Below are 573674 nucleotides of genomic sequence, written 5' to 3'. Positions count from 1 at the left end.
ACCAGGGAAAAAAATCACCCAGAATCCCACTAACCACATTTTCTTCTGGTGTAGAGAATTTTCCTTTTTCTCCTAAACTAAGACCATGCTCCAAAATTGAGGTCCCAGCCCCCCACATCTGACCTTTCATGGTGAGCACTTTCTCCCAGTTACTTGCCACCGAAAGGTAATATGTCAGAGCCACACCGTGGGTTACTTCCTGCTCCTTTGGTATTGAGGGCTGAAGTCACCACCACTTGTTTTCTGTTATAAATAACACTGAGATGAACATCTTTGTGAGTAATTCTTGGTCCGTATTTGGGATTATTTCTGTAAATCAAAATCTTTTAAAAGGTACTATGGAGTCAAAGACAAAACATTTGAAATCTCTCAAAAGGTGTTGTTTGCAAATGCAGAGCACAACCTCACTTCTGAGTTAAAGTACCTGGAAGTGGCTTTCCTCTTCTACACTTTTAAACACCTGAGTTCCTGAAGATATGAAGTCATGCATTTGCTCTTTAATTCATAAATCATGGCTCCTGATTTCTCCCAGATGTAGTTTTATAATCTAGAGAAAAGACCAGAAGTGAACAAATACAGATAGTTCTAGAATCATGGTCAGAAGGGCCCTGGGTGTTACCTAGCCTAACCTTGTTCATCAGAACACACAGGCCTCAGGAGGCTGGGTCACCGTTGCTCAAAGTCACTTTTGTCCTGACCTGGGCTGTGTCAGGCCCTTCAGACCCCCACCCAAATCCACCCTGGACCAGAAGCTCGAGGGTCCCAGCCCCTGACACCGCCTCTCTCTTTCCTTTCCCTCACCTGACGGTCAGGCCATCAGGCCCTCCCCAGTGCCCAAGAAGGCTGGGGTCAGGAGGAGCCCAGGAAGATGCTGTCATCTGAGCCGTGTTACACCCATGTGGAGCATTTCCCTTCTTTCTTGAACTTTTAGGGACATTCCGAGTGTCGTTTTATAATACCAAGGCCTCTCGGTTTTCTGTGAGGACCTAAACTCCGATGTGTTAAGGACCTGGGATTTTTTCTCCATCAGTCCAGCTGAGGATGTCCTGCACTGTGCTGAGGGGAAGAAGCCAAGCAGCTGCCCGGGCACCAGGCCTGATTCTCGGGCCTCTACAAGTGCTCCCACTGGATCCTCTTAAGCTGAATGAGACCAATTACTATGGTCACCCCCATTTCACAGAGCAGGGCACTGAGGCAGAGAAAGATTAAGCCTGTTGCCCACCATTGCAGAAGGAAGAGAGCTCTGGGAGGTCAGGCTTGGGAGTCCACTCTTTCCTTACTTGGCCAGGGAGGAGAGTGACAAGTGGTGACTGGGGGAGGAATTAGACCCTGGGCAGCTGTCAGGATGCAGGGTGGAAAGTCCACCAAGGAGTCCCAGGAGGGCAGGGTTAGCTGCGCACTGCACCTCTAGAGAAGGCTCTTGGTCTATGTCTGTGGCCCACGTGGATAGGAAGTCACACGCAGGGTGCTGGGTGAGAGGTACTGAGCACAGAGCGAGTGAGGGGGTAGGCCAGGAAGGTCCCTGAGGTGCATGCTGGAGGAGCCTGGTGTGACCTGTCTGGAGCTGGCATCTCATCTTTGGACTGAGCAAAGCTGTCAGGATTGAGCCCTGCCACCAGACACTCAGGTTTGCATTTTAGAAAGACACCTCCGGTGGGTGTGTAAGACTGTCCCCTGCAGGTGGGGTTAGAGTCTGGGGACGACAAGCTAGGGAAGGCTTCTCAAAATAGCCCAGGGACAAGTGATGCAAGGGCTGTAGCCAAGGAAGAGGATTCCAAGCCCTTCTAGAACTGCATGATCCATCCGGTGTGGGTGGTGAGAGAGGGGGTGGGGATGAGGATGTCACCTCTTTCTGGCTAGGAGAAGCCAGTTTGGTGGCAGTAATCTGGATAGGCATACATGTGGAGGAACAGGTTTTTGATATAAAGATGGGAAAATCAGATGAGAAGGGTGTAAGTACCCAGAGGATTATCTACACAGGCAGCAGGAAGTGTGGACCAGAGCCCAGGAACGAGGTTAGAGCCCAGGAAACACAGATTTGGAAGCCCCTGGAGGGGAAGGTGCCCTGGGAGGGTTTGGAATAGACAAAGGAGAAGGTTAAGGACAAGAGCCAGGAGGTTCCATGTATGAGAGGGTTGGGGAGCGATGGCCAGGGAGGAGGCGGAGGACAGGGGAGGGAGGGAGAAGCCTGCAGGGTGACCTGGTGTGGTGAGGTCAGGTGGGTGGAGAAGGTCTCAGGAGGGCCACCGAAGGGAGTCTGTCTCAGGAGATGATGACACTGTGACACTAGGTGAGGACATTTTGTTCCAAAGATCATCAGTTAAATGGAGAGCCAGGGCAACACCCAGGCCAGAAGGGAGCAGGCAAAGCCATGGCTCTCCAACTTGGTCCCTTGGACCCACTGGGGGCCTGGCTCCATCTGGAGGGCTTCTGTTTAACTGACCTGGGGCGAGGCCTCTCATTACAGCCGACTGTGGACCTCTGGCAGGAAGAGTTTTTAATTTTATTTTTTGTAAGATGGAAAAATCTCAGGCTCACTTCTAGGGTGAGGACAAGGAGTGGGTGGGGAGGAGAGAAGAAAATCCAGGATGAGGGGAAGCTCAGGAAGCTGGCGCCAGCAGGTGACAGCAGAACCCTGGAGGAGCAGGGAACTCTGGGGAAGAGCAGTCATGGTGCAGGGGAAGGTGGCCTGGGGTCCATCACCGTGGGCAGGAAAGGCAGAGCCTCTTTCTTTCTTTCTTTCTTTCCTTCTTTCCTTCTTTCCTTCTTTCTTCTTTTTGGTACTGAGGATTGAACCCATGGACACTCCACCACTGAGCAACATCCCCAGTCCCTTTTATTTTTCAACTTTGAGACGGGATCCCACTGAGTTGCCCAGGCTGGCCTTGAACTTGCAATCCTCCTGCCTCAGCCTGGAGTTACAGGTGTGCACCACTTACCTGGCTTAGAGGTTCAAATGCTTTATGGCTTGTGGAGGTGAGCTGAACTTAGGAGCGTGGCGGGACGAGGCAAGGAAGCAAGTGGAGAAACGCAGGCTTTCACGTGGCAGCCTTTGGAGACTCAGAGGAAGACTGTGTCCGGTGACTAGAAGCTGGGGTTGTCCTGGGCCTGAGCTTGGGAGGGGTGTTTCTCAGGAACAGTGCACAGTCCCTTCAGGAAGAGTCTGACTGGAGTTTCTCAGGGCAGGTGTGGCAGGAGAGAAGGGCTGTGGGGCCTGGGGGCATGGTGGCAGTGTGGCCACTGAGCCTGTAGAATTAGACCAGGGAGAACGAGACGGAGGGGCAGACGCTGGGCTGGCAGAGGTGGAGGACTGTGGTCAGAGAGGTTGGTAAGACTCAGAGGCTGAGATTTGGGTTGCAAACCAAGGTGACAGTACCACGGGCAGAGTTGACAGAAGCTGCCAGAACAAGGCATGGAGTAGGAAAGGCTCCCACCTGTGCCCAGGAGGGGGATGGAACAGGAAAGAGGCAGGTAGGGGTTGATGGACCTCTGAGGTGCTCGCCTGCCACCCTTGCCCCACAGACAGAAGGGGAGCTTGGGAGGGCGCTTTGGTCAGCTTTTCATCACGGTGACCAAAATACCTGACAAGAACAGCTTGTTTGTGACTTGTTTGGGACTCAGTTTGTTTGGGACTCACTATTGCAGAGGTCTCAGTCGATAGGTGGCCAACTCCATTGCTCTGAGTCCAAGGGGAAGCAGAACATCATGGCAGGAGGGTCCAGTGGAGGAAAGCTGCTCAGTTAAGGCCAGGGAGCAGAGAGAGAGGAAGCAGATGCACTCTCCAGGGCACGCTCCTGTGACCATCTCCTCCAGCCACATTCCTGTCCATTAACATCTGGATGGATGGATTATGTTACACTCTCACAATCCAATCATCTGATCTCCTGCATTAGTACAGGGGCTCTGGGGGGACATCTCATATCTAAACCGTGACAGATGGTGCTCATCAGGGAGTGAAGTGACCAAGACACGGTTTTGGGGAGGCGAAGCTGAAAGTTCTTTGCAGTCTAGATTCTGTAAAATCTGACCCTGGGAAAATCCAGCAGAGGGTTGGATGCTTTGGTGACCAGGTCACCACACAGGGTAGGTAACAGGGCAACGGCCAGCATATCATTGGGAGGTTCTTCCTCCTGCCAAGGAAGGTTTAAGCCACCTGAACACTTAAAGTCTCAAATAACGAGTGAAGAACAAAACACAGATAGTCAGAAATACATTTACAAAAGGTAGAGCCCCTGACAGATCTAGCCCACATGGGAGCTGGAACTAGACATAGGAAAGATGGCTCTGGAGGGTTGTTTGAGGGGGTACATCAAAGGCAGAGATAAGGTTTCAAGGGCCGAGTCCTGCTTCCTGGTGTCTTGCAGTCAGCAGGTTGACTGGCATCTTGGCAGGTCACACCCATCTCAGGTGCTATGTGGGACATGGCAGAGCAGGATAGAAATTCACAATGTCACTGGGCAATTGACCAGAGAAAATCTCCACTGGTCATTCCCAGACACCAGATGTTTCTATCCACTAGGCTTCAATGCATGGTGACCTGCACATAATCCGTGGATGGCTTGTGACAGGGAGTAGAACATTACAGGCCTGTCTGACTTCACATGCCATGTGTAAATTTGGCACAATGAAGACACAGACCACAGAGAGGCCAGCAGTTTAGCCCCTTCACACTCAGAGCAAGAAACAGACTCAGGCAGCATCTAGAAAATGAATGTATACATTTTCTTTAAAATTCAAATCATATCATAAATCCGAGGGGAGAGCTCATTCTTGAAAGAATACTGTGATGAAAGACAATCCTATTGAAACACAAGTCACCAAGACCCATTTTTTAAAAAATCAGTTTCGTCAGTAGTCAGCTTTCCCTTACTGTGACAAAATGCCAGAGATAACCAACTTATAAGAAGGCAAGGTTTATTTGGGCTCATTTGGCCCTGTAACTCTAGGGCTGTGGTGGGAGGGTATGGCAGTGGACCTGCTCATCTCATGGTGGAAGGAAGGGTCTCAGTATCTCCTTCAAGGGCACACCTAATGACTACTTCCATTAGGCCCCACTTGGCCCCACCTTGTCAATGTTCCACCGCCTCCCAACAGCACCATGGCTGAAGACCCAGCCCCCAGCACATGGGCCTCCAGGGACATTCAACACCCCGGCTGTAACAGGAGGGGTTTCCAGCCATGTCACTTTCCTAAAGTGGGACATTCCACAAATGACCCTCTGGGTCTAAGGAAATGGGAAGCCCCAAATCTCGCCCACAGTGGGCTTGTCAACTGGCACAACTACCTTAGGAGACAGTAGAGCAGCATCAAGCAGAACCAAAACACACGCACAGCCTTTGCTCCCCGTGGGGTTTATCCTGTGAGTACCCTGGATGAAAACTGCAAGCGTTGAACATCGTGGATAGAACGTTGTGTGTTATGCCATGGATAGTGTGTGTCTTTAAAAGAATGTGGCAGACAGTAAAAGAGATTAGAAATCCTATGAAGAGAAAAAAAAAGGTGCACAAGATGCTGAGAGAGAGAGAGAGAGAGAGATAGGTAGCCAACTCCATTGCTCTGAGCCCAAGGGAAGCAGAACATCATGGCAGGAGGGTCCAGTGGAGAAAAGCTGAGAGAAGAGAAAGAAAGAGAGACCTTGTAAAAATAGGGTGGTGCATATGTCAAAAGTTTTGAGAGACTACACAAGACACTGGCCCTAGAGAAACAGGAGCGAGTTCTAGGCCTGCAGAAAGCCCTTTGGTGTTGGTTGCATTTCTACATTGAGCCTGTATTGTTTTTCAGCTAGAAAAAAAAAATGGATAAAAGGAAAAAGCGCTGGTCTCTTTCTTAGGGATGTTGAGAGACCTCTGATGAGATGGGAAGGGCACAGTCCTGGGGACAATTAGGCACCCCAGAACCAAGCTCTTCCCCCAGGATCTTAACATAGGCCATTCTCAACCCAACTGCCTTTTTCTCTATTTAATTGTTATAAAAGTAGTTTGTGGTCAGTCAAGGAGACCTTGGAAAGTAGAGGAAGAAACCTTGGCTCACAGGTATGCCACCCAGTTCTGCGTCCGCACGGCACTTTTCTGGGATAGTTTTTACGTAGTTGGAATCGTGATGTATCCCTATCGGTTTCCTGGTTCTTTTTCACTTTACATTATATTACAAATATTTTCCTGTGTCTTTTACAATCTTAACAAAAGACAATTGCTCTCTCTTATCTAGTTCCTTCTGAAGGGGACCCTAATTCATTGCCAGGCTTTCGGTATTCACAGATGCCGTTGAGCGCAATTTTGGACTCCATGGGCCCTTGGCGCCCTTGGGAAATCGCCTGGGTTTCTGTTGGCACTTTCCTGGGAAAGTGACCCACTGGTCTGGAATGTCGGGAGAATTCATTCATGAATGGAGGCCAGAGTTCAAGGCGCCCCCTAGTGGCCTGAGCCCAGGCTCAGAGCCTGGCCTAGGGCAGTCCTCCTTCACACCAGGGCTGGGACATCTGACGCTGGCTGCCTGCTGGAGCCCGCCAAGGCTCTGCCCTCCAGCTACTGGTCAAGTGGACCGCCTCCCTCATCCTAAGCACTCACCCACCCAGAGCAAGGCATGAGCTCACGACCTTCAACATAGCCGTCATCAGCCATTCTCAGACATACTAACTGAAATCGAGAGATGTCAAATCTTATTAGTGGCAAAGCTGGGATTCAGATCCTGGTCTTGCTCCTGTGAGTGTAATTCAGGGTCTGATTTGTAGCTCTGGAATACAGTTCTCAGAGTTACAGAGGCAGAAAAGGTGGATGGTACTGTGAATGGAGACCTCACCTCCCCGGAAGCCAGGGAGCCAAGGGCCTGTGGGAAAACTAGCCCAATGTTCCAAGGACTATTAAAACCAGCTCTGCAAGTCTGGATGGAATCTGAGCATGCAGGAGCCTCAGTGGGTCCAGAAAGGGCCACTCTGGAGGTGTCAGTAGCAGAAATGGAAGTGGAATGGGAAGGCAGGCAGGGCCAGGAGCCCTGACGGAACTCAGGGAGCAACTAACTGGGAGGGAACACTGGGGAGAGGGGTGCTGGATAGGGGACAGAAACAGGGCTGGGTAGAGGAGAGACAGATGGGGAAAGCTGGGTCGGGGAGGCCAGAGAGCGAGAGGGAGCTGGAGAGGGGATCCTTCCTTCCTGACCAACAATCAGGAGCGCGATCGCCCTTGGTTTGGAGGTGCCCCGGCTCTGCAGGACTCCTCCAGGAGGGCAGTCAGCTTCACCCAGGCAGGGGCTGGGGCACTCCCACTCCTCGTAAGTGTCCGTGGCCTTGGACTTGGGAGAGGCTGACAGGGCAGGGGAGAGCTGGGCATCTGCTCCTGTCCTTGGCTGGTTTTCCCTGACGGTCTTCTGGATGGAAGGAAGTGGGGGCCTGGGTGCTGCCCCCCTGCCCCAGCTGGGCTCCCAGCATTGGGTCCAGGATACCTGATTAGAGCAGGCTCCCTGCGAGTGTCCACCTCCCTCTTCTCCAATGCAACAGAACTTTTTATCAGGTCCGGGGCGAGGGAAGTTCCCTCCTGTTTCCCCAGCCAGTGAGCAGCTGCTCAACGTCACAGTCTAGTACTGGCTCCGCTGTTCTCCAGAACAAAAAGCCACATGTGGCTTGCAGAAGGGGTGTGTTCTGAGCACTGTGGCGTCAGGCAACTTTGTCATTGTGCAAATGTGGCAGGATGAACTTACGCAGACGTGGACAGGATAGCCTCTTGTACACCTAGGCTGTGTGGTGTAGCTTGTGGTTCTTCGGCCACGAGGAACCTAACCACAGGAGACTGAATCAAGCACAAGAGAAAATAATGCTGTGAAAATAACATACTGCATATGAGGCTGCAGCTGGCGCAACACAAAAAATCGCCTTACAGTAAATAATGATAAAATGCACAACATAGATACCTAAGCCATTTATAGTTGTTTTTAATCATTGTCCAGTATTCTGTCCTGTACATAATTGTATTGCTACACTTTTATATGATGGGCAGTGCAGGAGATTTGGTGCCCCCAGCATTCCCATAAACACATTTGTAGTGGATGCACTGTGACCATAGGAGAGCTACAATGTCATCAGGCGGTAGGAACTGGCAGCTCCAATATACTCTGTGAGACTGCTATTGTACGTGTGGCCCATTCTCATTGAAGCCCAGAGCCTTCAAATACTTCAAGCACACACTGCTGGTGTCCTACAGGAGCAGAAAGAAGTCCTGGCCAACCCAGCTCCCCTCCCAAGATGCCTCCTGAATTGCCGTGCCAGGGTAGTGGAGAAGCACTGCTGGGAGATTCAGATGCCTTTCAAGAGTTTGCTCCTTGTTGATAATGCTCCTCACAGCCTCCTCTTGGTGATGATCCTCATCCCCAAATCAAAATTCCCCTCCAGACACCATCCCTTTGATCCAACCAATGGATGGAGGAGTCATAGCAGCTTTGAAGGCCTGCTACCTGGGGAGGTAGCAAGGGTCCAGGTCATTGCTGCAACTGAGGAGAACTAAGACTCTGAGGCAGTTCTTGAAGGATTACGTCCATGGCTTCACCAAGAGCCTTGCTGGGCTTGCTGTGATGTCACCAGGAGGGGACAGATGGCACCTGGAAGAAGACACTCAAGAGGTTCATCTATGACTCCAAACGATTTGCCAAGCTGAAAGGTGCAGAACTCAGCCATAGGGCTGGGGCCGAGACAAAGCAGCTTCACCCTGGGTGTGACAAGGATGGCATTAGGAACTCCGAGAGGAGGCTTCTGAGGAATGGACCAATAAGAAGTTGGAACTGGAGCAGGAACACACCGCTGGAGAAGAGCGAGGGGTCAGAAAACCGTAGGCGCAGCAGAAGCCTCCAAGAGGATTCGTGGTGAAGGGTTAGCAGAAGCTTTGGCGGTCCCCAACAAGCTCCTTAAAAGGCTTTAAGTCGTGAGGAACGTTCACAGCCCATTATCTGCCTACAAGCAAATCCACAACGAAAAAGTAAAAACTACTAAGGACTTATTTCTGAAAAGAGTCGCCTTCTCAGGAAGAACCTCAAATGAGTCCCTCAGGAGGGACTGCAGGAGAGACCTTGTTATCACAGGAGGAGGTGGCTCTGTGGGTCACTGCCTTGAAGACCTCCCAGTGGGACAGGACACAGAGGTGGAGGGCGGCAATGTTGACGATCCTAGCCTGTGTGGGCCTAGGCCAATGTGTGTGTTTTTGTCTTCATTTTTAACAGCAGCAAAAACAAAGCTTAAAAAGAAAAAAAATAATAATTTAAAAACTTAGCTGGGCATGATGGCTCACACCTGTAATCCCAGTGGCTCAGAAGGCTGAGGCAGAAGGATTGCAAGTTCAAAGCCAGCAACTTAGTGAGGCCCTAAGCCACTTAGCAAGACCCTGTCCCAAAATAAAACATAAAACAGGCTGCAGATGTGGCTCAGTGGTTAAGCACCCCTTGATTCATTCCCCAGTGCCCCCCCAAAAAAATTAAAAACAAAAAATATTATTGAATAAGAATATAGGGCTGGGGATATGGCTCAAGCAGCAGCATCATTGCCTGGCATGTGTGGGGCGCTGGGTTCGATCCTCAGCACCACATAAAAGTAAAATAAAGATTTTGTGTCCACTGAAAACTAAAAAATAAATATTAAAAAAATTCTCTCTCTCTCTCTCTTTTAAAAAAAAAATATAAAGAAAGAAGATGTTTTGTATAGTGTGTTTTAAGTGTTATTACAGAAAAGTGAAAAGTTTATGAAAATTAAAAAGTTTATAAAGTAAAAAGTTATATAAACCAAAGCTCATATATTTTCTTTTATTATTAAAGAAAGAAGAATTGTGGAATAGATATAGTGTTGCTTATGCCACAGGGTCTTAGAGTCTGCCACGGTGCCAGTCATGCCTGGGCCTCACGTTCATGCCCTGACTAGCTGCCAGGCTGAAGCTCCATCATGCTAAGTGCTCAGCAGAGGTGTGAGCCAATTTTCTTTTCTTTTCTTTTCTTTTCTTTTTTTTGATTAAACATAAGCTACACCTGTCCTGTGTTTAGGAATGTTTGGATATACAAATATCTTTGGGTGGCATTTGCGTACTGTATTCAGTACAGAGCGTGCTGCTGAGGCTTGCTGCCGCGGAGCTGAAGGCTGTTCCATACAGCACAGGTGTGTGGCAGGCTACACCCTCTGGTCAGCGTAAGTCCACCCTATGGTGTTCACACAATGGCAAAATAGCCTAACACACTTCTTAGAGCAGCTCCCTATACTAAGCAATGCATGCCTGAATCTACATATAGCAATAGATGTGGCTCTAGATCTCTATCTCTATTATATCTATTAGACAGATAGTGTGTTAGTCAGTTCTGAACTGCTGTGAACAAAATACCAGATGAGAACAAATTAGAAAGCCAGCCTCAGCAAAAGTGAGGCGCTAAGCAACTCAGTAAGACCCCGTCTCTAAATAAAATACAAAATAGGACTGGGGATGTGGCTTAGTGGTTGAGTGCCCCTGAGTTCAATCCCGGGTACCCCTACTCATAAGAAAAGAACAAATTAGAGGAGGAAAAGTTTATTTGGGGCTCAAATGTTTCAGAGGTTCAGTCCATGGTAGACTGTCTCCATTGCTCTGGGCCCAAGGTGAGGCAGAACATCATGGCAGAAGGGTCTGGTGGAGGTCACTGCTCAGCTCATGGAAGGCAAGAAGCAGAGAGAGAGTGGGACGTGTCAAGGACAAAATATATAATTCCCAAGGCACACCCCCAGTGACCCACTTCCTCCAGCCACGCTCCACTACCTATAGGTACTATCTAGTAATCCACTCAAATTATTAATCCACCAAATGGATTAGTCCATGGATTAGGTTACAGCTCTCACAATCTAATCATTTCACCTCCCGTGTAGACACAGGAGCTTTGAGGTGACACCTCATGTCTAAACCATAACAGATAGTCAGCCAGATAGTGTAAATTTATTTTAAGGAATTAGTTCATGTGATTGTGGAGACTGGCAAGTCCCAAATCAGCAAGGCAGGCAGGCTGGACACCCAGGCAAGGAAGGACACTACCGGTGAGTCTGGGGGCAAACCAGCAAGTTCCCTCTTCGGAAGTCAGTCTTTTTCTGTTACGTCCTTCAACTGATTGGATAAGGCCAACCTGCAATATGGAGGAAGGCATTCACTTTATTCAAAGTCTACTGATTTGAATGTTAATCTTACCTTTAAAAAAAATACCTTCATAGACATCTAGAAGAACATCTGACCAAACATCTGGGTACCGTGGCCAGGCAAGTCGACACAGCCACCTGCATAGCCCTTTGCTGCTGGTGGCGGAGTGAGCACTGGGAGACACCTGTCAATGTGGCTCAGGCTGGAGGGGAGTGGGAAGCCCTGGGCACCCCAGGGGCCTCTATGAACACAAGAGGAGAAGGGAAGCATGAAGTTCACCACCTAGATATGCTGTCCAGTCACATGTGGAGCGACCTCTGCCTCCTGTTCTCCCCTCAGTCCTGTCCCTACAGATGGGACTTTATGGTCCCTCTCCTGGCTTGACCCCTTCTCATACCCTGAATCCTATTCTGCCTCTTGTCCATGTTAGAAGGACCCCGGGGCAAGTAGCTTTTCTGTGTCCCCGCAGTACCCCTCTCCTAGCCGGTGTTGGCCTGTGCTGGGCTCAAGGGCAGTCTAGAGCCTGTTCCAGGACCTGCCCGCGGGAGGCTTCACATGCAGAATCTGGGAAAGCTTGGTGCCTTCCAGGAGGCTCCCCTTCAACTCAGCCCTGACAGTTCTTCCCAGAGCTTCCAGAGCTGGCCGAGTGCCCCTGACCAGGGGCCTGCCAGACCACCCTGATGCCAGGCACTGACCTGACTTTCCAGACATGTCCAAGCCTTCCTCTCGTGCCAGGGACCGACCAAGGCTAGTGGTGCCATTGGGTGGGCTGCCCTAGCCTGGCAATGGGCCCACACGTGGTCCTGACCTCCCTTATCTCCCTCCGCGGCTTTCAAACCTCTGCCCCACATGTGGGGTTGACTAGATGCCCAAGGAGCACAGAGTCTCACACCCATGAAATCATTCTGGGGCCTACAGCTGGATGTAGCTCCCAGGAACTGCTGAGCAACCCCAAGCACCGAGGGCAGCAGGAACGGTAGCAGGGGTTCTTCACCCTCTACACCCTGCCAACAGCATGCAGGCTGCCACTCTCCTGCTCTGGAGGCCCCTGTCCAGGTGTTAGTCATCTCCTCCAGTAGTTTTTGGAAACATTGCTGCACAACCCCTGCAGGCTCTCCCAATCAGCATCACCTCCCACCTCCCATCCACACCAGGTGCAGGTAAACATTTCTGGAGAATGGGCTGCTTTCATCATAGAAATACAGGAATGTGGCAATTGTGAGGTTCATGCTCCCCTGACTTTTAAGGCCCAGTCTGTCTGTGCTCCTCTATGTTGATGCTATAAAATTCAGAACTGATAAATTCAACACCCTAAGAAAATGAGCTACGACTTACATTTCCTCACCCACTCTGGGTAAGACATGAACTGGGGTCATTGACGAAGGAAAGCAATGACCTGAGAGGGGACTACCGGAAGTGGTATTCGTGGGTGGCCCAACAAAAGGAGTGGTGATATGAGTAATGACGTGACCAGCATGGTGCTGGGGAAGCACAGAGGCCAGAAGAGCTCTGTGGGCTCGGTGTGAACAGGCTCTGCAGAGCCACACAGTGCTGCAGATTGCAGAGCTGCCGCCCTGCGCCCCCGGCCAGGCGCGAAACCAGAGGAGGGTGCTCTTGACCATAAAACCCAGAGGAGCTGACTTCTGGATCCAAATGGGAACAGAAAGCAGGGACATCAAGAAGGCCCTCCGTGTGCACCAGCTGGATGTCAAGTATAGGCGCGATTAGCTCCTCTCTGGCCATTCATCTAAATCTTGATTGACAAATATTTATGGTTCCAGAAATTTTAGAACACTTTCTCATCAAATTCTTTATATAGACATGAACGCCGCTGCGAAAGCTATTTCCCCAAGCTCCACCCACCTTAAGGGCCACTCTGATCTAGATGCTGGGGTTGTCTGAACCGGGGGCTGAAGGCAGGGGTTGAGGAAGTTGACCATGTTAGATGGCTCAGGCAATTGGGTGGGAAAGGAAGTGAAGAGGGATGGACCTTAAAAATTAGGAAAGTGTGAATGTCACCTGTGTGTCATGGGTGTCACGCTTGTATCTGGTGAGCTTGCTGAGTTGAAAGGCAAAGATAGTGGGATGAAAGTGTGAGGGGCAGGGCAGGAAGCTGGGTGTGGAGGGAAGGCATCTACGTGTGGCACCGCCTTGGGGGTGGGGGATCTCTAGAGGTGAGCTGGACAAGGCACAAAGGGGCCAAGACTGCAGGTGGAGCTTCCCACTGGGACCTCTGAGGTTTTGGGAATCATTGGGGAAGTGAGGGGACGTGTGCAAGGACACATAAGGGGCACTTGGAATAAGCAGAAATTTCCTAGGAGAGAGCGATGAGGTGTTGGGTAGAAATGCCGTAGGGGAACAGAGGGCCTCCCCAGAGCCGCTGCAGAGCCAGAGGCCACGGGGCCAAGTTGGTGAGGGAAGTCCAGAGTCGAGGCCAGCTCTGACCTCTCCCATGTCCCTGTGCCTGGCCCAGGGCCTGGCCAGAGTACTTTTCTGGCTCTCAGACTCGTCTGTTGTGAGTGGGCTGTAGGTAGGAGACTCGGGGCTCCTAGTCTAGAACAACCACAGCACAGCTCGCTGCAGGCCCTGGCTCCGGGGCTCCTTTCAGAGCTGAGCCCTCACGTCGGAGAAGAGGAAAACGAGGCTGAGAGTGACAAGAAGCTCATCAGCCTCTTCCAGCTTGAATATTGGGGGCTGCCAGGCTTAGGCCCCTGGAGGGGGTCTGTTGTTATGCCCTGGGGTCTGAGGCCACCATTTGTGTAATAGGTCAGCATTTGCCCCTGCACCCTTGGTTAGTCTGACCCAAGGACCGAAGGACCCAGCTCTGGGTCCTAGGGAAAGTGTCCACCTCAGAGCCCTCAGAAACCTGCTGGTACTGAATGGTGACCCACAGAGGCAGCTCCCCTGTGGCTATGCCCACTGTGAAGTATGCACCATCTGATGGGCCACCCTGGACTCTACTGTGATGCCAGAGTCAGAAGGAGTATCGTCGCTGGCCCAGTGGCCAGCTAGCCCCATGAGAAGCCCAGAGGGGAAACCCTGCCTGTACTGGACCTGTGGACAGTCCATGCCCTGAGCCCTCCAGGCTCCCTGTGGGTCTTCATGCCAGGTGCAGTCACCAGGGCAGCACAGCCCATGGAGAATGGGTCACCTCCAGGGACCGAGGGCAACAGAGTCACAGGACTATCCCTGGGCCCTCAGAGTCCTCGGCACTGGGAGCCAACATTCTCCCAACACCCAGGTATAGGTGTCCCGATGCTTGTGAGTCTCCAGTGGTCAGGGACCAGGTTTGACTCTATGTCTCCATTTTGCTCGTTTTAGGGACAGGCCTCAGTCCAAGTCCAGACAACAAGTCCAGTCTCAGTCCAACATGCCCTTTGGGTATGTTGGAGGGTGGGCAGGGGGGTGAAAAGCCCAAGGGTAGACCGGGAGGTTCAGGGATCTGACCAGGGCACGACCATCCCACGTGGGCAGCAGCACAGGCCTCGGTATGGCTGCTGCGTTGGCCCGTCCACAACCACTAGGCCACACTCCTTTAGAAGCAGCCAGGGATGCGCTGAGCTGAAGGAACTGCTACTTCCCCCACGCAGGACTGTCGCTAATTCTGGGTGCGTCTCGAAGCTGAGTCCCATGACAGGGAAAGACAAGGGCCAGAGAGGGAGAAGGAGGGGCTGCAGACTGTGGCTGGACGGGTGTGAAGGTGGACAACGGGGCCTCTCTCTCTCTCTGTCGGTTTCTGTAATGAGGAAGTTCTCTGCAGCTCAGTTTCCTTTCCCTCACTGAGCGCTTGAAACAGGAAGTTAGTCAGTTAAGCTGGTGGCAGCAACAGAGGCGACTGAGAGGGGACGGTGGCAGGTCTGAGCACAGGGCCCTCAGTCGCCCTCGGTGGTGTGTTGGTCCTGGGGGTGGAGGCCGGCCCGACCGGAGGCCCACACCCGCCATGGTCCCCGCCTGGAACCATGGCAACATCACCCGCTCCAAGGCGGAGGAGCTGCTCTCCAGGGCGGGCAAGGACGGGAGCTTCCTCGTGCGTGCCAGCGAGTCCATCCCCCGGGCGTTCGCACTCTGCGTGCTGTGAGTATGCCACCCTCTTCCCGGGTCCTCGGCGGGCACAGAGACCCGAGGGGTGACTTTGGAAGGCAAAGCTAGCCGGGGGCTGGCCCTGGATGGGTTGTTCTCCCATCGCAGGACGGAGTGGCCTGCCTGGCACGCTGCCGTCCAGTTTGTGGGGTGGTCCAGCTGAGGCCCACCTGGGCTTGGCCTTGGAGTTCAGGGAGCCCGTCTTGTGGCAAGGTTGGCAGTGCTGGAACTCTCGGAGCCACTCTGCGCCAGGTCCCACGACTCGGCTGCCCATGAACTGTGGTGCTGGGGACGTCCTCGGGCTCCAGAGGCAGGAGAAGGGGCTCCGTGGTGGTGGGTGTTAGGCAGTGGCTCACCAGCTAGGTGTGAGTCCAAGATGCCCAGCTCAGAAGCCCTCCTGCACCCAAGCAGTGGGTCTGAAGGGAGCTGCCATCTGGGGAGCCGAGAGCCTGGGTGGGTTTCAGTTCACCCAGCAGCGACGTTTTGTCCCCAAGAAAAGAGGAGGTCACCCTCATCCCAGCAAATTGCTCCTCCCACGTGAACCCTCTCTTCTTCCCTGGCACTCAGCTGTGTCCCCACCCGTTTGGTCAGCACCCCCATCAGCTCACTGTCCCCCACCCTTCCCCCCGTCTGGCTTGTGCTGTGGCTGAAAGTGCCAGTTGTCCTGACAAGAGAGCAACCACTTGCTGAAAGTTCCTTTTTAACAACCCCTTCTTGCCCGATGTCCAAGGGAGGCCCTCGCCCCTGCAGCGCTGTGGTCTAACCACGTCCCCCTCTTGGGCCGCAGGCAGCGCCAGGGTGCAGTCAGGAAGGGTGTGTCCACCCAGACACTTCAGGTAGCATCTCGGGGCCAGCAGGAAGGCCCCCTCAAGCAGCTAGAGCCTGCCTGCCTCCAGGCAGGGGGAAGTGGGTGACTGACCACAGGCCTGTTCTGAGCCCTGCTCACGCGGGGACCTGCTGTGCTCAGCGTTTACTGGCTGGTTTCATCCTCAAGACAACTCAAGTGCAGGCCCTCTGCCCTGCAGATGGGGAAACTGAGGCCCGGGCAGGTTAGTGAGTGGCGACAGTCACCCAAGATCATCTCCGCCCAGAGACTGCAGCTAGACCAGCAGACTGTGCTGCCACCCTTCCCGCCCCCAGCTGGACATGAGACCAGCCCAGGCTCACAGCTGCCCCTCTGAAGGCTGACTGCCCGCCCCCCACCCCCACACTTCAGAAGGTCGCCGCAGCCAGGACCTCCAGATGACGCTGCCCTACAGGGACTCACCAGTGAAGGGGCCTTAGAAATGACTGAGCTTGGCCTGACTCCGTGGGCCCATGTGACACCAGTGGGCCCTTGGCCAAAAGTGACTCTTCGGTGTTGGCTATGTCCCCAACCTCCAGGCCATCTCATTATGCTTCACATTAGTCCTGTGACCCCCCCAGGAGTATGCTCAGGTTGCAGGGGGGGAACCTCAGTCTCTCTGACTCTAAGCCATGAGCATCTTAAAGTCTAGGTGGCAGCAAGTGGACCCAGAGCCCGAGAGGCCTCCAAGAACCTCTAGGCCGGGGGCCCCTGACTCGAAGGGGACAGACTGCTCAGAGAGGTTGAGCCAGAGGTTAACCGTGCTGGCAGCGAGGACCCAGGCCTAGGTCCTGTGGTGTTACCCCCTCTCCTCCTCCCTCAGAGTCAAGGCCCTGAGCAGAGGCACCTTAAGGAGGTGCCCATGGTGCCACCTAACGATGCCACCCCCTATTAACCCCAGCCTGGACAGCTCCTCAGTCTCCCAGGCCCTCATCCCAAGCTCAGGGCTCCCCTCTCTGCTCTGCTCTGTCAGGGAAGCCACTGTGGGCTGTGGGTAGACAGGCCAGCAAGCCTTCCAACCCTGAGAAACCCTGTAGGACTCTCACCTTGATTTTGCCAATTAAGGAAACTTGAAAGTCGGGGACAGTGGCACATGCCTGTAGTCCCAGTGGTTTGGGAGGCTGAGACAGGAGAATCACCTCAGCCACTCATCAACGCACTAAGGGCTTAACGAGACTCTGTCTCAAAATAAAACATAAAAGGGGGGGGGGGCTGGGAGTGATATCATCAAATTATATTGCTACATTGGTGCATGTATGAATCTGTAACAACAAATTCCATCAAATATGTACAACTATAATGCCACCCATTAAAAATTGTGGAGGAAAAAGGAGGAGGTGCTGGGGATGTGGCTCAGTGGTTAAGCAACGCTGAGTTCAATCCCTAGTGCCAAAAATAAAAAATAAATAAACAGACTTGAAAACCAAAACTAAATAAATAAGTAAATGACAACTGTCATCTTCCACCACCTCAGTTTATGACATGAAGCAACTTTAAACATCAAAAAGGCAGGAAGGACATACTCTTTTAATTTTTTTTTCTTTTTTAATTTTAAGCCAGTCCTTTTAAAGCTGAGACTTAACTTCCTGAAAAACAAACTACATCCTTACTTTTCCCTGATCCCTGGGGACTGGTGGAAGCCTGGCCCCTCACTATCCTGGTCCCTAACCAATGACAGGGACCTCCACTGAGGCCCAGGCAGGAGCCACAGGGCAGAGATGGGGTACAGGGCAGCTGGGCTTTCCTTGGTTCCAGAAGTAATGGTCTGTGCACCCAGCTGTCGCCCTGGCTTCCAGCCAGGCTGTGGGGACCCAGGTCATGGTCAGGGCCCTCTAACAACCCTACTTTCAAAGTGAACCACAGCCAAGCACAGTGGCACACGCCTGTAATCCCAGTGACTCAGGAGATGGAGGCAGGAGGATCCCATGTTCGAGGACAGCCTCACAACTTATTGGGACACTGTATTGAGATTTAAATTTTTTTTTAAAAAAAAGTGAGCCAGAACTGCAGAAGGGAGCCACAGAGACTCACTTTTTTGCTCTGGAAATGTCTATGTCGAGAAGGACCACATGTCCCACCACCAGGGCACCCAGGCTTCTTCCTGCCTGCAAGCTTCTCCTTGGCCCTCTGGTGAGTGAGAGGACAGCTTAGGACCTCCGCCTGATGGGTTCGGTGTGTTTGGGCTCCAGGCCCGGAGGGCAGCCTTGCCGGAAGAGCCTTCATGCTTAGGAGAGAGGGTGGGGTTTGACCAAAATGGAACTTAGGGATACGGGGAGACACTGAAAGACAAGATGGCAGTTCAGTGCCACGCCTGTGGCTTAGGAGCGCACATTCACCTGGTGCCCTTTATTTCCTTAAAGGGGTCAGCCTTGTCACCTACCCAGGAGGAAAAACTTTGGCCTCCCCTCTGCTGCTCAGAAAGTCCTGCTTTAGTGGGAGCCTGCGTTGCTCCTTGGGTCACAGAGGACTGGCACGGGGAAACCTGGCCGAGGTTCAACTCTGCAGTCTTGTGAAAGAGGCTTGGAGCGTGAGGGGTGGCAGGCTCTTCTGGTGGGGCCTGTGTCACCCTCACTGGTCCCACCCACAGTCAGCCCTACTCCAGGGAGTCTGGGAGCCTGGAGAGGAGGGGCCGTGGCCCATCGTGGATGGAGGACTTTAAGAGGCCATCCCTTTTGTGACCTTCTTTACAATGTCGGGGCCAGCACACCTGTCAAGCACCTTCAGGCATGGGGCTCCACCAGTGCAGGGCCCATGGGCAGCAGGGTGACCTCCTCTTGCCCAGGCTGCTCAGATGGAGCTGGAACAGTGGCCCAGTATTGTCACAGTGCACTCTGCCCTCCCTGAAAAAGCAACCAGGGCCCAGAGTGAGCCCACGTTCAACCAGGTCAGTTGGCTACTGTCCATTTGGAGCTGCCCATTTGGCCGTACGAAGAACCACTCAGGAAAGAGTCGTCCTCCCTCACGGGGAAGGAAAGGCACGTGGCTGGCTTTGGCTCTGAATCCAGCGCCTGCTCCAGCCAGCTGAGGCGGGGAAGCCCTGGGGTTTCCCTCAGCACATGGCCTTCCACAGGCCACTCAGGCATGACAACAGGGTGAGCTTCCTCCTGGGGACAAACTACCAGATAGCCTTGGACTTGGTGGCTTTGTCAGCACAGCAGGAAAGACAAAAAAGCACAGAAGGACATTCATCGCCAGAATGCTATTTGGGGAAGCGGTCTCCTTGTTTGGAATAGTGTGGAAAGGCCCTGGAGCCAGCAGACCCCAAACCTGCCCTGCTAACACGTGGCGAGGCCCGCTCTGTGTGCCACAGAAGACTGACGGGGCTTACCTTGTGCCAGGGACCGTTGCAGGCTCTTCATGTGCACTAGCTCATTTAACACCCTCAGGACCTTCAGAGGAAGTAGTGCAATGCCCACCCGAGAGATAGGAAACCGCGGCACCGAGAGGTCCTGGGACGAGGTGGGTTGACCGGACTCATAAATGGCAGGGCCAGGACTTGCATCCCGCTGTTCTGGGGGGAAAGACAGAGGAGCCTGGCAGGTGGAGAGACTGGTGGGGCGAGGGGAGAGAGAAGGCCTGGAGAGCCATAGAGTGGGTACTTGAGGGGACAGAAGTGTCCAGCAGAGGTGCTGAGCCATGACCTGTGGTGTGAGCGGGTGTGCGGCTATCTCCCTTCCTCCAGCCTCCTCCAAGCCTTTCATAAAATTGACATGCTCACTAATTACTTTTGTGAAAACAACAAGGCGCTGTTCCGCGTGGGGTATGTGCAGCAAGTGGGAAGAAAGGCTGGCACAGAAGGAACCGGGGCTGGAGACCCTGGGGCTCCTGAAATCTGTTTACATAAGAAAACAGGCCCAAAGGCTTTGTCTGCAAATGGCTCTTCTGAGTTTTATGTCTGCGTGCCTAACCAGGAGGGAGCTATATGCCAACGAAGGCCTATGTACTCCACTCCATTGTATCATCCCTGTGAAGTGACTCAGAACAACCCTGTGACGATCGAGTGGCTCCAGGTGCTCTGTGCCCATGCCCAGCAGCACCCCAGAGCAATTCTTCTAGGTGGGAGTAGGCGCTGGCGTGTTTTACACATTTGCCTGCCTGGTGGGTTAAATCACCTGTGCACAGACACCAACAGTTCATTTTGCTTGAATGATTCCATTTCCCTGGGGCATGAAGCCCTGCATCTTAATGAAAGGTGGTCCTCCTAGCCAGACCTTCCTGTCCCCAAGACAGAGTGACAGGAGCTCTGTATTCCTTCTACTTCATGCCAAGACATGCAATCCTGAGGAGCAAAGGCTCTGGAGTCGCCTAAATCTGATGAGACAGTATTTCCATAATTCTTCCCCACCTATTTTTTGTACCAGGAATTAAACCCAGGGGTGTCTCAACCACTGAGCCACATCCCCAGCTTCTTTTTTATATTTTATTTGGGGACATGGTCTCATTAAGTTGCTTAGGGCCTCACTAAATTGCTGAGACTGGCTTTGAACTTGCGATCCTCATGCCTCAGGCTCACTTGTTGCTGGGATTACAGGCATGAGCCACCGCACCCAGCAGTTTTTGCACAACTCTGAGCTTCCTGACAAGCCAGTATCCTCACAGTGAACTCATTGGGTTAGATTCTTAAATGAAGATATAATTCACATACCGGAAAACGACCCTTCCCACACTAGCATGCAATGCAGTGCTTTTTAGTACAATCACAATGTTGTGCCACCAACACAATCATCCAACTTCAGAACATTCTTAATACTCAAAAAGAATCCCTGCGCCCATTAGCAGTCATTCCCCGCCCCCTCCCCCAACCCCTGGAAACAGCTAATCTACTTTCTGCCTGTACAGATTTGCCTATTCTGGGCACTTTATACATATTGAATCATATAATGTGTGGCCTTTGGTCTCTGGACCTGCTCACTGGCGTAATGCTTTGAAGTTCCTCTTATAGCACAAATCAGTCCTGTGGCTAACAATCCATGGTGCGGATGTACCATGTTTTATTTCTCCTTTCATCAGTCTTAAGATGTCTGGTTTGTTCGCACTTTTGGGCTACGGTGAATCATGCTGCTATGAACATTCATGGACAGGTTTCTGTGTGGATGTGCATTTGCGTCAGCCTTGGGCCAGTGCCCAGGAGTGGAGATGCTGGGTCCGGTGGTGGTTTGGGGTTTGACGTTTTGAGGAGCTGCTGGACTGTTTTCCACAACTGCTCCACTTGATATTCTCACCAGCCACAGGTGAGGCTGTTTCTCCACATCCTCCCCAGCACTTGTTTTTATCTCTTCTTTTGGTTATTGCCATCGTAGTGGGCATGAGGTGGCAAGTTATTGTGGTTTTCATTTGCATTTCCGTAATTAATGATGTTGAGCATCTTTTTATGTGTATTGGCCCTGTGTATCTTATTTGGAGAAATGTCGATTCATATTCTTTGCACCTTGAGAAATGGAGGTATTTGTCTTTCTGCTGTCATTTTGTTAGGCTCTTGAGAGGACAGGATGGGATGATGTGGGCAGCACTACGGCTGGGCACATGGCAGGCACCCACTGAATACTTTGCATCTATAAAAATACTGTTGGGCATTATTTTTTATGAACTAAAAATTGAGGAATGTCGTCTCAGAATCAGAGAAGTAGAGGATCCATTTGTGAAGAACGTTCCACAGCAGGAGAGAGGAGAAGTGGCCAAGCGTCACTTCTGGGACTTCCTGGAGGCCTCCGGGAGACTCTGAGCTGTCATGTGGGGCCTCCTCAGAGGAAGCGCTCAAAGAGATTGAGGCAGGAAGAGGACTTGAATGACGCATGCCCTAGCTGCTGGGCCAGGGTGGAGGGCCGGGAGCCTGAGGGAGGGAGGACTCTGGGCAGGGGCCTGAGAAAGAGCACCCAGTGGACCAGGGGAACAAAGGCAAAATCAAGGAGAAAGTCGGGTCATCTTAACTCCATGGGGTTCCCGGCGGAGGAGGAAGTGCTGGGGGTGCTGAACTCCTACGACCCTGCAGAAGCTAGACAGAGCACAGAATGTTCCGTGAGAGTTCCACTCTCATAGAACAGCAGCAGCAGAGCTGTGCCCCTTGGGAAAAGAGGGTTTAGCAGGTGGGGAGGTGGCGGAGCCTGTGACAGGCATGGGCCAGATTCTCTGTGCTCTGAGTCCAGCCTGCCACCCTGAGTGGCTCCTGTGCTTGATACGTGCTGGGTCTCCACTAACTGAAAAAACATATTACCCAGTACCGGGGACTCCACCCCTTTGGGTGCAAAGACCAACTGTATACACCCAAAAGACCAGTTGGGCCAGCCAGCTAGGAGCGTGCTCTGCAGAGAAGAGCCCCTTCTGCCTGGGCCCTGCCGCCGTCAGTGGCCAAGTAGGAGCAGATGGATCTCTGATAAACAGTGCAGCCTTCTTTTGGGCAAATTAAAAACAGAAAAATCATCACCCCATCACCAAGCAACTAACACGAACCTTGTTAATTTGTTAGCATGTCTTCTCATTCTGTCCCTCTCCCCATATACGTGTATTATCTCCATTTTACATACACATGTTATGCTCATGCAATATTTAGACATGTCATTGGAGCCTGAGGTTTTGAGCAGTATCAGCATTTTCCTGCTGAGTTAGGATTTCTTTCTAACTATCACATTTGATGGCTGTATAGAGTTCTGTTACACAATGTGGCATACTTTATGAAATGATTCTTCTGTTGTCAGACATTGAAGTTATCCTCAATGTCTCACTGTTATAAATATGACAACGATGAAGGTCTTTGTGGGAAAATGCTATATACATTTCTGGTTATGGATTCCCAGGGTTGGAATTACTGCGTCAAAGGACAGAAGCATTTTAAGACATGTGTGTGTGTGCAAATACACCCGCGTGAGTCTTGTACTAGGGTTCAAACCCAGGGGTGCTCCACCACTGAGCTACACCCCCGGCCTTTTAAATTTTTATTTTAAGTTGTGTACTTTCCATTAGCTGCTTACATGAGTTGTTTATATCACCTTTGTTGCAAATATTTTCACTATGGTTTGCTTTTCTATTTCAGATTTTTTGACATTCAGAGATGGTAAAATTTTGTAAAGTCTGTAGATTTTTTCTTTCATGATTTCTCTCTTTGCCTTTTCAATGCAGAGAATTCCTCTGCACACAGGAATTCACTTGTTTTTTCCTGGGGGAGACAGGAGGGTAAAGACAGGCCCCTGGGGTTAACAGACTCGGCTAAGAGATGGTTCTCCAGCAGTTTGCTGAACCCCTGTTCCCTCATCTGAAAAGCAGGGCTAAGAGTACCTATGTCCTAGGTCTGGGTGGACTGAATGAAATGAATATTGTGTGCTTGCTTAGCACAGGGCTTGGAAACACACACGGAGTGACTAGGAGCTGTTATCTCTCTCTCTCTCTCTCTCTCTCTGTGTGTGTGTGTGTGTGTTTACATTGAACCTCTTAATCTCGCTGGAATTAGTTAAATGAATGGTATAAGATAAAGACCCACGTGTGTTTTTTCTCAAGTAACCACCTTCCCCCAAAACCTCTGACTGAATAATTTATTCCTTTCCCTTGGAGACTCCTTTAAATATATGTATATAGATAGATAGATATAGATAGATATAGATATATAGATAGATAGATAGATAGATATAGATATATAGATATATATTAAGCCTTTTGTATCTCTTTCTTTCCTGTTTATCCTGTTGCATGTAATATATCAAATGTATCACTACAATTTTACAAAATAGTTTATTTTAAGATTTTCAAATGTACTCTTTTCAGGTACTCTTCTGGGTGAACCAGATAATAATTGTGTCAAGCTGGTGGCCGGGGGGGGGGGGGGGGGGAAGGAATTAGCATAACTACTTTAGACTAGTTTCAGACTGGCATGAAATCCAAATGCAATTTGTAAAAAGTGACATTTTAGTAATATTCTCTCTTGTTAATGATACATATGATTATCTCTAGGATTTATATTTTGTGATTTTTTTCATATAGGTCCTGCATATTTCTTGTTATGGTTACTTCTGGTTACTTTGTATTTTTGTCACTATGGTGAATGACACTTTTTCCCCTGTAGATATTGGTTAATGGTAACTTACAACCTATAGGAAAGATTTTATAAATTTGTCTTTTATAATATCAATTCACCCATGCATTGTTATTTCAAACTGCTTTTCAGTTCCTTCTTCTTTCTTTTCTTTAAATATTTTTAGTTGTAGATGGACACAATACTTTCACTTTATTTATTTGTTTTATATGTGGTGCTGAGGATCAAACCCAGTGCCTTGCATGTGCTAGGCAAACACTTGACCACTTAGCTAAAACCACAGCCCCTCTTCTATCTTTTCTTGATAAACTCTTATATCATCTATAAACTATGATCATTTTTAGTTTCCTCCAAATATTTACAACTGTCATTCAGATTTCATAATTTATTACATTGGCGTGTATTTATAAGATAATACCATGGATAATGTTGAAAAGTTCTGTGACAATCACACGTGGCATTGCCTAGGAGGGACTGATACAGTGCCTGGACCATAGAGGGGACTGCATTAAAGTCAGTTGGTATTTGTTGTGTTAAAGAGGAAGCTGTCTTTTCTAAGTTTCACAGAGTTCTGAAAAACTGAGCACTGAATTTCACCAAATGTCTATTGTGATGACATTAAATAGACAAATGCCCTTTTTCATTTACAGGCATAATAACTTCATTTGTGAACTTTCTAATATTAAACTATTTTTGCATTTTTAAAATAAATTCTTCATGATGATGATAATTTTTTTTGCATTCTGAATTTCATTTAGGGTTTGTACATATATATTCATCCATGAGATTGGTTTATATGCTTTGGGGCATGTCATGGTGGAATAGTCATGTAAGGTTTATAAAATATCCTGGAGCCATTTGTAGAATATCATCATTATCTGATTTTTGAAAATTAAAAAAAAAAATGCTGACAAAACCACTTCTTCTAACAATCATTTAGAGAGGTAATTCTTTAGTATTTTCTTCCATTTCTTTTTGGGTGTTGATAAGCCTTGCCTATTTCTTTGCATGTCACCTTTGATCAGTTACATTGTAATGTGCAGAGGACACTCCATTGGTTAAGGTTTCCAGGTTTTCTTATGCACGGTTTTCTGTTATGGTGATTTCTATTTTATTGCTACTGTCATCTTCCTTTCTGTATTTCTAATTTTGGGTGCGGTGGCCAGGATCCCAGCAGGAAGTGGTGGCATATTCAGAAGAGATGGAATGGTGAGCAGCCGGCTGTCTGTCGACCTGGGAAGGCTTTCTGCTCCCTTGACCTTAGTTCTCAGGGGAGGGAAGTGTGACACCAAGTCCAGCATGACTGCAGCTGTGACACAGGCCACCTGGCTTAGCTGTGGTCTCCCGAGAAGGAATTTGGCTGCTGCTGATCTGCAGCAGGCAGGATGGGCTCAGGGGAACAAATACCCCACCTGTCCCTCCCCTTGGCTAAACCAGGGGGAAGCAGCCCCTGGGATGGAGATGGTGTACGCAGGGCAGGTGGAAACGACTTAGAGTGGGTGTTTCTTTCCTTTGTTCTGTTTGTCAGAAGTTTATCCACTTAGTTTTCAAGTCACATGCTCTTAAGTTCATTTACCTATTCTTTTTTGTTTTTTTTTTTCCTGCTTACATCTGTGTTGTTGTTTGGGGTCTGGGGATTGGATAAGGGTGAGGGCACCCCCACCCAGCTACATTCCCAGCCTGGTTTTGCATTTAAAAAATGGCCTCTGTCCTCTCAGGGAGCCCTCTTGCATGCTGGAGGATCGTGGTCTGGCTTGTATTTCTCACCTCCCTCTTATTTTAAAGCTGCTTTGTCTTTTCCCTCTTGAGGGCTTTCTCAAACTCTTTCCTCCTCCTTCACTTTCTCAGGACCTGTGCTGCCACGTCCTGCTCCCTGGTATCTGTTCTGCGCTTTATCTCAGTTTTCACCTGGAGTCTTCTGCCTTTGGACATGCAGTCGTCTCTTAAATCTTACATTTTGCAAATTGAACCATTTTTTAAAAGGTTGATTTGAAGGATGATTTTTTTAAGAACAATGGTTTCGTTTAAGATGGAGACAGATCCTTGGAACTCTTAGAACGATGGGGCCCTTTCTTTTGAGCGATGATATGTTTTCATAGTCTGATGATTTTTCTTTTAACTGTCAAGAAAAAAATAAGATTCTTTTAGAGATGGAAGTAGATTTCTGCCCAAATTTTCTTACCAAACATAAAAAGAAGGACAGGAGACCCCAACCCAAGATTCAGCTTCTGGGGAGGCAACTGAGGGGGTGGTGGGACACACAGAAGGTGGGCTCCCTCCGGGATCCTCATTCCCTTGGTCTTTGCTTTGTGCAACTTTAGGACAAAGGACCACCCCCAGGGGGAGGGTGCTCCAGCAGCACATGCCCACTCACCCACCTCTCACCCTCCGTCCTCCTCTTGCTCTTTCTCCTGGGGCGGGGCCAGGGGGGCAAATCAGCAACTAATGGTCTTTCTTTTCTTTTTTTTTCTTTTGGTACCAGTGATTGAACCCAAAGGTGCTTCACCACTGAGCCACAGCTCCAGCCCTTTTTAAATATTTTATTTAGAGACAGGATCTCACTGAGTTGCTGAGGGCCTCGCTAAGTTGCTGCAGATGAGTTTGAACTCTCAATCCTCCTGCCTCAGGCTCCCAAGCTGCTGGGATTATAGGCATGCGCCACCATGCCTTAAAACTCATCAATTTCAGCACCCTGGCTTCCCAGGACTGAAGGACATTTTCTCTTATGTCTACATTGGTTAAATGGCTTTTTGAATGCAGACTTTCCAGCCCACCCCATCTTTCCCAGAAATGTGCACCACTCAGCCAAGAAAAAGAGAAAATACACGCAAAAAGCGCTAGAAATTAGAAATGATGCTAGTAAGAGTCACAGAGGGATTGAAAAGCAATTATAGGAGCATAGTGAGCAGATGGGCGGACGAGACCAAACACCACCAAAGCTCTTGAATCTTAGTTTGCTTTCTGGGTCTCTGTGGGGCTCGCCGTGTGAAGGGTGTTTCTGGACGTGGCTGGCAGTGTTCACCTAGGGCTAATCCTACACAAACAGGGGTGCTCCTCTGAAAGAATAAATCAAACCCCGGTTGTTTCTTCCCACTCCCCTGTGCCTGTCCACTCGTACTGCACTAAAACTCTCAGTGGCTCCCTAGGGTGGAAGGGGCACCTTCCCACTCTTCTCCAGATCAGCACCGGGCAAGCACCTGCTCCTCAGCACTCAGAGGGAGCCGCACAGGACATCTGCTCTGAGTCCGCCTTCATTCAGGAAAGGGACAATGCCACTATGAGCAGAAGGGAGAGCTATCACCTGACCTGCATCCCCAGTGGGATCCCCATATTCTTGAAAAGTGACCCAGTCACTCAGAGAAGTTGCGACCAAAAGCATTAGTTCAACCAATTCACCAAACCACCAGAGGAGCTGGAAAAGGGCTGGGCAGACCTGTGGCCTCTAAAGAGAATGAGCGTGTTGTTCAGATGGTGGTCTAGGGCTGGGGTGGTCAGACACTATTTAGTTGTGGAATCTTTGCTTTAAATATTTTGCCTGTAAGATTGTGTGTGTGTGTGTGTGCGTGTTCTATGCATGTGGGCACAGGTGTGTGTTACCACTTGAGTATGCATGTACTGTGCTGTACATATTTAGGCCTAGGATATGTGTGAGCAAGTGTGTGCAGATGGCACGTGTGTGGTGTGTGTGCCCATGTGTGGATATCTGGGTGCATATAAGGATCCAGGGTGAAATGCAGCTGCTGGTGGGGGAGGGAGGCCAGGTTCCCTGGGGAGGCTCCAGCACCCCGTGGAATGCAGCTGGGACCTACTGCTCTCCTGACGAGTGGTGATTGTGTGGTGCTGCATGTTTTCCTTGAAGATCTAAACTGACTCCCCAAGCACAGAGCGAAAGACCTGCATTAACCAGGCAGGTCATCGGCATCTGCTGAGATGACCCCTCTAAGGGGAGAGCATCTTCTCTTCCCTGTGGTACCAGCTTTTGGTTCCGACCTACCTCGGGGATATGGGCTGTTTCCTTGTCTCGGTGTTTCAAGAACATCTTTGAAAAGGCCAGAAAGCCTGGTCTGCTGCTCTTGCGTGCACTGGAGGGGCTTTCCTGTTCTGAGTGGCTGCTTCTGGGTCCCCGTGACTCCCTGCTCTCTCTTCCTGTCTGCCAGCTGGTGCTTTGCGCTGGCCGGAGCTCTTCCCTAGTTAGCTGCCCTCTGCCCAGTGACAGTCCTCACCCTCCCTCATTTGTTTATCTGCAGGAGGAAGCTCAGAGCCCTGAAAGATAAGGCACTGGCTGGGTGGAGCTGGCCTCTGGCTTTGTCTGAGAGGCTCTGTGTGCAAAAGGAGCTGAGTCCTGGTTCATGGGGATGGGGTGAGGTGCCAGAGTGGGGCAGTTCTCAGTGTCCCAGGGACGTCTCTGGGAGGGGAGGTGACATCAGACCAGAGATTCTTCCTTGCTGTCTCTGATACAAGACAGTGTGGCTCTGAAGACAGGATGGGGCAGAAAGATGGGCACTAAAGGGGTGGGAGAGAGAGAGACAGAAGAAATTTTCCTGGGCAGAATAAAGAAGAGTGTGGAAGTGAAATTTTCCAAAACATTGCTCAGATTTTTCCTTAAGCATTCATTGGTTCAAAGTAATAAAATTAAATATTATAAAATTTGCCACATAACACTGTAAAACTTCCACACAGCTAAAAAACAAACAAACAAACAAACAGTAAATACTGTCAAAATAACTCCATCCAGGCACTGTGGTGCACATGGTAATCCCAGCGGCTCAGAAGGCTGAGGCAGGAGGATCTCAAGTCAAAAGCCTGCCTCAGCCACTTAGCAAAGCCCTAAGCAACTCAGCCAGACCCTGTCTCAATAAAATAAAATAAAAGGGTTAGGGATGTGACTGAGTGGTTAAGCACCCCTGGGTTCAATCATGGATAACAACAACAACAACAACAACAAACTTCAAAATATACTCTAGCATAGACCAAAAATCAAAGTCATATAAATGAAAGATGATACATAAAAGTGAGAAAAAACATAAAAAGGAATTCACAGAAAAAGAAATAGAAACAACCACGGAGGAGAACATGCTGAACCTTTCTCATAAAGACAAGCAAATTAAAGTAAGCTGTCATTTTCTTTCACCTCTTAGACTTGCAAAGATTTAGAAGTCTGATAACAGTCAGTTGGCAGGGTGTGGGGACACAGACACTTTCAAATCCGGTTAGTAAGAGAAAAAAAAACACCAAGTGCATTGGAAGATAGTTGGTAGCCTCTGTCAAAACATAAAGTGCCCATGTCCTTTAGCCCAGCAGTCTCCTCCTAGTGATTTAGCAACAAGCACTAATAAGCATCCATTATGCTGTGCTCAGCCTGGCCAGGTACTGTTCTGAGTGCTCTCCACACACGAGTTTGTCCAATCTACACAGCAACAGGTATATGTTGTGTTACTGTCATCTCCATCCAACTGATGAGGAAACTAAAATGATGCGTTCACCCAGGTACACAAAGATGGAGGGGTAGAGATATTCACTGCAGTTTTATTTATAACAGCAAAAATCTAGAAATAACTACCTATCTATCACCAGGGTCTAGCCAAACACATAGCCATAGTCACATATCCACGTGGTGGAACATGATAAGAAGGATAAAAACCCATTTCTCTCTCTCTCTCAGCTCACATGAAAAGACCTCTAAGGTATTTTTGTCTTTTGGTAAAAAAGCAAATTTCAGAAGAACATATATAGTGTGATTTTACATGCATCTTTTAAAGATATGTACATATAAGCTTGTGTGCATGTTTAAGAGTTCTGGAACATTTTGCAAACAGGAGAAGTAAATCCAAGAAATGGATCTCATGGGATTGGGGAGGAGACGTATTTTTCATTCCATTTATTTCTGTATGCTTTTTTTTTTTCAATTAAGGTACAATCAAGTTAAATAATAATATATGTAAATGTTTGGTGGAGTGTGTGGCCCGCAGGAGGGACTAAGTGAAACTTCTACAAGGAAGCATTGCCTTCATGGCAGGGACTGGCCCCTGCTTAAGGGATCTGTGAGCATAGCAAATTTTCAAAGTTCCAAGAGCCCCAGTGGGAGAAATGGGGAGAGATTTTGTTGGGACAGGGAATAGGCCAGCGACTCCAAGGAAGAGTCCAGATAGCAATGGCATTCCCCCAACCTCCAGTAGACCGCCGGGCTCGGCTAAGGGTCAATGGACTCCTGTGGCCATCATGGCTGCCAGGCTCCTTTAGGTTAGGGACCACCCACCTTGTGCCCCTCTAACAGGGCACTTGAGCTAGAACTAACTCCCCCTTCTACTCAAAGTTTCCAGGAAAGTAAAAAGTACCTTCTCTTCCCCCTCCCCCCTGAGCCAAAGAAGGTGAACTTTCTAGAAAGAGAAGGGAGTCTGGGGTGTTCAGTACTCAGAAACAACCTCAAGTTTCATCCCACAGCTGCTGGGGCAAATCTGGGTCTCTGAAGGGACAGTGACCAACCTCTAGGAAAAGAAAACCATGGGGCCGAGTGTCCAGGGAAGGGGGAGAGGGTTAGTCGGGGGAGAGGTCGACACAGAGAGAGCATGGCTTTGTCCCTCGTGGTCCCTGCTGCCTGCCCGAGACCCATTCGCTATGACCCCACCTTGCTCCGCCCCCTGGGAGTCTCAGTTCTTCTCATGGTCAGCATGGCAGCTAAGAGGTCGGGGCGGCCCTTCCAGACAGTGGGCACCTTCAGATTGACCCCTTAGCTGTCAGCATGGAAGTTAACCATGTGTTCGCGCCCAAAGGACCCCCGCCCCCGCCCTTCCCAGATGCTCCTTGTATGCTGTGGGGGTGAGCAAGTGTCCATTCATGACTGCTCGTGTCAGAGTCTGTCACCAGCTCAGAGGACTCTCGGCCCTAAAGTTTGGAGACTTTGTGGGCAGACTCTTCAACCTCCATCAGGGAGCCTGTCCTTTCAGTGACTAGGAAACTGGATTTTCCTGCTTGGGTTCTAATGAAGTCTTTGATCTATTTCAGGTATCGGAACTGTGTTTACACTTACAGAATTCTGCCCAATGAAGATGACAAATTCACCGTTCAGGTAAGTCCCTTGTGAATCTGGAAATCTAGACCTGACCTGAGGCTACACTGGCAGAGAAAGAGAGAAGAGGAAGAGGAAGAAGAAAGCCCATGCCCCGAGGATGTAAGGGCCTGGCTGAGCCTGTCCTCCTCCAAAGCACATGGGTGGCTTAGCAGTCAAGGTGACCCTGCTCTGAGATGCGACAGAGCAGGCATGCCAGGGGTTAGTTGTGTGCAAGAGGGTGAGAAGTACCTGAGGGGAAGGGGATGCCCAGAGACACAGGAAAAGCGTTCCTGGTTTTCTTTAGTTCTCTCAAAGGAATGAGCGTAGATGGTCTGGGAAGGGGGGACTGGGGTGCACTTGCAGGAAGCCTGCAAGAGTCACACGTCGCGGCCCTCGGGGAGTGCTGTTGCGAGTGCTCTGCTGCTCAACACCGATGCTCGTGGCACCTGCTCTTGCCACGGGAAGGCTGGTGCTCCAAACTTTCAGCTGAATTTTACAAAGAAAAATCAACTGCACCCATCCACCCGGGAAGTGTGGGGAGACCCCCCTAAGCACAGTTTGTGTGGTAACAGTGGAGACTTTGTTCGACCGCAGTGTGTGATAAAGGAGTGCTGTGGAAGTCAGGGAAGTTATTTTTATCTGGCTGCATCAAGAGAACATGGGGGTGAGAGAAAGAAGGAGGCAACGGTCTCAGTGACCTCAGTGGGGGTGGGGTGGGGGTGTGCAAGTCCTCAGGGACCATGGTAAGAGGCCCAGCAACCAGCGGCACGCAGCCATGCCAGAGCAGAGCCGCAGGCCCAGACGAGGGTCTGGAGGAGGTTCCTTGAAAAGAAAGTGGAAGCAGAAGTGGGAGGGGGCGAGGGGGAGGGGGAGAGGTAGGGCACAACTGCTGGTTCTAAACTCCAGGGGATGATTCCCCTTTCAGGACGCAGTGTAGACACAGAGCTGCACTCAAGGGCCAGAGAATAGCAGGTCCCTGGGGCAAAGAGACCCAGAAATGTGTCGAGAGGGAGGGGAAGATTCGTGGAGCAGGCCTCTCAGGGTGACTGATTACGGGGACCAAAGGAATCACTTCAGCCAGCCGCTTAGTCCAGAGTGTGGGACCCTAAGGGGTTGGAACCAGCCCTGGGGGACACAGAGCGGCCTTCTGGGAGGCAGGGTCTGCTCGCTGCGGGGCCTCACAAACGGGCAGGTGTGACTCAAGCAGAAGCACTCTCCCCGATGGAAGTCAGGCTGAGCACTGCGTATCTTGGTCATTGCCGCGTGTGTGTCCCCAACTTGGGACTGGTGAGGACACCATGCCCCTGGAAGGTCTCCGGCTGGTCCTTGGTGGAAGTCACCAGGAGCATGTGTCAGCAGGCCGAGGGTAGGACTGTCCTCTCGGGTACTTGGAACCTTTGTCTCTGATGCGTGCCCCTCACCGGCCAGGGTGCCCGGGGTGCGGCTGGAGCCCAGGGGAGCCTGCTTGGGGCAGGCAGTGGCCTCAGGGTCCACCACACTGCTTGAGTCGGGGACCCGTGAACTTGGCCAGCCAGGTCGGCATCCTTCCTGGGTGGTTTCCTGAGAGGACTCAGCTCTCTGAAGTTAAAAGCCGGTCCGCGCCTTTGATCTTTTTCCCCTTGTGGTTTACTCTATTCCTTCAAAGTGAAGAAAACTTTAAGTATGACTGGGAAAGACGTGACTCTGTGGCTTCTCGAGCAGGGTCTGTACCAGGGCTTCTGAACACAGACTCCGTCTGGAGGCTGTGCCCCTGAGTCCTTCCTCATGTTCCTGCTCTGGTGCTTCCTGGGACGCTATGAATCCTCACGAGTCCTGCTTCGGCTTTGAAACCCGGAGCCTCACCAGGCCTTGGGGTTGTAAGAAACAGACTCACTTTGGCTAAGGCGGGTGCCGGGCTGTGGCCTGGGTGGAGACGTGCACAGCAAGAAGGCCACTCAGAAGGCCCTCAGCTCGGGGCCAGAGGACACGGGCCCTGTCCAGGTTCCACCTCTGTGACTCAGCTCATCTCTGTGGGTTTGCCCCTCCCCTCCGGCTGGCTCCTTTCAGTTCCTGGTCCCCTGGGAGTCTGATTGGATCAGCCCCAAGGATTCCCTTCCTGGGCCATGAGCCTGTGAAGGACTTAGCTGTCTGGGAGCAGGTGTCTGCCTACCATTGGAAGATGGGGACAGAATCTTGGGGACAGGGCCTGGCTCCCTAAGGCCACCACATCAGGGCAATGGGCAGGCAGTTTTCACAGAAGGCACGTGGGCCTGCTGGACAAATCTACTCCTTGCCTGTGACCTCTTAGGTAGCCAGCACCAAGTAACTAAGGAACCCGGGGCCTAGGTAGTCTAAAGAAGTTTCCACCTTAAAGACTGCACCTTCCTATAAAAATACACCTCCTGAAATAAATGACAATGTCCTCTGAGGAGTGACACTGCCCCCTAAGCCAAGCCTGAGGCCCCCTGAGACACCTGGTCGTCCTTGAGCTCTGCAGGTTTTAACTCAAGTTCCTCTTTTCATATTGAGGTAGACCCTCACACTCTTGCCTGAGCTTACCCACAGTTTCTAAATAACTCATTCCTTACACCTCAGTCTGTTTGGTGCCACCAGAATGTAAGGCTGCCCAAAGAAGCAGCCACTGACCTGAAACCTTTCCTAGGGAAGACCCGAAGCCTCCGCTGCCTTAGCTCTTCCCGTGCAGGGGGCGGGGGGGGGGGGGGGCTCCTTTTTGCCAGAAAACAAAGACACACTCTATCTTCCTTCTTTGCAGAGCTACAACTGAAGGCAGGCTACCCCTCATGGCCCACGGTGGCCCTACAGCAGGGCAGGGTGTGACCCCAACCCTCTGGGACCCTTCCTTCCCTCCAGCTTTCGCAGATTCACAAAAGTCAGAGACGGGAAGGATACAAACCAGAACCTCACCCAACCCTCCTGTGTAAATGTGCCTGTCTCAGAATTGGGGCTCACACCAGGTCTGCGTATCCCCCTTCCAAAAGAAAAGCCTTCTTTAGGCAGCTCAGGGGATGTGCTCCCAAGCCTGGCTGAGGGCTGGAATCCCCTGGGCAAGGGCGAAGACAGGCCAGGACTCCACCCGGGGGGTGAGGAGGCAGGGCTTGTGGCCCTCAATGCTGGGTCCTTTTCCTTCCCGGGTGGGAGTGATACTTGCCCTGAGGGGAGCCGGCCAGCACCTAGGGCAGCAGACCTCCGTCCCTAGCCGGGGATTGGCTGCAATCCAGATTTCCAGCCTGTGGCTTTGTTTCTGCCACGGGAAGTAGGAAGGTCAGCCTGTCCCACCTGTGCCAGGTGGTGTGGATTCTGGGAGAGGAGGCGGTGACACATCCGCCCCAGGGGCGTGGGCTGCCCTGGAGCTGCCACCCCCACCCCTTGCTGCCTTATTACTGGGAAGAGAGGGCAGCAGCAGCAGCCTCCAACACACACGAGTCCGTTCCACCTGCTGCCAGGTGGGAGCAGAGGGAGAAAGGAGCGGGAAAGAGCAGGGGAAGGAACCAAGACAGGGAAGGGGAAGGGGGAGGGGGGGAAAGCGGGGGAGAGAAGGGAGCCGCCGGCCAGGTGGGTGGGGGGAAGAGACAGCAGGGCTGGCTGCCAGGGAAGGGGGACAGGTGACCTAGAAGATTCCAGGCAGTGCCACTGGGGGAAGGGGTGAGTTCCCTGAAGCCTCCCTTGGCTCTGCTCTCTGGGCTGTGGACCCCCAGGCTTCAGTGGCTGCGGAACTGTGAAGCAGCTCTTGTACCCCTGCGGGGGCCCTCAGACCTGGAGAACCTTCTGGACGGGGGCCTATGCCACATCCCCAGGCCTGGGCAGCTCTCTGAGCACTGCACGAGGCAAGGGCCAGGCAGGACGGCTCAGCCCCTCAGGCCCCCGTTTCCCACACCCGAGAGCCCCAACTCCTCTCCGGGGCTGGGAAGGGAAGTGACTCTCCCCTTGGGGAAGTGGCACCGGGGTGGGTTCCTGACTCCAGAGCGGCTGCCAGGCTGCCACTGCCTTCAAAGTGACGCTGCTCCCTGTGAGTTCGAGGCAGGAGGAGCAGTCCCAAGCTGCAGCATGGCTGAGAGAGCCCACAGAGCCCACAGAGCGGCCTTCAAAAGTGTTACCAGCACAGCTGTCCAAGCTGCTCCGCAACCGAAGCCCGAGGGGCCTGAGGCTCCGCCCGCCCTGCACCCTGCCAGCCCTTGCTCCCGTTCCAGCTCCTTCCTGCCATGAAGAACACAGCAGAAGATAAAGCCTGCCCGTGACCCCCGTCACGTGGAAGATCTCTGTGAACTTCTGCTTTTGAGGCCGAGATTGCATCCAGGGTCCGGAGGGGAGGTTGAATTCCAGGCAGGAGCACCTGCAGGTTTCATGCACCTGTAGAAGAAAATGGGCCTTTGAGATGATCAAGCTCATAGACTATTGTCCGTCCACAGGATTCTTTCCCTATTTAGAAGAAAACCCAGGGGCTGCAGCAGTCCAAGCGGTAAAGAGGAGACTCTTGATTCCAGTTCCCGGTGGTGGTGGTGGTCAAAAACCTGGCTTTTGGAGAGGGAAACAGAACAGCAAGCCGCTCCCCCGGGGTCCCGAGGTGCACTTGAGCCATTGTTATTATGCTCAGGAAGCGGGTGGCAGCAGTTATTGTTCAGAGTGGTCACCCCGTGAAGTAAAGATTCCGTCTGAGCCGCCAGGCAAAGGATGTGGCTCCTCCACACACTTCCTGAGGTTGCACAAGGAGGTGAGCTGAGAGGCTCAGAGAAGGCCCACAAGGTCACAGGCAGAGGGTCCCTCTAGGTCATGATTGCCACTTTCTAGGTGCCTACTTTATATTTTTTTCCTACAACAGAAAACAGACAGGTCTGCTTTGTAAGCCTCTGAGTATCCTAAAGCCTCTTGCAGCTGCCTTCATGCTCCAAAGGGGACTTGATGGACGCGAGACTCTCTGGGCCAATATCGCTCCACATTCTATAGAGGCCTCCTGCTGCAGCCTTTGGGAACTCAGTAGGACCGAGTCCCACGGCCAACTGAGGCTTTGAACTGGCTCCACTAGAGGGAAGCAGTTTTGTCTTTTTCTGCTTTGAAGCTGGTAGGAATTCTTTTCTTTTCCATCCCGTCATTTTCCTCCCGTTGCTAAGGCCGGGACTGGGCTCTGCTGACTCACTGGGCAAACTCAGAGCTTTCTTTGACTCAAAAGGCTTTTCTTCTGTTTGGTCTCTGAGTGAGCTTGTGTCCCACCTTGTCTCATCTGCTCTCATTTTCTGACCTTCTGAGCACACATGCCTTTGTGACATGCAGACTCCGCCGTTCCCTCGTGTGGCTGCAGGATATGTGGTCCTTTCCTAAGTGTTTTAGAGAAGTCTGGAGAATTTTGTCCCCTCTACCTCCCAGTGACCATCTCCTTTTTTCTCCCCACCCGCCTGCCATCTTGTTCCTGCTTCTCCCTGTTCCAGAGCCTTCTGAGCCGCCTTGCCCTAGATGGTGGGCCTGTTTCTTTGGTTGTTGCTGTGGCCCCTAACAGCACAGAGCTGGGGATAACGTGTATCATGTGACCGATGGGTTTAAGCTAGTCAATAGAATGCAGTTGTAACCAATGAGACACGAAGGGGAGTGGTCGATGGGGCTTCTGATAAAGGTCTACTTGTCTGACTGCTTGTCTGTAAGGATGAAATGGTCTCTATCTACCTTTGGAAGTTGTCACAGGATATGACAGTTGGAGCTGCTGCTGCCGTCTTGCAACCATGAGGAGAGGCTGCTGGAAAGTGAGGCCAGCATGCAGATGGCAGAGCAGAAAGATGAAGTGAACCTGGGTCCTCAGTGATGCCATTGAATCAGTTGAACAGAATCAACCAGCCTGGGAGCTGCCTGCCTCTAGACCTCCTATTTAGTGAGACTGTTCATTCCTGTCTGTTCAGGTAGTTGAATTAGGGTTTTCTGTTACCTGCAGCTGAAAGCACCCTAACACAGCAAAGGTCTGGGCTACCCTGGGGAATTTCAAAACAGAAGGCGTCAATTTTAGGTTGATGTCAGGTTTCTCTGACACAAGTAGCCCCTGCTCTCCCCTCATCTTCATCCTGGCTGGTACCGTGTTGCCAGGATCTGCTCCTCCCCGCCCCAGACATTCTTAAAGTCTGTCTTTGTGTCAAATACCCTTGGGCTCAATATCCTTTTCTCCAACTCTAACCAGAAATGGAACAAAAACCAACCGATATCTCGGCAATCTCTGTGCCCTGGGGAGGCATCTGGATTTCCTGCTTGTTGCAGAATGATTTAGCTTCTCGCCCCAGCTTTGCCTTGAGATCAGGTTCTAGGTCTAACCTTCGCAAGTGCAAGCTTGCACCCCACAGAAGGGCCTTCCCTCTAAGGAAACACCCCGCCCTCTGAGCAGCCTTGCTCCATGGGAATCGCCTGCACCTGCTGCTCTGTAACCCTTTCCTCTCTTCATCTTCCTTGGGGCACTTGCAACTCTCTGCCTTAGTATCTTTATCATTTGGTTTATTCACTGTCTGTCCTGCATCTGTTCTGGCCCACGGCCAGTGCGCAATAGATCTCTACCCGGGGGGACCCATCTGGCGGGCCCCTGAGGAAGACAGAGGAGCAGCAGGCCTCGCCACTTCACAGGCTTTACCCTGCTCTGGTCAGCAATCTCACACCGGCTCCTGCACAGTGTCCACTGCTCCCACCAGGTTTTCCATGCCTGGGTCAATTTCCTCTGGGAAAACAGCAGACCGGGCTGGCCCCCGTGCTTAACTGGCCCTGGCCTCTCTCCCCGCTTCTCCCGCTCTTCTTTGGTTTCACTCCTGGGTCCTAACAGCCTGGGCTTTGGACATCCAGAGAGGTTGCCGGATGCTTCCTGAAGCTGCGTTTTGGGAGAAGGCCCTGCCTCGGGTCTCAGTCATTATTCTAGTTCCCTCGGGGGTGCTATTGACTCTCCTGAGCCTCTGGTTTTGTCAGAAACAGAGGGACAACTGCAGCTCTTCTCTCCCAGGGAGGTTTTGAGGACTGAAAGACGGTTCACGTAAAGCACCGACACTGCCTGTCGGGGCACTCGGTGAGAACCCCCGCAGCCAGTCCGATCCACGCCAAGGTGGAGTTTCTCAGCACAGCCCCTCCCTGCCTTAGACCAGGTGGGGACACCAGGCCCCGGGGAAGGAGAAGGTGCTGGGGCTTGAGGACAAAATGGCCTCGAGTCCTGAGATGGGCAGCAAAGCGGCCACAGAGGCCAAGTGTCTAGGGTCCCGCCTGCCCCTGGCCCTGGCCCAGGAGCCAAGAGGGGTCCCTAAATCCTGCCTGTGCCACTCACTGAGCCCGCGCCATCTCTGCTCTGAAGGCTGGGAAGACAGGCGGGGGCAAGGCAGGCTGGGCCACTGACGACAGCGAGAGTCGCGGACATGGAGGACGGGCCACACCCTGCCTCCTATCCCCTTGCCCACAGCTACCACTTGTTGAACCCTTACCAGGAGCTGGCTCTTGGGCACACTCTGTCCTCCCAGGAGGGGGATTATTACTAGTCCCGGTTTTTCAAAGGCTCCTCTGGGCTGCTGCTGCCTGCAGACCTGCTGGGCGCCTTTCTTCCTTCACTCAGTCTTCAGCCAAGGAGGCACCTGGCAGCCTGGGTCCAGGCTGGAAGGCAAGCGTCTCCCTGAGTCTCTCTGGCTACTGGCCTTTGCTTCAGAGCCACCATGGTGGCCCCAGTTAGGGATCCTGCTGCTATTTTCAGGAGTCTGAGCCATTGTCCTTCTACAGGCCCAAGACGAGCCTACTTTAAAGCTAGTGAGTGTTAAGGCTCAGTGTGTAGAGGTCAGGCCCAGCTTAAAGACTCCTGCAGCCCATTCATTCCTTCAGTAAGTAAGTAGTATGAATGGGAACCAGGAACACAAGCTCAACCTCAGAGACACAGTCCCCTCCTCGTGGAAACCTGCGTCAAGCAATTTTCAAGATGATCAGTGGCCCCGCCACCTGGCAGGCGCGCTCCCCAAGCCCTTCTTCAACTCTTGCTCCCATACCTTGGCATGCGGGTGGCCCTGTCTGTCTCTCTCTGTGAGAACGTGGTGAGGGTCCCCTCTGCCTCTGCGTCTGGCTGGGAGCCTGGCTCAGCCTCTGTGCTGCGGTGGTGGGCTACAGCGGGTGCTGCCCACGCTGGGATGAAGCAGGGCAGCCGAAGCAGGGGGCTGAGCAGCAGCACTAGCAGAGCCGCCCCAGGCCTGCAGCTTCTCCTCTCAGGGGTCCCCCAGGCTGAGCTCTCCTTGGTTACCTCCAGCTGCCACTTCCGTGTCTTCCAGAAGGGTACCTCGAGTGTTGGACAAAAAGAAAAGAAGCAAGCCGAGAAGAAGAGCATCCCAGGAATGTGTAATTAAGGGTAGAAATGGGCCTCCTAGGCGCCCAGCAATGGGGAGGTGGAGGGTGCTGGCTTTCCCGGAACTCTGGAACCAGGCTTCTGAAACAGAGCAGTTAGCTCAGCTGTTAGTACTGCTGCCACGAAGATCCAAAGAGGGCAAAAGATTCAGCTAAATTCTTGAAGGGGGAGAGTTTAAACTGAGCAGGGTCCTTTTTCTTTTTTCATGGTAACAGTAGGACTGGAACCTGTGGCTCCCACATGCAAGGCAGTGCTGTAACCACGGAGTGACACCCGCAACCCCACCCCCTGCCCAGCTGTCTCAACACAGGACCTTGGCTTGGGGTGAGAGGGAAAGGGGAAATGGAAACAGTTAAAGGAGATGAACTTCCCTGATTGCGCGGGGCAGAGGGAAATGGCCGTTTTAAAGGCAAATGTTGAATTCTCACCCACTGCCCACACACTCTTCCATCTTGAGACAGACTGAGCCTGACCACGGAGCACTGCCCCACCCTCTCTGCTCCCAGGGACCCAGCTGCGTCCCCCAGCTGCGTCCCCCAGCCGTCTCCCCCTGTCAGCTTCTTCCCTTGTCTGGAGCCTAACGGGTCCAGCAAACTCCTGCTGGGTGACGGGGACATGGGTGAAATCATCCTGACCCCAGAATGAACATGGTTTCACAGAAGGAGAGAAAGAGAATCAACACGGGCTAAGAGCAGTGGAGAAACAAGTGGACTTCCCATCCAAGTCCGGTTCCTCTTCCCACAGCCCTGCGACCACTGACTTGCCCTCCCCTCTCCTCCCCTCTCTCCTGCTCCTGGCGGGGGCTTTGGGCCACAATCCCTTGCAGAAGGTCATGTTCACTATGTGTCATCTCCCTTTCTCTCAGGAAAGGAGCCAGCAGAGATGAGGCAATTCAAATCGAAAACCCGACCCAGAAGTAAAATCCCCAGACATGGAGATGAGCTTCCCCTTCTTGGGAAACCATCAGTGTAAATATGTTTCTCTAAAATTTAACTTTAGAATCCGTAACACATTTGGCAGCTTAAAAATAGGGCTAAAGACCTTGAGCACACTGAGCGCTCACTGAGGCGTTCTTTAAAGGTTGATGGTTCTCTGACAATTGGGGAGGAAAGAGTTGCGAAAATTGGGCACTAATAGCGTGAGGCCTGGTCAGCTAGGACGATCTGTCCAGTTTCAGCTTGCTGTGATTCTCTCTGATGGCCTTGGAAATGTTGCCTGGGAACAGATAAGTACAGGTTGAATATCCCTGATCCAAAATGCTTGGGACTAGAGTGGTTGGGACTTAGGATTTTTTGCCCCCTTTCTGGGATGCCTGCATGCACACAGTGGGATATCTTGGGGACAGGACCCAAGTCTAAACAGAATTCATTTGGGTTTCACATACACCTTAAACACCTGGCCTGTAGGTAATTTTGTCTACTACTTTGTGAGCGTCTGGGTTTTGACTGGGACCCATCACGTGAGGTCAGGGGTGGAATTTCCCACTTGTGGCAACTTGTTGGCACTGAAAGCATTTTGGATTTTGAAGCGATTGGGGTTTTTAGATTAATCTATAATTTGGATCATTATATTATTATTATTGTAACGATATAATAACAGCAGCCACTGCTTGAGTCTTCCGGACGCCCAGAATCAGGCTCAAGCTCTAACTTCCTCCTGCCCTTCTGGTGACAGCTGCAGGACACCCATCCTTTGCAGAAGAAGGTGCAGTTGTTAGTGCCTCCTGAGCAACCCCTCCCCTCCTATCCCAACAGCCCCGGGCTGCTCCCTTCCGTCTGAGGAAGGGAGGTTCCCAAATTCCCTCCCTGGTATAGACCACAGGATTCTCAAGAGCTGGTCATCCATGTGGCTGCTGAGCAATGGTAATGTGGCTAGTATAAAATACCCACTGGATTTCAAAGAACTGCACCAACAGGGGGTGAGTAAGGAGAGAGAAGAAACGTAAACCATCTCATAATTTTTATGACATATTGAAATTCTAATATTTTGGATATATGGAGTTTAACTTTTTTTGGTTTTTTTTTCTTTTCCTACTGGGAATTGAACCCAGAAGAACTTTACCACTGAGTCACATCTCCAGCCATTTTTATTTTTCACTTTGAGATAGGGTCTTGCTAAGTTGCTTAGGGCCTCGCTAAGTTGCTGAGGCTGGCCTCGGACTTGTGATCCTCCTGCCAGAGCCTCCCAAGTCACTGGGATTACAGGTGTGTGCCACAGAACCCCGCTGAGTTGGAGTTTTGAAACACTTTTATTGAATGTGGCTTCTAGAACTACATTTTAAATCAAATACAAGGCTCACATTATATTTCCACTGGACAGCACAGCTCTAGAGCTTTGCTATTTGCAGTGCGGTCCAGCAGCCTCAATGTCACATAGAGGCTTGTGAGAAAGGCAGCCAACCAGGGTCCAGCCTGTGGATCAGCCGGCCTTTGAAGATGACCAGGGTCTTTGTGAATGTTGAAGCCTGAAGACGGTGTGGGGTGAGCACAGTGGCAGCCAGTCCCACAAGACAGGAGGTGTGCAGATCTGAGCGAAGTCTCTGGAGGGCAGGGTGCCCCTGTCCCCCAACCTTCACAGGGTCTGACCTGGGCGAGGGAGGCGCCCCTCCAGGAATCTGTCCATCCCATCGCAGGGGCAAAGAAACGTGCAAGGATACCCAGTTGCAGCTTGACTTCGCATAGGGCACAGAGGAGGACCCTAGCCAACAACCTCGCCTCGCGGAGGCTGGCAAGCAGCCTGATGGGTGAGACACCAGTGTGGTCTGCCCGGGGAAAACCAGGCCACTGTTTTAAAAGCGAAAGTAGAGCCGGGTGTGAGTGGGACAGATTAGACGCTGCAGGGCGGGGTCGTGGGAGATCTTTGGTTCTGTTTAGGGACCCATTATCTGCCCGGAATTGCACACATGTAAGAGTAGGAAGCCCTACAACACCCAGGAACCATTGTCCCTGGGGCTAGGATGGGGTTTGCTGGCTGCTGGGGGTTATCAATAAGAAAAGGGCTTTTCCTTCCTAATGTCTACATATTGGTACTGTTTTATTTATTTTTTTAAGCTATGGCCAAGATAAAACCTTCAAAATAATTTTTTTCATTTCACTTCATGTTATTATTAGAAAATTAATAGTACAGGAAATAGGATTATCTCCAACGACAAAGGGTTAAGGTCACCAAACTCAAGGAGTCCCAAAAGGGAATCCCAGCAGAGGGCAGCGGAAAAGAGAAAGTCCGCTCAGCTGGAAGGACTGGCCCTGGGCCGGGGAATCTGGATCCTCCTCCACAAGTGGCCGGCAGCCAAGGAGGTTTTCTCCATGGTTGTTTTTTTTCAATCCAGGTGAGATTCACATAATCAACCATTTGCTAAGTGCCACAAAACTCAGAAAGTAGCCAGGCCTGTTGGCGTACACCTGTACACCTCTGTGGCTCCAGAGGCTGAGGCAGGAGGATCACAAGTTCAAAACCAGCCTCAGCAATTTCGCGAGATCCTAAGCAACTTAGCAAAACCCTGTCTCAGAGTAAAAAATAAAATAGCTGGAGTGGTCAAGCTCACTGGTCAAGTGCCCCTGGGCTTAATTCCTGATACCAAAAAGCAAAAACAAACAGACAAAAAAAACCACAGAATGTTAACAGTTCTAAGGCGGTTGGTACATTCACCACATCTGCACCCATCACCCCATCTAGTTCCCAAACATTTCCATCACTCCAAAACAAAACCCCATATCCATATAATTTTAAAACTGTTTTTAAAAATTATATTTTAACCATGTGCAATGATGCAGGCCTCTAATCCCAGTGGCTCAGGAGGCTGAGGCAGGAGGATCTCAAGTTCAAAGCCAGCCTCAGCAATGGCAAGGCACTTAGCAACTCAGTGAGACCCTGTCTCTAAATAAAATACAAAACAGGGCTGGGGGTATGGCTCAGTGGTTGAGTTACCCTGAGTTCAATCCCCAGTACCAAAAAAAAAAAAAAAAAATTATTTGTTATTTACTGCACCTTTTATTCCCCCTACCCCCTACCCCCGAAAAGTGTGTGTGTGTTGAATTCAGACCCTCCAAGGCAAAAACTGGGTGGTGGGGTGATTTTGATTTTAAGGTTCAATGGGCCTTTATTCTATTTATTCATATGCAGTGCTGAGGATCCAACCCAGGGCCTCACACCTGCTAGGCAGTGCTTTACTACTGAGCCCCAGTCCCAGCCTGTGATTTTTTTTTTTTTTTTAAATTTGCTGCTTACAGCCTCACAGGTACTTTTCCAGTCCAGGCTCAGGGCTGAGGGCCCCCCTGCCCCGCCCCCCCCCGACCCCGCATCAAGAGGCAGTGAGTCTTGCTGACAGTTGTTCTTATTTTTTTTTTCTTTAGTGTTTTTCTGTATTTTTAACTTAATTCAATTTTTGCTTGCTTTTCCACCTAAGTGAAATATGAATATACTCTAAAAAAGCATTTCAATAAAACAGAAGCACAGTGACCATAGAACATAACCCTGTCCTTGGCCTCCCCACACCCTATTTTCCTAAACTGCCGACCTTGGACATTTTCCATTTTCTATGCACTTACTAGAGACAGGAGCCTGTGCGAAAGTGCAGTCTGTTTCATTTTGGATTTAGAATTGGGATTGTACTGTATATTTTGCTTTGCAATTTGCTTTCTCCCCTTAGCAATCTGTCTTTGAGATCTACCGAAGTCACTTTGCACACCTTTGTGCTCTTTGATTGAGGTATAACAATGATGGACAGACCTGTAGATCTTTCCTTTTTGTTGTTATTATTGCTACCAAAGACAAATGCTAGCATAAGCAAGGTCTGTATGTGCCTCTGTGCATAAGTATATTTTCTCCAAGAGGAAATAAACCAAGGTTGAAGGAATGTATATTTTTATTGTGGATTCGGATCAATCACCTTGCCAATTCTCTTGGCACACACCAAGCCCCCCTCCATTGTCACTGGATGTTATCAGTGTCTGTGTTTCATCAAACAATGGGTGAAATATGCAATCTCAATATTTAGTTTGCATTTCCCTCATTAGAAATTACAATAAGCCGGGCGTGGTGGCACACACCTATAATTCTAGCAACTTAGGAGGCTGAGACAGGAGGATCGTGTGTTCAAAGCCAGCTTCAGCAACTTAGCGAGACTCTGTCTCAAAATAAAAAATAAAAAGGGCTGGGGATGTGGCTCAGTGGTTAAGCACCTTGTGTTCAATCTCTAGTACAAAAAAAAATGACAATAAGCCTATGTTCATTCATGAATTCACCACTGATATTTCTCTTCTTGTGAATTACCCATTTATACTTTTGTCAATATTTTTCCTTCTTAAAAATCTTTCTGATAAAAAGAACTTTTATGTGTTCAGTAAATTAGTTTTTCTTTGACTAACAATTTTGTAAATATTTTCTCCCAACTGGCCATTCTGGTTTGTGTTTGTTTGTTTGTTTTTGAACATTTAAAAACTTAGGGTAAGCAGATATTTTCATTTATGAATTCTGGGATCTGTGAGCCAACTCAAATTATTTATTCAGGGAAAATATTGTTTTTATTTTCTAGCTCTCTTATAACATGTTTTTAGGTTTATTTCTACATTTGTTATACAGTAGGGAGTGTAACTCCATCCTCCAAACGAAGAGCAAACAACATATTAGAGTCTCTCCTTTCCCGTTGATTGACAATGCCTTCATGTCATATGCTCATTGCCCACAGTGTCCCAGCCTGATTTTGAACTCCTCCTTCTGTCCCATAGCTTGAAGTCTATCCTTGCGTCGTGTTCAATTACGTGTCTTCATTTATTTTCCTACTTGGCACTAAGTTACCATTTATTGTTCTCTTTATTCCTTGGTTTCCAAGCATTTTCTTTTCAAGGTGGATTTTACAATCAGCTTGTCACATTTCCTGAAAATTCCAGCTGGAATTTTATGTAATTTTATTGAATTTATAGATTAATTTGAGGATAACCTATATCCTAAGAACTCTGGGGGCCGAGGGTGTAGTTCAGTGGTACAGCATGTCCTTAGCATATGCAAAGCCCTGGGTTCCATCCACAGCACCAAAAACAAACATGAAAACACATGTATGTCCTTGTATGTGAGACCGTGGCCTCTCTTTCCATTTGTTCAGATTTTCTCATGTCTGATTTATGCTTTATCTTATGCTTTCTCCATTCAATTCTCCTACTGGCTCTAATATTTGCTGTGATACAGTTTTAGTTACTTTTATAAATTATCTATCTTTTCCATAACCTTTTTTGATTAGGTTTTGCAGGGCTATAGGAAAATTATGGTTTCCATAGGGTCTTAACTATCTTTCTGAATTCTCTCACTAGTATTAAGAGTTTTTAAATTTGGCCAGGTGTAGTGGTGCACACCTATTATCCCAGTAACTTGGGATGCTGAGGCAAGAAGATTGTAAATTCAAGGCCAGTCTCAGCAACTTAGCAAGACCTTGTCTTAAGATAAAAAATAAGTAGGGCTGGAGATGCAGCTCAGTGGAAGAGCACCCTGGGTTCAATTTCCAGTACAAAACAACAACAAAAAAGTTTTCTAATTCACTCTTTGGGTCCTCCGGGCCCGTGGTCTTTTGTGCACACCACAGCGGGCTTATTTATTATTTTCCACGTAACTTTTCCGGGGGAAGGAGTTGTTCTGATTTTCTTTGCACTGCCTGGGCCCACCTGAGAAGGTTTCTACTCCAGAGGTAGAATGGAGTAAGACAGCGGTGCCGAGGGATGGGAGTAGACCAGATGGTGCCCAGCCAGGAAGAGCAGAGGGGATAGGAAGTGGGCAGGTGTGAGCCACACTCTAGGCTTCCATGTGGGTGAGGCGAAACGCTGGGCGAGTGGTCAGGGCCAGAAACCCAGAACTCCTGCCTGGTGACCTGGGCAAATCCAAACGTTTCCTCCAATAGGGCAGAAATCTCCCTCCTGGTAATGCCGGGTTCTACCCCTGGGGGGACACATGGAATCCTGGGCTATTGGAACAGCGGGCTGGTGGCCCAGAGGTTCCTTCTGGCCACACCGGCTCCTTTACTACAGGCATTCCTCAAGCCCCTCCCACCCTGCCCCCGAAGCCCCTCCTCAGCTTGCCCTCTACCTGGCCCCTCTCCTTGCTGGAGGGCTTCCAACTGACCCTCTCTGCAGGCATCCTCACTGGGGTGAGCAAGGAGGGGCCAGGCCCTGCTCTTGCCTCACGCTAGAACTCTGCTGTCCTCCCGGCCTGTGCTCCTCTCTAGTCCATCCTGCTTCTGTCACCAGCATGTCCCAGAGCCCCCAGCTTGGTGGTAGCCAGACGTGGCTAAACCCACCTCCTGGGTCCTAGTCTGAATCAATGGGGTAAGTAAGGGATAGATCTGCTCCATCAGGGCTACAGGCCGTGGTGGCGCACGCCTGTAATCCCAGCAGCTTGGGAGGCTGAGACAGGAGAATCACGAGTTCAAAGCCAGCCTCAACAACTTAGGCACTAAGCAGCTCAGTGAGTCCCTGTCTCTCAGTGAAATACAAAATAGGTCTGGGGATGTGGCTCAGTGGCTCAGTGCCCCTGAGTTCAATCCCTTCCTACCCACCCTGCAAAAAGCTGCATGTATTAGAATAATGATCACAAACTGGTAGCATCTATGTTGATTTAATGATTCTTAAAAATTTTGAACCTGTTGGGCTGGGGATATGGCTCATGCGGTAGCGCGCTCACCTGGCATGCATGTGGCCTGGGTTCGATCCTCAGCACCACATACAAACAAAGATGTTGTGTCTGCCAATAACTAAAAAATAAATATTAAAAAATTCTCTCCCCCACCTACTCTCTCTTAAAAAAAATTTTTTTTGAACCTGTTAAAAGGGTTTCTTTTTTTTCTTTGTTTCTTTCCTTTTTTTTTTTTTTTTTTTTGCATCAGGGATTGAACCCAGGTGCTTACTCACTGAGCCACATCCCCAGCCTTTTTAAATAAGTTATTTAGAGACAGGGTCTCACTAAGTTACTTAGAGCCTTGCTAAGTTGCTGAGGCCGGCTTTGAACTCGTGATCCTCCTGCCTCAGCCTCCTGAGTTGCTGGGAATATAGGCATATGCTACTGTGCCCAGTAAAAGGTTTTCTTAAAATAGAGAAGTTTTACATGATAATCTAGATTTTTCAGCATCCCTTGAAAATATAAAGGTGTGCTCACCTTAGGCTACTTTACCCCATGTGATGACTGGAGCTGGGTGGAACCTTCTCTCTGTTAACGGGGGCTTTTCTCTGATGTGCCACAGTCCCCACCTTTCCCTACTGCCTCACTCCAGCTTGTTCCACATCACCCGAGTGCCCTCCACAGGCAACTAAGCCATGATCTCCATCAGATGGAAAAAATGATCTCTCTGTGGGGTCAGCAAACACACACTGGCCTCCTACTATGTACGTAAACACGAAAACCCACTTACCCGACTCGGTTTGTTCTAGAGAACTCTGCGGCGCCTGGAGCTCCACTTGCTCTCTCTGTCTCACGGCCTCCCTTTTAGTGATCTGATCTAGAATCCTGGCCGGGATGGACATAAAGCTCCCTGCACTGTGCCCTGCAGGATGACCCTTCCTACCCCTTATGAAAGCCACAGCTTCCTTGCTCTGCCCTCAGGTATCTCGGTCCCTCCTCCTTGCTCTTCCCCAGGACCCTCAGCGCCACGGCTGAGCTCTTCCTCCAGCACGCTCTTCCTCCCTGGATGAGGCGTGGACTGCGTCGAGGCAGGTGTGACTGCAGCCCCTTTCCTGGCCTGGCCTGGGTCCCCAGTTGCCGGGCGCCTTAGCAGTTCCCTGAGGGCGCCAGCTCCCCGGGGTTTTCCTGAGGGCCTGATGTTCACAGGGGGCTCCTGTCTGGGCTGTTAGCTCACTGAGCGGCTCCCCAGCCTGCAACATACCCAGTTGTTCCCCAGAATCACTGCGCTGTCCATACTCCTGGGAATCTTTTCTGTTTTAGGTACCAGGAATTGAACCCAGGGGTGCTTAACCACTGAGCCCCAACCCCAGCCCATTTTATGTTTTATTTAGAGACAGGGTCTCCCTGAGTTGCTTAGGGCCTTGCTAAGTTGCTGAGACGGGCTTTGAATTTGTGATCCTCCTGCCCCAGGCTCCCAAGCCACTGGGAGTGCAGGCGTGCACTGCGCCCAGCTCCTGGGATTATTTATACAGCACAGATGTTGAAGGAAGGAAGGCTTTTCAACATATCCATCAGGAAATAAGGTCCTATGGATGGGGTTCAAGATGGCCCTGCCTTCTACCTAAGGCGGAGGAACCCACAGGAAGTGAATGGAGAACCACAGCCTTTTACAGTCCCGGAGCATGGAGTAGGGGACCAGAGACCTGGGCTCAGGTCCTGGCTCTGCCTCTGCCCTTCTGAGCCTCCGTTGCCCATCTGTAAAATGCGAGGACTAACAGAAGCATAAATAAGGCTTGGTACTCAAAATATCCATTCTCAGCACTGAGGAAAACACATGGTTATTTTGTCACCCGGCTAACAAAATCTCCAGGTGTGCCCAGCTTCTCATAGGGCACCCGGAATCCCGCTCACGGGATAAGGTCCAGATAAGGAGTAGGATTTTGACCTGACCTGAGCAAACAAACGGCAAAGATGAGGAGTGCTGAGGGTGCTGGGAGCCCATGGGGTGGGGGCCCAGGGCAGGCCAGGGAGGGGTGGTGTGGTCCTCAGGGACAGTCAGCGTGGGGGAGGGAGAAGCTCCCCCCCCAAAGCGAGAGAGAGTCCAGAATCTTTTCTGGTGGATTGAGAACATGGGGCTGAATCCCTGGGAGAGCTGCCGAGGGAGAGCTCAAGGTAGACAGCTTCAAGGGCTGATTCGGAGAGTTGACCACCATAGGTCAAGTTCCCTTAGAAGCAGACCCAGAGCTTGGCTACCAGCCGTTCTCGGCAGGACTCTCAGTAGAAGCCAGTGAGGAGTGGGAGTCTCATGATGGGGAAGGGGAGAAGCCACTGAGGGCCCAGTTCAGCTGAGGCCCTACCCCAGCCGGATCCCATAGGAAGCTCTGGAGTGTAAACTGCACTTGAGGTCTCGGCCGGTAGGCAGGCCTGGAGGTGGGCTTCTGCACACACTTAGGCACCTGACTGTTTGGTCAACTTTTTCATCACTTGTTCTTGACAAAAAACCTGACAAGAACAATTTTAAAGGAGGAAGAATTTACTAGGCACTTACAGTTTCAGAGGTCTCTGTCCATAGATGGCCAACTCCATTGGTCTGGGCCTGAGGTAAATCAGAACATCATGGCAGAAGGGTGTGGAGGAGGAAAGCGGCTCAGGAAGCAGAGAGAACCCCTCTGCTCACCAGGGACAAAATATAGACTCCAGAGACACGCCCCCTGTGACCTCCCTGCTCCAGACACACTACCTGCTTACCTAACCAGGTGCTTACCACCTGGTTAATCCATATCAGGGATTTGTCCACTGATTGGTTATGCCTCTCGTAATCTAACCCTTTCACCTCTGAAACTTCACAGTGAGCTTCAGGGAACATCTCATGTCTAAACCCTAACAGCTGCCATGGTTGGGAACAAGGAACACAGAACTTCCCGGGCTTTCCTGGATCTCCAGAGGAGTGAGGTGGTTTCACTTACCAAGGACAGCCCCAGAAGTGGGGAAGGGACCCTAAGGGAACCCGGTAGCAAGCCACTGCCTTCTAGGTAAGGGTCCACTTGTGATCAGAAACCACAGATCCAGTGGCTGGGGGCCCTGCTCAGTGGTAGAGCAGTTGCATAACATGCCCAAGACCCCGGGATGGATCCTCAGCATCACAAAGGAAGGAAGGAAAGAAAGAAGGAAGGAAATAAGGGAAAGGGAGGCAGAGAGGAAGGGAGGAAGGGAGGAGGGAGGAAGCAGGAATCATATGAACATCAGTACTTTGCTGACGCTCCTCTGCCTCACGACCCTCCCTCTCTCTGCCCACTAACTCCTACCTGGGCTTCCCTTCTCAGCTGAAGTGTTGCTTCTTTGGTGAGTGCCTCCTGACCCCAGGGTTAACCCCTGGCAACACCCTCCCAAGGCAGGCTTCCCTCGCGATCCTCTGCCTCGTCTGTATTGACTTAATTGTTCATGGTACTGTGTCTCACTTCTTCACTAGACTGAGGGCAAAGCCCGGGTCTGCACTGGTCCCTGCTGATGCCCCGGGCCGAGCCCCGGCTGGGTGCCTGGAAGAGGTCAGTTAATGCTCGCGGGCTGCCTGCTGGCCCGCTGAGCAGCTGGCTCTGCTTTACTGTAGCGCTTGCCAGGCACAGCGGGTGGGTTGTGGGGCTGACCCTGGAGAGTGGCTTCAGTGGGCAGGGACTGCGGACGTGAGGACTGCTTGGGGTGGACAGTGTCATGGAGAGAGCAGTTCTGGAGCCGCAGTGTGGTTCAGGCTTATAGAAGCATGGGGGCGCCCAGAGGGTCCTGAAGGCCTGCATGGAGGACGAGTTGAAGGGTGATGGCCTCTGGAGACCTGGAAAGGACCTGTGCAACTGTCCCGTGCCAGGTCCTGATGATAAAACAAGTTGAGTCACATCGGACCAGGTGCCCAATTTCTCACAGCCTCAGCTTCCTCATGGCTAAGCAGGTCATTGGATCAAGAGGTTCACCAAGAGGAATGACCTTGGGAAGAGCTCATTCTTCCCGTTGCACTTTCGCTGGTCAAGTGCGTGCTGCACAGCAGAGGGCCTCAAGAGTCTGTATTTACGACAGTGAACATTGACGTTCTGCTCCCAAATCTGCCAGTCGGCCACAGCTGGCCGCTCTCCTGGACTCTGCTGGTCCAGGTTCCATTTCCAGAGGTACTGGAACCGATGACCTCACTGGGGTGCTGGGTAAGAGGCATGCGTCTAGCCGTCAGCTGTGACTCTCATGACAAAAGACCCATCCTCTCCCAGGGTGTTCGTTGTGGGTCCAAGGTCCCCACATGAGGCGTCCACTGTCCCAGCATCTAGGCCCTCCCCTGTGTCTCTGCTCCTCTTACCGACACACCATGAGAGGCCTCCTACGAAGCGTCTGGAGCTGGGATCTGAGGACCAGCCACGGTCCATTTCCTCGTCCCTGGCCTGCAGCTCCTCTGGTGTAAGGAGCTCAAGGCACATAAGCTGCTCAGTCTTCAGGGAGCTCTTGGGACCTACTCCCAGAGCACAGATGTGGCACAGTGAGTGGCAGAGGTGGGGTCTGATGGTCTCAGCATCCCAGTGGGGATTCCCAGTCCCTGGGCAAAGAAGCTGCCTACGTCTGAGGCGACCTGGCGCCAGGCTTCTCTGCGGAGGCTGCGGCTGGCAGGGTTCTGAGCTCTGGAGGTGGGGGGAGGGCTCAGCCGGGGAGGTGGGGACGTCTGAGAGATGGGGCCTTTCACTGTGAACCCGGGATGGGGGTGGGCTGAGAGGCAGTGCAGAAGCTTTCTGGGTGGGAGCAGCGCTCATGCCAAGTTGTTCCAGAAAGTCTTTCCAAAAGCAGGCAGGAGAAAAGCTGAAGGACCCAGCTCCAGCAACAGGGCGACTGGAGTCCAGTAGAGAAAGCCAGCTGCTGGCTGGGTGCAGGATGGAGCCCACCGTGCCAGCTTTGGGAGCCACAGGCCTGGGCAGAAGTCACCTATGGGCATCCTGGTGCCTGCGAGGGGGCAGAGGGAGAGCAGGGTGTCTGAGGCAGGAGCAGTGACGTCCTGCCGGCTCGGCCAGTGGGTGGAACTGGGGTAGCGCTGGCATCAGAGTCAGTCTCTTTCCGTCAGACTTTGTGCCTCCTCCCCAGAGCAGCTGTCCCTTCTGCACATATGCTGCTCTGAATCATCCTGACATGGGTTTCCAAGCCCCAGACCTGTGGTTTGGGGACCCTGCCATGGATGAGGTGGGCCAGAGGAGACAGGACTATGCCCAGAGAAGCAAGTGCCAACCTCCCTGCCCCCTCCATCACCCACCACTGTTTTGGGTTTAGACCTGCCAGCCCCCAAATATGGCATTCCCCCAGATTCCAGGGTCTACACCACCAACCCACCCACGAAGCGTGAGAAGCTTGAATCTGCCAGAGGGTATCTGGCCACCGCATCCCTTCCCAGCTGGCAGCTCCCTGTGCATCTGGTACCCTCCTCCTCTGAGAGCTCTCTCCATCCAGCCAGAAAGGCCGAGACCCACCCCACCCCGCCCACCTTCCTCCTCATCTCAAAGCATCCCTCTGAGAGGGGTTCTTCTGACAATGTTGCTGGCCATGCAGGCAAGTTGATGGGCCCTCTGAGACCTCTGTAAGTTGATGCTGTCATGCCCACGTGCAGCCTCAGAGTCACTGGGATAGTGTGGGTCCTCCACCTGGTCCTGCCCACACTGTGGGTAATCGACGCCCACGTTCCTCCTCCTTCCTCACTGGATGCTCCTTCTCTACTTGGGGAGTGAGATCCTCAGCTTGGAAGAGCAAAGGAGGTTCCAGGAGACCTCTCAGAGGAACCCCCCAGCCCGCCATTGGCACAGGACACACAGCAGGGAACTGTTGTGGAGTCTTTGCCACCATGAATCTAACTTCTGTCTGACAGGGGACCACTCACTGCTCCAAAGAAAAACTGAGGAAAGGTGAGAAGAGCCCCTCCCTGATCCAGAGAACCCTCGGCCCCCACCTGCCTCCGTCCCCTCCCTCCACAAGCCAGTCACGGCCCACACCCTCCAGCCTCCACAGACCCACAAAACCAGGCCACCTGAGTGACGGATGGAGGCTCAAATTCCCTGCAGCCTGACTGCCAGAAATTGGCCTTCTGAAATTCCCCTGGAATAGTTCTGAGATCCTGAAAGGCCCCCACACACCCTCTGGGCAGGGCACAGGACACAGCCCTCCCTGGTCAGCTCCCCCTGTGCAGGTGTCCAACAGGCAAGACCAATTGAAGACGTTTACCTTTCCCCAAGGCACCCCAAGGCCCCTGTCCCAGCCCAGGCTGCCGACACCGGCTGTCCACCAGCCTGCCAGGTTCAGCATGGCAGAGAGGGGATGGCCTCCCAACCAGCCCTGGACTTCTGCTGGTGCCCAGAGACCCACGATCCTTCCCCAGAGGTCCCTCTTGTCAGTCTTCAGCTGTCACTCATTCATCCCAGAAACTAAGTCAAGTTCAAAGATTCTGGGAGAGAAGAGAAGCTCTCCTTCCTCTGCCCGTCCTCCTGCAGCCAGACCTCCCTCCTCTCTGACTCCCAAAACAAGACCTGCCTCACGGACCCATGGAATGGGAGGGAGCGGCGCTCTGCCAGGCCCCGTGCACCTTCAGTCTCCGCAGCCCAACACCTGCGCCGATGAGGAGGCCATCCATCCCCACCGCGCTCAGCCTAGAGGAGAGGCCATGTGTCCCTTGAGGCCTTGGCCACTCTAAACTCTCCGGGATTATCTTTTACATTCTTGGAACATTAGCATTATATGGTTATCTGAGCATTGCATGTGTTTCCAAGATATCTGCAGATTGTGTCCAGAAACTTCTAAAAGTATACAGACCTAGAATGGTTTTGTATGATTAAAAAAAAAAAAAAATATATATATATATATATATATATATATATATATATATATATATATATATACACAAGATCTCTTTTAAGCCCCTTCCCACCACCCCATGGTGTGCAGTGTGCGTAGGTGTGTGCGTAGGGGTGTGTGTGTGTGTGTGTGAGCCCATGCACGTGCATGCTAATTAGCTAAGTTAGGTTACATAAACTGGTTCTAAGAAACCTTTCTATTATGGTATCTAGTTCAAAAAAAGTGCTTACATGAAGCCACCATTTGGATTAAGACACAGACCATATTCAGCCTGATCATCTTTTTTTTTAACTTCTTGAAAATAATTTGACTTAGACTTTTTCAGGAATGATACAAAGAATTCCCAATTATCCTTCACTCAATTTCCTCAATGAATATATTTAACAAACAATGAATTTATCGCTCATATTATCATTGTTATTTTTCTGAATTATAGAGAATAAATTCCTGACAATACTCATTATTCCTAAATGATAAGGACTCTCTGCTACATAACCATTTTCAGCCATCAAAATTAGGAATTCAGCCGGGCATGGTGGTGCATGCCTGTAATCCCAATGGCTCAGGAGGCTGAGGCAGGAGGATGGTGAGTTCAAGCCAGCCCCAGCAAAAGCAAGGTGCTAAGCAACTCAATGAGACCCTGTCCCTAAATAAAATACAAAATAGGGCTGAGGGTGTGGCTCAGTGACCGAGTGCCCCTGAGTTCAATCCCCAGTGCCCCCCACAAAAAATAGGAAATTAACATTGATAAAATACATCATCTAAAAAAATAAATATATCATCTAATCCTTAGACTCTGCTCAAATGTCTCTAAGTAAGTCTTAACAGCACTATATAAATATATCATTTACCTATTTATGTAAATTATATATGGATTTCCCTTCTTCTGGACCAATGTCCAATCCAGAAGCATATGTTTCGTGAGCGCCCCTGAGCTGGGCATGGTTCCTTGTCTTTCCTTCTTTCCTGACCTTAGAGGGAACAGGCTAGTGATCATGTAACTTCCTCTGGATTTGGGGATTTCAGGAGTTTCCACGGCTGGTCCAGGTCTTGTATTTTTGGCAGACCCCAGGTGTGATGCTGTGACCCATGCGCCCAGCTCAGGAGGTGCATGATGTCACTCTGTCCTCTTATGATGAAATTAACATGGAGTAATTACAGTGGTGACTGCAGGTTTCCTCTCTGTAAAGTCACAACAGGCATTTTTCTCCTTAAAATCCATAACTGGACTGGGCAGTGTGGCTTAGCAGCAGAGCACTTGCCTGGCATACACAGGGCCTGGTTCAATCCCCAGCACCACACACGAAAATTTTTTAATGAAAACATAAAATTTCTAACTTTCGTGGGAAGTTACTCTGAGGCTCTCTGCATATCTCTTTCCTCCTCAAATTCTCCCCCCGCTAGTGCTAGCATCTCCTGATGACTCTTGCTTGAATCAATGATTACTACGAGGGTTGCCAAATGGTGACTTTCCGTTTCTGTCATTCCCTTGACAGTTATTAATTGGCATTGCTCTGCCGGGAAGAGCTCTTCCCTTCCCATTTAGTTCTGTCAGAATAGACTCAGGAAGCCTTATTTTATTCAATGGGTTGTAACCATTTTTGTTATTCATTTGGATGTTCAACTTGTGCTAGCTGCTCCTTTCGCCTCTCCTTGCAGTTGGCTCCCGGCTCCTGTCTCCTTTTGACAAATCATCATCGGTTTGGGGGCATTTCCTTATTTTCTGAACAACAGGTGTTCCAAGCTCCCGTTCTAGGATTCTCTATGGGTCCTGGATTCTAGGGCTGCTTGGATCATCCATTTTCCAAGGAGCTCTGGTTCCTTTTCATGGAGAATTGGTGTTTAGCAATCAAGACCTGGGCCCTGGGTGTGCTGCATGTTACCGGAGTGACATTGCTTCTAGGCCCTTTCAGCAAACAGAGCCAGGAAACACGTGCGTGCATGCACACACACTCACACACACACCTGTTCGCCTACATATTAAAGACTCCAGTTCATTCGGCCTTCCTCCTTTCCATATTTTTAGCTCCATGCTCTGCCAGAGAGAAAACTGTCTCTCATTCTTCTCCACGTAGTGAACTGTCGTCTCATTTCCTGGCAGGCATGTAACCAGTCTGTGCTGGCCCCCTGGCCCGACCACTCCAAGGGCCACTTCCTGATCCCGGCTAGTTCTGCGTCTTTCTGAGGCCCCAGCGCCTCCTGGGCCCAGCCACTCCAAAGGAAAGAATCAGTTAAAATGTTCAAAAGAAAGAGGAGAAGGCGGGGGGGGGGGGGGGGGGGGGGAGGGGAGGGGGAAGGAAGGGGAGGAGAAGAGCTGTCTTTTGAGGGGGTTCCTTCAGGGGTCCCTTCTAGGCAACGTGACTGAAGAGGGATTTCTGGGTCTGAAGCGGCCTCCCTAACCTGGTGCCCTATCTCCCACCTGCCCATCTTTCCCATCTCGTTGGCATTGATACCAACCAAGTCACTGAAGCCAGAGATGTGGGCATGCCCCTTGCTGCCTCCCTCTGGCGACTGTCCCCTCCTGGGTGGGTTAGTAAGGGGTCCAGCTGCTGTGGCTCCAGCTCCACCCCACCCCTCTTTCCTTCCCACCCCCTGCAGCTCCCTCATTCAAGCACCAGAGTGAGGCGCAGGATCACAGCCTCCACCCTGCCCCCCACCCGAGCCAAAGCGCCGCTTTTAAAATGTCAACCTGATGGTGTCACAACACACATCAGCTTTAAACACCTCCAGTGGCCTGCCAAATCGCTCTCAGAACAGAATGCAAACTCTGCCAGGCCCCAAAGATCCCAATGATCAATTCATATTCCTTCTCTCTCTCTCTCTCTCTTTCCCCTTTCCTCAACCACCTTGGCTTCTGCAAATCTTAGGAAAAGATTTGGAAGAAGAGGCATCTGAGAAGGGTCCTTAGGGCAGAGGGAAATAAGGGATGACATTGTGAGCACTGGCAGAGACGCAGAGGCACAGGAGGACCTGGGAAGGGGTGGTCCCCTCCCAGTGAGATCCAGCACAAGGTGGCAACAGGACAGCTGGTGTCCGGCCCTGCCTGTGTTGAACGGGTTCAGAGTGAAGAAGGAAGGCTGGGCCTCAGCAGCCTCGGAGCCGCTGCAGACAGTTCTTTGGCCAGAACCCAGAGACTTGGCCCAGACGGGCAAATTCCCCACTGCCCTCCCCTTCACCCAGTTCAGATGCCCTCTCACCTGTGTGGGCTGCAGTGGTGGACCCCAGGGCCTGTCCTCAATCCAGGGCCTCTCCCGTCACCTTCAACTTCCCAACCTCCACAGGAGGGGACTTTCCTCACCAGGAAATAGGAATAGCGACAGCAGCCACCTCACATCCCTCTTTACAGCAGCCAAATGGTGTTTTCCTGACCCTGCTGAAGACCTGTGTACTGCCAGGCAGGTAGCACACGGCTGTGATTCCAGCGACTCTGGAGGCTGACACAGGAGGATCACAAGTTTGAGGCCAGCCTCAGCAACTTGGTGAGATCCTGTCTCAAAAAATAAAAAAGGGCTGAGGAGGTAGCTCAGTAGTAGAGTACTCCTGGGTACAAAAACAAACAAACAAAACCTGTCTCCTGGCTTTCTTTCTCATTGAGCCTGAAACAAGTGCTTTTGCTTTGTGTAGCAGGTTAATAGCTGGGGTTTTGTTTTGGTTTTCCGGTTTCTAATACTCTCCCAGAATTTGTAAGATTTCCAGTGATTGGACATGCTTTTTAATTTAAAATGAAGCCTGGCAGGACCTCGGGCAGGGGCTTCCCGGAGCCCCACAGTTCCTGCTCTGGGTGCAGGCTTCCTCCCTGGGCCTGTCCTATTTCAGTTCTGCATTTAGAGAGAGACAGCAGACAGTGCTGGAGTTAAAATTACCCCTGAGAACCTGCCCTGCCCAGCGCTTGGCCTTCCTGACTGTCCGCCTCCTGCTGGAGGGTGTTGGAGAGTCCCGCTCTAGAATCCAACCTGGTAATGCTCTTGCCTGAGTGCACAGCCCTGGGTCTCCAGCCCGTACACAGCTGTCCTTTGTTTAAAGACCTGATGCCCTTCTCTTCCGGCAGACAGCTCCTCTTTCCTGGCTTTGTACTTTCCCTGGGGATGTTGCTCCCCAGGGGAGTTGAGGTGACAAGTGGAGGGGGGAAGGGACCTCTCCGGCAAGGCCCAGCTCACAATCCACCTCTTTTCAACTGTGGTCCATTTCATGGAAAGTGTGTGTGTCTCAAAATCGTGGCAGGCCTGTCATTCCCATCCAGCCTCTTCAAGCAGCCGTGGGTCTGTAAGGCTGAGCCGAACAGGGTCCCTTTCCTTTAAGGGCTTGCAAGCTTGTGAGGGAGGCAGACATGGAAACATCACCCGAGGCAGAATGAGCTGTGGACTCTAAGCTGGGCTCCTTGGGTTGCGGACTGCAGAAGCCTTGTAGAAAAGATCTTTCTGGAAATTGCCAGGAACTTTCCATAGTCTTGGAGATTTTAGTGGGAGGCAGAAGAGATCAGTATCTTATTTCACAGACAGCGCTCACCCCTACCTCGTTTGTGTCTGTGTAAGTCTTGGCTCTGAATAGAAACTCACATCCATTCTGTTGATTGAGTAAGGCCGGAAGGGAGGCCTGCTCTTCTGGGATGCTCTAGTTAACAAGCTGATTTAAAATAGGAAATGCTGCTCTTTGTTTTTTCAAAATCGAGCTGTCTGTTAAATGCTCTAGTTATCTGCTACACAGAGGCGAAATTTGTCCCTGATAAGTGGGAGAGTCACTGCAGAGCAGAAATTCTGCTGTCTGTGGGCATCACCCTGGGGAGCAGCTGCACAAGTTTTGGAATCACGTTAGCAGCACACGGCTGCCACAGGCTTCTGGGGTTCCTTCTCTATTTCAAAATGACTTGATACATCTTTTCAGGAAGGCTGTCCCTGCAAAATGAGGAACAAAGTCTGGCAACCTTGACCGTTGAGAGTTTGGGGCCACCCTCCCTGTGGGGAAGTATGCCTCCTGGTCCGAGCCCCCTGTTCCTTGCCCACACACAGGTGTCTTTTCCCCACGGTTCCTTGGGTGACTTGTGACCTTGAACTTGGTGTACTGAGCATCTTGAATCTGCCTCCAGGCCCGTTGGCTCCTCTGCTCTCTGTTCCCTGGCTTCCCATTGAGTTTGGCCAGTGGAAGTCCCAACCAGGTGACTTGGGGGAGGGAAGGAGGTCCTACTGCCTGGCTCCCACCTGTGAGGTCCTGTGGTTCCCTCCCGCAGAGGGCCCAGCTTCTGCATCCTCCTCCTGTCTGTCCCCTGGGTCTCCCTAGAGGGAAAGGCTCCCTTCTGCCTCCAGCTCTGGGTGGTACACGTCCTCTTACAGTACTCCTCCACCCTTATTGGTATTCCTGACATTCCCAAGTTAAGGAGACACTTGCTTCCTGCCAGGACTCTGACTAATACACATGGCAACCTTCTTGTTCACATTTTACATTTTAAAATAGTTGGAAAGCACCGCTTTGGGCTGATGTGGGGCGGCGGGTTGGGGGGTGCTCTCCGGCTCCTCTGCCCCTTCTGTTTCTCTGCATCCCCAGTTCCAGACCCACTGAAGATCCCCCTGACCTCTGTCCTCATCCTGCCCCTGCCCCTGGTGTGATAAATCAGTGAAACCGCCAGTCACCAAGCACCTCTGAGGACCAGGTCCAGTGGCAGGATCTGAGGACTGTAAGCAGACCTGGCCCTGCCGGGCGGGGTGGGGTGCGGGGTGCTCACAGGCAGGTGGACATGGATGTGACCTGCCATGGGTGGGAATCCCCAGGCCCGTTTCTGCAAGATGCCACTGTTCCTGCTGACTCATGGCCAAGACACCGCCCTCTGGAAGCCCCTCTCCCAATTCCTGGTTCTGGACTTGTGAGGTTGTCAGGCTGCACCCCCGATGGCTGCCCTCCCAACAGACCCAGCTCCTCACTGGCCACACTGCCCTGTCCCGTTGGCTGCTCTGCCTCGACACAGGTCTTTCAGGCCTGGCTTAAGAATGACATGCCTTGGGCTGGGGATGTGGTTCAAGCGGTAGTGTGCTCACCTGGCATGCGCGCAGCGCTGGGTTCGATCCTCAGAACCACATACAAAGATGTTGTGTCTGCCGAAAACTAAAAAAATAAATATTAAAAAATTCTCTCTCTCTCTTTAAAAAAAAAAAAAAAAGAATGGCAGGCCTTGGGTGGACTGCTCCTTCCTTCCTGCCCTGGACGCATGCAGGCTCCCACCGTCCAGACCACACTCCACCCTGCCCTGTCTCAGCCAGCTCAGCCTTCTATGATTCCTACCTTGACTCTGGGCTGCTCTTTTCCTGTTCCTAAAATGTGCTTCAAACATACATTTTGCAAGGAGTCTCTGCTAGCTCAAATCTTTGTGCCTGGCAAAGACTTGGTTCTGAATAGATCTCCAAGGAGCCGCTCCCTCTGGCCTGGATGGAGCCCCTGCCTCCATTATTTCCTTGGCACCCATCTGCTGCTGGAAGGGACAGGCTGCTCCCTGCTGGCCCACTTTTGCATGGAAAGCGGGTCTTCCCTCAGGTGGGATTTGCCACTTGAGAATCTGCTCCCTGTAGAAGGACCACATGTTCTTCCTAGCGCTTTCCTCTTGCCTTAATCTGTTTTCTGTTGCTGTAACTGAATACCACAGACTGGGTAACTTATAAAATACAAAGGTTGATTTGCTGAACGGTTCTGCAGACCAGGAACCCAAGCACAGATTCTGACATCAGGTGAGGGTTTTATTTACTGCATGATAATATGGCACAGGGTTAGAGCAAGCATGCGCCCTCAGGTCTCTCTTCCTCTCCTTATAAAGCCATCAAGGCCAGCATGGAAGCCTCATTTTCGTGACTGCTTTGAATTCTAATTATCTCCCATCTTCAAATACCATTAACATATGAGTGGGATATTAGGTTCCAACACAGGAATGGGGTGACACACCCCTGGGGAGCAATGGGAGGTGGGGGAGGCCTCCCTCCCCAGCAGCCCCAGCAGTCCACCCAGAGGCTGCTCAGCCCAGCATTCTCTCCTTTCCGGCTGCTCCCTGGCCTCCAGGCCCCAGCCGTAAGCAGTCAACATCACTCAGCGCTCTGTGCTGGCTGCCAGCTCCTCCCCAGCTCTCAGGGAGCCTCTGCTCTGTTAGTACACAACGCACGCATCGATTTTAAGTTGTTTATTTCTTTTCACGTTTCCCATCTCTGAAATCGAACGTGTCGACGATAGATAGTGTAGCCTAGTTTAAGTTGTGGTTTTTAGTGGCGCGTAAACCATCGCCTTAGTTGGTGCCTCTTAAATTCCTAAACCCCACATGCTCTCAGACGTGTGCTCCTGGTGCCTCCTCAGCTCAGCATCTGTTCCCAGACTCCCAGGGGCCCTCCTCTCGGCTCTCTCTGGCATCATCACATCCCTTTTCCGTACACCTAATGGCGTGTCACCCTAGATCTGGCATCGCATCCAATTACGTTTGTTTTTCGGCTCATGGTTTGGTTTTGAAGTTACTTTATAGAAAGGCAGCCATGGCTCCAATGTCCCCAGTTTAACAGTGACTGGAAGTGATTACTCAGAGTAGGGTTTTGTGAAACCGAGGGGGTTTATTGAAAGAATAAATAGACCCTTTTGTTAAACTCTATAAATCATGAATAGCCATGTAAGGCAAACACACACACCCACACACACATCCATACACACCCACACACACCCACACACATCCCCACACACATCAACACACACCCACACACACCCACACACACCCACACACACCCACACACACATCCACACACACCCACACACATCCACACACATCCACACACACATATACACACACACATCCACACACACCTACACACACATCCACACACACCCACACACATCCACACACACATCCACACACATTCACACACTACACCAGGGTGCAGTGCATACGTGCATGCAGGCACACTTTGAGAGAGACAGACAGACAGACAACCAGAGAGCAGAGACAAGCAGAGGTGGAGAGGCAGGACTGCTAGATAGATGACCAGGTCCCGGGCGAATGACAGCAGCATCCTCCCATGGAAGGAAAATGCATCCTCATACAACTAGGACTGGACCACGCAGGAGTCTCAGGGAGGTGTCTGAGTGCTTCCCAGACACCTGTTGTGGTGCTGGATGTCTGAGTCTATCCCACTCACCTGTGATCCGAAGACCTTCAGGCCAGCGCACTGCCCCTGCCTCCAAGTCAGCCTCTCCAGGCTGGCAGCAACTGGGATCTGACCTGGAGGTGGGTGGGTCGAGATCCAGCCTGCTCACCCACCAGGTGGACTTTCCCACCCAGATCTATTTTCTCAGTGGCTCGTTTTCTACGAGTGGTGGGTCTCATCCCCCTCAGCAAGAAGGTGGCTGATGGCCCCCACGGGGGCAGTGGGCCCCTGACCTCCAAATCCAAAGTGGACATGAAAGTCATTGTAAAAGCCAGGCACAGTGGTGCAAGCCTGTAATCCCAGCAACTCAGGAGGCTGAGGCAGGAGGTGCAAGTTCAAGGCCAGCCCCCGCAACTTTGTGAGATCCTATCTGAAAATAAAACAAAAAAGTGAGGGACAGAGCTCAGTGGTATAGCGCCTCTGGGCTCAATCTCCAATATCAAAATAAATAAATATAAATAAAAAGAGCTGGAGATGTAACTCAGTGGTAGAGCACCGGCCCAGCACGCAAGAGACCCTGGCTTTGATCCTTAGTATGAAAAAATATATAAACAAACACACACACATACACACCTGTGGCTGAGGATGTAACTCAGTGGTAGAGCACTAGTGTAGCATGCGCAAGGCATTGGGTTTGATCCCCAGCACCACAAAAACATTAAAAACTAAATTTTAAAAAAAATGACCTTTCGGGGGGCTGGGGTTGTGCTCAGTGGTACAGCACTTGCCTGGCATGTGTGAGGCACTGGGTTTAATTCTCAGCACCACATAAAAACAAGTAAATAAAATAAAGTCCATCAACAACCAATAAAAATATTTTTTAAAAAATGACCTTTGGTGCTGGGGGTGTAGCTCAGTGGTAAATTATGAATTTTGTACATACAACGTCCTGAGCTCAATCCTCAACGCCAAAAAGAAACGGAAATTAAAAAAAAAAAAATTAATTAAAAAAAATCCTTAAATTATCTTTGTGGGGGAATGAACACACACAAACACACGCACACATACACACACACTCTAGAAAAATACATTCTAAACTATTGAAAATAAATCTCTTAGGCTTGTGGGATTATAGGCACTTTCTTTTGTTTAAGAAAGCCTGTGCTTTCTAATTTTGCCATAGTGAAAATGTACTACTTGGATAGCAAAATACTTTTAAAAATAAAAGCTTGACACTGAAAGAAAAAAGCCCTCTGAGAGGACCCTCGGTGGGCCTTGCAAGGGCCCTGGAGAGCTGCGGGTCACAGGACGTGAGGGTGTGGGCGTAGGAGTCTGAGGCTTTTTCTGGATCGCAGTCACTCCCTTGGCCTCACTGGTCTCCGCTGCAGGTGGCCTTTGTGGTTGGGTGACATTCTGGTCCCTTAGCATGTGCCTCTCTTTGGGGGTTCTGGCTCAGGCATCGGAAGGCGTCCCCATGAGACTCTTCGCTAAGCTGGACCAGCTCATCGAGTTCTACAGGAAGGAGAACATGGGACTGGTGACGCACCTGCAGTACCCAGTGCCCCTGGAGGAGGAGGACGCCGTCGACGACCCGGAGGAGGACACGGGTAGGAAGGGGAGGACAGGACGGCAAGGGGCTGGGAGGTACCCTCGGGATTCTGCCCTCCAGGCCCCACAAGGGCTGTAGATTAGAGTGTCCCATATGAGAAGGAGAGAGTGTGGCCTGATGGTTAAGGACAGGCTAGGAACACAGGCTCTGGAGTCAGGCAGACGTGGATTGGAATTCCTCCCCAGCTCCTTAGCTCTATGGCCCTAGGTAAGTTACTTAACCTCTCTGAACCACCAGGTTCTTGTCAAAGAGACAGCAAAGACTGGGCATGGTACCACACACCCGTAACCACAGTGACTCAGGGGCTGAGGCAGGAGGATAATAACAACTTTAAGGCCGCCTCAGCAACTCAGAGAGACCTGCCTCAAATTTAAAAAACTAAGAAAAGGCTTGGGGTGTAGGTCAGGGATTGAGGGCCCTTAAGTTAAATCTCTAACACCAGAAAAACAAAAGAACAACAACAACAAAAAGGAGAGTCAGTTAAAAATAGTGCTGTATATACCTCTCAGGGACCAAATGAGTCGATGAATGTAGTGTTCAGAGCCCGGTACACAGCAAGCACTCAGTAAATGCAGCTACCACCATTTTCATCATTATAATTTCACCACGAGGAAGGGCGATCCTTGCACCAAACTGGAAGGATAATAAAGATATTTATTTACTTCATTAAAAGTGTGTGGAGGGCGGGAGGACAGCACTTAAAACCTGTGGGAAAACAAAAAACAAAGAAAGGTCCCTAAAAGCAGGTGAGCCTCAGGGCTGCCTCCTGCATGGTGTGGGGACAAAGCCACCAGGGCAAGTCCCATGGAAACGTCCTGGTCAGGAAGTCAGCTCACTGTGGGGCAGGCTTTTTCTCTTCTCTGACGTGCATTTTCTAAAAAGAAACCAGGAGTCACCCACCTGAGCCCCTTAGCTAGTTAGCTTTTCCCTGAGGGAGTGATTAGACCAGAATCGCTGACGTCCCTGGCCTGACCCCGCCTGTCCCTGGTGGGCTGCCGTCGGATCAAGCTGGCCGCCCTTTCTGTCCCTCTCCTATGGGCCGTCTCCATGCCCGCTTTTCTTCCCACCACCTGGAGACCCCCTCTTAGAGGGGCACAGCTCATCGGCTGCAGAGCCACCTTGCTGGCCTTGGTAGGGACAGCAGGGGCCAGGCAAGGCCTTTCCTAAAGGACCACAGCTCCACGGAGGCTGAAGGGGACCCAGGCAGGCCATGTCCCTCTCCCCCACCCTGGTCCAAGGAAGAGGTGCCTTTGGGGAGAAGCAAGGTCCATCTTTGGCATAGTCAAAGTCCATGGCCACCAGGGTCCCAAGGCCACAGCACTGCCTTGACCTCTGGGAGGCTGTCCTGCAGCAGTGCCCTCTAAATGCCACCATCTCACTTCCCTCGGGCCACCCACCCCCACCCTGGCTGGCTGTGGCCCTCTAGGATGCTGTCTGGACAAAGACCCTGATACGCTTCCTGTGAGGGCTGGAAAGGGAAGCCCAGTCCCGTGACCCTGGCTTCACTTCCCCAGTCAAGGCCACCCACTGGCGGATGGGACGAGAGCAGTGTGCACCCCAGCCCACGGGGTCCCACTTGGCTCAGGTCTTCTCAAGGTGCTGCCGGTCCCCAGTGCTCAAAACAGACTCACGGCCACCTTCGGAACTCCAGAGGGGGACAGGAAATGAAGTGCCACCCATTAAGGAGAGTGTCCCTCTGCAGTGCTGCGGCTGGAGGGTGGAGGTGGCCATTAGGAGTAGGACGGTGCTTGACCAGGTTCCTGGGCCCGGGGGGGGCTCAATGACCTTTGTGTGCTTGTGGTACGTGAAGAAGGGGGTTCTACGGAAGGTGGGCAAGAGTCTCTGCTCTTGGGCCAACTCCAAGTGATTTCTTCAGGTCTTTGAGCGAGGGGACCCTGTCACTTTCTCAATGCATCTCCAAGGGTCTGGGGAAAGAGAGGAGGGAGGGCAGACAGGAAAGTGCAGAGAGAGGGGTCAGGGGAGAGAGGAGAGCGGCTGGTGGGACCTGACTATCTCCCCATCCTGGGTCCTCATCTTGTGCTCTGGCCTCATGCTGGGGACTGTCCTCTGCCTGGCCCAAGGCACTTGCCCCAGCCCCTGTAAGGAGGTTCTGTGCTGCTAGCCTGCCTGGCTCAGTGTGTCCCAGCCAGCAGTCCTGCAGGCCACCCTGCCCGCTGCACCTGGCAGGTGCTGGCTGAGTTCACAGTGGGACAGACAATTGCATGAGGCCCGGCCCAAAGATCATGAAAGCCGAGTCTGCTGCAGGAAGCTCTGTCTGGTGAGGGAGTCTGAGGAAGTGAGGAGGCGGAAGAGCCATGGGGCACAGGCGGGGACCTGGTACTTGATGCCCAGACCTCACAGGGCTGTGGTGAGGTGTGGGGGTGGGGTCTGCGGGCACAGCGTCCTCACCAATGACATTGCTGTTCTCTTGGGTAGAAAGCGTCATGTCTCCACCCGAATTGCCACCAAGAAACATCCCTCTGTCTGGGCCCTGTGAGGCCAAGGAGCTTCCTCCAGCAGCTGACAATCCCAGAGCCGCCGAGGTCAGCCGGCCCAGCCTCTCCGAGACGCTGTTCCAGAGACTGCAGAGCATGGACACCAGCGGGTGAGTGTCCACCTGGCAGGGCCCTTTGGAGGCCAGTTGTGGTGCATCCAGCACTCAGCTGGGACTCTGGGGAGCACGCCAGTCCCAGAATGTTGACCTCTCTCCGGCCATCCACGTCTGTGTGCATATGATTCATTAATAGCAAGGTCAAAAAACAATTTTTTGGGGGGAGGGGGGAGTACCAGGGATTGAACTCAGGGGCACTCAGCCACTGAGCCACCTCCCCAGCCCTATTTTGTATTTTATTTAGAGACAGGGTCTCACTGGGTTGCTTAGCGCCTTGCTTTTGCTGAGGCTGGCTTTGAACTCACGATCCTCACACCCTCAGCCTCCCGAGCCGCTGGGATTACGGACGTGCACCGCCATGCCTGGCCAAAAACCAATTTTTATGTTTTCAGACACGATTATTTCTCCCTCAAGACTCTTGTTCTTTGCCTGCTTTTCTATCAGGATCTTGCTGTTTTTGTCATCAAGTTTTAGGACTGCCTTATATAATAGCCCTTTCTCCATCATCCTGAGGAGGGTAAAATATCTATCTTCTAGCTCGTTGCTTACTTTAAAAGTTTTGGAATGTTTTTATGTCGTTCATTGTTGGATCCTCTAAGGAGCCCAAGTCATTCCCTTGGTGAACGCAAAGTCACTTGTATCATTAGGAGGTCATTGCTATTCATACGGGCAGACAGCAGCTCACCACCCACAACCGCCAGCGTTCTTAAAGCCATCCCAGGTGCCAGTCACCCCAGGAGGCACACCTGCTTATTCCACGATTCTCACAACAATCGGATGCAGAGGAACGGTTCCCTTCCACAGAGCCCACCTGAGTCTCAGAAAGGTTTGCTCCAGGGCCCAGTAAGCCCAGAGTGACTGTCCCTGCTCTCATGCCACACAGGGATACCCTTCAGGCCCCAGGAGGGCACCACAGAATTATTGCCCCATTAGGGGGCACAGGACAAAGTGGTGCCTTCATAAAAGAACCTGGAGAGGGCATGGGCACCCAGAGCTAGAAACAGGGGATGCCATGATCCTGGGTATGTGAGTCGGGGGGCTCAGGCTGACCAAAAGGAGACAAGATGTGCCCTGGGGTTGGAAACACATGCAGACACAAATATGGTAGCTCCCTGCCTTGGGCGCTTGCTGCTCTTGAGGCTGTTGACTTGAGCCTCAGGTCTGGCTGAAGGAGTTGGTCATCTCCAGGGGCTGAGGGGATGCTCAGGGCCACACATGGGAGGAGCTGGCCACCCAGGATTGAGGGAGCCCTGACCCCGCCCTGCATTCCCATGCTGTCTGCTGAGGATCCCTGCTCTTCCTGAGGCTCACATTCTACCTGTGACCACCCTGACCCTGAGTTCCAGGATGGGGTCCTCTGCACCTAAAAGGACACAGCAGGCTCCTGAGCTCATTTAAACTGGGAGCTCCGAGGAGGGTTTACGCAGAGACTGTTCATGGAGTGCCGATAGATCCGCAGGAATCAACGGGGAAAGCAGGGTGTTGTCGTGTGATCCCAAATGCCAGGGCCTGAGCCGCCAGACCTGGCACCTGCCTCATCCCTCTTGCCCTCTCTCCCTCCTACCGGTGCTTCCCAGGCCCACCCAGCGTGGACCAGGGCCAAGAGAGCCCTGGACTTGTCCAGCCATCCCTGCTCCCCTGAGCACAGGGAGGGTGGAGGTCGGGGAGAGGAAGGGAAATGGAAGGTGTTCCTCATTCCTTCACCAGCCGGCCAAACTCAGCCCCACCACAGGGGGTTCAGGGTGCTGTTCTCTCTGCCCGGAAAGCCTTCCCCCAGCTCTCAGACCACCAGCTCCTGGGCGTTGTCCCCTCGTCTGAGGCCTTGTTTGCTGGGCATGAAGGACTGTCCTGAGCTCCCAGCATAAGATGGCCTCATAAGCACGACTCTGGTGCAGCAGACGTGGACCTGCTGAGGGTCTGGGGTGCCTGCCTCCTGTGCTCACTCCCTGAGGTCCCACTGCCATCTTAGAACAGGTCACTGTTGAGCTTGCCCTCCCAACAGTGGACCTGGGGGTGCCAGCGTATGTGGGCAGCTCTGGCGGCGTGGAATCCGTGGCCAGATGCCTGACTCCCCAGGCTCTGGTGTGGAAGGACTGGGTTCTCTACTGCAGACACACCCCAGAACTCTGGAGGCCTGTGCTCTGAGTCCCCCACGAGACTTCCAGAAACCACCATGGCATCTTCTCCTACCACAAACACCTCTACTACCATGGAGTGTCTGGGTTCCCCAGCAGGGGAACTGCCCGTACCCAGGCTGGACCCGCTAGACAGCTGTCTCCTGCTGTGGGGCGCATGGAGCGGGCCGCCTTCCACGGCACCGTGAACGGGTCAGAGCGCTAGACAGGTGTGGTGCGGGCACTGCAGGCTGTCCTAGCACTCCTTCCTTTGTGGTGGAGAAATGAAGTGCAGTCTCTCTGACATTGCTCCGTGGTATGGTCCAGAGTGTGAATGGCATCTGGTCCCAAGGGACTGCCCCAGCTCCTGCTGGCTGGTCCCCACAGCCTCTCCGACGGTGAGGCCCGCACCTCCCCTCCGGGCTGGATAATGGTGGTTTTCCAGCCTAGTTACAGGTCTGGGACAGGGAAGGAGATGAAGGTATCTCCTGAAAGGAGTCATGACTTACACATCAGAGGCTTTGCCTCTTCAGACAGGCCTGGGGAGGGCTGTAATAGGAAGGAAGCTACACAAAAGGGCCCTTATGCCCCCAGGGCCTAGCCTGTGGTCTAGCCTGTGGCAGATATGTTGGATGAATTAATAAGTCAGGGTACCCTGTCTCCTATGAATTAGTAACTCAAAAGCGTTTTGTTGTTGATGTTGTTCTCTGTGAGAAAAGCTACCCCCACTCCCAAATGAAGCTGCCAGGGCTGCTCCCCTGCCCTCTGATTTGGCAAAACACAAGGGAAGCACCTGGGGGTACAATACCAGCCACTGGCTGCTAAGATGCCTATTGTCCTTCCTCCCTCCTGGACACACCCGTGGGCTCTTCTTTAGGCCCACACGATGGCATTTGGTGCATGATCCTTGAGTTCCTGTGCTATTTGCCAAAGAGATGAATAGTCAGTGTTTTAACGGTTGATAACTGGTCATGATTTTCCCAATACATACGTCTAAATGATGCTATTAAAAGTTCCATGGAGACCCTCTTGTCTTGTTCCTGGGGTTTCTATTTTCCCATGTCAAGATGCTAAATGCAGTGAATTCCTTGGAGTTCAGGGATGCCCCCCAGGTGCCCTCAATACTGCCCACTCCTGTTGACTCCTACTGATGGGAGCGGGTGCAGGTGCAGGGGTTCTGCCCGGCTGAGCAGGGCGTGAGGCCCAGCAGTCAGGAAGGCCTTGGGGTGGGGAGTGGGCTGAGGGCACCTGCTGGGCCATGGTTCTTCAGGACACTTGCACACGTGTGCCCAGGTCGCCCCCTTGGTCTCCCTGCAGGAGCAGAGGAGCAGAGCAGGGCAGGAGAGGGGTCTCTGCCTGGATTTGCTTCTCAGCTAACTCAGGTGTGGAGTTGGGACAGAGCAAAGGAATCATGGGAGGGTCAGAGGGATGGGGAGAGGCAGCAGGGTGCCCTGCAGCAGCCCTCACTTTAAGCTTTAGAACTCAGATGCTGCGTCTGCTTTAGAACTCATCTACTTTGGTGGCCAAGTTCCTTTTTACACGGAGGACCGCCTTTAGATGACTCTCAATTACAGGACTATCTGGGCTCTTTTGTGCAAGTCAATCAGATCTCATCAGTTAAGTCATAGGTAACAGGTTAATTACTACAACATTTCCGAGCAAAATTAACCTTTTTGGATGAACATAATCTATATCTTTATGCCAAGTCTTCTTTTTCTTACATCTCCAGTCCTTTTTATTTTTTTATTTTGAGACAGAGTCTCACTAAGTTGCTGAGGCTGGCCTCAAATTTGCAATTTTCCTGACTCAGCTTCCCTAATCTCTGGGGTTATTGGCATGTGCCACTGTGCCCAGCCCATTCACCTTTTTTTTTGTGGGAGGTGGGTCCTAGAGATTGAATCCACTGAACCCCATCCCCAGCCCTTTTTATTGTTAATTGCTGAGGCTGGCTTTGAATTTGTGATCCTCCTGCCTCAGCCTCCCAAATTGCTGGGATTACAGGAGTGCACCACTGTGTCCAGTCCCCATGCACTTTTTAAACTGAAGAAACTGGGACTCTACGAGGGAGAGCAAAGCCAGGACACCTGGACAGCCTTTCTGCCACCTATATTCCCAGGCCTGTCATCACTCAGACTTCTCCAGGAGTCTGGGGTAACTCCAAGCTCCCCAGTGTGCATGCCAGACCCCGCCCCTCGCCATGTCCAAACTTCCAGCCCTGATTCTAGCCCTGAGAGTAGAGAGGCGGGGAGATTGCAGGATATACCCAGCCTGTCTTCTTTTTAAAGGACAGCTGCTTCCCAAGCCCCAAGACAGATACCTGCTCTTGCTGGACCCCTTTGCCTCCTCTTACCTGGGCCTCCTCTGCAGTGAGGCCAAGGGGCCTTTGCACAGGTTTGCACACATTCTCCTGCCAGGGCCACGTCTCAGCCTGGGACCCAGGAACCCCAGCTCACCGTGGTCCTTGCTGTGACTGCTTCTATTTGGCTTTTTCCTCTCCAGGCTTCCCGAAGAGCATCTGAAAGCCATCCAAGATTATCTGAGCACTCAGCTGGCCCTGGACTCTGACTTCGTGAAGACGGGCTCCAGCAGCCTCCCCCACCTGAAGAAACTGACCTCACTGCTCTGCAAGGAACTCTATGGGTAATGGCAGCCCCTGAGGCGGGAGGGGTGGAGAGAGCACTGCAGAAGATGCCCTGGGGGGAGCCTGCAGGGTGGGGCTGTCCCAGTGTCCTACTGCCCTCATCTCATAGTAATTGAGCAGCAGATAGAGCTTTGTGGTTGTTTTCATGGTCTGAGCTGCAGTGTGTGTGTGTGTGTGTGTGTGTGTGTGTGTGTGTTTATTCCTGGTGCTGGGATAGAACCTGAGCAAATGCTCCACCACTGAGGAGCAGCCTCAACCTGTCTTGTTGTTAAACTAGAGTTTATTTGAGACAAGCGTGGTGGGGCACACCTGTAATCCCAGCAACTCAGGAGGCTGAGGCAGGAGGATCTGAAGTTTGAGGCCAGCCTCAGCAATTTAGCAAGCCACTAAGCAACTTAGTGGAACCCTGTCTCAAATTAAAAAATTAAAAGGGCTGGGGATATGGCTCAGGGGTTAAGCACCCTTCAGTTCAGTCCCCAGGGCCAAAAACAAAAACAAAACCACGTTCATTTGAAGTCAGTCGCTCTGGAAGTGGGGAGAGACAGAGGTGACTTGGTCAGAATCCAGCCTTTAGCTTTTGGTTCCCATTCTTCCTACAGAAGCCAGCACATTGACAGGTACCTAAGGGTACCAGCTTATCTTCTGGGTTGGTGGTGATAGCCCCAAATTTCCAGTGATGGCTGTTTTTCAAAGTGAACTGATTCACTAAAAAGTTCAATTTTCCAATATTAAATTCATTAAACAACCAATGGTAAAAATTCTGATTTTGTAAAGATTCTCTTGATTTTACACTTTTTATTTTGTTAACCTTAAACTGAACCTCAAGTTCAATTACATTTTAATTGCTAGAAGTGCAAAAGTAAGGCCGATATGTCATCAGATGAATTAGCAAAGAATAGTTTAAAAGGCTAAAGCTTGGGGTGATCTGTAGGAAGTGTCCAGGAGGTCGGGAGTGGTGGTGCCGGCCAGCCACCCTAACAACCTGGGGGGCTGAGCAGGAGGATGAAAAGCTCAAGGCCAGGCTCAGTGCCGTAGGCAAACCCTGACCCTAATATATAAAGGGCAGGGGATGTGGCTGAGTGGTAAAGTGCCCCTGGGTTCAATCCCGGGTACACACACCCAGGCACAAGGAGCCCAAACAAACCTGTCACAAACGAAAGGTCAGCATTTCGGTTGGGAACATTATCATTTCTGTGGATGAGCGCTCCTGGATCGGGCTCTTTTGTTTTATTACACCTACAGCTTCTCTCGTTAGTTCCCCGCCGCCGTGTCTATTATAGCTTAGCTGATGTACAGAAAAGACTCTTTCATCATCCGTAACCAAGTTTGGCTCCTAAAAGCACAATCAGTATATTTGGTACATGTGACAAATAATTTCTTTGACCAATTGAGCCGTCACCAAATGGGCCAGTCAAGCTTCATTTCAACGAACTGGCCTTCAACAAATGTCATTCCGTAGCCAAACGGAACCATCATTTTTCTACGTTGCCATGGCAGATTGTGTTCCACGTGATGGTGTGTTTATAAATCATCATCACTTGTGTAAATGCTTCTGAATGGCACTTTCTTTTTTAAAAAAAAAACAGGTTTCGTAATGGCTGATAACAAGCTTTTATTTCTGCTTTGGCAGAGCTCCCGACCTTGGCGGTGTCGGTGTGGAGGAGTAAATACAGTTCAAAATTTCTACTAGGCCTCCCCCAGATCCTTGGGGGCATCGGCACCTTTTCCAGTGCTTTGCTACGTGCTGCACTTCCCCAGGTAGCGCTGTGGGGACGGCAGCTTTTCCTCCCTGCCTGTTCTCTGGTACCTTGTGGCAGGAGGAAGAGCTTCCTTCAGCATCGCCAGCTTCTCATCTCCATGCTGGACACTTCACCTCAAGTTAGGATTAGAGGCGCTGCGTCCCCTTCTTCCCTTTGGTAGGTCAAGCAATAGCCTGGCCTGGAGACAAGGTTAGCCGAGGGGCAGAATGTCAGAAAATCTTAGGTATTGCTGGGTGTATTGGCACCCGCCTGTAATGCCAGCAGCTCAGGCGGCAAGCCAGCCGCAGCAATTTAGCAAGGCCCTAAGCAACACAGCAAGACCCCATCTCTAAATTAAAATAAGAAAAAGGGCGGAGGGTGTGGCTCAGAGATAAAGTGCCCCGACCAGGGTTCAAACATTGGTCAAAAAAGAAAAGAAAAAAAAAAAAAAAACTTAAGTGACAACAAAATTGTGCTTCCCCTCCTCACTGCCATCCCTGCAGATGTAATTCCATGACATTCTAAGCCCAGAATGTCCAGACACAGGCACGTTCAGACCTTCATTCAACACACAGGAGTCTGAGCCGCAAGACTGGGGGACACGCAGAAAACACTGGGATTTAGAATAAAACCTGAAGGAATCATGTGCATAGATGTCCCAATAGCTACCATTTTAAATTCATTCCTCGTTTTAAAATTCAAAAAAGGGAGTAGAAGGATACTGCTTTAAGAAAGCAACATGTGTCAACGCAAAATCGATTACACTTGACAGCGAGCCATTAAGTGATTTCATTAAACACCTGAACAAAAGACAAGAGATGCTGTTTCCCCTGTTTCTCGCCTGATTATTTAATACCGCAAGACAGATTTTTGCTAAAGCAAGATAAAAAAAAAAAAAAAAAAAAATTCAAAGAAGGAAAAACAAAGGGGATATGAAGCATCCATACATCCTTTGGGTCTGGAGTTCTGGGGTCATCACTGAAATTGAATAGGAATCTGGGGGAAATTAACCAACACGCAGAGACAAGGGGGCAGCCAGCCGTCCATCTGGGGGTCCAGGAAGGCCTGCAGGGGGCTGAGGTCCTGCCCAGAGGTCCTGCCCAGCTTTCTGGGGACCAGCTGGCAGTCACTTCCCTGGACAAATCCTTCGTAGGATAAGGTCAGTTCTTAAGTCTTCCTGAGACACACAGGGGCCACCACAGGGACCACAGAGTGGATAAGCTCTGGGGACAGAACCCGCAGCTGTTCCTAGAAGCCTTTTCTGTCCTCCACCTGGTGGCATAAGGAAAACACCTTCTCTCACCCTCCTGTTCAGAATCAAATTGACCCTGGAGACCCAGATCCTGGCGTAGGATCCCAGAAGTCCCTCAGCTATGAGGTGAAAAGCTGGCCTAGTCCTGTGCTGGGGGGAGGGGCAGACTGACCACCCCTCCCCCGTTGCCCTCTCCCTGCTCCCCAAGGTCAGACTCCCCAGTTAAAGCCTTACTCTCCTGTGTTTGCTTTTCTTGGCCTGATTTCATTTCTATCACCACCGGGTCCAAAGTTCCATCTCTGTGCCATTCCTGTTAAAGTCCCTGAGTGTCATTGATCATTCTGACCCCAAATAATACTGCCAAATGTGTCTGGGAGCCATTCAGATTTCTCCAAATTTTAAAGCAGTTACAAGGAAAACAGCACTATTCTTAGAACATCCCAAAGATTCAGTTTGTATTATTTGTGCTTTTTGGATAGTGTTTTGAAAAAGGAGAAAAAGATCTAGATAATGTTAAAACTTGTTCTGAAGTAGCGCTTTAAAAAAATGTTTTAGCCCAGAATTCTTTGATGAAATGGTCACTTAAAACAGTACCACTGCGCTGCACTGGGTTGTGGCTCAGCGGTAGAGTACATGCGTGGCCCTGGGTTTGGTCCTCAGCACCATATAAAAATAAATAAAATAAAGGTATTGTGTCCAACTAAAACTAAAAAATAAATATTAAAAAACAAAAACCAGTACCACTGTGTCTGAGCAGGGATAGAGCCCCCGGGGAACGGGTGATGGCAACCAGACCTCTGCTGCCGGGCTTCTCCCGGGCACACCTTCCCTCCATCCTGAGTCCCTAAAGGAATCCTGACCATCATTTTCTTCTTCCTCTTTTTCTTTTTTCTACTTTGGTGGTGCTGGGGATGGAACCCAGGGCCTGTGCAGGTAGGATGGGAGCAAAGTGCTGTACTATTGAGCTGCACCCAGCCCTTGGGTGACCATTTCAAAGTCAGTAAAGTAGGCTGGGCTTGGTGTGCACACCAGTAATCCCAGCAACTCAGGAAGCTGAGATAGAAGGGTCTCAAGTTCAAGGCCAGCCTCTACAACTTAGTGAGACCCTGTTTCAAAAGAAAAAATTAAAAGGTCTCAGTGGTTAGGCATCCCTGGGTTCAATCCCAGGTGCCAAACAAACAAACAAAGGCAAAACCCATCAAAGTCAGTAAAATAGAGCACCATCCTTGAAACTGTGAGATGTCACGAATACTTAAACGCTATGTTGTCCAGCACACAGGGAACTCTGGTCTATTTGAAGGGATTATGGAGACTGGAAGCAAATCCTACCACATTTCAGAAGAGCTCATGCAGTAGACTGACCCCAAAAGAACTATGGGAATAAAATGGCACTTTGAGTCAAAATGAATAGTGATGTGGTGGGACAGTTTCCCTGCATACCAAATAATAAAATTCTAGATGAGGTAAGGAATTAAACATACAACACACACGAAACTAATAGAACAATCTTTTTTTTTTTTTTTTTTTTTTTGAGTGGTGAGGTACCAAGATTGAACTCAGGGGTACTTGACCACTTTGGGCAACAAAATTACCAAGGAAAAGATGCAAATTAGAATAAAAAATTACAAATAACTTTACAATGAAATCCATACCATCTAGGATGAAAATAACATAACAACAGGGAAAAGTACAACACAGATTAAATTAAGAAGCAAAGCAAAATGTAAATTTTACAGCAATATATAAAAATACTAACAAAATTCTCAACAGAAAATTGCCAAAGGGGATAAACAGGGGTTTTTTTTATTTGTTTGTTTTTGTTTTTTTAATTTTTTTTTGGTAGTTGTGTATGAAAAGCATGCCTTTAATATTTTATTTGTTTATTTTTTATGCAATGCTAAAGACCCAGTTCGTACACATGCAGGCAAGCACTCTGCCAATGAGTTACAGCCCCATCCCTAAACAGTTTATGTAAAGAGAAATGTAGTAGAAGTCAATCAGAAAAATACAGCAGAGGCATTAGAAATAGAAGGTATGCAAGTCCATTGTTTTGGTAATGCTGGGGATCCACCCAGGGCATTGGCATGCTATATTCATTAATATTAAAGTACAATGTCAGGTTAAAAAGGAGAAAGAGAAAAAAGTAGTAAAAAAGAACGCAGAGGCGATATTGGCCAAGCAGGCCTGAACAGAGCTGGAGACCCTCACTCAAGGACTTAGCAAAACTGACCAGGACCCAGGATCCCTGATTCTTCTAATTCTGTAACTGGAAATAAGAACAGAAAAGCTATATGAACAAAGCTGTTCAGAGCAGCCTTTATTTATAATAGCAAAGATCTCAGAGTAACCCAAATATCTAACAACTGATTTTGGCACATTTACTTGATAGACTATTTTGAAACCATTAGGATGTTAAACATGTACAAACATGAACAGTTTTTGATGAAATAAGTGAAAAATCAAACTCAAAATTGTCTGCTCACCATGCTTAAAACGTGAAAACAATAGAAAGAGATGGGAAGGGAACAAAGAAACTATAAAGTCCTAGTATTAGATTTGTCTCTGGATTTGACAATGGAAAAATCCCTCTGGGCTCCCTCGAAGCTGCTAGAAAGGGATTTGCATCAGAATCCACCCGTCCCCAGCACCGGGAAGCCCTTGTATTTAAAATGCAGATTCCGGACCAAATCAGCTTGGAGCCCAGAAATTTGCATTTTTAACAGGGGTTGTGTGTGTGTGTGCGTGTGTGCGTGTGTGTGTGTGTGTGTGTGTGTGACTCCTGTGAGTTAGACCGGGAACCCAGGATTCCTACGTGATTTCAAAGTAGTCTGGGTCTGGACTGGAGTTCCCTACAGGCTGCGCGCTCTCACGCGGCTGAGATAAAATCCAGGTAAACTCGGTTCTGCACACAGTGGGGCTCCAGTTTGACGCGGAGGGGGAAGGGAGGGGGTCTGGGCCGACGGGCCGGCCCTGGCTGGCGGATTGATCTTTGCCTGGGCTTGTCCTTGGGGAAGGATCACCGGCCTCTGCCAGGCCCAGTGTGACCGTGTCTCCAGCTAGAGCCTGAGCCGCCCTGGACGCACCTTCTCGGTGCACTAACCCCTGTTCTTCACCCCGTCCCCTGGCCTCCAGCGAAGTTGTCCGGACGCTCCCGTCCCTGGAGTCTCTGCAGAAGTTGTTTGACCAGCAGCTCTCCCCTGGCCTCCGTTCTCGTCCTCAGGTAAAGGGTCTTGGGGTGGAAAGAGGAAATTAAGGGGGGGGGGGGATGAGCTAGCCAACGTGGCAAGGGCCCAGAAGGAGAGGAGAGCAAACTTGTACACTGAGGGGGAGGTGGGAACCCACCCCGCCCCATCCTGCCCCTTCCCCAAAGGCGTTTCCCATGCCAAATTTTGATTTGAAGAACAAGGATTTCAAATTATGTGCCCATCAGCTGAACTGCTTATTTAGCTCTGAATCAGGAGGCGAGTAGGACCTATTCCCACCATTGCTCATCCGAAACTAGAAAGAAAGATAAGAGGTGACCCAATTTTTGATCCTTGCTGCTTGCTCCCGGAGAGGCAGGATGAAGACCCCTCTCCTCAGGCGGGGCTGGAGGCCACGGTCCAGTTGGCCATTAAGCATAAATCTGTAAAAAGGAAAAAAAAAAAGAAAGAAAGAAAAAGAAAAAAAAAAAGAAAAGAAAAAGGTGTCCTCATCAAAGTTATAAAAACAAGCAGAAACAGTATCTTGAGGAAAATATTTGCTACAAATATTAGGACAAAGGATTAGCAGGATTAAGAGAGAGAGAGAGAGAGAGAGAGAGAGACTCCAAAAAATAAGTAGAAAAATCCAGTTATTTAGATGGGAAAAGCTATAAACAAGGCTTCACGGAAGATGGAGGGGGCCAGGCAATGTATCCATAGAAAGATTTCCAACCTCCTGGGCAAGTAACCCTGAAAGGACACTCAAGTGTGATCTCCATTTATCAGGCAGAAAGTTGATGGCTAAATGCAATTGGAGAGTCAGGGCCCCTAGTATTGGGGAGCCCGATGCTCTGGGATGCTTCCCGGAGCTCATCCCTCTACTGGCGGGATGGAAATGGGTTTTCTGAAAGCCATTCATGTGCAAATTTTCACTCCCCTCTTCAGCAGAGCCATGTGTAGGCAGCCATCTTAAGGATCCAACGCTACGTGGTACTGACAAAGGTGTGCACTGGAGCTGGGTCTCTAAAAGCAAAAATATGGAAGCCCCATCAATGTAGAGAGATGGTGAATGTAGAGAGATGGGCACCGCTGTGGGCAGATCTCCAGCCTTACCTGTTGGGTGGGATATGCAAATGGTGGAACAACTGTGCACTGTGGCTTCAGCCCAGGGAAAGCAGACCAGAAGGATTTGAACCTTGATCACCAGGAGGTCAGGTGGGATGGGAGAGAAGGGGGTGGGCCCAGGACGATTTTGCCCACAATGCTTGCTTGAGTCGTAGGGCAGTTGAAACTTTCCTCCTTTCTGCTTCCTGAAGTTTGCATCGTTGAGTCTCTGGGGCAAACTGAGAGTGGACAGATTGACCGGACCAATGGGACATTGATACATGTGGGAGCTTCACAAAGTGTGACACTAAGAGAAGACACGGATGATTGGCATTTTTATACCACTGTGAGGCTATGGAAAGCAGCAGGGGCTTGGAGTGGGGCAGGTGGTGGTGGGTCATATACTGGGGGCACGGGGGGGGGGGGGGGGGGGGGCGGGGAGGCGCGGTTCTTAAGGGGAAGCCTCTGGTCCTGAACAGTTCAGCTCTTAGTCGGCAGCCTTCAGAAGACGGGTGAACTGGGTGTGCTGGAGGCTGCGGTGGCAGGATCCCTCGAGCCCAGGAGTTGGGGGTTAGCCTGACCCACAAAGTGAGACCCCATCTCAAAAAGAAAAGAAAACAAAGAACAGGTGAAGGCTGCACCAAGCTCCCTTGGTGAGTGTTCACGGGTCTTTCCTAGATCTAGACAGCAGATGGCGGGACCACAGAGAGCCTCCCTTTGACCTCCGGTGGAGAGGGTTGCAAATTTCTTTTACAAAAAGACAGCTTTTCAGAGCTATTCCTGTGTCTGCAGTTTCTGTGAATAGCCATCTTGAAACGTGCCAAAGAAGAATATTTTGAGGTGGCTTATTTTGGTCTTCCACAGATTTTTTTTTTTTTTTAACAGAGAAAATATATTTGTGTTCTATTTATACAACTGAAAAAATTCACCAGGAAAAAAATACATTTAAATATATTTCTTTGAAGTGAATGATGGGTCAATTTCTAAGAAAGCAAAAACAAATCTAGATGAAACGGGACCAGCTAAACGTCAGAAATTAGTTTGAGGGGAAGAATGTGCACCCAAGTCCTTGATCAGGAGACAGGCCTCCAGAGATGGACCAGCAGCCATCAGGGTGAGGGTCTGCTCCTCAGAGGACAGCGTGTTTGCATTTGGAGGTAGGACAGAACAGTGACAGGAGTGGGGTGGTCTCCTCCTGTGAGACCCTGGATTTCAATCCATTTCCTTCATGGCCAGGGGGAACACCTATAGAAACTTAAATAGAGCAACAAATTTACCACTTACGGTAACTTTGAAGCAGCATGTTTATAGAGGTCTGTTCTGTTGAGAAAACAGGTGGTTGATTACAGCATTTGAAAAAATATATATGAAAAAATATACAAAGGCTCTATGAGCCCTAGATTGTGATGTCCAGCCCACTTTAATGCACTGTATCAATTTTGTTGAAGTATTTGCAGAATCCATCACTCGGGACTTACTGGGTTAAAGGAAGGTCGAGAATGTCACCTTTGGTATACCTTCAGAATTCACAGTCAGGAGGGTGTTCGGAGAGGCTGCCTGGCATAGAGAAGGAAGACCTGCCTCGGTCAATAAGACTGCCCCTTGGGCCCTTTGAGCCCCGCCTGTGAACTGGGGGTGGTGGTGTCCTACAGTGCAGGGCTGGATAAGGGGGAGGATGCCCGTGAGTCTGGCATCTGAGCAGTCAGATCCTTGCCACACAAGCCCTTAGCTTTAGGAAGGCAGACGCTCCCCAGACCCTGGTGGGACCCTAACCCCTGCAGGGAATCTTTCAAGGGCTGTTGAAAGGCTCCTAAAACTATGCAGTCAAAATGGTGAGGAGCCTCAGGGCAGCCAAGAGCCCTGGGTCTACCCTGCTCAGAACCCAGAATGGGGGTTTGTTAATGTATAGGCATCCCCTTTGAAAAGTGCTGCTAAGGTGGGTGTGGCATGCCTGGGACTCTGGAGCTGAGGCAGGAGGATTGCACGTTTGAGGCCAACCTCAGCAACTTAGCAAGGCCTTAAGCCACTTAGTGAGACCCTGTCTCAAAAAAATAAATAAATAAATAAAATAAATAAAAAGGACTGGAGAGTTAATGCAGTGGTAAAGCATCCTGGGTGTCAATCCCCAATAAGAGAGAGAGAAAAGAAAGAAAAGTGCCACTAAGGGGCAAAGTGGGATAACTGGGTGGACTGTGTAACCCGCAGGTGACCCCCGTGCCAGCCCACCCGCGGGCAGGCTGCACTGCGAGTTGCACCCTCAGCCTAAACATCAGTGACATTTCAACCTGGGTAGCTCTTTGTTGTGGGGACTGTCCTGTGTGCTGGCCTCTACCCACCGAGTGCCATTATCCTCCCCAGCTGTGCTGCCTGGAAATGTTTCCAGATGTTGCCAAATGTCCCTTGGGGGGTAAAATGTACCTGAGAGCCACAGTACTCAACCCGCATTCAAATCCCGCCGTGTGCTAGCTCTAGCACACCCTGTCTCTGCTCCCCCAGGGCTTACAATTGTGCTTGTTTTAGGAATTCATCAAATGATCCTCGCTATTAGGCAGAAGTATTAGAAAAGCTACAGCTCTTACCCAATACCTTTGTCCCAGGAACTAACTCCCTTGGCTTAACATCCTTGTGCTCTGTAAGGTTCTGCCAGACCTCCCCCAAAGTCACAGATCCAAAGAGGGGAGACACCAGGCTAAAGCTGCACAGCAACTGTCCAGGGTAGAAAGCGGGTCATCTCAAGTGTCCACACAGGGAAACAAGGAGGTTTGAATCCAGGCTGTCTTAGTTAATTATGAGAAAAACAACCCCAAATGAGGGGGTGGCAGAACTGCCCCACCTACTGACCAGCATTTCTTAGCCAACAGGTAGCCTTTCTGTTCTGCCCTTGCCTGCATCTAGATCCACTCTTCTCAGCCTTTCCCTCATTGATATCTAGACAGATTGTGAGCTATCTTAAAAAGTAGTCAGAGAAAGCACTGACACGTTAATAGCCATGATGATGGTGGTGAGGTGATTGGGGGAGTTAATGATGCTGATGGGACTGGTGGAGGTGGTGGAGCTGTGTCTTGGTCCATTTTCTGTTGTTATAACAAACTACCTGAGGCCAAGTGATTTATAAAGAATTGAGGTTTGTGCTGGTTCATGGTTGTGGAGATTGGGAAGTCAAGAGCAGGTACCTGCATCTGCGCACCATCTGGTGACAGCCTTCTTGCTGCATTATCACCAGGCAGAGGGTAACACAGGGCAAGACCGAGAGCCGAGCAGGCTTGCCAGAGAGAGCACATTGTCATAACAAAACCACTTCCTTGGTGAGGTAGAGGCTGCAGTGACGATGGCGATGGCAGGAGTGGTGTAAGGAGATGGATAGAAAACTGAGGTCAGGAGCAAACATAGCCAGGCTGATACGTTGAGCAAGGAGGGAGGGGAAGGGACAGCACTCTTTCCATTCTGCTTGGTGTTCAAGTTAGGCATGTGTCTGATTTCCTCATCCTCCTGCAAGACTAACAGTGCATCTCCAGCTCCTGGCAGCCTGTCTGCCTTAGAATGGAGACTTTACAGTGCTTGTTCTCGATGGCATGGACTTGGTGCCAAGCAGAGTACAGGTCCTGCTCTGTGTTTTATCAGCTGTGTGACTACAGATAGTAACTTGAGCTCTCTGGACCCTTCTGTTCACAAACAACCCTACTGAGCCTCTCCAATGGTCAGACGGTGTTCCTAGTACCCAGGCTGCAGCACTGGTCACAGCGTCCTTGGTCTCAATTCTCGTGGCGCCTGTGTTCTAGCAGGGGAAGCGCACAGTGAGGTCATACATGGAGGAGATAACTTGATTGATAGCAATGACCAGGGGGCTATCCCAGCTGGAGGGGACAGGGACGATTTCCCAGTGCTGTGAGACCTGAATGACAGGAAGTGCCCTTCTCAAGTGAAATCCAAGTCCCCGGAGAGCCTTAGAAAGTGTCACTCACGGCAGATCAGCAGTGGGGATCCGAGCGGCCCTGGGGGTGGTGGTGCTGGAGCCCAGCGCCTTCGAGGGCAGGGTAAGGAGTGGACAGGGCTGTCCCTGCAGGGGAAGCAGCTGGCCTCGGGTTTTAAGTGGTGGAGCGGGTGTGTTTGGGGAGCAGAGCGGGCTCCCTAGTGCAGGAGATTGGGAGGGAGGAGGTAAGATCAAAGAGGCCTGGAGCTTGAGGCGACTGAGCTGGAGGGTGACGGGCTCCGGGCTCCCGAGAGGCAGACGAGAGCAAAGACGTGTCGATCTGGTTTGGGGCCATGAGGATTCTGAGGATTTTGCCTGTCCCAGTGTCCTCATCTGCAGAGGGGATGAAGACAGTGGTACGCGAGGTTGTCGGGGAGCTGGAACCAGGTGGAGCGAGGGGGCGAGGGCGGTGCTCAGTGTGAGCCGCCTTCCTGATGACCAGGCAGTCAGTGCCACCCTTGTTCTCGTCCTCATGTCCCAGGTGCCTGGGGAGGCCAATCCCATCAACATGGTGGCCAAGCTCAGCCAACTGACAAGTCTGCTGTCCTCCATTGAAGACAAGGTATTGCAGGGGGTCCTGCAGCTCTTGTGGTTTCTTGGGGGGTCCCCTGTTTAGACAGAGGATGGCCAGGTTGCAGGCTCTGTGTCCCTTCTGATTTTGCCCTACTGCTGCTGCCCACAGGTCAAGGCCCTGCTGCATGAGGGTCCTGAGTCCACCCACCGGCGTTCCCTCATCCCTCCAGTCACCTTTGAGGTAAGTGGCCATGACAGTAGAGACTGGCCTTGAAGTTCATGCTTTGGGGATCGTTCTGGTCCCTGGGAAAAGCGTGCCTTTGGCCTGGGCTATGGAAGGGCAAGGAACCCAATTGTGGAAAACGGTGGTCCCTGGAACTGCCTGGCCCGGGAGATGGTTCACAATGAGAACTGGGGCCTACAAAAGTCAGTGAAGTCCACCCCCCCCCCATAGGGAGGCTGCCAGGGACAAGCACCTCATTGGCTGCAGTGCTATAAACTTTGTCCTCAAACTGAGAGGAATGAGCTACATGCAAAATAGTGTCCCCAGCGGCCCGTGGGGAAAAACCAAACCAAAACAATTGCTGTGCTCTCCCTGAGAGGGGCTGAATTCGAACCTCCAGGCTTGATCCAAAAGCGTGTTTTTCTTAAATGATCCCCGGTGGTTCTGGTGTGTCCCGCCAGCCTGATACCCGCATTCGGAAACATGGTGAGACACCCCTGCTCCCCACCCCAAAGTCCTCTCTCATCCTGAAAATTCCTGTAAAAGACAGATTTCCATTTTTTGGGCTGTCCTAGGCCGCAATGTTCAGCTGGCCTTGTAACAAGGCCCTGGGGTGTCTCACTAACGTCCTCTCTGGAAGTCGGTGGCAAAGCAGGTTGTCTTAATGAGCCGCTTTGCAATAATAGTTCATCAGTTTTCCTCCACTGAGCCTGTTGGAGACCAGCTGGGGTGCACAGTGGGCGAGCTGGGCTGGCCCCCGAGTGTGGGCGACTCTCAGGGGAGGCAGTGGGGTGTGCACATGTGGACTGGGGCGAGGGAGGTGGTGTCAGCCGCCTGATGGCCCCCCAGGGGACGCTGACCCAGGGTTGCCCAGCCGTGGATTGGCATCACCGAAGCTCATTCAGAAAATCAACAAACCACATCTCTTCCTCCGCGAAGGTGAAGTCGGAGTCTCTGGGAATTTCTCAGAAAATGCAGCTCAAAGTGGACGTCGAGTCTGGGAAACTGATCATTAAGAAGTCCAAGGATGGCTCCGAGGACAAGTTCTACAGCCACAAGAAAAGTAAGACCCTCATGCCTGTCTTGCCCTAGGTCTGTGGAGGCTTTTACCAGGGACCTGCAGCAGGTGACCATCAGTAGCAGCCCCAGAGAGTGAGCCCTTTGCAGAGTGGTCGCTGTCCAGCGTGCCCACGGCGCCTCACCCTGCCCCTAGAATCCCTCCCCTGGCCTCATGTCCCCTCCCCTGCATGCTCTGGCCTCTCCTTCTGAACCTGGGGAAGGAGCTCACACCTCATGTGGTGTGCCCTGCCTAGCGACAGTCTTGTGGCTGTGGCTGGGGTGACCACGCATCTATGTGTGTGACTCTGTCTTCTCTTCCCTGCAAACAGGCCAGTCTGACCCACCCTGTCACCTCATTGTGCCTACTGCAGGCACTGCATAGCCACTTAGCAGCTATGTGACCATGGGCATGTCACCTCCAAGCTATCTTAGCAGCTTTGGGACCTTGGCTCACCACTCTGGGTCTCAGTTTCCTCGTCTGTAAAATAGGCATGAGAAAGATGACCTAAGTAACACGGGACAGAGCCCAGCACCTAGGTGCCTCCCTGGGCCGGCTTCTGTCTTGGCCCCGGAGCTGTTTGGTTTTGTGTTTTGCACCATCAGGTCAACTCATCCATACAATGGGAACTATCCCTTGAGTGCTTGTGGAGAAACCACTGCAGGCAGGACAAGTGGGACCTCTGAGCGGGAACTTCTGTTCGGTGCATTGAGTGGCCAATAAATAAGCAAATGCATCAACACACTGTCAGCTGCTGATGAGTGCTGCCAAGAAAACAAGAGCATAACGGGTTAGGAATCAGCGAGGGAGATGGAGTAGCCAGCAGAGGGGGACAGGGCGGGCGCCTCTCAGCGAGGAGCGCAGGAGCTGAGAGGTTAGACAGGGGCTTGAGGGGAGGGTCCCAGATGGGAACAGCCTGTGTGGACTCAGGCAGCACAAGCAGGCCTTGAGGAAGGGCAGAAAGGGCTGGGGAGCCTCACCCGGGAGCTGCTGGGAGGCTGAGGCAGGAGGATCACGAGTTTGAGGCCAGCCTGGGGTGCTCAGAGGCAGAGAACTGGGGATGACAGCCTTGGGGTCATGGAAACAAGAAGTTTAGATGCTGTCGCAGATGTACAGGAAGTCTCTGGAAAACTTGGATCCAGAACAGAAGGACTAGACCTCAATGCCATTGCCTTCGTGCCACTGCAGGGGAAGGACGCTCCGGGGACAACAGTGGGTAACCGCCCTCCCTGGGGTCACTGTTTCCACGCAGCACTGGGACCTCGGTGTATTTAGGCAGGTGGAGTGTGGAAGAATGGGATGGAACAAACCCGTGGGAGCCAAGGGGAGGCCCTGGGAGGAGCTGAGCCAGGCCTGGGCCTTCAGATTCCCCTGTGTGTCCTGGTATGAGAAGGGCACCTGTCACATGAGGGTCTTATGACCTGCTTCAGGGAAGGTCAGAGAGCACTTTCTGCATCTGCTGTGTTTTGGGTTCCTTTCTTTAAAATACCCCTTATGTCAAGGTGTCATATTGGAGGTAGTGGGTCCTGAGCCCCATCACTAGCACACGGGGTGTGGGACGCCCAGGCAAGATTCCCAGCCCACCTGCTGGTGACCTTGGGCTGGTGTCCTCTCTGGGCCTCAGTTTGCTCCTCTGTCAAATGCGATGGTGGTTTTATTTTGGAGGGCTGCCGCCAGGCATGAAAGGTCAACACTGAAGCACATGGGGCCTGGCGACTGGGGCTGCTCAGTACAATTGGTCACTGTCACCACTGTCACCCTTCCACCAATCCTTCCAACGCAGCTGTGAGGCAGGCAGAATGGAGCAGTGGGTGTGCATGTGTGTATGGAGTGGGGGTAAATCAGGAAGAAAGTCCCTGCGCACTGGGTGACAAGCTGCCATACCTGCAGAACTAAGCCCCTGGCATCAGGGCAGGGCCCCTCTGTGCCGTGCCAAGTTGGACGTTGAGAAGCCGTGAGTTACTGGCGTTTGAGCACGCGGGCTGTGTGGAAAGCTGTCACCTTAGAATGGTGCTTCCCTCTTTCCTAGGAAGAGTAAGTTCAGGAGGCCGGTTGTACAGCAGGTGACTCCAGCTAATGACAGTAGTTTGAATTCTTGGAAATTGCTGAGGGACGAGATGTTAAGTGTTCTTGTAGCTGGGGGCAATCCAGTGACTTGGAGGCTGAGGCAGGGGGATTGCAAGTTCAAGGCCAGCCTCAGCAACTTACTGAGACTGTTTCCAAAAGTGATAAAGAGCTGGAGATGTGGCTCAGTGGTAAAGTACCTCTGAGTTCAATTCGCAGTACCCCCCACCAAAAAAAAAAGTGTTCTCATAATAATGGCAAGTATGAGCGGTGACAAATGTGTCGATGCGCTAGGTTTGCCTGTTCCACCCTGTGTATGCGCTCAGGACACCATGTGGTGTATCAATTTTAATTAAGCAGGGCTGGGCATGTAGCTCAGTGGTAGAAGGCTTGCCTGGCATGCCTGAGGCCCAGACTGGGGCAGGGGACTAAGTAACGGGGAGGGGGTGGGAAGGAGAAAACAGCACTGACACCCAGTGCCTGCCAGCCCTGACTCCGGGGCACACACCCAACTCTTGTCACCCCCCACCAGGCTGACGGAGCTGTAGTAGCTCTGTCATGACACCCGTTACATCAGAAGACAGCCACCTGTTCACAGTCTGTCCGCCCACCCATCCCCCCCGAAGGACAGCAAGGTCTTTGCCTTATGCCCCGGCCTGGCTGCATGCTCAGGGACTCATCTTATTCCCCATAAGTCCCAGCTCCCCTCAAATGTGGGCTCCACCAAGCTGGGGTGTGGGTCTCTTGTTCACCACTAAAACCCAGAACTGTGCTGAGCCCAGAGTAGTGGTCAGTGCAGGAATGAATTTCCCAGCGTATTGGTGAATACACGATGAGCAGCTGAAGTCAGGCAGCGCCCTCGGCCTGCGTTTAGGCAGCCTCTTCATAGCTGAGAGGCAGTGTGCCTCACGGCTGAGGCCTTTGGTAAGCTGGGTGCTCATCCCAGAGCCAGGACTTGGTCATACTGTGATCTTGGGAAAGCAGCTTGACTCTGGAACCTCCATGTTCCTCTCTGCAAAACAGGGCTTCCTGCGAGTGGCTGTGAGATGAGTGGGTGAGGCCTGTCTGTAGCCCAGAGCCTGGCTCACAGTTTCCAAGTTTGGCTGTTAGCATGAAGCTCTGTGGCTGCAGGCTTTGGTCACCATGTACAATGATATCTTTGGCATTATGGTCTTTAAACATAGGAAAAGACTGTTGCTCTATGACAAAATTGTAATGCGTTCACTTTCTGAGCACCTGCTCCATGCCAGGTGTGGGTACCAGGTGGGGTCCTAGCTGTCAGGGAGGTTGCATTCAGCAGGAGGAGTAAAGGAGAAACCAGCAAACACAGACATGCTCGTGTGAACCAGGAACATGCCTCAGAGCAATAGCTCTAGGCTGGGAATTCAAATAGGAAGACAGGACAGTCACGGGACAGTCGGGAGCAAAAGCCTCCCTCAGTGTGTCTCGGAATGAGATCTGAGCATGGGCATGTTGACAGTCATGCCCAGAAGGAGGCCAGGCAGGGTGCCTAGGTGGGAGCAAGGCTGGCAGGGAAGGCTGGCTGCCCGAGCACGGAGGAGGCAGAGGCTGGGTGGGTCCAGCTGGTGCGGCTCGCTGAGCGCTGAGCTGCCACGAGGTTTTAAGCAGGGGATGCCATGATCCCACTGTAACAGGTCACTGGCTGCTGTGCTGAGCATCAATTGTGAGGGGGAAGGAAGAGTGGGGACAGAAAGACCAATTTAAGAGGTCATGACAGTAGTCAGGCAGGAGATAGTGGCTTGAAATGAGGAGAGGTAAACGGTCTGGTTTGAAGGAAGAAGGAGGAATGGCGGCCCGAGGAGCGCAGAAGAGCTCGCTTTACTAACCCCATGTGAGGAAAGGGAGCCACTTACTGACCCTGGTCAAATAAGAATCCCATCAAGGAGGTTGTCACGCCCTGGCAGCAGCCGCAGCGTCCTGGAAACAGATGTTCAAGAAAACCAGCAATTCAGAGGGAAGGAGGTGCCGCCTGAGAGTAGCCGAACTGGAAAACTGCAGGGCATCCGGGTCGCAGGGGAGGGAATCGTAGCGTGGGACACATCCTGCTGCCACTGGCAAGGCCCATGGGATTCCCGAGCACAGAACACACCCGTGTCACCCACAGTTTCCATCTGGTGACACTCCTAGCTTATGGAGCATGTGTCCACTATGGTCATTTCCCTTCCAGAAGCCAATACTCAGAGGCACAAAGGGAAGGGGAAGAGGTGAGAACTAGGAAATCTTTGTAAGTGGGAAGCAGAGATAACGGCAGCCAACTTAGAGAACCGAGCAGCTAAGCATGAAGCACGAGGGGAGGAGAATGGAGGCACCACGGCTCATCCAGGGGCCACCCACGGGCTGGGAACTGAGAGCACCGGGGGCCCTGGGAGCGGGGTGAAGAGCCCCATGGAAACCCGTCAGAGAGCCGCAGCCCCGAGCTGTCTCCACTGCACACAGCCAGAGGTTCCCTGGCTCGTTTGTCAGGAGATGGGTATTCCCTCTCCAGAGGAGGTAAAGGCCTGGGGGCCGCTGGACCTGGTGAGGGTAAGAGACCCTACTGAAAGCAAAGGACCAGTGATGATAGTGACAGTGGCTTTCCAAGTGCTGAGAGCTCGGCCTTCTTTCCTGAAGGATGCCAGCAGGCCCAGGCAGGAGGCCGGAAGCATCTTTTCTGGATGATGTGACCACCCAGGGGAGAAGCCCTGCTCGAAGGACCCCCACACCACTGATACAACCCCGCCTGTCAAGGGTCACTACAGCAACCTTCATGCCCAATCGTGGGGCTTTCTTAAATAGTTGTATTTTGGATAATCTATGAGCTAGAATACCATAAAAGTTTTAAAACTGTGCTGCAGAAGTATTTTACTGGTAAGCAGAGATACACAACATGTAGTTCAAGGATGGAAAGCTCTTGAAATACTGGAAAGGTCTAGTCCAAGGTCAGCTAGTGGTATAGGGATGTTTTTGCTTTAAACTTCAGCTTGTTTGTGTTTGCTGCTTTTTCACCAATGAGAATAGATAGTTTATGTAATGAAAGAAAATAATTAAAAAGAAAAGAGCACAGGAGGGCTGTCAATTCTTTCCACTTATTTTTCCTGGGTCCACCGTGAACACAAGGCAGACCCACCCTCCCTTAGGTTGCAATCAGTAGAGCGGCTGACTTTAAATGAGAGTATACACAATTTCCAGTTGTCCCACATGACATGACTGATGTTTACCTGCTTCAGTTCTACAAAGCCGGCAATTTTATGTGATTCAACTTCATAATTGCAAATCTTGGTGAGTCCCCTCTGAAGACAGCAGCTCACAAAAATGTAATGATGGCTGTCTTTATTAAGATCTGCCTTTTAGCTGGGATGGCTCAAGATTCTATGTCTCCATTTATCACTGTCTTTTTGTCGGGGGAAGGGAGGGGAATACTGGGGATTGAACTCAGGGGCACTCGACCACTGAGCCACATCCCCAGCCCTATTTTGTATTTTATTAGAGACAGGGTCTCACTGAGTTGCTTAGCCCCTCACTTTTGCTGAGACTGGCTTTGAACTTGCGATCCTCCTGTCTCAGACTCCCAGGCCGCTGGAATTACAGAGATGCGCCACCACGCCTGGCCATTTATCACTGTCTTAATCCTTCTGATCTTTCAATCTTTAAGGGAAACCTCAAGTAAAAAACAGTGGGACACGAAGACAGAAATAAAGGGAAAAACAAAAACTCTTGGAGGAAATAAATTATACAGATTTAAAAGAATTTAGAGTGCTATCTAAAAAAGGGAACAGGGGGAGAACAATATAAAAATGAAAGGAGGAGAAGAGCGAGTGGAAGAAGGACGACTCTGGGAAAGGAAAAACGACAAAAATGTAGAAAATAAAACTTGATGGGAGGGTGGGAGGTAAAATGAAGGGAATTGCCTGAAAGCAGAACAGTCGGGCAGAGCGTTGGAAGACAGCAGAGGTGAAATGCTTACGGAGGCCCAAGGCCACATGAGGAAGCCCTGGAGGAAGAGCCCCGGGAAAGATCAAGTGCAAACCAGACTGTTGGGAGTCCTCAGATCACCCCCAGGTTCAGTGATGCAGGAGGAGAAACCAGGAGACCACTGGGCGTGGGAGCGCACTCACAGCTGGGCCTTAGTGCATGGAAAGGACTCCGCAGAATCAACAGAAGAGGCACTGGGCAAGAGCTGAAGGGAACCAGGACACAGTTCCTGCCCATCAGCCGAGAGAGCACACATGAAGTGTCCACCAGGATGGCCTTTAGATCCTCAGCATCAGGGTTTTTAACTGGGGCTGGTCGTGGAAGTACCCTCTCCTGGCGGGATCCCTCTTGACATCTAAGGTCCAGACTCCAACAAAAGGCCACCCTCACTAGCAAGCTCCAGGACAGCAGTCGCAGGCCCACTGCGCCGATTCTTTTCTGCACAAAGGTGAATCAGAACAGCTGTTTCTCCTTGGTAATGCTGCAAACTGGAGGTGTGGGAGCAAGTCTCCAGAGTCAAGAACGGTTTCAAATTTGGAATCAGTTAAATGGGAGGGTAGAGTTTTCAGACACAGGAGGACTCCAAAAATGTATTAGTTGCTCATTCTTCCTTTCTTGGAAAGGTACTAGGGACATTACTGTACCAAAATGAAGGAGTAAGCCAAGACTTGGGATCCAAGAAACAAGATCCAGTGAGACAGAACTGGGTAGGTTGCTGGATGACACAGGTGTTGGCCCCGAGCTCCACCATCAGGCCTAGAAATGGCACCCAGAGAGGCTCTGGGAAAGTTTCCCAAGGACAAAGGATGATGAAAGAGCTTGGTCACAAGGAAGGAGTTATAGACTTGTGGGGAGTTGGGACCAATGAGAACCCAAGGCAGGGGGCTGGGGGGTGGCTCAGTGATGGGGCGCCTGCCTAGGCCCTGGTTTGATCCTCAGCACCACATAAAAAATAAATAAAACAGAGATATTGTGTCCATCTACAACTAAAAGGTTTAAAAAAAAAAAGAAGGAAGGAAAGAGCCGTGCACGGTGGCACACATCTGTAACCCTAGTGACTTGGGTTGCTGAGTCAGGAGGATGGAGATTTCAAGATCAACCTCAATAACTTAGGGAGGACTTATGCAACTTAGCAAGGCCCTGTCTCAAAATATAAAAAGGCCTGGGAACAGTGTTGAGTGGTCAAGCATCCCTGGGTTTGCTCCCCAGTCCAAAGAAAAAAAAAAGTAAATTAAATTTATAGGTAAATTAAAAGCAAAAGAAGGAAGGGGAAGGGGAAGCAGGAAGGCAGAGCATCTAGGAGCAGCAGGATCTGGAGACCAGACAGAGACTTAGGGCTCAGCCTGAGGACAGGAGGGTCATAGGAGTTGATGGTCTGGAGTCTGGACCTGGTGGAGACTGGGACGTATTGGCTGAATATGTGGATGAACAAGGAATTAACTTCCATTTTTCTTAAGTCCTGCAGCTCATCAAGTCACAGAAATTCCTGAATAAGTTGGTGATTTTGGTGGAAACGGAGAAGGAGAAGATCCTGCGGAAGGAATATGTTTTTGCTGACTCCAAAGTAAGTGACAGCAAATCTTCAAGAGGGCCTGAGAGGAGGGTGAGGGGACCCCTGTCTATTGAAGATGGTAATGGGCCCGGGAGTGTACACCGGTAGCTCACTTCTCAGCAACCCACTTCACGCCTGGGGAAGCCAAGGCCTGTTCTGCGTCAGCCGTGGTGTGTGCAGTCACGCTCTGGCTGCCCCAGGAGCGCCTGTGCCACCTTGCCAGGCTGCATCCCTTCAGGCATATCCTTCATCACGTGCTCCTTGCCCAGCCCTGGGCCTGGCTGGGAGGCTTTTAGCTTCTCTGGGCTGTACTTGAGAGTGCTTGGGGGGACCTGGATTTAATTCTGAGTTCTATCTAGTGGCCCCCTCTAGGAAACTTGTTTCTGCACTTTGCCCCACTCAGAGTAAGTAAGATGCTCCTGCCAGGACTGGCTCCTAGAGGAAACGGTGCTGTGTGGGCCAGTGGGAAGCCAAGGGCAGGTCACCCTGCAGCCAGAGGCAGGCTTCTCTGCCACCTGAGCACTTACCTTAGAAGTCTCAATCAGGAACTGAGACCCATCAAGCCCCACTGTTCAATCCCCTCTGTCCAGTCTGGAGGAGGCTGTTGGGCCACAGAGCAGTAAGGACATCTATCACAGAGGTGCTGGATGACCCACATGCCACAGAAGGTCATGTAGGGTCAGTCAGCACCTACATTGAAAAATAGGGTGCATGAGCCAGTAGTGGGAGGTGGAAAGACTACTGGAAGGACAGTATTCTGGGCACAGGGGTATAGGTCCAAAACCAGTTCATTCTGCCCCAGTTTTGCAAGCTCAGAAGGATTGAGACATGGAATCTTGAGCCATCCCAGCTAAAGGCAGGTCTCCATAAAGACAGCCATCATTACATCTTTGTGAGCTGCTGTCTTCAGAGGGGACTCACCAAGATTTGCAATTATGAAGTTGAATCACATAAATTGCTAGCTTTGTAGAACTGAAGTAGGTAAACATCAGTCATGTCATGTGGGACAACTGGAAATTGTGTATACTCTCATTTAAAGTCAGCCGCTCTACTGATTGCAACCAAAGGGAGGGTGGGTCTGCCTTGTGTTCACGGTGGACCCAGGAAAAATAAGTGGAAAGAATTGACAGCCCTCCTGTGCTCTTTTCTTTTTAATTATTTTCTTTCATTACATAAATAATCTATTCTCATTGGTGAAAAATTAACAAACACCAAAAAGCTAAAGTTTAAAGCAAAAACATCCCTATACCACTAGCTGACCTTGGATGCTTTGATTCAACCCATACATTTGTATTTTTAAAAAAACAAAATACAGGGATGCAATCTATACTGGTTTGCATCAAGTAGCTTTCCATACTAGCTACAGATTATGGCATCTCTCCTTATTGGTTAAGTACTTCTACACCGTAATTACTTGACCAGATTCTAGTTTATGGATGAACAGATCCCCCATGATAGGACATGAAGGTTGTTTCTGAGCTTGTCTGGTTTGCAACATGTGCTGCAGAGCCACGGAGGGCTGGCTCTTTGGGCGGTTCTAGGATTTCTCTAGAGTCAGGTCCTCCAGTGGAATGGCTGGGTCAGAGAACACTCGCTGACTCGGGATGTGTATTCCCAGGTTGCCGTTGGGCCAGTGCAGAATGACTTACACTCCCCCCAGTTTTCTTGGCTGAGTCCTTTGCAAAGTGTGATATGCAGGGAGGCAGAGGTCTTGCTCAGTCTGTCCGCCCTTTCATCCCCAGAAGAGAGAAGGCTTCTGCCAGCTCCTGCAGCAGATGAAGAACAAGCACTCGGAGCAGCCGGAGCCCGACATGATCACCATCTTCATCGGCACCTGGAACATGGGTGGGTCCCTGTGCCCCTCCCTCCTGTCCCGTCTCCTTTGGTTTTGCTTTTCCTGCAGTTGAGGGACACCCCCAACTCTCCTGCCTTCTTGCCCCAGCCCAGCCTCCTTTCTGAGGAATTCTACTCCTTGCCCAGGGGGAAGAGCAAGAAAAAGGAGCTCTGGGTAATTGCACCCCGGAGCAGCAGGGTGGGCTTTGGAAGAAAGAATCTGAGTATCTAGGTGGAGGGGCCCACGGGAGCACCCTGCCAGCATTTGGTAGCTTGCCTAGGGGACCCAGGCCTGGGAGAAAGAAGTCCATTCCTGATTTATCCAGAGAGAGATCAGTAGGTATGGAGGTAGGTAAGTGGACAGACAGGTAGGTAGGTAGGTAGGTAGACAGGTGGATGAATAGAGTGATAGAGAGATGCCCAGTTAAATTTGAATTTCATAGGAACAACAAGTAAATTTTTAGTATAAGTGTTTGGCATAAGTTAAATGTATACTATAAAATTTTTCTAAAGAATGTTGACATAAGTACTCAGCTAGAAATCAATTAGTAAGTAGAAGATGTCCATTTAAATCTGAATCTCAGATCAATAGCTGTTGCTTATTCTAAAAACCTCCCATTTTTCTGCCTTTGTCCTGGTTGGAGTCAGGCCCCCCCAGTACCTGGACCAGTATGTAGTCACCTGGCAGAATCCTGGAGGAAAGCTTGAGCACCCTTTAGAAAGGCGGGGGCTGCTTGGAATTGAGAGGGCAGTGGGGAGGGGCCAGGATTCCAAAAGATAGGTGGGAGATTCTGGGTCTCCGCGTCCAGGATGGGCTCCTGACCCCAGGTCTGCAGAGCATTAGCCTTCCCTGTGACTTTTGACCCCTGAGCTTGCCAGGTCAAGCCCACATGATTTGGGGGTCAAAGGAGAGACCTGGCCAGGGCCTTGGGGCCCCACATCTTCCGTTTTTAGTATCTTATTGTCCGCCTGGCTCTCCTGCACTCGCCCAGGGCTTCATGCATGTGGCCCGGGGCACTTTCCATTTTTCCCTTCATCAGCAGAGATTTCTTTTGGTTGGACACAGTCAGTGTCCCATTGCACACTGGAAGGGTGGCAGGGTCCCCATAGGGTGACCCACCAGCCCAGCATTCATGCACCAGCTGGGAGCCCCCAGGAAGCAGAATTCAGCCAATACTGTTATTCCGCTTCTTGGGTTTCTTGGCCCTTGTGAGCCAAGAAGCTACCTCTGAAAAAGGAAAACGTTCACTCATCCTCCTGGGGCATCCTTGTTCTTGCTGTTTCATCTCATTTTTTTTTTTTCTTTTCTTTTTTAAAATTTTTTTATTGTGAGAACAGGTTCTAAGTTGCTTAGGGCTTTGCTAAATTGAGGCTGACTTTGAACTTGCAGTTGCCCTGCCTCAACCTCCCAAGCCACTGGGATGACAGGCATGCGGCACCGTGCTGGACTTTCCTCTCCTTTTTGGAAATGGAAATGGAGGGGGCTTGCTTGCTCTCCCTGTTCTCTGGTGAACACCTGCTCATCTCAGCTCTCGACTGAGACCTCCTTTGGTGGACGCTAGGAGCCGCCAACCTAAACACCTCAGCTCACCTGGCAGATTCACCAGTAGAATGCCAATTCCTGAGGGACAGGACAGGTCCTAATGCATAAAGAGCTCTGACCCCTGACTGACTCCTGGGTGATGTTGGTGCTTAGTTTTTCATCAAAAGCATTTGCTGGAGTGGTTTTGCCTGATGATGTGACCTACCCTTATGTCCCCCATGATTCTTCTGCTGTTTTGATCCCCTTGCTGCTGTTGATCTGGTGGTGCCTTCAACTCACTTGGTGTTGGGTTTTGCTGTTGAAGGTAACGCCCCCCCTCCCAAGAAGATCACGTCCTGGTTTCTCTCCAAGGGGCAGGGAAAGACGCGGGATGACTCAGCTGACTACATCCCTCATGACATCTACGTGATCGGCACCCAGGAGGACCCCCTGGGAGAGAAGGAGTGGCTGGAGATACTCAGACACTCCCTGCAAGAGGTCACCAGCATGACTTTTAAAACGGTGAGCAGTGGCCACACCCAGTGGTGCTCGAGGACAGTGGGCTTTGCCTCCAGGGAGCAGCTCAAGCACAATAGGCTGGAGCTGCCAGCTCTCCCCCTCCACGGAGCCCCCTCTTCCTTAGCCACAGAGATGGACCTGAAGGCTGTACTCAGATTGATGGGGTCAGTGGGCTATTGCTGAAAATCACTAAGCCCTCCTCCTTCCCAGCCCCTGCTTGTAGGAGATAATCTTGGAAATGTTGTCAGCCCCAGGTGTCACCTTAAGATGCTTTGCCTCATGGTGGGGCATCGGGAGGAGTGCCCTGAAGGTTAGGGGGTGCAGACAGGGCACGCCATTCCCTGTGCTCTGGGGCCAGGGCTGGGCCATTCCCTGTGCTCTGGGTTCAAATACTATACCAAGTGTTGCAACGCTGTCCTCCCACCAGGTCGCTATCCACACGCTCTGGAACATCCGCATTGTGGTGTTGGCCAAGCCAGAGCACGAGAACCGGATCAGCCACATCTGCACTGACAATGTGAAGACTGGCATCGCGAACACCCTAGGTAAGCAGGGCAGGCACCGGTCCTCCCAGCACACTCTGCTCTGTCCTTCTCATGGAGCCACCTGGGATATATCTAGATTAAACCCTGGGTCTCCTCCTGGGTAAACCCAGGTGGTCGGTCTCCCTAGCCAAAACTCACGTGAGATCTACACCGGCTCTGGGGATTTGGCTAAAAAGTGGGTTTTGACTCAGTAAGTCTTGAGTGGATCCTAAGACTCCATGTCTAGCAATCCCCAGGTGACCTCAGTGCTGCCAGCTGGTCCATGGGCGCCACTTTGTGCAGCAAGAACCTAGAATAGGGGTCACTGGCACGCTTGTGCTGGACAGGGCTGGATAGTGACTGTCACAGGCTTCACGGACCACATGCTCATCTCTGCCATTGCCACCAGTGAGCTGCCATAGGCCACACAAAACGTGAACGAGGTGGCTGTGATTGGTGCCACTTTCTTCATAAACGAGGCGGGGGTTGACCACAGGCTGGTGCCTCTCCTGGATCCCCGTTCACCCAGGTTGGAGCTGGAGTCCAGCTCTGAGCCTGTGAGCCCCAGTCACAGCACTGCAGAGAGCTGAGAGAGAGACCAAGCGTGGGAGCGTGTATGTGCATGCTCATGTGCATGTGCTTCTGTGTGTGTGTGTGTGGCTAGGGGTGTGTAAGCCTGTGGGGGCGTGGCTCAGGATGTGTGCTTGTGTCTGTAAGTCTGTGAGTGTGCCACCCTGTGTCTGTTAGTCTGTGCTTGTGAGTGTTGATCTATGATGTGAGCGTGTGGGGGTGGGTAGGTGCACACAGGCCAGGGTGGAGTCGGAGGTTAGGCCATTGGGTTTTGGTGGCTGGAGCTGGGGACAGAACAGAGTCCCAGAGGAGACAGGAAATGGAAGGATTGTTGCAATCCCATGTGAAAAACTCGGCTTTTTGCTGGCAAACCTCAAACTGCCCCGCCACACCCACTCATCTGTCCTTCCTTCCTGCCTCAGTGGTGGTGGGGACAGCACCGGCTGTGCCCTGGTCTGAGCCCAGCCCTTTAGCTGCCCGGGAACTTCCCCTTGTCTGGAGTCCGTCCCGCCCTGGCTACTTGCCTTCCTTGCCACCCCCACCCACACAGCAAAGTTCATTGAAACCTCACATTGCAAAACATACCCTGCCTCAGCCAAGCCCAGCTCCGGTCACCCATCGTCCTCAGGGCAGCGAAGGCCTTCTGAGGGTGGACCCCACACAAGGCCACAGGCCAGAAGCTTTACCCGCATGATCTGACTGAACAGCAGTGCCCTGTGGGGAGGCACTGTTAACGTCCCAGATGAAGAGACAGGCCATGTGGGTGTGTCCTAATTTGGCCAAGGCCCAGGGACAAAAAATGGTGGTGGTGTTCAAACCCAGATGTGGATCTTTAGACCCAACTGCCAGAAGGGGAGGGAGCTGGAGAGGAGGCCTGGGAGAGAAGGGCCCAGCAGGCCCAGCAGCACTCTGCACAGGGCAGAGTGAGTCCCGGAGCAGGATGCCAGAGCTGGAGCAGGATGCCAGAGCTGGCCCGGGCTTGGGCGCACTGATGACACACCCCCCAGCTGCAGGTTCCTCCTCTGGAACCCGGGAAGCTGAGTCAGGTCTAGGTTCTAAATGTCCCAGTAGCCGCATTAAAAATAAAAAGGAGGTCTGGGCTTGTGGCCAGGCAGTAGAGCGCTCGCCTCGCACGTGAGAGACCCTGGGTTCCATCCACATAAAAATAAATAAGTGAAATAAAGGTATTGTGTCCGACTACAACTAAAAAGTAAATATTAAAAAAAAAAAAAAATTTAAAGGAAATAGTTGGAATTAGTTTTAAGAACAGATTTTGGTGAACCTCACACATCCAAAAAGTTATTATTTCAATAGGTGTTCATTACACATCTAGCTGTTTTTCTTACCTCGGGCACATGAGGGTTTTACACTTAGAGCCCCTGTCATTTGGGATCCAGTGTGTTCCAAGTGCTCAGGCCATGTGTGGCTGTGGCTCTTGGGTTGATCAGAGCAGGTTCCCCAGCTCCAGCCTGGCTCAGGCTGGAAGACGGGCTGTCTGTGAAGGCCAGCTGTGATATTATGGGAGCCTCTGTCACAGCCACTCAGCACTGGGAACCCTGAAGGCAGCTGCACGCAGGTGATACCTAGATGAAGGGGCAGAGCTGCGTGCTGATAGAACATTATTTGTAAATGCTAAAATCAGAATTTCATGTCTTAGCCGAGTGCAGTAGCACAAACCTATAATCCCAATGGCTCGGGAAATTGAGGCAGGAGGATCTCGAGTTCAAACCCAGCCTCAGAAACTTAGCAGGCCTTAAGTAACTCAGTGAGACCCTGTCTCTAAATAAAATATTTTTAAAAGGGCTGAGGATGTGTCTCAATGTTTAAGTACCTCTGGGTTTAATCCTCCATATCAATATATATCTTAATGTGTTATGAAGGTTTATTTTTCTTTTGAAATTTTTTTCCCCTGAACCATTTAAAAAAGTAAACATTGACTTAGAGGGCTTGTCAGGCACACATATCTGGGCCCCAGAACTTCAGCTTTGGTAGCGATTTGGTGTTTTCCCTTCTATCAAGTTTCCAGGTGCTGCTGCCACTGGTGCAGGGAGCATACCTTGAGAACTGCTCGTCTAGAACAGACCTGCCAGTGAGGGCCTTTGGTCTCCCTGCAGCCCTGAGTTAGCCAGGTGGGGGGTCAGTCCACCCAGCTGGGCCACTTCCTCCCAAATCCTCTTCCAAGTCCTCTGCCTGCCCTTTTTTTTTTGGTGTTCTGGGGCATCTACCACTGAGCCCCAGCCCCAGCCCTAGCTTTGTATTTTATTTAGACACAGGGCTCACTGAGTTGCTTAGGGCCTCACTTTTTGTTTTGCTGAGGCTGGCTTTGAACTCACAATCCTGCCTCAGCCTCCCGAGAAGCTGGGATTACAAGCGTGCCACCACCCTTAGCCTCTGCCTGTTTTTGATGGTCCTTGCCTGCCTGGCACAGTGGCTACTGATGTGCCTGCCAGCTTCCTTCCTCTGCCCTGCTGAGGAGCCCAGGGCTGTTGGTCCTCACTGTCACTATGACGTCTCCTGGCCCATGGGACCTGCTTGCTCTCTCTTCCCTGCTTCTCTTGCTCTTTCTCAGTGCCATCTCCTTACCCCTTGACGAGTTTCCTATTTGACTTCTCTGACTCTCCTGCTCTTCCCTCCCTTTAGGGAACAAGGGAGCCGTGGGGGTGTCATTCATGTTCAATGGAACTTCGCTGGGCTTCGTTAATAGCCACTTGACTTCTGGAAGTGAAAAGAAACTCAGGTAATGGGGCGCGTCCCCCAGAAGCCTGTGTCTGGGTTACTTATCCAGGCAGCCCTCACCCCTGAACCCCTGACAACCTCTTCAGTGCCCGTCCAGGACCATCTGGGCATCTACCAGCCTTTAAGGGCCTCCCATGGTCTCAGTAGAAGCAACTGCAGTCCGGTAGGGCCCTCAGGTGTGGATGACTCTTGTCTGGAGGACAAAAGTGACATTAATGTCATTAAGCTCGTCGATACCTAGCCAACACTCCCATGTCCACGGGGAGACCTTGTAGATCAAGGCCTGGTTTGCCTATTGGTGGCCAGTCACGGATGGCCGTCTAGAACACCCCTCTGCTGAGCACATTCCACTGCTGCGGCTCTGGTCCTCTGTTCCCAGCTTGGTCTCAAAAGCCCTGCTGCCCGCGTGGGAAGGTGGTCACTGCCCCAAGGCTGGACACATACCTACGCTGACCTCGGCCATGGTGGAGTGGGGAACTGTGACCTCATGCCAGGTGGCCTCTTCTTCCTTGCATTAGGCGCAACCAAAACTACATGAACATTCTCCGGTTCCTGGCCCTGGGGGACAAGAAACTGAGTCCCTTTAACATCACTCACCGCTTCACCCATCTCTTCTGGCTCGGGGACCTCAACTACCGCGTGGAGCTACCCACCTGGGTAAGAGCACTGCTTGGGGCTGCGGCCGCCAGGCACAGAGGCTCCTAGGGTTGGCTCAGGACAGAGTCCTGGGGCCAGGACACACAGAGCAGGTCAGGAAGCAGCAGCTCTCAGGGCCCCGCAGAGTTTCCGCCATTGTGTGGAGCTCTTCTCACGCCAGCTTCTCACCTGACTGTCCTGTCCACCCCTCCTCCCTGTCACTGCCTCTCAGTTATCCAAGAAGGGCAGGAGTCCGAGGGGACCAGTGCATTCACCACATCGTGGTCACAGCCAGTCTGAGGAAGACATTTTTTGAGTTCAATGCCCACCCATGGTCCCCAGGGGAGAAAGGTGGGCAGACTTGTGGTTGAACAAATGTCTCGGAAGCGGGGACAGGGAAGAGGTGAGAGGAAGAACAGTGAGTGCCCTTTGCTTGGATACTGGGGTTCACCTGGAGGCTGTAGGTAGATGCTCTGACCTGCAGTCATGTGAGAGGAAGGGAACGGAACAGGGCCTGACGTGGTGTGCAGACAGGGACACTGAGGAACAGGAGGACTAGAATGCAGCTGAGGGCCGCAGGTGCAGTGGTGCACACCTGGAATCCCAGCGACTTGGAAGGCTGAGGCAGGAGGATTGCAGTTGTTGGGCTAGCCTCAGCAATTTAGGGAGGACTTAAATAACTTAGTGAGACCATGTCTGAAAATAAAGAATTAAAAGGAACTGGAGATGTAGCTTAGTGCCCCTGATTCAATCCCCAGGACCAAGAAGAAAGAAACTTGCTGAGGGTTGATTGTGTTCTCTGAGAGGGGTCTGTCCATTTCCCAAGCATCTTTCCACATGATCCCATGTCCCTCAGTCACCTCTGGGTCTCTGACCACCTGAGCATCTCCGAAGAGACCAAACAGGGGCATCCATCTGTATTGTGCCCAGCCACGTCCTTCCTCACAAGATGCCCTGGGCAGCTTTCCTATTCTCCCTTGTCATCCAGCTGGCACATGGGAGGGACTGGCAGGGCCCCCACTTCCTGCCCCTTCCCTGCAAAGAGGCTGTTTCAGTTGCTCACCAAAGCAGAGACTCAGCACCTGGTTCAAGGTCACAGAAGGGGTGGAAGGGAGGACTCCTATCCAAGGCCAGCACATCCCACGAATGTCACACTGACTCTTGGGGTCAGACCAGCCGGGATCGGGGAGGCTGATGCCCAGAGAATAAGCAAGAAGCATACCTACCCGTCTCCTCAGGGTTAGGAAAGACAACACTAAAGTCAGGATACATGCGAGTATGGACTAGCCTGGAGCTTATGCTACTGGGATGATTCTGGGCTCTCTCTATAGAGTTTTCCTTGTTAATTAGTCGAGTACCAGGGAGCAGCCGCCCAGCTGCCAGGGCCTGGGCCTGGCGAGTGCAGGCACCTCAGTCCCTGGAAGGCAGTGTCAGGCGCCTTCTTAATGCACTGGTGAAGGAGGCTTCTCACCTGGGCGTGTCTTGCTCCAGGAGGCAGAAACCATCATCCAGAAAATCAAGCAGCAGCAGTACGCAGATCTGCTGTCCCACGACCAGCTGCTCATGGAGAGGAGGGAGCAGAAGGTCTTCCTGCACTTTGGTGAGAACACAGTCTGTCCTGCACCCTTTCCAGCCGTCCTTCTGTCTCCCCAGACATCCTTACCAGGGACGGATGGCCTCGGGGAAGACGGAAAGGGGGCGGGGTGGCGGCTGGGGAACTACACTGAAACCCTAGTGTCTGTTTCAGAGGAGGAAGAGATCACGTTCGCGCCCACCTACCGCTTTGAAAGACTGACTCGGGACAAATACGCGTACACCAAGCAGAAAGCGACAGGGGTGAGTCCCCCCAGAGTCCTCTACTGCTCCCCTTACCCATCTCGCGCCCCCACCTCTGTTCCCAGAAAGGCAAACAGGAAGTGGAAAGCATTGGCTGCCAGGCAACAACAATGACAAAAGGAAATAAATAAATCAGAAGTCAGGTGCTGCTGATGTCACCGTGCAGAAGCTGGTGATCTACCTGTGCACTGCGAAGACTCGAACTCACATTTAGATTTTACCTTCTGTTCGGATTTATTTATTTTTTTTCTCATGGTGTTGGGATTGAACCCAGGGGTGCTCCACCACGGAGCCACCTCCCCAGCCCTTTCATTTTTTATTTTGAGGCAGGGTCTCACTAAGTTGCTGAGGCGGGGCTTCAAACCTCAGCCTTCCAAGTAGCTGGGATTATAGGCATGTCCACCACCCAGCTATCCAGATATTCTAAAACATGCAACAGTTTCTCATTGCAGGACTTATCAGAGCCCTTTATGGGCTCCAGAGCATGCAGTCCTCCGTGAAGAAATCTGTGCCAAGCTCAGTTAGTCACAGAACACCAATTCATATCTCAGTGAAGTCACTTGTGTTCCAAAGAATTGTGTTTGGAGAAAGAAGCAATAGAAGATTTATTTGTTGAAAGATATTCTGATGGCGGTCGGGGGGGGGGGGGGGCGCTAGGCGCTCTCCTAGGTGCTAAGAGGTCAAAGATGAATAAGACGCCTGCCCCAGGGAGTCTATAGTAGGAAAGACCAGGCAAATGTTCAGTGACTGCAACTGGGACAGACAGGGTTCTGCCAAGTCAAAAAGGAGCAGTCCAGGGAGGAAATGGCCACTGGGGCAGGGAAGGAGCCAGAGGCTTCTTAGAGATGACCTTGGAGTGCTTGAAGGGCAGCTTGAGTTTGGACAGACAGCCACGACCAGGCGGGCAGGGGAATAAGCACGTGGGGCTGGAGGAGAAGCAAGCACGAGGAGCTGGAGGTTCGGCTGGACTTTGAAGAGACACTTTGAATAGAATCTATGAGGGGAAATGAGACGGCGAGAGGCTAAGGGTGGTTCTTCCTGCTGATGTGCAGATGAATCCCTGGTGCAGGTTTTCAGAAATGCCGATGCGTGAGCCTCATCCACAGAGGTTCTGATGCAACAGGTGGGGGGCCCTGACCTCTGTATGTTTATGGAGGTCCACAGGAGACGGCAACGTTAAGTGTTTGGTGCATCCACAAAAACCAAACATTCCCTTATTTATGATTCAGGAATCTACTTCGGTGTATACTTAAAATCAAAAAAATACTAGTACATTTGTTCATCAAAAGATAAATACAAGAGGCGGGCATGGTGGCATGTGCCTGTAATCCCACCAGCTCCAGAGGCTGAGGCAGGAGGATCGAAAGTTCAAAGGCAGCCTCAGCAACTTGGCAAGGCCCTAAGCAACTTAGTGAGAATACTATTTCAACATTTCTTAAAACGAAGGAACTTTTTACAAGCAACAATAGGGATGAAAGGGCCAGACCCCAAAACAGGATACTGAGCAAGTCCATTTATGTGAGTTGAAGACCAGGCAGAATCAACTGAGGGAGACCTTAGTCCCCCTGGTGTCCTCCCGAGGAGGGGGGTCTTCACAAGGAACGCGCATGTGGGAACCTCCCGGGAGGACATGAACCATTCCTGATGTGGACAGTGGCTTAGCAGGTATACCCAAGGTAAAAACTCATCCAGCCATACACTCACTGCATGTGAGCTGATCTCAAGTTAGGGGCAGACGAAAATGTGCTAATCCAGAAAGTGAAGGCTGCGAACCAGAACATTCTTGAAAGAAATTTGGTTCGAAAAAAAAGAAAAAAGCAAGGGTAGGCTCTTTTAGGATAAGTACCTTGAGCTAGCTTCCTTCCTTCCTTCCTTCCTTCCTTCCTTCCTTCCTTCCTTCCTTCCTTCCTTCCAGCAGGGATTGAACTCAGGGGCAGTCGACCATTGAGCCACATCCCCAGCCCTCTTTTGTATTTTATTTAGACAGGGTCTCACTGAGTTGCTCATTGTCTTGCCGATGCTGAGGCTGGCTTTGAACTTGTGATCCTTCTGTCTCAGCCTCCCAAGCCACTTGGATTACAGTTGTGCACCACCATGCCTGGCATGCCTTGAGCTATAGAGACAAAAAAGAAAGAGCTAAGCCTGGGGAATAAGAACATCGATTAAGGAGGGTTCTTAGCGTTGCCCCCTTGCCTGTCCATCACACCTGATGGGTGTCTTGCTCAGCACCATAGCCTGAGGCCCAGGAGGGGCTCCTCCTGTATTAGATTCTGTTTGAATGATTCTGTGGGTGTTGGGGACCATGGCTGGGGTATATTTTTAAAGCAAGCAGCAGGAGAAGATGATGGGGACTGGATTGAATAGAAGTAGATGGTTTCTTTGAAAGAGGAGGTGAGGATGCAGAAATGCTAAGGTGGTGAGGAGAGCAGGCGCAGAGAGCAGGGAGGTGAACGGGTCTTACTCAGAAACAGGGATCAGGACCTCTCGACATGTGGGACACAGCAGTGCCATTGGGGAAAATCTATGAAAAACCAACAGCAGTTGAATTTGAGGATTCCAGAAGCCACCAGTTGACCTTTTCTTTTCTTTTCTTTTCTTTTTTTTTTTAACTGATTTAAAATTAAAAAGTAGCAGGACTTTTCAACACGTGACTTTGATTTACAGATGAAGTACAACTTGCCCTCCTGGTGTGACCGAGTCCTTTGGAAGTCTTACCCCCTGGTACATGTGGTGTGTCAGTCTTACGGTGAGTGGAAACGGGGTCTGGTCTGACAACAGCCACACGTTGGGAAGGCCTCAGTCAGCTCATCTGCAAGATGGACGGACTCCTGCTCCCCTGAGGGGGTGGCCCGAAGGAGTTGACATATCCCATCCATGTTGGGGCTGTAGCACAATAAATGCTTTTTGTGACTTCTGAATTTTGAGCCCCCTCCCCGCTTTAAATTTTTTTTTTAGTTACAGATGGACACAATACCCTTATTTTATTCATTTTTTTTAAGAGAGAGAGAATTTTTAATATTTATTGTTTTCGGCAGATACAACATCTTTATTTTATTTTTAATGTGGTGCTGAGAATCGAACCCAGCACCACGCTCATGCCAGGCAAGTGCGCTACCCCTTGAGCCACATCCCCAGCCCCTTATTCATTTATTTTCGTGTGATGGTGAAGATCGAAACTAGTGCCTCACACATGCTGGGCAAGTGCTCTACCACTGAGCCCCAGCCCCAGCCCCAAGATCTTTGGAACAAAAAAAGAAATTCAGTTTTACTTCTTTTGAAAAGGACTATATTAAATTTGAGTATATGAAATTGGTGTTTTGTAGTTCATAAATGGTCAAATACTGGGCATTCATATGGTTCAACTTGATACATGTCATAAAGTACTCACACACATTTGTACAGATAAACTGAGTTAAATCAGTGAAAAAGACATAATACCCAGGGGTGGGGTGCACACCTGTAATCCCAGCACCAGAAGGCTGAGGCAGGAGGACTGCAAGGTCAAGGCCAGCCTTGGCAACTTAGTAAGACCTTATCTTGAAATAAGGGACTGTCTCAAAATAAGGGCTAGAGATGTAACTCAGTGGTTGAGCATCCCTGGGTTCAATCTCCAGGACAAGGGGAGGGGGTTATAATAAACAATACTAAAATAAAGTAAATAATTTATAGAATACATTCCCAAAATAATTAAGAAATAATTGTTGAACCTTGAAGTTTAAGGGATGTCAGGTGATCTTAATCACCCAGCATGTTTCGTCTTAAACCTACAGATTAGTTTCCATTACTTGCAGAGAGAGAGCTTAAAAATTTATAGAGCAGCGTCATTTTGAATACTGACTGAGAATCATGTGTTAATTAAGACGTTGCAAATTCCCGGACAGTGGCATCCCTGGCACTGCCCATGAGCAGTCCCAGGCCAGAGGCCCCTCCCTGATAGGCCTCATGATTCCGGCCCCTCCAGGTGGGGGCCCCTCATGGTGAGGAGAGGAATAGGAGGGGTCGTGCCTCTGCCCGGCGGCTGCCTTTGCAATTGCCTCTCTGGAGGCCAGCAAACCCCGGCATTGAGCTCTGGGCCCATATGCTGAGCTGATACCTATTCTTTTTTGTCTGTGTTACCTGCTCCCCAGAAGGGCCCAGAGCAACTACCCCAGGATAGTTTAACCCGTGGACCCTGCTTATTTGGCTCTGTCTCCCAGAAGTGGCCTCACTAGACGAACTTCACACAAGGCCACCTCCCTTCCCACATCCACAGCCAGGGCACTGCTCTAGTCTCCTCCCTCTATTCCCTCCGTGTCCCCCTCCACCCCTGGGCTCACCTGAGGGCCTGTGACTCCTTCCCAGCCCCACACGGGGCCAATTGCATCAGCAGTTCTCCTTCTCACCTCTGCAGATCCCAGGGCAGTTCTTACTTCTAGGAAGATTCGGCCCTCTGCCTCCATTAGCCACCTGCAGAGAGCCAGGCGACAGTGGAGGTCTTCGAGTTACCACTTCCTAACTCAGTGTCTTAAAACAGCAAATGTATCTTTGCTCCCTGTTCCCTGGGCTGGACTGGATTGGGCTGCTGGTGTCTGCTCTCTCTGGTGTTGGCTGCGCACGCTCAGGCAGGAGCCCTGGGGTTGGCCAGCATCGGCAGGGGTCTTGGTCTCAGCGCTGCTACCCACCCTCCGGCTTCTCAGCTTCAGGTCTCAGCCTGTCCCTGCGGTGGGTTCGCCATCTGCAGCTTGACCAGATGGCGAACCTCGCCTAGAAATGCCTTCCCCTCCCTGCAGGCAGTACCAGCGACATCATGACCAGTGATCACAGCCCTGTCTTCGCCACATTCGAGGCAGGGGTCACCTCCCAGTTTGTCTCCAAGAATGGTAAGCAGTGAGCAGTGTCCCTTTCTGTTTTCCTCAAAGATAAAGGGTCTTGGGGACTTGCCTTCTGGTTGCAGCCATCCGTTGTCTGTTGGAAGAAGGCTATGCTTCAGGACAGATCCAGTCTGTCATGTCCAGGCCACATCACAATTTCAGATACTCTATTTGGCAAATGCAGCAGCCTTTGACACTTTGAAATGTAGTCTGAAAAACAGGAAATCAGTGTCTACTGAGGTGTAGCCTGTTTACCACCAAAGATGATTCTGGGCGTGCAGGATAGGAATGAACATTCATCAGTGATGTGTTCTGATACGTTTTAAAATTTGTCTCTTGTAAGTGAGTCCATTGGTTTTCCATTCAGTATGGTGGTGTATCCTTCCTTACACTCACATTTTTAAAGTGAGTCTCTCTTAGGTAAATACTGATATGGTTATAAAGTAGGTCTGATGGTAAAAATATTTGAAGGTGGACGTAGATGGCTGAGTGGTGGGAAATACTGGAGTAAGTGATACTTAGATTTGCAGGTAGCTTCTCGGATCTTCCCCGGCTGCCAGGCTACCCTCGTCCCGGTAGGTATGTGTCCATCCAGCCTGCGGCCTGGGTATCCAGGGGCTCGGGTTGCCATCTCTGCACCTCCCTATTCTGTGCAGCATAAATTCAGGCTCATTTACAAAGGCTGAGTGTGGGGGACCTAGGTACAGGCAGGGGGAGGCTGTCTGGCTCTGTGCCCTTAGTCAGGAGGGATGGAGGTAAGGCTGGGACACCCCCTGGAATGCTTTTCCCATGGTACGGGCCTGACGCGTGGGGCCCCAGCACTGTGACCTTCCCTCTCTACCAGTCTTGGCCTCCCTCTGGCCTCCTTCCCAGCTCTGCCTCTGTGCTCCACAGAACCTTCTAGCCTTTAGGTTCCTCTCCCCCTTGCTCCCACCCATCTGCACTTTCCCTGAGCTCCTGCAGCCCTGATGGGCTGGCGGTGTCTCCTCCGGTCTCTTGCTGTCTGGAGCGTCGTCACTGTTGGGACCAGTCCGTACATGGAGATGCTCAAAAATACTGGTTACCTGGGTTGAGCTTTGATGGCTTATCTACCAGAGCAGCCTAGTGCTGTGGGGCTTCGAAGGAGAAAGAAGAGAAGGAAGAATGTGAGGAATAGAGAAAGGAGATATTTGTTCTTGTTCTCAAGTGGCTCAGAATTTACATGGATGGTCCGAACCCTTGTTTAAAACCCGCTTAAGGATACTTACAAAAGCACCACCGAATTAACGCAGTCTTAATTAGCACCAGTGAGCTTGCGGAGCCCAGAAGGAGGACTGGGGATAAGTACACACCTGAGGAAGAAAGAGCAGCTGTCCCTCACTTATCTGAATCCAAAACCGAACAAATTTGGATTCTGAGCTTCTGGGCTTTTCTACAAACTCTTCATTGGAACTAGTGGGGAGGTTGGGGAGATTAAGGGGGTTCCCAAGGCTGTACAGCTTCAGTAGCAAAACCAAGAGTAGATCTTGGCTCGTTGAACTCTTTTTTCTTTCCATTCTGCTCCCCACATGGCCAGCCCATGATTGATCAGAGAGGTTGTAACTGTCATCTGGAACACTCAGCAGGGTGGTGGATTTCGTTGTAGCCTCACCTCAAGGAAAACTTTGCCTTCCTCCTCCTCTCCCCTTCCTGGGACTATAAGCGGGAGCTCAGCCTGGGGAAAGAGCACCCAGAGGAAAGAAACCTTGATGAACAGCCGACAGGACATGCTGCACATCCAGGCACACTGCGCCCCTCAATCCCCGTCTTCACCTGTTCCAGGTCCTGGGACTGTCGACAGCCAAGGGCAGATCGAGTTCCTCGAGTGCTATGCCACGTTGAAGACCAAGTCCCAAACTAAATTCTACCTGGAATTCCACTCGAGCTGTTTAGAGAGTAAGTGGTCTTTTGGGTGGGACAGGCCACCATTCTTTCGGAGGGGTGGGAGGTACTGGGGATTGAACTCAGGGGCACTCCACCACTGAGCCACATCCCCAGCCCTTTTTTGTATTTTATTTAGAGAGGGTCTCGCTGAGTTGCTTAGTGCCTCACTTAGTTGCTGAGGCTGGCTTTGAACTCGCTATCCTCCTGCCTCAGCCTCCTGAGCCACTGAGATTACAGGCCTGCGCCACAGCGCCCAGCCAGGCCACCTCTCTCATAATCCTTTTCATAAGTGGTATCCCCCTCAATTTCTCCTTTCACTGGAGAGGACTCTCTGATGGACCTTCGTGGGGTCAGAGAAATGGGGCTGCTGTGGGAGGGCCCAGGGGACAACCTGCAGCCATTGATGTTCGGACCTCTCAGCCCCTAGGAACCTGTGGCTCCTCTCCTGGCCCCTCAGCACACTATAACTCCGTTGAGTTTGCCCCATGCTGGGCTGTGACTCAGCCAGAGAGTTTGGGGCAAAGTTCTGGAGCTTGTAAAGGCCAGCACAGGGCCTGAACAGCTGCTGCCACCAACCTACCATCGCCCTGGCCCCTGTTGCTCTGTAGATATCACCAGCATCTTTCCCCAGTGGCCCGTAGCATCCAAAAGCAAGCCAGAGCTGGACAGCCTCCCCAGCTGGCAGCATTTAACACCAACTGTGTTTAGGAAACACCCTTTCTGGGTGACATTTCTAGACAGATTGTCTCCAGCTCTTCCAAGGCAGGAGATGTGCATGATTCCTAGTTCTCACTGGGTTGGTCTGGATAGTGGCGCGGAAGAGGGAGGGAGTTAACTCCACAATGGAGGCGTAGCTGTGCTGCTTCCAGAAATCAGGAATGTTGCCAGGTATACTTCGGCCCCCTGTGTCCCTTCCTCCTTGGTCTCAGTAAGACCCAGTCCTGGTGATAGAACAGCCTTTGCCGCTAAGTCCCCAGGACCCTGTTCACCAAGCAGGGTCAGAGCAGTTCCAAAAAGGTTGAGGATTTTTGCATGGTGTCTTTAATAAACTCTCGAGACATTTGCATACATTTCTATGGAAACAGCATATTAGGAAGCTTAAATTAGAATTTCAAAAGGCTGCTATCCTGAGTGGTGTGGGACGAGCTGTCATGTTTCCTAATCTTCTTGCCTGTGATGTGATGATTTCTCTGTTGCCCAGTTTGTTGCAGAGAGCCGAAAAGGAGGGGGGATCTCCTTGATTTTCCTAAAAATACTTAGACCATGTTGGCAAATGACCATTCCCTGCACAGAAACAGAATCCCCAACAAGCCTGATTTCTAAATGCAGCTGAGGCCCCCAAAGATTTAAGAGGAGGGGGACCATCTTCCTTGGCTGGGGGACACCCCAAGGTACCATCTGGGTCTCGTCCCGGCCCTATCTTCCCCACACAGTCCTCTTGTCCTCCAACAGGTTTTGTCAAGAGCCAGGAAGGAGAAAACGAAGAGGGGAGCGAAGGGGAGCTGCTTGTGCGGTTTGGCGACACCCTTCCCAAGGTAATCCAAGAAGAGGAAGTTCCCGGGGGATTTCGTAGACACAGGGCCAGCTATCCTGGCCCAGGGCAGAGCTGTGACCTGGCTGCCCCATGGATCATAGAAGGGATCTTAAGGAAGATTTGTCTTACCACATGGCTTTGCGGAGAAGAAAACTGAGGTACAGGGTCAGAGGCACATTCGTGAGTGGCAGACCCAGGACTGGATGGCCCAGGTGCCCTTCGGTGCTCCTTCCCCTGTTCAGTGCTGGCTCGCGGGTCAAGGGAAAGCTAGAGAGCAGCGGGTGGCTCCTAGCTGTACACTGTGCATGCAGTAAGTGCGTGAGGTGGCCGCGGCCCAGGTGAGCCAGGGCGCATTGCAAACCTGAAGGCCAGCCTCAGTGGGAACATTGGCCTTATGTATAAAGAGGTTTTCCACAAAACGGCTTTTGTGCTGCTAAATTGACAGTGGAGGTGTTGGCTGTCATTAAACAGGAGCTCTTTGGGTGTTCCAGATGTTTGGGCTGGGAATACATTGGAGTAGAATACATCATGAGAAGGGTACAAGAAGTCGGGTCTGGGGCCAGGTGGATTTCACAGGAAGTGGGGTCTCCTGGACTCCCTGGAAGGTTCCCCCTGAGGGGTCACACCTGAAGTGGCTTTAAGTAGGTGGAGGGACCTGGTTTCTCCTGAGGCTGGGATGGGTCAAAGGCAGGTTTGGGGAGGCTGAGCTACCCATGCTGGCATTGACCGAGATTGGAACCAACTCTTGGCCAATAAGGAGGCTGTATCCTCTCAGGAACAGAAGCAGTGCCTAAACTCCAGATTCTCCTGATTCAGGTACGATTCCAGTCATTTCAGGGCCTCCGCTGTTTCACCTCGCTGTGGTTAGAGGTCTGTACTGAGTCCCTGGACAGCTGTCAAGAGTCCCCATTTGGGGCCATCTCAGGGCTTCTAGTAAACATTTCTGTCCCATCAGCTGGACCCCATCCTCCTGCCTGGACCTCTTTTCCCGGTTGCTCCCACAAGGGACCTGAATTATTTTCTCCTTTGGTGACGCCAGCATCCCAGTTCCCATGGTGTGTCCACTCCCCGGTCCAGCTTGGGACCTCTGGATACCCTATCTGCCTCTAGACCCTATATCCTAACTTTGGCCAAGTCCTGCTGCTCCAGTCTATGTCCCCTCTCCTCTGTGCTGCTGCCACCTCCCAAGAGTCTCTACTTCTGTCTCCTGCTAATGGATCTTTCTGGGGTGCCTGTCCGCCCTTGGCATCCACCTGTTTATCAGGCTGACATCAAGGTGCCAGGTTGGGTGGCCTCCCAAGCCTCATCTGCTGCTCCCACAGCACCTCAGGGCCTTCACCCAACTCTGCTCCAGACCTTCCACCCTGACTTCTGCCTCAGCTTCTTCTCTCCCTCTAAATCCCTGCAGCCCAGAGAGGATGGGGTCCAGTGTCGGCAAACCTGGCCCTGGCCCTAGGTCTAACTTGGAGCCAGACATCACTACCTGTCAGTGAGCAGAGTGTGGGTGCAGTGCTTGAACCCCAGGATGCCTCAGCCTACTGCGATTTCCAGTTATTTTTCTGGAACCTTCTGGATAGAAAAATAGCAAGTCCATCTTGATATGATGCCAGGAGCACTGCACCAGGGGATAGCCTGGAGCAGCATGTGACCTTGTTCCTAGGCCCCTCTGTGTTGGAGTCATAAGTTGCAGCTGGTATGTAGGAGCCCTGGGCACACAGAGCTCCTCCCTGTACTGGCTGCACACCACCCTCCACAGGTGAGGTTTACAGTTCACCCAGCAGAGCATAAAGCCTGGCACGGACCTGCCCCCAAGCTGGACCAGCAGGGCCTCCAGGAGCCCGCAGTCCCTGGCTCTTCTTATAGCAGGAGGTTGGGGACAGCTAGAATGAGGAGTCTGTATCTGTCAATCACTAAGCCACACCTCCAGCAACCTGAAGGACACTCCTGGCCCAACAGGGTGGGAGTCTGCTTCAGGGAGACACAGGCCTCCTCCTTCCCAGGTTGGGTCAGGCCTCTGGTGTCAGCAATGATGTAATCCACAGGCCTATGAGAGATTGAGGGGCAGGGCAGTGGCCTGCCAGGGGGAGTGTGGGGCTGAGTGGACCCAGGAGTCATTTCAGTCATTCCTGGCCCCTGGCCCATCTCCCAAGGCCCTGAAATATGCAAAGGAGGGGAATAGAGGAAGGGAGGCGTTATGGACCTAGGAGGCCTGAGTGCAGGTGGCAGGGTACAGGGAAGAGGCCCTGACCAGGGAGGGTGGGCCTCCCAGTTCCCACCTGTACTCTCCATCACAGAGAGCTGAGAGTTGAATCTGCCTGATAAAGAACAACTTGTGTCCTGTTTCCCCATGTGCCCCCCCATTGATAGTGGAGACTCTAGTCCACCTGTCCACCCACGTGTTTCCTCACCTGCCCCCACCTGTTGACTTGAATCCTTGCCTCCCCTCTGCAGCTGAAGCCCATTATCTCTGACCCTGAGTACCTGCTGGACCAGCACATCCTCATCAGCATTAAGTCCTCTGATAGTGATGAGTCCTACGGTAAGCATCCTGGACAGGGACAGGCCACCTGTGAGCCTGCAGCCTCCAGCAAGGAGGCGGTGCCATCTCCTTCGAGGGAGGGTGACCTGCCACTCCCATCTGTCCTCCTACTGCGCCTGTCCTGTCCTGGGGCTGCTCTTACACGGGCCTTTACTAGAGGTTCACCGCTCCTGTCCCATGAAGCCTCTGCAACAGCAACTGCAACTTCTCCCACCCAGCACCTTCCCTGGGTCAAGCCTGTGGCAGGTGCTTTGCAGGTGTTACTTGATTTAATCCTGATGAGAGCTACAAAGTAGATACTATTTATTCCCCAGTGAATAGGTACAAACTCAGGCTCAGAGCAGGTCACATGAGAAGTTGCACAGGTACTGACTGACTGAGTCCTGATTTGAAGCCAGATCTGCAAGCATTGCTGTACTTCTCATGTGTCCCCAGCCAGTCCCTCCCTCCTGGACAAGCCAGCTTCCCACGTCATTTCTTTTTAAATTTATTCTAGAGGTTATTTATTTATTTGTTTGTTTATTTATTTATTTATTTTGCAGTACTGGGGATTGAACTCAGGGGTGCCCTACCACTGAGCTACACTCCCAGTCCTTTTTTTGTTAGGGTCTCAGTAGGTTGCTGAGGCTGGTCTCGTATTTGTGATCCTCCTGCCTCAGCCTCCAAAATCCCTGGGATTACAGGCTTGCCCCACTCTGCCTGACTATTTTAGGTTTTTTCTTTGTGCGGAAGTTTTAAACTTGTCTATCTGCCTGTCTTATCGTTTCTTAACATTGCTTTGAACCTTGGGAAGTTACAATCCCCTAGAGCAAACAGGTGAGCATTTAATTCTGGTTTGTTGCTGGCTTTTCTAGGATTTAATTCTTCTTTTCACATTGAAAATCCATGGAGATTACGTTTTGCTGTGAGATTTGAGTCATTTGTCCCAAATTGCTGTGGTTGTTCTAAAGGTTTAGTGACAGGGTCTCTGCCTGGCCACGGTGTCCGATGATCGACTACAGAGGTGAAGCCGTGTCCGGCTCATGCTCGGTGCTTCTGCTTCTCCTGTGAAATGGTCTGGTCTTGACAGGGCTGTTCCTCTCTTTCCCCCCAGGTGAGGGCTGCATTGCTCTTCGGTTGGAGGCCACAGAAACCCAGCTGCCCATCCATACCCCTCTCACCCACCATGGAGAGATGACAGGCCATTTCCAGGGGCAGATTAAGCTACAGACCTCGCAGGGCAAGAAGAGGGAGAAGCTCTACGGTGAGTGAGCCCCAGCCCTGGTCACCTCCTGTGCTAGGAACAGCCTTGTGCCTTCTCTCAGCAAAGCTTTCCACTGCAACCTCGAACAGAACCCAGCTTGGAAAGCTTCTAAGTCCAGTGACCCACTTCTACCTTCTTCAAGAGTTTCTCTAGAACCCCAATGCCCGGCAGCCCAGGTCACACTTGCCAAACTTGGTCAGCTTCCATTTTCAAGGGCACAAAGCTTGTGAAGTTTACAGAGCTCCTGCTCTCACCTCTTCTTGGCCTTTAGGCCTTGCCACCTCCTGTTAGGCCTCCACCAAGATTGCAAAACCAACCTACCTGGTGTGAAACCTACCTCTCCAGGCCACCAGGCAAAGGAGATCAAAGCTCTGCCGCAGTTGAGATTTGGAATCTTCCTGCTCTTCCCCTGGCCATATAATGCCCTCTCACAATGAGAGCAACATACCCTCATACCTACTGACACCTCTCCTCGGGTGGCCCGCCCAGGGTGCTGGACCTCCCCATCTGCTTTCATCCACCACATGCACCTAGAAGAGCCCCGCCCCACCCCCAGTCCTCACCACATGTCATTGGCTTTTCCCTGACCCAGCTGCCTCCAGAATGGCATCCTCCAGTCTTCTGTGTGCTCATACCCTTTTCAACTTGAGCTCAAATCCTTCGGTCTTGTTAAATGCCACTTACTTTGGCTGTTGGGAGGGTTCATTTATTGTGGCTCTCAAAAATGACACCACATGCCAGGCATTACACCTGTAATCCCAATGGCTCAAGTGGCTGGGACAGGAGGATCATAAATTCAGAGCCAGACTGAGGCCCCAAGCAACCAGTGAGACCCTGTCTCAGAATAAAAAATAAAGAGCTGGAGATGTGGCTCAATGGTTAAGTAAGTGCCCTGGGTTCAATCCCTGGTACCAAAAAAGAGAAAGACTCCAGGATTGGGGGCACAGCTCAGTGATATAGTGAGCAGGTGTGCAGAAGGCCCTGGGTTTGATCCCCAGCACTGCAGATGATGGTGGTGATGATGATGATAAATGGCACCAACACAGCCACATTCTGTGACCAATACTCATTGCAGGAGTTAACACCAGCCTGAGAAGCCATTCCCTTTTAGAACCTAGTGAAGACCCTCTTAACTAAAAATTGTCACCACCCTATTGTAAGGATACAGAACGAGGCCAAGAGACTGGGTGCAGTGATTCACCAGCAACTCAGGAGGCTGATACAGAAGGATCCCAAGTTCAAGATCAGCCTCAGCAACTTATTCAGGCCCTCTTTCGAAAAGGGCTGGGGATGTAATTCAGTGGTAAAGCACCCTGGGTTCAATCCCCCCAGTACCAAAGAAAAATAGTATAGTGAGAACACAGAGTATATCTAAATTCGAATTTGTAATTTTTCTCTTATTCTGCCAAAAATTTATCAAATATCTCTTCCTTTTTACACAGGGAACAAATGATCTCCCCGCAACCCCACTTTTTCTTTTTAATTTTTGCTTTAGAGAATTCAAATGACAATACCTAAATGAATTAGACTTGCACTAAATTCTTGGTAATAAGCAGAATGATCCTCTCATAAACATTATCTCTCGCAATAACCCTGGGAGCCCAGTGTGGTTATCTGTGTTTGGCAGGTGGGGAAACAGGCAGGGGCTACCCGCCTGGCTGAAGCTCAGAGCCCTGGTGAGTAGCTGAGCCAGGTTCCCTCCAGTGCCAGGCGTGGACTGCTCAGTATGATGGTTTTCCTGCCTCTCCTTCATTGTGTGGGGAAGGTGTGATGTCCCCACACCAGGAGGTGCCCTGGCCCATCTTGGGGTGCTGCCTCTGGGCCGTGGTTCCCCCTTTGACCTGTGGAAGCTCCTTTCTCTTGCAGGGTTGGGCTGCAAGCCAGAGTCAGCAATGAAGGTGGGATCCCGGCTCCCCATTAGCCCCAGGGACAGGTTGGCTCTAAGTACCAGATGCTCTTGTGAAGCCACCTGTTATGTTCACTTTGTCCTAATCTGACAAGAATTATTGGCCTGTTTTGTCCTTTGCGGAGGTCAAGTTGAAAATGTCACATGAAAGGACAGCTCTGGGTCACATGTGCCAGTTCTCCCTCTGGAGGCATAGCAGACATAATTAATCAATCGCTGAACCCTTGGGAGGCCTCAGAATCTTGCTGAGGGCACCTTCCCAGGTAGCCGCCCTTCATCTCCAGCTTCCGCCGGTAAATGGACGACACTTTGCTACCCCTGGCCTTCATGTGCTCTTTCTGACCCTTGCCTTCCAGACTTCGTGAAGACAGAGCGAGACGAATCCAGTGGGCCCAAGGGCTCAAAGAGCCTCACCAGCCACGAGCTCGTGAAGCAGTGGGAGCCTGCCAGCAGGTAGGGCAGGGGTTCCAGGGCTCACCGCACACTAGCTCAGCTGTGCAGACCAGGGCCCAGGACAAAGTGAGTTGGCGCCTACAGACTCCAGGGTGGAGGAGGGAGGAGGCTCAGGACCAAGAAGACTACTCTCCTGCCCTTGACTCCCCTGTCTTCTGACCACAGAGCCCCTCGCTGGGGAGCTCAGCATGTCAGCAGTGAAGCCTGGACCCTGCTGTCTGGAAGTTCAGTTCAGCTCAACCAGTGTTCGTTGAGCACCTACTGTGTGTCAGATTCTAGAGACATCAAGGCCAAGTGTGTGCAGTCCCCAGCCTACCTGGCTGCCAGAAGGGTGTGTGGTCCCAAACCCATTCTGCTACTAACCGGAGCAGGCACTGGGGAACATGCACATGGGTTGCTCTTGATGGGCTGAACTGGGAACAATCTGGACATGGAAATCTATAGCACAGAAGGCAGCAGGGTCACCTCAATTTCTGACCGGGTCTAGAGTCTCCTGGCCAGCCCACCTGTGCTCCTGCCTCTAGTCCCCACCCTGCCTGTCCTTCCTGCCCTTGCTCCCTTGTACACAGCAGCTCCCTCTCCAGCTCATACCCTGTCCCCTTCCCTGGCAGAGTCCTCTGGGATAAGGCGCACAGCATCAGAATGGGAAGCAAGTGCAAGGTCACAGAGGTCAAGGTTGGAGCTGCTCATGGGCAGTGGGATTAAAACTGATGTCGTGCCGTGGGCACTGAAGTTCCCCTTTCACTCTTCCCTCATCACCCTGTCAAAGAACACATCCTAGCTCTAAAGTGTCTGCCCGGTTCCAGAATCAGGAGGCCCACAGGGGAAAGAGTCCTTCCCATTTTGACCAGCACTGGACCAGCCTTGCCTCTCCTCATGGGCCGGTGGGGGTAAGGGAAAGACAGACGGGGCTGCAGGGGCTCCTCACAACCCGCGTACTCAGTCAGTTCTCTGGAGATACTTCCGAGCACAGAGGCAGCGTGCAGCGTGTGTGACTGTTGGGGTTACCTCACCCAAACCTGGGCCAGCCCCTCTACAGTTTTAATCCCACTGCCCATGAGCAGCTCCAACCTTGACCTCTGTGACCTTGCACTTGCTTCCCATTCTGATGCTGTGCGCCTTATCCCAGAGGACTCTGCCAGAGTCTGCTCTGAAATCACTCTCCTTCCCACCCCACCCACCCTGTCCACCTCCCACAGATCCCAGGCTTGGCCTGCCAGCTTCTCATTCCATTCTCCTATCTGCTCACTGGTCTTTAGAACATCTTGGGACAGGCTGAGCCCCTCTGGCCTCAGGGCCTTTGCACTGTTACCTCTACCCAGCACCTCCTCCCCTACTTTCTATTGTATCTGTGTCTTTTCTTATCTCAGCTGAAAGAGCAACTCCTCCATTAGGCCTTGTCTGGCTCCACTGCCCCTGAGTCCCAACCCTCTGATTCTTGTTACTTCAGCACAATATAAATATCCTGTCTGACTGCCACTGAGCTTGTTCAGCGTGGGTCTCTCCCAACAGATGTGAGTTCTGTGAGAACAGAAACAGGGCTGCCTTTTTCCCATCACACCCCTGCTCCTGGTTCCAGGCCTGGTGCTCACTCAGCACCTACCACGTGGCCAGAGTCACTGAGTGAGTGAGTGAAAGATCTGGTGCCCCAAGAACAAAGCAGTCGAGGACCTGATGAGCCAGGGGACATCAGAGGGCACCGTCCTCAGACTGGTGCTGACCTTGAGAAGGGCAAAGCCCCCGAACACACCTCGTCTTTCCCACAGGACCACTCTGTGCAGTTCCTCCGGTGCCACTGAGCTCATCAACCCCAACTACATGGTGGGGCCCTTCGGGCAGTCCCTGCACATGAAGCAGACCCTGTCCCCAGACCAGCAGCTAACTGCGTGGAGCTATGACCAGCCACCCAAGGATTCCTCCCTGGGGTCTGTGAGGGGAGAAAGTCCCCCAACCCCTCCCTCCCAGCCACCTTTATCACCAAAGAAGTTTTCACCCTCCATAGCCACCCGGGGGCCCTGCCTCAGGGCTCAGGAGTCCAGGTGAGTGTCCTCTTCATCTTGTCATTCCTGCTCTGGATTTCATTCTAGGGCAGCAGCCTGGGGAGGGTGGGGCTTGGGTGTGCTCTGTTCACTACTTACCCTCCAGCCTATTGGTGGAAGCTCCAAGTCCCAGCCCATTGGTGCAGCTTGATTTTAAAAGTTGGGGAATAGCTGGGTGCGGTGGCGCACACCTGTAATCCCAGGGTTGGAAGGCTGAGACAGGACAACCTCAAGTTCAAAGCCAGCCTCAGCAACTTAGCGAGACCCTGTCTCAAAATTAAAAGGAGAAGGGGGGTGTGGCTCAGAGGTTAAGCAACTGTGGGTTCAATCCTTGGTACCAAAACAAAAAAAAAAATGTTGGGGGATAGAGATTATTAAAGATACTATTAAGAAAAACAAGCTCCTGTCAGGTGCAGAGATGCATAAGAATTAAAAAGAATTGGGGTGTAGCTCAGTGGTAGCCTCCTGGGTTCAATCCCCAGTGCTAAGAAAAAAAAAAAAATGAAAAGTGAATTTCTCCCCGGGCATCTCTGGCTCCCTGGAGGGAACCTAGAACAGGGCTGGGGATCTCTCTGTAGAAGCCCTTCTCAACCCCAAGATCCCCTCTCTTTTTCTCCACCTGGAGGGCCCCTGTTCCTGTGTGCAGTCTCTCCTGCTGCATGCTATTAGAAAACTAGGACAGAGGTACGTAAGGGAGGTAGAGCAGCCAGCCCTGGTCTTAGAGGAAGTCACTCAGACTAGAAGTGGGCCAAGCAGGGTGGAGCTGCAGAGGAGACTGGCAGGACCGCCAAGGACCTGAGTCTGCAATTTGAGGCCCAAAACAAAGCAGGGGCAGCCCCTGAGCTCTCGTAGGAATCGGGACCGAGAGGCCTGTAAGTTTCCAGTCCTACAGGGTGATCCATGGACATGAAAAGTGCAGACCCCGTTAACAATGATTGAAGCTGTGCAAAACATGGCGAGCCTCCTGTCCCCTCTGGGGCTGTTAGTACTATCTTTAATGAACCCAAGCCTTGCTCTTGGCCTCATTCCCTGGCAGGGTTTGTTTTTTCCTTTTATCCATGAGGACGTCAGTTCCACAGTGGTCGGGAGCCGATGCAGGGAGTGTAGTTCAAAATGCTGCTCTCCTGCAGCCCCCTCTGGCCTGGCAGGGTTTTCCCTGGATGGGGGACCAGGGGCAGTTGAAGATTTTTCCCTAGTGTCCATTTGGCAAAGGCCATTTCCTTGGCCCCAGAAATGGAAATGGAAGCAACTACAAAGAATAAGGAGCTAATGTTTAAGTAGTTTATAAATTCCCAAAGTAAATGTATCTTTGGGATCCTCCCCACTTTGCGGTACTAGGATTTGAACCCAGGTGTGCTCTACTACTGAGCTACATCCCCAGCCCCATTCATTCATTCATTTTTGTACTGGGGATTAATCCCAGGGGCATTTAACCACTGAGCCATATCGCTACCTAGGCCTTTTTATTTTTCATTTTGAGACAGGGTCTCACTAAGTTACTCAGAGCCTCGCCAAGTTGCTCAGGCTAGCTTGAACTTGACAATACTCCTGTATCACCCTCTCCAGCTGCTGGGATTACAGGCATGTTTGTGCCTCCAAGTCCAGCTCATTTTTATTTTTGCTTTTTATTTTTAAATTTTTGGTACCAAAATTGAACCCAGGGGTGCTTGACCACTGAACCATATCCCTGGCCTGGCCCCTTTTTAGCTTTTATTTGGAGACAGGGTCTCAATAACTTGTTTAGAGTCTTGCAAAGTTGCTGAAGCTGGCTTTGAACTTGTGACTCTCTGCCTCAGCCTCCCAAGCTGCTGGGGTTACAGGCCTAAGCCCCAGCCCCCAACTCCTTTTATTTTTTGTGTGAAACAAGTTCTTACTGAGTTGCCCAGATTGGTCTTTAACTTGCAATCCTCAGTCTCCACAAATCATGGGCATTACAGGTGTGCCCCTCCACACCTAATATAAACATATCTTTGTTTAAGGGTCTGAACACAGCTTGGTAGGCAGTTTTCCTCCAGCCCCACAGGTGAGAGCAGAATAGGGCATCTATAGGCAAGAGTCCCCCAGGTGGGTTCTAAGTTCACGTCTCACCAAGGAGGTGATTCAAGGCAAGAACCTGGAAGATCCCGCCCTGCCTGTAGGTCCTAAGCCTCCAGGTCCCAAGCTCAGCCTGAATAATTACTGAGCACCGTCACCAGCACCTCAAGGTCCCCACCCTTTCCCCAGGCCTGGGGTGGGGTGCCCACCTATCTGGGTTGCCATGGACTGTTCCAGCTTTAGCACTAGAAGCTCCACCTCTTAGGAAACCCTTTAGTCCATTCTTCAGTCCTGGCGAACGGGGACAATTGGTCACATCTGTTCAGGTTCCCTCCACGACCCCACCTGCCATTGGTTCCTTCCCACTGTGAGTTATGAGAGGAAGGAAACCGCACTCCCAGGAGCCCTCGGGGCAAGGACTTTGTCCCCTGGGAAGATCTGTGTTAATCTGGATGATGACCACCTGAGACATCGGATTTCTTTCTTTGCTTCACTGAAGCTCCACTGTGCCTGGGGGAGCTTGTCACGCCTCAAGTAGCGCAAGTGGTTACCTAGGAGGGTCAAATGGTTCCTCTGGTCCCCTGCAAGGCTTCCATTTCCCTGAGCATCCAAGCAAGTGAAGGGTCCCATAGGATTGCTGGAGATGGCAGAGAAGCTGTGACAGTTCTCAGGAAGCCTGGAGACAGGGTCTGCCATCAGTGAGGGGCATGGCCGGCTTTCCTGCAGAGGCTGGGGGTTGTTATTGGAGGTGCCATTTCAGTTCACCCTTCCCTTTCTACAAAACCCCACTGAAGTCCCCCTTGTTCGCAGATGCTCTGGGGTGATCAACTTTTGTTAGTGGATAATGTCCAGAACTGAAGTTGCTTGGGGGAACATAGAAAAACACAGTACCATCATCTCCTCGTCTTTATTTCTTTAATTTTTTTATTGAAGTGAAATTCACATAGCATAAAATTATCCATTTTAAAATGAACAGTTTGGTATTCAATACCAAAAAGATGCGACCACCACCTCTAATTTCAAAACGTCTTTATCACCCCAAAACGAAAGCTGGCACCCATGAAGCAGCCCCTCCCGCTGTCCTCTCTGTTGAAGAGCACGTTTCTTCCCGGCTCCCCTCCCCTCTCTCCCCCAGCTGCCGGCCCAGCGACCTGGGGAAGATCCCCCCTGAAGCTCCTCCACCCGACGACTCACAGCTGACCAAGCCCGAGATGTTCGAGAACCCTCTGTACGGGTCCGTGAGCTCCTTCCCCAAGCTGGTTCCCAGGAAGGAGCAGGAGTCCCCCAAGATGCTGCGGAAGGAGCCCGCAGCCTGCCTGGACCCTGGGGTCTCATCGCCCAGCATCTTGCTCACCAAAGCCCAGGAGGGCGAGGGCGGCAAAGGGACAGGCAAGCAGGGCCCCCCGTCCTTCCTCAGCCCCGCGCCCCGACTCCGCTCCTTTACCTATTCATCCTCCGCTGAGGGCAGGGCCGCCGGCGGGGACAAGAGCCAAGGGAAGCCCAAGGCCCCTGCCAGCTCCCAAGCTCCGGTGCCAGCCAAGAGGCCCATCAAGCCTTCCAGGTCAGAAATGAGCCAGCAGGCGGCGCCCACCCCGGCCCCTCGGCCACCCCTGCCCGTCAAGAGCCCTGCCGTGCTACAACTGCAGCAGTCCAGGGGCCGAGACTACCGTGACAACACGGAGCTCCCCCACCACGGCAAGCACCGGCCCGAGGAGGGGCTCATCAGCAGGACCGCCATGCAGGTATGTTCATCGACATGCCTGTGTGTGTGTGTGTGTGCACACGTGTGGGTACACTTGTGTGCATGATCATTCTGGGAGCTGCTCCATGAGGAAGAGCTAGAGCTAGGATTTGAACTTGAACCTGACTGTCCCCATACCCCGACCTTCCACTGCCTCTGAATGATTGCTAAAAGGGACAGAGGAGGGGCCGTGTGTGGATGAACTCCTAGCCCTGTGGAGCTTAGAACATTTGTATTTCATTTGTGCATCCTTAGTGCATGCATTCATAATGTTCCTGTTGTTCAGAGACTTCAAACATAATCTCCCCTTCCTATAAATAATCTCCCTTCCTATAAAATAATGTGTTTTTTGTTAGTTTTTTGTTTTTCTTCAGCAATACTAACAGTGGTTAGGAACACCCTGGGGACTGGAGTATAGCTCAGTGGTGAAAACAGTGTTGAATCTGAATTTCAGCTCTCCTACTTCCTAGCTCTGTGCCTTGAGCCTCAGTTTGCTTATTTATAAAAGGGAGCTATTAGTGGCATGTATCCTATAGATTTCTGGGGAGAACTGTTATATACTCTCACGTATTACTATGTATTATTTTTTTTATGTCATACATACATATGACTTCATGGTAATAATATACAAATAACAAAGTTAATGATCTATATGACTATTATTACATATAATCATTGCATAACCATACCGGTATATGTCATGTGTTGTATGTGAAGTACTTAGAACAGTGTGGCTGGCTGTTTTCATGCCACAGGAAGGCTGACCTTGCCCACAGCACACAGTGTTGCTGGGCCACTTAGTCACACATGGCCTGGTGAGAGAGTGAGCCCCTGACAACCCTCTGTTCTTGCCCCGCAGTGAAGCCCGTGGGGTGCTGCTGGTGACGGGAACCCAAAGGAGCAGCATGATGCCGGAAGCCACTCACAGCTCTGGAAGCCCTCCCAGGACCCTCTGCTGCTCCCACCTAGCTTCCTGGGCAGGGTTTTATTGGGGGCGGGGGAGGGGCCTCAGTGCCATGTGGTGGAGGAGCGAGCTGGCTGCCCCCTGGGAGCAGAGCTGAGGTTAAAAGGAAAACTCATACCAGACTTGGTTCCCATCTTGGTCTCGGTACCTGGAACCCCCGGACCTTGTTCTCGTCGCCCTTTCAAAGAAGGAAACTGAAGTGCCAGACTCAAGGGTGGAATTATAAATAATAATAATAATAATATTAATAATAATAATAATGGACACATGGGTGGAGTCCTCACCACGTGCTGTGCTAAGTGCTTTACGAACACAGTGTCAGGATGACTCCAGGGTGGAGGCTCCAGCCAACTGGAACAGCTGCCCAGACACCTCCACTTCAGAATGGTGTGTCCTAAACGGTTTGGACAAAGCATTAAGAAGGCCAGTATCCTCCAGAGCAGAGAGGGGCTTGGCTGTAGGACCTGAATGGCTAATTTGGGGTACAAGGAGCCAGATCCTTTCCAGCTTCAGTGATATGAGCTGCTTCTGCGAACCAGGGGGTCCAGCACAGCCCCCTGGGAGAGCAGGGCCTGGACAGTCAGCTCTAACTCTTCAGTTGGAGAGATCACGACTCCACCTTGGCTGGAGATGTCAAGGCCCCTGCCGAGTCTAGTGCCAAATCCCTACGCACTGCCTGAAGTGGGCAGCCACTGCCAGGCCTGGATGAGGCTGAGCACCCCAGCGCTTCTGTCTTGCTAAGGGACAAGTCTCCACTATTGCTCCAGAGGCCAAGCTCTCCAGCCCAGCTGCCGGAGAGGGTGGGCCTCTTGGTCCCAGGCTCTCAAACTAGTGCATCCTCTTCCCAAGCTCTGTGGCTTTTAGTCCTGTGTCCTTGGTTACTAGGAGAATAGATTGTTAATGCCTTCCCTTGTGGCTTTTTGACATAACAGAATTAATGCAGAAAACCAAATCCAGAGTGTGTGCAAGAATCCCTATGTGCCCCCAGGCGCCCACAGGCACCAGTCTGTGTGACCAATAAATTGTGCCTTTCTCTTCTTCTTCCATCGGCGTGGCATTTTTCTCTGACACTCAGAGCCACACACACATTTCTGGAATGTGGGGACACCGGGGGAGCAGTCAGGGAGGCTGGAATCTGTTGAGGATTCGTGTTGGTGACAAGAAAACATCACCCTCACCAGACGGACACTGGGACAGTCTTCTGTGGAGCCAGTTTGAGGTTGGGCATGGACAGGGCCAAGGGTAGGTGTCACTCCCTCCACACAGGTCTCTGGGGGACTCCAGGTTCCCTGCCACCACGCAACTTCCACAACCACCCTTGGGTGCCTGCTGTCCTACAGCACACAGTGCCCCCCCTCCCAGCTTTTATGACCAGAGCTGAAGCTGAAGCTTCAGAGACGACATGTAAACAACCCCTAGGTCACGGGCTCCCGCGTCAGAGGCCTTGCAAAGTGCCACGGCCTGCACTGCCACTCTGGCCACCATAGGCTTCTCAGTGTCTGTCCTCTTGCAGACCCCAGGTGTGGACTGTAGGGATTCAAATCCTTGGCATTCTCAGAGCAAACCATCCATTCACTGCCTGCCACTGTGGCACACGCTGTGACAGAGCTGAGACCCAGCTGGAACCTGTCCTCTCACCCCTACTCAGGTGGGAACCCCTTACTCTGGAGGGAACCCGACCCACATCCCCCACCCACTGCATGCTGACCCTGTAGATGAAGGGCCAGGGCATAGAGAAAGCTGGAGACACCCCGATGTTCTTCAGCCTGCCCCCAGCCACCTCCTCATTGCTGAGGACCAGGAAACTAATGCCTGTGGCCCTTGGGAACCCACCTGCTGCCAGAGCAGGCTGGCCTGCTGCATGAGGTCTAGGAGCAGCTCCACACACGGACAGCAGAGAGCCCACAGGGTGGACATCAAGCCTCCCCACCATTTCTTGGGTTCCCAGGAGAAGTGAGCGGAAGGGCACCAGCATGGAACACTCCTCATGCTCCCTGTCACCTTGACTGAGCCCTAGTCACCTGAGAAGATGCAGTACCCCCATCCCTTTCCCTCCACAGTCCAACATGTGCGGTCATGAGGACCTGGCTTTGCGCATAGACAGATAGCCAGGCTCATGGATACCCAGAACTGGGATCAAGGCAATTAAAGAAATGCCATGCTGTCCTTCCAGGCTCTCGCGCGCACACACACGGTCCCTGACGGCCCTTCTCTGGGCTCCCCGGCACCGCTATCCCTGCTGCCATTGTAGCCTGCTCTCTCTGTGTTTCCTTTCCTGACGATTCTGCTCCAGGCCTCCCTAACACCCAGCCTCCTACCTGGGCAGGAGAAGCAGGGACCAGACCCAGCCACCTCTTGACCACTAACTGATCTGACCTCATATTCTTCACCAAGCTCTGTAACCAAAAAGGCAAATTCAATTAGGTTTTCCTCACGAAGCTGCCCCTTCTCTTGGATGACCCCATTGCCCCCATCAGAGAGGGCAACCTACAATCTTTCTTTTAAGAAACAAAAGTTGGGGGCTGGGGCTTTAGCTCAGTGATAAAGCGCTTGCCTCCCATGTGTGAGGCACTGGGTTCGATTCTCAGCACCACCTAAAAATAAATAAAGATATTGTGTCCATCTACAACTAAAAAAAAAAAAAAATTTAAAAAAAAAAAAGAAAAGTTTTCTTTGCATGATTAGATGAAAACTGGTGGAAAGCTCCAGAACTCCTGCTGACAGGAAGGTGCTGCTGGTTTCCTGCAGCCGGCACCAGTCTCCAGGATGTGCCACATAGCCTGGAGGGCAGCCACTCTGCCCACGCCACCTGTGGGACTGGTAGCCTCTGCTCTCCAGGGCTTTGGTTGCTTTTCCGTGCCATTTTTTCCACCCACTGGGAGGGAAATTAGTGAGTCATTCAGAAAAGCTCTCTCCCACAGCTACCTTCCCTAACCCCAGCCTACCAGGTTCTGTCTTCCCAAGTTCTTAAAATAGCTCCTTTCTCTGCAAACTATTTCCATGGAGACCCAGCTTCAGGAAGGCCCTGAAGCTTTCTGTAAGACAGCAAGCTCAGTTCCAGTCCTCACTCCAGCAGAGGCCCTTTCTAATGCAAATGCCTGGCCTCACCCCCACAACCACCCCCCAAGCTCCCATTTTGGGAAATCTGTGCAGGAATCACACTGGCATGTGGGGTCCAGGTATGGACAATCTATGTTCTGGTCTGTTCTCTCGCAGCTCACAGCTGACCGAACCACTGGGCCTAATGTGTACACACACACTCATGTCTTCCATCACCCATTCAAAATGCGTGCTGGGCCTATGGAAGCCATGGGGTGGGGACCTCCGTGGCCCTGGGTCATACAGAAAGGTTTTTGGTTGGTTTGAGGCACCAGGGATTAACCCAGGGAAACTGTACCACGGAGATACATCCCCAGCCATTTTTTTTTTTTTTTTTAATTTTGAGACAGTGTCTCAACCAAATTGCTCAGGTTGGCCATGAACCTGCGGTCTTCCTGCCTCAGCCTCCCAAGTAGCTGGAATTACGGGCTTGTACCACGTTGTCTGTCCAGAATGGAATTAAAATACCTTGTCTTTTATTTCCTGCAAGTCCAGTTTTGTGCCAGTCACCCAGCATTCCTGAGCCTCAATTTCCAGTCTTTGAAGGGCAGTAGGTGACCTGCCTGGGTGATCCTGAGGGTTGAAGAGCTCATTTCTGCCTGGCACTGGCCCAGGGCCTGGTGAGCGGCATGAGAGGGCTGAAGACATCACCTGAGAGGAAGCAAGAAGGGCTCTCTCCGGGGCCGTGGGGGAGGTACCCAGGCAGCCTGTGGGACTGAAGGAATGTCCTGGAAGGAGGAAATGCCTCTCAGCCGCCGGCAGGAACATGAAGCGATCAGTGAGGCAGGAAGTCCACTGGTCAAGCTGAAGCTGTGGGAAACCTTGAAGTCCAGGGGACTAGATGAAGTCAACAGGACAAGTGGAGGCAGAGGGGCAGTGGGAACCAAAGAGGGGCTGGCTGAGGCTGGTGGGCTGGTTCAGGACAGAAGGACTAGGTGGGGCTAATTGAGGCCAAGTGCTAGTTGAAGCCAAGTGGACTGTCAAGAGGGGAGGTCAAGGTGGAGGTCAAGAGTGCTGGAGCACTAGTGCAGGCCAGGAGGACTTCTTGAGGCAAGGGGAGCTAGTTGGGTCTCTCCAGCTGCACAGGGCCCGGCGCCTCAGATTCCCTGAGTCAGTGGGCGCAGACCTGAGGATGTGCAGAAGTCCCTGAGCCTCGCCTGGTCATACGTCATGGAGTGGTCACAGGCCGCTCTCACCTGGCGGCAGACCTGTCACCACATAGAAGCTTGGGTCCCCCACTGTCCGGAACACCACCATCCCACGTGAGACTTGGCTCCTGCTTCTCCCTCTTCCCCTCACTCAGTCACTTAGGCCTGTTTCTTTCTGCAGCGAGTGGGGAGCCACAGGGACTCGGCAGCAGGTAGCCACTCCATCGTGCCTGTGTCTAGGAAGTCACGAATAGCAGGAGGCAAGCGAGGCGCTTGAACAGGCCTCACCCATAGGTGCCACCCTATACTTGCACCACCTCACATTTGAAGGCGCCCCACCCCAGAATGCCCTGGCTTATCTCTAGTCTCGGTCCTGCTCAGAGGCAGAGAAGTGGGGCCAGAGGCCAGGAAAGGCCAACTACGCTGAGGAAGCTGATACCCTGGCACCTGCAGCCCTACCAGAAGGAAGAGGAGGAGGTGCTGGCAGGAGAGACTTTCCTCTGCAGCGAGCAGAAGCGTGTCTCATGCATGGGACGTAAATGGCATTCACCTGCCTTACTCAGAGTGCCTTTGCCTGCTTGGTGTGTCTGGCTTCTGTTATTTTTAGAAAACACTCAGCCCAGTGGGTGGTTGGGAGCACACACTCTGGAGCTGGACTTCCTAAATGTGCCAAGCACCTTGCCGTCTGTGAGGACATGTGAGGAATAAATCAGTAACCCCGGCTTCCAGAGGAGGCATATACCTGGGCCGACAGGTGCACTGCCATACGGAGAGGACTATGGACAAAAGACATGCCCTGAATTCCCATCAGGGTTAGCTGCGCAAACGTTTTATGCTCTAGTGTTCAGAGTTTGGGACATTCACCAGGACAGTGAGTCACTTGCGTTCAGCCCCCAGCACCACTACCTCCTGGCTGTATGACAGTGGCTAACAGCTAGTTCACATTGCCTCAGTTTCCCTGCTCTAAAAGTAGACGATAATGACACCATGAAGTACAAATTATAGAAGACCATTGCTTTGGACCGGAATCCCTCATTAAGCCTCCTAAAATTAAACTAAAAATCAAAATGGAGTCACTTAGGCCAGGGATCCATGTCATCAAACTGGGGCTAAGCATCTAAGCCCTAAGAAATCAGGAGAGAGACAGAGTCACTAAAGAGGCCGGTTCCGGATGGCAGGACGTGAAGTTCCCTCTGCCCCTGTGCTTACAAAAAAAAAGCAACATGGGGCTGGAGATGTGGCTCAAGTGGTAATGCGCTCACCTGGCATGTGCGGGGCACTGGGTTCGATCCTCAGCACCACATAAAAATAAAATAAAGATGTTGTGTGCCGCACAGTCTGACTGGGCACAATTCATGAGCCACTTATCAAGCAGAAAGGAACTGGGTTCCCACCAGCCTCTCAACCCCCCACTCCTCCTGCTCTTGAGGCTGATTGGCTGGGTCGCATGGGCGGAGCCAAAAGAGTCCCCCAATGAGCAGCTCCATGGTCTGAAAGGGCAGGGAAACTGCCCAATGAGCATCACCACAGAGGAGCCAATCAGCTGGCAGCTGGAAGTTTGCTGGGGCTGCTGTGAGCCAATCAGCTGGAAGTTTGCTGGGGCCCCTACGGCTGTGACTCTCAACAGTTGTGTCCACCAAAAACTAAAAAATAAATATTAAAAAGAATTCTCTCTCTCTCTCTCTCCTCTCTTCTCTCTCTCTCTCTCTTAAAAAAAAAAAAAAAGCAACGTGATGGTAACTGTTGGGAAAACATAAAACGGCAGCAGTACCCCAGAGAGAAACTCCAACATGGCGCCTAACGACCTTCTTTCTCCTTTTTTTTTTTTTTTTTCTTTCACTGGCACAAAACGTTCCCGCCGGCGCCAGTGTTCAAATCCTGCTGGTGGGAAGCCTTAGCCTCAATAAGAATTAACTTCTTGGGCTCCAGAACTGACATATGGAAGAGCTTGCCAATAAACCGGCGACCTGTTATCTACCTCAGCCCTGCGACCTCTCCTTAGACCTATATAAACACACAGCCTTTGGTAATAAAGCGGAACCTCTTCGGTGATCTGTGTCGTGTGGTGCTGCGTCTTCCAGTCTTACACTAACCAGTCAGTTATGTTTTCTATTGTTCTGCCTCCCTGTCCCCAGCTTACAAGTAACTTTGAAATGACCGATATTATGGCTTCTTGGCCTTTTAGCTAACATCAAGTGAAATGACCAATTCCCTTTTCTTTTTTTTTTTTTTTCAGGGATTGAACAAAGCCACTGAGCCACATCCCCAGCCCTATTTTGTTTTTTATTTGGAGACAAGGTCTCACTGAGTTGCTTAGTGTCTTGCGGTTGCTGAGGCTGGCTTTGAATTCGATCCTCCTGTGTCAGCCTCCCAAGCTGCTGGTATTACAGGCGAGCGCCACCGCACCCGACTTCCTTTTTCGTTCTTTGCTTCTGGTTTTTTTTGACTTTTCTTGCCAACCTTCTCTGATCAGCCCTTTAAAACACTGTTCTTTCCAGGAGGTGGCATTGCAGGATTCTAGGCTCCCAAAATGAAGCCAGCTACTTCTTCCAACTAAACTATTGGAATTTTGCTTTGTGACAAACCTCAGCCTCCTGGGGTCCTTATGAGGATTGAAAGGCCTACTACTGACCTATGACCCTCAGCGCACGACCCCTCAGAAGCCCTCAGAAAGCTTCCACCATTGTCAACGTGAAGCTCCCACAGAAATCTTCGCAACCTTAGCAGTTCAAAGGCCACAGTGTTTGTGCTGCTTGTGAGCCCTCGGGGACTCCTCCACAGTGACACCTGTGGCATGAGAGCTTGGGCCTGGTACCTTCCAGGAGTGGCACCATGCAGGTGCCCAGGACAGCCCCCACCCCAGCTCTGGGCCAGCCAGGCGCCGGCAATGCCTCTCTCTCCCCCAGCGCCCGTGCTTGTTCCAGTCGGCCATGGAGGCACCAACTCACTAGGGACAAGGGACAGCAGGCTGCTCTCTGCAGCAGCCTCCATCCTCTGCGCTGCTGCCATTGGAGCTGAGTCATTCTTTGCTGTGGGCTGCCCAGTGCCTCTGCCCACTGGGGGCCAGTAGCAACTCCTCAACGCTTTGGGGTCAGGTGGGGAGTGTGACAGAATCACCCCTGGAAGCCAACTGAAGCCAGATTTAAAGTTAGGTAGTCAGTGTAGTTAGGTAAATCGGGTCTAATATCGAGTGAAATCTAAAATGGAGGCCATGCTGGGAATTGACACAGGGAAAACGCAGGACAACTCAAGGAATGTTAATGAAGTCCTGAAAAGGCCCTAAGCCAAAGTCCACCTCAAAGAAATGTTAATGGAGCCCAGGAAACAGCCCCAACAGATTTGGAGATAGCCCATCCCAAAAGGTGATAATTAAGCCCACCTGTGTCCAACCCCTCAGGCCTTCAACCTACATTCCATCACCAAAACTATAAAAAGGGGAAACAACCACACTTCCACGGATTCCCACCTCTTGGGTCCCCTTCTTCCTCCGGGAGAAGTCTTTTCTGCTGTCCTTTAATAAACTTCTAATTTCTATTCTCAACTTGCCTCGGCGTGCTTCTTTGGTGTTATTCTTCAACATTGGGGAAGCAAGAACTCGTCACCGGTCAACAGCGGTATCACAACCACGGATTGGACAGCATCACCAGGCCAGGCAGGCTCCTTGTGTTTCAAGGGGCAAAGATGGGGGGCTGCCTCAGGGGCTGGGTGGGTCATCAGGGGGCACAGATGAGGAAACGTCAGCAATCAGAGCAAGAAGCCCCCTCCCCCTGCCCACGCTCCAGTGAGCCCAGCCACTGCCTGAGGCCTGGAGTCCTGCGATCCCCCCAAACCACCCGACTGGCTCCACTGCATCAGCCCCTCTTCTGCTCTTGTCTCTGCTTTGGCCTCAGTCCAGGGCCTCTACAGGGTAGGCCTGCTCTTGGCAGAGCCCACAGTGAAAGCAGCCGGGAGGCCAGCTGGAGGTCAAGAAGTCTGTGTGTAGTTGGAGCCCCCCAGAAACAGAATGTGGAGCACAGTGTTCAGAGTGAGGAAAGCCCTGAGGGTAACCCAGGGAACACCAGGGAGAGAGCCTGAGAAAGGGAAGAAGGGAAAGTCAATAGAGATGACCCCTGTAGCCGAGAGCGTGACACACATCTACAACCCCAACCACTCAGGAGGCTGAAACAGGAGGATTGCAAGTTTGAGACCAGCCTTGGCAACTTCTTGGGACCCTGTCTCAGAATAAAATAAAAAGGGCTAGGGGTGTAACTCAGTAGTAGAGTACCCCTGGGTTCAATCCCCAGTATTGCGGGGAGTTGTGGGGAGAGAGCTGGAGAGAGCTGGTGTGATGGTGCACACCTGTAATCCCAGTGACTCAGGAGGCTGAGGTGGAGGAATTGAAGGTTCAAAGCCAGCCTCAGAAATTTATCCAACCCGTAAACAGCTTAGCAGGACCCTGTCTCAAAAAAAAAGGGCTGGGATGTGGCTCAGTGGTTAAGTGCTCCAGGCTCAATCCCCAGTTCAAAATAGAAAGAAAGAAACACCCTGGAAACACAATGCTCTCCTGAGCATTGTGAGCAGGTCACCCCTGGGGTCAGCTGGGCTTCCCCCCTGGGCACTGGGCAGATTACCCCTCGGGGGAGTGTGCGGGAGCTTGTGAACCCCTGCCCAGAGCACAGTAAGAGGCTACCGGGGGAGGGTCTCCAGCCCTCAGTTTTTCTGGCCCAAGCAGCAAGCCAAGCCTGAGGGCCAGAGAGAGCCCTCGGGCCTGAGAGCAGAGGATGGAGACCCACCTGTGGTGCGGGCAGTCCTCGGCTTGTCCTATTGCACCTGTCAATGGCACCGTGGGGAACAGCTCTGGTGCAGGACCAGCTCGCAGACCGCTGACCTGCTTATGTCTGCTCCAGGCCTACGGGTTGACATAGGTGCTCAGAAACACATCTCTGAAAAGGGTCACTGCCTTAGGGTAAGTCCTGTCACTTGGGCAGGTCCAGCATCCAGGAAAGAACATTCTGGACAGAAGGAAGCACTAGGCCTGAGGAGAGAAATAGTCCTCAGCATGCATTAGAGTCTTCACTCTGTCCCTGGGTGCCTGACACAGAACGAGAGGCTGGGAGCTCATGGGATGAGGGGCTTCATGGAGAATTCTGGGAGGAATTTTAAAAGAAAAGGGCTGGGGATGTAGTTCAGTGGTAGAGCACTCGCCTACCATGTGTGAAGCCTTGTGTTCAAACCCTGTAAGGGTAAAATTTTTAAGCTGATTCTAAGCCGCAGAGCCTGAGTTAAAGTGTAAAAGACCGGACATTGTGAAGTTTCTAAACTTTGCAATTGCATGGAGCCCGTCTCTTGTGGTCTCTCCCTCCGACGCTTCGCCGGACCCTTACAACCCCAGCACTGCAAAAGAAAGTTTTTTCCTTGAATTTCAGATAAACAACAAATAATATTTTTTAGTGTGTGTCCCAAAAAATATGTTTCAATTATACTTAAAGAAAATGTGTTCTCCTTGATCTGAAGTTTGAATTCGACTGGTTGTCCTGTACTTTCTTCTGGCAAACATTGCCCTGTTCTATGTATCTGAGGCTCCATCCCCTGGGGTTGGAGAACTCTTGTGCTTCCACAGCTGGGAATAGACATTGGCACCTTGATGAACAGTGGCGATAAGAAGCACCCACAGCAGCCTGAGCGCCATGTTCTGGCTTCGCATCAAAGAGAGCCATTTGGAACCTGAGCGTGAAGTTTAGGGTAGAATTTTTTTTTTTTTGTACCAGGATTTAATCCAGGGGCAGTTTACTACTGAGCTACATCCCCACCCTTTTTATTTATTTTTTGGAGACAGGGTCTCGCTAAATTGCTCAGGGCCTCACTAAATTACTGAGGCTGGCCTTGAGTTTATGATCTTCCTGCCTCAGCCCCCAGAATCTCTGGGATTACAGGTCTGTGTGACTGCAGTAGCTAGGGTATAACTTTTCAACTTAGAAGAAAATTTAGGGAAATAAATAATCCCTGTTCGAGTTTAGTTTAACTTGTAAGTCACGTCAAGTTAGTTTCCCATTAGCTGTATGACTTTGGACAAGATTTTTAACATCTCGGGGGGGACAGAATTTGTTTGTTTGAATTCAGCCAAACTAACTGCCCTTTTTAAAATGAAGTCAAAATTCTTCTGATGAAGGTAATAGAACTCAGAAGGTCTTAATCTTTCATAATGTCCAGGTTATAATCCAAAATTGCTATATATTAAAAAAAAAGAAGCCAGAAAACATGACCCTACTCAAGAGAAAAGATAAATGACAGTGATCAGCTCCATTCCAAACACCAGAATGAACAAAGATGTCAAAGCAGCTCTGATAACTACACTCCAAGGCAGCTTAGTCACTTCATGGGTTATAACAGATTTATAAAGAACAGGGGTTTGCTTGGCTCATGGTACCGAGGCTGGAAAGTCCAAGATTGAGAGACTACATCTGGTGAGGGCCATCTCCTTGTGTCATACGGGGGAAGGGCATCACATGGTGAGAAAGTGCAGCATGAGAGGGAATGCAACTTCTTACCAAAAACCCACGCCCATGATAACTAACCCACCCCCTTGATAATGGCATTAACCTATTCGTGAGGTCTCTGCCTGTTAAAGGTTCCACCTCTCAACACTGCTGCATGGGAGAAGCGGTTTCCGGCACGTGAACTTTGGAGCACACGTTCAAACCACAGCAAGGGCATAAAAGAAAATACTCTTGAAATAAAACTTTTTCAAAGCAAATCTCATCAGAAAAATAGACATATGTAAAAGCCAATCCAGAATTCTAGTGCCAGAAATGACATCCTTCAAAAATGAAGGTGAAGTAAAGACGTTTCCAGATAAAAAGAAAACAGACTTTTCGATAACAGATTTCCTATCAAAAATGCTCAGATCCAGGCAAAATAGCACACACCTGTAATCCCAAGCCACTTGGGAGGCTGAGGCAGGAGTATCTCAAATTCAAGGTCAGTCTGGGCAATTTAGCAAGATCTTGTCTCAAAAGATTTAGAGAGGATGAAGCCAAGGGTGATGGCCCACTCCTGTAATTCCAGCGGCAGAGGAGACTGAGGCAGGAGGATTGTGAGTTCAAAGCCAGCTTCAGCAAAAGTGAGGTACTAAGCAACTCAGTGATCAAGTGCCCCTGAGTTTAGTCCCCGGTAGCTTCCCTGAAGGGAAAGCGAGAAATGAGAGGTGGGTAAGCAAAAAATGAAAGACGGAGACCAGGCAGAAATGCACAGAGTTTATTTGTCAGAGATGACAAATAAAGGCCATCTCTCTCTAAGAGAGAGAGGCAAAACAGGCTTGATTGAGTTCCGGGACTTTGATCGGGGAGGCTGAGGAATCAGAGCTGGGCGGGTCCTAATGTAGGCGGTTAAGGGTGGGGTTGGTAGAGGGAGTGGTGAGCCCTTCTCAGAAAGGCCTTTGGGCAGGAAAGCAAAACTTTTTCCCTAAAATGGCAGCTGTCACTTAAGATGGCCATCCAAATGCAATGCAAGGGACTTATACCCCCCAAAAATAAGATTTAGAAAGGATATATATCATTGGTAGAGCAGTTGCCTAGCATCCACAGGCTCTAGCTTCTGTCCCCAGTACAAAAAAAAAAAAAAAAAAAAAAAGACTCAAGGAATTTGGGGAGTCTAATGTCTAATGAGATATGATAATAGAAAAAAATCTCAAATCTTTAGAAAGGAATGAAAAGTGAGTAAAGCAATAATTGTAACCTGTTATTGTGAAGTGTACAATGTACATAGATTTAGTGCTTATGCCACTTGTAAAGGATGCAGGAGGGCGGTAACCGGAGCTATGTAGTTGCAAGGTTCATACATTTTACATGAAGTGGTTTACTCTAAATAGGCTGCACTGCGTACATGAATCTCTAGAGCAACCACCAAAAGGGGGATTCCGGAGAGTGAGCCTGCTTCCTGTGGTTACTGGCCCCACACCCACATTTCCTCCACTTTCTGGTCTTCTGACCCTTTCCATTCTGTGCCAGATACTGCCCCATTTTCTTAACTTCCCAAACCACCACCAAAGAAGAGCCATGTGTAAGGCACACTTCACTGAGAATTGCGGGGCCTATGGATGGGTGTTACATTACAGAACTCATAGCCAGCAACTTACAAATAACTTTTAGATGTGTTTGTTCCCAAAATTCTTCAGTCACCTGACCATCAGAAACTTCTCTTTGATCTGCCTTCTTTGAGTGCCCAGCCCCACCAGCTGTACCTGCCCTCTGAGCGGTGAGGTTCTCTGTTCAAAGTCCACCCTGGCCATGCTTTGGGGGTCATTGCTATAAGTCCTTGCTTAGCTTCTGGATGGCCATCTTAAGTGACAGCTGCCATTTTAGGGAAAAAGTTTCCTTTTCCTGCGAAAGGGCCTTTATGAGAAAGGCTCACCACTCCCTCCTTCCAACCCTACCCTTAACCGCCTGCATTAGGACCCGCCCAGCTCTATTCCTGAGCCCCCCCATAAAAGTCCCAGAACTCAAGCCTGTCTTGCCTGGTCTCCTTCTTTCATTTCTCATTTACCCATCTCTCATTCCTCACTTTCCCTTCAGTTGCATCACAACAGCCATGGCTCTTAAGATGTTCTTCTACAAAAAAAAAAAAAAAAAAGGAAAGAAAAAACAGTTTTCTCTGTGAAAATTTCCACCAACTACATTTAAACCCATTTTCCTCCTTCCTACACATAGATGATCATTGATCTATCTCCTGGCTCCTTTCTTCTCTATTAAACAGAGCAAACGAGCTCAGATCCAAACTTGCAACACCCCCTTCCCCATGCTCAGAGCTAAATCAGAGCCCTCGGCATCCAAACCCACCCCCAGTAGCTTTTATTACTAAAGTATGCCCCTGGGTCCCATTGCCACCATAAGTGGCTGATTTATTCACTCAAAATAGATATTTATCACACACTTCTAGGTGCTAAATATGCAGTTCGGGTCATAATATTATGTGCATAACTGTCCCTGAGGAGGACTTTTCTGAGGCTGCTAAGTGGATAAAAACATTGACTGTGTGCCACTTCCTTGTTAATATGCACTGGGTCACCTTCAGGCCTGATTGTACAAGTTTTGTGATAGTCATCTAGTGCTGCATAACAAATTGCCCCAACATGTAGCAGTTTAAAACAACAACATGTATTTTGTTCATGAATCTGCAACCTGGGCAGAGCCTGTGAGGAACAGCTTGCCTTGTCTCTACTCAGCTTTGCCAGGTGTGTGTGCCAGCTGGGGTGTCACTCAAGGGTCCTTTGTTCACAAGTTTGGCTGATGAGGCTGGTGGTCATTTGGGACTTCAGTGGGTGGGGCTATGGCTGGACCACCTGGGTATGATTTTCTCTTGTGATTTGATGGCCTCCCTTCAACTTAGTGCCTGGGATCCTGGGGTCAGGAGAGAGAAAGGGTGGGGATACTAGGTGTTAGACATTTGGCCTTTTTTGAACTAGCTCTTAAAATCAAGGAGCCAGGAGACCGGCAAGCAAGAAATGAAAGATAGAGACCAGACGGAAATGCACAAGGGAGTTTATTTGTCAGAGCTGACAAATAAAGGCCATTGCCGCAGTCTGGATGGGCACAATTCAGGAGCCACTTGTCAAAAGAAACTAACTTTATTTTTAGAACCACACACGCCAAACAAAACAGCTCCTCAGGAAAAAACCCTCAGAGCCCAACTGCCACCACCGGCTTCCCACAAGCCACTCCCCCAACCACCAGCCTCTCCACCTCCCACAATCCTCCTGCTCTTGAGGCTGATTGGCTGGGTCGTGTGGGCAGAGCCAAAAAAGTCCCCCAATGAGCAGCTCTGTGGCCTGAAAGGGCAGGGAAACAGCCCAATGAGCATCACTGCAGAGGAGCCAATCAGCTAGATGTTGCTGGGGGCCGCTGTGAGCCAATCATCAGCTGGCAGTCTGAAAGTTTGCTGGGGCCCCTTCGGCTGTGGCTCTCAACAGCCCATCTCTCCATAGATGGAGAGAGGCAAAACAGGCTTGGGATTCAGGACTTTTATGGGGCAGGCTCAGGAATCAGAGCAGGGCCGGTCCTAATGCAGGGGTTAAGGGTGGGGTTGGTATGAGGGAGTGATGAGCCTTTCTCAGAAATGCCCTTGGTCAAGAGAGTGAAATTTTTCTTAAAATGGCAGCTGTCACTTACGATGGCTGTCCAGATGCTAAGCAAGGACCTTACAGCTCTAAAGTCACAAAATCATTTCTGCTGCTTTTATTGGAAGCAGGTCCACATTTAACGGGGAAGAAATCAGCCTCATCTTTTGACAGGAAAAATGTCAAAGAACTTTGAAACTTGTCATGTTTCAAAACTCCATAACTTTGAAAGAAATGTGGATCATAACTGTAAGTTTCTTTTATTTCTTCCTCCTCTTCTTCTTTTTTTTTTTTTTTTTTGCATTGCTGAGGATTAAAGTCGGGGCCTTAGCACATGCTAGGCAAGCAAGTTACCACTGAGCTACATGTCCAGCCCTTTTAATTTACATATTCATTTATTTGAGACAGGGTCTTGCTAAATTGCCCAGGTTGGCCTTGAATTTGAGATCCCCCTGCCTCAGCCTCCCAAGTAGCTGGGATTATGAGAGTACACCACTGCACGCTGCTGAAAGTTTTTCTTCAGGGACAGTAATGAAAGGAAGATCATACAAAAAAAATCCATAGAAATTTTCTTTAAAATCCTTATTTCCCAGTTTTTATGCCAAAGAACAGGTCCACACTTGATAGCAGCATGGTTGCTTCTGTCCTCCTCCCTCCTCTCCACCAGCCCTCCCTCACTTTCCTCTTGTTGCCAAAAGCTGGGTCCTTGTCCCTGATGCGGATCCATCAATGAGGACACAGTTTTGAGAAAAAGGGAAGAGAAGGTTTATTGCTCTGCCAGCAAAGGAGAAAAACAGGGGACTCCTGTCCCCAAGGCAGTGATTCTCACCATCCTCAGGAACAAGGGGCTTCTATAGAGGTGATTCAGAGAAAATGAGATTAGGGAGGAGAGATCAGGATGGGAAGGTCAGGGGAAAGAAGATCAGGGAGAAGTTCAGGGAAAAGAAAATTGGGAAAAAGAAAAAAAAAAACATATAAGTTTCAAAGCCACAAGGGATATAGTAAAGCGTCAAGTGAACCTCTGTTCTATGTCTCTGCTCTAGTCTTGCAATCCTTGTTTTATAAAATTAAATCCAGACTCTCCCTTTTCCCCTTTTTTCATCATCCATCTCTACCAATTCCCTCAATGGACCCTATAAAGTCTCTCCCTAGAGAGGGGGAGGGAAGGTGGGAGGGGCCGGTTATCACTCTTCAACGTTTTAAAGTATGTGTGTACACATACATGTATGAATTCATGTGTTTTAAAAACACTATTTTTTTTAAGAATTAGATTTTTTTCTATTTTTTTTTTAGTTGTAGATGGACACAATACTTTTTTTTAATGTTTATGTGGTGCTGAGGATGGAACCCAGTGCCTCATTCGTGCAAGGCAAGCACTCTGCCACTGAGCCACAATCCCAACTCGAAAAACACTATCATTTTTAACTTAGTAATTATATTTGTAAATTAATGCCATAATTTGGGTATACTAGACATTCTTGTATATAACACATGAATATAAAGGGGATGCGACGGGCATGATGGTGCATGCCTGTGATCCCAGCCACTTGGGAGGCTGAAGCAAGAGGATCACAAGTTTGAGGGTAGGCTAAGCAACTTAGCAAGACTTTATCTCAAAAATTAAAAAAAAAAAAAAAAAATATATATATATATATATATATATATATATATATATATATATATATATATTAAAAGGCTCTGTGTTGTAGCTCAGTCATAAAATCCCTGGAGTTCAATCCCCAGTACAAAAAAAAAAAGAAGAAAAAAAAAAAGATGCATCTGAACGTGTGCAAAACAAAGTAGGTAAGAAGAGACCTTAATGAAGAGATGAGTTCCAGAGCTCAGGGACCCAGCCAGGGGTGTTGAGGCATCTGGGGACTAGCAACAGTAAGAAGTCATGGCATCCCTTAGATCTGACATGTGTGCTATTATCCAAGAGAGTGAGAGCTGAGAGCCCAGGAAGATCTGCAGCCATAACAGAAATCAAGAACCCCTGGAAGGCCGGGCTCTTGTGGGCTTCTCTCTTTTCCTGCCCTTCTCTCTTTTGCTGGTTCTTTCCACTGTTCAGACTCAATCAGAATCCAGAGGGCAGGAGGAGTCCAGGTGGTCAGCCTGCAACCCATAGCACACTGAGAAGGGCAGAGAATGGATGGAGAGGAAGGGGCAAAATGCAGAAACACCAGCCCAACCTGTCCCAAAAATGAGTGAGATCATGGCAACGCTTTCAGACTATACATAGGCTGGGAGTATGCAGGGAGGATGTGGGGGGCAAGTGTCCAAACAATTAAGAAAAATAGATAGTGACAGCAATTGGAATGACAGTCACTCTTAATTACATCAGCTAACACAGTGGAATTCCTGGCGTGCTTTAACCCAAAAGTAATTTATATTTGGCTCAGAAAGCAGAATGGTTTTTATAACAGATTTTTCTAATTATGTTTTGCTTATGTTAATATGAAGATTTTATTCCCCAAGTAAATACCACCTGATCACAAGACAGGATGGCACCAAAGGACACTGAGCACCAGGTGGAAGCCAGGCTGGGATTTCATAATTCGCTACCAAAGATGCAAAATAATTTTTTTTTTGCATTTGTTTTGTGGGGGCTGCTCTCTCCAACTCATTTTTAAAAGTGGGAAGGGCAGCTACTCTATCTTCTGTGGATCTGTGTTCCTTCTGGATTCCTTTTAAATGATGATACTTAAACTTGGGCATGAGTAAAAATCACCTGGAGAACTTGTCAATTGCAGATTTCTGGTCCTGGCCAGGCTGATGGACTCTGTTGGTCTGGGTGTGCTGGAATTCAGGAAGCATTCCAGATCCTTCTGATGTCGGTGATGGGACATCACACTGGAAGAAAAGCCACCCTGGGGAGGTAAAGTGAGGTAACAGAGAAAGTCAGAGAATGAGTAAGAGGCAGAGCTGGGTTCAAACCCAGATCTTGATTGTAAGTAGCCAAGGCAAGTTGCATTTGATTCCCCAAGGCTAAAATCAAGGCCCCCCAGAATTATTGGGAAGATTGGAGGCATCAAATGGAAAGTCAGAAAGAGGGTTAACATATAATAAGTCTCTCTGCCTGTGCCCAGACGGTTCTTGATGGAGCCTTTCTCAGGGTGCTGGAACTCTAGATGTCCTGCCATGGGGCTAGCAGCTAGAAAGGGAGCGGGCCAGACAGCCAGCGTTAGTTTTGTCCCCTTTAATCACTGAGCCATCCAGAGATACTGTATTTCATAGATTTCATATCTGTTAGGCTTACTCTTTCCTTGTTTCCACTCATGAAATTATTATTCATCCTGTAGCATATGGACAACAGGTTTTTTCACCCATTCTGGCTTGCCGTTGGCATTATACCATTCAACAATATGGTGTTAACAAAAAATATTAAAACTAGCTGTCTTAAATTTTTGGTTCTTGTTCATAATGTTGCATAATGAAAAGGAAAATCTTTCCCACAGTCCCAGTGGTTCAGAAACATTTAGAAATGACTCTATATATAGACTCCCAGATGACAGAGAGGTTGTTTTATGTCATTCTGTGATTTCTTTTTCACAGCATGTTCTATGTGCTGGAATAAAAAATTTTAATGGAATCAGAATGCTAAATTTAAAGGAACCTTTGCTCTTTGTTCATTGCAAAATACATTTTGTGGCCATTTAATTTGCTCTGCATCTTGGCTTCAGATTTTGAGCAGCAAAACAAAAATCGGAACTTATGATGTGATAGTCTTAGCCAGGCGTGGTCAAGCACACCTGTAATCCCAGTGACTCCATAGGCTGGGGCAGGAGGATCCCAAGTTTGAGACCAGCCTCATCAAATTAGCGAGACCCTGTCTCAAAATGAAACTTAAAATGGGGTGGGGATGAGGCTCAGTGGTTAAGCACCTCTGGGTTCATTCTCCAGAACAACAACAATAGAAAGCAATAGTCTTAATTATGCCCAGATTCCAACTACCACTGTGTGTCTTTCCTAATCTTTTACTTACTTGACTTTCCATGAATGCATGTAAAATGAGTTTCCAATTGCTCCTCTTAAATCACCCTAATTGGATGTAAGAATATGTGACTGGAGGAATACAGTATTTTACATAATGCAATTACTAATCCTAGATGACATGTAATAAGCTTCCAAATAGCATGAGATACTGATTATTATGGAGGACGCTTTTTAAATGCAGCCTATTCCAAGCAGAATATTCAAAACATTTACAACTTAGGCACAAAATCTATAGTAACCTGAAGTGTCTATAAAATCTAATCCAGTTACTTTGCTTCTCAAATTTAGGTGTGCCCAAGAATCAACTGAGGAGTCTATTCTAAAAATGCAGGTCTGGCTTGGTGTGGTGGTGCACATCTGTACCCCAGAGGCTTGGGAGGTTGAGACAGGAAGATCATGAGTTCAAGACCAGCCTCAGCAATTTAGCAAGGCCCCAAGCAACTCAGTGAGACCCTATCCCCAAATTTAAAAAAAAAAAAAGATTGGAATGTGGCTCAGTGGTTAAGTACCTCTGGGTTCAATTAGTTAAGTACCTTTGGGTTCAATTACCAAAAAAAAAAAAAAAAAAGAATTAAAATACAGGTTCTGGGGCTGGGCTGTACACAGAAAATCAGTAATTTGCTGGGGGCAAGGCAGTGGCACATTTTAAATGACTTCCCAGGTGATGCAGGTAGAGTCAGCTGAGGACTGGCTCGGCCATTTATCCTGTGGATGCTCATTTCCTCACCTGTGAGCAGACACAGATGTGCCCAAGTTTAAGAAACATTCTTCCAGTTCCTGAACTTCTCTTGGGCTGGGTCACATGACAATCTAATAAAAAATAAGATAACTTCACTCAAATTCACAGGTTCCATTCTCAGGGTTCACTCTCCACTCTCAGAGTTCACTCGGAGAGTCTAATGGTAGTTGATAGGGGGCCTTCAGGCCAAATGAAAATGCACTCTCATGTGATCTATGCTTGATCCTCCCTGCTCAGTAGAGTGAGTCCTATGTGTATATTATAGAGGAAGAAACTGAGGCTCAGGGAGGTCTGGGAAACTTGGCAAAGGTCATACAAGAAAAGTAGAGAACCAAGTGGCTGTGTCTCCGATTTCCAAACCTATTCTTTTCTACTCCTTGTCAAGAGCTTGGCTGTATTGCCAGGATAGGCAGAGGTGGACTAAGCGTTTTACATTCAAAAAAATTAACTCTTGGAATAATTTTAGATACAAGAGGAGATTACTTCTGTATTCATGAGACAGCAGTGACAAGGGAAATGATTGAATTGTAAGAAAAGCCTCCCTCAGTCTATCTTCAGCCCTTGGTGGTCTTCCATTTCATGGCTAGGTTTGAAAGGAGAAGGAATGTGGGTCCAGGCTCACCCTTGGTTCTAACACCCAGGCTTCCTAGTGGCCAGGTGGTAGCACTACAGGAAATGGATCCTAACAGGATCAAAAAAATGATCTGAAAACCCAACTAGAATTTTCAAAACTGACTTTTGTGTTTTGGGTGGTGTCTTAATCTGCTCAGCCTGCCAAAGCAAAATACCAAAGACTGGGTGGTTTACACAACAGAAACTTATTTTTCACAGTCCTGGAGGCTGAGAAGTCCAAGATCCAGGTGACAGTCAATTGGGGTGGTAGTGAAGGCTGTCTTCCTGGCTTGCAGATGGCTGCCTTCTGGCTGTGGCCTCACGTGGCAGAAAGTGGAGGAAGAAAGGCCTTCCTATGTCTCTGCCTCCTCCTCTTCTTATGAGTCCACCAATCCTTTTGTATTGGGGTCCTACCCCTTAGGATCCCACTTAAAACTGCCTCCTAAAAATTCTATTTCCAAACGGTTATAATAGGGGTTAGGACTTCAACATACAGATTTGGGAGGGACATAATTCAACCCATAGCACATGGATTCTCTAATTTCCCAGGAAAGCAGCTTTGAAAAGATGTAAATAGACAGCTCTTCTTAATTAAAGAAAGAAAATTCTATCTGAGAAGGAAACCTCCCAATCCTCTTCTCTTTATGGAGAAATGGATTGTTCATTAGGAAGTCAGCATGTGGGTTACTAGCCCTTGGAGGCCCAGGAGATGTTGTGGCTGCTAAATCCAGTGACTGGGGCAGAATTGTATACAAATTGCATGGGCATGTTTCCTGGGAAGACTCGTTGTAGCCACAAAGACTTGCCTGATGTGTTTTCATATAGTAGGCAAGCTCTGGTGGCCCTATTGTTTGATATGGTTTGAATGTATCCTCCAAAAGCTCATGTACCAAACAGAAGCCCGATCCCCAGTGTGGCAGAGTGGAGATGGCACAACATTTAAGAGGCGGGGCCTAAGGGAAGGTGGCAGGTCACTGGGGATGGGCACCTGGAAGGAATGAAAAAGAGCAAGCCTGGTCTCTGCACATTCTCTGACACTCATCTTCACGGGCCTTCTCCCTTTCACACCGCACCCATCACTGTGATGCCATGCACGTGAGGTCCTCACCAGAGGCTGGATTAATGGGGTTGCCCATATTGGAACCTCAGCCTCCAAAACTAAAGAAACCTCTCTTCTTTATCAAGAAAAGGTATTTTGTTATGTACAAACTAGAAGCAGAGCCTGAGACTTGAGTTTTGTGCGAGAATTCTTCAGGGAAAGCTCTGGATTTAGACTGATCCCACACAGCTCTCCGGAATGTACACCACATCACAGAGATTGTCCCCCTCAGAGGCAAGTGGAGTGGGCACCTGTGCCCTGCACTCACTGGGGCAGGCATCAGCCCCTCCCAGGCACACCAGGCAGGGAGCTAGTTTGGTCCGTCATAGGCTGTCTTCCTGGGAAGGGGACAGGTCACACCTACAACAGAAGGAATGAATGGAGCTCCATCAGCTCCTGATACGAAGCCAGGCCTCTATCAGCTTTCTCTGCCCACAGGATCTTCCCTCACATCACCTCACGACCAATTCCCTCACCTTCTTCCAACCTTGGCCCAAATCTCATTTCTTAGTGAGGCTCCACCAGGACACCCTGTTACTGTGCAGATGGCACCCTGCCACTGCCCACCTCTCCCCCTGCTCCACTTTGGCTTTTCCATAGCACTCCTCCTATATGTGTGCGTCTCTCTCCCCCTCCCCCGCACCCTCTCTCTATGTATGTATCCCAAAGATTAAACCCAGGGATCTAAACCACTGGGCCACATCCCCAGCCCTTTTTATTTTTTATTTTGAGAGTGGGTCTCACCATGTTGCTGAGGCTGACTTTGAACTCGCAGGCTCTACCTCATCCTTCTGAGCCACTGGTATTACAAGTATGTACCACCGCACCTGGCTAATTTACTCATTTTTATTTATTTACTTATTTAACAGTACTGGGGATTGAAATCAGGGGCACTTTACTCTGAGCTACATCCCCAGCTCTTTATTTTTTTATTTTGAGACATGGTCTCTCTAAGTTGCCAGGGCCGGCCTTGAACTTGGGATTCTCCTACTTCCTCCTGAGCAGCTGGATTGATATGTCTTTTGTACCATCTGTCTCAGTCACTGGAAGGGAAGCTCTTTAAGGACAGAAATACTGATGTAGTACTAACACATAGACTAGTACCTGACATGTAACAGGCACTTCATAAAAGGGAGGAGGTTCAAGAGCCAATAGGAACATACAGTATAAAAGGCCTCTAGCCAGTCCACTGGGCATGTGCGGGGCCTACAGGAGGGTCCACTACCTCCAGGTTTCCCCACACTCAAGATCCTGGGAGAAAATTTGGGCCCAACTTATGACAGATATTCATTAGTATTCCAAAGATATTTGGCCAGAAAATTCTAGCCATGTGCTAGAGATACAGCCTATGATATTATCGAAGGAAAAAGGAGTGGACTTGGGGAGGGTAGACCCCCAAAATGTCTACAGCAAAGTCGACAGCACCCCTTTTTTCCCCTTCCTCCTCCTGTTACTTGGGTGTCATCATGGCCACTTCTGGTTCTCTGAGAGTCATGAGCCAAGGCAGGATCACATGTGTGAGATTTGTTGAGAATGATGGCCGTGAGGGAAGAGGTGCAGGCTGCAGGAGAAGACAGGGAGCACCGTCAGCCCGTGGTGCAGGTCTGGCCCTAGCAAGGGAGAGAGGGAAGCCAGGCAGGTTAGGCAGGAGGACTCAGCCTGCAACACATGCTAAGTTGGGATGTCTGTCCACTTCAGTTCAGGCTGCTAAACAAAATACCCTGAAGCAAGGACTTATAAACAACAGAAATGCATTTCTCACAGGTTGGAAGCTGGAAATCCAAGACCAAGTGCCTGCAGATTCAGGGTCTGGTGGGGACTCTCTTCCTGGTTTGCAGACAGCTACATTCTCCCTGAGTCCCTAATGTGGAAAAGACAAGGCAGGTCTCTGGGGCCAATCTCATGGGGGCACTAATACCATCCATGAGGGCCCCACCCACAAACATCATCACATTAGGAGTTAGGGTCCCAAGATATGAACGTGAGGGGCAGAGTCCATGGCAATGTCCTTGAGGCACAGTCCAGCAGATTCCTGCCTGTCTCAGGAGCCATCCTGCCTTAGCACCCCTGCTGCAGACTTACTATTTGGGACAAGCTTCCTTCAGTGTGGACTCAGCTTGACTGTGGGACTGGATTTAGAATGTAGCATCGGGTGCTATCATTGATTGTGCTTTCCCTAGACAGAGATCTGAGAGGCATCGGTTCAAAGCCAACAAACATGACTTTTTTAATTCAGCAGATTCTCAGCCTTCTTCCACGAAGAACGAAAGCACGGCTTGTCAAGCCTGGAGGCTGTGGAGCCCGCAGGTTAGGGTTAAAGCTAGCCAGCTTCTTACTCTTTGTGTAAATGTGAACAGGTTATCTGCCTCCCTTTGCCTTGGTTTACTTCTCTGAAATAATAGTAATGGTCAACACATATGTAGCTCTTACTGTGTACAAGATACTGTTCTCAGTATGGATTCACTTAATCCCAGGAGCTCAAGCAACTTGCCTAGAGAAATGTGAGAATTTGAACCCAGAACCCTTGGGGCCACATGGCAGCTCTTCATCCTACAAAGCAGAGCCAGCAACAGCACCTACAAGGCTATGCTGTCATGAGGGCTAAAGGAGCTAATATATGCAGGGTCTGGCCTCCCACACGGGATGTATTCCATCTGTGTTAGATTCTCCCCCTCTTTCTTATCCTCCTCCTCCTCTAATCATCATCATGGTCATTATCACAATCATCATCATCACAGAAGGTACAGACTGAGTTTTTCTTTAGTGATTTCAAAGATATACTGTCTTCACCCCAGTGGTCTCTTCTTGGAATAAAAGTTTCATTCTTATGGTGAGATTATGGAGTGTGTGTATCACACTCAATAATAGCAAGCTTAGTACTTTAAGGCCCTTGCATTGCTCTAGCCGGCACTCAGATGGTCATCAGATAGCACCATGCTGTTCTGTGTACACTCCCAGCAGGGTTCAGGGGACACCTTTTGTGGTCTACCCACCTACCAGACACAGTCATTTTCTGCTCCCTCCTCCCTGGGAGAGCTCTAATTTTGCTCAGTTATTATTCGGGTAGTGTATTGTTTTATTGCAAACCAACACCAAAAATAAAAAAAAAAATCATTTATTATACTTTCACAGTTCTGTGGCTGACTGGGCTCAGCTGGCTGTTTTGCCTGAGGTCTCATAGGTTGCAGTTAGATGGCAGCTGGGGCTGGGGTCATCTGAACCCTCCCTTGAGGCCTCTTTTTTTCTTGTGTGTGGGGGGGGTACCAGGAATTGAACTCAGGGGCACTTGACCACTGAGCCACATCCTCAGCCCTATTTTATATTTTACTAAAAGACAGGGTCTCACTGAGTTGCTTAGCATCTCGATTTTGCTGAGACTGTCTTTGAACTCATTATCCTCCTGTCTCAGCCTCCAAAGTTGCTATGATTACAGGTGTGTGCCACCACACCCGGCCCCCTGAGGCCTCTTGGTTCACAAGCCTGGTGCCCAAGCAGGATGCTGCAAAAGCTGGCAGCTGGCTGGGTCTCTCTCCTATTCTGACGTCCCTTCTTCACACAGCCTTGCTGTAAACTCCCATGGGCATCTTCACAGCATGGCGGTCTCCAGTAGTCAGGCTCTGTAGGTGGAGGCTAACTTTCCAACAGAGCGAGCCCCCTAGGAGGCCAAGGCAGAGGCTGCAAGGCTTATCCCTGACCTTGAAAGAAAGTAGCCATTCTTCCACCATATTTCATTATTACATAGCAGTGGCCTAGACTCAGACTACAGGAACAGCAGGGGTGAGGGGGAGCTTTGGAGACTAACTACACTGGTACCAGCTCCTCCCACTCAGCCAGCCTCACACCTCCAGTCCAAGAGGAGCCAGGTGGCCTAAAGGTGATGCCTTTCCATTGCGGGAACGAGCATGTGACTCCATTCTGGTCAGTGAGATGTAAGAAGATGTCCACTAGGGGGCTGCGGTTGTGGCTCAGTGGCAGAGCACTTGCCTAGCATTGTGTGAAGCACTGGGTTCAATACTCAACACCACATTAAAAAATAAATAAACAAAATAAAGGTATTGTGTCCATAAAAGAAGAAGAAGAAGAGGAAGAGGAAGAAGAGGAAGAAGAAGAAGAAGAAGTCCACTAGGAACCTTTCTGGAATACGTTTTCACATTCCTAAGAGATTCCTAGAAGAGAAACCACTTCCTCAGGTCATTTTCCTTTTTTTTTTTTTTTTTTTTAAAGGTCTCTTAAACACTGAGCCACAATCCCATCCCTTTTTTTGCATTTAATTTAGAGACAGGGTTTCACTGAGTTGCTCAGGGCCTCACTTTTGCTGAGGCTGGTTTTGAGTTTGCAATCCTGCTGCCTCAGCCTCCTGAGCTGCTGGGATTACAGGCTTGCACCACTGCCTCTGTCCCTCAGATCATTTTCTGACTTGCATGTATTGCAGTCATTTGCTCTCAGCCCAAACACAATGCCTTCATTAAGAAGGGCATAGCAGCTGGGAAAGGTGACAAATGACTGTAATCCCAGTGGCTTGGGAGGCTGAGGCAGGAGGATCATGAGTTCAAAGTCAGGCTCAGCAGGGGCTGGGGTTGTGGCTCAGTGGTAGAATGCTCGCCTAGCATGTGTGAGGCCCTTGGTTCGATTCTCAGTACCACATATAAATAAATAAAATAAAGGTCTATTGACAATTAAAAAAAATACTAAAAGAAAAAAAAATTTAAAAAATGTCTGCCTCAGCAACTTAGGAGGATCCTAAGGAATTCAGTAAGATCCTGTCTCTAAATAAAATACAAAATAGGCAGGGATGTGGCTCACTGGTTGGTGCCCCTGAGTTCAATCCCCAAAGGGCATGGTAGAAAGATGAAAAGAGCTGGGATCCACGGGGCAGTTTGCCCACCATACTCCACAACCAACCTGAAGCCCACCCCCACATAGGCCTTTCTGTTTTCTGAAATAATAAACACCTATAAGGATTAGCCCAGAAAATATTTTAGAATTTGCAAGCTAAAAGGCAAAATGAGCAACACTACTCCCTCAAAGGCTAATATGGTAGTCTTTTGTACATTTTACATTTTAAAATATAAAGACTCTCAGGGATAGATACAGTGGCCTGTGATCCCAGAGACTTGGGAGGCTGAGGCAGGAGGATTGCAAAGTCAGTCTAAGCAACAAGTGAGACTCTGTCTCAAAAAATAAAAACAAGGGGGCTAGCTAGGGTTGTGGCTCAGTGGTAGAGCATGTAAAGCACAGGGTTCCATTCTCAGCACCAAATTTAAAAAAACAAACAGAAAAAAGAAAAGGGCTCAGGATGTTGCTCAGTGGTTAAACATCCCTGGGTTCAATCCCTGTTGCCAAAATAATAGATAGATAGATAGATAGATAGATAGATAGATAGATAGATAGATAGATATTCTCCTTAGCTTGAGGGTTATATAAAAACAACCACTGTCTGAATTCAGCCTATAGACATGTTTTGCTGAATCCTGGTTTATTTATCTCATAAGATTTCTGCTGCTTGCAGCTCAGGTCACCCTAACTTCACAAGGAGGAAACCTGCTGACAGAATGCTGACCTGAGGCTGCTTGTCATTGATTTCCTGTATAAAGTCCACCAAAGCTCAGGTTCACAGATCTGTAGACTAATCCTTACTATAATTTTTGCTCATGGGAAAGAATGAGTATTTTCTTTCTTTTCCCCACCCCCATTATCTCCTCCTGAAGCTGGTAACTTTTAAGGTTAAAATAATGGGTGTGGGGTGGAGGCTGGGCTTCTGTAATAGAAGCTAAGACCTGCAAGAAGAAAGATATTCTTACAATTAACAAGGCACAGAGCAGTCAGTTGCAATAATCAAAGAGCCCATTGTCTTTCAGATATTTCCTTACTACCCACCTCTACACCATAAAGGTCATTTCTTCTCACCCCCAATACACACACCCCTAACTGAGAAATTGGAGCAGGGAGTAGTAGATAACCTTAAACTTCACACAGTGAGATCATCTTGGACACCAAGAAGATAGGGCTTTGAGGGAAGAGAAGAAAAGAGAACTGAAGAAAATGAGAGGGAGGAGAAAGAGATAGTGTAGGGAGAAGATGTGGGCCACTGTACCTGCTATGGTAATGATCAAGGGTACATCTGAAAAACCAGCCTCTTCCTCAGAGCAAAGCCGGTCCAAGGAAGGGACATGACCTTAGTCCTTGGAAAAACCCACAGAGCACTCCTAAGCACATTCCCACCCTGCTAAGTTATTTATCTACAAATAACAAGAGTGATCTGCTGCGCCAGGTGTCCGTGACTCAGTCAGGCTAGGTGGGGATCCATAGCAGCCCCCTAGCAGCCACCAATCGGTATGAGACAGGGAAATACCTGGGATGCCAGATAACCCTCCCAGTGGTTTATGGTGGTTGATAACAAGTTGGGAAACTATGTAGTTCAGCACGTACACCCCTCTTGGCTTAAACCAATCAGTTCAAATGAATACCCCTTTTGTACTGACCAATCACCCCTACCCAACTTGTTCCCACCAGTGAATGTGCTAATCATGTTTTAGAGTTGTTATTTGATTTTCCCGCGGTGTGTGATGATTTGCTATGATGTATGTGAAGTCCTTGCCTTCTCCAAAGAATGTATAAAACTGCTGCAAACTCTGGGCTCGGGGCCTCTCAGGGGCCTCTCAGTGTTACCGCTGTTGGCCGGTGACGAGTCCTTGCTTCCCCAATGTTGAAGAATAACACCAAAGAAGCACACCTAGGCAAGGTCTGAGTAGAAATTAGAAGTTTATTAAAGGACAGCAGAAAAGACTTCTCCGGGAGGAAGAAGGGGACCCAAGAGGTAGAATCCGTGGAAGTGCGGTTGTCTCCCCTTTTTATAGTTTTGGTGATGGAATGTAGGTTGGAAGGGTTAGGACACAGGTGAGCCAAAAGGGCAGGAAGGACTTAATTATCACTTTTTGGGATGGGCTTATCACTTCTCTGGGATGGGTTATCTCCAAATCTGTTGGGGACTGCTTCCTGGGCTCCATTAACATTTCTTTGGGGTGGACTTTGGCCTAGGGCTTTTCGGGGACTTCATTAACATTCCATGAGTTGTCCTGCATTTCCCAGAATCATTCTCAGCATGCCCTCTTAGATTTCACTCGATATTAGACCCGATTTATCTAACTACACTGACTACCTAATTTTAAATCTGGCTTCATCAGCGTCACCAGTTGCTGTGTGTGTGCGCGGAGGACCGAGCTAGCTAGCAATAAACACCTCTTTGCTGCTTACATTGATCTTGGGTCTCTGGCGGTCTTTGGGGGTCCTGAATTCAAGCATAACACATCCCCAAGGTCTAGGGCAGAGGCCCACAGCAGATCTCAGAGAAGGTTGAAAAGACCAGAGAAGCCCATCTGAATCTGCACCTCAATGTGGCCTTCCTAAGGGCAGGACTAGATCATCTCAACCTGAAGGAAGATCAGTTGAACATTTCCTAAAATCCTTTTCAGTTTGAACATGTGCCCCCAAATTTAGGTATTAGAAACTTAATCCTCAGAGCTGGGGATATAGCTCAGTTGGTAGAGTACTTGCCTAGCATGCACAAGACCCTGGGTTCAATCCCCAACACCACAAGAAAAAAGGAAGAAAGTAAAGAATCCTCAGTGTTAGGTCGGTGGCAGCAACTTGGTGGCGACCTAGTGGCAACTTAGAACAAAGCAGCCCACACCAGAAAAGAACGTCAATCAGATGCCGGCGGAAACGCCTGTCAATCAGCCAGATCTCCTGACTAATGCCTGACAATGAACAGGACCCCCCTGGCCAATCCTGGAGTTCAGCCAATTCCCCTGACCAAATACATGAGGGGCAAGGGACCCTAGAAACACCTTTTCCTGTCCCAAGCCCTTTCCTTCCTGCTGTAAGCCCCATAAAAGTCCAGTCCGGTTGAGCTTCCACGCGGTTTCTCCTCAGACCCTTCCCCTGTCCCCTCTATGGGTCTGAGTTCCGCCCGGGAGTGATATCTCAATAAAGCCTGTTCGGCGGCCCTTTAAAATCTGCCTCCTTTGGCCATTGCCTGCCCCGACTAATCTGACACTCAGTGTAATAGTGTTGAAGGTAGGATCTTTAAGAGATGATCTGTCAAGAAGGTTCTGCCTTCATGAAAGGACATTTATTGAAGGAGGGATTACTCATTATGGGAGAGGATTCCCACTGAAAGGATGGATCCAGTCCTCTTCCCCCTCTTTCACCACAGTGCTAAGAGCCACAGCCTAGTCGGAATGACAGAATGACATGGCATTTTTGCCAGAAGGGAGTGGTTGAGAGGTGATGCCAGCGAGCCATTGAGATGATGATGGTTATGTTAAGCTGTGTATTCAATTGTATATTAGACCCCTGCTGTCCGCCTGGGGGGCGGGGGGGGGGTGCCAGCTACTTTGGAGTTCTCACGTTGGTTGGGGAAGTTCCAGAGGAGGGATTTCCAGTTGGTGGGGTTCCTGGAAGGGCCACGTGGATGGCATTGGCGGGAGTAAAGGAGTTCCTGTTTTGAACCTACAAGTGCCTCCTGGCGGCTCGGTTTATTTTGTGCCCAGCCAGACTGCGGCACTATAGTGTCACCATGTGATGTCTGCCATGGCATGACCCAGCAAGAAGGTCCTCACCAGATGCAGTTCTCAACCGGGGATTTCCCAGACTCAGTACCATGAGCCAAAAACACTACTGTTCATTATAAATTACCCCATCTCAGGCCATCTGTTCTAGCAACACAGAATGGACTGAGAAAACACACTAGACTGTTCTGCCCTGCTATGTACTGCCCCACACTTCCCAGGCAACAAGGGCTGTACTAGGCTTACTTTGGTAAATGGAGTAGCCATTTCTCCATGCATATTCCTTGACAAAACTAGGGAAGGTATGAAGGATTTCCAAGGAAATTTGAGCTCAAAATTTCCAAGGAAATTTTGAGCTTAATAAAAGACCAAAGTTGGGACCAGGGTTATGGCTCAGTGGTAGAGTGCTTGCCTAGCATGCATGAGGCACTGGGTTCAATCTCCAGCACCACATACAAAATAAATAAATAAAATAAAGGTATTGTGTCCATCTATAACTAAAAAAAAAATATTAAAAAAAAAGTCCAAAGTCTAGTGGGTACTTGAGAAAGAAAATTTTCCTTTTTTGGAAAAAGAGTATCAGGAAGAAAAGCTGGAATGCAGAAGTCATATCTTAGGCAAAGTGGCAGGTCCCGGAGCCCCATGTCTGTAGGACCTGTGTCCCTGACTGGCTCCTTCTTATCTGGGGACCAAACTCCCCAAGGAACAGTGCCCCAGAATTCAGATTTGCAGAGCAAGTTCAACAAACTGCTGTTTCAATTTTAAGTCATTTTAAGGACAAAATGTCTTTTATACCTAAGCAAAGAGCTTTATCTCATGACAACATTATTTAAATATTTGTTTCCTGAATCAAAATCCTATTCCAAGCTGGGCACAGTGGCACACACCTATAATCCCAGTGGCTCAGGAGGCTGAGACAGGAGGATCGTGGGTTCAAAGCCAGCCTCAGTAACAGGGAGGTGCTAAGCAACTCAGTGAGACCCTGTCTGTAATAAAATACAAAGTAGGGATGGGGATGTAGCTCAGTAGTTGGCTGCCCCTAAGCTCAATCCCTGGTATCAAAAAAAAAAAAAAAAAGAATCCTCTTCTGCTGCACACTTTCTGGTTCTTTTTTTTTTTTTTTTAAGAGAGAATTTTTTAAAAATATTTATTGTTTTTTAGTTCTCAGCGGACACGACATCTTTGTTTGTATGTGGTGCTGAGGATTGAACCCAGGCCGCACGCATGCCAGGTGAGCCCACTACCACTTGGGCCACATCCCCCGTCCCACTTTCTGGTTCTACCACGTGGGAGCGCGGGCTGGACAGGCACCCTGCAGAGTTATAAATATCTCATGAGTCATTCCAATGGTGCTTTTTGAAATGGTGTCCCTTCACTTTCTGTTTAGGGGGAGAAGAGAAAATAGTTTCAACATATGGCAACAACAGTATTTTCTAATGTTCTAGGTCTATTCTCATATTTCTGATTGTACCTTTTGGGTTACAGTTTTTTTTTTAATTCAAAATTTCTCTCACTATCAAATACTGCCATTAAGAACTGAAGCCAGGTGTGTTGGTATAAGGGAGTATGAGGCAGGAAGATGGTAAGTTGCCCAAGGCAAGCCTGGACAACTTTGAGAGACCCAATCTCAAAATAAAATTTTGAAAGAGTTTGGGGTGTGGTTCAGTGTTAGAGACCCTCTAGGTTCAATCCCCAGTAATGTAAAAATATTGAATAAATAGGTAAGGACTGGGGATGTAGCTCAGTAGTAGAGTACTTTGCTAGCATGTAGAAGGACCCCAGTTCTATCCCCAGTATTGAAAAACAAATACAAAAACTAAAAAACAAAACCCCAGCTTAAGTGAAATGTGGGAATGCACTGGTTCAAGCCCTAGGCCAAGCTCAGAAGTAGCGAGAGCCAAGACTTGATCAGGACCCTGGGTTTCTCAACTCTGTTTCTCCCTGTGGGGTTGCTCCATTTTCTTCAGATGGGCCTTTGCATGAGACTCAGACCTGGCCTCTAGCACAGCCAGACATGTATTCTCAAGTTACCAAGCACCAGCCATGCTGCTGAGCTGAGGCAGCCTAGCAGGCCCCCTCTTCACCCTGACTCTTGCCAACAGGCTAGAAAGATTTCAAGCAATGGGCATGAGTTTACCAGAAGTGATAGGAAACAGGGAAAGGGGAAACTCTCAAGGGAAAGAGTGGGTCCTCTCAGAGGAGAAGGATAGCACAGCTCTTCTTCCCTCCAGCTTTATTGGGGCATCCCAAAGAAATTTCCAGAGTCTCATCCTGGTTTACCTCTTGACTTTTGACTGACAGAAGGATGACACCAGACTTTCAAGGCCTCATTGCACAAGACAACTCTTGGTTATTTTGGCCCATAATAAACAGTTCTAACTGAAACCTGTTCTTACATATTTTATGGTTAGGGGGAATTACCCTTATCTTATAAGGGTAAAAGAAATTGAAGTTAAAAAGTGAAGGACCAGGTATTGTTAAATTCCTCTGCTACACCCTGAGGCAGTTAAGACAACGCCCTACTAGGCTATTTTGCTGATTCATAGCCTAGAGCATACAGGGCCCGAACCAATCAGTTTGAATGTGTACCCCGTTTAGGAATAACCAATCACCACTGACCAATCTGTTCCCGCCAATGAATGTACTAATCAGGTCTCAGAGTTGTTGTTCAATTTTCCCGCGCCCCGTGATGATTTGTTCTGATGTATGCAAAGCCCCCCACCCTCCCCAAAAAGTGTCCTTAAGCTCTGCTTAACTTCTGCTTGGGGCTCTGGGCTGCTCTCCCTTTTTTTGTGTGTGAGCCTGCCTGGAGCCTCAGCACGCTGAACCGGATCCTAATAAACTTCCCCTGCATGTTTCATGAGGCTGGTCTCTTGTGGTCTCTTTCTCCGACGTTTCGCCGGACCCTTACATTTGGTGCATGGGCCGGGAACTGCGCATTGCCGGACAGGGAGACCCAACAGACTGCTTCAGGGGTAAGTAAGGAGCCTTTCCTCTCTCTCTCTCTCTCTTTCCCCTCCTTCTTCTCCTTTTCTCCTTCTTGTTTTTCTTTCGCAATCGCTTGGGTTTGGATTCTGGTGGCTCAATGGCGGGTGTAAGCTCACAGAGGGCGTAAGTTCTCAGAGCCTTGGTTTGGGTTTGGCAGCGTGTGGCTGCCAGTGGAAAACGTAAGTTTTTCCTGGCTGTGGTGGACAGACGTATCTTTGGAGCCACAGGCCACCCTCCAAGGGACGCCTTGGGGGACTCAGGGGGCGGGGGACAGAAGAGCCCCCCATCAGGTAGAGGGAGGAACCCTCGTAAGGTATATTCTGCTGCCTACCCATCTGGTTTTTGCCGGCAATCCTTTTTGTTGTTCTCAGGCTGAATACACTGTCTGTCTTAAATTTTTGCTTCTGAACTTGTGTTAAACGTCTTACTGTGTGTCTGTGATTGCGTCTCATTGTGTCTTGTTTGTATTGTCTTGTCTCTGTCTCGGTTCAAGTAACTCCCAGTATGGGACAAAGCCATTCCACACCTCTGTCCCTGACCCTTGATCATTGGACGGATGTCCGCGCAAGGGCACAGAATCTTTCTTTTACAGTGAAACGCCGGACCTGGCAGACACTCTGCGCCTCAGAATGGCCCACCCTCGGAGTAGAATGGCCCCCGGAAGGGTCCTTCCATCTCCCTTTAATCCGTAAAGTCAGAGATTCTGTCTTTCAGCCAGGACCACGTGGCCATCCAGACCAGCAGCCATATGTTCTGACCTGGCAGGACCTCTGCGAGTTTCCTCCCACATGGGTCAAGCCTTTCCTTGTTCCCACTTCTGTTCCAATCTCTTCCCCTACGATCCTACCACTCAAACCCTCCGCTCCTCCCCCTCATCCCTCTGTTCTCCCTGAGTCGCAGGATTTAACTTTACTGGACTCCACCCCGCCTCCTTATCCTTTACCCATGCTCCCAAACCCCCAATTTGCCCTAGGTGATTCTCCTGCCGCTGACTCAATCATCCCACAGCTAGAGGTGATAAGGTCAGATGCAAGCCCGCCTGGGGACTTTGCCGTGCCAGCACCAGCGCCAGTGGCGGCGGCAGAAGTAGCAGCAGCAGCCCCTCCCCCACTGGGGGAGACTGGGCCAGCCAAAGGAACCCGCAGACGGCGGATAATGGAGAACCTGGAAGCCCCAGTGATGCTTCCTCTTCGTCCCTACGGGCCCATGATAGATGATGGGCATGGATGGGAGATGCAGGCTTACCAATACTAGCCTTTTTCCTCCTCAGATCTTTACAACTGGAAAAATAACAATCCCCCTTTTTCTGAGGACCCCACCTGGCTTACAGGTTTAGTTGAGTTGCTGATGTTTTCACACCAGCCCACTTGGGATGACTGCCAACAGCTTTTGGGGACTCTCTTCACAACAGAGGAACGGGAGAGAATCCTCTTGGAAGCCAGAAAAAATATTCTTGGACCAGATGGGAGACCAACCCAACTTCCTAACATCATCGAGGCTGGCTTCCCCTTAAACCGACCCAACTGGGACCCTAACACCTTTGAAGGTAGGGAGCATCTGTCCACTTATCGCCGGGCTCTTGTAGCAGGTTTCCGAGCGGCCGCTAGGCGGCCAACTAATTTGGCCAAGGTAAGAGAGATTATTCAGGGACCCAATGAATCTCCCTCCATGTTTCTGGAAAGAATTATGGAAGCATATAGGAGATATACTCCCTTTGATCCTTAGGCAGAGGACCAAAAGGCATCTGTTGCAATGGCTTTTATTGGGCAGGCTGCCCTAGATATTAAGAAAAAGTTACAACGTTTAGATGGATTACAAGATATGACCTTAAGAGATTTGGTCAGAGAGGCTGAGAAAGTATATTATAAAAGAGAATCTGAGGAAGAAAAGGAACAGAGGAGGGAGAAGGAAAGAGAATACAGGGAAGAGGAGAGAAACATAAGGCAGACTAAAGCATTGGCTAAGGTCCTGGTCACAGCCACAGATAGGCCAGTAGTTGGAAGGCAGGGAGACAGGAAGGGATACCTGGGCCCACGCCAAAGGCTGCCCCTGGTCTCAGACCAATGTGCCTACTGTAAAGAAAAGGGACACTGGGCTAAAGAGTGCCCCAAAAAGAAGCAGACACGCCGGCCTGCCATGCTGACTCTAGAAGATGACTAGGAAAGTCGGGGCTCGGATCCCCTCCCCGAGCTCAGGGTAACTTTTGAAGTGGAGGGGACCCCAGTGAACTTTGAAGTAGATACAGGAGCAGTATATTCAGCCCTCAAGGCCCCACTGGGCCCTTTATCTAATAAAAGATCCTTAGTTCAAGGGGCTAATGGCAGTAAATACCGGGCATGGACAACAAAGAGGACAATGGACCTAGGAAGGGGAAAAGTCCACCACTCTTTCCTAGTAATCCCAGAATGCCCAGCCCCATTAATGGGCAGGGACCTACTCACCAAGCTCTGGGCTAAAATAACCTTTAACCCTGATGGCCCCCAAGTGGAGTTTCTAAACCCTTCAGTAAAGGCCCCTATAGTCACGGCTTTGACCATGTCAGAAGATGAACATCAACTCTTCACGGCCCCTGGGACCGATCAAACAGGTAGACTACCCCAGAGATGGATAAAGGATTATCCTGATGCCTGGGCAGAAACTGCCAGGTTAGGTCTGGCCATAAAACAACCTCCAATAGCAATAGAATTAAAAGCCTCTGCCTCTCCAGTCAGTGTTAAACAATATCCACTAAGCAAAGAAGCTAGGGATGGGATAAGACCCCATATTCAGAAATACCTGGCTCTTGGGGTCCTAAGGCCCTGTCAATCGGCCTGGAATACCCCCCTGTTACCAGTAAGAAAGCCAGGAACTGGGGACTATCGTCCTATTCAAGACCTGAGAGAGATCAACAACAGAGTGCAGGACATTCACCCCACGGTGCCTAATCCATACAATTTGCTTAGCACTCTGAATCCAGAGCAGATATGGTACACTGTGTTGGACTTAAAATATGCTTTCTTCTGTTTGCCCTTACATAAGGACACTCAGTTGTTGTTTGCTTTCGAATGGATAGACCCAGAAATCGGAACATCTGGCCAACTAACCTGGACTCGACTCCCACAGGGGTTCAAAAACTCCCCCACTCTCTTTGATGAAGCTCTCCACAGAGACCTCCACGGCTTCAGATCTACACACCCTGAAGTCACCCTACTCCAATATGTGGATGATCTGCTGCTGGCAGCCAACACCAAGGAGAACTGTGAGTCTGGGATCCAAGCACTATTATCCGAGCTTGCTCAGCTCGGATATAGGGCTTCTGCCAAAAAGGCCCAAATTTGTCAGCAAGAAGTAATCTTCCTGGGTTATTCTCTTAGGGGCGGCAAACGATGGCTTACTGAGCCTAGAAAACGAACTGTTGTGCAGATACCGCCCCCATCTGATAAGAGACAGCTCAGAGAGTTTCTTGGGACTGCTGGCTTTTGTAGGTTATGGATTCCTGGGTTTGCGTCTCTGGCTGCCCCTTTATACCCATTGATAAAGGGGGATGTCCAATTCCAATGGACTCCTGAGCACCAACAGGCTTTTGATAATATCAAAAAGGCGCTGTTATCTGCCCCAGCCTTAGCACTCCCAGATGTAAAAAAAACCTTCACTCTCTACATCGAGGAAAAGAAAGGAATAGCGCGGGGAGTGCTCACTCAGACTTTGGGACCTTGGAAAAGGCCAGTAGCATATTTATCAAAGAAACTGGACCCAGTGGCTAGCGGGTGGCCCCATTGCCTAAGGGCTATAGCTGCGGCAGCCCTTCTAATAAAGGATGCTGACAAATTAACGTTGGGACAGAAGCTAACCATCATAGCCCCCCATGCCCTGGAAAGCATCATCCGTCAGCCTCCAGACAGGTGGTTATCAAACTCCAGAATAACTCATTACCAGAGCCTTTTGCTTGACAAAGACAGAATAATGCTGGGACCCCCTGCTCCACTTAACCCGGCTTCAATGCTGCCGGAAGAATCATCAGGACCTGTCGCTCATGATTGTCAACACATACTGGCAGAAGAGATTAGTGTACACCGAGACTTAAAGGATCAGCCACTGCCCCGCCCTGAGGTTGTGTGGTTTACGGACGGGAGCAGCTTCCTCCAAGACGGTAAGCCGCGGGCTGGAGCAGCAGTAGTCAGCAAAACTAATGTTATCTGGTCCTCTAGCCTCCCAGAAGGAACATCAGCTCAAAAAGCAGAACTGATTGCCCTTACCAAAGCACTGGAGCTAGCATCAGGTAAAAGATATACTGACAGCCGCTATGCATTCGCTACTGCTCATGTGCTCGGGGCTATTTATCAGCAAAGGGGGCTACTAACCTCTGCCGGGAAGGAAATCAAGAACAAAGTTGAGATCCTCCACCTTCTCTCAGCAGTAAAAGGCCCTAAAGAACTGGCCATAGTGCACTGTCAGGGGCACCAGAAGGGGAACGACCCCGTGGTAGTTGGAAACAGACGGGCAGATGAGGAAGCTAAGTTGGCAGCCCTAAATGGAGTGACCCTGTTAACTGTTTCCACGCCGGGGGAACAACAACCGGGAAACTTGGCTGCACAGGAACATTCAGGCCATTTATGGCCTGGGGACACAGACACTGAACTCCGGGATCCCACAGAGCGAAGTTTACAATTCCAAAAAGCCCAACTCTATACCAAAGATGTACACCAGCTCACCCATTTAGGCTCAAAAAAGTTACAGGCACTTTTGAAAGACAAAAGAAAGGACTTATTGTTGACTGACTCGCAGAGAAAAGAAATAGCTGAACAGGTGACTAGAGCTTGTCAAGTCTGCCAATTAGTTAATGCATACCCATCCAAGCTTCCAGTAGGAAAGCGCTTGAGAGGGACCAGACCTGGACAGTTCTGGGAAGTGGACTTTACTGAAATCAAGCCAGCAAGGTATGGACTTAAGTATCTCCTAGTCTTTGTAGATACCTTTTCAGGATGGGTCAAAGCCTTCCCCACGAAGAAAGAAACAGCTCAGATGGTGGTCAAAAAGATTCTGGAAGACATCTTTCCAAGATTTGGACTGCCTAAGGTAATGGGGTCCGATAACGGACCGGCATTTGTGGCCCAGGTAAGTCAGGAATTGGCCAGGACCCTGGGGATAAATTGGAAGTTACATTGTGCCTATAGACCCCAAAGTTCAGGACAGGTAGAAAGGATGAATAGAACAATTAAAGAGACCTTAACAAAATTAAGCTTGGAGACCGGCATAAAAGATTGGACTATGCTCCTACCTTATGCCTTGTTTCATGCAAGAAATACCCCCTCCATCTCTCTGTGTAACCTCACCCCTTATGAAATTCTCTATGGTGCCTCTCCTCCAATTCGGGACCTGACCCCAACCCTGAGACTTAATGATTCCTTTCACACCCCCTTGATTAATAGACTTAAAGCCCTTGAACACGCCCAGCGATACCTGTGGAAACGGCTGGCTACTGCTTATCAGCCCGGAGACAAGGAAATCCCACACCGGTATCAAGTGGGAGACTTCATCTACGTAAGATGACATCAGGTGTCATCCTTGGAACCCCGCTGGAAAGGACCATACCAGGTGCTGCTTATAACACCTACAGTGGTAAAAGTAGATGGGATCGCTTCCTGGATCCATGCCTCCCATCTCAAGCCTGCGCCCTGTCCAGACTCCGGCTGGAAACTGGAACAGACTGGTAACCCTCTCAAGTTGCGTGTTCGTCGTGTGGGTAGGGCTATGGATTCTTCCCCTGACCACCTGCAGCCCTAATCCCCATCAGCCTGTTCAACAACACTGGCAAATTATAAATCCCACTGGACAAGTAGTATGGTCTATATCACATAAAGCTCCCTTATGGACTTGGTGGCCATCTCTCCATCCGGACATTTGCCAACTGGCCATAGGCCTCTTTGACTGGGACCTCCCTGACATAGAAGACCCCACACAGATCCCATTCGACCCCAAGCCAGGGCAACATTCCCCACGGGGTAACCATTTGCATTATGGATGTCATCGCCCACATCATAGGTGTAGACTAGCCAGTCTTGATTATTATGTGTGTCCAGCTGATTTCCGAAGTCGCAAACAGGCTCGAACCTGTGGAGGGCCCAATGACTTTTATTGCAAATCTTGGGGTTGTGAACAAACGGGAGCTGCATGGTGGAAGCCAGATTCCCCAGACAGCATGATTCAGGTAGGGCGAAATAACACCTGGATAAACCCTAGAGACTGTATGACTAGCCGAGTATCGAACACTCGCTGTGGAAAAAATAGTCTGTGTAACCCCCTCAATATAACTTTTACCTCCAAAGCAAGGGGCTACCTCAGGACGACATGGCTTACGGGAAATACCTGGGGAATGCGGTTCTATGTTTATGGCCCCACCTATGACTTTGGTCTCTGGTTCACCATCAGACTTAAGCAGGAAGAAAATCCCATGGCAATAGGGCCCAATCCCCTTAAGCCAGGAATTAAGCATCCCAAACCCCCTTCGCTTAAAACCACCAGAACCCCTTTACAATCTCATTCCTCTCGGTTTCCGTCTTTGCCTACTTCCCCAGTCCAGAGTACAGCAGACTCCTCCCCCTGGAAATTAATTAAAGGAACCTTCGAGGTGCTAAACTCCACACAGCCAAACCTCACCCAATCCTGCTGGCTATGCCTCTCTGCCGCACCCCCTTATTATGAAGGGATAGCAGTTAATGGGACTTACGCCGTAAAGATGCAGAGTTCCACCTGTAGTTGGGGTAAAAATCCAAAGTTAACTCTCCCAGAAGTAACCGGGACAGGTTTATGTATAGGGTCCCCACCTAAAAATAAACAACATATATGCACCCAGATAGGAGAAATTAATGTTACGCAGGGCTTTCTAGTCCCTGAGAAAGGAACCTGGTGGGCGTGTGACTCAGGATTAACTCCTTGCATTTCAGTCCAGGTGTTTGACAGCTCAGTAAATTATTGTGTGATGGTGCAAGTACTCCCCAGGGTGCTTTTTCATGATGCAGAATCATTTGAAGGTTTAATAGGAGGATAAATAACCCGTTTCCGCCGGGAACCAGTGTCCCTCACTCTGGCCATACTATTGGGGATAGGAGCTGCTGCTATGATCCGGGGGTCACAACAAATGGCTCAGTTAGAGACAGCAATAGATCAGGATCTGAAAACATTGGAAACTTCTATCACAGCCTTGCAAGAGTCTTTAACCTCTCTCTCTGAGGTTGTTTTGCAGAATAGGCGAGGGTTAGATCTTTTTATGAGGGAAGGAGGCCTCTGCTAGGCACTAAAGGAAGAATGTTGTTTCTATGCTGACCATACCGGAGTTGTGAAAGAATCCATGAGTAAATTGCGAAAACGCCTTGAAGAATGCCAGAGAGAGAGGGAAACTCAACAAGGGTGGTTTGAGTCTTGGTTTGCTCAGTCCCCCTGGTTAACTACACTCCTATCTGCTCTAGCTGGACCCTTGATCATTCTTATGCTGTTACTGACTGTGGGTCCCTGTATTGCTTAACCGAATAGTTTCTTTCCTCCAGGCTCAGATAGGACAAGTAAAACTCATGGTAATCAGGCAGCAATATGCTCCACTGGCAGAAATGGAAAATGAGACCCCTCAATAATTATGATCTATCACTTTTAAGATTAAAAGTAGTCGGAAAAAGGAGTGGGGAATGTAAGGGTAAAAGAAATTGAAGTTAAAAAGTGAAGGACCAGGTATTGTTAAATTCCTCTGCTACACCCTGAGGCAGTTAAGACAACGCCCTACTAGGCTATTTTGCTGATTCATAGCCTAGAACATACAGGGCCCGAACCAATCAGTTTGAATGTGTACCCCGTTTAGGAATAACCAATCACCACTGACCAATCTGTTCCCGCCAATGAATGTACTAATCAGGTCTCAGAGTTGTTGTTCAATTTTCTCGCGCCCCGTGATGATTTGTTCTTATGTATGCAAAGCCCCCCACCCTCCCCAAAAAGTGTACTTAAGCTCTGCTTAACTTCTGCTTGGGGCTCTGGGCTGCTCTCCCTTTTTTTGTGTGTGAGCCTGCCTGGAGCCTCAGCACGCTGAACCGGATCCTAATAAACTTCCCCTGCGTGTTGCATGAGGCTGGTCTCTTGTGGTCTCCTTCTCCGACATTTCGCCGGACCCTTACAATCTCCCTGAGTTCTGTATAAGGGTCACAGAAGTCCCCCCACTTCAGGATAACCTGTGTTCTTCTTATTGGTATTTCAGGCCTGCATTTGTCCTGAAGAAAATGGGTAGTTTGCTGAGGAACACAACATATCCAATCCATTTAATCCAAGCAGGGCTGCATGTAAATTGCTTTCAAAAAAAAAAAAAAAAGAAGAAGAAGAAGAAAAAGAAAGCGTGTGGGGGTTAGCATACTCAGTCAGTTTATAGAACCATTCCCTTAACTCCATGTTCCCACTGCGCACTTCTATCTGATCCCTATCACTCATGACCAAGAAAAAAGAGAATTTCTCTCTCAGATTCAGTTTCATATTTCTGCAGAGGATGAGGAAAGGTTCCTACTCCTGGGACCATTTTTTTTTTTTCCAAGAAAGAGCATGGAAATAGAATGAGTGTATCCAGGAGGGCAGAATCTCTTACCAAAAGAATGGGGGGAAGGGGTTCTGGGCTATCCAAGCTGAAGTCCAAACATGTGTGTTCTAAATATCCCTACTGGGGACTGCCCCTCCCACTCTATGCAAAGGGAGCTCTTCTGGAAGAATGGTCTACCCCTTGCCACACTGGCTTTTAGGCATGGGCACCTGGTGGTCTGTCAGAGTCCTTTCCTGGGAACTAAGATTGGAGCTGAGAAGGGCCAGCTCTGTTCAACTGCATGCCTGCACTGAGGAGCTGTTGAGGAGCCGTTTTTTTCACCATGATTATGGAAGAACTGGGTAAGAAAAAAGCCAGGCCTCAAAGTGAGAGGAAATTGAAACAGCAATATCCAGAGGGGAGCAGATGCCAAGGGCTGAACATTCTGACAGGTCTGAGTCGTGGCTGCAGGGATTCCTGGAGTCCAGCCATATACAAATCTATGCAGAATTCAGGCAATAGCCTCCCTTTCCCTTAAGGCAGTGCGTGCCACTTGTCACCCGAAGCCATCTAACATGCCACACCATCCCAGCCTTACAAAGGCAGCCTGACACCCAGTCATGGCATGGGTAAACGGGTGATTTCTGGCAGCAGGCACTTTAACTACATCCCAGCTGTGTCCTCATCAACTTTGTGGCGTCAAATGTCACTTGACCTCTGTGCCTGTTTCCTCATCTGAAAAAAGAAAAGGTTAATAGCACCTAGATCACAGTGTTGTGAGAATTAAATAAATTGATCCATGAGAACAAAGTACCTGGCATGGAAAAAAATTAATAAATGTTAACTATTCATAGTGGCAAAGGCACGTGCCTGTGAAAAATGTTATAATTTCCTCAAAGATTAAAGAAACAAACCAAAGGAGACAGCTCCACACACAGCGTGTAGGATGTTCCCATGTGGACCTCTCAGGCCCAGTGTTCCAGATACTGGGCTGCCAATACACCGAGGAAATAACAGCCTAGTGCTTCAGCTCTCCCAAGGCAGCTGCATTTTTCTGCAATGCTTGGAATATAAAAATAATACCACCATGTCAGCCACTCATTTTCAAAATATGAAATCTGGAGGTCAAAATGTATACAGGGTGGATAAAATGAATTGCATTGATTTAATCTATGTGCACAAAAGTAGTGCTGTTGTTGTTGTGCGGTGCTGGGGATCAAATCAAGGGCTATGTTAGGCAAGTGCCATACCATCGAGCTACACCAAGCCAGCACAGAGATTTTTTTATAATGAAAATTTCCTGCAGTATGCATGTATATGAAAAGCAGTAACACTAACAAAGAAAAAACAAGGGGTAAAAAAGTAAAATGACATATGCCTATAAGGGAGCATCCTTACTGTCATATAAAATACCACAGTTGGAGGGCTGGGATAGCTGGGGATAGCTCAGGTAGAGTGCTCTCCTCACATGCACAAAGCCCAGGGTTCAATCCCTAGCACTACAAAAAAAAAAAATTCCACAATTGGAGAGATCATCCATGTGTCTAAAAACCTGTGTAGGTTGCTTTCTTGACTATCCTTCAGTTTACTCTAGTAGCTACTGGGTTTACACAGTAGACAGCTAACAGTTAACAGGCTAATTTAGTTTATTTTCACTTTTAGTGATATGAGCTTGGGAAGACCTAAAGAGGAGTGGAAATAAAGATTACAGAGAATTACAAAAACAGGAAATGATATTTTAAAAAACATAAGAGCAAGCAAAAAAAAAAAAAAGAGGAACACAAAGAGAACTGAAGGGCCGTGGTACCTTTTGCCTTCTGGCCAGCCTTTGTGCTCTGTTTCTCACCTCCATAAATAACACCTTAAGATCTCCTTCCTCCAGAGGGAGCTCCTGAGGCCAGGGTCCAAGCCTGGGGTGTTTTTGCCTCAAGATATCCAGTCCTATGAGGATCTGTACTGGGATTGGACTGGTTTTTACTTGCTAATGGAAAGACAAAAGAAAATAGGGAAGACCAAAGGGCAAGGAAAGAGTAAACAGGACAGTCCTCTAAAGATTGGACCTGGGAGTCCTCCAAACTGGAGCACAGCTAGAAGGTCTCACAGATGAGATGTAGGGTATTGATGTGTAAGGCAAGAATCTACTGGAAGGTTTCAGCAGTGAAAATGTCATTATGATGCTGGGCATGGTGGCACACACCTGTAATCCAGTGGCTCAGGAGGCTGAGGCAGGAGGATCATGAGTTCAAAGCCAGCCTCAGCAACTTAGCAAGAGCCCAGCAACTCAGCAAGAGCCTGTCTCTAAATATAAATATAATAAAGGGCTGGGGATGTGGCTCAGTGGTTAAGCACCCCTAGGTTTAATCTTCAATAGCAAAAAAAAAAAACAAAAGAAAGAAAGAAAGAAAAGAAAACACCATATGCTAATGCTGGTGGAGCTTTGTTTCAGTGAAACTAGACTTTTTTTTTTTTTGTAAAGAAAATTCTTCAATAAATGATGCCTCTTCCGCTCTTCCTATAAGCAAATTTGTGCTAAATAACATTTTGTGGGCTGGGTTTATAGCTCAGTGGTAGAGTGCTTGCCTAGCATGTGTGAGGCACCAGGTTTGATCCTCAGCACCATATAAAAATAAATAAAAATAAAGTCATTGTGTCCATCTACAACTAAGAAAAATTTTTAAAAAATAACATTTTGTTGCAAGAATCTTGGGATATTTCACATTTATGTTATATACATTATAGGCAGTCATAATCTATTTCACAGAGGCTGCTTCCCAGTAAAGCATGCTAAATCCTGTAGACACTTACTAACCAGACCACATAAAAGCTCTTGAGATACATTATCTGTCACCAGAATATTCAGACAACCCTAGTGCTTTGTCTTCCCATTACTCATTCCCAGTACAGCCATTCCCTTGGGGTCTGTGGACACACTGAGTCCTTCTCATCATCATTTTCACTCCTCACCAGAATGCTCTCACTCCAGGCTCACTCAGGAATGACTTGGTATTATTTGAAATTATTCTGTTTGGGGCTGGTGGATGTAGTTCAGTGGTAGCACTTGCTAATCATGACTGAGACCCTGGGTTCTAGCCCTAGCAAACACACACACACACACACACACACACACACACACACACACACACACACAATTCTGTTTTAGGGATTGTAGCTGAACCAAACCACAATGTTGACTGGAACAGAGACCGGATGATGGAGTACTTCAGGTCAGAGATGCTAGAATCAAAATGCCTGCATGTGAATCCAGGTCACACCACTTACTAGTCAAGAGTCCTCAGGCAAATTACTTAAACCCTCTGTGTCTCAGATTCTTCATCTGTATGTGAGGAGGAAGATGCCAACAGTGGCTTACAATAACTTTATTTAGTATTTACTGGGTTATTGTGAGGAGTAAATGAGTTATAAAACATGAAATAGAAGAATACATGGCTCATAGTACTACAGAGCCCTTCCTGCTTATTAGTTATTACACAGAGCCCAGCACCTTGCCAAGTAAATGATTTTATCAATAAATATATGTTCATTACTAGAACTTTTTCTTAAATACCTAATAATAGTATGATGTCTACCAATTAGAAAATGTATATAAGAAACACATACAAGCTGGGCACAGTGGCACATGCCTGTAATGCCAGCAGCTCTGGAGGCTGAGGCAGGAGGATCAAGTTCAAAGCCAGCCTTAGTGAAGTACTTAGCAACTCAGAGGAACCCTGTCTTTAGAAAATATTAAAAAGGGCTGGGGATGTGGCTCAGTGGTTAAGGACCCTTGGGTTCAATCCTCAGTACCAAAAAAAAAAAAAAAAAGATACACATACAAACAAAACTCCAGCAATTCCACTGCCCAGAGATAATACTATTACCATTTTTACATATTCCATTAATTAATGAAACAATATTTACTGAGCACCTGATACTTTAAAAGTGTCATGCCTTTGCAGGAGAAATACTGGTGAGCAAAAATAGAAACAGTTTTTGTCTCATGGAGTTTAGAGTCTAGTGATATGAGACAAACCTTAATCAAGTATCACATGATACAATAAATGTGAAACTGCAAATATGATAAATGCTATAAAGAGAGGTAAGGAGGTGTAGTGGCATATGCTTATAATCCCAGCTATTTGGGAGGCTGAGGGAGGAGGATCTCAGATTCAAGGCCAATGTGGGCAACTTATTGAGACCCTATCTCAAAATAAAAAGGGCTGGGTATGTAGCTTGGGAGTCGAGTGCTTGCCTAGGATGCCCAAGGCTCTGGGTTCAATCCCTGAAGTAGCAAAAGAAGAAAGGAGAAAAAGAGGTGTATATGTGAGCTGACCTGTTTGAGAAGGTCTGTTATCTGCAGGCTGTGAGAAAGTAAATACTGAGGTGGGAACTCACTCATAGGAATTAATTTAGAGAAGACAGAAAGGTAGTATGTGCCCAATGCACACTGTAAATCCAAAGGCCAGGCAGGGAGAGGCAGCACGCAAGTAGAAGGAAGGAAGAGGGCTCAGCATGCGGCAGCTGTGTGCTGGATAGAGCAGAAGAGAGCAGATATAGCAGATGTAATATCCCACTTTAAAAATTATCCATTTAGTTAACAAATATTTATTGTTTATAAAGAGCTATGAACATTTTCACAAATCAAATTTATATTATATATTGCTGTATATATTGCTTTTACTATGAACAATTTCTGACAACACACAGCAATTTAAACAATCTCTCAATATCCACTATTAATAAGAATGCTGTGATGACCTTTTTTTTTTTTTTTTTGGTGGTGGTGCTGATGGAACTCAGGGCTAAGCAAGTGCTCTACCACTGAGTCCCATCCCTAGCCCCATAATGAACATTTTTGTATATGGACATGTATCCAAATATTTCTTGGCATAACTTCCAAGGGAATTGCTATTTGAGCAAATTTGTTATTTTTTTGTTTTGTTTTGTTTTGTTTTGTTACTGAGGACTTAAGCTAGAGGCACTTTACCACTAAGCCACATCCTAAGCCCTTTTTAAAATCTTGAGACAGGTTCTAAGTTGCCTAGGGCCTCACTAAATGCTGAAGCTAGCCTTGAACTTGAGATCCTTCCAAGCTGCTGGGATTATAGCGCCTGGCAAATTTATAAATATTTTAATCCTAATCATGTCAGGAAAAGTGACATGCTTCACTGTCAATTTTTTTTTTTTTTTTTTGTACCAGGGATTGAATCCAGAGGCTCTTAACCCCTGATCCACATCCCCAGCCCTTATTTGTTTATTTTTTGAAACAGGGTCTCACTAAGTTGATTAGAGCTTCACTAAGTTGCTGAGTCTGGCTTTGAACTTGCAATCCTCCTGCCTCAGCCTCCTGAACCACTGGAAGTACAGGTGAGTGCCACTGTGCCTGACTTCACTGTCAAAATCTTATGCTATGTGACACTATGCTCTTTTGAGACTGGTGCCACTGTTTCTTTTAGGGGCATTCATAGTGACTTCCAAAACTTGCTTCTTCATTTTCTGCAGAGTAAGAGAAAGTCATTTCTTTTTCTGATTTCCAGGGGTCCTTCCAATGACTTCAGATCATGCCACAGTGACTGCTGATGAAATGTCTTTAATGATATAGCTCAAGAAGACAGTCTTCCTCATCTGCTACATGGGAGAGGGGAGGTTTTCTTATCTGTAAAGGATCTTCCTAAAGATTGGAGCCACACTGGAAGATAGTTTCTGACATTCCTTTTCTCTTCTCTGGCCTACTACTTTGTCCAATTCCAATTTCATGCACTAAATTTACTAACCTATTGAAAGGCAGATGGAAGTTCAGGCAATCAGATCATAGACTCAATTTTCATTTACTGAGTTTGCTGACCGATGTCATCTTCTCAAAAGCCTGTGCATTTTCCATCTCCCTCTTTCAACAAATACATGCATTATTAGATTACCTTCAAAGGACTCATTTACTATGAGGTCCTCATTCTAGGATTTTAATGATTAACACAAACTCTGATACACTGTTCAAACCCTTCTTCGGTTCCTGTTTGCGTTCCACTTCTCTACTGCAAAATAAAGCCTGTTTTTAAGATCAGTGGGATGCCCTGTAATGCAGCCAAAGCTTCTGAGGATAGTCCTCAGAATGAACCTGATGTCTAAGCAAAGGTTGATTTAGCCAGGTGCGGTGGGCCGGCCTGTAATCCCAGCGGCATGGGAGGCAGAGGTCAAAGCCAGCCTCAGCAACTGCGAGGCGCTAAACAACTCAGTGAGACCCTGTCTCTAAATAAAACACAAAATAGGGCTGGGGATGTGGTTCAGTGGTCGAATGCCCCTGAGTTCAATCCCCAGTATTCCCTCCCCACTCCACTCCCCACCCCAAAAAAAGTAAAGGTAGGGCTTGCCTTGTACCAGGCACAGCGCTAATTGCATGAGATAGGGTTTCCCTTTTGTTTTTTTAGATTTTCCCCTGTAATGTGCACCAAAACTCTATGAGATCGTATCATTACTGTCCCAGTTTAACAGATGGGAAACCGAGGTTTAGGGAGGTTGTTATTCATGTATAACTAGTCAGATCCTTCAGGGGCAACGGCCCCTACTTCTGTTTGTAAGCTGAGAAAATAAAAAAAAAGGGGGCAGACCAAGTAGGAATATACTAAACACGTAAAAGTCATAAAGGAAACAACCAGCGGGCAGAAACGACCCCTTCGGCCTCCTTCCCGCCAGAGCTGAGTCTCCAGCGTGGCCAGGACGCCTCCCAGCGGCCATCTCTATGCCTCGATGCTTCCGGTTTCGGGCTGGTGTCACTAGCGAGCGCCCAGACCGCCCGGGCCCCGGGCCTGCGTGTGGCATGTGACGCAGGCGAGGAGGCGGGTCTTCCGGCCTCACTAAACCATTTCCGGCGGGAACCGGAAGACCGTCCCAGATGGCCTCGGGGCGGCCTGTGCATGGACCTGATCTCTGGGCCTGCTAGCCTTCCGGCGCTCTCTGGTTGCCTTATGTTGCGGGCTGCGGCCGCCTGCCTCCGCTGGGATCGGCGGCGCTGAAGCGCCGGGGCAGCGTGCGACATGTCTTCAGGCCTCCGCGCTGCCGACTTCCCCCACTGGAAGCGCCACATTGCGGAGGAGCTGAGGCGCCGGGACCGGCTGCAGAGGCAGTCGTTCGAGGAGATCATCTTGCAATGTGAGCAGTGCCGGCGCAGGCCGGGAGAGGGGCGGGCGGGCGAACCCGCCGGGGGCCCGCGAGAACCCAAGGCCGAGCCCCAGGCCGCCCGCGCGAATGGCTGCCACCCCGGGTGCCTCGCGCCTCGGACGCTGCCAGTCTCCCTGAAGCCTTTTTCTTCCTTCGTTTCACCCTTGGGGGTCGTTGTGGAGGGTCCCCTACCGAGTCTTGTGCGCACTGTGGGCAGTACCTTGAGTCTGCACGCCGTCCTGGCGCACTTCGGCAGGTGGGCTCCAGAAGCATCGCGTCGGGCCATCTCGCTGATGAGGCAGGCATTGGTTGACATCAGGCGCCAACGTAAGGGGTCAGCATCGTTGCCTAGTGTCCTAGAGCGTGTGGCCTTTGGCTTCTGAGGGTCCTTTGCCCTTATTCCAACTCGGTGTTCTTTCCTTAGTGGGGAGGAAGGTACCCTCTGCTGTTGATGCAAAACCACCAGCGGGAAAGTGGATTTCTTCACCAGCATCTCTTGCCTTTTAAGGGTACAGAAGTGTTTCTCGCTCTCAGATACGTCCTAACGAATAGATCCTTGCCCACCTCCCCAAGTTACAACTTACTTGACACATTTGGGGGAAGCAGCCGCCACTCCTCTTGCCTGAGGATTGATGAGAGGATTCAAAGTACAAATAGTTGCCTGTTATTGAATTCTGATTGTGTTAAGTCAATGGTGTTCAAATGCAGCTGCATTAGAATCACCTGGGGATTTTTTAAAAGCATCCCCACTTGGTAGATACAGCAAATCAGAGGGGCTGGGGCTGTAGCTCCATGGCAGAGCGCGTCTTGAGGCACTGGGTTGGATCCCTAGCACCTCATAAAAATAAACAAACAAAGGCATGCTGCCCATCTACAACTACAAAAATTAAAAAAAAAAAAAAGATAGTGCAGAGCCCAAGCCACACCTCAGATCAACTAAACCACAGTAAACGGAAGTAGAAAGAACACAGGTGTATCTGGAGGTTTTTTGGTGGTATTGAGGACTGAACTCAGTGCTTCACCTATGCTAGGCAAGTGCCCTATTGCTATGCTAGAATATGTATTTTGAGATTGGGTCTTACTAAGTTGCCCAGGCTGTGTCCTTGAATTTGCAATTCTCCTGCCTTAGCCTCACCAGTCGCTGGGATTACAGGCCGCTACACCCAGCTGGTATTGGCATTTTAGGATGCTTCCCAAATTATTCTGGTATGAGACAAGTTTGAGTACTGTGGTGAATAATTGGCATCTTCGAAATTTGGTAGAGGAAGTTTTACTGTTGCCATTTTTTTTTTTTTTAAATATTTATTTATTTATTTTAGTTTTCAGTGGACACAACATCTTTGTTTGTATGTGGTGCTGAGGATCGAACCTGGGCTGCACGCATGCCAGGAGAGCGCGCTACCGCTTGAGCCACATCCCCAGCCCCACTGTTGCCATTTTTTACATCTGAGAAAATTAAGGCGGCCAATAGTAAAACAATTATTTGGGGTTGCATAGCAGATTAATGGTGGGGATGGGTTCACGTTTAGGCTCATGATCCTTATTTTTTGCATTTGTTTTTCTTGCTGGAACTCCCAAGAAGTGACCCTTTATTGCCTTCACTGCCTCTGTCCTCTTTAAAAAGGGGATCCCTTTAGGAAAAGGGAATGCTGTGCAACTGTCATGGTCAATTCTTTATACTCTTAGAGAACCTGGGAGACCAGAACTATTTCAGAAGCATAGGAAGAAGCTCCTCTTACTCAGTGTGATTCTCTCATAGGTTATGTAACTTCAGTTCTTAGGTCTTGACTGAGTGCTCATTCTTTAAAAGGTAATACATTTAGTTGGGTCAGAGTCCCCACTTGTCCCTTTACTTTTTCAATTAACTTTTCTGAATCTGATTTGCTGTTATCTGTAAAGTGGGGATGAAGCTTGCTCTGCTGCTTCATAAAAGCAGTGCTGTGTTTAAGTGCTTTGAAAGCCATCTGTATAATAATTTATAAATGTAAGGTGCTCATAACCCCATAATCATCAATTGAATGTTTTTCTGCACTTCAAAAATGGATATGGTGGGCTGGAGTTTTGGCTCAGTTGTGGAGCACTCGCCTAGCATGCATGAGGCACCGAGTTCAATTCTTAGCACCTCATATTAAATAAATAAAAGGTCCATCAACTTAAAAAAGAAGAATTAAAAATTTTTTTTTTTAATTCATGACAAGTCGGGGGGATGTAGAGCAGTCAGAACAAGAGATTGGAGATGGAAAGAGTGCTTTTTTTTTGGCACTGGGGATTGAATTCAGGGGCACTCTACCCTGAGCCACATCCCAGCCCTATTTTGTATTTTGTTTTTTTAATATTTTTAGGTGGATACGATATCTTAATTTTTTATTTTTATGTGGTGTTGAGGATCGAACCCAGAGCCCCGCACATGCCAGGCAAGCGCGCTACTTCTTGAGCCACATCCCCAGCCCTATTTTGTATTTTCTTAAGAGACAGGGTCTCACTGAGTTGCTTAGCACCTCACTTTTGCTGAGGCTGGCTTTGAACTCGCTATCCTCCTGAGAGCATCCTGAGCAGCTGGGATTACAGGTGTGCGCCACTAAACTAATGGGTAGTGCCTGCTTGCGGGGCTTAGAGAAGAGATGGGGATGAGAAATTAGGAGGAGGCAGGAGAGTGAGACACCTTGACTATTCAGACATTCTGTTTAAGCTGGAGGGTTGACATTTGGGGAGAACAGTTCCAGATTGATTGTACAAAACCAGTATTCCTCAAATCCCAGCCTTCCCAAGCCAGTTAAGTTTTCACCTTCCATCAGCCTGGAGCTCCCTGTTTAATCCTTGTCAGAACTTGAAGAGAAAGATGAAGAAGCTCTGGGGGAGACTTCCCTGATTTCTGGCCTTGTTTGTAGTAAAGGGAACCTTTGGAAAGAAGCACTTTTGAATACCTTGTGTCTCGGTGATCTCCAAGGGTGGAATTGCTTTCCTTCCTGTTCAGCTGCACTGATCTGTTCAACCAGCATAAGGGAAGAAAGTGTCTTGTCTCTGCCCAGGAGTTCTTTTTTCAGATATCAAGGAGAAACTAGAGTCAAGATAGAGAAGCTCTTTTAACAGGAAGGGTTGCTAATATAAGTCTTGTCAAAATTTTGTTTTGGAGCAGTTTTTATCTCAAGACTTACAGGGTTTGTAATCACCTCCTTCAAATGTAGCTGTTCTGTAAGGTTTCCATGGTCAGTTTCTTGTTCTGTTTCATGATCACCAGATGGTACCCCAGAGGGTAGCACTTCCACATGCTGAGCTGAAGAAACAGTTTCAGAATCCAGGTCTCCCTAATCTTCCCTGGTTTCTCCCCCAAGCACAGGGAGGGGCTTTCTTATCAAACTGAGAAAACTTTCCAAAAGAAATTGGATTGTTTTAAACTCCCTCCCTCCCTAGCAATTTCATCAAAATAACTAGGAAAGATTAACCACACCCAGACAGGCTTTTATCTAGAGATTACCTGGGAGACATCTGTAAAATAAGACACTCTTGCCTTTCTCCATTTCCCTCTCCCCTGTGAAGAAGGGTATTAAGCTTCTACCATATGCTCCTTCTATTATGTGTTTCATATAACCCCATATTAATAAATTTAATGGACTTCTGTTTGTTAATCTCATTTTTTATAACAGGGGTTATTTGCCATGACCCTCCAATGAGGATAGTGCTCCCCTCATTCTGTTAGTGTAACCACCTGCTTTTACAAACTCTCATTATTGTCAGTAAGAAAAATCTATAAATTTCTCGTCTTACTCTTTCATATGTTGGCTCCAACCTTTATTTTCAGCTACTTATCAGAAAATTATGCTTTTTCTGAAAAAAAAAAAAAAAAAAAAAAGAAGGAAAATTCCTTCTTCCTGAACCATCTTCTTCCTTTGAGACCTAATTCATGTCACCACCCATGAAAACAAGTCATTATTCTCTGGACCTTTTTATAATTTACCACATTAGATCTGGACTCCTTCCTGTTAAGGACTCTCATTTGTGTTTGTATTCATAGTGCATAGTGTCCTGATCTAAACGGTAGTCATATTTGCCAAATTCAAGTGCTTCTGTATTACTTAAAGGTGCATAGCGTTTTGTTTTGTTTTTGTACCTGGGATTGAACCCAGGAGCACTTAAACCACTGAGCCACATTCTCAATCCTTTTTTATTTTTTATTTTGTTTGAGTCAGTGCCTCGTTAAGTTGCTGACGCTGGCTTTGAACTCACAATCCTCTCAAGTTGCTGGGGTCACAGGTGTGCATCACTAAGCCCAACCGGTACATAGCATTTTACTTTGCCATTGGTGTTTTAATTCCCAAGGTAAAAACAGTTAATTTTGGAAGTAGAAGAACATTTTGACTCCCTCAGAGGGGTGACATTTCTGCAGCTGTTACTGTAGCTGGGCTGTCCAAGTTAGGTCAAGAAGCATCTAGGAATGTATGTTCCTAGATTTTATACGATTGTTACAGTATGCAATAATGAGGACCTCACACTTTGATACCTAATAATGATGCCAAAGCAGGTCTGTCTTTTCTTTTTTTTTTGGTCCCAAGTTTTGTAAGATATAAAGTATAACTACAGTATAATAACTTAATTTCTGAACTATTTCTTGTGTATATAGATAACAAGTTGCTGGAAAAGTCGGATCTTCATTCAGTGTTGGCCCAGAAACTACAAGCTGAAAAGCATGATATACCAAACAGGCATGAAATAAGGTATTTTGAAACTAATCTTTATTATTTGTGTCATTGTCTTTAGCATTTGTCTCAGTTCAGTTGTCACTTTTCTAAAAGCAAACCAAGTATTGTTTTCTTCTATACTCCACTCCAATTTTTGTCATCTCCTTTCAAATAAGAACTGCTAAAACCAAATAACTAAAAGCATTGTTTAAAAGATCCGTACATACCTAGAAGACTTACCAGAACAATGCTCTCAGCTTGAGAAATTTCTCAAGCAGTTCACGTGGTAACCCTAGGTCAGGTTATCTCCTAACCCAGGAATACTTAGAGACAAGTAAATATTCCTGAATAGATTTACAGAACTTTCATTAAAACAGAATTGACTGGCAAATAAGCACAAATTGCCTTTTATACAGTAAGGTCTGTTTGAGTCTTATTTAATGTTTTCAACCTTAGCTTGTGAAATCAAATTAGCAGGTTGCAACAAGCTTTTGTTTCTTCATTGTATTTTAAGAGAAAGTGTTTGCCTTGCTGTGTTACATACGCATGTTTATATAGGGTGTTTGAAATATTTACTCATGTATGTATTACTGTATGTATACATTATTTAGGGTCATGTTCATAAAATCAAAGTCATGCTTCATCAAAGCAGCTTAAATGGGCTTATTCTAGAGTCTTACTGGCCTCTTTCCATGATGTTTGCACATTTTTTGTCTGGAAACAGTGCCCATTATATTTATCTATTGCTTTATTCTTTTTGCACATCGATTAACACTTGGCAATTGTGAAAACAAAGCTAGAAATTTAAGGGTTTGTTGTTGTTGTTTTAAGTGGTGGGTATGGCTCATTGGGAATCTTCTGAGTAGTTGCCTGCCATCTGTGTCTCATAATCTGGCAAGATGGTCTCCTGGGAGGCGAGAGTGGGAAAGATCCCAAAGCACAGATAGTTTCCCCCATCTGGGTTCCATTTTTTGCTTAATAACAGTTCAGGAGATCCTGTTACTTTCGCTCCTGGGGTTTCTTTCATAGTACTTAAGATATTAGTTATGATGTAAATAAATATCTGACAATTCTTTTGGCTAAATTTCACTGGGATAGTCAATTTATTGAAAGTCTTTTCCCACAAACATTATCTGTAATTTGTCTTATTCTCCTGATTATCTTGTTCCTATTAATGTGTCCTTGTTTCCCATGAGTCATCTATGGTTCCTTTCTCCCTCAATATCTTTCCTCTCCATGTATCCACTTAGTACCCCAGGTTCTTTGCCCCACAGTCTCTCAGTCTGTCCCTTAGTTTACATTTATTTTGCCATTAGCCTCTTTCTCTCATACCTGGACTTTGAAGAGTCTGCTCACTTCAGGCTTTTGTGACTGCAGTATGAACCGGGCACAAAGGGGTGTTTGCTAGGGGTGTGTTAAAGATATTCAGAGAAGATAAGTGCCTGGTTGATTTCCTTCCCTATGCCTCCTCTATCTCTACTTGGGTCCTGCTCATTTCATTGTAATTAACCAGGAATTTCTATACCTGTACATCAGTTATTAAATTTTCCTTGTGTTTTCATCACTTTGCCTAGAGGCAAAATTCTGACTCTTTAGCCTGAGAGTAGTTTTCTAAGTATGGTTCCCGAATGAGTATCACCATCTGGGAAGTTGTTAAGAAGTAGGGGGGCGGGGTTTCCTTTGGTTTTTTTTGGCACTGGGGATTGAACCCAGGGGTGCTTTACTTCTGAGCTACATCCCTAGCCCCTTTTATTTTTTGAGACAGGATCTTGCTAAGTTGCTGAGACTGTCCTCAAACTTGCGATCTTCCTCCTGCCTCAGCCTCTGTAACCTCAGAGTTGCTGAGATTACAGGCGGATGCTTCGGTGCCAGGCTAGAAATAGATTCTTTGCCCCACCCTCAAGACATTTTAGTGATGGGTCCAGTAATCTCTTTATGTCCCAAGTTTTTATCTCTGAATATTTCAAGAAAACTGACATGGGAGCATTAAAATAGGTTGAAAATCATAATCTAGACTTCACACATAGTATTATATTCATGTCAATGGTGTTATAATTACTTTTTTTGCGGGGGGGGGGGGTGCTGAGGATTGAACCCAGGGCCTTGTACATGTGAGGCAAGCACTCTACCAACTGAGCTATATCCCCAGCCCTTACATTGTTATTTTTAAATTATATGATTACATGTTGCATGTTGTATTTAAGTTTTACAGGTGTTCCACATCTGGGATGATGGGACCAAAATTGGTTAAAAAAAAAAACCCTGTAGGTGATTCTGATAATCTCTAAAGTCTGAGTGCCACTGCTTTCCTAGCCACTCTGAGGCCCTATGAATGAGCAGATTCCCAGCACCTTTGAGCTTTTTTTTTTTTTTTTTTTTTAATGAGTAAAATAGGAAGTCTTTGACCAAAAACTTGTTTTTTTAAATTTTTTAGTTTTCATTTTACAAATCTTTTTTTCTAGAATGCCAGTTCCTGGGGAGGAGGGGCCACATGTTTTGCTTCACATGGTCCATATTGCTTTGCATTTAAATGAAAGGATTTAGTACAATACCTTCTAATTGGTCTTCCTAATTTTAGATGGTTTCATGTAAGGCACGTTCCAGTGTCTAATCTCATGGTACTTCATGGGCTAATGTAGTAAAGTGCCAGGTCGCCTCAAAGGTGAGTCGTCTTGCTTAGATATGCAGCAGGTATTCATGTGGAGTTGGAGGGTGAAGTTAGGAGGATTATTATTATACTGCCTCCATCCCTCTTTTTTTTTTTTATTTTTACTTTTATTTTTAGTTGTTGATAGACCTTTATTTTACTTATTTATATGTGGTGCTGAGAGTTGAACCCACTGCCCCACACATGCCAGGCAAGTGCACTACCTCTGAGCCCCAACCCCTCCTTCCCTCCTTTTTATTATGTTACAGGTCATATGTAATGGGCTGCTCTCCCCCTCCCTTCAGAATGGGTATCTTGGCCGGCCTTCTATGAGCTTTCGTTGAGCATTAGATTTACCTGCTTACTCGGTATGGTCTGGTAATGCTCCTCTATAGTTTCAGCCCAGACCCTCCTCCTGAGCATAATTTCAAAATTCTAGTGTTTTGTTTAACCAAAACTCTTGAGGCTAGGGAATTCCTGAAATAAAAAGACTTCAGTTTTGAGGAGGGTAAAAGCCCTGCACCCTGCATGTATGCACCCTGAGAGAGCTTTGGGATAGGAAGGAAGCCCATAAGGAGAACTCGTTGCTTTTGGACTGGTTGGGGTTCACAGTCCAGAAATTGTATTTTGTAAACAGGGGATGGTGGCCCTGAGGGCTTGCTGTGATGGGATTTTAAGTCAGTTTGTCAAGGCCTCTCCCCAGGAGCTGGCATTCTAGAGAAAAGATTTATAAAATGAAAACTGCTATAAGAAAGCCAAACTCTTGACCAAGGATTTTCTAGTTTACTTAACAATAAAATAAGGCTTCTGGTGTTTTGTTTGCAGCTAACTGTAGTTAACTGATTAGTTCCCTTATCTCTTTACTCTTTGACCTTTGGAAGGTAGGACATCTTAGAATTTTTCTTTGATCAGAGTGTACTGCTATTTTTGATATAATACAAATAATTTGCAATTTGTGTATTGGGGGGGCTGCTGGGGATTGAACCCAGGACCTTGTGCATGCAAGGCAAGCACTCCACCAACTGAGCTATACATCCCCAGCCTGCAAAGTTTTCAAAACTGAATTCACTCTTTTTTCAGGGAGTGATACCAGGGATTGAACTCGGGCACTTGACCGCTGAGCTACATCCCCACCCATATTTTGTATTTTATTTAGAGACAGGGTCTCACTGAGTTACTTAGTGCCTCACTTTTGCTGAGGCTTGGCTTTGATCCTCCAGCCTCTGCCTCCCCAGCCGTTGAGATTACAGGCGTGTACCATCACACCTGGCGAATTCACTTCTGATCTAAACTCATTTTCTGAGGCTTCAGGAACATGCACGTGTAAGCCTTTAGCTTGGAGCTCTCCAGAGGTTCAGATTCTGGAACCCTTCCACTTGACATGCACATGAATGTCCACAGTTGATCTTTTTAGGCCTTCCCCAGACCTGCCGCACCCACTGTCTTGCCATTTCAGTAGACAGGCACCTGCCTTTTACCGATTGCTCAGATCAAAGGTCTTGATCATACTTGACCCCTGTCTTTCAGACCCTACTTCCAGTTCCAAGGCAGGTCTCTTCAAAATGAATTTGACACATCTCCCCACCTCCCTGCTGCCACTGGGTCTCCCTGTTTCTGCCCCTGCCCTTTTGCAGTCTGCTCAAATCCATCCAGTGGTCTTTGAACACCACCGTCCTCGGGGGGCTAAGGAGGTTTGGCATGATCTCTGCACCTCTCCCTTAGCTCCTCTGTCCCTCGGCACCTGAGCTGTCACCCTCCCACACACACCCTGTGCTTCCTCTCAGGCTTGCTCCATCCTCAGAGGGTCCTTCTCTTGAGTCCACCTGGCTTGTTCCTCACGGCTTTACTTTATTGTCCATCTGCTCGATTGGTTGTCAGCTGCATGAGCAGAGCTCCACAGTCCCTGTCTTCCTGGCACCAGCAGTACCTGATACATGACTGCCACTCAGGCACTTAGCAGTGAGTGGGCTGGTTGGCTGCTTTGTATTTACCTGCGCTTTGTTCAGGAACCCAGCCGTTTATTCCTGTCCTGACTGGTTGTGGCATGGGGTGTTTGGTTTGCTATACCATGTGTCTCACAACTTCTACTTTCCACGTATTACTGGGAACACTAAATGGTTTCTTAGCTAGGCTGATATGTACATGTTTGAAATTCTGGGGTTATTGTTCCATTGTCTAATTGGAGAGGTTTGAAGTCTGATTCCTCCCACCCTTTTTGCATATTTTCTTGATTTGGCTGGTGGTGATTAGTCCTGGACATGATGGCACATGGAATGACAGTCAACTACAAGAAATGGCTCAGCTGAGGATTAAACACCAGGAAGAACTGACTGAATTGCACAAGAAACGTGGGGAGGTAAAGACAACTCCTCTCCCATTCTGTCTTCTCTTTCAAGGGTTCTGTGGGGGAGATGGGAGATCAGCCACTTCCCTGGGAATTAGCAGCAGTCTAACTAAATTAGGCATTAAAAGCTCTCTTTGTGGGATTGAAAGAATGGGGAAACACGAGGAAATGCAAGGTCCTTCGTGGAGAGGTGAGCCATGGTCAAACCACCCAGTTACCATGCTTCAACAATGGTGTGAGAGACACAAGTGAGGAAGCTTTTGAGAACAAAAAGGGGCTTAGAATTTGATTCACTAAAGATCTTTCTAATACTTATGAAACTTTGAGTGTGAACTCCAAAATTTCAGTTATTAGAAGGAGTCCTAGTTGTGTTTACTCTGGATGGTCATCAATGTAAAGCTCCAAATGAGAGAAGACAGTTAACTAGCAGTTCAGCCAAGTTGATGTGAGATCTGGGGGGTAGACAGGTATTCTCAGCAAGAACCTGGTAGTCACCTAGAACACTTCCAGTTCACCCACATCTCCTTTTGCAAGGGAACAGCAGACAGTTCCTAGGCACATTACGCATGCCCCCTCTGTCATTCACTACCTTTCTTGATACCTTTGCCCAACCCCTCAAACACACACCTTTCTTTAAGTGGACAGTCACCCACTATTGGTTTTTAAGTGAGGTTCTTTTTTCGAGTGACTTAGGAGAGTGTTCTCTGTCTCCCAGTTAGCTCAGTTGGTGATTGACCTGAACAACCAAATGCAGCAGAAGGACAGGGAGATGCAGATGAATGAAGCAAAGTGAGTAGAAACCTTTCCTCCTTAGGGTTTGGTGATTGGTTCACATGTTGTGTTTTGCTATATCCTTTGAATGGGCCTGTAACTAGTGGTAGCCACGCTGCAGCCAGCAAGTGTCTTATTCCAGTCAGTGTAATCTGGGCCCTTTTTCTGTGCCAAGGAAAGGCAAGCTCAATGCCCTTAAGCCCCTAGGATCCCAGCATTCTCTAGGGAAATAACTGGCCCTTGCAAGGGTTCCAGAGCATTTGTAGTCCTCTCATGGTGGCCTTGTGTGGATGTTGGTGTCTTCCTGTGGTGGAGCTGAGGCTATACTGAGAGCTTGGGACTCATGGGTGGTGTGTAAGTGAGCAGGATCATTTTTGATCAGGAACAAGAAAACAGGGATTTGGAGTCTTAGCACCATAGAGCTGCAGAGCCTCACAAAAATACCTTGTGAGCACCTAAAGTTTTCCTTCCTTCAAATCCTGCTTTTCTCAAAACTCTTGTTACTAGTCATTTGTGGGCAGGAGGAACCTTGCACTGGGTGTTTCCTAATAGGATTGTCTTGCACACCGTTGGTCCAGGTCTGGTGTGTGGCTCATGTTATGCTACTGGGCTAAGTTCACATAGTTGGCTTGCCCCCGTCCTCTGGCTGTAGTGCAGGACACTGGCCAAGGACACTTCTTCTTCTGACGCCATCGTTTCAGAATTGCAGAATGTTTGCAGACTATCTCTGACTTGGAGACAGAGTGCTTGGACCTACGCAGCAAGCTTCAAGACCTTGAGGTAGCCAACCAGACCCTGAAGGATGAATACGATGCCCTGCAGATCACTTTTACTGCGTTGGAGGAGAAACTGAGGAAAACTACTGAAGAAAACCAGGAGCTGGTCACCAGATGGATGGCCGAGAAAGCCCAAGAAGCCAACCGCCTCAATGCAGAGAACGAAAAGGACTCCAGGTGGGCATAGTAACAGAATCACCAATAGTGGTAGTGAGAATAAAAGAAATTTGCCTTTATAAGGATACTTAATATTGAGCCATGGAATACCTCCCAGAAGGGCAGGGCAGAGGCCTTCTGACCAACAGCCAGGAAGCACTCCCATCCTGTACACTAGGAATTTGCATCTGTGTGGTAGAAATGAAGCTTTTTAGAAACCTGACCCCTATCCCCGATCTATGATATCCATGCTCAATGTCCACTGCCTTACATATGCTCCCATTCAAACGAGCAATACGGCTCTTAGAGCAATTTTATCCAGATGTGTTCTGACCAACCAATTCAAAAGCTCTTGGCACCAAACCCATGACACGACATGGGAAAGCTGGGAGAAGGGTATGATTCACCTAGAAAAGCAAAGAAAACTAGTTGATACACTATTCACAGAAGCCCAGCAGAATTGAACCCTTTTCTAAAATCCCCATACCAGTAGTTCAGCACTTCATTTAGAAGACAGATTATAGGAAGAATCCTAAGGAGTAACTGAGCTTGTGCCCTACCACATAATAAATCCACTTAGATGGGAAAGGCAGTGTAAAATCAAAGCCTTGGTCAAGTTAGAAAATTTGAGGGACTGTCTGTTTATTTTATGAAGAGTTCCTAAAAAGGAGTCTTGGAGGACTTTCCAAACATAAAAGTAATGAGATTAAAGGATGGCAGTTCAAAATTTTTTAGGTTTGTCAACATCACTGACACTAAAACAGTGAACCAGGAAATGCTCTCTTAAATATCCATAATAGAGTCAATAAGGAAAGATGAGCACAAAGCATAGGTGGTTCATAAGAGCAGACTTGGTTGTGGTCAGTAAATACCACAGAAAGGGGCGCTAGGGGGCAGGAGTACTGATAGTGTGGGGCTGCTGACTGCTTGAGGGCTGTTTGGAATAAGGAGGATCCTACCATTCTGGACTTGAGAGCCCCCTCTTGTTGGACTTTGTCCTAAGGAAGTAAGGGGACTTTTTGACAAACATTCGTGATGGCATATTTTTCGTCAGTAGTAAAAAAAAGATAGTGCATACCTTGGGGAACAATTAAACTGTGATATGTTCATGCAATGGAATTTTATAAAGCCATTTAAGATTATGTATTTTTAATATTTTGTGGGATTCAAACTTATTTTGAACTTGGATATCTGTTTTGATTTTTTTTTTTTTTTTGAGAGAGAGAGAAATTTTTTTAATATTTATTTTTTAGTTTTCGGCAGACACAACATCTTTGTTTGTATGTGGTGCTGAGGATCGAACCCCGGCCGCACGTATGCTAGGCAAGCGCGCTACCGCTTGAGCCACATCCCCAGCCCCTGTATTTTTTTTTTTTTAATATTTTATTTTTTAATTGTAGTGGGACACAATACCTTTATTTATTTATTTATTTTTAAATGGTGCTGAGTATCAAACCCAGGGCCTCACACAAGCTAGGTGGTGCTCTGCTGCTGAGCCACAACCCCAGCACTAAGATGATGTATTTTAAGAATACTTGATACTGGGGCTGGGGATGTGGCTCAAGCGGTGGCGCGCTCGCCTGGCATGCGTGCGGCCCAGGTTCGATCCTCAGAACCACATAAAAACAAAGATGTTGTGTCTGCCGAAAACTAAAAAATAAATATTAAGAAATTCTCTCTCTCTCTCTCAAAAAAAAAAAAAGAAAAAAGAATACTTGATACTGAGGCTGGGGTTGTGGCTCAGTAGTAGAGCACTTACCTAGCATGAGGCACTGGGTTCAATTCTCAACACTGCTTATAAATAAATGAATAAAATAAAGATCCACCAACAAAGAATACTTAATACCTAAAATACAGTGATATAACTGGAAATATGAAATATGTTGAGTGAAACGAACTATATTCATAACACCCCAGTTTTGTATGAAAGACTGGAGGGAATTATACTATTAATGATGTTTGGTTTTGGGGGTAAGATGTTTTGTTTTCTCATTTTATACTTATATTTTTTCTACTTGCTGAAGTTTCTACTGTGAAGAAATGAGTTTCTTCTATCATTTCTACCTCACATTAACTGTAAGATAGTTGGGCTTATGGCATGGTGTTCTCAGGCGGTGTGAGGGTTGTGAGGGTCGAAGGGTTGACAGGATGCTGCCAGGTGCCATGATCATCATCACTGAGGAGCCATTGGAAGGAGAAGCCTCTGAGCGTCACATGGAAAATGATGCTAACCTAACAAGACCGTTATATATCTGCCCCTATCCTTTCTTCCTCCCATTGAAATGACTTCCAAGGATTGTGCCCTTGGACTATTGAAGGTGTGGGGCACCTGCAATAGTCAGAATCCCTGGAAGCCTACCCTCTGTGTTGCCTGCTTTCTGCTAAATCCCTCTGTCCTTGTCCCTACTTCTAGCAGCTTTTGTTGAGCTGGGCTGTGATGGAGCACACCGGAGAGCTTTTCATGTTCTGCCTCCTGCAAAAGACCATGTCCCCACAATTGGGCTTAGTAGCTGCTAATGCTTTAAGATGCACCCGAGGGCTATCTGAACTATCAGGGAAATACCTGTCCTATCAGCTCCACTGATGAAGGCCTGGCTCAGGTGCTATTCTCTTTTTTTCCTTATCAGTTTTTTACCCCTTGCCAGAATGGGGACATGAAGTTAGAGAAAGGAGTAGGTTTCAGATGATCTATCAACAGGTGCCATAACTTGGAGCAGCATAACTCCCTCCACATTCAGGTTCTGGTTTTCTATCAAAGGTAGTTTGTGGCTCTCCCAGCTAAGAAAGTTTTTGTAAATTGTATATTTTATAATTTTTCCTTTGAGACTTAATTTTCATCCTAATGGAAGAAGCTTTTTCAAGCTTCTTCTCGTCCCAGGATTTTGGTAGGCCACTTAACAGGACTTTTCCCAGTTGGAGAAATTGGCACTGTGGGAGAGGCCGAATAGAAGTTCTAGCGAGTTATTGATTGGAGCTCAAAAGCAGGGCTGGAGTTCCAGGTTGGGGGCATTCACAGATGAGTAAAATTGCCAAGGAAGAGAGAACAAGGTTGCCAAGGTGAGCTCCTGATGTTAGGACACTAACTGAAGTTAAGGAGGGGTGGATGAGGCTATTTTACATTCCCAGTTAGCTGTGGATCCCAGTTAGCCATGGTTAGCTTTTGTCAGTTAAAAGTTATGTACACTTTGACAGTTGAATTTCATTAGACCTCACTTGCCTTATCTGTACAGGGGAAGTAACAGTGCAGTTAGCCCTCAGAATCAACAGGCTCAACATCTGTGGACTGCTTAGGAAAAAAATGTGGGTTTGTACTGAGCATGTAAAGACCCTCTATTCCTGTCTCTATCCTAACCCATAGAGTGTACCAATTATTTTCATAGCATTTATATTGTAGTAGGTATTATAAATCATCTAGAGATGATTTATAGTATATGGGACGATGTGCCTAAGTTCTCTGCACATACTGTACCATTTGGCATAAGAGACTTGAGCATCTTTGGATTGTTGTATCTGTGTGTGTGTGGGGGGGGGTTGTCCTAGAACCAATCCCACATAGATACTAGGGGACAACTCTACTTACCTCAAAGGGTATTAGAAGAATTTAATTAATTGATCCATAAGATGATTAAACCATGCCAAGTACAAATAAGTCCTAAGTCAATCTTTATTATTCTTGATCATGCTGGGGGTGTCTTAATATAGTACTTTCTAAGACTGCTGCAAAAAGCTGTTGTGGCCCTGATCAGCCTTCAATAAACCTGAAGTGCCTTCTGTCCTAAGAGGCCCTGGCCCCAGCAGGTGACCTCCTTCCTTGCTAGTTCACCTACTTCCTCTTATAACATGATTTCTCCTCTAGGCATTCCTCTGAAACCCTTTATAATGGGGAGTGTGTTGAGTTTGAGACTTTGGGTGTCTTGGCCAGGGTAGCTGCTGTTTTGTATGCACTGAATGTTCAAATGTGCTATCAAAACTAGCAGTTTATTGGGAGTGAAGCCTCCATGTTTTCCTTACACAAACATAAATGATGAGCTTTTTTTTAAATTTTTATAAATAGGAGACGGCAAGCCCGGCTGCAGAAAGAGCTTGCTGAAGCAGCAAAGGAACCACTGCCAGTTGAACAGTAAGTAAAGACCAATCTAAACTGTGTTCTTAACCATTTGTCTCTTAAAATTGTTTTATTCCTATATAGTCACTTTAAAGATATGAGAAAAGAAAACTGAAGCCTGGCATGGTGGCACACACCTGTAATCCCAGTAGCTAGAGAGGCTGAGGGAGAAGGATCACAAATCCTTTTTTGAGGCTGGCTTTGAATTCATGATCCCCCTGCCTCAGCCTCCCAAGCCATTGGTATTATAGGCGTGTGCTACCACCCTTTGCAAGGATTGTAAGTTCAAAGTCAGCCTTAGCAATTTAGCAAGACCCTGCCTCAAAATAAAATATAAAAAGGCCCGAGGATGTGGCTCAATGGTTAAGCACTGCTGGGTTCAATCCCCAGTTGGGGGGTGGCGGGGGACAAAAGGCAAAAAGTCAAAACATAATTCTGCCACCCAGAAAGTAACACCCACTTGACCGTTTTTATTTTATTTTGGTGGTTTCTGATTCCTCAATTAAAAATGAGGTATTGAGTAATATGACCATGTTTCTGATTCTTTATTTGGGATAGATTCTTGAAAATTTGTAGAGTCAAAACTGTTTTAGAAAATATGACTTTCCAAAAAGTTGTTTCTGTTTACACTCCTCAGCTGAGTGTGAATCCAGCTTTCTATGCCTGGGAGGCCTCATCATGTATCTGTCTGCTGTTTTCAAGTGTAGCCTAGTGACTAGGTGAGCCATGATTTAGAGTGCTACAGTATCCTACCCTAGGTCACCCAGGAAGGGCCTGCTCAGAGTGCAAACCTGAGAACTTTGGCTAGAGGTTCTTTTCATCTTTGCTTCCTTAAGAGTCAAACCCTCTTTTTAAAGGCTAGTTGGCAAGTCCTAGTATTTTCTCATGGTCCTGGGCCTGTGCAAAGATCCAGGAAATTTAGGAACCCAAGATTCTCTTTGAAACTGCATCATTGTAGGCTCAGTTCGTGTTTGGCCCTCTTGCCCTCTGTATAATTCTGTTGTCCTCTTAGCCTAGGTGAGTCTCACAAATCTATATCTGTGAAAGCCAGCCAAGAAGGAAATCAGGCACAGCCTTGTTCTCATTATTCTTCTCTACATCCTGGCCAAGAATGTGGAGCAATTATACATAATGCTAGAATAAATAAAAGAAGACAAATTTACTTTGACATGGTTTAACTTGCTTGGTAACAAGTTCTTAACTATATATTCATATAATCCAGATAATTAATCAAAGAAAAGGAAAAATCTTGCTTTCAAGTTCTTGAGTCCCAATAGTAAGTGATGAAATCTTGGCCTGTTACACTTTATTATTTTACTTCTCCATGAAGATTGTGGCTCAGTAGGAGGTCATTAAAACCAAAATAATTATTGCCTTCCCCCAGTCAGGAAAGACATGGCCTGTAAAAATATAGAAGAAGGGGAATTCCAGAGGTGCTTTACATCCAGTGGAATAAACAGCAAAAGCAGCGTGTTCCTCTAACAGGTGCTCTCCCTTGGAATGTGTTGGATTCCCCAAATGTCAGAAACACTGAGAACTTAAACAAAGCCTGTGTTATCCAGAGTCAAATATAAATGGTGATTAGAGTTTGCTCTTGAAAACTATTCTCAGTTGGCATTTTGGATCTGTTTTAACGGGTTTTTGTTTGTTTTGGTGCTGGGGATTGAACCCAGGGCCTCACATGTGCTAGGCAGGCACTCTACCAGTAAGCTACATCTCCAGCCCCAGTGTTCTCGATCTGAACAGGTTAAATGTTTCTTTCCACATTTATCTGTAGTGGGAGAGCTTCCCTTTTCTCTAGAGAACCTTTTACCATATCTCTTATAGCCAAGTGTCATAGGTTGTGATTAGAAATGTAATGGCCTTTGCAGAACTGATTCTCTACAAAGCCCCTGATTATCAGAATAAACCTCTTGCTTGCTGGGGTGGTGGCTCAGTGGTAGAGCTCTTGCCTGGCATGTGTGAGTTACTGGGTTCGATTCTCAGCACCACATTTAAAAATAAATAAATAAATAAATGATAAAGATATTGTGTCCATCTATAGCTAAGAATATTAAAAAAAACAAAAAAAACCTCTTGCTCTTCGTTCCAGGGATGATGACATTGAAGTCATTGTGGATGAGACCTCAGAGCACACAGAGGAGACCTCACCTGTGCGAGCTATCAGCAGAGCAGCCACGTGAGTAGATGGATAAACAGGGGACAAGTGGAAGTTTGATAGCATATTTATGGGCATAGTGAGAACATAAATATGCCCACACCTCCAAGCCTCTTGGTGGAATAGCTAGCATCTTATATACCACCATGGAGAACACCCAGTTTGTCTGGTTCACCTCCACCTAATGGGAATGGGAGGGAAGCAGAACACAGGTGGGTGTCTTCCTAAAAGATTGCCAGTTAAACCTTATTAAGCAGAATGACCAGATCTCGGGACTCAAGGATTTTTTTTTTTTTTTTTTTTTTTCCCTGTTTGCTAAAGCAAGACTAAAAGAGTGGGGATTGGTTATTAACACTCTGAAATTGTTAGGTCAGTTAGATTAAATTCCTTGTCTAAGGTTTTGTTTCCAGGCAAATTAGTTCAATATTAGGGAACCTTGTTTCTTTTCAAACTGCTAGGCTGGGTTTTCCCTTCTGCCTTCCCATTATTTCCTGGTGGTTCAAATACAGTGAGTTTTTCTTGGCTGAATTTTGGGTACTAAGTGGGAAAAATACTCCTAGGTACTTGTTTTATGGGCTGTTTTAATTGATAATTTGGGCAAAATGTTTCTAAGGTTTAAACCTATCCTCCCCTCCTCTTTAGTAAGCGACTCTCGCAGCCTGCTGGAGGCCTTCTGGATTCTATCACTAATATCTTTGGGTAGGTTAGAAGACCTTCACCTTTCCTTTTTTAAATGTGTGTAAATATACCTAAGCATATGTACATGATTTATTATTTTTTAATTGTACACCAGAATTTCAGTGGTGCAGCAAATACAGATACCTTAATTTTGGCCATTCATGTAGCTTCTTCCTTTTTTCCCCAACTTCTTTCTCTTAATCTCGCTTTGTGCTGATCTCTGGCCTTTCCCTTTAGTCTGTCCGAGTCTCCCCTTTTGGGGCACCATTCTTCTTCTGATGCTGCCAGGTGAAAGTATTACCCTCTTAGCCAAGCATGTGAGTGTGGGTCATTGATAGTCACGCTGATCACGCTGCACTGCCCGCAGTCATCAGATGTCCACGTGCTAACCAGAGTGCTTTGCATGCTCCCAGGAATGAATGCTGGAAGCCCCCCAATCTGGGCAGTAAAGTGGAGCTCCTTGTATAGTCATCATGCTCTTGGCCTCTTTCTTTTGGCATGCATTCGACTCCACCTTGACCACAGTGTATGCTGGGGGTGATTGTAACTAGGCATAGAAATCATCTTAAAATAGTGTTACAGAAACACCAAAGAGATACCTCTGAGCTAGCTGTTAATTTAGTTGGAAAAAGTTCCTAGCAGTTAGCAAGGTAAGTGATCTTACAGGGCAGCTTTTTAGTGCTGTTTGGGAGCCCGTGAGTTAGAATGCAGGAGAGTGAGGAATGCGTTGACACACTCCTGTTGCCCTCTGCATGAGGGTGCTTCTTATGGTTTGAAGGGTCTGGAAGGAAAAAGCTATTGACAAAGATAGCCTGCTTAAGCAAGATCATCTTTAAGGCCTTTCTGACAGCTTGAAGAGTAGTGATCCTGTGCAGTCTTATCTAATATTTACCTTTGTGTTATTCTTTAGGAGACGCTCTGTCTCTTCCTTTCCAGTCCCTCAGGATAATGTGGATACTCATCCTGCTTCTGGTAAAGATGTGAGGGTACCAACTACTGCCTTATGTGTCTTTGTAAGTATGCGCCCCACCGAGCTTGGTATGGTAACAGGGCCTGATCACTAAAGGGTTATTTTCATAGTTCAGCTGAGCTTTCTGTCATTCACTTTTATCAAGCTCTTATACCTGCTTGCTCTGTCCTCTGTGAGGAATTAGTATATTTTGCTTAGCTTTAGAGCACAGAATTTACTACAGCCCTTCTGGATAATGTTACACTGGCTGTGAGAGAGGATTTGGTAGCAGGAGGGATGGGGTAAGGGAAAACTAATTAGGGATGGTGAGAAATCAAAGTAATTCATGTAATTGTAGTCACCAGATAGCTGCAGTTTAGGGTGAGATTCTAGCTAGTGGTCTGTTTTGGAAGTCTAACAGGGAAGTTCTTGGTTTCATAAATTAAACCCTTGTTTGTATGACTTCCTACCACTAAGAGCTTATGATTGGAAGCAGGACACAGCCCTGGGCAGAAGCCACTGTGACACCAGGACTGTCATCTGGAGTTCAGAGCTGGGTCCTGGTACTAATAGATAATCCTTATCCCAGCCAATGTAAATGAACCAACCTGGCAAATGTCAGGTATCTGCTGGGCCTGTGAGAGCACTGGAGAGGGAAAGAAGGGGCAGCATGAAAGCAGAGCCAGAGTTGGGTTGACACTGATGTGGGCCAGGTATGGCCAAAAGAGGTTGCTTTCAGAAGAGGGAAGGATTTGCTAGAAATATGGAATGGCATTTAGGTTGTGGAAGCTTTTAGTTCAGGCACCCAGAGGAACTTCCTTAGGTAATTCCTCACAGTGGGCTGTGACTTCATTGTCAACTAGCCTGTATTGGAGGAGGAGTTAGATTGGGGAAGGGCTTCTTCCCATTCCGATCTTGCTCCTATGATTCCCCAACAGGCCTGAGCACTTCACAGTGGTCAATGATGATTGGTAAAAGGTCTGATTGCACTGAATGTCACAGTCCCTTCCTTGCCCTCAACTCCCAGCAGCCCATTTTTCCCCCCAGCACATTAAGTCATGTGTGTGGGATGGTGGAGCAGCTGACAATCAGGGATTTTGTCAGTGTGTGTTTTGGAGAGTGAAATATTCACAGCTGACTAGTATCCAACAGAACACATTACTCAGGAGCTTGATGAGTGGCAGGCAGGGTGTGACAGTGCATGATCTCAAGTTTTCAATCTGAGACCTCAGGAAAAGAAAATTTATTTTGAAAAAGGAAATGTCAAGTTCCCTGTCATGAAGATTTTCAGCAGTGGGATATGAGGGAAATTGGGAAACCAAATCATCAAAGTGCTGCTAAATTCTGAGTCAATTAATGGAGATGCCATTAGCAGCAGCTCTCTGCCCACACTTTGCTGGGCTTGAAGCAAATCACAAATGACATACTTCACCCCCAGAAAAATTATTTATTCACCGTTCTATTAAGAGAGTAAATTATAGTTATTCCCTCTGCCCCTTTTGGGGTGGGATGCTTTGTTGCCTGGATTGCGTTCTTATCCTGAACCATGTGTGCCATCTTTTGAGCTTATATTTCTCTGTTTATGCCAGTCTCACATTTCCCAAAGGAACTTTTTTTGCAGATGAACAAAAGTAGGTTTCAAAAAGTTAAGAAAGCTTGGCAGAGATCATACTGATGATAAGGCTAGATTTGTTTTGTTTCAGAAGAAATTACATAGAAATCTGCCAGGCTTGGTAGTGCATGCCTATAATCCTAGCAGCTCAGGAGAATGAGGCAGGAGGATCGCGAGTTCAAGACCAACCTCAGCAACCTAGGGAGGCCCTAAGCAACTTAGTGAGACCCTGTCTCTAAATAAAATACCAAAAAGGACTGGGGATATGGCTCAGTGATTGAGTGTGCCTCAAAGTTCAATCCTTAGTGTCTTGTCCCCACTCAAAAAAATAATAATAATAATAACTACTAAATAGAATCCCCATTGTAACATTAATGCACATCTAGGAATAGGACCAGTGTCTGCTTAGAGTAGGACTTATCAGGAAAGCTTTCTTAGCCAAGTGCAGTAATGCAGACCTATAATCCAAGCTGCTGAGGAGGCTGAGGCAGAATGATCACATAGTGAGACCCTGTCTCAAAATAAAATTTGGCTGAGGGTTTGGTGGTAGAGTCATAGCCCAGTTGTAGAACACTTGGCTAGCATGCATGGGGTCCTGGGTTCAAGCCTTACTACCAAAAATAATAATAAAAAGAAAGCTTTATTTATTATGAGAGGCAGTATACTACACATTATTCAGATACATAGTGTTTAGCATTAGTAAATTAGTAATAGGAGTATAATATCTGGCCCAAAAGAACCTTTTGGTTCTAGGCTTGTTTTTAAGCTAGTAGGGTATATACAATTCAAAGTGCCATTATTCTTAGAAGAAATAAGATTAATGCAAAGACCAACTTAAGGCAAATTATCTACTAATTTTGCTTTTTAAGGTTATAGTGCAACTAAGTAAATGAAGCTGTAACTCTTAAGAATAAAATGCTACTAGAACCTTAGAAGACCTTGGGCCAGCAGTCCACTTTAGATTATGGTTGGCTCCCCCTCTGTTTAAGGATGTGTTTTGTCTCAAGTTAGGTGTTGTGTGTGTTGAGTGTGTATGTGTGTTTTGGATTCGGGAATAATACTGATGGAACTTGAAATATGGTGTTGTAGGATGCACATGATGGAGAAGTTAATGCTGTACAATTCAGTCCAGGTTCCCGGTTACTGGCCACAGGAGGCATGGACCGCAGGGTTAAGTTATGGGAAGCATTTGGAGGTAAGAGCTATTGGTGGAATGTGGTTGCCCTTGCTCTCAGTCACTCTGAGTTGTTTATCATCTTAAAGCATACAACTTTTTTTTTATGTAAGAATCATCTGACCAAAGCATTTTTACCATTTCAATTTCTCTTTATATCTGAATGCATGTTTGTTCTTAGTTCTCAAGAAATGACTAGAAAATACTGTTATTATGAATGTTTATCTCATACAGTAATCAGAACATCAGAACAAAATATTACCAGTTTTGGAAGGAAAATAAATCTTTATAATTAAACTGTACATCAAGTTGTGGTTTATATGTTTTGTTTCCTCCTCCCTCCCCTCCTCCTCCTCCCCCCCTCCCCTCCTCCTCTTTCTCCTTCTCTTTCTCCCCGCCCCCAATCATAATGCCAATGACCATGACCTAGATAAAAAGAAGCCATATCTAAGCTTGAGTAAAGGAAAAAGAGGATTATTACCTGGAAAAGATGTGTTGAGCCAAGTGGTATTCATGAAAACATCTTTTAGAATTCTGAAGGTGGATGTAGTCCAGTTTTGACATTTTTGAGATTCAGTTTCATGTACATATATTGTCACTGAACTAAATGTAAGTAATAAGATTTTTATTGGAACTGGAACCACTTTGTCAGGTTTCTATAGTTGTAGCACATACATTTTCACTGTCCCCAATAAATAGCTCCGAAGTGCCTTTGTCTGTATTAATTCCTGTGATCCTTAACAATAGCCTCATGTGGTTAGAAAGGTAGTTCTTACCCTTTTTTGACAGATGAAGACAGTAAAACTCAAAGAGATGCAATATAATTTGTGTATTTGATATACACAGCAAATTACATGGCAAGTGAGTAGCGGAGCCAGAACTAATCAGAATCATATAACTTGAAATCACTTCTCCCCAGCCTCCCCACCCACTCCCCAACTGGAGATCGAAGCCAGGGGTGTTTTACTGCTGGCTTACATACCCAACACTTTTTGAAGCAGGGTCTCACCAAGTTGCTAAAGCTGACCTCAAACTTAACACTAGTCTTTTCTGTGCTATAGAGGATTACCACTTTTGATGTTTATTTAAATAGATTTTAGTTTAAATAGATTTATTTTAAAAGTTTAGTTAAAATAGATTTATTGGTGAGCACTGTACCTGTCTCTCCTTTGATTTGCCAGCAAGTGACTCAGTTTAAAAAACAAAAACAAAAAACCTTGGCTGTGACAGCCTGTTGAAGCCCATGGAAATTTTTGTTTTGCCTAGAAACACCCTGGTAGAGTGGATGCTAATGGCCAAAATTGTTATAAATAATAATGAAGCCCTATTATAAGGAAATAAATATTAGGGGATTTGATTTATAAAATTTTAAGCAGAGCTGGGGGTGTGGCTCAGTGGTAGAGTCTCGCCCATGGCCCGCACAGGTGGTGGAAATGGGGTTCCCCTCCACTAAATGAGCTGGATGAGAAATAAAGCTAGAAAACAAAGAAACCGATCTTCCGAGTACTATGAGGGATCTTCTTAGCAGAGCAGAGATAAAGGTCATATGCATTGGGCGGGCGATGTGTTGTCGTGGGAGAGCCACAGATAGTTTGCAGTGCTAAACCTAAATTCCCTGGCTTCCATACTGAGAGAAGATCCTCATGTAATTCATGGATGGCTTCCTGCAGTAGAGCATTTGCCTAGTGTGCATCAAGTCCAGGTTTGATCCCCAGCACCACAAAAATAAAGTTGAACAACTAGTCTATTTTGATTATGCTTTTGCAGTTAATTAAGAGTAGTACGAGACATTTTGTTTCACTGCCCAGTCAGTAAAAAACACCTCTGAGAAGATTAGAGGGGTGAGGGCAGGGCTGCAGGAAAAGTGCCATCAGCCCTGTTGGGCAAGACAGGAATCATTGGCTCTTGGTTGGCTTGCAGTATCCCAGTATATGCAAAGCAACTTTAAGGACAAATCCCTAAAGCTCCAAACTGAGCCTTTTTGGCTTTCTACCAAAATTTGAAAAATTTCTTTTCAGATCTTAATGAAAATTATCACACCATAGATTCAGAATTTTGGTGATCAGTATTTCTACAAAATTAGTTGGCATGAGTACTGATCAAACCTAAAAATTAATGTATGTGAATTATAAAATTTTACTGAGAAGTAATGGACCTAGGAGCTGGGGATGTGGCTCAAGCGGTAGCGTGCTCCCCTGGCATGGGGGCGGCCCGGGTTCGATCCTCAGCACCACATACAAACAAAGATGTTGTGTCTGCCGAAAACTAAAATGTAAATAAAATATTTTTTAAAAAGAAGTAATGAACCTATATAAATTCTGTCTCTAGTTTAATTTGACATTTTATAAAATACAGTTCTTTGTAAAGGAGATTAATAATTCAAAATGTCTTAGAATATTTCATAATATGCTAGAATCTGCACCCATTTAAATGTTCATTGTTGTTAGAGACTAACAATATATTTTGTCTCTTACATTCTATTTGTCCTGTTGTTTTATTCTGTAAGGGTGCAGGAAAGTTTCTATTTGACAATGTAAATTGACTATCATTGTGTTTCAGTGCCCCATCAAACTCATTATCAACTTCCTGTCTTTTCTAAATCTTATCTTTTTATACAGACAAATGTGAGTTCAAGGGCTCCCTGTCTGGTAGTAATGCTGGAATTACAAGCATTGAATTTGATAGTGCTGTAAGTATCTGGTTTCTGTGATTTTGGAGATTTCTGAAAAGTTAGACATCTAATTATTAAGAAGTAACTGGTTTCTCTGCCATTCTTCACATCTTAAGTCAAATCCATGTTAGAGAAAGGTAGAAGTAGATTATAGAGCTAACTGGTCTATCAACTCTGATATTATAATTCTGTTACTTGGTACCTCCTGCCTTTGGTACTGGGGATTGAATCTGGAGTGCTGCTCCACCAAGCTACATATCCCCAGCCACTTTTTCATTTTTTGTTTTGAGACAGTGTCTTACTAAATTGCCCAAGCTGGTCTTGAACTTGGGGATACAGGCGTGTGCCATTGTATTTAGCCTACTCAGTATTTTTAATTTTTAATTTGTTATATTTTGTGTGTTTAGATCCTGTGCTATAGGGGCACCATGTGGTCCTACCCTTCAGTAAATTGCCATTTAAATGAGAGTGGTTTAAAAGCATTAAACTGCAAGTCATTGTACTAAAGTAATGTGTAAAATAGCAATGAACTGCTCACTCATCAGCATTTCAGAGTGGGGATTAGGAAACAAAATAAGCCAACTGGGCACAACTCCAGGTAATCAAAGGTTAGATGCAAAAAGCCCGGTGTTGAAATTGCAGGGAGAGGAAGCAAAGAGAAGATTAGAGGTAGGACTAGTGTGCAGTAGCCAGGTGAGGTGACAGTGTCTGCTCAAGAGTCCTTCTATCTCTGTCATCTCAGGTGTCCTTTTCACATCCCTACTTGGGTAAGGGTCCTCTGGGACCAGGAATGTCTTGTGCAAAAACCCATTCTGGAGAGAGAGAGAGAGAGAGAGAGAGAGAGAGAGAGAGATGTCTACATCTGCTGCTTTTATCAAGCTAAGAACTCACTCCCAGGGGATGAGCACTGGTGGTTAGTTGTCTTTGTGCCCCTAACACAAACTGTTAGCTTCTTAACCCAGTAAGTCCCTAGTTATTATGAATATGTCAAGAGAATTGACATGGATGCATTTTTAGGTGAGCTCATATATATTATATTAATGTATATTAGTGGACATTGTCATTATACTATTATTCCTCTTATGTAATTGTATTATCCCATTATGTAAGTTTTTATAGGTGTTTCACATCTTGGACAGTGGGACAAAAATGGGTTAATAACCACTCCTTGAGTTAATTGGGTAATGATAAGGAAATTTGACTGGAAAGTTAGATGTAGGTCAGAGTGTATCTTGACTCAGTGAAACCATGTGGAGGGTTTTGCATATGTTTGGCAAATGCTCTACCACTGAGATCTATCCCCAGCCTTGAGAGGTTTTCAGAAACATATAGCATTAAATTCTGCAATAATTGACATTGAAGACTGAATTGGGAGGGGCAGATCTGCAGTGGCCAGCATCCAGTGCTTCTGCAGACTTGATTCAGGTTGGGGCTGAGGTGCAGGCAAGAGAGGAAAGGGTCTAGCTGGATGCATGGAAAGTAGGTGGTCTTGGAGGATGGGTAGTTGGGAGTTGAGCCCAGGGAAGAGTAGGTGCTTCTGGGCTTTCTGTTGGTTTGTATGTGGAGAATTTGTATTTGCTGCGTAGGGTAGGTGATGAGGGGAAAGGTGAGCGTGGGAGACTGAGTTCCATTGACACTTTAGAAATCTCAACATTCCAGTGAAATTGAGTGATTTCAGGAGGAAAGCTTAACTTGAAGGGAATCTGTAGGTTGATAACACACTGGTGGTGATGGTGTTCAGATCAGGTGTGTAGTTTTAGGCATCTAACCCTTCTTGGACTTGATTATTAGGAAACTTGTTTCTTGTGAACTGAATTCCTCTACTTTAGCTAAAAGTTGTTTTTTCTTTTATTTATTTCTCTAGGGGGCTTACCTCTTAGCAGCTTCAAATGATTTTGCAAGCCGAATCTGGACTGTGGATGATTATCGGTTACGGGTAAGGCTGGGTTAAGACAAGTATAATGTATAAGCCATGTGGTTGTCAAGGCACACAATACAGGAAAATGGCAAATGAATAACTAGCGGACTTGTGTGTGCTTCCCTGAAAAACATACTTGATTGACGCTTTTCTCCTTGGGAAAATTTGTTTCTACTTACTCCCATATTTTGTCTAAGATTCAGTTTCAGCATGTTTGCACAGACCCTCCCATGTCCGTGGAAGACTTGGGGATACTCCTCCTGTCCATAAGGACTAGGTACTTTTTATATAGATATCAATTTTAGCTTAGCTTTACAGATTTTAGCATCAGCATGTGAATTGTGATTCACCTCATAGAGTAAGCTGGAAAGTAGAAAAAGTACAAATGGGTATACTTATGATAGATGTGAATGACTCCTGATGCTGGAAAATAGGAAACAGGTGTAGAAGTAGGCTCAAATGTTGAGGCAGTTTGCATTTGAGCCTAACTTTGCATCCAAGACAAAGATCTGAACTTGAATGGTCTATTAGGTAGATTCCTGGTGTTCTGATTGGAGGGTGCCTGGATGAAGCTAGGTGAATCTTTAGAAACAGAGTTAACACTTTAGGCTTTCTGTCTTCCTGAAAGCTGTGTGGAAGGTGAGCAGTATTAGGTGTAGCTAGTACCTGAAAAGTTGAAATTCTTGATTGTCACTTGACAAAAGATTCTCAGAAATGCAGAGCAGAGCAGGCTGGGGTTGTGGCTCAGTGGTAGAGCACTTGCCTAGCACATGTGAGGCACTGGGTTCAATTCTCAGCACTGCATATAAATAAATAAGTAAATAAATAAAAGTCCATTGACAACTAAGAAAATATTTTTTACGAAAAGAAATGCAGGGCAGAACCCTAAAGGTGATAAAAGATGAATGTGTTGTGTTCTTGTTCTGGATGGAGGTAGAGGAGGAATTTTAGTCTTAAATAACCTACAAAGGGGAAGGAGTCTAAAATCATGCAGTTAATAAATAATAAGGTTACCGTTTTAATTGAGGTCTGTGCTCTTTCCTACATTCAGCTGGTCTATATTATTCAACACTGAGAATAGAGCAAGGCCGACTAATCATTGAAGAGGTACCAATAACCTTCCTTGATCTTAGGCCCTGGGAGAGGAGGGAACCTTTTGATAGTAAACTATTTGTGCAGGATGGTATTTTTCATTCCTAAGAGAAGTTGCATACAGATGGCCTTCAAGCTTTGACCCTGAAATATCAAGAAGGAGGCCTAAGGAGGGTAGACCTAAAAGACAAAGGCCAGAGTATTGGGTGACTTTGTCCAAGTGAGCAAGGTGGAAAGATGGACCCACTCCTCCTTGGAGAGAGTGCCCACAGGATGCTGGTGGGCAACCCCTACCTTCACAGGCTGCTGTTGATGGTGCCATGTCAGAACTGTACCCTCCTTTGAAGACTAGTTGGTGCTGAGGGCCTTGACCTGTTTTCAATGGAGTCCCATCCCTAAGTAAGCATTTGAAGATCTGGAGACCTTTTACAGTGGATTCTCTACCCAGAGAATACTCGTGAAACTCTCAATGGGTTCAGGAAACAAAATAGGGTCCCTATTTTCTAAAGTTACATGGGACTCGGTGGTGTAGGTCTTCAATCCAGCAACTTAGTGAGACCCTGTCTCAAAATTCAAGGTGCTTGGGCTGTAACTTAGTGGTAAAGCACCCCTGTGTTCAATCCCTAGTACCAAAAAAATCTAAAAGTTACTGCACAACCACCTGGATGCTTATTTGTCTTGAGGAACTAACTGTGTTGAATACCCAGCTGCTCACTTCTGTAACCAATGTGGAAAAGTGCCCGTTGTAAGGATCGTCTCCTAGGTAAGATGTAGTTTTTACTTCAGAAACCTCAGCCAGTTTGTGCTGAGCAGAGTCCTTTTTGTGCTGAAGTTTTCTTGATCTTACCAGAAGTTTACAGATATTATCAAATAGTTTGAAGAAAAATACAGTAGAATATAGAGAATAGAAGGTGCTGACAAGAGGTAGTGCATACTCATAGGTATTTTTCAATATTTATTCTTCCCATCCCCATTTTAAAAGTTGAAACCCTTAGCTTGGTGTGGCTGTGTCACTGAGACCTGGCATTAGGAATTGTCAGTGCATTGATGAGCTGGATGGGTGGGGTGGGCTGCTCCTTCCTTTGTCCTTTCATTTCTGCTTGCAGGATGTGTGTGTAATGGCTTGAGTTCCTGGACTCAAGGAGTTTTACTTTGAAAGAAAGCATCAGTGATCAGTGAATACCTTTTGAGTTTTTGTTATTTACTGCCATTTTGGGGTTTGTTTTCCCCTTGGCAGTTCTGGGGATCAAACCCAGGGTCTTACACATGCGAGGCAAACCCTTTACCACTGAAGCACATCCCCAGCTGGTTGAATACTTTTTGAACCTTTGGAATTTTTTATGTATAAAAATGCCAGTCCCATTGTGAAAAGAGGTCGATGATGAGTAGTAAAAGGTCTGACTGCCCAGGTCCCCTCCCAGCATCCTGAATGTCCCCAGCCGCCTCAGACCCATCAGGCTCCAGTGGTACCATGATGGGCCAGAGAGCAGCTGACAGGCAGGGATGGCTTGAGTCTGTGTTCCCTGGTGAGCCAAGGGAAGACACGGTGGTTGCATCCAACAGCTTAGCCACGAAGGGCAAGGGACTGATGGTTGGGAGAGCTGGTATCTGTGGCTGTGATCTGACGTTTTCAAGCTGAGACCTCTGACGGAAAACGCCCCAGAGCTTTTAAATATGTAAAGTTCTGATGCTTCCTTTAATAAATAATGTCTACAGATAACCTGTCTAACCTCACTGCAGTGGTACTAGACAAAATCCAGGCTTTTAAATTCTTTTGATATAATGGAGATTGATTTTTTTTTAAATTTTTTAATATTTATTTTTCAGTTTTCAGCAGACACAACATCTTTGTTTGTATGTGGTGCTGAGGATCGAACCCGGGCTGCACGCATGCCAGGCGAGCGTGTTACCGCTTGAGCCACATCCCCAGCCCCAATGGAGATTGATTTTAAAAAATAAAAATCAAGAACAGAATAAGCAGGTGTCTGTAGTAGAGCTGGGGGTGTGGCTCAGTGGGAGAGCACTTACCTAGCAAGGGCAGGCCCCAGATATGGTCCCCCATGCCCACTCACCTGCCCCTTTCTTTTCTCATCACCCCCACCCCTTCCAAGGACAGGGAAGGACAGGGAAGTTTGGTGCTGGTGATGCTAGGGTTTTATTTAATGCTATTGGGAGATTTATCCTCTTGGTCTTGAAACCTACGTTAGCTTTCTGTTGCTGCAGGAAAATACCTTGAAGTAAGCAGCTTAAAAGGAGGAAAGATTTACTTTGGCTTGTGGTTTCAGAGGTTTCAATCTCTGGTTGCTTGGCCCTGTCACCTTTGGCCTGTGGTGGCACAGCACATGATGACAAGAGTGCATGGTAGAGGGCCCCACCCATTCACCTTTTGGCCAAGAAGCAAAAAGTGAGATGGGAAAAGACCAGGACCCCATTATCCCCTTCAGGGGAACGACCTCGACTTTCCCCCTCTATGACCACCTCCTGAAGCATCTGCACTTGCAGTAGTGCCATAGGCTGCGGACCAAGCCTTTTAAACGTGAGCTTTTGAGAGGCATTCAAGATCCAAGCTGGGGCTGGGGCTCAGTGGTAGAGTTCTTGCCTAGCATGGGCAAGGCCCTGGGTTCCATCCTCAGCACCACATAAAAATTAATTAATTAATTAAAGATATTGTGTCCAACTACAACTTAAAAAAAAAGATTCAAGCCATAGAAAGATCACCTCTTGGCAACACCCAAAGACAGAGACTTCCTGGAATTTTCTGTAAGCTACTCAGACCAGAAATGTTGCTACCTCACTGAAATTGCTTCATAGGAAATATGTAGCCTCCTTGGTTGAGACTAAGTGAATGAACATGCCTCCTGTCCTATGTTTCTTGCTCTTTACCTTCCCATTGTCTTGGAGTTCCTGGTCGGATCTCAGGGTGTTTTGAGATTGGCTCTGGAGGATTGAGTGCCTCCTGCTCCTCCAGCATGGCCAGCTGGTTGCACCCCAAGGCTCACCGTGGCTATTTTCTTTCCTAGCACACACTCACAGGACATAGTGGGAAAGTGCTCTCTGCTAAGTTCCTGCTGGACAATGCAAGGATCGTCTCAGGAAGTCATGACCGGACACTCAAACTCTGGGACCTTCGCAGCAAAGTCTGTGAGGAAATTCAGTCTCTCTGTGTATTCATGTAGACAGTAGTCTTGGAGGTGGTGTTTCTGAGCTTGCATTTCATGTGGTACACTGCGAACTTCGGGTTCAGTTTCATATTAAGAGGGGCACTGAGATAGTGGCAGTTGCTATTTGAGGTTTCATTTAAGTTGGTAATTGTGATAGTTGAGTGGGTAGAGTGTAGCAGTGTTGTATGCATAGCCTTTTGGTGGCTGTGCTTGATGAATGGTGTTTGATTTTCTTTCAGGCATAAAGACAGTGTTTGCAGGATCCAGTTGCAATGATATTGTCTGCACAGAGCAGTGCGTAATGAGTGGACATTTTGACAAGAAAATTCGTTTCTGGGATATCCGGTATGTCACCCAAAAACTTGGTGGGGGAGCAGACAAAAGCCTGTATGCGGTAGAGTTATGGGAATGTGTCGTAGGTGGGTTATATTTTTTAAATCTCAGGAAATGGCAGAAATGAGCTCTAGGACACCAATATCTTAACAGTATGCTCTCTCTCTCTCACCGCAGTGTCAGCTGCGCATATACCACGGGTAGGCCCCTTGTTGCAGAGATGACAAGATACCAGCCTGTCTTGGGCCAGTTGAAATAAAATCCAAGGGACAGATACACAAGTCAGTGAGCAGTGTACCAAAGTAGACATGGCTGCCTCTGTCCAAAGATGTTATGATTAGTCTGGAGAATTGAGAGGATAGCTGAGGCAGGAGGATCACGAGTTCAAAGCCAGCCTCAACAACTTAGTGAGACCCTGTCTCTAAATAAAATGTAAAAAGTGGGTGGGGTAGGGATGTGGCTCAGTGGTAGAGTGCCCTGGTTTCAATCCCCTATACCAAAAAAAAAAAAAAAAAAAAGTAAGTGGGCAGGAATTGGAGGGCGTGGGCCACTGGGATTGATAGGGTAATACGAGTTGGGATAAATTTCCATAGGCTGTGTGAGTTGTTTCCAGACCTCTCAATCCTTTTTTTCTCCCCCTATCCTTTTTCATTTTATTTTGAGACAGGGTCTCTCTTTGTTGCCCAGGCTGGCATCTAACTTGCAGTCCTCCTGCTTCAGCCTCCCCAGTAGTTAGGGTTGTGGGTATGAGACACCACACATGGAGTCATTAAGTGTTAAGAAAGGACATGATTACTTCACAAGACTCTAGTAGATTATTTTGGTGTCATTTGTAGAGGTCATGTTGGAATGCAGGGATATCAAAGAGTTGATGAGGACCTGAATCCAAGGCAGTAGAGGGCAAGATATAAAAGGGCATCTGAAGAGAAATTTGACATTGAAATATGGAATTTTTAGAGTTAAATTGGATAGATGTTGCAAGTCTCCTAGTTCACTCCCTAATTCAACTGTTAAAGATTCCAAAGCAGTAGCGCGGTATGCCTCAAGTTACAGATTTAGCAACAATACGAAAAACTTTCTAGTTACAGTAGAAAATAATTCATTAGAAGCTTATAAAAATATCACTGTGGAGCTGGGCTTTGTGTGGCACTTGCCTGTAATCCCAGTGACTTGGGAGGCTAAGGTAGAATTGCAAGTTCAAGGCCAGCCTCTTAGACCCTGTCTCAAAAAGTACTGGGATGTGGCTCAGTGGTAAAGCATCCCTGGGTTCGGTCCCCAGTACAAACAAATCAATCACTATGGAGGGGTCAGGACTTCCCTTGGCTGTGGCCCTGTCTACCCAGGGGGCTGTTCACTGACCTGTGTAGACTAGGGCACAGAGGACAGGGGAAACAGCAACAGAGTGCCTAGGGCAGCTGCCCTAGAGTTGAAGGCCAAGCCAAACTGAATATGGTAAGATGCCAGTAGGAGACTTCCCAGCCCACTAAAGCAAGGTCTGTGCCACACTTATCTAAAAGCAGAAGTTGTCATTAAATGGTACTGATTGGAGCCTGAGGTGCGCTTACTGGTAGAGCATGGATTCAGCGTGCACATGAGGCCTTAGGTTTGATCCCAAACGCCAAAAAGAAAAGAAAAAGTAATACAAATTGGATACTGGCTGATCAGAAATTCTGATTGCCATAAAAATTCTTCCCAGATTCAGAGTTTTAATACTCAAAACTACTAGATAAAATCAACAGAGGAGGCCCAATTGATGGGAAAATAACAAAGTCATCACTCTGAGCCTGAAAACATGTTGATTGCTGTTGGAGCCTGTTGACTTGCAGCACCTTCTCTTCTGTGTGACACAGCATCCTAGTTAAAGTGGAGAAGTTCTGACCTTTCTATGTTAGGTTTCTCAGATTTTTCATCTCCCTTAGGTCAGAGAGTGTGGTTCGAGAAATGGAGCTGTTGGGGAAGATCACTGCCTTGGATCTAAACCCAGAAAGGACTGAACTTCTGAGCTGTTCCCGTGATGACCTGCTGAAAGTCATTGATCTGCGGACCAATGCCATCAAGCAGACGTTCAGGTAACAGAGTTGAGGGGTATCTCAGGACCCTGGCCCTGTCTGCTTCTGTCCCACTAGCTGAGCTTTTGGGGTGACAGTGCCTATTGTTTGTTTCAGTGCACCTGGATTCAAGTGCGGCTCTGACTGGACTAGAGTTGTCTTCAGGTTAGTAGCACTGTCCCAACCCAGCTTGGTTAATCTCAGGTTAGCACATGGGGTTTTCCTGCTTGGGGAAGTAAATAGAGCTGGATTTGTCCAGCGTGTGAACTAGAGCATGCAGGAATGAGCCTGAAGATCATTATGGGGTCACCATCAGTGTCTCTTCCCTTCCTTATGTTTCTTTTGCAGTTGCACAAACTTAAGTGGATTGTGCCCAAAAATAATGGTTGCTTGGTTCTGGGTGGGCCATCAGATTCCCCTTGCATTACCCACCCATTTATTCCAGCCTGTTGGAGAGCTTTTAGGGAATGGCAAGAAAGCCCTAGAAACTTGATGGAACTGAGCTGGCACTTGAGAGATGGCATCTCAAGGTGGTCTCTAGTTGCCCTTTCCTCCTATCTTCTCCCATATACCATGCTACTCCCAATTGTGTGTCCAGGATCATCACCTGTACTCTGGAGAAGCATCTCTACATTTGATGCTTCCTGTTCCTTTTCTACTCTCAACTGAACCATTCAACAAGCAAATTGGGAACTGTCAGCTGTTTGGAGGTTGGCTTTTGGCCTCCCTATGTGTTTCCTGCATCTGATAGATGGCTAGGGACTTGAACCCCCAAGAAGTGATGAGGGTGTCCAGAGGAGTAGTTGCATGCTTGTCTCCTGTGAGGAAGCATTACCTCTTGGGAAGAGGGTCATGGGGATGCTGAGTTGGGATGGGGAGCTAATAACTTTTGTTCTCTGTCTCCTCAGCCCTGATGGCAGTTATGTGGCAGCAGGCTCAGCTGAGGGCTCTCTCTATGTCTGGAGTGTGCTTACAGGGAAAGTGGAGAAGGTTCTTTCAAAACAGCACAGGTATGGCAAACCTGGTCAGCACATACACGCACTTTCCCAAGGTTTGAAAGCAGGATCTGTGACTTCGTTCTAGGGTTCATGTCCTCTTTGAGCTTCAAACTCAGTGGGCCCCTCAAAGGCTGTGGTTGTTGGCCATAGCCGTCAGTACAGCAGACAGAGGAAGTTACTCCAAATGCTCCAAGTAGAGCCATTAAATGGTGGCCATTAGGAAAAGTCGGGGAAACACACCTTTCCTGTCCCCTCTTTCCACTTCTCTCTTCTCCTTACTCTGTTCCTCTCTCTCCCTTTCTTCCTTGAATCGCCTTGTTCCTAAACACTGATTCCCTTCTACCTTATAGGCAGTGCCCAGCTCTTTTTTTTTCTTAGCTTTGTCCCATCCACCCAAGCCCACTTGCTAGTTATAACAGAGACCCCCTGCCAGGTATGATGGCCCCTCTTCCTCTTGCTTCTTCTCATTTTTCTATTAAGCTTTCAAAAACAGGCCTATAATCCCAGCAATACCAGAGGCTGAGGCAAGAGGTCACAAAAAGACCTGGGGATGTAGCTCAGCAGTGAGGTGTCTGAGTTCATGAGTTCAGTCCCTGATATATTAAAAAAAAAAAACAAAAAAAAAACAGCTTTCTCCAGAACGCCTACCCTCTGGCTGTGCAGATCTGCTTGCCCCTCAGAGTCTTACTTTGTCTTCCTGGTTCACTCACAGCTGCTCCCTTAAGCTGAGGCCCAACTGCTAAGGGAGCCAGACTCTGTTTATTCCAGCGCTGTTGTGTACAGTGCAGGGAGACTGTCTCCAGCATTCTTTTGCTGTTAATGAGTCACTGCTTGGGTGGGCACACCTAGACTCAATGCACGGGGTCTGGTTTGTGGCTGACCATGGCCCTAATCCCAGTGCTCTCTGGTCTCTCCATGAAGCTCCTCCATCAACGCGGTGGCATGGTCTCCCTCCGGTGTTCATGTTGTCAGTGTGGACAAAAGCAGCAAAGCTGTGCTGTGGGCACAACCTTGATGGCGTTTAGGAGAGGCGCAGAGACTCACACAGCCCTGTCCTGTGGGCACAAGTCCTTCCCAAGAAGAGCTCAAGCCATGTGGCACGGTGGCATTCCTTGGATGGGAATACTGAAAATATTGACTCAGCTCTCTTATGGCCTGGAAGAACCAACACTGAAACAGCCTGACCCTGCAAGTCACCTGGCCGAGGTTTGGGCTCTTGTCCTGTTGGGGTGGGAAACACTACTAGCTCTGATCTTCCATACCTCATTGGGGAGCACAGGGTCCTCACTGGGTCTCCTCACTGGATGACAGTGCCAATGACACCCCACATGTCTGGGTTGGTTCCCAGCTGTGCTTCTCCCATCCTTCCAGTGTCGTTTCTACCTGATGCATACCCCTCGCCTGGAGGTCCTTTGCCCAGTGGACTTGCTCTAAGCATTGGCTTAGAGGAAACCCCAAACACGGGGTCTGGGGTTGTCACAGGGCTCTTGTGATCTCGTCTTATTACTGCTGAAACTTGAGGTCTCTTGACTGGTCTTCAGAACCTTGACTCCCTTCCCCTCAGTTCTTCTGCGTATCTACTTTTTGGTCAAGGAATGAATATAAATTTGGTTAAAAATCTTTTTGAGATAGGCAAGGACATGTGCCAACCTTTTCCAGTGAGACGGGTTTGTGGCAGAGTTGAAGAATGTGCTCCTGTATCACTCTACAGATGCCCAGAAGGTGGGTGCTTGCCACGTTCACACTGATGACAAAGAATTTAAGACCTCTGATGTATTTGCTCCGAAGCTGGTGGTGGTGACTCCAGCCACTGCCCTCTGCCAGTCCTGCCTGCGCTGACTTCAGAGCTCAGTGCACGAAGCCCAGTCTGGGGAGCATGGCAGTGTCGTGTTCCCTGTTGGGCCATGATGAAGGCTGGGACATTCATCCTTACCATTTTACCTGTGTAAGATTTTAGTTCTGGTCTGGGTGTCCAGAACACCATGTTTTTATCACATTTTAATTTGCACTTTATTATTATTATTTTTTTTTCCTTCTACACTTGTTCTCTGGACAGTTAGGGACACGAGTGCCAGAGCAGGAGAAAGGAGTGAGGCATCTTTGCTCTGACAGGGACATCGTCTCCATTCTTCATCCTTTTCCTGCTTGCGTCTTCCTTTTCGGTTTGCCATTCAGAGAACTTGCATTGAGGGGAGTGGAAATTCACAGCCGGGCACATCTTTTATTTATTTATGTATGTTGCCCAACAGAACTTGATTGTAAATTAAAAAAAAAAAAAAAAAAACTGTTATCTTTTCAAATTGACTGGTTTTTCTGGTATTTATTCTTTGTAAATAATGGATAGTACTTTGCCGCTATGTTTTCTTGTTCATCACATCACCTCATCCCACAGATCATCACTCCATATAAAGCATCAATATTCCCGTTTCACATCCTGTGCAAATCTTAACTGACCTGGGTGAGTTTCTTCAGAACTTCATCATTTCTGGTATAGGAGCCGAACATCCTGATCCTCCTGCAGGACACCTTTGTCCACAGGGTGTGTGACCTGATGTATCTCCTTTGGGCCTTGAACTGAAGAGGCATGAACTGGGCCTCTAGAGTGACTTATCTGTGGCACCTCAGATACCTAACATGCAGGAAGAGCCAACATATGATGTCACCACTCTGAAGGGACACTCAGACAACGTGCATAGGCTTAGCCCCAAAACCTAATCTGGTTCCCACAATCGGGGCTGAAACAGCCAGCCTTACAAAGTTGAATGAGCCCTTGCATTTATTTTCAGAGAGGAAAGTGATTCTGAAAATAGGCCTCTAATAAGCATCGCAGTTTCCTCAGATGACCTTGTTTTTGAGAACTTTGAGGGAAACAGGCAGGGCTGCATTCTGTTTTTCTGTTTGAGCTCCATCCCAGTCCTTTAACTGCCACAGCTGACATAAAAGTGTGGGGTCACACAGCACTATGGAAAGCAGCTTTTGTTCACCCCGCAGCCTCTGCCTCAGTGCCTGAGGTCTCCTGGTGCCCTCCCACTGCTGCTGTTTCCTCTAGTCCAGGGACCATGCAGAGACATTCCCAGATAATTCCCACGTGCCATCAGCATTCACAGCTGGTTGACTGCTTCCTGGATGTTTGAGCCAGAGTGTCCGTTGTTTGTAAGTGGCTCCTGCTACAAGACTTGTTTTGGTCCAGACATTAACATGTTTTGAAAGCTGAGGATTAAAGTTTTCTATGGCTTTATGTTCCCAGATTTCTCATATATGTTTGTGTGATGCTGGTGATTAAACTTATGGCCTTGCACATACAAGGCTCTGCCACTGAGCTGCATCCCCATTCCCTGACAATTTTAAACATACTGTGTATGTGCTGCTCCTTGTCATGTATGCTACAAAGTCCCTTTTGCATCTCCCCCATCGGGGCACATGGAATTTTGTATGGACACTGGAATAAATAAATGGTTGGAGACCCGTCAGCTGGGAGAGGCAAGGGCAGGTCACCTGGAAACCCCAGATTGCAGTGCACCAGGACATGCAGAACTACTCTCCTGGCTTGTCATATGTCCTCTGTCACAAATATAAAGTTGCATGGCCAAGCAAGAGATCCTCATCCTAGAGGGGTGTGTGTGTGTGTAGTGTTGTTTGGCGTGGGGTGGGAGGAGTGCTGGGTTTTTGTTTTGTTTTGGTACCAGGAATTTAACCCAGAGGTAGTTAATCACTGAGCCACATCCCCAGTCCCCCCTCCCTGCCCCCCTTTTTTTTGTGACAGGACCTCAGTATTTTTCTGAGGCTGACTTTGGATTTAGCAATCCTGCCTCATCCTCCCACTGAGATTGCTGGGATTACAGGTGTGTACCACCATACCCAGCATACTCTGACCAGACTTCTGACTCTCAGGTGGGCATGCTAGTGCTGGTCTGCCACCAAGGCCCCAGGGGATGCAGAAGTGAGTCTTTTGGAAGGATAGACTGAGCTGGCTGTGCCCCTCTACATTGACTTCAGTGTCCCACTTCAGTGTGCCCCATGTATACTAAGAAGCACTTTCATCTAATAAACCTCAGAAATCCCGAGTAAAGTGAAGCATACCTGTATTTACATTGTTACCTGGGGCTGGTGCTACGTGCCCGTAAGGTGGGCAGCTGCCTCACTCCAGCGAAGTGTGATTCTCTGGTGGCCTCGGGGAGCCATGACTTGTTACCCTTCTCTGCTGATTTCTGTTTGTGTCTCTAAATCCTCCGTGGCCTGTTCATTGTAGATACAGTCCTCTACTTGGCTGTGATTATACCTGTGTCCCTCAAGCCCTCCTCCACTTCAGTGACTCTTCCCCCGGGCCATACTGCTTTCAATCTAATAACCCTAGATTGGCAAGTGTGTCCAGTGAGAATCAGGACAGATCCAGAACCTCGGGAGGCATGTGGTTTTGTGAGGAGCTAAGCCTGCTGTACCCATCAGTCTTCTTTTATTGGGTTGGTGGTACTGGGGATTGAACTCAAGGGCATTCAACCACCAAGCTACATCCCCACCATGGCATTTTACCCCCAAGTCTGCCCACATCCCACACTTAAGGACATGAGCTGACCTTGAACTTCTGATCCTTCTTAGTCTCCCAAGTCTTGATTACAGGTGTATGCCACCACACCTAGCTAAAACAACCATTGTTCTGGGAGTCAGCTGGCCTGTTGGGGATAAATGGTTTGGAAGGCATCCACACCAACCTGGCTGTTGATGTTAAGGGTAGCTGTGGAACCGATATGACACAGCAAGAAAGCATCAGTGTGTCAGCATTTGTCTTGGGTGTCACTGGCACCAAACCCAGTGTGGGGTACCAAGAGGAATCATGGCACCATCTCAGCAGTCAGCCACAGTGATCTACATTCTGCTTTCCAATCACTTGTCTTTTTGTTGTTAATGTCCCACCCCAGGTTTGGTTGACTTTCCTCCATAAGCATAATTTTCTATCTTGAGTGGGAAACATTAGCCCTACACATTCCTATATGTTGAACTTTGGGCAGATTTGCTCTGACCCTGGGACACAAGGAGAGCTGTGCATTTGTCCTTAAGCTTGCTTTTATCACAAAACTGGATGAGGAGAGGACAGAGGGTATGCTGTGGAGTTTTAAACAACAGTGGGGTCAGAAGTCCTGTGGCCCCCAGGGCTACACACTCCTAGGAGACAGGGACCACCATAAAGTTTTTATTTAGTAATAGAATTGAATCAGTGAATAACAACAGACCCACCATAGCTGAAAGGAAAATAGGAGGTTAACCCCAAGAGTAGCGGCGGGCTGTATCTCAGTGGTAGAGCATTCCCCTAGTATGTGCAAGCCCAGGGTTGGATTCCCAGCTCCACAAAATTTAAGCAAGAAAAGGAAGAATGGTAAGTATGGGTTTGTAGAAATTTTGCTCTATTCATACATGTGTATGTACTGGGTCATAATGTTGAAAGTGTATTTTTTATTGTTTTTATGTATATATTGAGTTGAGAGTCACATACCAAACCATTTTAAAGTGAACAATGTATTCATGATGTTCTGTGACCACCACCTCTAATTCCAACCAATAATGGGTATCTGTATTTTTCAATCTTTTTTTTTCATTTATAAGCAGTGATATAAAGAAAAGTGGGGATCTGCACTCAGAAAAGGCCTATCTGCCTAATTTGGGGCACCTTCTCGGGGGGGGGGGGTGTACAATCCTTAAGCCTGTCCACAGATTCTGTTGAGATGGCCTTGTCATCTCGGAACCCATTCATGTTGGGACCCCTTGGACAACACTGCAGAGAGAAGTAGCACCTGGCAGAGGTCAGCCTCCCGCTGGGGGGACAGGGGAAGTCCTGGTCAGGATCTCTGCTCCACACCACAGAGGGCTTCTCTGCCTTAAGGGACTCACCTATACCTTCCATGAATCTTCCCAAGACAGAGCAGGCCCTGGGGTACTGGGTTACAGATGAAGGAAAGGAAGTAGCGGTGGGACCCAGCTGCCCTGCAGGTCACAGGGGCTCATCAGTGGCCATGCAGCCCAGGACTCCAGGCTAAGACTAACTCTACAATCTGCCATTATTACATGGAAAGTAGAGAGTTAAATACCATTCCCAGCATGTCGCCTAGAGAGTGATGGTCCTGATTTCCCAATACTGAGGAGCATTCACCTTGCTGGGGGGTTACAGAGGAGATCCAGGTAAGGGCTGGAAAACAAAGTGAAGGTCCCACTACCTTGACGGCCCCTGGGATTGCATTTATGATTTTAGATATTAGCCCAGCCCCAAACAGCCCCCTGTTCTTTAGATGGATGGACCAAGAGATACGTGTTGGAATCAACATGGTGGCCTTTACAAGCTCCAATTCCCTGGCACGCTTCACCAATACCAGGTGTTCTCTGCTCAGAAAAACTAAGGCAATGAGGACATGATTTTCATTTGGGGGTTGATGTTTAGCAGAGTGTGCCCATTTTCCTTGAGCATGTATCCTAATAAGCCCTTAAGATGACAAGCTAACCCCAAAGCCCATAAGCTGCTTAGCTGAGTATCCCCACTACCCGCCGCCCCTGCCCTGTGAGCTGCAGCTGTGGGAGATGAAGCCCAAGCTTGAAGATTCATGTCACCATAGAATACTCCATAGAAATAAGTATTGCTGCGGGCAGTGCTTCTCCAGCTTTGGGAATTCATAGCCCAGTGAACTTCAAAAAGAAATCTAGGGGAAGGTTGCCAGCTTTGTATTTTTGCCAAGTAAGGACATTTTTCTAAATGACTGTGTTCTCCCGCTATTTTCTAAAAAGGACTTTTTGTCCTTCCACTTAGGACCTGCATTTTGAAATATTATGGCTAAAGTGTCATGATGTTCCATTTACTTTCAAGTGGTTAAAAAGGAAAAAGAGTACAGCTGGACATAGACACATAAAGTTGTTAGTTGTCAAGTCTCAGTGTTGACCGAGCAGGTGTTTATTGTATCTTTTTCTTTGAGTTCTAAAATTTCATAATAAAATACTAGAATGCAGAATCAATAACAGAAGGCAGATCTGTTTGCCAAGGGCTGCAGGGTCAGTGGAAGGGTTGATGGAAGTGAGTATCAGGTCCCTTTGGGAGTGATGGGCTAATGATCTCATGATCTTAAGATAAGGAGCATCTTTTATATTGAATACGTTGGCTCTTCAAAAAAAACTCACAAGAGCCAGAACAGTGGCTCATACCTGTAATCTCAGTCACTAGGGAGGCTGAGGCAGGAGGGTGGCAAATTCAAGACTAACCTCAGCAAACTAGCAAAGCCCTATCTCAAAAAAAAAAAAAAAAAAAAAAGAGGGTTGGGGATGTGGCTCGGTAGTAAAGTGCCCCTGAGTTCAATCTTCAGTACCAAAAACAAACAAAAAAAAATTCCATGAGTGCCCTCATTTTTCTCATTTCTCCCCCAAGAAAATAAAAATTCATCACAGACCAGGGGTTGGGAATAACATTTCCAAAAAAGAGTAAGAGCAGAGTGCTTACCAAGCCTGTGTGAGGCTTGCGGGTTCCTTCCCCAAGTAGCACACACACAAGATTTCTTCAGGATGAACCCAACTACTATGTGTAACTATGTAATAAAAGATTATTTATTTTTGTGTGTTCCTGGGGATTGAACTCAGGGCCTCATGCATGTTAGGCAGATACTCTACCACTGAGCCACATCCCCAAACCTTAATTAATTAATTAAAAAGGCAGGACTAGTTGGGTTAGGTGGCATGTGCCTGAAATCCTAGCGGCTCAGGAGGCTGAGGCAGGAGGATCACGAGTTGAAAGCCAGCCTCAGCAAAAACGAGGACTAAGACTCTGTCTGTAAATAAAATACAAAGTAGGGCTGGGGATGTGAGTCAGTGGTTGAGTTCAATCCCCAGCACTCCCCTACAATATGCAGGACTAATACAATCAGAGTTTCTCAGATGGCATTTTTCTTGTATTATTCCTTTTTATGTGTGTGGGTTTTTTTTGTTGTTTTGCTTAAAATTTTTTTTACTTGTTCTTTTTAGTTACGTATGACAGTAGAATGTATTTTGACATACTACATGGAATATAAATTTCCATTCTTGTGGTTGTACATGATGTGGAGTTTCACTGGTTGTATATTCATATTCATATATGAACATAGGAAAGTTATGTCTGATTCAGTCCACTGTCTTTCCTATTTTTAATATGTATTTATATGTGTATATATATATACATATACATACACACATATATAAATATATATATATATATTTTAATTTTTTTTTAACTGGGGATTGAACTCAGGGGTACTTGACCATTGAACCACATACCCAGCCCTGTTTATTATATTTTATTTAGAGACAATGTCTCACTGAGTTGCTTAGAACCTCACTTTTGCTGAAGCTGGCTTTGAACTCACAATCCTCTTGCCTCAGTCTCCTTGAGCTTCTGGGATTACAGCTGTGCGCCACTGTGCCCAGCTGTTCAAAGTATATTGAAGTCCCTATTCTACATGCAGGAGACAGAATGGGTACAAAATGGTCAGAAATCTCTCTGCATTCCTGGAACTTACATTCCAGTAAGGAGGGGCAATGAACAATAAGCCAGGTAAACCAGAAAACCACCTTGTATATTGGATGACAATAAATGCTATCCAGTAGCATAATAAAGTGTAGTAAAAGAGAAATTTGGGGTGAATTGAGTTGGTTTGCAATGGGATAGATAATAAACAGGGCAAAGTGCAAGTAAAGACAAAGGAATGAAGGGAGTAAGTCATGTGCCTGTCTGTGGAAAAAGGAAACTGCAAGTGCAAAGGCCCTGCAGGTTTAAACTTCAGGTTTAAAGAAAAGCAGAGAGGCCAGTGTACTAGAACAAGGGCGATGGAGAGACTGGTGAGGAATGAGATCAGAGGTACTGGAGTGGGGTGGGGAATTCATGTAGGATTTAGATGGCATTTAGATTTAAATGGGAAGCCACCAGAGTGTTTGGGTGGATGCTAATACTCCAAAGTCACAATAGGCCTCTGCTTATACTTGCTTCATTCCTGGACACCAGGTCAAGTTTACTACATAAGTATGTGTTTTGGTTTGGATGTGAGGTGTCCCCCAAACCTTCTGTATTAATGCAGGAATGTTTAGAGGTGAATGATTGGACTTTGAGAACTGGAACCTAATCACTCCATCCTAGTTTGGATGATCTGGGCAGTAACTATTGGGGTGGGGGGGATGTCATGCCCTGGAAGAGGACATCTTCCCTGTGGCCTCTAGCCGAGTCCTGGAGGTCGGGAGGGCTTCCCTGAGTAAGTGATTCCTGGTCAAAATCTGAAGGGTAAGAAAAGAATAAAGTGCAGAGAAGAGAGAATTGTCTTGGGAAAAAAGGGCAGTTGCCTGGAGCAGTGGGGGACAACTCTGTTGGACCAGGTGGAGGCTGGAGCTGCTCTAAACTTTGCCTGAGAGCAGTGGGACATCCTCAGTGGCAGGTGACAGGTCAGGGCTGGGAAGGCCCCTTGCTCGGTGTGGAGAAGGCCTGAATGGTAGGAATGGATGTCATCAGATGGCATAGTCATTAAGGTCTCTGGAAGCCAAAGTGGCAGTGTGGAGCCCCTGCAGGTGCTGGGCTGGGAAGATGTGGGCAGAGATGCAGGGGAAGACAAACAGGACCCCTGGTGTAATCAGCAGGACCCCCGCTGGAGGAGAGGGCCTGAGTCAGTGTGGCCAGCACAACACCAGGTTCACCTTGACCTTTCCCCTTGACCTTTCCGTTTACATAATGCCTGCTGAGTTAATCATATTTGTCATTGCACTTGAAAATCTTGTCTTGATGATGCTGAGGAGCAAAGGGATAAGCAGTCTATTTTCAGAATCCAAAGAGGTTTAGGATAAAAAGTAGCTTTCAGTTTGCTGCTGTTCTTCCCACTGTGAGCTGTACAGCAATGCAGCCGCAGGACCCCTGTGAGGAGATGGGGCCTCAGCTAATGCTTAGAATTGCTGATGCTGCGGTTTGCCATCTCAACCTAATCCAATTTCCACTCTGCTCCTTAAATGGGATTTGGCTTTTAGACACTGAGACCTGGGTGCTGGGCATCCTCACCAGATCCCCTACAAATTCCCCACTCACATCAGCCAGGGGCTGGCCTGTGACTCGCAGGGTCATCTGGTAGGACAGCACCAGCTGGCTCAAGCAGAGGGTGGCTGCCCATCGTGCCAGGACATAGGGACCCTCTCCTGACTCCTTCAGGCATCCCATCTTGTTGGTGATAAATCGCAAGGTATGTGACCACCACAACCCAAGCCTTCTCAGAACCCCTGGGCAGGCACAGGGAGAAGCAAGGAAGGGCATTTTTACCTAGATTGTCCCAGTGTGGTTTCCACAGGCTTTTGCTTGTGAAGGAGACTTGGAGAGCATTGAACTCCAGACCACTATGATGGCCTCTGGAACAGGTGGCAGACTGTGGGACAAGGCAAGTCCTGCCTGCTAGCAACCACTGGGTGGGACTTTGGGAATTTTTTCATATGTCCTTGAAAACTGCTTTTATGAAGTGGTTCTGTGGTGGATTTCAAGAACCTTTTCTATTTATTTGCTATAAGACACAGTCATGATAGAATTTTAGATTCAACCTGGCTAAGTGTAACGACACCAAAGATCAATCGGAAAAGCAAAACTTTCTCACTGGAATCTAGCTGCACTTCCTAGTGAGCTATCAAGAAATGTTTAAGGCTTACCAAGAAAAGTAAAACCCACTTAAACACACACACACACACACACACACACACACACACACGCCCCCTACAATGAAATATAAACTAAGCAAAGACCTTATTTTGCCAGGCCTAGGTGTGGGAGCAGGTAGAGGAAATGTCCAGTGGATATGAGCATCTCATGAGTAGGTTGTCCAATCAGGATGTTCCTGAGTGTCTGGTCAGGAGTGTTTTACCTTTTCCCAGCCCTCCAGCACCTGACGCACAGCCCAAGGTGGAAGGAATTGCCAGCAATACACAACATGGCAGCCAGTGCTAAGACCAGTAAGTCCCATGTCATCTTCAAGAAGGTCTCCCGGGACAAATCGGTAAGTGGCACAGAAGTGAGTGACTTCATGGAAATTACTATAAAGTAATAATAAATGGAGATTTTCTGAATGTAGATACGATCAACAGCAAAACTCTGTGTGGTGCAGGGAAGCTCCATGGCTATTTTCCATCTCTGCCCAGGATGGTCAGTCGAGGGGACTCACAGGAAGGAGTGAAGTGCAGAAACACAGCTTCTCTCCAGCCTCACTGGGACTTCAGGCCTGCCACCTCCATGTTCTAATATCACTCTCCACAGCATTACCCCAACTTCACTGCTTTTCCTGGCCATCCTTGAACCCATGACTTACCATCTCAAACACTGTTTAGTCAATACCTGAACTCCCATGGCCCTTGATCAGTCATGTCACCTGCCTGGGAGAGTCCAGACTGTGGATGAATGTGAAGTGTTCCTTATTTGCATCTGTTCCACAACCACTAATCACATCCCAGCTGGGTGTGGAAAAGGCCCCTTTTGCTCCCATTCCACCATTCTCCACTGTGGCTGACAGCCACCAATAACCTGGCCTACTTAGCAGAGATGATGCCCTTAAGAGGCCCATTGGATGGTCTAAGTGTTCCCATGAACTTCCTGTCATGGGAACCTGATGGAGGGCCCCAACCCAGCCTCTGAATGGGCTCCTTCTGGGTCAGCAACCTAACTCAGCAATGTTCAATGCAAGTAATATATGTAATTATAATACTCTAGTAGCCACATTAAAAAATTAAGAGGAACTGGGTGTGGTGGTGCATGCCTTTAATCCCAGCAGCTTGGGAGGCTGAGGCAGGATGATTGTGACCCTGGTCAAAATAAAAAATAAAATAAAAAGGACTGGGAATGTGGCTCAGTGGTTAAGCACCCATGGGTTCAATCTGTGGTACCAAAAAAAAAAAGGAAAAGAAAAACCTAAGAGAAATTGAGAATTTATTACTTTTTTTGCAGGGGCAGAAGTGGTACCAGGGATTGAGCTCAGGAGCATTCAATCACTGAACCACATCCGCAGCCCTATTTCATATTTAGAAACAGGATCTCATTGAGTTGCTTAGTGCCTCATTTTGCTCAGGCTAGCTTTGAACTAGTGATTCTCCTGCCTCAGCCTCCTGAGCTGCTGGATTATAGGCTTGTACCGCTGCGCCTGGCTGAATTTAATACTTTTAATACTCTTCATTTCACCCAATATATCCAAAGAACTATCATTTCAACACATAAACAATATAAAATTACCAACAATGTATTTTATATTCTTTGCTAAGATGTTGAAATGTGTCATGTGTCTTACATTTGCAGCAAAGGTCAATTGCAATGGCTGTATCACAGATGACCAGAAGCCACCTGGATCTACTGGCTGCTGAACTGGACACTGTGAATCTAGCTCCTTCTATCTGATTTCTGCCACCCACACTGGGCTTGACAGAAACTCTTCAGTGCTTATTGTGCCCACAGCCTTGTCCTGCCTTCTCCTCTCCCAGTTCATTGCCTTCAATAAGTACTCCAATTCTTAGGGGTGATCACTTGGGTGCCCTTCAAATTTTGATCCACCAAACTCTTTCCCTATTTGTGTCCGTCTCTGATCTCAGCTTCTGGCAGGACAGGAAAGAAACCACGTCTCTAGTTTTCCTTGTCATTTTCCCACTTTCCCCTCCTCATACTTACGTAAAATCCTTTGGATTAAGAAATTAAGTTTTCTGTTGGTAGCCACACGGGGGAAAAAGAGAATTGTTAAATTAATATTGCACGTGTTAGGATCATTTCATTGAAACCCAGGGGGGAAGTAGCAGTGACCTCAAAAGGAAGCACTGAAGGGAAGGGGAGGGACGAGAGCAGGTAGAGGAGTGGGGTAACATGATGTGAGACTGTAGCAATCTGCTGGGTGCCCACACCATGGCCATGCGCCCCTTCTTCCTGGGTAAAAATTGCCAATGGTCTTCAGGGCTAGAGGCAGTCCCAGGGGATGAATCTTGATTGTTCTGATCTAATTCTAACCATCTCATTCCATTGGCGCTTTGTTGGTTTAGAGTAGTCAGGTGACTGAGTTTCAACCAATGAAGATGAGAGGGGAGTCTGCTGAAGAGACCCTGGGAAAGATTTCCTGGCTCTTTTTAAGAGACTCCAAGAAGGGCTGGGGACCCAGCTCCCTCCCCTGTGCTCTCCAATCCTCCCTCCTCCCAGCCACGAACAGGCTTCCTCCCCGGCTGCCCTTGATCACTCACTGTCCTGCCAATATGATCTTGGTCTAGGACGCCCCCTGTAAGACAGGCTCATTCTCACAGAGTTTCGAGAATGAAACCAAAGAGCACCTTCAGGGTGGACACCTGATTTTTTTGGGGGGGTGGGTACTGGGAACTGAACCCATAGGGCTTCACCACTGAGTCACATCCCCAGCCCTTTTTATTTATTTGTTTGTTTATTTTGAGAAAGGGTCTCACTAGGTTGTTTAGGGTGTGGCTGAGTTGCTGAGGCTGGCTTTGAACTTGTCCTCTTGCCTCAGCCTTCCCAGTTGTTGGGGTTACAGGCATGCACTACTGGGCTAGACTCTTTATAGAGTCTTTAGGCTCAGATCTTTTTTTTTGAGTTGTAGTTGGACACAATACCTTTATTCAGCTTATTTATTTATTTATTTATTATGTGGTGCTGAGGATCAAACCCAGGGCCTCGCAGGTGCTGGGTGAGCTCTCTACCACTGAGCCTCAGCCCCAGCCCAAGGCTCAGATCTCAAGAGCCTTTTCTGGCATTACCCCCATTTGGTGGCCATTTACCACAGAGGAAGGCCTGGCAGTTCCAGAAGCAACCTCTTCTTTGGGCCTTGCAATGTTGGTCTATTTTGCCGAGATAGCCACATTCACCATCACTATCACTGGGCTGTGCTGTCTGTCCTTCAGCGTCCCAGCAGGTAGAGCCTCCTCTGAAAGGAAGAGCTTCACTCTCTTCTCCCCTCCTCTCCCCTCCCCCTACCTCTGCACTGGCACTTGGCCCAAACAGAAGGACAGGGACCTGGAGGGTCTTTATCCCCAGTGCCAGCAGCGCAGGTAGGGCTTCCATAACCAAGCATGTGGTAAGAGTGAAAGAAGAGATCACCTCATTCATGGAGCTTAAAGTGCTTCACACTGGAGCTGGGGGTTCCTACTGAATCTTCTCTGCAAACAATAGTGCTTTCAACATCAGTCATGCTAGTAACCTCAAAGGCATAGGGACCTACTTCTGATACACTGCAGAGGAAATGTACAGCACAAGACTCAATGCCAAGGAAAATGATCTAGATGTTCTTGGAAGTGAAAATCTGCATTGGAGAGGCTCAGGGAGGGGAACACGCGCTCACCCCATGATGCGCTGGCATCGCTCCCCAGCTCTCTGTGCATCAGAGGTTGAAGTAGGTCCTGAAGGCTGAAGATACACACAAGAGTCTGGATTCTTACTGCCAAGGCTCTTGCAGTCTTGAGGTTGAGGGGACACAGCCCCTGCTCTTACACAGATCTGTCAAAAAGACCTTGGCTGTCAGGGGCATGCGATGGGCAGGACCAGGGAAGAGACCATGGCTGTCCTCTCCCACCCAGCTCCACCCCTTCCTTCCTCAGAGTGTGGGTTTAGGTTTCCCTGTCCAGAAGTTTTCCTAGTAGGATTTCAGGGACTCCTCTGGAGCTCCTACCTCTCTGCACAGTCCATAAATTCTTTGAACATGGAAGTGAGATGTTTCAGTCCACAGCTAGAAATAGAAGCCTTCCCATGCAAACAGGTGGCAGGAGACCCATTGACATAGGTATAACTTTCTACTAAAGTATGAATTGACAAGTTACCTGGTTGATATCAGACCTGGTTTTGATGGGGAAAGGGAGGTGAGGAAAGGAGTGGGAAGAATTCCCACCATCCAAAAGGGCAAGAAAAATGCTTGGAGCTGGTGCAGGAGACTGGATGGAGCACACCTTGCCTGAAACCCTGTTTTTGCCCACAGCCCAGCCAGTGGTGAAGAAGGCCATTGAGGAGCTGCAGAGCCAAGTGGCTCATCTTTTCAAAACTAATGAAAAGATTTGATGGTTGTCAATTTGCCATTTAGAATGTACACTTGTTCTTCTTGCAGGTGACCATCTACCTGGGAAAGAGAGACTATATAGACCATGTCAGTCAAGTAGAGCCCGTAGGTAAGTGGAAATATATTCTTGTGTGTGTGTGTGTGTGTGTGTGTGTGTGTGTGTGTGTGTGTGTTGCTGGGGATTGGAACCTAGGGCCTTGTGCATGCAAGATAAGCACTCTACCAACTGAGCTATAACCCCAGCAAGTTGGAATAAAATTTAATGTTTGTTTTCCTTTGTCATCAGATAACTTTCTGTTTTGTATTTTTAATAATCTAAGTAAAGAATTGCTAATTAAAATATCGGGGAAGTGCCACTGGCTGACTGGAAACAATGTTTCCAGTGTGCAAGGAGATGAAGGGTCTCATTTCTACAATATACAAGGAATGCTCAGAACTCAACAGTAAACAAAAAGCATCCAATTAAAAAATGAGCAGGAGACAGACATTTAAAAAACAAAGATATTGATAGTAAGCACTTGAAAACTCAGCATCATTAGTCATGGGGGAAATACAAATTAAAGCTGCACTGAGATGTCATTACATGCCTATCAAAATGGCTAAGATGGCAACCCATACCTGAAATACCAGCAACTCAGAAGACTGAGGCAGAAAGATCCAAGTTTGAGGCCAGCCTGGACAACTTGGTGAGATCCTGTCTCAAAAATAAAATAAAAAGGGCTGAGGATGTAGCTCAGAGGTAGAATGCAGAATGCTCTTGGGTTTTATCCCCAGTACCATAAAGAGTGTGTGTGGGGGGGGATACCAAATGCTAATGAGGGCACAGAGAAACCTGATCACTTCTAGAGGTTAGCAGCAGTTGGCTAGTTTCTTTAAAAACTAAACATAAAGCTGAGCACAGTGGTACAACCTATAATCCCAGTAGCTCAGGAGGCTGAGGCAAGAGGGTATTGAGTTCAAAAGCCGGCCTCAGCAACTTAGCAAGGCCCTAAGCAACTTAGTGGTAGCCTCTCTCTAAATGAAAAAAAATTAAAAGGGCTGGTGATGTGGCTCAGTGGTTAATACGTCTGGGTTCCATCTCCAGTACCAAAAGAAAACAAAATATAAAAAACTAAACATATACTTCCCATCTGACCCAACGGTTGCATTCCTAGGCATTTATCCCACAGAAATGAAAACTTAGGGTGCTGGGGTTGTGGCTCAGTGGTAGAGCACTCGCCTAGCACTTGCGAGGCTCTGGGTTCGATCCTTAGCACCACATAACAATAAATAAAATAAAGGCATTATGTCCAACTATAACTAAAAAAATATTTTAAAAAAAAGAAATGAAAACTTCGGTTCACATAAAATTTTTAGGGCATGATTGTTCCTAGCAGATTTTAAATCTCCAAACTGAAAGAACCAAAATCTCTCAGTAAATGAGGTTCAATAAAGTGAGATCCATTTGTGCCACGGAGAACTCCACAGTAAAAAGAATGAGCTATTGAATAATGGTGGAATGAATTAGATATCATTACCCTAAGTACATGTATAAGGCACAAATGGTGTGAAAATACTTTGTGTTCAATCAGTGTTTTGAAAAATTGTGCTCTATATGTGTAATATGAAATGAATTGCATTCTGCCATCATGTATAACAAATCAAAATTTTTTAAAAAATGAGTATTGATACCCTTGAAACTCAGAAGCCTTGAGGATGATTCGGTGAGTGGAAGAGGCCAGTCCCAAAGGACCACATGCTGTAGATTCCATTTATACAATGTTCTCAAGATGATAAAATTACAGTGAAGGTAGCTGCCAGGGGCTGAGGATGGTGGGGGTAGGGGACGGTGGGACCGCAAGGGTAGCCAAGGGGGTCTTTACGGTGATGGGACAGTTCTCCATTTGGACTCTGTGGTGGTTAGACAAAGCTCCGCAAGTGTTAACATAACATAGATCTATGTACACACCTGGTATCCTGGTGGGCTTCCAGCTTTTGCTACTGAGCTGTAATCATGTTAGATTTAACACCATTAGGGGATGTAGGATAAAGGATACTGGGCATCTGTCTGTGAATCTGTAATTATTTCAACATAAAAAGTTGGAAGAGAATCCAGGCACAGTAGTCATGCCTGTAATCCAGCAACTCACAAGGCTGAGACAGGAGGATTGTAAGTCTAGGCCAGCCTGGGCAATTTAATGAGACCCTACCTCAAAAAATAAAAAGGACTTGGGATGTAGCTCAGTGGTAGAGAACCCTGGGTTCAATCCCTAGTACCAAAAAAAAAAAAAAAAAAAAAAAGAAAGTATCTTCTGCTCTCTTGATCTAACCCTTGCTGTTCTCTCTCTTGGTCTAGATGGTGTGATATTGGTAGAACCGGAGCTTGTGAAGGGAAAGAAAGGTGAGCAGAGACCTTGTCCTCTGGGCTGTAAAGGTCAAGGCTCCCAGCTGGCTCTGGGAAAGAGGCATTTGTGTGGGGAAACATGCCTGCTAGAGGCAGGAATAAAACCCAAAATTTATTTTTATGTATTCTTGCAATGATTCTGAACCACAGTGTCACGGTGCCCTTGAGATTTCTGTAGTTGAGATGTGTGTGGCAAGCCATTTATTACTAATGACTGTTGCATAAACTGAATCAGAACAGATTCAGCTTATGCTGTGAGAAAGTCGCTGACTCAGTTCCATTCTAAATATGTGGTTGCTACTGGCAAACACAAGGCCTTATTGTAAACCCGGGATGTGCCCACAAGCATGACAGGTATGGGCCATTAGCAGCGATGGGGATATGGCAAGAATGGAGCAGAAAACTGTCCTGCTCTGCCATCTCTACCTTCCTGCCGGGTGGAACCTTGCCAGCCCTGCCCTTGGCCACAGTAGGTTGCCTTATGTCAAGGAAAGCCACTGCCTGGCGACAGCAGGCATAAAACCAGGTCCTCTGGGCATTTTGCTTGATTACTAACTTTGAAGGTGGAGTGGGCAGGTGGTCAGTAGATTCTCTGAGCCAGCAACTAGGGCAGTTGCCCTTATTGCTGACACAGACGAATCCTTAAGCAACAGCTTCTGAGGGCCTGTAGGGGCCACTTCTGTTATGCCTTACGCTCAACAACTGTGGGCTTTGTGTCTTTTTCAAAAAATGCCTCCTGAACTTCCACATGATTCTTTTGGGCCACTGGGATCACAACTAAGTCTTTAATCAAATAGAATTTTCCAAAGGGGCCAATGGTGTGGTGTGGTCACCCTGCTGCCCACTTTCCCAGTGAGGGTGGCATCAGGCTGTTGGGGTCATGTCCAATGAACCAAGCTCATCCCTATCTGTCTCTTCTTCCCAGTGTTTGTCTGTCTGACCTGCGCCTTTCGCTATGGCCAGGATGACATCGATGTGATAGGCCTGACCTTCCGCAGGGACCTGTACTTCTCTCGGGTCCAGGTGTACCCTCCAGTGGGGGCTGCAAGTGCCCCTACGCAGCTGCAGGAGAGCCTGCTCAAGAAGCTGGGGGGCAACACTTACCCCTTCCTGCTCACGGTGAGTGCTCCTGACCCCTGGCTGGCCGCCTTTACCTACGGCTCCTCATAATGGGAATGGGCAACAGGAAGGGAACAAAAGAAGGGCTTTGTGTCTTCAGGCCTGTAAATTGCACCCTTGAAAGAAATTCTAGATTACATGGTCTGTGATAGTCTTTTTTTTTTTTTTTTCCAAATCCTTGAAAATAGCCTCCTGCCTTTGAAGGCACCATTTCAACCTGCCTTTTAGATATTTCCTTTGTCTGACTGCCCAACTAGATGAGTTCATGCTCTTGCTCCGCTTATTCAGCTTTAACAACAAATCTGCAGAAGTTTCTCTGGGCTGCCTGGGGTGTTCTTTGCAGGAAAGTTTCCCAAAGGACAGGTGAGCCTAGTGGAATAAGAAGCCATCTTTAGCCTTTCCCATAGCTTGGTGGCTTATGTAACTTTAACCTGTCACCTCTCTTGAGGCCCATATCTCACCAGTGACCCTGCCTCTCAGGGTGCCAGTGCCCAGCAATGCAGGCAGTGTGGATGGGAGCTCTGTGAGGGAAAGCTTCTGCCAACTTTCTTCCTTGATGCTTGTCTGTGGTGATCATAATCTCCTCCAGAGTGATATGGCTCAGACTGATATGGCCCTGCCTCAAGCTCCAGTGTGGACAGCCTCGAGCCACTCTCAGAAAGAAGCCAGACATGGAAGCTTCTTTCATGTTATCATGTGGTTCCATTTACATGAGGCAACAGGAATAGTCATTTAGACAGAAAATAGGAGAATGGCCCTGGAGGTGGAGGGGGGGACCAGGGGAGGGGAGAAATGGGCAATTAGTGTCCAGTGAGTAAGGAGCTTCTGGTTGAGATGATGAGAAAGTTCTAGAGAAGGATGGTGGTTGTTATGTGAATGTGTTTAATGCCAGTGAACTGTTATTTTTTTTAATTGTAGTTGGAAACAATACCTTTATTTATTTATCATGTGGTGCTGAGGATCGAACCCAGGGCCTTACACATGCTAGGCGAGTGCTCTACTGCTGAGCCACAACCCCAGCCCAAACTGTTCATTTAAAATTGTTAAAATGGTAACTTTTATATTCTTCTATTTAACCACAATTGTTTTACAAAAATCTCTATTAAGCCAGGCATAATGGCACACACCTGTAATCCCAGTGGCTTCAGAGGCTGAGACAGGAGGATTCTGAGTTCAAAGCCAGCCTTAGCAAAGGCAAGGAGCTAAGCAACTCAGAGAGACCCTGTCTCTAAATAAAATACAAAATAGGGCTGAGGATGTGGCTCAGTGGTCAAGTGCCTCTGAGTTCAATTCCTAGTACAAAAAAATAAAAAGTGATTTCAGATTGATACTTCCCTTTCTTACAATGCAACATATGGAATTAATTGGCTCAAATGGTGTTGAAATGTACAAAGAAGAATATTTATTGCAGCATTGTTTATAATGGCAAAAAAGTAAACACCATTTTCCAGGCACAGTGGTGCATGCCTATAACCCCAGCAGCTCGGGAGGCTGAGGCAGAAGGATCTGGAGTTCAAAGCCAGCCTCAGCAACAGGGAGGCACTAAGCAACTCAATGAGACCTAGTCTCTAAATAAAATACAAAATAGTGATCAGGATGTAGCTCAGTGGTCAATGTCCCTGAGTTCAATCCCTGGTACCCCCAAACAAAACAGTAGAGACCATTTAGGTGTCCAGTGAAGTGGGTTGGCTGCATTAAGTGCACATTATAGAAACTCTAAAATTGTGGTGCCAGGCAGGGTTTCACCACACGGGAATGGTCTGAAAGCTTTCTGATTCCGGGAGTGGTAACGAAGTGAGGGAGCAGAAGCGTGTTCAACATTGCACCATTTCCATGAAACTTACACCTGAGCACACACTCACGCATGTGTCTGCCCCAGAGCTTCTGGATCGACGCTAACCTGGATGCCAGGTGTGTGGTGGAACAGGCTCTCTTATTTCTTGCTCATCTTCTTCCTTTTCCCACTTCATGTGATGATTCTGTGTCACACCTTAAATACCCCCTCGGAAAGAAGTGATTTTTTTGTTTGTTTCTTTCCAGTTTCCTGACTCCTTGCCCTGCTCAGTGATGTTGCAGCCAGCTCCACAAGATGCAGGGAAGGTGAGTTAACCAAAACACGCCGTGGGTCCTTCCTTCCCTCAATGCACTCTGTGTGTGTGTGTGCGCATACGTGCATGCCCACCTGCGCTTGGATATTTAAACATGGAAGTTTGTGTGCTGGACACCCAGAATCAAGGGGTCCCCAGGGCCATGCTCCCTCTGAAGCCTGTCGAGGAACCCTTCTCTGTCTCCTCCCGGCTCTGTGGCTAGCTGGCCTTCCCTGGCTGCTGATCATCACTATAGTCCTTGCCTCCATGTGACATTCTCCCTTTGCGTCCTTTTCTCTCTGAGTCCCTTCAATAGGCTTTTAAATGTAGCTTTTTATCATGGAAAATTTCAAACATACTCCTAAGATGAGAGGCCAGGATAAGACCCCTGTGAACCTGTCACTCTCCTCAGCAACTGTTAGCCAGGGACATCCTGGTGAACGGGAGACCTGGCCCTCCTGGGCTCACTTGTTAATGCAGAGTAACAGACAACAGGACCCACAGGACACATCAAGGCCACAGGCACTGTGGGAGCCCCATGCTGGTGAGAGGCGAGGGAGGATGCCATGGGAGGTTTGTTCAGCAGGCTTAGGGAGGCCCTCTGGTAAGGTAAGGAGCAAGCCACACTCCCAGGCAGAGGGGCACCAATGCTCAGTGAGAAGGGCTGGAGCCGGGAAGAAAGCCAAGATCAGAATGGAAAAAAAAGTGTGGCCAGATCTCCTCAAAGGGCCTGGTGGATGATCTAGGGACTTGGGTGTGATTGGAATCACTGGCAGGCTCTGGACGGCAGGTCTGGCTTAGGTTTCCAAAGTGTTACTGTGGCTACTACGTTGAGAATGAGGCTGGGCTTGGCATGTGTCATGAAGAGAAAGAGAAGCAAAGCCGGGGGATGATGGGGGTGACCAGGGATTACAGGCACAGAGGAGGGGCAAGGACCCCTGGATGCTGAGTTCTCAGTGTCCTAAGATGTGACGGTGACTGCAGGTCTGTACCTGCACAGTGGAGGAGGACACGCTGGACAGTGTTTATCAGTATGGGATCCTTATGGTTTATGGTTCCAAAATAGAATCCAGTTTTAAAGAATGGATGGAACAGAACAGAGGAGAATGGAGGTTGGGGAAATCCCAGCGCATCACACAGCAAGACTGAATTATCACATACTAAGAGTTACAAGTCTTGCTTCTGAAACATCTGTATGCCATGGCCCAGGAAAATGAGGGGTGAGGATGGCTGAGATTGGGGATGACAAGCGCACTCAAGAAGAGGGGGACCAAGAACTGAAGTCCAGTTTAGTCAGATCTTACGGTGCTCTTTTGAGAGACCTAAAATTCAGATTCTTAGGCAACCTTTCTGTATCTCTGTACAGGCTACATCAGGCCATGCCTATTTTCTCTGTTCTATGAGATGAAAGAGTGTCAGTGGGTGGGGAGAGCTGTAGGCAAGATGCTACATTGTACAGAGCCTGGAGATCTGCCTGTAGGCTCCAGGGAGGTCTGGGACACGTAGGAGATTGTCAAATGAAGAAATAAATAGATGTAATATATCTATATGCATTGCATGAATGATAAATTACATGTCATGACCTTAAAATATTATGCAATATAGGGCTGGGGATATCAGTTGGTAGAGTGCTTGCCTTGCATGCACAAGACACTGGGTTCAATCCCCAGCACCACCCACACACACAAAAAAATTTTGCAATATATTATATAATATTCTATTATGCTATATAATATTAACATATTACATGTAGCATTAATTATATTGATAATATAATAATATAATATTAATATATGATACATTATTATATTAAATGATATATTAATAATCATTAATATAAAGACATGTAATATATAAATTATATAATTATTATGTTATTATTCAAATATATATATATATATATATATATATATATATAGAGAGAGAGAGAGAGAGAGAGAGAGAGAGAGAGTGAGTTTTTGCTGGAAGAAGCATGCAGATGGGAGAGGCTGTAGAGGTGCATGGTCTGTTTGTGCAGTAGCACAGAGTGGGGCTGTGGGGCAGGGACAGGGTGGCTTCATGATGCCTGGTGTGGCTTGCAGTGATGTGTATGTATTTTCAACCTGGAGTTTACAGTGGCCCTGAATGCACCCTGGCAGGACCTGTAAGTCTGAGGCTTGACACAGCAGGTGTCAAGTGCCTTTGCTGACACCCACTGCCTCCCCTGGCAGCTGGGGAAGCCTGCAGAGCCAGCTGTTGGTGGGAGCCCAGTGCAGAGGGAGGGTTGGAGCAGGGGCTGAAGGAATCACACCCAGGGCTGAGCACTGAAGGTCACTGGCAGGTGCATTTGTCTGACCCACAAATTCTTAAAAGTTTTTTTATTTAAAAATGAGGTTTTACACCAAATTCCATTTCTAGTTTCTGTTTAAATTTTTGAGGTATAGGAAAAGGGATCTGGGCACAGTGGCACACACCTGTAATCCCAGCGACTGGGAGGGCTGAGGCAGGAGGAATGTAAGTTCAAAGCCAGCCTCAGCAACTTCATGAGAACCTTTCTTAAAAAGGTGGGGCAGGGCTGGGAATGTGACTCAGTGGTTAAGTGCCCCTGAGTTCAATCCTGATGCCAAAGGAAAAAAACATTTTAGTTGTAGATGGATGCAAAATGTTTATTCTATTTATTTTCATGTGGTGCTGAGGATCAAACCCAGTACCTCACACATGCTAGGCAAGTGCTCCACTACTGAGCCACAACCCAGCCCCAAGAAGAAAATTTTGATGAGCTGTTGACAGCATGGGCCATTGCTGGCTGACCAACTGGGGTCAGGGTGTTCTCACCTCAGCAGGGCATTCACAGACCCCACCCCCAGCCCCTGTGATCACCTACATCTGTCCCCTGCTATAAGCATCAGGAAGTCATAACACAACACAAGGTCACATGGAAAAGGACGGCTACGAGTGCAGGGACATGCCAGGCCTTGTGCGATAGTCTCCACACCACCAGAGGGCCTCATCGGGCGGCCCACTTCCTGTCCACTGGGGGCTCACTCCTCATGCTAATGTCAGGGTTTTATTATAAGTACACCTCTAAATTGAATCTTCATAGGGTAATGCTAAAAGGGATGTGGCTAAGACAAACAGTTATGGCCACAACCTGTACCTGTGGGAGGTGGGACCTGCATCCCAGCTCTTAGGAGGGAGGGTGCTGGCAGCTGCCCTCTGTCTGTCCTCTTGTCTCCAACAGAGCTGTGGGGTCGACTTTGAGGTCAAAGCATTTGCCACAGAGAGCCCAGATGGTGAAGAGGACAAAGTCTCAAAGAAGTAAGAGCCTATTTGGAATAGGTGAGGAGTTGGTGGGGGGTGGCCACAGTACAGCACCCATTTTATCTCTATGTGACAGAACTGTTCCCCTGGGGTTGTGTGGCAGGGGTGATGGCGCCTCCCCAGCTCTGGGCAGCTGAGGATGGAACTATCTACCATCTACCTGTGGGCATTGGTGGGTGGTCATCTCAGGGGACAAAGCGAAGAAAGTGACAGTAGCACACAACATCAAGTGCCACCTACGAGCTCTCAGATCCTTCTTTTTTGTTTTCTTCTCCCCCAGAGCCCCCACCTGGATATTGAACCTGGGTCCCTGACCTATATCCCTAGCCCTTTCCATTTTTTTTACTTTGAGACATATCTCCTTAAGTTGCCCAAGATGGCCTCAAATTTGAGATCCTCCTGCCTTAGCCTCTCAAGTCTCTGGGATTACAGGCATGCACCACTGTATCCAGCTCTCCTTCTTTTTTATTTCTATTTATTTATTTACTTATTTTGGTACTGGGGAATGAATCCAGGGGCACATTACCACTATGCTAGATCTCCAGCCCTTTTTATTTTTGAGACAGGGTTTTGTTAAGTTGCTTAGGGCCTCACTATGTTGCTGAGGCTGGCCTTAAACTTGTAATCCTCCTCAACCTCCCAGTTGCCAGGATTACAGTACCACTATGCCCAACATTCTTCCTCCTTAAACAAATTTTTTATGGTGTTAAAATACGCATATTATGACATTTGTCATTTAACCACTTCTCAGTATACAACTTAGTAGCATTAACTCTATTCCCAATGTTGTTTAATCATCACCAACATTTATACCCAGAAGTAAAAATTTCATCCCATCACCCCAAACAGAGCTCTATAACCAATAAGAAGTAACCTCTATTCCTTCCACCTTCCAAAACTCAAGATAATTTTTCTTTTCTTTTTTTTTGAAAGAATTTCTTTTTTAGTTGTAGATGGACTAATACCTTTATTTTATTTGTTTATTTTTTTATGTGGTGCTAAGGATCAAACCCAGCACCTGACACACACTAGGCGAGCATTGAGCTACAACCCCAGCACCCCCATGCTCATTTTTCTAAGGAGTTGAATCCAAGGATGCTTAACCAGTGAGCTTTATCCCTATCCCTTTTTAGTTTTTGAGACAGGATTTCACTAAGTTGCTGGAGCTAGCCTCGAACTTGTGGTCCTCTTGCCTCAGCCTCCTGGGCTATTGGGATTATAAGCATGCGCCATTTCACCCAGCTGGCTCACTTTTCTTGTTATACCCAGCCAGACTTCTCACTGAGCCCTTCCCATTTCCCCACATACTCATGGTACACATCTCTTGGTGCTTACAACAGTTACTAGCTGCAATTCGTTACTGCTCTGGGGCCTGGCCACGCGAGGCACCTGACACCATCACACAGCCTCGCCTAACCAGAGCCTGACACGATGAAAGAGACCTACAGGGACATTTCTGGCCCGGATACCCAACCTGTGGAGTGGGAAAGTCCCCAGCGCTGTCCCAGGCACAGGCCTGTCCCATCCCACCTCTGTCAGGACTCTGGGGAGAAGAGAGGCCGAGCTGAAGTGGCTGATCTAATCCCAGGGATCCTCCGGCCTTTTCTCCACAGGAGCTCTGTGCGATTGCTCATCCGCAAAGTCCAGCACGCGCCATCTGAGATGGGGCCACAGCCCCAGGCGGAGGCCTCCTGGCAGTTCTTCATGTCTGACAAGCCATTGCACCTTGCAGTCTCCCTCAGCAAAGAGGTAACCCGCGTCCCTCTAGGGTAGTATCCTGGGGCCCCAGCTGTGTGGGTGCCTTGCAAGCTGTTCTGCCTCAGGAGTCGTGGAAGGCCAGGGACTGTAAATGGCTCTTTCCATAACTGAGCCTCAGAACAGGGCTAACCAGCGGCACTGCCCTCGCTGGGCCCCACAGACTGGGGAGCCCTTTTTCTCACTGGCCTTTCTCTGCTCAACTCTCTAATGTCATGTCATAGGTGTGTCACCCTAAATTATTTACTCCCAGGAAAGTCAGCCACACAGGGCGGCTGTGTGCGATACCATCCATCAGGTATGTCATGGTGGAAAAGGTGAAGCCCTGCGGGCTAAGGCTCTCTCTGATCCTTCTGGGAGACGAGGCAGTTTCACTCATGTGTTGGCAAGAACCCATGCAGAGTGTGCACATGCGTGAGTGTACGTGTGCACACGTGCCCACTGGGGCTGGGTTCCATGTGATTGCTGGGGGAAGAACTTCATCACCCAGTGTCCCCGTGGCTTCCTTTCACCTCACTCTTCCTGTTCCCAGAACCTCACAGTCCTACTCAGGACCTCCAGCTTCCTCTTATGTGACTCTCAGAGCCCCATTACCCTCCTCAGCCTCCTGTAGACAGGGCAGAACATGTTCCAGACCCTTCTCTGGAGGAAAGCATCATCTTCCTTAAAAGTAGGGAGTTCATCAAGCTTGTTCCAGTTAAAGTAATTGAACCTAGAAAGACCTAATAAAGATGTCCCCACACTCTGTTCTCCTTTCTGACATCTCTAACTTTTTCAGATATATTTCCATGGGGAACCCATCCCTGTGACTGTGACAGTGACCAATAACACAGAGAAGACAGTGAAGAAGATTAAAGTCTTAGGTAGGACCTTCTTAAAACTAGAAGGCAAAACCTTTGAGAATTTCTCAGCCTTATCCTGTTTCACCAGGATCCCTCTCTGGTCCAAGTAAAACCCTCTGGGCCTTGGGAACTACCTACTTATCTTTGTTGGGCCATAGGCAATGGGTCTTCAGAGGGACAGCAACCTTACAGGTCATCTCATTAGCCCGTATGCCCGCTAGGGCTGTCTTTTGTCTTGGTGACATCCCTGACAGATGCTGTTTCCAACCTCCCATGCTGTCCCTTCCCACAGGGCCTCATTGTGCCTGAGCTCAGGGAAGCCAAGGAAGGAGTGTTCCTTTTTGGTCAGTGACAATTTTTTGTTGATCAGTGCAGCAAGTATAGTGGGAAGGGCTCTGGATAGAAGACATAGGGTTAAATTGTGGGTTCATGCTAAGTCTCCTGAAGCCCGACCGGCATCCACAGCAGCAGCTCTTTGTTCATCTTCCCAGGTTGGGTTAGACTGTCAGGAGAGGTCCCCTTGAGAGTGTTCTGTAAAGTGTGAGGTGTGGCTATCTCAGCTTGAGTGGCCACCTTGTGATGGCCAACTCTGGATGCGTACTGCAGGGAGGTGAGACCTTTGGGAGATGATCAGGGCTAGATGAGGTCATGGGGGCAGGACCCCATGATGACATCAGTGGCTTTATAAGAGGAAGAGAAACTTGAACTAGCAATTCATGCTCTGCCTCAATGTGCAACACCCTCCACCATGTTGTGATGCAGAAGAAAACCCTCACCAGATGCTAGTGTCATCTTAATGGGTGGGAGTTGACATAAAGCAGGTTATCGGTGAAGAGAAATGACTTGAAGACAGAATTGGGAATCACAAGAGTTTTCTGAGAAAGCCAGAAATGGACTAACATGACCCTCAGAGAGAAAAGCCCTGCTGTGTCTCCAGGAAGGCCAGGAGTCACCATGCACATACATGAGGGGCCCAGCATTGATCACTGCCTCTTATCCTCCCTCTGCAGTGGAGCAAGTGGCCAATGTGGTTCTCTACTCAAGTGATTATTACGTCAAGCCTGTGGCCATGGAGGAAACACAGTAAGTAACAGTTGCATTTCCACTTCCGGGGTGGCCAACCTTCTCTGTCAAGTTCCTTTTTCTTTCATGCTGAGAACTAGAATGCCCAGCCAGCCCCGCAGCTTTTTGCTTCCTTCCCCTTTTCTCACTTCAGGGGATGCCAAGAAAGTTAGCATCTTAGCTCTGTTTACCTCACCCCATGCGCCTTCCATGTCACAGGAGGTTGGAGAGAACAATGCAATGACTTCAAACAAACAAGGGGAGAAATCAAGGTGGATGTGTCACCCTCCGGGAACAGCTGGGCCTGCCTATTTATCCTTGACATGAGTCCTTGGTAATGTGGACTCTTTCTGCTAACCCCACCCTACCCCAGCAGATGGCCAAATGAGCAGTCAGCAGGCTAGGACTTTCTTTTGCTCCTTTATTCAGTTTGAAAATTTCATACCAATGGTAACTTGATTAAGATGCATTCATTTTTAGCCTGTCATTGTGAATGATTTTTCTCCCTTTGATAGAGTCAAAAACAAATGAGAATCCTGCAGTGGCTCCTTCATTCATGAAAGACAAAGCAGGCTGCACTTTGTGCTAGGAAGTCAGATACATTTTTTTTTTTAATGTGTGTGTGTGTGTGTGTGTGTGTGGTGTGGGGGATTATATCAAGAGCTCACATGTGCTAGGCAAGGGCTCTACCACTGAGTTACATTTCTCTAGACCTTTTTATTTTTCATTTTGAGACAGGGTCTCACTAAGTTACCCATGCTGACCTCAAATTTGCAATCCTCCTATTTCAGCCTCCCTAGTGGCTAGGATTATAGGTATGCACCATTGAGCCCAGAAACATTTAATACACATGTTGCAGGGGTATTTCCCACCCCAGAAGGTCTTTTCCACTTTATCTAGTTGGCATGTTCTAAACATCACTGAATGTAGAAAACATTACCAGGGTCAAAGGAAGGTTGGGGTGGAGAGGAGGGGTTGTTGGTGAGGAAAGATAAACTGATTCACTAAGATAATATTGCACAATATTTAAAAGGCAACTTTAGGATAAACTATTACTCAAAACAAATTCATCCTTAAGTTTAAATATAGGCCTTCAGTGGAGGGAAGCAGGAAAGAACCACAACTCCTTAGCTGACTTCTTAATGCCAGGCCTAGGGTCTGTCCCACATTTTGGGCACATCCTTGCCAGCCTTGGGGTCTGGGGAGTCTTAGCCCCAGCTGGCCTTTTGGCAGATGCTCAGAAACAACTAGGCAAATAGTCCTAACTGAGTTTTTAACTATATACCCTGTTATCTAGCCTACTCTTGAGTCTTTGGGTCAAATGAGTCTCAGGAGACTGAAAACCATTCTAAGATCCTCCCAAGGGTCGGGGAGGGAGATTGGAAGCTGGGTCAGATCGTGTTAGTGGGTCTTAGGCTAAGGCCACTCAGAAGGCTGTAGAGCATGAGCTACTGTGCCAGACCCTGGGACTCCAGTGGGAAGGCTTCCTCAAACCAGGTCGAACCTGATTTTCAATCTGTTGCCTGCCATTGAGTACCAGGTCCTGAAGGCCCTGGAAGTTGCCTTAAGGCCTTGCCACAGTCCTTTGGCAAGCTCTGATTCAGGAAAGGCCATCATGCAGCCCAGTCCCAGGGCCCCCTTTCTATTTCTGTCACTTTTACAATAATGCAAAGTCCATTTTTGTCAATGCCACTGCCCAAATCTAATTCATTTGATAGATTGCCCCAAGACCTAGGTGGGAGGATGTGGGCCATCCTGGACTCATACAAAATTCTATGAAGAGCTTCCTATATCCACCAGAGGCAGGATCCACCATAGTTACTTTAAACTCCCCAGTGAGCTCAAATAGGGGAACCCTTCTGCGGAGGCATTTCGGGCTCCAGCTGTCTTGGAACACTCTCGGGAAGTAGTCCTGATGCCAGCTCCCGGGCAGTGTTTTCAGGCCACACCCTGCCTTCCTCTGGCTGGTACAAGGATGCAGGGCGTGTTGCTGGCACGCAGGGTTCTGCAGCCTAAGGCTGCGACTGTGTGGCTGTTGAGTACAGGGTTGGCAGAGCACAAGATGAGAGGCGTACAGACAGCCCTCACCAAGGCCTGGTGCCCGGCACGTGAACAGCAGAGTTGGTTCTGCAGCCTCAGATGCTGCTTTGTGATCTTGGTGATGCTGTGTCCCAAGCACAACCCCAGATCGGCCTCTTGGCACAGGGTTCCTGCCATCTGTCAGATGCTGGGGAACTCAGAGCTCAGTTGATGACCCAGAAGACCAAGTAGAGGAAAAGTGTGTGCTGCTTTGTACCTGAATCAGCCTGGTCTGTGTGGCCACAGATGGAGGCCCCTTCCTTACCCTGCTCACCAGCCCACCATCAGTCTCCTGGTGACAGATTTTGGCAACAAGGACCTTTCCCACCTAGGCTTATTGACACTGCCCTGATGGGTCCACTGCAAAATAGTGTGGGGTTCATAGAGCCTTAGGAGACTGGCTGGGGTCTCTGACCTGGGACCCGTTTGTCTTATTTAGAAATTCAGCCATTCAGTGCAGGTTGGGAGGTCTGAGGCAATGTCCTGATATTGCTGCCAATCCACTCTGCAATTTCACTAACAATGTGATCCTCTTCCCAGTAAGTGGATAGGGAATTTGGATCCTGGAAATGCTGGATGACAAATAGGGTCTGGTCGGGTTGATGGTGACTCTCCTCTCTGTTGTTCTTCTTCCAGAGAAAAAGTGTTACCTAATAACACTTTTACCAAGACCCTGACATTGTTGCCCTTGTTGGCTAACAATCGAGAAAGAAGAGGCATTGCTCTGGATGGGAAGATCAAGCATGAGGACACAAACCTTGCCTCCAGCACCATGTGAGTCCTTGCTACTGCATGAAAGTCCTGTTGGTGCTAGCTGGTGCAGGTCTGTCCCCTGGGCTCAGGGTGTGCATGACAGGCCAGCTGGCATTAATGGTAGAGAGTGCAGGTCCCATAGGCCCAAATGAGGCTCCTTCTCCTATCTGGAACAAGGTGGTGATCACACTGGTGGACTCTGGACACAGCCTTGGGTACCCCCACTCCACTGCATACTCTGGGTGGCTCTGGGCAAATGACTTGAGCTCTCTGAGAACCTGTTTTCTTGTCTCTCAGTGGAGCGGGGAGGGTGATAAGAGTCTCAATCTCACAGAGTGGTGATAAGGACTTACACAAGCTGCATGCAGCATGGAGCCCAGCACTCAGAAGGAGCCTGAGCAATGTCAGCTGCTAGTTTCCTAAAGCGTCATTAGCTGGTGCACTGTCCTAAGCATACAACTAAGCCATGCAGCTGGCTGTGCTCATCCACTTATTTCCTCTGGGAAAGGTGAAAAGTGGGATCCCGAGGGCTGCAGAAGTCAATGAGTTTTATAGGAAAATAAGCATGGTGGCACCTGCCCGTAATCCCAGCTGCTCTGAGCCTGAGGCAGGAAGGTCTAAATTTGGGCCAGCCTGGGCAACTTAGCAAGACCTTGTCTCAAAATAAAGGACTGGGATGTAACTCAATGGTAGAGTGCCACTGAGTTCATTTCTAGCACTGAAAGAAAGTGGGGAGGGAAGGGAGGAAGGAAGATCCACTCGCTGGATTTAGGCAACAGATCTAGAAAAAACTGTACAGTAAAGGCTCAGAAGTCAACACTGCTGCTCTCCTAGCCACCCTTTTGGGCTTCTGTTTCTGGGAGTCTCTCTGTTGGAGGGCTCTGAGGGCTTGTGGTCAGAGCCATGTGCCAGCTCAAGACCCACTTGCTGCCCTCTCCCTAGGTGATGTGCTGGAGGGTCCCTCCATGGCCCCAGTAGGCCACTGACTGGAGAGTTGGTAAGGAGTGGACTTTGCTCTCCAGTTAACTGAGCTACTGACCCTGGACAGGTCTCTCATTCTGGCTCATCTTATGGATAATTTCCTTATCCATAAAATGAGAATAAATACACCTTGCTCACAAGGCGTGGAGAAATGTACATGTTTTAAATGACTCCGCAAACTATAAAACATGTTTATGATATGGCGTGCCATTGTCCATAACATGACTGTCGTGCCCTTGAGGAAGCAGATCTGTGGTGTCAGTTTCTCTGTTATTGTTGCCTTGTGAACATGCTCCAGAATCTAATTCAGTAACTTGGCAACCCACTCACAGAAAATCCTTTGACAGTGAAAATACTCACTGACCTCACTGTTGGCCTTACAGGATGTGAGTCTACCAAGCCGTGGGCTCATGCAAGTCAGATAGGTCAACTTCTGGTCTGTTGGCATTACCTTGGAGGCGGCAGGGCGAGAGCTTGCAGGGTATTCTCCGGCCTGTGACAAAGTACGTTCTCTTCCTTGGGTTTTTGGCCTTATTTAACATGAGGTCAAGAGCCAATCCCAGCAGAAGTGTGGAGTTTCAAGCTTACACCCTCTTTTATTCCCTTTGGTGGCAACCCCTCTCTGCTGAGTAGGTGACCCTCTCCACAATTCCAGGTAAAAAGGCTTCTCTGGGGATCAGTGTGGTCCTGGGTGCACATGTTCCTGGGCCAGATTTTGGTCTCTGGACTAGAACTTTCAGGGCCATATCCCAGATCCCAGAGCTGTCAACGCAATCTCCCCTGCCCTCAATCCCCTGCCTTCAGGCAGGGTCCTCCATCATGATCTCTATCATTATTCACATTATTTTAGTTAGTATTTCATGATAAATTTTTTTATACTGGAAATTTAACCCAAGGGCACATAACCTCTTAGCCACATCCTCTCTCCTTTTTAAATATTTTATTTTGAAACAGGTTCTCACTAAATTGCTTAGGGACTTGCTAAATTGCTGAGGCTGGCTTTGAACTCCAGACTTCTGCTTCAGCCTCCTGAGCCGCTGGGATCACAGGTCTGCACCACTGCGTCCAGCTCATGATAATTTGCATGCCTTAATTCCTGTTATTGGACGTCCTGAAACACTTAAGTCTTCTTCATTGGGTCGTGTGAGATAAAAACCTGTGATAAAATGTCCACTGTGGTGTGTATCAGATAACAGGAATTCCACGCATGTTAGGAGATTTGGAGTGAAGTTTCTGTCAAGGAAAGTCATACCTCACCCTCTTTGGGGCACATCTCATGCACCTCATTCACTCACTTAAACATTCACTGCCAGGCACATACTGGGTGCTGGTGGGGCAGGGTCCAGAGCAGTCACAATTCCTGTGATCAGGGCTACAATAGGGTACCACGTGTCTTTCCCATGAGCAGGGCACAGAGGAGTGAGTCCCAGTGCTCCCTGGCAGTGTCTGGGAAGCTTCCCAAAGGAGGGGAACTATAACTTGGGGTCTTAGGGGACAAGAGAGGAGAAGGAGGGCATTCTGGAGCAGGCTTGTAGTTGGCAAGGCTGGCGCAAGGCTGGCGCAAGGCAGGATCAGGCAGTGGGGCAGTGGGTAGGAGATGGCAGAGGCATCTCCCCAAAAAACTGAACCTGAAAGATTTCTCACACTACAGGGAAGCTGGAAAGCTCAGTTAAGGAGCCTGGCCTGTGGGAGACCGTTACAGAGACAGATCCCCAGGCAGGGAAAGCCCTTGGGAGGACTCTGCCTGCCCTGCTGAGATGGTGGAGCAGGCTGGGGAGAGGCTGGCTGACCAGGGTACAGAGGAGGGGAGGAAGTACACTCCTCCCTCTGTGGACTGCAGGAGTAGGAGACGCAGGCATCCCTGCACCCCTTCACGTGTATGTGCAGTCCTTGGACTCAGGCTGACCTGGTCCAGTTCACCAGTTCCCGAGAAGCAGCCTCCAGATGAGTGGCCCTGGTTGGAGGAGCAAGAATCCCCTCACAGGCTGTGCCTCCTGCTGCCTCCTCACCCTCTGCTCTTCCTTTCTATTGGGCAGCCTTAAAGAGGGCATGGACCGCACCATCATGGGCATCCTGGTGTCTTACCAGATCAAGGTGAAGCTCACCGTGTCAGGGTAAGTGCCGGCACTTGGCCTGCTCCCTCTTGGCCTGGGACTGCTCTTTCCTGAAGGACTAACAGGCAGACAGCAGTGGAGGCAGAGCCTACTGGCTCCTCTGCTGGCCTGGGTTGGATTCTATTTGTCCCTGGAAAAGAAGGTTGTGAAATACTGCACTGTTCGTACCCTGGGCCAAAACAGCTTGCACCTGCACACCACCGGGTAGAGCGCTGTAGAGCGCTAGAGAGCGAAATGAGAATCAGTTTCATGTTACATTGTACCTCAGAAAGAACAATGGCTGCCCAGTGGACTCTCAGTGACCTTCATCTGTTTGCATCTTGGGAGGCATCTGACCAGCAAGGAGGGACTGCATCTTCCCTCCCCTAACATGGAATCACAGAATCGGGAGGCTCCTTTTCATACAAGAGTGCTGACATCTCTAAAGAAACAATTTTCTATTTTAATGAAACTGATTTTTCCTTGTCTTTAATCTCACCAAAAGGGAAACAAAAACAAAAACACCTTGGCTTCTCATTTTCCTTTAAAATTCCACAGCCAAAGTCTCTCTTCTGATCAAAGGCAGATCCTGCATATGTACCAGGGTCCTGGGTAGGTAACGAGTTCTCCAAATTTTGCTTGGGGCTACAAAGAACACAGGTCTATTTTAGGTATTTTGTTAGCACAAAGTTTTCATTTGTTGTGTTTTTTTGAAGTGGATAGTGCTTTCTTTTCTTTTTCTTTAATATTTTTTTAGTTATTGATAGACCTTTATTTATTTATATGTGGTGCTGAGAATTGAACCCAATGCCTCACACATGCCAGGCAAGTGCGCCACTGCTGAGCCCCAGCCCCTGCCCTGGATAGTGCTTTCTTTTCTTTCCTTTGTGAGGATCTAAAACCAGGTGGAGTTTCCCTTAGCAGTCCAGAAAAGCAAATTCAGGTAGTCCTCCTATCCTCAAGTTTCATATTGGTGACTTCAACCATCTGCAGATTGAAATATTTTTTAAAAACTGCATATGTGGGGGCTAGAGCTGTGGCTCAGCAATGGAGTGCTTGCCTTGCATGTGCAAGGCCCTGGGTTCGATCCTCAGCACCACATAAAAATAAATAAACAAAATAAAGGTATTGTGTCCATCTACAACTAAAAAAGGTACTAAAAAAAAAAAAGAACTGCACATGTGGGGCTGGGATTGTGGCTTAGAAGTAGAGTGCTTGAATTGTAATACAAAAAAAAAAAAAAAAAAAGAAAAAAAAAAAATATATATATATATATATGTAAATAAAAAAAAAAGAAGTAGAGTGCTTGCCTGGCACATGCAAGGCCCTGGGTTCGATCCTCAGCACCACATAAAAATAAATAAATAAAATAAAGGTATTGTGTCCAACTACAACTAAAAAATAATTATTAAAAAAAAAGAGTTCTTAAAAAAAAACCTGCATATGTGCTGACTGTACAGACGTTCCCCTTGTTATCCCCTAAATGATAAAGTCTAATAACTATTTATACAGCATTTACATTGTCTTGGTGGTTTAAGTCATCTCTAGCTGATTTTGAACATATGGGCGAATGGGTGAAGATGCTATGCAAACACCACGTCATTTTAAATAAGAGACTTGAACATTGAAGTTTCAGTATCCCCAGGGGGTCCTGAAACCAGTCATGCCCACTATCCCACCTTGCAGATATAAAAGAATAGAGCAACTGTAAGGAGTTCTCATAGAGACCTCTATGATTCTGTGGCTTATTCTTGACCCTAAGTTATTCTTCTTGATCCTAAATGATCCTCTTGAGAAAAAGAGTCACAGTAGGGAGGAGGATGCTGAATATTAAGGAATGAAAGACCCTGGAAGTGGGGAATGTGGGCAAGGAACCTGAGAACCGAGTCAGGTCTTGCCTCTGATTAATGGGATGTGAAGTTATATTGCCACGGGCTGGGGATGTGGCTCAAGCAGTAGCGCGCTCGCCTGGCATGCGTGCAGCCCGGGTTCGATCCTCAGCACCACATACAAACAAAGATGTTGTGTCTGCCAAAAACTGAAAAATAAATATTAAAAATTAAAAAAAAGAAGTTATATTGCCACTGGGGACAGTCACCACAGCCATTTGTTTTGTGTTTCCTAGCTTTCTGGGAGAACTCACCTCCAGGTAAGTCTCTTCTCCTCCCTTTCCACTTGATTCGCAGGACGCCAAGGACAATAAGCCTTTTTTTTTTTTTGGTACCAGAGATTGAACCCAGGGGTACTTAACCACTGAACCGCATCCTCAGCCCTTTTTCTATTTTGAGACAGGGTCTCACTGAGTTGCTTAGGGCCTCACTGAGTTGCTGAGGCTGGCTTTGAACTCGTGATCCTCCTGCCTCAGTCTCCCAAATTGCTGGGATTACAGGGTACACCACTGTGTCCAGTAAGCCCTTCCTCTTAAGAGGAACTAAAGAAGCTGGTCTCTGGGCAGCTCTACTCATATGTTAGAAGTGATGCTGCTGCCTCTGGAGCATCATGCAGTGCTTAGCTCACTAGTATGTGTCTGGGGTGACAAGTAGGTCAACGCCTCACAAAGAGACTCCTCCAGAAAGTCCACACACTCCACATAGCTGTCTAGCTGTCTTCTGCACCTGTATGCAGTGCAAGACATGAATTATACCATTTTAACCACTTTAAAGTGCACAATTTAGCAGCATTAAGTAGTTTTACAATGTTACAAAACCACCACCACTATCTAGGTCCAGAATATTTTTGCTATCTGAAAGCAAAAATATCATAACATATGTCTACTACATCTAGTACAAATTAAGTAATCACTCCTGTTTCCCCTCCCACAGCCTCTGGCAGCCACTAATCTGCTTGCCAGTGTTAACTATCCTGGATATTGCCTATAAATGCCATTGTATAATAAGGAGCCTTTTTGATTGACTTTTATCATTGGCATAATGTTTTCAAGGATCGTCTGTGTTGTAGCATGAACTAATACAGTACTTATTCCTTTTTATGGCTGAGTAATATTCCACTGTATGGATATACCACATTATGCATATTTTGGGGGGGATTGTTTCTATCTTTTGATAATTGTGAATGGTGACAGCTTCCTTTTAAGTCATGCACAAAGAAGGAACAAATTTGAGTCAGGTGTGGTGGTGCACTCCTGTAATCCCAGTGATTTCCTCCCTCTGTGTCAGGAGGTTTGCAGGTTCAAGATCAGCCTCAGCAACTTAGACCCTGTCTTAAAAAGGGCAGTGGGGATGGGGGGACAGGGAGATGGGGACCTAGCTCATTGGTAAAGCATTCCTGAGATCAATTCCCAGTACTAAAAAAGAAAAAAAGAAAAAAAGAAAAAAAAATTAGAAATAAATGAGTCAGCATTGACTTGACATGGTCTTTTACCCCAATTCTTATCATCTTCATCTCTTATCTAGAACCCAGGTCACACCCTTTTCTTTTAGATCCTATCTGTACCTGTGTTATTTAAACAAATGTGCTTGGCCCAGAGGTCAGCCCTGGGCAGGAAGCAGGGGGCCCTAGAATGCAAGGAGGAGCCTGTTTTCTCACCTCTCTTCTCATCTTTCTGTTCTCCCTTTCTCTGAATCTCTCTTTCGTCCTCCTTCCTGACTCCTTTCCTTCCTTCTTTTTGGTATAAATTCCAAGTCGCCCCAAAGCCCTCTAACTTTTGGAGTTCAGCAGACTGTTGTGCTCTCTGTGCCCACCCTTGACACACCAGCCTCACACAGGTTTTAACACATTCAGGATGTTGCACCTTGTTGCAAAGACTATTTAAAAATCCATCCTCCCTCAGAATTCCAAGTTCAAGGCCAGCCTCAACAACTTAGCAAGGCCTGAGCAACTTAGTGAGACCTTGTCTCAAAATAAAAATTATAAAGGGTTGGGATGTGGCTCAGTGGTTAAGCACCCCTGTGTTCAGTCCTGACTACCAAAACCCCAAAACAACAACGACAAAATCTACTCTGTCCTTCCTGTCGGATTTTGCCTCTTCTCCTCCCATAACATATGTCACTACATCTATTAAGCAGCACAGGGAACTTCAAACACTGTTTGCCCAGTCATGCCTGAGTGAAGTTCCTGGACCACATTCCAGGGAATGCACTGCGAAATCTCACTTGACTATTTTCTGATTTCTGTTTTGCTTTGAGTTCCACTAAATTATCTTTCAGCTTGGGCCTGGGGATATTTTATGAAGCCACTAACCCTGTGTGTGTGTGTGTGTGTGTGTGTGTGTGTGTGTGTGTGTATCTACTAACCAGCCTACATTCTTTTTTTCTAGCGAAGTGGCCACTGAGGTACCATTCCGTCTCATGCACCCCCAGCCTGAGGACCCAGGTTAGTTGTGCCATTGTCCAGGCTGTCTCGAGCTCTTCTCCCCTGGCAGACTTATTGGTACTCATTCCTCGTCTTGGGGTTACCAGGTGACATCCACAAGGTAATTGGGCTACCCAGAAGAGAGCACTCACCTGTTCACCCCCTGGAGCCTATGTGGAGGATGTAATGGAAAACCCCAGAACCTCTGCTGTCAACAGACCTAGATTTAGATTTTAGGATGATTTAGTTTGAGAGCCCAAGGCTTTTGAATTTCATTTGGAAACAAAAGTCCTAATGTATCATTTGGAAGCATTCACAGGCATCATGAAGAGAATACAGAAAAGACTAGAAAAGAGGGTCAGGCTAGGATCCTCACATCTTGGCTCATTTGACTTATAAATCCATTGGCTCTTGATGGATGTCAAGTGAAGGATAGTGTACAACTCTGTGTTTAACATCAGCCTTGTTGAATTGTCACTGTAAAGAGAACTGGGTGATATAGAGTTAGATCTTAAGGAAGTTCTTTTAAGAAAAGCTCAATGAGCTGGGCGCAGTGGCACATTCCTGTAATCCCAGTGGCTTGGGAGGCTAAGGCAGGGAGATGGTGAGTTCAAAGCTAGCCTCAGCAACTTTGCAAGATCCTAAGCAAGTCAGCAAGACCCTGACTCTAATAAAATACAAAAAGGGAAGGTGATGTGGTTCAGTGGTTAAGTACCCCTGGGTTCAATTCCTGGTACCAAAAAAAAAAAAGAAAAAGCTCAATGAAGGGTCAGTGGTAGAGCATATACTTAGCAAGCATGGGCCCAGAGTTTTGTTCCAAGTGTTGGAAAAAAAAAAAAAAAAAAGTAAATGAGGCAGCAGAATTAATCCAGGTGCATCTTAGAAACTCCAAGGAAAAATTCTCCCCTATATAATTAGGCAGGTTAATAGAAAAATCAACCTGTTTGAGAATTCTCCATAGTTATAATAATAAAGACTTTTAAGTAAAAGTGGTATATACCAGCAGGGTTTCTTTTCCTCGTATTTGACAAATAGTTTTTCTATGTTGAAAATGAGATGGTATTTCCCCATTAAAATGAGTCCTCATATTTATTTTAGGTTTTGGCTCAAAATATTTTGTCTCAAAATATCTTTTCCAAATATTTTAGATTCAAATTCTGGCAAAAGCACATTGGCAAAAGCTTCTGGTTAAATAGTTAATCTTACATTTTTGATTCACTTATGCTTGCATCATAAAAATGGTCTTTATTTTTTACATTTATTTGGGAGTAATTAGGACTTTAAGCTGGGAAAACCCAGATTCAGTCTTGAAAATGTGGTCCCAATCTTCAATTGTTCTTTTAAGGACATTCAAATGATAACCACCCAAAGAGCTTTAGGCAGACTTTGTGAGTAAATTTTTTGTTAAAGAACTTTTAAGCAAAAAAAACAGGAGCGTGGGCCCCTGTTCCATCTTGGGGAAAGCCTTGATCGGTTCCTTTGCTGCCGAAGAGTTACTCTTCCTTCCCATGTATCATTTTGATGTTTCTGTTGCTATGGCCCTTACATTGGACATCTCACAGTGTCAGGACAAAACAATAAAATCTTTTGTCCTCTGAGATTTTGGAGGCAAGAATTAGGACAAATCATCCTGTGGTTACAAAACTCTGATTTCCTGAGACCTAAGAGTGACCAAATCTCATGGCTCTCATTTTCTGCCTAGTTCCTGACTCCCTGAGTAGAGGTGGTAGATTCTAAGCAGAGAAAGCATGATTTATAGTTAGGCCTTGCCAGAGCCAGGGGCCAAGCAATTTGTACCTAGCAAGTGCTGAGGAAGTAAAAGTGTTTTTATTGTCTGCTGCCAAGAGCATCCACCAAACCCCAGAGTGTTGATTGGATCCGTCCTGTTGACTGCCTTTTCAGGGATGAGGGTCCCAGTTAGTGGGTTTTTCTGCTCATCACTGTAGGGCTCCCGGGTATTCTTGTCAGGGAAAAGTTTGATGAGTTAGGCTCTCTTTGGGTCTCTGTGCTCCGTGGTCCTCACAGATATTCCCTCCTGTTCTGGCTTCTAGGTAGGCCTGAGACACAAAAGCAGAACTTCACCATCAAACCACTGCTCCCCAGTTTCTGAAGCTCTTTAACTGCACCAGAACTTTATTAGGTGACCAGAAAACTAAAAAAGAACAAAGCATACCAAACGGTTAGCAACTCATCTGGGGATATGAACCACATGAAAACCTAACCTGACCCCAGAAGATCAAACTGAGGCATGAGGGGGTGGTCCTCAGGTGTTAGTGCACACCCTTACCCAGGGTGCTGGTATACATCAGGCCCTACGAATCATCCTGAGAGCCTGATGGGCTGGTGCCTGGAGCTGCATGGTCAGTCTCCATGTGACTCTGACCTCAATGGGGTCCAAAGGACACTTAAGAAGAAATAATTTGAAAAGAGGAGTGACATACGAAGGGTGGGGACAATCAGGGAAGAGGTCCTAGAGGTGAGATTATGGCAGTTTCAGGCATCCTGTAAAAAAAGTGATGGTTGGCTGGGGTGTGGCTTAGAGGAAGAGCTCTTGTCTAGCTTGTATGAGGCCCTGGGTTCCATCAGTGTCCTCAAAAATCAAAGGCAAAACCAAAAGAGAGTGATGGCTAAAGATGCAGAGAGAAAGGCTAAGAACAGAAGTCACCCAGCCACCAAGAAAGACGCCTTCAGAACTTACTACCCCTCAAACTGCTCAGCTGAAGGGGGAGACAGTCCAGGCGCTTGGTGTGGAATTGATTTTAACCTCTCCTTCTCTCTGCTCTCTCCCTCTCTCCTTCCTTCTGGGCTCACAGCAAAGGAAAGGTAAGCCACCAATCTCTGCTCTGTTTCTCTGACCTGTGACTCCTCCTCCTGCACAGACCCCTCTTGGGGTCTCTGTGCCCTTCCCTTGTGTCCCCTAGCTCCCAAGGGCTATGCCCGGTGTATCTCTCACTTGTGGGCTCTCTTCTTTTCTCCTTTTGGTTAAAGAACTTTTAAACAGGCTGGGTGTGGTGGTACATGCCTGTAATCCCAGCAGCTCAGGAGGCGGAAGCAGGAAGGTCCAGAGTTCAAAGCCAGCCTCAGCAATTTAGCAAGGCACTAAGTAACTCAGTGAGACCCCGTTACTAATAAAATACAAATTAGGGCTGGGGATGTGGCTCAGTGGTCAAGTGCCCCTGAGTTCAATCCCTGGTACCCCCCCACCAAAAAAAAAAAATCTTTTAAACAAACAAAAAAAAAAACATGAGGAAAATGGCATGGACCCCTGTTCCATCCTGGGGAAAGCCTTGATTCATTCCTTTGCTACCAAAAGAAGATCAGGGTCTTGGTTCTCTTGAGATTTCATCCTCAGCTCTGAGAGGGCACTGAACAAGGTGTCTCTGTTTTCTTTTTAGTTTTCAGGATGCAAATTTGGTTTTTGAAGAGTTTGCTCGCCAAAATCTGAAAGATGGGGGAGACACTGCTGAAGGGAAGAAGGAGGCTGTCAATGATGAGTGAAAATATCAGCTCAGACTCCCGCAAGCGGCCGTAGTTCCTGGTGCCACGAGCAAAGCCCCACAGTCATCCCTTCAGTTGTGCTAGATAGGAAAGTCTGAGTTTCTTCCTGGAAATAAAGTGTGTCATGTGATCCCTGGTTGCAAGTGAGGTTGATTGACTGGGACTTTGAGCTTCTGACCCTGATGCAGAAGTTGCCGCCTTTAGCGCCCTGGCTCCTGGGGGGAAAGGGGCATTATCTAGAAGAAAGGCCAGCCACCACAGAATGGCTCAGCAGTGGCCACTGAGGGGAGAAGGTGTCTGGAAGTCAATGTGCTACCCAGTGGGACCTGGGGTGTCCAGGAGGCTTTGGGTCCTGGTCTCTCTAACTTGTTTCTCTGGAAACATATGGTGAGAGATTTCTAATTGACCAATCCTAGCCCCAGGGTTCTGCTTAAAGAGGTTCCTGAAATTAATGGGGCAGAGAACAAGTTGGGCAAAAATACCCTTTGTTGCTGATTCCACTTTGGGGGTCAAGTCCCTGATTGAGCCCTGGATAGTTGGTTAAGTTTCTATTGAGTGTGAGCAACAAAATCAGATTTATTTAGCTTTAGGGGCAAATGGAATGTAGTAGAAGGACCCTGGAGTGGCCAGGGAACTCAACTGAAGGAAGATCCTGAGCTCCCATTGCTGGGGTGGGCAGACATCTGCCAAGCTCTGGGGGTTCATCCCAGGAGCTTGGGGACCTGCCATTTGCACGACAATTTATGTGACTCAGCACCAAGAATTGAGCTCTGTGGTCCAGGTCCTGCTTTGTAGTTCCTGGGAAGGAGAATCTGATTGGCTCAAGGAGGCTGATCAAATCCCAGTGCCAGTGACAGCAGAGCTTGGCCATGAGGATAGCTTTCTCCAGACAAATGGGTCTACTATGAGCCATGTGGGCTTCCTGGGTGGAGTGGGCTTCATTGAGGTGGGGCATAAAGAAGGAGGGGATGCTCTGAGTCAGGGAGGGAGATGGCCCTAAGGAGAGGAACATAATGGGGGTGCTTCTAGGGCACTTTCTGGCCCATGGCACCCACTAGCCTGGAGCCTAATGTGATGCCAGGGGGGATGAGCACCTCTCCTGGCAGCCATGGGAAGACTTGGGGATGTGTAGCTCTGGGCCATGCTTCTAGGGAGCAGGTAAAAGGGTTCTGGAGACTTCTCCACTGCTCAGCCCACTTGCTGAAGGCAAGGGTTGAGGGGAGAATGTTATGTGTGAGGTGTACCGTTGGGTTGGGTTTGGGGACCTAGTGCCACAGCAGAGGGTTGGATAGGGCCTGGGCTCCTGAGTGTGAAGACTTCTAATGCCTGAGGCTGTCCAATGGATTCCTGGCTGCTCTGTGTCTTGGGGCTTGGGATGGAGACGTGGAGGGCCTCTGGGGAACCTTTCATGGGTTCAAAGACAAAGCAAGGTTTGGACCTGGTGTGACTTTGAGGCACCCTGGTATTGGCAGAGATGAGGATTCATTTCTGGAACTATGCTACTATTGCTGTAGAAGACAAACCCTGTGGGTCAGGAGAGCAGACAGTTTTCTCTTTTTTTTCTCCCAAAACGAGGGAACAGTGCATCATCAATCCAGCCCATACTGCTCTCTCAGGTACCCAAGCAAAGGGGCAATTAGGATGGCATGCTCCTGTTCACCCCCCCAACACATCCTCCCTTGCCTTTTGCCACAAGCACACAGGTCTGTGTGGTTAGCTCCTGCTGGAGTTCTGGGCCAGCCAAGGGCTTTGGACTCCGCCCTGTACTGCCTGGTGAGGACCAGCCTGTTGGTTCCTGCATTGCTTGACCCCAGGACATCCTAAGTCAGGGTGGACGTTAATAGTCCTGACCTTTGGAACTGTGTGGGTGGGAAAGCCAGAGGGAGGGTTGGATGGCCAATCCCTGGATACCAAAGGTCAGAACAGCCCTTGCCCTCCGAATTGTTTTGGTGCCAAGTTGTCCTGATATAGCCCTCCAGGTGCTGGTTTGCTATGACTTGCAGCTGGCCACCCTGGGGGAGTGTGGCAGGAAGTGAGCAGCTGGCTGACCTAGTAAGCCAGCATTCGGGATGTGGAACATTGGCTCGGCTCAGCCTCCACATTTGTGTTTGTGGAGTTGTCTCCACTGGCATGTAGGTTCCCCTGACCCCACCCCCAGAAGACAGGAAGTCTGTAGGCAGGTTGAGTATGTGGCCCAGGGACTGCAGGGAGGTGCAGTGCCAGAAACATATTCTGAAGGAGTTGAGGGTACTGCCCAGAGAAAAGTGGGGGCTGAGACATTGAGGCAAAAAACTGGAGAGCAGGCATTCCTGAATTTATTGAGTGCCTGGCTCGTGCCAGTATGTAGGACATCTGATTGTAAAGCAGAAAAGGGTCACGAGGCCAGGAACCACAAAACAAGAATAAGGCACCAAAAGGAGTTTTATTGAGAAGGGGGGGTGCAATGGTGCTCTAGGCGGGCAAAGTTCACTGATCCAGAAAGGGTAAGCAAGGCGAAACAATACCTATACAGGTCACTAGAGGTAGGAGAACCCTATATAGGTCACTAGAGATAGGAGGCTCAGTGGAGTTTAGGGGCCCAGTTTAAGGGTGGGGTCTCTTTAGCGAGGTGAAAAGTCCTGGCCCTTGGCCTCCATGGGATGGGGAGGAGAAAGGGGAAGGGAGGGGAAAGGGAAGGGAAAGCTGCCTGCTGGACACTGATCATTCCAACATGCAGTTGGTCCTGCCACTGCCCCTTGTCAGATGAGGGGAAACTGAATTCAGGAGGTTAAGTACTTTACTCAAGGTTCCACAGTTAGAGAATCCGAGCTAAGACTTGAATTCTATTTCCCTGAGTCTATACCAGACCTTTGCCCACTGGGTGGTGCTGAATGGGAGTAGGAGAGTTCAGAGGGTCAGAGAGAGAGAATTAGTATTTATGATTAAGCAATGACTGCCCTTGAATTCTTTGTTATCAACTGAAATTTTTATGTGTGATAACAATTGCACTTTAGCCAGGTAGTGGTGGGGTGTGCCTATAATCCCAGCTACTTGGGAGGCTGAGGCAGGAACATCTCAAGTTGAGGTCAGGCTTGGCAAGTTCAAGGCCAACCTGGGCAACTTAGCAAAAACCATCTCAAAAAAAAAAAAAAATGGCTGGGGAAGTAGCTCAATGGTAAAGCACCCCTGGGTTCAACCTCTAGTACTGAAAAAAAATTGTACATTCATGCAGTTAGGAATAATACAGAGAACTCTCACGAACCCCTATCCAATAGTGACATTTTGTAAAACTGTAGTAGTACAATCTCACAACCACGGTCCGGTCCTGACATTGGTACAACCCCCCTATCTGTTCGGGTTGCCCCACATTTTTTTTTTTTTAATGTGTACCGGGGATTGAACCCAGGGCACTTATGCCCCTTAAGCCACGTCCACAACCCTTTTATTTTTTGAGATAGGGATTCACAAAGTTGCTTAGGCCCCTGTTCAGTTGCTGAGGGTGGCTTTGAACCTGCAATCCTTTTGCCTCAGCCTCCAAGCCACTGGGATTATAGGCATGTGCCACCCATTTGGTTCAGATCTCCCTAATCTTATACTCCCGAGTGTATCAAGTTTTCTATGGTTTTATCATGTGTAGTTAACTTCTTTTTAGTATGTTTGTTTTCCTATTCCTTTAACATTTTTGGTTGTTTTCATCTCAGTTTAATTTCACAGTTTACTGATCTTAGGAGGCAGAATAGGTGGGAGATAGGTTTGGGCATATTTGGAAATGGGTGGTGTGGTTTTAGGTTGTCACAATGTCTGGGGGCCCAGAGAAGTTATATGTCACACGCAGTGAAAAAATATCCCGCTGCAAGCGTCAACCAGAACACTAACTAGTTCAGGGCAACAAGTTAACTCTTGTCAGGGAAGCATCGGACCTGAGCAGGGTTTGGGACGTTATCCCCACGTTTGCAGGTAGATGTGGGAACACTTTAACGTGAAGTGGTTCTTTCTGACAGGGTTGTACCTCTCTGCCAACATGTCACAAAGAAGGATTAGGCTGGATGTGAAGTGTGTTATTATTGCCACCTTGACATGCCCTCAAGGAGGGGTGAACCCAGGGCCGGCGCAGCATAACATTAGACATGATTCACAGCCTGACTCATTCAGTAAAGAGGCACCCAGGGGGGATGTGCTCTTCCCCACGGGGGTGGGGGGGTGGGGGGGCGATGCAAAGCCCTTCCTGAGATCTCCAAGGCAACTGAACTGTGCATCCACCAGGGGAACAAAAGGATTCTTCATGTGTCAAAGAAAATTCTCACCTTGGTTGGGTTTCTCAGCTTTTAGAACACAACATACTTCTTACCAAGACCAATACTCTAAAATACATTTTTTATTTCAAATAGTTTTGGATACACAGAAAAGACAGTACAGAGATGCCATGTCCGGCTTTCCATATCATAACATCTTATATACTTTTGCCACACTGAATGATTCAACATTGATACACTATTAAACTAAAGCTTATACTTTGTTTAGATTTCTTAAGTTTTTACCTAATTTCCTTTTCCTGTTTCAGGATTCTGTCTAGGACCCTGCGTGACATGACGTTTAGTTGTTACATCTTCTTGATCTCCTCTCGGCTGTGCCAATCTCCAACACTTCTTAGTTGCAGATAACCTCCTCCCTCCCTGGTCACTCGCATTCACACTCATGCCCATGGCTTTTGCCTCTAAAAACGGTGAATTGTGGAACCCAGATGTCCCGAGCTTATTCTTCCTCATCCTAGGCTACTCTCTTCTAGTGACATTGTATCCCCCAGAAAGCCCCACAAGGGAGGCACCCCAACTCCTCCGCTCCCCCTTTTGACTGGATCAGTTGGTCCCTCCTCTTCTTCTGCTGTGTCTCTCCTGTCAGTTCAATCTCCATGACCACCACCTTGATCCTGGCCACTCATCACTGACCTTTTAAATGCCCTTCCTGTTTCTAGTCTTTTCTCCTTTGCATCATTCTCTGCCCAGACATCTGTTTTCCAAAGTCCTTTGGTGGCTCCTGGCTCTGGTGCCCATGGGATGACATCCTAGTTACAGAGCCTGGGAGAAGATGCAGGGGACCTTGCTGCCTTCGCCTGTCCCTCACCCTTTATCCAAGGTGCAACCCTGCTCAGGTCCGATGCTCCCCTGTCAAGAGTTAACTCTTTCTGTGTACATGTTGCACTTAATCTATATATACTTTATGGTGCTGGGGATGGAAACCAGGGCTGGGAGAGAGCTCCATCCTTGAGCCCCAGCCCTCTCATGATATTGTAGTCAGATAACACAAAAGACCCAATCTGTGGGGAGGCCGAATTAGATCCAAGGCTACCTTAATATCACAGCCAATGTGGCTTCAGCAGCAGGAATCTGGAAGCTGTGAGGCTGCGCAGTCTAGGGCCTCGGGCCTCTTCCTTGGAGGCCTCTCCCCATGTTTTTGCGTGGTTGTCCTTGTCTGTGTCAAAATTTCCTTTCTTTTTTTTTAATTTTTGGAATTGGAAGTCACATTCTGAGGGCCTGGGAGTTAGGACTTTCCCACATAAATTATAGAAGTATAAGACTCAGCCCATACTGTACCCCCTCTCCACTTTCTATCTATGAGAACCTGTAGGCTTCAGCTTCCTGAGGGAGCTACCATGCAGCTCTGTGGGTCTGGGAATCACTTGTTCTGGGTTCAAATCCTGCCTCTCTAGTACACCCTGGGAGAGAGATCTGAGCCTTCCACGTCTGGGTTGTCATCCCCAGAATGAGGCTGTCCCACTGGCTCTGTGGGGAACAGGGGAGGACAAGCAGCACTAGTCATGTCCTGTGTGTACCCAGGACTCAGGACTTGAGTGGTCACTATCCTTGTGAGCGCAGAACTTTCTGGTGATAGAAGTGTTTTATATTTGTGCTGTCCTTTGTGATAGATATCAAGTCACACATGGCTACTGAGCACTTAAAATGTGGCTAATGTGACTGAAGAACCAAAAATTTAATTTTAATGAATTCTGACTACACACATGAGGCTGTAGTACAGGGTAGTGCAGCCTGGTGCAGCCTGGAACACCCAGGGTTCCTAGGCCTGTTCAGAGAATTTCTGTATCAAGCCCTGTCATTGTTTCTGGCTATGAGATCAACCTTGGCCTCCTCCCTGTGCCAGATGCTACCCTATGGCCTCTGGGATGCTAGGCTTGCTTGCCTCTGGAAGGCACTATCCAGTGACCCTTTGAAATGGTTAAGGGAACTCTTGGCAGACCCCTCTCCAAGTGTCCTCTAGCAAGACACACAAATAGAGAGCATTTCCTCCCAGGTGGTACCAAGTCCTTTCCACCTGGATGTCCCAATAGGCACACAAACTCTTATGGTTTCATCTCCAACTGCACTTCCTCCTCTTCCTCCCCACTGAAGGGCAGTCCCAGAGGGCTCTTTCAGGGCTCCTCTGTTCCCTCCACAGTCTGAGTCCACTTCTCTATTACACAGTCCCTCCCAATAGTCCAGGAGGCCACCTTACCCCCCATCACTACAAAGCCTGGATCTGAGGCCCCAGCTTTGTGATCCAGCCGCGCCCAGGTTTAAATCCCTCAGCGGCTTTCGGCTGCCCTCAGGCCTCAGCAAAAAGGCCAACCCCATTAACTGGTTCATAAAGACTTGTTTGACCTGCCCGCCCCAGGGGCTCTTAATGCCATTTTGTACCTCTAAGCTCAAGTTTTCTTTTTCTTTTTCAGGAAGATTCGTTCTTTCTGGCCTCTGGGCTTTTGCATAGATATGTTCTCTCTTTCTAGAATACGGTTACCTGTTTGGGATTCCTGCTCATTTTCTGCCTCTATTTCCTTAAACTTCTTTTTAACCAGAAAGCCTTCCAGATGGTAGTGAGCGTCCAGGAAGCGCCCTGTCGCGGCATCGCGGAGCCCGTCCGCACCTCTCCTCGGTGCAGGCAGGCGAGCATCCTCTCTCGGAACGGTCTAGCCGACACGGTGCGGGAGATCACTTAGAATTAAGGTGAAAGACGGGAAAGATTAAAAAGGAAGCGAACACAGAAGCAAAGACACACAATTGTGTCCCCAGAAGAAAACCGACTGCAGCCGGGATGACAGGGGGTCCGGGCAGAGCCACCCAGCCGGGGCTGGCAGGGGCCCGGGCCCGCCGCCGTCTGCGGCTGCGCGCGGCGGGGCGGGGCGGGGCTGACGGCCGCCGGCCCCGCCCCTGAAGACCCCGCCCCGCCCCGCCCCGCCCCCCGCGGCGCGCGCGCTGGCCCGGCAGCATGGCGGCGGCGGTGGGTGCCCCTCCGCCGGGTCCGCCGCAGCCGCCTCTGCCGCCGGCGCCCGAGGAATCGTCGGACAGTGAGCCCGAGGCAGAGCCCGGCTCCCCACAGAAGCTCATCCGCAAGGTGTCCACTTCGGGTCAGATCCGTCAGAAGGTGAGCCCGCGGTGCGGTGACCGGGCGCGCGCCCCTCACGCCGCGGTTCCCCGCCGAGGCTCCGGGCCCTGCGGAGCGGCCGCCCAGGCCCCGCCGGCCCGGGATCCCGCGGGCGCCGCTGCTGGACCGAGCGGGGGCCGCTGCGGTAACGGGCCGGCGTCGCGGCCGAGCGCCCCGTCTCTGGTGGGCTGGGGGTCGGGGGACGCAGTGGGCGCCGCGCTGGCGGGCGCGTGCCGCGGAGGGCCGGGAGCGAGCCCCGTGCGGCGCTGCGAGACCCGAGGAAACTGAGGCCCAGAGGCGGAGGTTGCGCTGGTCTAGCCCTGCGGGCCGGGAGTGGGGGCGTCTGGCTGCGCCCCGCAGGCACTCACGCTCCGCGAGGCCCGGGGCCGCAAGACTCTGGGCTCTGGGCAGGCTCTCTCCCTCTGGGCATTGTGCACAGTATCTTATGGTACCCCCCAGAAGTCCCCTGGGACCCGGTCCTGGGGTCTAACCTTCACCCCTTCCTCCCAAAAAGGAAGGGATGCGCGTCCAGCGACCTGCTGTCCCCACTTGGGAAAGCCGGGACTGCGCACCCGCTGGGCACAGAACTCTCCGTGGAGAAGTCCACACGTTGCGTATGAGGTGTGTAGAAGACGCATGTCCCTTTGCAAGAGCAAAGTTGCACCCTTTGTTTACCCGTTGTGGTTCCTGTTGGAAACTGCTTATGGTTTTGCTATGATGAGCCCTCCCTGTTGGACCAGGGTTTTCTCTGGCAGGTGGCTGGACAGGTGGCTGAGAGGTTGAATCCGTGAGGCAGCCCTGGCAGTTCCGGCTGGCACAGGCTTTCTCATCCTGCTGCAGTGCGCTTTCCCTCCAGGGCCAGTTAGTCCCTTTACCGTGGGAGCCATTTCTTGCCTTATCTTTGTCAGCCTCCAATGCCTGGAATTGGGGAACCTTGGGTTCTAACATGTTGAAAACAGGTTTGTTGTGAAGTACTCCAGTTATTTAACAAGTGGGTTTCAAAGACCTATGCTTCCAGGTATAGCTGTAATAGTTGTAATGATAACAGCGGGAACAATAGCAGATAACAATTTTCGGATCCCAGGCACTCTTCTTGGGTTAGCTTTAGGTACTTTACATGGATTAATTCATTTAGTGATAACCCACTGAATTGGGTGGTATCCATATCATTCTGGTCTTATGCAGTTGGAAATTGCAAAGGTTAAATGACTTTTCCAGGATATCACCGGTAATAAAGGTGGATCTGTATTCGAACCATGGTCAGGATCCCCAAGATGAAAGGCATTTTCTCCATTTGAGGGCACCCAGTGTAACAGAGAGATGGACACCTCCACACACAACCTAGTAAGTGCTATGGAATCTCAGAAGACAGACTCCAACTTCCCTGAGAGGTAGGGATAAAGGTGTCCTTCTCAAAGTGGGATGTTTGAGGAATAGAGTTTGCCGGACTGGGCAGGGAGTGATGAGGTTCCTAGAATATTGTGTGTAAAAGTTTAAGCACACCTGGGAATAGTCAGAAGTTGAATCAGCAGCTGGAACAGGTCAAGTGGAATTTGGAAGATCAGGGCCTAATTTGAAGGGTTGAATTTTTGGCCTTGGGCAAGAGGGAATCACAGAGTTATTCCAGGCAAGGGAGTGGTTATCAGATGTGCTTTCAGGAAGATCTCCAAGAAGTTCTGGTTGGTACTGATAGGAGTTGCTGTCTCTTGTTGCCTGCTTCTTGAAGCAGGGTGCTGTCCAGTGCATGGTAGATCCTGTGACTTTGAAGTATGATTCAGATCAAGATCATGGAGAGGTTTGATTCCTCTGAGATTCCAGTGTGAGTCCCCAATTTTTGTTCATCAGGAGGTGTTTTTTTCCTTCTTTCTTTTTTTCCCCCTTAAAACAATAGTTGCCATACCAGCTGTTCTGGTTGAGGGGGAGTGATGGGTACAGTGTTAAAAATACACCCGAGGACTTGCCTTTTGGAATTCAGTCACATCTGCTGTACAGACAGATAGCTTAGGGCTGATTTTTCTTCTGGGTTGTTAGAGATTGTCAGAATGTGGGAAATGTGAAGTTTACTGTGTGTGCAGTAGCTCTCTTCTGTAGTAGAGAAACCATTCACAAAATTCCCCTGCTATGTGTGATACATTATAGAATTCTCCAGATGATATGGAGTGTCATTCATTCTGGGTCCAAAAAAGGAACAAAACCACTTTAAGTATTTAAACCAGAGGGAATTTAATGCAGGGAATGGTTGCAAAGATGCTAAAGAAATGAGAATGCAATCTGTAGGTAGTGAAGCAACCCAAAGATGAAGCAACCAACAGGAAACCATTGCCACCCATAAGATGAAGGGAGATGAGGGACAAAGAGAGGGGTGCCAGTCAGACTGCAGGGGCAACTGGCTCTGCCAGACAGGGACCACAGAGGTCCTCTGGCAGAGCCTTGGGAAGGCACAGTGGCTGCAGCAAACTTCCCTACCCTTCCTGCTTGGGAACCCTGACCTGCAGAGACCATCCCCCTCTGCAGTGGGATAGAGCAGGAGAGCAAGGAATGGCTCTGAGGCCAAGCTGGGCCAGCACCAGAACTGTATGTATGTCAGGTTTTCAGAGTATTAGTCAAATGAAAACTCAAGTTGTCTTACTTTGGTGGGGGGAAATCTTCTGATAGCGTTCCTCCAATTTTAATGTGGATCCTGGGGATCTTGTTAAAATGCTAATGCTGGGTGGGGTTGAGGAAGTCTGGAATGTACATTTCTAACAATTTTGCAAGAGCTGCCCATGGTCCATGGAACACACTTTGAGAAACACACTTGAGGCATTTTTGTAAAGAGAAGCTTTACCAACCTTCATATAAATCTTTGCATTATAAAGATGTCTAAAAAACTTTCCTCCAGGTCTTGAGTGAAAATTCAGTGTGTATTGGTTTGGGATGGCCATTTATTGGTTTAGTATTTCATGCATGTCTGATGTTTTCGTGTTTGAATCTTTAGAGTTGAAGTTGTCCCTGCAAGCACATGGCATTATTTGTATTTTTTAAAAATTTTTTTAGTAGTAAATGGACACAATACCTTTATTTTATTTATTTTTTTTAATGTGATGCTGAGGATCAAACCCAGTGCCTCATAGGTATGAGGCAAACGCTCTGCCAACTGAGCCACAACCTCAGCCCCTGTATTTGTATTTCTTGACCATAATACACAGTAATGATTCTAGGACCACGTAGTTGGAATGGAAAAAAGAAAATGGAGCTAATACACTGACTGGTAAATACATCAGCACATTATATAGTATTTTATTTTATTTATTTTTTTTAATTTTATTTTTTTAATATTTATTTATTTTTTTTTTTAGTATTTGTCGGACACAACATCTTTGTCTGTATGTGGTGCTGGGGATCGAACCCGGGCCGCACGCATGCCAGGCGAGCGTGCTACCGCTTGAGCCACATCCCCAGCCCTTATATAGTATTTTAAAATTTGAGTAAAGAACAGTGTAATTCTGTGAAGCTATCAGTTGAGTTTTTAAAAAAAGTTTCTAAAACTTTGTTTTTGAATATATATGGAAGTGCTTGTATTTCTGATTTCAAATTTAAACAAGCATTTTTTTCTGTTAAATGAATACTAGTAGCAAATAGGTAAAAGGTTTAAGTTTTAAAAGACTTGAAAACCCCAGCTTTATGAGATACAATTCTCATACCATATAATTCATTTATTTAAACATACAGTTCAGTGGTTTTTAGTACACTCACAGTTGTGCAACTGTCACCCAAACAATTTTAGAACACTTTTATTTCCATTTCCTCCTGGCTCCCTTAACCCTAATCTATTTTCTGTTTCTATGTATTTGCCTATTCTGGTCATTATACAAATATAGTCATATAGTGTCAGTTCTTTTGTTTGATTTCTTTCAGCATATTTTCAAGGTTCCTTCATGTTTAGCAAGTATTGGTACTTTCTTCTGTTTTTGGTACTGAGGATTGAACTCAGGTGCACTTAATCACTGAAGCAAATCCCCAGCCTTTTTTCGTTTTGTTTGTTTGTATTGGTGGTGCTGGAGATTGAACTCAGAGCCTTATGCATGCTAGATAAACACTCTGCCAACTGATCTATATCCCCAGTCCCGTCTTTTTGTATTTTATTTAGAGACAGAGTCTCACTGAGTTTCTTAGGGCCTCGAAAAGTTGCTGAGGCTGGCTTTGAACTCTCCATCCTCCTGCCTCAGCCTCCCAAGCTGCTGGGATTACAGGTGTGTGCAACCGCACCTGGCACTTTATTCCTTTTTATTACATTATTCTATTGTAAGGATATATTGCATTTTATTCATTCATCAGTTGATGGATTTTTTTTTTTTTTGGCATGTTGGCTATTTAGATAATGCTTCTATGAGTGTTCATGTACAAGTTTTCATGTGGACGTGTTTTTATTTCTCTTGAGTACACCTAGGAGTAGAAAAACTTTTGAAGAACTGTTGGTCTGTTTTATGAACTTGCAGTACCATTTTACTTTCCCACCAGCAGTATATGAGAAGGGCTGCAGTTTCTCCACATCCTGGGCAACACTTGATTCTTTTTAATCATAGCCATACTAGTAGGGATAAAGTGATGTTAAATTTTTTTTTTCCCCTGTGCTGGGGATTGAACCCAGGGCCTTGTGCATGCTAGGCAAGCATTTTACCACTGAGCTATACCCCAGTCCTATAAAAGGTCTTAAATGCTTGTTTATTTTAGGATTTCAAAGCCTGAACTTTGTATCAGATGAAGCTTATTTAGACTTGCTCTCCAACTTATCAAGCTTGTGATTGATCATGGACAAATTTCTGAACCTCACTTGAAACTAGGTTTCTTCATCTGTAAACAGAGAAAATATTAGTTCTTTGGTCAGTTATAATGACAGTGTTAGATGTATGTTCTTGGGCATCAGTTTCTATACTGTAGAAAAGAAATAATAATCCTAATTCTTACATTCACAGAATAGAAATGGTAATGGAAACTCATAGGCTCAAGTGGGACAATCTGTTAAAAATAAATACTTAGCACCTTACTGTTATATAGTAAGTAATCATCTGGTGGTTGTTTTGATTATTGCTGTTTTTCTGATTGTTCACTTTTTAAAAAAATATTTATTTTTTAGTTATAGGTGGACACAATGTCTTTATTTTACTTTATGTGGTGTTGAGTATTGAACCCAGTGCCTCAAGCATGCTAGATGTGCACCTTACCCCTGAGCCACAACCCCAGCCCTGATTATTCACTTCTTAATTTCCACATAAGTAGTCGTCTTGCCTGACCACCTCCTCCTTCTGCTCAAGTGGGTTCTGGTGAGTCTCCATCTCTGGTAGTCAGAACAGTTAATAAGAGCAAATCTGAAAACTAGAATTGAACATCTTCTTCTTTTTTTTTTGTACCAGGGATTGAACCCCTGGGCACTTAACCTTTGAGCCACATCCCCAGTCCTTTTTATTTTTTATTTTGAGATAGGGTCTCACTAAGAGGGCCTTGCTAAGTAGCTGAGGCTAATCTCAGATTTGCAATCCTCCTGCCTCAGACTTCCAAGTTGCTGGGATTACTGGCATGCACCATCATGCTTGGTCATTGAACATCTTTAAACTGAGTACCAGTGGAAATACCAAGGATGAGGTGTTACTTTCCATGGAGTCAGTTGGTTTCAGCAAGCACTTGAGATCTTGACATGATTCAGTGCTATGCCAGGCACTGTGATATCTAATTGAACAGTAGTGACTCCTAGGGCTACAAGCAGGCAGACTTTAATAAGCCAGCTACACAGGGAATGTGAGTGTTGGTGGTGCAGAGTGTTTAGAGACGACATGGGGTGAATGTAACCTGATCTTTGGGCAGCGGGAGGGCGGGGGGTGCTTCCAAGGATTTCTTGAGGAAGTGACTGTTAGGCCCAGAGCTTTTTATTTTGAGACAGGCTTGCTTGGAAAGAACAGCGGTGGGGCTGTGCTATGACGCATGCATGCCAGTAATCCCAGAGACTTTGGAGGCTGAGGCAGGAGGATTGCAAGTTTGAGGCCAGCCTCAGCCCCTTAGTGAGATTCTCAGTAAAAACTAAAAAGGACTAAGGATGATGGTGGAGTGATGGACAGGGCTATGGGGGGTGGGCAAGGTGTGGGGGGGCAGTGGTCTGTGACAGAAGTGAGCCTGGCATGTGGGGCTGCATTTGACCTTGGAATCAAGAGTGGGGTCTTTACTGGTGTCGTGTCTCCCTACTATCCAGTCTACCCAGGTCCTCAAATGTGACCATATACTCTTCTCAGATATAACCAGTGAAGCTTCTTGAGATGAAATCATTCTGAATTCAGGGGAAACTCTGAATGTCTTGGTGTCCTTATAAGAGAGAAAGGGAGGAGATGTGGACACAGAGAAACAGATCATATAAAAGGAGTGCGAGGAAATTAAGCTGTGCTGCCAGAAACCAAGAAATCCGGAGGACACCAGTGCTGCAGAGGCCATGGGCTTAGTCTCCCCTTGAGCCCTTAGAGGGAGTATGGTCCTCTTGATCATGTTTTTTCCTTTTATACAATATTGGGGATTGACCTTAGGGCTTCCCATACACTGGGCAAGTGCCCTATCAATGAGCTATACTCCAGCTCATTTTTTTTTTTTTTTTTTAATTTTGAGACAGGCTTGCTTTGAGTTTGCAATCCTCCTTGCTCACTTCTCCCGTGTAGCTGGGATTTCAGGTGTGTGCCACTATGTCCGGCCCTGCTGACTGCTTGATTTCAGACTTCAAGCCTCCAGAACTGTGAAACAATCAGTTTCCCTTGTTTTATTTTTAAATATTTTTTAGCTGTAGATGGACACAATATCTTTATTTATATTTGTGTGGTGCTGAGGATCGAACTCAGTGCCTCACACGTGTAAGGCAGGCATTCTACCACTGAGCTGTAGCTCCAGCCCCAGTTTCCCTTATTTTAAACCCCCCAATTTGTGGTACCTGGTCAAGGCAGCCCAAGGAAACTAACTGTGCTCACCTGGCCCTGTGCTGATGCTGGAGGAGGAAGCTGCGAGGATGAGATCGGTGGGACTGTGGGATACCTCTGAGGGCCGAGGGCTCGGGTTCTGAAAAAGAAAAGCAGTTCTGCGTGTGGGGACCCCCCCCCCCATTTGGGGTTAAATCCCTAAAAACCGCAACCAAGGATGGTGATGAACCAGAGGTAGAACTTTGGGAAGACTGCTGTCCTGTTTCAGATCATTTAAGCTCCTTGAAATAAAAGTCATCCCAGAGTGCTAATAAAGCAAACTTCAGTTCTCCTTAGAGGGAGAGGAGTTACCTTCATTTACAATTCATTGTTCTGCGCACAATGAAAAATAGTCTCCTGAGTTAAGATGAGAAGAAACAATCTCCTATAGAGCACAGATGGACAAGAGTTGCCAACTTCAGACACAGGCTTTAAAACAGCTGTACTCAACTTGTTCAAGGAGATGATAGACCAGATTGAGAATTTTGGTAGAGAACTAGAAACTATCAAAAAGAACTAACTGAAGATTCTAAAACAGAAAATGTAATAATCAAAATTAAATAGTCAAACGAAGGTCAGATTAGACACAGCTGAAAACACTTAGTGATCTGGGGGGGTAGCTCAAAAGAAAATACCACAAGGAAGCCCGGAAATAAAAAAATGGAAAAAATTGAAGAGTGGGTGTTTGTCACAAGAGGAGAGGTGAGAGAAAATTGAGCAGAAGCAGTACTTGAAAAGAAAATGCCTGAGGATTTCCCACAGCTGATAAAAGGCTCCGTCCACAGATGCACTCATACTGTAAACACAAGAAAACCACACGTTGGTCATGTTGTAATGAACTGGGAAAACCAGCAATGAACAGAAAGAGATGCAGGGCAGCCAGAGGCCGGTTCCCCTCCCAGGAACAAGAGTTGGGTTGACAGCTGTGTTCTTAACAGAAACCATGAAAACCAGAAGTCAGTTGAAGTTGTAAGTGCTCAAAGAAACTGACAGAACCCAGGGTTCTTTCTGCAGTAAAAAGACCTTTGGAGTTGAAGTTAAAGACATTTTCAAATACACAAACACAATGTTTCTGCCAGTAGACCCATACTAGGGGAGACATTAAAGGTTTTTTTTGTTTGTTTGTTTTGGCTTAAGAGAGTGACCTTAGGTGAAAGGTTAAGTTGTTGAAAGGAAGAAGAGCAACTGAAAGGTGATCTACAAGGAGAAGACCAAGTGATTTTTTAAAAATATTTATTTTTTAGTTGTGGATGGACACAGTATCTTTATGTCATTTTTATGTGGTGCTGAGGATCGAACCCAGTGCCTCACGTATGCTAGGCAAGCGCTCTACCACTGACCCACCACCCCATCCCCCAAACCAAGTGATTTCTGTGTTTGGATTTAATCTATGTGTAGAGTTAAAATATATCTGTAACAGCAACATTATATGAGTCATAAAGGAGGAGATGGGGTAAACTGTTCTAGGGTCCTTGCATTTCTGGGAGGAAGAAAATAGAACCAGTTAACTGTGAGACAAATGGGAGATGTGTGCTATGATCTCTGTGGTGGCCACTAAAGTGATAGACTATTCAATAACTAAGCCAAACTGGGAAAATCAGACTAGCAGTACTGAATCTGAAAGAAGGCAGGAGAGGAACACTGAACAAGTGGGCCAAATAGAGAGGAAACAGTAAGTCAGTAGACTTGAATCCCAGCGTGTTAGAAATCATGTTGCGTGTAAGTGGACTTTTTTATTAATTTATTTTGGTTCTGGGGATTGAACCCAGGGGGTGCCTTACCACTGAGTTTATCCCCAGTCCTTTTTTTTTGTTTTTGAGACAGGATCTTGCTAAGTTGCCTAGGCTGACCCTGATTTTACAATCCTCCTGTCTCATTCTCCCAAATTAATGGGATTACAGGTATGCTGCAGTTAAAAAACAGATTATGAGAAGTAACATGAAAATGAAACCTGATTGGACTATTTATTTATTTATTTATTTATTGCCCTTTTCAATGCTTTATTCACTCAAGTCACTCAATACAATTTTACTCTATAGGTTCTTAATCAAGAAAATGTTAATCCTTAATGCTGGGTACTGCAATAGACAAAATCAATTCACAGCAAACAATTCTAGATTAATTCTAAGCACTGCAAACACACTTAATCATGACAGGCTCATGAAGATATTCCCTCTGCGGGCTAAGTTCAGGTGTCAGATCAAAAGTTTCAAGCCCTAGGCTCTGAGTCCAGCAGATGCTCACTCACTCAGACATGGTGATCAGATCAGGAACCAAGGCAGGCTTCTCCTGGGGTGGAGCTGATGGCTGGTTGAGGAGAGTGTCGTAGGGAGAAGTCGTGGCTCTCACCAGGGTCAAGATGTGGCTGTAGAGTTTGAGAGAGGTGAGGAGGATGCAGAGGATCAGGCAAATGATAAGAAGAGTTGGGAGGTCAGTCCAGGTCCTCATCAGCTCTCCAGCGTGAGGGCTCAGTGTCAGCTGGCTCTGATGGGACTATTTAAAAGAGAGACATTGCTGAGTGAGGTGGCACATGCCTGTAACCCCAGTGACAGGGGTGGGGTAAGGGTGGGACTAAGTCAGGAGAGTTGCAAGTTTGAGGCCAGCCTGGGAAATTTATTGAGACCTTGCCTCAAAATAAAAAATAAAAAAGAGTTGGGGTATAATTCGGTGCTAGAGGGCTCCTGGATTGAATTCCAGAACTGGGAAAAAAAAAATGTAGAAGAATATAACAACGTTAGGTACTGAATTTTACCTGATGGACATACTTAGAACACTGTCCCTGATGAGTGTAGAATTTAATTCTTTTCTGATGCAGAAGTATATTTATCAAAATTCACTATGTGCTAGCCACAAGGCAAGTCTCAGCAACTTTCACAGGATTGAAATAGCACCTGTTCTCTGATAATAATTGAATAAGCCAGGAATTAAAAAGAAATCCCAATGCATTTGCAAATTTAGACAACTATTTCTATTTCTAAATGACTTATGAGTCAGAGAAAAAAGATAAGGTTAGAAAATATTTTGAGTTGAATAATAGCAAAAAGATATGACTGATGGGATATAGATGAAGTCATGTCTAGAGGGAAATTTAAATGCATATAGTAGAAAAGATGTGCAGAAAATCAAGTGGTTAGAAGAAAAGCAACACATTAAAAAAGATAGAATGGGGGAAATATTTAAATTTTTTTTTAGATGAACACATACCTTTTATTTTATTTATTTTATGCAGTGCTAAGGATAGAACCCAGTGCCTCACATGTGCTAGGCAAGTGCTCTACCACTGAGCTACAACCCCAGCTCTCCCCTTTTAAAAAATTTTTGTTTTTATGGTACTGGGGATTGAACCCAGGGCCTTTACCCAGAGCTGCATCCCCATCCCTTTTTTTTTTTTTTTTTTTTTTTGAGACAGGGTCTTGCTAAGTTGCCCAGATTGTCCTCCAACTTGTAATCCTCCTGCCTCAGCTTCCCAAGTTGTTGGCATTATAGGCATCTGCCACTGCACCCAGTGGGAAATATCTTTTTTTAAATGTTAGTAAAAGAACTGAGGAGGAGCAGCAGGAGGAGTGGGTAGCTGATCAAAGGGGTTATGCAGAGGCCTTGTGGCAGGAGAAAGCCTGGGAGAATGAAGGGGCTGAAAGGAAGCGGGTGTGATTAGAGCTGGGAAGGGTCAAGGAGCCCCCTCATGGTGACACATGTCTGGAGAGCTGGGTTGGGGACTATGCTAATGGAATACTGTTGCTTTAAGATTTCAGAAAAGAGCCTGATGATGGGATATGGGTTGAAAAGATGACTCTGGCTGTGTCTGGGTTGCCTGAGTGGATGCTACTGATCCTGGCTGGCTAGGAGAGATGGTGGCAGGCTGGGCCAACGTTGTGATAGGAATTCTGGCAGAATTAGTTGGACTTGAGGGAGAACTAGAGGGGACATTGTGTGAACTCTGTCATGGTTTGGTGTGGGCACTGGGGAAGAGAAGCTTTGCGGTCAGGGCTGGTCAGATGGGCTGTGGGCTTTGAGAAGTTGATACAGGAGAAGGACTGGGAGGTGAGGAAAGGGCGGAGGGGAAGAAGGCCAGTTCCCAGAGAGAGATCAGCAGCATATTTACCCCTGATTACCTCAGCATGTATCTCATAATTTTCCTAAATAGCAGTACCATTATTATACCTAAAAAATAATTGTAATTTCCAAGCCCCTAATATCTAAAAACATTTTCAAATTTCCCCAGTTGAACCAAAGTGTCTTTTATGGGCTTCCTTTTGGGAACCAGGTACTTGTCAAATTTGTGCATTGAATTTGGTTGTCCTAGCTCTTTACTTTCTTTCTTCACTGAGCCACATCCCCAGCCCTTTTTATGTTTTATTTTGAGACTGGGTCTTGCTGAGTTGCTTAGGGCCCTGCTAAGTTGCTGAGGCTGGCTTTGAACTTGTGATCCTCCTGCCTCAGCCTCCTGAGCCGCTGGGATTACAGATGAGCACCACTGTGCCCTAGTACTCTTTACTTTCTTAACTGAGAATGGCTTCCTCAGCAGTCTTCTCCCCCATGACATCAACTTTGTAAAGAGAGGAGGGCAATTGTCTTGTAAAATCTCTAGATTTGCCTGATGGTTTCCTCTGGTTCTTTTTCATTGTTCTTTTATCTTTCATATTTCCTATAAACTGGATGTGAGAGGTCTCAGAGACTCTTAGTCTCGCCAGCCTTCTGGACAGTCTGAATATAGGGTACTCTGTGCTCTGTCCTGCATCCTGCAGGAAGTATGTCCTGTCGGCTTGTCCCTCTGCACATCATCTCCTGACTTATGTGAGATGATTGATCTTTTCATGCAGATGAGGATTCTTCCTTTGCAGTTAGGAAGTAATATGTGAGATGATTCTTTAAAACAAACAAACAACAACAACAACTATATCTATATCTATATCTATCTATCTATATTTATATATATTTATATATATACACACACACACACACGCACACACACGTTGTAGATGGACACATACCTTTATTATTTTTATGTGGTGCTGAGGATTGAACTTAGTTCCTCACACATGCTAGGCAAGTCCGTACCACTGAGCCACAACCCCAGCCCCATGAGGTGATTCTTTGACACTGTGCAAATACCATTTATATATATATTAAGTTGTTGATATTTCTTTCTTTCTTTATTTATTTGTGGTGCTAAGGATTGAACCCAGGGCCTCACACGTGTGAGGCGAGTGTTCTACCACAACCCCAGTTCCACAAATACCATTTTTTACCATTTTTTTTTTTTAGCTTTTCTACATAATATTTGCCTGAATCAATTCCCCCCCCACCCCCGTCTCTCTCTCCCTCTCTCTCTTTTTTTCAGTACTTGGGATTGAACCCAAGGTCTTGTGCATGCCAGGTAAGCATTGTACCACTGAGCTACATTTCCAGGCCTTTTTTACTTTTATTTTTTTGAGATACAGTCTCACTCAGTTCCTGAGGTTGGCCTCAATTTTGTTATTCTCCTGCCTTAGCCTCTTTATAGCTAAGATTACAGGTATGCTTCATTGCACCTGGACTGAATCAGTTTTATTAGAAGCGTTTGCAAAATAGAGATCCCTCCCCTTTTCTATAATTTATTCCATATTTATTTGTTGGTATTTTTTTCTTTCTTTCTTTTTTTAATAGTGCTGCGATCAAATCCCAGGCCTTTTGCTTGCTAGTTGATGATCTGCTGCAAAGCTGTACCTCCAGCCCTCTGTTAGTATTTTTTTTTTTTAAGAAGAAAGTGGTTGATACATTTTTTTTTTTTTTTGAGAGAGAGAGAGAGAGAGAAAGAGAATTCTTTAATATTTATTTTTTAGTGTTCGGCAGACACAACATCTTTGTTTGTATGTGGTGCTGAGGATCGAACCCGGGCCGCACGCATGCCAGGCGAGCATCCTACCGCTTGAGCCACATCCCCAGCCGGGTTAGTATTTTTCTGTAAAGATGTTTTCCCACTTGGTCTGGGGGAGGGCTACAGTTCCTCCTAAAAAAGGCAGGATGATTGTGGGATTCTCTCTTTAATTGTCTTTCATCAGAGTAAGGATTTAGCTCAGGGATGTTACCTCCAAAGGAGGTGAATGTTTCCTCCTTTTTTTTTTTTTATTTTGAGTATTATTGTGGACTCATGACTTCTTTCCTTCAGTGTTTTATAGTCAGGGGCAGTCATTCTTTCTGATGCTCACATTATCCCTATTTTCCCAGAAGAGCCCCTTTGTCCTGGCTTTCTGGTATTTGAGGACTTGTTTGCTGTGTTGCCATCTGTCTTCGCCTTTGAGCTGGGGCTGTGGGGCAGATGGGCAGGTGCATCCTGTGGCTGAAGTGGCCACTCCCTCCTACGTCTCCTGTGTTGCTTTTCCCTCAGTGCCCAGTGGTTTCAGTGCATCAGGCTGGCAAGTCTTTGCTTTCACTCTTTGGACTGGATTAGGTTTAGGGTTGTACCAGCCTCTTAAATGAGTTGGTAGCATTCTGTGTATTGGGAAAGCTTGGGTCTCCTCTGCCTCTCATTTTCATCTGATAATTTTGTTTTGGGAAGTTCTTGCTGTTTGCAGGTTGGAAGATCTGTCCTCTCACCACTTTGCCCATGAGCTTTCTCTTGGTCATTTCTCTTCTTCCATTTCATCCTACGGTATTCTGGAACCTTTCTGTTTTTTTCTTTTTTGCTTCCAATGATGCTTTCTGTATTCTAGATTTCCCCCATTAGTTCTTTGTAGTTGGCTTTTAATTTGGCTGTTGGATGATGACTTTTGTTTCTTTTTCTAATCTTGGTCTGAATCTTAGTTGTCATCTTCTAATTTCATCCTGTTCTCATTTGGTGCTCCATGTCCTTTAAAAAATGTTTAAATTTTTAAATTTAAAAGGAAGTGTCTTCCTGGATTTTATTAATGACAGGAAGTATACATTTTCTAAAATGGTCTTCCATTTTCTGAAGTCCATTTTGAATGTATACACATGTTTTATGGATAGTTTGTCTTTAGTCTCCCACTATCTCTTTTTTGTTTTGATTTATTGGTCCTTGAGTGGTTTTTGCAAGTCAGTGGTTCTGAATGGCTGACACTCTGTGCATGGCTGCTGGAAAAAGCACCCAGTTCCCTTGGGATGGGCCACTGTGTTTGGCTACAGGCCTGTGGCCTCTTGCCTGTTCACCTCCTGTGCAGTGGGGATGGGGGGTGGTGCAGTGGTCTTATTTTCCTGTGTCCTTCCATGTAGGCTGTGTCCTTGAGTAGTGGGCATTTCAAGGTCATGTGCCACCCACTTTTGTCTGGCTCTGCTCCTCTGCTCCTGAGAGTTAAGGGTATCTGGGATGTCACGATGGTGAGTTGTCTCCTTCTCCTAGTTTTGGCTTGACTCTTGTTCCCTGATAAACAGTGCTTTGTACTTATGGAGAGAAGGAAGAAAGCTACTGTTTCTTTTTTGGTACTAGGGGTTTGAACCCAGGGGTGCTCTACCACTAAGCTATATTCCTAGCCCTTTTTAAAGTTTTTTATTTTGAGACAGGGTCTGCTAAGTTGCTTACAGCCTTACTAAGTTGCTGAGACTGGCTTTGAACTTGTAATCCTTCTGCCTCAGCCTCCTGAGCTGCTGGGATTACAGGTGTGGGTCACCTCGCCCAGCTGGTGACTGACTGACTTCTTAGTATTATAAATGTTTGCAAAGTTCATCCATGTTGAACTTTTTTTAGGACTTTGTTCTTTTTTTATGGCTGAATAATATCCAACACACACACACACACACACACACACCACATTTTGTTTATCAGTTCATCTGTGGATGGACATTTGATTCGCTTCTACCTTTTGATTATCATGATTAGAGCTGCTTTAAGTGTGTATGTACAAATAATTGAATACCTCTTTTCAGTTCTTTGGGGTATAGATCAAGAGTGGAATTGCTGGGTACTTCTGCGTTTGCCAGAGTGAGGAACTGACACATTATTTCCCAATGTGGGTGCCTTATTTTATATTCCCACCATCAGTTAGGAGGGTTACAGTTATTCCACATTTGCCAATACTTGTTATTTGTTTTGATTATGGCCATCTTGTGGAAATGTGCATTTCCTTAATGACTCGTGATGTTGAGCATCTTTTCATGGACTCGACCATTTGTATATCTTATGTAGACAAATGTCTATTCAGTTCTGTCATCCATTGTAAGATGGATTGTCTTTTTGTTGTTGAGTTGTAAGAATTCTTCATATATTCCAGATCAGATACATGATTTGCAAACATTTTCTCTGGGTTGTCTTTTCACTCTCTTGATAATGTTCCTTGAGGTACAAAAGTTTTTAATTTTAACGAAGTTCAACTTACCTTTTTTTTTTTTGATTGCTTGTGATTTGGGTGCCATATTTAAGAAATCATTGCCAAATCTAACCCAAGGTTGGAAAGATTACTCTTATGTTCTTGTAAGAGTTTTATATTTTTAGCTCTTTTATGTAGTCTCATCTGTTTTGGGTCATTTTTGTATGTGGTGCGAGGTAAAGGGCCAACTTAATTCTCCCATATGTGGTAGTGGTGTCGCAGCAGTGTGAGGAGGGCCATCTTTTCAGGTGGAGTTGCCTCTCCAGGATACAGATGGCACTGCAGTGTGTAGAGCCAGAAGTGTCTCTCAGGAGTAGCTGCTCATCTTGACCATTTTGGATGGGTTTCAGAGGAGAGTTTTTTTTTTTTATTTTTTGTACTAGGGATTGAACTCAGGGGCACTCAACCCTAAGCCACTTCCCTAACCCTATTTTGTGTTCTATTTAGAGACAGGGTCTCTAAATTGCTTAGTGTCTTGCCATTGCTGAGACTGGCTTTGAACTCTCAATCCTCCTGTCAGCCTCCAAAGCCACTAGGATTGTAGGTGTGCGCCATTGCGCCCTGCTCAGTGGAGTTTTCTCAGTAGAAGACATTTATACATTAAAATCATTTAGAAGGAAATCTACACTTCAGAGCCCCCCCTCCCCCGCACCACTGAGCTGCATCCCCAACCCTTTTATTTTATTTTTTAAAATTTTGAGGCAGGGTCTTGCTAAGTTGTTCTGTCTGGCCTTAAACTTGGAATCTTCCCTCCTGAGTCATTGGGATTACAGGTGTGTGCCACCACTCACCACTGCATTTTAGAATTTTTGTCATAAAACTATTCTACGTTTCATGTTTAAGCACGGAAACTTGCTTCAGTTCTTTTTACAGTTTGGTAAAATTTGAAATAACACAGATCTTATTAGGTATAGTCCCATTTGCTTGGGTCTCAGAGCATTTTGATAAAGGTGGACTCCAGTGCTGAGAGTCTGGTTGATGAAAGTCTGGGAAGTGTCTTCTGTCTCCTTTTTCTCTGTATGGCTGAAAGTTGTTGTTGTTTTTTTTTTTTTTTTTGGTACCAGGGATTGAGCTCAGAGGAACTCGACCACTGAGCCATATCCCCAGCCCTATTTTGTAGTTTATTTATATAGAGATGGGGTCTCACTGAGTTGCTTACTGCCTTGCGGTTGCTGAGGCTGGCTTTGACCTCTGTCCATTCTCTTGTCTCAGCTTCCTAAACTGCTGGGATTACAGGCATGCGCCACGTCGCCCAGTGTGTGTGTGTGTGTGTGTGTGTGTGTGTGTATTTAGTTGTAGTTGGACACAATACCTTTATTTTATTTATTTATTTGTACGTGGTGCTGAGGATTGAACCCAGGGCCTTGCACGTGCTAGGCAGGCACTGTACTGCTGAGCCACAATCCCAGACTGCCTGAAAGTGTTTGTGTGCTTCCTTAGGACAAGTAAAACGCAGGGTTGTCAGGACTATGAGGTGTGTGTGTGTCTGATTGAGTGTATATTTTTATGTTTAGCAGTCAAAATTGCCTAAGTGTATTTTTTTTTCCTAACTAGTATTTTGTATGAACTAGATTTATTTATTTATTTTTGGTACTGGGGATTGAACCCAGTGGTTCTTTACCAGTGAGCTACATTTCCACCCCTTTTTATTTTTGAGGCAAAGTCTTGCTAAGTTATTAAAGCTGGCTTTGAACGTGTGACCATACTGCCTCAGCCTCCTGAGTCTCTGCACCCGGCTGCTCAGCCACTGCATCTGGATGTTGTGTATAGAAACTCCTTAGTGTATGAATAACTCCAAGAATAACTCCCTCTGGTAGGACCCTGTCTTCAGAAATAGTTCTAAAGACATCATGCACAACATGTATATTGTACTATTACATACGAAATGTTGCAAATGGGGGTTGGGGTGTAGTTCAGTGGTAGAGCTTAGTGTGGTTCTAGCCCCAGGACCAGATAAAAGTTACCAACAACTTCCTTGTCCAAGCCCAGGTGAAGAAACTGCACCAGACCTCTCCATGAACTGAGTCGGGGGTCTTATGGTAACACCAGCTGGTTGGTGCCAGGTGCTGGCCTGTGCTGTACACTTGCATGGGTTGTCACATTTCACCTTCACAACTGTCTGAAGGTTGCTGTGAGGAGACCACAGTCCCTGGGCCTCAGGTCACACAGCTGGAAAGTGGTAGGGTGTGCTGACAGGGAGCACAAGTCACCTGGTGCAGCCGCCCACCCTGATGGTTGAGGAAGGCAGCATGTGGACAGTGCCAACAGTGCTTCATGCTGTTGGGGAAACAAAGAGGCAAAACTGTTTACAGGAGTCATTCAGCTGTGTGTAAACACCACATGGAGGAAAGATGAAGTTTCCAAAATGATACTAGGAATCATGTTGGGTGGTGGGTTTGGATTATTATTTTGCATTTACTTTCCTACATTTTCTAAAATAAGCTTGTATTGTTTTATATTAAAGATGACAGAAGCACAAGCATAACACTGTCCCCATCAGTGAGGATTCCATAGAGAGAGTGCTGTGTCTGTACATGGATGCCTAGGATGCTGTGCTCCAGTGTGAAAGGTGAAGTCTGTGCTCAGCCTCTTCTCTGGAACATTGTGAAGCACAACTGGAGCTGTCAGGACTGTTGGATCAAATAGATTGAATTTAAGTAGGCAAATATACACAGGAACATGATTTATTAAAACATAGGGTTTAAATTTCCCAGTAAATATGTATTGTATGGGGCAACTTATTTATGTTGCCCTTTGTTTAAACTTTTAACTTCTGTGTTGAAAATAAATTTAAACTTAACTAAGCAGAGAGTTGAAAGTCTTGATATAAATAGGACATATTTTAACCAGCTATTCAAACCATTTGATGTGTGAGCACTTCAGTTTTCTCTTGGGTAAGTTCATAGTTTATGTGACACCTTTGGCATCTGAGTGAGTGCCGTAGCATCTGTGATAGAAGAGTGAAGCACAAGGAAAAGTAGGTTATTAAATAATTTGTATATTATATATGCTCACTTTCCTGTCTTATGTACACACTTGAAGACAGACTGGAAGGATGTTACTTGCGAATGAGATTAGTAGGTGTCAGCAGTGGTTGGACCTGGGTGTTGGTGAGGAAATGAGAAGCAATGTCCCTGACAGGCCCGTGGTATGAATTGAGCACAGGACTTCTCTCCAGATACAGCCTACACGGGCTGGGAAGCTGGCAACTTGTGAAGACCTCTTTCTTTCTTTTCTTTCTTTTTTTTTTTTTTAGGTGTAGATGGACACAACACAATGCCTTTATTTTTATGTGGTACTGAGGATCAAACCTGGGTCCTGCCCATGCTAGGTGAGCGCTCTACCCTCTGAGCCACAATCCCAGCCCAAGACCTCTTTCTTGATGCTTTTGTAGTTGTGCACTACCTCATCTTAGAAATGCACCATGGTTTTATCAACCCCTACCTGTTGGGTGGACCTATGGGTTATTTTCAGTGTTTTGCTGTAGTAATTTGCAGCAGATAGCCTTGTGCAAATCTTGTTTTGTATTTTGCCAGGACATCTTTGAGGGTAGCTTGCTGGATGGAAGGGTAGGCATGTTTGTGGCATTTCTAGGTGCTCTGCTCAGGGCAAGTTGTGTTGTAGTCCTGGCAGCATGTCAAGAACCACTTTGCTCACATCTTATCAACACCTAATCAACAGAGTGCTGCCTTCTCAAAGGACTGGGTGAGTAGCTCAGTGGTAGACCTTCACTGGGTTCAACTCCCAGTATTCAAAGAAAACAAAACAAAACAACAAAAACAAAGAAAGCCAGGGCAGGTCTGTGAGTGGGTGGTGTGGGTTCTTGGGCCTGATGCTCATTTGGAACTACATGGGAGGGTTAAACATTATATTATGACTCCTTGTCTGTTTCTCCCCCATCAGTGACCACTTCACTGGTGGTGTGGGGCCTGGAGTCAGTGTTTCCCAGAGACCGCCAGGTGATTTAGTTGGAGGCAGTTGGAGTTCAGAGCCACCAATTGGAAGGAAGAGAACTGTTGTAGAAGGATGGTAGGAGGATGGGAGGGCTCATAAGAACAGGATCCTTAAATGTCAAGTGCAAAGGAACCACCTGGGTACTTGTCAGAATTGCGTATTCCCAGGATTTTGGCTGTTGGGAAGTGGAGTAGTGATGTGCATTTTTATCATGTGCTTTTGGGTTCTGATACAGGTGGTCTGGGTCACACCCGGGCACAGAGACGAGACAGTGGTTTAAGCCTAAAGTGGGAATTTGAAGTCAGGAAGAGAATCTTGAATATTTTAACAAGGAATATCTATAATCCTGGGTAGCCAGTTAAAATGGGGAATGAAGGAGAAAAGAATTGAGAGTGCCTGATGGTTCTTTTAAATTTGATGATGCTGTTAGTATTAACTAAAGAGGAAATACTGGGTAACGAAAGCTGGATTGTGGGGTCAGTAAGAGAGGTTTGAGATGAGGAACGTTATGGGTGTGGAAACTTGGACTCTGGAGACACCAGCTTTCAGTAATAGATGACAGTGACCTGTCAGACAGGAATGTGCTGGGCTGCTCCTCGATGTCATCAGGATCCAGGCTTTCTTTCTCCTGGCCTCAGTATGGCTGTTGCAGAACGAGGCGTAACTTGTTCTAGGTAGAAAGGAAAAAAGGGGAGTTGAAGCTGTCAGTATTGCCTTACACTAGTAAAGCAACTTGCCCACCTCCCCACCCCCAGTAGGACTTCTGCTTCGGTCTTTTTGACCAGGACTGAGAAAGTGGTGGTCAGGACTGCCATGAAGGGTCTCTGTAGATTCCACTGCCTTATTCAGAGCAGAGGTCCTGTTAGTGTGGAGAGGGAGTCCTTGTGTGGCGGCTGTGGCTGTTGCAATGTCTGGCCCTACCACTGAGAAGTGCCCCTGAATTTAGGGAATGTGGCTGTGATCTCCAGATGAAGGCAGATCTAGGATCCCCTCTTGGGGATTTGAACATTATGTTTTGGAGCCACTCTTTGCCTTTTCTAGTTCAGACTTTCCTGAAGCACTTCCCCTCCTCTTAGTGGAATCTTGAATGGTATACAGGCTTTTAATTTTGGTGGCATTGGAGGAGAAAAATGCATAGTGGTAAAGGGGAAATTGGGTTCTACTGGCTGCTAAGAATGGCTGTCCTGCCAGCTGTGGTGGTATACTCCTGTAGTTGGGAGGTAAGGCAGGAAGATGACTTGAGCTCCAGAATTCGAGACCAGCCTGAGCAACAAAGTGAGATCCCATCTCAAAGTGGAAAGAGCGGGGAGAATGGCCATCTTTCCTTGGACTTTTGGGGGTCTTTAGAAAAAAGCACATATAGAGTTCCTCTCTGATTGGCAGTGCCAAATGTGGGGCCTGGCTCTGCAGAGTTGAGAAGAGTTCTCCAGCATAGCAGTTGACTGGGTGTGCCCTCCACAGAGATGCTCATGTGTAGAATGTTTCACGTGGCTTACTTGTATACCCTTGCTCAGCTTGTATAAATGGAGGGATGCTTGTATCCACTACACATGGGAGTCTTTCATTCTGCAGGTCTCACACCAGCTTTGGAAGCAGGTCCATGTTCAAAATCACTAACCTAAAAACCCAAGATCTGAGATGCTCCCAAATCCCCAACTTTTTGCACATTGACATGATGCCCCAAAAGTTTTGAATTTTGGAGCATGTTGGATTTCATATTTTCAGATTAAGTATGCTCAACTAGGGAAGTCTAGGCAAATGTTCCAAAATCTGAAAAACTTGAAAACCTGAAACATTTCTGGTCCCATTTATTTTGGAAAAGGGACACACAACCTTTAGCAATACTCCATTTTACAGATTAGGAAACTGAAGGGCAGAAAGATTAAGTAACTCACTCAAAGCCATGTGGCTAGTAAATGGCAGAACTAAGATGCCAACTTGGCCCTAAATTCAGGCCAAAAATATTCATAGGCAAAAATTAAACTTCAGCACATATCTATTGACAACTCTCGATTTAGATCAAACAAAGGTAAATTCCTTCATTTATACAAGCTGAGCATCTTAGAATAATGCCTTTTTAAATGAACATGTTATTTTGTTTCCTGTTCATGAATTAGTGTATTCATGAATTATGAACCCTAGAAGTTTTGAGGTAGGAATAAGGAGGTTTCCTTTGTGAACTGTTAATAGCTGTTTAACCTTGACACGTTTTTCAGTCTCTTTATTGACCAGTTTTGCTATTGGTTAATTGAATATAGTGTTAGTGTCAGACTCACAGACCATATGTATTTGTCATAAAAAATGCTCATGAAATTTTAAGGTGATGTGCTTGTTTATAGCACTAGGTTTTACTACCTTCTTTTCACTGAAGCATTGCTGTAGTCCTTTTATGTATTAATTTCTTATGCTAATATTCTCACTCTTTCTGGACTTTGTGAATTCGGGTGCTATTGCCTAACACAGGTTTATGTAATTTTTTTGTTGAAGGGCAACAAAAGTTTTGGGACAAATTGATAGTTAAAATGAATATTTGCGGGGCTTTGGTGTTATCTCAGTGCTAGAAGACTTACCTGGCACGTGTGAGGCACAGGGTTTGATTCTCAACACCACATAAAAGTAAATAAATAAAATAAAGGTATTGTGCCCATCTACAACTAAAAAAAAAAAAAAAAAATGAACATTTGTCTTTTTTTTTTCCACTCCTTTCTCCCTCCCCATTCCCATTTCCTGGCTTTCAAGGGTAAACCTTGGAAGAGTACCTTGATTCTCTTACTAGTTGACTACTTTGCAGCTGTTTTTTCTCTTTCCTTTACCAGGTAAAATGGAATTTTAAACATACCCATGAGGCACGGTTAGTCTGAGATTACACTTCTAGCCCTTTTTTTATTAGCGCTGTTTCTTCCTTTCCATTTTTCACACAGAACACTGCCTGCACACCTGTGAAGGCTGTGGCAGGCGAGTGGCCCCACCCCACCAGAGCCCCAGTGTGCAGGCTGCTTGCTTCTTATGTGGTTGAGTTCCAGCCGGGGCTTGGCCCCCATCACATGCAGTCAGCAGTGCACTTACTCTTGTGGGGAATGCCTATTTGTGCTGTCTACCGATTTTCTTTTTGTTTTTTGTTGTTTTATGGGAGTTCCTTGTGTATTCTGGTTTTTGGCAGTTTTTCTTTCTTTTTGAGGTGTCTTTGGTGAACAGAAGTTTTCAGTTGCAATTTAATTGAGTTGAGCAACCTATCTTTGGTTTAGGATGTTCATATTTTAGAATCTTTTCCTAGTTTCACAGTTGTACAGAAATGCTCCTATATTGTCTGTTGAAAGTTTAAAAATTTTGCTTTTATATCACATCTAGAATCTGCCTGGGACTCACTGTGACTGTGGGGTCAAGGGGAGGAGCCTGTTGTCTTATCCCCCGTTTCTGAGTAGTGTGTCTTCCCTGTCTGTAGTGCCACCTCTGTTCCAAAGCTGGCTTTAGTCTTCAAAGGCCTGTTTCTGGGGGATCTTTGATCCCCAAACTCCACCTCTAGCAATTTGCTATAAGGAGTAGTTGAGGACATAGGTAGATATTTAGCAATGGAAATCTGCACTGAAACCTTTTGTTGTTGTCTTGTGGTGCTGGGGTGGAACTCAGGGCTTTGGTCTTAACAAACAAGAACTCTACCATAGCCAGGTGCTTTGATGCATGCCTATAATTCCAGTGATTTGGGAGGCTGAGGCAGAAGGATTGTGAATTTGAGGCCAGCTGTGGCAATTTAGCAAGAATCGGTAGATTAGATAGATTAGATAGATAGATAGATAGATAGATAGATAGGGCTAGGGATATAGCTCAGTGGTAGAACACCCCTGGGTTCAATCCCCAGTATTGGGGAGAGGTGGGGAAAGAGTCTACCACTGATTCTGCCCCATTGAAGCTTTGTTGATAGTATTGAATGAGCGGAAGCATTCTGAGTGTTGTAGCTATGGGAATTAGTTATGGCTTAGAGCATGTTGGGACAGGGAAACCCTCTGTGACCAATAGAAATGTATCATAACACAAGAATAGTGAGTCAGAGTAAAAAGTCAAGAAATAAGCAAGTTTAAAAACCCCGTCCTCCTGGCTTCTTTTGCTTTCAGGTACCTTTTGGAGTAGCTTTGCCCTCTGCCTGGCCACCAGTCTGCTTTGCCTGGTGACTTTCCCCCAGGCCTTTACCACTGTGCTGTTGGGCTCGCATCACTGATGCTGACTTCTCAATGAACTCATCTCTTGATTTCTGACCACTTTGTCACTGTTCTTTTGACTTCCCCTCCTCCTTTCTACCCCTGAACCAGAATCATTGGGCCCCCTGATCCTTTTTCCCTGGGCCTCCTGAAATCTCATACCTTCTCCCTGGGGGACCTCATAGACTGTGAGAGCTGGCTGCCAGCTTCACACCAAACTCCCTGGCTGTTTTGGGGCCATATACTCCAAGTGTCCAAAAGGAAACCTGCACCCTTCCCCACAGCTGGATGCTTTGGAGTCATCTGAGATTTCTGTCTTGTCTCCTCATCTTTTTTCAAGTGGGCTTCTGAGCCACCACTCCCTCATTCAGGGCTTGGTGACCTATGAGAAACAGGCAGTGATCTGAGGGCTGTCTAGCCTTCCTGCCCTGTTGGTCTTTGTCTCTAGCCTGAGGAGCAGCATGGTGGCCTCTGAGGCCCCAGGCCCTGTTCTCCCACCTATTCAGGTACTTGCTAAGGTGTGTGGTGTGTAGCCTTTCCTTGGAGGGCATTATATATGTCCCCTGTCCCTGAGCACCCACCTTATGCAGCTGTCTGTCCTCCTCTGGTCTGAACTTCTGTTCACAACACTGCTCTGTGTTTGAGAGAGGGAGGCAGGAAAGAAGAGATATCCTCACCCTGTGATGGAACCCTCATGGTGCCTTTCAGAGGATACCTGGCAGTGTGTATTTGACCAGGGCTTGTGGAGCCTACTGTGGACCTTCTCTGCTCACTGTTTTGACTCTCTTTTCAGAGTTATTTCCAGAGCTGTCTTTGGGAGGAGAAACCACTAGAGACTTCTGCTCCCCTGTCTCACACAGAAAAGGGCCTTGTGGTCTTGGACCTGGGGATGGATTTGTCTGTGTGGTCTGTGGGTGGCTGTGGCTCTCAGGGCCACACTTAGGCTCAGGCTTCCTACTCTGTTGGCTTTATCACTCTGGTTCTGCCTTGAGGTCCCACCTGCTTACTCTTGGTTGGAGGTGGATGGAGTACTGGCTTGTCCACTTGCTGTTCTTTATCTGACTGGTGACTGAACATTTTCTTGGTATGTGTTGTATATTTGTCTCTGATTGTGATAAGGCTACCCTGGAATGACAGAGCTGTCCCTTCTGTTTGTGCACTGATTGAGAACTGAGCGAGCATGTAGGTCTGACGCTGACTTCTGCTTCTCTCTGGGGTAGGGAGGGTTGCCAGCACAGCAATGTTTCCTGTGGGAGCCTCTCATAGGCTGCCCACTGCAAAGCACATTTCTGGGGTGTGATTTTCTCGACTGCTTTTAGTTCATTGCTTTTGACTGAGTGTTTAAAAATATTCTGCAGCATATCTATAGTATTCAGGAGCAGCGAATCAGGAGAAGAAATGCAGTTTCTGAGAAAGCTTCAAAGAAATACTGGTCTTTATCTTTTCCCCAGCCTTTTCCGCTGAAACCCACCAGAGTCTTTTTCTGAGCATGCTTGTTCTATAAATAGAACGGCAGGTCTCCTTGGGCTGCCTGAGATCGCAGGCTCTCATCCGCTTTCTGAAAGACGTGTGTGTGTGTTTGTGTGTGTGTGTGTGTGTGTGTGTGTGTGTATGTGTTGGATTTTAATTTTGCTTTTCTTTTCTGTATGAGATGGGTGGTGAAAGATGTTAAGAAAAATGACCTGAGCATCTGTCCTTTAAAGATAATTTATTCATTTTTTGGGTTTTGGCTTGGTAGTTTTGTTAACTTTTTCTTTTTCAAAAAACTGCATTTATGAAAGAGATGGAAGTGATTTCTTCTTCCCCTGCAGAGGTAAGGAAGATGAATGAGGGGTGAGAAGTATCTTCAGAGTGAGTCCTTTGAAGTCCACAAAGAGAGGATCTCATGGAGTATGCCCCATGGTCTGAGGACTGGTGTTGTGTACAGTTGTATTTAACATGAACTTTATGATCTGTAAATGATGCTGGGAAGGAAACTCCAGCTACCAGTCCTTCCATACTGTAGACTGGTTTATGTCCTGGCTTCTGGGTGATTCTGTTTTGGCACATGATCTTCATGATAGTGACTGTAGCTGATGTGTCTTTTCTGGCTCATGGGTAATGTTGGGCTCCTCTTTTCTTTCTTCTTGGCAATCGATAGTTAACTGAAAGGAGGTGAAGGTAGAAACCGCTGTATAAGTAAATTTGTCAGCACTTCTCCCCCTGGGCACTGGAGCACAGACTCCATCTATGGGGTTCATGGGGGTGAATGGGGAGTGTGGTGGAAGTGGTGGTGAATGCTGACATGTGTGGCCCACCCTGCCCAGAAGTGGCCCTGGGAGGATGTCCTGCAGTCAGTGAGGAGAGGAGACCCCAAGTTCTGTGCACTGGTTCTTGAGTGCTCAGCCAAGGGCCTGGGGCCTGGCCCTATGTGTTTGGTTGGTGGGATTGGGCTCGTGTCCTGCTCCCTCTCCTGTGATGAGTAGGCTGATGGACTCTTGCCATTCTTTTGCCTTTGTGTAACTCAAACTTCTTTGGAAGTTTTTTTTTTTTTTTGTTGTTGTTGTTGTTACTAGGGGTTCAGGGGTTGAACACTTAACCACTGAGCCATATCTCCAGCCCCCCCCCCACTTTTTTTCTTTGGATTTTAGTGAGAGACAGGGTCTCATTGAGTTGCTTAGGGCCTCACTGAATTGCTGAGGCTGTCTTTGAACTTGAGAGCTTCCTGACCTCAGCCTCCCGAGCCGCTGGGATTACAAGCATGCGTCACCATGCCCAGCTTGTTATAGGAAGTTTTAAGTGGGCTTAGATGCCTAGATATTTCCTACATACATTGCTTTTAAAAGTTACTTTAAGAGTGCATGTCCTTAACAGAATTTTTGTAGATTCTCTCACTGTTTGCAGGTTAGACTCATTGTGGAATGGAGATTTCTGTTAGGTATGGTATAAGAAAGTATCAAATGCTGAGAGCCTGGTTCTTGTTTTCCTGTGTGGTGTGTTTATTAGTTTTTTCCCCCCTGTGGTGCTGGGGATTGAACTCAAGAGTTCTGCATATGTGAGGCTAGCACCCTGCCACTGAGTTTCACCTCTAGCTCCTGTTCATTGGTGTTGACTGTGTTGAGCTCTGAGTGGCTTGAGACATCTTTCAACTGTGTAGGTCCTTGAACATTTAATTCTCAAGTGGGGTGCAGGGTCAGTCCATTAGGAGTCTAACACATGGGATGCATAGGGGAAGACAGCTCCAGAGAAGCTGTATCCCTCTGTTCTTGCTTTTCCTGAGCCAGGGTATATTACAGATTCTCTGAGACATGAACTCTGTGTGGTAGGCTCCTCAGGGCCTTGGGATGGGATGGGTGCAGGGCCTCTAGTTGTGGCACTTATCTCTTATTGTGCACGAATGCCTGTGCTGAGGGGTGAGTAGAGCACAGGCCTGGAGCTATGCTGAACCCCAGAGAAATGGACATAAGCAGATTTGGCAGCAGGATCCTGAGAAATGGCAGGAGGCCAGAGAACACAGAGATAGGGCCAAGAATAGCTGAAATGTAGCAAATGCTAAAGCTAGAGAATGTGCTGGCCTTGTGTTCCATTTGTCCTCCCAGCTGTTGCTTATTGCAGTCTGCAAGCCTCAGTTTCCCCTTTGCTAGTCTGCTGGGCATATATCTGGGGCACACCTGGGCCTCTGACACTCTGCCTGACACAGGCATGCCATTGGCCCTTAGAGAATGGATGTGCCAGGGCCTCCCCAACAGCACACTGCTGTGTTCAGGGCATGGTCTGAGAGTGTGAGGAGCACTTCTTTGGTAGGCTGCTTGGCCCCACAGAGACACAAATGCACATCAGCCACCCTGGGGTGTGTGTCAGCTGGATGGGCCTTAGAAATGCAAGTTCATGAATATGTTTTTGTCTTTCAGACTGTCATCAAGGAGGGGATGCTGACGAAGCAGAACAATTCATTCCAGCGATCAAAAAGGAGATACTTTAAGCTTCGTGGGCGAACGCTGTACTATGCCAAAACTGCAAAGGTGAGGCGCAGTGACAGGAACACTCAGAGAGCTCAGCTTGGGGAGGACTGAGTTCTTGTGGGATGATGGGGAGCTCCAGTTCGCAGACCTGTTCTTTCCAGCTAGTTTCTTACCCTCTAGAGGCATACACAGAGGTTTACTTAGGAAAGTAGATATGTATTCAAGGGAGAATGAGAGCCATCTCAAGAAACCCCTGTGGGGTAAAACAAGGAGCATGCACTAAGGGCAGAGTGCAGGCCCTTATTAGAGGGAGAGACACACTCCAGCTGGCTTTGCAGCAATCTGGTGTGTTAGGTTTTGTTTGTCTCAAGGCATATTTTATTTCTTACAAAATTTATTCATTTTTTTTTTCTTTGATGTCACTCATCACTAATGGGAAAAGCAGAAGAGGGTCACAGAGTTACCACAGTGGAACATTGTCCCTTCAGGAAGATGGGGACCACAGCCTTACCCATTTCTTATTATGAGCTAAGAGTGGTTTTGAAGCATACTGGGCTTCTTGGGGTGTGACCAGAAATGTGAAATTCTTTATTTGTATGCTTTCCAGCCATTAGCTTTATTTGTTTGTGCTCCTTAGAGTTGAGGGAACAGTAAACAGGAGGTAGAGTCTATGGTGGATGGCTTAGGAGAGAGAAGAAAAAAGGGAATCTTCAGGCCTCATCCCTAGCCCTTGCTTAGAGACTGACTGTTACTCTCCAGGACTCAATTCCTTTTTGCTTGGCTCCCTGGTTTTCTTTATAGTCAGATCCCTGATATTAGGGTCTGTTTCTTTCCCTGGATTAGTTTATTGCAACTAGGACCTTTCTCCTAAATGTGCTGGATGGAAAAACAAACCAGAAGGATGGAGGATGTTCAGTACAACACAGGCTTTCTGTCAGGTGGACCATTGCATGAGGACATACTTCACATTTCAAAGTGAAACCCTGGCTGGGCGTGGTGGTGCATACCTGTAATCCCAGCGACTTAGAAGGCTGAGGCAGGAGGATTGCGAGTTCAGAGCCAGCCTCAGCAATTTAGCAAGACCCTGTCTCTAAATAAAATATAAAAAAGGGCTGGGGATGTGGCTCAATGGTAAAGCACCCCTGGGTTCAGTTCCTGGTTCCCTCTCTCCCCTAAAAAAGTGAAACCTTCCTATTAATAGTAGTGTTTGATTTAAAAAATAAATATAGAAGTATTGGTATTGTTTTTGTAATTTTTAAAAAATATTTATTTATTTGTTTGTAAATTTTTGTTTCCACTAATGCAATCACTGATGAGCTGTCTGGATTAAAAACAAAAATCACAGCACTATCCCTGTGAGTTCCATGTATGCTCTTTGTTAGAAGCGGTCAGGTTGGCTGCATTAATTTGTCAGCTTATTGATCATGTGCCATTTTCAAAGAACCTGGTTTGTGGGGGTCGGGAAAATGGTGGGTATGCTAGTGCTTCGGACACACTTGTCTTGGCATGCCTGAATCCTGGTGTTTGTTTCTTTCCAGTCAATCATATTTGACGAGGTGGACTTGACGGATGCCAGCGTAGCTGAATCCAGCACCAAAAATGTCAACAATAGTTTTACGGTAAGACTCAGTCATACCTTTCTGATTCTTTACTTCATTTGGCTTTCCTTTTTAATTTAAACAAATGCATGCAGGCTCTTCAGCCTCTTGCATGCTTTTCTTCCTGATTGGAATGATTCTTGGTAAATTTTGAATCTAATGCTGGAAATAATACTACGGTTGGAGAGTAATTGAGAATTTGGCACATATAAGCACAAAAGAAATTTTTGAAGAAAGTGTTGTAGTTTACATTTAACAATTTGGTTGAAAGGTTTTTTTAAAAAAATGTTTTTGTGAATTTGTGGGAAATTTGGAAAATGAAAAAAAAATGTGTTAAAGCAATTGAAAAGCAGCCATAATTCAGCCACATAAGAATGTTAATGTTTTGGTGTATTTCTCTTCTTTATTACATTTAAACTGCTTCCCTTCCAAATTTGTGAAATTTATGTGGTGCTTTCTGCAGAAGTTCTGAATGCACAAGCTCAAGTGCTCCTCTCACTCTTCAGAGATAAACAGCTTCTTATTGCAAAGCATTTGCCACTATTTCTTTCTTTCTTTCTTTCTTTCTTTTTTTTTTGAGAGAGCGAGAATTTTTTAATATTTATTTTTTAGTTTTCGGCGGACACAACATCTTTGTATGAGGTGCTGAGGATCGAACCAGGGCCGCACACGCATGCCAGGCGAGCGCGCTACCGCTTGAGCCACATCCCCAGCCCTTGCCACTATTTCTGTACATCTGTATTTTTACTTACATGTGCTCTGAGATAGACTGATTTTTTTTTTTTTTGGTGTCCTTTTTTTCCCTCTTGACGTTTTTGATGGATATTTTCCCATGTCAGTTGATCAAAATGTGTAACATATTATTGTTTTTTTTAAAATAAAAAATTTTAAATACCTGTATTTTATTATTTTTATGTGGTGCTGAGGATCGAACCCAGTGCCTTGCATGTGCTAGGTAAGCAGTCTACCTCTGAGCCACAACCCCAGCCCCAAAATGTGTATCATATTAATGGCTATATAGTTTCCCCTCCCCTGCCCTCTTTTCTTTCACTGGGGATTAAACCCAGGACCTTGTATTTGCCAGCCAAGCACTTTACCACTAAGCCACATCCCCAGCCCAAAGCATTCTTTCCTCTCCTTTCCTTTGCTTTCACCTTCAAAGTGAACCCCGAGGTGCTTTACTACTGAGCTACACCCTGAGACCTTTTCATTTTTTATCTTGAGACAGGGTCTTGCTGAGTTGCTTGAGGTCTTGCTAACTTGCCCAGACTGGCTTTGAACTTGTGATCTTCCTGCCTCGGTTGCTGGAATTATAGGCATGCATACGTTGACCAGCCATAGCATTTTCTTGTACGGCTTGATAATCTTGGCTTCATAAACTGACTTTTGTCATCCTGTGTAAGGGATGACTCTGATTGCAGCATTAGAATCTCTAAAATATTTTTATTAAGCTCTCTCATCTAGACATAAAGTGTCCCCTAATTCCCTAATTTGAAAGTTTTTTTTGTTTTGTTTTTTTTTTAATAACAATCAAGGTGGGTAATTTCTCTCCTGTTTAGGATCTGACATTTTGGATTAATGTTTTCAGATAATTTTAGGTTATGCTTTATCTATTCATTTGTAAATTGATTACTGACATTGCTGATAGGAATGGAGTTCTCCCTCCTCCACTTAAACTTCTTCTTATTTCATGTTGATGTAGCTGCTCTCTGGGTTTTACTTTGTGGCTTATCGAGTTGGTCAAGCTTTCTCTTTATTCCTTATTTTACTTGGAGTATTTGTACTTTTTCTCTGTTAATTTTATCATTTACTTACTGGTTGGGGAGAGGCAATTTAAGCCATGTAAAATGGATTATTCTTTGATTTGTGTTTTTCAGAGTTTTTAATAGGAACAGGTGTTGCATTTCATTGTAGTCTGCAGGGCATTAATTTAGATGTTAATTTAGTTTTAGCTATTTGAACATTTTCTAATAATAAATTGTTCTTGGTAATGTTAAATGTTACTTTCTAATTTTGTGTTTAGAATATTCCCATCAGTACATATGCTATCCTTTGAGGTAGGAGATGGGTTTTGTTGAGTTTTGATTTAAACTTGCCCCACAAAATTGATTTAGTAAATTTACATGCATTTATGTGTTCTGGAACATTTTAATAGCTTTGGGATTGGTTGTTTCTTGAAAGTGAGAGGGAAGTCAGGAAGACTTGTCAAGGAGGTAAGGCTGTGACTTGATTACTTTCCTGAAAGGATTAGTTCCTGAAAGGATTATTTTTTCCTTTTGAATCATTTGAACTTTTGACTTTTGGAGTTCACTTCTGAAATTTACATTTTTATTAATTCTACACCTTCAAAATTCAATGGCAGTACTTTTATGTACTTGAAATATCTATGTCTTTGGTTAGATCCTTTTTTCATTATGAATTTTATTTGGTTAGCTTGCTTTTCTTGTCAGATTTCTTAATCTAGCATTTTTGTTTTATTTTTGAACAATTCAGTTCTTGGATTATTGATCAATTTCATTTTTCTCATTTGGTTTCTGCATTTACGAGTTGGTTTTTCAGCTTAATTTTCTTTTTTGCAATTTATTGATTGGCTTATTTTCATTTTTTTAATCACATGAATGCATACATAAATGAAAACCTTAAGGGCTCTCAATTTAACTGAGTACCTTTCTATTCACATTCCAGAAATTGTATTTTTCTCTCAATTATTAAGGGCAAATAATTTTTCTGATAATTTTAAAGTATATAAATATAAAATGTAAAATCACCTCTTATTATCCAAAGATAATCAGCAATATATTTGGGTTTATAGCATTTCCACAAAAGACATTTTATGAATATAGTTTTTAGTTTCCTTTCTTTACTTCGATTAATTTATTATTATATCCTTCAAAATTCTATTCATATTGAATATTATTTTATCAGAAATATATGCTTATTTTTTAAAATATATCTTTTTAATTGTAGTTGGACACAATATCTTTATTTTATTTTTATGTGGTGCTGAGGATTGAACCTAGGGCCTGGCATATGCTAGGTGAGCGCACTACTTCTGAGCCACAACCTCAGCCCCTATATGCTTATTTTATACCTCTTTATTATTGAAATATTCCTGTTTTTCCCATCATACACTGTATTGTGTTCCACACTTGGACACAATTTCTTTTATGCCTCTCCGATAATTTCTATAGTAAACTTTCTTAGAATAGAATTCCATTTAAGGTAAGCATGAACTAAGGGAATTCATGATAACTAGACCAGCATTTCAGAAGACACTTAAAGGGAATCCTAGACCCAGAAGAGAAACAACTATAAGAGCATATGAAAGAAGAAATTCCACTAGAAGAGTAGTAATGCAAATGACAAATAATAAACAATCGATATTATCAATAGAGTAAACCATCAAACTTCTAAGATTAATGACAGAAAGAAATGAATATATAATATTGAGAACAATCAGTAGAAAAACAACAAAATGACAGGAACGAGTACATACCTTTCAATAATAATCTTTCCATAATAACGTACCTTTTATTTCACCCACCTCCTTTTCTTTTTGTGGTACTGGGATTGAACCCAGTATAGGCAAGTGTTCTACCGCTGAGCATATCCCAGCCCTAATAACATAACTTTTAATAATAATTAAATGATATTGGGCTGGAGATATAGCTCAGTTGGTAGAGTGCTTGCCTTGCATGCACAAGACTCTGGGTTTAATCCTCAGCATCCTAATAATAAATAAGTAAATAAATAAACGAAGGAATTTTTCTATACTCTGCTGGAGTGACACATAAATAGTCCTTTTTTTTTTAAAGAGAGAGAGAGAAAGAGAATTTTTTAATATTTATTTTGAGTTTTTCGGTGGACACAACATCTTTTATTTTATTTTTATGTGGTGCTGAGGATCGAACCCAGGGCCCCGTGTATGCCAGGTGAGCGCCTTACCGCTTGAGTCACATCCCCATCCCAATGGTCTTAATTCTCTAATGAAAAGATGTGGACTGGTTGAGTGGATTAAAAAACAAGATCCAACAACATTCTGCTTGTAAGAAGCTCACTTCACCTACAAAAGTGAAGGATGGAAAATGATATTGTAAGCAGTTAGAATCCAGAAGCAAGCAGAAGTAGCTATATATAAACAAAATAGACTTTAAAACAAAATCAGAAGAGACAAAGAAGGTAACTGTGTGGATCAAAGGAATAGTCATAAACATGTATGCACCAAACATCAGAGCATGCAATTTTATGGAAGAAATACTACTAGACATAAAGGGAGAGGTAGGCTCCAAACAATATTAGTGATTTCATTTCCCCATTCTCTAGTATAGTTGTTTTTGTTATTTTTTCATTGCTGGGACAAAACACCTGGGAAAAACACCTTAAAGGAGGAAGGATTTATTTTGGCTTAACTGTTTCAGAGGTTTCAGTCCATTGTTGTCTGGCTCCATTTCTTTGGACCTGAGGTGAGGCAGAGAATCATGACAGAGGAAAGCTGCTTTGTTAATGATAGCTGGGAAGCAGAGAGGCAAGAAGGGGCTGGGGATAAGATATAGTCTCCAAGGGCATATCTTTAGTGATTTACTTCCTCCAACCTGGTCCTACTTCCCATAGCTTTTACAATCTTCAAGTAGTTCATTCTGTTATCAATGGATTAATCCACTGATAAGGTTAGAGCCCTGGTAATCCAATTCCTTCCCCCAAAGCCCCACTTCTGCATTGGAGACTAAACCCTCAACACATGAGACTTTGAGGGACATTTCAGATTCAAACCATAACAGTAGGTCATTCAGACCCCCCCCCAAAAAAAAAATTAACCAAGATACATCAGAGTTAAGTTATACTATTGATCAAATGGATGTAACAGATATCTACAGAATATTCCATCTAACAGGTGGAGAATACACATTCTTTTCATCAGTATGTAGATTTTTTTCAGAATAGACCATATATTAATTTAAAAGCATGACTTAAAGAATTTAAAACAATTGAAATAATTTCTTGCATCTTACTTAATCACAGAGAAATTGCAGAGTAAAAACATGGAGATTGAATGACGCTATTGAATGAATAGAGGGTCACTGAAGGAAATTAGAAGAGAAGTTAAAAAATTCCCGAGTCAAATCAAAATAGAAACACAACAGCAGATTCTGTGAAATATAGAGAAAGTAGTGCCAAGAGAGCATTTTATAGTTATGGGTATGCACATCAAAAAAATAGATCTTAAGTAAGTAACTTAATGATGCCTCTCATGGTCTTGGAAAGATAAGAGCAAACCAGTCTCAAAAACAGTAAAAGAAAAAAAATAAATCAACATCAGGGGCTGGGGATGTGGCTCCAGCGGTAGCATGCTCCCCTGGCATACGTGCGGCCCGGGTTCGATCCTCAGCACCACATACAAACAAAGATGTTGTGTCCGCTGAAAACTAAAATATTTAAAAAAAAAACTGATAAAAAGATGAGTATATTAAAAAGAAATTGAACCAATAAAATATAAAAACCCTTCAGTAAAAAACTAATGAGTAAAATCTAATGAGGTTGAAGTAGTAATAAGAAGTCTCCAGTCAAAGAAGAACTCAGGAATGGATGGATTCACTGCTGAATTTTGACAGAATTATAAAGATCTAATTCCAGTGATTCTCACTCAAACTATCCCATAAAATAGAAGGGGAAAGAACTCTTTAGAATTCTACCAAGCCAATATTACCCTGCTATCAAAACCTGAAGGACACTTACACAAAAAGGAGAATTATGAAGCTATATCCTGATGAACATAGATGCAAAATTTCCTAATAAAATAACTTGCAAATCAAATTTAGCAGCATATTAGAAAGATCATAGAGGGCTGGATTGTGATTCAGTTGTAGATTGCTTGCCTGGCATCCACAAGACCATGGGTTCAGTTCCTAGCACTGTGACAGGGATCTCATTTTTTGCTAAGTGTGATGGCATATGCCTGTAATCCCAGTAACTCATGAGGCTGAGGCAGGAGAACTGCAAATTATAGGTTAACCTCAGCAACTTTAGCAATACCTGTCTCAAAATATAAAAATCAAACAAAATAAACAAAATACTCCAAAGGTCTGGGAGTATGACTCAGTGGTAGAGTGTCCCTGGTACAAAAAAGAAGTACACCACAATCAAGTTGGTTTCATTCCAGAGTTGCAAGAATTGTTTGCATAAGCAAATCAATAAACTTTTAATACAACACATACATAAATCAAGAACAAACATCACTTGATCATCTCGATAGGTATAGACAAAAAGCCTTTGATAAAATTCAACATGCCCTCATGACAAAAGGTATGAAAAAAACTGGTGCTCATCTGCAACCCCAGCTACTTGAGAGACTGGTGGACTTGCTTGTCTTCCTGTTTGTCAAGAATGAAGTGCAGCTGTGATGAAGCTGGATGCCGATGTCACCTTCAAGCTCTAAGCTGCGTGGCGAGGGTGAGGGTGGAAGGGAGTGTGGTGTGGGAGCTCGTCTGCATTCTCTTCTTCAAGTGCAGCTGTGCCTCACAAGGCCGAGAACACAATAGATGAGGGTGTTTGTGAGCTTTGTGCCCCAGCCTCTACAATAACATGACACTGCCCATTGCCCTGATCAATGAAAAGAAGGCTGGTATGTAATTGCTGGATTGGACTTAGAATGTACACTAGTTCATATTTCTAAAGGAAAGCACATTGTCCTCTAAACCTTAGAAACACTGTGCATTACAGTTTTAGAATGTATCTGTCACTTTGATAGTATCAAAGTAGTAATTTGTTTTAGTTCAGAACATAATAGTAGCTGGGGTTACAGGTTTGTGCCACTGCACCTGGCTAAACCTAAGTATTGAGTTTTATTTATTTATTAAAAATATTTTTTTCTGAGTATTGGATTTCAAATTTAAGTTATTTTATCTTTTCATTTCAGGATTTTCTTTTCTCTATCTTTTTTAAGGTTTCAAGGTCCTTTCCAAAGTCCTCAGGCTTATTATTTCCTTGAATTTATTTAGTGTATTTATTTTAAAATCTGTCTGAAAGCTCAAATATATTATACAGCTCTTTGTGTTGTTTTTTTTGTGGCTTTTTTTCCTTTGGTCTTTATTCTTGATATGCCTGGTATTGTTGGTGGACAGAAATATATATTTATTTATTTTTTTGGTAGTACAGGGAATTGAACCCAGGGCCTTGTGCATGCAAGGCAAGTACTCTATGTCCCCAGCCCCAGAATTTTTTTATGAAAAATCATTTGGATGATTTTAGGCTCAGGTTGATGGTATCTTCCCTCAGAGATTTCCTCTTGTATCTGGGAAGACAGGGTAACATAGCAGCAGGTTACCTTAAGTCCACTCTGAAGTAGAGGTAATTTGAAGTCACTTTTTTCAGCTGACTTCAAGTTCCTCTGCTTCTGTGGTACACTCCCTCTGGGCTTGCTTTCTGTTGGGCTTCAAGTTCCGTTGCTGTGATATTACACAAGCTCTGCCTAGCTTCTCAGCCTCTTTGGTTTCTACTTAAGAATCATGATTGTCCTAGTTTAATTTTTCCTGTGTCTTGTCACTCCATGGTATTTAAGCACCTGACATTTAAGGTTTGTCATGAAATGTGAGAAATGTTAGCTCCCATTTACTTGAATGTTGATGTTTTTACAATAGAGAATGGCACTTGGCTTTCATCTGTCATAACTCCTAAGATTTACTGCTTAGTCCTCTGAAGGTCTTATTTTTTTGTTGACTTAGTCATGGGCTTTGTCTTGTTGTTTGGGAACTCTCCTTGGTTTTCATTCATTGATTCAGCAAGTAAATTTTGAGGGCCTTTCTGGGCTAACACACTGTGCCCCATGCTCAAGGTCCAGAGGTGAGCAGATGTGGAGTGGAGTTCTTTTCCTCAAACTTGTGTCCTTGTAGGGGATCAGAGAGGCAAAAGTAGGTAGTAGAGGGACCAAAGACTCTTTCTTTGAATATCCAGAGTCTGTATTTCCTTTTCTAGATACAAGATCCTAGAGAGCAGGACTAGTGTATGTGTGTGTGTGTGTGTGTGTGTCTGTCTGTCTGTCTGTATATGTGTGTGTGTGTGTATATATTTTAAATATATAATTATATGTATATACACACCATTGATATAAAAAATATTTATAACACCCTGGAAGTACAAAACCTTGCAAGGTAACAGGGCTTAATGGCAAAGATTCTGAAAGACAGGGTGACTCCCAACGCCTCTTACTAGCTGATAATGTTGGGCAAGTTACCCAAGGAGTCTGAACCTCAGTTTCCTCATCTGAGAAATGGGGTAAATAACAGCACCTGCCTTTAGGATTGTTTTAAGGATTCATTTGAATTACTATCATGTAGGCATGATAGTGTTTGCTATTACCATGTGATGATCCAAATTAATTTTATGACATTTGTTATTAGTTGGAAAAATTATTTTTAGTTTGGTATTCTTACATTGTACAACTTTGTGTTTGCTGCATAATACTTTCTCACTGGACAAAATCATTACAATTGCTTCAGATTTCTCTGGACCTAAAGCAGTTGGCTGTATTATTACCCCATGGAGCTCAGAAGCAACTGCAGTTTAGTTAAACCTTAAAGACAAGTTTTATTGGAATGTGCTTGAAGTGTAAAATCATTTCAAAGAGTCTCATTCTGCCCACTTTAAATAGGGCCATAGAGCATTGAGTGGCTCCTCCTTTCTTCCTTGATCAAGGGTGTCTGGTTTTCATGTGCCCCCAGCATTGCCCACCCTGACCCAGGCCTGCTGGAGCCCAGCCTCTTTCTTTCTGGAGAATGCCTTGTGTGCATAGGCCTCATTCTTTGGAGGGCTCTCTCTCCAGTATCTCCCTGAGGACCCTGCCCATTCCTCAGCAGTAGTGAGACCACCCACATAGACCTCTGTCCCGTGTCATCAGGAAGTGGTTGCTTGCCCTTGCATGGCAGTGCTTCTCAGATCTGGCTGTGCCTGAGCATGCTCTGGAACCCAGGGAGGTTTCTGAATTTCCCCCACCGACTCTGAAGATTTGTAAATTATAAGTCTTTCAAAGTTTTTGGGGATTTGGGGTACTTCCAGATTGGGGCCCCTCTGAGGGTACTTGAAACCAGTGATGGGATGTTCAGTTAGCACAAGCTCTTGGCCACATCTTCTCCTGATGTCTTGAACTGGAGGCCAGGGATTCTCTTTGCAGCTTGGAGTCCCCAGTGCTCTGCCATTTGGAATGACTGTATGCCTCAGTGAGGCTAGCTGTAGGTCCTGTTGCCCCTTTCTGTTCAGTGTTGTGGAGAGAATGTGGGATTGCCCTTTCCGTGGGGAGCCCCACTGAAGAGATGCTTGTTTATCCCTCAGGAATTTAGGAACCATTTACTGACTGGGCTACCTCATTTCTGAAATGAAACAAATCAATTGGAAAAGGTGAAAGTTCTAGAAACATTTGTTTTCTGTTTTTCCACAATCCTGTGATATGGCAGATTCTGTACTGGGTACCTGAAGGGTATATAGGGTGGAGAAATGTGCCCTCTGCTCTGGGAGACTTCTTAGATGGGAAAGAAATAGTTGTAGTGGCTGTGAGGAGCAGGACAGCAGGAGGTGCAAACAAGCAGGAGAGGTGAGAAGGAAGCTTCTGGAGGCCGAGGCTTCCTACAGTAGGGGCCCAGAGCATTCCTTCACTTGGGAACCCACAATGCTGGCTTTCCCAATGTGTGTGTGCCAAATTATGACTTTAAAGGAAATTTAAAATAGGAGGAGATGTGCCCCATAGTAGCTCAGTGGAGGTTTTATGTTCTCTTCTTCAGACTTTTTCATTGGGAAACATTACATTACATTTTGTGTTGTATTCACATTTGTGTATGTATGCTTTTGCATTTTTTATTTACTGTTTATTATAAGCTTTACTATTATGAGTCTCTGTGAATCATTATAGCAGGAGATGCTTCACTGGGTGAAGTGTTGTAGTTTACCAGTTCAATTGTATTGACTCTGTTTAGTTGAAGATATGCCTGAAAAGCATCTTGGATCAAGGGAGGGATACTTGGGCTGCAAGTGTGGCATCCCTACAAAGGAGGGGCTTGGCCCTCTCCCCAAGTAGGGGCAGCTGGCCCTGTGAGCAGCCTCCACTTACACTGTGCTCTTCATTTTGTCACCTGTCCTGCAGGCTGGGGAGATGAACTTCTTACTGCTTCAGGTAGTACTGGTGTGTACCTCCATTTCCAGGAAGGAATACTTTTGTATTTAGCATCTGCTTACTTTACATTATTTTAGATCATCATAAATAGAACTTTCTTGTATCCTAACTCTGGGAATCTCTGGTTAGTATGTTACAGGCCTTTAAAAAAGGAGTTGAAGGACCAGACTGGGTTTAGTGATGGGCATGGACAGACCAGGGGGTGGTGGAGATAAACACGAGAGTGGAAAATTGGGTGGAACTTGTGTCGTTAGGTGGCTTGGCCTGGAGAAGGTAGAGGGCAGTCCTCAGGTGAAAGGGCAAAGGAGACCTGAGTGCATGCTCATGTGAATTGAGCGGCTGACTTGAGGGAACAAGAGGCTGTCGAAAGAGAACAGAAAATGAGGTTTCAAGCTGGGCGCAGTGGTGCACGCCTGCAATCCCAGCGGCCCAGGAGTTTAACAGGAGGATTGCAAGTTCAAAGCCAGCCTCAGCAAAAGCGAGGCACTAAGCAACTTAATGAGAACCTGTCTCTAAATAAAATACAAAATAGGGCTAGGGATGCGGCTCAGTGTCCAAGTACCCCTGAGTTTAATCCCCGGGACACCCTACCCCACCCCCCAAAAAAAAGAAAAAAGAAGAAAATGATGTTTCAGTTCTTGTTGGTGTTGTATAATAACAAAAAGAATGAAAGGACCTGTCCTTGATTTGCTTTTAATTCTAGGAAAATGAATTGGACAAAAGATGTTGTCTGAAAATGAGGGTGTTTACACTCTGAGTTTAATGAAAATTAAGTAGGATGTACATGTCTAGAGGGTGTGTTGCAAGTGGGTTCTTGAGTCTGGGTTAGGACTCCTTCTCCCCAGATAACACCGCTGACATTGTGCATGGCACGCCCGATGCTTTCATGTGGTCTGTTGTAAAGAACGTCTTCCTTGTCAGTGCTGTGACTTCATCTAAGTCCTGGTTTCCTCATCTGTGCAGTGGGGTAAAGACAGGGTCTGACTCAGGCTTTGGGCTTGCACAGCAGTGCCTGCTGTATGTTCCTAGTTTTCATCTCCACTGCTCCTTGTCTCTGCTGGCAGGAAAGCAACAGGGTTTAACTTGTTGACACTTAGTACTTATTATGATTTATAGGGATTTCAAAGAATTTCAAATGAGACCAACTAGTAGGTAGTACTAAAATGTAGCATCTGTGGCTGAAGAGTGGTTATCATTAGTTATTCTTCTTAAGAGTTATATTAGCAGGGTCCTCCAGAGGGACAGCACCAATAGAGTGTATGTAATCACGAGAGGGGATTTATTAGATTGGCTTTCACGATTGGAGGCTGTCCACAATGGTTGTCTGCAGACTGGAGAGCTGGGAACTGGTAGCTGCTCAGTTCAAGAAGCTGGAAGCCTCGAACAAGAGGGGCTAATGATGCAGCCCCAGTCCCGGACTAAAGGCCTGGAAGCCCCTGGAGTGGCACCACAGCAAGTTTGCATCCAAAGACTGAAGAATCTGGTGCCTGATGTCCTGGGCAATGGGAGCAGCAAAAACATAATCACTCAAGAAGAATCAAGCTTGTGCATGTGTGGGCGTCCCTCTTTTTCTGCTTTTCATTCCACCTGGGCCCCCAGCCTGCTGAATGATCTTCTCCACATTCAGACCAGGCCTTCCCCCTCAGCTCACTGATCCACACAACAGATCCTCTCTGCAAGCACCCTTTTATTTTTTTTTATTTATTTTTTATTTTTTTTAAGATAGAGGAGAGAGAGAGAGAGAATGAGAGAGAATTTTTTAATATTTATTTTTTAGTTTTCGGCGGACAAAACATCTTTGTTTGTATGTGGTGCTGAGGATCGAACCCGGGCCGCACGCATGCCAGGCGAGCGCACTACCGCTTGAGCCACATCCCAGCCCCATAAAGCAAGCACCCTTTTAGACACACCCAGAATTGTGCTTTACTAATTTTCTAGGCGTCTCTCAATTCAGTCAAGTTGACAGCCAAGATTAGCCATCACAAGTTACTAGGCTTTAACCAATAAAAACAGTAAAAATAAAATTTAAAGGAAACCAAATGTAATTGAGCCTAGAAGATGCCTTTGTTTAATTGCTAGCTGAACAGCAAGCTCTCTAATGGATTGTTTTTAGTTGTTTTAAATCGTATCAATTTGGCTTCCATACTTGTGGAATGAATGAGAGTTCTCTGGTTGGGCAAGTCTGTGGCCCTGAGTTTCTCAGCTATTTCCCACAGACGTCAGCCTGTTGTATGATCAGGGGTGCTCTGTTGGTGAGGAACTGTGACCTTTATCCAGATTTTATTGTTGGTTTTCCTTCTCAGCTTGTTTGGCTCTCACGTATTTCCTTAGCAAAACCCCTAAGCAGTCACTTTGGCTTGAGGAGAGGAAAAACTATAATTGGCAGATTTCCCTGCACAAAAGACTCCCTAGTTCCTGTGACTCCAGCCTTGGCCTGGGATGGAGAGAGCTGCATTTGTGGGTGCCCAGAGTCCTCTTGAGTGCAGAGCATTTTGGTTCTACTGGTCTGCAAGGCCCCCTACCCACTAGGATAGCAGCTCTGTCTCCTGGCTCTTTGTTACAAGTGAGCCCTCCCTGTTTTACCTAGTACAGGATTCCAGGGGACCTGACATCATGTCCAGTGTGTCAGCTCTCAGCTGTGGGATCATGGGCACCTTCTTTTTATGACTTTATCTTCTCGCCTATGCACTGGAACAACACCACCCAGCACAGTGGTGAGGCAAGTAGAAGGTGCCAGCAAGTACCTGGCACAAGGTAGAGGCAGAGCGAATAAAATGCTGTGATTGTACTGACCTGCCACGGACAGTTGGCAGGAGCCTGGTAGAGCCCCGCAGTAGGACTTTACTCAGCACATTCCATGCTTTATAATCGGCTCTGTGCTTGCCCTTTCAAGAAGCAAGAAAAAACGGGAACTGGGCCAGATTGGTGGCGTGTGTTTATTAAGTGTGGGGTTTAGCGGAAGGCAGCACTACTATCTGTGGAATAGCTAGTTGGAAAGCCAGGTCCTCCACGTGGGGTGAGGGTCTTTCTTAAAGTCATTTCAGACAAAGAAGATGCTGACCTGTCCAGGCATCGGGACTGGTAAGCGGTAGAGCCCACTGTGGTGATCTTGAGTCTGGGGTGAGACTACCTGTTTGGACTGTGTGTTTAAATTAATTATTGGTGGGGGTTGGCATTGGTGAAAGCTAAGCTGTTTCACCAAACTGTTGTGTGTGCATGTGTGTGCAAATTGTGTGTGTATAACACTTGTTATACTTATTTATTTATCAATGGCAAAGAAAACAAGAAGTGGACAGTTGAAATCATCATTTGATTCTAGTACTTCTATAAATAAAAGAGTTTTTTTGAGAGAAGACATGGTGGAGAAGGTTCATGGAACTGATTGGAGTTTTTCTTGGAGTGCCTAGGGAATTAATAATCATAGTCACTTTTTACCAGTGTTCTTTGATAAGTGTGTCAGTGGTGACTGAGCCAACTCCTGTCTTTTTTACCTTGGAAGTTAGAAATATGGCATCATTCTTTAGAAAATGATGTGAAAAAATTCCCTACATTTCCTGTCCCAGAATAAACTGATATTTCAGAGTAGATACAGTGTTAGATCTTTTTATTTTCTTGAAACAACAAATTCTGATACTTCATTGCTCTGTGGTAGGGGGTGGTGCTGTTTATTGACTCAGCATTTTCCCCCTCCACAACTGAAGGATTGGTTTGAAACACAAACTAAAAAGTGAAACATGTGACTATCCTTGCGCCCCCCCGCCCCCTTTTTTGTAGATAGGCTAGGACTGTGGTCACTAGATCTCTGTGTGATGTGGGGGTTTGCCCTTCAGATAGCTTTGTGTAAAATGTGCTTGGTGCAGGGCCACTCCCATGGCTGGGCTGGTCTACCTCCAATCCTGCTGGACTTTGTCTTAGAAAAGTTGGCACCACTTTCTCTGAGGGTTATTGTTCATTGGCCACAAAGATCTGAAGAGGGTGGATCACAATAACCAGATGTTTGGAAAATAGAAATGGGGATGTCCCACACTCTGTCCTTCGATTTCTTTTGTCAAAAAGAGAGGGCTGAAGGGACGCTGACCTTGGGGGTAGGGCTTTGGTGTTTGTGCTGTACCCGGAACTCACTGGGTGCTGGACTGCTTCCTCTGTGTAAAGCAAGGGCCCAGGTGCAGCTGATCACTCAGGCTGCTGCCAGCTGTACTCTGACTGTTCAAGGAGTGAACTTTATGGCTTGCTTTATTTGTGAAGTGTCTAATCTCATAAGAATAGACTGTATTTGTTGTACCCAAGGCCTAGTGCTGATTTGTCCAGGGCAGTGCCAGCTCATACAACCTGTTGTAGATGCTTTAGCACTTAACTGATTTTTAGTTCCCACTTTCACTTGCATACATTTCCTGGCTTAGATGGTAAACTATATGGTCATGTTAGTCATTAAGAGAAAAGGTTTATACTGTTCGTTAACAAATGTTCCTGTGCACTACAACATATTGACACTAATAATATTTTTGCAGCTTAATTGAGGTTTAAATGCTATACAATAAACTGCAGTATTTGAGGTATCTGATTTGATAGGTTTTCTCACATACACATACTGTCAGCACAATCAGGATAACAAACATTTACTTCATTCTGAAACTTTCCTTGTAATCTGTCCTCTCTGCATTCTTCCTGTGCAGATATGGATTGGTTTTCTGTCACTGTAGGTAATTTGACTTTTTAAAGAATACTAAATAAGTTGAATAATACAGTATGTGTTTTTCTTTTTCATTGTTTTTATTTTTTGGTCCCTGGGGATTGAACCCAGGAACACGTAACTACTGAACCACAGTCCCAGTCCTTTTTTTTTTTTTAAATATTTTTATTTAGAGACAGGGTTTTCCGGAGTTGCTTAGGGCCTCACTAAGTTGCTGAGGCTGACTTTTGAACTCACCGATCCTCCTGCCTCAGCCTTTCGAGCTGTTGGGATTAGAGGCATGTGCCTCTGTGCCTGGCTCTGTCTGATTTCTTTGGCTCAATATAATGGTTTTAAAGGTTTTCACATTGGGTATATCAATAATTTGTTCCTTTTTATTACTGAGTGGTAGTCCTTTGTATGACTACTCCAGTTCATTTACCCTGTTCATGGGCCTTTGGGTAGTTTCCAGTTTTAAGCCATTATAAATAAATCTTCCTTTTATATATTTGTATACAGCTCTTTTTTTAAAAATTTTTTTAATATTTATTTTTCAGTTTTTGGTGGACACAACATCTTTATTTTTTTATGTGGTGCTGAGGATTGAACCCAGTGCTCCGTGCATGCCAGGCAAGCGCGTTACTGCTTGAGCCACATCCCAGCCCCTGTATACAGCTCTTTATGTGCACATATGTTTTAATTTTTCTTGGGTAAAATACCTAGTAGCAGAATTCCTGTGATATATAGTAGGTGTATGGTTAGCTATTTAAGAGACTACCAAACTGTGGTTGTTCCATTTCCTCCAGCAGTGTGTGAGAGTTCCAGTTGTTCTATGTCCTTGTCAACACTTGGCATAATCAGTAGTTTTAATTTTAGATATCCTAATAAATATGTGGTGGTATCTCACTGTAGTTTTAATTTCCCTTTCCTTGACTAATAACATCATATGCTTTTTGGCCATTTGTTTATCTTCTCTTGTGAAATGTATGCTTGAATTATTTGTCAATTTTTATATTGGATTTCTTTCTTTACATATTCTGAATGTAATTTTTTGTTTGCTATCTGTGTCATGAATGTTCTTCCTAGTCTGTGGCTCGACCTCTCTTGTTTTCTTTTTCTTTTTTTTTCAGTACTGAAGATTGAACGCAGGGCCTTGTGTCTGCTAAGCGAGCTTTCTCCCAGTGAGCTACATGCCCAGCCTTTGACTTTTCTTAATGACATTTTTAGGTGAATAGGTGTCTTTTGATAAAATTGAATTTGTCAGTTTTTCTTTATGGCTAGTTCTTCTTGTGTTCTAGGAAACTTTGTTTAACTTGGCATTGCAAAAATTTTCTTTTAGAAGTCTTGTAGTTTTAGGTTTTATAGTTAGGATTATGATTGATGCACAGTTAATTTTTGTGTGTGGTGTGAGTAAGGCACTGGTGTTCATGTTTCCACATGGATGTTCAGTTTTTCTAGCAGCACTTATTGAAGAGACATTTCATTCTCCATTGACTTACCTTGTCTCCTTGGTCAAAAGTCATTGGATCTTATATTTGCATGTCTATAGACTGGCTATCCTGCTCCACTGATTCTTACTTTAACTGTACTTTCTTTCTTTAATATATTTTTTTTAGTTGTCAGTGGACCTTTATTTTATTTACTTATTTAACTACACACACACACACACACATACACACACACACACACACACACACACACACACTAGTTGTAGGTGGACACCGTACCTTTATTTTTTATTTTTATGTGATGCTGGTGCATGCTAGTGCCTCATGCATGGTAGGTGAGCTCTCTATCACTGAGCCACAACCCCAGCCCCTATTTTATTTATTTATATATGGTGCTGATAATGGAATCCAGTACCTCACACGTGCTAGGCAACTCTACCACTGAGCCACAACCCCAGCCCCACACTTTCTTGATTATTATAGTTTATAGATGAAATTATTGTTTAAATCAGATAGGATAAGCCTTAGTTTTGTTGTTCTTTCTTAAATTGCTTTGGTTATTCTAAATGCTTGGCATTTTCATATGAAATTTAAAATTAGCTTGTCAGTTCCTATAAATCAGAACTGGTGCAGTTTTTTTTAATATTATTTTTTTTAGTTGTATTTGGACATAATACTTTATTTATTCATTTTTATGTGGTGCTGAGGATCCAATCCAGGGCCCTGCACTTTCTAGGCAAGAGCTTTACCACTGAGCCACAACCTCAGCCCAAGCCACAACCCCAGCCCCTGGTGCAGTTTTGATTGAGATTACATTGAATCTATAGACCAATATGAGGAAAATTGATATTATTAATTGAGTTCTCCAGTCTATGAATATATTTTTCTATTTAGATCTTCTTTAATTTCTCTCAGCAGTGTTTTATAGTTTTTCATTGTAGATGTCTGTCCTTTGTTATATTTGTTCCTATGTAGTGTAAGTTTTGTGCTCCTGTGAGCTAAATGGAATTTATAATTTATTTCTAATTGCTGCTAATATGAAGAATAAAATGGATTTTATGACCTTGTAAAATCATATTTTTTAGTTGTAGTGGTTGTGTAGATTCTTCAGAAATTTCTATATGAATAGTTATATCACCTGCAATTAGGGACCATTTTACTTCTTTCTTTTTAAATATCTTTTATTTCTTTTTCTTGCCATATTGCAAAGGAGAGGACTGCCAGTGCAATGTAGAACAGAAATGGTGAAAGCAGGAATCCTTTAATTTTTTTTTTTTAAACATGGTGTTTTTTTTTTAAATTTATTTTTTAGTTTTTTAGGTGGACACAGTATCTTTACTTTTTATTTTTATGTGTTGTTGAGGATTGAACACAGGGCCCCGTGCATGCCAGGTGAGCGTGCTACCTCTTGAGCCACATCCCCAGCCCTTTTTTAAAAATCTTAACAGAAAACCCTTCAATCTCTCAATTTCAAATATGTTAATTGTAGATTTTTTTGTATATATCTTTTATCAACTGTGAATGTTCTTTTTGTTAGAATTTTTATTATGAATGGGTGTTGAATTTTGTCAAATGCTTTTTTGTCAAAATTCAAATTTTGAAGCAATTGGTCTTCTTTATTTTATTAAAATTGCAAATTAAATGGGTTGATTTTCAAATTTAAGCTAACCTTGTATTCCTTGGGTAAACCTTTTTTACTCTTGATGCTATATCTTTTTATTTATTGTTTGATTCAATTTGCTATTATTTTAAAATTTTTGCATGTAGGGCTGGGGTTGTGGCTCAGTGGTAGACGACTTGCCTAGTTTATGTGAGGCACTGGGTTTGGTCCTCAGCACCACATGCAATGAATGAATGAATGAATAAATGGATGGATAGAAGGATGAATGGATGAATGGATGGATGAATGAATGGTATTATAGTGGGGTGCGGTGGTGCACCCCCATAATCCCAGCAGCTCAGGAGGCTGAGGCAGGGGGATCGCAAGTTCACAGTCAGCCTCAGCAATGGCATGATACTAAGCAACTCAGTGAGACCCTGTCTCTAAATAAAATTAAAAATTGGGCTGGGGATGTGGTTCAGTGGTTAAGTGCCCTGAGTTCAATCCCTGATACCAAAAAAATTTTTTTGCTTTTTTTTTTGCATCTATAGCCATGAGGGATAATGATTTGTAATTCCTCTCCCCCACTTTTTTTTTTTTTTTCTTTCTGTCTTCTCTCTTTTTGTCTTTTCACCTTTTCAGGTTTTGGTACTTATTTTAAGTTGGCTTCACAAAATACGTAAAAATTGAGGTTAAGCATTCACCCTGCTCTTTTCTGACAAAGTTTGTATAAGTTTGGTGTTATTTCCTTCTTAAATGTTTGCTAGAACTTACTAGTAAAACTATACTTATGGAGTTCTCTTTTGGGGAAAGTTTTTGATAATACCTTTGGATGTTTTTGATAATTAATATTTTAAGCGGGTCTAGTCTGTTGATGTTTCCTGTCTACACTGACACTTTCTGCACCCTCTTCCTCTTCCCATTGTCTTGTGCTTGTTAGAGGTGTGAACTTTATGAGAGCAAGGATGTCCTGGGATTTGGTCTGTTTTTATCCTAGCACCCCAGGGCGAACCTAGTGCAGAGAAGCCATTCTGTAAATGTTTGTTGAGTTAATTGGTTTGTTATTGCTGTGTATCTGTCCCTTGGCATCTCTGGGAAGCTGTTCTCTCTTCTCCATCCACAGGGAACTGTGCCGTAGCTGTATCATGTCAAAGGGAGATAGTTCCAGAGTCAGGCCGGACACTCTCAGCTGCCTGCAGGCCAGGCCCTCCCATCATGGCTCTTTAGACTTCTGTTTATGTGTCCATAGCCCTGGTAGGCAGGCCTTTGCCAATGGGAAAAATATTTTAAAATATTTTTTTCTTTCTTTTAAAATGTTAAGTTTTATAGTTAACGAGGCTGGGGTTTTGGCTTAGCGGTATAGTGCTTGCCTAGCAAGTGCAAGGCCCTGGGTTCAATCTTCAGCACCACATAAAAATAAATAAATAAAATAAAGGTATTGTATCCAACTACAACTAAAAAATATATAAAAAAAGTTTTATAGTTGGAATGACTCTTTATCTTTTTACAAAGTTGTTGAAATATCAGGGAAGCTGGGAAGCCAGGTTCCATGGCGCATGCTGGGATCCTTGGCACATACCTATAATCCTAGAGGTTCTAGAGGCTGAAGCAGGACGATTTTAAGTTCAAAGCCAACCTCAGCAAGTTAGTGAGGCCCTAAGCAACTTAGTGAGAACCTGCCTTACCATGAAAAATAAAAATAAAAAGGGCAGGGCAGCCAAGTGTAGTGGCACACGCCTATAATCCCACGGGCTCAGGAGGCTGAGACAGGTGGATTGCGAGTTCAAAGCCAGCCTCAGCAATGGTGAGGCACTAAGCGACTCAGTGAGACCCTGTCTCTAAATAAAATATAAAATAGGCTGGGGATGTGGCTCAGTGGTTTAGCACCCCTGGGTTCAATCCCAGGAAGCCCCCCCACATCCCCCCAAAAAAAGAAGAATAAAGAAAGAAGTACCAGAGGAATAAGGAGGCCACTGTAAGCTTGGTTAGAAGAGAAGGATAAACTGTCTCTGATCATCTAACTAGCAGGAGAAAGGTGGGTGGTTATAGATGAGGGAGGATTTTCCTGTAGGCACTTGACCTTGTGTATGGTTACCTGCCTTCCTGGGAATGTGGTCTGAAATGCCTCTTTCTGGATAGTTTAAAAATGATAGTGGCTGGGGCTGGGGCAAGTGGTAGAGCACTTGCCTGGCATGTGGGAGGCACTGGGTTTGGTCCTCAGCACTACATAAAAGTAAACAAAATAAAGGCATTGTGTCCATCTATAACAAACAAACAAATAAATAAATGGAAAATGACAGTCCCTGAACTGGTGCATGAATTAATTAGGGAGTTAAAGAGGACAGGGTGATTGGGGTTCCATCTCTCTCTCCAAGTATACTGTTGTAGGTATGTATTCTACCTAGGTCCCTAGATCTAGAAGGGGTCTCTCTATCTACTTACCTTTCTACCTCTTAACTGGGGGCTGGATCTGTGTGCACCAATAGCAGCTGCAGAGAGGCCCAGGAATTGGGATCTTTCTCATCAGAGGCTAGGAGGGACAACTCTGCTTCTCACATACCTGTTCCCTTCCTGGTCGAGTCAAAAGGACAGTCTCTGTGTTAGTTTGAGTGCTGAGTTTATGTGCCAGCACACATAGTTCCTGGACCACATGGTCATCAGGCACTTGGCACAGCCAGCCATAGTATGCTCTGGACAAGACCACTTGACCAACTGTATTCTGGTCTAGTTTTGCCTCCTATAGGCAGTAACCTTGACAAATCACCTGTTGTTTCAATCAGGTTTTTGTGGCCATGACCAAAAGACCTGAGAAGAATAATGTAAAAGAGGAAAAGTTCATTTTGGCTTATGGTTTCAGAGGCTTGGTCCATGGTCATCCAAGTCCATAGCTTTGGGCCCAGCTCAGGATGTGGCAGCCAGAAAGGAGAGAAAGAGAGGGAAGGAGGGAGGGAGGAATTGAGGGATCTCTACTTATCAGGGACAAAATGTAAGCCCCAAAGGCATGCCCACCACTGACCTATGTCCTCTAGCCACCCTGTCTGCCTAGAGTTACCACCCAGTTAATACACATTAGTGGATTAATCCACTGCTTAGGCTGAAGCTCTCATAATTTAATCATTTCACCATTGTTTTACACATGAACTTTTGGGCGACACCTTATACCTAAACTATAACACTTGTTCTTTCTGGGGCATCCATATTCCTCATGTGAAAGGAGGTTAGAACAGATGGATTTCAGTGACTGGCACTTGCCATGATTCTGGACCCTTAGACGGATCTTGGGCAGGACCACCAGATGACTGTGAAATTTTGAAGATCAGTGCCTTGCTTAGATGGTCCCTGCCTTTTATTTTCAGTCCTTTAGCTTGGCCTTGAAACTTTTATGTTTTAATATGTTTTTCAAAGAAGACATTAGCAGTAGGTTTGAAGATTCTTTCTTTAGAAGTGGTTGAGGGTTGGGATGAGGCCACCTTACTGCAGCACATCTCTATGCTGACCTGGGGCTGCCCAGCACCCTGGCTTTCCTGCCTAGGGAGGTGGTGAGGGGCTGGAAGGACTCCCACTTTGGATTCTGCCCCTGCTGTTCTACTAGTTTTTCAGGAGCACCGAGAGCACCTCACCTGGGTAGTAGCATGATCTCAGAGACATGGTTGGTTTCCTAGGTAGTCGAACTTCCAGAATGGAACACAGTGAGGTTGGAGAACATGGCAAGTCCTCAGTTGGCAGTATAGATTGTTGTAGCTTTGCATGTGGAAAAGGGTTAGGGTGTGTTAGGGAAGTTGTGTTGAAGTATATATTATTGTATTTTTAATATTTGTAAGGTTTTTCATCTTAAATTACTTATTAAACATGCATACATACTCAGTTTTGAGGTGTGACCCTTTGAGGTAATAGGAAGGTTAAATTTTGTGTTTATGGAGAATGTGCTAACTCTGTACAAGGCATTCAAGGATTCATCTGAGAGTAGAACAGAGACTCACCTTTACAGAGCCAGAAGGAGAGAAGGACAAGGTGGACATTCCTTCTTTATTTAACTTCTCCAGATCAAATTCTCTGTATACCCTCCCAAGATGTGTACTAACAATAATCTAAATAAGATGTTAGCAGCAGGTTTTTTTTTTTTTTCTTTCTTCTAAAAGAGTCAGATATTTTAGGCTTGTGGATTGTGGGGTCTCTGTGGAGAACTCTTTTGCTCTGCATTTGTAGTACAGCTGTATGTATTGGCATGGACAGGATTTAAATGAGCAGTGTGACTGTGTTCCAGTGAAACCTTGAAAAGCAGGTAGCATCCTGTGGTTTGCCATTGCTGACTGCTGTCCTCAGCTAGCTGTTCTCAGTGTTGTAATCTTGGTTGTCCTGCTACTCTGTTAAATCAGAGTCTCTGGTGTTGCTGCCTGTGTGAGTTTAGAGATTTCCATGCTGGCCTAAGGAATTAAATTTAGTCATTTTACCCTGGACACTTGGGGGATTAAGACTCCATTTCTGTGCCTTGGTTTTCTGTATGATGAGGAGAATGGTGCCTCAACTCAAGATTATGTTTGGGGTGTTTAGCAGAAAACCCAAGTAGCAGTGGCTTAAATAAGGTAGAGGTTTATTTTATTTTTTTCCACAGAAGAGATCATAGGCCAGCAGGCTGGGGTGGGGCTGGTGTGGCAGTCATGGTGGGCCAAGACCCAGGCTCCTGCCTTCTTTCTGCTCAGCTGTTCTTAGGAGTGAAGGTCCCCTCTCAAGGTCACCAGGTGGCTACTGTAGGAGCCAGGCAAAGATCAGTCAGGGCTATGCTGAGTTGCCCTTTGGAGAACTCTCTTGGAAGCCCCTAGCCTGGCCACATCAGCTTCTGACCGCCTCTGTGGTGGCCATGCCTGGCGAAGGGCAATTGAGAGCAAGATCAGCTGGTGAAGAGGGTGGGTAGGCACAGGGAGTAGTTGTCCCAGATGTTGATATTTTCTGGGGAAAAGAAAAAGGCATAGATATATTTGAAAATACCTTTTACTCCAGACAATTTGGAAAATTCAGAAAATCAGAAGAAAATCTTGCAGTCCCATCACATGGGATATAAACTAGCAGTTGTCTAGATTATGTGTGTTCTGCCTTAAAAAAAGTGACACAATTATGTAATATAAATATGCCCCCTCTATTTCCCTCCATTTTTTTTTTTGTTGTGGTAAAATATGTATAACATAAATGTTACCATCTTGGCCATTTTTAAGAGTACAGTATAAATATGCCCTTTCATAAATTCTTAATAAACCTTGTTTGGTAGCTATTCCATGGTTTACTGAGTCACTGAAAGTATTGAGTCTAAAAACAGCCTATTTTCCCAAGGGTGGACAATCAGCAGATGCAGTTGTTCTTCCCGCTGTGCTCTGGGAAATGCCATTGCTTATAGATTGCCTCTAGTGGCCAGAAAAGTGGATGGTGGGCCTTGGGCTGCAGAAGTTGCCTAGGGGACCCCCCCATTTGTTAATTATAAGTAACTGTTGATGCACTCAAGGTATGCAAATTCACCATCAGATAATCCAAGGAAGAGTGGATGAAATGTGAAAGTATGGTGGCGTCAGACTTAAGGCCAGAGCACCCCTCTCCGTTGGGGCCCTTCAAGCCCCACTGTAGGGAACTTTGCTTACAGTTCATTATCACTGGCTGTTAATGATTTAGATATGTGGTGTCTCTCCAAAGCTCATGTGTGAGACAATTCAAGAAAGCTTAAAGGCCTTAACTAAGGCCAAGAAAGTTATGAAAGCCTAACAGAAGCAGTACATCAATCTTCTGATAGGGATTAACTGGGTGGTATTTGTAGGCAGGTAGGTTGTGACTGGAGGAGATGGGTCATTGAGGGCATGCTTTTGAGACATATATTTTGTCCTTGGTGAGAGAGCTCTCTCTCTCTCTCTCTCTCTGCATCCTGATGCCATGTCCTAAACTGCCTTCTTCTATCACACATCTCCACCATGATGCCTCATTTGGGGGCCAGAACAATGCATTAGCCATCTGTGGATTGAGATCTCTGAAACCACGAGTCCCTAATAAACTTTTCCTCCTTTAAAATTGTTCTTGTCAGGTCTGGTTACAGCAGCAAAAAAGCTGACTGAAACAGTGGCACTCCTAGGTGTTTCAGCTTCTTGGTCCTCTGTGTAGCGAATACATGACTTTCTGCTACTGTTTTTCTTTTCTCTTTTGAGTGCTGGGGATTGAACCCAAGGGTGCTTTACCCATGAGCTGTATCTCCAGCCCTTTTTATTTTTTATTTTAAGACAGGGTCTCACTAAGTTGTCTAGGGCCTCACTAAGTTACTGAGGCTGGCCTTGAACTTGCTGTCTTCCTGTTTCAGCCTCCCCAGTCACTGGGATTACAGGTGCGTGCCATTGCACCTGGCTACTGTGTGTTTTTCTACTGGGGAGGATACTGCCCAGCTGCTGAAAACTGAGGCCACTAGCCACAGGATGGGGCCAGTCAGGTTCAGAAACTCACCCTTGGATTTGAGACCTTCCATCTCACTTTTTCCTCCTCCCAGCTCAGTGTTTCTGCAAGCTCTGCCTTGGAATTGCTTATTCTGTCTTTACTATTCATGCACTTTGCCCCTTATCTTTACAACTCAGTGGCAGGAATTTCCATCCATCAAACTCCTTTAGTGTGTGTGTGTGTGTGTGTGTGTGTGTTGGGGGGTGTATTGGGGATGAACCCAGGGTACTCTATTGCTGAGATATATCCCTGGTCCTCTTCATTTTTTATTTTGAGGTAGGGTCTCAGTAGGTTGACAGGTTGCCCTTAAACTTGATCATTTGCCTCAGCTTCTGGAATAGCTGGGATTCTAGGCGTGCACCATGGCGCCTGACTGCTTCTACATTTTTTTTAAGCAGCAAAGTTCTGAATTACTGTAGTATTTCCTTATATAGTCTTAAGAATTTCACTTTTTAAGCCAGGTGCAGTGGTGCATGCCTGTAATCCCAGCAACTCGATAGACTGAGGCAGGAGGATCACAATTTAAAAGCCAGCCTCAGCAATTTAGGGAGGCTCTAAGCAACTTAGCGAGACCCTGTCTCAAAACGTTAAAAGGGCTAGGGATGTGGCTCAGTGGTTAAGCACCCCTGGGTTCAATCTCTGCTCCCACCCACCTCCACATAAAAGAATTTTACTTTTTTTTTTTTTTTTTAAATTAGGATTGCCGTTGTTTTTTTAGTGCTTGATTATAGTATAGGGGTTTGACTGGCTGCTCCAGTTCATCTTTTCCCACGAGACTTCTTGTTATTTTTATTGAATTCTTTTGTAAAATGTGAGGGTTTTCAGCATTTAGATATTGTTATAGAAAAAACACTTGTAATGTTTTACTGATGCTAAGCTTCTTTTAAATTCCCTTTTTTATACAAATAACATGATTACTACAAATAGTTAAGTGCATATAACCCAAACAAACAAAAATTATTAGCAAGTCTTACCACTGACATTTTGGAAATAAGCCCTGATACATAGACCTGTAGGCTGAGAGGTGGGGAAGGTGAGACAGGGCTGAGGAGGACATTTGGAGGCACATTGGTTTGCCAGGGGCGGGGGTGGGACACATGCTGCTGGTTGTGTGTGGTGGAGTTCAGGATGCGGCCTCCCCTCTTAATCCCCCGGTGTCCTGGGGTACCCCACGAGTGCCAAGCTTGAGCAACCCTGATATAAACGAATTGTTTCCTAGGTCTTCTCCTGTGCTTATCAATAAATACGTTGTAGTTTTATAAAACATATCAATTATACACATTCATTTGTGACCTGATTTTTACATTTACTATGTTATCAGTTTCTTTCTGTACCCATAAATATGCCTCCTGCTCGCCCTTCTTAAGCCCTGCTTGCTTTGTTCTGTGGCGTGGACCTGTCCTCAGCTCTTTGACTGGTTTTGGAAATCTCTGCCATTCCTCTTGTGTCGCTCGTGAGGCTGTGTCTTGGCTTTTGTGGGCTGGTCTGCTGCCACCAGCACCCTGGCACGGATGTCACCTTTCGCGGGGTTGACTGTCCTCACAGAGGCTCTCCCCATGCCCTTGCATAGCAAAGCCGTCTGCCGTTTTCCCTCAGGAACGTTTCAGAACTGGGCCATGAAATCCCGAGTTTTCACTTCACGTACGGATTTCATTGAGTTGACGCAGGTGCATCAAAATAGGTTGAGGGCTGGGGCTGAGGCTGGGGCTCCGTGGTAGACCGTTCGCCTAGCACGCAGGAGGCCCTGGGTTTCATCCTCAGCACCACATAACAAACAAACAAACAAACAAACAAATAAATAAAGGTATTGTGTCCAACTACAGCTAAAGAATAAATATTTAAAAAAAGGATGAAATCATAATTGCGTGTTTATTATTTTGAATTTATATGATTATAATTATCATAGTTATATTCTTATTGTATAATTATATATTATATGGTTGTTATATACAATATTTTTAGTTTTATACATGTTCTACATCTGGGATGATGAGACAAAATGGGTTAAGGAAGCAGAGTTGAAATATGGCATAGAGGCCAGGCGCGATGTCGCATGCCTGTAATCCCAGTAGCTCAGGAGGCTGAGGCAGGGGGATCATGAGGTCAAAGCCAGTCTCAGCAAAAGAAAGACACTAAGTAACTCAGTGAGACCCTGTCTCTAAAAAAATACACAAAAAATAGAGCTGTGGTTGTGGCTCAGTGGTTAAATGCCCCTGAGTTCAATCCCTGGTTACCCATCCCCCAAAATGGAATAGATAAGTAACACTGAATATTTTTGTCATGTTTCATTTTTAGGTAAAACTTTCACTATTTGCTTCATGTTACTTTTTGTTACTTTAAAAAAAAAAAAAATTTCTGGTAGGGTACATACAGCTTTACATTCTCGCCAGGCAAGAGTTGCTTCATACCTGACCTTGCTGAGCTCTGGGGAGGCGGAGTGGTGGGCCAGCCAGGTGTGCTACTCTAGCTGTGCAGTGGGAGACACCTGTTGGCTGCAAGGGTGACCTGCTTTGCCCAGGCTATCCTGAGTATGGAGGAAGCATGTGATAGCCATGGGGCCTGGGTTCCCTTTTGGGGACATGGGCACAGGCACAGACAGAGTCTGGGACTGAAAGAGGGCCTAGGACACACCCCTGGGGCTCCTTCCACTCAGCCACTTCCAGGAATGTGTTGGCATAGTGGTATCTGTGTCTGCATTTTGCAGTGTTCTGTGAAGAAGTTGCTGTCTGCACCTGTCCCAGCTGATGTGAATAGCCAGTCTCAGGGTCTTCCAGATAGGGAGCAATGTACTGGGGACCCAGGGGCTGGAGCTACAGCGGAACAGCAGGATGTGAGTAACAGGAAGTGACAGGAATCACCAAGGGCGCCAGACCTTTTCTTGGCCACCTTCCTGAGCCACAAGCTATATTTAGCAGAGCGCTTCCCAGCCCTGTCTTGTCTAGATGCTGCCCTCTGCCTCTCCGTGTCAATTGCATGGTGCTTGTTTGTTACTCTGTCTCTGGTCTACTGGGTGACCATTGGTTGCTGTCTGCTGATGTAAAAACTTGCTTTTTGTTTTTGCTGAGTCACTTCGATTCTGATACACTTGGAGCAGCTGGAAAGTGGGGAGAGCAGCTGTGGACCGTGGTAGGCTTGGGGTCCAAGTTGAAGGGTAAGGCTCTGAAGTGAAGTAAGCTAGAGGGGGGTACAGCCAGTTCTTGGCTGGTTTTCTTAGAGTGGAAGACTAAGTATAAAGCCGTGAGCGTGGTGGTGTGACTGCACCCAGTGCTGGAGATACTGTCTGGCTTCACCTGGTCAGTCTCCTTGGGAGAAGTCCTACAGCTCCCATCAGGCACAGAAGAGCCTGGACCTCACCTGCCCTGCTGCCTCCTGTTCCAGTTCTGTCCACAGCGTCAGTACATGTGTACCGTGATCCTTGGAGAGGATCTGTCCAGGGTGGCATGCTAGTTTGTGGTGGTGGATCCTCATGATCTGGACTGGGGTGTTGGGAGAACGTCTTTTGTTAGTCTCTGAAAGCTTCCTCCAGAGAGGTCTCCACTGCCCCCCTGCCCACAGTAAAGCGTTAGCCTTGTTTCCCTGAATTCAGTGCCTACTTAGAGTTCAGGAACCCATGAAGGGAAATGCAAATTAAAACCACAATAACTTGCCACCTCATGCCCACTAAGATGGCAATAACCAAAAGGAGAGAGAAAAACAAATGCTGGTGTCTGAGGATGCAAGCATGCTTGAGGAGCGTCAGGTAGAGGGGCAGAGGCAGTGTGTGAGTGAGCTCTGAGGCCAGGCCTCAGAACACCCCTGTCCATTTGGTCACTGGAATCTGCCCACTGGTATGGCTGCAGGCTGACCTGGTAGCTTCTCTGTGCCTGAGCTTACAAGTCAGGCACAATTATATCTTGTGTCTGAACTTCTGGCGAGGATGTTGTATACTGAAAATTCATTCCCACAGTGAACCACTAGGTACTTCCCAGCTTGAGAAAGAAACACCATGGGTGTGGTCAGAGCTTTGGTATCCTTTTTCCCTCCTGCCTTCCCTCCCTGTGCTACCACCATTCTGAGTTTGGTGCTTAGCTTTTGTCAGTGTGCTGCCACGCTTTCTACTCTTGTGTGCCAGTTTTAACATTTGAATACATGGTCTCATACTGGTTGTGTCCTATAGCCTTATGTGTCTGAGATTTATCCTTCTACTTTGGTTAAGTGGTTGAGTGTAAAATGACTGCTTCCTGACTCTTGGAGTTCAGTCACAATTTCTGGGGATTAGGGTGTGAACTTGAGGAGGATCAGTGTTAACATAACATTTCTCTAGTGTCTACTTTTTTTAGGGTACCAAACTGATGACAAGATGAGGGCCTTGTGGGTGAAATAAGATGTTGAATATGACTATGACTGAGATTTTAATAGAAACCTCCACTTAAGCATGTCCAGAATGGAACTACTGATTCCCATCCCCCAGCTTCAAGCCTGCTTCATCCACAATGGCTGGGTCTCAGCATGACAACTGTCTCTCACCACTGTCCGAGGTGCCCTGTTGATTGTATACCCTGTTATGGTTTAGATCTAGAATGTCTCCCAAGACCTGTGTGTTAAAGGCTTGTTCCTCAGTGCAGTTCGGAGGTGGGGATTTGGGGCAGTGACTGGATCATAAGGGCTCCGACCTCATCAGTGGATAGATCCATTGAGGGACTCACAGCTGACTAGATTTTTGGAAAGTGGGAACTGTTGCAGGTAGAACTTAGTAGGAGGAAGTGAGTCCTTGGGGGCTTGCTCTTAGGGACTATATCTTGTCCCCATCCCCTTTTTCTCTGACTGCCACCAGGTGAGCAGCTTTCCTCCCCCATGCCTTTCTGCTGTGATTGTCCACCTTGCCTCAGGCCCAATGCAGTGGAGCTGGCCAACCATGAAGTGAAACCCCTAAAACCATGAACCAAAATAAATCTTTCTTCTCTTAAGTAATTTTCTTAGGTATTTGGTCCCAGCAACAAAAAACTGACAGATACACATCCTATCTCAGCTGTTGGCAGCTCCTGTGAACCTCAGAACACACTGGAGTCCAGCCCGCTCCTTGCCTGAATTTTATGATGGTTCACTGAGGCTCCCTCCAAAAGGCTTCCTGACTTCTACCCTGTCCCCACTGTTAGTTTTCAGTGCAGCCACTAGAGTGGTGCTTTTTAGACCTGAGTCAGATATCATCCTTTTGTGCAGAAACTGACAAGATTCCTTATTCTACCTAGAGTAGAAGCCAAAGCTCTCACAGTTTGGTGGCCCTTGGTGGCCCAGCCTCTGCCCGCTTCCCTTGACCCACCCTTGTCCCTCATTGCCCTGTCTTTGGCTGCAGGCAGACTGCCTGGATGCTCCGACCCACTGCTTCACCCACTGCTTCGCTGGTCTCCTTTCCCATCACCCACAGCAACAGCTGCAGCAGCAGCAGCAGCTCCCCTCCATGCTGTAAGACTCACTTCTGTACTGCAGTGTTCGTTTGCAGCCCCATCGCATGTAACCTCTATGGGAGCAGACATCATTATTAACCTATTTGTTCAAATGAGTACTGCCTGAACTTATTGATTGATTGATTGATTGATTGATTGAGAGAGTGAGAGAGTGAGAGGGAGGGAGGGAGGGAGGGAGGGAGGGAGGGAGAGAGAGAGAGAGAGAGAGAGAGAGAGAGAGAGGTTTAATATTTATTTTTTAGTTTTCGGCAGACACAACATCTTTGTTTGTATGTGGTGCTGAGGATCGAACCCGGGCCGCATGCATGCCAGGCGAGCGCGCTACCGCTTGAGCCACATCCCCAGCCCCTGAATTTATTTTGAAGAAGAAAGGATGGATGAATTTGGACCTCAGCTTAAGGAAGAGCATGGGAGAGGAGGTGGTCCTCACTTGGGAAATTCGGAGGTTACTGGCAGTCACTGGCCTGCGAGACAGAAGGACCTTAAGGCTCCCTGGGTATATAAGTAGGTTTGGGGCTGGGGAGGCAGCCCCTCTAAGAGCCCTTGTCCTGTTTGTGTGTGGCCACTCCCAGTGTGCACTGGTATTGAAGTAGGTGGGCCTGGGCTGGCATCAGTGTGAGGCTCAGAGCATACACTCTGACGTCCGCCTCTCGTTCTTGGCTGACCCCCTGAGTTTCATAGCTCCACTGATTCTTCAGCTCTGTGTATTTGGAAAGGAGCTTACCATTTCCCAGTCTCTGCTTGTGCAGCCTGAATTTCCTGGCCGCATGTCACAACCTGATAGCAAAGGTGGCACCCCAGCCGGAGGGCACAGGTCGTGGTAGTCCTGCTGTGCTCTCCTCCCATGCTTACCACAGAGCTGCCTGGCCTGGTCCATAGAGGACCCACCTGTGCGTGAGGTTGTGTACTAAAGGCATGTCCACTCACTGCTTTCTTGGCAAGTCAGAAGTCCCCTGGATTGGCATTGCTTACAAATATAGGACTTCATTCCTTTAACCTGAGCTCAGTGAGGCCACACATGTCTTTAAGAAGCATGGCTTGTTCTGCAGTTGCTCTCTGGCGTTCCCAGTTCAAACTTAAATATTGTTGATGGTGGTGATGTACTTTTTTTTTTTTTAATACCTTTATTTTATTTATTTTTATGCGGTGCTGAGGATCGAACCCAGTGCCTCACACATTTAGGCAAGTGCTCTAGCTCTGAGCCACAACCCCAGCCCCGGTGACGAACTTTAAATGAACCTTTTAATTTTGAGTTCCTGTGTATTCTTCGCCATTTTCCCGGTGGTGAGCTTGGGCACAGCCTCAGCATGGTATCTCACCCAGGATGCTGGCACTGTTCCTAATCAGTGTCACAGCATTGCTGGCTCTGGTGTCTTTGTGGATCACGCCGATTCCTCTGTGACCCTTGTAGTCACCACCATTCTGTTCTCCGTGTCTACATCGGCCTTGTTTCAAGAATGTTAATAAATGGAATCAATGACTTTTTCCACACAGCATAGTTTCCTGGAGGTTGAAACTATGGTTTAGATCTAGAATGTCTCCCAAGACCTGTGTGTTAAAGGCTTGTTGTTGTGTGTGTCAGGAGTTGTTTCTGGTTATTGCACCCTGGTGTGGGTGTGCCATCGCATTAGTCCTTTACCCATGGATGGCATCTGAGTTGTTTCCTCTGTAAACGTCATGAACAGGTGTTTATGTGAACATAACTCTTAATTCCTCTGGAATAAAAGCTGGAGAGTGACTGTTAGGTCATATGGTTATTGTCTATTTTCTTAAGAGACTGACAAACTCTTCTTCAGTGTGATTGTCATTTTAAACGTGACAGCCAACAACATGGTCCAACTTCTCCCTACCTCCTCAGAGGACCCCAAGCCTACGCAGTACTGTCAGAGGCCTGGGGAAGCTTGTGTGTGAAGTGCTCTTCCAGGACCTGTGAGTCGCTGACCTGCGCCTCACAGTGATGCCACTGTGTGACCACACTGTTCGTAGGTTCAGTTTTCAGATGAGGAAATGGAGGTGCAAGACAGAGAAGCACCTGCTGCAAGTTTAGCAGCCAGTGAGGACTTCAGACCAGGGACCTGAATGTGGTGCTGCCATTCCCTTGCTAGGTGGCTTTTTTCATCCCCTTTTTAGAAGAGGAACGAACAGTCTACCCATGTGTCAGCCAGCGACCAGGTGGGATTCAGATCATGGTCTGGCTCAGGCTTCTTCGGTACAGGACAGGCACAACTGAGAGTGAGGGAATGGCAGCAGCTGCCATCTGATTCATTAAGCCATGGCCTTTAAACATAACGGTGTCTGCAGTCTGTTGCCCAGGCCTGCCCAGGAAGCTACTCTAGCAATGCTGTCCTTCAACACATGGAGAACAGTGGGCCAAAGATCCATTTCTCCTTCCAGGTGCTGAGCTTGGAGTGATGCAAGAGGGATGAAAGCTGTCACTGGGGAGTGGTAGATGTAGATCTGACATACAAGGGGATACAGATCTCATTCTTCTCCTGTTGTATAACTCCTAATATAATCTGAGTTATGCAAAATGAAATTTTTTTTTCTTTCTTTTACTGTATTAATTTTGCTGATACAAATGTCCAAATGTTCAACTTGCCTGGGAGTGAATCAGTAAAGAGGTGTTTGCTCACCTTTATGGTCAGTTAGGATGTAGGACTTCAGTACTGGCTCAGAGCCTTTGGTTCTCAGTTCTCCTTGGCTTTCCCCAGCAAGGTCTGAAGCACCAACACCACTTCAGTGCTCAGCCTTGCTGTCCTCATGGCCCGATAGGTGTCTGAGACAGTTGTCTGTCTTTTTCTCCCAGCATAAATTCTGTCTGGGTAGAAATTTATTTGTCTGTCCTGTCCTTTGAACTCTAAGCTTAGAGTAGATACTCACCAAGTAGTTGCAGAGCCCATAGTGTTAGTAGTGGTGGGATCGAGGCTGCCACTTCTCCCCACCCCTGACAGCCTCAGGAAAGCAGTGCCCCTCAGCTTGCTTCCTGTCTTCCCTTCCCACACTCCTGACTCTTCCACTGTCTGCTCAGTCTGGCCTCCAGATTTCCTTTCCTGGGGAACCCTGCATATGCAAGAGTAAGGTAACTGCATTGGAGACCCAGTTATGTTTATCCCCCTGTAATGAAGTTTAATTGGTGGAGCAAGAATCAGCTACAAAGCATTGCTTCCACATGATCTGAGCCTGAAACTTATCTAATAATTTAAATTGGGTCTTCTTAATATAAGTTTGAGTTATAAGATGGCAGAAATTCAAAAATTTGATAATGTTTTATTGGTGAATCCCTAGGGAAGGAGGCGTTTTCCTGCTGGTGAGAATGCACAATGGTAAACCCCTGTGGAGGGGGTTTTGGTGATGGCTAGCTTTGTCAGAGAAGTTCTAGAAATATATCCCAAAGATGCAATGGTAAAAATAGGAAAAGATCCATTCACTGGGACACTATTTGAAATAGCAAAGGATTCAAAACAATGCAGATAAATAGGGCACTGGTTGCATGGCTGGTACAGTGCTACTGCAGGAAGGGTCAAGGGACTTCTGCAAGAAGTGATGGCCAGGATGATTGATTAAGTGAAGGGTGAAGATGGGGAGCAGTATCTGTGGTGTGCTGCTGTTTAAAAAGGGGGAGTGTGGATATACCCTGAAGGGTAAACTGCTTTTTTTCCCAAAGCTACCCATGGGAACTGAGGGGGTGGGTGGGGAAGAGCCAGAATTCTGACCAGACCAGACCTTATTTTGTTGGATTGACTTGGAACCCTTTAGATATTTTATATCATCATAAGACAGAATTAAGTAAGAGATTATGTATGACCTCTGAAATTTTTCAAAAACTGTCAAAAGTTTTTTTCTAACGTAGTTTGTACCTTATTTACCTCTGTAACTTTTTCTTTCTGTACCTTTGCCAACCAGCATTAAGATCTGAGAGCTGTGCCAGCCTGAGAGGTGAAAAGTAGGCTGCTGTTTCTACTCCATTTTGTGTTTTCTGTGAAATCCAAGTTCATCACATTTTTTTTTTCTGTCAGGGTTTTTTTGGTTGGTTTATAAAAACTTTATATTTTGTGGGTTTCATTTTTATTCTTTTTTTGGTGGTACTGAGGATTGAACCCAGGGGTGCTCCACCACTGAGCTGTGTCCCCATCCCCTTTTATTTTTTTGAGACAGGATCTCACTAAATTGCCCAAGTTGGCCTTGAACTTTCGTCCTCCTGCCTCAACCTCCCATTCACTGAGATTACAACATTTTTATTACCATGTTTTGGACCTCATTTCCAGTTAAGTTGTTCAGGACCTGATTGTAGTAGTGGCAGTTAGTTTATCAAGTTATATGTGCTGCCTGCTTGTGTTATCCTAGAGTCAGAGAATCAGACTTCCCTATACCACTCAAGTGCTAGGCATCAATTTGTTCGCTTTCCCCAACCCCCCGCTTTTGTTTTAATTTAAGGAAAGAAAAAAAAAAAGAGTTTCCTAGGGTTTATTATGTATGTCTAAATAGTTGATTTCTGGTGAATATATAACCTAGATTTGATTGTCTTTTTGGTTTGAAATTGTTCTTCATTTTTAGTGACCAGTGATAACTATAATTCTATTCAATGTGGATACCTGAATGAAATAGTTATTTTTCATTTTATATGTTATCTGTCTATACACACACATATATGTACATAAATGTTTGTGTATTTGCAGGTAGGTTTCTGCAGCCATTGTGCTTGTTCGTGGCATTATTAAACATGTTCTCTCTCTAGGTCATCACTCCCTGTAGGAAGCTCATCTTGTGTGCTGATAACAGAAAAGAAATGGAAGACTGGATTGCGGCACTCAAGACTGTCCAGAACAGGGAGCATTTCGAGGTTAAAAGAGAAAAACATCCTTCCCTGTGGGCCTCTTGATGACTCTGCCCTACCTTAATTTCCTGCCCTCCACCTGTCTCCTACTCATGACTGGCAGTTCTGGAACTTCCAGACTCAGCTCGGGCCTTGAAATTAAGACCTTTGCTTGTCTTTGGGGAGACCTGTTAGATTATGACCCTGTCCTTTACAGACCTCCCTCCTCCTCTCTTAGATATTTGACTAATATTTGAACTTGCTGAACTAAAGAGTTTCAGAGGGCTGTCTTACCTGCCATTTTTATTTTGCTCTTGCAGCCTACCCAGTATAGCATGGACCATTTCTCAGGGATGCACAACTGGTATGCATGTTCCCACGCGCGGCCAACCTACTGCAACGTGTGTCGTGAGGCGCTGTCTGGGGTCACGTCCCATGGGCTGTCTTGTGAAGGTACAGAACTGCATTTGCCAGTCAGTTGAAGAAGGTGACTGAGGTTTTGCTTGATAAAGTTTTGGAAATCCAAACACAGTCACCATTCAGTAAGCCGTTACTTCTCACTGCAGCCAGTTGAGAGTAAAATGATTTCGGCCACTCCATTTCTCTTTATTTTACCTATGAGGAGTCCTTGATAAGTCCTTTTTTTTTTTTTTTTTTTTAAATAGTACTCAAACAAAGCGAAAGGAAGGGAAGTGGTAATGAGGAGAAGCAAGGAAGGAGCATTGGGTTTGCAGGGCCCTGTTGCCCAGGGTTGCTGCTCTTCTCGTGGGTCGCTGTGTTGTGGATGTAGGGGTTGGAAACATCTCAGAGCTGGAGCCTGGGGCTGAATGTTGAGCCAGGGCATCAGGCAGTGGCTGAGCAGGGAGCAGGTGTTGCTGCTCATGGCCAGGTCTTGCCTGCTGCCTGTTTTTTGCAGCTCACAAGCTTGACTAGTTTTTTCATTTCAAAAAAAGTTGAAAATTAAAAAGATTAATATTTTGTGATACATGAAAGTTATGTGAAATTTGATTTTGGTGTCTTTAGAGTGCCAATGCTGGCTGCTTGCCATCGTACTCTGATGGCAGAGCCGAGCAGTTGTGATGTTGGTACACAACTGGAACCTCAGCTGCTTGCTCTGGCTCTCCCTGCTGTCTGTTTCTTTCCCCTTCTGGGCTCTGAGGTATCTCAGTGGTGCTGTGGCAACATGGGAAAGTTTCTTGTTTTCTTTTCCATGTTTCCTAATCAGTCCACCCCATGTAGAAGGCACCTGTCATGGATGAAGCCTGTGGGTTCTTTTCTCTCATAGTGTGCAAATTTAAAGCCCATAAACGGTGTGCTGTGCGTGCAACCAATAATTGCAAGTGGACCACACTGGCCTCGATTGGGAAGGACATCATTGAGGACGAGGATGGGGTATGCCTGAGGGGATCTTGCCCCGGTTGCCAACTCTGCACAGTCCCCTCACTCCCTCCCCTCCCCTTCATCTGAGATGGTCACTCTGGGGTCAAGTGACCCAGCTGACAGTATCCAGGGCTCTGTGTGGTTGCTGCACGTCCAGTTTTGTCCTGAACCCTCTGAGTCTTATTGCGCCCTCACTGGTAGTACAGTGGTGTGGATGGCACTGTATGCCCTTGACCCCTCACTGGCTGCCAGGAAAAGTCGTATGTGGGGAGCAGTGTCTTGGCTGAGCTCACCAAAAGCATTCCTGCCCCAAGGCTCCTGGCATTGGGGTAGAGCTCTGGGATGTCCCTATCCTGTCTTTGCTTGGTCCACAGATTGCCATGCCTCACCAGTGGCTGGAAGGTAACTTACCCGTGAGCGCCAAGTGCACAGTATGCGACAAGACCTGTGGCAGTGTGCTGCGCCTACAGGACTGGCGCTGCCTCTGGTGCAAGGCCATGGTGAGTGGGGCTGATGATGTGGCCCGCCCTTCTGCCAGGCTTGCCAGGTTGTGGAGACAGGTCTGGGGCAGTGGCTTCCTCTTTCTCTTCTGAATCTGAGAATCCATCATGGAGGCCCCCAACTCTGAGAGCCTGTGTTTTGGCCTGTTGAGTGACTTGATTTTTCCCTTTTGGGTCTCTCCATTATTATTCTTGATATTTTTAAGTGTTTTTCTCCCTTGACTTTAGTCCTGTCTTTTAGACACAAAATGTGATACCCAACTCAAGTAGCACCTCAGGCAGGTTGTAGAGACGTCATTCGGGACAGGCTTGCTGCTGTTTTCCTGGGTTGAGCCTAGGGAAGCTATCAAGGGCCTTCTGAGAGAGGTTTGCTCTGGGATGATAGTTGCAGGAAGAGTGAGGAGGAGCCATGATGTGGCCATGTGGCTTCTTGTGGGTCCTGGAAACAGTTGTTGCCTTGTGGGGTGATGCCTTTCAGGGAGAGGTGAGGGGAGCCTTGTGTTCACTGTGGGCTGGGTTGCTCATTAAAGGTCTTTATGTGGTTACTTGATCAGAGCCCTGGCTGGCTTGTACAGGTTGGCACATAAAGGCTTTTGCCCAGGAGCCTGGCATCTGATTCCTGGAGTTAAAATGAGCTATGGGAAAGCGGCCAGGACGTTAGTCTACATGTTGTGAACATGACAGGCTCCCACTGCAAGCTCTGCATCACAGCTCCTTGGGGCAGAGCAGGCACATGGAGTGCCCTCCCTGAAGTGCCTGTCTGCCCATAGCTGTGGTTCATCAGATGTGGGGCCAGGCAGTATTCCTGTGTGTGTGTGAAGGATGCTGGGGACCCTGATAATATGTGAGTTCTTGTTTCAGGTTCATACTTCGTGTAAAGAATCCTTGCTGACCAAGTGCCCGCTCGGTCTATGTAAGGTGTCAGTCATCCCTCCCACGGCGCTCAACAGCATTGACTCTGATGGTGGGTGCCCATGTGTGATCCTTACCTGTTGGCACATGTCCTTTCTCCATGCCCACCAACATGGGCATCTTGGCAATTGTGATGTGGTTAGTAGCAGGCAAGACACAGCCCCAGGGTTGGGAGCAGGTGTGTGGAGTTGACAAATGGCATCCTGGTTGTTGCTGTTAGACTCACTAAAGACTTGTTACCAGCACTTTCCTTGAAGGTGATGGATCCAGGGAGCTTTTGAGTGGATCTGGGTCTCCAGGCCTTCTCCATCTGCCACAAGCTGAAGGGACTGTCTGTCCCTGTCCCTGAATGTGACAGATGCTGGCATGCTGGCTCAGAGCCTCTCCCGTAGGTCCAGCTGGTACTTGGTTACACTTGTTGACAAGTCCCACTGAGGAAGGTCATTGAGGTACATGGCTTGGAGGAAATAGCTCAGATGGGGGCAGGAGGTTAAGACAGTGCAGCAAGGTGAACTTTGGAAGTCTCAATTGTGAAGTCAAGACTGGGTGGGCTTACCTCATGCCAGGCAGTAAGGTCTCTTGAAGGCTTGCTGGTGCTGCATGTGAGTTCTGTCCCCTGCACTGTCTGCTGAGGCTTGTTGGTCAATGGTGCCTCAGTGCCTTCGAGACTTATAAAGGTTCTTCCTGTTCCACTCTTTCATTCAGGGTTCTGGAAGGCCACCTGTCCTCCGTCTTGCACAAGTCCCCTGCTGGTCTTCGTCAATTCCAAGAGTGGGGACAACCAGGGTGTGAAATTCCTCAGAAGGTTCAAGCAACTGCTGAACCCTGCCCAGGTCTTTGACCTCATGAATGGAGGACCACACCTCGGGTAGGAAGCTTGAGAAATCTTTCTTTCCTGGACCTTTTAATATTTTTAGATAAGGACTTTTTAATGTTTTTATCTAAAATAGATAAATAGATCAAAGATACAGTAAATTTTAAATGGGAAAGAAATTGTCATTTTTGAACCACTTGTCCCCAAACTCCACTTGCAGAGGTTTCTGCCCTTAATAGTTGATGGGGGCTTGGCCCTTCCAGATTCCAGTGCACACATATGCATGTACACATGCACCGTCTAAACCAAACGGAACCCTGTGCCAGCTGTTGGTGCACAGCATGCTGTCTATGTGCATCAGCTGTGGATTGGGGGCCTGTTTCTTGTCAATACTTACAGATCTGCTGGCTCAATCCCCAGGAAGAAGCTTTACTCCAGTGAGGCCAAGGTGTTCCTTCATCTTGGGAGCACAGGAAGTATCGTTGCACAGGTGCAACGAGGCATGGACTGTGCAGGGGCCCAGGGTGTTGGGCAGAATAATTATGCATTTCATCTTTTAGCTAGAGTCAAGTCATGTTCCTTTTGGTTTTGTGCTTTGCATTTGCTTCTGTCAGTTTTGCCATATGAACTAATTCCTTCTTCATTTGGAAGCACTGATTCAAGGTAAGGCTCTAAGAGGACGTGCTAGCATTTCAGGAAGGTTGTGCAGGATAAGTGGAGTGTGAGGTGCCTGCATACCCTGCTGTCCGGTGTATGTTCTCCTGGGAAGGCAGTGTTTTTGGAACCAGGTGTTGCTGTAATGTGAGCCTGGGCTGACTCACTGTGTGTCCCTGGCTGACCAGTGTGGGGTGGGGACACATGCTGCTTGCCGTTCCTCGAACACAGTCCTTTGGGTGTCCTCAGTGTTGTTCTTCCCCATGCCCAGCAGTGCCACAGATGGTGACACTGCAGCCTGTTTTCTCCAAGGCACAACTTCTTTTGAATGATGCAGGATCCCATTCACCTGATGTTAATAAAGACATGATTTCAGTTAAGCAGGGAAAGTGGAGGTATCATATATCCCTTGTCACTTAACACTGAGCAGATTCAATGGTTGTTAAGTATGCTGCCAGGGATGTTGAATAAATGCTTGGTAGTATCTCTGGGCATGACTGCACGTTGAATTTGAGGATGAAATATTAATTTTGGCATACATGTAGAACTCTGATTTATAGTTAGTTAAGTATGAGATGACTAGGGGACTCCCCCCACCCCCCACCAGTGGCATGAGTTCACTCTTTTCTTGTTTCTGGGAATTGGAAAACATCTTACTTCACCCAGCTTCTTGTAGGACCAAGTCCTGGCCTTGGTTTATCCCCCCTTCTCTAGAAAGCAGGGCCTCATAGAAGTGAATGCTCTCCAAGGATACACATGGTTACTTCTCTGGTTCCCACCGTCAGGTGCAGCTTAGTGGCTTAGAGTTTGGCTCTGTTCAGGCCTGAGTCTAGTTGCTGTTCCCACATCCCTGTTTGTTTTTTGAGCACTTCCTCTGAGACTGGCTCTGCTAGAGGCAGGGTCCACAAGGTCCCCCAGTGGGGAGGGAGCACATGTGGGCAGTCAGGGTCACTTCAGTGGGGCAGTGCAACCCAGGAAGGGAGCATAGAAGTCAAGCCAGTGTCTCTGCTGTGCTAGTGTATGAGGAGGGCTGGTGTGCCCACAGTATGCTCTTGACTCTGACTCCTCCCGCAGACACAGTGTGGGGACTGGGACAGTTCCTGGGGAGCAGTGGGCACCAAGGCCGAAAAGCAGGAAGTTGCTGGTCATTAAGGGCTATAGGTGCTGGCTGAGAAGTTTGACCCTTTCCTGAAAATGAGGGGTATCCTCTTAAAATGAGACTTCACTACTGTGTTTTAGAAAGATCTTGCTGTGAACACCTGGGAGGCCCCTGGAGAGCTCAGAGCAGAATGGTGGCTGAGCCATCTGGGCTTCGAGGGAGTGGAGGGAGGTATAAGGCAGGCTGACCTGGTGGTGGTGCTGGTCCTTGTTGAGGGACGTGTCCTGCCAGATGTGCTGTAGAACAGCAGGTTGGGTGCCTCCTGGTGGACAGGTACAAACACATGGCCGGGGGTGTCATTCAGGGTCACCAGCACCTGTATGTCTTTTGAAGCCAAACGTGGATGAGATCATTCAGGAAGAGGATTGGGAGTGAGGAGAACATGTCCATGAAGCCCCAAGTGGGAACCCTGCATGGGGGTGGGGGCATGGTAACCAGCAGGAGCCCAGGAAGGATACTGAGAAGAAGTTAAAAGGGAAGGAAGTGGGCTGGGTTTGTGGCTCAGTGGTAGAGCACTTGCCTGGCATGTGTGAGGCACTGGGTTTGATTCTCAGCACCACATATAAATAAATGAATAAAAATAAAGGTCCATCAACAACTAAAAATATATATTTAAAAAAAAAAAAAAAGGAAGCCTGGGCCACTTCTCCCAAGGACCAAGGGCCTGAGGCATAAGTGCTCTGGGGAGACAGGCAGGGCGCTGGCGGATCTGCAGCCTGGGGCTCTGGTATGACCAGGCCAGAGCTGGGCAGAGATCTGACTGCAGGGCCTGGGGACAAGTGGTGTCGAGGCTTGGCAGCCAAGAGGGCATGATGGAGAGGGTTGACAGTGACAGCATCTGGATGGGGCAGGTGAGAGACAGTGCTGAAGGGTGGGGACCATTGGCCCCAGCGTTTGTTTGGGGCTGAGGCAGTCTGTGCTCATGAATCCTGCAAGAAACCAGTGCCTGAGCAAGATGAGGTGGCGGTGCATCCACCAGCTGTCCATGGTCTCATGCCTGGCTGGTCCCTGTCCCTGGCTGGAAGGTCTGTCAAGGCCCCAGTGCCACTGTCATTCATTCTGAAACAGCAGAGCCTGAGTGAGGGGCCATGCAGATAGTCTTGTCACCACAGGGTCAGCTGGGAGGAATGGGCAGCTTCCCTCAGCTGGGACAGACAAGCCCATTATTTGTCCTTTGGAACGCATGGCATTTCATTGCCTTTCTTTTCTCCACAGCTTACGGTTATTCCAGAAGTTTGACACCTTCCGGATTCTGGTTTGTGGTGGGGATGGCAGTGTTGGCTGGGTCCTCTCTGAAATTGACAGCCTCAACCTTCACAAACAGGTACCTGGACTCTAGGGAGCTCAGCTCCAGCAGAGGGCTGCCAAGGTCAGAGTGGCCTGCTGTTTCAGCTCTGTGCATTAGAGGCACCTGCTCTCTGGCAGGGAATAGCAGAGGTTTGGAAGGTCATGCAGATTGTGGCCAGAAAGAGGAGAAGGGAGAGCAAGTCAGAGCCTGGTGCATGAAGAACTGTCCCAGTTGGGGGAGGGTCTGGAGGCTGTTGTCCCCTATCCCCCCAGGCTCTTCACTGGGTGCTGGTATGATTTGATGCCTCTGGCTCTGGAAGTGGGGAGGAAGTATACATTCAACCTCTCAACTGAACTTAGGTTTTTGTATAGAGATGAAAATACACTTTTCTGATTGTACATTAAGAAAATGTTGACTGTGTTTTTGGATTTTCACTCCCAGCCACGCCTCTCCCCTGGTAGTTAGTCACTGCTAACATTGCTGTCACTGCCTTTTTGACTTGTATCAATACATAGAGCAAGATGTGAACACAGTTGCAGTTGTAAATGGATCCTGCTATTTTCCCACTAGCTTCTCACTGCACGCCTAGAGTCAGTGTAGCAGGCATTTCAGGCTCAGCTCTAGCCAGCAGCTCTGTGTAGCTTCCCCTGGATGGAGCTGGAGCCCAAGCTTAGCTCATGGCTGACATCAGTGGAGCTGAGATTTCTTAGCAACAATGCTGGTGAAGCCGTATGTGCTTCTCAAGTACTTCCTCTGAGTTTAAAAATTGGTATGTACTAACTGACTCCACTCCACTAGGACTGTGCCTGCTCACCTTCCTGGTATGGCATGAGTCTGTACTTTCTTATGTGTGCCCAAATGGCTTCTTTTCAAGTTTTGCCTAACAGAGTAAAGTAAAGAATCTTTATTTTTATTTCTTCGAGTCAAGCCTTGTCTCAATTGACTGTGAAGTTTTAAATGAATCACCTGTTTGTGATGCAATTTATGCTTTTCCTCATTTTCTCTTGAGGTGTTCATTTTATTTTTTTAAATTGATGTCTAAGGGTAATTGTTTTATTAATTCTTACGTCTGTCTTTGTAGATCTTTCCCCCCTTATTGGTCATTTGTAATTTTATTAAAATATTGTTTTGGTCTTCATGATTTTTGTCATTTGTCATATTGAGACACTTGTCCATACTCCAAGGTTATGCAAACAGTCATTGATATTGTCTTATACCATGTTTATATTGCCCTTTAAAATGGGCATGGTGGTGTGTAAATCCCAAGAGACTTGTGAGGCTGAGGCAGTAGGATTACAAGTTTAAGGCCAGCCTCAGAAACTTAGCAAGACCTTGTCTCAAAATTATAAATAAAAATAAACCAAAAATTTTTAAATCTTCCATGTGACTTTATTGCATTTTCTAGTGATTTTTGCATTCTCCACCCAGCTCCACTGGCTCAGTGGTACTTATGGGTGGGTGTTGTTAGTACTTAACTCCACAATGGAGTGAGTAGGGTCTTTTTTTGTCTTTAATTTTTATTGGTGCATTATAGATGTACATAATTGTGATATTTGTTACTACATATTCATATATGCACACAATGTAATAATATGATTTGGCTAATACTATTCCCCGGCACTTCCCTCCTTCTTCCCCTCCTCTTACCCATGGTCCTTTTCCTCTTCTGTACTGATCTCCCTTGCCCCTACCTTTCTTTCCTCCTTCCTTTCTAGCTTTTACATGTGAGAGAAAAACATGTGACCCTTGTCCTTCTGAGTTTGACTTATTTTGCTTAACACAGTGTTCTCAAATCCATTTTCCTGCAAACGACATAATTTCATTTTTATTTATGGCTGAATAAAACTCCATTGTGTATATTTACCACATTTTCTTTATCCATTTATCTGTTGGTGGACACCTACACTGGTTCCACCATTGTAGGTGAACCTAGACTGGTTCCATAGTTTGGCCATTGTGAGCTGTGCTGCTGTAAACATGGGTATGCATGTGTCACTCTTGTAAGATGACTTTAATTCTTTAGGATACATACTGCAGAGTGGCATGGTTGGATCATATGGTGGTTCTCTGATTTGTCTTTTGAGGAACCTCCGTACTGATTTCCATAGCAGTTGCATTGATTTATTGTCTCAGTGTAAAGTGTTTCTTTTTCTCCATGTCCTCTCCAGCATTTATTATTATTTGAATTCTTGATCACTTCTATTCTGACTGGTATGACATGAAATCTTAGCATAATTTTGATTTGCACTTTCCTAATTGCTGATGATGTTGAACATTTTTTTTCATACATTTGTTGGTCATTTTATTTTTTCTTTTGAAAAGTGTTGGAGTTCATTTGTCTATTTATTAGTTGCTTTTTCTTTCTTTCTTTTCTTTTTTTAAAGTTCTTTATATATTCTGGACATTAATACTCTGTCAGAAGAGTAGCTAGCAGTGATTTTCTCCTCTGGGCTCTCTCTTTACTTCCTAATTGTTTCCTTTGCTGTGCAGAGGCTTTTTAATTTGATACCATGTCACTTATTAACTCTGGGTATAATTTGTTGAGCTTTAGGGGTCCTGTTGAGAAAGTCATTGCCTGAGTCCATATGCTGGAGTGTTGACCCTACGTTTTCTTTTTCTGTTCTAATTCTGAGGACTTGGAACCATTTTGAGTTGTTTTTGTGCAGGGTGAGAAATAAGGGTCTAGTGTCATTCTTTTACACAAGGATGACAAGTTTTCCCAGCACCACTTATTAAGAGAGGCTGTCTTTGCCAGTGTGTTTTTGGCAGTGATGAGGGTCTTAACTATGCGGTGCACCACCAAGCAGGACTGTTGCTCAGGAAAGAGACACAGCTCCTCCTAGTGGCAAGACTGGAGTAGTCCACTTAGTTTTGTGGATTTGTGGATTATGGATGAATTTTCTGTTGCTAGTTAGGAAGAGTGAAACCTTGAGGGTTATTTTCATCTCTTTAGCCCAGTTCTGTGAACACTGACCTCCTCTGATTTCTCTGTGGCCTTTGATGTTCTCTTGCTGTGGTTTCTTTGGACCCCACACCCTGGCTTTCTTCACACCCTTTCTTCTCCTCCTGGCACCCTTTACATGCTGTGTCTCCAGAGCCCTGTGGGACTTCTCCTTATTATCCACACTCTTCTTCAGAGGAAGACTCAGTCGCTTGAAGGAGTTTTGTCTACCCTTGAGATGCTCTGGGCCCCTCTGGATGTCTTGGTGCTGTAGGTTTCCAGTCCCAAGTTATTGCTTGGCCCCCACCCTACCCATGTACCTTTCCTTGGAGTCTGAAAACACTGTCCATCCGGGTGTTCAAGCAGAAGTTTGAGAGTCTTTCCTTATTCTTTGGTCTCTTTCCCTCCCTGTTTTCTAGACACCCGATGGGTGTAGTCCTGCCACCTCACCATTCCCAGCCCTGCTGTCTTCTCCCTGGTCTAGGCCACTTGTATATGCAGATGGGTCCCTGCTGAGCCCTTGCCTCCATCTGGGGATAGCTTATCTGGGCCACCCTCCCTGGGTGGTTGTATGCATGTGTCCCTCATCAGCTTCGGTGATGGGCAGGGTCCAGCACAATAGCAGAGTTCACCTAGGCCCTTGATTGGATCTGTCTAGCTTTTCTACCCCTCTTCCCTCACCCTCTGTGTTGTGCTCTGACTTGCACTTCTCAGGTGTCACCTCATCTCCAGGAACACTGCCTGTGTTCGTGCTGCCTGTCTTTTCCTGTGGGGCTCCAAGAGGCCTCACTGAGGCACCAGCCCCTCTTAGACTCCTTCAGCACCCAGTTCTTTCCACCTGTGTGTCCTCATGTGTTCTTTCCCACCTCCTGCATGTCCACACTGTGCTCTCTGTGCTCTTTTCTGCTGCTGTCCCTGCATGCCAGCAGGGCCCCATGCACAGACACTGGGTGTCAGGAGAACAGGGACTGTGCAGTGCTTTGGGGAGCAGGCTGTGGTCCTGGCTTTAGGACTTGTACCCCAGGCTCTGATGACTCTGGCTGGTCACTGTGTTGACAGAGAAGTGTGGGGCAGCCAGCATTTTGGGGGCCTTTTAAGTACTGACTTGGCACAGAGGGGCTTTGGTGAGGCTCTGAGAGGGGAATGCCAGGTGTGGGCCAGAGCTTTGGGGAATGGCAGGTACAGACTTAGGCTGGGTCCGGAGTGTCCACTTTGGGTGGTTCTGGACTTAAAAGCCACTGGAGATGGTTTTAGGGCTGAGGGAATGATATTAGCGATGTTTTAGAAAGTAAGTTTGGTGAGTAAAGTGCTGTAGTGGTTGGAGTACTGGTGGGGAGTTACCGACCAGCCCCTGGGAAGCAGTCCCAGCAGTGCAACTAGGAACAAAGGGGCTGTGCAAACTGAGGCCCTGGAGGGTTTATTGTCAAGATATGGCAATGGCCAGAGTTGACCCTGGCACCTGCTCTTGGATCCTAATGACCATCTGTCTTCTCCAAGTGGACTCTGCTGAGAAGGTGCAGGCCTCACGCTTCAGTCAGATCTTTCCCATACTTCATGTGGCCATCACTGTAGGGCTCAGGGAGGGCAGTGGATTTTGTTGAGAGGAGATGCATGGGAGGAAGATGGATTTTGTTAATAAGTTTCTCTCTTCTGTTTCTGGTCAGTGTCAGCTGGGAGTGTTACCCCTGGGGACAGGAAATGACCTGGCCCGAGTGCTTGGCTGGGGCTCAGCCTGTGACGATGATACCCAGCTTCCGCAGATCTTGGCGAAGCTGGAGAGGGCCAGCACTAAGATGTTGGACAGGTGAGTGGAGTGCGCCAGTGCTGTGTGGGCTGAAGCTATTCTGAGAAGCAGGCACTTGAGCATGATTCCTGTCCTGGGGTCTGTGCACCTCTGATGTTATTTGTATGTTTGACTTGAGCATATATTCTTTTCCTGATAGTTTTGGTTAGACTATTCAAAGGATAGAAACAACAACACAGGTTAAGAAGCACGTCCCAAATGGTGAGTTCTCCTTAAGAGACCATACTTAGGTCTGTCATGGTGTCCGAGAAGCTGCCTCTAGTCTTCAGCTGTCTTGGCTGAGGGTCTGTGACTACTGGCAAAGTACTACTGGGCGTGTATTTGAGCAGTTCCATTTTCCTATGTTTGTTTCCCAGAAGAGCGCATTTTGGGCAAGTGTCCTGTAGGGCTTAAAAGATATTCTGGCTTCTTTGGGTGGGTTGCTTCTAGTTAGATGGATGGTACCCCACCACCCACATTCCTGTGGTCTTTGGTGTCAATGAAAATGTTCCAGGACCCTGGAGATCTGGACGGCCTTCCTGGTAGGAAGTGCTCATCCTCACTGGGCAGGCTGGCTGCTCGCTGAGCAGTTTGTAGCTGTCTGAAGGAGGGAAAGTCCATTTCTCCCAGCAGCAGCACCTTATCTCAAGGGCGACTTTTATGGAAGACCTTTCCCTTCTTTCTGTGGAGCTGTAGTGCCCTGTTGATTGGGGAGAGGAGATGTTTGTTCTCAGGCAGATGAAGTTACAGATGTGGAGTCAAGATAGAGGGCTTAAAAGTGAGTTAGAAATAGAACTGAGATCAAGGGACAGGCTATGGAATTGGAGGGAGCACAGGGTCTGTCATGGGCAGTTGCATGTCCCTGGGTGCTAGCAGGTGCCTGGTTGAGCTGAACTTGTGCCTGTATAGGTGGAGCGTCATGGCGCACGAGACCAAACTCCCTCGGCAGGCCTCTTCCTCCACTGTCACCGAAGACTTCAGTGAGGATTCCGAGGTATTGCCACCAGCTGTTTTTTGGGGGGCAGGGTGTTAGCAATAGAACCTGGGTCCCCATACATGCTAGGTAAATGCTTTATCGTTGAGCTCCACCCAGCCTGCCATCACTCTTTAAACCCCACCTCATGGTCTTAACATATGGTCAGCATTTTGAAATGTCTCCTTTGCCCCTCTCATGCTGGGTCTGTCACAGCTGAACAGCAGGCTGGCTGGGTTCTAACTCCTGGGCTTCATGACTGTGTAAAGGTTTCCTGGGTTATCCCAGTGACCTTGTCCTGTGCCTTCCTGCTCTCTGGTGCATTCTGTCAGCTCCTTAGCACCCCATGCACCATCTATACTGGTTCCCTCTCTTGTCACAGCTGTCCCCCAGCCTGGACTGCCCAGTTCCCTTTGCTGCCTTGTTCCTAGCAGCCATGGGGCCCCTGCCCCTGTCCCACTCCTCCTCTCTCTGGGTGTCTGTAGCTGCCCTTAGTTTGTCTACCTTGGTTCAGCACGGAGTTCTTTTTGCTCGGTGGATGTTATAGTTGTGATTTGGCTTTAAGTTCCCTGAGGACATAGACTTTGACTTCTTTGGTTTATGTCCTGCACTGATGCAGTGCTGGGCACACAGCTGTGCTTATCCCACAGGGCAAGCTGTGCCAGCTGAGTGTGAGAAGGACTCTGCCTGGTAGTGTGCCAGCCGAGAGTGCCAAGGGCTGTAGAAAGAGATGATCTTCTCCAGGCGGTTAGGGCACAGTTGACGAACAGTGCTGCCAGCCAGAGTATCCGGGCCTGCTTGGCATGTCTTCACACTCACAGAGTGATTTGCCTGGCTAGCAGTGAAGGTTGCTGGCTCAGGGGCAGGGCCAGGGGAGCAGCCACAATACAGGGTGGCATTCCTATGTCACTGGCAAACACTAGTGGTGAAGAGGATGGAATTCACACCACATAGAAAACATGGCATCTGCTCTGAATGGAACCTAAACCAGGGGCCACTATCAGTGATGTCACCGCAGACAGAGCGGGTGACAGACGAAGGACCCTGCACAGGCCAGGTTTAGATTTCAGACTAAAGTAGCAGGAGAACCTGCCTATTTGGACAGATACGTTTTTGTTTGGAACTGGCTTTCAGTCTGTGTACTGCTTGATGAATCTTCTGAAGTCTCTTACAGAATACTGGTCAGCTCAGACTAGCGTTTGAAGTGAGTTGAGGCTGTAGCAGGGTGAGGCAGGTAGAGGGCGTCTCCTTTCCAGACTTTGCTACCGGGGAAGTAGAAGATCCCTGTGACCCAGAGTCATGGACAGAGCGCCCAGGCAGTCGATCATGGAGACTGACAGATACCTGTTTTGGGGTGATTGCAGGTACAGCAGATTCTCTTCTATGAAGACTCAGTTGCAGCCCATCTTTCTAAAATCCTGACCTCAGATCAGCACTCGGTGGTCATCTCATCAGCCAAGTGAGTACTTGGCCTTGGGGAGGCAAGGCCTCAACCAAGGTGGCACCCAGAGTTTCAACCCAGCCGCTTTTCTACCTCCCCTTGTCCCCCAGAGTGCTTTGTGAGACAGTGAAGGACTTTGTGGCCCGGGTGGGCAGGGCCTACGAGAAGACAACTGAGAGCTCAGAGGAGTCAGAGGTCATGGCCAAGAAGGTCTGTTCCTGGGTACAGGGTGGGAGGGGCATCCAGACACGAGGAGCATGCGTTCCATGCCAGTCCATCCTGTCTAGTGCTCTGTCCTAAAGGAGAAGTTGGACTCTCTCCTGAAGACCTTGGATGATGAGTCCCAGGCCTCGTCCTCTTTGCCCAACCCACCCCCTACCATTGCTGAGGAGGCTGAAGATGGGGATGGATCGGGCAGCGTCTGTGGCTCCACTGGGGACCGCCTGGTGGGCTCGGCATGTCCTGCCCGGCCACAGATCTTCCGGCCTCGAGAGCAGCTCATGCTGAGAGCCAACAGCCTGAAGAAAGCGATTCGCCAGATCATAGAACACACAGAGAAAGGTATTGGGCCTCTTGGTGGCCGGATGGCTGTCTTCAGACACACACTGGGTGTACCCGAGTTCCTTGAGTGGGTGATGACCAGGATGGACACATTGGGATAAACACTGGCTCACACACTCGTCTACACCCACGCCCCTTCAGCAGGCTAGCTTGCCCTTGCCTGTCTCAGCACTCTCAGAAGCCAGTCCACACTGTCTCCCCTCGCTTCACCCCCCCTTCCTGGCCCTCCCTGTGTCCACTCTGAGCAGACCATAGCCATGGATTGGTGTGCCTATGCCTGCCTGCCCTCCTGGATGACATCCAGGGGGTTCCTCTGCTAGGTCACTTACCCCTCTGTGGTCTCCAGCCTCAGGGTCCTTCTCCCCAGCCAGTCAGCACAATGTTCAGGTGCCGCTGAACTGACTGTGCTTGGGACCAGGCAAAAGGTGGGGTGTTGTGGGGCGCCAGGGTCTGACTGTAAGACAGAGGACATCTGAGAGGGGAAACTTGGACCCTGCACCCTGTAGCTACCTTGGCACAGCCGCTGCTGTCATATGTGCTCAGTGGCAGTGCTGTCTCCCTGCCTAGCTGTTGATGAACAGAATGCCCAGACCCAGGAGCAGGAGGGCTTCATGCTGGGCCTCCCTGAGGCAGAAGAGAAGAAGGACTCAAGGACAGATGGCAGAGTATGCCCACCGCTATCCCACAGTGAGAGCTGCGGAGTCCTCAAAGGGAGAAGCCACCGCAAAGGTATGTCTCTGCTGCAGGCAGGCTTTGGTTTTGGTTGCATTCACAAGCTTGCTGAGGGGAGCTTTAGGGGCCTTTCTCCTAATTGCTTTAGCCATTTGACTCTCATGACCATGGCCCATGTGTGCACCGTCTGTGTGTGTGATCCTGACATGTGGCTTTTCTGGAGGATACTGGTAGAACCTCCAGGGCCTGGGGAGGTTCCCTGCACAAGGAAAGGCCCTGCCCTCCTTGGGAGTGGCTGGTATCTGCCCAGCCTTCCTGACACTTCCTGACAGTGTCCCAGAGCGATACTCAGACAGGACTGTGTCTGGCAGGGATGGGATCCTTGCCCCTTGTGGAACAGACCCTGGCACAGGCTCCTCCTGTTGGGGAGCCCCTCTGCCCCTCAGCTGGCCAGGCACTGAGGGGCCTGCCCAGAGTCAGTGCCGAAAGCATTGGTCGTTAATACTCCACTCTGCCTGGGTGTGGACTGCGCCTTCAGACCATGGCTGGGCCAGCCCATCCCTGTGCTGCCATCCACCTCTGCTGCCTTCAAGACCACCTAGGCCCTTGGCATGCTGTGCGAGTCCTCACTCAGGGACTTCTTTCTTTGTCTTGTACTTTTCCTTCTGGCCCCACTGGTGGTTTGTAGCTCTCTTTCCTCCCACAGCTCTCACACCTGTCCTTCCACCCATGCCCCCTAGGATTTCAGCTGCATTCCATTTTGGACAGTCTGAGGGTGTTCTGTATTGTTTTACAGCATCCAGATCCCCATGTGAGAAGCTAATGAGCAAAGGAGGTCTGTCCTTGGGCAACTCTGCCTCTCTTCCTCTCCAGACAGGAAGCCGAGATGGCCTGCCTGCACTGAACACCAAGATCCTGTTCCCAAGTGAGTGCTGTCACCTCCTCCTACCTGGGCTGGTGTGCTGGGGGCAACTAGCTAGGAGGTATTTGCTACCAGTGGCTTGGACTCGTCACTTTGCTGGGTACTGGATCTGTCAGAAGGAATAAGATGGCATCACTGGCCACAGAGAGCTTATAGGTCCATGAAAAGATAGGCACAGAACTTTAAAATTTATATGACTATGAAAAATGCCCTTTTTAATAAAGGGCAGGCAGAACCCAAATAACTGCCCAAGTAGCTCCTACTACTGAGGTGCCTCTAGCCCCCAGGAAGACATTCTTTAGGGGTCTCATAGATGTTGGTGTCTGTGGCCCTACAGGTCCATTTTTGCATGATAAACATTGGACGATGATGGTGATTTTTGACCTGTGAATTGTCAAGGTTTGGACGTCCTTTCATTGTTTCGACTTGTTTAATTATGTTAATGTTCTGCAGAACTTGTATCTGCGATGCAGCAAAGACCCACATTTTCTCTTGTCTGCAGCTTCTTCACTCTTTCTCTCTCCCTTGCAGGTGTTCGGGCTGGGATGTCTGGTTCCTTGCCTGGGGGCTCTGTCATCAGTCGCTTATTAATTAACGCTGACCCCTTTAATGCTGAACCTGAAAACCTGTGAGTATGAGGTGCACCATGGCATCTTGTTAACGCGTTGGAACATGATTTCAGAATTAACTGGAGAAATTAATAAGCCATTGACTGGCTGGGCCTTCAGTTGCTGTAGCCAATGAGGATAACCTAGAAACTGACAGCTGAGGGTGGCAGAGGGCAGGGCCTCCCCTGGTTCTTTCTCAGCCCTTTGTCAGAAGGGACCAAGCACTCCACTACTCGCTGGTGGCCTTCCAGGGCTTTTGCTGGCCCACCCAGTCCTGCTGGAGGCTGACTCAGTGCTCGTCCCCTGGTTGCCTCAGTTGTCACGCTTGGGTATCTACTGCCCCACTGTCACGGCTTTTCTCCCACATGCTTCTCCCTCCTATCCTGCTGCCCCACCCGCCTGCTTTCCTGCTCAGTGACACAGACTGAGGAGATGAATATTGAAGAATATTGGGCTGCTGCCCTGTGGGGACGTGGCCTTCTTGCTGTGCCCAGGTCTGAGGCAGAGAGCACATCTGCAGAGCAGCAGAATGGAGCCTTTTATTCAGTAGAGACCAGTGAAGAGATGGATGGCATTTTACAAACTGATGAAGACTTCCAGCTCATCTTTCTTGTTGCTGACGGCAGGCTCTGGGTGGCTGGGTGCTGGTGATGTTTGGTCACAGGTTGTCAACTAATAGTGTCTGGCATGCTTTAGAAGCTCCGTGGGTTTGGGAGAGCAGCCTTTAGACTCCAGGCATTAGCGGTGGCCTTGTGCTCCACTCCTGCTCTGTGTCTTCAGGCCGCCACTGAAGGCTCAGACTACATTCCCTCTGGGAGCCGTGCCCTCAGGGCCTTGAACCTCATCTGGTATCATGGAATCCTGGCTCTGTGTCTAAGGGTGCTTTCTGCTTTCTTCTTCACCTGGGGACACACAGCTGTGCTGTCTGCCTCCCCCCCCCCCCCCCCCCCCCGCAAACTGTGTAGGCCACCAGCTTGGCCACCACAGTTCTGCCTATAACAGGAACCCATCATCTCCCTTTATCGGCAGCTGCCAACTGGGACCAGCTACCCACTCCTTCTCTTGTCCACATGCCTTTTTTCTAGATTAGTTCTCTTTTTTTTCCCAGGACCTATGGATACTGTTAGCCACGTGGTCTTCAACTTAGAAGATGGTTTTGTTCCCGAGCTTTGCTCTGAGCCAGCTGTTAGGCACTTGAATTAGATGTGTCCTCAAAATACTTATACGTCGTGATTAGTTTTCAGATCAGGCTACAAAAAGTGTTAAGCTAAACTATCAGAATTTTGGTTCACGCAGTGTTCCCAAGTGTCCTCTCCACAGTGAGTTATGTGGGGTCTCCTGCCATGCTCCCCACACTGCATCTTCCATGCTGTCTTTTCATTGTGGAGGGACAGGTGTTCCTCTTTTCACCTCCTGTCCTGGAGGGGAACCCTAGGTGACCACAGCTGTAGAGGAGCTTGGCCATGCCAGCAGTCGGGTGAGCACAGACCAGGGCCTCCGGCTGGTTGGGTGAGAGGCTAAAGGAGATGAGTCTCACAGCAGGACTCTGGGAGGAGGCTTTGTGGCTCTGGGCTGGCACAGACATTTTGAAGTTGAGTTCCTTTTTGATTTGGAAACTGCTTTAAAAGTCTAAGGGTGTTGGGAAAGCATTCTGAGCCTGGGATTCAGAGGTGTGAGTTTAGGTGCCATGGAAGATCTCCGTGATGCTGGTGCAGCTGCTGTAGAAAAGGTGGGCAGCTCCTCAGAAGGGTGAACTGAGTCGCCAGGTGACTAGCAGCTCGGCCGTTGAGCATATACCCAGGGAACTGACAAATGCCCATGCCTAGCTCGTATACAAATATCCACAAATAATAACCAGAAAGTGGAATGACTCAGATGTGCATCAGCTAATGAAGAAGTAAACTAGAATATCCACACAGTGGAATATCATTTTTCAGTAGATGTTTTGTTGGGTTCTGGGGATTGAACTCAGGGGCACTGACCCACTGAGCCACACCCCCGGCCCTATTTTGTATTTAGAGACAGGGCCTCACTGAGTTGCTTAGCGCCTCACTGTTGCTGAGGCTGGCTTTGAACTCACGATCCTCCTGCCTCAGCCTCATGTGCCACCGCACCTGGTGGGCCACATGTTTTAGGATTTCATTTGTATAGAGTTGTTCAGGATAGGCACAGCCATCTAGACAGCAGATGAGTGGCTTTGAGGGGCTGAGGAGGATGTGACCTTTCTATTGAGGTGATGACATGTTCTAAAATTGTAGAAATGGTTTTAAAATTCTGTAGTTTTAAAATTTAAAATATATTTAAAACTCCTGAACTATATACTTTTAAATAGGTAAGTACATGACAGGTGAATTATATCTCAGTAAAGCTCTTACAGTGTTGGTTGTCGGGGAGCAAACCTGGTTTGGGTTCATTTTGCTCTAAGGAAGAAATGTGTGGAGCTTGGTAGTCTGTCTGACAAGCCAACCACACCAGGCCGTTGTAGCTGACTCAGCACTCACCTCTGCAGGGAGTGCTACACAGAGAAGTGTGTCATGAACAACTATTTTGGCATTGGCCTGGATGCGAAGATCTCCTTGGACTTTAACAATAAGCGGGACGAGCACCCGGAGAAGTGCAGGTGGGTTCAGCCTCATGAGCCACCTGTCCTCTACACCCTTCTGGCCTCTCCTTTCAGATAGCAGGTGATCTCTTTCTGGAGTCAGCGGGGTCTAAATGGTTCAGAATGCTAAGGAGAAGATGGGAGACTGGATGCCTCATTGTCAGAAGCAAAGGTGTAGGATGCAGTCAGCAGTCCAGGGCTGGCCAGGTCAGGCAGGCTGGACGTGAGAACACTAGTGGCCGTGGGGGTGTGTGTGGCGGGGATTGAATAAGCCCGTGACACTGCAATAGAGGCAGGTAGCACAAGTTTGCCGGGAGCTGTGTTTCCCAGCAGGCCTCCTGCCACCCCCTTCATGCATTCACAGGGAAGGTGCAGGGGTGTGGGATGTGAAGATTACTTTTTCCTTTGTGCTCTTCCTCATTTTCCACATTTTCTACGGCAAGCATAATTTCAAAGACAGAAGAAAGTCATGGTCTATAAAATTTGGGGGAATTTTGTTCATTTACTTTCTCTACAAATTGTCATTATTTAGCACAATTCCCTGTTGGTAATTATAGTTCTTTTTTTTTTTTTTAATACTAGGGATTGAACTGGGGTGCTTAAACACACTGAGCCACGTGCCCCTTTTTATATTTCATTTAGAGATAGGGTCTTGTTGAGTTTCTTAGGGCCTCACTAAGTTGCTGAGGTTGGCTTTGAACTCATGAGCCTTCTGCCTCATCCACCTGAGCCACTGGGATCACAGACAGGTGCCACGTGCCTGGCTGGTAACTATATTTCTTCAGGCGCATTTGTCTTGCCTTCAGGTGTTTTTGCTGCAGACAGTTTTTGAGACTGACTGGTTTGTGACCAGATGCATTCCCCAGGCTTTATAGCAGAGGCTGTTACCTATGAAGGAAGTCCTGACCCACCTCAAGGCTTGGCTTCCATTCCTAGGAGTCGCACCAAGAACATGATGTGGTATGGAGTCCTGGGCACCAAGGAGCTGCTGCACAGAACCTACAGGAACCTGGAGCAGAAGGTCTTGCTGGAGGTGAGTGGGAGGGGTCCATGCCTCTGAACCCCCACCCCAGCTCTTGGCCTTGTCTGCACTGGCTTCCTCAGGGAGCCCATCCAGGCTGCACCACCTCGGCACCTGGTGCAAGTGCTGCTGAAGGAAGATTGGCTCATGCCAAGTGTTTCTCTTTCTCCCTGCCTATGTTTCTGCTGCTCAGTGTGATGGTCGACCAATCCCCCTCCCTAGTCTTCAGGGAATCGCTGTCCTCAACATTCCCAGCTATGCTGGAGGGACCAACTTCTGGGGGGGCACCAAGGAAGATGATGTACGTACAGGGTATAGGGTGGGGGGGCCAGCCTCAGGGAGGAGTGGGACAGCCAGAGGGCAGTAAGGTGCTCTCGTGACCTGGTGGTGCTGGGGGTGGGTGTGGTGGAGGACCAGACAGGGCCCCTTGCCCACAGGCTCACCGTCTAGAAGGGCAGACTGAGTACGTAGGATTGGTGAGCAGAGGCCGAGACCTGGGGGACGAGGAGATGGCCAACTTGGGTGGGCCACAGGGAAGAGGAGGGCTGTACCAGGCAGAGAGAGTATTGTATGTGGAGGCTCAGAGGCAAGAGGAGACAGGTACATGGAGGGTGTGGAGAAAGGTCCCATGGCTGTAGCGCGCAGCAAGTATGTGGAAGGAGACTGGGATCTGCAAGGGCCTGGTCTGCACAGGGCTGTGAGCCAGGGAAGAAATCTGAATGAGGGAAGGTAATGATCAGTTTTAGCCAGAGGAAATGTCTTCTTTGTACATAATAACAAAGCAGCCAGCACTTACTGCAAACCTAACACATGTGGACCTGTGTTCTCACGTTACCTTGTTCAGTCTTGTAACAGCCCCTTGAGGAGTATGCCAGTATGACCTCACCTGACAGATGAGGAAACTGAGGAAGAGAGGAGTTACGTAACTTGCCCAAAGTCTCATGCTAGTAAGCGGCAGCTAGTAAGGGGACCCAGGCGGCTGGCTTCCAGCTGGGTAGCAGAAACCCTGTGCATGTCCAGGCTTGCCTGCCTCTCACTGGCACAGCAGCTGATGAGAGGGGCTTCCCCAGAGTTGGGTGTGTGTGTGTGTGTGTGTGTGTGTGTGTGTGTGTGTGGTGGGGGGTGTGTGTGGTGGGGGCCGAGGTCAGCTCTCACACGGCCTTTCAGACTTTTGCAGCTCCGTCGTTTGATGATAAGATTCTGGAGGTGGTCGCTGTGTTTGGCAGCATGCAGATGGCTGTGTCTCGTGTAATTAAGCTGCAGCATCACCGAATCGCACAGGTACTGGCCAGGGTCCTCAAGGCTGGACATATCTCCCTCCTGCGGTGCACATCTGTTTGCAGAGGCAGGGCTTGGCATAGAATTCACTGGGTTTGCTTCCAGTGGGTGGAGCCCACAAGAAGAGGGTGCTTTCCCAGGACCTTGTGGCAGCCTTTTCACTGGGCTCTGGACAGTACTGCTTCCTGGGCCAAAATCCTTCCCACCAGCTATGTTTGACGGTTAAATTCTCAAAACGAAAAACCCCAAAGCACGTATCCTACCTGAGCACTCTGCCTATTCAGGTAGACACTGAGGTAGAACAGACTCAGGCTGAGCTCTGCCCCACCCCTGCAGCTGTAATGCAGAGCATGGGAACAGCCCAAGTCTCTGTGGTACCCTGGGGAATATTTCTGTCTGAGGCCTGGTCTGGGACAGGAGACAGGCTGGGGCTCCCACGACTCCATCCTGACAATGGTGATGGGCTGGGAAGGCCTGTCTCCCTGTGGTATTGGGGGCCGTTCTTGTTCTGCAGAGGTATTGAAGGAGCTGCTTATAAAACCCACTAGCCCGCCCGGCGTGTGTCTCAGTGGTGGAGAGCTTGCCTAGCATGCACAAGGCCCTGTGCTCAATCCCCAGCACCACAAAATAGAAAAACAAAACAAATCTCACTGGCCTGAACCCCATGCTGGGGTCGGCCAGTATCTTTTGTGCTACATTTGCCCCCAATCCTAGTCTGCTTAAAAGTTCACATTTTAAAGTCTTTGCAGCATTTTTCTTGAAAGAGGAAAAGGGCATCATCATATACTCAGTGACTTTTCTCTGGGGGTTTTGGCATCTGGCAGGGGCCCATGACTTCCCTGCTCCCCACCTACCTGCTCCTGACGCCCATGTCAGCAGACCAGGGTCTCCTATACTGACTGATCCCCAAAGCTCATCAGTCTCTGGGAGAGGACTGTAGGGGTGGGTAGGGCAGCAGAGCTGAGGAGAGCAGCCTCTTGGGTCCTGACAGCAAAGCAATTGGCTATTGGAGCTATGTCCCTGGTGGTGGTGGTGGTGGGTGGGAGTCCTGAGGGGAAGGGGTACAGGCATATGGATCAGGAAGGCCCCAGTGGTGCCTTGAGGCCTCTGGAGGTCATGGCTTAGCACACAACTGACACCTGTGGTATTGGCTCAGTGTCGCACCGTGAAGATTTCCATCCTGGGGGATGAGGGTGTACCTGTGCAGGTGGATGGAGAGGCCTGGATCCAGCCCCCTGGATACATTCGGATTATCCACAAGAACCGGGCACAGACGCTGACCAGAGATAGGGTAAGAATGACTGCCTGCAGGGCCCTCTGGCAGGGGTACCAGGCTCACCTGTGGGCTTACCTGTGCACTCTTGAGGAGCCAGAGAGCTTCATGTTTTGTGCTAGGATTTTTGTTTAAGACACAAAAATGAACCTAACAAAGAGTAATTTCTAGGACATTGCCTCCCTTGCAATGTAAAAAAAAAAATTGCCTCTTTCTTTCCTAGTTACCGTTGACATCCTAGTAGTATTCATCTTGGTTAGATGTGTGCTCCCCACTTGAGAGCGTGGTGGAGAGCGTAAGTCTGCCTCTTGTGTCCTAGGCCTTTGAGAACACCCTGAAGTCCTGGGAAGACAAACAGAAGTGTGAGCTGCCCCGCCCACCATCCTTTTCACTGCACCCAGAGATCCTATCTGAGGAGGAAGCCATCCACATGGACCAGTTTGGGCAGGCGGCCGGGGTCCTCATCCACAGGTGGGCTCTGCCTGGCGCTGCAGGGAGCCCCCTCGCTGATGTGCAGCCTGTGGAGCTTCTGCTGTCTTTGCGTTGGGTCTGCATTGCCCGCGAGGGCTCAGCCTATTTCTCTTGCCTTGGCTTTGGTTATTTCTCCTAGCCCCCTTTCAGACACTGCCTGGTTTGCATAGATGGAAACCTGAAACCCATAGGGATTTTCCGAGCCAGCCACAGACATTAAATCTGACCTGGATTTCTAAGAACATTCCTTGACTGCCTCCTTTATTTCGGAGAGCAGATTTGCACTCTGCTCTTAAATTTGTTTTTTTTTTAAAGATACCTGTATGAGGCACTTTCTCTTCTTTGACAAGTGGCTTCTGGAGCAGCTGCGGCCCTTGTGACACAGTGCTCAGCAGTGTCCATGGGGTCCATTGTCGTGGTGTGGGCTCCAGCAGGTCGCACTTGGCCTGCTCACCTGGGGCCCTCTCCGCCATCCCCAATTCTTTCCGTTGCTCAGTGGCACTCTCCCTCCCGGAGCTGCACGCTGCTTGGTGCTCCTTGGTGTCCCTGTTGTGCTTCTCTTGGGCTTTCGCTTCCTCTGCTCTACCTTCTGTGCTGAGTCCCTTGGGTCTGCCCTTCCCACGTAGCCCTGATGTGAGGAGGTGGCTGTGGGCCAGGCTCCCCACTCCAGGCTCTTGTCCTATAGGTTAGTTGCTATCTGGTCCCTCCCCCAGAGACATTTCTAGTCCATACTGGCCACATGTCCTTGTCCTGTACCGCCTTCTCTCTTTGGTGGGTAGCAACTGCTGCTGCTCCCACCTCCCACTGGGGGGCCATCCTTCTTTCCCCCTTCTCTGCCTCTGGTTGGCCATGGGGCTGGGAGTGTATTTGGCCTTACATATTTGTTCAGCTGCTTGCTGGGCAACAGGCTCCCTTACAGGCTGTGGTGGCCCAGGGGGCCTGCTGGGAGTTGTGCTTTCTATAGTGCTGCATTTTTCCCTGGTCAGGGTGGGGTGCTCCCCTGGCCTCTCCCTGCACTGCCATGTCCCTCTTTGTCCCACCTCAGCTTCCCAAAGGTGCCCCCAGCTGTGCCTTCACTGTTTCCCCTTGGAGGGCTCCACTCTGGGCTCCACGCTCAGCCAGTCATCAGGCCAGGATTGGGCCTTCAAGGAGCTCTGGTTCCTGCAGGGTCTCCACCTCTGGCCCATTTGTGGCCCTGCTGGGGTCTTCCTATGTGGCTTTGCATGCTGTGCTGTCTGCTTGCTGTTTTCAAGGTCTGAGCCTCATTTTGTGCGTTTTCCTCACTGGAAAAGCTGGGATCTGGATGGCAGGTGTCCTGTTTAAACTGTCCGCCGTCGGCTGTTGATCAGGAGGCAGCTGGCAAGGTCTTCCTGGGCCAGTGGCTGTACCTGTGTGTGGTGGCACAGCTGAGCCGCAGTCCCCACTGGTCTGCTGCACTGGGCCTGCATTCTGCTGTCTTGGTGTCCTGGGCTGTGCTCATACCAGTGTGCAAAGGGCCGTCCTGCCCTTGGCCTGAAGCAAGCTGTGTTTCTCTTCCTCTCTAGCATCCGGGAAGTAGCCCAGTGCCACCGGGCTGTGGAGCAGGAGCTCGCTCATGCCGTCAACGCCAGCTCCAAGGCCATGGACCGAGTGTATGGCAAGCCTAGGGCTGCGGAGGTACTGGTCTCCCCAGGTCTGGCCTTCGTGACTTCCATAGCCCGTGGCCTTCTACATGGATATGCATTCTGGTTCCTCTCAGGGGCTGAACTGCAGCTTTGTCCTGGAGATGGTGAATAACATCAGGGCTCTGCGCAGCGAGACGGAGCTGCTGCTGTCTGGGAAGATGGCCCTGGTGAGCTGACACGGCGGGTAGCAGGTCTCTGGCTCTATGGGAGGTGACTGTTGTCTCCAGGGCACTGGGCACTGAGGGCTGTGCTTTTTAGACCAGGGCTCTCAGCCTTAAGGAAGGGGCCTCTGAGGTCAGCACCTGGACCCTGGCAGCACCTCAACCGGGTCATCTTCAGCATGGCAGAGGGCCTATGGCAGTGCCTGGTGGTGGGCAATGTGCTTCTCCCTTAGGCCCTGTGGGCACTGAACCCTCCCTTCTCATGGAGCAGACCAGCTGGGCTGTCGCCTGCCCCAACCAGCCCTGGGGGAGCCCCATGCAGAAGCTAGAATGGGGGCCGGCCAGCCTCCTTGGAGTAAAAGGAGGATGTGGGAAGGACTTGCTGGGACTCCCAGGCTAGTGTCACAGTCCACTCTGCACCTGGACCTTGTGCTGCCCCTGTGTGTCATGCTGCTGTCTAGTTGCTTCCAGCATTTCTGCAATTGGCATAGATGTGTAGTCCTGTCTCCTTTATGAGAGAGGGAGCCTGAACAGGAGCCCTGTGGTCAGGTGCCAGCCCATGTAGGGCATGTGGCTTCTCCACAGACACTGCTTAGGAAGGGGGTCCTGGGGTTGTCCCCACGCCTGGGGCTTCATTTCTGGAAAGCGTAAGCACTTTGAGGGCCTCGTCTGCCTGGGCTTTGCTGGCCCTGGTGTCTCGCTGTGGCCAGCAGCTGTGTTTCTCTTTCTCCTACTGGAGCAGCAATTGGACCCTCCTCAGAAGGAGCGGCTGGGTGCTGCTCTCGCCGAGATGGACCGGCAGCTCAGGAAGCTGGCAGATATGCCCTGGCTCTGCCAGCCCACAGAGCCTGGTGATGAAGAGGTATGTGGTCTGAGGCTTTGGTGTGGTGCCCCTTGGACACGTAGCACTGGCCTGCATTCAATGGCCTCTTCAGCTTTGGGATTGGGATTGCCTGGGTCTCCAGCCACTGGTAGCATCCTCGAGACTTCTTTTTAAAACGTCTTTCCTGGCAGGGAGAGATTGTGTGCCTAGGAATGGGCTGGGGCTGGGGTTGGGAGACCCCTTGACCTCTGGGCACACACTGTTCTCTAAAACAGCTGCAGGACTGGTTGGGCGGTAAGTAGGAAGAAGGCAGAGCCCAGCCCCAGTTTGCTCGTGTGGAGACACATCCATTGGATAAATGGCAGCTTTGCTGGTGATGTGGCCCAGTATTGAGCACTTGTCCGGGATGTGCAAGGTCCTGGATTCTATCCCCAGCACTGGGGGTGGAGGGTGGGGAGGAAGAAAGAAAAACTATGGCAGCTTCACGGAATTTCACTGTTGAGAGGGACATGTTGATATTTTCACTCCCCACTCACACTTTTCTTCTGTGCGCACTCAGCGATCCCAGCTGGCTGCAGGTTTAATATCTAGGGTAGACCTCAGGGCGCACAGTGCCTGGAATGCAGTCACCTTTTCCAGCAGGGAGAGCCCTCAGAGACAGACTAGAGGGGCAGAGGAAAGGCCCTCAGGATGTACCTAACTAGTAGGCTCGCACTCAGACCCCTGTGCCAGATGCTTCTGTTGGGGCCTGTTGGCAGCAGTGGCAGGGGCGGGCAGCAGCGGTCAGCACTCCTCTCAGACCCTCAGGCGTTGGTCGGCACGTGCAGACCTTTTGTGAGACACGGAGGCAGTCTAGGCAGTTTGTAAAACCCAGCAACTTAAGACTGGAGATATTTTGGTATAAAAGGAAAAAACAAGCTCATCAAAATTGATTAAATAGTTCATTGTAAATGTGATACAGATTTTCACTTAAAATTACTAAGATGATTATGTAGAATATTCAACAGTGGTCCTATAAATGATCAAAGCCAACAAAGTGGATCGTGAGGAGGGGCCGGGAAAGGATATGGATAGGGTCTGGAAGCACATTAAATTCCTCTTCTTAAGGTGGAAAAAAGTCAAAAACAATATTCATGCCTTTGGTAATAGAGAAATGTAGTCAGTCATGTTTTAAAAAACTTAAAGGTTAGTTTTAATAGAACAATAATAGGTTAATTAATAGATTTATGTCTTATCGGATAAACACAAGACAGAAGCTGGGCACAGTGGTGTATGCCTGTAATCCCAGTGGCTCAGGAGGCTGAGGCAGGAGGATCATAAGTTCAAAGCCAGTCTCAGCAACTAAGTGAGGTTCTGAACAATTTAGCAAGACCCTGTCTCAAAATAAAGTATAAGAAGGGCTGAGGATGTGGCTTAGTGGTTAAGGACCCCTGGGTTCAATCCCTGGTTCCAACAAAACACAAGACAGAAATAAAATACACTCTTACGTTGTACAAGAAAATAAGGGACTAGCAAGGATGTAGCTAATAGCACAGAAATAAGAAGAGAAAAATGACAGGTCTTTCTCCTCAAAGCAGATTATCTTCAGATTGTGTTCAAAAGAAACCTGGCCATATATTGTTGTTCATGGTCCTGTTTTCTTTCCTTTACCCCCAATCTAAAAAAACAAACAAACAAACAACTTACGACAGATGAAAATGAAACAATTTCAAGAAGGCACAGTAAAAACATCCAGAATAACCGTACACATGTTCCTGATCTACAGGGGGTTATGTTCTCAATAAACTCATTGTTGAAAAGATGGTAGGTTGAAAATGCATTGGATACACCTGCCCTGTCAAACATTGGAGCTCAGCTTCACCTGCCTTAAATGTGCTCAGAAAATTGCAGTTGGTGAAATTGCTTCCCATGAAGTCTGTTTTATGGTTCAGTATGCTATCTCATGAAATCATTCCCGAATGTGAGAATGGAATGGTGGTGGGGTACCTCTGTGCACCATTGTAAGTCTCATGATTTTAAGTTGGGGACTGTGTGTATTAATGCTAAAATAGAATTATGTATCTAAGACAACAGACAACGGCCACTTTATACTGGAAAATTACTATGTAGTTATGGACTTAATGCTACTTACGATTATAGTAGTCATAAAATGTGCTAAATAAGCATCTAAATGAGTTCTTTAGAAGTATGTTTTCTATTTTCCAGTGTATGGGATTTTTCTAATTGTGTTTTTGTTGTCAATTCCTAGTGTAATTTCACTGTGCTTGGAGACACATTCTGATGAAATTTACTGTGACTTGCTCAGTGGTCCAGAAGGTGGTTGGTTTTATAAATGAGCCTTGTGTGCCCATTGTGTTGTTTACATTGTCAAGTCCCTTCTGACAGTTTTTCTACACACACATATACACACACACACATTTTGGTACTGGAGGTTGAACCCAGGGGTGCTCTACTTTGAGCTTACATCCCAGCCCTTTTTATTTTTAATTTTGAGATAAGGTCTTGCTAAGTTGCTGAGGCTAGCCTTGAACTTGTGATCCTCTTGCCTTGGTCTCCCGAGTTACTGGGATTACAGTTGTGTGCCACTGCGCCTGGCTGTAATTTTTTTCTCGATTTATCAATTACTATATAACTGTTACCAGAATTACAGATGTCTCTCAAATTTTCTGATTCTGTACATGTTTACAATATATATTTTGAGCCTATGGTATTAGGTACACATAGGTTTTGTCATTACGTAAGGATCCTTTTAATCTTCAAGTCTACTTGCTTGGTATATTCTCTCCCATGCTTATACTTTCAAGCTTTATTTATGGCGTCTCTCTTATAAACAGCATGTCACAGAATGAGTACCTTTGCCTCCTTGTGTCCCTGGGGACATCCTGTGGAGGAGTGGCTGTTGCTGGCGGCAAGACAAGGACCCCATTTCTCTGTGGCTCTGCCCCCCCATCCCCAACTGTTCCAGCATAGGTAGTGCATCCCCAGGAAAGGAGGCAGGATGCAGGAAAAGCCTCATCTAGAAAGGCAGCGTACAACACTGGTCAACAAACCTCGTGATCCAACATGAGAAGACTGGCTGAACGGTCTGTTTTAATCATCTTCATATAGTGGCATGTAGGGGTAGTTAATATTTACAAAAATGCTTTCAGTCACAAGAAGAATGCCAATGTTATAAAAGTTAAAAAAGTAGAATGTAAAAATAAATGATATGACAATGACCACTTAAAATGTTTCAAAGACATGAAGATCAGTAGTACATACAAGGACAAGTTAGGGAATAAAACCAAAAGAAGGAGGAGGTGTCTCTTCCTACCCCTCCCTCCCTCCACCCCACCTCTATAGGGCATGACCGAGGCCTCGATAAGGTAGGGTCTGACGCCCAGTGTTTCTCCTTCTCCCCAACAGAATGTGATGTTGGATCTTTCCAAACGCAGCCGCAGTGGTAAATTCCGCCTGGTGACCAAATTTAAAAAGGAGAAAAACAACAAGAACAAAGAAGCTTACAGTAGCCTGGGAGCCCCGGGTACCTGCCCTTCTCCTGCGTGTTTCTGTCTGTCCATGCCAGTGGTCCTGGCCTCTGCTTTTCTCCCCCGGCTGCGAGGCCGTTCCCTGTGGTCCCTTTGCTGTGACTTTCAGTCACGTGGCTGCACAGGTCTGTCTGCAGCTACAGCACCTCCCCCTGCTTGCTTTCCCTGTCTAGGCTGGGTACTTTTGTCATGCCCTGCTCCCCCATGGAGACCCAGGGTGATGGGACACTGACCTGTCAGCCTTGAGTTGGGGCTTTGAGGTAGGGAGGACAGCAGAGGTGACAAGACAGACTTGGAGACAAAACTCTGGACTCAGACTGTGCTGGGGTCCTCTGCCTGCTCCTTGTGAAAGGCTGCTGATTCCTATTTGATTGATTCGTTGATCAAGGTCTTTAAGCCAGGAACCCCAGGCCACCAGTGATTGTGGGTGATGAAATCAATAGAAAATGATCCAAAAGGACATTTTTCCTCAGGGTCAGTAAATTGGGGTTTACAATCTCTGTCCAAAGGGCTGGCTGAGCACCGAGCTGTGTGTAGCCCTCTGGGTGCTGTGCAGGCCCCGACCTGGACTCTGTTGAGTGTGTTTGCCACCATTTAGGGCAGCTCTTTTGATTGTTGTTCTTTGCATGTTTGACCAGAAATTGGGTTTCTGTTCATGATGGCGGCTGAGTATGGAAAGTCTAACTGCCTCTCTCCCTTCCTGCTATGGTCCAGCCGTGAGAGCCAACACTGGCTTTTGGCCACACAAAGGTGTTCCCCCAGGACTGGGTGGTGTCTGATCTCTCCTGGGACATGGGAGTGGCCACCTGGCAGGAACAGATGCCAGCACTCCTGCCGCTCACACCCGAGCGGGTGGCTCCTGTCTCTTCTGCACTGCACTACGGGAGGGTGCTTGCCTGGGCTGGGTGGTGGGCGCCACTGCTGGGGCATCTCGGGCGCTGGCTGTCCTTGCGCTGGGCTCTGGGCACTCACTGCACTCGTGCTTTTCCGTCTCGACAGTTCACCTCTGGGGGACAGAGGAGGTGGCTGCCTGGCTGGAGCACCTCAGTCTCTGTGAGTATAAGGACATCTTCACGCGGCACGACATCCGGGGCTCTGAGCTCCTGCACCTGGAGCGGAGGGACCTCAAGGTACTTTCACAGGCTTCTTCTTGGAACCTGCATGGGGCTTCCTGGTAGCCCCTCTCAGCTCCGTCCTCTACCCGCTCCTGGCCAGGTCCTAGCATCCTGAAGTTTTGCACGGTTCTTGGCAGTGATGGCTGCACCTGCCACAGCCAGGAGAAGCTAGGAGCAGACACTGGGGGGAGTCTTGATTTGCTTGGCCATATTGACAAGGGGCTGTGTGACCTCAGAAGCCCCAGCGGGTCCAGCCCCAGGCTCCCACACTTAGCAGAAGAGCTTCGGTTCCTAGTGGTGTGTGGGGTTCTCTGTGTCAAGTTGTGAGTGGAAGGATTTCTGAAGCCCTGTCACATAATGTGACTTCTCTGTGCTGCTCCTGGGCAGGTGCTGAGGCAGCTTGCCTCGTGCATGTGCCCCTGGGTCTGCACCCACTGCCCTTGACTTGTAGAGTCAGCCTGTGGAGCCTGTCTTCTGGGCATTGTTATTGGCCAAGTCCTGAGAAGGCAAAAGGCCACCGCCCCTCTTAGCAGTGCCTCACCCGCCATCCACTTGCTCCTAGGCCTGTGTTTTGTTTTTTGTCTTGTTGGATCGTTCTTGACGGCGTCAGTGACTTGGAGGACACAGGAACGGTGTGCTAGGTGTCCCTGCGATTGTGATTTGTGCCATTTCTGTCTGTTCCACTGTCGTTGTCTCTCTTACCCTCATCTGTGCTCAGGAAGCAGAGTGGGAAGGGTCCGCTGTGCAGACCCATCTGTAGAGCCCTTTGGTCTGGGCCCCCTTCCTGGCATCCATGGTAGCTGTCCTCTCTGTTGCAGGACCTTGGCGTAACCAAAGTGGGACACATGAAGAGGATCCTGTGTGGAATCAAGGAACTGAGCCGGGGCTCCCCTGCCACCGAGGCCTAGCCTCTGTCTTCTCGGCCTGCATCCTCCGTTCCTCCTGCGACTGAGGCCCAGGGAGGACTGCCCCTGGCCTCTCATGGTGCTACTCCCTTTGTTAGTGACAGGAAGCCGCTCTCGACTCCCGTCCATAACAGCTTCAGGAGTCCTGAACATACCAACACAGCTACCTTTGAAACACCACCTTTCCCAGCTCAGAGTCCTGCCCAGTCTCGGCTCTCACTGACCTGTCATGGGCCACAGGGACTCTGGGTACCAGACGCTTCTGCAGAAACTTGCCTAGGCCCTGAGCCTGGGTTACCCTGTGGGCCCCTCTGCGTGTGCTTTGTTGGCCACATTGGTGGCACCATCTCTGCCCCTGCTGGCTCTCAGAAGCATGGTTTGGGCTCAGTGCGTGGTGGGCCCCTGCCAGAACATTCTTTGTGCCTGACAGCCACCCTGTGGCTCTTCCCAGCAGCCCCGCGAGGCAGCCCACTGCTACTGCCCTGTTAATTCAGAAGGTTTTTGTTTCTAACAAAGGCTGTGCACTCTGCTGGTCTTGAAAGTGAACGGACTTGTTGAGTTCTGTTTGCTTTAACCTGCTCTAAAGAGGAGGGGAGCAAAGTTCTCATCCAGCCAAGGCAGTGCGTGGTTCTGTTCCTCAGCTCTCAGGCCTTCCTCATTCGCTGCAGGCCTGCGGTCCTCCTCTGCATCCTCTCTTAGGCTGTGGGCATGGACATCCCTCCTGTCTACAGGATACCATGGACCTCAGGAGTCCCGCTTGGAGCCACAAGGGTGTGTGGGTTGGGGTTAGCTCAGTACTTCTGGGGGAGGAGAAGCTTCCTGGGTCTGGGGAAGCTGCCTATTCTGTGGGAGAGTGTATGGGTTTCCAGGAGCACGTCCCTGGGTGGGCTGGGTCCTTCTTCCTATCAGGAGGCCCAGATCTCAGGCCATGGGCTAGCATCTAGTCTTCTGCTGCCAGGCTGGTGTCCCTGAAGGTTGTCTGCAGACTCAGGGCCAAATCAAGTGGTTCCCTGGGCTGGATGACTCTGGCCCAGGACTCCTGCCCTGCCTCTGTTCGGGGATCTAGCTCCAGCCCCAGGGCAGGGCTGAGTCCTTCGCCCTTGGTCCTCACTGCCACTGACTCAGCCCCCTTTCCTTTTTGAAGCTGGTTGTTAGGAAGCTGCCCTAGGGGGTTGTAATGCCACCCGGAAAGGTCTTGTAACGTTTTAACACCCCCCTCCTGAGGAAGGTGCCAGGCTGCAGCTGTACACCCGAGAGAAGGCAGTGTATGAGTGTCTCCATGCACCGCCTGGCCCTTTAGTGGGGTCACCTCATCTAATGTGGGGAGGCTGGGTGGGGAGCTGCTCGGGGCACTTCAGAGGTACCTGCTGAGTCGTGTGTGGACTGTCCAGGGTCTGCAGGTCTTCAGGGTCTTGTGTGCCCTGCCCTGCGAGCACTCCCCACAGTGTTCCTGCTGGGGGCCGGGCTCCAGTCGAGTGTGGAGTCAGCGTGTCTACCATTGGGCCTTTCCCAGGCCCAATTCCAGTGGCGCGGGTGCCTGGGTGGAGACCGAGCATGGACTTTGCCGCCTCCCTGAGGTAGTGTTGGTGGAGACAGTAGTCATCCATCCCTGGGAGACACTTGATTTCCAAGTGGGAAAGGATAACCGTGGAGGTGACAACCCTGTGCCCGTGGTACTACAAACCCTGGGTCAGACTTAGGCTAGAAGGGGACACAAGAAACAGCCGATAGTTGCACTGGGGCCACCTCAAGCCCTCAGTCTTCCTCTGGGGGAAGCACTGGGTTTGGGCTGGGGGTGTTACAGTTGGTGTTGTCAGTGACTCAACACTGGTCACACAGAAACCACCATAGTTCTCAGAGTCGGAAGCGAAGGGCCTATGAGGAGCCCTGATGGCCTGTGCCATACACCTGGGGCCGAGGCCATGGTCCTCCTGTTCTGCCTTTCTTGGGTCAGCTGCTCAAGAGTCCCAGGGCGAAGAGTGTAGGGAAGGGAAGGGAGGGGCCGCTTAGGTCTTGGAGAAGAGGACTTGTGCCAGGGTTGGGGCTCACCCCTCTATTTATAATCTTAATTTATATATGGCCACCAGAAAGCAGTCGCCTCTTGTATTGTTATGTACATAGCCCAGCAGAGCTGTAAATACCTTGTTCTGTGTATAAATAAACCAGCCTGTTTTGATCGTCACGGCCCGAGTCCTTAATCAACTTTCCTGTGCATTGAATAAAATACTGGTTGCCAAATTGAATTCAGATTTTTTTCAGCTGCTCTAAATATGGGCTGAATTTTGGGTGCTGAAAAGCAAAACGGAAAGCCACCATGGGGTCTGGTCTCATGGTTAAAAAACTGAGTCTGGGAGGTGGGAAGTTGGGTTGGGCCAAGGCTCTCAGCCCTGCGGTGCCTCCCTAAAGAGGACAGGCACAGCGCCACATGCTGTATTTTAAACCCCACCAGGGCCAGGCTTCAGATGTGGGCAGAGTTAGTGAGGGGCTGCTAGTGCCCTGTCCAGATAGGTGAAGGTGCCGCCATCACGGGTCCTTTGCTGTCGAGTCTGTTCCCAAGGGAAACCAGTGTCAGTGAAGCCACAATTTTGGATCATTAGTAACTTTTGCCCCTGCCCTGCCCCATTCCTGTTGCCAGAAGAACGTCGCAGTTGAACAAACACGTTTCCTGCAGCTCCACTCCTCCGCCAGCCCTACCCTGACAAAAGAGGAGGACCAGAAGACATCCAGTGTCTTCCACTACAGTTTTCCCATGAATCTGGGTTTATTTAAAACCCAAACATACTTGTTTGATTTCCAAAGCCGCACTGGCACGCTACTTCTAAATTCAAGCCATGTTTATTTAGCATTTGACGTGGACCTGGGAAAGAAGGCCTCTACACCGTATCTCAAGCAAGCAGAACACGAAGCAGATGCGTATAAAGGAAATGGAAGACTACAACTTTAAAAATGTTTTTTTTTTTTTTCCTTAAAATCTTAGCTTTCTCCCCATGCCCAGTTGGAAAACAAAAACAAAAAACCAGCAAGCACCCAGGTGGGCGCCCCCTGCTGGCCAGCACTGAGAATATTTCAGAGGTTTGGGAAGGCCTCCGGCTCCTCAAAGCAAAATGTTTCAGCTATTACATTAAGATGGGATGGAGGCACGCTGGGAAAATGCCCTCAGTAACCAACACAGCAGCTGACAGCAGGCCTGGGCAGGAGCCACAGGACTGAGACCTAGTTCACACATCATCGCACCCCTCGGGGCGTGTCTAGAGGACTGGGCCTTGACTTCCATGTTGCACAACCCCCTGGCTTGTTGGTCTGAGTCCAAGTGCTTCTACAAAGACTGAAGACACCTGGTGTTGGGGGGATTGGGAAGGGAGAAGCAGGGCTACCTGCTGAGTATCCAGGGCTGAGAAGGTAGCAGCCACAGCAGGACAGCCTTCAGCCAGGGCTATAGCCGAAGTGCCAAGCTGCATTGTCAGTGCCTCCCCATCTCGGCCCTCAGCTGTGTTAGTGTTAGGCAGTGAGGGCTGATGGGGAACTGAAATACAGGTGACCACCAGGGGGAGCATGTACATGACAACTCAGGAATGTGCTGGAGATGTTGCCAGTCCAGCACCCTAGATTGGTCAACTCCAATGCAGTGCTAGCTCTCAAATGCTACTTAAACCCCTTTAATTTAATTTAAATTGAATAGTTACCTTTGTTGAATTAATCTATTTTAATCAACTGAGGCTACTCAATGTAAACTGAGCCTGCCCAAGACATCTGGGAACCCACAACTGTGGGGCCTTGTCCCCTGGTCCCGCCTCCTACCAGCCTTCCAGAGGGAGAGGCCAAGGAGCTGCGGGCAGCAGCAAAAGTATTCTGACCTCAGACCCCAAGGTGGGCCTTACCTAAGGCTTTCTTCTCTGTGGTGGTGTGCTTTGTGTGTCAGAGCCACAGCTCAAACAAGAAACGTGTCATCTGAGAGAACCTTGTGGGGGACGGAGATTGGGAGGCACAGGTTACCCTTTCCTTCTGATATAAATAAGCACAGCACCCCCTGCAGCATGGGACAGACCATCAGAACCCACTTCAATGCAGGTTAAAGTGGAAGCAACTATACACGTGTGGATCTTACACAAGTTTATCTTGAGTTGAGCAATAAGCCACCTGTCCATACCTGTGGTTAATGCACAAGTGGTAAGCTTCCTGGAAAAACGGCCACTGGGGTCAGGTGTGGCGTGAGGTCAACACCTGCGTGGCTCCTGCACAGTACCTGGGTCTCTGCTGGCTCCCATGGGCCAAGGTATGTTGTGGAGCTGAGCTATGGAGTACGTTTGCCCAGCCTGAGAAAAGCTGTCCCTCTGTTGGCAGGTGAAGACGAGGGTTTGAGATCCGAGGATGCAGCCAACTCGTCGCCCACAAACCACTCTCCTGCTTCTAAGGCATTGATGGTTAGCTGGCCTTGTGCAGAGCCTGGGCACTGTGCTGGGACACATCCTGTTGCAAATGCTATCTGAAGCTCCCAACGTGAATAGACAGAGAAGCTTCTGGTCCTCGGGGCCGGGCAGGTGTCCCTGCACTGGAGATATCACTGCTCTGTGTACAAAGGACTTCTTGGCTGTGGGAGACAGAAGCCATCATGACTCGGTTGTGGTCCTCGTGCAGAAGGGTCTAGGGTGACGCCAACATACATCCCAATATCAAGGGTCAGGTTAGATCAGGCCGACAGGGACATGTCTGCAGCATGGACTGGTATTTCCAGATTGCCCCCCAGAGGACTCCAGTTTACCTTTCCGCCAACCCCAGGAAGGGGACAGCGGTTGCCGTACCCTCGCCACCCAGCCTGCCAGACTCTGGGTCTCTTCCAGCCTACTAGCAGCACCTACTTTTTTTCACATCAAACTCAACTCTAACATGCACGGTGCACGCACTTCAAACACAGCTCCACCTGTCCTCACAAACGCTCACACCTGTGGGATATGAGGCAGCTTCTGCCAGCCCTGAGAGCACTGCCCCTCTGACTCTCAGCAGATTAGTTTTTGCTGTGACCTCCCACCCCCAGGAGTAACCTGGGTGCTCTGTGTCTGGCTTCTTTTGCTCAACCTGATGTCTGTGTGGCTTGTGTGCGCGTGCATGTGTTTGCGGACACTCATGACTCAGAGCTGTCCCCTGCTGTGCATCTGGACCATGCCTGGGACCTGGCCATAGTGAATCAAGCTGCCGTGTATCCTGGGTCCATGTCTGGTGGGCCTGTGCTTCAACAGTGTAGGAGCTGCCTTGTTTCCCAGGGTCCTTCTGAACCTACACCCGCAAGCAGGGGACACTGTCCCAGGCACTGCGTGCCTGCTAGGCCGCCAGCCCTGCGCTTCCCTCTGCAGCAGTGCTGGGGCGTGTGGCAACCTGAGTGGTCTCTTATCAGTGAGTGAGTGTACCACGCTGGCAGGTGGCTGCGCTTCCTTTCTGCGAACTGTCCGCTCAGACCTCCTGGGTGTTGGCCTGTCAGCTCTTCATGTATTTGCAAGTATGGTTTCCAAGATTGTCAACAGCCTTACCCTTTGACCCAGTCCCTCTACTCACAGAACGAGCCCCAGATGGGCCCACATCTGCAGTCTGCGAGTTGGTTGTCATTTCCTAAATGAGGGTCCACTCGCACACTGCAGCAGCGTGCCACACTCCCAGCGTGTGCCAGGGGCAGCAAGTGCACCAGGAAATTCCCATGTCAAGGAAGAAGGAAGAGCATGTACTCTCAAAGGCTGTGCATGTGACTGTCATGCTGGTCCCCTGGAGAGGGGGACTGTCTGGGGAGACAGGTCCAGGCACTTCATTGTGTTTGCATTTGGCAGCATGTGACTATTAACTCTCCGAAAAATAAAATGAAAATAATAATCAGCATGGTCACCACATACCCAACAATGCTGGGATGGACGAGGGCATGAGTGATGGCTCTGAGGACACAACTGTTCTGATACCATATGACTAGGACAGGTTAGGCTCAGCAGATTAGACTTTTGGTGACAGCTACACAAACTTTTGTTTGCAAAAAATGCTGCCAGGAACCATCCGCAAGAGGAAGAGGAAGGATGGTGCCCGCAGTTCAAGGAGACATGGATGACTTCCCTGGATGCAGCCGATGCTGGAAGGACTGGGGAACGGAAGCAGAGCACCGTGTCCTGACACACTGCAGCACAGACAGCTCTCTGGGCCTGGAAGTTCACACCCACCTGCAGAACAAACTTCTTACAACACTCCGACCACTGTTCTAGGTACTGGGGATACAGCGGAGAATGAGAAGGAAACCTCCTGCTTAGAGAGCTCGAATTCTAGATCCTTCCATCCTCATTGCCCGACATGTGACCTTCATATGTCGAGTGTGACAGTTGCCTCAAGAGTTCTCCTGCTTCTTTCCCCCATGACTCATCCAACACAGCAGCTGCTCAGAACTATGGACTCCCTGTTTCAGTCCCTCCAGCCACACCGATATCTAGACTCTGAGCCACATGGACCTGCCTGGCCTGGGCCTCTGCCCCCTCCAGCCTGATGTCCCACAGCAGAGGGCAAAGCACGCTCACTGCAGGCATGTGCCTGGCATGCTGCTGCCCAAGGTGTGGAGGGTGGGAAGAGGTGAAAATTAGGAGATGAGCAGGGGCCAGACTGGGCAGGTTAGATCTGAGGCAAAAGCAGTAGAGAGTGTGGACAGAGTGAGCCTCACTGAGACAGGAAGCAGGAAGCTAGGAACGCAGGACCATGCAGAGTGAACCTGCTTCAGGAATTCAGTTGCAGGCCTGTGGAGAGCTCCAGTAGATTCTGGTGGGTATGTGTGGCCTGGAGGACAGAAGGGGGCTGGACTCTGGGAAGACTCAGGGCACACCTGAGCGTGGCAGAGCAAGCACCCAAGGTGGAAGTGAGTCCAGCAGGCCATGTGGGGAAAGGACATGCAGGAAGCCCGTGTGCATGGGACAGGTGGAGGGAAGGAGGCCCTGGCGGTGGGAAGGGGCATTGCACACTGGGGGAGGGTACAGGCACTGAGCAGTGCAGAGAAGTAGGATGAGGACGCAGAGTAGCCACTGCAGAGCAGCCAAGCTTTTGGGAACCTTTAAGAGAGTTGGAGAAGATGGTGAGGCTGAGGTAGCCAGGAGCAGCAGTGTGGAGGCGGCAGGGTGGGACTTGGCACACCAGCTCAGGAGTCTTGGAATTTTAGGTGGTGGGGACCTGAGGGTATATATGAGCAAAAAGACCCAGGAAACGGGACAAGGTGGCAGGAGAGGAGAGGAGGGAAGAGAGTGCAAACTGGGCACAGGTGGGAGGCCTCCCCATGACTCCTGCTATCCAGGGACTTCACATGCTCCACAAGAAGCGCCATAAGGAAGCCATCTGCAGGAGGCATGAAAAGGTGGGTGGCAGAGTGGTTTGTGTCACAGCACAAGTCCTCACCAGACTTTCCAAACAGAAGTAAGAAGCCAGGGGCCTGGGGAGGCCGTGGTGAGTGCGAGGCCCCAGTTACCTGTCCCTCTTCCCCCGAGGTAGCAGCTCCTGCTTCTCTTTCTCAGCATCGTCTCTGGCTGTGCTGAAGTCGTCACTGTCATCGACCAGAAGGTTCTACATTTCAAGAGTAAAACAGCTAGTGAGCAATGTCTCCATGTCCGTTTAGCCTATATTTTAAAGAGATATGTTTAAAAAAAATCACCTAAAGTGACAAAAGGAAATATTTAGATTAATATAAACCAGATTATTAGGGATGTAAAATGTTCTAGTGTTTTATGAGAACAAGTTGTGGGGGCTTCACAAGGGAAATTAATTCTAGCCATCGACCTTTGCCTTCCACTACGAATGCTCCCACTTGGACTGAGCCAAACAAAAGGGGCTTTATGGGGACCCAGGTGGAAAGCATGCACGTTGACCAGCAGGTCTCCAATCTGCTGTGCTGGGAACAGCTGTTTGTTTTATAAATTCTGTTACTTTTTTTAATCAATGTGTTTCTATAGCTGAAGTGTGAGCTTCGACCTTGGCATTTCCCTTAGGGTTCCTTCGCTGCAGGATGAGTGACAGAGCTTCCTTCTCCTATTCCCTACACTCAGCCTCAGTTTTACTTGTGAATCCTTTTTGTTGTAAACCCTGACCTCCCGCTACCTGCCTCGGAGTTCAACCACAATGCAGGCCTCCAGGCCACATGGCAGGAAAGGGCAGATACTTGGCCTGGCCCTAGTCTGGTGTTAAGAGCTTCCCCACCTGAGTGGTCACATTTCAAAGCATGACTCTTGGGGTGTTAGCCTCAGTGACTTTGGGAAGGGATGGCTGCTGCTTGGTGCACCTCCTTGGGAGACAAACACATCATAACCAGGATCGTCTCTTTCAATAAACTGGCATGATTACAATTCCTATTCCAAAGTGTATATATTTTAAAAAATGGTGAATCCCTATAAAACAAACAAACAAACAAAAAACCACCTCAGTCAATGGGATAGACAGCCCCACTCTCAGATAGAGGAGAGAAGGCTACTATACATATGTATATCCCATGGTATATTCTCGACACTGCCATGCTTGCATTTTTTGGATAAATATATTTTGTTATCACATAGCAATATCTTTAAAACACGCTCGCCAGGTTTGTTTGCTAGTGTTTTATTATTAGAATTTTTACATCTATGGTCACAGGGGGAATTGGTCTAAATTTCCTTCCACTGCCCCTTACAGTTCTCAGGTCAAGGTTCCACTATTCTTACCAGACGCCTGCCTCTCTCTTTCTTACCCATTATCTGAAATGATCTCAATGGGGATCATTGTGTCTCAATGATCTGATAAACTTCTCTATGGTGTTATTTGATTCTTGTGTCTTGTCAGAGTGGTCAATATGCTTTTAACCAACCTACCTTAACACCAATAGTGTCTCCATCTTTCAAGTAATAGGGTGCCCCTTGCAAAGTATCTTGCTTTTTCTTCTTTTTCCTCTTGGTAATTTGCTGGTTCTATAGGAAAATCAAACATCTTAAATAAAAATAAAATTCAACCTCAAATTCTTACTAAATAGCCCATCACTGTGAGAAACTGGAGTTGCCCTAATTGCTAGGCCAGGAAGCCCTAAGTCCTCTGGGAAAGCCCCATAGCATTACCCAGCTAGATATAGGAAGCCACTCAAATTTTTCAGGGAAGTATTTGGCAATTTCAATTTTCTCCACAGGAAGAGAATAGAAATCGGCCACTCTCTGCCTCAGGGAGCCGGTGGTCCAGCCTCGGGTGGTGTCCCACACCAAGTCCACAGCAGGGGCGTAGGCCCTCTCCTCAGGGATGCGCATCTGCGTCCTCAGCAGCACGTCCTGGGGGCTGCACAGAAAACAGGATGCCAGGTTCAGAACCAACCAGGCACACAATACCTGCTAGGGCGTGGGGTGGGCACGGGGGCAAAGCATCCCAGAACTCTTCTGGGTTTTATTTCAGACTCCCCTACACCCTCAATGCTGGCAGGAAACTTTTGTTCTCCCCAGGATTTCCTTCAATCCTGACGAAGAATAGAAGCAAAGACCCCGCCCTGCATCCAACACAGATCCTGGAGAGGCAGTAGCAGTGGGGAAAGGGGCAGCTGAGGCAGAGCTGAGGCCTGGGCAGGACCTGTACTCCTGCGGGGAAGGGAACAGGAGCCAGCCTGACAGATTCAAGTCATGGAGCCCCCAGGAAATGCTGGTTCAGAGACAGAAGTGAGAAGCTACAAAAAAAAAGACAGTTTGAGGCAGACAATTATGTACTTGACATTAGGAACTATAAATGTGGATGCTGAGGGGTAGCCAGGGAGCACAAATGCAGGGCTCAGAGTTGGGGAAAGGGAGCCAGATAGAGAAAGCTCAGCAGGAAAAGGTCCCTGGGCAGGGGGAGGAGAAAGACTATATTTAAAGGGAGGGATAAAAATCTAGACACAGACATTGTTACAGGATACGAGGAGAGACGTATCTCTCTAGGAGGAGAGACGAGGCGTGATCTCAACACTGCAGTCCTGTTACATGGTGTTTTAACCCAGAGCAGGGCAGCGTGCTGGGTGGCGTGGGTGACAGGAATATGCCAGAACTCCTAACACATTTCCAGAATACACTCTGTTTTAAGTTGCTAGACTACTTAAAGGTAGTGGGGAAATACCACTCGGATGTCAAGGTTGAGGAGTTTTGAGAGGCCAGCAGCGGTGAGAAGACGGGCACAGGGCTCCACCTGGGCAGGAGGACTCACCCCAGCTGCTCCTCTTCCTGAAGGGGCTCCAGGCAGATCTCGGGTCTCCGTCCTAGTTTATATTCCCTGGTAATAAGTGGAACAAAACAACACTGGGGGGAATATCATTTGATTTTTCAAGACAATGATTTTTTTTTTTTTTTTTTGCTAGTTTTAAGCTTTTTCCTTAAGCAAAAGGCTGTTTTCTTATGTAAGAATGCTCAAACTTCTGGAAAAGGGGAAAACTCAGAACACTTGCTGTGGGGATTATTTAGAGACCTGGGTCATTCCCGACTAAACAGGGAGGTTGTGCTCTGTGAAGATGCCAGAGAAATGGTCCACTGTTTGGCCAAGATTGAGATTCTCACACCCTTGCTATTTGGCTCACAATCAGAACTGATGTAAAAGAATCCCACAGGAATGCTTTTTCTAAGGCAAATGATAGTTACTGTCCATGCCCCCAACCTGCTCATCAAAGTTCCAGAAGGCTGAGCAAACACTTCCTGAGTGAGAGACAGCTTGCTCCTAACTTCCACTTCAAATTTTTTTATGTTACAGTCTCTGGAGCACAGGAGAAATACACAAAGCTACATTTATACTTAATGAGGAAAGATGAAGTTATCCCAGAGTTAAATAACAGTGAGAGGTGTCATCTGCCTCCCAGATGCTGTCACCTGACTCAAAGGAAGAGTCTCCCCATGGGGGCTCCTTGGCCACCCAGTCCTGAGGGGCAGCAGGGAGACACAGCAAACTTCCTGCAAGACACCTACTTGAGCCGCTGCCGGTCAGTGCGTAAGAGCCTGCCAGGGCGCCTGCTCTCCACTGTCCAGGCTCTGAGGAGGGCTGGGGCAGGGACAGCAAGCTCTGAGGAAGGGGTTAAGGTTCTGGCCTAGACAAAGAAAAAAGACATTTCTTCACTGGTTTTAAAAACACTCATTAAAACAAATGGAATGAAGCAGTACACAATGACATTGGAGGGAAAGCACACCTTAAGTAATGAGAAAGTCTATTTAAGAACTCACAGGAGCCAGGTAAAACAGTGGTGCACAACTGTAATCCCAGTGACTTGGGAGGCTGAGGCAGGAGGACAGCAAGTTTGAGGTCAGCCTCAGCAATACAGTGAGAACCTTGCCTCAAAATGAAATTAAAAACAAAACGAAAACAAAATCCCCCGAAGGACTGGGGATGTCACTGTAGTGCCAGTGATAGAGTGAGGCCTTGGGTTCAATCCCCAGTACCAGGAAAAATAACAGGAATAGCTAACTCTTAAGTTAATCCTAAGAAATTTTCATATTCCTCACTGCTGAATTGGCTGGAGAAATAGGTAAGTTGCCTGTTTCTACATATGAGCCAAAAGCTGTATTTTAATCATGTTTTCAAACTCCACAGGGAGTTCTATGTGTGATTCACAAGAGCAGAGCCGCTCTGCGTGCTGCACAGTTCCTGGCTGTGTGCACTCCCAGCCAGGTTACTTCTCATCCTGAAATACTTCAAAATCCTTGCCTCCAGTAAGTAGGCCCAAACACTCATTAACCTAATGCAAGAAAACAAGCATCTTTCCAATTGTCCTCACCAGCGTAGTGACTGGCTTTCTGGAAGAATGTTATCTCATACACTGAGGACAAACATGAGCCACACACCAACCACTGCTAGGCATACAGAGGCCCTGCGTGCTTTCCTTTAAGTAAAAAGCAAGTTCATATCTGTCCATGACAGCAAGACGCTTATTCAGCTCTCTGGGTTATGCTCCACTTGGCCTTTCCACTTGGACACAACTCGCCTTCTCTGTGCTCATTAACGCACAAGAAAACATCCAGTTTAGCATCCTAACACAGAAGCTGGTATCTGCCCCATGGGAGACTGATAACACAACTTGTATCTAACGACATTTAACATATGGCTCACAATGGTACAAAACAATGTCAAGTGAATGCTTTATGGATGTTTCAATAAACCACGTTTCCCTAAAAAATAAAAATGAACATAAGCCACGAGTTGCTAAGGGTAGATTCAAACACAAGCACAGCACGCCCGTCAGCGTCAATAAGTGAAAGCCACGAGGGCAAAGGCGGAAACAGAGTCGGGGCTGTCTGGCCTCGGTGTCCGCTGCCTGCTGGTACTTACCCCTGAACATGGCACAGAGCAAGTGCCATATCAGAACAGACTGTAATTGAGGGAAAGGAAATAGAAGAACATATTAATATCTCACTGGAAGAAGCCATATCACCACTAAGGCCCATTACAGGAAGAAGTCTGACCTGAGATTTCAGGTCCACCAAAGCAGCATCTTCTGAGATATCCATGTCTCCCAAGTAGACGAGAGAAACTTCTGCAGGCACATGGCCAGGGGCACCTTAAAAGGACAGAGGTGGATGTTTGGAAGGAATTTAAAACTTATTTCATATTTCTGAAAGACACTGCCATATTTTGACATTGTAATGGGATTATTTGATATTGTAAAGGATTTTGATATTGTAAACAGGTTTACTAAAAAGTCACTCAAGAACCTCTAAATCTGAATCCCTTTAATCAGCTCCCTCAGGATTCACTGCCTGGTGAATTAGCAATCAGGGAGCATGCTGATGGCAGAATGTTCTGGGGAGCTTACCCTGGTAATATCTATCTATAATGTTCTTTTCCAAATTCTTTCTTTCCTCAAAGAAGACATTGCTGGTAGGCCACCCTGCCTGTGTTCTTGACATGGCTTCCTTCTTTCTTATGACTCTGATCTCAGCTGGAGCCTCTTTTGTGTGCACATATAGTTTCCTCTGCATTGTCAAAACAGAACAGGAATTTCAAGGGGTACAGCCCACCTGTCTTGTGTGTCTCCCCAATGCCTGATATGGTGGGTGTCACATACTAAAGGCCCAATAACTGTTTGTGGAATGAAGAAAATCTAAATTAGAAGGCCTTTCTGAGTATTTTCCAAAAATGGAAATGCTATCTGGATATAAAAGCTGCTAATTTTTTTTAAAATATATATTTTTTAGTTGTAGATGGACACAATATCTTTATTTCATTTGTTTATTTTTATGTGGTGCTGAGGATTGAGCCCAGGGTCTCACGCGTGTGAGGCAAGTACTCTACCACTGAGTTACAACCCCAGCCCAAGAGCTGCTAAATTTTAAATTCAGAATATTGTCTGTCACTTTTGCTTTAATGAAATGTTTTGTTTACTGCTGGCTATACTGCTAATACATAATAAGAAATTACAAATGAATTATAAGTAAATAAAGCGAAAAAGCCCTGTTTGTGAGTGGTCTTGTGTCTCAAGGAAACTGCAGGCTGGTGCTACCTGAAAGGATGAAACATTTCCCTCTAGTTATAACAAAGAGGCATTATCAAAAATGAATCTTCTTAATTTCATGGAGAAACATACTGATTATGCATGCTATAAAAAAATCTATAATTCAACTCTGCATGTAATTACTATTTTATTACCCAAGCATTTTTAGGATTTGTTTACAAAAACGAATGCGACCCAAATAAAAATAACTTTGTCGATTTCACAGCTATTTTAACATATTACTCTACATATATAGACCTAACTTCAAACAATAAGTAGAGAATCTGACTCATTTATATTAAGTTCATTCTGAAGAGGTTCAAAAAAATAGAATTATAATACACAATACCTTAAGGCACAAAAAAAGCTAAATAATTAAGCAAAGCACAATAAAAAGAAAAATATACCTGAAAACTCGGCCCTATTAAAACAACATTTTCTTGGGCTTCAGGGTGTGGCTCAGTGTCTACAGCACTTGCCTTGTGTGTGTGAGGCTCTGCGCTCCATCCCCAGCCCAGCACCAGCAAAGTCTCTTTACCTTCAGAAGAGATTAAACGGTGTGGACAGAGGAAGTGGAAGCCCACACTAAGGCAGTCCGGTCACTGCCAGGGACTCTGCCCACTGCAGCGTGTTCACTGCACCCGAGAATGAGACAACACTGTACTCCTGCATTTCTTCTCCAAGGAGTGAAGTGCCAGGTGCCCTAGAAGCAGTTCTTGGGGACAGCTGGGGGGGAAGATGACGAAACACACAGGATGTGAACCCCAGCTCTGGCCTCTGCCCAGTGGACAACGGAGCAGGCTGAAGCCCCAACATTCTGCTACATGGCGACAAGGGGGCTTCTGTTGCTCTGAGGATCTTGAGAGCTGATATTTAAAAGATCTTTGAAAAAGTATCATATATTGATATAATATTAAGATATAGTGCTTTACAGAGTTGCAAAGCACTGCATGAGATCAGGTGGTGCTGTTATTATTAAAAAGGAATAAACAGGCTTTGGTTTTCAATCTTGCGTTTTTCAAATAAATGTCTGTTGACTCCAGAGCAGAAGCGGCATTTCACTTTTCCATGACAGGCTGGCTGTGGAAATTTAATTCTGTCCTCACCTTGGGTGCTAGCAGCTCTCCAGCCGTTGCCTTGAGAAAAGGTACAAGGCTGGTCTTGACTCTCCCAGTGTCCTGAGTGACCGCGAGGCTGGTACCACCAGATGGGCACCTTCAGGAAACCCTGAAAAACAGAGTGTGTGTGTGTGTGTGTGTGTGTGTGTGTATCTATATATCTATATGAATGTATGTGTGTATACTTTTTTTTTCAATACTGTGAACTGAACCTAGTGGTGCTCTACCACTGAGCTACTTCCCAGATCTTTTTAAAAATTTGAGACAGCTTCTCACTAAGTTGTTCAGACTAGCTTTAAACTCATAATCATCCTGCCTCAGCCTCCATGTCACTAGGGTTACAACATGCACCACCATTTCCAGCTAGAACTAAACATTTTTAATTGCTGTGATGTACAAAAATTAAAGAGAATCTTCACTTACACTTCCACACAGAGAAAAAAAATTATGGATGGCATAAAATGTACTTAAAGTTGTTATTTTTCCTTCTCAATTTACCAACCGCCATGAGTTATACTTGCTGTTTTTGCCTAGAGATGCCACACCACTGGTTCCAGGCACTGGGAGCACCCCTGGCACAATGCATTTGTTAAATGAAGCAAACCACATGAAACAAACCCATTGTCTTCATACATGCCCCATAATGTCAGTTTTACTAATTTAGTTCTTCCCACTTTTTTTTTTTTTTTTTTGGTACTGGGAATTGAACCCAGGGATGCTTAACCACTGAGCCACATCCCCAGCCCTTTTTTGTATTTTATTTAGAAACAGGGTCCTGCTGAGTTGCTTAGGGCCTTGCTAAGTTGCAGAGGCTGTATTTGAATTCACGATCCTCCAGCCTCAACCTCATGAACCACTAGGATCATGGGTGTGCGTCACTACACCTGGCCCCACCTCTTTTTTTTTTTTTTTTTTAAAAGTACAGAAGAAATTAGATTAAGAGAGAGAATAGGTTGTATTTACAGAGCTCATTCCTGTAAAATATTTAAAATATATATATTAAAAAATGCATAGTACAATCTCTTAATTAAATTGATGAAGATTAACAAATATTCAACCTAAATTAAATTAAATACATGTAAGTCAAAACACTCAATTTCCATTTTTTTTTTTTCACCTAGCAGACTGTCAAAACCCAGAAAATCGAATAATATGCTATGTTGGTGAAAATATGAATAAACTTAAAGCTCATGACCTGTGGTTTTTGGAATTTAGACATATCTGTTAAAATTTAAAATCCAAGTCCTTTGAGTAAGCCATTCCACACTTAGCAATTTACTTTCTGATACATGTGCATGCATAAGAAGTCATGTATACAGGGGTATCCAGTGCAAATTTTTTATGGGAGCAAAAACTATGACCCACGGTCCATCTTTAAAAGATGTTCACATTATTGTAGACCATAATTTTGGTGGGACAATTTCTGTTCTAGGAATTTATCATACATATGCAAAATAGCACCTATATATTTTTTATAGTGTTTTTCAAAAAAAGAGACTCGTTAAATAAATTATGGGATTAGGGGCATAGTTCAGTGGCAAGAGTGCTTGCCTACTATGCAGAAGGCCCTGAGAATATCTCCACCTTTGAAAAATAATCCCAGTGACTCAGGAGGCTGAGGCATGAGGATCACAAGTTCAAGGCCAGCCTCAGTAACTTAGTGAGACCCTGTCTCAAAATAAAAAATCAAATGACTGGGCATTTAGCTCAGTGGTAGAGCCCCTGGGTTCAATCCCCAGTGCCCCCCCCCCGCCTCCACCCCCCGCCAAAAAAAAGTAGTGACATGCAATGTTTATAAAAGAGCAATAAAATAAGTCCTCACATACTTTGCCAACAAGGTTATTAATTTAGTAGGACTTGTTAGGAAAACAATTTGGCAATATGTAGCATCAAATCTTTAAAGAGCTCATGCCTTTTGAGTTAGTAATTCCACCTTTGTTTTGTGTGTATATATGGTATTGCGAATTAAACCCAGGGTTGCTCTACCACTGAGCTTCATTCCCAAGTTCCTGAAGTACGAGACTAACCTGAAGGAGGGAAAGGTAGGTATGGTAAGTGATATTTTAGTCTGAAAAGGTTAGGATGAAGATGTTGGGTTTATTTGGAGATGATCTTGCTAAATTACAGGTTGGCCTAAAACTTGAGATCCTCCTGCTTCAGCTTCCTGAGTTGCTGGGAATACAGCGTATGCCACCACTCCCAGATAGAAGGTTTTATATTTAAGTACTAATTTTAAGAACAAAAAAATTTTAAATAAGCTAAATTTCCAACACTGGGGATATAGGTGAATTAAACAGCAGTTAATCATTACCTTGGATATAACTATTTCTGGGTTTTATAATCAGGTTAAAATGTTAACTATAAAAAGGATGAAATAAAATTTTTACATATAATTGATTTTAATTTTATTTAGAAATACTTATAGGAAGGAAATATCTACCTATAAAATATTTATAGGTAGGATTCTGGGAAAGTTCTCTATTCTTTTTGTGACTATATTTCCCCAATTTCCCACAATGAGAATATAACACCTTTGTATTCAGAACGATAACTGTTATTATAAAATGTCTATTTAGAGGCAAAATCTTACCGGAAGAGGAAGTTTTCCTTCAATTAAAAGCAATGTGTCTCCAGAACATATCCTAAGCTCTTGCAGTGTTGCATCCTGGGAACACAGAAATTCTTTTTTGTCACTTAAGATTTCTGAGAGGAATAAACACACCATAGACTCTTTTTTTTTTTTTAACCTCTATTACATTTTCAAGAAATAAATAAGTGAATAACAAAGTAGATACTGAAGACAAAGGAAGTAAGCTAGGACTACAAAAGCAGAACGGCATTACATATTAAATTGTGGCGTGTAAACCATTAAGTATCTTCAAAGAGTTGAGGATAGGGAGACAACTGAGATGGGTGAGGACAGACTTGACTTGTGCCCCATGAGATTTTAATCATACCTAAAATTGTGTGGGGGATTTGGAAAGCTAGAGGGCTCCAGAGAAGAGGATTTCTTATTAAGAAAAGAACAAGGGCAGAGTCAAAACTGACAATAACCATGGTTTGTTTCAGCAAAGAGCTGAGAAACTGACATCTGAGTGGGAAGTACCAGTTGAAGAAAAATGGGAAAGAAATTTGTTTGGAAAAGTGGGCACCAACCGAAGGGATGTGGAACAAAAATAAAGGCAGAACTCAAGACCAAGGTGGTTGAAATGCCTGGGCCCAGGGAAGCCATGTAGAGAAGAGGCAAAGGGTGGCTTGAAATGGGAGCCAGCAGGAAAATGGCCAAGGAAGGGCTGGAAAGGCTGGCAGGTTCCTGAAGTACGAGACTAACCTGAAGGAGGGAAAGGTAGGTATGGTAAGCGATATTTTAGTCTGAAAAGGTTAGGATGGGAAATAAAGGGCAAATCTAGGAGAAGACAGTTTTGAGGGAAATGACTTTAATATTAGATGAATTGTTTGATACCGACTGGGGAAATAATTATTCAGATAGTGAATAATTCACTCTCTGAATCAATATTCTGATATCCAAACCAAGACTCAAAGGAGGCTTCTCTTGATCTTGTCTTATCAACTGTTTGGGCAGAGTATTCCAGAGGAAGCCCCAGCACCACTGCCCTCGACTGTTCAATGCAGCTGTTAGTGAACAGCAGGCAGGTGAAGGCTGGAAAGGGGTAGCTGACCACAGTGTTTCTGGGAAGAAGCTTCACTTGGCCTCCTTCCAAGGCCCTGGGTTTGGACTGGGAGGTTTGGTGCTATTTGGGTGAACAATAAAGCTTAACAAGACTCAAACTATCCTGTGATAAAACTATTCCTAAACTTAGCCTAAGAGTTTGGCTGCACCCAGAGTTTGGAGCACTACCAAGTGATTGTCTGGTAAGATGAATTCTACCATCATTTACTTACAGAGAAACTCTGAGATTAAAATATGAAGGGGTCAAAAATTCAGTGTGGGCTGGGAATGTGGCTCAGTGATAAGAGTGGATACTTTGTATGTGTGAGGCCTTGGGTTCAAACTCCAGTACTGCCCCCACACCCAGAGTGTACTTTAGATGCTTTCATGAGCTCCAGTGTCCTCTGCTCTCTGAAGTGCTCTGTTTCCTGGTGGAGCACTGGTCTAGGACATGCTCTCTCACCAGCAGGGCCGATCACGGATGTCAGAAACACCTCCACCTAGCCCAGACTTGCTCTGTATCAGAAAAACCAGTCAAAGAAAGGGAAAATAGATCTTGCTTAGCTTTTTGTTTCCTAAAAAAGAGTGAAAGTTTTCTCTAGAAATTTTTTTTATATGAGTCGGGCGGGAAGGGGAAATCCTGTATGAAATGCAATCATCTTCAGAGCAGAAGGTATGGAAATCCTCTTACTTCTCCACATAATGGCTCCCCAGCTTCATAGCACCAGTCCATTTTTCTTAAATGCCACGCATCTCCTATGAAGAAATCAATATTAGGATGAAAAACCCCAGAGAGTGTGTTTTAAGAATTCAGTAGGAATAACCATTCTGGATAAGTGAATGTCCAATGGGGCTTAATCTGCTAATAATCATTAGTTTTTAAAATGATCTCTTCCAGATCATGAAAAGTTGTGTTTTCCTGCTCAATTTGGTTAATTTGCTTTCTTTTTCACCAAGAACCTGTGAATAAAAACAACATATTCATATATGTATTTGTGACTAAAAACACTTGCTTCTATTATACAATATTTACTTTGTACCCTTACTCTTTTCATGTATACATATATAGAGATCATATATCACTATACATATAGACATACATATATATAAGTATCAAATCTCTTGTAAAAACAATTTTTTTAATTGTCAATGGACTTTTATTTTTATTTATTTATATGTGGTGCTGAGAATTGAACCCAGTACCTCACACATGCTAGGCAAGTGCTCCACCACTGAGCCACAACCCCAGCACTAAAGATGATTTTTGTCGTAGCTAAAGTATATGCTAAAATTGCTCAGCAACTGCAATTGTACAAGAAAATTCCTCCTCTTAGCAGTTAATCAAACAACACAGCACTAGAACTTTCTGAAGAGTATCTGAATGAAACTGATGTGAAAGAAAATTTATAAATATTAAATAGACTTAAATCAGATCTCTCTTTTTCAGTGTACTTGTTTGCTGCTCACTCCCCAAACGAGAACTTTTTTTGAATGGGGAAAAAGTTGAATGGGGCAAAAATTCGAAACCCTGGTTATTACAAACAAACAAAAACCCCAGCTATTATTTGATGAGCAAGATGCTGTAGCACCAAAACCATCTAATGGGCAAAGGAATAAACACAAAATTCTTACTCATCTCCACCAGCCAGTCTCTGAACCCCTGCAGCACACTTTTTTGTAGATCCTTTTTAACCATTAGTTTTAAATTCAGAAAGATTTGTATCAATTTCAAATTAATTTAAGTACCTTACAAAATTACTAGTCAGTTAAAAGTGAGCACTATTAGTCCACAACATAGCAGGTGGGAAGAACCTGGACCTTGAGAGCAGAGGCCTAGCTACTGGCTGGGGAACTCTGGCAAGCCATTTAAGCCTTCACAGCCTGTTTCCTTGTCTGTGAAATGGGAACGGGTGACCATCCCCACCCCGGGAGGGCTACTGCTGAGATTCAATGAGATTCAATGAGACACTGCCTGTGTACTTCTACAGGACAGCCCTATATCCAGAGCACGTGAACATTCCTTCCAGATAACACACTGGTGCCAACTTCAATAGTGTCTGAGGGACAAACTGTTCTAATAAAAGCAGCATGATTCCTCATAAAGCTCAGTGACATGACTGCACCCAGGAAGCTGCTGTAAGTTACTCTGGATTAATTTTTTCCATTCACAGTCCATTCCCTAGTCTATTATACACAAATATTGACATGAAATAGATGCACTGAAATTCTGAATCAATAAGACTAAAAATGTTTCAGTGGAACTAGATGTGGATAACTCCAGGTGGTATAAATCTTAGCTTGCTTTCTTTTACATCCTTGCTGGATTCTATCTAGGCTAACCCTAAAACTACTTTTCTTTTAGTTTGTAAATAGAACCAGGAGAATTCATTATGAACACACAGAAATTTAAACTACTTTTTTTTTTCTGCAGTCTATAAAACTTTTTTTTCCACAATCCTTATGAAAAAGAAAGTTTGAAAAGTTTTTATTAGGCTTATAGATAATTGTTTGAAGTAAAGAATGTGGATAAGATTATGTCATCATGATAAATAACTTACCTGGCAAACTAGATTTCTCAAGCATTATCTTTAAACACTAAAAAAAAAAAAAAAAAAATTTAGTTTTTGTTTCTGAATTATAGTATAAGAAGAAACACCCTTTTTGAACCCTGGGCCTTAAGTCTGATTATATTCATCATTCTTGGATAGACAAAGGCACATAGAATTAAGATGATTGACAAGCCAGCTCTCTTTCCTAGGAGCTGGGAGGGGGTCAGTTCAGGGAGGAGAAACATTTCCTCGTGTTTCCAACCAGGACTCAGCTCCAAGTTTCATTTACTGCTTTCTGTGTCTCTGCCACGACTTCCTTCCCATGAGGATTAACAGTGTGATTTGATCAAATTATTGATAAGGCTGATTTCACAGATACTTAATAACCTCTGAATCCTATAAAAGGAGATTGACCTTTATTTAGAAGCCATTAAACACAAATGATCACACATAAACTCATAAGGAAAGAATTGTGTAAGTTGTGCCCTCATGGTACAATGCAAAAATGTGAAAATATGAACTAAAGTTTTAATAGAACAACTTTATAACTTTTTGAGGGAAAAACATTCCAAAGTAAATCTTGGGTCAAAGAGTAAATAAAATTTTGTTTATACTACCCTAGAGCAAAAGGAAATAAAAATAAGGATGGTCACTCTTGTACTGCTCAGAATAAGAAAACAGTGGCCATTAATCAAAATATCTATTAATGGGTGAACATTTAAAAAATGAAGATATATCTTAGCAGTTCAAAGAATAAAACAGATTTATATGTCGTATTAGATGTTTAAAATATTTTAAGTGAACTTAAAAAGGTCTAGTATGTGCATGAGGCATGATACACACAAAGTGAGTTCTTCATTCCTTTATGTACCCTGGCATGTGCTCTGGGAGGACATCTCTATTGATAAGCATATGTCAGGTCATCTCAGTGCCTTCTATATAAGGGAGGTGGTGATCAGCAGAGACTTTTAACCCCCTGAAGTTCAAAAACTGGGATTAAATTTATGGTTAGTTGTATGTGTTTACAGGTTATTTAGAAAACAATGCCAATGATAACACAATAGTTAAAGCATGGGTGACGGGGATAAAGCTATATTCAAAGAAAACTGCAGCCTTAAAGGCTTTCCTTAAGGGACAAAAACAAAAGAACATTCATCTTAACTGTGTTCCAGGCAGGGGACCCGAACTTAAGGGCTTTGGAGGAAAGCAAGGAGGCCAGCAGTGGGGTAGGGGCTAGAGTTTTGAAAACAAAACAGTAAATCACTCAATTTCCTTATAAAAATGGACCCTGGGAGGTTCAAGGCTAGAAGCAAGGAGATCAGTTAAGAACCTGTGGAACAGTGCAGATGAGTGACAGTGGTGTGCTCGACAGGGACACAGCGGTAGAGGGAGCGAGATGTGGCCAGATCTTAGCAGCATTCTGATGGCAGAACCAACAGAAGGTCCTGAAAAACTGGATGTGAAGTAAGACAAGGAGAATCAAGGGGGCATAAAGGTTTTGGCCAGAGCAAATAGGAAATTGGAGCTGCCATTAGCTGAAGAAGAGAAAAACATGTGTGGAGGACATTTCAGGAGGCCAGGAGTCCTGCTGGGGATGTGCTCTAGTTTGGATTTCAGACAGCCTAGGTGGCATTTGGATGCTCTGGGGCTAGAGGGGCTCAGTCCAAGAATATCTGTAGCAGAATGCTCAAAAGGCAAGGGGGAGAGGGGGAAAGAACAAGCTGAGAAAGGTGGGCTGGTGGACTGGAAGGAAAACCTGAAGAGCTTTAACTTCTTAGTTCATTAACTTCCCAGAAGACAGACAAAAACTCCTAGTAGAGCCAGCAACAGCGTGGAGTGCTGGGAGCAGACAGGATGCACACAGCAGGGTGAGAACAGACTAGATGCTCATGGATGGGCGCAGCAGTGAGGGGGCCCCCTGAAGCCTGAGGAAGAGCTACATGGAACCCCAGTGGGGCTGAGAGAGCACAGGAAGAAAAGGATGTGTGTCACTCTTCAGAATAGTTTTGTGGTTTCTTTGAAATGAAAAAATACACGTTAATAAAGGCCAATAAAAGCTGGATGTGGTTGCACATGCCTGTAATCCCAGTCACTCCAGAGGCTGAGGCAGGAGGATCCCAAGTTCAAAAGAGCCTCAGCAACAGAGTGAGACTTTGTCTCAAAATAAAAAATAAAAAGGGCTGGGAATGTGGCTCAGTGATTAAGCACCCTGGGTTCAATCCCCAGTACCTACGTACAGACACATTGACAAACAAAAGGCCAATGAAAAATTTGGAACATATTTACAGTCTAGAATAAGGGTAAAAAATGTTTTATCATGGAAAATTTCAACTGCATGAAGAGACTAGTAAAATGACCCTCCTCAAGTAACCATGATTTCAACTATTGCCATGTCCAGTCTTGTTTACATCCACCTCCTGTCCTCCCCCAGATTCTTCTTCTTCTTCTTCTTCTTTTTTTTTTTTTTTGGTACTAGGGACTGAAGCCTAGGGTGCTTAACCTCTGAGCCATTTCCCCATTCCTTTTTTTAAAAAATATTTATTTTTTAGTTGTAGGTGGACACAATATCTTTATTTCATTTTTATGTGGTGCTAAGGATTGAACTTAGTGCCTCACGCATGCTACACGAGCGCTCTACCACTGAGCCATAACTGCAGCCCTCCATTCCTTTTTATTTTTTGAGATAGGGTTTCACTAAGTTGCCCAGGCTGGCCTTGAACTTGTGATCCTCCTGTCTCAGCCTTTTGAGCTGCTGGGATTTCAGGTGTGTGCAACTGTGTTCAGTTTCCCTAGATTCTTTAAAAGTAAATGCCACTGTCATTATGTACAATTATAAAGCACCAATAAAAAAAAATGGGGAAAAAATAAAAACAAATGCCTGATAACATATTATTTCCTCTATAGTTAGCATGCATTTCTGAAAGATAAGGATTCTTTTAAAAATATAAACCTTAAGTGATTAACGTCTTAAGAACTTAAAAGTTTTTCAAATTAAGAATTTGTAAATAACAACAAATACCCAGTTCAAATTTCCCTACTTTCTCTTTAGTTATTATAAAGGGTTTTCTTTTGTTGTTGTTTTTGTTTGAACCAAGGTCCAAATAAAATCCACACATTTGCAATGGGGTGCTATTTGTCTGAGCCTCCTTTAGCCTATAGGTACCCTCAGACCCTGCAATTTATTTGTTGAGAAGAGTTTTCCAATCTGGATTCTGCTGGCTGCAGGCCTGTGGTGCATTAAACCTCTCCTATTCCTTATAAACTGGTAGTCAGGCTGGGCATGGTGGTGCACGCATATTGAGACTAGAGGACTACAAGTTCAAGTACAACTTAGCAAGGCCCTAAACGACTTAGTGAGACCCTGTCTCAAAACAAAAATAAAAAGGGCTGGGGATGTGACTCAGTGGTTAAATGCCCCTGGGTTCAATCCCCAGTACAATAAATAAATAAATATGTGGGGTCTGGGGTTGTAGCTCAGTGGTAAAGTGCTCACCTAGCACATGCAAGGCCCTGGGTTCGATTCTCAGCACCACATAAAAATAAATAAAATAAAGGTATTGTGTCCAATTACAACTAAAAAAATATATATATATTAAAAACAATATAAAAATTAAAAAAAATTGGTGGTCAGATCCAGTAGCTCAATAAGACGCATAGGTTGTTTTTTTTAAATATTTTTTTTTGTAGTTGCAGATGGACAAAATGCCTTTATTTTATTTGTTTATTTGTAATGTGGTGCTGAGGATTAAACCCGGTGCCTCACGCATGCTAGGTAAGCACTCTGCCACTGAGCTACAGCCCCAGCCCTTTTTTTTGTTTTGGTAAGGGTATCCTAGAGCTTCTAGAGTGTCTAAGAGCTGTACTTCTTTGGGTTATTCTCAGTGTTTAAAGATCATTGTCTTGATCTATTAATTAGAAATTGAAAAACTGATGCTCTAAAATTCCTTCTTCTTTATTAGCTGGAATATGTTCTATATAGAAAAATATTATCTAGTGAGCCACCTTGAGGTATAATTTACAGAGGAAAAATGAGATAAATGCTTATTTCTCTCCTCTTTTATCCATAGTAGGTACCAATAAATATTTCCTGTTATGGTCATTATGAGCCTGCCCATAGATTTTATGTGTGTGGTATCAAGATTTTACATATGTAGATAGGGAATATATATGAATTTTACATTCATACACAGATAAGGGATGAGGGGTTTTAATTTTTTAAAAAAATCCATTTCTACATATTCCAAATTTCTATAATAATTTTACCTAGTATACACTTTAATTATTATTCTCCCTAATGTTCAAACTGTCTCATCTTTAATGACTAGACTCCTAAGTCTCTTTGATAATTCCAATAAATCTTTATTAGTAGCTTCATTGCTTTCTGTGATGACAACATGTTCCAGGTTTAGCTCACACATTTTGTGACTAGGGCTACAGAACCAGCCCTTAATTCAAGGTGCCTGGTTCCTTTTAGTATGAAATGGTACTTTGCAATCATAATCTGGGTGCTAGGGCTGTTTTGTTTCTAAGCTATGTCAGGGCACAGAGCCAGAAAGAAAACAAAACAAACAAACAATTTTTAAAAAGTAAAAATAGGTGAAGTTTATTCAGACTCTTTTAATTCAAATTTAGGAATAGAGGTTTTTTATTTAACCACACTTATTTTTATCTGTGTCTTTGTTTACAATACCAAAAGTCCCAGTTCTCAATGATACCAATAAAATTATTCATGTTCTATCATACTCATTCATATATATAATTCATATCTGTGTATGTGTCATTATGTGTGTATATAAAGTAAAAACACCAGGGGCTGGGGCTGTAGCTCAGTGGTAGAGCGCTTGCCTTGCACGTGTGAGACACTGGGTTCGATCCCCAGCACCACATAAAAATAAATAAAAAAAGCTATTGTGTCTGTCTACAACTAAAAAAGAAAGGAAAAAAAAAAGTGAAAACACCAGAAGAAAATATACTGAAATGTTAATATTAGTGGGATAAAAAATATGAGAAATTTTGTTTTAATCAATTTCTGCATTCCCCAAATTTCTATAATAAGTATTACTGATATTTAGATAAGGAAAAAAAAAAAAAACAGTAGAAACAATCTTCCTTAAACATCCCAGGTGGCTTGCCAATTAATTTTCAAGCTCTCTGAACCACCCCTCTAGTGAACACACATAATTCTTACAAGTACATTATGTAAACCTCATCTTAGGACCTAGCGCAGGATACCACTCCCCATACCAAATACTGAGTGTCCCAAACCAAAAAGTAAAATTACTTACATCTTTCACAGACAATGTTTCTTCTACTATGACCTCCATCTCTGTCCCAGGTTGAATATTAGTCCCCCAAGCAAAAAACAGGAACAGCTAAGAGCAAGCCAGAAGTATAGATGCAATTTAACCTGAACTTAAAAATCATATGATTGCATTATTCACTTCCCCCAAAAGCCCAGGGCCCATGAAACATTAATAAAAACTCAGTTCTGTGGATATAGCTCAGTGGTAAAGCACTGCCTAGCATGCATGAGTTCATCCCCAGTACTGCAAAGACAAACAAATCAAAATGAAAACCCTCAAGTTACGTAAAAGGAGACTGTGCTGAGACATTTAATGTCATAGGCTGCCCTGATACAGGATATTAACAATAAGGATATCATTATGACTTCTGGGCTATAATAAAAGTTTATTAACTAGGTAGGGCTTCTGGCAACATTACCTGATAGCATTTTACACAGAAAATGAACACTGATAAAGATGAGGGGGAAGGGAGGCTACTATAACTATTACATTATTGCAGAGAGTAATTTTAAATCCAAAATCAATATATTGTATTCCATTAAATAAAAGATGCTGACTGCTAAGACTCGTCATTTTCTGTACCGCTAAAAACAACAACAAAAAACCACACCACAACAATGCCAGCAGAACTGCAGAATGCCACTGACACAGGAGCCTCCTAATTTCATAGATGTTAACACGCGGGGGAAAGTGCATCTTAAACAATAACTCACCTAGCGATATAAAATGCTTCATCATTAATGTTTTTACTCCTCTTAAACATCTATCACAGGCACTATTTCTTTCTTTCTTTCTTTCCTTTCTTTTTTTTTTTTTTTTTTTGTACTAAGGATATAACCCAGGGATGTTTTACTACTGGGCTACATCCTCAGACCTTTTTATTTTTTGAGATAGGGTCTCACTAAATTGTTGAGGCTGGCCTACAAGTGTTATCCTCCTACTTCAGCCTCCCAAGTGGCTGTGATCATAGGTGTGTGCCACCATGCCCAGACAGGCACTATTTCTTCTACTAAGATATCTAGTTCTGGAGCTGGGATTGTGGCTCAGTGGCAAGGTACTGGCCTCGCACATGTGAGGAACTGAGTTAGTTTCTTAGCACCACATAAAAATAAACAAAATAAAGATATTACGTCCATGAATAACTAAAATAAATAAATAAACCCAGCTCTGACCCAAGTCACTCCCAGAGAAATCTGCAGTTACTACACACAATAAACATTAATTGTTTCTTCTGAGAACCACTGGTTGTGGTTTGATTTTCTGACTAAGGATTCCACATATAATAATTCCCAAGATCCCATAGGAAAACTATAAACATACCTCTTGTCAATCCAGGTTCTGACAGCCCTACCCCGCCTTTCTAATTCAACCTTGCCTGTCATGTTTGTCCTCCTGTCAGCTTATCAGGTCCTGCTATTCGCTAGTGTTTAAGGGGGAAGAAAATTAAAGGGGTTGTGACTAGTGGTAAGGTTTTTGAGTTCTTTATATTTTGCATTATTAGGAAGAATGTTATGCTAAGTGAAATAAATCAGAATCAGAAAGTGCAGGATTGAGTATTTTCTCTTATATGCAGAAACTAGAGAGAGAAAGAACGAAAGAAAGAAAAAAAAGGGCTGGGGATATAGCTCAGTTGGTAGCTTGCCTTGCATGCATAAGGCCCTGGGTTTGATTCCCAGCACCAAAAAAAGGAAGGAAAAAAAAAAGGAATTAAAAAGAAACCAAAACAAAAAGGGGAATCTTATACAAATGGAAGGAAGACCAATAGAGTAGAAAAGGATGGAGAGAAAGGGAGGAGGGGAGAACCTGGGAAGCACAGAGGAAGGAAATCTACCTAATTATTATATGTCTATGTATGAACATACCACATGAATCCTGTATGCATGTGTGTCTATATTTATAAATAGTTAAATATGTATAAATATTCATAGTGCACTAATTAAAGTAATAATAACAATAATAGAATAATTAGTAGAGTTCAGCGAGCAGATGGTGAAGGGAAGGGGACAGGGAAAGGGAAGGTAGGTAATAAGACTGACCAAATTATATTATATGCGTGCACCAATTTAAAAAAAAAAAACAAAAACACAAGGGAAACTAATAAAGTGGATTCAGGAGCCCTGGGGGAACCTGACTTGAGTTCAGACTACCTTGATACAGGATATTATCAATAAGGATATCATTATGACTTCTGGGCTATAATAAAAGTTTATTAACTAGGTAGGGCTTCTGGCAACATTACCTGATAGCATTTTACACAGAAAATGAACACTGCCTCCTAATTTTATAGGTGTTAAAAATGCGGGGGAAAGTGCATCTCAGAATTTATGAAACAAAGTGGCTGGAACTCGTGGCCATTCAACCTTAAACATCCCCTTTAAACATAAAATTTTTATAGACAAAGAACCTTATAAATATACTTTCACATAACATTTTTTATTTAAACACAGGAAACTATATGAAGAACAACAAAAAACTTTCAGGTAACACCAGTATTACTGGAGTAGGTTACTAGTTACAAATTCAGAGGGAAGGGGGATACCTAAAGGTATCTTACTGTACCTGAGAGGAAGTTGGTGCTTTTCCAAGACACAGTCCCAAAGAACTCCCCATCTTCACTTCTGCTTCCTTCAAAGTGGAACCATCTGGCACTATAAAGAATTTTGAGAAAATGATGATGTTCTGAATTCCCATGTCTCAGCAAAATATTACATCAAAGTAGATAGTCTTTGAAAATTAAGAAGGTCAAGAAAGAGGCTAGGGTGTAGCTCGGTGGTAGAGTACATGCTTAGCATTAGTGAGGCCCTGGGTTCAATCCTCAGCATCACCACACTAGTAATGAATTTTCACATTACCCCCACCACTCAAGAATATTAAAAAAGAAATAAAAAGTTGTACTTCATGCAAAATAATTACACAGATAGTGGTTATGTTTAATTTTCAATTTTCATACTTTATTATTATCTGTATAATACTAAGAAGTTGAAAGGCAGCTATGAGTATTTAAAACTTATACTTAATGGACTAACTTCTTCCATATTTCAAGTGGCAGTGAGAACCAAATAATGATAGGCTCATCCATAACTAAATCACCAGTCTAATGAAAGGTGTTTGGTGAGAACCAAAGACTCTGTTCCATACTGTATAACAATAAAAGCAGGAATGACCCACTGAAAACTGAAGAAATAAGACTAGAAAGAGATAATGAGATCCAAACCATGACTAAAACAAGAACCAGAGCATCAGAAAGTGTTTCATTTCAGAGAACAAAAATGTTAAGGTTTTCTTAACACATGGATAAGATTCCTTGATGAAAGTAATTTAAGAGTAGCAGGGGGGTTAGGTGTGAGGCTCAGTGGTAGACTGCTTGCCTAGCATGTGCAAGGCTCTGGGTTGAATGCCCATACCACCCTCCACCAGAACAAAAGAAAAAAGAAATAAGCAAAAAAGAGAGCATTAGGTATTGGAAGCCATTGCTTAGGGGAAGACAGAGACAAGGATGGAATGAGTTGATGTCAGCTACCAACAGTGGATGAAAGCTACCAACAAGACTAACCTGGACAAAGGAGCTTCCCGTTTCTATCAATAGGTCTCAAACAGCTGTTCTCAGCTAGAAATAAAAATAAGCATGTTATTCACCAAAGAGAGATGCTCTTTGCTAGTGTTAATTAGCAGAAATCTAAAATAGAATAAAAAACCCAAATTAAAAAAAAAAAAAAAGAACAAAAGACCCCCACATTTGGGCAGCCTTCACTCTGCACAGCAGTTTGGACTATAGAAACACACAATAGAATTGTGCATCCATTTTAATAATCAGTGGAAATGTTCCAATGGGTCTACTACTTAAAAATCTGCCCAAACTTTTAAAACTCTTTGTTGGTTATACATGTAGAGAAAAGAAAAAAAAAATAGCAAAGCTAACACTTATACATTTATTTACAACATCAGAAACTTTTGAGGACTGAAACACTTTGTCTCTGCAGCAGTGCCAGCAGGGCTGGCTCCTCACTGGAGAGCACAGAGAAACCCCAAGAAGGCAGCTTGCTGGGTATATGATGAGAAAACAGAAGAGTGGACTGCAGTGAGGTCCAGGGTGAGCAGCGGTCAGGTTATGCAGGTTCCCGTGGGCTGCGTTGAGGAATTGACCTATGTGCAAGGGAAGCACGACAGGGCCCTGAGCACAGGAGTGACAAAGTCAGCTCACAGGTTTAAGAGAATCACTTGCTACATGAGCAAGAGTAGAAGGGGGAGACCAGCTACAGGACAAGGTAACGAAGCATTCATTTTAATAAAATGTATACTTTTTATGAACTTTACCAAGGTATTATAATTTACCTACAATAAAACATCCATTTTAAGTGTAGAATTCATAGAGTTTGATAAATATATAAACATTCAGCAAAACCAGCAAACCGAGATAAAATCTGTATCACCCCCAAAATTCCCTTGTGTCACACTTCAGTCAATCCCTTGTCTGCCTTCTGTGGCTATGACTTAAATTTTCTTTTTCTAAAATTTCACATTCCTGGAATCATACAGAATGTACTTTTCTTCGTTTACTTTCTTTCATATAATGACTGGAGATTCACACATATTTTGCATGTGACAGAACTTGGAGTTTGCTGCTTTTCAGACATGAATAGCAACCCCACTGACTGGCTATACCACAATTTGTCTATCTAGTCACCTGCTCATGCACATCTGGATTGTGGCCAGTTTTTGGTTATGGACATTTGTCTTTGTAAAAATGTTTAATTTTTCTTCCCATTCACTAGAATGGCTATAATAAAAAGATAACTACAAATATTGGCAAGGGTATGAAGAAATTGCAATACTGACACGCTGCTATTGGGAACGCACAGGTTCGGGCACTTGGGAAAATCATTTGGCAGTTTTCGTAAAAAGTTCAACATAAATTTCCCAGGAGTTCTAATCCTGTGCATCTACCTGAGAGAACTGAAAATAAATAGCCAAAGACTTACATGCAAATGTTTACAGCACTATTCCAAATGTCCATCAACTGGTGAATAAACAAATAAAATGTGGTATGTCCATACAGTTGACCACTAGTCAGCAATAAAAAGAAATAAACTATTTATAAATGCTAAATAATGGGCAAACTTCAAAAATAATATGGTAAGTAAAAGAAGTCACACACAAAGATTGTATGGTTCTATTTGTATGAAATGTCAAGAAAATCAAGTCTGAAGAGATGGAAAGTGGATTAGTCACTGGATACGGGCTCAGAATACAAATGGGTATAAGACATCTTTTTGAGGTGACAGAAATGTTTTAAAATGGAATCGGTAGGGCTCGAGTTGTGACTCAGTGGTAGAGTGCTTGCTTAGCAAGTGCGAGGTCCTGGGTTCGATCTTTAGCACCACATAAAAATAAATAAATAAAATGAAGGTATTGTGCCCAACAACTAAAAGATAAATATTAAAAAAAAACTGAATTGGTGTACAACTCTATTCATTTACTGATAATTACTGAATTACACGTGAGTGAATTTTAGCCAGGTACAATAGTGTATACCTCTCATTCCAGCAACTTTGTAGGCTAAGGCAGAAGAATCATGAGTTTAAGGCTAGCCTCAGCAACTTAGTAATACCCTATCTCAAAATAAAAAATAAAAAGGCTGGGGTAAATAGAGAGCTTCTGGATTCAATTCCTAGCACCAAAAAAAAAAAAAAAAAAAGAAAAGTGAATATTTTGTATATAAATTATATCTCAATAAAGCTGTTAAACATGATGCGGAGTGAATAGTAAGGTCGCAGAATGTTGTATTCAGTATGACAAATCTGTATCCACACATATGTAATTATAATATATGGTACAATATGCATAAATGTTTATATACACACCCAAATCAAAAATACTGGTTGTATCTGGGGAGGGAAGGAGAATAGGTCTGAGAAGGAGAACACAAAGGACTTTATAATGTTTCAAACAAAAACAGATGATAAAATGTTAACATTTGTCCATTTTGGGTGGTAGGTGCATGAGATTTTCCTAAATCATTTTTGTACTTTCCCATATATTTTTCAACAAAAAATCCAAGCTAAATTAAACCATAAACCAAAAGCAAATGTAAATGATTACCTAGATCCTTCATTAATTTTAATTCCTTTATGGCTTTAATTCGAATATCAAACACCACCTAAAATAGAGAAATAAACTAATGACTGTGTATAAGTTGAACAGGAGGAGATGACAATGAAGACCAGCAGCATGTGCACACCTACATCAGCTGAGACATGAACCACCTGGCACATATTTTTCCAACTTGAAAAAAGCTTTTTCCCATTTCTGAAATTCTACAAGATCAATAGCAAAAGCTCAGAATAAATCTTTTTTTAAAAATTTTAAATGTTTAAAATTAGTTCCTTTTAGTCAGAATAGATCTTAGTAATTTTTACTAAAATGGTGCTAACTGGGACAAAAAGGACTAAAGAAACATAGCTGAAAAGCAAGATGCCACTCACCTTTCTGATCAAAGCCAAAAAAAACAAAAACAAAACCAAATGAACAAAAAAAAAAAAAAAAAAAAAAAAAACAACTGGAGGCAATCATCACATTCCAAGGCCCAAAAGCATAAATGACGTAAAAATGCACAATACCTAGTTTAGGCTAATTTCCTGTAGGCCATAAAATGTTGGACATTTAGTGGTAAAACTGATGTTACACACCATCTCCTCTAACCTTCCACCAGTATCTAATATGGGATCAAGAAGAAACAGACTGAAGTAATAAAGGACTTCACCAAAGTCTCCAACTTAGGTTCAGGAACTAGTCTGCTGAGTGTTAGTACCCTGGTCTTGTACTCTCTCTTCTATTGTATCAGCACTGAACCTTAAGAAATTATGAAACTGATGTAAAAGGAAACACCATTCTAGTAAGTTTCTTTTAACTTGTTATAGGAAAAAACCCAAAAAAACCAAAAAATGAAAAACAAAACTATATTGGGACTACATAAGTATAAAAAGAAAATCAGTATCATCTTCTTCAAATGGAAAACTGGAGGGAATTCCTTTTAAGAGTAGTTGGCTTTACATAAAGCAGAGTATAAGGTAGAGCAATTTGAGATAAAAACAAAATCCACAACACAAAAACAAAACACATTTACACATTTACACACGTATCTACCTGATTTTAAAAAATACAGAAAAGACCCTTGAAAAAGCATTTTGTACTCATCAAAACTAGAGGATTCCATGAACTAACTAAATAGGCAATTCCCACATTCTAATTTTAGGCTCTGGAGTTGGGAAGAAAAAAATGGGGGTAGGGGCGGGGGCATGGATGGGGGACGGGAAACAGGACATATTTCCTTGGAATAGACCCATGGCTAGTACAGGGAGGCAATAATTAAGTGTTAAGGGGCTGGGGATGTGGCTCAAGCGGTAGCACGCTCGCCTGGCATGCGTGCGGCCCGGGTTCGATCCTCAGCACCACATACAAACAAAGATGTTGTGTTTGCCAAAAACTAAAAAAATAAATAAATAAATATTAAAAAATTCTCTCTCTCTCTCTTTAAAAAAAAATAATTAAGTGTTAAATATGAAAAAGTTGATTTCTTAAGATTTAGAAGTCTACTGAGAGAACTGTTCTGAAATTTAAACAGTGCTGTCTAAATAAAAATTCTGTTAACTGAAAAACTATCAGTCAAATTTTAATGATGATCTACTCACTGTGTGAATAGTTGCTGATATTTTAACTTGCTTTTCTTCAGATTCTAGCTGGCATAAATTTTTAACCTGGATCCAGTCGATTTCATTCATACCATTCATCCACTTCCCTTCTTTGAGCAACACACTGTAGGTAAAGGTAAAAAGACATTAAAAATGTGTCTTTTCATGGCGCTTTTATAAATCAGAAAATTAATGCTTTTTTTTAGGCACACTTCCAAAACTCTGCATGAATGCCTTAAAGAGACTAGTGAAAGATGATTATATTTTACTGAGTTGTCTCTATAAAAGTTAGCTCTTATTAGGGTAATGTTAGGCAATGATCCATTCAGTCCATAATCTTATAGCTTTCAAATACTCTTTGACTTAAAATTGTGCAAATATTCTGTGTCACAGTTTTCAAGGGGAAATGTTGGAAAGTGCGCATTCAGTTGTTCAATCTTGCCTATACACTGAAAACCCTAGGGGACCTTTGAAAGACTGCCAAGGTCCATACCCTGGGATTCAGATATAACAGGGCAGCCAATACAAGTGAGCAAACTGTCACTGCACAACAGTGCCACATCAGCCACATCACAGGAGTGCTAGACACATTGCATATATTATATATTTGTATTTTCATTTTTTAAGAGTTTTGTTTTTTTTATTATGTTAGTAGTTGGCAGTAGAATATTATGTTCTAACAAATCTTCCTTCAGCCATAAGAAAAAATGAGCCATCAGAAGTCCTTTTTGGGAATTTTATCAGCACCCTAAAACACAATTCTATCCTTTATTTCAATTATTCCACCCTGGGACTCCACCTCAAGTTAGCAATCCTAAATACAACAAAGTTTGAAGTGCAAGATTTTCCCTAGAAGATTACCTTGAAAGCAGAAAATTGGATGCAGTTGTTGCTCCTGCTGCTGCTGAAGATGTTAACTAAAAACATTTAGCACTGTGTGCAAATGCTCTGAGGACTTAGTTCTTTATGACTAAAAAGCTCTCACTAATTATCACCTCTGTTTTATATTAGAAACTGAACAGAGAGAGAGAGATGAAACTACTTGTCCAAGGTCACTGTGGCAATAAGTAGAAAAACTGGGAAGAAACCCAGGCAGCTGGCTCCCAAGTGTTCACCCTCCTGCCCCCCGCATCTTGCTGTCCTATCAGGCACGGAGAGGCAAAGTGTGCTGTTTGCCAGGCACACAAAGATTATTATTAGGTAATCATCAAATGAGGTTTACAAAACATGTACAAACATCGGAAAGAGGAGAAAGCAGGAAAAAACTACAAAACAATCATTATGCTGAAAGATAAAAAACCCTTCAAAACAGTGTTTGAGTTCAGAAGAAAAGGAAAGCTACTGGAGGACATAGTGACTGACGCTGCATCAGGGCTGCTACCTCAGGTCTCCTCTGTGTTCCCTTCCTTACTCTCTAAGTCCTAGTAAATGCAGATCACCGTTATAAATGATTGTATAATAAACTTTCTTGTAAACAAGACTGGGAAACACATGTCTGCAAGACACCTGTTCAAAAGAGTATCAGTGATAAATGTCATATAAAATAAACTCAGTCCACAGGGCTATGCTTGTAGGACACACTGGCCATAGAAATGTATTGGCCCACATGTGGGTAACAAAAGTGACACAGTGCAAACATGACCACAGGGCTTCAGGGGTGATTCTGCAGCTAACTTCTCTAATTGGGCAGCCAAGAGGTTCTTCAGTATCATAAAGAGATGATAAGAAAAAACTAAACTGCCTTACAGGTCTCTCTGAAAAAAATATCCAGGGCTAGGAGTGCAGCTTAGTGGTTGATTGCATGCTTGCCTAGCGTATGGGTGCAGCCCTGGCTTCTAGATGCAGCACCAAAAAACAAAACAACAAAAACAATATAAGACAAAAACCAAAATATTCAAACATAGGGCTGGGGCTCAGTGATAAAGTGCCTGCTCAGCATGTGTGAGGCACTGGGTTCGATTCTCAGCACCACATATAAATGAATAAATTAAATAAAGATTGTCAATTAATATATTAAAAAAAAAATCTGAACATAATTTAGCCAAACTCTTAATACCTTTTTCATGTAGAATTTCACGAATTTTCTGTGAGAAAATTAAAAATAAAATGCCTTTATTTTTTATAACTTATGCTAATCAGAATTCATTTAATAATAATTTGTTTTATAGCCAACTAATTTAGATCACATGTAGGCTATAAAACCAGGAATATCTATATTATTTTTGTTACCATATTTATCAGAAAATCACTTTTCAACATTTTTACCCCTTTAAGTTGCATAAGAAATCCCTATATACAATATTTAGAATATGTCTAGAAATAAACAATTAATTCTTATTATTAAAATAAAGCTTTAGAGTTCTATTGGATGATACATCATTAAAATAACTTAGAAAAATTCTTCCTTTTCATCTTTTACCTCCTATCCTCACTATTAGGAGGCTGAACTAGAATGGAGCTTCCGTTTCTGAGCCCCTGCTCTCTGAATGTCTTCTTCATGTCTTCCTCAGGCACAGCGGTCCAGCTCTCTTCATCTGCAGACCCGGTGCTGTTCACAAGGATGATGCCTGCTGGGATGGCTGCAGCTGTGAACACAGTACCCACTTCTGCATTAGCAGGAAAGACATGTGGTGATTCTATCAGTCGCCCACGCTTCTTGCCTTCACCACTTGACTCCAGATGAAGAATGTTTAACAGCAGAGGCTCACAGTCAATCCCAGTCTCAATCTGGACTCCTCCAACCTGCAACAGTATGAAAAAACCTGGCAGAGTTCGTATTTGTCAAATTAACATCATCACTAGTAATGATATACTACTCTTGTAATAAACAAAACCCCAAACCTCATCTTTTCCCAAGTGAAATAAAATTTTCAATTTTTTTTTTTGTAAGTATCAGAGGAACAACTTAAAATTTTTGTTTAAGAGCTTCTCATATCCATATTTTCTTTCTTAGGAGAGAAATCTGGACTGGAGGTGGAGGTTAATGAGTTTCAGTGGGTGTGAGGAGAAGGCCCAAGGATGCATCTTCTGAGACAGGAAGCTCACTCTCCTCCTCCAAGGCTCCACCTTCCCTAACTCAACACAGCTGGCCAAGCCCTCTGATACCAGCAGATGCTATGCCCGCCCTACTATAGCACTTACGGTGCTGTTCATGCTGTGAGTGCCTAAAGGAAGCTGACTGACCTCAGAATCCAGCATGTGACACACAGCCTGGCACAAGGAAAGTCTCAATAAGTCTCTCTTTGACATGCAACTACCACTGACTGGACTAAAATGTAGGGATATTTCAGGAGTTTTCTAATGTCTAATTGCCTTCACATGTAGTGGATAACATTTCATTACAATGACTTTTAAAAATCCAAAATTATCATTTTTTTTCAGTTATAATTTTTTTTTTTTTTTACCTCCATTCCATTCCATACAAAGATGTCTTCCCCATCAGCAATGTCAACTTCACACAGCGACAGTTCATCTCCTAGAAAGGGTAGTGATATCATTAATCATGATAATCAGAAACGATCTAGCTGAGGAAAGAGCTGGGACATGTAAATATTTTATCATAATATCATTTTTATTTTTACTTTAAAATGCTGTTACATCACTTTGCAAGCATGGTGGCAGGACTAGCCAGGACAAAGGCCGACTGTGCGGCAGTGCACAGCGCTGTAATAGAAGCTGAACAGGAGTTAGGTGCAGGCAGCAGCAGCCCCGGCTTTACCACCAACCTCAAGCCTTGTGGGCCTCAAGCCTCTCAGTTTCAGTGTTTTCATTTATGAAACGGGGGTAAAAGAAGTTCATGAAAATCAAAGAAAAATGAACATGAAACTATTATCACAAGATTTGGTATAGTGAGAAGTCCAAAATGAATAAATGTTACTATTACTACTGTTGTTATCATTGTTTATGTTATTTAAAGGAAATACATACTTTTAAACTCTCAGAACACTTTTGTTTTGCTATAAAATCTTAGGCTGAGAGTTGCGTAGAGGAAAATCAAGCCACATAAATAAGATTCAAATTATTTTAAACCATTTTGTGCAAAAGTTCATGGTAATATTGTAAAAATACTATGACATTTAAAAAACATTTTTAAGGGACTGGGAATGTGGCTCAAGCGGTAGTGTGCTTGCCTGGCATGCGTGCTGCCCGGGTTCGATCCTCAGCACCACATACAAACAAAGATGTTGTGTCCGCCAATAACTAAAAAATAAATATTAAAACTTCTTTCTTTCTCTCTCTCTCTCTCCCTCCCTCTCTCACTCTCTCTTTAAAAAAACAAAAAACAAAAAACATTTTTAAGAAATTTGCCTTACTTGCTGTGGTTGTAGCTCAGTGGTGGAGCACTTGCCTAGCACATGTGAGGCACTGGGTTCCATTCTCAGCACAACATAAATTAATAAAATAAAGGTCCATCAACAATAAAAAAAAAAAAGAAAGAAAGAAAGAAAGAAAGGAAGCAAGGAAGGAAGGTGCCTTACTTCTGTTAGGAAGATTTCACATACATAAATTTGGTACATTATAAATTAGATTATTTCTTTTTGAAAGCTTACAGTGTGATGGTAGCTATGTAATTACGAAATTAGTAGGTGGGGGAAATACTAGCAAAGAGGAAATCACAGGTGGATCCCACAAAAATAAATACATAAAATTAGTTTTTGTGGGGCTGGGGTTGAAGCTCAATGATAGCACGCTTGCCTGGCATGTAGGAGATACTGGGTTCAATGCTCAGCACCACATTAAAAAAATACATAAAAAAAAGGTATTGTTTCCATCTACAACTTATACAAAATTAGTTGTGTTTTCATAATTATCTTACCATCGAGTGTCTGATAAATGTGAAGTCCTGCTGGTACATGCTTTGCTACACTAAGAACCATGTCTCCTTCCCAAAATTCTAATAGCTGAGGAAGAGAAAAATGAAAAGTAACATATGAATACATTTCCAGATTTAATAAGAACAACACTGTGCCAACTTACATAGAAAGCAAGAAGAGGAACATCCCATCCCTATCCAACACCAAAAATTTGGAAATAAGACAATATTCTCATTATATTAGTCAAATCTAAAGATGGCTAACCTCTTCCATTCTTGATCTCTTCCACATCTGAATGACTGTATTTACATGAAAATGATTTTTATCAGAAAGCAAACTGCTCATCAGGCCAGCTTACAAATTTCTGACCCAGAGCCACACTTTTTTATATCATTGGCACTGATTCCAGCCCACATTAATTTTTTTTTAAGAGAGAGAGAGAGAGAGAGAGAGAGAGAGAGAGAGAATTTTAATATTTATTTTTTAGTTTTTGGCGGACACAACATCTTTGCTTGTATGTTGAGGATCAAATCCAGGCCGCACGCATGCCAGGCGAGCGTGCTACCGCTTGAGCCACATCCCCAGCCCACGAATTCTTATTCTCTAGCTGCACAAAAAGGAAGGCCCAGCTTGGTGGTATATAACTGGGATCTCAGATATTGGGAGGCTGAGACAGGAAATCCTAAGTTCAGCCTAAGGGCCAGCCTCAGCAACTTAGTAAGACCCTGTCTCAAAATAAAAATAAAACTATGCTGGCTTGGGATCTGGCTTCCTTAAAAAGACTCCTAAAGTGCAAGAAGTAAAATCAAGAATTGATAAATGGGATGGATTCAAACTAAAAAGCTGCTTCTCGGCAAAGGAAACAATTAGTAATGTGAAGAGAGAGACTAAAGAGTGGGAGAAAATCTTTACCAATGAACCTCAGACAGAGCATTAATCTCCAGGATATATAAAAAACTCAAAAAGCTTCACACACATACACACACACACACACACACACACACACACACACACACAAACCAAATAATCAATCAATAAATGGGCTAAGGAATAGAACAGACACTTCAGAGAAGAAAAAATATTATCAATCAACAAATATATTAAAAAATGTTCAAAACTTTAGCAATTAGAAAAATGCAAATCAAAACTACTCTAAGATTTCATCTCACTCCAGACAGAATTGCAATTATCAAGAATATAAGCAACAATAAAAGTTGGCAAGATATGGGGGAAAAAGGCACACTCATACACTGCTGGTGGAACTGCAAATTGGTGCAACCACTATGGAAAGTGGTATGAAGATTCCTCAGCTACCCAACTCCTCAGTTTATACCCAAAAGAAAAAAATCAGCATATTGTAGTGATGCAGCCACATCAATGTTTATAGCAGCTCAACTCACAATAGCTAAACTTTCAAACCAACCTAGGTGCCCTTCAACAGATAAATAAAGAAAAGGTGATATATATATATACACAATGGAATATTACTCAGCCTTAAAGAAGAATGAAATTATGGCATTTGCCAGTAAATGAATGGAGTTGGAGAATATCATGCCAAGTGAAATAAGCCAATCCCCCAAAACCAAAGGCCAAATGTTTTCTCTGATATGCAGATCTAATTCACAATAAGGCGGGGGCTAGGGAAGAACAGGGTTACTTTGGATTAGGCAGAGGGGAGTGAAGAGTAGGAAGGATAGTAGAATGAATCGGACATTATTATATTATTGTATGTATCACTACACGACTGGTTTGATTCTACAGCATGTAGAATGAGAAGTTATACTCCATTTATGTATGAAGTATCAAAGTGTATTCCACTGTCATGCATAACTAATTAGAACAAAAAAGGACTGGGCACATGCCTACAATCCCAGCAGCTCAGGAGGCCGAGGCAGGATTGAAAGTTCAAAGTCATAGTCAGGCCCCAAGCAACTTAGTGAGCTCTATCTCAAAAAAAAAAAAAAAAAAAAAAAAAAAAAAAGGCTGAGGTAAAGTACCCCCTGGATCCAATCCTCAGCACCACACACAGACATACACAAAAATCAATTATTTAAAAAAGAAAATTGGTTTGCTTTTCTTAGTAGAAAAAAAAATCAAAAGAAAGCTGATAATTTGTGAGGAATATCATTGTTTTGCAAATTCATTTATTTTGGGGACAAAACCCAAAATGCTTACATTTTCTATTTCCCTTTTTCTTGGTCAAGAAATAGTGTGGAGTGAAGAATCACGACCATGGAAAAGAACAAGAGATGAAGAGGGGAAGACCAGAACCGCACCACCGTCCTGCAAGGCTGAGCAATGGCAATATAGGTTTCTGTAAATTACAACTTCTTTCAACCTCAAAATGAAATTAGCTTGCCCTCAGAAGGTTAAAGAACCAAATTGTAAAATTCATGTGAAAGCACTGTAAGTAAAATATAGAGCACTACTGTTGCTGTTATCATTATCATCATCATTAAAACATAGATGGATAAACAATTAAGACAATGATTATGATGATATTTTTAACTAGAGACTAATAGATATTTTTCTTCATTAGTGATACTAGTCTTAGGGCTAGGGGGTGCAGTTTACTGTTAAGAGTGTCTGCCTAGAATGCACAAAGCTCTGGATTCCATTCCTAGCACCACACAAAAGAAAAAAAAATCTTATTAATAAATGCTATTATATACTCAAAGGCACAAAATTAGTTGCACTTATTTGTTTAGTGGTTCTTGGTCTTAATCAATATGCTCACTATCTCATTCCCTCTGAAAAATAATTCTCTTTCATTTATTTCTCCCAAAAAGAAACTATATACTTTTTGGGCCCCCAAATAAAAGGTGCCAGTGCAATGCTCTATTTGAAAAGCTGCTGATGGGAAGTGCAGAGGAATAGGGGAGAACTGCTGGTTCACCTTCCTATGAACTGGAAGATGTAGGATTTTCCTAAGCAGCTTTGAAAAACAGCTGTTAACCTAAATAAGATGAAATGTAGAAGCCAACTCAAGATGGATTTTAAAACCTCCATTTTAATACTTCCATTAAAGCTAATTTACCTGAAATATTGACTGTCGGAGATCTCCTAAAGTTTTTCTTTTGTCAAAGGTCAAATCCCACACACTTTCTGCCTGAGAGGTTACTGGGTGCAGAGCCCCATTGAAGAACCGATAATGAGGGCCCAGGTGAAGATGCAATTCAAAATCATTGTTTGCAGAATCACATTCTGCCCTTCAAAGAAGCATACAAAATACATCAACACTATGCTTTTATAATGACTATGTTTTATCTCAAACCCAAATATTTGCTTTACAATACAAGTAAATTCTCCATTCTGCTTAAGTACCATCCTTTTCTTCTACCTGCCAAAATGATACATCTTAGATTTTCTTTCTTTCTTTTTTTTTTAATGACACATTTTGGATTTTCAATCATCAGCAACGTTCCCAAGAATTCCAAGGGAAAATTGTTTCCTTGCACTGTTAATCACATTTCTTTAAACAAATGCTGACACCTGAAACCTTCCAACCCTGAGATTATATTATAGTTGTAGACAAATGCTAGACACTTGCTCATGTAACTGACTTCTGCTTCATACCAACTTTACTAGACTCCTTGGGCTCTTACATAAGATACATGCAGTTGCTGGCACAAACACCTTGAGCTATGTAGGAGGTTGAGGCAGGAGGATTACAAATTAAGGCTAGCCTGGGTAACTAATTAGAGCTGGGGACATAGCTCAGTGGTAAAGTATCCCTGGGTTCAATCCTCAGCACCACAAAAACAACCAACCAAACCAAACCAAACCAAACCAAAAACCCCAACTCGCACTCCATTTATATTATTTAGTGTCTTCATTTTTTTTTTAAGGTTTGGATAGATTTTATTTATTTATTTTTAATATTTTTAAAGTTGTAGATGGATACAATACCTTTGTTTATTTTTTTATATGGTTCCGGGGAGTGAACCTGGTGCCTCACACATGCCAGGCAAGTGCTGAGCCCAACCCCAGCCCTCTTCATTTCTTTTGAGAGTTTCTTTGGTTTTGGTGTATCATTCAATGTACCTGCTATTTTTTTTTTCTCCCAGATCCAAGTCCATGATTAAAATGATGAACACATTCCCACTACATAATTGGCCCCATGAATTCACAAGGAGATGTGTAAACTTCCATTTCCCTACCTGATACCTACGGCCCTGTCAGTGAGCAAATAAGACCCAGTTCTTCAGGATTCAAGCCCTAAGAGAATGCTGACATGCCAAATTCTTATAAGCCATAGCTTCAAGAATCTATTATGGGTTTTTGTCCAAAACTGATACTAAACCTAACAGTTCACAGAATCCACATTTCCTTCCTTTTGAAAATCTTCCCATCTCTGATCTCCTGTCAATTTATGTTCAGTTCTCCACAGCTACTTAAAAATGAGGGTGGTTTTAAGGACAAGCTTTCTTTATACCCAAGGGATAACCTGGCCAGGATAAGGTGTAATTCACTTTGCCCAACTGTGTGCTTGCCTATTTCCCAAGTCTTAGGCTTTGGTCCCTACTTGGCAATAGCCATTTTATGTTCAGTTTTACAGATAAGGGTCAGTTCAAAGCAAATGATACCTCCACTATAAAAATTCAACAGCCAAACAGGTGTTTTTTAACTAGTTGAGTATTCTTTTAAATTTTCATTACTGAATGAATAATGCCTAAATTAGATCTGCATTCTCCAGAAAAATTACTCAAACTCTAAAAGTAACTTAAATTACCTTTTCACTTTCAGTTCAATGTTGGCTGCATCCATTTCTTTCAGCAGGTGACAGGGGACCCTGTATCTTGGGTTAGCTAGAGCTGTGAACAAAACCTATCATTAATTGTGCTGAATAAGTGAAATCTGGGTGTTGGAAAGGCAATGTGAGAACTTAGGGAGCTGCTGGGGCAGATAAAGTGCTGCCAACCAGCTGTGTAGATGCTGACTTTCCCAGACCTTGGCTTTCCAACCTAAGAAAGGAAGGAGAACAAATGAAAGGCAGCTGGCTTTTGAGCCAAACTAGAAGGATTCTACTCCTTCACCCCTCTTTAAGTAAACTTAAAAAAAAAAAAAAAAAAAAACCACTATTTTCATCTCAATTACACATGTAATAATTGGTAAAATTCTGGAAATTATTTTTTAAAGTATTATATGTAATCTCATTCCTAAAACACACATGTATGCACACCACACAAACATGCACAACACATGTATTTTTAAAAAAATAACTGGGATTATAGCTGATGTATTTGTAACTTGCTTTCTGATTTCATAAATTGTATTTTTCCACAGCCTTAAATAAATAATTGCATAGAAGCCTATTCTATGTAAGTAGCATAATTAATCTAACCCATCTTTCTCTATTAGATATTGCAGTAGTTTTTCAACTAGTCCCTGCTGTAAAACAATAAGGCAGCAAATATCTTTGAACATAATATTCATACACAGCTCTGATGACTTCATGACAAACTTGTGAGAGTTACTGGTTTAAAGGATGAGGCAGTTTTAAGGCTCTTAATTTTTTTTTTTAAATACAGTTGTAGATGGACAGCATGCCTTTATTTATTTTTTTATGTGGTGCTGAGGATGGAACTCACACATGCTAGGCAAGTGCTCTGTCACTGAGCTACACCCCAGCCCTAAGGCTTTTAAAAATATACACATTTGATTGTTTGTATCTGTTTACATACATTCCAGCTGCAGAGGAAGTGTCAGCTGCTGGGAACCAGATTCACAAAAATGTGTGACATGGTAGGAAATTAGCAGCATCTCCTTCCTATTTTAAGTTTTTCTGATTATGGGCTGGGTTGGAAATATTTTTGAAGAATAAGAATTTCTTCTTTTGTACATTGCTTTTAATAAACTTTTCCCAATTTACTATGGAGCATCATAGAATATATGGAAGAGCACTTTACAGATAGGGAAAATAAATCTGTCATGTATTTTACTGTTATTCTATTAGCTTGTCATTTGAAGTTTCTGTCACTTTTTCTTAGTCTTTTAGTTTAGAAAGGTCCTTTCTATCTTAAAATCAAATAAATTTACATATTTTTTTTAAAGAGAGAGAGAGAGAATTTTTTTAATATTTATTTTTTAGTTTTCGGTGGACACAACATCTTTATTTTATTTTATTTTTTTGTGGTGCTGAGGATCAAACCCAGCGTCCTGTGCATGCCCGGCAAGCGCGCTGCCCCTTGAGCCATATCCTCAGCCCAAGTTTTCATATTTTAAGATTCCATTTTTATATAAAGGAGCTATCATCTCATTTGAGTGATTGGTAGAATAGAGGAAAATGCCTTAGTTAATTCACTAGCAACAAAACAACTTCCCAGTTGTATTTATTAAGTAATTCACTTTCCCATTTATCCAAGGAGTTTCCTCCCTTGGATTAAAGCCTCTGACATGCCGAGATTGATTCCTGGGCTCACTGAGGTTTCAGTGATTTTAGCGTTAGCATTGCTCTGTCTTCATTGCTAAACAGTTTTATAGACATGTTTTTACTTATACTATAAACAGTCCCAGTAGTCCCTTCTTCAATTTTTATTTCTCTAAGTAAATTTTAGAATTCTTTTGTGAAGTTCTGTCCCTTTATTCCCCAAAGTCCATCAAGACTTTGACTGGACCTTTATTCAATTTCTAAGCTACCCGGAAGCTGTTGTTTGGTACAAAGTCCAAGTATGCTCACACTCACTGTCAATCTGGTAAGAGACTAATACTCTATCCAAAGACATTCCCTTTCTGTTTCTATAATTGTGGATTCTGATCCACAGTATTTCTATCAGAACCATTACCATATCTTTCTTCTCTCAGAAAAATACAAAGCAGTTTTGGTTAACAGCAGTCATATAATTGTTTCAGATCTAGAAAGATAATTTATTTTGATTCTAATGCAAATTTGTAACTGTTTTACTCTTATTTTTTTATAAAAAACGATCACTATTCTCATTGAGAACATTCTCTTCATCTCTAATCATAGCTATGTTTCAATCTAAAAAAGATTTCCTACCTTAGCATTTTTTATGTTTAGGAAATGATCAAAAAGTCTTCCTGATTTATTCATGTTAACAGCTTCAATTAAAAAAATACCCTTTACTGTTAAACGTCGCAAATGGTTATTAACCTCCATGGTTTAAGCTCTCTTGGCTCAATAATGAGAGCTTCAAAGAAATTTCCACTGATCAGAGGACATTACTTTGAGGCAAAAGCAAAAATAAATGGGAAAATTAAGGGGAGATGAGAAAATAAGACCAAGGCTAACACAAAGGCTACTGAGTGGCAGTTGAGCAGTTGTATCTGAACTAGTGTGATCACACTCAGACTGCCAACATGGGAAAAGATCATGTGACACAAGGAAATCCAATTTCAAACATCTTATAACTGTGACCTCATATTATTATGAGGATAAATTTAAATAGAAATATATAATCCTTATAAAAATGATACATTTTTAGATTTTATTTGGCATAATATATTACTTCTTTAAAATATGAAATATTATTTTGCTTTAAAATATTTTTAAATGTTTCCAGAGTAAGCCTTCTATTAAAAGAGCAAAAACTCAACAGTATTCCACGTTTACCTTCTAAAATTATTAAACAGGAAAACTTTTCTTTCCATACCTTCAGGGGGTCTCTGCAACTGGGATTTCCGATAAAACAACATGTAGGCGCTTTCTTTGCCCTGAAATTGCTGTTCGATATCTTTCTCCTGGATTGGTTGAACTTTAGAGTCATTTATATCAAACCAGTGGGAACAGGCAGTGCTATCACTTAATCCTGGGGCTTCTAAAGCCAGCGAGTGGAAACTCTGTTGATCAGTACTTTGGAAGTCAGACTTAGACTGGACAGGATCTTTCTTCAGTAGACTAACTGTGCTTCCATCTGAACTTAGAAGGAACATCTGAGAATGCAGCTGTAAGAACTATGCAGAATCAGACAAAAAAAAAAAAAAAAGCTGGATTAACTAAAAAATTTTTAAATTAGACCTTAAAAAATGTTTTCTTCCTTTCTGTGGTTTAGATTTTTTTTTTTTTTTTTAAACTTCAGCTTTATTTTTGGCCCAGTCCACTAAGGGGAAAACATCCATTTAGGTATAAGAAGCCATTTAGCAAAAATGAAGAGAATTCTGTGAAACTGTTTAATAGTTATATCAAGGGAGAAAGCTGCCATGCTACAATCTAAAAAGCATTCTAATTAATGCTGTTTTTAAAAAAGTACTTAAATGAAATGGATTAGGTAGAACAAAAACTTTTGAAATATTTAAAAGCTACCTAAACAAAGCACAAAACAATGGCAACTGCACAGTGTACCACTATCAGAGATAATCTGAAACTACTGATCCAGACAGATCTGTTGGGATAAAGAGGTAGGATCACAAGTTTGAGACAAGCCTTAGCAATTTAGTGAGACCCTAATTAACTCAGTGAGACCCTGTCTCAGAATAAAGAAAATTTTAAAAAGGGCTGGGGATGTGGCTCAGTGGTTAAGTACCCCTAGGTTTAATCTCCTGTACCACAAAGAAATGAAATGAAACAGAAGTTAAAAAAAATTACTTCATTAAGGACTAAAATCAATGAAATAGAAACAGACAAGCAGTAGAAAAAATCAATACAATTATATCCTATTGTATCAAAGGCTGTTGATTTTTTAAAAAATATTCTTCTTAGTTGTAGACAGACATTATACCTTTATTTTACTTATTTATTTTTATGTGGTGCTGAGGATTAAAGCCAGTGCCTCCCACACACTAGGCAAGTACTTCACCACTGAGCTACAACCCCAGCCTTGGCTGTTGATTTTTTAAAAATAAACTTGATAAACCCTAGCAAGAAAAGAAAACACTAATTAATATGAGAAATGAAAAAGGGTTTTGAAATAACTTCAGGTTCTACAGATGGCAAAAGAATAATCCTGGGATGCCAATTTTGAATAACTTTATGTCAATGAATTTGACACCATACATAAAAAGGCAAATTCCCTAAACAACATAATTTTCCAAAATAATACAGGTAACAGAAAATCGATTTTTGGTGGTCTAATTAAAAGGTGCTCTTAAACAATTATTGCAATGGGCAAGTGCTTTGCTTTTACACAAAACAGTTCCTAAATGTTCATTAAATGTTCTGTTGCTTTGTTTGGTTATTTTCAGTCAAGTTTTTATCCTTTGTTTCTGGTAATATCAGTTTCTGCAATGAGTCTTTAGCCTAGGAAATGAGATAAGTAAGTTTCTAGAAGTTAGAGCTTTGGGATAATTTGTTTTTGCTACTGTGATAAGGGTGACTTCCTTTTTTTTTTTTTGCTTGTTGATAAATAACTTAATAACTGATACTTTATAAGTAATAGCTGAATTATAGCTATTTTTGAACAAAAATACTGATTTTATTTTTATCTACGTAAAATATCTTAGAAATTCAAGGTGTTAGGAACATAACAAAATATCCTGGGACTAGGATTTCCTATGTTGAGGCCATGTATTACCTTTTTCAGTGGCCCATGCTGTTTTCTATACTTCTTGTTCCAAGATATTCCCATTTTTTTCAACAGTTTCTGGCCCAGTTGATCAACAGATATTAGATTATTCTCCTCCTTATGAAATAAACACAAAGTCATTTAAACAAGTCTGATGAGAAATAATTGCAATATAAATTCTGAGGGATCAACAGGATTTTATGTAATTACACGTGCCTAGAACAAAAACACATAAGTGGATTAATCATTATTATTGCCATAATGTGATAGCATACACCTATTGAGGAGGCTGAGTCATGAGAACATTAAGTTGGAGGCCAGCCTGGGCAACTTAGTGACACTGTCTCAACAACAAAAAATAAAAGGCCTGGAGATATAGCTCAGTGGTAAAATATCCCTGGATTTGAGCTCCTGTACTGCAAAGAAAAGAAATGAAATGAAATAAAATAAATCATAATTATTCATTATAATTTTTTTTTCCGGAAAAGTAGCTTAAACCTAGGTTCAGAAAATCTTATTTTTTTAAAGTCTATTTGTATTTGAAGGTTCCAGCAAATTTTGTATCTGCAGGACTCACCACTTTATAGATGGTACCTTCCTACTATGTGCCACATTTTAACTATATCCAAAGGGTATTCTGATGTTTGATAAATTCCTGATATTATATATGATTTTTAGAAGAAATATTTAAGTAAAAAATATTATTAACATCTTATCTGAATATTTCAAAGTATACAAGTTCTGGAAGGGGACAAGATGTGACTATTATAGGTTGAACTGTGTCTCCCCCAAATTCATAGGTTGAATCCTTAGCCTGCAATACTTAATGATGTGATTGTATTTGAAGTTAGGGCATTTAAAGGGGTGGTTAAAGGCATTTAATGGGGTGGTTAAGTTAAGGTGAGTCCATTTTCCTTTTTAGAGTTGTCCCTAAATAATGTGACTCATGTCCTCATATAAATAACCCCATCCACTTGTGATAGCTATATAAGCACAAATTACACAGACACAACCTACCTGTAATATGACTGCTTGTAGTATCACCAATGGATCATCAATCTCCTCTTCATTTTGAAGAGTTTTCAAATTCACATCTGGCTTACTTTCTTCCTGCTAGGAAGGAAAGCAACGAGATTTTCTATCACAAATCTCTTAGAGGGTGCTGGGATTGTGTGTGGCTCAGCAGTAGAGTGCCTGCCTAGCATGTGCGAGGCGCTAGGTTCGATTCTCAGCACCACATAAACATAAATAAATAAATGAAGGTATCGTGTCCAACTACAACTAAAAATATGTTAAAAAAAAAACAAATCTCTTAGAGGAATTAATAAAATAGGAATGTCTATGCCACTGGAGAAATGATGGTAGAAAACAATAATCTGCAATATACATTGGAATCAGGCCAACCTGGTTTCGAAATACAGGTTTTGTTGAACAATTCTGAGCAAATTACTTGATAGCTCTGGCTTTATCTTACAAACGGGGTAAAGATTAGAATCTGGTATACACTGGCACCAATGTCTTCTAGCCAAACACTGCTTTGGCTGAGTCATGTGTAATTTGGTATGTTGAACTATCATCATCATCACTCAGTTCCAAATATTTTCTGGTTTCATCTGCCATGTTCTCACTCACTCGTATTGGCCTAAAAACTCCAATCCATTTTTGTGGGCTCAATTTAAACACTTCTTTTCATTTCCTGATTGATATTCAAAAAGTTTATACCCCATTTGATAATAGCATTGGGGAATGTGTCAAAATTCCCCTGGTGAGCAATTTTTATTGACTCTTTTTTCATATGTAAGAGCTTGCAAAAGTATTTTAAATTGGCTTAAAACTATAAATACAAGGAGACTTTAAAAATTAACACAAGGAAAAAAAAATCAAGAAATAACAGAAGTATGTGGCACCAGATCTAACCATCTAGCTGCAAAATTACTAAAAATGCTAAAGTAAAAGCAAAACATAACAAAAACATATTTTTAAACATACACATTAGGAATATCCTCTGAGGTTGAGAAGTGAAATGGAAATCCAGGTAGGAAATACAGAGTAAAGGCTTCTAGCATCCCAACTGCTGCACTCTGAATGTTTTTGTTTCCTAAATGTGTATGTTGAAACCTAACTCTAATGCAATAGTATCAAGAGATGACATCTTCAGGAAACAATTAAGTCATAAGGGTGGGCCCTCATGATGGGATTAGTGCCTTTATAAAAGAGATTCAAGGGAGCTTGTATGCCACTTCTGCTGTTTGAGGACACAGCAAGAAGGCACCATCTATAGCTGGGCACAGTGGTGGTAGCTCATTCCTGGAATCCCAGCAACTTAGAGGCTGAGCCAGGAGGACTTTAAATTCAAAGCCAGCCTCAGCAACTTAGAGAGGAGGCTCTAAGCAATTTAGTGAGATCCTGTCTCAAAATTAAATTAAAAAAAAAAAAAAAGGGTAGGGGATGTGATTGAGTGGTTAAGCACTCCTAGGTTTAATCCCCAATACCAACAAAACAAAACAAAACAAAAAAGGAAGGTACCATCTATAAAGTGGTAAATCCTACAGATATAAAATATTTGCTGGCACCTTTATGTTGGACTTTCTAAGGAAGGTTCCACAGCTGTGAGTAATACATTTTTATTGTTTATAAAAAGTATTGTTGTAGCAGCCTGAATGGACTAAGACACCAACCTTGTTGATACTGGAGCTTCCACTCTGATGCTCAAATAGTACAGGGTTTGGGAGAGGAAACCTAAGGCTTACCCAAAGCACAGAGTGATTGGTTTTTCAAAAAAGTACCAATTCTCTAAATCCTCTGACACCAAATGTCCCACAATTCTGTTCAATTCTGGCACTAACTATCTGTACCCAAACAGATTATACAGGTTGAGCCTTAGTACTATAAGACTGACTCCCACTTGGTACCCTAACCATAAATGGGGTTTCTAGGTTATTTACACTTCCGCCTGATCAGTTGCAAATTCTAGGGTAAACACAACCCTTATTCCAGGTTCATAATTTAGTGAAGCAATTCACAGATATCAGGAACCTATGCTACAGTTTATTATAAAGGATTCCAATGAGCATCTAGATGAAGAGGTGTAGGGTGAGGTCCAGAAAGGTCGCGAGTAGAGAACCCTATCCCCACAGTATCCAGGGGGCCACATTCCCGGTACACAGATGTGTTCACCAACATGGAAACTTCCCAAACCTCATTATTCAAGGGTTATTTATTTTTTAGTTGTAGTTGGACACAATATATTTATTCTTATGTGGTGCTAAGGATTAAACCCAGGGCCTCACATGTGCTAGGCAAGCACTCTATCACTGAGCCAAAACCCCAGCCCTACTCAAGCACTGAAGCTCACTGTGGAGGCAGCGCTGATTAAATCACTGGCCGTTGGTGAACTCAATCCTCTTGTCTTTTCCCACTCCCCAAGGTCAGGAGATGGAATGTAAATTCCACCCCTCTCATCAGTGGGCAATCTGGCCCTATCTTAAGGCACAGATCAAAACCAAGAACTTTGAACACTGGCATACTACTATTGTCTAGTGTATGATTATATTCAAATTCTACCATTGTCTAATCTATGTCTTTTATGAAAATGTTTTCCCCACTCTAGTGTCAAATCCAAGATCATGTGTAAGGTCTCTTTTAGCCTAAAACCATCTCTTAGTTTTACAGTTCCTCTGTTATAATAAACTATGGAATTTTTCCAGCAAGTAAAATGAGCATTTATTTAGATAAAACACAGTATGGATTCTGCATCTCATATGGCAATCAGGCCCTATCTTAAGGCATCTAAGAGTGGACTCTTTAGTATGAACACCGTAAGGTGGAAGGGGGCTTATCATGAATAAAATAACTTCCATCAAGGAATTCTAAAGACCTATATACCAGGAACTGGAATTGGAGACAACAAATACAGCAGATGCTCTGTATCTACGGGATCTGTACCTGTGAACTCAACCAACTGTGCATCAAAATATTAGAAAAAAAGAATGTTTGTACTGAAAATGTAGAGACTTTTTTCTTTTTATTAGTCCCAAAACAATACAGGAGAGTGACTACTTGCTAGGTTTTTTACATTATATATTATAAATAGCCTGGAGATTAAGTATACATGCATATAGGCATATGTGTGTGTAGGTAATATGTAAATATTATTGCCATTTTTTCCAGGAGAAAGAATAGAACGGAAAAGAAAACTGAATAACAGACTCCTACAAGGGACTTAAGCATCCATGGATTTTGGTATGGAGAGTTCTGGAACCAATTCCCCAAGGACACTGAGGGATGACTGTATATAGTTTTTACACACCACAATGATAGACTGCAGCAAAATGTTGGCAATCCTAAAGGGCTACACCTTCACTAGAAGCATGATATGGAAAAAAAATTATTCCACAATAAAGGGCAATAAACTGGACTGCCTTGACCTTAGTACTGAATGAAGGGAAAAATTTCCTCTAATAAGCACCAAGGATAAGAGGTGCTTCATTTTATCTGATCGGGAAGGTGCCCCAAATGGTGGTGTCTTGGCAAACGTGGCATAGCATTTGACAGCAATGTCTGCACAGCTTTCTGAATCCAGAACTGGAGAGCTAGATACTGCAGTAAGGTCAAAGAAATGGAAGAATGTGATTGACTTAGCTTCATTTTAGAAACTGGTGAAGAGCATAGGGTTGATGTGAAATGTATTCTAATGTCACAGTAGACTCTAGTGAGCATTTTCCCAGACCCTCTACAATTCACTGAGAAAATTATGAAACTTTTAAAAAGACACCAAAGGAGCTTTAAAGAGATATATCTTGTTCATATATGAAGACTCAAAACCCCTGTGTATGCACGCATGCAGGGGCATGTGCATATGTGAAAATATGGGAAGGTGATTCTAGGAAGACACACAGAAGCATAAACAAGATAGGTAACAAAATCCTGAAGAGCAGCATGTAGGGAGACTTGTCCCACCAGATGGCATGACTTAAAATTAACCTATGGCAATTAAGTGTGTATTTGCCCAGGAGGAGAATGAATAGAACAGAATAGAGATCTAAAAAATAAGACTCCTGCATTAATGAACAACAGATCTAATGGAACTGAAACAGTAAGTTGGTGGAGAAAAGCAATTATTCAATAGGTGGTAATGGGTAATGTTTTGGGGAAAAATTCTCATAGCGTTCACAGAAAACCATCTAGAAGGACTTACATTTTTTGTTGTGTTTTATGGTCCTGGGGAAGGACCAGTGTTTCAAATGTCTTTAAGTGATGGTCAATGAGTGCTGTTTTAAAGAGCAACCACAGAAGACATGACACTGCAGCCATATTACATTAAATAGGATAAAATTTGCCCTGGCTTTAAATCCTACTGTGAAAGCTTTGTACATTTTCACTTACAATCTGCAGGATGCAAAATCCATACTGTGTGTTATCTAAATCAATGCTCATTTTATTTGCTGGAAAAATTCCATAGTTTGTCATAACAGAGGAACTGTAAAGCTGAGAGATGGTTTTAGAGTAAAAGAGACCTAAAAAAAAAAAAAAAAAGATAACTAAATTTAACACATGATCTTGGATTTGACACTGGAGTGGGAAAAACATTTTCATAAAAGATATAGATTAGACAACTGGTAAAACCTGAATATAATTATACACTAGACAATAGCAATAGTAATATACCAGTATTAAAAGTTCTTGGTTTTTTATCTATGCTTATGTAAGAGAATATCTTTGTTTTTGGTGGATAAACACCTAGTATTTAGAGGTAAAGGAGTCTAATGTCTTCCATTTACTTGGTTCAACACTAACAAAGATTAATTATTAAATGTATACATGTCTGTGTATGCACATGCACAAAAGTGGGGTTATGGTTTAGATATGAGGTATTTCCCATTGTGAGACAATGAAAGAAAGTTTAGAGACAAATGATTGGGTTATGAGAGCCTTGACTTAATCATTGTGCATTAATACACTGATATGGATCAACTGGATGGTAACTGTGGGCAGATCGGGTAGAGCTGGAGAAACTGGGTCACCAGAGGTGTGCTTTGGGGCTTATGTTTTTGTGCTTGTTGAGAAGAGTCTCTCTCTCTCTCTCTCTCTCTCTGCTTCCTGGTACCATATTCTAAGCTGCTTTCTCCCTCCACGCCCTTCTGCCATGATGTTCTGCCTTGCCTTAGGCCCAGAACAATGGAGTTGGCCATCTATGGACTGAGACCTCTGAAACTGTGAGCCCCCAAATAAACTTTTCCTCCTCTAACTGTTCTTGTCAGGTCTTTCAGTCACAGTGATGAAATAGCTAACTAAAACATGTGGCAATATGTTAACAACTAGAGAATCCAGGTAAAGAGTGCATAGGAAGTATTTGTACTACTGTGGTATTTTCTGTACATGTAAAATTATTTAGAAATAAAAATTTAAAACATATCTGAATTAACTTAATGCTTATCAAAGTTTTCTACAGGGTGAGTATACAATAAATGGCAAAAGATCATCAACAAAATATTGTAAAAGGAACTGAAAAACCAAGACATCGCAAGATATTTCTAAATGATTTTGTACACTTACTTTAAATTGCCAGTTTCCCAGATGATCAACATCTTTAATATATACATGATAATGTCCTCCGTAGCAGCCACCTTTGTGTATAATGACTGAGAAGAGGTCATATATATATTCTAAATCATCTAATTCACTCTAAAGGAAAAAAGGAAAATAAACATGGATACTTTAACATAAGATGCTAAAATATATGTAAATAGAATGGAAAAAGAATTCCAAGTATTGAAATTAATTAGAAATTACAGTGAATATCACTGTCATTTAAAGGTAAGATAAATTTAAAAGACTGACTTTAAATTTTAAATTCATTGCTCAACTACTAAACACACTACATTCATCTATTTTTGCCTCTCACTTAAACGTGAACACACGTATCTGAAAAAGCTGTTAGTTTGGGCTGAGATCATGTAAGCTAGAGGTTTTTAGCAAGAGAAAACCATCTTTGTACATATCTATCATGATGTTAAACACACATGTTCTATACTTGACGAAACTGTCCTATGTTCCAACCATGCTGCCCCACAGAGTCAGAGTCAGATCAACTATTAACCCTCCAGACATTTCAGTCATCTGAACAGAATAGGAATTTAGCAATTGTGAACAATAGTTGTTCTTGTTTAGAGGCAATATGTAGAATGAAGAAGTTCTTTCCTGCTTTATTAATTCTATGATCAAACTTTTCTATAATTAATTAATTAATGCACTTTATATTTACATGTAACCCAAGAGATAAACTTCTACACTGACAATTAAAAACAAAACAAATGGAAACAACTACAGTAGTTTAAGAGACACTTTAAATTTCTGATGCAGAAGAACAAGAAAGCCTTAGTTTTCACTTTTCAGGGGTCTGAAGCACTTGGCATAAGCTCCCTTCTGATTGTGCCATCTAAACTAGACCAGTGTAACTTTTGATGTAAATGCATACATGATTGTCTGCCGAGGGATGCTAGTTACTGGAGGAATGTATTTGACTAAAATATTATAGTTTTTGAGTGGACAGTAATTGAAAATGTCTGATTTAGGCAAAAGACAGGAGAGAGATACACAAAGATGCAAGGTGTTTCTACACTAATAGAAATTCAAAAGCAAAATTGATGTGGATGTCCTAGATAAGTGGTCAATTATATTATTTATTTCAGATCTGTTATATTGAAGTATGTTAAATCACATGATGAAATACTTTTTATAAAAAGAGTAGTGAGTATATTAACTAACCCTGGGAAAATAATTGATTTTGAGTATGCCAGTAATAGGCTAAGCGTCCACAGAATACTAGAATCTCTGAAAATTCAAACATTCAAAAAAAAAAAAACAACAAAAAAAACCCCAAAAAGCTGAGCAATTAGGCCCACCTGTGAAAAGTTTGAATTAAAGAATGTTAACAAGAGGATTACTTTTTTTTTTCACAGAAATTGAATACCTAGCTAATAAATATTCTGTTCCTAATAAAATAAGAATGATTTATAATAAGAAATATGTACCAGTCTCATCATTCTGATTTTAGCATGTATAACAATGATATAAAAACTATAAGTGGCTCATATTTTGTTTTTATAATTAACTTGCTTTCAACACATTTTCTTTCCTGTTTCTTAAGGATTACAAATTCTAGACTAGAAAAATTCTATTTGTCTGTTCACTTTCAAGACATGTAATTCATTATCACATCTAAAATAAATCTAAATAGCAAAGTACCAATTAATGGTAATTTTTATAAAAGCAGGATCATTTTAAATTTTGCTTTAAAATTTTCATCTCAAAAGATTTTTCAAGAAGAGTTTAATAGAGAACAGAGAACTTGTACACTTTAGGTTCAAAAGGACTGTAAACAAATCAGAAGTTCTCAGCCCAGGGCAATTGTGCAACCCCATCTCCAGGACATATGGACTTTTGACCACATTTGAAGACATTCTCATTGCCAAAGTGGGAGAGGAGTGGGGATGCTACTGTCATCTATTAAGTAGGCCAGGTGATTTTTTTTTTTTTTTTTTTTTTGTGGTGCTGGGGATCAAAGCTAGGATGTAAGCTAAGCAACTGCTCTACCACTGAGCCACATCCCAGTACAAAGAGGCCAGGAATGCTGGTAGACATCCCACAATGTACAGCACAGTCCCCCACATCTAAGAATGACTAAATTCAAAATGTTAACAGGGCTAAGCTTCAGGAATTCTGCAATAAACTTCCATCAGGTCAATAAAAGATTCAAGTATAGAAGGGGAAAAGAAAGAATTTAAAAATAAAATAATTCAAACCTGCTCACAAAAAGGCTTGAGATTGATCCGGAGAGGGAATGTGTAACTGCTAGTTTCCTTGTAGCGTTCACACTTCACAAAATCAAAATTAAATCTTAGTAATGAGACAGTAAGAAAAGGAGGCAACTTGCGCAATTTGGCCGACTGTTAAAAGAAAAATTCACAAAGTTTTTAAAAAGCAGTTATGTGAAAGGATAATGTTACTTAAAGTATGAAGAAAACACCTGTAAGCTTTAGGAGAAACAGGTCCTTAACTCACATACAGTCATTAACAATGGGTTCAATAATATATCTTGAGGAATCTCATCTATTTTATGGGACTAAGGGTGATTGATATCACTCATTTATGTTCACAAAAGTTTCACAAGCTACTTTTGTTTTCAGAGCTGCCATTCTAAAATCCTACTTGATGAATGTGTTGTAACTGCTCATTATCCCTCTCCATCTGCTCCTATTTTCTGCCCTATTCCTGGCCTTTTCCCTTGCTCCTTCATAATCATATTTTACCTGAGCTCTGAACACATGAATTAGGAAAAGTTTAATTAGACTTTTAAAAGGACTGTAATCCCAATGGTTAAGATCTATTGGTCAGAGTTTTATAGTTTCTACTTTAAAATTCAAAAGCAGATTAAGGTATTTTTGTTGTTTTAATTCCTTAGTTTAAAATTAAATAGTACATTAAGATGATTTTTATTTAAGAGTCATCACTTAGCTGGGTGCAGTGGTGGATGCCTGTAATTCCAATGACTCAGGAAGCTGAGGAAAGAGGATTTCAAGTTTGAGGCCGGCCTCAGCCACTTTAGGAGGTCCTAAGCAACTTAATGAGAACAGGTCTTGAAATAAAAATTTAAAAGGGCTGGGGATGTGGCTCAGAGCCCTTGGGTTCAACCCCTAGTACCAAAAAAAAAAAAAAAAAAAAAAAAAAAAATTATCACTTGTCCCCAGACCTCTTAGTAATGGCCATAATCATATGAACCCAACACTGTTAAACATATATTTAAAACAATAATTTCACAAATCTAGTGGGTAGAAAAAGTTAAATAAAAAAGTCCCAGCCATAAAATAACTTGGCAGATTTTTAGACAAGCTCTATGGATGCATCCAAAATAACACAGAAACTCTGCTATTATATGATTAGAAAAGATTGCTAAGGACAGGAAAATCTACATTTATTCAAAGAGCACACCAAACCTAAATTCAGAATGCAACAAATACATGGCAACTAGAAAAATACACCACAATAGAGAAATTTCACCGAAAAAGAATTAAACCAACAATATTAGGTATATAAAAAAACTGTATTTGTTTAGCAGAAGGTTAGGGTTAGCAAAGGGTTCCTGTTTTATTAAAATGCAAATTAAGTTCAACAAAAAAATGTGTAAGTAAGTATCTAAGACTTTTCCAAAAGTTGACATTTATACTTATCAGATAGTAGTTCTAACACCACAGGTGAAGTACAAAATGAGTAAACAAATAGTAATTCTCTCTCTAGGTTTAATAATGAGTAGAATATATGAAAACATATATTAAACAGTGTAAACTTCATCCTGGTTTCAAAGACTGTTGTGAAAGCTATAGCCACAGGGTTTACTTTTTTATTACATTTACTTCTATCATCTCCAGGATACAAAATCAGTATTGTGTATTATCATTTTAAATTAATGTTCATTTTATTTGTTGGAAAAGTTCAGTTAACTGTCAGCCATAGGAATAGTGCTACATGTCTTTGGCATCATGGATCCACTACACAGGTATGTTTTTTGTGGTAGCTGTTTACGATAATGCTCAATAACCATTGACCGCACTGAGCCCAAGTTTACAATGTTTATGAATAGTCTATCACATCATCTAGTAACAATGGGACAGTTAACTACCTAGGTAAAAATTACAGCAGCAGGGTTGATGCTTCATTGTTCACAGGAACAAGGCGCTGAGAGGAGAGCCAGAGAAGTGCAGAGATGGCACATTCAAGCCAGAGGAATGGGAAATGGCATTAAGAATTTATACACACACAGACATACCAGACATTTAGAAATAATCTGTAATAAGTACCTTTTATATTAATATTAGTGAATTAATAATACCTAGCAATTTATTAGCATTGATAATGTTTTTGGTGGAAATTGTATAAAAATATGTTAAAAAAAAAAAAAAAACAATTCTACTGGGCATGGTGGTGCACACCTGTAATCCCAGTTATTTGGGAGACTGAGACTGGAGGATCAGAAGTTCAAGGTCAGCCTGGGCAACTTAGTAAGACCCTATCTCAAAATAAGAATGGGTTGGGGGTATAGCTCAGGTATGTCCCTCAGTTCAATCCTCACTACTGAAAAAAAAAAAAAAAACAAAAGTTCCATATTGAGAAATCACATACAATTGTGAAAGAATGGTGAAAAAGAAATACATATGGTTGCTAGAAGGTAAAATGGAGAAATAAAAAACCAACTCAAATGTAAAAAAAAAACAAAAAATGTTTTTCTAAAATCTGTCCTGTGAAAGACACCCTGGACTCAAAGGACTCAGCTAGTGAAGTGCAGAGAACTTACATCAAAATTGGGACAAAATGTCAACATGTGGTCGATTTTCAGCAATGCCAAAGTGCTGATATAATAAATCACAGCCACATCATAAAGGAGCTGGAATGGGCAAAATTTATGATGTATGAAAATAACACTGGGGAAGTGTTCCATTAAGCTAAATGGGAGTTGACTCTCATTTCACTTGTCAAAGTGGCTCTTCCTTCCTGGAAGCTAGGATAACTATGAATTATATCTACAAATGACTCTAAGTTGGAACATGACAAATTTGAGAAATATCAGAAGTCTACGCTAACTGACTTATTTTACTTTTCTCTCTTAGCTCACACTATAAATGAAATCAGTTGATTTCATCTTGTCTCTCCATCTTCTATTTTGCTTTGCTATCCTGAAAGAAATCCAGAAGTACTGTGCTGAAGACCATGACTAACAAGGTAAAGACCCACAAGTGGGAAAGTGCATATGGAATGTGCTCAAGTGAAGGAGGACTTATGTCAGAGTTAGAAAATAATTGCATATTGAGAAATTAAAGAGAGCCACCTATTTTAGTAGCAGGAAACAGAAAGGAATGCTCGGCAAGCTTCTTGATGGTGGGAATAAAAACAGAAATACTACTATCTCCTTCATAATAGCGATTTGCTAAAAGCAAGGAATTTATCCAAAAAAAGCAGCTTAAGAAAAATTGAGGCATAAAAACATTTTTCTTGGGAGAAAAAGAAGTTCAGACAGCTGTTAGGATGAAAGATTAAAAAAATTCTTAACTGTAAAAAAATGAAAAGACAAGATAGTAAATAAAATGTCTTTTCTATTCTTGAGCCAAGAGCTTCAAGTGTATCCTTCAGTCTTTATCACACAGGTGGCTTCCGGTGACTTGGCTGCCACCAAGTTCTCTGTGGGCACCCTGGAAATAGGAAGGCATTGTTACCTTTGCTGCTTTAACCAGCCGGTCACAAGTTCCACAATGGTACAAGTTGTCATAGTCAAAAACTTCCTCTTCTACATACATGTTCCAGAGTGCATCTTCCAAACCAGATACGTTTTTGACTGCTACTGTTAGATCTAAGAAGTCTTCCTGAAGTATACAAGAATGCAATATTGAAAAAACAATTTCATAGATGTTTACAAACACATTGCCAACCCAAACATACACTGGGAATAATCAGGTGTATCTTTCCTAAAACAGTGTACATAGGAAGATGTCTTCATTACTATGACATTCATAACACAAAATTTTCCTTTCTAAATCAAGCTATCATTTAGTATAAAATGCATCAAGAAAGCATTGATAAAGGAAGATATTTGTAAGTTTAGATGCAATAAAACATATAGTTGACTTAAATATAAAACACCCGCGCAAAGTTCATTAGCACTGTTTCAGTCTTTAGACTAGAATTAATAACAGCAAAGGCAAGGTTGAATTTTATCTCACATAAATTCTATTTCTTCAATTTCTTTTGCTAAGGTTGGTTTAAGATACACTGAAGAAGTTATAAGAAAATAATTACGTACAGCCAAGATAAACAAGTGCTTCTATGAAAATAAGGAGGGTGGTATTTTGCAAGTAGGAAGTCTATCTATTCTAATATAAGAATATTTGAATTATAATATGTTTTTAGTAATAAGTGCTATTATAATTTGGCAAGTATAAATCATTTATGGTTCTCTGTGTGTATGCAACAGCATTATTTAAGGGACTATGAGGTCTGATAAAGGAAGAAGCACTATTTAGTTCATGGTAAAACTCTCGAGTATTAAAACTAACACTTTAGGTTTAAAATATATGTGTGAAAAATTAAAGTCCACAATTTATAATGTGCTTTCTATACATTGTATTTCACAAGTACTTTGTGTGAATTATTACATTAGCACTAAGTCAATCATACAGTAATTCAAAGAAATATGATCTATTAATTATTTTCAAACCAGGCTGACCAAAAGAGCTTCTATTAGCACAGGCAATAAGGGCCAAGTAGCACTGTTTTTATTGTTCCCCAAGTACTTCTTAGAAAATAAAAAGAGAAATATATATATATATATATATATATATATATATATATATATATATATATATATGCAGGTGTATGTTTACACATATACCTACACATACAAAAACACAAGTAACATATTTATATTTCCAAAAGTGCAACAAACACATTTAGAAAATAGCATTTCTCTCTCATACAAATACAGAAACTTTCTTTACTCTTGCCATAACAAAAGATTTTTATTAGAGTTCAGTGATGAAATAATCAGCTGTATAAGACTTATAAAGCACAGAGATTATTATATTTACATGAGCAAACTTCTATTATCTAGTTTCCAATCATATTAAATGAAAAATCAGTATTATTAAAAGAACTGAAGGTTACATTAGTAAAGAGAATTATAAAAGCTTTATATGTAATGAAATTTATATTTAATACATAAACATAAGCACATATATGAGATAAACTTTCTGAAGGATATTAATAAACTAACTCTAATATTTAATTACAGATGCTCGTCAATTTAAATATTCTCAGTATTTTTTTTTACCTAATTAATTTTATTTACAATAGTCTAACCATGATGATACTGGATTCTCTGAAGAGACCAATTTTTGTATTTTCAAACTTCCCCCCAAAACTCTTTTTTAAATAGTAGAGTACTGAGTAAAATATTGTTTTAAGATATTTATTTCTTTCAGTTCACATGGGGAACTGTATTATTAACTGATGATTCAGGTGTAGTCAGAGTAAACAGAAAAAACTGATAAGTTATTTCTAATAATAAACATTTTTATCAGACTTAATTACATGAACTGTAATTTACAATATAATTTATTACTAACACTCTTGTGAATTCACCTGCTTCTCACTGATGTTCTTACATTCGTTACAAACAACCTGGTTAACAATGGTTCCATGATACAGACGATTGATGAGGTCATGGCCAGAGGTCCCAACCAAAGAAGTTTCCAAAGCACTGAAGAGAATTCGATTCAGTTCCTGCACATCATGTTGTCTCATTTCCTACAAAACAGGTAATTTTTAAAAAATAATTTTGTTCTTCAAGTTTTTAAAACAAATTTTAAGAATACAGTACTAGTTTACAAAAACCTAAGATCTATAAAGCAATTCAAAGATAAGCATTGATCAGATATAAGGATGACTAAGCAAAACAAGCCAAGAGCAGGTTAAGAGATCACTACCTGCTTTTACTTCTACTATAGAAATAAACGTGTAGGTCGTGTGGGTTGTGAACTTATTACTCCACTAAAAAGGAAAGTGCCCACATCACATGGGGAACTGCACACATGGCTGTGCCACAGGGAGACAAGACAGGAGTACCACAGGTTTTGACCATGTTTCAGAGCTGGCAGCGTGTGCATAGGTGGAGCTCACTTAAGTCATAGTGACTGGTGAATATGAATAACTGTCAACATTAGAGAAGGTACAGAATTTATTGCTTTGAAGTATAAAACAACAAAAAATAAAACTAACATAATACTCAGAAAAATTCCACATGGAATGTGCTTAAATCTGAGCTAAGTGTTAGCATTCCTTAAGAACAATTTATGAACCAAGCCAAGGGTATGTACTGCCATTTAAAGAGGCAGAGATGAGGAGAAAGATCTGCCAAGTAAGAAACAGGAGGGTGGGTCCTGGGAACTGAGAGGAGCTGGGGACAGAGAAGTGACTTCTGATCTTGGTATATGGATATCATTGTTGACTTTGATAGGAAAAGCAGAAAGGAGGTACAGGAACATATGCAGAGTGCAGAGGAAGCAGTGAGGGAAGACAATAGAAAAACAAGTTACACATGACCAGCGGCAGTTGAAGGGGATGAAAGCTGGAGTAAGGGGTAAGGCTTCGTTTGTTGTTTTGTCTTTTCAAGTACAAGATACCCAAACATATAAATCTACCCTGTATCACTGGCTCAAAGGGAACAGAAAACTTGTAGCAGTTAAACTTCATTCTTTAAAATCTTACTTAGAAAAAATAAAATAGAAAAGGTCCTCATAGTTTTAAGAATTATAAAACCAGTAACTTAGTAGATGCTCACTATCAAAAACAAAGGGAAGCCGGGCTGGTGGCACACGGCTATAATCCCAGGGGCTTGGGAGGCTGAGGCAGGAGAATCACAAGTTCAAAGCCAGCCTCATAAAAGCGAGGTGCTAAGCAACTCATTGAGAACCTGTCTCTAAATAAAATATAAAATAGGGCTGGGGATGTGGCTCAGTGGTTGAGTACCTCTGAGTTCAATCCCCAGTACCAAAAAACAAACAAATAAATAGGAAAAGCCATCAACAAAGGACTACATCATAAAGCACCATGTGTAGTATCCACCGACAGAATATCATTTGACAGTGAGAAGGAATGAACACAAACTCTAGATGAATACACTGGAGAACATTATCTTCAGTGAAACAAGCCAATTACAAAAGGTCCCATATTGCACAATTCCATTCCCATGAAATGTCCTGAACAGGCAAATCCACAAGACCAAAAAACAGACTAGTGGCTGCCAGGGGCTAGGGGAAGAGGATGATGGGGGAGTGACTGCAAATGGATATGGGATCTCTTTTTTGGCTGGTGAAAAGGTTTTTAAAAACTGATGGTAGTGATGGTTACACAACTCTGTAAAAATACTAAAAAACAATGAATTGTACTCTTTGAAAGAGTGAATTTTATGGCATGTATAGCTCAATTAAATGGTTAATTTTTTTTAAAGGGAAGGAAAAGGGAATTAATTTGAGGTGGCAGCCCCATACCTCAAATTTAACACACTTATTTAGGGACTATCACGCCACTTCCCTTCAAAGTCCATGTCCTACCTCTTTGATGACAATGTGGTGTCACCTACGCTGTGAGTATCCAAAAATACACTTGTGATTATAATTACTTACTGTGAGAAGGAAACATTCAAACATGTTGAGACTCTAAGACAAAACTAAAGGAAGTCAGATAACATGACATACCAGCATTGACTTTTTTTCTCTACTGCTGGCAACTTACTCAGGGCCCTTCATACCTCATCACTAGTCCACCCAAAGCTGTTGGTGAGCTCCACTGTGGATGCAGCTTCCTGGTCTAACAGCAAAAGCTGAGCAAACAAGCGCTGCAACTGCAAAGGTATGATTCGAACCTGTGGTGAGAAACGAATGCATTTCAAAATGAACTCTTTCAAGGGCCAAGTGAGGGTTCTTCAAAGAAATGCATACTAGTTTTCTCTTATTTCCTAGTTCATTTAGGACAAAGTTCATAAATTATTCATCTTTAAGAGAGAACTAATTAGAATTCGGTTATTTGAAAATTCTAATTCAAACCTAAAAGTTATGTTATCTGGAGTTCTCTACCTTGGCACAGTTCAGGTAAATATTTAAATTCACATAGGCCCTAATAACCACCCAAATGATCATAGATTGACAGCACTTAGAATTTCTAATAGTTCATTTTTTCTTTAAGATATCTTTGGAACAGATATATTCCAAAAGATGAATGTAGGAACTTTCTAGGCACACATCTCTCACTCATGGGACAAATCACACCTTGCCTCCTTCTCTGCTGGCTCCATGCCTATTCCTGTCTTATTGAAGATAAGGAGGGCCCAGCAGACTGAGCAATGAATGATTCTCAGGGACCACTGTGCAGATCAGACTTTAAGGGCTAAAAGGGAGAATATGCATTTAGAAAGTTGTACAGCAATTTTACATTTCCATGACATTTAAAAAATATACTAGGAAAATATTGATTTGCAACAAACTGGGGGAAAAAACACAAAAAATGGTCCTTTGCCACATGGTTGGAGAAGTACTGGGCTGCATCATGAAATACTACTGTTAAGAAGTATAAATCTGAGTCTGAAAGTGATGAGAGACTTCTGTCTGAATGAAGTTTAAGCAGGAAGAACATCATTAGATCTGCACTAAACATGATTTTACTACAGAATATATAAAATAATAAGCAAATTCCTTATTTAATATATTTTCAGAGTAGCAAATTGAAATAATACTGGTCTTTGTTGTTTTCGCTGTTGCAAGTAAATATTTTAAATAGATGTTTGGATGAGCTAGTGTGAGTAATTTGTAAATATCAGAAGTAAGAATAAACAGCATAAATATAGCACTGTGAAGTATGTTTATAAAGCAATAGCAGCATTATATTTGGAAAAGTAGTTCTTTTTTGGAAGGAAAACGTCATTGCTAATTAAGTATAGGTCACCTTATAAAAATAAAGACATACTTGGCAATAAATAAAATTAAGAAACATTTCCTCAATACTCCAAAATGCCCCAGTAAATCAAATTTATTACCTTTGCATCTGGTTTATCCTTATCCTCTAAAAAACCAAGTTCTTCTGGGCCAAGAGAAAATAAAGCTTCTAAAAAAAAAAAGTAGAATCAAATTTCATTTTAGAAAAATGTTTAGAAAGCCAAGACTACCATAAAATAAAATTAAAGATTCAGAAATATGATTGTTATGATATTTACACCCTTAATCTATACATTTTGTTTTCTTGTAATGTTTTAAAATCACTGACTTTAAGAAAATAAAGTGGTACGCTAAGGCTTCAGTATGGAAGATCCATTAAAAAAAAGAAAAAAAAATCACTCATTTCTGCACATAGAACCATTACCAATCATACTGACTCTTTGTTTCCCATTGCCTATAGCAGTAGGACTGACAGCCAAGAGGAACCTTGAGAAAGTACAAATGTTGCAAGTCTGTATTTTCACATCACAGGATTCTCCCAATGGGCCTTTCACTGGCAGGACCACCTTTTACCTGGAGATCGCTCCCTTCCTTTTATTGGTATAAAAACATCTTTTCCATGTTGAGGGTAATAACAGATGGTAGTAGTGATCCTATCTGGAAAAAGAAGCTGGCAGCCCCAGGCCAGGCTCCAGAATTTTTTATAATCCAACATGTAAGTTTATGAACCAATGGGGAAATATCTGAATTTTTTAAAAGTCTGTATACAAACTGGCAGAAATTCCTTCAGAGAAACTTGGCAACATTCCAGGGAGATTAGAGAGGGGAGAGTGTGTCTCTACTAAAAATCCCTGCTGCTCTAGCAATTACTGTGGTGAAAGTTAAATTCCTTACTAGTGATGGGACAAGGAAAAAATTAACAACAAATCTATAGGCTAAAGCACAAAACCATACAAGGACTTTTATAATCATCTTTCACTACTCTATCTATTGTGGGAGAGTGTACCAGGAGGACAATGGAACCTAACCTAGCCTTACTCCTTAAACTACTTTTCCAAAAGTTTTGTTTTCTCCTCAGTGCTCTGTAGTTCTTTTTGTTTCTAAATTGCATCCCCCTTCAATCTGTATCAGAACCATACTAAGCCATATAAGAGTACATTTTACACTATGATATCAAAGCATGTGCTTGGCCAGCCAAGTAGAAGCTGACCTGGGGCTTTCTGCCCTACTCCTACCTCCTGGTACTCTCCATGACCTGTTCCATCCCTTCACTTTCCTCCTCAGTCTCTCCTTGATGTTACTTTTCTACTTCAAATTAAACTTTAAGTTCAACCACATAAAAACATGAAAAAGTTTTATCCCTTTTAGGAATCTATTGTGTTTTTTTTTTTGCTACTGGGAATTGAACTCAGGGGCACTTGACCACTGAGCCACATCCCAGGCCCTGTTTTGTATTTTATTTAGAGACAGGGTCTCACTGAGTTGCTTAACACCTCACTTTTGCTGAGGCTGGCTTTGAACTCCCTTTCCTCTTGCCTCAGCCTAAGCTGCTGAGATTATAGGTGTGTGCCACCGCGTCCAGTAGGAATCTGGTTATTAATACTGAAAATTTCTAAGAGGACTCACTGACTTCAGCAAGGAGATATTTTTACAGAAATGGGGTCAAGGACAAGAGGTACCACTTTTAAATCCTATAATACAGTTCAATCCATTAAAACAATCCTGGGAAGGGGTCAAAGGTAAATATAAATTTCTGGAGGAGAAAGTCTTTCTAAGCTTAGAAGCAGAAGACATCATGAAGATTTGATAAATTTTGTAGTGGTAGGAAGAAGATCATATACTCAGATATAAGATGATTCAGATTGTTTATCCTCAGAATCTGGAGACCCTGTGGAGATCTGAGCTACAAAGTCGTGTGACAGTTGGGAGTGTCCCAATTAGGGCCTTGTGAAGGTAAAATAATGCTCATACTGGAATCAAAGAAACACAGATGTAAGAGTCATGTGGAGAAAGCTGCAAACATGTAGAGACACAGGCAAGAAATCGAGGGTCCAGTGAATTCAGAGTTGATTTCTGGGAGAGTTCTTTTATCTTCACAATAAATTACCTTTTAACATAGCTAATCCCATACAGTAAGACTTTGGATTTTCAGAATTCAGAATTTCTAAACTTTAAGAATATGAAGGAAGTGTTATATTCACCCAAATAAGATAACTAAAGACTCTGAATAGCTTCACACTGGTTATGGTTCTGAGGTTAAACAAATTCAAGTCAGATCAGATGGGGGTCAGAGCTTTCTGGAATTCAGAAAAGAAGACAAACAACTGTGAATGTATATAAATAATGTGACAATCCCACCCACTCTAAAAGTTAGAATACAATTGTTTAGGTAAAATTGGATTAAGTGTTTGTTACTTTGGAGAAAGTTTTCAACTCAAAAATAGAAATAACAATGATAAATTCTACTACTAGTGACAGAATTGTCTTTATTTTGCATTTTAAACTGTGGGAATTAGGAAATATATTATCTTATTTTTAATTTTGTGATTAAACACTATAATCACACAGAATACATTTACAATAATTTAAGCCTCACATTTCTCTGTAGAGAGAACCACCAATTTGCCTTATATTTGCAATAATAAACACATAGCATGGAACACATCTTTAAGATCCTTTGTCTATTTGTGATTTTGTTTAATTAATTACATGTAAAGAGAATGGTACATATTACTATTCAAATGTATGTAATACAGCATACCTCTGAATTCAGGTGTGAAATGAAGAGTCTGAAGAAGGGAATTGAGGTAACAGGTTCCACCCTGATTTCTGATTCCACTTAAATTGGTGAATTCTCTGGGAGCAGGTGGCTCCAAAGCTTTATTCTTTAATTTCTTCCCTTTTCCATACTGATTATTTGACACACTGGAATAATCCTCTTCAAATAAGTCCCCAAACATTGTGAAACTAAATACTATCCTTTAGAAAGAAATGATATGTTATATAAATGCTTTTTAAAAAAAAAAAAAAAGCTTTCCCCAAATCTCCCTACCTTACATTTACAGTTGTCCATTTTGTTACGGTTCTTTTGAAAATATGTAATTTGTGTTTTGGAAACAGCAAAATCTGAATTTTTTCATCCCTGCCAATATCCTAACTAACTTGTGTGACCCTTGGCAAGTTATTTAGCCTGTTTTCTCATAGGTAAGATGGGATACCATATGTCCTGTAGGGGTCATTTAAACAAATGATATAATAAAAAAGAGCACTTAATATGCAGAGTTTGGTCCACAAAAAATGAAGGCTGTTTTTAAAAAGGCATATTTGCATCATCATTGAAAGAAAGAAAATCCATCACCAAACCTAATCCACTCTCAGCGGTGGCAATGCCTAGGTTCTGAGAATTGGCAGAGGCCTTGGGACCATCATTCATTTACTAAAATCTCTGCTTATCGCTCGCCTCAGGACTTTGTACCCGAGTATATCTTAATGATAAAATGCATCAAATTAATCGTCTTTATAGCAGTTTAGGATACTGTCCTCAAACTAGAGAGCAGGGAGGAGATCTCGGGGTAAGGAAGACTGCCATTGAAACGATGCAGTCTGAAGGTCTCCCGTGTACATCGGTGCACATCGGCGACAGCAATGTCAGCCCCGTGGACCCAAGTGACTTGCGCCTAACTCTACATCGAGTGTGGCGGAGGGTCCTTGGAGAAGAGAAATACAAAGCACCTAGCAGTTTTCAAGAGACAGGAAACCCGGAGGACAATTATCCTTTTCAACTCATTCCTCAGAAGAAAAGTACAAGAAGTGGAACTCGAGGGTCTGGCCTCGAGGTCAAAGTCTGGATTCCCGACTCCCTCAATCCACGACCGAGATTCGGGCGTTCCTGCCCTCCAGCCCTGCACGGGACGCAGGCCCACAACCGGGCGCAAGTCCCGGCGGCCCGCAATCACCCACCCGATTCAGGAGCGCGCCTCGACCCCGGGCAGGCCCGGGCCGCTCTTCGCTCGCCTTAGTCAGGCAGCGCCACACCACCGTCCCTAGTTTCCCACGTCCCTCTCGGGACCCAGGCGCTGGTCCCACTTGCTGCCTAAAGCCCAGACCCCAACCCCAGCCAAAACTTGAAGCAATCTGACGTGCCCCAACTGGGCGCCGCCATGTTGGCGAGGGCGGGTCTCCGGAAGCGCTAGTATGAACACACACCGCGCCTCCCAGGGTGCTCCGCGCGCCGAGACTCCCAGGTTGCCCTGTGTGCCGCACCTCCCAGTGTGCCTCGCGCGCCGCCCCTCCAAGGGTGCCCCTGAAACTTTGTACCTTCCTCAGCGTCTGTTTCATCTTCACGAATTGTAAGTAGTGTACGTAAGAAGGCAGTAAAAGTAAAAACAAACCCTCCAAATGATATCCTTTTCCCCCCTGAGGACTTTTTGTGGGCTCTTTCAAAGTTCGAGTAGGCTCCACTTCCGGGACCTTCCGCATCTAATACAGCTTCCGTTCAGAGGTGAACGTGGGAGACAGGAAGAGGATAATTTTGGCCTCAGCTAAAGCTCTGAGAGACTGAGAACAGGAAGTTGTAGCGGAAGCTGGAAGGGGAGAATACGAGCGAGACTGCCCAAAGAATTTCTTTTTGCAACATTGGCGGGAGATTGGTTTGACTGGGAACTTCAGGGAACTTTGGCTGGAAGGAAGTGGAGGCACAGGGCTAGCAGGAAGAGCCTGCCCTCAACTTTCACAAAGCCTGGCTACCTGCCCCCCCCCCCAGGACCTCGTGACTCCACTCCTGGCTCCTTGCTGTTCTGTCCTCATTTCTCTTTTGCTTGCTCTGCTTCGTCTCCCTCTTCCCAATAGATATTCTGCAGACTTCCATGCCCTGATCAGGAATGACCGCGGTAATTAAAGCTCCATGAGGACACAGGCTTTGCCTTGTAAACAGCGGAACCTCCTCGGTGCCAGGCACATTACCAGATATTAACAAGTTTTTATTGAATGAATGAGTGGCCTCCAAGTATCACATCCTTCCCCTCATCCAGGATACAAGTCTTGGGTATGTGAAACTTTGACTTGTCCATGAATCCCATACTCAAAAAAAGAGTATTGCCTGGATAATGTTTGCTCCATTTCCATGGCTCCTCTTCTCCCACAGAAGCCATACATTAAGATCAGATTGCTCAGCTCCATATATAACGTCACCCAAACCTGTCTTTCACAATAATGGGGTCAAGTATGTTTTCTTTCATTACTGTGAGTGTGGTGATAGAACAACAGAGTCTCTGGGCAGTTACCCCTCTAGCCTATCCATTGTATATAACACCAGGAAGTGCATAGAGACGAACTAATCAATAATAAGACAAGCTGAGGACAAAAATAAACTTTTTTTTCCCTTGAGATTTGAAGAACTGAAAAACATCTTGTGACTAGGTAATTAAGACCAGATGTGTAGCCAGGCATGGTGGTGCATGTCTGTAATCCCAGAAGCTGGTGACGTTTGGGCAGGAGGATCGTGAGTTCAAAGCCAGCCTCAGCAATTTAGCAAGGCCCTAAGCAACTGAGACTCTGTCTCTAAACAAAACATAAAAAAAGACTGGGGCGGGGCTGGGGTTGTGGCTCAGTGGTAAAGTGCTCGGCTAGCATGCATGAGGCACTGGGTTCCATCCTCAGCACCACATAAATATAAAAATAAAGATATTGTGTCCACCCAAAGCTAAAAAATAAATATTAAAAAAATTTAAAAAGGACTGGGGATGTGGCTCAGTTGTTAAGTGCCCGTCGGTTTAGTCCCTGCCCCCCACAAAACAACAAAAAATCCCAGATATATGTCATCTTACTACCGACCTCCACCTGTGAGAATGTACCCACCAGTCTGCATCTCCTATATAGTTGTTCCTGAATCAGCTTTCTGGCAAGATGGTCCTTTAGGATGATCATTTGCCATCTTCCAATCAGCTGGTTCTTCATAATAAAGTTCTTTCTCTTCCACTCCCTTGCCTCTGCACTGTCCCACTGACTCACCTGAGCATTAGGATGACAGTCCTTTAAGTGGACTCCCATTTTTTCCATCCCGTCCTGCACATCACAAGGAGATCCATTTGATGTGCCCTCTGAGCTCAAACTTCCCTGCTAAAGAATCACCAATGATTCTCCCCGGCCTACTGTAGCCTCTTCATTTTGATGTTAGTTCAGCTGTGGTCCCAACACTACTATTTATCTTACAACCCATTCTTCTTCCAGTTCAAAACATTTCCAGGTATGTCACAGGCCTTCCTGTGTTTCTGGTCTCATCCTTGCAGGGTCTCCCTTCAACCCTGTTCAGCACAAAACCCATCTTGCAAGCTAAAAATTCCAAAGAGGACATGTTTGTGTTTGAGAACTTTGGTTTGTTTGAATTTCACCGATTGGAGTATCGAAACCTCGTGGAGAGATGAAGTATTTAAACTACGAAGACTGAGTTGTATTGGACTGTTTTAGGTCCCTTCAACAGCCATTGACCATCAGCTTTTGTGTCTGACCTAGCATTTTTGTGTCTACAGGACTAGCATATGCCAAACTTGAGGGACCTCTGTCCTCTATTAAATCTTCAGGCTGGGAAGGAGACAGCACCTGATTTCTGTAGGAAATTTCCGTGTTTTTTTTTTTTTTTTTAATTGAAAACAGCATCTGAATCTGGAAGATTCCCCCTTTTTTATGTAACTGGATTACCTGATGACCCTACCTACTTTGGGGGGATTATGAAAGACTTGCATGATTTCATCATGGAAGAACCACGTCCTTGAGAGAATCATGTCCTTGGGGAGCTTGTATTGTTAACTTGACTTTATGTTCCCAAAGCATGGTCATTGGGCTCAAAATAAACCAGTTTCTTTTTAAAATTCAAAATTGTTATTTTTTTTGTTGACAATCTGAATTTAACTCATCCATGAAAACTCTCCAGATATCACTAAACTATATATGATCTATTTCTTTGAAGCTTTTTGCCTATGTCCTTGGAGTCTCATCACAGTATCTCCGTGTTATTGGGCTTTATCTATCCTGTAGCCCTCAGAGCATTTAACACTAAAAACTATTCCTTTGTCACTAATAATAGTGGCATATGACTTTGTAGTTTATAATGAAAGTTTTAATTCTTTATTTAATCTGGTCCACAGACAACTAGAGTCAAATCTCCAAAGCTGTTGACTAGACTGGATCTATGAAAGTTTTACCCAAGTATTCCTATCACATGAGGGACTATCAAGAAAGATTAGTACTGCTGTTTAAAAGGTGTGAGAGTTTACTCTGTGGCAGGCAGATGCTTAGGTTTTCCAAGCACTATTTCACTGAAATGTCATAATAACCCTATAGAGTGGGAATTGATATTATTTCCATTTTACAGATGAGGAGGCTAAGGCATTGGGAGATAATTTTTACAAAGTTATATATCAATTAAGTCATAGAAGCAAGATATGAATCCAGGGTTGTATTCTTAACCATTGATTATGTTCTCTCTAAAGCCAAGTAGTTGCTTGCCTGCCACCCTTCCTGTCTGGTAGTACATATACATTTGTATACATCAGTGGGTTTGAACACTTTCCATGTATCTGGCACTGGAGATATTACAAAGAATTAGAGATGGTGACAATCACAGCTACCTGCCCACCCAGTATGCATCGCTTCTACTAACAGACTGCTATTTTATAGGATGCACAACTTCCCTTTCAGCTCAGGTCATGTGTGGACTGGACAAGGTTCAAATTTGTTTCCCAGCATTGCATTCTCTGGATGTTTCTGGTTAGGGTGAGTCACATGGGTATTTTGGTCTAAAAATTTGGTCTTAAACCAAAGCAGGTGGAAGTTCAGGACAGGTGTGTTTGTAGCTCACATGCGTTGTCTCTCGTCCGTGGGCTCTCCTCATGGGCACGAAACAGCAGTTGGACCAACATTCCTCCACTTTTCCCTGGCTCCTCCCATACCTGGGACAGGTGTATGATTAACCTGTAAGGAAGGATGCCGAATTCTTCCATGGGACACCCATACTGTCAAGATTGCAGGCACTGAGAACACCTCATGGTTCTGGTCTCTTCTGGTGGGTCTCATCTTGTCCTGTTTTCCCCCAGTTTGCACCCATCAGCCTCCCTGGAGACCATCCTGCAGTCCCTATAAAGACTATGGGAAGATCTGGCTCTCAAAACCCCTCTCTCAATTCTTAACCATCTGTGTCCACAGTGGCCCTGCTTCTCTGATTGCACTCTGACTGATAGAATGGATTCTGGGTTATGGGAAAATGGTGCCTTGTTCACACTTTGGCTTGAAATACCCAGGGCAGAAAGGCAGGAATGCAGGAAGGGCCTAGGCCATGGCCCTATTGGAGGTTCTGCAAGATAGAATGGGGTAAAAGGTTTAGGATTAACTATTTTAAGTAATTTCAAAGTGGCTCTTAATTATAAAGGGTTGGCTCTTTGCTGTCTCTAACAGTGGCTCACTTGGGAAGGGGTGTTCTGCTGCTAGCCACAAAGTATTTTTATGATGTGGGAAATATCACAATGTACAGAAAAACTTAAAAATTGTATAAGCATATACGAAGTATGCTTTCTTTTCTCATGGATGAATACCCAGAAGTGGAATAGCTGGGTTATAAGGCAGGTGGATGTTTACCTTTTTAAGAAACTGCCCAAAAGTATCCCCAAGTGGCAGTACCACTGTGTAGTTCTGCCTGCAGAATCTGAGAGGTGCAGCCCTTCTGCAAGCTGACACTTGATATGGTGACACTTGGACCTTAGCCATTCTAATGGGTGCAAAAATTAAATTGAAGTTTGATTTGATTTCCCTGATCATGAATGATGTTGAGTGTCTTTTCATGTGTCTATTTGCCTCTTCCTTGGGAGATACCTGTGCAAATCTTTTCTCATTGAAAAATTGTTTTTTCCTCATTATTGAATTTAAAAGTTCTTTATATATTCTGGGTACAAGTTCTTTATCACCATATGCTTGGCAAATATTTTCTTCCAGTTTGTGTTTTATCTTTTTTTCCAATATACTTTTTTAAGAATATATTTACATTTACAGCAAGGTTGCAAAAAATAGTAGAGATTTCCTGTATGCCCTGTACCTAGTTTCTCCCATTGTTAAATATTATGTAATCATGGCACATTTATCATAATTCATGAACCAGTATTGATACATTATGTGAAGTTAAAGTATATATTTATTCAGACTTTATTGGTTTTTACCTAATGTCCTTTTTCTTTTGTAAGATCCCATCCAGGACATGACATTGCATTTAGTCATAATGGCTTCTTAAGACCCCTCCAAACCATGATAGTTTCTCAGAATTCCTTTGTTTTTTATGACCTTGACTGTTTTGAGGAGTACTGGCCAGGTACTCTGTAGAATGTCCCATGGTTTGAGTTTGTCTGTTTTTTTAAAATCATGGACATACTAGGCTTATAGATTTTTGATAGGAAGATCACAGAGATAATGTCTTTTCTTATTTTCTTGCTCATAGATATCTGTTGAAAGGACTATCCTTTTCTTCACTGAATTACCTTTGCATTTTTGTTAAAAAAGTATATATATATATATATATATATATATATATATATATATATATATATTATATATATATATATATGATATCTATGTGTTTGTTTCTGAACTTTCTATTCTGTTCCATCAATATGTTAGTAAAGTATTTGATTACTGTAGCTTTTAATAAGTCTTTAAGTGAAGTAGTATTATATCTCTAACTTTATTTTTTCCAAGTTGCTTTGGTTATTCTAGATCCTTTTACATTTCCATATGAATTTTAGAATTGGTTTGCCAATTTCTTTTTTAAAATATTTATTCTTTAGTTGTAGGTGGACACAAAACCTTTATTTAATTTTTATGTGGTGCTGAGGATCGAACTCAGTGCCTCACACATGGTAGGCGAGCACTTTTCCTCTGAGCCACAACCCCAGCCCCTGGTTTGCCAATTTCTATTAAAAAAATGCTTGCTGGAATTTTGACTGGGGCTATATGGGATCTATATAGATCAATTTGGGAAAATTGACATTTTAACAGCTTTAGGTTTTCCAGTTCATGAACACATTATTATGTCCCTTTGCGTATTTATCATTAAGTTGCCCAAGTGGCCTTAAATTTGCTATCCCTGTTTCAGCCTCTCAAGTAACTGGGATTACAGATATGCACCACCATGCCCTGAAATGATACCTAATAGTTTTGCTTATCACAATCATATACAACTAGAAATAAATAACAGAAGGAATTTCAGATCATTTACAACATCATGAAGATTAAACAATATGATCCTGAACAAACAATGTTCAGTGAAGAAAATTTTTAAATATTGGGGAAAAAATGGAAGTACAACATAACAAACTTAAAGGAAAGCAAATAGCCATAAATAAATACCTACATCAAAATAGAATACAGATCTGAAATAACAGATTTAACATTTTGTTAAATAGTAAATTTAACATTTTGCCTGAAAATATTAGAAGAAAAGCAAAAAGGCCCAGATTTAACAGGAAAAAACAATGAAAACAATTAGAACCGAAAGAAAAGAAATGGAAACCAGGAAATCAATACAAAACCATTTGTTTTTATGAAACAAACAAAATTGAAAAACTTAGCTAGAAAAACTAAGAAAAAGAGAATTCAAAATAATAAAATCAGAAAGAGGAAATATTGCAACTGATACCACAGACATGCAGGCATCATAATAGACTATTATGAACAACTATTCAGCACATTAGATAATCTACAAGAAATGGATCAATTCCTATACATATATAATTTACCAAGACTGAAAATCTGAATATATCAATAACAAGGGAGGATATCGAATCAGTAATTAAAAAACAAAAAACAAAACACAAAAAAACTTGCCAGCAAAGAAAATCCCAGGATCTCATGGCTTTGTAGCTGAATTGTAGCTAACATTAAAGAATGACTTACTAATCCTTAAATTCTTAAAAATATCAAAGAGAGTGAATGCTTCCAAACTCTTTTTAATGAGACCAGTACTTCCCAGCCCAGAAAAGGCCATCAAAAGAAAAGAAATTATAGAGCAATATCCTTGATGAACATAGATACTAACTTCCACAATGACATACGGCCAAAACAAATTCAATGACACTTGAAAAGAATCATCCATCATGATTGATTCCTGAGATTTAAGCATGGTTCAACATATGCAACTCAATAAACAGCATGTATAACATTAGGTAAAGAACAAAATCCATATGGTCATCTCAGTAGATGCAGAAAAGGTACTTGACTGAATTTGACATCTTTTCATCATAAAAAAATTCTTACCAAGTTAGCAAGAGAAGGAGTGTACCTCAACACAGTAAAGGCCACTTTGGAGAAGCCCACAGCTGACATTATGCTCAATGGGGAAAAAATGAAATCCTCATCTCAAATGAGACAAGGAAAGGGAAGAATATGATCAAAGAGTACAAAAATCTTCTATACTAGGGATATATATGGTTTTTTAAATATCTATATCACAGTTTAGTGAATATAGATAATAACAATGGAGTGTACATTTTTAAAATATTGAGAGTAAATTTCAAATGTCTTCACCTCAATAAATATTAGTTATTTGATGTGACAAATATGTTAACTAGGTTGATTTCACCACATTGTATTCATCATAACATCATTTTGAACCCTATAGATTCATACCATTATGAATTGTCAACTTGCAACTAAAAAGTAAATAAAAAAGGAAAAATAAAAGGAAATGTGGTTGTAAGTGATACATTTTTCACAAGAGACTTACTTCAGAGTAGAAATTATGAAGTACAAAATACAAAAACAATAAAGGAAAGCCAATGAAACCAAAAACTGATTCTTTGAGTAAGATCAATTAACTAGCCAGCCATATCAGGAAAAAATGAAAGAAAGGAAATAAACTACTATTATAAAGAATGAAAGAGGTAATATTGCCATAGATTCTGCCCATATTAAAATTATAAAGATACCCTCATAAATTTATGCCAATAATTCTACAACTGGGATGAAACAGCAAACTTTTCAAGTGACACTAGCTACCAGAGTTACAAGAACTGAGAAATAACTGGTATGGAAATAAAGCTTTGTATCTTATAAATTGAAAATAAATTTGGAATTCAAATTTTTCCCATAAATAAAACTTTAAGACCACATGATTTCATTATTTATTCTATCAAACATGAAGGCAGAAAATAATATTGATTCCCTACAATCTATTAAAGAATATACAAGCATAAGGAACTTCATGATTCATTCTTTTTAAAAAATATTTATTTTTTTAGTTGTAGCTGGACAGAATACCTTTATTCCATTCATTTATTTTTATGTGGTGCTGAGGATCAAACCCAGGGCGTCCCACACATGCTAGGCGAGCGCTCTACCACTGAGCCACAATCCCAGCTCCGTGATTCATTCTTTAAGACCAAAACCAGGTAAAGACATTACAAGAAAGGAAAATTAAAGGCCTAGGATCGTAGATGTATGCACTCTAAGCAAAAGCATATCAAATTCAATAAACATAAAGATATATAACATTAAAAAGATAATACATAAAACAAAGTGGGGTTTGTCCTAGGGATGCAAGGCTGGCTTAACATTAAAAAATTAATTGAGGTTGTATAGCCATGTTCATAGCAGCATTAGAAGCAAACCAAGAGTCCATTCATAGATGATTGTAAAAGCAAAATGCAGAATATAAATATAATAGGATACTGTTCAGCCTTAAAAAGAAAGGAAATTCTGTCTAGCCAGAGAGATTAGGCAAGAAATGGAAATAAAAGGGATAACAATTAAAAAGGAAGAAGTCAAATTATCACTATATGCAGATGATATGACCCGGTATCTAGAAGATCCAAAAATTTCATCAAAAGACTGTTAGAGCTAATAAACAAATATGGTGAAGCAGCAGGTTACAAAATCAACATTCAAAAATCAATAGCTTTCCTATATACCAATAATGAATCTGCTGAAAAAGAAATCAGGAAAATAATTCCATTCACAATAATCTCAAAGAAAAAAATCTAGGAATAAATCTAACCAAGGAGGTGAAAGACCTCTATAGTAAAATCTATAGAATAATGAAGAAAGAAATTGAAGAAGATCTTAAAAGATGGAAAGAACTCTATGTTCATGTATAAGCAAAATCAATATTGTTAAAATGGTCATACTATAAAAACAAATGTACAAATTCAATGCAATCACCATCAAAATACCAATGAAATACTTCACATTCATAGATAAATAGTCCTAAAATCCAGAATAAAAGACCCAGAATAGTCAAAGCAATTTTAAGCCAAAAGAGCAAAGCTGGAGACAGCATAATACCTGATTTCAAATTGTTCTACAGAGCTATAGTAACAAAAACTGCATGTATGGGCATAAAAACTGACACATAGACCAATGATACAGAATAGAAGACACAGAGACAAATCCACACAGATAGAGTTATCCAGTCCTTGACAAAGATGCCAAAAACATACATTAGAGAAAAGATAGCCTTTTATACAAATGGTGCCAGACAACTGGTTTTCCATATGTGGAAGAATGAAACTAAATTTTCATTTCTCACCTTGCACAAAAAATCAACTCAAAATGAATCAAGGACCTCAGAATTAGATCAGAAACTATGCAACTCCTAGAAGAAAATATAGGGTCAATACTCCAGAATATAGGCACAGGCAATGACTTTCTCAATAAGAATGCTAATGAGATAGCATCAAATTTAAAAGCTTCTGCACAGCAAAGGAAACAATTAGGAATGTGAAGACAGAACCCAGAGAATAATATAAAATCTTTACTGGCTACTCTTCTGACAGAGGTTTAACACCTAGAATATATAAAGAGCTCAAAAAAACTTTACACCAAAAAAATCAAATAACCCAATAGATAAATGGGCAAATGAGCTAAACAGACACTTCTCTAGGAAGGAATACAAAGGACCAACAAATACATGGAAAAATGTTCAACATCATTAGCAATTATGGAAATGCAAATAAAAATAACACTGAGATTTCATCGCACACAATTTAGAATGGCAGTCATTAAGAATACAAATAATAATAAATGCTGAAGAGGATGTGGAGAAAAAGGAACACTTTTACACTGTTGGTGGGACTGTAAATTAGTACAACTGCTATGGAAATCTGTATGGAGGCTCCTCACAAGATAGGCATGGAACCACCGTACGATCCAGCTATACCACTTCTCTCTTCAATTCCTGAAGAATTAAAGTCATCATACTACAGTGATATACGTGCATACCCATGTTTATAACAGCACAATTCATGACAGCCAAACTCTTGAACCAGCCTTGGTGTCCATCAACAGATGAATGGATAAAGAAAATGTTCTATATATATGCACAATGGAGTTTTATTCAACCCTAAAGAAAAATGGAATTCTGGCATTTTCAGGAAAATGGATGGAAATAGAGATCATCATGTTAAGTGAAATAAGTCAAACTCAGAAGGTTAAGGGCTGTAATATTTTCTGTCATGTGGAAGCTAGAGAGGAAAAAGGAAAAGAAAGGTAGGTAGAATCTCATGAAAACCAAAGGGAGGTAAGTAGAATAGAGAAAAGGAACCAAAGGGAGATAGGAGGGGAGGGAATGGGAAATACTTGTTACCGCTGTTTACTGGTTAACAAATTGCAATAATTTATAGTAAAACAGAAATTAACTTTTCATAACTTTGTGATGAGATGACTCCCAAACTTAAGATGGAATTAGACTGGGTTCATCAGTTATATAGGATCAAATCCCTGGAATCATTCATTTTGTGGGTTATCAATATTTTTCAGCACTTCAGAGGCTCAGAGCATATGGAAATGGACATGAATCCTACTACCAAGAGAGCAAGACAAGCAAGAATACCTAGGTATGGCAGAGTTAGTTGTGAACAACAATTCCATTATTTGCTTGGAAACTGGGTGGCCAATTTCTAAGCAAAGAGCCTTTTGTAGTCTAAAGATGATGTCCAAATTTTGCTTCTGGAAAAAAACCAAAAAAGCATTCTTTATTCAAATTTACTTTCCTTTATAGTTTTGCTGAGTTACAAAGTCCAAAATCACAGCTTTAAATTCTGTTCTACACTTATGTTGCTTTAGAGTACATGATTTTTCTCCTGTGCAAATATGATAAGCTATTCTTATTTGGAAAGAAAACAAAAGGGTAATTCAGTAAACATGACTAATAAATCATTGTTCTTCTGCTTAAATTGTTGGCACTAGGTATAATATTTTTAAAGTGAGTTTATGAATACATGCCTGTTCTTGTTGTATGTTTTGTGCCTGTACTTCTTCTGCCTACTGTATCCCTTGAGCTTTGTGTCCAAGCAGCTGGATTGCTGGGGGCTCAGCTATCCCATGGCTCCTGCTCTTTTGCCTGTCACCCTTCTTCTGTGTGTGAGTTTGCTGCTGGCATCTGGCTTTGCCCAGGCAGGCAAGCTGCTGGTGGTGCCCATGGATGGCAGCCACTGGTTTACCATGCGGTCAGTTGTGGAGAAACTCGTCCACAGAGGGAATGAGGTGGTTGCTGTCATGCCAGAGGTGAGTTGGCAACTGGGACAGTCACTGAATTTTACGGTGAAGACTTATTCAACTTCTTACACTCTGGAGGACTTGGACCAAGGATTCAAGTTTTTTGCTGACACTCAATGGAAAACTCCAGAACAAAGTATGTATGGTCTAGCAATGGGTTCATCCAAAGCATTTTTTGACCTCACTTTTTCACGGTGTAGGAGTTTGTTTAATGACAAGAAGCTAGTGGAATACTTAAAGGAGAGCTCTTTTGATGCAGTGTTTTTGGATCCTTTTGATATGTGTGGCTTAGTTGTTGCCAAATACTTTTCACTTCCATCCGTGGTCTTCACCAGGGTAGTGTTTTGCAGTTTTCTTGAAGATGGTGCACAGTGCCCCAGTCCTCTGTCTTATGTTCCCAGATTTTTAATGATGTCCTCAGATGCTTTGAGTTTCATGGAGAGAGTAAGGAACCACCTGAAGTACTTGGAAGAGCATTTATTTTGCCCTTATTTTTTCCAAACTGCCTTGGAAGTCGCCTCTGAAATTCTCCCAACACCTGTCACAATAGGTGATCTCTTCAGCCAAATATCTATTTGGTTGTTAAGAACTGACTTTGTTTTGGACTATCCCAGACCTGTGATGCCCAACATGATCTTCATTGGTGGAATCAACTGCCACCAGAGGAAGCCACTACCCAAGGTATGTTGTGTGTCTTTTAGCACACTGTGGAAAACCTGGCTTTGGGCATTAAGAAAGAACGCTTACTGAGCTGTGATTCTTTATTAACATCCATTATATCTGGCATTTCTTTCTGAGTTAACAATTGTTTTGGTGCCTATTCATTAAGTGTGGGTTAGCAAATTGTATAAAGCTGGCCTCATTGATATTTATGTGCATATCAATGATGGAATTCATGTCATTTCTAAGTTTCGTTTCTATTACTGCTTCAGAAAACCTCTGAGAATAACATTAGTATTCAATACTATAGGAAAGTGTTCTGAGCAGTTTTGTATGCATGTTTTTCTTTTATTGAAATTATTGTATATGTATTCATATATGTAATGCAAACTTTACACCTACTTTATTAAATATTATCTAATAATAAAGTGTACTTGCTGGTTTCACTTGGTAATGTATTGTAGACATGTTCACTGTCCAATACTTATAAAGGTAACATGTTCATTTAGTTAATTGCATTGAAAGCTTTAGATACCTTTTTCTTTTGAATAAACCAATAGTGATAGATATTTAATTTTTTTTCTGCTTTTTGCCTCTTTGAACAAGACTATAGTAACCATTCTAGAATGTTTTATACCCACTCATATGTTCCATATTCTTGCTGTTTTCTTTGTATCCTAGGAGCATCCTAGGAGTAGAGCTGCTGGTTAGGTGCTGTGCTCATGTTATGTTTAAATAACCTTCAGAGTCTTAAGCAACCCACATCTTTGATCAGTAGTATATGAGAACTCTCTTACATACCCACTCCAGCTCCAGCTCCAGCTGTTGTGACTTTTGTCAATTTTTGGACAGACTGTTGAGTGTAAATGCTTCAATTTTTGCTTTCTGTTTCCATAGATATGTTAGGCATTTGAATTTCTTTTCTTGTGAATTTCATACTCACAATCTTTTTTTTGCGGTGGGGGGGGGATGTACACTGGGGATTAAACTCAGGGCCACTCTACCACTGAGACACGTCCCCATACCTATTTTGTATTTTATTTAGAGACTGGGTCTCACTGAGTTGCTTAGTGCCTTGCTTTTGTAGAGACTGGCTTTGAATTCGAAATCTCTCTGCCTCAGCAGCCTGAGCCACTGGGATTACAGGCGTGCGTCACTGCGCCAGACTCATATTCACATGTGTTAAGTCATTTTCAATATGGTTATCTGTCTTTTTATAATTAGTTTCTTTAATCCTCTATTTGGGTATTATTAACACAGCTTTTAAATATGTGCTGTAAATAAATTTTCTGGAGCTGTTCTTCATCTTTTGACATATAGGATTTTCGATTTTGAGGAGTTAAATTGTAAAGGTTTTCTTAAACGTTCTAGATCCCAACATGTTTGTGTCTTTCCTGACCTGAGATGTAGAAAATTTTTTTCACATCATTTTGTTTTTTTCAACTCCTCCAGTGTTGCTAACTTTTTTCTTTTTTGCAACTAGACCTTTAACTACACAGTGCAACATCTAATTTTATTTGTTTCTCAAAGGATAGTCTGATGTCTCAACTTCTTGTGATCCTAATTCCATTCTTCATCCATTGCACTGAGCTGCATATATATTTATTTTTAACTTTCTATGGTCTTTGCATCTGTGTTGGCACTCTCAGTGTTTTCCCCACTGAATTATCTACTTATGTGTCACTACTGTGTTCTAAGTTGCTCTGTGGTAAACTTAAATATGTGTGTCTCACTATCTGTATTTCTAAATTTTCCTGGGGATTGTCATTATGAATGCTGCTTCATAAAATTTTAAATTGTTTTTGTCAAGGTCCAAAAAATAAAAAACAAACCATTTGTGTTAATATTAAATCTTTTCATAAATTTGAGAAAGATTGGCACTTTTTTTCTTTTTTCTTGCTTTTCAGGAAGATGTATTCCTTTTTACTCATTCAGAGTGTTTTTTTGATACACAACTAGGTGTTTACATTATTTTTAATAATAGCATGGTTCAAACATCTGGAAGAATATCTGTTTATACATATGTTTCATTGATTTGGCCTACATTGAATTTATTTTTGAGGTGAAGTTTTACTGGTGTATTAAAACTATATATAATTGTGGCTTTATTGTTACATAATCACTCTTGCTCATAACGTAATTTGGTCAGTTTCACTCCCAAGTTCATTTCCTTTCCCTCTCTACCTTCCTACCCTGGTTCCTTTGCATTACTCTATTGATATTTTAAATGTCCATGAGCAAAAAGTTTCATTTTATTTGTATGATCATTTTATCTCCCTCTTAAAATATATTTCTAGACATTTTATTATTTCTGCACAGAGCAATTTTTTTGAATTGGTGGTTATTGGTAATGGACAGCTTTTGTGCATTCATTTAATATCTAGTTACATTCCTATGTTTTTCTTAGTTTGTGAGATTGATTTGGTATGTAATAGCATCTGCAGGTCATTCCCTCTGCTGGTATTTTCACCAACTATTTTGCTTTATTGAAACTCATGAGTGTATTTCTCCAGGCACATTAAATTGGTATTCAGTCATCTGTAATTGAAAAAATCTTGACAAATACAAAACTATTCTTCTTGGAAAATGTATTGTGATAATTTCTGGTGGAACACTTCATATATTATCTCAGCATATTATTAAGGATGAACTATGCATTTTTATCCATGGTTCTGGCTTCTGGCCTGAACTTTGTAACACAGTCCTGTTTTCTCTACAGGTATCTGCAAGGAGATACAAGTTACAGGATTTTAACAAGCTGAGTCATTCAACAGGCTTTTATCTCTTTTACCCTCTATCAGCACTGTGCCAGTCACCAGGAGGCACTGCCTGTGCTCCTGCCCTCTGCCCTGGGGTGGGGCCCTGCCCCTTACTGAACCCACAGTGAAGTCAGGTTGGCTCATGTATCACCTATAGGGTTTTAGGAAGACAGAATTTGTATATGATTTTATATCACCATTGTTTAGAAATGCCTATAAAACACTGAACCATATAGAGTTTCAAATATGTTTGGTTTTATATATAGCACTCATATTAAAAAATGAAACATTTGGTTTTCTAATGTATTAAAGGATATGTGTGGATGCAACTTTTATACATTGGGAGACTGTATACATTTATAAATATAAAGTAAGTATGATTCTCAAAGAGAAATTAAGATCTCATAGGGCCCTATGACTCAGAGCCTGGATGTAGCACAACTATAGATATTAATTTTCATCTAAATAACAATGAACCATCTGTATTTCTTCATCTTTGATTCAGGCAGGTAGGCTTTCTCTTGAAAATCAGTGTTTGGGTTGCTGGAGAACAGGAGTCATAGTCTGAGTTGCGTCTATTTGTTGAGAAGAATACTCGATGTCAGTGTGTGTGTTATTGTTTATGTATGTGTGCATGTGCTTCAAAGACACATGTTTGTGTGTCTAAGGTCCTACATAGGGGATTTTAATAATGATGTCCTGTAACAAAATTCCATGAGTCTATCCAGAGGAATTATAACCAAGGATTTCATTGACTTCTTTAACAAGGTACAGATCATCATTTGGGAGAATGTTAAAATTGTTTTAATGGGGAAAAAGCAATTATTCCCAGTCTTTTGGAATTATTGGTGAGTTCCAGTGCAATGCAGTCCCATTGGGAGGGAACCAGTTTCAGTCTATGTAATTCAGGGTAGTTCTAGCTCTGGAAAATTGGGGCTTGGATGCAGTTACACAGTAGTAAGAGAGTGCTCATCCCATTTCTTCCATATTTTAGTTCCATGCCAAAATCCAATTTCAAATCTAGGGCCTCTTACCAAAATTATTTTTTTTAACATTTGGTAAACTTTTAAACATACACAAGGAGCTATAAGTGTCATGAACATCTACATATCCAACTTTAGATAAAATAATTTTTAATACTGTGCTATACCAACCAGTTCATCTGTTTACTTTCCTCTTTCTAAAAATTTTTTTTTGCTGTCTTTCTTGTTAAGGAAATTTATAAAATACTAAATTATTTCTTAAATGGAAAAAAAACATAACCTACATAACTACAATATCCTTATTACATTTAGCAAAATCAATAATTCTCAAATATTATCTATATTCCATTGTATAACTAAATTGCCTCAAGGACCCCAAAATTGCCTGCTTGACATTGATGAATGGATATTACTGAGAATCCAGAAGTAAATCCACACATATTTGACTAATTTTTTTAAACAAGAGTGCCAAGACCTCTGAACTGGGAAACAAGTGGTCTCTTCAACAGATGTTGTCAGAATCACTGAGTATGAACATGAAAAGGAATGAAGTTGGGTCCTTACTTCATTCCATATAAAAAAAATTAGCTTAAAATGAATCTAAGCCTTCAACAGGAAAGGTAAAACTTTACTCTTAGAAGAGAACATAGTGTTAAATCCTCATGGCCTTGATGATGTTTTCTCAGGTATGTCACAAAAAGTGCAAGGAAAAACATCAAAACATAATTTCCCCTTCAGTCAAAATAAAAACTATAGTGCATTAAGTGCCACACACAGGACAGTGAAAAGGTAGCTCACCGAAGGAAAGAAAGTACTTACAAATCAAGTATCTGATAAGTTTTAGTATCTAAACCAGAGAGCTGAAATGACCCAATTTAAAAAAATGGGTAAAGGGCCAGCATTCGTCCAAATATGTTATAGAACTAAATAATAAGAAAAGTTGCTCAAGAACATTAGTAATTAGTGAAATGTAAGTAGAAGCCATAAGATATCATTTACCCACAAGGGTGAGAACACTAAATAAATAAATAAATAAATAAATAAATAAAAAAGAGTAAAATAAGTGTTGAGGATGTGGATAAATGAGAACCCTCGTGCATTGCTGGCAGGCATGTAATACAGCCACTGTGGAAGTGAAGTGGCAACTCCTGTTTCATTTCTGTTGATAGCTGGGACCTGCTCCTTTCTGCTTTGTAATCATGCTTGCTAGGCAGCTGCGAGAGGAACCAGAGCTACCTGGAGAAAGAGGGCGGGATCAAGGCTACTTGCATGAAAAAGTATTGAAACGCAGAAGTCTGTACTATGTAAAAGGTATAGAGAACAAAAGGCTGCACTCAGCTTTTGGAGAAGACTCCACTGAGCCCATACCAGTGCTGAATAAACCTGACTCTTCTGTATCTCCAAGTGCCTCTTGTCTCTTTCCATTGCCATAATTTTCTGTAACAGAAGTAGTTTGTGGTTCCCTAGAAGGTGAAACATAGAAATACCTTAAGACCCAGGAAGTCCACTCCCAAGTATATGCCCCCAAATTAAAAGTAAGTACTGAAATACATACTTGTACATGAATGTTCATGGAAGTGCTATTCTTGGCAGTGAAAAGGCAAAACAACCCACAAACATCTCAGAGGATGAACTGATAAAAACATGATACATTCAAACAAGAGAACAGCATTCACCTGCAAACAGAAATGAAGTACAGATACATGCTACAAAGTATGAGTCTTACAAACACCAAAGTCCACACATGTATTATTCTATTTATGAAATACCCAGAATAGGCAAGTCCAGAGAGACAGCAGAGACTGAGGGGGCAGGGAATGGGGAGTTACCACTTCATGGGCAAGGATTTCCTTTGGGTGATGAAAATCCAAAACTAAAGAGTGGTGGTTGCACAGATTATGACTGTTCTGAATGCCACAGAATTCTTCACTTTGAAACTGTGAAGACAGTGAATGTTTTGCCAAGTGTTTACTCCAGTTTAAGAAAAAAGAGGAAATAGTGCCTTGTAATAGTTCATTTGTTTGAATCAGGATGCAAACATTTTTTTCACATTACCTCATTTCTTCTAACTCTTTTAATATATCACAGCATTATAATTATACATATATAATTGGAATTCATTGTGGCATGTTTATACATTATAAATATATATATAATTGAAATTCATTGTGGTATGCTTATACATGGACAAAGCATAATTTGGAAGATTTTATTCTTTAGTACTTCTCTGTGCCCCCTCTCCTTCCCTCTTGATCCCCTTCTGCTACTCTATGGGGGACCTTCTATTTTCTTGACATCCACTTTTTAAGAGAATTCCTTTTAAGTTTTTCTTTCTAGCTTCCACATATGAGAGAATAATAATAATAATAATGGAAGGAAGATCAGTAGAGTAGAGCAAGTGGACCAAGGAGATGGAGGAGGGGGAGGGAAAAGGAAGGTACTGGAGAATGAGATTGATAAATTCTGTTATGTGCTTGCTAGAAAGTGGCAAAGTAATCCTAGTATTATGTATAATTATAATGCCCCAATAAAAAATTTTAAAAAATGTTTCATGGCATCCATCCTTTTAAAAAGTGGGAGTTGAGATCTCCCCCTACTCCCCACTGTAGGACCCTATTGCAGTGGTCCCTGACCTATCACCATGTTCTCTTTGAATAATGTGTGCCTGATCACCTTAAAAAATGAGTTAAATTTTAAAAATGCTGTGACTTTTCACTTTCTCCTGGGTTGGTGTCCTACATGATCCTCACTCTAGTGCCTGCTTCTCTAGCTCATCAGTGCCCCTCCTTATGCTCCAGCTACACTGCCTCCTTCTGGTCTCTCAGATCACCATATTCCACTCTGCTTTGCAGCTGTCATACCTGCTGCTCACTCTTTGAGTCCCCTTTCCCCATTCACAGCTGACCTAAATTTACTTATTATTTTGACTCTGGTTCCAACACTATGTCTTTTGGAAACTTTCCACAATCCCCAGAGAGGGCTATGCATTCTAGTGGCAGATTCTCATGGTGCCTTGTGCACATTTTCAAACTACTTATCACAATGAAAACCAATAAATTCTTTCACACCTCTCTGTAGAATGTCTTTACCAGTTCTAGTGCTCTAACTCCATGAGGGCCAGACCCACAGTTGGCTTTATATGGCAATAAGTACCTGTGTGGTGCTGATTCCCTGTTTGCTGGATGATTGTAAAGATGGTTTGAGAAAAGGGGTGTGCCAAATGACTTGGTTGCAAAAAGTTGTTTGGAGAGGAAGAAAGGCACTTGCTTCATGTCAAAATCTTGGACCAGCAGATTGGAGCACTTCCATGAAGAATCCAAAGAGACCTGCAGACAGTGTTGGTAGAAATCGTTGCCAATGGCCTGTCTTTTAACCAGTTGATTTTCCAAAGCTCAAATCTACCCTCCGAGACCCTCAGTGTCAGGAAAGGGAGCAGTGGGGTTCCCATGATTTGTGTGGGATTAGATTTTATGGGGTGAGAGGGTTGACCTGTTTCGTCTCTGGAGATAATAGAACACTTCATTGAGCATCAGGATCAAATTCTATTGCCTGAGTGGGGCTGAGCAGAATCTGTGATGCTTTACTTAACAACAACAAGAACAGAAAATGCCTGTGGGCATAATTCTAGGTTCTCCCTTTATTCATGATGAAAGGATTAATTGAAAATTAAAAAAAAATATGAGCCTTGGGTTGAGGTTGTGGCTCAGTGGTAGAGCACTTACCTAGCATGCGCAAGGCACTGCGTTTGATTCTCAGCACTACATATAAATAAATTTTAAAAAGGTCCATCAGCAACTAAAAAAATTTTAAAATATGAGCATAATCTTGGCCAGGAAGATAAAGCCCAGTTACTAGTAGAGAGAGGAACTTATATGTTTAATCAACGATTGAAGGAGTAGGAAAGGAAACAGATCTGACAAATGAATTTTGAGTTTTTTTCTCCCAGGAAGGAGGTAGTAAAGGGAATCTTGTACATCTTTTCCAAAGCTATACTGGTCTGCCTGATAAACTGCACAGTGGAACCTCAGGGGTTACCCTGAAGGAATAACTGTCCAGTTCATATTTCAGTTCCCAGGGTTGGGATGGAAGGATAGAAAGTACTGGGATTGTGGGAGAGCCCAGGTGTAGGATGACAGGTTCGGATCTGCAGTGATGGGGTAGGCAGGCACCTTCCCCCACTTGATTGACTGGCTTTGTTGGTGGTGGGGAATGGTGGTGAGACAGGAGCAGCTAGGAGGAGGTAGTTACTATTGGGCAACATAGAAGAGGATTTGGGATATATGACCCTAGCATCTTGTCTGATAATATGTTCTGTACAAAGGTAAGAAGATACATACATTCCTGGTGGAATCACACACTTCACAGCAGTTTGTCTCAATATATCTATTGTGAAGAAACAGCAGGAAAAATTCCAATTCATTATGGATACATAATTTCATTAAAGGAAAAAGAAATCCTAGAAGTTGGAATAGTTTATTTCCAGTGCTCTCCCACAGCCATTTAACTCTACAATTATATATCTGTTGCTTTGTTTCTATCCTTATAGGAGCTAATTAATGCTGGTGTATCTATTCTGCCATCTTCAGCCTCTGCAATTATCCACTTAAATTCAATTTTGTGGGATAGACAGAAAGCTACCCCTGATTTGCTTAGTTTTCATTGTGTAGAATTCTTTTTGCATCCTCTTACTTTCAGTCACTGTGTGTTCTTTTTTTTTTTTATGCAATAAGCAGGAGGGAGTTTATTGAGGATCCAATTCAGCGCGCTGAGGCTCCAGGCAGGCTTGCTCAAGAAGGGAGAGCAGCCCAGAGCCCAGAGCAGAGGTCAAGCAGTGCTTAAGTACACTTTTTGGGGAGGGTGGGGGCTTTGCATACATCAGAACAAATCATCATGAGGTGCGGGAAAATTGAACAACAACTCTGAGACATGATTAGTACATTCATTGGCGGGAACAGATTGGACGGGGGTGATTGGTCATTCCTAAGTGGGGTACACATTCAAACTGATTGGTTTTAGGCCCTAAATGCCTACGTGACAAACTACTCAAAGTCACTGTGTGTTCTTAAAAGTGAGGTGATTCTCCTGTATAAAACATATTGTTAGGTCTTTCCTGTACCTGTGTAGATAATCAAACTGGAGCAGATTCCAGCCAATGTTCCTTTTTTAAAATATTTTTTTCTTAGTTGTAGTTAGACACAATATCTTTATTTATATGTTTGTTTATTTATTTATTTATTCATTTATTTTTATGTGGTCCTAGGCAAGCGCTCTACAGCTGAGCCACAAACCCAGCCCCCAGCCAAAGAAAACCATTCAGTCACTCAGTGTTTTTATTGGAGAATTTAATTCATTTACATTCAAGGTATTTATTGATAAGTAAAAATGTACAAATGCCATTTTGTAAGGTTTTTTTGAGATGTTGATGGACCTTTATTTTATTCATTTATTTATATGTGGTTCTGAGAATCAAACCTAGTGCCTCACACATGTCAGGCAAGCACTCTACCACTCAGCCACAACCCCAGCCCCTCTTGTAAGATTTTTTTTTTCTAGTTGTTTTATAGATTATTTGTTTCTTTCTCTGTCATTTGTCTGACTTTGTGGTTTGATAGTTGGAATGGAGTGGTTGCTTTGAATCCTCTCTATTTCTGTTTTGGGCTTCTACTAAAGACTTTTGCCTTGTTCTTACCATGAACTTTTCTTGGAATATCTTATACTTATAAAATCCATACCAAACAGATATCAAATTAACTTTCCTTTGATGCCACAAGTCTGCCCTTTTATGTTTTAGATGCTATAATCTGCATCATTTTGTTACATGCATGCCTTGACAATTTATTTTTGCTATCTTGCCTTTATTAACTGTATGTCAGGATAATATGACTCTATTTTACTTGCACTGTGTTGTGTTTTGTGCTTTTGTATTTTCCACACTATTAATTATCAGCTCTTGGTTATAGTCTGAGAACTCCCATTAGCAGTTCCTGAAAGGCAAGTCTAGTGGTGATAAACACCCTAAAAACTTTTGTTTGTTTGGTCAATTTGTTACTTGTTCCTCATTTCTGAGGGGCAGCTTTGTTGAATAAAGTATTCTTGGTTGGCATTGTTTTATTTCAATTTTTTGAATACATGATCCTATTCTCTCCAAGTATGCAACATTTCTGCTGGGAAATCTGCTGAATGGCCTAGTGGTCGTCCTTTGTATGTGATGTGTTTTCTATTTATTTTGCTATCAGAATATGTTCTTTGCTGGGATTTGAGTGTGTGTGTGTGTGTGTGTGTGTGTGGGCGTACTGCAGATTAAGTACAGGACCTCATGCGGGTAGGCATGCCCTCTACCACAGAACTCCATCCCCAGCCCTTGTCTTGATTTCAGATAGTTTTATCATTCAATGTGTTGATATTCTCCCCTTGGATTTCAATTTTATTAGATAATTCAGTGCTTCCTGTACCTGTGTGGATAATCTGTCCTCAAACTGGAGCAGATTCCAGCCAATGTTCCTTTTTTAAAACATTTTTTTTCTTAGTTGTAGTTAGACACAATACCTTTATTTATTTATTTTTATGTGGTGCTAGGCAAGCGCTCTACCTCTGAGCCACAAACCTAGCCCCCAACCAATGTTTCTTTATTAATGCTTTATGACCAGTAATCTTTTTTTCTCCTCCAGCAAGTACTATAACAAAAAGATTTTTATGATGTCCTAAGATCTATAGGATTTCCATGATGTCCCAAGACCAGTAAGATTTCTTCATTCTTCTTTTCTTTTTGTCCCCTCATTAGATCATTTCAATGTTCAGTTTTCCAGATCACTTATTCTTCTTCTGGAACAATTTTACTACTGAAGCTCCCTTTTGCATTTTTACTTTAGTCTTGGTGTCATTCCTATTGAGGAATTCTAGCTGGTTCTCTTTCATTTACTTTCTTTCTTTTGCAACTTTTTGCTATTTTAATGTGTCTCCAAATTGTATGAAAATTTCAGCCGTATAACTTGTAGTTCACTGACATCTCTAAAAATTATTTTGATTTTTTTAGATATTTTGTAGATCTTCATTTCTATAATATCAATAATTTGAACTCTATTAGTTTTCTTGGGAGTTTTCATGATTCACTTATTCAAAAAAAATTTTTTTTGGTTTAACTTTGCTATGTGTGCATTTCAGGGTACAGCTAACTTCCTGTTCTGAACTTCATTAGGGTTCTCGTACAGGCATAGTTCTTCATTTACCTATTAGTCTATCCTGGGTATTTGAGGATTATCCAACATAAAGAAATATCAGCCATAAGAAGAAGACCTCAAGAGACCTACAAGTTTCATAGAAAATCAGAATTGAAGATTTGGGGAATAATGGGAATTGTGGACAAATTCTTGGTCAAGGGAACCAGTAGACCAGTAGATCCCTGCAACTTCATTCCCAGGGAGTGGACTTATATAGTAGTGGTCACAACCAAGGTGGCCTTCACTCAAGCAAGAATGCATTAGGTTTTATGATCTAGAATGAAAGATGCCAGGCACGTTCCTGGCACTGGCAATGTTATAGTCTTGCATGACCCACTCCAGTGACACCATAGTGGTTTTGTTTTTCTGTGGTTTGCAGTGTAACTATGCAGGGACTGGCTAGGTTTATTCATCAGGCCAGGTTATGAATGAAGATGGCTGTGGTCATGTTATTCTGGCTCCCTATGCTGTGACTCTAGAGGATGAGCTAGTTACCACAATAGGTGGGCAGGCCTGTTGATCACTCTTCAGTCAGGTGAGCCACATGCCTTTGTTCTGACACCAGGGGTGGTAGCTGCTGAGCTCCACTCTCTCTTGAAGCAATTATCTGGACTGTGCTACCAAGTGGGGCTCCTGGCTGAGTACTGCAGTGGCTTCTGGTGAGGATGATTATATGATATATAACCTGGGTGGGCCATTCTAGTTTTTGGGGTCTGCTGTTGGGCAGAGGGTGCAGGCTGGGTTCTGAAGTTATTCAGAGTCCTTTCTTAGGAAAGGTATGGCCTGAGGCTATGCTCATGCACAATTCAGGAATGCTTCTGTTTCAGAGTGGAGCCTTGGGTACCTGGTGGCTGAATGCAACTAAGCTGACAGCAACACTGAAGGTCCAGCAAGGTGCACACGCTGGTCACCATGATCACCGCCTCCTAACTGCCATTTCCACCAGGGTTGCCTTTGAGGTGATAGTGGAGTGGGGTCCTGGAGGGATCAGGAATGCTAGGGTGGCTGGATGATGTCCGGCATGTCTCCTTTCCTTCTGTGGAGCCATGTTCCAGGGAAAGCATCCTGTGTGGTGGTGTGGATGTCTGGGGAAGGAGGAGGGTTGGCGTTGTCAGAGTGACACCTTCTTCCTCCCCTTCCAAGCCAAGTGTGAATCAGTTCTGCAGACTGATTGGGTGGCCTCAGGCTTATACCCAAGTGTTGGAAAGTCAAAAGATGTCCTGGTCTGAGGATGATTGTTCACTGAGCTTTCTGTGTGGAGGTGATTCTGAGACTCCAGACCACACGTATTGTTGTTGTCACTCTCCTCCTTCTGATTTTCTAAAGACAATGATGTAACATGACAGTTGCCAAAGCAGTGATACAGGCAGTATCTGGTAACATTCAGGGTCTTGAAGGAACCACTGTGTGTTCCTAACAAGAGTGATGCCCCTAGTTTGGCTGTGGAATCGCTCTCTTGACTCTCCCTGTGGTATTACTGGAGAAATGGCACTGTGCTCACCTGTGAAGGTATGTAAAACTGCCTAATGTAGTTGAGTCCAGTGGAACAAACTGTTGCTGTGTACTTTTCTCTGGCTGGACAAAGTGTGGGTCCTGTGGAAGGAGGGTGAGAACATGGAGACTGTGTCCACAAAGAATGCTCACTAGAGTGTGGGAGAGAAGCACTGACATCCCTCAGGGAGGGCTCATGGGTCATGGATCCACAACAGATCTCTAAATCTCTGGTTGGGGCATGAAATCATATGGGAAGTCAGAGGCCTTCTCCATAATGCTGAGGCAAGCATTGGCTAGGTGATGACCTGCTGCTCTGGAGGAGTCAAGAGAAAGCGAGTTACTATAGATGGTGGCCACATAGGGTCAAATGTAGTGGGCTCTCAATCCTGTTGTGGCATTTCAGAGGCTTCAGAGGGTTCGGGAATGGAGCATGACTCCTGTTGAAAGTTGGAGAGACAGCAGCAGCAGTGTGTTTCCATGGCACATTCAGTGATGAACCACCATTCACTGGCAGGGAGCAGGTCAGGACTGAGGCCCTTCCAGGAGTTCCTTTGAAGCTGGATCTCCCATTTCATTCTGAGCAAAGAGTCTCTGGTGCTATGAAGACAAAGTCTGGGTTTTACTTTGAACAAATTCTAAAATGTAATGTTTATGGAGGCTTACCTTTTAGTCCTTCCAGATGACAAAGTCCCAATCCATTGCGTAGTAATTCTGTGATTAAAGTCACATTGTGGTACAGGGCATATGTTTCTAGGAGGCAAAGATTATAAGCTATTCTAAACCTGGAGAACACATAAGCTGTGTAGGTCAACAGATATTATTCATTAATCAGGGCTCTTCTGAGTAAATGATTGACAGCGGGTATAATACCTTTTCACAAATTGATGAGCACACCCACATGAACTGTTCTGATATCTAAGTACCTGGACTTCTTCTGCCTACCGTATCCCTTGAGCTTTGTGTCCAAGCAGCTGGATTGTTGGGGGCTCAGCTATCCCATGGCTCCTGGTCTTTTGCCTGCCGTCCTTCCTCTGTGTGTGTGTCTGCTGCTGGCATCTGGCTCTGCCCAGGCAGGCAAGCTGCTGGTGGTGCCCATGGATGGCAGCCACTGGTTTACCATGCGGTCAGTTGTGGAGAAACTCGTCCACAGAGGGAATGAGGTGGTTGCTGTCATGCCAGAGGTGAGTTGGCAACTGGGACAGTCACTGAATTTTACGGTGAAGACTTATTCAACTTCTTACACTCTGGAGGACTTGGACCAAGGATTCAAGTTTTTTGCTGACACTCAATGGAAAACTCCAGAACAAAGTATGTATAGTGTAGCAATGGGTTCATCCAAAGCATTTTTTGACATCACTTTTTCAAGGTGTAGGAGTTTGTTTAATGACAAGAAGCTAGTGGAATACTTAAAGGAGAGCTCTTTTGATGCAGTGTTTTTGGATCCTTTTGATGTGTGTGGCCTAGTTGTGGCCAAATACTTCTCACTTCCATCCGTGGTCTTCACCAGGGTAGTGTTTTGCCATTACCTTGAAGATGGTGCACAGTGCCCCAGTCCTCTGTCTTATGTTCCCAGATATTTCTCGATGTCCTCAGATGCTTTGAGTTTCATGGAGAGAATAAGAAACCACCTGAACTACTTGGAAGAGTATTTATTTTGCCCTTATATTTTCCAAACTGCCCTGGAAGTTGCTTCTGAAGTTCTCCCAACACCTGTCACAATAGGTGATCTCTTCAGCCAAATATCTATTTGGTTGATAAGAACTGACTTCGTTTTAGAATATCCCAGACCTGTGATGCCCAACATGGTCTTCATTGGTGGAATCAACTGCCACCAGAGGAAGCCACTACCCAAGGTATGTTGTGTCTCCTTTAGCACACTGTGGAAAACCTGGCTTTGGGAATTAAGAAAGAACCCTTACTGAGCTGTGATTCCTTTAATATCTATTATATTGTATCTGGCATTTCTTCCTGGGTTAACAATTGTTTGGTGCCTATTCATTAAATGTGGGTTAGCAAATTGTATAAAGCTGGTCTCAATGATATTTATGTGCATATCAGTGATGGAATTCATATCAAAATATATGACAGTGAAATGCCATTGGGATTTTGATCACAATTGCATTCAATCTCTATAGTGCTTTTGGTAGTATGGTCATTTTGATAATTTTAATTCTGCCTACCCAAGAGCAAGGTAGATCTTTCCATCTTCTAAGGTCTTCTTTGATTTCTCTCTTTAGGGTTCTGTAGTTTTCATTGTATAGATCTTTTACCTCTTTTGTTAAGTTGATTCCCAGGTATCTTAATTTTTTTGAAGTTATTGTAAATGGGGTTGTTTTCTTCATTTTCCATTCTATGGATTTGTCACTGATATACAGAAATGCCTTTGATTGATGGGTATTGATTTTATATCCTGCTACTTTGCTGAATTCATTTACTAGTTCTAGAAGTTTTCTGTTGAAACTTTTCGGTTCTTCTAGGTATAGAATCATATCATCAGCAAATACTGCTAATTTAAGTTCTTCTTTTCTTATACTTATCTCTAATTTCTTTCATCTGTATAATTTCTCTAGCCAGCATTTCAAGAACTATGTTAAATAGAAGTGGTGAAAGAGAGCAACCCTGTCTTGTTCCAGTCTTTAGAGGGAATGCCTTTAATTTTTGTTCATTTAGGATGATGCTGGCCTGAGACTTAGTGCAGATAGCCTTTATGATGTTGAGATATGTTCCTGTTATCCCTAGTTTTTCTAGTGTTTTAAACATAAAAGGATGCTGTATTTTGTGAAATGCTTTTTTGCATCTATTGAGATGATCATATGATTCTTATCTTTGAGTCTATTGCAGGGGTGAATTACATTTAATGATTTTTGTATGTAGAACCAAAATTGCATCCCTGGGATGAATTCCACTTGATCATGGTGCACAATCTTTTTGATATGTTATTGTTTTCAATTTGCCAGAATTTTACTGAGAATTTTTGCATCTATTGTTATAAGATATATTAGTCTGAAGTTTTCTTTCTTTAATGTATCTTTGCCTGGTTTTTGGATCAGGGTAATATTGGCCTCATAGAATGAATTTGTAAGTGCTGCCTCTTTCTGTGTTTCCTGAAATAAATTGTGGAGAAAGCAATCATGAAAGTTATCTGGAAAAATAAGAGACCCAGAATAGCTAAAGCAATCCTTAGCAGGAAGAGTGAAGCAGGTGTCATCACTATACCAGACTTTAAACTATATTACAGAACCATAGTAACAAAAACAGTATGGTATTCACACCAAACCAGACTTGTAGACCAATGGTACAGAATAGGGGACACAGAGACTCCCCCACAAAACTATAATTATCTTATATTAGACAAAGTTGCCAACAACATGCACTGGAGAAAAGGTAGCCTCTTCAACAAATGGTACTGGGCAAACTGGAAATCCATATGGAACAAAATGAAATTGAACCCCTATCTCTCTCGATGCACAAAACTCAACTCAAAGTGAATCAAGGACCCAGGAATTAAACCAGAGACTCTGTATCATATAGAAAAAAAGTAGGCCCTAATCTTCATCATGTGGAATTAGGCTCCAACTTTCTAAATAGGATCCCCACAATGCAAGAATTAAAACAAAGAATCAATAAATGGGATGAAATCAAGCTAGAAAGTTTCTTCCTAGCAAAAGAAACAATCTGTGAGATGAACAGAGAGCCTATACCCTGTGAGCAAATTTTTACCCCTCACACATGAGACAGATCACTAATCTCTAGGGTATATAAAGAACTCAAAAAGCTAAGCACCAAAAAACAAAACAAAACAAAACAAAATACTCCAAAACCAAATAATCCAATCAACACATGGGCCAAGGACCTGAACAGACACTTCTCAGAAGAGGATATACAATCAACAAATACATGAAAAATTTTCATCACCTCTAGCAATTAGAGAAATGTAAATCAAAACAGAGTGAGATATCATCTCACTCCAGAATGGCAGCTATTATGAAGACAAACAACAATAAGTGTTGGCAAGGATGTGGGGAAAAAGGCACATTCCTATATTGCTGGTGGGACTGACAGTGCAACCAATATGGAAAGCAGTATGGAGATTCTTTGGAAAACTGGGAATGGAACAACTATTTGACCCAGCTATCTCTCTCCTTGGTTTATACTCCAAAGACATAAAAACAGCACACTACAGGGACACAGCCACATCAATGTCTATAGCAGCACAATACACAATAGCTAAACTGTGGAGCCAACCAAGATGCTCTTCAGTGGATGAATGGATTAAAAAATGTGACATATATACACAAAGGAATATTACTCAGTAATAAAAGAGAATAAAATGGTGGCGTTGGAGAAGATAATGCTAAGTGAATTTACCCAGTCCCCAAAAAACAAATGCTGAATGTTTTCTCTGATAAAAGGAGGCTGACTCAGTGGGGTAAGGAGGGGGAGCATGGGAGGAATTGATGAATTCTACATAGGGCAGAGGAGTGGGAGGGAAAAGGAGGGGCAGGGGATTAGTAAAGATGGTGGAATGTGATGGACATCATCATCATCCAAAATACATGTATGAAGACACAAATTGGTGTCAACCTACTTTATATACAACCAGAGATATGAAAAACCGAGCTTTTAAATGTAATAAGAATCGTAATGCATTCTGCTGTCATTTATTTTAAAAAATAAATAATTAAAGAAAAAAATGACAGCAGAATGCATTACAATTCTTATCACACATATACAGCATGATTTTTCATATCTCTGGTTGTATATAAAGTATGTTGACTCCAATTCAGTGCTAGACCACGGAAGAGGAAGAAACGGTTTCTTCAACACATTCTGCTGAGACAGGAATGATCTTGGACCCTTAGGCAAACACCATGTATACAAATTAACTTAAAGTGTATCATAGTACATTAACAGGAAAACTACAACCATAAAAGTCCTAGAAGAAAGCACTGGATTTGGCGATGGTTTCTCAGACATGACACCAAAATCAAAAGTAAGAGCAACAATAAATATGGATACTTTGCAATTTGCAAAAATGAAAAACTTTTGAGAATCAAACATCATATCCTAGAGAGTAGAATGGAGACCCACAGAAGAGCAGAAAATACAAATCGTGTGTATTGATAATGTTCTAGTCTAAAATAAAGAAAGAATCAAATAGTTTAATTAAAAAAAGACCAAAGACCTTGAGTAGACATTTCTCCAAATAGATTATAGAACTGTATAACAAATATAAGGAAAGTTGCTCAGGAACAGAGAAATGAAAGAAGAAACTATGTTGCCATTTAAGAATCCTATTATGATGACAACACTATAAAAACCAAAAAATCAAAACAGAGTCGAAACCAAGTTAAACTAAATGTTGAGGACTTGGAGAAATTAGAACCCTCCTGCATTGCTGGAAGGCACGTAATATGGTAGAGCCACTGTGCAAGCAGTTTGTGGTTCCCTAGTTGGTGAGACACAGAAATACCATATGACTCAGAAAGTTCACTCCCAAGATTATGCCCCCAGATTCAAAGCAGGTACCAAAATACATACTGGCATGAATGTTCATGGAAGCATCATTCACAGCAGTGAAAGGGCAAAACATCCCACAAATATCTTGGTGAATGAACAGATTAAAAAACACCATGCATTCAAACAAGAGAACCACATTCACCTGCATTCACCTGCAAACAGAAAAGAAATATGGATACAAGCTACAAAATATATAAACCTTGCAAACACCTGAGGTGAGGGGTCAAACACCAAAGGCCACAAATGTATCATCCATCTCATTTATACAACACCCAGAATAGGCAAGTCCAGAGAGACAGCAGAGACTGAGGGGGCAGGGAATGGGGAGTCACTGCTTCAAAGGATTTTTTTTTTTGGGTGATGAGAATCTAGAACTGGGGAGTGGTGGTTCTCAGCATCATGACTGTCCAGAAAGCCACAGAATTCTTCACTTTACAATCCCTAAGACAGGGCTGGAGATGTGGCTCAGTGGTAGTGTGCTTGCCTAGCATGCGTGAGGCACTGGGTTCGATTCTCAGCACCACATAAATGTAAAATAAATATATTGAGTCCACCTAAAACAACAAAAAAAATAAATATTTAAAATAAAATAAAATAAGATCACGAAAACAGTGAATGTTTTGCCAAGGGTATTTTACCCCATTGTGTTGTGAGGACCTGCAGGGTGTGTTGGCCCCTTCTCCCATAGACTTTGCTAGATATTTTGGTGGTGGGGCAGGTGGTGAGGCAGGGGTGGTTGGGAAGAGATTGTTGCCCCTGGGTAATTTAGATGATGATTTGGACATTTGACCCTTGAAGGGACTGTAGCTATACACAGCATCTTGTCTGTTAGCACGTCCTATACAAAGAGCATCATGAAATTAAATTGTTAGCATCAGTGCTTGCTGGGAGCCATTAGCCAAGTAGGCATGACAATTTCCTTGCCAGCGTACCCCATGTAGTTTAGTGGAAGGACTCGTGGAAATAGGACATTTTGCAGTGACATTGCATGTAAGGTGACCTTGCTCAAGGACCAGGGCGGATCCGGGTTTAGGGCGTTCCCAGTTGAGGACAATCTGGGTTTAGGGTGTTCCAGGTTTAGGAAGGTTATTCCTGCTGGGAATAGGGCGTATCCTGTTGCCTGAGTTCCCCTTGAGTGCTTCTCAAGATTTGAAATGAAGGAAAGTAGGAAAAAATGCAAGAAATATGGATGCTTAATTTTATGAAAGGTAAGAGGAATTCTAGAAATTGGAATATAGCAAAGACATAAAAAATAAAAAGCAAGACCCCTTAGGAGGGGCTTGGGTGGCAAGGCAGCAGCAATTTTTGTGAGAGTGTCTAGTGTTGCAGTGTTTGCCCTGGTACCTGTGGGTGGGCAGAGAACACTGAGCCAGCACTGTGAGATGGACAGCTGGCTTGGAGTGGCACCATTTTAGACCCAAGCAGAGGGTTTGCCTGACCAAGGTCTAGTGAGGAATAAACATGACGAGAGTCCCTGGATATCCCGTTGATACCCTGTCAATGTCCTGAATGACTAGCAGACACCAGGACTAAGTCCAGCATCAGCTGTGTGTTTTCCTTGTTACTCTGTTTGGGAACATGGTGTGGAGTCTCTCCTGCACATATGTGACAACTCACAGTGGTTGTCCTGAAATGTTCCCAGATTTCCACAGACATTAGAAGTCCTGAGTCACAGGGGACCCTTTAGTTCCCAGCAAGTGGGACACCTGGTCACTGTTACAGGAGCCACTGAGGCTGGCCATCATCATCAGGAAGCTCAGTGACAAGAAGCCTTCAGGGAATCGTCACTCTTCCACCTTTTGCTCTAAGTGGTGACAAGTTCCTTCCAAGCAGACACCAGCCCAGGAAGTAGAGTCATCTTGTCCTGGAGCTATTGCCAGAAGGTAGAGAAACGGACCCCAGGTGGCCTAACAGTCGGGGTTTCACCACTTCTTCCCTCATCAGGAGGGGGCAGGTCATCACACTAACGGTGTCCCTGAGGCAGAGTGCTTCTGTCACCTCAGTGGGCCTGCAGCCAAGTTCCTGTCCTCCCAGCTCTGTGGAGGCCTCAAGCCTGCAAAAGCAGGGCAGAGGGGAGTTGTCTCCCAGGGCCAGACTTTCCTTGCTAGACTTCCATTAAGGTAGCAGGTACCTGAGAAAATCAATGTGGGAAAGGTTAGAGTCTCGATTGGTTGGCTCCATTGCTTCTGGGCCTGTGGTGAGGAAGCACATTATGTGGGGAGCGTGTGGTGATACAGAGCTGTTCACCTGGTGGCCACTGGGCCATGATGGAAAGGCAGGGAAGGCTGGGGCCAACTGTCCTGTCAGGGGCATATCCTCCAAGACACAAAGGCCCCCCAGTAGGCCCCACTCTTGAAGTTCCCCCACCTCAAGTGGTGCCACACTAGGGACCAGTCCTCAAACACATGGCCTTTGGGGGCATTCCAGCTCTAGCCTAGAGCACCTTCTGTATGCAGTCTGTTTGGGGAGAGATCAACTCATCCACATCCCTCTGTGGAGCCAGATTTACCTCTTACTCATAATACACATCGTCACTTTGGCCGTCTCTAGTCCTCGACCCAAGCAAACTGGGTTTAAGTGGGTGGCTGGAACATTAAGCTGAGAAAGCAACAGCAAAAACCACACAACACAGAGATAATTTTCAAATCAGGGGTGGGGAGGGTTTTTTGACCTTAAGGGTCAGCTTCCATGCTGGAAAACGTGCTGGACAGAGAGCCTGAGCTCACTCCCTTATTTTATAGTGGGGACATCAGAGGCAGGAATAAGGTTTTCAGGATGGAGTCTTTCTTTGCAAGGTCTTGTGGTCAGCAGACTGATTGACATCTTGGCAAGTCACACCCATGTCAGGTGCTGTTCAGGGTCTTAGGCAGAGCTAGAGGAGGAGGCTCACCTGCATCACGTGATCAGTCCCTGACAGGGAGTTCCCAGTGCCAGACCTATCCCCTCATTTGGCTACTATGCACAGTATTCCACACACACACATCCCATGGGTGGCTCGTGACAGCCGTCCAGTCTCTAAGATGGGTGAAGAAACATGCGGAAGACCTTGAGGATCTTTCCAGGGAGCACCTCAATTGTTTTCTTTCCTGTGATACTTTGGTAACAGGTAGCCCAGGTGGAGTCTCCACTTGCCTTAGTGCTTACCTGCCTGCAGCTCTCTGAATCCTGGCATCAGAGGCTTATGTGCAGATTGCTGGTGTTTCTGCTCATTAGCTTCTCTCATCTTCAGTGTATGCTGAAACATGACACAGACTTCCAAGTAGCACATTACATTAAAGAAAAGCATGCATAAACTTGAACTAAGGAGTGCAATATCAAATAGTGAGGGGAGTGCTATCAAATCAAAACAGATGATAATACTAGTGAAATGAGATAAAAACTAGCATTAAGGAATCTGAAGTTAGTCTTTTTTAAGGTATTTGAGATGGAGGGATTTCTTGCTGGGCCTTCTATCTCTGGATTACGCAGGTATTGGGAGGCATAGTGGATACTCAGACCTCAGCTGTGTTACCTGTGTGTCTCTGGGCACAGAGGCAGCAACAGCATCAAACCTTTCAGCTGTATATTTAGTTCTTCCCTGCCCACGTGCTGCGCCTGTGGTGGTAATGGGGTTCCCCTCGGTGGAATGGGCTGGCTGAGTACTATATGCCAAGAAAAATAGAGTGATTGAAAAAACCAACAGAATACAGGAAATACTTTTTAAAATTGGGGCAGGATGAGCTAGCCGATCACATGATTGAGCTTCCACACTAAAAAGAAGAAAATGGTGCCTGCGCTTGCTTTCTTTATATGGGAGAACATCAAAGGCCTTCCATAGAATGTTCTTTACCCAATGCAGTTGAGTCCAGTACAACTAACTGTGCTTGTGTTCTTTCTCAGTGCAGGGCATGGTGTGGGTCCTGTGGGAGGAGGGTGAGAACATGAAGAATGTGTGTCCTGTGCGACAGGAGTGCTCAGTAGAGTGTGGGAGACAAGTACACTGATCCCTGAGGGAGGGCCATGGGTCGTGGGCCCATGACAGAGGTCTGAATCTCTGGCTATACATGAAATCATTCAGAAAGCCAGAGGCATTCAGCGTAATGGTGAGGCCAGCACTGAGTAGGTGATGACCTACTGCTCTGGAGGTGTCAAGGGAAAGTGAGCTACACAGATGGTAGCCACATAGGATCAAATCTCTGGAATGAGGATGGGAATGGGAATCAAAAAGACAGCAGAATGAGTCAGAAGTAACTTTCCTATGTTCATATATGAATACTTGACCAGCGTGCTCCACATCATGTACAACCACAAATGAAGTTATACTCCATGTATGTATGATTGCAAAATATGTTCTACTGTCACATATAATCAAAAAACAAATAAGAAAAACGCTATTCTAATTCTAACCCAAACCCTAAAACTAACCCTACATATTGGCAAATATATACGTGTATGTTGTGTGTGTGTGTGTGTGTGTTTGTGTATGTGTGTTTATGTATATATATTCAGTTACACAAATATATGTATCCAAACTCATTGGGTAAACTTAATGTTAATTCTATACTGACACCTGAACATAATCATAAAATTAATCCCTGGCATGGTTCATGGTGCTCTGAATTCTACTGTACCATTTTAGAGTCCTCAGAAGGTATAAGGGATGTGACTCAAAACAGAGTAGGGGAAGGAAGAGCATGAGAAGAAGATTACCATGAAATAAGGAAAAGAGGAGGGAGGGAAAGGGAGGAAGAAGTGGAAATGCACGGAAGACGGAAGGAGACCCTCATGGGTTCAAAAAATACATATACGATGGTGTGAGGGGGAAGGGAAGGGGAAAAAAGAGAGAGATAAGTGTCACATATTGTCCCTATGGGTAGACAATAGGGTTGGGAGGGGAGCAGGGGAGAGGGAGGGCAGCAGAATACAAATGACACTAGGATTGGTGTATGTATCACATGGATGTAAAACCAATGTGATCCTGCAATCTGTACACGTGGAAAAATGACAATTCATACCCTAATTGAATCAAATATATGATATGTCAAGATCATTGTATTGTCTTGAACAACTAATAAAAAATAAATAAAATTTAAAAAAAGAGAATATAACACAAGTTATCATATTATCTTGTGAAAGAATATTCTGTTGTATTATCTTCAATTATTAAAACTTTTGGTTAATATACATCGTAAAAAAAAAAAAGAAGGTTTGGAAATGGATCATGAATCCTTGGTTAAACAGAACCAAAAATGTAGAAAGGTTGATCCAGGGCAGTGTTATTTGTGAATAAAGCTCCTGCCACTGAGGAGGACTGAGGACCTTCAGTGTTTCCTTTGAAGCTCGGTAGCCAATATCTTTCTGAGAAAAGAGTCTTTGGCAATCTGAAGATAAACCAAATTTTGCTTCTGGAAAAAATACCCCAATTCAGGCTCTATTCATATTTACTTTCCTTTCATCTTTTTGAATTGTAAAGTCCAAAGTCATTGCTCTATATTGTTTTCTATTCTCACATTGCTGTATGAGGTGTGATTCTCCCCTGACGTTATGATAAGGTATTCTTCTCTGGAAAGGATACCCATCGGGTATGTCGACACTGGTCACTCATTAATCATTGCTTATCTGAGTAAATCATTGACAGTGTATATATATTTTTATGAATTGATGAATGCAGGATTACTGCTGTACATAAAATGCTTGTACTTCCGCCTACTGTATCCCTTGAGCTTTGTGTCCAAGCAGCTGGATCGCTGGGGGCTCAGCTATCCCATGGCTCCTGGTCTTTTGCCTGCCGCCCTTCCTCTGTGTGTGTGTCTGCTGCTGGCATCTGGCTCTGCCCAGGCAGGCAAGCTGTTGGTGGTGCCCATGGATGGCAGCCACTGGTTTACCATGCGGTCAGTTGTGGATAAACTCATCCACAGAGGACATGAGGTGGTTGCTGTCATGCCAGAGGTGAGTTGGCAACTGGGACAGTCACTGAATTTTACAGTGAAGACTTATTCAACTTCTTACACTTTGGAGGACTTGGAACATAAGTTTAAAGTTTTTGCTGAGACTGAAATGAAAAAATCAGATGAAAGTTTGTTGTCTGCATTATTGGATTCAAACAAAGGGTTTTTTGAACTACATTTTACCCATTGTAGGAGTTTGTTTAATGACAAGAAGTTAGTAGAATACTTACAGGAGAGCTCTTTTGATGCAGTGTTTTTGGATCCTTTTGACATGTGTGGTCTAATTATTGCCAAGTACTTTTCACTCCCATCTGTGGTCTTCACTAGGGGTGTGTTCTGCCATTACCTTGAAGAAGGTGCTCAGTGCCCCAATCCTCTGTCCTATGTTCCCAGATTTTTAATGAGGTTCTCAGATGTCATGACTTTCAAGGAGAGAGTAGAGAACCTTATAAACCACTTGGGGGAACGTTTATTTTGCCCATATTTCTTGAAAACCACCTTGGAATTCGCCTCTGAAATTCTCCAAGCCCCTATCACACCATATGATCTCTTCAGCCAAGTATCCATTTGGTTGCTGCGAACTGACTTTGTTTTGGACTATCCCAGACCTGTGATGCCCAACATGATCTTCATTGGTGGAATCAACTGCCACCAGGGGAAGCCACTGGCCAAGGTACGTGTGTCTTCCTTAGCACACTGAGGGAACCCTGGCTTTGGGTGTTAAGAAAGATTCCGTCCTGAGTTGTGATTCTTTATTAATATCCATTGTATTTGTAATTTTTTCCTGGGTTAACAACTGTTTTGTTTCTGTTCATTAACTGTGGGTTAGCAAGTTTTATAAAGCTGTCCTCCTTGATATTTAAGTGCATATCAGTGATGGTATTTGTGTCATTTCTAAGCTTAATCTCTAAATCTTCCACAGAAAAACCCTGAGCAACACAGGTGAGACATTCCTTTTTGCCAATTGTATGGGAAAGTGTTCTGAACAGTTTTATATGCATGCTTTCCTTTTTATAAAATTATTTTATGTATTCATGTATGTAAAGCAAACCTTACACATATTTTATTAAGTAATATCTAATAATGGAGCTGCGGTTGTGGCTCAGCAGTAGAGTGCTCTCCTAGCATGTGCAGGATGCTGTGTTCGATCCTAAGTAGAGTGCTCGCCTAGCAAGTGCGAAGTGCTGTGTTCAATCCTAAGCACAACATAAAAATGGATAAATAAAAATGAAGGTTTTAAAATATAAATAAGTTATATCTAATAATAAAATGTACATGAGTTCTTTACCTTGTATTTCACTTGGCAATGTATTGTAGTCATGCTCACAATCTAATACTTATAATGTGTTCATTTTGTAATTGCATTGAAAGCTTTAAACAGTTTTTCTTTTGAATCAACCAATAGTGATAGATATTTAAACTTTTTCCGCATCTTTGAACAAGACTGTAAACCACATTGTAAATGTGTAAAACACATTCCTTTATTTCTTCTTCCACATCATGTTTTATTTTTTTCAACTCTTCTTCAGTGTTTTCTGCCAGCTCTTGTGTTTCCCTATTCTTGCTGTTTTCCTTATATTCTAGGAACATCCTTGGAGTAGAGCTGCTGGTTAGATGCTATCTCATGTTATGCTTAAGTGACTTTCCTAAGGAACTCCCCTCTTTGATCAGCAGTGTATGAGAGCTGTTGCTTTTACATGCCCTCTCCAGCTCCAGATATTGCAACTTTCAAGTTTTGTCAAATTTCTGGGCAAAACATTGAGTGTAACTGCTTTAGATTTTGCTTCCTCTTTCCAGAGATATGTTGAGCATTTGCATTTCTTCATAATTTCATGCTCACATTTGTTGGTCATTTTTAATGTCTGTCTTTTTACAACTAGTTTTTTAAATCTTCTATTTGAATATTAATCCCACTTTCAAATATGTGCTATGAATAAATTTTCAGGAGCTGTTCTTTATCTTTTGCCATGGAGGATTTTCAATTTGGGGAGTTAAATTGTAAATGTTTTCTTTAAGAGATCTGGATCCCAACTCGTTTATGTCTTTCCTGACCTGAAATGTAGAATCATTTTTCCATATCATGTCTTATTTTTTCAACTCTTCCAGTATTGCTATTTTTTTTTCTTTTTGCCATTAAATACACAGTGCAAAAATCTAATTTTATTAGTTTTGTCAACTGATAGCCTGATGTCCCAACTCCTTTTGATCCTTATTCCATTCTTCATCCATTGCACTGAACTGCATATATATATATATTTTTTTTTCCATGCTTTTTGCATTTGTATCGGCACTCTCAGTTTTTTCCCACTGACTTACCTGCTTTCGGCACTACTATGTTCTCAGTAAGTTGCTCTGTGGTAAGCTCAAATGTGTGTGGCTCACTATCTGTGTTTCTAAATTTCCTAGGTGATTGTCTTATGTATGCTGCTTCATAAAGGTTAAATTGTTTTGTCAAGGTCTAAAAAATAAAAACTATTTGTGTTAAGGCTAAATTAAATGTTTTCATTAATTTGAGAAGATTGGCACTTTTTTTTTTCTTGCTTTTCAGGAAGATGTATCCTTTTTACTCATTCAGAGGTTTTTTGTTTTGAGATACAATTAGGTGTTAATATTTAATTACTTTCACTAATCAGCATTGTCCAATCATCTGGAAGAATATGTATCTGGTAACACAAATTGTTTCATTGAATTAGCTTATATTAGAATCTGCCTACTTTGAATTTATTTTTGAGGTGACTTTTTGAAATGTTATATTATAACTATATAGAACAGTGGGCTTTATTGTTACATAGTCACACATGCTCAAAACATAATTTGTTCATTTCATTCCCCAGTTCGTTTCTTCTCCCTCCCTCCTTTCCTCCTCCTGGTATCCTTGCATTACTCTATAGATATTTTAAATGTCCATCAGTAAAAAAAATTCATTTCATTTGCATAAGCATTTTATCTCCTTCTTAAAGTATATTTCTAAGCATTTTATCATTTGTGTACTGTGCTCTTTTTATTTATTTTGAACTGGTTTTTGGTAATTAAAGGGTAGTTTTGTGTATTTACTTAATATCTAGTTATATTCCTATATTTTTTCTTAGTTTGTAAGATTGATTTGGTATGGAACAGCATCTGCAAATCATTCCCCCTGCTGGTATTTTCACCACTTATTTTGCTTTACTGAAACACTTGAGTATATTATTGGTCCAGGCACGTTAAAATTGTATGCAGTCACTTGCAACTGAAATAATCTTGACAAATACAAAACTAATGTTCTTGGAAAATGCATGGTGGCTAAATTCATGAGGAAGAATTCATACATTATCTCAGCATCTTAGGGATGGATTATGCATTTTTATCTGTAGTTCTGTCTTCTGGCCTGTTCAGTATACTTTGAGGCATAATCCTATTCTCTCCCAGGCTGGCAGGTGTTGGAGAGGTTCTTCTCTTCACCTGTGGAAACGTGGCCTAATGCTCATTCTAAAAGCCTGGGGGACTGTGCCTTCAGGCATGTTAAAGCTAGGTATATCTTTCTGCTCTTGGGGAGACCAGCGAGGAGATACATGTTGCAGGGTCTTAACAAGCTGAGTCATTCAACAGGCTTTTCTCCCTTTACCCTCTATCAGCACTGTGCCAATCACCAGGAGGCCCTGCCTGTGCTCTTGCCCTCTGCCCTGGGGTGGGGTGCTGTACCTTCCTGAACCCACAGTGAGGTCAGGGTGGCTCACCTAGAGGGTTTTAGGAAGTCAGAATCTGTATATGATTTTCTGTCACCATCATTTAGGAATGCCTATAAAACATTGAACCATATAGAGTTTCAAATATGTTTGTTTTTTTAATATAACATTCATATTTTAAAAATAAAATATTTGATTTTATATATGTATTAAATGATATATATGGATTCAAACTTTAATAGATTGGGCGACTATATACATTTATAAATATAAATATACAGTAAGCACAATTCTCAAAGAAGAATTAAGATCTCAGAGGGTCCTGTGGTTAAGAGCCTGGGATAGCACAGGTATAACTGTAAAGATTTTCATCCATAGAGCTATGGAGTGTGTGTTTAAAATTGGCAGATGTCCCTTCAGAAAGCATTCAGTATTTGTATTGCTGAAGAATAGGTGTCATAGTCTTATTAGCATCGATTTTTTGAGAAGGAAACATTGATGATAGTGGGATTTTATTTGTATGTTCCTGTATCCTTGTTAGCTGTGTTTGGGAACATGGCGTCAAGTCTCTCTGGCAATAATGGTGATATCAAGAGTCTGGCATCATAGAAGTCCTCTAATTCCTCCATGCAGAGGGGTGTCTGTTAATTGCACTTCTGTAGAGGAGCAAACTAGTGCTGGCCTCACTGTTCTGCCATCTCGAGTCTCCTGAACAATTATTCGCTTAAAGTCAATTTTGTTGATAAACTTATAGCTACCTCTACTTTCGCTTAGTTTTATTGTGTAGGACATCTTGTTGGAATTCTCTTTCTTTAAACGTTAAATTTTTGCTACTTCTTATTTTATTTATGTGTTTCCAAATTTTCCAAAAAGTTCTACCCATGTGACTTTGTAGTTCGCTGACTTTTCTGAACATTATTCTGAATTCTTTTTCAGCCATGATCTAGTGTTTCATTTCCTTAGTATCAATGTTTGCAACTTTATTAGTTTTTTGGGAGTTATCATGTTTCATTTACTTAAATATTTTTTATTTCACATTGGTGTGTGTGCATTTCAGGGTACAAATGCCTGCTCTGACATTCACTGGTTCTCTTGAGGCATAGTTCTTCATTTGCTTATTAGTCTATCCTGGGTGTTCTAGGGTTATCCTACATAAAGAACTATCAGCCATGGGGTCAGGGCTGTGGCTCAGCAGTAGAGCATTCGCGTAGCATGTGCAAGGCACTTAGTTTGATCCTCAGCACCACATAAAAATAGAAAATAAAAAATGTATTGTGTCCAACTACAACTAAATTTTTTTTAAAATTCTTAAAAAAGAAAAGAAAAGAAATCTCAGCCATAAGCAGAAGATGTCAAGAGACCAATAAGTTTCATAGAAAATAAGAATGGAAGATTTCAGGAATAATGGGGAATTTTGGACAAATTCTTGGTCAAGGGAACCAGTAGACCAGTAGATCCCTGCAACTTCATTCCCAGGGAATGGACTTATATATAGTAGTGGTCACAACCAAGGTGGCCTTCCCCCAAGCAAGAATGCATTAGATTTTATTGATCTAGAATGAAAGATGCCAGGCACGTTTCTGGCACTGGCAATGCTATGGTCTTCCATGACCCACTCCAGTGATACCATAGTGGTTTTTCTGTGGTATGCAGTATAACTATGCAGGGACTGGCTAGGTTTATTCATCAGGCCAGGTTATGAATGAAAATGGCTGTGGTCATGTTAATCTGGTTCCCTATGCTGTGACTCTAGAGGATGAGCTAGTTACCACAATAGGTGGGCAGGCCTGTTGATCACTCTTCAGTCATGTGAGCTACATGCCTTTGTTCTGACACCAGGGGTGGTAGCTGTTGAGCTCCACTCTCTCTTGAACAATTATCTGGACTGTGCTACCAAGTGGGGCTCCTGGCTGAGTACTGGAGTGGCTTCTGGTGAGGATGATTATATGATATATAACCTGGATGGGCCATTCTAGTCTTTGGGGTCTGCTATTGAGCAGAGGGTGCAGGTCGGGTTCTGGGGTTATTCAGAGTCCTTTCTTAGGAAAGGTATGGCCTGAGGCTATGCTCATGCACAATTCAGGAATGCTTCTTTTTCAGAGCCTTGGGTACCTTGTGTCTGGATGAATTGGAGGTGTAGCTGGCCTAACTCCACACTTGCCTTAAATGCACAGAGATGGGAATTTCTCTAGGAGAGGTTTGTCATTGGTCCTGATTTTTTTGCTGATTAGGGATACTGTTAGACTTTCTAATTGAAGACATTGTAATCCCTTTGACAATTTGGAATCCAGAAAGTGGGACTGTCCCTGTGTTGGTGAGGTGAATGTGATGAGCATTGAGCTGGGCAGGAAAGAAACCATCTAGGACGGAAGCTAGGTTGAACTTCCCATTGGACTTTTTATGGCAACCAGCTCTGCTGGACTGAGGTTCGCCTGTATCTGTGTTCAAGCATCTTAGCTGACAGCAACACTGAAGGTCCAGCAAGGTGCACACGCTGGTCACCATGATCACTGCCTCCTAACTGCCATTTCCACCAGGGTTGCCTTTGAGGTGATAGTGGAGTGGGGTCCTGGAGGGATCATGGAATGTTAGGGTGGCTGGATGATGGCCGGAATGTCTCCTTTCCTTCTGTGGAGCCATGTTCCAGGGAAAGCATCCTGTGTGGTGGTGTGGATATCTGGGGAAGGAGGAGGGTTGGCGTTGTCAGAGTGACACCTTCTTCCTCCCCTTCCAAGCCAAGTGTGAATCAGTTCTGCAGACTGGTTGGGTGGCCTCAGGCTTATACCCAAGTGTTGGAATGTCAAAAGGTGTCCTGGTCTGAGGATGATTGTTCACTGAGCTTTCTGTGTGGAGGTGGATTCTTAGACTCCAGACCACACGTATTGTTGTTGTCACTCTCCTCCTTCCGATTTTCTAAAGACAATGATGTAACATGACAGTTGCCAAAGCTGTGATACAGGCAGTATCTGGTAACATTCAGGGTCTTGAAGGAACCACTGTGTGTTCCTAACAAGGGTGATGCCCCTTGGTTGGGGGTGGAATCGCTCTCTTGACTTTCCCTGTGGTATTACTGGAGAAATGGCACTGTGCTCACCTGTGAAGGTATGTAAAACTGCCTAATGTAGTTGAGTCCAGTGGAACAAACTGTTGCTATGTACTTTTCTCTGGCTGGACAAAGTGTGGGTCCTGTGGAAGGAGGGTGAGAACATGGAGACTGTGTGTCCTGTGTCCACAAAGAATGCTCACTAGAGTGTGGGAGAGAAGCACTGACATCCCTCAGGGAGGGCTCATGGGTCATGGATCCACAACAGATCTCTAAATCTCTGGTTGGGGCATGAAATCATATGGGAAGTCAGAGGCCTTCTCCATAATGCTGAGGCAAGCATTGGCTAGGTGATGACCTGCTGCTCTGGAGGAGTCAAGAGAAAGCGAGTTACTATAGATGGTGGCCACATAGGGTCAAATGTAGTGGGCTCTCAATCCTGTTGTGGCATTTCAGAGGCCTCAGAGGGTTTGGGAATGGAGCATGACTCCTGTTAAAAGTTGGAGAGACAGCAGCAGCAGTGTGTTTCCATGGCACATTCAGTGATGAACCACCATTCACTGGCAGGGAGCAGGTCAGGACTGAGGCCCTTCCAGGAGTTCCTTTGAAGCTGGATCTCCCACTTCATTCTGAGCAAAGAGTCTCTAGTGCTATGAAGATAAATTCCAGGTTTTATTTTGAACAAATTCTAAAATGTAATGTTTATTGAGATTTGTCCTTAATCCTTCCAGATGACACAGTCCCAATCCATTGCCTAGTAATTCTGTTACTAAATCACATTGTGTTACAGGGCATGAGGCTCCTAGGAGGCAAAGATTATAAACCTGGAGAACACATCAGCCATGTAGGTCAACAGATGTCATTCATTAATCAAGTCTCCTCTGAGTAAATGATTGACTTCGGGCATAATACATTTTCACAAATTGATGAGCACACCCACATGAACTGTTCTGTTATCTAAGTACCTGTACTTCTTCTGCCTACCGTATCCCTTGAGCTTTGTGTCCAAGCAGCTGGATTGCTGGGGGCTCAGCTATCCCATGGCTCCTGCTCTTTTGCCTGCCGTCCTTCCTCTGTGTGTGTGTCTGCTGCTGGCATCTGGCTCTGCCCAGGCAGGCAAGCTGCTGGTGGTGCCCATGGATGGCAGCCACTGGTTTACCATGCGGTCAGTGGTGGAGAAACTTGTCCACAGAGGGAATGAGGTGGTTGCTGTCATGCCAGAGGTGAGTTGGCAACTGGGACAGTCACTGAATTTTACAGTGAAGACTTATTCAACTTCTTACACTCTGGAGGACTTGGACCGAGAATTCAAGATTTTTGCTGACACTCAATGGAAAACTCCAGAACAAAGTATGTATGGTCTAGCAATGGGTTCATCCAAAGCATTTTTTGACATCACTTTTTCACGGTGTAGGAGTTTGTTTAATGACAAGAAGCTAGTGGAGTACTTAAAGGAGACCTCTTTTGATGCAGTCTTTTTGGATCCTTTTGATGTGTGTGGCTTAGTTGTTTCCAAATACTTTTCACTTCCATCTGTGGTCTTTACCAGGGGAGTGTTTTGCTATTACCTTGAAGATGGTGCACAATGCCCCAGTCCTCTGTCTTATGTTCCCAGAGTTTTCTCGATGTCCTCAGATGCTTTGAGTTTCATGGAGAGAGTAAGGAACACTCTAATCTACTTGGAAGAGCATTTATTTTGCCCTTATTTTTTCCAAACTGCCTTGGAAGTTGCTTCTGAAATTCTCCCAACACCTGTCACAATAGGTGATCTCTTCAGCCAAATATCTATTTGGTTGATAAGAACTGACTTTGTTTTGGACTATCCCAGACCTGTGATGCCCAACATGATCTTCATTGGTGGAATCAACTGCCACCCGGGAAAGCCACTACCCAAGGTATGTTGTGTCTCTTTTAGCACCCTGTGGAAAACCTGGCTTTGGGCGTTAAGAAAGAACCGTTACTGAGCTGTTATTCCTTTAATATCCATTGTATTGTATCTGGCATTTCTTCCTGGGTTAACAATTGTTTGGTGCCTATTCATTAAGTTCGGGTTAGCAAATTCTATAAAGCTGGCCTCATTGATATTTATTGTGCATATCAGTGATGGAATTCATATCATTTCTTTTTTATCTGTTTGTTTGTTTGTTTTTGGTTTTGCTTGGGATTGAATGAGTGCCTTGTGCATGTTCAGCAAGCACTCTACCAACTGAGCTGTATCCCCAGGCCCCAATTCATGTCATTTTTATGCTCTCTTTCTATTACTGCTTCAGAAAAACCCTGAGAAACATATTAGGATGTGAACCATTTTATTATTATATTTTTTGCCAATCCTACAGGGAAGTATTCTTAGCAGTTTTGTATGCATGTTTTCTCTTTATTGAAGTTATTGAATATGTATGCATTTATGTAATGCAAACTTTATATCTATTTTATTCAATAATATCTAATGGTGAAGTGTATATGAATTCTTTTTTTAATTTTTAATTTTTTTTTGTATATGAGTTCTTTACCTTGCATTTTCACTTGGAAATGTATTGTAGACATGTTCACCATTCTTACAAAGTTAACTTCTTCATTTAGTATTTGCATTGAAAGCTTTAAGGACCATTTTCTTTTGAACTCACCAGTGTTGATAGATATTTAAACTTTTTTTCTGCTTTTTGCCTTTTTGAACAAGACTGCAGTAACCATTCTGAAGTATTAGCTTTCCACTCTTGTGTTTCTTTTCTTTTGCTGTTTTCTTTGTATCCTAGGAGCGTCTTAGGTTAGTTGGTTAGTTGCTCTGCTCATGTTATGCTTAAATAACCTTCAGAGTCTTGAGCAGCCCCTCCTCTTTGATCAGCAGTGTATGGGAGCTGTAGCTTTTACATACTTTCTCCAGCTCCAGATGTTATAAATTTTAAGTTTTGTTAATTTTATGAATGGAATATCAAGCTTTAGCTTTTGCTTTCTGTTTCCATAATATGTTGGGCATTTGCATTTCATGGGATTTTACTATTCACATTTGTTAGCCATTTTTAATATGGCTATCCATCTTTATAGAATTAGTTTCTTTAATTCTCTATTTGGATATTAATTCAGCTTTTTAGTATGTGGTATGCATAAATTTTTTGGAGCTGTTCTTTATGTTTGTCATGTAGGATTTTTGATTTCAGGAGTCAACTGATAAAGGTTTTCTTGAAGAGTTCTGGATCCCAATTTGTTTGTGTCTTTCCCAGTCTGAGATATAGAAACATTTTTACACATCATTTTATTTTTTTCAACTCTTCCAGTGTTGCTGTTTTCTTTTTGCAAAAAGACCTTTAAGTAAACTGTCGAAACATCTAATTGTATTAGTTTTCTCCAAGGATAGTCCTTTGTCCCAACTTCTTTTGGTTCTAATTCTGTTCTTCATTCGTTGCACTGAAGTAAGTGTGTGTGTGTGTGTATGTGTGTGTGTGTGTGTGTGTATGTGTGTGTGTGTTTGTGTGTGTGTGTGTCTATTTATGTGGCACGAATAAGGCCCTGTGTTATTAGGAACATAGCCCAGCTCTTTTATATGTGCTACGAATATTTTTCCAATTGGTTAACTCTTCCTTATAATTTTGTCTACTTCAACCTTTTAGGTTTTTCCAAATCTGATTCATGGACACATTATTTCCAGATTATGTTTTGTTGCTTTTTGTTCCTCCAGTGTTAAGAGCATTTTTTATTTTCTCAAATAATAGTCTACTATCAGAACTCACTTTAATACTAATTCCATTATCTGTCACTTTATACATATGTATATTTATATGTATATTATACTATATACATATTATTGTAATTTTCTATGTGCTGGTGTGTGCTCAGAACTGTTTTATTCCACTGCCTTATTTTTCCGTTTATGCTACAGAATGTGTTTTGATTAAGAAGCTTTGAATACTTGGGAGGACAAGGCCTATAGTCCCTATTCATATTTCTAATTTATCATGTGATTCTCATAATGTGTTTTTTTTCATAAAATTTAAAGTTATTTTGTTGAGGTCAGAAAAATAAAAGTAACTATGACGTTTCAGTGAATATTACATTACATATTTTCACTCATGTGAGAAAGATTGAAAAGTTTATTTTTTCTTATTTCACCCAAGAATATGTATTTCTTTTTACTTGTGCATATGTCTTTTAAAATATCTATCAGGTACTTCATTTACATAACATCTTTTTTTCTTAAAGTTGTTTAGACTTTTTTTGAGCAAAGGCAATTTTCATTTTCTGAAGTTTAAAGAACAATTTTTGCAACTTTATGTCCAGCTTATTCCTATTTTTTCTTTTTCAGTTCCAATATTTATTATCTGTGTAATACCATGTATATTTATTGGACCCAATACCTGAAAAACACTGTGGTTTAGGCAGTTTAAAGTGGGATTCAATTCTTTGCAACTGAAAAGGTCTTGATGAATACAAAAGTAATAGTGTTGGCAAATGTACATAACTAGATTATAGTGGAGCAGGCTGTGTTATCTCAGTGTATGATTTTATTAGGGATGGACTGTGGGTGTTTCATCTGTTGCATGTTCAGTAGAGTTTGTAACAGTTCCATTCTCTTATATATTCACAGGTATTTAGTAAAAGTATCCTTTTAGCCAACTGGTGGGATATGAAAGATTTCTCATTCTAAAGGCTGGGAGACTACAGTGTTAGGGGTGTGAAAACCATACACAGCTTTCTGCATTTAGCAGGGTTGTTTTTAAGAGTCTGTTTGAGCAACTGGTAGAAACACAATATAATGCTCCTTGTAAAAGGCTGGGAGGGGACAGTTGTAGGTGAGTCAAAGCCAGGCATGGTTTCCTGCTCTTGGTAAGACCAAGTAAGGAGATGCATGTGGCAGGACCATAAAAAGCTGATCCATTTAAAAGCTTCTCTCCCCTTTGTCCTAGATCAGTACAGTGCCAAGCAGCACCCAGGCCCTATGCATGCCCACCCTCCACCCTAGGTTGGGCCTCAACTTCCTGAATGAACACTGAGATTCACATGGCTCATGGTGTCACCAGAGTGGCTTAGAGATACAGAACTGCATAGGATTTTATATCACCATCAAATAGAAATGTCTATAAAATATGGAACATATGGAACTTCACAGAGTTTTTAATATGCTTGGTTTATATAATACACTTATAGTTTTAAAGAGTAAATAAAATATTTGGTTTTATATGTGCATAGAAGATGTGTGTGTGCATGAGTTTTCACATATTGGAAGATTATGTATTTATGTATAATTTATGAATATAAACATGAAGCAAAATTTTCAGAGGGCCCTTTGATTAAGATCCTGGGTACAGCACATGTACAAGTGTAAATTTTCACCCCAAGAGCTATGAAATGTGTGTTTCTGCTTCCTTGTTTCAGAGGAGTAGGTGTCTCTCAGGAAAACATTCAGTGTTTGTATTGCTGGAGGAGAGGTGTCATAATCTGAACTGCATCTGTCTAGTGAAAAGGAAGCATTGGTGATTGAAAGTGTGATTGTATACATATGTTTGTGTGTGTGTCAAGGGCATAGGTTTGTGTGCCTTGTTCAAGTGCCACGTAGGGAATTTTAACGATGGCATCTTATAACCCAAAATCCAAGAGTCTCTTCAGAGGAATTGCAGTGGTGTGACTGAACACTTGAGAGCTCATAGATCATCATTCAGGAGAACTAAGGTAGTTTTAATGGGAAAAAGTAATCACTTCTAGTCTTTTGCATTTATTGGTGAGTTTCATTAGAATTGTTGACTGGGGTCCTTCTCTCTACTTTCAGGGCATTTTTAGCTCTGGGGAACTGGGGCTGGGATATACCATAATAAAAGGTTTGTACTTCCCTGATTTCTCTCATATTCTGGCTCTATTCCCAAAATCCAGTTTTAAATATAGCTATTCATGTGTAAGTCCCTAGCTTCTTGCTGAGATGATATTTTTCAACTTTTTACCGAAGTTTTCAAACATACACAAAGGAGAGACTGTATTCCGATGAACTCTCTTATATCCATCCTATATAAAATAATTTTCGATATTTTTGGAATGTATTATTTGCTCTGATAATTCATTTGTATGCTTTTCTTCTTTCTTTAAGAACCACTTAGTCTGTCATTTTTGTAAAGGAAATTCATGACAACCTGAAACTCCATGTAGTAGAAAAAACTGAAATATATTATTAAAATATTCTTATTGCACAGCAATATCAACACTTCTTGCATATTTTCTAATTTCCAGAGCACAAATAAATTTCCTCAGGAATCTCAAAAATTGTCTCTTGCACACAAACAGGATACTATTGAGAATCTTGATATAAATCCACACATATTCAGCTGTTTTTTTAATTGATTTCTAAAAAATAAATGACAGTGCAATGCCATTGGGATTTTGATCAGAATTGCATTAAATCTCTATAGTGCTTTTGGTAGTATGGTCATTTTGATAATATTAATTCTGCCTACCCAAGAGCAAGGTAGATCTTTCCATCTTCTAAGGTCTTCTTTGTTTTCTCTCTTTAGGGTTCTGTAGTTTTCGTTGTATAGATCTTTTACCTCTTTAGTTAAGTTGATTCCCAGGTATCTTAATTTTTTGAAGTTATTGTAAATGGGGTCATTTTCTTCATTTTCCTTTCTGAGGATTTGTCACTGATATACAGAAATGCCTTTGATTGATGGGTGTTGATTTTATATCCTGCTACTTTGCTGAATTCATTTACTAGTTCTAGAAGTTTTCTGGTGGAGTTTTTTGGGTCTTCTAGGTATAGAATCATATCATCAGCAAATAGTGTTAATTTAAGTACTTCTTTTCCTATACATATCTCTTTAATTTCTTTCATTTGTCTAATTGCTCTAGCCAGCATTTTAAGAACTATGTTGAATAGAAGTGGTGAAAGAGGGCATCCTGTCTTGTTCCAGTTTTTAGAGGGAATGCCTTTAATTTTTCTTCATTTAGGATGATTCTGGCCTTAAGTTTTGCATAGATAGCCTTTATGATGTTGAGATATGTTCCTGTTATCCCCAGTTTTTCTAGTGTTTTGAACATGAAAGGGTGCTGTATTTTGTCAAACGTTTTTTCTACATCTATTGAGATGATCATATGATTCTTATCTTTGAATCTATTGCAGTGATGAATTACATTTAATGATTTTTGTATGTAGAACCAACCTTGTATCCCTGGGATGAATCCCACTTGATCATGGTGCACAATCTTTTTGATATGTTATTGTTTTCAATTTGCCAGAATTTACTGAGAATTTTTGCATCTATTTTTATAATGAAAGACCCACCGACTCCCTGTCCAAGAAAGACGCACGAGGCACTGGCTGCAAACGCAAGAGGTTTATTCAGACACAGACGCCTGTGGGTGCTCAGCGAAACCTCAGCCGGAGCTTCAGTGAGCTGGCACACCGGGCTTTGGGGTACAGGTTTTTTATAGGGTCAAGGGGCAGGTTTCGCGTGCGCGGTAAGCAACAGGTTTCTTATTGGCTATTTTGAACCCAGCATATAGGTTACCTAAAGGGTAAAGTTATTTTCCATTTTATGTTCCTGGAAAAATAACACATGACAGTTACATATGAGCATTCTTGGTCATTTTTTATTCCTGCTTATTAGCCCCTGTTTAGTCAGGCATGCCCTGGAATCTATTTTTCTGCTCTTTCCCAACCATCCTGTTTTTCCCTTTTCAATCGGTCACACTTAACTGATTATCTGAAAAACACATTGTCTGCAGGTTTGTGACGTGCCCTAATAATTTTGTAACTAAGCCTAAGGTTGCTGGGCTGGGGTCTTTCATTCCCCCCTTTGTCTGGAAACTTGGGAACCAATCATGGTTCCCTCAGTTGGGGGCCTATTTGGGCTGGCTCTACATCTTGGTAAACAGTAATCCTCAGGGGACAGTCTTTAACTTTCCAGACTTACTTAAAATTGACCTCCTAGATCCAACCTGACTCGATTTACCTATTTACACTATCTATCTACTTTTGGCTTAGTTCCCCCCCTAATTTTAGAAACTTTATTGCTGTGTGGAGAAGGGGCGATGACTCGTTCTGGCTGCTTCAGAGCTGAAAAAGGGGTGTCGAACATGAGGGGGCTTGAAGACGTTGGGGAGCGACGTGGGGGACATGAGTTTTCTTTTAGAAGTCAGTTCCATTTGAGGTCTGGTTGGGGAAAAACAGGTTGTCATCTGGGGATGGGTGCTTCTATGAGAGAAACAAAAACCATGAGTACTGAATAAGTGTTGCAGCAGCTGGAACATGTCACTGTACATAAGTTTCCTCACCAGGCTTTAACATCCCCAGTTACTAGGACTGTAAACATAACATTTAACTTTTAGGGTTACAGATGTCCTCTTTTTTTAAGACACAGTTTAATAATTTAATGTCATCTGATCTTACAAAAGTTTTTACTAATTTGACCTCTGTGTCTAATAGAGAAATCTTTAATTCTGTTACTAGGGCTGGATAACCATATTAGTAAACATTAAGCCTACCTGTGTAGGTTAGAAATAAAAGCCTTAAACTAAAAACTACTCTGGCAGTTCCTTTTGATAGTTATCAGGCATTTCCACCTAAGAATCTCTTTTGTAGCCTCCAGTTTACTTATTTATGGAAGTTACATTTAACTATTATTTTATTATTTAAAATGTCCAGGAATAGCTGTGTTTTGGCTTTGACTGTCTTTGCTAAGTGTTTAAGATGAAGCAAGTCAAACTGACCTTTGTTTCTATCTATTGTTAATAGTCAGCTGAGTTTCCTTGGGAGTCCTCGGGAACTTTATAGCAGCTTTTCAGATCTGCTAGTGCCATTTGCGCTAGGATGGGTCCAGGCCTTGCTTGACCATGTGGCTTCCCTCAGAAGCATCAGGGATGTCTCCCTTTTTTAATGACCCTCCTCTTCACAGCAAATGCACTGATTGGCTTTCTGTCCTTCACTGGTCTCATTAATCTCCCTGTTCAGGAGGTTATGTGGCCTAGAGTTGCAGAGCCCTTTGGAAAAGTCCCCTATCCCCTGACTCAGACTGACTCAGAAGGCAAAAGCCAAATTTTTAATTTTAAAACTTGATCTTAAACATCTAGCAAATAAGTCAACAGCCTTATATTAAGAGCACTGGGCTTTAATGTCTCTCTATCCTGTAGGTGATAACTTTTTATTTTACATTAACCCAGGTTGTGAGTTCTTAAATCAGTACCTCTGCAAAACATTAACAGGCAGTCTTTCAGCCATTTTGAAAACTACAAGATAAAATTATCAAAGAGTAAAAACATATTTAGTTCATATAATAGCTATCTTGAATTTTGGCAGAGTTATACATTATAATTTCCTGTTTGAGAACTTAGTAATCTTAACAAAAACTAACTTTTGGACATAACTTTAAATGTACTGAAATCTAGCCTACTTTTTTTATAGTCACTTTTACATATAGTGGGATGGGACATAGAGCTTTATCTCAAGTAAGGCGGGGCTCTTTATAAATCTTAAGTACTGCAGTTCTGAGACTGATCTTTACTTTTTAGACATCATTTTATAAAGTTTACATAAATTGTTGTGAACTTGAGCAAACATAACATAATATTACATTTAAAACATGAATTAAAGAAAGGCTGAAAGCTTTTAGCCTTTTGTAGAAAAGTGGCAAAGTACTTTTGTGTTTTGCAATAAAACCTTTACACAGATTAGGCTCTCATTAACTTAAAAATATATTTAAATTGTATCTCAGTGTAAAAAGTAACATAGAACTTTACATATCTTATTGATAACAAGTCCAGTTATAGAACACAAATGATATAAATAAATCCTTAACATGTTTTTTTTAAGCCTAAAATTACCATAAAACTTTAGGATACCAGTTTGATATAATGTTCTTTTGAAGCTTTTACCTTACAGACTTGTATACCTGGAAGATATAAACATATTAATGGCACCACAATTACATTGATGTTTTTATATTAACCAAGTTTAGCTTTTAAAGAGATAACATAGCACAATTTTTTAAAACAACAGCACTTGTTTAACCAGCTGTTTAATTTTTTTTAAGATTACTTGTTCAAAAACTTACACTTATAAGCAACTTATACAGACCTTTTTTATATCATTTACTTAAACTTTTTAAATTATTTAATCATATAGACTTTTATCCAGAAAATTTTTTTATTAAATTTATATCTAGAACCTTCTAGTTTTTTTTATCTGTTTACCCAATTTAAATTGAACCATTTGAATCACGTGAGTCAAAGATATTTGGATCCATTTTTAAAATTTTTTATGAGCGCTCTTTATCTGTCAATTGTCATATCACTACATGATACATGGACATACACACATACAGACATATTGACATACAACACGTAACAAGTGTAACACAATACAATAGCAAAGGCCTTGTTGCTTTTTCAGGTGATATCTCATTGCAATGTTTAAAAACTCCATAGTTGATCAAAAATAGAACTTATCAGAAAAACATTAACTTGTCTGTAGGATCAAAATCATGAGCTCAAAAAAATACAAAATCTAAGGAAAAAGCAAAAATCCTAGAAAAAATTGACTGGCCAGTAATTAGTAAATGCCATACAATTTACCCTCTGGTTTAATCTAGTTTGAGTTCCCATAAAAAGACACTTTTATTATTTTTTTTTTATACTAGAAAAACTTGCTCACACAAAACTGAAAATAGGAATTTACTTAATAATATAAAGCTACCATCAGAAGAGATCCCTTCAGGATCATTAAGTCACTTTCTTTGTTCTGAAGTTTTTAAAGTAGTACTAAGTTACATTAAATCACCTGGAAAAAAAAATCTTAAAAGAAAAACACACACTTACCATGTACATCCAAAATTAAGCTTTAAATATTTCCAAGACTGTTGCTATTTAATGTTATTTTAATAAGCCAGACCAACATTTTAATTTAACTTTTTTTTTTTTTCTGAATCTTACACACTAAGGGGAACAGATACCAAATCATAATTTACTATCCTTGCCCAAATTAATGCACTGGTACACCTAGTGAAATCTTTTTAGGCTACCCAGTTCAAAATTGATGGAAAAAATAAAACTGAATGATTGGGAGTTACTTGCCAACTTGGAAGTAGAGTTCTTTTAATTTTTTTTTATCCTAAGTATTTAAGTTTTCTGGCATGAATTATCTGAAATCACAAACTAAACAATTACCTAACCCCAACTTTTAACTGCAGGATTATGCAATGCTTCAAACTTATTTAGGTACCAGATTGTTACAAAAAAATTATCTTTTAGACACACATTTAACCTAGATTATCCCCAAGAAACAATCAGACAACTAGATAAGAAAATATCTCTCCAGGTTTTGAACTTTCATTTAATTATGACTCCTATCAGTGGCACCATAGATTTTCCCATGAGTGGACCAGATGTTTTTACATAGGGGCAACTATAGGTGTAAAATCAAGGGTCTCAGTGTGACTGACTTTACTGCATTCAGGTGGAGTAATCCTTGCAGTGCAGGGAAAGAATGAGGAAACTCCCCAGAGCGAAGATGGCTCTGGCAGCTGCTGGGAGTTTCTCAGTCTCTCCTTTACTTACAGGATTAACTTATTTGGATAGACCCAATTTCAGGCAATCTGGCATATCTCCTAACTTTCCAGTAGAGTCAGTTTTTATCTGTCTTAGGTCTTAAAGGGGGAAGAGGGTATGTACTTTGATCGGCTCAAATTTCTCTCTTGACTTTTTTTTTTTCTTCATGGCGGATCTGTAGACTAAAGAAGCCACCTAAGTGTTAAGGGATATCTACTGGTTTTAAGGTCCCAGGTTAGTCTTAGATGGAATGAGAAAGTACAAAGGCAGGAAGACAGACACAAATATCAGACTGGACACAGAGAACGCTGCGCGGCTCAAGCACAAACCGAACGTACCTGACGGATTAGGGAGAGGAGGGATACCGTCACCTCCGCCACCCACGAGTACAGTGTACTCTACAGAACATTGGAGGCCCCCCAAGATGGGCCTCCCTGAGCCCCTGGGACGTCTCCCAGGGTGACAGGGGAGAAGTCTGAGTTCGTCAACTCCTTCTCAAGCTGCCCAGAATACAGAGCAATTACGCGTAATCGTACAGACGCTGCGCATGAACAGATAACAATCAGACATAGACAGAGACACAAAATGACACGAGCTGGCCAGCTTACCTCCCAGTGGTTATCGGGTGTTCCTCGGGCAGGGATCCGGACGGGGTTACAGGAGTTCTCCTGGCTGGCTCGCCAAATGAAAGACCCACCGATTCCCTGTCCAGGAAAGACGCAGGAGGCACTGGCTGCAAATGCATGAGGTTTATTCAGACACAGACGCCTGTGGGTGCTCAGCGAAACCTCAGCTGGAGCTTCGGTGAGCTGGCACACCGGGCTTTGGGGTACAGGTTTTTTATAGGGTCAAGGGGCACGTTTCGCGCGCGCGGTAAGCAACAGGTTTCTTATTGGCTATTTTGAACCCAGCATATAGGTTACCTAAAGGGTAAAGTTATTTTCCATTTTATGTTCCTGGAAAAATAACACATGACAGTTACATATGAGCATTCTTGGTCATTTTTTATTCCTGCTTATTAGCCCCTGTTTAGTCAGGCATGCCCTGGAATCTATTTTTCTGCTCTTTCCCAACCATCCTGTTTTTCCCTTTTCAATCGGTCACACTTAACTGATTATCTGAAAAACACATTGTCTGCAGGTTTGTGACGTGCCCTAATAATTTTGTAACTAAGCCTAAGGTTGCTGGGCTGGGGTCTTTCAATAAGAGATATTAGTCTAAAGTTTTCTTTCTTTGATGTATCTTTGCCTGGTTTTGGGATCAGGGTAATATTGGCCTCATAGAATGAATTTGGAAGTGCTGCCTCTTTCTGTGTTTCCTGAAATAAATTGTGGAGAAAGCAACCATGAAAGTTATCTGGAAAAATAAGGCACGTTCCTGGCACTGGCAATGTTATAGTCTTCCATAACCCACTCCAGTGACACCATAGTGGTTTTGTTTTTCTGTGGTATGCAGTGTAACTATGCAGGACTGGATAGGATTAGTTATTAGGCCAGGTTATGAATGAAGATGGCTGTGGTCATGTTAATCTGGCTCCCTACACTGTGACTCTAGAGGTTGAGCTAGTTACCACAATAGGCAGGCAGGCCTGTTGATCACTCTTCAGTCATGTGAGCCACATGCCTTTGTTCTGACACCAGGGGTGGTAGCTGCTGAGCTCCACTCTCTCTTGAAGCAATTATCTGGACTGTGCTACCAAGTGGGGCTCCTGGCTGAGTATTGCAGTGGCTTCTGGTGAGGATGATTATATGATATATAACCTGGGTGGGCCATTCTAGTCTTTGGGGTCTGCTGTTGGGCAGAGGGTGCAGGCTGGATTCTGAGGTTATTCAGAGTCCTTTCTTAGGAAAGGTATGGCCTGAGGCTATGCTCATGCACAATTCAGGAATGCTTCTGTTTCAGAGTGGAGCCTTGGGTACCTTGTAGCTGAATGAATTGGAGGTGTAGCTGGCCTAACTCCACACTTGTCTTAAATGCACAGAGATAGGAATCTCTCTAGGAGAGGTCTGTCATTGGCCCTGATTTTTTGCTGATTAGGGATACTGTTAGACTTTCTAATTGAAGGCATTGTAATCCCTTTGACAATTTGGAATCCAGAAAGTGGGACTGTCCCTGTGTTGGTGAGGTGAATGTGATGAGCATTGAGCTGGGCAGGAAAGAAACCATCTAGGACGGAAGCTAGGTTGAACTTCCCATTGGGCTTTTTATGGCAACCAGCTCTGCTGGACTGAGGTTCGCCTGTATCTGTGTTCAAGCATCTTAGCTGACAGCAACACTGAAGGTCCAGCAAGGTGCACACGCTGGTCACCATGATCACTGCCTCCTAACTGCCATTTCCACCAGGGTTGCCTTTGAGGTGATAGTGGAGTGGGGTCCTGGAGGGATCAGGAATGCTAGGGTGGCTGGATGATGGCTGGCATGTCTCCTTTCCTTCTGTGGAGCCATGTTCCAGGGAAAGCATCCTGTGTGGTGGTGTGGATGTCTGGGGAAGGAGGAGGGTTGGCGTTGTCAGAGTGAGACCTTCTTCCTCCCCTTCCAAGCCAAGTGTGACTCAGTTCTGCAGACTGGTTGGGTGGCCTCAGGCTTATACCCAAGTGTTGGAGTGTCAAAAGATGTCCTGGTCTGAGGATGATTGTTCACTGAGCTTTCTGTGTGGAGGTGGATTCTGAGACTCCAGACCACACGTATTGTTGTTGTCACTCTCTTCCTTCCGATTTCTAAAAGATAATGATGTGTAAATGCCCCAGTTGCCCAGGGAAACGGTGATGCAGCCAGTGTCTAGTGAATTTTAGGGTCTTGAAGGAACCACTGTGTGTTCCTAACAAGGGTGATGCCCCTAAGTTGGGGGTGGAATCCTTCTCTTGACTCTCCCTGTGGTATTACTGGAGAAATGCCACTGTGTTCACCTGTGAAGGTTTGTAAAACTGCCTAAAGCAGTTGAGTCCAGTACAACAAACCGACCCTATGTATTCTCTCTGTGGAGGACATGGTGTGGATCCTGTGGAAGGAGGTTGAGAACATGAAGAATATATGTGCTGTGAGCACAAATAATGCTCATAGAGTTTGGGAGAGAAGCACTTAATCTAAGTATCCCTGAAGGAGATTCCACAGGTTATGGCCCACAACAGAGCTCTAAATCTCTGGCTAGGACATGAAATCATATGGAAAGTCAAAGGCATTCAGCATGATACTGAGGCAAGCATTGACTAGGTGATGACCTACTGCTCTGGAGGTCAAGAGAAAGTGAGATATAATCAGTGATGAACCACAATTTCACTGTTAGGGAGCAGGTAGGGACTAAGACCCTTCCAGAAGTTCCTGTGAAGCTGGATCTCCCACTTCATTCTTGCTGCAGTCCGGCTGCAGCAAAATAGCTGGCGGGGTGATGAACAACTTGTGTACATTGATACAGCAGGAGTGGGAGCCATTTATTGCAGGACCAAAGGCGAATATATACATTACACACAGCTTATCTTAATTAACATAAACTAGATACAGCAATCAACCAATAAGGAATCTCCACACTTAATGGCTCGCTGGTGTTACTTCACAAACCACTCCCTCTGGCAAAATGCCAGGTGCCATCCGGACTTGTTTACAGACCCTAACACATTCTCACCAGAGTCTCCAAATTTTACTTTTAGACAAATTCCAAAATGCAATGTTTGTTAAGATTTGCCTTTTAATCCTTATAGATGATCAAGTCCCTACCCATTGCTTAGTCATTCTGTGACTAAAGTCATATTGTGTTACCTGGCACATGTTCCTATGAGACAAAGATCAGAAGCTATTCTAAACCTGGAAAACATACAAGCCTGGTATTTCAACAGTTGTTATTCATTAATCAAGGCTCTTCTGAGTAAATCATTGGCAGTGGGCATAAAACATTTTTACTAATTCATGAATACACACTAAGTGCTGTGGCATTTAAGTGTCTGCACTTTTTCTGCCTGCTATATTCTGTGAGCTTTGTGTCCAAGCAGCTGGATTGCTGGGGGCTCAGCTATCCCATGGCTCCTGCTCTTTTGCCTGCCGTCCTTCCTCTGTGTGTGTGTCTGCTGCTGGCATCTGGCTCTGCCCAGGCAGGCAAGCTGCTGGTGGTGCCCATGGATGGCAGCCACTGGTTTACCATGCGGTCAGTTGTGGAGAAACTCGTCCACAGAGGGAATGAGGTGGTTGCTGTCATGCCAGAGGTGAGTTGGCAACTGGGACAGTCACTGAATTTTACGGTGAAGACTTATTCAACTTCTTACACTCTGGAGGACTTGGACCAAGGATTCAAGTTTTTTGCTGACACTCAATGGAAAACTCCAGAACAAAGTATGTATAGTGCAGCAATGGGTTCGTCCAAAGCATTTTTTGACATCACTTTTTCACGGTGTAGGAGTTTGTTTAATGACAAGAAGCTAGTGGAATACTTAAAGGAGAGCTCTTTTGATGCAGTGTTTATGGATCCTTTTGATGTGTGTGGTCTAATTGTTGCCAAATACTTTTCACTTCCATCTGTGGTCTTCGCCAGGGTAGTGTTTTGCCATTTTCTTGAAGATGGTGCACAGTGCCCCAGTCCTCTGTCTTATGTTCCTAGATTTTTCTCGATGTCCTCAGATGATTTGAGTTTCATGGAGAGAGTAAGGAACCATCTAATCTACTTGGAAGAGCATTTATTTTGCCCTTATTTTTTCAAACCTGCCTTGGAAGTTGCCTCTGAAATTCTCCAAACCCCTGTCACAATAGGTGATCTCATCAGCCAAATATCTATTTGGTTGTTAAGAACTGACTTTGTTTTTGAGTATCCCAGACCTGTGATGCCCAACATGATCTTCATTGGTGGAATCAACTGTCACCAGGGGAAGCCACTACCCAAGGTATGTTGTCTCTTCTTTAGCACACTGAGAACAATTTGGCCTTGAATGTTAAAAAGAGAAACTTTTCTCAACAGTGACTTGTTATTTACATGTGTCATACTTGGTGTTTCTTTCTGGCTTCATGAATTATTTTTTTTCAATTTATTTAACTATAGGTTTGCAAACATTAGAATTCTAACCTCATTAATCCATGCATATATGCAATTGATATAATTGTATATAATATTATGGTCGTATTTTTTCTATTTTTTTAAGGTCACATTTTAATAGTGTCTCATACCTATGCTGGCAAAACATTCCTTTATTTAATACTATGTTTCCTCCTATAGAAAAGTGCTCTTGGGCTGGGGCTGTGGCTCAGCGGTAGAGCGCTAACCTAGAATGTGCAAGGCCCTGGGTTCGATCCTCAGCACCACATAAAAATAAATAAATAAAATAAAGGTATTGTGTCTAACTACAACTAAAAAAATAAAATATTTTAAAAATAAAATAAAGAAAAGTGCTCTAGTATTTTTCTGCATCTTCTCAATTTCTTGATAATTTTCATGTACATGAAGATATCTAATACAAAATTTATATCTACTTTTAAAAAATGATGTGCAATAATAGACTGGACATAGTGTTCTTGAGCTTGCATTTTTCATTTGCCAACAGATATTTGACATGTTCAGCAGCCAGTGGGTATGGATGTAAAGTTTTCATTTGATGATAGCATTAAAATCTTTACTTTGTATCTTTCTTACTTTACCGAACCAATGGTGATAGATAATGAAGCCTTTTCTCCTTTTGACTTTATGAACAGAAGTTTTGTAAGCATTTAAAATATTTTCTTTGCCTTCAAATATTTCCTTGTTTTTGCTTTTATCTCAGGAGGCCAGCATCGTAGACATAGAGTTGCTGAGATTGATGGTATGCATATGTCACATGTGTATGCCCATGTTGTGGTTATAGTTTTGCCATACCTTTTGTAGCATCAGATGTCAAACTTTAAAAGTTTGTTAACTTTACAAATTTATAATTTAAAAATGTGCTAATTTTCTGGGAAAAATACTATGTGTATCTCCTGCACTTTTTACATTCTATTTTCATAGATATATTCGCCATTTGCATATCCTCATTTGTAAATTACATATTCACATTTGTTAATACTTTTAAACAGGGTTTTTTGCTTTTTTATAATGGAATTAGGAATATCAACACTTAACCTTTTTAAATATGTATAGTGCAAATAACTTTTCATTGGCTGTTTTTCATCTTTGTCATACAGTATTTTCACTTAAAAACTTTTTTTTGAAGTTGTAAATGGACAACATGCCTTTATTTTATTTGATTATTTTTATGTGGTGCTAAGGATCAAACCCAGTGCCTCACAAGTGTTAGGCAAGTGCTCTGCCACTGAGCTACAGCCCCAGACTCCAGTGTTTTCCCATTAAGTAGTTAAATTGTTTAACTTCCATTTACTGGTTTCTGGATTTCAAAATGCTTACGTCTTTCAGGTCTAGCATATATAAACAATAAAGTCCTCCAATATTGATGACATTATTTTTAGTGAGATCTTTAATTTATACAGAATAAGGATCTAATTTTAATTATTTTCTCAAAGTATAGTCCATTGTCCCACAACTTTTAGAATAATTCCATTCTTTATCTATGGAATTGAAATGTATCTTTATCAAGTTTTAATTTTTTATGTTCTTTGAATCTGCTTCTGAACTCTGTTTTGTCCTACCCACTTATTTACCCATTCATGCTGTGATACCATGTTTTGATTAAGTAACTTTTTAGTAAGTTTTAATATCTGTAAGTCAATACTTATAGATATTTTTTTTATTTCTGAATTTCTCTTAATGTATTCTCCTTCATATAATTGAAAATTATTTTGTTTCATTCTAAGAAATAAAAACAAACCAATCAAATATAGGATAATCAAATTTAGGATAATGTAATACATTTAATTTATTCACATATATTCATTTAATTTATTCACATATATTCTTTAATGCCCCTTGGTAAAATGTCATATTATTTATGTAAGCATTTTTCTTAAAATATATTCCCAGGCATTTTGCTATCTTTGAAACTATTTTCCCCAGGCAATTTATATTTCAATTTTGTAGTGTTTGTTGGTAAAGTGCATCTTTGGACTTTCTTCATTTATGTTGTATTTACTAATATTTCTAATTTCTCTTATGATTTTTTTGAGATTCTGCCTCTGCAAGTAATTTGTTCCATGATTTTTGTACTACTTGTATTAGTCAGCTTCATGTTACTGTTATGAAATACCCAAGGCAATTAACCTATTTAGAGAAAAGATTTGTTTTTGGCTACTGGGTCTAAAGTTTTCAGTCTCACATTGAGTGGTCCCATCACTTTGTATCTCTGGTTTTAGTGGTACATTGGTGGGGTAAGCTATGCACCTCAGGAGCCTGGATGCAAAGAGCAAGATATGAAGGGGCTGGCATTTCACAATGCCCTTCAAGTACACACCCCAATGACCTAAGGACCTCCCTTGAGCTCCCCCACCGCTCTAAGGTTCTATCACCTCCCAAGAGCATCACCATGGGGGCCAAGCCATTAACACTAGATCTTTAGGATTCAAACCAAAGAATGACTTATTTTGTTTATTGGAGCATATATTTCCAAACACTGTGTAACGAAACAGCATGTCTAGGCAGTTTAAATTGGGATTTAATCATTTAGATTTGTAAAATCCTGACCAATACAAGAATTAATAATATTGGTATGTACATAGTAATAAATGTTCAATGCCTGATGTCTCACTTCAGTTTTATTATGGATGGATTATTCATTTCTATTGGCTATTGTACCATCTTCCATGTTCAAAAGACCTTATAGCAGAATCAGATTCTCTTGACATATTTTTAGGGGTTTAGTGAGAATATCTTTTCAGCCTACTGATGGGTTATTGTAATGGGTTGAGGAGGATAACTTCCTGCCCTGGAGGTTCATTGGACAACTCTGTGGTTGGGCTGGGACACCCAGTTTAGGGACTCAAGGTAGGATGATTTTCCTTCATGCTTCAGAAGGTAAGGAGCTCAACATTGTGAGTATTCAGTGGGATTGTCAGATACCTCTGATCAAGTGCCGCAACAGGCAGCAAACTGTGGTACCACCAAGATCTTCTCTGAGCCCTATGACCTCTGCCTCCTTTTTTGTTTCTACCTGACCACAAGTAGATTAGACATACCTTTCCATGTTCTCTGTGAGAAGAGACAAAAATGGGCTTCCTGGGAAGCTTCTTGCGGTGCTAGGATAGCTGGATGACTGTCTTTCTCTTTTCCCCAGGAAAATCCTTCACAACTGGTGATGTGCCAACTTGGGGTAGGCAGTGGGGTAGCACAATTGGAGTGAAACATTCTTTTTTATCCTTCTAATTTGGACTTTATTAAGTTCTGTGGACCATAAACTTGTTTCAGGCTTATTTCTAAGTTCTGGGGTTTACAAAAGGATGTTTTAGACAGTGGGTAGATACAGGGTGAACATTTTTCAAGGGGGAGGGGTGCCTGAGTTGTCCTAAATTTCCTTCTTGCAGACAGCACTCTAATCATTTTTATTTTTCAAGGACAATCATCTGAAAGTGGCCAAGTGACAAAGGTAATAGTTGATGAAACAAATGTCGAAGAACAGTTAGGGTCCTGGAAGAAGCCATGGTATGTTCTAACTAGGACGATAGACCTAGGTTGGCTGTAGAATTCCTCTCTAAATGCTTTTCAGGGTGTTCTCTGAAAAGGACCACCAGGTTCACTCATGAAGGTATCTGGAAACTTCCACAAAGTAATGCAACAAATATTCCTTGTGTACTGTGTGTATTGTACTATGTATAAGCCATAGTGTGGATCCTTTAGAAGAGTGTGAAAACATTAAGTCATATCCCATGACTCAAGGGGCACCCAGTAGAGTGTGGATGACAGTACATAGATTCTTGAATGACAGTCCTTTGATGATTGTGGTGAGCTTTTAGCAGAGGCTTAAATCCCTGGCTAGGACTTAAAATCATGTGAGAAAGAACAAGGCATTTCATCAGAATGCTCTGGCAAGCTTGGGCAGTGGACTATCCACAGCATTGGACATATCAAGGGAAATTATTTAAAACAGATGATCATATGAGCAAGAATATGAATAACAATAAATGCTGGTGAGGATGTAGGGTAAAAGGTACACTTGCACATTGTTGGTGGCACTACAGACTAGTTTAACCACTCTGGAAAACAGTATGGACATTCCTCAAAAAATAAGGGATGGAGCCACCATATGATGCAGCTTGCCCTGCTCCTTGGTATTTTCCCCAAGAGATCTAAAATCAGCATACTACATCAATATAGCCACCTCAATATTTATAGCAGCACAATTCACAGTAGCTAAATTATGGAATCAAGAAATTGTGGTACATATATATGTATATGTATATATATCCTATTCAGCCATAAAAAGAAATGAAATTATGGCATTTGCTGTTAAATGGATGGAAATGGAGAATATCATCCTAAGTGAAATAAGCCAAACTCAGAAACTCAAAGGTCAAAAGTTTCCTCTCATATGTAGAAGCTAGAGTAAAATAAAGGAAAGAGAGAGGGAAGGATAGGATAATATAGAGAACCAATCAAATATAAATAAATAAATATGTGAGTGAAAGAAAGTCTAGTAGAGTAGAGGAAGGAGAACCAAAAAGGGGAGGACTGGAGGGAAAACGGGGAGAGAAAAGAGGGGATCATGATCTGGAATGGATTTATATGCTGTCTGAGTTTGCCGGGATGACCCAAAATCTATAAAGCTCTAATAAAAAACAAACAAATCTCCAGCCTTCAGCAGAGTAATGAATGATAGGTAGTTACATATATTTTGCTAAGCAAAGTCATACATTTAATAATTATTATTAATATTGAGTAGCCATGGATTAATTCTGATTTTCACAAAGTGCAGCAAGGTGTATCATGTTCTCCCCATTTTATGGATGACAAAAATAAACCTCCAGAATTCATTGACCTGATATAATAAAGAGTTAGTAAATACAAAAATAAATAAAACAGATGATAATCACCTTCCACCAAATCCCTTGACTGATCCATGTAGCCTCATGTTGTTGGCCTCATGTTAGCATTTCAGAGGCCTCAGAAGGGTGAGAGAGAAAACAGGTCAAGCAGCAATGCCTATCCACGGCAGAGTGGTTTGTGAACAGCACTCAATGCCTGTGAGGAGCTCAGGCCGCCAGTGTTTCCTTGAAACCTGGAATGCCACTTCAATTCTCAGCAAGGGCCCTTGCTGATCTGAAGATAAAATCCACATTTTGCTTTAGGATAAATGTGATAAGTGTAAGCTTTAGTCAAATTAACTTTCATTTTTATCTCTCTGAGGCCTCTAGGTCCAAACACCTTGCCTAGTGACTCTGTTTCTAAAGTCATGTTGTTGCAATAGGGCATGATTCTCCTCAAGGCAGAGATCATGAAGCTACTCCTCTCTGGAAAACCGACTAGTAGATACCTCAGCAAATGCTGCTCATTTATTATTGCTCTTCTGAGTAAACAATTGACAGTGGGTGTAAATTATTTTAATGAATTTTTGATTACACACCCTCTCCTGACACAGATTTTGTGCCTGTACTTCTTCTGCCTACTGTAGTCCCTGAGCATAGAATCCAAGCAGCTGGATTGTTCTGGGCTCAGCCATCTCATGGCTCCTGCTCTTTTGCCTGCCGCCCTTCCTCTGTGTGTGTGTCTGCTGCTGGCATCTGACTCTGCCCAGGCAGGCAAGCTGTTGGTGGTGCCCATGGATGGCAGCCACTGGTTTACCATGCGGTCAGTTGTGGAGAAACTCGTCCACAGAGGGAATGAGGTGGTTGCTGTCATGCCAGAGGTGAGTTGGCAACTGGGACAGTCACTGAATTTTACGGTGAAGACGTATTCAACTTCTTACACTCTGGAGGACTTGGAACATGTGTTCAAAATTTTCGCTGAGACTCAAATGAAAAATCCGGACCAACGTTTATTGTCTACATTATTTGGTTCATCCAATGGTTTTTTTGAACTACATTTTACCCATTGTAGGGGTTTGTTTAATGACAAGAAGTTAGTAGAATACTTACAGGAGAGCTCTTTTGATGCAGTGTTTTTGGATCCTTTTGACATGTGTGGTCTAATTATTGCCAAGTACTTTTCACTCCCATCTGTGGTCTTCACCAGGGGAGTGTTCTGCCATTACCTTGAAGAAGGTGCTCAGTGCCCCAGTCCTCTGTCCTACATTCCCAGACTTTATTTTGGGTACTCAGATGCCATGACTTTCAAGGAGAGAGTAGAGAACCTTATAAACCACTTGGGGGAGCGTTTATTTTGCCCATATTTCTTAAAAACCACCTTGGAAATCGCCTCTGAAATTCTCCAAGCCCCTGTCACACCATATGATCTCTTTAGTCAAGTATCCATTTGGTTGCTGCGAACTGACTTTGCTTTAGACTATCCCAGACCTGTGATGCCCAACATGATCTTCATTGGTGGAATCAACTGCCACCAGGGGAAGCGACTGGCCAAGGTACGTGTGTCTCCCTTAGCACACGGAGGGAACCCTGGCTTTGGGTGTTAAGAAAGATTCATTCCTGAGCTGCATGCATTATTTATAGTTGGTCTGTTTGGAATTTCTTCCTGGTTCAACAGGTTATTTTGTGCCATCTAATTGTGGGTTAACAATCTCTGTAAATTTGCCCTCAGTGAGTGTGTATGTGGATATAACAGATGTATTCACATGTAATTTCTGAGCAGCATTTTAAAATACTATTTTTTGGAAAAATTATGAAAAGCACAGTAAGAAATGAAACTTCCCTTTTTGCTATTCTTATGCTATCTCTTACAGGAAAATACTCTACAGTTTTTTATGCATCTTCCCAATTTGTGGAAATTTTTTTATAAATATGCATATATCTAATGAAAGCTCTGTTACCTACTTAATTAAATCTAGTGTGAGGCTGGACATAATATTATTTACCTAGCATTTTTCACTTGCCAGTAAATCAAGTACATCTTTATAAGCCAGTACTATATTCTGTTAGAAATTGCCTATTGTCTTTACTTTGGATGCACTCTTGTGTTTTCAAGAAACCAATTTTGGTAGATATTTAGTCTAAGACCAAACTAAATATTTTTAATATAATTCAAAGATTTTAATATTCTTAATTTAATCTCAGTAGTTTAGTGTTAGGAGTAAGGTTGCTGGATCTAATGGTATGTACATATAACATCTTGATCAATTGATGGCTTTCAACATTTTGAACAGCCTCACCTTTTGGTTACCAGTGTATGAGAGCTCTAGTTTTTCCATGTCCTCTCTAGCTCTGGGTGTTATCAGATGTTGAAAATTCCGTTACGTTTCTGGGCAAAAATATTGATTCTGCTTCAGTTTTCACTGCCTGTTTCCATGGTGTACTAGCCATTTCTATTTCCTCTTTTGTAAATCAATTACACATTCACATTCTTTAATCATTTTTGTGTACTGATTTGTGGACTAATTGCTATAAGCCCCTTGAATATTAGGAACACAAGAACTTTCACTTTTTATTTTTGTATGTGTTGCAAATTTTTTTTTCTTGGCTGTTCATCTTTTGTCAAAGATGATTTTGATTTTTGGTTAGTCAATTGGTTAACATTGTCTCTCTTTTTTTTTTAGATTTCAACTTGTGTAGGTCTTTCTAAGCCTCAAATACATAAATGGTGCACTTTTTTCCCCTAGTATTTATCATAATGAAAACTAATAAATTCTACCAAACTTGTCTGCAGACTGTCTGTCGCCCCTCCCAGCGCTCTAACTCATATGAGGGATGGAGCCATCTTGGCTTTATGTTGCCATAACACCTGCCTGGTGTTGGTACCATTTGGTGGATTAATGAAAACATGGAGTAGATGGTAGTGCCAAAGAATATTGGCTTCAGAGGATTGTTTAGAGAGGAGGAAGGGCATTTTGCTCCATGTGAATCCTGTGGCCAGCAAATTTAGCCACTTTGGGGATGAGTTCATTGATTCTTTTTATTTTCTTTCTGCAGTACTTAGGATTGAACCTATTGAGCTATGTTCCCAGCCCTCAGGGTGAGTTAAAAAAGCCTTGGGGAATAATATGGTGGAAATATTTGCCAGTTTCCTGTCTTTTAAGCAACTACTTTTCTAAAATCCAGATCTGCTCTCAAAGACCTCTCAGTGTCAGGGAAGGGAGAAGTAGGGTCCCCATAGTTTGCTGGGCCATTAGGTTTTACAAGATGAGAGGAGTGACATGGAGTATTTTAAAAGATGGTTCAATATAGTTTTGAGAATCTGGATCCTGGAGTCATTCAATCTTGAGTTCATAGATTCCCCAGCCCTAAGGGTTACATACCCTTGGGTAAAAACCTCAGTTTCTAATTTGAATGAATGGAGGTAAAACAGTACCACCACACAGAGCTGCTATCCAGATGAACTATGATAATGCATGCAGACTGTCTGGTATATGGCAATGAATTGACAGTAGCCATTATTAAGTGGATGATGTGTACTTTCAAGCATGATCATTTCTAACCTCCACAGTGGTGGTAAATTAACCATGCCTTCAAACTCTCTTCAAAACACCTTTATCAGATGTCAACAATTCTCCTCTGGTTGTGAGCCTCCCATGAATTACTGAAACTATTGGTGAGTGACATGTCTTCCCAGGGAGAATTTACAAAGGAAATATAACAAATGTTATATTTGTATAATGCTGCATTTGGTCAGTGCCGCAGTCCGGCTGCAGCAAAATAGCTGGGGGGGTGGTGATGAACAACTTGTGTAGATTGATACAGCAGGAGTGGGAGCCTTTTATTGTAGGACAGGAGGGGTATATATACATTCCACACAGCTTATCTTAATTAAAATAAACTAGATACAGCAGTCAACCAATAAGGAATCTCCACACTTAATGGTTCGCTGGTGTTACTTCACAAACCACTCCCTCTGCAAAACACCATCTTGACTTGTTTACAGACTCTAACATTTCCCCCTTTTGTTTAATTTAAATAACGACCATAGTGGTTTTTACACAAACACCATAAATAATCTGCTACAAGCAGAAGGGGAGGATACAAAATGCCACAATACCAAGCCAATTGATGGCTCCATGCAAAAAGCCCTTGGAAAAATTATACCAGCAACGACACCGTTAGCAAAGATACTGAGTTACAATTTGTTGTAGATTACAGTTTGTTGTCTCAGTCCAGGTAAAGCAGTGTCTCAATAGATTAACTCACAGTCCAGGTAAGTTCTGCAGGCAGCTAGCTTGATCTGAAGTCTGGTCCGGTTTTCAGCAACACTGGAAATTCTTTCACCCTTGTCCTCACCGGCACTGGGAGGAAGGCAGGAACTCCAGCAATGATGCTAAAGAAAAGCCTGTAGTATTCCACTAAGAAAACAACCTTCGGAACAATTTAGTACTTTATCTCAAGGTTTTTTACATTTGAAATAAGCCTTAATAGTGCTCATTACTCATTAGCTTCCAGGTGTGGGAGAACCATTGTAGTTACTGGCCTTGGAAATGATCAAACTTCAGGGGCGCAAGCTGTCTTCTGCCTGCAGTGTCCCGGGCAGCCCCAGATGGCCCTGGGGAGAGTCTGGGGAGTGTTCCGGACTCAAACTGCCACTGGGCACAGGGAGCAAGAGCCTGTGAGACTGTGCCTCCTGGTCAGGTCTGGATTTGGGCTCTCGCAGTGGTGTCCCACTCCCCGGGCAGGGGGCGGGGGAAGAGCCGGCTGTCGCTGCTTGGAAAGTCCTTGCTGTGCCTTGACCGGCTCACGCATGTGGCAGCTGTGCGCCGATTCATGCGCCGATTCACGCACCCTCCGGTAACAAAAAGTATTCAGTAATAGCCTTTTGCTGCAACTTTTTTCCTGATAATCCTTCTTCTTTTGAACTTTCTTTTTTTTTTCTGACTAGAGTTCCCGGGCTTCCATCAACACATGCTCTAACTGCTCTTGGTTCCACTGGGGTGCCTCCTTCCCTTAGTAATTTACTTAACACCCCTTCCATATTTTCGTCACAAAGACAATACAACATTTCAAGACAAAACAAGACACAAACATACTGTATCAACCTTCTCCATTTTCTCAAAATGGCCATTTTTCCTCTCTCCCTATCTGCCTAGGGACGAGCAGATTTGCTCCCGTCCTATCTATGGACAGGCAGCTTTTTTTTCGTCACTTACCCCTGAGTGTCCCGGGGCTCCCTGTAATGGGCCACCATCTGCCGCAGTCGGGCTGCAGCAAAATAACAGAGGTGTGTGTGGGGGGGTGTGGTGACGAGCAACTTGTGTACATTGATACAGCAGGAGTGGGAGTCGTTTATTGTAGGACAGGAGGGGTATATATACATTCCACACAGCTTATCTTAATTAACATAAACTAGATACAGCAGTCAACCAATAAGGAATCTCCACACTTAATGGCTCGCTGGCGTTACTTCACAAACCACTCCCTCTGCAAAATGCCAGGTGCCATCCTGACTTGTTTACAGACTCTAACAGGTCAGAATTATTTGTAGCACCTATGTTGCAGATGATGCAACGGAGGCACCAGAGGTTGATTGAATCACCCATGGTTATACTTCTGGTAAACGAGAGAGCCTGATTCAAAATCTGGACATTCTTTTAAAAAAATGGTCTATAATCCACATATTATAAAGTCCACATTTTGAAAACATACAATTCAGTGGTTTTCAGTGTGTTTGCAGATATCTCAACCCCTGCCTCTACCTAATTCCAGATCATTTTCTTCACACTGAATGGAATGTTCTGTTATATGCCTTTGGTCTTATGTGTCATTCAAGTCCAGTGTCTCCCTATTACTTCTGTGTTTGGATTCACATCTGGTTCTTATTTTGTGTCTAGGATTTATATTTGGCTCTTTTTTATGTCTCTACTGTCCAATTTGCTTTTTTCATGTACTGTTTCCCAGATGTCATTAAATTTTCTGTTCATATATTCGTATAGTTTGTTGAACTTTGTATTATTCTGAAGTCTTTGTCAGTTGTTTCCTAATCTTGGTTTCTTTGGTGTCCGTTATTGAAACTTTATTAGTTTCTTTTGGCAGTGTCATGATTTGATGATTCCTTGTAATACTTGCATTTTTGTATTGTTATCTACACATTGGAAGAGACAGCCTCCTCTTGTGGAATTTAGGGGTGTTCTTTGGCAGGGATAGTTCTGTACTTCTAGTGTATAATTCTGAAAGGGCCAGCTAATACCACCCTGGGCAGGAAGGGCTTATTCTTTCTTTAAACTCAATTATTTCCACATTCCTATACTTATCTCAGTAGACTAGTGTCCTAGGAGAAAGGTGCCTGGGTCAAATGGTACAGGCATATTGCATATTCCTGGATGACTGGTCCTCTGCCTTTGCATTTATCTTGGGTGGGTCTGCTGACCAGGTTCTACTAACAGGTGGAGCTGCTGGCTGGATATAATGATGGCTTCTGTTCAGGCCATTCTGAAGTTCTAATCCCTGTTTGGACAATTACAGTGTTTGAGATGTCTACTTGGACAGGATTGAAGCCTCTCACACTTATTCATTAAAATAGAATAAGTGTCAGGCTAGACACAATGTTCTTTACTTTGCATTTTTCACTTGCAAATAAATCATAGATATCATTAAAAGTCAATAATCACAGATTTCACATGTTCTTTTAGTAATCATATAATTTCTTTATTTTGAGCGTACCTTAGTTTTTTTTAACCAATCTGTATTGATAGATATTTAGGGTTTTCTTTGCTCTCGTGAACAACATTGTAGCAAACATTCGTAAATACTTTCTTTGAACTCAGCTATTTCTACATTCATGTCCTTATCTCAGTAGACTAGTGCCCTAGGAGAAAGGTGCCTGGGTCAAAAGGTACAGGCATATTATATTTTGATAATCTTGAGCCACCTCACTAAGATCAATGATATATGAGAGTTGTACTTTTCCCATACCCTCCAGCTCAAGATGTTGTCCAACTTTTAAAATTTGGTTAATTTGGGGGGGCAATAGTACTGAGTGTAGCTGCTTCAATTTTCACTTCCTATTTTTATAGATGTATTGATCATTTGCATTTTCTTTTATGAATCATAGAATCACATTTTAAAATCATTTTTATATGGCTATATATCTTTTTGTAACAATTGCTATAAACCTTTTGAGTACTACGTTAAGACAGCTTTTTCTATATGTGCTGAAAATATTTCTATATTGATTATTCTTCACCTTTTGTCACTTTCACTTTTGGAGATTCAACCTGTTAAATTTATTTTGAATGGTTTCTATATTTTAACTTGTTTAGGTCTTTCTAAGCCTAATGCATATAAACATTCTCTCCATATGATGTTTTAATATTTTAGTCTCTTCAAATGTTTTTCTTAGTTCTTTTTAAGTTTGTTCTTTATAGAGGTACATGATAGTAGAGTGTATTTTGATGTATTTTACATACATTGAGTAGAACTTATTTTAACCCCTCAGTAGACATGAGTTGGTTTTGGTGGTTGTACAGAATAACATCAATTAACTCTTTTTTCATTATTTAATGTGAAGGATCCTTAATTCAAAAAAATCTATTGAAAGCTGCAGTACCTACAGAGTGCTGGGATGTGGCCATCATCAAATGAGCATGGCTTTTCCTGGCAGAGTGTGTTGTCTAACAGAAAGGCAGACTTTAGTCAGTTACGAATTGTGAAACATAGTCTGAGACAACAGTAAAGGGTGTAAAGAGAACTGATCAATGTCTTGAGCTGAGAAGATGTCAGGGGCAGCAAGAAGTCCAATGGCATGAGTTTTTAAATATTTAGAACCCTGTCATGCCTCCTTCTCATCCCTGGTATCCCAAGGTGCCTATAATAAACAAAGTGAGAGAAAGTTCTGCATCCTCTTAGCAGTCCTTCCGTTATGGCTTCGTTACTGGCCTAGGCCCCTCCACACTGCTTAGGGGCTCTGGGACCACCTGTGACATTGCTGCAAGTCTCAGGGGAAGTCATAGACATAGCCCCTAGTAGGAAGGTGCCCATTGCAAATCACTCCATACAGCCTGGTACCATCATATGTGATTCAGACTTGATCATTTTGGACCTGAGCCAAGAGAATTCTGATGGCACAGTTATATAACCCCAATCAAGTGAAAGAGATTGCAGCCAATATCATGTACACTATCTATGTAACCCAATGAGCAGGATGGTCATGGATATATTGTCATAAAGTTTTATTTTTAAAACTGTTTACTAAGATGCAAATTATTTGATTTTGCCATTTTAGTATCCTGGATTCAGCCTCTTTCTTTATTCAAGCATCAATGTTCTGCAGGTCCTATGAGCTCTTATAGCTCCTAGCCCCTTGTCATGGGTTGGGGGCAATTCAAGCATCTAGAAGACTAGCACCCAGGAAGTGGACATCTCCCCAGGGTTCACTGTTCCAGCCCCCTCTCTGCTCTTGCTGGAAATAGTCCCAGCACATGTTAACATCTCCTCTCTCCTTGAAGTGCCAGGAGACCTCCTTTCACTCTGGGGAATATGCTCCTCAGACAGAGGTGGGTTCCATCCCAGGAACTGCGTTCTCACTGCAATGATTTATGTCCAAGGCCTGCACCACTGGTCTGCAGTAGATCTGAGGAAAGGCCGGCCTTTGTCTGCACACCAAGGGCATTGAGACCCCACCATTCAAGGCTGAACCAGCCTCCAGGGCAGGCCTTCTCTTGTGACTACCAGACATGTCAGATTATTCTCTCTAATGCCCAATGTGGAACACACACACACACACACACACACACACACACACACACACCTCATTCTAGAAAGAGGATACTCAAATCTCATGGAGCAACAGAGAAGAATATCCAAACACCAACGTAGCTTGCAGGGCACCATTCTGGTGATGCTGTGTCAAGTGATGTTACTTCCTGTCCTTCATCTCCTTCCTGACAAGTCCCTTAGGCCCTTCAGTCTTGCTTGGAGTTAGATCATAAGCCACTTGGTTTACAGAGCAAGATCTGCTTGGAAGGGTTCAGACCATGAATCTCAGCAGAGTGGGAGGCTCCATGCAGCGCACCTAGGGCTGGAGCCCCCCTGCTCCTCCTTCCTTAGCCGGAGCCATTCTCTCTCCAGAGGTACTTGTTCTGATGGCAAGGGACCCTGCCTAGCTGCTGTGTGCCCCAGAAGGTGAACCTGCACTGTGCTTCCTCTGCAGTCCTCACTGGGTTTCACTGCTGTGTGGGGAACCAAATCAGGATGCTGGCACCCTGCTGTCACTGGTCACTGTAAATAGGCACCCTGCTGGCACCTCTCCCCTAGGAGAGGCCCTAGAGGCTGCCCCTCCCAGACAGAGCTGTCTCTGCATGCTTGAACATGAATATGCATGTTGGCTGGATGAGTGGGGCCATCCCTACTCATGGGATGGCCCTTCAATCTGTTCCTCAGGACTCTTCTCCTCCACAGGGCCCCAGCTTGCATCTAGTGCCAAAGTCACAGGTTAGGACAGGCCCTGGTGTGCCAGTTCGAATGTGCGTGACTAGATCTGGGTGAGGCTGTTCCAGCAATTCCAGGAACAACCTCTCACTGGGATAGCCTCCTTTCCACACCTATTGTTCTGTGGGCACCCTCTCAGCAGTGCCATAAACAGGCAGAACAAATGTGAAACCTTGACCCTTGGACTATATTGAGAAATTGCAAGTCATATGAATTGTCCACTGGTTGATGGGTGACCAGAGCAGAAGCAGACACCAGGCTTTTTGACTCTTACTCCAGGGCTGCCACCCGTGCTGAGTAGACTCAGATTTCTCCAGTCTTAATTTCCTGAAGGCAAGCCACAGATTACCTGTTGTGACACTGTGGTATATAATGAGAAATGAATCTTTGTTATTTCTTCCCATTTCCTACGCAGAGCACTGAAAACCCTTATAATTTCCTACGTGCTGGGAGGATAGAGGTAGATGGAATTGTTGTCCATAATAAGCCCCTTTAACCACAGCTGGGTCTAGCCGATGCAGGATTTTGGAAAGCCCACAAGGCGGGGTCAGCTGCCAGGGGAACCAAGCAGGTGATTAGAGGGAAGAGAGGAGAAAGGGGCTGAAGGGTGAGCTGGTCACCAATGGCCAGAGATTCAATCACTCATGCCTATTGCAGAAGGAAGCCTGCAGGAAACACAACAAGGTGGGATGCAGAGAGATTCAGGTGGCCGAAGGCAGGGAGGCTGCGGCCCCGCGGGAGGAACATGGGAATCCTGTCCCCCTTCACCCACCCCAGAAGCTGCTGCTTCATCTGGCTGTTCATCCTCATCCTGTGGAATACCCTTGCTGGTAATCCAGTCCCCGGCCATTTCCTTGCTCTGTGTGACTTTCTAGTAAAGGACTGAGGACAGGAAGTGAGTATGGGCACCTCTGGTGTGTAGGCAGGTCACACAGAGTTGTGGATATGTGAAGTGGGGCAGTCCCATGGGATGCAGCCCTGGAGTCCTGAGCTCAGCATGACTCTATTGGGGTCAGAATGACCTGACCTGTGGACGTCCTGCTGGTGTAGCAGGATTGGCTCCAGTGAGGGTAGCTTGCTGCACCTCTCGCCCCAGGAGTGCTCTGTGCTGACCTAGAGTGTGTAAGAGGAGGGTTGGGTTTTCCTTGGGCATGTGCTCCAGAGGAGGGACCGGCTCCTTGAAAAGGAGCATGTGGTCTTGGCCCATTCCTGGTTCACGAGGGAATCCTCTTGACTTCAATGAAGACTGAACACGGGGTGTGAGATTGAGACAGACAGGCCAACCCAGTGCTCATTTATTCATTCAGCAAAGATTGATGGAGAGCCTACTGTATGTCAGACATTGCTGTGGACACTGGAGATGAGCATGGAACAAAGCAAACTTTGTCCCTGCCCTTAAGGCGCTCCCACGAATGGAGAGACAAGTAGTAAATAAGCAATAGGGCGGTGGGTGAAGGAGGAGAAGGGCAGTAAATAAGCAATAGGTTGGTTGGAGAAGGAGAGAAGGGGCTTGGGAGTGTCGCTGGGCTGTTTCATAATGAGGGAAGGTGAGGTTAAAGGCCCCGAGCAGCCCTGAAAAGAAGGGAGTGATCACGCTGTGTGGACGTGGAGTTGCCATCTCCATTATCATCATCATCAGGGATTGGCAAAAGATAGCCACAGGCCGACTCTAGCCCACGGCTTGATGTTACTGGAACACGTCCAGCCCATGTGTTACTATCATCTGCGGTGGCACTCCTGCCACAATGGCAGGGTTGAGTCATTACCAAAGAGACAGGATGGCCTGGAAACCTAAAAGGTGTTCTATTCGAGCCTTTATAGTAGACGTCTTCCAACCCTAATCTACACCAGAGGTTCTCAAAGTGTAGGAACCCTGTCAATCTCTGTGCCCCATGTAGTGGGAGCGTAGAGTGGAATGCTAGTCAGAATAGCACTGAGACATTGCTGCTTCTGTGCTCACCTTCTCCTGAGGGTGCCATAGAGCCTGTGTGTGACACTGCAGCAGAGTGACTGAAGGAGGAGACAGGGGAGTACAGCTGGCCTTCTGAGGCCGGGTTTTAAAGGGCCTGTGAGGACGTAACCGAATGTCCCCCTCTTCTACTTCTGTATGTTAGGGGAGATGTAGTTATTTTTCAAAAAAGTAATTATGTTAGCATATAATGGGCTTATCCTGTTAAATACGCTGAGGAAGTGTTTAAAACTGGGTCAGTTGAATCTCTGCCGTCGTTCCCATGCACAGACTTGACCCGCATGCACCAAGGCTTTGGGGGTCCTCAGTTATTGTGGAGGGTGCATTAAGTGAAAGGCACAGAAGGCCATTCGTTGGGCAAGCTCTAAGTTGCAGACGCACGGTGGTGAGGCTGGTGCTGGGAATCAGCACTTTGCTGAGAGATCCTTCCTGACGGCTGCGCAGACAGAGTACAGGAATAACATGGTTGTCATCGACATGTACTTCCTCAACTGCCAGAGCCTCCTGCAGGACTCCGGCACCCTGAGTTTCCTCAAGGGGAGCAAGTTCGATGCCCTTTTCACAGACCCGGCCCTGCCCTGTGGTGTGATCCTGGCCGAGTACCTGGGTCTGCCCTCTGTGTACCTCTTCAGGGGCTTCCCGTGTTCCTTGGAGCACGCTTGGGGCGGAAGCCCGAACCCCGTGTCTTACATCCCCAGGTGCTACACTCAGTTCTCAGCCCACATGACGTTTCCCCAACGCGTGGCCAACTTCCTGGTTAACTTCTTGGAGAGCTATCTGTTTCACTGTCTGTATTCAAAGTACGAGGAGCTCGCCTCAGGCCTGCTCGGGAGAGAAGTGCGCCTGTCTGCCTTGTATCAAAAGGACCCCGTGTGGCTGCTGAGGTACGACTTTGTGCTGGAGTTCCCCAGGCCAGCCATGCCCAACATGGTTTTCATTGGAGGGACCAACTGCAAGAAGCATGGTGTCCTGTCCCAGGTTGGTGGTTTGGTTCCTCGTGGATTGCCCTGTGTCTTGTGGGCAGGTTCTGTCCCTGTCCCTCAGTCTCGCTGGGCAGGGTTGTCAGGATGGTGGTGGGAAGGGGAAGCCAGGTGTAGGTAGCAGGACAGGAAGACCTGGGGCCCAGGTGAGGGGGAGCAATTGAGTGAAGCCTTGCCTGGCCACAGGAAGAGGCACGCTCAGTTAGGTTGTCTGGGGACAGTCTCACAACCATTGCAGGAGGCTTAGGAATGTTCCCATCCAGACAGAGGGGAAGGCTTGACCCAGGTGCAGGTCAAAACCATCCTCCCAATTCTGTCCTCTGGTTTTCCCCTGGGCCCTGAGTTAGAGGTGACCTGTGGGCCACATCTGTCCAGAGGCCTCTTTACAATGGCCCACATTAAGAGGGTTTGTAGTGTTAAAGGGATATTCATAACTATGGAGGATGCGTGGCAGAGCTGTGTGTGGCCCTGCATCCTTACTGGCCTTTGTGGGAGAGGTGTCGTGGTCTAAGGCCAGTGGTTGTAGATGCCCTCCTGAGGTAGGACCCAGAGTAACCTGGGAAAATAATCATCTGGGAGACTTTCTCACAAATGTAATCAATCCTGGGCGTGATGGCACACACCTGTAATCACAGTGACTTGGAGTTTGAGGCAGGAGGATGGCAAGTTCAAAGCCAGCCTTAGCAACTTTGTGAGGCCATCAGCAAAGTAAGAAGTCCCTGTCTCAAAATGAAAACCCCAAAATGGGTGGGGATGTAGCTCAGTGCTTGAGAGCCCCAGGTTCGAACCAAGTACAGAAATAAAAGTAAAAAAAAATACACATAGTTACCCTCTGTAAGGAGTCAGCCCCCGCCTGTCTTTCACCCCAGAATGTTCCTTTTCAATGCATTGTTCATCCAAGAGCCAGTCTCCCAGAGGTCCCCAGGAACCCTCCACACTTCTATAACACCTGCTGCGTTGTGTGTTAACAGGAAGAGGCATGCTCAGTTAGGTTATCTGGGGACAGTCATACCACCATTGCAGGAGGCTTAGGAATGTTCCCATCCAAACAGAGGGACAGGTGCAGGTCAAAACCATCCTCCCAGTTCTGTCCTCTGTTTTGCCCCTGGGCCCTGAGCTAGAGGTGACCTGTGGCCATGGCTACTGGGAAGCCCTCTGAAAATGGCGCTGACTGTGTGAGTCTCAGCCCTTCACAGGGCTGCTGAGGATCCATGTGCCCCACACAGCATGTGACCGTGCTTTGCAGAGGGACAGGGGTCTGGTGGCTCTGGCCCTCTCTTCCTTGGAGCCTGGTTCCATACCAACAGAAAGTTCTTCCTCTTGTGTTCCACAGTCTTGTCAATTGTGGTTCTCCATTAGGGTCTCTTTTGACACCCAGGGGGAAATGGCAGAGAAAAATGTCAATCTTTGGGAATGTCAACTCTAAATAAATGCCAAGTGTGTTTCACTGACTCTCTGCATCAAGGCGAATGTGAGGGCCAGACTTTACAGGAGACACTTTTGCAGGCTGACATCTCAGCATGTCCTGATTGAGCCCAAGGTGGATTCCTGGCAAGCCAGGGGCACAGAATCCCAAAGTGCAAGTCATCGTTAACAGGCACTTTTTAATGTTCATGATGTAGGCCAGTGTCTGTAAAGTCTGGCTTTTCTTTCAACATCCCCCGTTTATCTTTATGACTAGTTCTTTTGGAGGTTATCAGACGTGGAGGGTTTTGGCAGCAGTGTTTCTGTTAATAAGTTATCATGTAAGAGTGACTAAGAGCTGGAACGCATTTGGGTTGTTACAAAGTGCTGGACATGAACATGCAAAACCCAGAAAGTTGGCTAACAATTTACATAATGCCAGGAAGAGTTGGCTTTGAAAGTTGTATTCCTCATGCCTTGGGGTGTTGTCTGAGCTCTTTTTATTTTAAATGGTTTTCAGAAAGAACTTTTGAGAGTGATTCATGGGCTCTGCAATTCACTCATTTAATGTGTATAGTTTGTTGGTTTTACATTCTTAGATTAGGGCACACTCTGTCAACCTAAGCACTTTCAGGCATGCCCCTCAAGAAGCACCTTGACTGTTACCAGTCACTCCTCTTTGGCTCCTGACCCCTGTGACCCATGGATTTGCTTCTTCTGCTCTTCACAGGAACGAAAATGCACACTTGTGTTTGGCTTCCCCCAGCATAAGTGTCGGGCTCGGCTGTGGGGAGCACAGGTTTTTATTGCCCATAACCTTCAGGGCCATGGTGTGCCACCCTTCTAAATCTGCTTGTGTGCTGAAGGAGTTTTGGTTGCTTCCACGTTCTGGCCACTAGGAGCCAACTGCCGTGAACACTTGTGGGCAGGTTTTGTGTGGACATGTGTTTTCCATTCTGTTGGGTGTGCTGCTAAGTGTGGAATTTCTGGATTGTGCGCTCGCTGCATGTTTCTACTTTTGGGGTGTGACCAGATTGTTCTTCCAGGTGTTGGTGCCATTTTTTTATTGTGATAAAATACACATAACCAAGATTTACCATTCTCAAGTGTAGAGTTTGGTGGTATTCCACCAGGCAACCAGCACGCTGGTTTCATTAAGGAGGTTCATGGCATAGAAGTTAACTAGTGAGATCAAAATAAAACACACAGACTCAATTACCTTTTTCTATGACCAGGTCCGAGACAGCTCTCACCTCTCTGGCTCTCACCTCGAACCACCCAGTGGGGCAGCAAGGCTTAATCAGGGCTAGCAGGAGAGAGAGAGAGAGCACGCCAGGGAGTGACCTTTTATTGGGGGACAAGAAATTCAGGGGAAAATTCCATCCAATGAAGGTTGAGGGGGGCAGCATTCCAAGGTCAGGGTCAGTGATTGGCCTCAGGGTCAGTGGTCAGTCACACCCCCACACGGACAGGCTCTGGCACCTGGAGAGGGTAGGGATAGCTCCGACACAGTTTGGCCAGAATGCCTCACACCCAATCCGGGAGGTGCCCAATCACGTGAGAATGGCTTCCCACAGGCATCAGTACACACACCGTTGTGTACCACCATCTGGTACAGAACTTTCATCGGGCCCTGAAAGGAAGACCACACCCTGAAAGTTCTCTAGCTTTATAGTCAAGTTGTAATTGGGAAGTGTGAATCTCCCACACTTGCCATTCATGTTCAAGGTTGTTTGGGCTATGCTGGGTCCTTTAAAGTTTGGGACTCTTAGGATTTGTTTGCCAATTAAAAAGAACCTCATGCGTTTTGATAAGAATCATGTTAAATTTGTAGGTCTCTTTGAGAAATATGGCCATCGTAACACAACAAGATAATAGCCTGATTCATGTACTGGGGTGTCTTTCTGAGTAATTACGTCTTCTTTAGTATCTTTTAACACTATTCTGTCCTTTTAAGTATAAATATAAATCATTCCTAAGGAATTTATTTCTTCCGATGGTGCTTTACATCAACTTGTGTTCTTTCTTTTAATTTTGGATTGCTCATTGCTGGTGTAAGGAGAAGTAGTTGACTTTTGTGTATTGCTCTGGACTCTTGCTGAATGTGTTCATTTGTTCAAAGGTTTTAGCTGAATTCTCAGCAAGATTGAGGGTGTAAATGGAAGGTCAAGTTGTGTCCCTACTGAGGTGGCTCTGCTAGTGCCTTTGAAGTCTGGAGGCTTTTTTCTCTTTTGCTGCCTAATTGCTTGGTGGAGTCTCCAGTGAGACCCTGAAAGGAGCCTGCAGTCCTCCTGTTCTTGTTCCTGATCTGATGAGGACAGTGTGCAGTCTGCTGTGGCAGTGGGCCTGGAGGTCTGCTGAGACCCCAGCTAGGTTGACGACATGGCCATGTACTCCTAGTTTGTCGAGTATTGCTGTCAGACATGTGATGTTACATTTTCTCAAATGTGTTTTCTGTGTCTACTGAGATGAACACGTGGCATGTTCTTTCTTTTCTTCTGTGATGTGGTAGTGACAGGAAGTGAATTGATTTCAGGTGTCAAGGCCAGCTTGTATTTCTGGGACAACCCCACTTACCATGCTTTTTACATGTTACTGGATTTAGTCCAATAGTATTTCTTTCAGGACTTCTGCATCTGCATGCAGAAAAGCTACTGCAAGTTTTGTCTTGTTGTGAAGGTTTTGTCTGGTTGGTGTCAGTGTTTCCCTGGACTTGGGGGACGAGCTGGAGGTGCTCCCTACTTTCCCATCATGCAGATCAGGCTGTGAAGAATTGGGGTCCATTCTTTGCATATGTGATAGAATTTCCTTGTGAAGGTTTCAGGTCCTGGGCTTTTCTTGGTGGGAAGTTCTAGAATTATGTATTCAATCATTACAGTGGCTGTAGACCTATTCAGTTTTTGGGTTTCTTCTTGGAGCAGTCTCAGTAGTTTGATTCTTCCCAGAACTTTCCCATAGGATCTGCCGTGTAATTTATGGGCAATGATGGGTCAGATTGTGCAATTCTAGAACGTTTTTGTTTTGGTATGCTTGGTGTAACATTCCCTCTTTCAGGCCTGATTTGACTTATTGAAGGCTTCTGTCTTCTCTTTCCTGCCCTAGCAGAAGGTTTGGTCAAGTTTGTACTTTTTCCACTACTTTTGTTTTGTGGAGGTTCTCAATTGTGCTGTGGAACAATTCCTCTGTGCTCTGTTATCCTTCTGCTTGCTTTGTGCTTAGATTATTGTGCTTGGATAATCTAAGGGCCTCTGTGCTTGCCACCCAGTGGCCCTCTTACATGTAGTAGTGTTTTTTGTTTAGAAGTCTATTTTTAAAAAAATATTAGCCACTCCACTATTTTATGGTTGATTTTTCATGATCTTTCCCCCTACTATTTTACCATGCATATATTATTTTTTTTAAATCTGTTTTCTTGGTTTTGAATCTCAAACATGTCTTGTCATGTTTGAGATTTTCTACCAAATGGCCAGCTTTGTCTTTTGGTTGTGTTGTTTAACACATTTATGTTTAATGCTGTTATTCATATAAGTGGTTTATGTCTGCCAGTTTCCTTTTCTTCATGGATACCCACCCGCACTCTTTTCCTCGCTGTTCTGTTTCTCCCCACTGCTTTCTTTGCACTAAGTGAATATTGTTCTAGTATAGCTTTTTAATACCATTAATGACATTTTCCCATTATTTTTTGCAGTTATTTTCTGAGTGGTTCTTGCACTTATCTGAACATTTTAACTCCAATAACCATTTCTGATTTAAGATGACCCATCTTGCATTGTCTTACTATTTACATTAATGTGCATGTTGTAATGAATCTGGAGAAGTAGAACAAGAACATGTTGATAGAGTTTGTTACAATCGCTATCTTATCTATCATTCCTGGTTCTCTTCACTTGTTCTTTTGGATCATGGTTAACCCTGGTGTCATTTCTTAACCCAAATCATCTTTGCTTTCACCTGCCTCCTTGGTAGCATGACTTTCATGCTTGCTATAGGGCCCCTATTGCAATCACAAATAAACTGAGTTCTGGAATTGTTTGGAAGATCAATTAGGAGAACAAAGGGGAAGGAATGTGCATTCATATTGTCTTTTATAGTAAAGTGATTACAATTATTGCTGCTTTTATGTTCCTGTGGGTGGGTTGAAACTACTGAATGACGTTGCTTGTTTCCCACCTGAAGGACTTCCTTAGTATTACTTGTCAGTCTGTTATGCTGGCAAGGAATACACTCATGTTTTGACTCTTTCTGTTGGACTCTCAAGCAGGGGTTTGCCTTTGGTTTGCTTGTGTTTTGAGTGATACTCCTCAGAGACTTGGTACTGAGGTGGCTCACACCTTATCCTTCAGCACTGCATGATTTTTAGCTTCTGTACATTAGGCAAAATAATGGAGAATAAGTGGTTTTCCAGAAATGAGGAGTGGAGAAGCTGGCCTGTAGAGCAGTTTCCCAACATGTGCAAGGCCCTTGGTTCCATTCCCAGCTCTGCAAAAAAACAAAGAAAGGAAGGGAATTGGGAGAGGGGAGGTTACCTTGAGTTATGGAGAGAAGCTGGTAATATTGCTTGTGGTAAGACAGAGAAATGGCTGGTAGGTCTGTGAGATGCTGTGAAGGGAGAGGAATGTGAACTGACTGCTCTGGGAAGCCCAAAGTCTTTGCTGCAATCAGAGCTTTGAGATAATAGTCACAACTATCATGACACACAACTAAACCAGTCAGGGTCCCTCTAGGTGGACTGGGCTGGCACGAAATAATCACACAAAGACAGAGAAAATACCTTTTTCTTTGGGTTCTGTGATGGCTCCTCTGACCCAGCTCACACAAGGGAGCAAGGTCAGCAAGAAAGAGAGAGGCGAACACCTCGAACCCTGGTTTTGTTGGGGGAGGCTCTTTGAAAGAACACTCCATCCATTTAAGGCAGAGCGGTAATGTTACAAGGGGAAGCCCACTCCCATTGGATAATGCTCTCTCCCAAAGTTGTGTTCCCTGTAGAGCAGAGATGGGGATCCACCTGCTTCTGGGTCAGGGAAGCCAGTCTCCACGTTTCCATCTCTCAAAGCTAGGGGGCGCTCGGCTCCTATGTGTCAGCTCCCAACACACAACTATCTTGAACAAGTTCACCATTACATTGGTACCTATCAATGACTTGAGCAGGTAGGTCTGCAATCGATCAGTGCCATATTTTTTTGTTTCCCAGTGTCAAATGTGAAAAAAGAATTTCTTTTCAAAACTAAAGAATTTCAGCTTAGAGATAGTATTAATCAAAACACAAAGCCCTCCCAAATGTGGAATGCAATGTGCCTGCACTGATGGTGTGTCTGTGAAACTGTACCTGACAGAGGCATAAGTAGAGTGGGCACAGTAAGAGAACCGGGGCTGCTGCCTTGTATAACCTGAAGGGTGTTGCATGTGCCATGGGATGTGCAGATAGTTTCCTTTGGACTGCTGGAGCCAGTGACCCTGAAGGAAGCATCCTGGTTACATCATCTTTTTCATAAGAGCCGTGGCCAAAGTACTGATCATTTCATAAGAGCCGTGGCCAAGAGTACTGATCATTTCATAAGAGCCATGGCCAAGAGTACTGATCATTTCATAAGAGCCATGGCCAAGAGTACTGATCATTTCATAAGAGCCATGGCCAAGAGTACTGATCATTTCATAAGAGCCATGGCCAAGAGTACTGATCATTTGAAACTCTGTATGGGTCTTTGGCTGTAGTACACTTGGTCAAAGCAAATGACCATTGAAGTCTCATCAGAGGCTGGGGAGTTGAGGGTGTCCATGTTGCTGATGGTTTTCCAGCTGCGAAGCAAGATTTCTTGTGGTTTTCAAAGCTTAGGCTAGGAGTGGAGATGAGAAGTTGCCCCAAGGAGGTGCTAAGTGAATGTGGGGAATCAGTTTTGTTGCTCTGTCCTGCTCCAACCCCTGTGGCTTCATCCTCCACCCATGCCTCCTTCCTCTCCCTGACCAGGGGATCCTGAAACATCAGGGTGGTAGGATGGTGAGCCTGAATACCAGGCACCAGTAGCAATGACTTGGATTGGACAGCCAGCAGTCTCAAGGCAGGACTCCTAGCACCTGTCTAACTGGGACTGTGACTCCTTGATGAAGTAGGAGGCTTTGCTCAATACCAGCTGATGCAATGCGAGAACAAGGAGGCAAAGCAGCTTTAGTACCCACAAAGGGGCCAAGGAATCCAGAGAAGCCTAGGATTTGTGAGGAGATGCTCTCCCAGTCCCAGGATGGCTGCCCATGTTGGACAGAGTCTCATCATCAGGGGTGCAACTTTGCAACACAGCAGAGGGAACCTGCAGGCACTCTTCTCTGGGTTTCATAGCCTTCAGCCTCTCCACTCTAATCGTGAGCTGACGTGTGCCCTGGGTACCAGTTCTCACTCTTACCCACTTTCCATCTGTTCTCTGCCTTCTGTGATGATTACTTCTTGCTTTTTCTTGCAGGTTATCCACCAAGTATGTGCTCTCAAGAAGAGAGATGCACTTGACCTGTTCTGGTACTTTGTACAAATAGAAGCAAACATATTGTTTGTCTTGTTTCCTTTGTTCAACCTTATGTTTGAGAGGCTTGTGTTGATGAGTGTTCTTGCAGCTTGTGGTCTGTGTATTTTCAGTACTGAATGGTGTGAATACACCACAATTGTATTTATCCATTCTATGCTGATGGACACTGTGTTGTGCTCTGCTTTTGATTGCTGAGGACAATAGCAGAGTGAACATTCTTTTACACTCTGATGCAGGCGTGCTGGGTTTCTCTAGTGTATGTACTTAAGTGTGGAGCTGCTCTGTTGTGGGGCATACGTTTCTTTAATGTAGTAACATCAAAATTGTGAGTGCACCAAAGCCCGCAGTATTCTTGACGCAAGGAAGTTCTGGCAAGACTTTCTGCCTCAAGGGATTTTATTGGTTCACATAGTGGAACAATGTTGGTGTGTCTGTTGGGAGTGACTTGCTGCTTCAGGAATCAAATCACATCACCAGCACCCATTTTTCTCCATTGCTCATCTCTGCTTCGTGGAGATGACAGCCCTCCAGGATGAAGATAGTTGAATGGCAGGGACTCTGGCCTGAATTCTGTTGCCTGGATCCTAGTACAATTCCCGAATCTCATTGGTTCTGATTAAGTCTCATGTCCTCCTCTGAACCAATCACTGTGGCCCAGAGAGTGGGGAGTGCTGAGTGGTGGAGGCCCGGGTCCCATGCTCTGTCCTGGCTGGGAGTGTGTGCTCACCTACTGTACACTTGAGAGTCCAGATGAGGGGCAGTCCCTGGGGAGAGACAGGAAATGATTGATCCATGGGAATTAGCCCAATTAAAGATGTTTCCTACTTAAATATCCAATTTCCCATCAGTAGCTCTTACTATAACCCTGTTAGTATATGGCTCTCTCTGTGTGGTAACCTGAGTTTCTTTTAAGAAAATGAGGTGGAAACTCCATGAGATTTTCCAGAAGAAAGGGGGATTTGTCAGCTCTTACGGCAATCATTTGGGGCTTATAAGCATTAGGAGTGGAAATCTCTTTGCTGTTCACTCTGAGCTGATTATTTTGTGTTGTGACAAATGTAAATAAAACTTGAAAGTCCAAAACCAGAGCACAGCGTGAGGGAATATTATCCATGTAGGTCTTTTGCTGCTCATGTGCCTTGGCTAAAGTAGGTGGTTGTACAGTAGGTCTGATCTTTATCAGCTGAGGAAATTTGTTCTCTTGGAATGGCATGGAGTGGGCTCAGTTTATGTTGAGGCACATTAGGAGGTGATGTTTACAAATGTGCCACTTCATTGCGCCCTTGTGATTTGGAGCAATTGTCTGGACCTGCGCACACACCACCACATTCAACAAATGGACCGCGCCATTACCTCATAGCTTCCCGGGTTCTTTCTCAGCCACCCAACACGTCCTCTCAGCCTAGGCATCCCTGATGCAGCTTTGGCAACCAGAGAGTAGAGACTTTCTTCGTGGAGTTTCATCTGCATGCAGTCATAGTGATGGTCAGGAGGCCCACAATTTGTGTTGTGTGTGGCAGCCCTGCCTTCTCATCCCAGGCTCCTCTGTTGCCCTGCGCTCTGCACGCCCCCTGGTGGACACCTCCATCTGCTGCCTCTCACATGGGTTGTGTCCCTGACCATCTGCACCCCGACACCTGCCCTACCCTCTGCACAGTGGCCTCAAAGAGGACTCACTGGGTTCGTGCTGACTGCCCTAGATCGTTGTCCACCCGTTTGGGGGATCGATACTTAAGAGAGCACAAATGTGGCTGGGCCACACCTCCTTCTGTGCCTGCCTTGGCCTTCAGGATGAAGGTCAGGCTCCAGCTGAGCAGGCAAAGCTCAGCTTGCTCCATGAGGATATTGTAGTCCTTACCCCCAGAGCCTCTGGGTGTGGCCTTATCTGGGGATGGGGTCTGTACAGAGTAGTCAAGTTGAAGGAGGTGAGCAGGGCAGGTCCTAATGCAGTATGACCAAAGTCCTTGACAGAAGGACATTTGGCCACAGGGACAGGGAGACACCAAAGGAAAGCCATGTAAAGACATGGGGCTGGAGGAAGGTGACAAGAGCAGGCAAGGAGGTGGAAGGGTACAGTACAAGCTAAGGAGAGCCTTGGGCAGACTCTACCTGCTCAAAGCAGCAGGCAGGATCCCCCCAGAGCCTTGTGGGAGAATGAGCAACCCCAGCTGACACCCTGGTTGTAATTCTAGCTTCCAGGATACCCAGAGAATAGGGGTGCTGTTTGAAGCCCCAGGTTCTGGGTCCTGTGTTTGCAGTCCCAGGGGGCCAGCCTCGTGCTGCCCCCTCTCAGTGGCCTGCTTGCTGGGGTGGCACGCTCCCCAAACCCTGGTATCTCCATGCCTCTGGTGGGGTGGGGTCAAATGGGCTCTCAGAAAGAGATGTAGGGGCTCGGTGTGGCCCCTGCAGTGCCTAGTAGAAGCAGGCTTCTGTCCCTGTGCGCCCTCTGCCCCTTTAGTTCCCACCCGTGCTGCTCTCCGGGGCCTGCCGAGGCTTCTCACCGTGTTTCTTTCCATGTCACTATTTCATATTTGCACCGTGTGTGGTCCTCACTGTGGGACCTTGGTCTGAAGGAGCCATGCCTTTGCCACCTGAAGCCAGGGATTCTTCTAGCTGTATTTGAAGATGTCTTTTGTTTTGTTCAAAACCACAGTGAGGTGTTGCTTGGTCTGTGTCACATCTTTTGCTCAGTTTTGCACCAAATCGAGAATGTTACAGGTGCAGCCCTCCTTGGGCCTCGTGGGGACTCTAGTGTGGATTCGTGGCAGGAGTGGAGTAGAGCAGACACCCCGTGGGCCCCTGGGCAGACTGTGTGTTAGGACCTGCCCCAGGGGCTGTGTGAGGCCCTCCTGGCAGGACAGCTGCACCCTGGCCCTGGGGTCTCTCCCACAGCACCACTGCAGTGGAGGAGGGCAAGGAAGAGACAATACTGAGTGCAGGGTGGGAGAAGGGTCCAGAGCCAGGAACCTGCTGCCCCTGCCAGGGCATGTGGCGTTGGCTGGAAATGTGCACGGCAGCTGCCCTTGCTGAGAATAGAGCAGCAGCTGGCTCCACTAGACACTCTTCACGTCTGACTCCTCAGCCAGCAGCTGTGCCCTCTCGTGATTTTATGCAGGGAACATGGCAGATGAGCACCTCACCCTGCATAGCAGGTCACTGTGTGAGGGTCTCCAGAGAAGGGAATTGAGGGATTCCTTCTCAGGCTAGTAAGACAGACAGTAAGAGCTATTTCTCTAGGAAAGAAGAAAGATCCAGAACAAGAGAGCAGAGAAGTTGCTGTGGAGAGGAAACAGGAGAACCAGGCCTCTGCATTCCCAGCTTGCAGGGAAGTTAACCCACTGGCTCCCTGCATGGTGGCAGGTGGCAGTGCCCAGGAAGCTTTGACATGCACACTTGTGCCCGTGTTGCCACCCATCCTGAGTGTGGTTCTGTAAGGGGGCCACTCCCTCCCAAAGGGCAGCCTCAGCCTGGCCCTCCATGGTGGAGCAGGCTCAGGAGGAAGACTGAGGTGCAGGGGGAGAGAGGATGCCTGACAGCCTGCCACACTGTTCCCAGGAAGATGGGACAAGCAGGTGGCAGCCATGAGCTGAGCCACAGGGCGTACATGGTGGGGCAGGGCCAGCCTCGTGGCTGTGCAAACTGTGCCAGCCCACAGTTTCCAGCCTTCCCTGGCCTCACACTGGCTCTGTCCATGTGGAAACCTGAGCTAGCTTCCACAAGTTATGTCACCCATCCTGTCCCTGGGCCTCTGTCCATCAGGAGTGGGGTTGACAGTGATCCTGGAGGAAAGCCTCATCACAAGTGCAGGATGTGACTGGTCACTAGTGTCCATGATCATCTCTAAACAGAGTGCAAGACTATGACCTTCCTTCATGGGAGGAGAAATTGAGATAGGGTCAGATCCAGGCAGGCTCCGGCTCTCTCTGTCCTTGATTGGAACAGCCTACGGGGACAAGATGCTCTCGGAATGCACTTTATTCCATTGCTAAGGCTGGCCTGGCTTATGGAGTTATTTTGTGTGGTCCCTCCACTGTTCTTCCAGAAACTTCCACCCAATAAAGTCTTCTCATCTTGACTTAAGGTCCCTCATTATTGCCCTGGTGACAACTGCTTCAGATGGTGTCCTCTGAAGTTACAGTGATGCGCTGGGAAGGAAATGCACCGAGGCAGAAAGCCCGGTACCCCTGTGTGTTTTGGCACGCTGGCTTGGCAATGACCCATTCCTAAGCGGTCCTGCTAGTCAGGAATGCCATGTGAGAACTCCAAGACTCACCATTGGGGCCACTGCTGGTAGAGAGGTTGCACATGGGTCTACCACAGTCACTCCTCAGAGCTCACTGGCAGCCAGACAGAGTGTGGCTAAGAGAGGAACTGATGAACTGTAATGGGCATCCAGAGCCTCTTGCTGGGAACTGGCTGAAAATCAAGAGGTGAACTAGACGAAAGAGTTTAAACGTTCCTAGAACATGATTGAATTGTACATTTTCTATTTTTGTGTAATAAACTCATGAATTGGCCCAGTTCTCAAAACAGTATCTTTTAGAACTAAGTTTTCCTCCTGATATAACAGATTCACTCAAATCATATTTGGAATCTTTTTTTTTTTCTTGTACCAGGGATTGAATCCACCACTGTGTCACATACCCATCCATTTTTTGTATATTTTATTTAGAGGCAGCATCTTACTGAGCTGGCTAGGGCCTTGTGAAGTTGTTGAGGCTGACTTTGAACTGGTGATACTTTTGACTCAGCCTCCTGAGCTGCTGGGATGACAGGCATGTGCCACCGTCTCTGGTGACTCTCTTTTCTTTTTGCCAAAAATATTGTGACAAATTTTTTAAATGGTTCAAAGGACCATTTTCCTGTAACTCTAATCTGGCAATTCCTTTAGATGTAAGAGTTCTGGCCATTCATACAATATATGCGCTTGATTTTATTCCTCCCACGTAGTATATGCTCATTCTATTTACATCGCTGTTTCTTCCTGTTAAAAACATTCCTTCTTCTGAATTCTGAAATGCACTGTCCCTTTCTCATTTTTATCTGGATGTGGTGTGGCATGTGCAAAGTTCTGGTGGTCACGTCTCCCTCTTTCAGTTATTTGAGCCTACGTGACCACAGCGGGCCTGCCCAGATACTCCAGGACAGTCCTTTCACATCCACACCCCTGATCTTCCCTGCAAAGTCCTTCTGCCATGCAATGCAGCATACTCACAGGTGTCAGGGATCAGGACGTGACCAGCCATTTGGGGCCACTCTTCCGCCTACCACAGGCGGGAAGCTGGACATTCCATTCAGGTACTTCTCCAAGCTCGAAGGCTGTCCTCCGTCAAGCCACTGAAGTTTTGTTCTGGTTTCTCCCTTGAGCACACCTGTCATCCACTCATTTCTTTAGTGTAGGCTCTGTGCTATGGTCTTCTATATCTCCTCTATTTGCCCCTGAAATCCAGGAAGAGCATCTCTGGAAGTCCATTTTTATGTCACTGTTCTTTTTTTATGTAGTATTATTTTGCTTCTCTTTAAGTAAATATTTGAAAAAAAATTATCGTTTTTTGCTTTCTCTTTCTTTTTTTTAGTAGTGCATTATAGTTGTATATAAAATTGGGGTTCATTTTGAGAAAAATCATGCAGTGTCATTTTCTCCTCTTCAGTCCTCAGTACTTCCCCTTTCACTTCCCTCCCTCTCTCTCATTTCCCCCCCTTTTTTTACTGCTCTTTTCTCATTTAGTTACAACTTTGTAAATAATCAGTCCTTTATAGGTGTACATGTAAGGGTGAAATTCACAGTGATATTCACACACATATTGTAATTATATTAATTAATATCATTCGACCTTTTCTCCCCTTTCTCCTCCCTCTTTCCTTTTCCTCTATATCCATCCTCTACTCTTTGGATTTCCCTTCTATTGAATAAAAGTGGTGAGCATGGACCTCCATGTATTTTTCCTGATTTTAGAGGAGTTGCTTTCAATTTTTCTTTGTTCAGTAGAACAGTGGCTTTGCGTTTGTCTTATATAGCCTTTACAATGTTGAGGTAAGCTCCTTCTACAACTTAGTTTCTTTGTTTTGAACATGAAAAGGTGCTGGATTTTGTCAAAGAATTTTCTGCATCTATTGAGATGATTATATGATTTTTAAAAATTGTTTTTGTGGTCCATTATATTTATTGATTTGCATTTGTTGGACCAAACTTGTGGTGCTGTGATGAATTCTGTGTGATCGTGGTGTACTATCTTAACGTGTTCAACAATGGGCACTGTCCCTGATTTCCTTAACAAGACCCCTAAAGTGCAATAAATAAAACCAAGAATCAGTAACCGGATGACAGTAGATTAAAAAGCTTCTGTATAGCAAAGAAACCAGAGCATGAGGAGACAGTCTTCAGAATGAGAAAAAATTCTTTGCCAGTTAATCCTCCTATAAGGGATCAATACCCAGAATATACAAACAATGCAAAAAAACTTAACACCAAACAAGTAACCCATTCAATAAATGGTCAAAAGATCTAGAAAGGAAATATAAATGGCCAGTAAGTGTATAAAACAATGTTCAACATCCCTAGCAATCAGAAAGTGCAAATCAAGGCTCATCTCACTCCTGCTAGAATGGCAATCATCAAAAACAGAAATGAGAAGAAGGAAATATCACAATAGACATGTCTGAAATACAGGAGATAATTAGAAACTATTTTGAAAATTTTTACTCTAATAAAATAGAAAATCTCAAAGACATTGACAAATTTCTAGAGACATGACCTGCCCAAACTGAATGAGGAGGTCGTACATGATTAAACAGATCAATTTCCAGTAATGAAATAGAAAACACCATCAAAAGCCTACCAACGAAGAAAGGCCCAGTACCAAATGGATTCTCAGCAGATTTCTACGAGACTTTCAAAGAAGAATTAACACCAATACTCCTCAATTTCTATTCCATGATATAGAAAAGGACGGAATCCTTCCAAACTCATTCTATGAGGCTAATATCACCCCGATACCAAAACCAGACAAAGACACATCAAGGAAAGAAAACTTCAGATCAATATCCCTGATGAACATAGATGAAAAAATTCTCAATAAAATTCTGGCAAATCACATACAAAAACATATTTAAAAGATAGTGCACCACAATCAAGTGGGGTTCATTCCAGGGTTGCAGGGTTGGTTCAACATATGGAAATCAATAAACATAATTTATCATATTAATAAACTTAAAAACAAGAATTATGGATCATCTCACTAGATGCAGAAAAAGTATTTGACAAAATACAGTACACCTTCATGTTCAGAACATTAGAAAAAGTAGGGATAGTAAGAACATACCTCAACATTATAAAAACTATATATGCTAAACATAAGGCCAACATCATTTTAAATGGAGAAAAATGGAAAGCATTCCTGCTAAAAACTGGAAAAAGATATGGATGTCCTCTTTTACCACTTCTATTCAACATCATCCTTGAAACTCTAGCCAGAGCAATTAGACAGAAAAAAGAAATTAAAGTGATACAAATAGATAAAAGAACTCAAACTATCACTATTTGTTGATGACGTGATTCTATATCTAGAAGATCCAAAAAATTCCACCAGAAAACTTCTAGAACTAACAAATTAATTCAGCAAAGTAGCAGGATTTAATATCAACACCCACAAATCAAACATATTTCTATACATCAGCGATGAATTCACTAAAAGAGAAACTAGGAAGACTGCCCCATTTAAAACAGCCTCAAGAAAAATAAAATAAAATACTTGGTAATCAACTTAACAAAAGAGGCAAAAAACCTCTACAGTGAAAACTACAGGACACTAAAGAAAGAAATTGAAGAAGACCTTAGAGGATGGAAAGATCTCTCTTGTTCTTAGATAGGCAGAATTAATATTATCAAAATGGCCATACTGCCAAAAGCACTACACAGATTTAATGCAATTCCAATCAAACGCCCAATGACATTCCTCATAGAAATAGAAAAAGCAATCATGAAATTCATTTGGAAAAATAAAAGACCCATAATAGACAAAGCAATCCTTAGCAAGAAAAGTGAAGCAGGAGGCATCACTATACCAGACCTTAAACTACACACGGAGCAACAGTTACAAAAACGGTATGGTATTGGCACCAAAATAGACTTGTAGACAATGGTACAGAATAGAGGACACAGAGACAAACCCACATAAATACAGTTATCTCGTCCTAGACAAGGATGCCAAAAACATTCACTGGAAAAAAGACAGCCAGCCTATTCAACAAATGGTGCTGGCAAAACTGGAAATCCATATGTAGCAAAATGAAGTTAAACCTCTATCTCTCACCCTGCACAAAAATCAACTCAAAGTGGATCAAAGACTTAGGCATTAGATCAGAGACCCTGCACCTAATAGAAGGAAAAAGTAGGTCCAAATCTTCAGCATGTCAGCCTAGGATCTGACTTCTTAACAAGACCCCTAAAGTACAAGAAGTAAAATCAAGAATCAATAAATGGAATGAATTCAAATTAAAAAGCTTCTTCTCAGTGAAGGAAACAATCAATAATGCAAGGAACAGGCCTACAGATTGGAAGAAAATCTTTATCACATGCACCTCTGATGAAACATTAATTTCTGGGATATATAAAGAACTCCAAAAATTTAACACCAAAAAATTCCCCAAATAACCCAATCATTGAACGTGCTAAGGAACTGAATAGACACTTCACAGAAGAAGAAATATAACCGATCAACAAATACATGAAAAAGTGTTCAACATCTCTAGCAATTAGAGAAATGCAAATCAGAACTACTCTAAGATTTCATCTAACTCCAGTCAGAATGGCAATCATCAAGAATAGGGTAACAATAAATGTTGGAGAGGATGTGGGGAAAAAGGTACACTCATACATTGCTGGTAGGATTGCAAATTGGTACAACCACTATGGAAAACAGTATGGAGATTCCTCAGAAAACTTGGACTCACCATTTCACCCAGCTATCCCACTCCCAGCTATACCCAAAGGACTTAAAAACAGCAAACTACAGGGACACAGCCACATCAATGTTTATAGTAGTACAATTCACAATAGCTCAACTATGAAACCAACCTAGGTGTCCTTCAATAGATGAATGGATAAGGAAAATGTGGTGTGTATATATATATATATATATATATATATATATATATATATATATACACACACACACACACACACACACACACACACACACAATGGAATATTACTCATTTTTAAAGAAGAATGAAATTATGGTATTTGCCAGTAAATGGATGGAGTTGGAGAATATCATGCTAAGTGAAATAAGCCAATTCCCCAAAACCAAAGGCTGAATGTTTTGTATAATATGTAGATGCTAATTCACAATAAGGGGTGGGGCACTAGAGAAGAAGAGAGTTTCTTTAGATTAAGTAGAGGGAAGTGAAGGGAGGGGAGGGGAGTGGGTGTGGGGATAGGAAGGATAGTAGAACAAAACAGACATTATTACTTTATGTATATATGTGACTGCATGACCAATGTGATTCTACAATATGTATACTGAGAAAAATGAGAAATTATATCCCATCTGTGTATGATATATCAAAGTGAATAAATGCATTATACTGTCATGCATAACAAAATGAATTTTAAAATTAAATTTAAAAACTCACAAATGATAATAATAAAAGCTAGCAAGCATGTGGGTGAACGGTACACTTGTAGTTTGTTGATAGGACTACAAATTAGTACAACCACTGTGGAAAGCAGATATGGTGATCCCTCAAAAAGTAGGGGGCTTAGGTTGTGGCTCAGTGGTAGAGTGTTTGTCTAGCATATGTTAAGCACGAGGTTCGGTTCTCAGCACCACATAAAAATAAAAAAGGAACCACCAACAACTAATAAAATATTTAAAAAGTAGTAATGGAGCTATCGTATGTCCCAGCTATCCCACTCCTTGATATTTATACAAAGGAATTAAAATCAGCACACTATATTGATACTGGCACATCAATATGTATAGCAGCACAATTCACAATGCCAAATTATGGAACCACCCAGGTGCCTATTAATGGATGAATGGGTAAAGAAAATGTAGTGTACACATACAATGTAGTTTTACTCATCCATGAGGAAGGTTGAAATTATGGCATTTGCTATTAAAAGGATGGAATTGAAAAACATCTTGCTAAGTGAAATAAGACAGATTCAGAAAGATAAGATTCGATATTTTCTGGTATGCCAAAGCTAGATCAAAATAAGGGGAAAAAAGCATGTGTGGGGGAATCCATGAAAATAGAAGGTAGATCAGTGGAGTGGAGGAAAGGCATAGGGGGAGAGAGAGGAAGGATGGAGAACTGGAGGAATGGTGAAATGAAATTAACTGAATTATGCTATGTACATATATGAATATACCACATTGAATTTCATATTTATGTACATCTATAAAGCACTCCTTAAAAAAAACTATAAACAAAGCTGGGTTTGATGGTGCAAACCTGTAATCCCAGTGATTTGTGAGGCTGAGACGGGAGGCTTGAGTTTAAAACCAGCTTCAGCATAAGCGAGGCTCTAGAGCAACTCAGTGAGACCTTGTCTCTAAATAAAATCCAAAATAGGGCTGGGGATGTGGCTCAGGGGTCAAGTGCCCATGAGTTCAATCTCTGGTACTCCCCCCTCCCCCAAACAAAACAAATATCTATAAACAAATAGAAAGAAGACAAGTAGAATAGCATAATTTTTTTGGAAAACGGTATGGGAGAGTCCTTAAAAGACAAGGAATGGAACCACCAAATGACCCAACTATCATACTCCTTGGTAATTATCCCAAAGAACTGTCGTCAGCACACTATAGTGATACAGGCACATCAATGCTTATAGCAGTGCAGTTCACAACGGCCAACTGCAAAAACCCACCTAGGTGTCCATGCACAGATGAATGGATGAAGAAAATGTGGTATATAAAAACAATGACATTTTTTATTTATTCTATTTTTGGTATAAGGGATTAAAGCTAGAGATGCTTAACCACTGAGCAACATTCCCTTCCCTTTTCATTTACTTATTTATTTATATTTTACTTTTGAGACAGGGTCTTGCTAAGTTGCTTAGCACCTTGCCAAGTTGCTGAAGCTGGCTTTGAACTCATGGTCCTCTTGGCTCAGCCTCCAAAGTCACTGGGATTACTGGCATGCCTGGCCACAACGGAGTTTTATTCAGCCATGAATAGAAGTGTGAAATTTTGACATTTGATGGTAAATGGATGGAAGAAGAGTACATCATGTTAGGTGAAATAAGCCAGAGTGAGAAAGACAGCTCTCAAATGTTTTCTCTCGAATACCTAGTGTAGACCAAAATAAGGGGGGAAAGTTGGTGGATGTTAATACCATGTCAATAGAGGTGAGATCAGTGGAGTCATAGAGGCAGGCACGAGGAAGAGCTAGAAGTTGAGGAACTGTGGGACAAAGTGACTAAATCATGCTATGCACATGTAAGTACAGCACAGTGAATTTCACCTTTAGGTATATCAATAAAGCATCAATTAAAGAACAATAAATAAATAGGAGGAAGTGGAACAGGGTGAGGGAAGCTGGGAAGGAAAGAGGAACTACTGGGGACTGAAATGGAGCAAATTAAATCGCATGCATGTATGAATTTCTCACAATGAACCTGTTTTATTCTGATTTTTCACTGCTGTGACTAAAAGATTGGACCAGAACAATCATAGAGGAGGAAAAGTTGTTTTATGTGCTCACAGTTTCAAAGGTCTTAGTCCATAGGCAGCCAGCTCCATTCCTTGGGGCTCAAGGTGAGGCTGACCATCATGGCAGAAGAGCATGGCAGAGGGAAGCAGCTCACATGATAATCAGAAAGCAGAGAGAGAGACTCCACTTGCCAGATACACAATCTATACCCCAAACCATGCTCCCAGGGATCCAACGCCTCCAGCCTCACCCTACCTGTGCATAGTCCGCACCCAATTAATCCCATCACAAGATCAACTCAATGACTGGATTAAGATTCTCATTGTCCAATCATTTCTCCTTTAAACTTTCTTGTATTGTCTCACACATGAACTTTTGGGGGACACCTCACCTCCAAACCATAACAGAACCCCAATATTATATATAATTATAACACAGTAATAAAATACTTAAAAAATGTTGTGTCCCTGGTGCCTGTGATGTGGGCCAGGAATACTGAGCCAGCTCTGTGAGCTGGGCAGCTCCACTGAGGCCCAAACAAAGGCTTTGTGTGACCACTGTCTAGTCAGGAATAAAGATGAAAAGAGTCATTGGTGAAATGTGTAGATAACCTGTCACATGTCCTGAATAGTGAGCAGATTCCCAAGGCTACTTGAACTCCTTGTTACCTGTGTTTGGGAACGTGGCATTGATTGTCTCCTTAAACTATTGTGACAGCAAGAGGTTGGGCATCATAGGAGACCTCTGAGTTCCCAGCAAATTGGGAGCAGCCAGTTCTTATACCTGGAGCCACTAGAGCTGACCATTGTCATCAGGAGTTCGGGGAGACCAGGCTTCAGGGTCTCATTGCCCTTCTGTCGTCTGCCTTCTGGTCAGATGTACAAGGGGTGACAAGTCCTTTCCATGCAGAAGATAGATTAGAAATACTGCTAGAAAGTAGAGAAACTGTCCAGTGAGCATCCAGCAGTGTGGGTCTTGGGACTCTCCATGGGGTAGTAGGGTGGGTACCATTCTCCCAGCATTCCCAGCCCCGCCCCCCCCCCCCCCCCCCCGGCAGGGGCCCAGCCTCAGTGGGCCTGTCAGCCAGTTGTCCTGCACTGTGAGCCAGCACTTGCACTTAGTATATTCTGTCCTTTTGATAACAGCTACACTGACAGCTCTGAGGTGATAACTGGCTGTCACCATTTGTATTTCACAAATGAGTAGTGATACTGAGTGTTTTTCACATGTCTGCTTTACTATGGTGTCTTTAAGAAAACGAATGTCTGCTCAATCCCTTGTCCTTGTTTTAATTGAGCTTTTTGTTTGTCTAACTATTTCTTTTGATGCCCTTTTCTGGGTTGTTACCAGGTTAATGCTGGCCTCATAAAAATGTTTGGAAGTATTTCCTCTGTTTGAGATTTTGGAAGTGTTTGGGAAGGACTTGTAGTAGTTCTCCTTTAAATGCTTGGTAGACAGAATGATAGCTATTAAGAAAACAAACAACAATAAGTGTTGGTAAGGATGTGGGGGAAAAGGCAAACTCATACATAGCTGATGGGACTGCAAATTGGTTCAGCCAATATGGATGGAGATTCCTTGGAAAGCTGGGAATGGAACCATCATTTGACCCAGCTATCCCTCTCCTCGGACTATACCTGAAGGACTTAAAAACAGCATACTATAGGGACACAGCCACATCAACGGGATTATAGCAGCACAATTCACAATAGCTAAACTGTGGCACCAACCTAGATGCCTTTCAGTAGATGAATGGATAAAGAAACTGTGGTATATAAACACAATGGAATATTCCTCAGCAATAAAAGAGAATAAAATCATGGCATTTGCAGGAAAGTGGATGGAGTTGGAGAATATAATGCTAAGTGAAGTTAGCCAACCCCCCAAACCCAAATGCTGAATGTTTTCTCTGATATAAGGAGGCTGATTCATAGTAGGGTTGGGAGGGGGAGCATGGGAGGATGAGATGAACTGTAGACAGGGCAAAGGGGTGGGAGGGGAAGGGAGGGGGCATGGTGATAAAAAAAGGTGGTGGAATGAGATGGACATCATTACCCTAGGTACATGTATGAAGACACGAATGGTGTGAATATACTTTATACAACCAGAGATATGAAAAATTGTGCTGTATATGTGTAATATGAATTGTAATGCATTCTGCTGTCATATATAACTAATTAGAATAAAAAATAAATTTAAAAAATAAGTGCTTGGTAGAAGTAGCCACAAAGCCATCACATCACTTCAATGGGAAATTTTTATTATTGAATCAATCTGCTTACTTATTTTTGGTTTGCTGATGTTTTCTGTTTCTTCATGATTCAGTCTTGATAAATTGAATCTTTCTAGGAATATGCCCATTTCTTTCAGGTCATCCAATTGGCTTTCATGTAATTGCTCTTAGATGACTGTTTTAACCCTTTGCATGTCTGTGTTGTCAGTAATCATGTCTTCTCTCTCATTTCTGACTTTATCTACTTGAGACTTTTCTTTTTTTTCCTCAGCTTTGATAAGATTCTGTCAGTTTTGTTCATCTTTCCAAACCCAACAACTCCCATGTTGTCATTTTGTATTGTTTTTCTGGTCTCTATATCATTTCTTTCTGCTGTGATCTTTATTATTTTCTTCCTTCTGCTAATTCTTGGAAGGGTTCATCCTCCTTTTACTAGTTTGTGTTGTATTGTTAGGTTTGTAATTTAAGATCTTTCTACTCTCTTAGATATAGGTGTTTATGGCTATGAAATGTCCTTTTATTACTGCTTTTTCTTTATCCTGTAATTTTTGGGGTGTTGTATTTCTATTTTCATTTGTTCTAAGATACTTTTAAATCACTCCTGTAATTTCTTTCTGGAGACATTAATTGCTCAGGACCCGGTCATTTCATTTTTATAACTTGCTGAATTATCTAAAACTTCACCTGTAATTGATTTCTAGTTTTATGTGATTGTGATTGGAAAAGACATTTAAAATAGTTTCACTCTAGAATTTCTGAGGCATTCTGTTTTAAATGTTGTGCCTATTCTGGATAATGCTCTGTGAGCCCTTTTGAGGAGTGGACATTCCATTGTTGTTGGATGGAAGAGTCTGTATGTGTCTATTAGTAATATTTGGTCAAAAGGGTAGTATAAATCTAATGTTTCCTGGCTAATTTTCTTCTGAGGTGATCTGCCCAAGGTTGAAGGTGGAATAGCAAAGACCCTTGCCACTATTGTCCTGGGAACCATCTCTTCCTTCAGATCAGTAACATTTGTGCTCTGTACTAAAGCGTTGTGTTCAGGGTATTTTTGTCACATCCTGTTAGTGAACTGACCTCATTATCAGTAGATAGTCCTTGTCTCTTTGTATATGATTGACTTATTGAGGTTTACATTTCTAAGCTTTCTGTTTGGTTCTTTTTAAAAATCTCTGTATCATTGCTTAATGCAGGAGCATTGTAATTCATTCAACTTTTTATTTTTATGCTTTTGGATTTCATTGACCTTTTTAAGAGATCATTCTTTTGGATTCTTTGGCATCTCAATCACTCCTGTTTTTGGAATCTGTTACTATGGAGTTATGGACTTTAGGAGGTGACATCTTTCTTCATTTTTTTCATATGTACCGTGTCTCCATGTTGAGATTTACATGTGTTGTGATGGATAACTCTTCCGCTTTTGTGTGGTGGCCCTCATGATTCCTGGCTTTCTATTGTCAGTGTGACCCAAGACATAGTTTTGTTCATAATGAAAAGTTTATTTCCAACAGAACTCTGTAGTATAAACTCCTTGTAGCTTCTTTGGTTTTGAGCCATGGGTTTGGGCACACAGTGTACCATGTCAAGGTGGGCAGACCTCGTGTTTCTGTAAGACTTGCAAGAAACAGGACACGATGGTAGTTTCGGCCAATGTGGTGTAGACAGCAGAGTATGTGGGATGCATTCCATGTAGTTGCTTTTGTGATGAGATTGGCAGCCCCTCTGAGGGTCTGGAGATTTCTACAGGCACAACTGATAGTAGTTCTGTTACTTGGAAGTGTTGCTGAGGCTGTTTGCTCCAGGGATGTTGAAGGGCCGGAAGCTTTCTCCTCTGAATGGAGACTGGTCAGATGCAGGTTCTTCACAGGGAGGGTGGGGTTTGGCATCACAGATACCCCTCTGTGGTACTCACCTTCAGTCTCACCATTCCTGTATGAATTTACCAGGTACAGAGGCCATCAGTGTAGAGAACCCATGTGGACATGATGTCATTAACTGTTGTGTTTTTTCTTTCTGCTTCTGCTGCTACTGTGGAGTATCTTCCCAGGAGCCAGAACTCAGCCTCTCCCTTGCTGTGCATGTTTTGGGGATAGGATCACAGCTGGGAGTATGTGTTCCTCTTTTGTTTAAGGAGAAATATTCCCCAGTGTTTGAGTGGGACCAAATTGTGTCTGGAGCCTGCCTTTCTTCCTCCCAGATGAGCTTGGAGTGGGGCTCATTGTCAGAACATCTGCTCTATGTGCCCAAAGCCCTGGGGTTGATCTTCAGTACTAAGAAAAGAAGGAGGGAAGGAAGGAGGGAGGGAAGGAAGGAGGAAGGAGAGAAGGAAGGAGGGAGGGAGGGAGGGAGAGAAAGAGGAAGGGGGAGAGAGAAAGAGGAGAAGAAGAAGGAGGAGGACGAGGAGGAGAAAGAGGAGGAGGAAGAGGAGGAGAACAAGGAGGAGAAGGAATAGAAGTTGTTGGAGAGGGAGGTGGAGTTGTTGGAGGAGGTGGAGGAGGAGGGAGGGAAGGAGGAGGAGAGGATGAGGAAGAAAAATAAATAAAAAGTGTAAAAAGAGGGAAAAAGATATTTTTAAAAGGGAAAAATGAGAGAGAAGGAGAAAAAGGGGGTGAAATAAAATTAAAAATAAAGAGCAAGGAAAAAAGTAAAAAAAAAATAATAATGAAAGAGAACAAATAAAATATGAGTCAAAAATTCCTCCTTGAAGCAGTGCTCAGAAATCTTTCTGCCTGGGTCATCTAAGTTTGGAATCTAGCTACTCCCCTGCTGTTGTTAGTTTCCATTGTGTAGAATATCTTTCTGTATCATCTCTCTTTCAGTCTCCTTGTGTTGTTAAAATAAAGTGAGTCTCCTATAGGAAACATATCATTGGATCCTTTTAAAAATTGTATTCAGTCACACAGTTTTTTTTTTAATGGAGAATTAAAGGAATGCAAGGAAATTATTGATAGGTATAAACACAAATATGCAAGGAAATACATGCAAGGAAATTATTGATAGGTATAAACGCAAATATGCTATCTTGTAAGGTGTTTTTTTTGTGGTTGTTTTATGGGTAATTTTTTCCATCCTCTGTTGTTCTCTGACTTTGTCATTTGATGGGTGGTATGGAGTGGTGTGTTTTGAATCCTTTCTGTTTCTTTTTAGCATCTACTAAAGATTTTTGCCCTATACTTACCATGAGGTTTACATGGATCATTTAAAAACAAGCTATTCCAAGTTGATATCAAATTAACCTTCCTTGGATGCCAGAAGACTGCTCTTTAATTCCTACCCCCACATTTTTTGATGTAGATGCTATAATCTGCATCATTTTGCCCTTTGCCTGCCTTGACAATTTATATTTGCTGTCTTGCATGTATTATCTGTGTGCCAGGGTAATACGGTCATCCCAGTCCTAGTGTGTGCTGAACATGGTTCTATTTTACCTGCATTGTTGAGTTTTCACTTTCGTGTTTTCCACACTATTAATGAGCATCTCTTGGTCAAAGTCTGGGATCTCCTATTAGCAGTTCCTGGAAGGCAAGTCCAGTGGTGAGAAACACCCTAAACTTTTGTTGGTTGGCAAGCTTGTTCCTTATTTTCTGAGGGGCAGCTTTGCTGAATACAGTACTTGGCTTTGCACTTTTTCTTTCAGTTCTTTGAACATAGGATCCCACTCTCTTAGCATGCAGTTTCTGCTGGGAAATATGCACAAATGCAGAGTGGTGGTCCTTGTATGTGATGTGTTTCCTATGTATTTTACTCTCAGGATATTTTATTTGCCAAGGAAATGGAGAGAGAGAGAGAGAGAGAGAGAGAGAGAGAGAGAGAGAGAGAGAGAGAGAGAGAGAGAGAGAGAGAGGAGAGAGATATTAATGAGAACTGGTGATTGAACTCAAGGCATTGTGCATGGTAGGCCTGCTTTGTCTTGATTTTGGATAGTTTGATTGTTCAGTGCCTTGCAGTACTCTTCTTAGCATTGAGTTTTATTAGAGTTCTGTGCCTCCTGTCCCTGTCTTCCTGTACTTGGCATCTTCCTGTGCTTGTAATATTCCTGTATGTGGCATCTGTCTACAAACCGGGGCAGACTTCAGCCATTCTTTCTTTCATAATGCTCTGTGGCTAGTCATCTTTTTTCTCCTTCTGCAACTTCTATAATGAACAGATTTGTCTTAATGATGTTCCATGATCTTTAGGATTTGTTCATTCTTCACCCTTCCCCCTTCTTTAACTGGATCTTTTCATTGTTCAGTGTTCCAGGACAGTGTTTCTTCTTCAGGGACAATTCCAATCCCTTTGGAATTTGTCACATTAGTTCACCTCAGTTTCCCTCATCTTAAGGTTCTATCTTAAGGTTCTATCCGGTTCTCTTTAGTTTTCTGTTTCTTTTGCCACTTCTTGCCTTGGTCACGAGTTTCCAAATTTTATGAAAACTTTACCCATATATGTTTGTAGTTCAATGATCTGTCTGAACATTACTGAATTCTTTTTAGGCATTTTTTGATCTCCATTTCATTATTTCAAATATTGCAATGGTAGTAGATTTTTTTTTTTTTGGAGTTGTCACATTCACTTATTCTTCAAAACTTAGTGTCATTTTTGGTGTGTGTCCGTGTGAGAGGACTATAGTCTGTTCTGGCTTTTACTGGTGTTCTTTTGCCTGGATTAATCTTCATTTATTATATAGTCTATTCTGAGCATTTTGGGAAAAGCTGACATGAGAGAACTGATCGCCATAGTGAGACCAAAAGAGGCCTAGAGAACAAGGGTTGTGGAATGTCATATTATGGGGAATCATGCATGGAATAAGAGGCCTAAGTCTCTGGCTAGGATGTAAAATCATACATGAGAGAAATATCTATTCACCATAATACTCAGGTAAGTATCACATAGGTGAGAGCCTACTATCCTGTCAAGGAAAATTCATTTACAATAGGTGATTGATGAGCTAAACTGTAATGAATTTACTGTCATGAAGTTATATTTATAAAATTATTTATTAGGGTGCTAATTAATTTGATTTTGCTATTTTAGTATCCTGGATTCAGCCTCTTTCTTTATTCAAGCATCAATGTTCTGCAGGTCCTATGAGCTCTTGTAGCTCCTGGCCCCTTGTCATGGGTTGGGGGCAATTCAAGCATCTGGAAGAGTAGCACCCAGGAAGTGGACATCTTCCCAGGGTCCACTGTTCCAGCCCCCTCTCTGCTCTTGCTGGAAATAGCCCCAGCACACGTTAACATCTCCTCTCTCCCTGAAGTGCCAGGAGACCTCCTTTCACTCTGGGGAATATGCTTCTCAGACAGAGGTGGGTTCCATCTCAGGAACTGCGTCCTCACTGCAGTGATTTATGTCCAAGGCCTGCACCACTGGTCTGCAGTAGATCTGAGAGGAAAGGTTGGCTTTTGCTGCACACTCAGGGCATTGAGACCCCACCGCTCATGGCTGAACTGGGCCTTCAGGGCAGGTCTCCTTTGGGACTCATCTTGTGATTACCAGACCTGTCAGGTTCTTCTCTCTAATACCCAGTGTGGACGGACACACACACACACACACACACACACACACACACACACACCTCATTCTAGAAAGAGGATACTCAAATCTCATGGAGCAACAGAGAAGAATATCCAAACACCAAAGTAGCTTGCAGGGCACCATTCTGGTGATGCTGTGTCAAGTGATGTTACTTCCTGTCCTTCATCTCCTTCCTGACAAGTCCCTTAGGCCCTTCAGTCTTGCTTGGAGTTAGATCATAAGCCACTTGGTTTCCAGAGCAAGACTCTGCTTGGAAGGGTTCAGACCATGAATCTCAGCAGAGTGGAGGCTCCACGCAGTGCACCTAGGGCTGGAGCCCCCCTGCTCCTCCTTCCTCAGCCGGAGCCATTCTCTCTCCAGAGGTACTTGTTCTGATGGCAAGGGACCCTGCCTAGCTGCTGTGTGCCCCAGAAGGTGAACCTGCACTGTGCTTCCTCTGCAGTCCTCACTGGGTTTCACTGCTGTGTGGGGAACCAAATCAGGATGCTGTCACCCTGCTGTCACTGGTCACTATAAATAGGCTCCCTGCTGGCACCTCTCCCCTAGGAGAGGCCCTAGAGGCTGCCCCTCCCAGACAGAGCTGTCTCTGCATGCTTGAACATGAATATGCATCTTAGCTGGATGAGTGGGGCCATCCCTGCTCATGGGATGGCCCTTCAATCTGTTCCTCAGGACTCTTCTCCTCCACAGGGCCCCAGCTTGCATCTAGTGCCAAAGTCACAGGTTAGGACAGGCCCTGGTGTGCCAGTTCGAATGTGCGTGACTAGCTCTGGGTGAGGCTGTTCCAGTAATTCCAGGAACAACCTCTCACTGGGATAGCCTCCTTTCCACACCTATTGTCCTGTGGGCACCCTCTCAGCAGCACCATAAACAGGCAGAACAAATGTGAAACCCTGACCCTTGGACTGTATTGAGAAATTGCAAGTCATATGAATTGTCCACTGGTTGATGGGTGGCCAGAGCAGAAGCAGACACCAGGCTTTTTGACTCTTACTCCAGGGCTACCACCCGTGCTGAGTAGACTCAGAATTCTCCAGTCTTAATTTCCTGAAGGCAAGCCACAGATTGCCTGTTGTGACACTGTGGTATATAGTGAGAAATGAATCTTTGTTATTTCTTCCCATTTCCTACACAGAGCACTGAAAACCCTTATAATTTCCTAAGTGGTGGGAGGATAGAGGTAGATGGAGTTGTTGTCCATAATAAGCCCCTTTAACCACAGCTGGGTCTAGTTAATGCGGGATTTTGGAAAGCCCACAAGGGGGAGGGGTCAGTTGCCAGGAGAACCAAGCAGGTAATTAGAGGGAAGAGAGGAGAAAGGGGCTGAAGGGTGAGCTGGTCACCAATGGCCAGAGATTCAATCACTCATGCCTATTGCAGAAGGAAGCCTGCAGGAAACACAACAAGGTCGGATGCAGAGAGATTCAGGTGGCCGAAGGCAGGGAGGCTGCGGCACTGCGGGAGGAGCATGGGAATCCTGTTCCCCTTCACCCACCCCAGAAACTGCTGCTTCATCTGGCTGTTCATCTGCATCCTGTGGAATACCCTTGCTGGTAATTCAGTCCCCGGCCATTTCCTTGGTCTGTGTGACTTTTTAGTAAAAAAACTGAGGACAGGAAGTGAGTATGGGCACCTCTGGTGTGTAGGCAGGTCACACAGAGTTGTGGATGTGTGAAGTGGGGACAGTCCCGTGGGATGCAGCCCTGGAGTCCTGAGCTCAGCATGACTCTATTGGGGTCAGAATGACCTGACCTGTGGACGTCCTGCTGGTGTAGGAGGATTGGTTCCAGTGAGGGTAGCTCGCTGCACCTCTCGCCCCAGGAGTGCTCTGTGCTGACCTAGAGTGTGTAAGAGGAGGGTTGGGTTTTCCTTGGGCATGTGCTCCAGAGGAGGGACCGGCTCCTTGAAAAGGAGCATGTGGTCTTGGCCCATTCCTGGTTCACGAGGGAATCCTCTTGACTTCAATGAAGACTGAACACGGGGTGTGAGATTGAGACAGACAGGCCAACCCAGTGCTCATTTATTCATTCAGCAAAGATTGATGGAGAGCCTACTGTATGTCAGACATTGCTGTGGACACTGGAGATGAGCATGAAACAAAGCAAACTTTGTCCCTGCCCTTAAGGCGCTCCCACGAATGGAGAGGCAGCAGTAAATAAGCAATAGGGCGGTGGGTGAAGGAGGAGAAGGGCAGTAAATAAGCAACAGGTTGGTTGGTGAAGGAGGGAAGGGGCTTGGGAGTGTCGCTGGGCTGTTTCATGATGAGGGAAGGTGAGGTTAAAGGCCCCGAGCAGCCCTGAAAAGAAGGGAGTGATCACGTTGTGTGGTCGTGGAGTTGCCATCTCCGTCATCCTCATCAGGGATTGGCAAAAGATAGCCACAGGCCGACTCTAGCCCACGGCTTGATGTTACTGGAACACGTCCAGCCCATGTGTTACTATCATCTGAGGTGGCACTCCTGCCACAATGGCAGGGCTGAGTCATTACCAAAGAGACAGGATGGCCTGGAAACCTAAAAGGTGTTCTATTCGAGCCTTTATAGTAGACGTCTTCCAACCCTAATCCACACCAGAGGTTCTCAAAGTGTAGGAACCCTGTCAATCTCTGTGCCCCATGTAGTGGGAGCGTAGAGTGGAATGCTAGTCAGAATAGCACTGAGACATTGCTGCTTCTGTGCTCACCTTCTCCTGAGGGTGCCATAGAGCCTGTGTGTGACACTGCAGCAGAGTGACTGAAGGAGGAGACAGGGGAGTACAGCTGGCCTTCTGAGGCCGGGCTTTAAAGGGCCTGTGAGGACGTAACCGAATGTCCCCCTCTTCTACTTCTGTATGTTAGGGGAGATGTAGTTATTTTTCAAAAAAGTAATTATGTTAGCATATAATGGGCTTATCCTGTTAAATACGCTGAGGAAGTGTTTAAAACTGGGTCAGTTTAATCTCTGCCGTCGTTCCCATGCACAGACTTGACCCACATGCACCAAGGCTTTGGGGGTCCTCAGTTATTGTGGAGGGTGCATTAAGTGAAAGGCACAGAAGGCCATTCGTTGGGCAAGCTCTAAGTTGCAGACGCACGGTGGTGAGGCTCCTGCTGGAGTTCCACATCTCCTCCCCAGAAATCAGGAGGGCAAGGGAGAGCAGAGGAGGGAGCCTGTGTTCGAGTGTAAGAAGGGAGTTTCTTCACCCTGAGCCTTTTTGAGGAGGCCGGACTGAGAACACCACTCTGGCTCTGTTCTGTTTTGTTCTCCTTGTTTTTTATTCTATCTATAAAACCTCCTGGGCTCAGCTTGTCAGGACACTCCTCTTTTATAAAGTGAGGTACTGCCCAGTTTTAGAATTGTAAATAAAAAGCTAATTAAGTTCCTTTCACAGGTTGGTTTTAATTGGCATTGTCATTTATCAAGAGTAAAGAAGTCCAGGAGCAAAAAGCAGATCTAGAGGTAGCCAATTTTGTGTCTTCTTGTGAAGCTCAGGAGTAAGAGGTGCCCTTTGCATGGGTAGCAAGCCGCAGCTTCTCACCTGTAGAAGGATGGGCACCCCTGCCTTCTGTGTTTGGACTGCAGGAGATGGTGGGTGGGTGTTGTGGGTTGAATTGCCTCCCCCTACAAGATATGTTGAAGTCCTGACACACAGCCCCTCAGAATGTGACCTTATTTGGACATAGAGTCATTTTGCAGATGGAACTAGTCAAAATTAGGCTGTTGCTGTGGTTCCTGACCAGATAGATAAGGATAAAAATAGGAAAATTTGGGCACAGAGACACACACATGGAAGAGCATGTGAAGATATAGGTAGAGGTCAGGTGATGCTTCCAGAAAGCAAAGGACACCAAAGACTGCTAGCAGTCCCCATAGGCTCAGGGAGATGTCCACATAGATTGTCCATTCCAGACTGAGAAGGGGCAAACCCTGTGGTAATGTTGGTCTCAGATGTCCAGCCTCCAGAGCTGGGTGACAATACATTTCTATTGTGCAGGCCACCCTATCTCTGGTATGCTGTAAGCCACCAGTTTTTGGTTTCCTTGTTTCAACTTGTTGGATGACAAACCTCCAAGTGCTATCCTGCCACCATTTATATTTCCACATTTTCTCCCTTGTCGATTTTTCTACCTGCTCTTCTGTCTCTTCCCCCCTTCCTATACTTCCCTCCTCTTCCCTAAGGCAAGCCAAGGTCTTCTATTGATTGAGAATTTTGCAGAGCTACTTGGGCCACCGGAATGGCCCTCAGTTCATGTCATATTGAGACCAGATGCCTGATCACAGCCCTAGAGAGGGCCTCTTTGGGACCTGTCCTCTGGCACACAGAAGAATTAACTTAGATAACTCTTGCATCAGGCCTGGGAGAGATCCTGATGCAACCTCCCCTAAGTAGATGTGGCCGCTGAGAGGGAAGCACCCAGGCCAGCTGCCTGGCTTCCCCGGGGACCTGTGCTCAGCTGCACTTCAGTGGAGATGTTCTTAGAGCATCCATCCTTCAGGGCTATTTTGGGCTGCATATAAAAGAAAACCCCTAGCAGCACAGGCTCACCTGAGGCACTTGGGGAGGGCGGCCTCAGGTTCTCCTAGTGCAGCTTGGCTTCCTGCAGTGCACCTTTTCTCCAGCAATCCCTCTGAGGAGCTGAATGTCAGGGGAGGGGACGGTGCTACTGTGTTGTTTGCAACCTTGAATTTGTCATCTGTTCAACTAATGTTTCCTTTCTGATCTGAGAAAAGTTGTCAAGAGAGGGGGAGAGCATGGACAGGTCTTCCTCCCTGGGGACGACTGGGAAGGCAGCTGAGGTCAGAGGGCCACAGGCCCACAGAGCTCTCTCCAGGTGGCCCTCTTAGAGAGGGAAAGGAATTTTAGCAGAAACAAAGATTCAAGGAAGGCTAGACTCTCAGGTGATGGCTGGCAGGCTTGTGAGTGGTGTGAGTTAGCGGTTTGATTACTTATAGTTAAATATTAATTTCACTTCTTTTGTTTCAAAGGCAGGATTCAGAGCCAGGGAGAAGCAGGCAGTCTGTGAAAGCCACCGGTTGGCTGAGGGAGAATGGCTGGGAGCCCCGGGGGTCAGGACTCACAGAGAGTTCACTGTTGTTCCTTTGCTTCTCCTGGGATGTCTGTCCTCTTTCCCGCGGTTCAGAGAGTCTCTGCAGGGCTTTTCTTCATAGCTCTTTGGGGCACAGTTGTAGGTGACAGGCTGCTGGTGGTTCCTCAGGATGGAAGCCACTGGCTTAGTATGAAGGACATAGTTGAGCTTCTCAGTGACCGGGGCCATGACATCGTGGTGGTGGTGCCAGAGATCAATTTGCTTCTGAAGGAATCGACACACTACAGAAGGAGAGTGTACCCGGTGCCCTATGGCCAGGAGGAGATGGAGGGCCGCTACCGCTCTTTTGGGAATCAGCACTTTGCTGAGAGATCCTTCCTGACGGCTGCGCAGACAGAGTACAGGAATAACATGGTTGTCATCGACATGTACTTCCTCAACTGCCAGAGCCTCCTGCAGGACTCCGGCACCCTGAGTTTCCTCAAGGGGAGCAAGTTCGATGCCCTTTTCACAGACCCGGCCCTGCCCTGTGGTGTGATCCTGGCCGAGTACCTGGGTCTGCCCTCTGTGTACCTCTTCAGGGGCTTCCCATGTTCCTTGGAGCACGCTTTGGGCGGAAGCCCGAACCCCGTGTCTTACATCCCCAGGTGCTACACTCAGTTCTCAGCCCACATGACGTTTCCCCAACGCGTGGCCAACTTCCTGGTTAACTTCTTGGAGAGCTATCTGTTTCACTGTCTGTATTCAAAGTACGAGGAGCTCGCCTCAGGCCTGCTCGGGAGAGAAGTGCGCCTGTCTGCCTTGTATCAAAAGGACCCCGTGTGGCTGCTGAGGTACGACTTTGTGCTGGAGTTCCCCAGGCCAGCCATGCCCAACATGGTCTTCATTGGAGGGACCAACTGCAAGAAGCATGGTGTCCTGTCCCAGGTTGGTGGTTTGGTTCCTCGTGGATTGCCCTGTGTCTTGTGGGCAGGTTCTGTCCCTGTCCCTCAGTCTCGCTGGGCAGGGTTGTCAGGATGGTGGTGGGAAGGGGAAGCCAGGTGTCGGTAGCAGGACAGGAAGGCCTGGGGCCCAGGTGAGGGGGAGCAATTGAGTGAAGCCTTGCCTGGCCACAGGAAGAGGCACGCTCAGTTAGGTTGTCTGGGGACAGTCTCACAACCATTGCAGGAGGCTTAGGAATGTTCCCATCCAAACAGAGGGGAAGGCTTGACCCAGGTGCAGGTCAAAACCATCCTCCCAATTCTGTCCTCTGGTTTTCCCCTGGGCCCTGAGCTAGAGGTGACCTGTGGGCCACATCTGTCCAGAGGCCTCTTTACAATGGCCCACAGCTAAGCAGGGTTTGTAGTGTTAAAGGGATATTCATAACCATGGAGGATGCGTGGCAGAGCTGTGTGTGGCCCTGCATCCTTACTGGCCTTTGTGGGAGAGGTGTCATGGACTAAGGCCAGTGTTTGTAGATGCCCTCCTGAGGTAGGACCCAGAGTAACCTGGGAAAATAATCATCTGGGAGACTTTCTCACAAATGTAATCAATCCTGGGCGTGATGGCACACACCTGTAATCACAGTGACTTGGAGTTTGAGGCAGGAGGATGGCAAGTTCAAAGCCAGCCTTAGCAACTTTGTGAGGCCATCAGCAAAGTAAGAAGTCCCTGTCTCAAAATGAAAACCCAAAAATGGGTGGGGATGTAGCTCAGTGCTTGAGAGCCCCAGGTTCGAACCAAGTACAGAAATAAAAGTAAAAAAAATACACATAGTTACCCTCTGAAAGGAGTCAGCCCCCGCCTGTCTTTCACCCCAGAATGTTCCTTTTCAATGCATTGTTCATCCAAGAGCCAGTCTCCCAGAGGTCCCAAGGACCCCTCCACACTTCTATAACACCTGCTGCATTGTGTGTTAACAGGAAGAGGCACGCTCAGTTAGGTTATCTGGGGACAGTCACACCACCATTGCAGGAGGCTTAGGAATGTTCCCATCCAAACAGAGGGACAGGTGCAGGTCAAAACCATCCTCCCAGTTCTGTCCTCTGTTTTGCCCCTGGGCCCTGAGCTAGAGGTGACCTGTGGCCATGGCTACTGGGAAGCCCTCTGAAAATGGCGCTGACTGTGTGAGTCTCAGCCCTTCACAGGGCTGCTGAGGATCCATGTGCCCCACACAGCATGTGACCGTGCTTTGCAGAGGGACAGGGGTCTGGTGGCTCTGGCCCTCTCTTCCTTGGAGCCTGGTTCCGTACCAACAGGAAGTTCTTCCTCTTGTGTTCCACAGTCTTGTCAATTGTGGTTCTCCATTAGGGTCTCTTTCGACACCCAGGGGGAAATGGCAGAGAAAAATGTCAATCTTTGGGAATGTCCACTCTAAATAAATGCCAAGTGTGTTTCACTGACTCTCTGCATCAAGGCGATTGTGAGGACCAGACTTTACAGGAGACACTTTTGCAGGCTGACATCTCAGCATGTCCTGATTGAGCCCAAGGTGGATTCCTGGCAAGCCAGGGGCACAGAATCCCAAAGTGCAAGTCATCGTTAACAGGCACTTTTTAATGTTCATGATGTAGGCCAGTGTCTGTAAAGTCTGGCTTTTCTTTCAACATCCCCCGTTTATCTTTATGACTAGTTCTTTTGGAGGTTATCAGACGTGGAGGGTTTTGGCAGCAGTGTTTCTGTTAATAAGTTATCATGTAAGAGACTAAGAGCTGGAACGCATTTGGGTTGTTACAAAGTGCTGGACATGAACATGCAAAACCCAGAAAGTTGGCTAACAATTTACATAATGCCACGAAGAGTTGGCTTTGAAAGTTGTATTCCTCATGCCTTGGGGTGTTGTCTGAGCTCTTTTTATTTTAAATGGTTTTCAGAAAGAACTTTTGAGAGTGATTCACGGACTCTGCAATTCACTCATTTAATGTGTATAGTTTGTTGGTTTTACATTCTCAGATTAGGGCATACTCTGTCAACCTAAGCACTTTCAGGCATGCCCCTCAAGAAGCACCTTGACTGTCACCAGTCACTCCTCCTTGGCTCCTGACCCCTGTGACCCATGGATTTGCTTCTTCTGCTCTTCACAGGAACGAAAATGCACACTTGTGTTTGGCTTCCCCCAGCATAAGTGTCGGGCTCGGCTGTGGGGAGCACAGGTTTTTATTGCCCATAACCTTCAGGGCCATGGTGTGCCACCCTTCTAAATCTGCTTGTGTGCTGAAGGAGTTTTGGTTGCTTCCACGTTCTGGCCACTAGGAGCCAACTGCCGTGAACACTTGTGGGCAGGTTTTGTGTGGACATGTGTTTTCCATTCTGTTGGGTGTGCTGCTAAGTGTGGAATTTCTGGATTGTGCGCTCGCTGCATGTTTCTACTTTTGGGGTGTGACCAGATTGTTCTTCCAGGTGTTGGTGCCATTTTTTTATTGTGATAAAATACACATAACCAAGATTTACCATTCTCAAGTGTAGAGTTTGGTGGCATTCCACCAGGCGACTAGCACGCTGGTATCATTAAAGAGGTTCATGGCATAGAAGTTAACTAGTGAGATCAAAATAAAACACACAGACTCAATTACCTTTTTCTATGACCAGGTCCGAGACAGCTCTCACCTCTCTGGCTCTCACCTCGAACCACCCGGTGGGGCAGCAAGGCTTAATCAGGGCTAGCAGGAGAGAGAGAGAGAGCACGCCAGGGAGTGACCTTTTATTGGGGGACAAGAAATTCAGGGGAAAATTCCATCCAATGAAGGTTGAGGGGGGCAGCATTCCAAGGTCAGGGTCAGTGATTGGCCTCAGGGTCAGTGGTCAGTCACACCCCCACACGGACAGGCTCTCGCACCTGGAGAGGGTAGGGATAGCTCCGACACAGTTTGGCCAGAATGCCTCACACCCAATCCGGGAGGTGCCCAATCACGTGAGAATGGCTTCCCACAGGCATCAGTACACACACCGTTGTGTACCACCATCTGGTACAGAACTTTCATCGGGCCCTGAAAGGAAGACCACACCCTTAAAGTTCTCTAGCTTTATAGTCAAGTTGTAATTGGGAAGTGTGAATCTCCCACACTTGCCATTCATGTTCAAGGTTGTTTGGGCTATGCTGGGTCCTTTAAAGTTTGAGACTCTTAGGATTTGTTTGCCAATTAAAAAGAACCTCATGCGTTTTGATAAGAATCATGTCAAATTTGTAGGTCTCTTTGAGAAATATGGCCATCGTAACACAACAAGATAAGTAAATAGCCTGATTCATGTACTGGGGTGTCTTTCTGAGTAATTACGTCTTCTTTAGTATCTTTTAACACTATTCTGTCCTTTTTAGTATAAATATAAATCATTCCTAAGGAATTTATTTCTTCCGATGGTGCTTTACATCAACTTGTGTTCTTTCTTTTAATTTTGGATTGCTCATTGCTGGTGTAAGGAGAAGTAGTTGACTTTTGTGTATTGCTCTGGACTCTTGCTGAATGTGTTCATTTGTTCAAAGGTTTTAGCTGAATTCTCAGCAAGATTGAGGGTGTAAATGGAAGGTCAAGTTGTGTCCCTACTGAGGTGGCTCTGCTAGTGCCTTTGAAGTCTGGAGGCTTTTTTCTCTTTTGCTGCCTAATTGCTTGGTGGAGTCTCCAGTGAGACCCTGAAAGGAGCCTGCAGTCCTCCTGTTCTTGTTCCTGATCTGATGAGGACAGTGTGCAGTCTGCTGTGGCAGTGGGCCTGGAGGTCTGCTGAGACCCCAGCTAGGTTGACAACATGGCCATGTACTCCTAGTTTGTCGAGTATTGCTGTCAGACGTGTGATGTTGCATTTTGTCAAATGTGTTTTCTGTGTCTACTGAGATGAACACGTGGCATGTTCTTTCCTTTCTTCTGTGATGTGGTAGTGACAGGAAGTGAATTGATTCCAGGTGTCAAGGCCACCTTGTATTCCTGGGACAATCCCACTTACCATGCTTTTTACATGTTACTGGATTTAGTTCAATAGTATTTCTTTCAGGACTTCTGCATCTGCATGCAGAAAAGCTACTGCAAGTTTTGTCTTGTTGTGAAGGTTTTGTCTGGTTGGTGTCAGTGTTTCCCTGGACTTGGGGGACGAGCTGGAGGTGCTCCCTACTTTCCCATCATGCAGATCAGGCTGTGAAGAATTGGGGTCCATTCTTTGCATATGTGATAGAATTTCCTTGTGAAGGTGTCAGGTCCTGGGCTTTTCTTGGTGGGAAGTTCTAGAATTATGTATTCAATCATTACAGTGGCTGTAGACCTATTCAGTTTTGGGGTTTCTTCTTGGAGCAGTCTCAGTAGTTTGATTCTTCCTAGAACTTTCCCATAGGATCTGCTGTCTAATTTATGGGCAATGATGGGTCAGATTGTTCAATTCTAGAACGTTTTTGTTTCAGTATGCTTGGTGTAACATTCCCTCTTTCAGGCCTGATTTGACTTATTGAAGGCTTCTGTCTTCTCTTTCCTGCCCTAGCAGAAGGTTTGGTCAAGTTTGTACTTTTCCCACTACTTTGGTTTTGTGGATGTTCTCAGTTGTGCTGTGGAACAATTCCTCTGTGCTCTGTTATTCTTCTGCTTGATTTGTGTTTAGATTATTGTGCTTGGATGGAGACTTTTATTATTATCCAGTGGCCCTCTTACATGTAGTAGTGTTTTTTGTTTAGAAGTCTATTTTTAAAAAAATATTAGCCACTCCACTATTTTATGGTTGATTTTTCATGATCTTTCCCCCTACTATTTTACCATGCATATATTATTTTTTTTTAAATCTATGTTTTCTTGGTTTTGAATCTCAAACATGTCTTGTCATGTTTGAGATTTTCTACCAAATGGCCAGCTTTGTCTTTTGGTTGTGTTGTTTAACACATTTATGTTTAATGCTGTTATTCATATAAGTGGTTTATGTCTGCCAGTTTCCTTTTCTTCATGGATACCCACCCGCACTCTTTTCCTCGCTGTTCTGGTTCTCCCCACTGCTTTCTTTGCACTAAGTGAATATTGTTCTAGTATAGCTTTTTAATACCATTAATGACATTTTCCCATTATTTTTTGTAGTTATTTTCTGAGTGGTTCTTTCACTTATCTGAACATTTTAACTCCAGTACCCATTTCTGATTTAAGATGACCCATCTTGCATTGTCTTACTATTTACATTAATGTGCATGTTGTAATGAATCTGGAGAAGTAGAACAAGAACATGTTGATAGAGTTTGTTACATTCGCTGTCTTTTATATCATTCCTGGTTCTCTTCACTTGTTCTTTTGGATCATGTTTAGCCCTGGTGTCATTTCTTAACCCAAATCATATTTGCTTTCACCTGCCTCCTTGGTAGCATTATTGCTAAAGTTATGACTTTCATGCTTGCTATAGGGCCCCTATTGCAATCACAAATAGACTGAGTTCTGGAATTGTTTGGAAGATCAATTAGGAGAACAAAGGGGAAGGAATGTGCATTCATATTGTCTTTTATAGTAAAGTGATTACAATTATTACTGCTTTTATGTTCCTGTGGGTGGGTTGAAACTACTGAATGACGTTGCTTGTTTCCCACCTGAAGGATTTCCTTAGTATTACTTGTCAGTCTGTTATGCTGGCAAGGAATACTCTCATGTTTTGACTCTTTCTGTTGGACTCTCAAGCAGGGGTTTGCCTTTGGTTTGCTTGTGTTTTGAGTGATAGTCCTCAGAGACTTGGTACTGAGGTGGCTCACACCTTATCCTTCAGCACTGCATGATTTTTAGCTGCTGCACATTAGGCAAAATAATGGAGAATAAGTGGTTTTCCAGAAATGAGGAGTGGAGAAGCTGGCCTGTAGAGCAGTTTCCCAACATGTGCAAGGCCCTTGGTTCCATTCCCAGCTCTGCAAAAAAACAAAGAAAGGAAGGGAATCGGGAGAGGGGAGGTTACCTTGAGTTATGGAGAGAAGCTGGTAATATTGCTTGTGGTAAGACAGAGAAATGGCTGGTAGGTCTGTGAGAAGCTGTGAAGGGAGAGGAATGTGAACTGACAGCTCTGGGAAGCCCGAAGTCTTTGCTGCAATCAGAGCTTTGAGATAACAGTCACAACTATCATGACACAAAACTAAACCAGTCAGGGTCCCTCTAGGTGGACTGGGCTGGCACGAAATAATCACACAAAGACAGAGAAAATACCTTTTTCTTTGGGTTCTGTGATGGCTCCTCTGACCCAGCTCACACAAGGGAGCAAGGCCGGCAAGAAGGAGAGAGGCGAACACCTCGAACCCTGGTTTTGTTGGGGGAGGCTCTTTGAAAGAATACTCCATCCATTTAAGGCAGAGAGGTAATGTTACAAGGGGAAGCCCACTCCCATTGGATAATGCTCTCTCCCAAAGTTGTGTTCCCTGTAGGGCAGAGATGGGGATCCACCTGCTTCTGGGTCAGGGAAGCCAGTCTCCACGTTTCCATCTCTCAAAGCTAGGGGGCGCTCGGCTCCTATGTGTCAGCTCCCAACACACAACTATCTTGAACAAGTTCACCATTACATTGGTACCTATCAATGACTTGAGCAGGTAGGTCTGCAATTGATCAGTGCCATATTTTTTGTGTCACAGTGTCAAATGTGAAGAAAGAATTTCTTTTCAAAACTAAAGAATTTCAGCTTAGAGATAGTATTAATCAAAACACAAAGCCCTCCCAAATGTGGAATGCAATGTGCCTGCACTGATGGTGTGTCTGTGAAACTGTCCCTGACAGAGGCATAAGTAGAGTGGGCACAGTAAGAGAACCGGGGCTGCGGCCTTGTATAACCTGAAGGGTGTTGCATGTGCCATGGGATGTGCAGATAGTTTCCTTTGGACTGATGGAGCCAGTGACCCTGAAGGAAGCATCCTGGTTACATCATCTTTTTCATAAGAGCCGTGGCCAAAGTACTGATCATTTCATAAGAGCCGTGGCCAAGAGTACTGATCATTTCATAAGAGCCATGGCCAAGAGTACTGATCATTTCATAAGAGCCGTGGCCAAGAGTACTGATCATTTCATAAGAGCCGTGGCCAAGAGTACTGATCATTTCATAAGAGCCGTGGCCAAGAGTACTGATCATTTCATAAGAGCCGTGGCCAAGAGTACTGATCATTTCATAAGAGCCGTGGCCAAGAGTACTGATCATTTCATAAGAGCCATGGCCAAGAGTACTGATCATTTGAAACTCTGTATGGGTCTTTGGCTGTAGTACACTCGGTCAAAGCAAATGACCGTTGAAGTCTCATTAGAGGCTGGGGAGTTGAGGGTGTCCATGTTGCTGATGGTTTTCCAGCTGTGAAGCAAGATTTCTTGTGGTTTTCAAAGCTTAGGCTAGGAGTGGAGATGAGAAGTGGACCCAAGGAGGTGCTAAGTGAATGTGGGGAATCAGTTTTGTTGCTCTGTCCTGCTCCAACACCTGTGGCTTCATCCTCCACCCATGCCTCCTTCCTCTCCCTGACCAGGGGATCCTGAAACATCAGGGTGGTAGGATGGTGAGCCTGAATACCAGGCACCAGTAGCAATGACTTGGATTGGACAGCCAGAAGTCTCAAGGCAGGACTCCTAGCACCTGTCTAACTGGAGCTGTGACTCCTTGATGAAGCAAGAGGCTTTGCTCAATACCAGCTGATGCAATGCGAGAACAAGGAGGCAAAGCAGCTTTAGTACCCACAAAGGGGCCAAGGAATCCAGAGAAGCCTAGGATTTGTGAGGAGATGCTCTCCCAGTCCCAGGATGGCTGCCCATGTTGGACAGAGTCTCATCATCAGGGGCGCAACTTTGCAACACAGCAGAGGGATCCTGAAGGCACTCTTCTCTGGGTTTCATAGCCTTCAGCCTCTCCACTCTAATCGTGAGCTGACGTGTGCCCTGGGTACCATTTCTCCCTCATACCCACTTTCCATCTGTTCTCTGCCTTCTGTGATGATTACTTCTTGCTTTTTCTTGCAGTTTATCCACTAAGTATGTGCTCTCAAGAAGAGAGATGCACTTGACATGTTCTGGTACTTTGTACAAATAGAAGCATACATACAGTTTGTCTTGTTTCCTTTGTTCAACCTTATGTTTGAGAGGCTTGTGTTGATGAGTGTTCTTGCAGCTTGTGGTCTGTGTATTTTCAGTACTGAATGGTGTGAATACACCACAATTGTATTTATCCATTCTATGTTGATGGACACTGTGTTGTGCTCTGCTTTTAATTGCTGAGGACAATAGTAGAGTGAACATTGTCTTACACTCTGATGCAGGCGTGCTGGGTTTCTCTAGTGTGTGTACTTAAGTGTGGAGCTGCTCTGTTGTGGGGCATACATTTCTTTAATGTAGTAACATCAAAATTGTGAGTGCACCAAAGCCCGCAGTATTCTTGACGCAAGGAAGTTCTGGCAAGACTTTCTGCCTCAAGGGATTTTATTGGTTCACATAGTGGAACAATGTTGGTGTGTCTGTTGGGAGTGACTTGCTGCTTCAGGAATCAAATCACATCACCAGCACCCATTTTTCTCCATTGCTCATCTCTGCTTCGTGGAGATGACAGCCCTCCAGGATCAAGATAGCTGAATGGCAGGGACTCTGGCCTGAATTCTGTTGCCTGGATCCTAGTACAAGTCCTGCATCTCATTGGTTCTGATTAAGTCACATGTCCTCCTCTGAACCAATCACTGTGGCCCAGAGAGTGGGGAGTGCTGAGTGGTGGAGGCCGGGTCCCATGCTCTGTCCTAGCTGGGAGTGTGTGCTCACCTTCTGTGCACTTGAGAGTCTAGATGAGGGGCAGTCCCTGGGGAGAGACAGGAAATGATTGATCCATGGGAATTAGCCCAATTAAAGATGTTTCCTACTTAAATATCCAATTTCCCATCAGTAGCTCTTACTATAACCCTGTTAGTATATGGCTCTCTCTGTGTGGTAACCTGAGTTTCTTTTAAGAAAATGAGGTGGAAACTCCATGAGATTTTCCAGAAGAAAGGGGGATTTGTCAGCTCTTACGGGAATCATTTGGGGCTTATAAGCATTAGGAGTGGAAATCTCTTTGCTGTTCACTCTGAGCTGATTATTTTGTGTTGTGACACATGTAAATAAAACTTGAAAGTCCAAAACCAGAGCACAGCGTGAGGGAATATTATACATGTAGGTCTTTTGCTGCTCATGTGCCTTGGCTCAAGTAGGTGGTTGTACAGTAGGTCTGGTCTTTATCAGCTGAGGAAATTTGTTCTCTTGGAATGGCATGGAGTGGGCTCAGTTTATGTTGAGGCACATTAGGAGGTGATGCTTACAAATGTGCCACTTCATTGTGCCCTTGTAATTTGTAACAACTGTCTGGACCTGCGCACACACCATCACATTCAACAAATGGACCGCGCCATTACCTCATAGCTTCCCGGGTTCTTTCTCAGCCACCCAACACGTCCTCTCAGCCTAGGCATCCCTGATGCAGCTTTGGCAACCAGAGAGTAGAGACTGTCTTCGTGGAGTTTCATCTGCATGCAGTCATAGTGATGGTCAGGAGGCCCACAATTTGTGTTGTGTGTGGCAGCCCTGCCTTCTCATCCCAGGCTCCTCTGTTGCCCTGCGCTCTGCACGCCCCCTGGTGGACACCTCCATCTGCTGCCTCTCACATGGGTTGTGTCTCTGACCATCTGCACCCCGACACCTGCCCTACCCTCTGCACAGTGGCCTCAAAGAGGACTCACTGGGTTCGTGCTGACTGCCCTAGATTGTTGTCCACCCTTTTGGGGGACGGATACTTAAGAGAGCACAAATGTGGCTGGGCCACACCTCCTTCTGTGCCTGCCTTGGCCTTTAGGATGAAGGTCAGGCTCCAGCTGAGCAGGCAAAGCTCAGCTTGCTCCATGAGGATATTGTAGTCCTTACCCCCAGAGCCTCTGGGTGTGGCCTTATCTGGGGATGGGGTCTGTACAGAGTAGTCAAGTTGAAGGAGGTGAGCAGGGCAGGTCCTAATGCAGTATGACCAAAGTCCTTGACAGAAGGACATTTGGCCACAGGGACAGGGAGACACCAAAGGAAAGCCATGTAAAGACATGGGGCTGGAGGAAGGTGACAAGAGCAGGCAAGGAGGTGGAAGAGTACAGTACAAGCTAAGGAGAGCCTTGGGCAGACTCCACCTGCTCAAAGCAGCAGGCAGGATCCCCCCAGAGCCTTGTGGGAGAATGAGCAACCCCAGCTGACACCCTGGTTGTAATTCTAGCTTCCAGGATACCCAGAGAATAGGGGTGCTGTTTGAAGCCCCAGGTTCTGGGTCCTGTGTTTGCAGTCCCAGGGGGCCAGCCTCGTGCTGCCCCCTCTCAGTGGCCTGCTTGCTGGGGTGGCACGCTCCCCAAACCCTGGTATCTCCATGCCTCTGGTGCGGTGGGGTCAACTGGGCTCTCAGAAAGAGATGTAGGGGCTCGGTGTGGCCCCTGCAGTGCCTAGTGGAAGCAGGCTTCTGTCCCTGTGCGCCCTCTGCCCCTTTAGTTCCCACCCGTGCTGCTCTCCGGGGCCTGCCGAGGCTTCTCACCGTGTTTCTTTCCATGTCACCATTTCATATTTGCCATCGTGTGTGGTCCTCACTGTGGGACCTTGGTCTGAAGGAGCCATGCCTTTGCCACCTGAAGCCAGGGATTCTTCTAGCTGTATTTGAAGATGTCTTTTGTTTTGTTCAAAACCACAGTGAGGTGTTGCTTGGTCTGTGTCACATCTTTTGCTCAGTTTTGCACCAAATCGAGAATGTTACAGGTGCAGCCCTCCTTGGGCCTCATGGGGACTCTAGTGTGGATTCGTGGCAGGAGTGGAGTCGAGCAGACACCCCGTGGGCCCCTGGGCAGACTGTGTGTTAGGACCTGCCCCAGGGGCTGTGTGAGGCCCTCCTGGCAGGACAGCTGCACCCTGGCCCTGGGGTCTCTCCCACAGCACCACTGCAGTGGAGGAGGGCAAGGAAGAGACAATACTGAGTGCAGGGTGGGAGAAGGGTCCAGAGCCAGGAACCTGCTGCCCCTGCCAGGGTACGTGGCGTTGGCTGGAAATGTGCACGGCAGCTGCCCTTGCTGAGAATAGAGCAGCAGCTGGCTCCACTAGACACTCTTCACGTCTGACTCCTCAGCCAGCAGCTGTGCCCTCTCGTGATTTTATGCAGGGAACATGGCAGATGAGCACCTCACCCTGCATAGCAGGTCACTGTGTGAGGGTCTCCAGAGAAGGGAATTGAGGGATTCCTTCTCAGGCTAGTAAGACAGACAGTAAGAGCTATTTCTCTAGGAAAGAAGAAAGATCCAGAACAAGAGAGCAGAGAAGTTGCTGTGGAGAGGAAACAGGAGAACCAGGCCTCTGCATTCCTAGCCTGCAGGGAAGTTAACCCACTGGCTCCCTGCATGGTGGCAGGTGGCAGTGCCCAGGAAGCTTTGACATGCACACTTGTGCCCGTGTTGCCACCCATCCTGAGTGTGGTTCTGTAAGGGGGCCACTCCCTCCCAAAGGGCAGCCTCAGCCTGGCCCTCCATGGTGGAGCAGGCTCAGGAGGAAGACTGAGGTGCAGGGGGAGAGAGGATGCCTGACAGCCTGCCACACTGTTCCCAGGAAGATGGGACAAGCAGGTGGCAGCCATGAGCTGAGCCACAGGGCGTACATGGTGGGGCAGGGCCAGCCTCGTGGCTGTGCAAACTGTGCCAGCCCACAGTTTCCAGCCTTCCCTGGCCTCACACTGGCTCTGTCCATGTGGAAACCTGAGCTAGCTTCCACAAGTTATGTCACCCATCCTGTCCCTGGGCCTCTGTCCATCAGGAGTGGGGTTGACAGTGATCCTGGAGGAAAGCCTCATCACAAGTGCAGGATGTGACTGGTCACTAGTGTCCATGATCATCTCTAAACAGAGTGCAAGACTATGACCTTCCTTCATGGGAGGAGAAATTGAGATAGGGTCAGATCCAGGCAGGCTCCGGCTCTCTCTGTCCTTGATTGGAACAGCCTACGGGGACAAGATGCTCTCGGAATGCACTTTATTCCATTGCTAAGGCTGGCCTGGCTTATGGAGTTATTTTGTGTGGTCCCTCCACTGTTCTTCCAGAAACTTCCACCCAATAAAGTCTTCTCATCTTGACTTAAGGTCCCTCATTATTGCCCTGGTGACAACTGCTTCAGATGGTGTCCTCTGAAGTTACAGTGATGCGCTGGGAAGGAAATGCACCGAGGCAGAAAGCCCGGTACCCCTGTGTGTTTTGGCACGCTGGCTTGGCAATGACCCATTCCTAAGCGGTCCTGCTAGTCAGGAATGCCATGTGAGAACTCCAAGACTCACCATTGGGGCCACTGCTGGTAGAGAGGTTGCACATGGGTCTACCACAGTCACTCCTCAGAGCTCACTGGCAGCCAGACAGAGTGTGGCTAAGAGAGGAACTGATGAACTGTAATGGGCATCCAGAGCCTCTTGCTGGGAACTGGCTGAAAATCAAGAGGTGAACTAGACGAAAGAGTTTAAACGTTCCTAGAACATGATTGAATTGTACATTTTCTATTTTTGTGTAATAAACTCATGAATTGGCCCAGTTCTCAAAACAGTATCTTTTAGAACTAAGTTTTCCTCCTGATATAACAGATTCACTCAAATCATATTTGGAATCTTTTTTTTTTTCTTGTACCAGGGATTGAATCCACCACTGTGTCACATACCCATCCATTTTTTGTATATTTTATTTAGAGGCAGCATCTTACTGAGCTGGCTAGGGCCTTGTGAAGTTGTTGAGGCTGACTTTGAACTGGTGATACTTTTGACTCAGCCTCCTGAGCTGCTGGGATGACAGGCATGTGCCACCGTCTCTGGTGACTCTCTTTTCTTTTTGCCAAAAATATTGTGACAAATTTTTTAAATGGTTCAAAGGACCATTTTCCTGTAACTCTAATCTGGCAATTCCTTTAGATGTAAGAGTTCTGGCCATTCATACAATATATGCGCTTGATTTTATTCCTCCCACGTAGTATATGCTCATTCTATTTACATCGCTGTTTCTTCCTGTTAAAAACATTCCTTCTTCTGAATTCTGAAATGCACTGTCCCTTTCTCATTTTTATCTGGATGTGGTGTGGCATGTGCAAAGTTCTGGTGGTCACGTCTCCCTCTTTCAGTTATTTGAGCCTACGTGACCACAGCGGGCCTGCCCAGATACTCCAGGACAGTCCTTTCACATCCACACCCCTGATCTTCCCTGCAAAGTCCTTCTGCCATGCAATGCAGCATACTCACAGGTGTCAGGGATCAGGACGTGACCAGCCATTTGGGGCCACTCTTCCGCCTACCACAGGCGGGAAGCTGGACATTCCATTCAGGTACTTCTCCAAGCTCGAAGGCTGTCCTCCGTCAAGCCACTGAAGTTTTGTTCTGGTTTCTCCCTTGAGCACACCTGTCATCCACTCATTTCTTTAGTGTAGGCTCTGTGCTATGGTCTTCTATATCTCCTCTATTTGCCCCTGAAATCCAGGAAGAGCATCTCTGGAAGTCCATTTTTATGTCACTGTTCTTTTTTTATGTAGTATTATTTTGCTTCTCTTTAAGTAAATATTTGAAAAAAAATTATCGTTTTTTGCTTTCTCTTTCTTTTTTTTAGTAGTGCATTATAGTTGTATATAAAATTGGGGTTCATTTTGAGAAAAATCATGCAGTGTCATTTTCTCCTCTTCAGTCCTCAGTACTTCCCCTTTCACTTCCCTCCCTCTCTCTCATTTCCCCCCCTTTTTTTACTGCTCTTTTCTCATTTAGTTACAACTTTGTAAATAATCAGTCCTTTATAGGTGTACATGTAAGGGTGAAATTCACAGTGATATTCACACACATATTGTAATTATATTAATTAATATCATTCGACCTTTTCTCCCCTTTCTCCTCCCTCTTTCCTTTTCCTCTATATCCATCCTCTACTCTTTGGATTTCCCTTCTATTGAATAAAAGTGGTGAGCATGGACCTCCATGTATTTTTCCTGATTTTAGAGGAGTTGCTTTCAATTTTTCTTTGTTCAGTAGAACAGTGGCTTTGCGTTTGTCTTATATAGCCTTTACAATGTTGAGGTAAGCTCCTTCTACAACTTAGTTTCTTTGTTTTGAACATGAAAAGGTGCTGGATTTTGTCAAAGAATTTTCTGCATCTATTGAGATGATTATATGATTTTTAAAAATTGTTTTTGTGGTCCATTATATTTATTGATTTGCATTTGTTGGACCAAACTTGTGGTGCTGTGATGAATTCTGTGTGATCGTGGTGTACTATCTTAACGTGTTCAACAATGGGCACTGTCCCTGATTTCCTTAACAAGACCCCTAAAGTGCAATAAATAAAACCAAGAATCAGTAACCGGATGACAGTAGATTAAAAAGCTTCTGTATAGCAAAGAAACCAGAGCATGAGGAGACAGTCTTCAGAATGAGAAAAAATTCTTTGCCAGTTAATCCTCCTATAAGGGATCAATACCCAGAATATACAAACAATGCAAAAAAACTTAACACCAAACAAGTAACCCATTCAATAAATGGTCAAAAGATCTAGAAAGGAAATATAAATGGCCAGTAAGTGTATAAAACAATGTTCAACATCCCTAGCAATCAGAAAGTGCAAATCAAGGCTCATCTCACTCCTGCTAGAATGGCAATCATCAAAAACAGAAATGAGAAGAAGGAAATATCACAATAGACATGTCTGAAATACAGGAGATAATTAGAAACTATTTTGAAAATTTTTACTCTAATAAAATAGAAAATCTCAAAGACATTGACAAATTTCTAGAGACATGACCTGCCCAAACTGAATGAGGAGGTCGTACATGATTAAACAGATCAATTTCCAGTAATGAAATAGAAAACACCATCAAAAGCCTACCAACGAAGAAAGGCCCAGTACCAAATGGATTCTCAGCAGATTTCTACGAGACTTTCAAAGAAGAATTAACACCAATACTCCTCAATTTCTATTCCATGATATAGAAAAGGACGGAATCCTTCCAAACTCATTCTATGAGGCTAATATCACCCCGATACCAAAACCAGACAAAGACACATCAAGGAAAGAAAACTTCAGATCAATATCCCTGATGAACATAGATGAAAAAATTCTCAATAAAATTCTGGCAAATCACATACAAAAACATATTTAAAAGATAGTGCACCACAATCAAGTGGGGTTCATTCCAGGGTTGCAGGGTTGGTTCAACATATGGAAATCAATAAACATAATTTATCATATTAATAAACTTAAAAACAAGAATTATGGATCATCTCACTAGATGCAGAAAAAGTATTTGACAAAATACAGTACACCTTCATGTTCAGAACATTAGAAAAAGTAGGGATAGTAAGAACATACCTCAACATTATAAAAACTATATATGCTAAACATAAGGCCAACATCATTTTAAATGGAGAAAAATGGAAAGCATTCCTGCTAAAAACTGGAAAAAGATATGGATGTCCTCTTTTACCACTTCTATTCAACATCATCCTTGAAACTCTAGCCAGAGCAATTAGACAGAAAAAAGAAATTAAAGTGATACAAATAGATAAAAGAACTCAAACTATCACTATTTGTTGATGACGTGATTCTATATCTAGAAGATCCAAAAAATTCCACCAGAAAACTTCTAGAACTAACAAATTAATTCAGCAAAGTAGCAGGATTTAATATCAACACCCACAAATCAAACATATTTCTATACATCAGCGATGAATTCACTAAAAGAGAAACTAGGAAGACTGCCCCATTTAAAACAGCCTCAAGAAAAATAAAATAAAATACTTGGTAATCAACTTAACAAAAGAGGCAAAAAACCTCTACAGTGAAAACTACAGGACACTAAAGAAAGAAATTGAAGAAGACCTTAGAGGATGGAAAGATCTCTCTTGTTCTTAGATAGGCAGAATTAATATTATCAAAATGGCCATACTGCCAAAAGCACTACACAGATTTAATGCAATTCCAATCAAACGCCCAATGACATTCCTCATAGAAATAGAAAAAGCAATCATGAAATTCATTTGGAAAAATAAAAGACCCATAATAGACAAAGCAATCCTTAGCAAGAAAAGTGAAGCAGGAGGCATCACTATACCAGACCTTAAACTACACACGGAGCAACAGTTACAAAAACGGTATGGTATTGGCACCAAAATAGACTTGTAGACAATGGTACAGAATAGAGGACACAGAGACAAACCCACATAAATACAGTTATCTCGTCCTAGACAAGGATGCCAAAAACATTCACTGGAAAAAAGACAGCCAGCCTATTCAACAAATGGTGCTGGCAAAACTGGAAATCCATATGTAGCAAAATGAAGTTAAACCTCTATCTCTCACCCTGCACAAAAATCAACTCAAAGTGGATCAAAGACTTAGGCATTAGATCAGAGACCCTGCACCTAATAGAAGGAAAAAGTAGGTCCAAATCTTCAGCATGTCAGCCTAGGATCTGACTTCTTAACAAGACCCCTAAAGTACAAGAAGTAAAATCAAGAATCAATAAATGGAATGAATTCAAATTAAAAAGCTTCTTCTCAGTGAAGGAAACAATCAATAATGCAAGGAACAGGCCTACAGATTGGAAGAAAATCTTTATCACATGCACCTCTGATGAAACATTAATTTCTGGGATATATAAAGAACTCCAAAAATTTAACACCAAAAAATTCCCCAAATAACCCAATCATTGAACGTGCTAAGGAACTGAATAGACACTTCACAGAAGAAGAAATATAACCGATCAACAAATACATGAAAAAGTGTTCAACATCTCTAGCAATTAGAGAAATGCAAATCAGAACTACTCTAAGATTTCATCTAACTCCAGTCAGAATGGCAATCATCAAGAATAGGGTAACAATAAATGTTGGAGAGGATGTGGGGAAAAAGGTACACTCATACATTGCTGGTAGGATTGCAAATTGGTACAACCACTATGGAAAACAGTATGGAGATTCCTCAGAAAACTTGGACTCACCATTTCACCCAGCTATCCCACTCCCAGCTATACCCAAAGGACTTAAAAACAGCAAACTACAGGGACACAGCCACATCAATGTTTATAGTAGTACAATTCACAATAGCTCAACTATGAAACCAACCTAGGTGTCCTTCAATAGATGAATGGATAAGGAAAATGTGGTGTGTATATATATATATATATATATATATATATATATATATATATATACACACACACACACACACACACACACACACACACACACAATGGAATATTACTCATTTTTAAAGAAGAATGAAATTATGGTATTTGCCAGTAAATGGATGGAGTTGGAGAATATCATGCTAAGTGAAATAAGCCAATTCCCCAAAACCAAAGGCTGAATGTTTTGTATAATATGTAGATGCTAATTCACAATAAGGGGTGGGGCACTAGAGAAGAAGAGAGTTTCTTTAGATTAAGTAGAGGGAAGTGAAGGGAGGGGAGGGGAGTGGGTGTGGGGATAGGAAGGATAGTAGAACAAAACAGACATTATTACTTTATGTATATATGTGACTGCATGACCAATGTGATTCTACAATATGTATACTGAGAAAAATGAGAAATTATATCCCATCTGTGTATGATATATCAAAGTGAATAAATGCATTATACTGTCATGCATAACAAAATGAATTTTAAAATTAAATTTAAAAACTCACAAATGATAATAATAAAAGCTAGCAAGCATGTGGGTGAACGGTACACTTGTAGTTTGTTGATAGGACTACAAATTAGTACAACCACTGTGGAAAGCAGATATGGTGATCCCTCAAAAAGTAGGGGGCTTAGGTTGTGGCTCAGTGGTAGAGTGTTTGTCTAGCATATGTTAAGCACGAGGTTCGGTTCTCAGCACCACATAAAAATAAAAAAGGAACCACCAACAACTAATAAAATATTTAAAAAGTAGTAATGGAGCTATCGTATGTCCCAGCTATCCCACTCCTTGATATTTATACAAAGGAATTAAAATCAGCACACTATATTGATACTGGCACATCAATATGTATAGCAGCACAATTCACAATGCCAAATTATGGAACCACCCAGGTGCCTATTAATGGATGAATGGGTAAAGAAAATGTAGTGTACACATACAATGTAGTTTTACTCATCCATGAGGAAGGTTGAAATTATGGCATTTGCTATTAAAAGGATGGAATTGAAAAACATCTTGCTAAGTGAAATAAGACAGATTCAGAAAGATAAGATTCGATATTTTCTGGTATGCCAAAGCTAGATCAAAATAAGGGGAAAAAAGCATGTGTGGGGGAATCCATGAAAATAGAAGGTAGATCAGTGGAGTGGAGGAAAGGCATAGGGGGAGAGAGAGGAAGGATGGAGAACTGGAGGAATGGTGAAATGAAATTAACTGAATTATGCTATGTACATATATGAATATACCACATTGAATTTCATATTTATGTACATCTATAAAGCACTCCTTAAAAAAAACTATAAACAAAGCTGGGTTTGATGGTGCAAACCTGTAATCCCAGTGATTTGTGAGGCTGAGACGGGAGGCTTGAGTTTAAAACCAGCTTCAGCATAAGCGAGGCTCTAGAGCAACTCAGTGAGACCTTGTCTCTAAATAAAATCCAAAATAGGGCTGGGGATGTGGCTCAGGGGTCAAGTGCCCATGAGTTCAATCTCTGGTACTCCCCCCTCCCCCAAACAAAACAAATATCTATAAACAAATAGAAAGAAGACAAGTAGAATAGCATAATTTTTTTGGAAAACGGTATGGGAGAGTCCTTAAAAGACAAGGAATGGAACCACCAAATGACCCAACTATCATACTCCTTGGTAATTATCCCAAAGAACTGTCGTCAGCACACTATAGTGATACAGGCACATCAATGCTTATAGCAGTGCAGTTCACAACGGCCAACTGCAAAAACCCACCTAGGTGTCCATGCACAGATGAATGGATGAAGAAAATGTGGTATATAAAAACAATGACATTTTTTATTTATTCTATTTTTGGTATAAGGGATTAAAGCTAGAGATGCTTAACCACTGAGCAACATTCCCTTCCCTTTTCATTTACTTATTTATTTATATTTTACTTTTGAGACAGGGTCTTGCTAAGTTGCTTAGCACCTTGCCAAGTTGCTGAAGCTGGCTTTGAACTCATGGTCCTCTTGGCTCAGCCTCCAAAGTCACTGGGATTACTGGCATGCCTGGCCACAACGGAGTTTTATTCAGCCATGAATAGAAGTGTGAAATTTTGACATTTGATGGTAAATGGATGGAAGAAGAGTACATCATGTTAGGTGAAATAAGCCAGAGTGAGAAAGACAGCTCTCAAATGTTTTCTCTCGAATACCTAGTGTAGACCAAAATAAGGGGGGAAAGTTGGTGGATGTTAATACCATGTCAATAGAGGTGAGATCAGTGGAGTCATAGAGGCAGGCACGAGGAAGAGCTAGAAGTTGAGGAACTGTGGGACAAAGTGACTAAATCATGCTATGCACATGTAAGTACAGCACAGTGAATTTCACCTTTAGGTATATCAATAAAGCATCAATTAAAGAACAATAAATAAATAGGAGGAAGTGGAACAGGGTGAGGGAAGCTGGGAAGGAAAGAGGAACTACTGGGGACTGAAATGGAGCAAATTAAATCGCATGCATGTATGAATTTCTCACAATGAACCTGTTTTATTCTGATTTTTCACTGCTGTGACTAAAAGATTGGACCAGAACAATCATAGAGGAGGAAAAGTTGTTTTATGTGCTCACAGTTTCAAAGGTCTTAGTCCATAGGCAGCCAGCTCCATTCCTTGGGGCTCAAGGTGAGGCTGACCATCATGGCAGAAGAGCATGGCAGAGGGAAGCAGCTCACATGATAATCAGAAAGCAGAGAGAGAGACTCCACTTGCCAGATACACAATCTATACCCCAAACCATGCTCCCAGGGATCCAACGCCTCCAGCCTCACCCTACCTGTGCATAGTCCGCACCCAATTAATCCCATCACAAGATCAACTCAATGACTGGATTAAGATTCTCATTGTCCAATCATTTCTCCTTTAAACTTTCTTGTATTGTCTCACACATGAACTTTTGGGGGACACCTCACCTCCAAACCATAACAGAACCCCAATATTATATATAATTATAACACAGTAATAAAATACTTAAAAAATGTTGTGTCCCTGGTGCCTGTGATGTGGGCCAGGAATACTGAGCCAGCTCTGTGAGCTGGGCAGCTCCACTGAGGCCCAAACAAAGGCTTTGTGTGACCACTGTCTAGTCAGGAATAAAGATGAAAAGAGTCATTGGTGAAATGTGTAGATAACCTGTCACATGTCCTGAATAGTGAGCAGATTCCCAAGGCTACTTGAACTCCTTGTTACCTGTGTTTGGGAACGTGGCATTGATTGTCTCCTTAAACTATTGTGACAGCAAGAGGTTGGGCATCATAGGAGACCTCTGAGTTCCCAGCAAATTGGGAGCAGCCAGTTCTTATACCTGGAGCCACTAGAGCTGACCATTGTCATCAGGAGTTCGGGGAGACCAGGCTTCAGGGTCTCATTGCCCTTCTGTCGTCTGCCTTCTGGTCAGATGTACAAGGGGTGACAAGTCCTTTCCATGCAGAAGATAGATTAGAAATACTGCTAGAAAGTAGAGAAACTGTCCAGTGAGCATCCAGCAGTGTGGGTCTTGGGACTCTCCATGGGGTAGTAGGGTGGGTACCATTCTCCCAGCATTCCCAGCCCCGCCCCCCCCCCCCCCCCCCCGGCAGGGGCCCAGCCTCAGTGGGCCTGTCAGCCAGTTGTCCTGCACTGTGAGCCAGCACTTGCACTTAGTATATTCTGTCCTTTTGATAACAGCTACACTGACAGCTCTGAGGTGATAACTGGCTGTCACCATTTGTATTTCACAAATGAGTAGTGATACTGAGTGTTTTTCACATGTCTGCTTTACTATGGTGTCTTTAAGAAAACGAATGTCTGCTCAATCCCTTGTCCTTGTTTTAATTGAGCTTTTTGTTTGTCTAACTATTTCTTTTGATGCCCTTTTCTGGGTTGTTACCAGGTTAATGCTGGCCTCATAAAAATGTTTGGAAGTATTTCCTCTGTTTGAGATTTTGGAAGTGTTTGGGAAGGACTTGTAGTAGTTCTCCTTTAAATGCTTGGTAGACAGAATGATAGCTATTAAGAAAACAAACAACAATAAGTGTTGGTAAGGATGTGGGGGAAAAGGCAAACTCATACATAGCTGATGGGACTGCAAATTGGTTCAGCCAATATGGATGGAGATTCCTTGGAAAGCTGGGAATGGAACCATCATTTGACCCAGCTATCCCTCTCCTCGGACTATACCTGAAGGACTTAAAAACAGCATACTATAGGGACACAGCCACATCAACGGGATTATAGCAGCACAATTCACAATAGCTAAACTGTGGCACCAACCTAGATGCCTTTCAGTAGATGAATGGATAAAGAAACTGTGGTATATAAACACAATGGAATATTCCTCAGCAATAAAAGAGAATAAAATCATGGCATTTGCAGGAAAGTGGATGGAGTTGGAGAATATAATGCTAAGTGAAGTTAGCCAACCCCCCAAACCCAAATGCTGAATGTTTTCTCTGATATAAGGAGGCTGATTCATAGTAGGGTTGGGAGGGGGAGCATGGGAGGATGAGATGAACTGTAGACAGGGCAAAGGGGTGGGAGGGGAAGGGAGGGGGCATGGTGATAAAAAAAGGTGGTGGAATGAGATGGACATCATTACCCTAGGTACATGTATGAAGACACGAATGGTGTGAATATACTTTATACAACCAGAGATATGAAAAATTGTGCTGTATATGTGTAATATGAATTGTAATGCATTCTGCTGTCATATATAACTAATTAGAATAAAAAATAAATTTAAAAAATAAGTGCTTGGTAGAAGTAGCCACAAAGCCATCACATCACTTCAATGGGAAATTTTTATTATTGAATCAATCTGCTTACTTATTTTTGGTTTGCTGATGTTTTCTGTTTCTTCATGATTCAGTCTTGATAAATTGAATCTTTCTAGGAATATGCCCATTTCTTTCAGGTCATCCAATTGGCTTTCATGTAATTGCTCTTAGATGACTGTTTTAACCCTTTGCATGTCTGTGTTGTCAGTAATCATGTCTTCTCTCTCATTTCTGACTTTATCTACTTGAGACTTTTCTTTTTTTTCCTCAGCTTTGATAAGATTCTGTCAGTTTTGTTCATCTTTCCAAACCCAACAACTCCCATGTTGTCATTTTGTATTGTTTTTCTGGTCTCTATATCATTTCTTTCTGCTGTGATCTTTATTATTTTCTTCCTTCTGCTAATTCTTGGAAGGGTTCATCCTCCTTTTACTAGTTTGTGTTGTATTGTTAGGTTTGTAATTTAAGATCTTTCTACTCTCTTAGATATAGGTGTTTATGGCTATGAAATGTCCTTTTATTACTGCTTTTTCTTTATCCTGTAATTTTTGGGGTGTTGTATTTCTATTTTCATTTGTTCTAAGATACTTTTAAATCACTCCTGTAATTTCTTTCTGGAGACATTAATTGCTCAGGACCCGGTCATTTCATTTTTATAACTTGCTGAATTATCTAAAACTTCACCTGTAATTGATTTCTAGTTTTATGTGATTGTGATTGGAAAAGACATTTAAAATAGTTTCACTCTAGAATTTCTGAGGCATTCTGTTTTAAATGTTGTGCCTATTCTGGATAATGCTCTGTGAGCCCTTTTGAGGAGTGGACATTCCATTGTTGTTGGATGGAAGAGTCTGTATGTGTCTATTAGTAATATTTGGTCAAAAGGGTAGTATAAATCTAATGTTTCCTGGCTAATTTTCTTCTGAGGTGATCTGCCCAAGGTTGAAGGTGGAATAGCAAAGACCCTTGCCACTATTGTCCTGGGAACCATCTCTTCCTTCAGATCAGTAACATTTGTGCTCTGTACTAAAGCGTTGTGTTCAGGGTATTTTTGTCACATCCTGTTAGTGAACTGACCTCATTATCAGTAGATAGTCCTTGTCTCTTTGTATATGATTGACTTATTGAGGTTTACATTTCTAAGCTTTCTGTTTGGTTCTTTTTAAAAATCTCTGTATCATTGCTTAATGCAGGAGCATTGTAATTCATTCAACTTTTTATTTTTATGCTTTTGGATTTCATTGACCTTTTTAAGAGATCATTCTTTTGGATTCTTTGGCATCTCAATCACTCCTGTTTTTGGAATCTGTTACTATGGAGTTATGGACTTTAGGAGGTGACATCTTTCTTCATTTTTTTCATATGTACCGTGTCTCCATGTTGAGATTTACATGTGTTGTGATGGATAACTCTTCCGCTTTTGTGTGGTGGCCCTCATGATTCCTGGCTTTCTATTGTCAGTGTGACCCAAGACATAGTTTTGTTCATAATGAAAAGTTTATTTCCAACAGAACTCTGTAGTATAAACTCCTTGTAGCTTCTTTGGTTTTGAGCCATGGGTTTGGGCACACAGTGTACCATGTCAAGGTGGGCAGACCTCGTGTTTCTGTAAGACTTGCAAGAAACAGGACACGATGGTAGTTTCGGCCAATGTGGTGTAGACAGCAGAGTATGTGGGATGCATTCCATGTAGTTGCTTTTGTGATGAGATTGGCAGCCCCTCTGAGGGTCTGGAGATTTCTACAGGCACAACTGATAGTAGTTCTGTTACTTGGAAGTGTTGCTGAGGCTGTTTGCTCCAGGGATGTTGAAGGGCCGGAAGCTTTCTCCTCTGAATGGAGACTGGTCAGATGCAGGTTCTTCACAGGGAGGGTGGGGTTTGGCATCACAGATACCCCTCTGTGGTACTCACCTTCAGTCTCACCATTCCTGTATGAATTTACCAGGTACAGAGGCCATCAGTGTAGAGAACCCATGTGGACATGATGTCATTAACTGTTGTGTTTTTTCTTTCTGCTTCTGCTGCTACTGTGGAGTATCTTCCCAGGAGCCAGAACTCAGCCTCTCCCTTGCTGTGCATGTTTTGGGGATAGGATCACAGCTGGGAGTATGTGTTCCTCTTTTGTTTAAGGAGAAATATTCCCCAGTGTTTGAGTGGGACCAAATTGTGTCTGGAGCCTGCCTTTCTTCCTCCCAGATGAGCTTGGAGTGGGGCTCATTGTCAGAACATCTGCTCTATGTGCCCAAAGCCCTGGGGTTGATCTTCAGTACTAAGAAAAGAAGGAGGGAAGGAAGGAGGGAGGGAAGGAAGGAGGAAGGAGAGAAGGAAGGAGGGAGGGAGGGAGGGAGAGAAAGAGGAAGGGGGAGAGAGAAAGAGGAGAAGAAGAAGGAGGAGGACGAGGAGGAGAAAGAGGAGGAGGAAGAGGAGGAGAACAAGGAGGAGAAGGAATAGAAGTTGTTGGAGAGGGAGGTGGAGTTGTTGGAGGAGGTGGAGGAGGAGGGAGGGAAGGAGGAGGAGAGGATGAGGAAGAAAAATAAATAAAAAGTGTAAAAAGAGGGAAAAAGATATTTTTAAAAGGGAAAAATGAGAGAGAAGGAGAAAAAGGGGGTGAAATAAAATTAAAAATAAAGAGCAAGGAAAAAAGTAAAAAAAAAATAATAATGAAAGAGAACAAATAAAATATGAGTCAAAAATTCCTCCTTGAAGCAGTGCTCAGAAATCTTTCTGCCTGGGTCATCTAAGTTTGGAATCTAGCTACTCCCCTGCTGTTGTTAGTTTCCATTGTGTAGAATATCTTTCTGTATCATCTCTCTTTCAGTCTCCTTGTGTTGTTAAAATAAAGTGAGTCTCCTATAGGAAACATATCATTGGATCCTTTTAAAAATTGTATTCAGTCACACAGTTTTTTTTTTAATGGAGAATTAAAGGAATGCAAGGAAATTATTGATAGGTATAAACACAAATATGCAAGGAAATACATGCAAGGAAATTATTGATAGGTATAAACGCAAATATGCTATCTTGTAAGGTGTTTTTTTTGTGGTTGTTTTATGGGTAATTTTTTCCATCCTCTGTTGTTCTCTGACTTTGTCATTTGATGGGTGGTATGGAGTGGTGTGTTTTGAATCCTTTCTGTTTCTTTTTAGCATCTACTAAAGATTTTTGCCCTATACTTACCATGAGGTTTACATGGATCATTTAAAAACAAGCTATTCCAAGTTGATATCAAATTAACCTTCCTTGGATGCCAGAAGACTGCTCTTTAATTCCTACCCCCACATTTTTTGATGTAGATGCTATAATCTGCATCATTTTGCCCTTTGCCTGCCTTGACAATTTATATTTGCTGTCTTGCATGTATTATCTGTGTGCCAGGGTAATACGGTCATCCCAGTCCTAGTGTGTGCTGAACATGGTTCTATTTTACCTGCATTGTTGAGTTTTCACTTTCGTGTTTTCCACACTATTAATGAGCATCTCTTGGTCAAAGTCTGGGATCTCCTATTAGCAGTTCCTGGAAGGCAAGTCCAGTGGTGAGAAACACCCTAAACTTTTGTTGGTTGGCAAGCTTGTTCCTTATTTTCTGAGGGGCAGCTTTGCTGAATACAGTACTTGGCTTTGCACTTTTTCTTTCAGTTCTTTGAACATAGGATCCCACTCTCTTAGCATGCAGTTTCTGCTGGGAAATATGCACAAATGCAGAGTGGTGGTCCTTGTATGTGATGTGTTTCCTATGTATTTTACTCTCAGGATATTTTATTTGCCAAGGAAATGGAGAGAGAGAGAGAGAGAGAGAGAGAGAGAGAGAGAGAGAGAGAGAGAGAGAGAGAGAGAGAGAGAGAGGAGAGAGATATTAATGAGAACTGGTGATTGAACTCAAGGCATTGTGCATGGTAGGCCTGCTTTGTCTTGATTTTGGATAGTTTGATTGTTCAGTGCCTTGCAGTACTCTTCTTAGCATTGAGTTTTATTAGAGTTCTGTGCCTCCTGTCCCTGTCTTCCTGTACTTGGCATCTTCCTGTGCTTGTAATATTCCTGTATGTGGCATCTGTCTACAAACCGGGGCAGACTTCAGCCATTCTTTCTTTCATAATGCTCTGTGGCTAGTCATCTTTTTTCTCCTTCTGCAACTTCTATAATGAACAGATTTGTCTTAATGATGTTCCATGATCTTTAGGATTTGTTCATTCTTCACCCTTCCCCCTTCTTTAACTGGATCTTTTCATTGTTCAGTGTTCCAGGACAGTGTTTCTTCTTCAGGGACAATTCCAATCCCTTTGGAATTTGTCACATTAGTTCACCTCAGTTTCCCTCATCTTAAGGTTCTATCTTAAGGTTCTATCCGGTTCTCTTTAGTTTTCTGTTTCTTTTGCCACTTCTTGCCTTGGTCACGAGTTTCCAAATTTTATGAAAACTTTACCCATATATGTTTGTAGTTCAATGATCTGTCTGAACATTACTGAATTCTTTTTAGGCATTTTTTGATCTCCATTTCATTATTTCAAATATTGCAATGGTAGTAGATTTTTTTTTTTTTGGAGTTGTCACATTCACTTATTCTTCAAAACTTAGTGTCATTTTTGGTGTGTGTCCGTGTGAGAGGACTATAGTCTGTTCTGGCTTTTACTGGTGTTCTTTTGCCTGGATTAATCTTCATTTATTATATAGTCTATTCTGAGCATTTTGGGAAAAGCTGACATGAGAGAACTGATCGCCATAGTGAGACCAAAAGAGGCCTAGAGAACAAGGGTTGTGGAATGTCATATTATGGGGAATCATGCATGGAATAAGAGGCCTAAGTCTCTGGCTAGGATGTAAAATCATACATGAGAGAAATATCTATTCACCATAATACTCAGGTAAGTATCACATAGGTGAGAGCCTACTATCCTGTCAAGGAAAATTCATTTACAATAGGTGATTGATGAGCTAAACTGTAATGAATTTACTGTCATGAAGTTATATTTATAAAATTATTTATTAGGGTGCTAATTAATTTGATTTTGCTATTTTAGTATCCTGGATTCAGCCTCTTTCTTTATTCAAGCATCAATGTTCTGCAGGTCCTATGAGCTCTTGTAGCTCCTGGCCCCTTGTCATGGGTTGGGGGCAATTCAAGCATCTGGAAGAGTAGCACCCAGGAAGTGGACATCTTCCCAGGGTCCACTGTTCCAGCCCCCTCTCTGCTCTTGCTGGAAATAGCCCCAGCACACGTTAACATCTCCTCTCTCCCTGAAGTGCCAGGAGACCTCCTTTCACTCTGGGGAATATGCTTCTCAGACAGAGGTGGGTTCCATCTCAGGAACTGCGTCCTCACTGCAGTGATTTATGTCCAAGGCCTGCACCACTGGTCTGCAGTAGATCTGAGAGGAAAGGTTGGCTTTTGCTGCACACTCAGGGCATTGAGACCCCACCGCTCATGGCTGAACTGGGCCTTCAGGGCAGGTCTCCTTTGGGACTCATCTTGTGATTACCAGACCTGTCAGGTTCTTCTCTCTAATACCCAGTGTGGACGGACACACACACACACACACACACACACACACACACACACACCTCATTCTAGAAAGAGGATACTCAAATCTCATGGAGCAACAGAGAAGAATATCCAAACACCAAAGTAGCTTGCAGGGCACCATTCTGGTGATGCTGTGTCAAGTGATGTTACTTCCTGTCCTTCATCTCCTTCCTGACAAGTCCCTTAGGCCCTTCAGTCTTGCTTGGAGTTAGATCATAAGCCACTTGGTTTCCAGAGCAAGACTCTGCTTGGAAGGGTTCAGACCATGAATCTCAGCAGAGTGGAGGCTCCACGCAGTGCACCTAGGGCTGGAGCCCCCCTGCTCCTCCTTCCTCAGCCGGAGCCATTCTCTCTCCAGAGGTACTTGTTCTGATGGCAAGGGACCCTGCCTAGCTGCTGTGTGCCCCAGAAGGTGAACCTGCACTGTGCTTCCTCTGCAGTCCTCACTGGGTTTCACTGCTGTGTGGGGAACCAAATCAGGATGCTGTCACCCTGCTGTCACTGGTCACTATAAATAGGCTCCCTGCTGGCACCTCTCCCCTAGGAGAGGCCCTAGAGGCTGCCCCTCCCAGACAGAGCTGTCTCTGCATGCTTGAACATGAATATGCATCTTAGCTGGATGAGTGGGGCCATCCCTGCTCATGGGATGGCCCTTCAATCTGTTCCTCAGGACTCTTCTCCTCCACAGGGCCCCAGCTTGCATCTAGTGCCAAAGTCACAGGTTAGGACAGGCCCTGGTGTGCCAGTTCGAATGTGCGTGACTAGCTCTGGGTGAGGCTGTTCCAGTAATTCCAGGAACAACCTCTCACTGGGATAGCCTCCTTTCCACACCTATTGTCCTGTGGGCACCCTCTCAGCAGCACCATAAACAGGCAGAACAAATGTGAAACCCTGACCCTTGGACTGTATTGAGAAATTGCAAGTCATATGAATTGTCCACTGGTTGATGGGTGGCCAGAGCAGAAGCAGACACCAGGCTTTTTGACTCTTACTCCAGGGCTACCACCCGTGCTGAGTAGACTCAGAATTCTCCAGTCTTAATTTCCTGAAGGCAAGCCACAGATTGCCTGTTGTGACACTGTGGTATATAGTGAGAAATGAATCTTTGTTATTTCTTCCCATTTCCTACACAGAGCACTGAAAACCCTTATAATTTCCTAAGTGGTGGGAGGATAGAGGTAGATGGAGTTGTTGTCCATAATAAGCCCCTTTAACCACAGCTGGGTCTAGTTAATGCGGGATTTTGGAAAGCCCACAAGGGGGAGGGGTCAGTTGCCAGGAGAACCAAGCAGGTAATTAGAGGGAAGAGAGGAGAAAGGGGCTGAAGGGTGAGCTGGTCACCAATGGCCAGAGATTCAATCACTCATGCCTATTGCAGAAGGAAGCCTGCAGGAAACACAACAAGGTCGGATGCAGAGAGATTCAGGTGGCCGAAGGCAGGGAGGCTGCGGCACTGCGGGAGGAGCATGGGAATCCTGTTCCCCTTCACCCACCCCAGAAACTGCTGCTTCATCTGGCTGTTCATCTGCATCCTGTGGAATACCCTTGCTGGTAATTCAGTCCCCGGCCATTTCCTTGGTCTGTGTGACTTTTTAGTAAAAAAACTGAGGACAGGAAGTGAGTATGGGCACCTCTGGTGTGTAGGCAGGTCACACAGAGTTGTGGATGTGTGAAGTGGGGACAGTCCCGTGGGATGCAGCCCTGGAGTCCTGAGCTCAGCATGACTCTATTGGGGTCAGAATGACCTGACCTGTGGACGTCCTGCTGGTGTAGGAGGATTGGTTCCAGTGAGGGTAGCTCGCTGCACCTCTCGCCCCAGGAGTGCTCTGTGCTGACCTAGAGTGTGTAAGAGGAGGGTTGGGTTTTCCTTGGGCATGTGCTCCAGAGGAGGGACCGGCTCCTTGAAAAGGAGCATGTGGTCTTGGCCCATTCCTGGTTCACGAGGGAATCCTCTTGACTTCAATGAAGACTGAACACGGGGTGTGAGATTGAGACAGACAGGCCAACCCAGTGCTCATTTATTCATTCAGCAAAGATTGATGGAGAGCCTACTGTATGTCAGACATTGCTGTGGACACTGGAGATGAGCATGAAACAAAGCAAACTTTGTCCCTGCCCTTAAGGCGCTCCCACGAATGGAGAGGCAGCAGTAAATAAGCAATAGGGCGGTGGGTGAAGGAGGAGAAGGGCAGTAAATAAGCAACAGGTTGGTTGGTGAAGGAGGGAAGGGGCTTGGGAGTGTCGCTGGGCTGTTTCATGATGAGGGAAGGTGAGGTTAAAGGCCCCGAGCAGCCCTGAAAAGAAGGGAGTGATCACGTTGTGTGGTCGTGGAGTTGCCATCTCCGTCATCCTCATCAGGGATTGGCAAAAGATAGCCACAGGCCGACTCTAGCCCACGGCTTGATGTTACTGGAACACGTCCAGCCCATGTGTTACTATCATCTGAGGTGGCACTCCTGCCACAATGGCAGGGCTGAGTCATTACCAAAGAGACAGGATGGCCTGGAAACCTAAAAGGTGTTCTATTCGAGCCTTTATAGTAGACGTCTTCCAACCCTAATCCACACCAGAGGTTCTCAAAGTGTAGGAACCCTGTCAATCTCTGTGCCCCATGTAGTGGGAGCGTAGAGTGGAATGCTAGTCAGAATAGCACTGAGACATTGCTGCTTCTGTGCTCACCTTCTCCTGAGGGTGCCATAGAGCCTGTGTGTGACACTGCAGCAGAGTGACTGAAGGAGGAGACAGGGGAGTACAGCTGGCCTTCTGAGGCCGGGCTTTAAAGGGCCTGTGAGGACGTAACCGAATGTCCCCCTCTTCTACTTCTGTATGTTAGGGGAGATGTAGTTATTTTTCAAAAAAGTAATTATGTTAGCATATAATGGGCTTATCCTGTTAAATACGCTGAGGAAGTGTTTAAAACTGGGTCAGTTTAATCTCTGCCGTCGTTCCCATGCACAGACTTGACCCACATGCACCAAGGCTTTGGGGGTCCTCAGTTATTGTGGAGGGTGCATTAAGTGAAAGGCACAGAAGGCCATTCGTTGGGCAAGCTCTAAGTTGCAGACGCACGGTGGTGAGGCTCCTGCTGGAGTTCCACATCTCCTCCCCAGAAATCAGGAGGGCAAGGGAGAGCAGAGGAGGGAGCCTGTGTTCGAGTGTAAGAAGGGAGTTTCTTCACCCTGAGCCTTTTTGAGGAGGCCGGACTGAGAACACCACTCTGGCTCTGTTCTGTTTTGTTCTCCTTGTTTTTTATTCTATCTATAAAACCTCCTGGGCTCAGCTTGTCAGGACACTCCTCTTTTATAAAGTGAGGTACTGCCCAGTTTTAGAATTGTAAATAAAAAGCTAATTAAGTTCCTTTCACAGGTTGGTTTTAATTGGCATTGTCATTTATCAAGAGTAAAGAAGTCCAGGAGCAAAAAGCAGATCTAGAGGTAGCCAATTTTGTGTCTTCTTGTGAAGCTCAGGAGTAAGAGGTGCCCTTTGCATGGGTAGCAAGCCGCAGCTTCTCACCTGTAGAAGGATGGGCACCCCTGCCTTCTGTGTTTGGACTGCAGGAGATGGTGGGTGGGTGTTGTGGGTTGAATTGCCTCCCCCTACAAGATATGTTGAAGTCCTGACACACAGCCCCTCAGAATGTGACCTTATTTGGACATAGAGTCATTTTGCAGATGGAACTAGTCAAAATTAGGCTGTTGCTGTGGTTCCTGACCAGATAGATAAGGATAAAAATAGGAAAATTTGGGCACAGAGACACACACATGGAAGAGCATGTGAAGATATAGGTAGAGGTCAGGTGATGCTTCCAGAAAGCAAAGGACACCAAAGACTGCTAGCAGTCCCCATAGGCTCAGGGAGATGTCCACATAGATTGTCCATTCCAGACTGAGAAGGGGCAAACCCTGTGGTAATGTTGGTCTCAGATGTCCAGCCTCCAGAGCTGGGTGACAATACATTTCTATTGTGCAGGCCACCCTATCTCTGGTATGCTGTAAGCCACCAGTTTTTGGTTTCCTTGTTTCAACTTGTTGGATGACAAACCTCCAAGTGCTATCCTGCCACCATTTATATTTCCACATTTTCTCCCTTGTCGATTTTTCTACCTGCTCTTCTGTCTCTTCCCCCCTTCCTATACTTCCCTCCTCTTCCCTAAGGCAAGCCAAGGTCTTCTATTGATTGAGAATTTTGCAGAGCTACTTGGGCCACCGGAATGGCCCTCAGTTCATGTCATATTGAGACCAGATGCCTGATCACAGCCCTAGAGAGGGCCTCTTTGGGACCTGTCCTCTGGCACACAGAAGAATTAACTTAGATAACTCTTGCATCAGGCCTGGGAGAGATCCTGATGCAACCTCCCCTAAGTAGATGTGGCCGCTGAGAGGGAAGCACCCAGGCCAGCTGCCTGGCTTCCCCGGGGACCTGTGCTCAGCTGCACTTCAGTGGAGATGTTCTTAGAGCATCCATCCTTCAGGGCTATTTTGGGCTGCATATAAAAGAAAACCCCTAGCAGCACAGGCTCACCTGAGGCACTTGGGGAGGGCGGCCTCAGGTTCTCCTAGTGCAGCTTGGCTTCCTGCAGTGCACCTTTTCTCCAGCAATCCCTCTGAGGAGCTGAATGTCAGGGGAGGGGACGGTGCTACTGTGTTGTTTGCAACCTTGAATTTGTCATCTGTTCAACTAATGTTTCCTTTCTGATCTGAGAAAAGTTGTCAAGAGAGGGGGAGAGCATGGACAGGTCTTCCTCCCTGGGGACGACTGGGAAGGCAGCTGAGGTCAGAGGGCCACAGGCCCACAGAGCTCTCTCCAGGTGGCCCTCTTAGAGAGGGAAAGGAATTTTAGCAGAAACAAAGATTCAAGGAAGGCTAGACTCTCAGGTGATGGCTGGCAGGCTTGTGAGTGGTGTGAGTTAGCGGTTTGATTACTTATAGTTAAATATTAATTTCACTTCTTTTGTTTCAAAGGCAGGATTCAGAGCCAGGGAGAAGCAGGCAGTCTGTGAAAGCCACCGGTTGGCTGAGGGAGAATGGCTGGGAGCCCCGGGGGTCAGGACTCACAGAGAGTTCACTGTTGTTCCTTTGCTTCTCCTGGGATGTCTGTCCTCTTTCCCGCGGTTCAGAGAGTCTCTGCAGGGCTTTTCTTCATAGCTCTTTGGGGCACAGTTGTAGGTGACAGGCTGCTGGTGGTTCCTCAGGATGGAAGCCACTGGCTTAGTATGAAGGACATAGTTGAGCTTCTCAGTGACCGGGGCCATGACATCGTGGTGGTGGTGCCAGAGATCAATTTGCTTCTGAAGGAATCGACACACTACAGAAGGAGAGTGTACCCGGTGCCCTATGGCCAGGAGGAGATGGAGGGCCGCTACCGCTCTTTTGGGAATCAGCACTTTGCTGAGAGATCCTTCCTGACGGCTGCGCAGACAGAGTACAGGAATAACATGGTTGTCATCGACATGTACTTCCTCAACTGCCAGAGCCTCCTGCAGGACTCCGGCACCCTGAGTTTCCTCAAGGGGAGCAAGTTCGATGCCCTTTTCACAGACCCGGCCCTGCCCTGTGGTGTGATCCTGGCCGAGTACCTGGGTCTGCCCTCTGTGTACCTCTTCAGGGGCTTCCCATGTTCCTTGGAGCACGCTTTGGGCGGAAGCCCGAACCCCGTGTCTTACATCCCCAGGTGCTACACTCAGTTCTCAGCCCACATGACGTTTCCCCAACGCGTGGCCAACTTCCTGGTTAACTTCTTGGAGAGCTATCTGTTTCACTGTCTGTATTCAAAGTACGAGGAGCTCGCCTCAGGCCTGCTCGGGAGAGAAGTGCGCCTGTCTGCCTTGTATCAAAAGGACCCCGTGTGGCTGCTGAGGTACGACTTTGTGCTGGAGTTCCCCAGGCCAGCCATGCCCAACATGGTCTTCATTGGAGGGACCAACTGCAAGAAGCATGGTGTCCTGTCCCAGGTTGGTGGTTTGGTTCCTCGTGGATTGCCCTGTGTCTTGTGGGCAGGTTCTGTCCCTGTCCCTCAGTCTCGCTGGGCAGGGTTGTCAGGATGGTGGTGGGAAGGGGAAGCCAGGTGTCGGTAGCAGGACAGGAAGGCCTGGGGCCCAGGTGAGGGGGAGCAATTGAGTGAAGCCTTGCCTGGCCACAGGAAGAGGCACGCTCAGTTAGGTTGTCTGGGGACAGTCTCACAACCATTGCAGGAGGCTTAGGAATGTTCCCATCCAAACAGAGGGGAAGGCTTGACCCAGGTGCAGGTCAAAACCATCCTCCCAATTCTGTCCTCTGGTTTTCCCCTGGGCCCTGAGCTAGAGGTGACCTGTGGGCCACATCTGTCCAGAGGCCTCTTTACAATGGCCCACAGCTAAGCAGGGTTTGTAGTGTTAAAGGGATATTCATAACCATGGAGGATGCGTGGCAGAGCTGTGTGTGGCCCTGCATCCTTACTGGCCTTTGTGGGAGAGGTGTCATGGACTAAGGCCAGTGTTTGTAGATGCCCTCCTGAGGTAGGACCCAGAGTAACCTGGGAAAATAATCATCTGGGAGACTTTCTCACAAATGTAATCAATCCTGGGCGTGATGGCACACACCTGTAATCACAGTGACTTGGAGTTTGAGGCAGGAGGATGGCAAGTTCAAAGCCAGCCTTAGCAACTTTGTGAGGCCATCAGCAAAGTAAGAAGTCCCTGTCTCAAAATGAAAACCCCAAAATGGGTGGGGATGTAGCTCAGTGCTTGAGAGCCCCAGGTTCGAACCAAGTACAGAAATAAAAGTAAAAAAAATACACATAGTTACCCTCTGAAAGGAGTCAGCCCCCGCCTGTCTTTCACCCCAGAATGTTCCTTTTCAATGCATTGTTCATCCAAGAGCCAGTCTCCCAGAGGTCCCAAGGACCCCTCCACACTTCTATAACACCTGCTGCATTGTGTGTTAACAGGAAGAGGCACGCTCAGTTAGGTTATCTGGGGACAGTCACACCACCATTGCAGGAGGCTTAGGAATGTTCCCATCCAAACAGAGGGACAGGTGCAGGTCAAAACCATCCTCCCAGTTCTGTCCTCTGTTTTGCCCCTGGGCCCTGAGCTAGAGGTGACCTGTGGCCATGGCTACTGGGAAGCCCTCTGAAAATGGCGCTGACTGTGTGAGTCTCAGCCCTTCACAGGGCTGCTGAGGATCCATGTGCCCCACACAGCATGTGACCGTGCTTTGCAGAGGGACAGGGGTCTGGTGGCTCTGGCCCTCTCTTCCTTGGAGCCTGGTTCCGTACCAACAGGAAGTTCTTCCTCTTGTGTTCCACAGTCTTGTCAATTGTGGTTCTCCATTAGGGTCTCTTTCGACACCCAGGGGGAAATGGCAGAGAAAAATGTCAATCTTTGGGAATGTCCACTCTAAATAAATGCCAAGTGTGTTTCACTGACTCTCTGCATCAAGGCGATTGTGAGGACCAGACTTTACAGGAGACACTTTTGCAGGCTGACATCTCAGCATGTCCTGATTGAGCCCAAGGTGGATTCCTGGCAAGCCAGGGGCACAGAATCCCAAAGTGCAAGTCATCGTTAACAGGCACTTTTTAATGTTCATGATGTAGGCCAGTGTCTGTAAAGTCTGGCTTTTCTTTCAACATCCCCCGTTTATCTTTATGACTAGTTCTTTTGGAGGTTATCAGACGTGGAGGGTTTTGGCAGCAGTGTTTCTGTTAATAAGTTATCATGTAAGAGACTAAGAGCTGGAACGCATTTGGGTTGTTACAAAGTGCTGGACATGAACATGCAAAACCCAGAAAGTTGGCTAACAATTTACATAATGCCACGAAGAGTTGGCTTTGAAAGTTGTATTCCTCATGCCTTGGGGTGTTGTCTGAGCTCTTTTTATTTTAAATGGTTTTCAGAAAGAACTTTTGAGAGTGATTCACGGACTCTGCAATTCACTCATTTAATGTGTATAGTTTGTTGGTTTTACATTCTCAGATTAGGGCATACTCTGTCAACCTAAGCACTTTCAGGCATGCCCCTCAAGAAGCACCTTGACTGTCACCAGTCACTCCTCCTTGGCTCCTGACCCCTGTGACCCATGGATTTGCTTCTTCTGCTCTTCACAGGAACGAAAATGCACACTTGTGTTTGGCTTCCCCCAGCATAAGTGTCGGGCTCGGCTGTGGGGAGCACAGGTTTTTATTGCCCATAACCTTCAGGGCCATGGTGTGCCACCCTTCTAAATCTGCTTGTGTGCTGAAGGAGTTTTGGTTGCTTCCACGTTCTGGCCACTAGGAGCCAACTGCCGTGAACACTTGTGGGCAGGTTTTGTGTGGACATGTGTTTTCCATTCTGTTGGGTGTGCTGCTAAGTGTGGAATTTCTGGATTGTGCGCTCGCTGCATGTTTCTACTTTTGGGGTGTGACCAGATTGTTCTTCCAGGTGTTGGTGCCATTTTTTTATTGTGATAAAATACACATAACCAAGATTTACCATTCTCAAGTGTAGAGTTTGGTGGCATTCCACCAGGCGACTAGCACGCTGGTATCATTAAAGAGGTTCATGGCATAGAAGTTAACTAGTGAGATCAAAATAAAACACACAGACTCAATTACCTTTTTCTATGACCAGGTCCGAGACAGCTCTCACCTCTCTGGCTCTCACCTCGAACCACCCGGTGGGGCAGCAAGGCTTAATCAGGGCTAGCAGGAGAGAGAGAGAGAGCACGCCAGGGAGTGACCTTTTATTGGGGGACAAGAAATTCAGGGGAAAATTCCATCCAATGAAGGTTGAGGGGGGCAGCATTCCAAGGTCAGGGTCAGTGATTGGCCTCAGGGTCAGTGGTCAGTCACACCCCCACACGGACAGGCTCTCGCACCTGGAGAGGGTAGGGATAGCTCCGACACAGTTTGGCCAGAATGCCTCACACCCAATCCGGGAGGTGCCCAATCACGTGAGAATGGCTTCCCACAGGCATCAGTACACACACCGTTGTGTACCACCATCTGGTACAGAACTTTCATCGGGCCCTGAAAGGAAGACCACACCCTTAAAGTTCTCTAGCTTTATAGTCAAGTTGTAATTGGGAAGTGTGAATCTCCCACACTTGCCATTCATGTTCAAGGTTGTTTGGGCTATGCTGGGTCCTTTAAAGTTTGAGACTCTTAGGATTTGTTTGCCAATTAAAAAGAACCTCATGCGTTTTGATAAGAATCATGTCAAATTTGTAGGTCTCTTTGAGAAATATGGCCATCGTAACACAACAAGATAAGTAAATAGCCTGATTCATGTACTGGGGTGTCTTTCTGAGTAATTACGTCTTCTTTAGTATCTTTTAACACTATTCTGTCCTTTTTAGTATAAATATAAATCATTCCTAAGGAATTTATTTCTTCCGATGGTGCTTTACATCAACTTGTGTTCTTTCTTTTAATTTTGGATTGCTCATTGCTGGTGTAAGGAGAAGTAGTTGACTTTTGTGTATTGCTCTGGACTCTTGCTGAATGTGTTCATTTGTTCAAAGGTTTTAGCTGAATTCTCAGCAAGATTGAGGGTGTAAATGGAAGGTCAAGTTGTGTCCCTACTGAGGTGGCTCTGCTAGTGCCTTTGAAGTCTGGAGGCTTTTTTCTCTTTTGCTGCCTAATTGCTTGGTGGAGTCTCCAGTGAGACCCTGAAAGGAGCCTGCAGTCCTCCTGTTCTTGTTCCTGATCTGATGAGGACAGTGTGCAGTCTGCTGTGGCAGTGGGCCTGGAGGTCTGCTGAGACCCCAGCTAGGTTGACAACATGGCCATGTACTCCTAGTTTGTCGAGTATTGCTGTCAGACGTGTGATGTTGCATTTTGTCAAATGTGTTTTCTGTGTCTACTGAGATGAACACGTGGCATGTTCTTTCCTTTCTTCTGTGATGTGGTAGTGACAGGAAGTGAATTGATTCCAGGTGTCAAGGCCACCTTGTATTCCTGGGACAATCCCACTTACCATGCTTTTTACATGTTACTGGATTTAGTTCAATAGTATTTCTTTCAGGACTTCTGCATCTGCATGCAGAAAAGCTACTGCAAGTTTTGTCTTGTTGTGAAGGTTTTGTCTGGTTGGTGTCAGTGTTTCCCTGGACTTGGGGGACGAGCTGGAGGTGCTCCCTACTTTCCCATCATGCAGATCAGGCTGTGAAGAATTGGGGTCCATTCTTTGCATATGTGATAGAATTTCCTTGTGAAGGTGTCAGGTCCTGGGCTTTTCTTGGTGGGAAGTTCTAGAATTATGTATTCAATCATTACAGTGGCTGTAGACCTATTCAGTTTTGGGGTTTCTTCTTGGAGCAGTCTCAGTAGTTTGATTCTTCCTAGAACTTTCCCATAGGATCTGCTGTCTAATTTATGGGCAATGATGGGTCAGATTGTTCAATTCTAGAACGTTTTTGTTTCAGTATGCTTGGTGTAACATTCCCTCTTTCAGGCCTGATTTGACTTATTGAAGGCTTCTGTCTTCTCTTTCCTGCCCTAGCAGAAGGTTTGGTCAAGTTTGTACTTTTCCCACTACTTTGGTTTTGTGGATGTTCTCAGTTGTGCTGTGGAACAATTCCTCTGTGCTCTGTTATTCTTCTGCTTGATTTGTGTTTAGATTATTGTGCTTGGATGGAGACTTTTATTATTATCCAGTGGCCCTCTTACATGTAGTAGTGTTTTTTGTTTAGAAGTCTATTTTTAAAAAAATATTAGCCACTCCACTATTTTATGGTTGATTTTTCATGATCTTTCCCCCTACTATTTTACCATGCATATATTATTTTTTTTTAAATCTATGTTTTCTTGGTTTTGAATCTCAAACATGTCTTGTCATGTTTGAGATTTTCTACCAAATGGCCAGCTTTGTCTTTTGGTTGTGTTGTTTAACACATTTATGTTTAATGCTGTTATTCATATAAGTGGTTTATGTCTGCCAGTTTCCTTTTCTTCATGGATACCCACCCGCACTCTTTTCCTCGCTGTTCTGGTTCTCCCCACTGCTTTCTTTGCACTAAGTGAATATTGTTCTAGTATAGCTTTTTAATACCATTAATGACATTTTCCCATTATTTTTTGTAGTTATTTTCTGAGTGGTTCTTTCACTTATCTGAACATTTTAACTCCAGTACCCATTTCTGATTTAAGATGACCCATCTTGCATTGTCTTACTATTTACATTAATGTGCATGTTGTAATGAATCTGGAGAAGTAGAACAAGAACATGTTGATAGAGTTTGTTACATTCGCTGTCTTTTATATCATTCCTGGTTCTCTTCACTTGTTCTTTTGGATCATGTTTAGCCCTGGTGTCATTTCTTAACCCAAATCATATTTGCTTTCACCTGCCTCCTTGGTAGCATTATTGCTAAAGTTATGACTTTCATGCTTGCTATAGGGCCCCTATTGCAATCACAAATAGACTGAGTTCTGGAATTGTTTGGAAGATCAATTAGGAGAACAAAGGGGAAGGAATGTGCATTCATATTGTCTTTTATAGTAAAGTGATTACAATTATTACTGCTTTTATGTTCCTGTGGGTGGGTTGAAACTACTGAATGACGTTGCTTGTTTCCCACCTGAAGGATTTCCTTAGTATTACTTGTCAGTCTGTTATGCTGGCAAGGAATACTCTCATGTTTTGACTCTTTCTGTTGGACTCTCAAGCAGGGGTTTGCCTTTGGTTTGCTTGTGTTTTGAGTGATAGTCCTCAGAGACTTGGTACTGAGGTGGCTCACACCTTATCCTTCAGCACTGCATGATTTTTAGCTGCTGCACATTAGGCAAAATAATGGAGAATAAGTGGTTTTCCAGAAATGAGGAGTGGAGAAGCTGGCCTGTAGAGCAGTTTCCCAACATGTGCAAGGCCCTTGGTTCCATTCCCAGCTCTGCAAAAAAACAAAGAAAGGAAGGGAATCGGGAGAGGGGAGGTTACCTTGAGTTATGGAGAGAAGCTGGTAATATTGCTTGTGGTAAGACAGAGAAATGGCTGGTAGGTCTGTGAGAAGCTGTGAAGGGAGAGGAATGTGAACTGACAGCTCTGGGAAGCCCGAAGTCTTTGCTGCAATCAGAGCTTTGAGATAACAGTCACAACTATCATGACACAAAACTAAACCAGTCAGGGTCCCTCTAGGTGGACTGGGCTGGCACGAAATAATCACACAAAGACAGAGAAAATACCTTTTTCTTTGGGTTCTGTGATGGCTCCTCTGACCCAGCTCACACAAGGGAGCAAGGCCGGCAAGAAGGAGAGAGGCGAACACCTCGAACCCTGGTTTTGTTGGGGGAGGCTCTTTGAAAGAATACTCCATCCATTTAAGGCAGAGAGGTAATGTTACAAGGGGAAGCCCACTCCCATTGGATAATGCTCTCTCCCAAAGTTGTGTTCCCTGTAGGGCAGAGATGGGGATCCACCTGCTTCTGGGTCAGGGAAGCCAGTCTCCACGTTTCCATCTCTCAAAGCTAGGGGGCGCTCGGCTCCTATGTGTCAGCTCCCAACACACAACTATCTTGAACAAGTTCACCATTACATTGGTACCTATCAATGACTTGAGCAGGTAGGTCTGCAATTGATCAGTGCCATATTTTTTGTGTCACAGTGTCAAATGTGAAGAAAGAATTTCTTTTCAAAACTAAAGAATTTCAGCTTAGAGATAGTATTAATCAAAACACAAAGCCCTCCCAAATGTGGAATGCAATGTGCCTGCACTGATGGTGTGTCTGTGAAACTGTCCCTGACAGAGGCATAAGTAGAGTGGGCACAGTAAGAGAACCGGGGCTGCGGCCTTGTATAACCTGAAGGGTGTTGCATGTGCCATGGGATGTGCAGATAGTTTCCTTTGGACTGATGGAGCCAGTGACCCTGAAGGAAGCATCCTGGTTACATCATCTTTTTCATAAGAGCCGTGGCCAAAGTACTGATCATTTCATAAGAGCCGTGGCCAAGAGTACTGATCATTTCATAAGAGCCATGGCCAAGAGTACTGATCATTTCATAAGAGCCGTGGCCAAGAGTACTGATCATTTCATAAGAGCCGTGGCCAAGAGTACTGATCATTTCATAAGAGCCGTGGCCAAGAGTACTGATCATTTCATAAGAGCCGTGGCCAAGAGTACTGATCATTTCATAAGAGCCGTGGCCAAGAGTACTGATCATTTCATAAGAGCCATGGCCAAGAGTACTGATCATTTGAAACTCTGTATGGGTCTTTGGCTGTAGTACACTCGGTCAAAGCAAATGACCGTTGAAGTCTCATTAGAGGCTGGGGAGTTGAGGGTGTCCATGTTGCTGATGGTTTTCCAGCTGTGAAGCAAGATTTCTTGTGGTTTTCAAAGCTTAGGCTAGGAGTGGAGATGAGAAGTGGACCCAAGGAGGTGCTAAGTGAATGTGGGGAATCAGTTTTGTTGCTCTGTCCTGCTCCAACACCTGTGGCTTCATCCTCCACCCATGCCTCCTTCCTCTCCCTGACCAGGGGATCCTGAAACATCAGGGTGGTAGGATGGTGAGCCTGAATACCAGGCACCAGTAGCAATGACTTGGATTGGACAGCCAGAAGTCTCAAGGCAGGACTCCTAGCACCTGTCTAACTGGAGCTGTGACTCCTTGATGAAGCAAGAGGCTTTGCTCAATACCAGCTGATGCAATGCGAGAACAAGGAGGCAAAGCAGCTTTAGTACCCACAAAGGGGCCAAGGAATCCAGAGAAGCCTAGGATTTGTGAGGAGATGCTCTCCCAGTCCCAGGATGGCTGCCCATGTTGGACAGAGTCTCATCATCAGGGGCGCAACTTTGCAACACAGCAGAGGGATCCTGAAGGCACTCTTCTCTGGGTTTCATAGCCTTCAGCCTCTCCACTCTAATCGTGAGCTGACGTGTGCCCTGGGTACCATTTCTCCCTCATACCCACTTTCCATCTGTTCTCTGCCTTCTGTGATGATTACTTCTTGCTTTTTCTTGCAGTTTATCCACTAAGTATGTGCTCTCAAGAAGAGAGATGCACTTGACATGTTCTGGTACTTTGTACAAATAGAAGCATACATACAGTTTGTCTTGTTTCCTTTGTTCAACCTTATGTTTGAGAGGCTTGTGTTGATGAGTGTTCTTGCAGCTTGTGGTCTGTGTATTTTCAGTACTGAATGGTGTGAATACACCACAATTGTATTTATCCATTCTATGTTGATGGACACTGTGTTGTGCTCTGCTTTTAATTGCTGAGGACAATAGTAGAGTGAACATTGTCTTACACTCTGATGCAGGCGTGCTGGGTTTCTCTAGTGTGTGTACTTAAGTGTGGAGCTGCTCTGTTGTGGGGCATACATTTCTTTAATGTAGTAACATCAAAATTGTGAGTGCACCAAAGCCCGCAGTATTCTTGACGCAAGGAAGTTCTGGCAAGACTTTCTGCCTCAAGGGATTTTATTGGTTCACATAGTGGAACAATGTTGGTGTGTCTGTTGGGAGTGACTTGCTGCTTCAGGAATCAAATCACATCACCAGCACCCATTTTTCTCCATTGCTCATCTCTGCTTCGTGGAGATGACAGCCCTCCAGGATCAAGATAGCTGAATGGCAGGGACTCTGGCCTGAATTCTGTTGCCTGGATCCTAGTACAAGTCCTGCATCTCATTGGTTCTGATTAAGTCACATGTCCTCCTCTGAACCAATCACTGTGGCCCAGAGAGTGGGGAGTGCTGAGTGGTGGAGGCCGGGTCCCATGCTCTGTCCTAGCTGGGAGTGTGTGCTCACCTTCTGTGCACTTGAGAGTCTAGATGAGGGGCAGTCCCTGGGGAGAGACAGGAAATGATTGATCCATGGGAATTAGCCCAATTAAAGATGTTTCCTACTTAAATATCCAATTTCCCATCAGTAGCTCTTACTATAACCCTGTTAGTATATGGCTCTCTCTGTGTGGTAACCTGAGTTTCTTTTAAGAAAATGAGGTGGAAACTCCATGAGATTTTCCAGAAGAAAGGGGGATTTGTCAGCTCTTACGGGAATCATTTGGGGCTTATAAGCATTAGGAGTGGAAATCTCTTTGCTGTTCACTCTGAGCTGATTATTTTGTGTTGTGACACATGTAAATAAAACTTGAAAGTCCAAAACCAGAGCACAGCGTGAGGGAATATTATACATGTAGGTCTTTTGCTGCTCATGTGCCTTGGCTCAAGTAGGTGGTTGTACAGTAGGTCTGGTCTTTATCAGCTGAGGAAATTTGTTCTCTTGGAATGGCATGGAGTGGGCTCAGTTTATGTTGAGGCACATTAGGAGGTGATGCTTACAAATGTGCCACTTCATTGTGCCCTTGTAATTTGTAACAACTGTCTGGACCTGCGCACACACCATCACATTCAACAAATGGACCGCGCCATTACCTCATAGCTTCCCGGGTTCTTTCTCAGCCACCCAACACGTCCTCTCAGCCTAGGCATCCCTGATGCAGCTTTGGCAACCAGAGAGTAGAGACTGTCTTCGTGGAGTTTCATCTGCATGCAGTCATAGTGATGGTCAGGAGGCCCACAATTTGTGTTGTGTGTGGCAGCCCTGCCTTCTCATCCCAGGCTCCTCTGTTGCCCTGCGCTCTGCACGCCCCCTGGTGGACACCTCCATCTGCTGCCTCTCACATGGGTTGTGTCTCTGACCATCTGCACCCCGACACCTGCCCTACCCTCTGCACAGTGGCCTCAAAGAGGACTCACTGGGTTCGTGCTGACTGCCCTAGATTGTTGTCCACCCTTTTGGGGGACGGATACTTAAGAGAGCACAAATGTGGCTGGGCCACACCTCCTTCTGTGCCTGCCTTGGCCTTTAGGATGAAGGTCAGGCTCCAGCTGAGCAGGCAAAGCTCAGCTTGCTCCATGAGGATATTGTAGTCCTTACCCCCAGAGCCTCTGGGTGTGGCCTTATCTGGGGATGGGGTCTGTACAGAGTAGTCAAGTTGAAGGAGGTGAGCAGGGCAGGTCCTAATGCAGTATGACCAAAGTCCTTGACAGAAGGACATTTGGCCACAGGGACAGGGAGACACCAAAGGAAAGCCATGTAAAGACATGGGGCTGGAGGAAGGTGACAAGAGCAGGCAAGGAGGTGGAAGAGTACAGTACAAGCTAAGGAGAGCCTTGGGCAGACTCCACCTGCTCAAAGCAGCAGGCAGGATCCCCCCAGAGCCTTGTGGGAGAATGAGCAACCCCAGCTGACACCCTGGTTGTAATTCTAGCTTCCAGGATACCCAGAGAATAGGGGTGCTGTTTGAAGCCCCAGGTTCTGGGTCCTGTGTTTGCAGTCCCAGGGGGCCAGCCTCGTGCTGCCCCCTCTCAGTGGCCTGCTTGCTGGGGTGGCACGCTCCCCAAACCCTGGTATCTCCATGCCTCTGGTGCGGTGGGGTCAACTGGGCTCTCAGAAAGAGATGTAGGGGCTCGGTGTGGCCCCTGCAGTGCCTAGTGGAAGCAGGCTTCTGTCCCTGTGCGCCCTCTGCCCCTTTAGTTCCCACCCGTGCTGCTCTCCGGGGCCTGCCGAGGCTTCTCACCGTGTTTCTTTCCATGTCACCATTTCATATTTGCCATCGTGTGTGGTCCTCACTGTGGGACCTTGGTCTGAAGGAGCCATGCCTTTGCCACCTGAAGCCAGGGATTCTTCTAGCTGTATTTGAAGATGTCTTTTGTTTTGTTCAAAACCACAGTGAGGTGTTGCTTGGTCTGTGTCACATCTTTTGCTCAGTTTTGCACCAAATCGAGAATGTTACAGGTGCAGCCCTCCTTGGGCCTCATGGGGACTCTAGTGTGGATTCGTGGCAGGAGTGGAGTCGAGCAGACACCCCGTGGGCCCCTGGGCAGACTGTGTGTTAGGACCTGCCCCAGGGGCTGTGTGAGGCCCTCCTGGCAGGACAGCTGCACCCTGGCCCTGGGGTCTCTCCCACAGCACCACTGCAGTGGAGGAGGGCAAGGAAGAGACAATACTGAGTGCAGGGTGGGAGAAGGGTCCAGAGCCAGGAACCTGCTGCCCCTGCCAGGGTACGTGGCGTTGGCTGGAAATGTGCACGGCAGCTGCCCTTGCTGAGAATAGAGCAGCAGCTGGCTCCACTAGACACTCTTCACGTCTGACTCCTCAGCCAGCAGCTGTGCCCTCTCGTGATTTTATGCAGGGAACATGGCAGATGAGCACCTCACCCTGCATAGCAGGTCACTGTGTGAGGGTCTCCAGAGAAGGGAATTGAGGGATTCCTTCTCAGGCTAGTAAGACAGACAGTAAGAGCTATTTCTCTAGGAAAGAAGAAAGATCCAGAACAAGAGAGCAGAGAAGTTGCTGTGGAGAGGAAACAGGAGAACCAGGCCTCTGCATTCCTAGCCTGCAGGGAAGTTAACCCACTGGCTCCCTGCATGATGACAGGTGGCAGTGCCCAGGAAGCTTTGACATGCACACTTGTGCCCGTGTTGCCACCCATCCTGAGTGTGGCTCTGTAAGGGGGCCACTCCCTCCCAAAGGGCAGCCTCAGCCTGGCCCTCCATGGTGGAGCAGGCTCAGGAGGAAGACTGAGGTGCAGGGGGAGAGAGGATGCCTGACAGCCTGCCACACTGTTCCCAGGAAGATGGGACAAGCAGGTGGCAGCCATGAGCTGAGCCACAGGGCGTACATGGTGGGGCAGGGCCAGCCTCGTGGCTGTGCAAACTGTGCCAGCCCACAGTTTCCAGCCTTCCCTGGCCTCACACTGGCTCTGTCCATGTGGAAACCTGAGCTAGCTTCCACAAGTTATGTCACCCATCCTGTCCCTGGGCCTCTGTCCATCAGGAGTGGGGTTGACAGTGATCCTGGAGGAAAGCCTCATCACAAGTGCAGGATGTGACT

The 573674-nt window shown here is 45.1% G+C and overlaps 9 protein-coding genes, 1 long non-coding RNA gene, 2 other non-coding genes and 5 pseudogenes across 21 annotated transcripts; 16 read left to right on the top strand and 1 right to left on the bottom strand.

The window, feature by feature from the left end:
* Positions 1–14950: 14950 nt before the first annotated feature.
* On the top strand, positions 14951–123997 carry Inpp5d (inositol polyphosphate-5-phosphatase D). 2 transcript variants are annotated; one of them, XM_076866101.2, is made up of 27 exons: positions 14951–15194; positions 31067–31130; positions 63448–63598; positions 66037–66205; positions 70825–70965; positions 77090–77177; positions 82695–82775; positions 82896–82967; positions 83889–84012; positions 91500–91606; positions 93337–93439; positions 95275–95471; positions 95896–96013; positions 99203–99299; positions 99817–99955; positions 101426–101534; positions 101682–101770; positions 104435–104516; positions 106540–106629; positions 108421–108534; positions 109975–110057; positions 112508–112595; positions 113689–113838; positions 116101–116197; positions 117964–118236; positions 121406–122012; positions 122871–123997. In XM_076866101.2, exons 1-27 carry the CDS (start codon positions 15061–15063, stop codon positions 122871–122873), a joined length of 3570 nt encoding a protein of 1189 aa, XP_076722216.2. In that variant the 5' UTR covers positions 14951–15060; the 3' UTR covers positions 122874–123997. The 2 variants fall into 2 exon arrangements, with proteins under 2 accessions (XP_076722216.2, XP_076722215.2); XM_076866100.2 differs by lacking the exon at positions 63448–63598 and having other exon boundaries at positions 15178–15194.
* A 46726-nt stretch (positions 123998–170723) lies between these two features.
* Positions 170724–208368, top strand: Atg16l1 (autophagy related 16 like 1). Of its 3 annotated transcripts, XM_076865606.2 has the most exons (19): positions 170724–170986; positions 175614–175707; positions 180569–180674; positions 181378–181451; positions 182135–182386; positions 186420–186485; positions 188563–188649; positions 189271–189327; positions 189544–189594; positions 190217–190319; positions 192957–193062; positions 195660–195730; positions 197577–197648; positions 201743–201863; positions 202123–202228; positions 204136–204285; positions 204382–204429; positions 205173–205274; positions 206184–208368. In XM_076865606.2, the coding sequence occupies exons 1-19, from the start codon at positions 170872–170874 to the stop codon at positions 206275–206277; spliced, it is 1875 nt and encodes a 624-aa protein (XP_076721721.1). In that variant the 5' UTR covers positions 170724–170871; the 3' UTR covers positions 206278–208368. The 3 variants fall into 3 exon arrangements, with proteins under 3 accessions (XP_076721721.1, XP_076721723.1, XP_076721724.1); XM_076865608.2 differs by lacking the exon at positions 189544–189594; XM_076865609.2 differs by lacking the exons at positions 189271–189327; positions 189544–189594.
* On the top strand, positions 191212–191483 carry LOC143407635 (small Cajal body-specific RNA 6). The gene has a single exon (XR_013092386.1).
* Positions 200096–200365, top strand: LOC143407634 (small Cajal body-specific RNA 6). Its single transcript, XR_013092385.1, has one exon.
* A 7829-nt stretch (positions 208369–216197) lies between the features above and the next one.
* Sag (S-antigen visual arrestin) lies at positions 216198–246584 on the top strand. The gene is made up of 15 exons (XM_076865967.2): positions 216198–216274; positions 220346–220406; positions 222633–222677; positions 223606–223799; positions 225840–225899; positions 229107–229183; positions 230800–230935; positions 231720–231804; positions 232794–232866; positions 235561–235698; positions 238695–238772; positions 240877–240900; positions 243028–243083; positions 245876–245885; positions 246458–246584. The coding sequence occupies exons 1-15, from the start codon at positions 216209–216211 to the stop codon at positions 246558–246560; spliced, it is 1206 nt and encodes a 401-aa protein (XP_076722082.2). The 5' UTR covers positions 216198–216208; the 3' UTR covers positions 246561–246584.
* Positions 246585–253790: 7206 nt separating this feature from the next.
* Dgkd (diacylglycerol kinase delta) lies at positions 253791–351131 on the top strand. 3 transcript variants are annotated; one of them, XM_076865666.2, is made up of 30 exons: positions 253791–253952; positions 281261–281371; positions 282850–282930; positions 317424–317528; positions 317822–317954; positions 318787–318893; positions 319256–319381; positions 320243–320345; positions 320999–321161; positions 324136–324244; positions 328814–328953; positions 329842–329926; positions 331270–331364; positions 331457–331556; positions 331634–331907; positions 332475–332636; positions 333376–333504; positions 334033–334129; positions 336619–336729; positions 337648–337744; positions 337926–338033; positions 338900–339013; positions 340167–340301; positions 340603–340754; positions 342299–342410; positions 342493–342585; positions 343322–343441; positions 346808–346925; positions 347929–348059; positions 348863–351131. In XM_076865666.2, the coding sequence occupies exons 1-30, from the start codon at positions 253797–253799 to the stop codon at positions 348950–348952; spliced, it is 3657 nt and encodes a 1218-aa protein (XP_076721781.1). In that variant the 5' UTR covers positions 253791–253796; the 3' UTR covers positions 348953–351131. The 3 variants fall into 3 exon arrangements, with proteins under 3 accessions (XP_076721781.1, XP_076721782.1, XP_076966358.1); XM_077110243.1 differs by lacking the exon at positions 253791–253952 and adding an exon at positions 254541–254573; XM_076865667.2 differs by lacking the exons at positions 343322–343441; positions 346808–346925; positions 347929–348059; positions 348863–351131 and having other exon boundaries at positions 342299–342385; positions 342493–342577.
* Positions 351132–351765: 634 nt separating this feature from the next.
* Usp40 (ubiquitin specific peptidase 40) lies at positions 351766–418993 on the bottom strand. 5 transcript variants are annotated; one of them, XM_076865660.2, is made up of 32 exons: positions 418851–418993; positions 417295–417512; positions 414635–414702; positions 413354–413467; positions 411187–411351; positions 409266–409412; positions 405804–405947; positions 403555–403683; positions 398017–398112; positions 397009–397116; positions 395152–395452; positions 392271–392352; positions 390576–390747; positions 387541–387625; positions 386129–386199; positions 385144–385466; positions 382725–382848; positions 381136–381193; positions 378590–378643; positions 377596–377684; positions 375019–375105; positions 369743–369779; positions 367876–367940; positions 366105–366179; positions 363503–363623; positions 361369–361463; positions 359881–359999; positions 359132–359197; positions 358030–358240; positions 357790–357885; positions 356421–356515; positions 351766–353537 (listed from the first exon to the last, which is right to left on the bottom strand). In XM_076865660.2, exons 2-32 carry the CDS (start codon positions 417491–417493, stop codon positions 353429–353431), a joined length of 3705 nt encoding a protein of 1234 aa, XP_076721775.2. In that variant the 5' UTR covers positions 417494–417512; positions 418851–418993; the 3' UTR covers positions 351766–353428. The 5 variants fall into 5 exon arrangements, with proteins under 5 accessions (XP_076721775.2, XP_076721774.2, XP_076721776.2 ...); XM_076865659.2 differs by lacking the exon at positions 418851–418993 and adding an exon at positions 418494–418706; XM_076865661.2 differs by lacking the exons at positions 403555–403683; positions 418851–418993 and adding an exon at positions 418494–418706.
* On the top strand, positions 418807–421377 carry LOC143406805 (uncharacterized). The gene is made up of 3 exons (XR_013092300.2): positions 418807–418882; positions 419382–419577; positions 420821–421377. It is a non-coding gene; the product is annotated as an uncharacterized LOC143406805 (long non-coding RNA).
* Positions 421378–429887: 8510 nt separating this feature from the next.
* LOC143407251 (UDP-glucuronosyltransferase 1A8 pseudogene) lies at positions 429888–430858 on the top strand (annotated as a pseudogene).
* A 13314-nt stretch (positions 430859–444172) lies between these two features.
* LOC143407250 (UDP-glucuronosyltransferase 1A9 pseudogene) lies at positions 444173–445096 on the top strand (annotated as a pseudogene).
* Positions 445097–454439: 9343 nt separating this feature from the next.
* On the top strand, positions 454440–455321 carry LOC143407132 (UDP-glucuronosyltransferase 1A8-like). Its single transcript, XM_076866270.2, has one exon. The coding sequence runs from the start codon at positions 454440–454442 to the stop codon at positions 455319–455321; it is 882 nt and encodes a 293-aa protein (XP_076722385.2).
* Positions 455322–462369: 7048 nt separating this feature from the next.
* Positions 462370–463293, top strand: LOC143407247 (UDP-glucuronosyltransferase 1A9 pseudogene; annotated as a pseudogene).
* A 13563-nt stretch (positions 463294–476856) lies between these two features.
* LOC143407126 (UDP-glucuronosyltransferase 1A9 pseudogene) lies at positions 476857–477756 on the top strand (annotated as a pseudogene).
* Positions 477757–483399: 5643 nt separating this feature from the next.
* Positions 483400–492797, top strand: LOC143407245 (UDP-glucuronosyltransferase 1A8 pseudogene; annotated as a pseudogene).
* Positions 492798–492837: 40 nt separating this feature from the next.
* On the top strand, positions 492838–497393 carry LOC143407244 (UDP-glucuronosyltransferase 1A6-like). The gene is made up of 3 exons (XM_077110275.1): positions 492838–493023; positions 494538–495140; positions 497277–497393. The coding sequence occupies exons 1-3, from the start codon at positions 492838–492840 to the stop codon at positions 497391–497393; spliced, it is 906 nt and encodes a 301-aa protein (XP_076966390.1).
* A 30173-nt stretch (positions 497394–527566) lies between these two features.
* LOC143407242 (UDP-glucuronosyltransferase 1A6-like) lies at positions 527567–530679 on the top strand. The gene is made up of 2 exons (XM_077110274.1): positions 527567–528427; positions 530563–530679. Exons 1-2 carry the CDS (start codon positions 527567–527569, stop codon positions 530677–530679), a joined length of 978 nt encoding a protein of 325 aa, XP_076966389.1.
* A 30288-nt stretch (positions 530680–560967) lies between these two features.
* On the top strand, positions 560968–564080 carry LOC143407243 (UDP-glucuronosyltransferase 1A6-like). Its single transcript, XM_077110273.1, has 2 exons — positions 560968–561828; positions 563964–564080. The coding sequence occupies exons 1-2, from the start codon at positions 560968–560970 to the stop codon at positions 564078–564080; spliced, it is 978 nt and encodes a 325-aa protein (XP_076966388.1).
* Positions 564081–573674: the final 9594 nt, after the last annotated feature.

Source organism: Callospermophilus lateralis, chromosome 9, assembly GCF_048772815.1.
Source record: "Callospermophilus lateralis isolate mCalLat2 chromosome 9, mCalLat2.hap1, whole genome shotgun sequence".
NCBI classification, from domain to species: Eukaryota; Metazoa; Chordata; class Mammalia; order Rodentia; family Sciuridae; genus Callospermophilus; species Callospermophilus lateralis.
Note: the sequence above shows the minus strand (reverse complement) of the source record. Positions and strands in the feature narration are given on the sequence as shown.

What these genes read in the sequence shown, in the direction of transcription:
- Inpp5d (XM_076866101.2), top strand. Translation starts at nt 15,061, where the DNA reads ATGGTCCCCGCCTGGAACCATGGCAACATCACCCGCTCCAAGGCGGAG. An exon ending in GTTCTACAGCCACAAGAAAA is followed by an intron (nt 84,013 to 91,499) that starts GTAAGACCCTCA and finishes ATTTTTCTTAAG; the next exon opens with TCCTGCAGCTCATCAAGTCA. An exon ending in GGAAGTGAAAAGAAACTCAG is followed by an intron (nt 99,300 to 99,816) that starts GTAATGGGGCGC and finishes TCCTTGCATTAG; the next exon opens with GCGCAACCAAAACTACATGA.
- Atg16l1 (XM_076865606.2), top strand. Translation starts at nt 170,872, where the DNA reads ATGTCTTCAGGCCTCCGCGCTGCCGACTTCCCCCACTGGAAGCGCCAC. An exon ending in TCTTCTTCTGATGCTGCCAG is followed by an intron (nt 189,595 to 190,216) that starts GTGAAAGTATTA and finishes GTTATTCTTTAG; the next exon opens with GAGACGCTCTGTCTCTTCCT. An exon ending in ATTCGTTTCTGGGATATCCG is followed by an intron (nt 202,229 to 204,135) that starts GTATGTCACCCA and finishes CATCTCCCTTAG; the next exon opens with GTCAGAGAGTGTGGTTCGAG.
- Sag (XM_076865967.2), top strand. Translation starts at nt 216,209, where the DNA reads ATGGCAGCCAGTGCTAAGACCAGTAAGTCCCATGTCATCTTCAAGAAG. An exon ending in AGGTCTCCCGGGACAAATCG is followed by an intron (nt 216,275 to 220,345) that starts GTAAGTGGCACA and finishes TTCTTCTTGCAG; the next exon opens with GTGACCATCTACCTGGGAAA. An exon ending in AACCTTGCCTCCAGCACCAT is followed by an intron (nt 235,699 to 238,694) that starts GTGAGTCCTTGC and finishes TCTATTGGGCAG; the next exon opens with CCTTAAAGAGGGCATGGACC.
- Dgkd (XM_076865666.2), top strand. Translation starts at nt 253,797, where the DNA reads ATGGCGGCGGCGGTGGGTGCCCCTCCGCCGGGTCCGCCGCAGCCGCCT. An exon ending in AGGGAGAAGCCACCGCAAAG is followed by an intron (nt 332,637 to 333,375) that starts GTATGTCTCTGC and finishes ATTGTTTTACAG; the next exon opens with CATCCAGATCCCCATGTGAG. An exon ending in AGCATCACCGAATCGCACAG is followed by an intron (nt 339,014 to 340,166) that starts GTACTGGCCAGG and finishes GTATTGGCTCAG; the next exon opens with TGTCGCACCGTGAAGATTTC.
- Usp40 (XM_076865660.2), bottom strand. Translation starts at nt 417,493, where the DNA reads ATGTTTGGGGACTTATTTGAAGAGGATTATTCCAGTGTGTCAAATAAT. An exon ending in TGGTGGACCTGAAATCTCAG is followed by an intron (nt 360,000 to 361,368) that starts GTCAGACTTCTT and finishes TTCTTTGTCTAG; the next exon opens with GCCAGAACCTTAACCCCTTC. An exon ending in ACTGACCGGCAGCGGCTCAA is followed by an intron (nt 359,198 to 359,880) that starts GTAGGTGTCTTG and finishes ACTTATTACCAG; the next exon opens with GGAATATAAACTAGGACGGA.
- LOC143407132 (XM_076866270.2), top strand. Translation starts at nt 454,440, where the DNA reads ATGGCTCCTGGTCTTTTGCCTGCCGCCCTTCCTCTGTGTGTGTGTCTG.
- LOC143407244 (XM_077110275.1), top strand. Translation starts at nt 492,838, where the DNA reads ATGCCTATTGCAGAAGGAAGCCTGCAGGAAACACAACAAGGTGGGATG. An exon ending in CCTGTGGAATACCCTTGCTG is followed by an intron (nt 493,024 to 494,537) that starts GTAATCCAGTCC and finishes TCTAAGTTGCAG; the next exon opens with ACGCACGGTGGTGAGGCTGG. An exon ending in AGCATGGTGTCCTGTCCCAG is followed by an intron (nt 495,141 to 497,276) that starts GTTGGTGGTTTG and finishes TGCTCTTCACAG; the next exon opens with GAACGAAAATGCACACTTGT.
- LOC143407242 (XM_077110274.1), top strand. Translation starts at nt 527,567, where the DNA reads ATGTCTGTCCTCTTTCCCGCGGTTCAGAGAGTCTCTGCAGGGCTTTTC. An exon ending in AGCATGGTGTCCTGTCCCAG is followed by an intron (nt 528,428 to 530,562) that starts GTTGGTGGTTTG and finishes TGCTCTTCACAG; the next exon opens with GAACGAAAATGCACACTTGT.
- LOC143407243 (XM_077110273.1), top strand. Translation starts at nt 560,968, where the DNA reads ATGTCTGTCCTCTTTCCCGCGGTTCAGAGAGTCTCTGCAGGGCTTTTC. An exon ending in AGCATGGTGTCCTGTCCCAG is followed by an intron (nt 561,829 to 563,963) that starts GTTGGTGGTTTG and finishes TGCTCTTCACAG; the next exon opens with GAACGAAAATGCACACTTGT.